Source organism: Lissotriton helveticus, chromosome 11 (assembly GCF_964261635.1).
Source record: "Lissotriton helveticus chromosome 11, aLisHel1.1, whole genome shotgun sequence".
NCBI lineage: Eukaryota > Metazoa > Chordata > Amphibia > Caudata > Salamandridae > Lissotriton > Lissotriton helveticus.
Genome location: NC_136072.1, coordinates 539,228,609 through 539,805,324, shown reverse-complemented (window position 1 = coordinate 539,805,324; position 576,716 = coordinate 539,228,609). Strand labels below are relative to the sequence as shown.

The window sequence follows — 576,716 nt, the reverse complement described above, 5'->3', positions numbered from 1 at the left end:
CCACATGGGACGCCTTTAAGCGTCAATGAGGGGCACCTGCTTGGCCCTCAATGCCAATCTCAATAAGCTGAGATGTAAGGAGCGTGAGGAATTGGAGAAGGAACTCGAGGTTCTTGAGCAAGAGCATAAACGGAACCCTTCCAGGTTGACCCTTTGCCCATTAACGGCGGTTCGGGGGAAACTCAGAGCTCACTATAACAACAGAGCAGAGTTCACTCTGCTTAGACTCCGACGCCTCTCCTATGCCCAGGGGAACAAAGGGGGGAGACACCTGGCTCGCCAACTCCGGGATAAGCGGGAACGGGAATATATAGGAGGTGTTCAGGATGCTGCGGGGATCCTGCACCATCGGGATGAGGCCAAGGCTGACCTCTTTGACACTTCTACGCAGCGCTCTATAGAGGGGAAGCCTCTGACCCTGATAGCCAACGGACTTACCTGAGTGGCCTTTCGCTTCCCCAGGTTTCCCGGGAAAGGAATGAGTTACTCGAGGCCCCGTTTACCAGGGTCCTGGATGTTATTTAAAACCTGAAACCCCATAAGGCGCCTGGGCCGGATGGCTATACTGCTTTATTCTATCAAACCTTCGCATCGGAGGTAAGCAACTTTCTGGTTTCCCTTTTTAATACCATGGCGGAAACTGGGGAGACGCCGGGATCCATGGCCGAGGCGGTAATCTCGGTTATCCCCAAACCGGGGAAAGACCCGTCCAAATGCTCCTCATTCCGGCCGATAGCCCTCCTCAATCTCGACGCCAAGCTGTACTCCTCCGTTATTGCGGGACGGCTTCAGGACCTGATGCCGGCACTTATTCATCCAGATCAATCTGGATTCATTAAGGGCCGCCAAACCCATGACAACACAAGAAGAATCATCCATCTGATTGAGAAGACCCATAGGTTCAGGATCCCGGCAGTTCTAGTGGGCCTTGACGCCGAAAAAGCCTTTGATCGGGTGGATTGGGGCTTCTTATTTTACACTCTGGCCGCCTTCGGCTTTTCCACTAAATTCCTCTCGATGGTTAGAGCGAATTACAGCAACCCCCGCTCAAGGGTGGCAGTCAATGGCCATCTCTCAGCGTTTTTTCCTCACTCGCGTGGCACCAAGCAGGGCTGCCCCCTCTCTCCTCTGCTCTTTGCCCTGAGTATTGAGCCTCTGGCACTTGCTGTACGTGAGCATGAGGAGATACATGGGCTCCCATTCTCAGGAGAGCAGCATAAGATTACCCTTTTTGCCGATGACGTTCTCCTCTCTATTAAAGACCCAGCCCATTCTCTCCCGCATGTTTAGCAGGTTCTCCTGCGCTTCGAGGAGGTGGCGGGTTTCAAAGTAAACTTCGATAAGTCCTTTGTCCTTAATCTTACACTTCCCCCAGCAGACGTAGAAAGATTGCGGTCACTCACGCCCTTGTCGTGGGCCCCCCATTCCATCCTGTACCTGGGAGTTCGGCTGACTCCCTCGATTGGACAACTGTACGCGGCAAATTTCCCCCAATTGTTGACACAAACTCGTGCGGACCTGGAGCGCTGGAAGCCGAAATACATATCGTGGCTGGGTAGAATCCACGCGCTTAAAATGGTTTTTCTCCCCAAATTCTTATATCTCTTCCAGGCGCTCCCTATCCCGCTGGAGACTGACTTCTTCCGGCGTCTCAAGACCCAGATGCTACGGTTCGTCTGGCAGGGGGGTAGAGCGCGGTTCTCCTTTGCTACACTCTGCCGGCCGCGGAAGGAGGGAGGGGTGGGCCTCCCCGACATGCATCTATACTACAAAGCCGCACAACTGCGGGTCATAGTGGAGTGGTCCCAACAATTCTCAGAGAAACACTGGCTGCACATGGACAGAAGTGTAGCGGGAAGATCAATCTGGGATTTGGCGTGGAAACCCAAAAGAGACAGGCCCAAAAACGCATACATTAGTACTCCTACGGGCACTACCCTCAAGGTCTGGGACACGGTAACTGGGGATGACCGCTGGACTTTGTTCCCCTCTCCCTTCACACCACTACACTTTCCCACCGGCGCTACAGGAGGGGCCTTTCGATGCTTGGAGAGAAGGGGTATGCCGCGCTCTCACGCACCTATTCCATGGCCATGCCCCACTAAACTTTGACAACTGTATGCGGGACTACGGAGTGCAGGTGTCCGAGCGCTTCCGACACGTCCTCTGCAGTCAACGCCGGGGCCACGAGACCACCCTCCACCTTCGAAGCTTTTCTATTGCGAACCTCCTCTATGAAAGGAGTCATCTCCTTCCTCTATGGCCTTTTGCTTACCTCCGTAGTGTCACCTCGCCCCCGATATATGAGTACACAGGAAGACCTCCTCGGACGAGTCATCTCAGAGGGGGAATGGTCACGCCTGTGGAGGGACGTCGCCGTGCATAACCACTCGGTGGAACTCAGAGAGGCCCACCTCAAGACTCTCATGGATTGGTATTTATACCCTGCGAAATTACACCGCATTTTCCTGGCCTCCTCTGACAGATGCTGGAGAGGCTGTGGTCTGCTTGGAGATTTCCGCCACATCTGGTGGGTCTGTCCGTTGATCCGCCCATATTGGGAGGAGATTTTGTCCCATATCCGAGAGATACTAGGGTACCCTGTTTATGGTTCCATGGCTTATATTTTGCTAGGTCTTCGGGACCCGGAGCTCGAACACCAAACCCGAGCAGATAAGCAGATACTATGGTTATGTCTTGGAGCTGCGAAACTCACTTTAGCGGCGGCCTGGAAGACGCCGGAGGCCCCGGCGATCTCCCTGTGACATGCGAGGTTGTGGAGGCTGCTGAGCATGGAATGGGTGGCGGACATTTTCCTAGGTCACTTTAAGAACTTTATGTTTCGCTGGGGTCCCTTTGTGCGCTTCCTCTCCAAAGGTCTACCATCCACAGTTTGTCCGGCCACGATTCGGTCCCTTCACTTGTTTCAAGTTTGAATGTTATATCCGGAATGACTGCTAGAATGTGTGATGTCACCACCACTGGGGGGGAGGGGGGGGAGGGGTGAGTTCTCCTTATTCCTTGTTTTTCTTGTGACATTCTTACTGATGATTGAGGCAGACACAGGTCCAACGCACCAAGCAGTGTTCCTTACGGTTGCTATCCTGCCTGACTGAGCGTTCTTCCCCGCTTTGTCTGTTGACCTGTGATTTACTTCAAATAGTGCCTGGATGATTCTGCTATCTCCTGAACTGTCCCAGCGAACTGAATGGACTTTACTCTATTGCTTATAAGGCCCTGGATCGTGCCTCCCGGATTGCCCCCCTGTGTGGGAAGTTGTGCGGAATTGTCGCTCATCTTTATTTCTCTGTGTCCTTTTTTCCCTAAAACACAAATAAAGGTTTTACAAAAAAAATCAGACACACCCGGTGTAATGCAGGCAAAGGCCAAGGGATGCTTCCTGACACACACCTAGAGCTTGTAAGTATATCGGCAGTGTGCACCCACCTACTGTATGCAACTCTTGTGCTGTATGTACGCTCCCAACCAGTGCAGTTTTGGGATAACGCACACTCAGACACCTACCTAATATGAACAGAACCTATTCAGTACACACTGACTGACACGGCTACTGCATGTAATTTTTCTGCACACCTACTGTTAACAAATCTTCTGGCTCCGTTCACACTTGGGCACATGTCCAGTGTGCACGCTTGACTAGTACACGATTAAAGACAGACACCAACTGTGCGCATGTCTCATAGACACTGTTAGAAGGTGGTTCTGACACTGGGGGCCGCCCGGATTTTTCGCTTGTTGAGCACCTAATTGTTGAGCTTTTACTGTGGTGGAGCCTCATAATCTGGGACTCACCCACAGTGAACTCATAATGAAGGAGACTGCATGGAGATTTTACTGGTGTCCCCCTGACTTGACTAGGCCGCTGCACAGCAGCTGGAGTATGGGGCACTGGGCTGGTTACATGCAGACACATGTGTACAGGCATGTGCACACGTGTAGGGCTGCGCAGGGGAGATTCCTACCGTGCGCAGTCCAGGAGAAGGTGCAAATTGAATGGTGTGGCAGGACCTAGGCAGAATTGGGTGGTGACATGGAATAGGCTTTATCCATTGGAAAGGAACATGCCAGGGCAAGTCAGTGTGTTTTACTGTGTTTTCACTTCCTTATTCCCCTATGGGGATGTGGGGTCCATGGCTAGAATGACTTCCACAAGGCCTACAGATTCCAGAAACGCACTAAAGTCCCGTGTAGTGGAGGTGAAAAGAATTATTCTGCAGAGTCCAAAGTCATATTTGTACTGCTTTTGGGTTGTCCAGAAATGTCATATTTCTCTGAGTCCCTGGCTGGGGTCTAGACCTGGCAGGTTAGATTAATGACCTTTCCTCCCAGAGCGAAGATCTTCCCTCCAAGGAAGGGAGATAGGTGGAGCTACAAGCCAATCCATCAACCGCTGTCGCTGGGTGCCAGGCACCAAGCGGAACCGCGGTAAAGGCAGTGAGGGGGGAAGGAGTTGGGTTTCAGAGGCCATGTGGCCAGAGACACTGGACGACGCCATGTTTGAACAAACCCAGAGGCTGGACAAGAAGGAGGGAGCAGGGGCAGGGAAGTGATGTGTCGCTGTTTGATAGGACACACAGAGACTTCCTGCCAGCCCCCTACTCAACTTTTGAAAGGTACTTGCACAGGAAGAGGAGCTCTCTCTGGGGTGTGATCTGCTGAGGCGAAAGGTGCTGGAGCCTGGCGCAATGGCACTTGGAAGGAGCACCCCCCTGACTGTCCCAGGAATCTAAACAGTGCCAAGGGAAGAGTCCAGGACCAGTGAGCAGCCGCTGGGTCCCCAGCGCAAGCAAAAGAGTGGTGCAGGAGAGGAGAAAGGCGAAAGGTTTTCGCAGGGAGCCAGGGAAGACAGCTCCCTGCAGAATAGGACCCTCTTGTAGAGCCCGAGGGCAAAGGAGAGAGCTCCCAGTGGCTGGGGGGCGCCACCAGGAGCCAGCAGTTCCACAAATGGAGAAGATCGGACCCCCAGGGGCTGAGATATGGCCCCTGGAAGGTAGGCGACCTTTGACCTCTCGTGAGAACAGCGACGAAGCGCGTGGGGCTCCGCCGCCAGTCTGTAATGGGCCCCCGGGGTGCATCAGGTCCTGGGGGCTGCCCCCAAAGAAGTAAAGCCGGGGTGCGCCGTCGCGCACCCCGTGAAGCTGCCCCCGTGGGGTGCCAGGAGCCCACCCTGGCCCCCGCTGAACACTAAGCCGGGGAGCGCCGTCACGCTCCCCTTGAAGAGTCCAGGGGAGGGGCCCGGGAGCCCAACTCCGGGCCCCGTGTGAGGAGGCAGGGGCGGGAGGCGCCGTCACAGCCCCACCCGCGAAGAGGACTGGAGGGGGCCCTGGACCCCATCCCCAGGTCCCGAAGTCAAGCTGGGGAGCGCCGTCGCGCTCCCCGCAGAAATGTCCGACTGGGGCCAGGAGCCCTCCCTGACCCCCTCCGAAGGTGGAGGAGGGGGGAGCGCCGTCGCACCCCTCTGAAAATATCCAGGGGCCCTGGACCCCATTCCCGGGCCCCAACGATGAGGAGAAGGCTGGGGGAGTGCTGCCACACTCTCCGGAGATCCCGACAGGACTACGGGAGTCTGCGTCTGCCCGCCGGAGCGGGCAGACCAGAAGTGCACAGCCAGCTCCCACGGCAGCACACGAGGGTGCTGGCCGTGTGGGGAGCCGGCGTGGGCAGCCGGGGGTGGGCTCCCCAGGCTGCCTTCCAACCCCACATGACGAGCGGCACGGGGCCCGGGTGGGGCCGGGCCCCCGAAAATGGGCAGAGTGGCCGGCGGTGGGCTCCTCGAGCTGCATTCCCTTACCTGGGGGTCCGGGTGGGACCGAGCCCCCCAACGAGGCCCAAGAAGCAGCCGGAGGCCCACATCGCGGCTCCCCCCAGAGCAGCGGGAGAGCCGATCATCAAGTATGCAACCAAGCCCACAATGCCTTGCAGGCCCGGACTGGCCTGTAAGGGCAAACATCGTGTTCTTTGCTTGTGGTGGCCCCAGGAGGACGGGGTTACCACCACATAAGTGCAAAGGTGCCAAGGGAGCTGCAGGAGCAACGCAGTCGCCCCCAGCACGAAGATGAAAAGTCCCACTCTCAGTGTCTGAGGGACCTAAAAGAATAACCCACTCAAGGGCTCAGCCAACATATATACATCTCTTGAGCTGGAACCTTTATTCTACAGCTAGGGATGTTGTGGAAAGTGCACCAAGTGATCAAGGTTTGAGTTGGGGATGTCTGAGAAGGGCATCCCCTGGAGATGAAGAGGTTTAATTGCACCACAAATGCTTTTACTAATGGTTATTTCTTTTAAAGGGACTGAAGATCACATGTGTAATGTGAAGTACTGGTGTAAGGTGATATCATAAGCAAAGTGGGGTGGTGTTATCAGACATTCCTGCTATGGTGTCTGGCTTTATATGCATAATCCTGTGATCGTCCGTGATGCCTTTAGGGACTGTAATTGCAATGCATTTTTTATGATATCCAAATGTAAGGAGCACTGTTATTCTAAAGTGTGCATAAACATGTATTCTTGCTGCTGCACTTAGGGGAAGACCCCAGTCTGTTAGCCCTTAAGATGTAGAGGTGCATACCTTATGGTCAGTAGGAGATGCTCAGTCAGGGTCATGTGTCACCAAGGCAGGTGTACCCCTGTTAAATGCTTGATGAGGTAATGGAGGGATGCTACTGGGATGGGGCAAGTGCGCAGGGCCCTCGCTCCAGGTAATGTTCAACTAATTGCATTGGGGGGGCAAGATGATATGCGTACATGGGAGTGGTGGTACTAGACCCCACCCCACAGTGGGAGGGGTGGAGATGTTATGCAATGTCACAAAGTAATTCCATCAGCTTACGTATATTTGTAAATTGGTGTATAGTATTGAGTAGTGTGTGTGTTTAATAAATGTACTCTTACTTTTATAAAGCAAAGTACAGAGTGGACAATCAATTATTGGGTGTTATTTTTGTGCACCTGCAAATGGCGATTAATAGCCCACACCACCTCCCTTGAGTAAGCCTCAGACTGCTCGGCAACGCTACCCACTGAGAGTCAGGCGCTGCCCTAGGGTGTTTGGTTCCCAGTGAAGGACAAATGTGTCATGTCATTTGTGCAGGCCTCACAGATGCTGCCTCGTTTTCCAACATTGGTGTCTAGCGGCGGGAAACATAGTATCCCATTCTGGTGCGAATTTATAGCATTTGATAAGTCCAGTTTTGCCACACATTACCTATGCAGTAATGAGCAAATGGAAGAGCGCAAGGCTCTGAGAAAGGTTCAAAGTTTAGGTTATGTGAACTAAAGGTATGGGAAAGGAAAGCCCTGATATGACCGAGCTATGTTGATTATCATGTGCTAGAGGGATGGTGCTTTCCAGGAAATGTTTACATACAAATGTTCTAAACCATATTGTACACCTTTGAACCCTAACACTACACGCACTACACCTGGCTAAGGAGGGTGTCTCCTCAAGAGATAGGGACAGCAACTGATGCCTACATCACAGAGGGGGGTGTAGGGGTGTATTGACCGTTAATGGGGGACAGGATAAAAAGGGGTCCTGGGAGGTTCCCACGCTTTTTAAGGGCAGGGAGGGTTTCCACAGAAGGGACCCCAGATATCCTTCCCCCGCTGAAAGTTTCTTGCTATTGGCGCAGGCCAAAACCACTTGAAGGGTGGGGCAGGAGTTTTCTTCACCCCGGGTAGTAACACCCCAGGGATTCCCATGGTGGGGGACCCCAACAAACCTTTCTCACGGTGGGAGGAGGGTGTGGTAGAGTTGAGTGTCTGGCAGGCCCCCCAGGTTAACTGGTGGGAAGGTGAGCAACCCAGGGGTGGCCCCTGGTAGTGGGTGGCCCCAAAGGAGGGTAGTTCTTGAGTGATGGTGTGTAGGGGTAGCCCCTAGGTGGGCTAGGTAACTGACCCAGTGGAGATCTGAGTGGGGGTGATGTGCTCCCCAGTTTCCAGTTGAAGGGTTAGAGGTGGACAGTGACCAGTCCGGTAGGTCCTATGGGACTTAAACCCCAGGACCAGGGGCTGGTGGAGGGAACCTGAAGTGGTGGCTGGGGCGATGCCTAGCCGGTAACCAGTCAGGTAGGTCCTGTGGGACTTGGACCCAAGGACCAAGCATGGGGTTGTTTCCCTACCTCGAGGCAGGAGGTGGACTTCTGCATGGTAGTACCACCCTGAACACAGGTGGGGCCTATCTTCAGTGAAGGGACCCTGTGTTTCGTGAAGGGGTGGTGCAGGCCTAGCCGGGATCTTTAGGGTCCCTGGCTGGGAGTGGTAGTACTACCCTGAAGGCAGGTGGGGTCTATCTTGAGTGAAGGGACCCTGCTCTTCAGAAGGGGTGGTGCAGGCCATCGAGGGACCATCTAGGACCCTGGACGGTCTCCCAAGGCGCTCCCCGGAGACCGGGGAGAGCCATGAGAAGTGGGCCTGGGTCTAGCTAACTCGGGGCCCACAGGCTCTCTAAGGGTACGCCGGGGTGGAGAGCGCACCTCTCTGAGGGAAGGGTGCATAGCCCTGTTCTCACAGCGGAGAACATGGAAGGGGTCTAGGTTCCAGGGATAGTTTCTGTGTGGAGCTACTGACGGGGGGGAATGAGCTGTAGGGGGTCCGACGAGGCACCTTCAGTGTTCCTCCCTAGCACTGCCAGTGTGGTAGTGAGGCCGGTCTGAGGTCCTATTTTTGGAGTCAGGCCAGTGGCCAGAGGAGCTTTTCTGTGTGGGAAAAGCATGAGTGGATGTGCTTTCTTTAGGGAAGCCAGTCATCCCAAAAGGGTGGTGGCAGCAAAATTACCTCAGCAGCAGGCTGAGGGTGAGGGTCCAGAGAGGTTCCATCTTTAGGGTGCAAGGACCAAAGCGGAGAGAGGGTACTGGTTGGAACAAACTCTGGAAGGGAGACCAGCTAGTGAGCCGGGGATGGGAAGTAGACCTATCCCAGGAGACTGCATCAGTGCTGAGGCACTGTACCCTTATCCAGAGAAGGGGTAGGCATAGTGTTGCATGCCCCAGAGCAAAGGGGGACCTTGTTAGGCTGAGTCCATGTAGAACATGAGTGACCTAGAGGTACCTAACCTAGAGCCTGTAGGGTTCTTAGGGCAGTCTGGGATCCCTGTCATGGGTGGAGATTTCATGGATGGGAGAAGCAGGAGGTCTGAGTGGATAACTGGTGAGTAAGGGGGGTCGGGTCAGAACCCCTTATAACTAGTTATCACTGACTACGAGAAGTGTACCCATGTAGAATGGCTACTTCTTCCCTGTAGGAATCAGCTGGGCGTGGCGTGTGTTAGAAGATGGTTCTGACACAAGGGGCTGCCCGTATTTTTCGCTTGTTGAGCACCTAATTGTTGAGCTTTTACTGTGGGGGAGCCTCATAATCTGGGACTCACCTACAGTGAACTAATAATGAAGGAGACTGCATGGAGATTTTACTCGTGACCCCCTGGCTTGACTAGGCCGCTGCACAGCAGCTGGAGTATGGGGCACCGGGCTGGTTACATGCAGACACATGTGTACAGGCATGTGCACACGTGTAGGGCTGCACAGGGGAGATTCCTAGCGTGCGCAGTCCAGGAACAGGTACAAATTGAATGGTGTGGCAGGACCTAGGCAGAATTGGGTGGTGACATGGAATAGGCTTTATCCACTGGAAAGGAACATGCCAGGGCAAGTCAGTGTGTTTTACTGTGTTTTTACTTCCTTATTCCCCTATGGGGATGTGGGGTCCATGGCTAGAATGACTTCCACAAGGCCTACAGATTCCAGACACGCACTAAAGTCCCGTGTAGTGGAGGTGTAAAGAATTATTCTGCAGAGTCCAAAGTCATATTTGTACTGCTTTTGGGTCGTCCAGAAATGTCATATTTCTCTGAGTCCCTGGCTGGCGTCTGGACCAGGCAGGTTAGATTAATGACCTTTCTTCCCAGAGCGAAGATCTTCCCTCCTAGGAAGGGAGATAGGTGGAGCTACAAGCCAATCCATCAACCGCTGTCGCTGGGTGCCAGGCACCAAGCGGAACCGCGGTAAAGGCAGTGAGGGGGGAAGGAGTTGGGTTTCAGAGGCCATGTGGCCAGAGACACTGGACGACGCCATGTTTGAACAAACCCAGAGGCTGGACAAGATGGAGGGAGCAGGGGCAGGGAAGTGATGTGTCGCTGTTTGATAGGACACACAGAGACTTCCTGCTAGCCCCCTACTCTAAGAGGAGCTCTCTCTGGGGTGTGATCTGCTGAGGCGAAAGGTGCTGGAGCCTGGCGCAATGGCAGTTGGAAGGAGCACCCCCCTGACTGTCCCAGGAATCTGAACAGAGCCAAGGGAAGAGTCCAGGACCAGTGAGCAGCCGCCGGGTCCCCTGCGCAAGCAGAAGAGTGGTGCAGGAGAGGAGAAAGGCAAAAGGCTTGCGCAGGGAGACAGGGAAGACGGCTCCCTGCAGAATGGGACCCTCTTGTAGACCCCAAGGGCAAAGGGGAGTGCTCCCAGTGGCTGGGGGGCGCCACCAGGAGCCAGAAGAGCCAAAAATGGAGAAGATCGGACCCCCAGGAGCTGAGATATGGCCCCTGGAAGGTAGGCGACCTTTGACCATTTGTGAGAACAGCGGCGAAGCACGTGGGGCTCCACCGCCAGTCTGTAATGGGCCCCTGGGGTGGGTCAGGTCCCGGGGGTTGCCCCCCAAAGAAGTAAAGCCGGGGTATGCCGTCGCACACCCCGTGAAGCTGCCCCCGCGGGGTGCCAGGAGCCCACCCTGGCCCCCGCTGAACACTAAGCCAGTGAGCGCTGTCATGCTCCCCCAGAAGAGTTCCGGGGGAGGGACCCGGGAGCCCAACTCTCGGCCCCGTGTGAGGAAGCAGGGGCGGGAGATGCCATCCCCAGGCCCCGAAGTCAAGCCGGGGAGCGCCGTCACGGTCCCCACAGAAATGTCCGACTGGGGGCCAGGAGCCCACCCTGGCCCCCTCCGAAGGTGGAGGAGGGGGGAGCGCCGTCACACCCCCCGAAGATATCCAGGGGCCCGGGACCACATCCCCGGGCGCCAACGACGAGGAGAAGGCTGGGGGAGTGCCGCCGCACTCCCCGAGGTCCCGACGGGACTACGGGAGTCCGCGTCTGCCCGCCGGAGCGGGCAGACCAAAAGTGCACAGCCGGCTCCCGCAGCAGCACACGAGGTGGCTGGCAGCGCGGGGAGCCGGCGGGGGCAGCCGGGAGTGGGCTCCCCAGGCTGCCCTCCAACCAGAAGGCAAGTGGGGGTCGGGTGGGACCGGGACCCCAACCCGGACATGAGGAGCGGCACTCTGCCCGGGTGGGACTGGGCCCCCGAAAATGGGCAGAGTGGCCGGGGGTGGGCTCCCCGAGCCGCATTCCCTTACCTGGGGTTCCGGGTGGGACCGGGCCCCCAACGAGGCCCAAGAAGCAGTCAGAGGCCCACATTGCGGCTCTCCCCGGAGCAGCGGGAGAGCCGCTCATCAAGTATGCAACCAAGCCCACAATGCCTTGCAGGCCCGGACCGGCCTGCAAGGGCAAACATCGTGTTCTTTGCTTGTGGTGGCCCCAGGAGGACGGGGTTACCACCACATAAGTGCAAAGGTGCCAAGGGAGCTGCAGGAGCAACGCAGTCTCCCCCAGCACGAAGATGAAAAGTCCCACTCTCAGTGTCTGAGGGACCTAAAAGAATAACCCACTCAAGGGCTCAGCCAACATATATACATCTCTTGAGCTGGAACCTTTATTCTACAGCAAGGGGTGTTGTGAAAAGTGCACCAAGTGATCAAGGTTTGAGTTGGGGATGTCTGAGAAGGGCATCCCCTGGAGAGGAAGAGGTGTAATTGCACCACAAATGCTTTTACTAATGGTTATTTCCTTTAAAGGGACTGAAGATCACATGAGTAATGTGAAGTACTGGTGTAAGGTGATATCATAAGGAAAGGGGGGTGGTGTTATCAGACATTTCTGCTAGGGTGTCTGGCTTTATATGCATAATCCTGTGATTGTCCGTGATGCCTTTAGGGGCTGTAATTGCAATGCATTTTTAATGATATCCAAATATGAGGAGTACTGTCATTCGAAAGTGTGCATAAACATGTATTCTTGCTGCTGCACTTAGGTGAAGACCCCAGACTGTTAGCCCTTAAGATGTAGAGGTGCATACCTTATGGTCAGTAGGAGATGCTCAGTAAGGGTCATATGTCACCAAGCCAGGTGTACCCCTGTTTAATGCTTGATGAGGTAATGGGGGGACGCCACTGGGATGGTGCCAGTGCGCAGGGCCATCACTCCAGGTTTTGTTCAACTAATTGCATTGGGGGGGCAAGATGATGTGCATACATGGGAGTGGTGGTACTAGACTCCACCCCCCGGCGGGAGGGGTGAAGATGTTATGCAATGTCACAAAGTAATTCCATCAGCTTATGTATATTGGTAAATTGGTGTATAGTATTGAGTAGTGTGTTTGTTTAATAAATGTACTCTTACTTTTATAAAGCAAAGTATAGACTGGACAATCAATTATTGAGTGTTATTTTTGCGCACCTGCAAATGGCGATTACTAGCCCACACCACCTCCCTTGAGTAACCCTCAGACTGTTCTGCAACGCTACCCTCTGAGAGTCAGGCGCTGCCTTAGGGTGTTTGGGTCCCAGTGAAGGACAAATGTGTCATGGTATTTGTGCAGGCCTCACAGATGCTGCCTCGTTTTCTAACAGACACACAGTGTGCACAGGGCTAGAGAGGTGTTAACTGTTAACTCACAAACACAAATTTAGTTTGTGCCAGTGTCGGTACTGTATACATTCTCACGTTTGCACACCTTTTGCATGCAGGTATCCTGAATGGGTGCAAATCAAGCACCCAGTGTGGCCCGCAATGGCAGGTGCACACGTCGTCTGTTATACACACAATATGCACGGAGGGCACAAACACAATCTGACTTGTGCCAGTGTCATAAGTACATACACCGCCATGTTCTCCCACCCAATGTACGCAGGTATTGTGACTGTGCGCAAATCAAACAGCCACTGTGCACTGGCAGTGGCAGGTACAACCACAGTGCCCACATGTTTCCAGCAAGTGTGAACATTTGGGACAGCGGCAAGGCATTACTAACCACACAGAAATTGTACACACAAAGCACTCTCAGAAAACTGCCTCCCCTAATACATTGTAAATCAGTGTACTTGCATAATGATTTGCATACTGCTCATGTTTATAATTACACTGAACACGCTATTTATTGCAGCCGATAGAGTGGGCAGGAGGCATTGCTTCTGTTTTAGTTCTTCTGTGACAAGTCTGTACAGCTGAGAAAAGGGGTGCCTGAGTTAGGCAAATTTGCGTTTTATTTCAGGGGCGGATGGAGCATGACTAAACCTAAAATGTATTTGGCACCCGTACACAACACTGTGTATATTGAACAACACAAACGATCTACATCAATAGGATATTTTACTGCATTCTGTGTGCACAAACATTGCATGCACACTCACAGATTACCAGACACTAACCCAGACAACGAAAAACCGAAATACACTCAACAGCACCAAAGAACTGGCAAACTTAAGCATGCAGTCAAAATTTTGAACAGTCCCACTGTGTATTGAAAGATTACTTCCCCAGCGGCAAGCCCAGCGGTTTTATCGAGTGAGTAAGCCACCAACACACTGAAATAACTGTGAATACGTAACCAGTGCATCAATAGAGTGTTCTAAAGCAATTATCACACGCCGCTTGCACTTAAAAACACAAGCAGCGGGGGGCGTGGCCAGCAGCATGGCCAGCTAGGACGTGTCTCCTTGTAGCTCCGGACGAGCTGCTCTTAATCCGGCGGAAAACTGATGCTTCACAGCCCAAAATCAACCCCTAAAGACACGTTGAGCTGCTGTACCTCCCTATAACTAGTAATCTACCGGTCATACGGCGAAACTAGCCGAAAACAGCGGAAACGGTGACGGAAGCAAACCCGGCCGTAGTGCATCAAGATGGCGGCGGCGCACTGAATGACTGGATCTTGCCCGGGGACGGAGTGCTGCTCGGACCGACTCATTGGCAGAGGGACAACAGCCAGGCACTCCCCGGCCGCCTTCAGGATCGTCGCGGATGAGGAGAAGTGGCCGGCGCCCATACGCAGGACGCTCCTGGAGCACAAGGTAGCTGGAGGTGAAACCCGATCGAGCCCACTGCATCCCCCCACCCGCAGGGCTGCGGAGACGCCGACGTCGGATCGTGGCGGGATCTATCCTGGGTGCGGGAGGAATAGAGACGGAGCCCGCCGTAAGGGGCAGACTGCGCCCGCGATGGCAAGCACGGCGCACACGGGACCCCGTGACATCACCGGCCGGCTGCCGGAAGGTAAGAAGAACCCCTGTGCCTCGGTGGCGACGCGGGAGCTTAGCCCGCAAACGTGTGCCTAACACTGCAAGACCCCGACAGGAGCTCCGGTGGGCCTGACCAGACTACCTGCGCACTGGACAGACCTGCTCTATATCTCCCCTGCGGCGTGGGGCTGGTTCCCCCCCACCCCCTGGCCAGTGGGACTGGACGCTGGTGGCAGAGTGGAGAGGCCTGCGAGGCCTGGGCCTTGCTGCGTCCGTGAGGTAGAGCGTGGCTCTGGGCTGATTGATAGGGGCCGGAAGTGGGGACATAGCCTATGAGTACCTGGATGAGGCGGCGTCCAGAGCAACACCCGGCCAGCAGACTACATCCACAGCTGGGCGCTACGACACTGGGGTGGAGGAAAAAGGACAGGACGCAGTAGGTGGGAGGCACAATATAACAAGGCACTACGCACGCCCAAAGCGCCTCATCCGAATAGACTCCAAGGAAGTGGGTGCCATACAAATTAACCCTCATAGAAGACGGCAAGGAGACCGTGGACTGCGGACAGGGATCGGGACCCCAGACAAGGCACTGCTCGGATTTGAGGATACGTGCAGCGGGGCGCAGGTCTCGAGTCCGCGGGCCTGCTGCACAGGTGGAGATAGACATAAGTACCGCGCGGAAGGCGCTGCTCGGCGCCATGGGGAAGAAAGATCCACTCCCCAAATCTGCCAAACAGGGCCCCATGGACAACTTCGCCGCACCACGACCGAACACTGAGGTCGCATCCACGACAAACGGCCCGCGTTCAGACACCGACCTCCTGATGGCCGCCGTCCAGGCATCCAGGGCTAACATTCAGGAATCCAGGACAGCATTGGAAGTTAAAATTGGCGAAGTGGGGTCGGAGGTGACGCTACTACGACAAGACTTCCGGAAGCTCTCAGACCGGGTGACTACGGCGGAGACGCGAATAGGGGAAGCGGAAGACTCGATCTCCACGCTGAGTAAGGACATGGCTGAGCTCCAGGCCTTGCATCGTCAGCTACTGTGGAAGGTTGACGATGCAGAAAATAGGGCGAGATGCAACAACCTGCGCTTTGTCGGATTTAGAGAGGGAATTGAGGGGACGGTCATGGTGGCCTTCCTCCACTCCTGGCTGACGACAACCTTCCCGACGGCGAAGTTCTCGAACTGTTTCATCATCGAAAGGGCCCATAGAGCCCTACTGGCTCGACCACCCGAGGGAGCGAGACCCAGACCCGTCATTGCGCGCTTCCTCAATTTCGCGGACCGGGACCTGATATTGCGAGAGTCTAGAAAGCTGGGGGAAATCCGCATGGAGAACACAACTATTATGATTTTCCCTGACTATAGCCAGGAAGTGCAGAAGCAACGCCGTTCCTTCGACGCGGTCAAAGCAAAGCTGAGAGACATGAACGTTATCTATATGCTACTTTTCCCAGCAAAATTGAAGGTGATCTACTAAGACAAAGCGCACTTCTTTAATCATCCGGAGGATGCCTGGCAATGGCTAGAAGAACGTCCCATATTTCGCAGACAGGACAACAATGGAGGGGGCGGATCAGACAGACCGACTCCACACGGACCGCAGTGGGAACGGCCGAAGAACCAGGGACCAAAAGCGCAAAGATTTAGGAGACAAACACAGACCACACCCTACCCGGGACGCACCCAGATGGACAGACGAAAAGGTCACTCTGCATCACCCAGTGGGAGAGGCGCAACGGGATCTGGACTTGGTCATACGGGCAGGGCCTCTCGCTCGGAAGGAGAAGAGAGAGAAGACTCCGAAGCCCGCTCATCGGGAGAGGAAGAGGGAGGAGCACACTCCGTCCATCCACTGGAAAAAGCGATTCGTGAGTTAGAACAAGATGACTCAGGGCAAGTGACGGATCCCCGTCCGGACACGCAGGATTCACACTCCTGAACAAGGGCAGATTGGGCAACTGAGATTGCAGCTCGTCGCTAAGAGGACACGCAAGTTGTTACACCCTCCTTACACCTATTGTTCTCTATTGGCTGCAGATTTTCTTGTACACACTTTTTTTCTTGGCTTTGACTCCTGAGACTGTCTAATGGGGAATGTACTACACGTTTTGCATTGAATTTGTTAAAGTAGGTTAAAAGGGTGGGGGTCTTCTGGGAGGGCGATAGACCTTCTCCTGCTGACAGTTCTGCCTTACAGTGAGATGGGACTGAAAGGGGGGGAGGTGGGGTGGGGGGAAGGCGGGGGGATTTCGCTATGTTGAAGCAGCAGGTTGGGGACACCACATGGGGGGAGAGGGAGTTGGAGGGAGTTGGGGGGAGGGGGGAGCGAGGCACTCCGTTTGAGTGTCGCAACCATAGGTAGGACGGACACACGCGACAGGCAACACATCCCACTACAAAACGTCAGAGGCTATCTAGTACTAATTAGTGCATCACGCAGGCTGTTGGCCTCTGTCCCACACCGGACACCATCACAGGGGATGCGGGGTTTCCCACTTACACATTACCGACGTGATTATGGAGGATCATGAGCGGGGAGCTGGCCACGAAGAGGGCATTAAGGTGATGACCTGGAATGTTAACGGCCTAGGCTGTAAGATTAAACGTGGCTTGGTAAACAATTACATCAAGAGGTCTGGGGCAGATGTTGTACTTCTCCAGGAAACACACCTACAGTGTAATAGATGCGCCTTTCTGGCAAGGGGACAGTACAAAGTTTTGGCGCACGCAGGGTTCTCCTACGGGTCTAGAGGGACTGCGATACTCATTAAAAAGAACCCACCAATGAGAGTGACACAAATCTGGACGGATAGACAGGGCACCTATGTAGGGGTCAGGGGGTCATGGAGAAGAAGGGAATACACAATCATATCAGCATATGCCCCACCCAAACTGCAGGCAGATACCATGAAGGGGATATCAGACATTATTCTTAATACATCGGACATGATTCAAATCCTTGGGGGAGACTTCAATGACGTGATGAGCCTCTCCGCTGACCGGACTGGTGAGCGAGACAGATCCCAAAATACTACCCCCCTAGCTAAATCTATGGAGACACTAGGCCTCCTAGATGTATGGCGCTGGCTACATCCGGACACACGGGCGTTTTCCTTCTTCTCGGGGCACACAAAGTTTACTCTCGCCTGGACTATATCTTCATGGCACGACAGGCGCTGCAAGTGTCAGACTCGGCGGAATACTATGCTCGAGGGGTGTCTGACCACTCCCCCCTAGCGATCCAGATTGGTAGACGAAAGAGGAGGGGTCCCACGACCCTTCGACTCTCAGCCTGGGATATACAAAACCCGGATATTAGGAAGGGACTTAGGGCCGACGTGAAGGTGTTCTGACGGGAAAATGTGGGAACGGTAGACTCGAGAGTAGTCCTGTGGGAGGCGCTCAAAGTAGTGCTGCGTGATAAGGCCCACTGTAGACTGGCTGAGGCTAGAAAGAAGAACCAGACTGAGGTACAGAACCTGGAAGCACAAATATTACGACTAGAGCAGGACCATTTACTCACGAGAGACATAGGGATGCAACGACGCCTTGCAGATACCCAAGCACAATACAGACAGCTAGTGACGGGAGAGGCCAGGACGCAAGCATTGGCTACATTACACCGCATATATGATGTGGGTGATAAATCGGGGAGACTATTGGCCTGGCTCAGTAGGAAGGAGAGAGACGAACGTTGGGTAGAGAAAATAAAGATGGGTGCTGACTCTTGGGCCAGCACCGACGATAGAATAGCTGAAGCATTTGCCGAATGCTACGAAAATCTATACAAGGCCCGAGATCTGGGCTCTAAAACGGAGAGGCACTCCAATACATGGCACCCATCACTCTTCCGGTACTTGAGGAGGCCGACTGTGCGGACCTAGAGTCCGACATCACGGAAGAGGAAGTCCGAGCAGCGCTGGCCAAACTTCACACAGGGAAGGCCGCAGGTCCTAACGGCTTTCCTGCGGAGCTCTTCAAGAGCATGGCCGACCTCCTGACGCAACATTTGCTGGGCATGTTCCAGAATGCAGAAAAGGAGGGACAGTTCCCCCTGGATCTTAGACAAGCTACGATTGTCCCGATCCACAAACCTGGGAAGCCACCAGAGGACTGCACCTCGTACCGCCCCATCTCCCTGCTAAATGTAGAGGCCAAGATATATGCAACCATACTGGCTCTGCAAATGAGAAGAGTCGTCCCAGGCCTGATACATATGGATCAGACAGGATTCATCCCCGATAGGGCCACCAGGTACAATTTACGGAGGACGCATAACTGGCTACATGTGATAAAGGACAGAGCAGAACCACATTGGTTCATGTCCCTAGACGCAGAAAAGGCGTTCAACGCTGTCCACTGGCCCTTCTTAGAGGGAGTGCCCGAACGAATGGGTTTTGGACCCAACTACAGGAAGAAAATCAATCTACTGTATACAGGCCCTGGAGCCCGAGTAAGGGTCAATGGGGTGACGTCGAGGACATTTCCTATACAACGGGGAACACGACAGGGATGCCCCCTGTCACCCCTGCTGTTCGCCTTGACAATTGAGGTGATGGCCTCCGCGGTCAGACAAAACAAGAGGATCACTGGGTTCTGTATAAGCCATACAGACACACGAGAGGAAAAATTGTCCCTCTACGCCGACGACGTTCTCCTCTATATCACGCGACCGGAAAGCACAATACCGGCGCTATTTGACGAACTGGCAAACTACGGTGCGAGGTCCGGATACCAGATTAACTGGCACAAATCAACACTCTATGACCCCCGGGGGCGTAAGGACTGACCTCAATTGCCGCAAAATCTACAGACAACTGATGAAGGCTTCCGATACCTAGGGATATTTATCACTGCTGACAGAGACGCCTCGTATGTACATAATATCGCACGGATCATACTTGACTTCAAAGCTGACGCGAGTAGGTGGCAGTCCCTTCCCTTGACAATACTTGGTAGGGCAGCGATGTTCAAAATGATATCTCTCCCAAAATTCCTTTATGCCTTCCAAAATGAATATTTCCTGATACCACCCAAGACTTTCCGAGACATACATGCGGACCTCCGATCATTCCTCTGGTTGGGGAAACACCCCAGAGTTGCACTGGCTACACTACAGAGACACCAGTATGACGGGGGGATCTCACTTCCTGACCTGGAGGCCTACTATTGGGCAGAACACCTGGCTCCCATCAATGACTGGCTCCACGCACCTGCCACTCACCCCACATACGCCCTAGAAAGATACCAAATGGGTACACACTCAAGCCTACACTACATATATGGCGGGAAGGGGCGGACGGGACTACTGCCGGCCACAAAGATCATGCTGGGGGCGTGGAACAGAGTCACGAATGTCACGGGATGGGTGCACAGGGCCACGAAGCAAACACCAATATGGGAGTGCTCATGGCTCAAAGAGCTCAGCAAACTGAGAGGGTTCCAGGGATGGGACGACATCGGCATCACTACACTAGGGGACATCATCAAAAATGGAGCACTAAAACCCTTTGCTTCGTTGCAAACCGAATTTGGGCTACAGCGTTCTCAATTCTTTAAATACATACAATTGCGACACGCTTACTTGGCGGAAGGGGCACTACAAGAGCCGCTACCCGAATACGCACCACTAGAGGGCCGTCTGTTACAGGAACAGATCCCAGGCAAAGCGGTCTCCTTGACCTACAAAACAATCATGAATAATAGACCAAACACACTGGCGGGCCTCCGAGACAAATGGGAGCAGGAAGTGGGTGAAATGGATGAGGTAGACTGGGGGGGTACTGATGCACCCTAGAGAAGTAGCCATCAAGTCACGATTACGCCTAATCCAGTTTAAGATCTTACATAGAGTATACTATGATAGAGTAAGGCTATGCAAAATGGGGAGGGTATCAGACCCCAGCTGCCTACGCTGCAGACACGAGAACGGGACCTTCCTACACATAATATGGTCATGCCCAAATATACAAGCCTACTGGAGCGCGATTGTCACGGAACTGAGTAACGTACTGGAGATAGACATACCATTGGAACCGAAATTGGTCCTCTTGGGCATGACTAATGATATAGATCTAGCCCGCCCCCTACTAATCTTTCTGGTGTTAGCCCTGGTGGTGGCCAAGAGAGACGTAGCTAGGAAGTGGGGAGCGCCCGACACGCCTCAGCTAAGGGAATGGAGGAAGGGACTAGACATCTACATGGCTGCTGAAAGGGTCACGTATAAAGCAAGAGGCTGTCCGAGGAAATTCCGTAAAGTGTGGGGTAAATGGAGGCGTTATCATGGCCTGGATGGGGGCCTCTGATGGGAAATAAAACAGTTATGTGTTGGCCAGCAGGAGTGGGGAAGCCACGAGCATCAAGATGGTGGGTGGGAACTACAGGGGGAACTGTGATGGATGGACATTTGGTCTGCTATGATGGAAATTGCACTTTGACGGAGGAGGACGGGATGTGGGATTTGGGGTGCGGGATTCCTACCTGATGATGACATGCATGTTCTATGTACTGCCTTGTTGAAAAAAAACAATAAAAATGTTTTCCAAATAAAAAAAAAAACACAAGCAGCATCACATATTACATGAACTTGTAAAGCAGCGCTCTCCACTGGTATGTTGGCGCTGGATGTCTTTTTTAGTGATACTCACCACCATGATACTTAATTTCTCAACTTCAGAAGGATAACATACTGAGTGGAACCACCGCGATCCGAATTTGGTACCATGCGGTCCAACACATATTACTAACAAGCATTTACAATGCAATAGGTCTCGCAGCATTAAAGTTTGAGTTATTGGCATTGTGTATGACAATGCGTTGCATAAAACTTTTAGCAAACTTTGAATTGGTGAGCAGTGAGAGTGTGTGCAAGAGTATGCTGTTCTTGAAAGCAGTGTGGTAGAGAGTGCAGGAATTTGGGTGACCTGAACAATGTGGATGATGCACCTCACGCACGGGGCTGACGCAGTTATTATTCACACAGCTCTGATGATGCACCTTAGGCACGGGCTCACAGCTGTTATTATTCACACAGCTCTGATGATGCACCTAACGCACGGGCTCACAGTTGTTATTCACACAGCTCTGATGATGCACCTCACGCACGGGGCTGACGCAGTTATTATTTACACAGCTCTGATGATGCACCTCAGGCACGGGCTCACTGCTGGGTTTTTAAAAATATATATTTTTATTGCAGCTTCCAAATTTGTACAAACATTCCGATAATCAATTCAGTTACTCATCACCTTATACCACAGGCTCCAAAAAGAAGTTGTACACGGCCAATCAGCTCACACCCCGGAGGTACAGGCTCACTGCTGGTATTATTCACACAGCTCTGAAGATGCACCTTAGGCACGGGCTCACAGCTGTTATTATTCACACAGCTCTGATGATGCACCTCACGCACGGGGCTGACGCAGTTATCATTCACACAGCTCTGATGATGCACCTTAGGCACGGGCTCACAGCTGTTATTATTCACACAGCTCTGATGATGCACCTCACGCACGGGGCTGACGCAGTTATTATTTACACAGCTCTGATGCACCTTAGGCATGGGCTCACAGCTGTTATTATTCACACAGCTCTGATGATGCACCTCCGGCACGGGCTCACAGCTGTTATTAATCACACAGCTCTGATGATGCACCTCACGCACTGGGCTGACGCAGTTATTATTCACACAGCTCTGATGATGCACCTTAGGCACGGGCTGATGCAGTTATTATTCACACAGCTCTGATGATGCACCTCACGCACGGGGTTGACGCAGTTATTATTTACACAGCTCTGATGATGCACCTTAGGCACGGGATCACAGCTGTTATTATTCACACAGTTCTGATGATGCACCTCACACACGGGGCTGAAGCAGTTATTATTTACACAGCTCTGTTGCACCTTAGGCACGGGCTCACAGCTGTTATTATTCACACAGCTCTGATGATGCACCTCCGGCACGGGCTCACAGCTGTTATTATTCACACAGCTCTGATGATGCACCTCACGCACGGGACTGACGCAGTTATTATTCACACAGCTCTGATGATGCACCTTAGGCACGGTCTGATGCAGTTATTATTCACACAGCTCTGATGATGCACCTCAGGCACGGGCTCACAGCTGTTATTATTCACCCAGCTCTGATGATGCACCTCAGGCACGGGGCTCACAGCTGTTATTATTTACACAGCTCTGAAGATGCACCTCAGGCACGGGGCTGACGCAGTTATTATTCACACAGCTCTGATGATGCACCTCAGGCACGGGCTCACAGCTGTTATTATTCACACAGCTCCGATGATGCACCTTAGGCACGGGCTGATGCAGTTATTATTCACACAGCTCTGATGATGCACCTCAGGCACGGGCTGATGCAGTCATTATTCACACAGCTCTGATGATGCACCTCAGGCACGGGGCTGACGCAGTTATTATTTACACAGCTCTGATGATGCACCTTAGGCATGGGCTCACAGCAGTTATTATTCACACAGCTCTGATGATGCACCTCCGGCACGGGCTCACAGCTGTTATTATTCACACTGCTCTGATGATGCACCTCCGGCACGGGCTCACAGCTGTTATTATTCACACAGCTCTGATGATGCACCTCACGCACGGGCTCACAGCTGTTATTATTCACACAGCTCTGATGATGCACCTCACGCACGGGCTCACAGCTGTTACAGTGCTTCCTTCTTTTTACTGGGGGCAACCTGGTTGGATAAATGCAGCAAAGTTTCTCAATGTAAAGACTTTGCTGCCTCAGCTGCATGTTTACTTCGTTTCACTGTCTCAGAAATGTCCCTTTAAGTGGTTAAAAGGCTACCTAAACAAGAGCAAAGAAAATATACCCCCAAAAACAAAACTGAAGCCCCCCGAAGCCCGCTTACCGCTGGTGCTGTGGTGCGCGTGACGAAAACTACCGTGGGGCGGGACTTCTGTTTCCTGCTGGAAGCTAGCGCCCACGGAGTGGCTGGCCAGGACAGGAGAGGAGCAGTCAGGAGAGGAGCAGTGGTGATGCGGGGCTCCCATGCCCGAGGGAGAGCCCCGCGATTGCGGCTGAAGTCCGGAGTTTCGCAGATGAGGTGAGTGGGGCTTAGTTGTAGTGGGGGGTGGGGCGGTGGGGGAGGGGGGGTGTCTGTGTGCGCTCGTGTGTGTGTGCGCGCGCTCTTGTGTGTGTGCGGCGGGGTGGTGGTGTGTGTCTCTGTATGTGTGCGCTCGTGTGTATGCATGCGTGTATGTGCGCTAGTGTGTGTGTGCGTGCGTGTATGTCTCTGCGTGTGTGCCTGTGTGTGTGAATGCGCGCGTCTCTGTGTGGGTGTGTGTGTGACTAGCCTGCCGGAATCGGAGCGCGTGGTTGTGCGCGCCACCCGCTCCGATCCCTCTCTTGACGATGCGCGCAGTCAGGTCTTGTCTCCTGGAAAGCGAAGTTAACGCCACGAGACCTAAAAACGCTAAGCCGTAAATATTAAAGCACATGAATGTGGAGCATTTTACATAAAATAATCGCCTGACACGCTGTACGAAAAAAAAACTTTATGTTGTAAATATTAAAGCACGTAAATGTGGAGCATTTACAACAATCATGCCCTTGCCCGCCTGGCACGCAGTACGAAATAAAATAATCGCCTGACACGCTGTACAAAAAAATACAAAAAACGCTATTACTTAACTGACGTATTAAAGCATTGTAAAAAGCCGTAAATTTTTAGCATTCACTTTGAGACGTAAATATCAAAGCACGTCAATATGGAGCATTTACAACAATCATGCCCATGGCAGCCTGGCACGCAGTACGAAATAAAATAATCGCCTGACACGCTGTACAGAATAAAAACGCTATTACAATGCTGCTGCGCAAACCTTACAAAGCCACAGAGGCAGCTGTCCCGCCATGTACACAAAAGCATACCCTCACACGGTGTTTTGACATTTACTACTGCCAGCAAGGCGCCACTTGATTTTAAGGGATGTATGACGTTACAACGCAGGCTATTACAATGCCTGCCTTTACAACGCGGTTTTTACATCGCATACCATTACAACGCATAGCGCTTTTGGGTGTTGGATAGTGAATAGTTTAATTTACTATTCCAACTCCAGTCCCCGTGGACACTAGGGAAGGTTATTGGATAGTAAATTAACCTATTCCCTATCCTAGAGCGCCCTCCAGCACAATGCGTTGTAATAGTTTGCGTTGTAATGACCGCGTTGTAATGGTAGTGCGTTGTAAAAGTTTCGTTGTAAGTGATGTTTACCTATTTTAAGCAGACGCTGCTTTTACAACCCAGCGATACAAAAGTAAGCAAAACCTAATTGTAGCCTGCTTAATGGAGCGCGTGTTCATGTGCATGTGCGCGAGGGAGTCACAAAGCCAGCTCGACATAAGTAAGAACAAAACTGAAAGTAAAGGAAACTGAAAGTTGGAAAGGGAAAAAAAATGATGACGTTCAAAGTTCACTGTGTCTGTAAGAGCGCATTGCAAGGGAATTGTGGCCTGCTCAATGGAGCGCGCGTTCTCGTGCGCGTGGCCCATTCAAATCGCTTTCTTGGAGAGGAGATGCGCGCGGCCAGGTCCTGTCTCCTGTAAAGCTGAGTCGCTGACAATAGGTCTCTGGCGAGACAGCGCTTCGCGCTGTAAACGCCACGATACCTAAAAAGGATGCATTAATCCAATGAGCAACGAGACTGATCCTTAGCTACTCGTCTCACTGTGTGAGCCCAGAAGCTGCCTGCAGCAAAACAAACACACACATGTGCTAACCGGTGCATGTAAATATATCGTGAGTGTACGCGTTTAATTTGCATATGTAGCCATTTCTCTATAGTTTGAACTACTTGTGATGAGCTGTTAATAGTTGTTTTATAGGGGCATTTACTAATAAACAATGGCGGCACCAGTAAATCTTGTGGTTCCTTAATACCTTTTTCTAAGGTGTATGTTAGAAAGGGTACGTGGCTAATAGTGAGACTATGACACCTCTTTAGGCTAAGGTAAGGACGGCTGCATGCAACGGAATCTCACCTGCCCCTCAGCTAAAATAAAAAATACGCTGCTACCCAAGCTTCACACAGCACCACATGTCACTTGCAAAGATTTTTTTCACTCAGCCCTCTGCCGGACCTCTGACTGAAGGCTAACAGTTCCCGCAAGGTCGACAGGCCCGGTGGAAACAGTGATGCTGATCAACAACACCAGCACTTACGCATACCCAGGTGACTGGTACATTTCTTCCTTTCCAGCTTGTAAGCAAGGATTTACAGCACCCAAACAACACAGCAATCCCCTAATGACGTATGGTGGGCCCCGGGGGAAGCAGAGTCGCAGACTAGTCTTCCCCCGGGGTCTTTCGTGCAGGAAGGCAAGGCTGGGGTCAGGGGGTGGGGTTTGGAGGGTGGGTATAAGAATGCAGGGGAGGAAGGTGACTTCCTCTTTCTGCATTCTGGCACCATCGGGAGGGTCTACTTTTAGAAAGGCCACCCACCCATCCTACAGTTTTACTAAGGGTTCGGGGGTGGGGTTGGCTGAGCGTGCCAATTTAGGACAGGTTGTAGGGTTGGCGGTACTTGGGAGGGGTTGGGAAGTCACTGACGGGCACACCCATCCCTCGGTGGGGAAGAGTGAATGATAGGGGGGCTGGAGGCATGAGAGTAATGCCAGGTGATACAGGAGAGGATGCTAGAAGAGAAGTGAGGAAATGGATGAAGAACGGAAATGGTCATGGAGTGGAATGAGAGGTGAGTTCGGAGTGGGTCAAGGGAGTGAATGGATGAAGAGGTTGATGTTGGGGGGGTTTGTTATTGGTTATTTGTCGTTATTTGATTATTGAATATGTTGTGCAGCCTGGACCCAATAAATGGCCTTTTAAGCTTAAACATCAGTGTGGACTGTTTATTGCGCAATGGGCCGTTTATTTTTCAGAAATAGACGGGACCTTCAGAGAGACAGGATGAATGTGGCATAGCCTGTTCCCTCTGCAGAAGTACATTTTAAAATGATCGAGGAACACTGTGCATGGCCCGCCCCAAATTCGCTCTATATTAAACAGTGAATACAAAATATGCTTTTGTGCCGAACATCCACATTTGAAAAGAGGCGATAACCTGAACTAAGCGTATCAACTGTTTTTGCACAGAACCAAAGCTTTACTGAATCCGACTCCTAATGTGTGCCGTACCTTCACATTTGAAGAGACATTAAGCTACACTAAATGTATTGCCTCTGTTCTTGCACAGAAGCAAACTTTTACTGAATCTGACCCCAGATATCCAGAGCAGGTAATAAAAAAAAGTCGCCCCTAAAGGAACATATCAAAACCTGCATAGTAAGGAAACTGTAGTTGGCCTGTGCATCTGAGCGATAAACAGAAGTGATGTATCAGGAGCACCAACCAATGAGGAGTCAGCAAAGAAGAGGGACACAGAAGTCAGCCTATGATAAGCAGCAATTGGGATTACACGCCGTATAGTGACTATAACAGGTCTTGCAGCAGCACATGCGCGCTGACGCTCAACCGAAAAAACGTATCTCACCCTGATCTGTGAGGCCATCCCCTCGGACACTGCCTGATTGCCCTAAAGACCAGTCCGATGCTGCTGTAAGGGTTGCTGTATTTTATCCCTTGTGACTTTATCATCATGGTTCATCATATCTGCAGTCCTTTGCCATCCCCTGCACTAAACGTGGCCAACAATGTGCCATGTTTACTGGTACTATGTATTGCATCGCTTGTTGAAATATTTTTGAACATAAATGAATCACATAATTTGTTTGTTAATCCAGCTCCTGATATGGTGACCAGATTTGTTCAGATCTATGCAGACAAATGCACCTTTCAAGACCCAGGCTTTTATTTAACAAAGTCCTGCACTCTGGGAGTTGAAGTCCATGTTCAATTTAGTTAAACACATTCCACTAAGGACATGAAAGTAATGATTTGTGAAAGGAAAGCCTAGAAGAGCAGTGCCGTGACTGCATGGAGCGATCTGCCAACGTTTTGTGATCTGCCAACTTGAGACCCTAGCCAATTTCACTACTTTGTTTGCCAAGAACCAGGCAAGTTCATCCACCTAAGCCCATTACAGGTCTGTATAAATAACTATTGGATTTGTATAGCGATTCGATTCAAAGTGCTAGAAGGCTAGAACAGAAAACTTCAATTAACGAAAACAATATCACAGAGTGAATTTTGCCAAGTCTTAGTGAATAAAGATTCACAAAGAGAAAACCGAAAAAAAAGGGAATGGTGCTAAAAAGTAACACTTGAGAAGAATGACATCTGGACAAAGCAGAAGGAGAATGGGGACTCTCAATATGGGTGGCCTGATAGTTCTGCTGGGGCTGGTAAAGGCATGTTGCTGGCTCCTCTGAAATAATGAGATCCACAGAAATACGGTGGATCTGTGGTATTTCACACAGCTTAAAGTGGCTGAAATGTCTGATAAATCATTGGGGAAATATAACACAACTTAACATGTATTTGTAAATCGCATGTTGGCCCATAGGCATCTTGGCGCTGAATAACAGATGTTTCTTGTCACCCAACTCAATGGTACTAATTTTATCGACTTCAGATAGATAAAAAGGCTGAGTGGACCCACTGGGATTTGAACCTGTGACCATGAGGTCAAACACAGGCCCCTGCATTGGACACATTATTCCACTGAACCCCCAGACCCAGCTAACATGATGAGGGTGACCAGATAGCTCTATGTTATTGGGACACCAATTTTTCCATTCTTGGATTTTCCTGGACTTTGCTCTTACATGTTAGTGCATTCTGTGAGTTGAAGTTCTTGTTCATTTTAGTTAAGCCAATTGGGCAAACACTCCTGATCCCTATGATATGTGCAAGCATAGTCCAGCAATGGAAAAGTGGTGCCCCCGTGACAGGGAACCTTCTGGTGATCCCAAGTCCAGGGGATTCTGAACTGAAATTACAGATTCCCCAGTAAATGCACATTCCCTAGGGGATTTTCAAGGTTCAACACGAAAAACTTGGAGTTGATAGGATCCACATATAGAATTATAGATGGGTAACAGTGAATTATGGGGATGTTTTTCTCTGACTGGTTCTGAGTGACATCAAATAGACAACGAGAGGGAAGCTTGAGTTGTCTATGTCACTTAGAACCCCGAGGTGAAAAATAATCCCCGTAATTCACTTTTTACCCATCTATAATTTTATCATATGTATGGCTCCCAAAATCATCTGCCTCTACCTTCAACTACTACGGAGGGGCAGAAGTAAATGGGAGACCTATATATTACATGCACTCTCATCTCTGACGCAAGTGTGAAAAATAAATATCCTACCTGCTGCCCTTAAACAAACCCCACTACCTTCCCTTCCTTCCTTCCCCCTCCTGAAGCTGTGCTTTCTGCTTTCAGTCAAAGCAGACAAGTAGAGCTGCGCTGACAAGTTCTCTGAGAGCCGTATCACCCGGCCTGGAAGGACTTATGATATAGCAACAGCTGATAACCAGTTTTGTTATCAAGTGTTGTGATGTCATAGCAAGGAGTTATGACTTTCAGAAACTGAAATAAATGATATAGGATCTATACATAGCAGTATTATTAACTCTGTGTGCGGAAATAACACCCCACATCCGGAGTGCTCGTGATGAGGCTATAACTGTGAGATTGTCAATTCAAAGATAATGGTCTAGTGAGTCAAGGGGTTAAGCAAGTCAGATAGTTAAGAAGTACTAGGTAAATGTAGAGATTTGAAGACAAACAAAAGAAACTGAAATTGATGAGAAACAGAAACAAGTGAAGAATTCATAAAAAAGATGAAAAAGGTACAAGAGCCAGAGTTAGTTTGCGATTAAACAACTGAAAAACAGGTATGATTGGCAAATGAAACCTGAACATTAAAAGTTAAGTAACTGAAAATAACACAAGTGCAGATGTGTGAAGAGCAAGAGTGGCTGAAGGAAACAGTCTACATTTGGTTGTCATTCTGAGGAAAATCAGGAAAAGAAAAATGTCTTGGTCTGGGAGGGGTAAATAAGGAAACAAAGTAACTAAGCAAGACTTGTTGGTAAACAGAGAGGCAGAAAATCATGTGTTTAAGAAATCAGTGACAGACGAGATTGGAAAGCAGGGGGCAATGTACAACAAAATGTCAAATCGCAGAGCTGCGCCAAATTTGGCAGCCCGCGCTTCAACATTTTCGAAACACAAGGATGCTTCGTATTTACTACAATAAGGTGCACCCCTGTGTTTTCCCTAGCGCTGGCGCTAAAATTAGCTGCCTAGTGCTAATGCAGGCACCCTTGCACCATAGTGCAAGGGTGCCTGCATTGCAGGGAATGATTGTTTATGTGCAGGAAGGGACACCTTCCTGCACATAATACAAAACGGCTATTTGTTACTTCTGTGTGTGCTGCATTCGGCAGCATACATAGAAGTAGCAAATGGTCATTATTTAATGATTGTGTATGTGCAGGAAGGGACACCTTCCTGCTTATACACAATCATTAATGGCTTTTTGCTCTTTCTATGTATGCTGCACAATGCAACACACATAGAAAAAGCAGAAGCAAGGAGAAATAAAAGCTTTTCTCCTCATGCGCCTTTCCAGCGCCTGCTCTTGCATGGTGATAGTTTTGGTGCTGCCACAGATTTACACCTCCTTGTAAAACTGGGGCAGCGTCACAAAGCAACGAGTGTTGCGGTGGAACGCCCACAACAACACCCATTGCATGCCCTTTCACGCAGATTCCTGCGGAAAGGGTAACATATTTACAAAGAGGCGTTAAGCCACAAAAGGTGGCTTTATGCTACTTCATAAATATGGTGCAAGGCATACCACCACAGGAGCGTCAAAAAAAGAGATGCTTCGATGGTTCTAGGGGCTTGGCCATATGTCCCTAGATTTGAGTGTCATCTGCATAAACGGTGCGCGGAACCAAACGGAAGATGGAGTGGAAATTAGGCCCACATAAGCAAAACGTAACACTCCAGAGAAAATAAGAGAATTCATCACCAAGAAGATAACCTTCTTTGTTCGAAATGGCAAAACTGTGGCAAACTTTTCTGATCACTAATAGAAATATTTAGAGAACTGTGTGATGTCTCCCATACTTCTGTAACATGTCTTTTACTTATTCTGTGTGGTAGGGAAAGTTGTGCTGCTGCCCATGTTGTACCTTTTTTGTGTTGTAAAACTCGGTATTAAACTTCCCCCTACAGGACAGCCAAAATGGTTTGCATTTCCGATGCATGTTTCAATGCATGATATGAATGAAAGAGTGAACCCTCCCAAAATATATGAGTTGAATTATGTTTGCTGTTAGGTGTGAAATAAACACTTTTTGAAATGGAATAGATGACTTTGTAAAAATTTAAAACATAGCTGACAAGTGGTTAATGTCAAGCATAACACCGTAGGCCGATTCTGACATTATAACCACTGTTATGCAGCATAATGCAGCACATTCTCATTATTGCCAGCACCGGCGAAGATGTTGGAAAATGTGGTACAGGGCAAACTGGCTAATTTAATTGATGGGTCCCAGAACATAGGAAAAACGTGAATATATATACATGTAATGATTAAGAGTCTGATTCTGGAAATAGTAACAGCATTGTTATTTAATCACAATGTGTACGTATTTTTGGATCATACAAAATTATTTCACACAATTAGCATGTATTAAGTGCCCCATGAAGGAGAAGGAAGGGGGTGTGAGAGTGTAGGAAGAGGAGTAAAGTGGTCAAAAAGGTGACATAACATTGGTCCTCAGACCTTACTATACACAGTAATGAAATGGTTCATAGAATACGGACCAGCGGTTCAAAAATATTCACATAAATAACATGCTTCCAAGAAAAATACAATAAATCATATTTATGGACGGAAGCTGAGATGGAGAAGAGCTGTCGACGTTTCGACCCACAGATAATTGCAGGCAGTGGATGTTGCCTTGCTGGAGGGTCTTCATCAGGACGGGGGTGAGGCGGGTTATCTAAAAGGGATAAGGGACAGGTTGCCAAGGGGTCAATTAATGAGCTAATCATGTGTATACTATAATTACAGCACAAAAGGTTAAAAGGCGAAGGTATGGTATAATTACCATGCAGAGGATGTAATGATCATGGTAATGATGGTCTCATATTGATAGAGGAACATCAATTGATCGGGAGAACTACAGGGGGTAGAAGAAGGGCCGATGGCGGCAGAGTATGAGTAACACAGACAGTTAAGTCAAGTTGCTTATGGCTCAGGCGGGATCAGACAGGAGAGGCAATTACCTTGTCTCGGAGAACAATCCGTCAAGACATGCGGTCCACAATGGTGGCCTGGCCCTGCTAGCATTGGGTCTCATAGCAACCGAAGTCACGTGACCAGGGGGCGGGCTATTCTGCTGTCATGGGCATGGAAAAAATACTCTTCGAAAAAGGGGTCACTCAGTGAGTGCCGAACCGGACAAGGGGAAGGGCAAGTAAGAGTCAAAGTATGAGCAGGGGAATACATGACTGTTCAGTCGAAATTGCTTGATCTAGCGTACCTATCTTGCAGGATGGTATAGGCAAAATCAATAATGCAATTTGGGCGGACCCACAACGCAATTTCAGTATGACGGATTAAAACAACCAATACATCAGGAGAACATGCGGGTCAAACAATACAGTTAGTCGGCCAGGAGAGAAAAGTATGAAACAACCATTCATAAGTATAACTGTACGTTTAGTTAAGTGTGGCTAGCTGTACAAAGGTACTATCATTTTCAGTCAGGCCATGCTGTACTGAGTCCAAACACAACATCGATTTTGACTCGCGAGTGTTCAGAATGTTACCAATATTCCCACCCCTGGGGCCTAGTATTGCCTTTTCAAGAATGATCCATTTAAAACTGTCCGGTGGGTGACTGGCTGCTTTAAAATGGTCCACCAAGGGTGCTCCTTGTACCTCGCAACGTATGCGACTTGAATGTTGTAAAATCCTTGCTTTCGCCTTTTGTTGAGTCTGACCTACGTAGATTAGCTCGCATGGACATATGATGGCATAAATTACGTTGCTTGTGTTGCAATTTGTGTCTGATTTCAGAGGTATTATGTGATGTTTGTATTGCAGCTCCTTGGTTTGGATCGCAGTCGGGCAGTATCCCGCAAGAAGAGGCTCTCGTGGTCATTGCAAAATTTCTGAACCGAAGAATTGCTCTCATGGCAGTACCTACCGAATTGGTTGTTTCAGACTTTTCTCTCCTGGCCGAATAACTGTATTGTTTGACCTGCATGTTCTCCTGATGTATTGGTTGTTTTAATCCGTCCTACTGAAATTGCGTTGTGGGTCCGCCCAAATTGCATTATTGATTTGGCCTATACCATCCTGCAAGCAATTTTGTCTGAACAGTCATTTATTCCCCTGCTCATACTTTGACTCTTCTTGCCCTTCCCCTTGTCCGGTTCTGCACTCACTGAGTGACCCCTTTTTCGAAGAGTATTTTTTCCATGTCCATGACAGCAGAATAGCCCGCCCCCTGGTCACGTGACTTCGGTTGCTATGAGACCCAATGCTAGCAGGGACAGGCCACCATTGTGGACCGCGCGTCTTGGCGGATTGTTCTCCGAGACAAGGTAATTGCCTCTCCTGTCCGATCCCGCCTGAGCCATTAGCAACTTGACTTAACTGTCTGTGTTACTCATACTCTGCCGCCATCAGCCCTTCTTCTACCCCCTGTAGTTCTCCCGATCGGTGTTCCTAGCGGGATTGACAAAGCTGATCCAACCTCACCCCTTTGGCTGCCGGACTGCCGGCCTAACAGTATTGATGCCTCTACCCGAAGTTCAATCGTAAGTCCTTTCAGCTCCACGTGATAACACTATCTTTTCTACTCACAGTGGTTTGAGATTTAAAACCGGTTGCGTATTGTGTTTCTCCTTCCAGGAAACGCAATCAACAATAGGACAGCTGGTCTGGATAACCTATTCAATTGATGTTCCTCTATCAATATGAGACCATCATTACCATGATCATTACATCCTCTGCATGGTAATTACCATACCTTCGCCTTTTAACCTTTTGTGCTGTAATTGTAGTATACACATGATTAGCTCATTAAGTGACCCCTTGGCAACCTGTCCCTTATCCCTTTTAGATAACCCGCCCCACCCCAGTCCTGATCAAGACCCCCCAGCAAGGCAACATCCACTGCCTGCAATTATCTGTGGGTCGAAACGTCGACAGCTCTTCTCCATCTCAGCTTCCGTCCATATATATGATTATTTGTATTTTTCTTGGAAGCATGTTATTTATGTGAATATTTTTGAACCGCTGGTCCGTATTCTATGAACCATTTCATTACTGTGTATAGTAAGGTCTGAGGACCAATGTTATGTCACCTTTTTGACCACTTTACTCCTCTTCCTACACTCTCACACCCCCTTCCTTCTCCTTCATGGGGCACTTAATACATGCTAATTGAGTGAAATAATTTTGTATGATCCAAAAATACGTACACATTGTGATTAAATAACAATGCTGTTACTATTTCCAGAATCCGACTCTTAATCATTACATGTATATATATTCATGTTTTTCCTATGTTCTGGGACCCCTCTTCTCAGTACTACGTTCACCCAGGTCCCAGTGACTACTTTGGGTATAACCCTTGTTCTTGTAACATAATTTAATTGATGGGCATGACATTCTGCATGACACGCAGTCTGGCTTTCGGTCAAGTTTTGGTACTGAGATGACGCTGTTGGAGGTGGCGGAGTCAGTGAGAATGACTGTGGAGATGGCAGCATCAGCGATGCTAGTACTTTTGGACTTGTCCGCAGCATTCGACACAGTGGATCACCAAATCTTATTAGATGACTCAAATCGATGGGATTGCGAGAGATGTTTCTCTCCTGGCTACAGTCCTATCTTAAAGACCGCATGCAAAGGGTCGCTCTTCAACCCTTTCAGTCTGAACCTAAGCTACTATGGTGTGAGGTACCACAGGGTTCGGCTTTGAGCCCACTACTCTTCAATACCTATCTGGCTCCCCTGTTTCACTCATTACCAACTGCGAAGTTAAGGCAATATCATAGGCGGATGACACCCAGTTGGTGTTCTCCTTCAAGTATCATTCGGCAGACTCTTTCATTAGATTTAAGGGATGCTTGAAGGACATCTCCTGTTGGATGAATAAGACTAAACTGAGCCTTAATGCGAAGAAGACAGAGGTCTTGTTCTTTGGCAAGACATCTTCTCCATCAGCTGGACTATGGTGGCCAGCGGAAATGGGCCTGCCACCTATCCCAGCAACAACGGCAAAAACTTGGGTGTAAAATGGGAAACGGATCTTTCATTCTCAGCTCAAGTACGTCATATAGCAGCCTCATGCTTCGGGAAGTTGAGAAGCCTGAGGAAATGTGTGCATTTATTGCCGGAGGACCGTCGTGGAATCATAGTCCATGGCACAGTGACATCGCGGCTGGACTATGCAAACTGTCTATTCCTGGGACTACCTGCCTATCTGACTAAGAGACTTCAGATGGTACAAAATGCGGCTGTGAGATTAATTAGACGAGTACCGTATCAACATCACATCTCTCTGCATATAAGACACCTCCACTGGCTTCCGGTAACAAAAAGGATAGAGTTCAAGCCCCTGACCATGGCCTTCCGGGCACTGCGGGGCAGATGCCCTAGTTACCTTAAGCATTGGTTATGCCTCTACCAACAAAAAACGGTCATTGAGATTCAACTCTAAGCACCTGCTCTGTGAACCTCGCTATGCGATGTCATGCATAAGGGGCAGATCTTTCACTGTGGTAACGGCCAGATTGTGAAATTCCCTGCCTACCAACATGCGCCTGATCCAATCTGAATGTGAATTAAGAAAGACTTTGAAGACTTGGCTTTTTAGCCAAAGCTAGAATCTTGGTAATCTCTCTCTACTGCTAGCCCGCTAAAGCGCCGGAACACCTCTGTTTGAGGTAGCTGTTGCGCTTTATAACTGCAGATATTATTATTATTATTATTCTGCAGTAGTGTTAATTCTTTATTTTATCACTTTAACTAATATTTAAAACGTGTGGGCAGAGTTGCACCTCATTTGTACAAGATGTTTTTATTGTTATTTTACATTTTTTAACAAACATACATCTTTGTATGGCAAAACAACCTAATCATGGCTGTAAGTACTATTACATATGGTTAGTGGAGACAATAAGGCTGCAACATTTACAGTCAGAGTAGCCAGGTTGATGACAATCAGCATAGTACGTTTGAACTTACAGAATGTGATATGCTGACATATATAACTCAGCCATCCTGGGTGCACACAGAAGTCTAAGTGTACAGCAAGAATTACCACCAGTCAAATCGAGGTACCCTCGCACTCACATGCAATTACACATTTGCACGCCAGAAACAACAGTGCATGGAGGGAGCACACTGAATCCATTACTTGCCCTCCGCAGCAACAACGGACTCCCCCACGGGGTCAAGTGTCTCAATACTGGTTAGGTATGTCTGATAAGGTCCCCAAATGTCTCTAGAGCGACTTGAGCAATTCATTAAATGTGCCAGATTGCGTGTTACAGAAGGACATATCAGGGTGGCAATGTTTCAATGTTGGGAGAGGGCCATGGGCCCAGCGCATAGCCAGGTGCTGTTTCACAAGCAGGAGACCAGTTGCCACTAATCATCTAACGCTCCTCTAAAGTTCCTTGTCATAGCCCAACATCACCATTATAGGGCTAAGCTTCAGAGGGATTTTTTCAATTGATGCCCTCTGTTATGTTATGTTATTTTATTTTTATATAGCGCAAATTACCACTGGTTTCTAGCTCACGAAACATTGCACACCAGAACTCATGCACCCAGGACAGACCCAAGCCAGATGTGTGAATCCCACCTCCCCCCTGCCTGCAGCGCTGGCAATCTGCACTGTCACGCAGATCATATCTGTGAAGGCGGGCAGGTGTGCAGTACTTCCTATTGATGTACTTGAAGTGCAGAAGTCTGTGTCTGCCGTTCAGTGAAATAGTCTTAACTACCGAACAGCAATATTGCCATTGCTTATTGCTGATGACTATTCCCAGGCCTAGCTTTGAAATTTTAGGGCCTTTGCATCTCCTGCACAAACGCATAAAGTCTCTCCACCAACCAGCAAGGGGTAGCTATCTGCGGTGGAGAGGACAATGCAGGCAACTCTGGGGGTTCCAGAATGTCATCACCCAACAGGCCCCGGAGCATGCTCTGTAGTAATGGAATTGGGTGAGAACGGTGGGCTTATCGCCTCGCTCCCAAACCACCTACCACATGCACATCACGACATCCTGGAAAAAATCCCCTATGGTACGCTCCCAAGCTCCCCCAATGTGACTGCCACTCCCCTCTCCTGACCCATAGGGAAACATGAGCACAAAGTCAGAGGTTTGTGTGGTGAATACAGAAAGGATGAAGCTTGTTGCCCCAGGAGGATTTGCCAGGAGTGCACTGTGGCATTCAGCAGGTCAAAGACGCCATGCCACCGAATTGGGTGCCTAAATAAGGTCTGGGGTAATGTGTCTGGGTCCCCAGCCTCACTCTTGAGCCATAGGTGCGATAAATCATCTGTCCATGAATCCAATAATGAGCAAACATTCTTTGTGCTGCTCTGTAATATGTTTCTAAATCTGGAGCATTAAGCCCCCACATATCATATGGTAAAGTCAGGGATCCCGACACACCCAGGGCTGCTTTCCAACCAAGGCTAAACTGATCATAAGGGTTCGGTGGTTGTCAAACACTGCTCAAGGCATTAACATCGGGATATTTTGAAACAGAAATAGGAATCTAGGTAACACTACCATCTTCATTACAGCTATACGCCCACTGAGTGACAGTGGCAATTAATCCCAGTGGTCAACTGCCTCAGTGAGCCTCTGTGCTGCCCTACCGTAGTTGTCTAGCATTACCACTGCCGGGTCCATTTGCACCTGTATCCCCAGGTAGTGCATGAAGTCCGTCGACCACTGCAGTGGGTTTTCTTATGGCATTTGCGTCATTGATGAGCGGGAAAATGAATGACTTATCCCAGTTCAATCGCAGACCAGAGTACATTAGTACAAGATTAACAATGTAATAAAGCTCTCAGAAACTGAAAGTTGAGTGGTTAAACTTTGCAAAGGATCTGGTACTGCTCACAATTATGTGTAGTACTTTTTATTTAATAACATTGTATCTGTTTAACCTATAAACACATGGGCCCGATTCACAAAGGCAATCTGAGACAAAAGTCTCACTTTACGACTTTTGGTATTGAAAGAGGTCATTTACAAGCTGTATCTTTACGTCCGCAGTTGGGCCGGAATCTCCGCACCTCGGCCGTACTCTCTGCACCCGGGTCGTACTTTCCAGCTCCAGTCGTACTCTTCGGCTCGGGCCATATGAAGTGTAATCAATGGGCCATAATACAATTTTTTTACAAAAAGGAACAATAGGAACGTGCTATAAATGGGACAGGAGGTAATGAAAATCAGTTTTGGCATTGAAAAGGTTGTGTGGTTGACACTACATCATATCCCAGAAAAGTTTGCTCCTTTGCATCATGGTACATGCAGTCCATGATTTGCGCTCAGTGTTGAGTAGTCCATCACTGGCGCTCCCCTCAGTGTTGACTGTAGTGTGACACTTCAGTCAACACTGAGGGGTGTGCAAATCATGGATTACATGTACCATGATACAAAGGAGCAAACCTTTCTGGGATATGAAGTAGTGTCCAGACACACCCTTTTCCCTGCCAAAACTGATTTTCATGACCTCCTCTACCATTTATCACATGTTCCTAATGTTTCTTTTTGTAAAAAATTGTATTTCAGCCAATTGATTACACTCCGTTCAGCCCGAACCGGAGAGTACGGCTGGAACTGGAGAGTACGGCCCGGGTGCGGAGATTCCGGCCCGACTACGGACGTAAAGATACAACACGTAAATGACCTCTGTGAATACCAAAAGTCATAAAGTTAGACTTTTGTCTCAGATTGCCTTTGTGCATCGGGCTCAATTTCTTTTTTGTTTTTCAAGCAATCGAATTATACAGTTCCATTATGTGGCAAATAATGAAAATCCAAGAATACGCAGAAATGCTGTGTCCGCAGAATCATATAATTACATTGGCCCTAATTATATGTTACGCTGCCAATTGGCAGATTTCTGAAATGCAAAATCAAATTTAGTTCTTAAACTTTTGTTCTTGTAGCAATCAATGGTTAAACAGCCCGCCCAGTGGTTGAGAGAGCAGAGGTAGCCTTTAAAATGCAGATGTGGACATCTAACTTCTAATGGGCTAACATTAACACCCTTTGGCTAAATAAATGGGCGTGCTAATAACGTATTTACCAGAACTAAGCCAAGCAGCAGCAGCTTAAGTGGCTGAACAGACACTGAGAAAAGAAAAATGCTATGACACCCATTTTTACCATTCCTCTGTGTAGAGGCTCTGTGAGGGACATGGGACTGGAGATAGAATTTTGACAGCTGCAACTGAATGTGAAAAACCAAAGGATTTGGGAGTGTCTAAAGGAGGGAGCATCACAGAAAAACAGGGATGTGCACCAATATAATAGGTCTCACTTATGCTAGAGCTATTGGCTGTGCCAGTCTCTTTTGGCCATGTCGTACAGCAGCACAAAATGGCTAATAGAAAGATGCTTGTTAGTATGTGGTGCAGTCCTCATAGGCATATTTCAAAGGAAAACCTTTACAAATCCCAAATTACACAAAGTGTGTCATACACAGTGAGCCAAAGGGGTAGTGGCTTCTTTCCTGAGAAATTGCCTTTGTGGCGAGGTCAGAATTTCCAGGAAAACATCTGCTGAGTCACAATTAATGCACTGCATTCATCTGCACAGTGAGTTTGCATCTTTCTACTTTCCACTGTGAAAGAAAGTCCTGCAAGTGGCTTTTGTTTGTAGCTGGTGTAAATCTCTGATTCATTTAGCACAGGTTGGAGTGGATTTCCCCAGCAGAGTCAAGCTAGCAAACGGGAATCACATGAGGTGTAGTTCAAAATAGATGGCGCCTCTAATTACTACATTGTCGAATGAAATCCTAGAGGGTGTAAGCAAAAATGGTGGCTACGAGGACACGGCAAGAAATGAAAGGGAGAGTGTGGTAGTGGAATAGAATGTTCTGATGTAGAATGTTAGTGGAATAGAAAGACCTGATCTAGATTGTTATTTGTGTGTTCCTTTTAGAACTTCTATGTTAGGCATCCATGTGCATGCTTTGTATGTATTTGAATATCCTTGTTTGTTCCATGTTCTGAAGATCAGATTAACTTCAGTTAGTCTGCTGATCTTCAGAAGGTGGATGCTCCATTAAACTTCTCTTAATCTTCAAGAAGCCTACTTGGACTTATTTATGAAACTACTTCAGAGAGGGAAACGTCGTTTACAACGCGGTCATTACATCATGATGCCATTACATCGCAGGTTTTTAGAACGCAAGTCGTTACAATGACTTGCGCTGGATGGCGCTCTAGGACAAGGAATAGTATAATTTACTATCCAACACCTTCCCTACTGTATGTAGACTGGAGTTGGAATTGTAAATTATACTACTCCTAAGTCCAGCGCCCTCCAACGCAAGTCGTTGTAACGACTTGCGCTGTAAAAACCGCGATGTAATGGCATGCGATGTATTAGCATGCGTTTTATTGTCATACAACCCTTCAGAGAGGGGTGGGGAAGGGGCAGTCACAATGGGCAAGGAGCTGAGAGAGCGCCATTTACAGTGAAATTTGTTGGGGTGCAGCATATGTACAAGTAGTCAGCACCCGTATATATAGAGGACATTTAATCATGTTTAGATGCAAGGTATGACGAAGTACTAATGTAAATTGGTATCAGAGAATGTGCCGAGCCAACGTTACAAGGTGCAATTCATATTTGCTGCAATAGAGAGATGCTTTGAGATGAATTTATATTATTAATAAGAGTGTTTAATTGATTTACTAATGTGCCTTCAGATTGACTAATTGAAATGTAATCATGCTTTATGTACTCAATAATTAGTCAAACATAGAGAAAAATGCATTTGTCGTTAAGGTTGGAGGCCTAGTGAACCCAGAAAATTGCTCATTTAAACGTAAGGCCTAAATTCTAGCTGAGGCCTAGTTCATGGAAATGGCGCAGGCCTGTATGAAAATGTTTGCTTAAACATATAAATGGTAGAAATGCTTATGAAAGAGGCTTTCGAAAATGTTGCAACATTATTAGATTGTGAGCCTATTTGCGTATATTCTTTTGCAGGTGCATCACCAAGTAGATTGTAAAGTAGAAGGGCCCATTGTGTATGAGAGTTAGAAATGCTAGACTCAGACATGGAGGAGTAGACCAGGAATTTGAAGATACAACTGGAAGCGACAGAGAGTCTGAGACCCAAGGACGTTTAACGGACAAGGATGGAAGAAGGCCAATGTGGAAAATTTCATGTAATCGACACCTTGGAGAGGGCGTACCTGAAGGCGTGTCATTTGCATTTTGGGGTTTCGTATTAGGGACAGCACCCCAAGGGTGGAGGCAGAGCAGATGGGCTGAGGAGTCAGAGAGAGTGGTTGGTGTTGGTAAATAGCTTAGCTATGACAGATTCTCTTGTCTTGGAGAGAAGTGAGTGAACTTCTTTGAAGTCACCACTGCTGACACCTTTGATTAGGTTGGGCTATAGTTGAGTAGGGATGTCACTTAGAGTAGTGTAGGGACAGATTAACCTGGATTTATGTCCTTTATTCCGATGAGTACCAGAACCCAGGTTATAGCTATTCTGTTCAGTCTGATGGTCCTAGAATTGATCTTGGTATTGTTCATCAGTCGCCTGAGACTTTTCCGTAGGATTATGTTTGTATTAGTGCCTGTCTACCTTTTGAACCTCTTGCTGAGGTGTTTGTACCTGCAGTTATTTTTGGTCATGTAATAAACCTTTGAAATTTAGCCTTTAGTCAGTGGTTCTTTGGGGAAAGCAAGTGGGTATTTTGTAAATTGAATTGTTTAGTTGTGACTAGGTTTGCCTAATTCACTCTATGGCAGGTAAAAAGGTCTAGTCGACCTGTGACGGGATTCTGGAGAATGACAAGCAGACTCTAGAGGTAAAATCCCGCCTTTCCAGTTGGTAGCAGAGTAGGATGGTTTACCTTCTAGAGTGAGGGTAATCCAGAAGTAGGTTGAGATTTCCCCGAGGCCCATAGAACCAAGGATGAGTGTCCAGAGAATCGCGGAAGGAGGACGGCGTTCCACGGAAACTGACGGAGAGTGACAGTGCGGCAGAAAGCAGCAGGTCGAAGGAGAGTGAGTATGAAAAGGGTCATGCGTTGCTAGATTGCGGTGTTATGTTGTATTGTGTGTTGTATTGTCTTGCGGAGTTGAATGCCTGTAGTGTGAAAGAGGAACAGGTTGTGAGCGCCCGCAACCAGTGAAAATCTTGGGTTCAGAGAGAGTCCAAGTGGTCCGGGTGTATCGAACACCCATAGTAATTGTCGACCATTGTTAAGGGGGTCATGAGGTACCATTGATCGCCCACGGGACCGAGATAGGGGGAACGGATGTGTGAGTGTGTGGGTAACAGACGCTGGTCGGAAGTTGCCGTGAGTTTGTAACCTATCAGTGAGGCGATTGTCCGGTCGTTCGCGGACGGACAATTGCCAGTACAGGTGACAATTACAATTAGACTGTGGCCGTACAGTCAGGGAAGTGGTTGCTTGGTCGGAAGTAATCATTTTCAGTGTATGATTGGGACGCATGCGAGACCGCGAGAAGTACGGAGAGAGGAGGGGAACTGCTGCGAAACGGAGGCGAGTGACGTCAGAAAGAGCCGCGCTGGGATTGGTCGGTTGGCGTGGAGCCGCGCTGAGATAGGGCGGTTAGTGAGAAGCCGCGCTGAGATTGGTGGATTGTCACCAGGAAGTAAACAATCGCTGTGGAACAAGGAAACGTTTTGGTTTTTCATCATGACATGTTTTAAGGTGTTGCGGAAATGTTTCAAAGGCGAAAACAAGATAGAACCTCGGGGTGGGGAGGAGGCTCCACCCGAGGATACTCCAGCTCATTACATGGCAACGAATGTTGGGTTACATACCATATTGTGGCTTGATACCTGGTGTAAGATGACAGATGGAAATGAAGAATTGACCTTCCCTAAATACGGGACGTTCAGGCTAGAAGTGTTGTATCAGCTGAAAGCGATTATGGCTGCGTTGCGACCTTTGCCCAGACCAACACAATTTGAAGCGCTAAATGCATAGATCAGGGCAGCCCATGACAGGGGCAGAGATAGGCGACAAGAAAGAGTGAAACGATCAGTTAAGGCGGTCCAAGATGCGAGATGGGATGCCATGGAGAAGAGATGGAGGGTACAGACTATAGAAGGGGATATATTGTACCCGTTGCTAGATGCACAGAGGCGAAATACAGAAGACGAGGATGAGGACAGCGAGACAGACGATGGCCTGATAGAGAGGATGTTGGCAGAGAGACCACCTCCATACAATCCTGAGTTGGGGGGAACGCCAATGTCAGCTAAGACTGGGGAACCTTCTGACGGGGATGGTGGGGTCAAAATGGTGAGTGATAGGAACACCTCAGAGGATATATTTTATCCAGTGAAGGGAGAAAAGGCACCTCCACCTTCCCCAGTGACGAGAGTAGTGGGGCGATTTACAGTGCAGAAGGTTCGGGTAGAAGAGGGTGTCCACTCACAGAAATTGCCAGATGCGCTTACGGTACCTGTTACCATAGGTCCCATAGTATCAGTGTACAACCCAGAGCAGAAACAAGTCGAGAATCCGTTGCAAAGGGGGAGTGAGAGATGCGCCAGTGAGGATAGGAGTAATGGGACAGAAGAAGGGTGGAGGCAGTTGACAACGCCAGTAGACAGAAGTACTCCTTTGGTGGCATCGGCAGACTCCTCGGAAGGACAGACGGGTTGGAGGGGATCGATGGATCTAAGGGGACCAAGGCCGAGGTCGATGAGAGAATTAAGGCCAGACTTGAGAACGTGGGAAACGGTTGTGGACACTCAGAGTGATAGATCAAGGAATGTCTTTGGGTCTGACAACCAGGAAGATAGGATGGTGTCCCACCGTGCGCCTAGTGAAAGCAGGCAGGAGTGGGAACGAGAAGGGGTGGGGAATAGGGGGGCGTCCCATCACACCTCTAGTGATAGTAGACAGGAGTGGGTTCGAGAAGGCTGGGAGAACAGAAGGGTTCCCCCTAACACACCTGAGGAAAACAGACGAGACATTCAGGACAGTGGCGGGAGAGGCTCTAATGGAACTATCAGCCAAGGTACATTGAGGGCTGTGATAAAGGCAAGAAGAATAGATGTGCTGAGGCTGAAAACAGAAGTGGAGGAAATAGTGGAAGGTACATTGCCACTTGAGAGAATTGAACTATACGAACCAGATGAGCTACTGTTTGTAGCGAAGGATGTTACACGGAGGGCTAGGGCTTCTCATGAGAAACTCTCGGAATTGGCAAATAAATACAGCGTAGATTTGACAAAAACAAAAGCTTTGCAGAGTGGCCACCGGTTACAGTATTCAGATCAAGATCTAGAAGAAAAGAGGGTGATCGGATTAAAAACTCACATCAGGGAGCTGATTGTGGGAATACGAACGTGGTCCCCTCTGGAGAAATGGGAGGAAAGGTGGTCAAAGAGAAAGAGTGTTAGAAGGAGCGTTCTGGAGACATCTCCGGGAGGAGGGTTGATGCATGCAGAGGCATACCCCTTGCGGGAGGTGGCTCATGGAGGCTATGTACACGTACCCTGGAGTAGGGGAGATCTGGCTGCCTTTACGAACACATTCCCAAAGTTGAGAGAGAGTCCAGTGGAATGGTACAAACAGGTGGAGAGGTTTGTTAAAATCTCAAAGGTGCTGTGGATTGATTTAAACACACTGTTTGACATTGTGGTCCCAAGTGACTTGTGGATAGCGTGCAAGGTTAGTGTTGAATGGCCCACCGCGGAGCCAGAACGAGATTCTGCCACGAATGGGCCGTCACCCAGGGTGATGGCAAAGTATGAGCAGGCGATCACGTGGCTGAAGACTAAAGTACCACCACAGGACATAGACTGGGTGAAAATAGATCGGACTAGACAGGAACCAAAAGAGACAGTGCATGAATACTATGAGAGGTTATTGCTGATTTTTAAGCAGTACAGTGGGTTAGATGTGATGGACCCAAAGGATATGGGACAATTTGTATCCAAATCTGTCCTAGGACTAAGGCCTGATATTTGCCTTATGATACAGCAACATCTGATCTGTTGGCAAAATAAACCCCTAGATGAGATTTTGAGGTATGCGAGGTATTGCAGTGACGAGATAGACTCGAAGACAAAGAAGCTTAAGGACAAACTGATGTTAGTACAGATGCAAGCGGGAGGACAGGGTCAGTCAGGTAATGGCACCATGGGAAGGAGAGCAGGGGGGCAGAAGAGGGACGGAGAGGAAGGTCCGAGACCTAGGGTAGATATAGAGGCCCTGAAAAAGACGACCAAGTGCCATCAATGTCACGAGGTGGGGCATTGGAGACGCGAGTGTCCCCATAACCCTGACAATCAGGTACAGGAGGAGGAGGAGGAGGAGGAAGTACAAGCCCCTCCGGTACGGAAGGTGACAGTGACCAAATCCCAGACGACGAAAGGGGGGACGTCAGCCCCTAGGGCTCCAGTTCCCCAGGCACCGAAGATTTCAACAGGAAGCAAGGTCTATAAGCAGATGCCTTTCATAGTGGAAGGGGACGAGTGTTACCAATTTGATCCAGTGACAGGACGGTGTGTGGATGGGGAGGAGGGCTGGACTCTAGGAGCTGTACTGGAAGTAGATCAGAGAGGACCTTTTGTAGAGGCAGATGTAGACGGTCATCCCACCACATTTCTGGTTGACACTGGTGCCTCTCGCTCCACTGTGAGGTCTGCAGTGGTCCCCAACTTACCCCTTTCAGGACAGACCATCCAAGTTGTAGGAGTTGCAAACAGAAGAATGACAAACCCCCTGACTGAGCCTGTCCCTGTTAAGATTGGAAGTTTTAGTGACCGACACCAGTTCGTGGTGTGTGATTCCAGTCCTGTGTGCCTGTTAGGAAGAGATCTTTTGTGCAAACTTAATTGCACCATCTATTGTACCCAAAGGGAGTGGAATTACAGACTAACGATGATGATGCTGATTTTAAGGTTGCAAATACGCATACGTGCATTGAGTTGTACCCTGCTATAACTGTGGAGGAACTCCCTTGGGACTTTAGAGACTCGGTCTCCCCAGAAGTATGGGACTTCACAGGAGAGGAAATTGGACTGATTAAGGGGGTAGAGCCAGTCAGAATTCAGGTGAGACAGAATGTTGAATTTCCTCGAACTCCCCAGTACAAGCTGACCCCAGAAACACTTGAAGGTATAAAACCTGTAATTGAGTCCATGGTTAGACAAGGAATTCTGAAGGAGGTTATGGGAAGTCCCTGTAACTCTCCGATAATGGGATTGCAGAAACCTAGTGGGAAGTTCAGGATTGTGCAGGATTTACGAAAAATTAACAACATAGTTGTTCCATGCTGTCCAGTGGTACCGAATCCATCAGTGATACTGTTTCAGATACCGTTCCAAGCTGAATGGTTTTCTGTGATTGATTTGTGTCAGGCTTTCTTTTCTATCCCACTGCATGAGGAAAGCCAATTTCTTTTTGCGTTCAAAATAGAGAGTCGCGTTTTAACATGGTGTCGTATCCCCCAAGGGTATACAGAGAGCCCATCGATCTTTAATCAATTGCTGAAAAGGAATCTTGAGAGTCTGGTACTACCGCAGAACTCCGTTCTTGTACAGTACATAGACGACCTCCTTGTTGCGTCAGACACAGAAGATGCGTGTAGGATTGATACCATTGCCTTGTTGAACCATCTGGGGAAGAATGGACACAAGGTATCTCCCAGTAAATTACAGTACTGCCTGCAAGAAGTGCAGTATCTGGGTCACAGAATAGAGAAGGGGAAGAGAAAGGTGTCACCTGACAGGATTGAGACTATCATGAGAATGAGTGTGCCCTCGACTCAAAGAGAGGTCAGGATGTTCTTAGGCATGGTTGGCTACTGCCGACAGTGGATTGCTAACTTCTCTCTGAAGGCGAAACCACTGCAGAAACTGACGCACAAGGACGTGAGCGATCCGGTACCATGGGACACAGATTGTATGATGGCCTTTTTGGAGCTGAGAGAGGACCTGTGTCGCGCTCCAGCTCTGGGAATGCCCGATTACACCAAATCATTTGCATTGTTCTGCTGCGAGAGTGAGGGGTGTGCATTGGCAGTCTTAGTGCAAGATCATGGAGGAGTCCGTAGACCAGTTGCATACTTCTCGGCTACCTTAGACCCAGTAGCCGCAGCGTTGCCCGGATGTCTCAAATCCGTTGCTGCAACAGGTGTCAGCATTGAAAGGTGTGAAAGTATTGTGATGGGATATCCACTGACAGTGCATGTACCTCATTCTGTGGAATTGTTGATGACCAGGACCAAGACGCAGTACTTGACAAACAACAGGCTCACACGCTACGAGCAGGTTATACTTGCTGCAGAGAATGTGACTCTCAGGAGGTGCTCTGTCTTGAATCCTGCTATCTTGTTACCATTACCGAATGATATAGAAGATGATTGGGAAGACCATGATTGTCTTGATGTAACTGAACTATGCACCAAACCTAGACCGGATATTGTTGATGTGCCATTGACAGACCCTGATTAAATTTATTTTGTGGATGGCTCATGTGTAAGAGACAATACTGGTCAGTTGAGAGCAGCCTTTGCTGTCTGCACTATTTCTGGAATAATTGAAGCAGCCTGCCAGGAAGGAGTACACTCTGCACAGGTGGCTGAGATAATTGCATTGACACGCGCCTGTTTAGCAGCCAACGGCATTAAGATCACCATATTCACGGACAGCCAGTACGGATTTGGGGTGGATCATGACTTTGGCCAGTTGTGGTCTCAGAGGGGTTACATGACATCATCGGGCTCCCCAATCAGAAATGGTGAATTTATCAGGTTATTGCTGGAGGCCTTGCAAAGACCTGCAGAAATAGCTGTGGTAAAATGCACGGCACACACAAAAGGAATGGATTTTGTGACACAAGGGAACCGTTATGCGGATGAAGTTGCACGCTATTGTGCAGAGCAGGGATACTCCTTTACGGAACAAACAATTGAGGGACCAAGGGAAAGAACCGAACTAAGCATGATGCTTGAGGTGGCAGACACATGGGAAGAGCTGAGAGACATGCAAGGACAGACATCTGATTATGAAAAAAGGGTGTGGGAATCGGCTGGCTGTGTCAAGGGAGATTTGGACATGTGGGTTTCAGCTGATGGAAGAGCTGTGTTACCAAATGAGTTGGTGAGTGCAATGGCACGACAGATACATGGTCCTGTACATTTGGGAAGGGATGCAATGGTGCGTGTATTCAGGCAAACGTGGTACAACCCAAAATTTAGACAGGCTGCAGAAGCAGTATGTCAGAGATGTGTAACGTGTCAACAGCTGAATGTTGGGAAAAGAACACCGGTTACATTGAGTCACATTGGGAGGTCTGGTGGACCTTTCTATAGGATGCAGATAGATTTCATCGAGATGCCGAGGTGCAATCGCCTCAGGTACGTCTTGGTGATTGTGTGTGTGTTTTCTAGATGGGTTGAGGCATATCCCACTCGTAGGTGCGATACACTCACAGTAGCAAAACTGTTGTTGAGGGAGCTAGTGCCACGATTCGGGGTTCCGACCTCTTTGGAATCGGACAGAGGAAAACACTTTAATAGCGAAGTTGTGAAGATGCTTTGCTCTGCCCTGAACATTGACCAGAGGCTGCATTGTAGCTACCGCCCAGAGGCTTCTGGCATAGTGGAGCAAATCAATGGGACCTTGAAAGCTCGAATGGCAAAAGTGTGCTCATCCACGTCCCTGAAGTGGCCCGATGCCTTGCCATTGGTACTAATGAGCATGCGTAGTACCCCAGACAGAAGGACAGGGCTCTCGCCTCACGAAGTGCTGATGGGGAGGGCTATGAGACTGCCATCTATTCCTACAACTGCCTTGATGAATATCACAGATGATGTGATTCTTGACTATTGCAGAGGACTTTCTGATGTCATGCGTTCTGTGTCTCTTCAGGTGCAGGCTGCTGAAATTCCGGCTTCTAGCGACCTTTGGCACGACCTGTGCCCTGGTGACTGGGTCTTGGTGCGGAAGCACGTCAGGAAGAGCTGCCTGGACGTACGTTGGAGAGGACCTTTCCAAGTGATCCTAGTCACTACTACTGCTGTGAAGTGCGGTGGATTGCCAAATTGGGTCCATGCTTCTCACACCCGACGAGTCCCAGCACCCAAGGAGAGGACAGCTCCTCTCGTAGATGAAAATAATAACGAAGAAGAGGATTCATCAGAGGGAGCAAGTCAAGCTGTGGGGGTGCCTGTTGAACTTGGGACTCCCCTGATCAAGCAGGAAACGGCCAAGACGAAAGTGACACGGAATCTGCCTCAGAGGGAGGAAGTGGCGGAGAAGGCGATCTGAGCGCAGAAGAGGTTGACAGTGAAGACGAACAGGGTGTGCGAACGAGAACCAGAAGGGCAAGAAGTGCAGGGGATCATTGGCCCGAGAGACGGAGGTGAATGATTGTGAGATTGGCTTCCGAAACAGATCTTGCCCCTGTGTCCGAAGAATCAGATCCGGAAGAGGGAGAACGAGGAGCTGAGCAAGGAGGTCCGAGAAGGTCAAGGAGGGTGAGAGTACCTTGCCAAACATACGCCACTCCAGAGTGGACCTACCCTTTTACAAATGCCAGGAGTACTGAGGTCCGGGAGGGTGAGGTCAGTAGCAGTGACCAGTACGATCCCAAATGTTAAGCTGGAAGTGATATTGTTGGTTCCTGGACTTGAAATCGAAGGTAAACTGACACTCACCATTCCCAATCCCCCTCTTCTGAGCAAGATACGCGATTTACTGCTGGATAGACTGATTTTTCCTACGTTTGTTCCCGACATGCCAGCATATGATGAAGTGGTGCTCCGCATGGAACTTTTAGATTATGTATTGCAAGCAATTGGATCAAGTATAATCATAGACTATTGAGAACTTTGAACTTTGATTTTTTGCTTTGAAAGACTTTGAAAAGACTTTGTAAATAACTGTTGAACTTAACCTAGAGCCGAGTGGAAGAAGAATCAATTTAGGGACTTTCCACAGAGGACGGAGAAGGGTTAAGGTTGTCTGTTGTTGAAACAAAAGAAGAACTGAAACAGGACTTTCCGCTTTTCAAGGTGGTTCGAGAGACTCAAATAGCACAGAAAGAGACTTTGGGTGCTTTCCGAGAACAAACTACTTTGTACTGAGACCATGGCATCTGGAAACCCGAATCATAGAGCCAAGTGCATAGTAGGCACTCTTTTGGGAGGAGTAATACTCCTTATAGCTATAGTAGTTTTAGTTTCTTATTTTGCACCACACGAGCAGGTAGGGAAGGCTGTGGGGACATCGACACCTACCACTCCTAGCCAGAAAGAAGAAAGAGAAAGAAGAGAGAAAGCCATACTGGCTGCAGAAAGCCGTAGGCTACACACTGATCTGTCTAAAGGAAATTTTGGGCAGAATGCTTATGCAAAACTGTTGTATGAATACATTGAGGCGATGGATGCGAAGGACTGTTATGTGTGCATGCAATTACCGGCTTCAGTAGATGAGGGTATTAGATACCATCACCTTCCATTGACATATGGAATATCTTGTAGTTTGCTGATCAGTATCCTATATGGGCGAAATCACTTTGAATACTTCTTTTCGAATTATGATGCTGTGTTACCAGAAGTCCCGAATTACAAGCATTTGAACAAGTGGGATTATTATAAGTCAGAGGACAGACTTGGATATTTTTTCATTCCCACTCAAGAGCTAGACACCCCGTATGCACACCGACACAATCTGACATGTTCATTGTCAGATGTAGAAAAGAAGTTTATTGAACAAGTAGAAGATAGGTACACGAAACAGAAAAGGTTGCGAGATTCAGGGCAAGGAAAGGTAGATTGGACCGAAGAAGAGAAGCAGCATAAGTCAAGAGGGAGTTATGGCCCAATAGCTCTGGATGAAGTACAGAAAGGGAAGTTGTGTCTTCACAGACCACAGACGTATTATGAGAATGTGTATGTGGGTTAGACTACGTGTGACCACACCTTCACCTTAGAATACTATACAAAGGACTTCTTGAAGAGCGTGGTTCAGGTGATTCCTACTGTGTATTTTGTCTGCGGAAAGAATGCGTATGTGAGATTGCCAGAGAAGTGGTATGGAACGTGTTACCTAGCAATTATCTTTCCCAAAATTTACCATACTGAGGATTTCGAACTCTTAGAGGGAGGGTCTCAAAGGAGGGTAAAGCGAGGGGAAAGTGCTGGAGCAATTGTGGGAGATGTGTTTGGAGCAGCGATACCTATGTTGGGTGTCATTTTGAATGACATAAAGATACGGCGGCTGGCAACTGTTGTGGATGAATTGTCGATGAATACTGCCAAGTCATTGGTGTTGGTTGAGGGTGAGATGTTGTCGATCAGGACAATGGTTTTACAGAACCGTCTTGCTCTTGACGTCATACTAGCAAAAGAGGGCGGGGTCTGTAAACATTTGAAGGTCCAAGAATGTTGCACTTATATACCAGACAACTCTAAGGATCTGGAGAAATATATAAGCAACATTACTGCAATCCATTATGAAATTGAGGACTTGACGCAAGAGAATGCGTGGGAGACGGTTGGCAAAGGATTTGGGAAGGTTGGAAGCTGGTTTGCCAACTTAGGAAAGAGTTTTCTTGGATTTGTACTGAAGCCCCTTATCATAGCAGTGGCATGTGTGATTGGATTGTGGGGTTTGGTAAGATTGTACAAGTGGTACAGGTCCAATAGGTTGGTGAGATCAATGAGAGCTCAAGAGATGCGAATGGAAAGGCTGCAGGATAGTCAATACCGCACCCTTAGAGCGTTGGAATCGTTCAAGCGAGGGAAAATGGCCACAAGCTCAGTTTAGTTGGTTCTTACCCTAAGGAAGATGTATGGGTGGTGATGACACGGGTCATCAAAGGGGGGAACTGAGAGAGCGCCATTTACAGTGAAATTTGTAGGGGTGCAGCATATGTACAAGTAGTCAGCACCTGTATATATAGAGGACATTTAATCATGTTTAGATGCAAGGTATGACGAAGTACTAATGTAAATTGGTATCAGAGAATGTGCCGAGCCAACGTTACAAGGTGCAATTCATATTTGCTGCAATAGAGAGATGATTTGAGATGAATTTATATTATTAATAAGAGTGTTTAATTGATTTACTAATGTGCCTTCAGATTGACTAATTGAAATGTAATCATGCTTTATGTACTCAATAATTAGTCAAACATAGAGAAAAATGCATTTGTCGTTAAGGTTGAAGGCCTAGTGAACCCAGAAAATTGCTCATTTAAACGTAAGGCCTAAATTCTAGCTGAGGCCTAGTTCATGGAAATGGCGCAGGCCTGTATGAAAATGTTTGCTTAAACATATAAATGGTAGAAATGCTTATGAAAGAGGCTTTCGAAAATGTTGCAACATTATTAGATTGTGAGCCTATTTGCGTATATTCTTTTGCAGGTGCATCACCAAGTAGATTGTAAAGTAGAAGGGCCCATTGTGTATGAGAGTTAGAAATGCTAGACTCAGACATGGAGGAGTAGACCAGGAATTTGAAGATACAACTGGAAGCGACAGAGAGTCTGAGACCCAAGGACGTTTAACGGACAAGGATGGAAGAAGGCCAATGTGGAAAATTTCATGTAATCGACACCTTGGAGAGGGCGTACCTGAAGGCGTGTCATTTGCATTTTGGGGTTTCGTATTAGGGACAGCACCCCGAGGGTGGAGGCAGAGCAGATGGGCTGAGGAGTCAGAGAGAGTGGTTGGTCTTGGTAAATAGCTTAGCTATGACAGATTCTCTTGTCTTGGAGAGAAGTGAGTGAACTTCTTTGAAGTCACCACTGCTGACACCTTTGATTAGGTTGGGCTATAGTTGAGTAGGGATGTCACTTAGAGTAGTGTAGGGACAGATTAACCTGGATTTATGTCCTTTATTCCGATGAGTACCAGAACCCAGGTTATAGCTATTCTGTTCAGTCTGATGGTCCTAGAATTGATCTTGGTATTGTTCATCAGTCGCCTGAGACTTTTCCATAGGATTATGTTTGTATTAGTGCCTGTCTACCTTTTGAACCTCTTGCTGAGGTGTTTGTACCTGCAGTTATTTTTGGTCATGTAATAAACCTTTGAAATTCAGCCTTTAGTCAGTGGTTCTTTGGGGAAAGCAAGTGGGTATTTTGTAAATTGAATTGTTTAGTTGTGACTAGGTTGCCTAATTCACTCTATGGCAGGTAAAAAGGTCTAGTCGACCTGTGACGGGATTCTGGAGAATGACAAGCAGACTCTAGAGGTAAAATCCCGCCTTTCCAGAGCGACGGGGGTGGGGGAGAGGGGAAGGGTGAACTGACAACAGAGGAACGAGAAATAACGAAGAGGGAAGCAACAGCAACAATGACGGAATCGACGAGGAAGCAACAAGGAAGGGAAAAGCACCAAAGGACACTGATAAATGGAACAGTACTTAGGGCCTAATTACGAGTTTGGTGGTGTTGGAGCAGGCAGCCTCCCCTGCGCCCTGCTCCAAGACCGTCAAACCCGTAATCAGCCCGCCCGCTGTATTCCGACCGGAATACTGGTAGGCCCTGTATAGACATGAAAACTATGGTGGTGAGGAACCTTGTACTATGCTTGCCGGTGCCGCAAGGCACTGCCAGCATATTGCGACCTCAGACCACTGCAAGACCGCCAAGGGATCAGAGATCCCCCGCAATAGCAGGGGTCTCGTGGTGGTCCGAACGCCAAACTCATTATACAGCAGGTGGACCGCCTGTGCGGCAGTAGCTGCTCTGTCACCACAGGTTTGGCGGTCCATCGGCCTGCCAAGCTCGTAATTAGCCCCTTTGTCTGTGTTCCATGGGACAAGCTTCCAAAGAAGAAACAGGATGAAAGTGAAACCAGGAAATGCTGACCAAAGCAAAGCGAACAAAATGAACATGACGATGAAGCCAACCAATAGTAAGTAATGGGCCCTTTTTAAGTGTTTTTCTTTTAAACATTAGGATCGGGGGTGTGGCCAAGATGGCAGATGGGTAAGATGTCTTAATCCGGTCTCTTCGTCCCCATCGCTGATCCGGCCGCCCAACTGCACTTTGCTGCACCGGTGGGAGCTGCGACAGGTACCTGAGGCCCCGGTGGACCCTATACATGGACTGGAGCCCGAAAACTGACCACGGACACTGATGCAGCCGACGCCCGGCCTGGATCCCAGTAGCTGGAGCATGGTGCGCGGCCTGCGCCTAATCGAGATGCGTGACCGCAGGTGCTCAACCCGGGTAGCTCCACATGCCCCGACAACCTAGGTCGGCCCTCCAGCAAACAAACAAGCCTCGGAGGCCAGAGAGCGGCGATGAAGGGGCCTGAGAGCTGCAAGGTGCTGAGAGCTGCTGAGCCTGGGGTGCGGTTGGGAGCCGGACTGCCCTGGAATTGGCAGCTGCCTTCCCGCACGAAGAGGGGTTCCCATGGCTTTAAGTGGGCTGGGTCTCACCAGGTCTGAGCACCAGCAGTTTTTTAAAGGGGGCCTCGAAACGGGTCTCTATCGGGCTCTTTTTTGTGCACAAAACAGAGCCCGATAGAGGCCCGCGGTCTGTTTTTTTCCTTACTTCAGTGATAGCAGGCAAATCGATGTGCGCTGCTCACACTGCTCACTTCTCACTTGTTAAGTTACGGCATGACGTCATGCTAGGCGAGCCTTGTAAGGGAAGGGAAATTCTTTAAAGAGAGTCATTTTCTCTCTGGATTTCCCTTCTCATTTTGAAACCCAGGAGCAGCAACATCGTCGTCGTGTCACCAGGGCTTTTAGTGGAAGCGTTTTAAATATTATATACAAGCCATAGTTGCTGCTTATTTATCTAATGCAACTAACAACCATTGACAAAGCCAATAGACCTGACTTGGTGTAGGTATGATGTTAAGTTAAGATTTATAGATTAAGTGCTTTTAAGCCACACCCTTAATTACATTGGCCATGCCCCTTTTAGAGACCCTTCAGTTTTTTCATCCCACTTAAAGCCCTAGGGGGGCCCGACCGTGGAGCCTCGCAGTGCTTAAGCTCCCGGTCGCTGGAGCTCCACCAGGTGTGCCCCGAAGGAGGAAGGCGATCAAGCCAGCGAGGGCCAGGAAGAGCCGTCCCCCAACTCGGAATGACAGATGTGGTGACGGCTAAAGTGAATGTATGACAGCTCAGCGGCCTAGACTAGGCCTCAAGCACCTTGCCGGGGGCCCACCTCTCTTTCGGTATCAAAGGGAGGAACCCACGTGTGAGCGCACGCTACTGGAGGCAGAAGATCCCCTCACCATCCCAGACCTGGACCACTGCCCCGCTGCCGGATGGGCTCCTGAGTCCACCCAGGGACCTCAATGCACCACCACCAACGTCTGTCTGCCCCTGAACATGGGTGGAGGGGCTAGGTGAGCTGATTCACCCTGGGGATTCGGCCCTGGATCTGGCTGGCACCCGCCTGAGCATCAACGGGCTTTTAAAGTGGGCTCACTTGTAGCTGACCCCCCATACAGTACGGATTAGCAGGGAGCCAAGGGACTGGGAGATTTCACAGCTACGACATCCCACACAGAATGCCCCAGAGCTAAAGAAGAACAAACCTGGAGGGGGGAGATTGTGGTGGCTCGCACCAAAAAAAGATCACACCATCAAGGAAATGCTCTTGTGGTCCGCTGTGGGTCCAACAGGAGACTGCAGTGCTCCCCCTGAGTCGTTGCGGACCCAAGAGGAAGCTACAGCGGAGGAGCCGGTGACCTGCTCCTTCCTGGAATCCCTGTTTATATCCCTCAGGGACGGCTTGCAGGCAGTCAAGTGGGACTAATCACAGGACATCAGAGAGGTCCGGCGGGACCTGGACTCACTGGGGGACTGAATTGCGACCCTGAATGAGTGGGGTATGGCCCGGAGGAGGAGATGGAATATTTACAACAAGAGGTCATCCGTGTCCGCGAACAGTATCTGGATCTTCAGGCCCACACTGATGACCTGTAAAATAGATCCCATCGAAACAATATTCTGATAAGGGCCGTGGCATCTAAAGCAAAGACATTTTCACCTACGTTGGGGACCTCTTCTGCCATATTTAGGGGGCATCTCCAGAGACAGTTGTTAAAATTAATTGCGCCCACTTGGTAGGTAGGGTGCGTCCTGAGGGGGCACCTCCAGTGGACATTCTAGTCTGTGTTCACGATTTCCTGGTAAAGGACGAAATATTGCGCAAGGCCCAGTAGAAGCACCCTCTCCATTTCCGGGACCAGACACCTATGCTCTTCCAGGACCTGGTGGCAATTAGACTGCAGCAACGACGTGAGTTCAGACCGGTCACACAGCATTTACGGAACATGGGAGGGGCCTACTCATGGGGACACTCCTTCCGCATCATCTTCTGCCTGGAAGGAAAACTTCAAAAATTGTGATCTTGACAGAAACTTGCCAGATTCTCAGCACCGACCTCGACAAGTTGGGGCGGTTGCCGTAGTCCTTGTAGTGTTCTCCGACGTGGGGTAGCGGTGCAGTCTTCCCGCGTCGGAGATGTTACGTTAGCGCCGGCGCGTGACGACACGCGCCAGCTATAAATAAAGGCGGCGTGGCCCGAGGAGGCAGTCGGGGCTACACAGAAACCACACCAAGGTGTCCCAAGTGTTTATTGCGGCTGCAGCGCTAGCAGCACGTGCGAGAGCAGCACCTCCCCCACTACACTGTCGACGAGAGGCAGAAACGACCCCATGCAGTGCAGAGCAATCAACCTAATTGGCTGGTGATTGGTAGCATCAGTGAGCCTTTGATCAAGGCCCTGGACCCACGGAGTGCAACCTGGTCTTTGCTGGCCTGCTGTGTGCCCCCAGGCGAGTCTGCTGTGTCCGAGGCAGGCCCTGCAGCCCTGAATGTGCCTGGATGAAAGGAAGGCTCTCCCTGCACACCCGGTGGAGCCCACTCGTGAGTGTGCCCCAGCATCCTGAGAAGGGAAGAAACTGCGGTGAGGCCTAGGACATGCAGGCCACGGAAGAGGACCCTGACGGCATAATCATCATCGCCCTTGGGCAGGCGGCTGCTAGTGTGCCCAGGAGGTAAGCAGTGCACGTGCCGCGAGGTGTGACTGCGTCTGCGCCAAGATGGAGTTGATCCCCGCCATTGAGCCCTTCGTGGTGGACGGGGCACCCATCCCTTGCCCCGTGATGGAAAGACTGCACCGATCGCCTCCATATCTACTTTGAAGGGCCGGGCATAGCCCAGAAAAGGCGCAGAGCCCTACTCCTCCACCTCGGAGGCAAAAACATCCACTGCATCTACAAAACCCTGTTAGAAGCCACATCCAAAACATATGTCACGCTTCTCAACGCCCTAAACGCGCTCTTCGAGCCGAAGGCGAACAGGGACTATGAAAGATGCATTTTTCGCCAGGCCAAGCAGGAAGCGGAGGAATTGTTAGATGCGTTCCATGGGTGCTTAAAAGAACTGGCCAGCATGTGCGGATTCCGCGACGAACAAGATGAAATCCAAGGTCAGATAATACAAGGGTGCTACTCGTCCAAACTCAGAGTAAACATTCTTCAGGAGGATGGCAAACCTCTAGCGGACATCCTCACCCTGGGCCAGTCAAAGGAACTGTCGCAAGCCAGAGCATCCCATATGGAAGCGGCCCTCCACTGACCCATCAAGACGGAACAAGTCAACGTGGTGGAAAAGGCGAACGTGGTGAGGCCAAAAGTGCGCCAAAACGCAGGGAGAAGACAGCAAGAGGGAATGCGATTACTGCAGAGGCACACCCCATCTCATGCAAGACTGCCCAGCGAGAGGGAAAAAGTGCAGTGTGTGCGGGTGGATGAACCAATTTGCGGCAGTATGCCGGTCAGAGAAATCAAGGAAGGAAGCAGCACAGACCGTAGCTGAAGAGCGAGATAGTGAGGAAATGGATGACGATGCGGTAGACTACCCGGTCCACTATGTGTTCGCAGTTGATCAGCCATAACGGAAGAGACGACGACTCCAAGGTGCAGAATTAAGATCCACCACCAGGAGGTGAGAGCTACTATTGACACTGGGGCCTCGATTGAACCAATGGCTGCCAATGTATATAATCAACTAAGTCCACGCCCACCCCTACGCGAGGCAAGGATCAGAGTATTTGCGTACGGCCAGAAGACACCCATCCCGCTCCTGGGATGCTTCAAGACTGAACTGCAACACCAGGACCTCAAGACCCCCACCACAGTGTACGTGACCATGAAAGGAAGTGGTATGCTGATAAGTGGACAGTCAGCAGAAGAACTGAGGCTAATATCATTCGCCATGGCAGTACAAGAGGAGGAACAAGAGGCCATCATGGAGGAGTTTGAAGACGTCTTCAAAGGTATTGGATGCCTAAAAGGGAAAGAAGTCTCTCTCCAAATCGACCCGTCAGTCCAATCGGTGGCGCTGAGGCACAGGCACATTGCGTTCCACCTGCGAAAGAAGTTTGAAGAAGAGTTGAGGTGCTGGAGAAGCAAGGGATTATAGAAAAGATCAGTGAGCCCAACTTGTGGGTGTCCCCGATCGTAGTGGCACGGAAACCGAAACAGCCGGGGAAAGTCCGCATCTGTGTTGAAATGCGCCTCCCGAACGCCACGGTGAAAAGGGAGCATCACCTAACCCCTACCATCGATGACATATTGGGAGAACTAAACGGCGCAAAGTGGTTCTCGAAGATGGACCTCCAGTCCGGCTATCACCAACTACCACTACACCCGGACTCCCGATACATCACCACCTTCTCTACGCGCGTCGGTCTCAGGAGATACAGACGCCTCAATTTCGGAATCTCTAGTGCCGCAGAGGTGTTTCAAAACACCATTCGTGAAGTCCTCAGCGGGCTTCCAGAGGTCTTAAATGTAAGTGACGACCTACTCATCTACGGGTCATCGGTAGAAGATCACCATCGGAGACATCGTGGGGTTCTCCAGAGGATCAAAGAATCCGGACTGACCCTACACAGAGAGAAGTGCCAATTCTTAAAGAACAAGATCAGCTTCTTTGGCTACACATTCTCAGACCAAGGAGTTTCCCCAGACCCTGACAAAGTGCGAGACGTACAAGAAGCCCCTGCACCATCCAATATCTCGGAAATAAGAAGTTTCTTGGGAATGGTGAACTTTTGCGGACGCTTCGTCCCAGAGTTGTCCAACCTCACAAAGCCCCTCAGGGAACTGACAAAATCCTCCACCACATGGCAGTGGGGCCCCGAACAAGAGCAGGCCTTCAAGGATACCAAATCATCCCAGTCGGCAGATACAATACTGTCATACTTCAACCCGATCCACCAACGTCGCTGTGGACCCCAGCCCATATGAGCTCGGAGCCGTGCTCATACAGTTACAAGGGAATGGAGAGTGGGCCCCGATAGCAAATGCGAGCCGCTCCCTGACGGACACGGAACAGAGATACTCGCAAATAGAACGAGAAGCGATCGCCATTCACTGGGCCTGTTGGCACTTCCACGTCTACATGTACGGTCATTCATTCACAGTGTCCACAGACCACAAACCCCTTATCCCCCTGTTTCAAGGGTCAGCGTCCAAATCTCCACCGAGGATTGAAAAATGGATCCTTCAACTGCAGGGATATGACTATCGAGTGGAATACAAACTGGGCGCGTCTAATCCAGCGGACTACCTCTCGAGGCATCCCAGGGCGGCCACCAAAGCGGAAGAAGAGGATGCCAAAGACACTGAAGAATAGGTCCAGTTTGTATCGGAAAGATTCCGGACACTGCCTATAAGTCTCGGGACCATTGTAGAAGCCCCCCGGAGTGATGAATGCCTGCAACTGGCCGTAAGCACAGTCCAATCGAATGACTGGCGCCCCAATCAGTCCACCATGACCAGACGAACGCCGCAAGCAAAGACCGTCCTGGAGTCAATTGTGCGGGTCAAGGATGAACTTTCGGTCGACAGCAGGGGTTGTCTGCTCCGAGGGCCGCAACTGGTAATACATCAAGCCTGGCTCAACAAGCAGTAGACCTCGCACACCGGGGACATCAAGGCATGGTAAAGACCAAGAGCCGGCTGAGAGCCAAGGGGTGGTTCCCGGGGATGAACACACCGGTTGAACAAACTGTCAGAACATGCTCATGGTGCCAGGTAGCGGGCCAACCGGATCGCCCTCACCCAGTTATCAGAGAAGAAAACCCCCAACGACCATGGGAGTGCGTGAGTGTAGACTTTGGACACCTCCCAGATGGACGCTATGCGCTGGTAATCATCGATGACTACACGAAGTTGAGATTGTGGGACGTCAGACAGCCACGGAGGTCGTTACCAAGTTTGAGAAGACCATTGCTACCCACAGAATATTCGAAGTGGTGAAGACAGACAAAGGCCCACCCTTCCATGGACAAGGGTTTGCGCACTATCTCAAGGCCTGGGGAATTCAGCACCGGAAAGTGACCCCGCGCTGGCCTCAAGCAAATGGGGAAGTAGAGAGGTTCATGCGCACTTTCAACAAAGTAATACGCATTGCGCATGCAGATGGATCACCGCTCGAGTGGGCTATATACAGTTTCCGGAGAGAATACCGTCTGACGCCCCATCTCACAACCGAGGCAGCTCCGGGACCGGCGAGCATGGGCCGAGTAGTGCGAGACACCATCCCACATCACCCAAGCTGGACCCCGTCTCAGATTGATGCTGGAAAGACCCTTGCTAAACGGACCAGCTCCAATGACCAAGCCAGTGCCAACCAACGGGCTCGGATGTCTGTCATTCAAGTGAGAGACCGAGTCTATATCAAAGACAGATACCCCGGGAGCAAGTTCCGGCTTCCATTCGAGCATAGGCCTTGGACAGTCATCCGCAGAACCGGCACCATGGTAACAGCTAGGGGAGGAATGGAGGAAGTCACGCGCAACATCTCTTTCTTCAAGAAGGTGCATGCCAGAACTCCGGACCTGCAGGTGTCAGAGTACCTGGACGCCAGACCACGTCAACCGGCGATGGAGGAGGGCCCAGATTAGGGTCAGGGGATGACCCCCACTGAAGATGAGAACCGATCAGACCAGTGCACACCTTCGCTGCCGGGAACGCCAGCTGGAAGTCCGCCGAGTTCCCCTGTGAGGTCCCAGGAGAGCAAAGCCTCGCAGGGAATGACCCCATCATTGCCATCATCACAGGGAGAGCACTCCAGATATGGCCTGAAAAGAAACCCGGCTCCATCCTCCCGGCTGGCCGACTTCATGGTGTGACTGGAATTCTAGGGACCTGTAACAGATCTACATGATCACTGTTTGTTTGTTGTTTAATAAAGGTTGGAAGGGATGTAGTGTTCTCCGACGGGGGGAAACGGTGCAGTTTACCCGCGTCGGAGATATTACATTAGCGCTGGCGCGTGACGACACGCGCCAGCTATAAATAAAGGAGGCGGGCCCGGGGAGGCAGTCGGGACTACACAGAAACCACACCAAGGTGTCCCGAGTGTTTATTGCGGCCGCAGCGCTAGCAGCACGTGCGCGAGCGGCCCCTCCCCCACTACAGTCCTCCCCTTCCCGCATGAGAAATTGCAGAAACCGTAGAACGGGGCTGCGGTGGGGAGGGGGGGTGACATGCCTGGACCCCGTGGAGATAGCGGAGGAGAAGCAAGCAGCGCTGAGGCCCATCCCGGAGGTTCTAGCCAAGACAGAAGACATGTAGGGTAACTGGCAGCAATTGGCATCTGTGTTGCATGCGGGCCAGGTGGGATGGAGAGGAGGTTGGGACCAGTGGCCTCATTTTGGATCCCATCTCTCTGATTCTTTGGAATTGAGAGACTGTCGCCCATTTCAGGGACTCATGTTTCAAATGTTTTTTATTCCTGTTTATATCTTGTTGGGGTCTTCTGTTTGGGTTTTGCACTCAGGTTCACAGTGGACACATCTTGCACACTGCACGACACTTCAAGAAACACAGATACTAGATGCTGGTTCATGTCTTTGACATGTGCAGTCTCACGCGATACACCGTACACTCATACCCAATGCCAGCTGCAACCCTTAAGGTACTTACTCTGAATGTAAAGAGCCTTAATAGCCCAGTAAAATGCAAAGCAGTTCTGTCATATCTCGAGAACTCACAGGCAGACATATGCCTGCTCCAAGAGACACATCATTCCAGGGATTGCCATCGGCTCCGCTCTAGGGCATTTCGCCACCAGTTTGTTTCCTCCGCATCTTCCAAGATGGCGGGTGTAGCCATTCTAGCGGCACGCTCCTTTAAGGAGAAATTGGGACACAAGGAGGCGGAGCTAAAGGGCAGATTGCTCACCTACTAGTTCACACTTTGGGATAGGTATTTTATAGTAGGATCTTTATACATGCAGAATGAGGGTCAGGAGCACTTTCTGTGCATTGCGTTAGCCGAGGTAATCTCTACCGCAGACAGAGGAGTCTGCTGGGGGGGAGGAACCTTAATCTAGTTTTTAATGCCACTTTAGATAGGTCGGTACTACGACACGGGCACACTGGGGAACTATTGAAGATTGGGCATGGGTGGGTGGGGGAATTGGGGCTCCGAGATCTATGGAGGGATTTCCACCTCAGGCATGTGAATATACCTTTTTCTACCATGCACACAAAACATATGCTAGATTAAATTACTTCCTTAGCTCGAGAGATATACAAGGACTGGTCACGGGAGTGAGATTCTTCGGGCGGCACTCTCCGAACATTCCGCAGTCACGCTGTCACTGTCCTTAGCCCTAACGGACTCCCCACATGGCACCTACATGAGACAATGTTGCACCTTCCCGAAGTGGTATCCCAGGTTCGAAGGGTGATCACAACAAATCTCACTCTAAATGACACACCAAAGGTCTCCAATGCGTCTCTTTGGGAGGCACTTAAAACAGTCATTAGAGGGGAATTAATAGCCATCTTGGCTGCCAAAAACAAACTGTGAAGGAAAAGAGAGATAGTCTTTCTGCCCAAGTCAAAGAACTGGAAGGCGCCAACACACTGGTGCGCCGAGAATATGGTGCTAGCTAACCGCACTGCACTTCCAGCTGGTTTGCCTAGACCTTGACTGAGCGGAGTATGCTGCACTCCGCCTTTGTCATTCCTACTATGTCGTGGGGACAAATGCAGTCATCTTCTGGCCAACAAACTGCGTGCCAAACAACAACATACCCATGATAAAGGCTACATCACGAATGATAGGGACATAGCTGATTCCTTTAAAACCTTCTACACTCAGCTTTACACAGAGCCACAAGTAGACCCTGTGGATAGTGCTGCCTATCTCCAATATGCGAACACATCTCGCCTCACACTAGTCCAAGTGGAGGCACTAGACGACGACATACGCCCGAGGAGGTCATATCGGCCATCTCTCGCTTAAAACTTTCAAAATAACCGGGCCCAGAGGGTATCCCCCCTATCTTTTATAAAACCTTCCAATGCTCTGGCCCCCATTCTCACCAGACTTTTCAACTCCTTTACAGTGCCTGGTGCGATTCCTGCGCAGATGCTGATCACGTCCGTCGCCGTGATACCCTAACCCGGCAAGGACAAGCAGCAGTGCAGTTCCTACCGGCCTATCACCTTGCTGAATGTGGACCTCAAACTGTTCACAGGCATTTGGCTGGTAGGCTGGGCCTACTTATGCCCTCAATTATAGACCTCGACCAGGCTGGGTTTATCCATCACAGGCAAATGGGCGACAATACAAACGCATTCTACACATAATCGAGAAGGCAGCACTGACCCAAAGCAAGCTCATGCTCTATAACGCCGAGAAGGCCTTTGACAGAGTGCACTGTCCTTTTTTAGAGCAAGTCCTAGCCCATTTTGGCTTGGGCAAAAAATTAAGGGCCTCATTTATGAGGCACCTTGCGCCATCAGAACGTACTTTTTGTAACGTTTCGTGGCGCAGAAGCCTGCGTGATATTTATCAGGCAGCACTAAGGCACTTTTTTTGGCCTAATGCTGACTGATAAATATCAGTCCCTTTAACGCAGTTTTGTGCATTAAAGAGGCGTGTAATGGGTGCTGCTGGGGGCGTTCCTAGCAACATCCATGGCCTCTGGACACTGCCCCAGATTTACGAGAAATCGTAAAAATCTGAGGCAGTGCCAAAAGCTTACGCCTCCCCATGGGAGGCGTAAGGGAGGCGCAACGGGGAGAAATATATTTCCCATTGTGCGCCGGCGCAGGGGAAAGGACAGGAATGCGCCGATTCCTGCCCTTTTCTTTTGCCGTAGGGAAGCGCAACAGGAAGCGCTTCCCTATGGCAAAACCTCATAAATGAGGCCCTTAGAACGCGAGTCTTGAACTTCTACCATTCATCCACCGCGATGGTACGGGTCAATGGCTATATTTCTGATTCCTTCTTGATAGGCAGGGGTACGCGGCAGGGATGCCTGCTGTCACCCCTTTTATTTGCCCCATAAATGGAGCTCCTAACTCAGAGAGTAAGAGATAGCCCTCAGATCACAGGAGCCGATTTTGGAGGGGAGCAACATACAATAAACCTATACGCTGACGATGTCTTGATGACTCTGGATAAGCCCACCACAGCCCTCCCAGCATTCTTGGAGGAACAAAAGGCGTTTGGCCGAGTGTCAGGATTCCGGTCAATGTAGAGAAATCTCAAGCGTTAGGCCTCTCGATACCCCCAGATTTGGCAACCCACCTAAAAGGCACAATATCCCATTCAGTTGAAGCCCACTGCACTACTATACTTGGGGATTAAACTGGCGCCCACTCTTCAGCTGACCTCCTCTGTATATCATCAAGCCCTCTATTGACAGGTCAGAAGCGGGCTAGCTAGCTGGATACATCCCAAGAAATCCTAGCTAGGCCAGATAGCGGCAATTATAATGACCATACTCCCCAAAATACTCCACCTATTTCAGACACTGCTGCTTGCCCCAACAAAGGAAATGCTTACTAATCTACAGACAGAACTACACCACTTTATCTGGATGGGGAAGAAACCCCGCATGAGGAAAGAGCTGAGCTATCTCCCACCCGAGAAGGGGGACTTGGCATCTCAGTTGCAGTATCTGGTGGAATGGCACCAACCTGAATCTGAGAAACACTGGCTCTTCCAAGATAGGGCGATTGCAGGTACTTCTCTCTGGAAGGTCCCCTTCCTTAAAAAAGCCATCATTTGATAACTTTATTTCGGTCGTAGACCATAAAAGTGCAGGTAAAATACATACAAAGCACAATGATAAAATCCATAAATATAAACAATTAAAGTAGATGATAAAAAGTTATTAAACAGTAAGTTATCAAAAGAGACTCAGGTAAGAAAAATTGTATATTAAAAGAAATAAGGGAGAAGGGGTGCAGTTAATTCAAATTGCTTCCATTTGGCCATAAACAAAGCCTTTCCTTCTGCGCCACATACCATGTAAGAAACGGGAAATAGCAAAGACAATGAGGGGGGACGCATCATATGTTAAAACCCTACACGCCTGCGCACATTGCCTAAGTCCCAAGTTTCTACATAGGGGGATCAGCCAACATTTTCGTATTTTACTGTACGCCGGGCAAAAGAACATAACATGCACAACATCTTCTCGGGTACAGTTACAAGCTGGGCAGGTTCCCTCATCAATATTGGCCCATTTGGAAGTAAACGCCCTAATGGGCAGGCAGCCGTGTCTCAGTTGGGTGTATAATTTCCTTGCAAGGGGAGGTTGCACTAGATCTAGGAATTCCTCCCTCTGGGAATCAACTTTTACCAACAGAATCGTAGCAGAGAGGCTGCCCAGAGTTGTCGAGCACTGTAGTGCATGGGTGTTTTGATGCCTCACATGGGCCATGAACTCTGACCTAGGTATCCTCGGGCAGCTCAGCTTGGGGGTCTCCCATAGCTGGGGCAAACCTACGTAATAGGAAAGAGCCTTAATGTGAGATAACCAGGGAATGTTTTTGTTCTTTATTTGTCCCCAAACCTCAAGAAATTCCGCTCTATAGGCTGAGAGCTCGGGTACAGACCAGAGCCTTCTCCAGTAGAGCAGGGGTCGTGCGGCTACCAGTTCCTTAATAGACTCCAGACCCAAATCCAGTCGCAAGGGTGTAAGCGGTGTACTCTGAGGTAGACCCACCAAGTTTCTCATGAAGGACTGTTCAACCTTCAGGAGGCTCAGTGTGTTTTTGTGTCCCCAGAGTTCTGCGCCATAAACGGCTGCTGTCCTGGCCTGTAGTCTATATATCTCAAGGATGGGAGCAACAGGTTTAAAAACCGATGTTTTGTGGAGTTTACCAATACCCCCTATAATCTGTGAGAGTCTCAGGGCAGATTTAGATATTTGGTGGCCCCAATCAAAGTCCTCTGTCAACGTGACACCAAGGTAGACAAAGGTTTTTACCCGTTCAAGAGGGATGCTGTTCAGAACAGGGTTAGGGCGGGTGTGCCTCGGGGATTGAAGATCATGAACTTCGTCTTCTCCAAGTTTACCTCCAATCCCCGCGAGGCACAGAAAATTACAAACCCGTCCAAAACCCGCTGGATGCCCGTTGACGTTCGGGATAGCAACAGAGTGTCATCCACGAACATCAGAGCGGGCACCCGACCTGTAGCTAGCCAAGGAGCGTCATTGTCCTTGACGCATTTAAGGCAGCCACCAAGCCATTGATGTAAAGGCTAAATAGTGTTGGAGCCAGGACGCACCCCTGACGGACACCCCTAGATACAGAGAAACGGGCCAAAAGGTCCCCATTCCTTCCACACCTAACCTGGGCGTAATTCCCTGCATGGAATATGATCAAGACATCGAGTAGATACGACGGGAGGCCCAATTCTTCCAACACCTTCCACAATCTTTCCCTGGGCACAAGGTCGAATGCAGCCCGCAGGTCGACAATAACAAGGTAGAGGCTGCCACCGTCTACTCTTGCAGTTTTCCAGAATATGACCTGGATCCTAAAGATTTGGTCCAGGGTCGAGATGCCAGATCTGAAACCAGCCTGGGGAGTGGTCAGTATTTCATGTTCATCCATCCATCCTTGTATCCTGTCCAATATGATCCTACCCATTAGTTTTTGAGTTGTATCTATAAGGCTAATGGGCCTATAATTAGATGGGGTTAGCAGGCAACCCTTCTTATAGATGGGGACGATCTCCGCTCCCAACCATGTGTCCGGTAGGTCAGACCCCCTAAGGACCGCATTGAACAGGATTACAAGGTAGGGTGCCCAGATTTTAGGCTGGGAACGAAACAAGTCACCTGGCAATCTATCAAGGCCTGGGGCTTTGTTTGGGAGAAGTCTTTCAATGGCAGATTCCACTTCCTTAAGGGAAATACCCTCTCCGATTTCGTTGGGTGTCGCCTCCCGATTATCCAGGTGGTCCAGCCGTGATCCCGCGCCCACGACCCCCAGTGAACAAGACTCATATGACGGGAGGGCCATGGCCCCATCTAACATCTGATCCAGGCCTAGTGTCGCATGATCGTCACACTCAAGACTTGTGTAGAGTTCTCTAAAATGTGCCTCCCACACTGAGGGAGCAATGTTCAGGGTAATGGCCTCACCTCCCCCTCTTACACCTGAATTAACTATGGCCCAAAACAACTTGGCATCCTTTGAGAGGAGCGCAGATCTCAGCTCTTCCCACCTCGTTTCCTCCCACTCTCTCTTACCCTAATGATTAACTTTTTGTAAAGCAGTCTAGATGACCTAATTTTTTTGCTGTCTTTGGATTTAACTGCTATGAGGAGATCCATTTTTGCCTTCTTGCAGGTATCGTCAAACCAGGGGTGTGTCTTATCCCCACGGCATTTATTTCCACTCAATGGGTAAAACACGTCCCCAAGTGCCACAGCTAACTGCCTATGTATTTCGACAGCTTGTCGGTTTAGAACCGAATCACCCATATCGATGATCCGAGGAACAGCGATCTGATATAGTTTAGCAAGCCTACTAGGGGATTCCAGGAAATAGGGCCATTTAACCCTTCGCCTGTTATTCGTTAGCATAAGGGGTATGGCCACTGTATTGGGGTTAGGTTCAGGGTTTGTTAGTGCGAAGGACCCGGGCTTGAGGGTCAGAACTAAGGCATTATGATCGCTATCTTGCCTCGGAAAGACCCTAAATTCTTTCAGGTTGGCCCAGTGTTTTGTTTGTATCATAACATAGTCAATGGTGGAAGTTTGGTCTGTCCTATTGAATGTAGCTGCTCCTGGACGGTCAGGATCCAACCTCCCATTGCACGCCCGCAGAGACGTTGCAAGGGAGAAAGGCTTAATTTGAAGGACCAACAGGGTCCATGCCCTGACCGGACGTATCATGGGGTCGGGAATGTGCCAAAAGGAATCTTCTTCATCCTGGTCACACACCTCAGGACTACCCAGAGGCTCGAATTGACAATTAAAATCACCTCCGAGGATTATCGCGATTGAGGGATCTGATGCCTGGATAAAAGTGTCCAGTGCTTTGATTGTACTCGATTCCTGCCCATTCTTAACTGGCCTTGAATAGATGTTGATTATGGCTACTTTAGGCTTATTCTGGGGTGATAGTATCACACATTGAACATCTGGGGAATTTGTTTGTATTTGGGTGGTATGGGTGCCCAAATGGGTGCCTATCCAGATCGATAGACCACCCGATGGACGGCCTCTGCCCTTAGATATTGCCAGGATATCAAAAGTTGCATAGCCGGGACTCGCACTCCCCTCAAGTGCCCAAGTCTCCTGTATCATGCAGATATCATGTGCTGACATAAAAGAGACCCATTCTGGTGTGAGCAGTTTATTTTTTAACCCGGCTATATTCCAAGAGAGGATTTTTAGACATCCTTTCACTGCCTCAGCGGTTTCTTGTAGTTCCCCTAGTCCATTTGCAGGGGGGCTATCGCTAATGGGGGTCTTTGGCCGGGTGTTTTCATCCCCTTTTTCCAGGCTGGGTACGTCCCATGTGTCTTTACTGGCTACTTCCGATGGAGAGACCGGGCCCCCTGTTGATACTCCAGATCCCCCGTTTCTCTACTACCCTCCCGCATCACAGTATAAGGTGTTGTGCCTTCTCCTAGGAAGGTACTAGGATCGCATTCCTTCATTACAGTTCCTTTGATAGACTCCACATTTACAAGTTGTAGTGGTGGGTTACCATTCAATAGGAGTCAATCCACTTCCTCCAACACGCTATACCTATTCCTGTGAGCTAACATTGGGAGTGCAAACTTATATAAGTGTGTGCCCGCCCCAGTTGTTCGCCACTGCTGCATTCTGTTAGTTGGATCCCTATAGCCCTCGGTGTGATGAACACTTTTAAAATAGGGTAATCTCGGGTGTTAAACAGGGTAGAAGTGGGACAAATGTAGTGGGTGGATTTGGCTATTAGTTCTACTTGGTGGCATGTTACAAATGTAATCCACAGCAAAGGTGTCCCTAAAATTAATTACTACAGTATCACCTACCGTTGTTTTAGGACCCCCCCAATCCATGCTATTTTTCTAACAGCAAGAATTTCCCCGGAAACGTTTGGAGGTAAAGGCCTATTTACATTTAACCATTGAATACACTTGTTTTTTAGATCAGCGTGGTCTTCTCTTTTCCCCTCACTTAAAGGCGGAACTCCTGTGAGTACTATAACGTAGGGTAGGGATTCTGGGGGTAAAATTATAATTGGTAATTCAACTGAGATGAATTTAGGTGATACATTTCTGTTCCTTAACTCGCTATTTTTACTCCCAGTTATACCCTCCTTAGGGTTAGATCTAGATTTATCAGTGTTAGGAATAGAGTTTCCAACAGTCTGATGGGTTTGGCCATGTGCGTTATTAGTTAGCGGGGGGAGTCTGGATGCATACAGGCTTAGTGAAAGTTGATGGAACTCTTACGTTTTTATTCTGCGAGGAACAGTTTTTTAGTGACGCTGCCCTATCACTAGATGTATTTTTGGATGTACCACCGAGCTCGGAAAGAGCAAGGTTCCCCAAGGGATTTACAGGCTCAGCAGCCCCTACACCCATATTGTTAAGAGTTGAGGCTAATCTATCTAGCTTAGATACCAAGGGCTTGATATGGGTAGCAATAGTCTGCTCCAAACAGGCCTGTAAATCAGCCACCAAATTAGTTACCCAACAGGGTACTCCTAGAGTCGATTGCGGGGTGTTAAGAGTTGGTGTTACAAGGTTATGGTTACCCAAATTCTTTTTACCCGTTTTTTTGGTAGTCTTTCCTTTTTGTTTCTAGGGCACGGTTTGTTTACAACAGGAATTTCCAAGGGAGTGGGGGAATTCAAAGCAGGAGAGTTAGCCTCAATATCTATGGGGCCTCTATAAGAGCCTGGGCACAGGGCAGCTCCGCGAAAGATGTTAGGTAGGAGCTTGAATCAGGGGCATTAATATCAGTAGTTGAATAGTCCCCTCCTTGGTGGGGGAGACATACCGTGGGAGTAATTGAGAATCTTCTTTCTGTATTTTCAATTGCAGTAGCTACAAAACCGATAGTTTTTTGCAACATCTTATCAATTGCCGTTAAACTGGGTAAAGGTTATGGTGTGGCCGCCTGCAGCCTAGTATTTGGGCGAGATACAGCTGGTTTGTGTTTTTTACCCAATTGGCTCATTTTTATAATTAAATAGTGGTTAAGTAATACCCCCTTCCTAATTAGTTAATACTCCCTCCTGGCTACAGAATGGATAAGTATTTGAACAGTATTTGCCAGGGCGTGTTAGGTCCGGATATGAGTACCTTTAGAAAATTGTCCAATCTTTGTTAATGACTGCGGCAGACGTAAGGGGGTTAGCCCGTCCCGTCTTCTCCCGTTCACTGATGGCCACAGACGGTCCCGCCCTTGTCCCGGGCTTCTCCCGGGACGCTTCCGTGCGACGGGGAACTGGGTCAATTAAGCAGAGTACACGATGACCTGTGGGCGGGTCTGAGCGGCGAACGCGGACCAGGTGTTGCAGGTCACGCAGGCACTCCTGGTAGATTGAGTCCCTGCAGCGTTCAGCGCAGCCCGCTCAGTGCCCTTCTCGGCCTGCAGCACAACGACAAGAACACCACTGGCAGCACCTCCCCAAAGTCCAAGAGTACGAAGCGGCGCCCGCGCAGCGGGTGCGGCAAGGCATAGGCTCACTCCTCCACAGATAACCTCCAACAGCAGGGCTACTCCTCGAGCGGCAATAGAGTCAGTTCCCGTGAAGAAAGGAGAAACACAGGGATTTAAGGTGCACGAAGTCCTGTGGGCGGGTCTGAGCGGCGAACGCGGACCAGGTGTTGCAGGTCACGCAGGGACTTCTGGTAGATTGAGTCCCTGCAGCGTTCAGCGCAGCCCGCTCAGTGCCCTTCTCGGCCCGCTGCACAACGACAAGAACACCACTGGCAGCACCTCCCCAAAGTCCAAGAGTACGAAGCGGCACCCGCGCAGCGGGTGCGGCAAGGCGTAGGCTCACTCCTCCACAGATAGCCTCCAACAGCAGGGCTCCTCCTCGAGCGGCAATAGAGTCAGTTCCCTTACAAAAGCACACAGACCGGTAAACTTATATCCCTCCCCTATCACACAGGTGACATTGGAAGCATGGGAACAAATGAATATCAAATCGTTCTGACCTCCTTCCCCTCCGTTATAACACCATTGCTCGATAATCCAGATTTCACCCCTGGGCTTGACCCAGGAGCATTTACGTTATAGAGACGTACTGAGTGCCATTCAAGTGGGCATCTGTTAGATGAAGAAGGGATCGTTCCTTTACACCAATTAAGTATAGACTTTGCCCTCCCTCAATCTGAAAGACTGCACTACCTACAACTCCGTCATTGGCGGTTACACCCCAGCAACAAACCCAACACCCAGAGGTACTTCATGCCATATGAGAAATGACTGATCACCCACCTTCAGGGAAACGTCTCAACTCCGAGATCTACACAATCTTGATCTAATTCCATAAACATGCATGTAAGGTCAGCCAACACAGGTGGGAGCGAGATCTAGGCCGGCTGTTGAGCGAAAGGGAATGGAGCGACATATATTACACCAGCAGCAACACCTCTCTCAATGAAACCGTTGTTAAAGTCACTTCATATTGGTACCTCACATCAGTCCGACTACAAAGAATGAACCCTGACCGTAATGCTGAGTGTTGGAGTGGCTGTGGAGCGCAAGGGACCATAGTACACATATTTTGGGACTGCCCTCGACTCCAGTTATACTAGACCCACATTATTGATAACATTGATGCTTACCTAGACACACAAATACCCAGATTTCCCTCCTATGTTCTGTTCGGCCAACTAAACCCCCCCACATACCCCTTGAGGTCCAGATATGGCAGACAGATAGCCCTAGCTCTAGGGGCAGCGATACAGAACACTCTAGCACTCTGAGGCACACCGCAAGCACCTATCCACACGGGTTGGTTACACGGGTTATGGCACATTCTTGGCATGGAAAGAATTTCTTTGACACTCACAACCTAAGACGCATCCTTTAGGAAACTATGGCGCCCCTATCTGTCTCTCCTCGCAGAAGATTTCAGGGAATTGACATGCCCTGAGTGTCTTCGTCGTTTACAATTGCCAGAAGTGAACTATAATGCTTAACTTGCCATGGTTAAAACTTTATTTATTTATTTATTTTATTTTTTTTAAAACCTTTATTGTACAGAAGGCGCTCACAGATACGGGCCTACAACCCACCGGGCCGGCCACCACAATAAAGAGACATACGAGGCAATACAGGAGTGACAACAGGATATCTAAATAGCGCATATGAAGGCAAAGGTAACAAGTCTTCGAGCCGCCATCGCGGACAGGATAAGAGTAGGTTAGTTTTATAATGAAATAAAGGGGTTCGCAGGATAAAAACAATCTATAAAGTCCAGAGGGCCGTGGTGGGCCGTGAGCAATCCGAAGTTTCGAATACAGGAAAAGACCAAAAGAACAGTCACATTTTGGCAAAGGCAGAACTTGAGTCCCACAGCAATAATAATCACAATCGCCGCTCAACGCCCTCCCACCACTACCATGGCACATAATAGTAAAACAGCGAAAAGTACGCTTATACAACTAAAAGCCCTCCGTTACAACAACCCAGAAAAGAAAAAGAAAAAAGGGAGGGGAAAAGGGAAAATAGGGGAGGAAAAGGACATCGGAAAAAGGAGGGAGAAAAAGAGAGGGGGCAGCGTCAGTGCACGTCCCCCACGGCCAACATGGCACCTAATACTAATTCGGCACAAGGAACTAGTGGCAACAGGAGAAATGAATGCGTAGTAAGTCGTGACAGCAGACGTACCAAAAGGGCCATGCCCGCACAAACACCCCAGGGGGCGACGTGCCAACATCGCGCCACGAAATAAGGGGATACATAAGAGCCATAGAACCAAAAAAAAAAAAAAAAAAAAAAGGAACAAGGGAAGATACACGAAAACAGACCCCTCCCCCACCCCGCACAGCCCACCCTGCACCCCTGCAGAAGGCTATGGCCTACCCCCCAGCAGCGTGCCTGTCGCCCTAATTAGAACCCGAAATATAGAAGAAATATGGAAAGAAAGAATCACTTAGATAAAAAAGGGGGGGGAAGGGAAAACAAGGAAAAACAGCGGGAGAGGAGCCACACAATTAAAACTCTTTCAGCTCCCACCCTCCCGCCCGAAAATACTCAGAGCCCACGGGAAAATAGTAAATACACGGATAAGCTCTAGGAACGTAAAGAAGTATCAAACATCATCATACAATTATAAACGGATCGCCCAACCATACCACGAAACAACAGTCCACAGAGGGAAGATCAGCTCAACCCTGTCCTCGTTTTTCGCAAACTGTAGTAGTCCAACGAACCAGGAACCAGATCACATGGAGCCGGAGGTGAAGAACAGGGAGTCGAATCAAAAATACACTCAAATCAAAGTGATCGCGATCCGGACGATACAGATAGAACAGGAACCACCTCAGGCAAAGCAGGCACAGTTCCGATGAGAACTCGGTGAAAGCCGGTCCAGCGGCACAGTCACAGAATGTTCGTTTGGCCATGTGAGGCAAAAGAGGAAAAGGAGACCCATCGAGGTCGGTCCAGATGGGACCCGGCTGGCAAACCTCCGGAGCAGAAGGAGGCACAGGATGAAGAAGGGCAGCGGACTTCCGTACATCCACACCAACCGCAGCCTCCAGGTTCATGACCCCAAGGAAGGTTCCAGCAGCACACAACAGAGATGAAGCCGCCCCAACCGGGGGGGGTCCGGCAGGTCCAACCAAGGGACCTCTCTCCAGGATAGCGACAGGTGTGGTCATGGGTGCCCCCCAGGAGCGCAGGGCGGCGAGGATGTCGCCAAGTGTAGGCTCACCTTTGCAGTATTCAGAAAACGTGCCGTGCGGCGGATCTGCATCGCCAGTCCCAGCAAGGCCGAGAGTCATGGGGCCGGCCGCCATCTTAGAAACTCGGCGGGGCCGCTGCCAACACAGAACCCCGCCCGGATACCAGCGGTGCAAAACAGGACATCGGCAGCCGCCAGCGGAGGTGCAACCAAGGCAGAAAGGGGGGGTCACCAGAAGAAGGCGATGCGCCGGCACCCCACACGCCGCCGGCACCGTTCTCCGAGCCCGGGCGGAGGAACTCAAAATGGCCGGGCCGGAGAACAAAGGGGGGACGAGCCAGATGTACGGTGAACCCCGTCCATGGAAGGCAGTGCCCCAACACCAGGCCGCAGGATCGCCGGACCAGGCCCGGGGGGCCGCAAGCGGTCCATTAGCACATCGGCCTCTCCGACCGACTCCACACCACCACCAAGGGCCGGCAACCGCGCCCCGTCCAGCCCGGGCGCCGCCAAGGAGTGCCAGGCCCGGCCGCTCCGGAGGCCCCGAAGCAGACAGGGGCGCAACTCAGGATCTACAACACCCAGGAGCCACCGGAGTAAACGGTAAGTGTCCGTGAGGTATCGTCGTTCCACAGCACATCGTAGAATACTTCCCGGGGCGGGATAAAGTACAGGATAGTTGTTGTAGACAGGAGAGTGAACGGAGCCGAGCTAAAACGCGGCCATCTCGGACGCGAGCTTGGCTCCTCCCCCGTTAAAAGTTTTGTTGATTATCCTCTTGCACCAATGAGAGCACATGTGAACTGAGTTTGGGGGGTGGGGGGAGGGGCGAGTGTTGGGAATATTTTTTTTTCCGTGTACATTAAACAATGCCTCAATATGAGCACTGATGTTCACTCGGGACACGTTATGACGTAATTTCACTGTCAATGGCATCATTTGATATAAAAGAGATTTGAAGCATAAACAAAAGGACCTCGCAAGTTACAGCGCATGCGCGCTGTCTCACGCAAGACCTAACAAGCATTTACAAGCAATAGGTCTCGCATTTGCGAGAGTTTGAGCTATTGCCACTGTAAATAACAAAGCTTTTTATTTATGTATTTTGAAAACCTGCAAGCGGTGCACAAACAAGCACTTTGTACTTATAGTCATTGCTTACGAGAAGCAAGACTGGCAGTAACTGCGCCCGTTTTACTAGCAGCCTTGCTTCTCGTAAGCAAGGACTATAAGTACAAAGTGTGGGTTTACACATCCTTTGCAGGTTTTCAAAACACATTAAAAAAAGGTATAGTCATTTACAATGACAATAGCTCAAACTCTCGCAAATGCGAGACCTATTGCATTGCAAATGCTTTTTTTAGGACGTGTGCCCTGAGCCTATATAAAGCAAAGTAATGCCTACTGTCTTCGCTTTGTGTGGAGGATCGGACGGGGTTGAGTGTCTGTACACTCGAAAATCTGAGTGGTCTGAAGTCCCATATACTGATAGAAGCACACTGAGTAAGATGCTAGCTCAGAAACAATCCTAGACAGAAACAGTTCAGCCATGCCTGATGCAACGAGGAATAAAGCTGCTTTACTGCTGGATATTATCGAAAAAGCAGCAAATTCAGTTTACTGGAAACTCATTAACAGCACTCTTCGCCCCAAGGAAGAGCGTTCCGGTACATAGATTCCGTTCGTTCGGATCCATTGTCTAGAATTCAACACAATGTAAAACAAAGCGCGAATCTGGCAAATAATGTGGCTCAAACTGAGAGCGCGTGTAAAAATAATTCTCTCAACCCTTACAGTTAGATGCCCCCTTAAACATCCCCTTTGCCAGTAAGACAATAAATGGCTTATGTAAACCTACATACATCCACGTCCAAAAAGGACAAAAGGACAAAATCCAGTGAGAAGCCAAGTAGTACCCAAGGACATGCCACGCCCTGTGAACGAGGTCACTAAACACAGTAGCAAACAAACCATTTCTTCCTCCATGGTTGTTGCATGAGTTTCCAGCAAATAGACTACCCGAAAAGATTAGAGATTCCAAAAGTGCGAGCACAGTACAAAATAGATAGGTGGGAAGGCTCACTGTGAACAACTCATAATTACTCATAACTTAGTTGGCGCACATTTTTATTACATCTGGCTAAGGCCCGAGGAAAGAAATGTGTGAGAGGAGGGTGTAGAGCTTGGAGTCATAACTGAACTTCAAACTGACGATAGACTGTTATCGGGGAACATACCCCATACACATCACTAGCTGCAGGGGCTGTGCGCGCGCTCGGAGGGTGGTGGGAGGGCTTATAATGTGAGGGTATTGAAAATGGGCCAAAAGAAGACTGCTGCAGGGGAAGTGAGAGAGCAGCGACACCAAAAACATCACCTACAAAGATAAACACGAAGCGATAAGCAAAAATTGAAAACAAGTACAGAAGCCAGTTCTAGGAGTAATGGCAAGTGGCCCATCGTATGACCAGTGCTTACACAAAGCAGGAGATGGCATTCCTGGGATGCCTTGGCTCCTAGGAGGGGGGGGAAGGGTGAACAGCTTGGCAACTGTTAAACAAGGAAGGAACATACATGCTGAAAGTTAAAGTGCGAAGTTGCGGCATTCGAGCGAGCACTTTGTAAATATAAAGTGTCAAAGTAACCTTCAAAGCTGCTCTAGCCTAGGCGGGGAGGGAGCATTAAACAAAACAAGACATACACAGGGCTGTTGCTGTAACTATCCGAGGAGCTGGTGACTAAACACACGCACACACCAGGCAGACATACACATGAACAAACACTGTGTCCTTCACACACGTCTACCCATGCACAGAGAATAAGGAAATGATGAAAGGCCGGTGCATTTTAAAGATATGTGCGCTGCGTAATGCGGGAGGTGACGCACCGCTTCCGTCTGACTCCCACCCCTTTCTCACGGTGGTGTCTCCTGTTTCCAGCGCCTCGGCCATTCCTATCATATCAAATTCCACAGGTTTTAGAGAGGGTTTGCTGATCACTGATTGTACAATGGTGGTAAAGTCCTTCGCATGTGGGGTAAGGAGGCAGGCTTGAGAGGGGTGCTACATGGGGCTGTGTGTATAATCAAACAAGCACACATGGGCACATACCTGCCACTAAATATGGTCATAAAACTCAAAAAAGTGTGGCTGGCCTGAAACAAACTAAAGCCTGTAAATAGGGAAATGGGTTTGTTCAGCGTGAGCAAGAGGTGATGTCCAAGGCGGGTCCGCGGTCTCTCATTCACTTCAATCTACAAACAATCCTGGGAGTGGTGTGTGCATGAGTGCTTGTGCCCGGTGCTACATGGGAAAAACAGATGGCACGCTAAAAGCAAACCACAAAAACAAAACAAGCTGAAAGAGATCATACGAGCGTGCACATTGCCTGTCCAGACGCAAGCTGAAAGACACGCCGTGCGCGTGCCCATGTGCTGTTCAGGGCCAAGCTGATACAGACACCGTGAGCGAGCGTGCACATCGCCTGTCAGGGTGCGCACATGTTTTGTCCCCTTCGCGCACCAAGCCGACAAAAATAGTCTCGCCAAGGTGAAGCAGCGCATGCACTGCGTTCGCTGGGCGAGACCTAAAAACGGATTCATCTGCTCTACAGCAGGACAGAAAAACATGAAAGTATGGTAAAGGACTTCATAATACCCCCACACAGAGAGAATACATGTAATAAGCATTGTGAAAAGAATGGAAGACAATGCGCAAGGGGGGATTTATTTAATATTGGAAAAGAAAATACAAAGGACTTCCAAAAATAAGCAACAGAAATTGCTGTCTCTGATTACAAGCAAACGTTAGTGTTACATTGCGTCCCCAGTTAGTAGAGGAGAACTGAAACTAAACGAAGAACCAGAACGGGAGTGGAGATCGATTTTTTAAGCTGTACGGGACTCTAAAATACCGAAGCATACGGGGTGTCGTGAAAGGGAGCACCACAGAATACATGGGTGTGCAGCAATATAATGTTCAGTGCATGGGACAATGCTTAAATGTACAATAAAGCACTGTGATAAGGTTATAATACAAAGCGCACAGGGGCATCTGTATCATTTTGGAAAGGAACACACGAAAGACTTCCAAAAATAAGAAACATACTGAGCTTGGGGAAAAACATGAATATATGATAAAGCGCCAGAAAAAGGAAGCAACACAAAGTGCAGGGAATACATGATTTATAAGTACAAAGGAACACAGAAAGGAGAGAACAAACAAGCAAGTACTGTCATTGAGTTCTCAAAGAAAAAGAAAAATATTCCCTAAAATTTGGCAGTGGAAGGATCGAAGGCAGACAATCAGTGAGATGGTATAGATGTTATATTTCAGGGGCGGGACAAACACAAGCTTGACAACTTGGGACACAAAAAGCCATTAAAAAAGAAGCATGCAAATGGGAGTGACAGTAAAGTCAACCAACAGTAAGCAGTGGACCAGCTGCAATCAGCCAGTATGTTCTTGTTAAGCCCACATTACGGGGCATATTTACCAGCCCCTTTCGCCACTCGGGCGTCACTTATCATGATGTTCATGTGGTGAAAACCCCCTTCGCCTTATTTACAATGCAGCAGTAAACCACTTAATGTGGCTTAACGCCGCCTTATAAATACTGCCAACTTTCACACTACACTTAGCTTGAAAGGGACGTGCAATGAGTTTGGCATTGGGTATTCCACCGCAACACCCATTGATTTTGATGTGCCCCCATATTTACAAAGGCGGCGTAAACAGGAGGCAGCGCCAAAATTAAGACCAGGGAAAACGTGGTCTTACCATGGCGAAAAGAGGAGAAATGCTTAATTTCTCCTAGTTTCACCTGTTTCTAGGTGTGCTGCATTGTGCAGCACACATAGAAACAGCAAATCGCCATGAATGACTGTTCACGTGCAGGAAGGTGTCCCTTCCTGCACATTAACAATCATTTAAAAAATGACGATTTGCAACTTCTATGTGCGATGCACAATGCAGCACACATAGAAGTTACAATTCACCATTCTGGATTGTTTATGTGCAGGAAGGGACACCATCCTGCACATAAACAATCATTCCCCCCAACGCAGGCACCCTTGCACTATGGTACAATGGTACCGGCGTTGGCGCTAGGCAGCTAGATTTAGCGCCAGCGCTAAGTAAAACGCAGGGGTGCGCCGCATTCTTGTGAATACCGCGCATCCCTGCATTTTCAGAATGGCGGATGATGGCGTTAGCAATGTTTGCTTACCGCCACGATGCACCATTCCCTAATGAAAATGCCTCTATGTGTTTTGCAAACAGACAGCTTGCACTGACTAGTAAGCTCGAACTAAAAAGGGCATGTAGGAAAAAAAGGAAGCGAAAATAAAAGGTTAACGTAGTGCTGCTCTGAAACCGATGTACCTCCCACTCTCCCAGTCCTTCAAATGCCCTTTCTTCTCCACCCTTGCTTCCCAGAGAGCTTGTACCCAAGGCCCTGCCTCGCCCTCCACTTTCTGCACTAACTGATCTGTCAGAAAGAAGGATAATGAAAAAGTTAAGGCTGTCATCATCTTTCCATAACTGCACTGACTGGTAGCCCAAGCCCAATGAGAAGCAGCTAGAAGAACACGCTGACGGTAATATGATGGCCCATACCTGCTTTCCCATGTACTGATGGAAGACCACCTATGACAGGAGAAGAGAAAGGGAAAAGATGACCTGTAACGACGAAAACGAAGGCCCACGTCCATTATCCAGTTATATTTCAGTTAAAGAACCGATTCGGATTTTGTCTGCAAACCCCAGCTCACAACCCAGGATGCCTCTATGCCAATGGAGGTTCTGCCCCTTTGCCCTGCCCTGTATCTATCGGTGATGCCGCTGTCTACAAGAAACAGGGCAAAGAGGGGTTCTTATTTTCCTACAGAAGTGTCTAGAGTCCTTACCAACAGTCTGTAGTCTCTGTCAACTTGACTAACACCGGCCTTTCCTTTCCCAAGATATACTTGTAACTACTGGAGCCATCTGGATGACCCCCCAATCCTCTCTTACCTTATTGTACCTCAGCGAATTAGCCTGTACCTTGTCATGCAGCACAATGTCCATGTATTGGGTTAGGTGTCTCTACTCCACCTGTTTATTAAACTTTTGTTTTCAAACATATGTTCCTTAGGGCCCTCAGTTCTCTGATATACCCCTGAACGATGCATTGCCAACCGTAGGCACAAATCTATACTCTTGTCCTGCCTTCCCAAGGCGGGTGTTGAATTATTCTAAAGTACATTGGCATTCTGATGCTTTGTGCATGTGTAGTAACATCATGGTTAAAGCTTATATTACTGAATGAATAATGTAGCACTCTACCTATGTGGATAGATAAAAGAAGGAAATATATATATCACACATATTGATATTGTTGCTATATACATTCTAATATTGCCTGTTAGGGTCATGAATTCTCACACTGATCGGAAATTTAAATTGTCGTGATTAGTGTCAGCAACCCATTAAAACTGCTAATATCGAATTCTGTGTGATATATATATTTCCTTCTTTTATCTATTCACATAGGTTGATTCAGTAATATAACGCATTTTCAGCGGGTAGATAGGTTATATACATTACTCTTTCATTTTGCCCTAACATGTGTGAATACTATTGCGATAGCCCATTCAGGGCTCTATTTTTACTGCTATTGATTAAAGAGCAGCTATGATTGGTTTACAGCCGTTCATAAAGGAGGGAGTTACAATGAGTTGGGAGATTAACACTGCTTGGGAGGGACAGGATGAATTGAGTAATCCAAAAACATTTCAGTTTTACTATCTTGCCCTATGAATATGCAGATAAGAACTGCTGGAGAATGTCTAATAGGATCTCATAATGTATAAAATATTAATGATTTAGAATATAACAATTTATCAAGAAACTGTGGAAAGCACTCAACTGAGTTTTATATATACAATTTTATATACACACAAATTTAAATATATATACTGTATGAGATGTACTATATGGCAATGTATTGTGATACTGTTGTAGCCCGCTATTGTGGGGTTGTAATTGAACACTGAGGAATGTGTAATCTTTCAAAGATGGTGGTGCCATTCTGGATTAAATGAGGACGCTGTGTGAGTCAGTTTTTTATTGTTATGCAGAAGCACGTTAAAAATAATCGATGTACTATCTCACACTGACATTGAGAAAGCCCATCAAGGCCGAAACGCGTTTGTTAGTACTGGTGAAATACATTTATTGAGAAGATTGACTTCTGTGTGTGCCACTAACTTTGCGTCGGCAAAGGTGTTGTTGTTCAGGAGTATACAGTTTTGCCAATGAGAGTGAGTGGCGCCCGCCCCGAAGAGAGCGGCGGCATCGGCGAACAATTGGAAACACACACACACATATATATATGTATATCCTCCAAACATTGCCCTGCATTATGGACGCACTCCAAACAGCTGATGATTTCATAATCCATTTATTCAAAGGAAACAGCTATCGTAATCTGATCATTGAAGGTCCTTCTGCCTCAAGTGTCCTCATAAAGGGAGAAGGTAGCCGTCATGCACTTTTCTGTTGGCCCCTGAAGAGGAAAATAAATTTCTGAAACGCGTCGGGCCTCTCAGCTGCTTTTATTATTTCAAACACGCAACTGCCCATACTAATAAAAGCTTTGGGGAAGGCGCACGCAGACTGGAGTGCAACCTGCTATTTGGACAACCCCACGGAGCTGGAATACAAGAGCGGCGGTCCTGCTGCTGGGTTGCACCACCCCGGGAAACGGGGGCCACGAGACCCGCTATCCAAGGAGTCTCGTATGTGGAGCTGCGCAATGGATTAGGAAAGGAGTGTCGTTTGAGGCTCATATTAGAGCCTTTGGAACCGAGCAGTCATCCAAAGTGAATACATCCAGGACACACGGACTACATCTCCCATAAACACAATGCGTGTCCTCATAAAGGGAGAAGGTAGCCGTCATGCACTTTTCTGTTGGCCCCTGAATAGGAAAATAAATTTCTGAAACGCGTCGGGCCTATCAGCTGCTTTTATTATTTCAAACAAGCAACTGCCCATACTAATAAACGCTTTGGGGAAGGCGCACGCAGAGTGGAGTGCAACCTGCTACTTGGACAACCCCACGGAGCTGGAATACAAGAGCGGCGGTCCTGCCGCTGGGTTGCACCACCTCGGGAAACGGGGGCCACGAGACCCGCTATCCAAGGAGTCTCGTATGTGGAGCTGCGCGATGGATTAGGACAGGAGTGTCGTTTGAGGCTCATGTTAGAGCCTTTGGAACCGAGCAGTCATTCAAAGTGCATCCATCCAGGACACACGGACTACATCTCCCATAAACACAATGCGTGTCCTCATAAAGGGAGAAGGTAGCCGTCATGCACTTTTCTGTTGGCCCCTGAGGAGGAAAATAAATTCTGAAACGCGTCGGGCCTATCAGCTGCTTTTATTATTTCAAACACGCAACTGCCCATACTAATAAACGCTTTGGGGAAGGCGCACGCAGACTGGAGTGCAACCTGCTACTTGGTCAACCCCATGGACCTGGAATGTATGATATATATATATATATATATATATATATATATATATATATATATATATATATATATATCCACACGATTGCAGGCACCCAAATTGAAGCCGCCACACGAGGTTTGAAGTAAGCACTTTTTAATGGAGGTTGCTGGCAGCTTTACAAAACAGATGGTGGCGTCATACAAAGTTCCAACGCCAGACGCGTTTCCAGAGCTTCATGCTCTCTTCATCAGTGGCGTGTGTTAGAATGAATAATAGCGCCAGCGCATTGTGCACAGTCAATTTGTATCACCTGCCTCAGAGGGCGTGGTAGACACCACAGCATTCTGGATGCTGTAGTCACACAATCAAAGTCCCAAGTGGGCGCGCTCCTTATTCAAAATTAAACACTTGATAATGTCCCATCAGGTTTGAAGTCACCACAATGTCCGAAAGCTGCCCTGCTGTGATGCCTCCATTAGCGCGAGAGCGGGCGTCTCCCTGCTTAAGCCCCAACTCTCACCTCATCCTTTCACTCGAGTCAGCCCCGGTCAGGGGCCCGCTCAGGACCCGCACACAAGCGGTGGGCTGGCTTCGCGACTGGGACAGCCGCTAAAAATCCACACGATTGCAGGCACCCAAATTGAAGCCGCCACACGAGGTTTGAAGTAAGCACTTTTTAATGGAGGTTGCTGGCAGCTTTACAAAACAGATGGTGGCGTCATACAAAGTTCCAACGCCAGACGCGTTTCCAGAGCTTCATGCTCTCTTCATCAGTGGCGTGTGTTAGAATGAATAATAGCGCCAGCGCATTGTGCACAGTCAATTTGTATCACCTGCCTCAGAGGGCATGGTAGACACCACAGCATTCTGGATGCTGTAGTCACACAATCGCTAATGGAGGAATCACAGCAGGGCAGCTTTCGGACATTGTGGTGACTTCAAACCTGATGGGACATTATCAAGTGTTTAATTTTGAATAAGGAGCGCGCCCACTTGGGACTTTGATTGTGTGACTACAGCATCCAGAATGCTGTGGTGTCTACCACGCCCTCTGAGGCAGGTGATACAAATTGACTGTGCACAATGCGCTGGCGCTATTATTCATTCTAACACACGCCACTGATGAAGAGAGCATGAAGCTCTGGAAACGCGTCTGGCGTTGGAACTTTGTATGACGCCACCATCTGTTTTGTAAAGCTGCCAGCAACCTCCATTAAAAAGTGCTTACTTCAAACCTCGTGTGGCGGCTTCAATTTGGGTGCCTGCAATCGTGTGGATATATATATATATATATATATATATATATATATATATATATCCATCCAAAAGAACAAAGAAGTTCGTCTTGCGCTCTCAGGCAAAAAGGCAAAGGGATCCAAGATATAAAGTATGCAGTTTATTACACAACGCGTTTCAGCTAAGGAGCCTTGTTCACGTGTAACTTCACACAGAGGACACCGACATTAAATAAAGTTTCAGTGTTGCAAAACATTAGTCGACATAGACATAGGACTACCAAACGTAAATAGCAGACATGTTGGAATGGTAAAATGTTGTCGACATAGTTCCCAAAATATTTCCGCAAATTCGAAATACATACGGTGTTAATCATCACACAGTAGCTCAAATACATCAAGTTAACAGTCTCTGTGAAATACATTTTGAGTGCATATACCACAGATCTGGGAATCAAAAATCAAAAATCAGATTATTGTTACTTCTAAGTACGGTATACTTAAAATCAGTATATGATGGAGTTTGTACTGCTCCAAAAATAAATCAGGAGTTCAAAGGTTATTTGTACCTGATGGCAAACATGTGAGAGTGGCACAGTGGGCATCTATTTAAGCGTGATAATACATTAGCGATCAATCGACATAGTGTCATGATGCAAGCTTCTTAATATGTATATTCTAATCCATTCAACAATCTAAGTAAAATACTTTAGAAAATACTTTGGAAAAACAAGCCCCGAACTTCAAATTCTGTAACATCACGCTTCAATCACTTGAATGTTCACAGTACTCTAAGTCGTTGACATGTAGAGTAGCCTCCGACCCACTGACTAAGTACACTGTTGTGCACCAGAACGTTACTCCAAAAGCTAACTAGAGTCTTACTCCGCCAGTGGTTCACATATCTCCAAAAGTGTAAAGTGGTTCTCTGTATTGTTCACATGGGGCGGAGCCAATGACGTCCCTACAGGCCACAAAATCTCCTTGTCAGAGTGGTATGTCATGCACGTTCATGAATCTCAAGTACATATTATGACATGTCTGTACGTGGTTTCCAAAGTCTTATAAATTGAAAATCAAACCTCATATGTCGGTGTCTCAAGCTAGTGATTCAACAACGAGCAGTGATTCCTGGAGTGCAAAGGTTGGGTGCGCCCGTGCAAGTGAATTTCAGTGATAGGCCCCCTCCTTTCCTCCTGCGGAATAAAGAACAATACCAAAAATGCAAGTTAAAAACAATATTACACAGAGTGAAATACAATGTCAGAAGTATATATATTAGTTTTATATAGCACAAACACTGCCCAAGGACATTGGTGCACTTTACATGAGCACCAGATGACATTACATAAGGTCAGATTAATTTTATTCAAAGTACAGGAGATTGAGTGACTAATATTGGTTTGGTCCCTCATTTATTTCGTTATTCATGAACCGCAAGTCCCCTCTCATGCTCTATGATTTGGCTTACATGATTTTTTTTATAAGTTACAACACTGTTGAATAAATTATGTGACATTGGAGAAGGCGTAGCCGAAACGCGTCTGTCCATTTATTCGTGTAACAAAATAAATCTATGAACTTACTTTGTCAGTGTGCGCCTCGATTCGTGACTTTGAAGGAGGGAGGTCACATGCTTGGAATATATATAGAACTTCTCTATGTCCTTCACTCCTCCACCCGTTGTCATGACAACTTGCTCAGCTCCTACGTGTGTCACGAGTGTGAAAGGTAACATGATATAATGGCAGATCATTTCAGTGAATACAGATGTAGTGAACAAGGCGGACTTCTCCGTCGAAACGCGTCTGGTCGTTTGGAATAAATATCATCTTTGATTTATACCCCACGGAGTCGGTGCCTGATTTTTAACGTTGAAACCAGGATTGGCGAAATATCTATCTATCTATCTATCTATCTATCTATCTATCTATCTATCTATCTATCTATCTATCTATCTATCTATCTATATATATATATTTTGTTTTTCAGTAAAACAAAGACTCCCTCCTACTTCCTGGTCGGAAAGAGAGTCACGGACCCAATCTTCGTAGCAGAAACAGTTTATTCAATCATAAGCCGTATGACTTGTTTCGGTCAGGGGAACGCCCTGAGCACATATATGTAAAAAAAAAAAAAATATATATATATATATATATATATATATATATATATATATATATATTGCAGTTGTATATAGCACAAACACTGCTCAAGGGTATTGGTGCACTTTACATGAGCACCAGATGACATTACATAAGGTCAGATTCATTTTATTCAAAGCACAGGAGATTGAGTGATTAGCTCAGAACCAAAACACCAGGACATGAACCTGTTTTCCTGGATGGAAAGTCAGCAGCTCTGGTCATTAGGCCACATCCATATTTCTCAATGTATGTGTGAAAGTGATACACAATTGGAATGATTGTATATGATCACATATGGTAAAAAGGCTATGTGAAGTAAAATACAAGTAGCAACAAATACTGGAAGATACACCCGGAGTCTTGCTTGGAAATACTTGCAATGGTTCATTTTAAAACTAGATTAGGGATATAGCCAGCATCTTTGCGTCAAGGGTGCTGGAACAATTTTCAGAGTGGGGTTGCTGACATCATTGTTCTATCACTGCAGTTATAGGGATTGTGAAAAATCCTAGCTTCACACAAAGTGCAGCAAATGTATTCAGCAGGAGAGTGGTAAGTGTGTAGTATGTAACTGGTGGTACATTATGTGCACATTGTTGCAAATATATTACTACTGAATTTTCACTGACATACCGTTTTACTTTTAAAACTATAGCACACAAATGATACTGTGTGAAAATCGTGTTTCAATTAATATTTATCATGTGTGCATCACCAAGTTAAGTGTTGTCATCACAATTCAGAATTACAAAAAAATAATGTGCTTCATTTTTGCTTTACTAACTGAAATATAAGTACAGTTCATTTACAGGTATTCAAATGTGTTCTGTATTACAGAAAACAACATCCTACATCCTTTTCTTCCACATTCCTTGTACCGCAGCTAGATTGTCACATAGTTCACTTTAAAAACTCATCTCACTTTGTAGTCAGAGAAAGAAAAGTAAACACCAGTCCTCATCTTAAAAGAATAAGCAGCACGTTGTATGAAGACGCTGACTGACATTTGACCTCCGTCTTCATATCTGACAAGTTAAAACAAAATGTAAAGTTATCTTTATTTATTGCTCTTTCACAACCCTCCAGAAATCGTCTGTCATCCTGAAAATACTGAACAAATCTTTCGTTCTTGAATAAATTGTGCATCAACCTTTGGAATAATGATGTGGATGTGGCTAATCCAAATTGAATTCATTTGAATATAAATGTTTTTTTCAGAAGTTACAAATGTGGTCATGTGTTTGGATCTGGGTGCAGTTGTATCAGGTGATTTGATTACTATAAGTCCAGTTTGCTGTGCACATATGATACTTCAAGAGTGGTAATCATTTCATTTTTGTTATATTTGGTAGAGGGTCGCTGTCTACCTGAATGTTCTTATTCACATGTGCTAACTGATTCAGAAAATTCAAGTTGCCATCTTTTCTTTTGGGTATTACTATTGATGAAACCCATTCTGTGGCCCTTACTTGTTGTTCTATTATATTTTCCTCTTCCATTTTCTTTAGCATCGTCTTAGCCACCTGTTTTATAGTTATGGGAATAGGTCTCATCCAGTGTAGTGCTGGTACAAATCCTGGTTTCATTTTTAACATAGCCTCTTAAACTTCCAATCTTTTTGTCAAATAATACTTTTTTATGCCTCGTTATTTCATCTATCTCCCTATGTACATTTAACACTTGTTAATCATATCTGGATTTTCAAGTCAATGTACAATTCAGACAGCTGCTTCCACCCTAATATTGCTGAGCCCTTTTCTGTAACAGAAAGATTTCTCAAATACTCTCTGCCTATAAATTAAATGTTTGCTTTCCAGGGTCCCACTAGATCTATGGCTCCTTCATCGCATCCCACTAACCTCAGTGTGCTGGTGTGCAAGTGTTTACATGGTCACGTCTTAGCCCACATTTCCTTTGCTAGTATTATTGAGTGATCTGGATTCTACTTCCAAAGCCACTTGTTTACCATCAATTTTCACATTACTTGGTTTTGTGATTTGGAACTTATGTTCTGCATTCTCAGCACCAGATCTTCATCTTCTTTCCCCACAGAGTTTACTCTGTTGCTTGACTTTGCTGTGGATACGAATATAATATTCTGGCGAAATGGTCTCTCCTACAGCATTTATCACATCTTTTGACTTGTGCTGGACAAGTTTTGCTGTGGGCTAGATGTGTTGTGCTGCCATCTACTACATGTTCTGGTGTCCAACCATTAATTGTGTCTTTGTTTAAATACTTGCACATTCCTTTCTCTAATGTCTTTGCTTTCAGTTCCTGTTTTTATTACATTTAAGCTTCCTCTTCATGTTCAATGCTCTCACACGTCTTCTTGGTCGTTCTTGTAATTTGATTATATAATTTGGTTCAGACAATGCCAAAATCCTACTAAAAAATAGTTGTTCTTGAATCTTTATGTCCTTACACTAGACTATCAATTGATATTGAACTACTTGGTGAATCGTTGTGCCAAAGTGACATGCCGGCCAACTCATTTAACATATTTCCAAATTTCGTGCTCTCTCTGTGGTCTTGTGTACAATTTGTGGCATATCATCACTAGATTCACTTCCTTTGTATAATGCAGATCAAGCTCTTTTAATGCTTCCTCATATGCATGCTTAATTACAGTGCCAACTGTATCCCTTCCTGCCTCTTGGTAATCAAACCCTTCGCCCTTCTGTGCCCAGATAAGTAAGTCACAATGTTTTTTTTTCTGGTAGAACTGAAATGAGGGCCATACATTGCTTCTGAGTAGTTTAAGGTGCTTTTCCTAATCTGGCGAGTGAGTGAGTGGCTATACATACAGCCATTTTCTTAAACATAGGTGGTTTATGTATTGACACAATGCTTATTGACACTAATTATCACAGTTTGTTATCATTGTTCTCTTCTCTACAGAGAAAATCAAGCACTGATATTACAATAACCTATGGCAAACCGAGTGTGCATACAATAATTATTGTTTGATAACTGCTGTCTTGTCTTATAGGCCCGTAAACTGAATATACTCCCCCTTTAAGAAATATCTGAAGATATGCCTTTAAGAGCTGAGGGGTGAAGCGACCTCCCTGTCTATAGAGCTTGATATGGGGAAAGTCTTGGAGAAGCGGGAAGAAGATCTGAGTGTGTGCAGAGGCCTGTAGACTGTAAATTTGTTAAGGAGGTAGGTCAGATCTCTGTTGTTTACAGATCAAAATGTAAGCCAAAGTGACCTAAAGATGATTTGTTTCTGTATGGAGAGACAACGAAGATTGTTTCCAAGTAGCGGAGATATCTACTGAGGCAGACTTGGAAAGAGGTGAGCTGCTGAATTTTGCACAACTTTGAGACGATTAGATATTTATTAGGTGCACCAAGTAGCAGCACATTCCCATAATCTAAACTTGAAGTCACTAGAGCCTAAATAGCTGCTCTACTGACAGAAAGGGAAAGGTCCTTAGGTAGCATATGAAAAAAACCAAAAGCAAACACCATGATTGACTTGGTGTTGAAGGAAAGTTTGCCATAAAAAAGATTTCCAGATTTGTAACCATGGACTTGAAAGAAGGGCAGTCTCATAGGAAGAAGGACACAAAGATTCAGAACAGATGGATATGTATTTGCCAAATACCAACAGCTCAGATGTTCCTCCGTTGAGCTTCAGACAGTTTGTGTTCATCCATCTTGAAACATCTTCCATGTAATTCCAGAACATAATCTGAGTTTCCAGAGTGTTTGCAGGAATAGACACGAGTATCTAAGTTTTATTTGTACATGATGTAATCTCACATCCATCAGAGCAAACCATGATTCATATTTCTGAAAACAGGTATTAAAGTCCCCTAGTTTGGAGAGACTGATTCTTTAGAGGCATCTTGAACACAAAGTTTATGTAGAAATCAGGAAATATTAGGATGTCTATATATAATCAGAAATGTGGTTGTAAAGGATGGGGTAGTAACACAGGGAACGAGCAGGTCCTGGAGATGTGCAGTATATCATAGATTTTTAGGCAGAGTATTTTTGTAGACAATAGCTGCTACTCCTCTGGTTTTCTTCATGGTGTGAGTATTTTGTAGCCATCAGGAATTTGCATGTATGATTGATTTGGCTTCACTGTCTATAACCAAGTTTCAGTGATGAAAAGCAGGTTAAGACTGACAGAAAATCATAGATGGTTATTTCATTCTTGCTCAAAGGCCTTGCGGTAATTAGGACACAGCAGGGTTAGTGAGTCTTCCTTAATGGTAGGATTTTAGTTGGCTGGGTAGTTTGTTGCAATGGAAGAGGAGTGTTGTAGCACCATTCTTTGAGCCAAGCCCACTGGGGTGAGACATTACACAAATAGGAGGGAGTGGAAGGAGGGGAACTCGAAGTCAGTGGGTGTGAGGTTTGGGTATTAGTGGGAGAAAGAGGATCTGTGAGGTCAGGTGGTTCATAATGATAGGCTGCAGGAGCTAGATGAGGAGTGGAAAGTTAGGACAGATTTAGGAGTAAAATTAAAGATTGAAATGGAATATGAAATAGACTTGATACGAGGTTGGCAGGGTTGATATCTGGAAGAGGGTGTAAAATATAACGCTGAAGACCGGACTTTCAGGCAGGAGTAGAGTGAATGTCCGAACAGACGGTAAGGAAAGAAGTAATGTGTAGGGTGGAGTTGGAAGACAGGATATGAATATAAAGGGAAAATGTTGAAGCACGTTGGTAAAAGTGCAGCATTCGCCCTACATTCTTGGTGAGAATGGCACCATTTTTGTTGCTTATTTTTGTCAGGTTATTAACATGGTTGGTGACAGCTTTCATGTCCAGAGGTGGAGTTTAGAATTCTTGCTACTGAGAGACCACAGTTGACACTTGAATATTATGGATTTGGGTGCATTGATTCCATTAGGTAGAGCAGTAACAATATTGACTATGAAGTTCCATCTTTACTTTGTAGACTACTAGTTATAGCTGAAACAGCAGAATGTCATCTACCAAATTGATGGACAGTTCATTAACAGCAGCTGCGCTGGAGGTTGTAGTTTTAGACATGGGATATAAGGTCCTATGTACTAAGCTCTGTTTGCAAATCAGTATGAGCTAATTGCCCTGTCTTGTTTGCTGGCAGGGTTGCTATGTTTTGCGATGTGACTGAGCATTTTCCTCATGCCTTATCAGTGTCAATGATGCAAGAGGCAGTTTGAGCCTCCCTGTGAAAGTCTGAGAATCCTCGAAACCCAGATACAAAGCTGTAGTGTTTTTGACCCACATCTCAGCACACATGACTATCATGCTTGCGTGCTCAGGCCTTTCCATGGTCTGGAATGAAACCCAGAGTAAGGGTCTGTGGAAAGAGTACACTTAGCATGCCTCTCTTTCTTAGTATAGTGACATATATGGACTCTTCTGTCTGTAGAGGACTGACTTTGGAGGCAGCAAAGTGCAGGGGGGGGCTTTGTTTACCTCAACCTTCCTGTGAGAGCAGCTAACCAGCCTCTCCCTAATTTTGTAATGCTCTGCCAGCCTGCTATGATGGTTTCTTGGCCCATTCATGAGGCACATGGATGTTTGCATGTGTGTGCACTACCTATTTGTATATTTTTCAAGTGCATGTGTTACTTGTATGGGTAGAATGTAGATGGAGAGCAAAACAGTGAATGTGGCTACATTTACCATGGGTTCCAGTTTTTATCTGGCATATTCTGGTGGTAAGTAAGATGGAGATTTGAAGGGATAGCCCAGACAACAAATGCATACGGCTCTCCCCATGACATTCCAGACATCTCTTTCAGTGGTTGACAGAGGAGTGTTGCTGACATTAGGAAAGGAGACAGAAGGCTCATTGAACGTAAGGAGTTCCATTAAAAAAAAAAACTTTTATTTATTGGTTTTTACTATGCATATATTATTGATGCCAATCCAAGCACATGCTATAAGTTACATGCTTGATACATAATTTACAGTCAAGTAAAAATCAAATGATGTGTCATGCAGTGCATCTAAACCTCTCAGGTGGTGTTTGTCAGTGTGCTGCTTTTTTAAATCATCACCAATAGCATGCTCAATTGCCTACTATTTGAGTCTAAATCTTAAATAACATAGACTCCTCCATTTTGTCAACTCTCGCCAAGGAAAAAAACATATGGTATAACTAGTAGCCCAAACAACTGCTCACTGGAGATCACCATGGAAATAATTGCCTAGTCAGCGGGAGGGATGAGCACACAAAAAAAGTATTCAAAGGTACTGTATCATGTTTGAATTGCAGCAACTGTAAAACCCAAGGCACATACATCATTCATCCTTCAAAGGAAGATACAAAGTGAAATTAAGAATTACAATCATGTGATTTTTTTTAAAGTATACTTTAGGGTATTGTATCTAATCACATGTTCTATTTTCATGGTCATAATTGAGGATTATTGATATCATGTGATCAGTTTGTTCGACTGTACATATTTTCTTAACAAACACTTTTGAGACATTGTCAACAATTAAAAATATATTAGTTAAATCTACTGTATTCAATCACCTTAGCAAGATTTCAAATTTCGATCTCTTACTTGGTTATAGAGAACTTAAGGTTAGACATTATCACTCAGACGTGTTGATAGAAAGAATTATTTTTCTGTTACTTGCATATTTTAAACAAGTTTAGGCACAGGAGACCAAGTTTAACTCTATGGGACTGTTTTCTAGTTTTATAAACATTGATTTTGGACAGGTCAACAGAGCGCATTAGGCTTGTGTTGTAGTATCGGATAATCAAATTACAGTTCAATCCATGTTGCATTTCAAAATGGCGTTCCGATTCAAGCTCAGTGTGGATGATTAAAAAACCTACCATTTTTTTTGAGTCCCATTTCGATGACCATGACATTTGAGTCTGCCCATCATGAATAATGAACCAATGATGGCAGCTCAATTTGAATGCAGAGAGACTTGTGAGATAATCTCACTATCTGGTAAGCCCCTATTTTATTTACTCACATTATTTTTTTATCCAGGCCTTGATTCCAGTTGTGTTTGTTGTCAAACAAACTTACAAACTGAGAACGCTTCCTTTGACTATAGAAAACAACCTTGAGATGGATATATTAGGTAATCGGGCAAATGTTCCAATTATTCTTTTCATTTTTATATTTTTCTGTTTTTTTCTAGAAACATTATTACAAACTGTTTGCCAGAGACATCTTTGAAGTATGGTTGACTTGTTCTTATATATGCATAAACAACATCAAGCAATTCCCATATTTTTGAATTATTGATTACGTATGCACACACAATTTATTGAATTTATGTACTGGTTTCTGGGTAAATAATGCAACTGACATAAGGGAGTACCTGATATGTAGAAATTAGTTTGTTAGTTTGTACATAGGATTTATGAAGATAATAGCTTGAAGGCTGATTTATAAATTCTGAAGTATCAAATGATTTTTTTAAATTGATGTTTTGTTAATTAAGTATCAAAACAGCATTTTTCTTTTAAGTTCCAAAGGAGAGCCCCTGATGAAGGACCTTCAAGGGTCCGAAATGCATTGAGTATTTGATTAGCACTAAATCACATGGGGACATTTGGAATGCACCTTTGGATGTATACATATGAAATTTATGAAAATAAAGACATGGAATATGTGAGAAGTTGGCCTGATGTATGATGTCCACAATTTTGGGGGCACCTTGTATCAGTCCAAACAATCCCTTATGGTGGTGGTTGTAAGTCAACCTTATAGACTAGCTATCCTAGGGGTAGGATAGACCTAAGCAGTCTTAGGCTTAACTCAAGAGGGCATGTGAAGCCAGCTGTTTTACCATATGCAGTCCTGTAATATCAAATGAAAGGACACCACACAAGTTATATATTATAAAAATATATGTATTTATTACTAGAATAATCCTCTGTACTCTTTATGAGTGCAGAGGCACAAGCGTTTAAACAAAAGCACAGTTACACATGTAAAAGTTGCACAATTATGGATAGGGCCGGTGGCCACTCAAACCATATACTAAATAAGTGGTATAAGTATCACTTTACGAACAATGGTAAGGCCTAGGGCCTTGGGAATCGCTGGGACTACACTGGACTAACAGCAGTTAGGACGGGAGTAGCCCGCGGGATTCGGGTGCAGCGCTAAAAGCACACGCATACACCAATGAAAAGTCAATGGTGCGTAAAAGTTACAAAGTTACTGTTTTAGAAGTCTTCCGACTGGACTAGAACTTAGCCACTTAAAACTAGGACACTAGAGGTGTAAACCACTACAGGATCACCGGCGTTCAATCGTTACCTCACCCACAGGAAGCGGGTGCATAGGTGCCAAAGTGTGTCAGGTTTCGTCGTAGAGATCTATGGAGCCTGGAGATGAAGATGCTGCAGGCGGCCAGGAGAGAAGAGTCCGGTTGGATCCAAGGGCGGATCGAAGATGTAGAGTACCTGAAAGCAGAGGGGACAGAGTCTGGGTCACTTGGCAGTGACCAGGATGGAACCAGGAAGGAACCAGGCAATGTTGGGCGCAATCAGGTGGTTGTTGTGAAGCTTGTCTCCGCTGCCACGTGGACTCGGGGGCATCGAGGATGACCAGGAGTGGATCACGAGCTGTCCCATAAAGGCTCTCGCTGTCGGCGGTGTCGGCTTCTGGATCGGAGTTAACAGGCCTTGGTAAATGCAACCCACGCAGGATTTGAAGATCGCTTCTTACTCGGACCAGCTAGGTCAGAGCGGTGACTCCTTTTCAGGGGAGCAAGGGCCAGTCTGGAGCAATCAGACCAGCGGTGTAAATTCAAAGGTTCGTCGGTACTGGGGCCAGTAACCAACGGGCAAGTGACCGGAGCAACGCGTCGAGCAGGAAAATGCAAAAGAGCCCCACGCAGCACTCGGTGAGTGTAGAGGGGTGATATTCGGTGCACGAGCTGCTCGGGGCTGGGGCTTCTCAAACCCCAATGCACAGCTTTGAGGGTGCCTCGGGAGCTGCACGGTCAGCACTTTGCATTCTTTTCAAGATGGCCGGCCCCACGCTTCACGTCGCCTCCACGGGTCTCAGATTCGCTGGGACTGTGGATCGGGCTATTAGAAGTCAAGGAAGCTGGGTCTTGTTGCTCTCTGTTGCTCGAGGTCCGGCGGGAACTGCAACAAAGCAAACCATTGGGCGCTGGATGGTGCCTGTTTGCACAGGGTGGTCACTCCTTGACCACAAGGGAGATTCTTCAGTCTTCCACGTTGAGTGGGATGTTGAAGGGTCCAGAGTTCTGTATCAAAGTTTCAGTCAGGATAATCTGATGTGCACTGGCACAGCTCCTACCTTTCATCCAAATCAAGGGGCTGGATTACCTGCTAGGTCCCTCCTATGGGTGGGACCCAGGAAGGGGGTGGTTACACCCCTTTCCCTTTGTCCAGTTTCGCGCCAGAGCTGGGACTGGAGTGCCCCAGAACCGGTTTGACTGGTGCCCCAGGCAGTGTCTAGTTTCATTCAGCCCTCCCTGCCCCAATCCACTATCTCCTGTCTGGGGTGGTGTAACACCTCTCTGTGACAGGAAACCTTTTGTCCAAGCCTCCCCTGCCAAGTTTCGGTCAGCAGCAGGAGGCCAGACTTGTGTCTGTGGCAGCAGCATCCATTTTGTGATGCTGTGGCTCTGGTTAGATTTAACCGCGTTTAAGTAAAGTAACATGTATTTTCCCTCTAGAAGGGAGGAATGCTACCCCCGTCGCCAGAACTGGTGAGGGGGTAGTATTCCAAAGTGTATGAACCCTTACACGACATGTTTTGATAAAGCCAAACCAAAGTTAGCAATAACCGCGAGGATTATAATTAGGGCTCCCGGTTTTCCGTTTTTACAAATTTTTACATATAAATACATACGGAAAAGTATTTTTCCTTTGTCTGTATTTATATGTAAAAACGGCAAAATACGAGTAAATGTTGCCGCATGCTGGGAATTCCTTCCAGTGACGTACTGTGGTTCAGGGTCTTGAAGTGCCCCTGAGCCAATCCTGGTTGTTTCGAAGCGTCACAGTGTCCTCTATGTGGCTTCAGGGCACAGATCTATCCGCCTTAAAAGCCGCTCCTGCCTATCTCTCTGTCCCTCTGCAGCCTCGAGCTCCTGCCCTCCCTCCCCCACCCCACGTATGAAGTAGCAACACCAGCTGTTCGCATCCCCCGTGTTTATTTTCATTTCTCTTGTGATCTGCTTGACTGCCACACCGTAACCCCTGCCTTAGCACCCTGTAGTCCATCAGCCCTCACTTATTATTGTCCTCTCTGCAAACATCCCGTCTTCCTGGCTCCCGCTCTTTCTTCTCTCCCTTCTACCGGCCTTCATCTTTCTCACTCTACCCTCGCATCACCTCCTCGCTCTCGTCTCCCTTCCCTCATCTGTGCAGTTACTTCTTTCTCTGCCGCTCTCCTTTCCCCTTCTCTCACCCTCTCCCTGTGAGCTCTCCTCCTCTCTCTCGGAATAATGCCCTGTCTTTCAGCGATCGCTTACAATTATGGTGCGATTCCCTGCGCTCACTAATGCTAAAGCGTACCACTAGGTGCTAAGTGCAGCCGCTTTGAGGGCCGGAAGGGGGGGGCCCTTGATACATGTTTCTTTGTCCCCCATTTCTCCCCGCCCAGTTAGTTATTTTTGAACAGTGGAGCAAGACACAATTATGCCCTCCTCCTCCCAACCAACACCTTTGCATAATGAGATTAGGGGCCCGAGTCTTCACTGGTCTTGGGGTCAATGGGTGCCCCCTGACGGGTTAAGCCGCTGCAGCAATTGGCAGTGAGTTTGGCGCCAGTCCGTCCGTCCCTCCCCCCCCCCCAACCCAACCCTGTGCAGGACTTGATCACCTCCACCCCTCCGATCGACCACAGCCTGGTCACGGAGGTGGTCGCAACCCTGGTGTTTTCCCGTATGGGGGGGTGGCCTCCTCCTGACCCGGGTACAGACAGTTGGCCATGCCTCTGTGGCAGGAGGCATGCGGGGTTAGCCGTACTAAGGTGGGGGACCTGCCAAACGGTTTAGGGGGTTATGAGGACGCCCACGGGGGCTTCGGGCACATTAGGCGACAGTTTTCGCATGTAATGTAATTGTATTGTAATTGTATTTATATAACGCTTACTCCCCCTAAATAGTCTGTATGTAGTATTTGTTCCGTTTTACCAAGAATCTGTTACTCTAGTCTTGAGCGTTGATTTATCAATCTAATGCATTATGGGAGGTAGTCTGCTTCATACCAATCAACACTTTTTGGTATACAGAAACATGGGTTGCTCAGTGTGCCACAAATACTAAAGCTGCCATCATTCCTGGTAGGAGTGCTGAATTCTGGCTCCGGTCCCTGATGCCTGGGTGCATCTGGTTGTTCGTTTTTTTCATCTTTAGCTAAGTCGGACTAAATGTGCAGGTTTAATTAATACTCCTATATGTGATAGATACCAAAGACCAGAAGCCTGTTTTGACCAGTCCTTCTGCCATCCAACTATTTTAGAACTGTGCAACCTCCTCAGATGTGTCCATAAAATGTAACTTTGGTCCTGAATTTTGAACCTTTGTCCTGAGTTTTTACAGTCACTGCCCAGAATGTCCCTTGTTGCCAGTTGTCGACCCTCCTAGGACCCTCCAAGGTTTACAGCCTAGACCCTGGACACCTGGGGACCTGGGTTCGAGTCTCGGTAACGACGTTAAACAAAACATCCTGCGATTCTGGGAAAATCACTTACTCTTCCCGTGCTTAACAAAAAAAAAAATAATGTGTGTCTTCATGTAACATAACTGGTGCTATGTAAAGCGCTCTGATACCTGATTCAGTTCGGGTCTAGTTCGCGCTATATGAAACTTAAAAAAAAAAAGGCAACGTTTTCAGATGAATGTATTGTGTTGACCAATAAAAATAGGCGCAGGTGTGCCTTGTAAATTTAAATAAATGTGGAAAAATACTAGCTGTAGCGTCGTCTTTTGCTTGTGGCAAAAATAAATGTGGATAAATACAGAAAAAATACCCAAAAAATAAATATGGATAAATACAGACGGAAATGACAAAAAAATAAATACCATAAAACCGGGAGCCCTAATTATAATGCACTTAAGAGTATATGGTATGGCAATACCCTGGAACAGCTATAAGGAAATGGTTCCGAAAGCTGCAGACAGGCTCAGCTCATGCTAGAGCACCATCTCACATAAAACCAAGCACTCTGCCTCCAGGATTGTTAAGACCTGCCATAGGAGTGACTTATAGGTGTATATGTGTCCAGATATAGGTTTAGATATAGGTATACTATATCTAAGCAAGGGGTGATTACACAACCTTGCCCCAGCTGAGTGATCAGCCAGTTGTGCCTGTTTGAATTGCCAGCCAGGGGTGGCAAAAGATATGCTGCAGCCCCTGCTAGGCCCTGGATGCACCTATGCCCTGGGTACCTATAGTACACTGTACAGGGGCTGATAAGGTGTCCAATACCAAATTGGTGATGTACCTATAGTACATGTATGTGAATTTAGAGAGAGAACAGCACGCTGTGGGTCTGATTAGCAGGCCCACAGCCACATTAAGTCGAAAACCAGTGAAGCAAAAAGCAAAAATTGGGGTGACCATAGGAAAGCAGACCCTACTCTCCTACATAACCCCCCCCCCCCAACGCAGGGACATTAAACGTAACCTTGACTAGATAAGTCTTCATGTTCTAAGTGGAAATACCTGGAGAGACCATCTGCATTGCCATGGTCAGTCCCTGGTCTGTGCTCCACTGTAAAATCCATCCCCTGTAGGGAAATGGACCACCTGAGCAGTTTGGGATTTTCACCCTTCATCTGATTAAGCCACAAGAGGGGCTTATGGTCGGTCTGAATCTTGAAGTGAGTGCCAAACAAGTATGGTCTCAACTTCTTCAGGGCCCAAACCACAGCAAAGGCCTCCCTCTCAATGGCTGACCAACGTTTCTCTCTAGGGGTCAGCCTTCTGCTAATAAAAGCAATGGGGTGGTCTTGACCATCTACATTAAGTTGTGAAAGCACAGCTCCCACCCCCAACTCAGAAGCATCTGTTTGCCCTTTGACAGTTGCCTGTCCACTGAACCTTTTTAGGCATCTTCTTGGATGTCAGTTCATTCAATGGTGTCACAATGGACCCATAGTTCTTTACAAATTTTCTGTAGTACCCAGTCAGGCCCAAGAAGGCTCTGACTTGTGTCTGGGTAGTTGGAGGAGCCCAGTCCTGCATGGCCAGTATCTTGCTCTCCAATGGTTGAACCTGTCCCCCACCTACTAGGTGGCCCAAGTACACAACCTTGCTCTGCCCTATCTGGCACTTGGTAGCCTTGATAGTCAGGCCTGCCTTTTGCAGGGCCTCCAGAACTTTCTTCAGGTGGATCAGGTGATCCTCCCAGGTGGAGCTGAAGACAGCAATATCATCTAGATATGCTGCACAAAAGTCATCCAACCCAGCAAGGACTTGATTCACCAACCTTTGGAAAGTGGCAGGTGCATTCTTCAAACCAAAGGGCATTACCACACATTGATAATGCCCACTGGGGGTTGAGAATGCTGTTTTGGCATTAGACTCCTCAGCTAACCTGATTTGCCAATAGCCAGCTGTCAGATCAAATGTGCTCAGAAATTTGGCAGAAGCCAACTTATCTATGAGCTCATCTGCCCTTGGAATAGGATGAGCATCTGTCCTAGTGACAGCATTGAGACCTCTATAGTCCACACAAAATCTCATTTCTCTCTTTCCATCTTTGGTATGAGGTTTTAGCACAAAGACTACTGGGCTGGCACAGGGGCTCTCTGATGGCTCAATAACTCCACGTTCAAGCATTTTCTGCACCTCAGCCTTTATACAATCCCTGACATGGTCAGGTTGCCTGTAGATTTTATTCTTCACAGGCAGACTGTTACCAGTGTCCACCTCATGGGTGCACCAGTTAGTTTGACTGGGTGTAAGAGAAAACATATGTCTGTGAGCCTGTAGAACCTGTCTGCAGTCCCATTGCTGCTGGTCAGAGAGGCTGCCTGCCAAGGCTACTCCATCCACTGAACCATCATCAGGGTTTTGGGATAACAGGTCTGGGAGAGGGTCACTCTCTTCCTCCTGGTCCCCATCTGTTGCCATGAGCAAGCCCATGTCTGCCCTATCCACATATGCTTTCAATCTGTTTACATGGAGCACCCTGTGGGGGCTCCTAGGGGTGCCAAGGTCCACCAAATAGGTGACCTCTCCCTTTTTCTCAAGTATGGTGTGGGGTCCAGACCATTTGTCTTGGAGGGCTGCTGGGGCCACTGGCTCCAACACCCACACCTTCTGCCCTGGCTGGTACTCAGTCATGCCAAGCTTTCTGTAATTCTTGGCTGGCCTCCAGGTTTTTGGTTGCCTTCTCCATGTATTCAGCCATCCTGGAGCGGAGACCAAGTACATAGTCCACAATATCAAGTTTAGGCTTTTTGAGAGGTAACTCCCATCCTTCCTTCACAAGACACAATGGACCCCTTACAGGGTGGCCAAACAAATGTTCAAAAGGGCTGTAGCCAACCCCCTTCTGTGGGACCTCTCTATAAGCAAAGAGCAGGCAGGGTAAAAGGATGTCCCATCTTCGCCTAAGCTTTTCAGGTAACCCTTTTATCATTCCCTTTAGGGTCTTGTTGAACCTTTCAACAAGCCCATTGCATTGCACTGTGGATGGTAGGGTGTGGTGAACTTATAGTTCACTCCACACTCTTTCCACATTACTTTCAAATATCCAGACATCAAGTTGGTACCTCTGTCTGAAAGTACCTCCTTTGGAAAGCCCACTCTGGAGAAAACTCCAAGTAGGTCCCTTGCCACAACAGAAGCTGTTGTGGTCCTCAGGGGAATTGCCTCTGGATACCTGGTGGCATGATCCACTACCACCAGTATAAATCTGTGCCCAGATGCTGTTTGGGGATCCATTGGTCCAACAATGTCCATCCCAACTCTATCAAAGGGTACCCCCACCACAGGTAGTGGTATAAGGGGGCCTTTGTGGTGCCACCTGATTTGCCACTGGCTTGGCAGGTGTCACAGGAGCGACAAAACTCCTCGGTATTCTCTGACATATGAGGCCAGTGAAAGTGAGGGACAAGTCTTTCCCAAGTCTTATTCTGGCCTAAGTGTCCTGCTAGGGGAATTTTATGGGCCAAGGTAAGAAGGAAGCCCCTAAATTGCAGAGGTATAACCAACCTCCTGGTAGCACCAGGCTTGGGGTCTCTAGCCTCTGAATAAAGGAGCCAGTCATCCCAATACACTCTATGGGTACCTTGAGCATTCCCATCAGCCTCAGCAGCAGCCTGCTGTCTGAGGGGTTCAAGGGAAGGACAAGTTAACTGAGCCTGCCCCATATCTGCCCTTGAGGGTCCCCCTGTCCCCAGAAACTCAACCTGATCAGGTTCAAGCTCTTCCAGGACAGTCCCCTCTTGGATCACAGAATCATCCTCCTGAGAGGGCTGATCCTCAACCTGGGGCAAGGTGGAAGGCACTGCCTTAACCCTCTTGCTCTTTCTCTTGGATTGTGGTTGGTCTATAGTTTCAAGATCCACCACAGGTTCAGGTAGACACTTCTTGGCCTGGGACCTGGTTACAGCAAGGACATGTGCTGAAATACCTAGCATCTCTGCATGAGTCCTATACTCCACTTCTGACCATAAAGAATTCTCTAGATCATTGCCCAAAAGACAGTCAACTGGGAGGTCTGCACTCACAACAACTCTTTTGAGGCCAGTTACCCCTCCCCAGGAGAAGTTAACAACAGCTACACTATGTGTAGTAGTGGCATTGCTAGCATTGGTCACTATGTAGTTCTCACCTAGTACAATCTGTTCAGGGTCCACAAAGTTAGGTGTCACCATAGTGACACTGGCACATGTGTCCCTGTAGGCCTGAGCCATTTTCTCATTGATCAAAGATGTCTGCCTGAACTTGCCCAAAGTATTGGGACTTATAGTGTTGGACATAGCCATGTCCACATCACAGATCAGAACTGCCTGAGTTGGAACCCTGACTAGGCCAGACTCCATCTCAGTACCCAGGGTTAACCCCACTATAGCCTTGGGTTGTGCACTACCACTGCTAACTGTACTAGGGATTGCAGGTGCCTTAGGGGCTGCAGTGGTAGGGGCTGGATGTTTCTTAGTGCATTCACTACCCCAGTGTGAAATTGATTTACAGGTATTGCACCAAGGTTTCTTTGGCCCATCATTCTTCTTTTTCTTGTTTCCAGTTTGGGACCCACCCTCCTTAGGAGTATTTTGTGGACCTGAAGAAGACTTCTGGTCTTTTTGTTTCTGATCTCCACCCTTCTGGTCTGCCTTTTTCTGATCACCTCCATGGTTCTGTGGTTGCTGTTTAACCCTTTTTCTGACCCATTTGTCTGCCTTCTTACCCAATTCTTGGGGAGAGGTCAGATCTGAGTCAATAAGGTGTTGATGCAACTGCTGGTTCTGACAATTATTTAGGATCTGTTCTCTCATTATTAGATTGTACAATCCTGTATAGTCTGAGACTTTACTTCCCGGCAACCAACCCTCCAGAGCCTTAGTGGCACAATCAACAAAATCAGTCCAGTCCTGAGTCTGAGCTTTTTGTGTATCTCTGAACAACAACCTGTATTGTTCAGTGGCTAGGCCAAACCCCTCAATAAGAGCACTCTTCAGGACAGTGTAGTTATTAGCATCCCCAGGACTAACTGTGAGGAGCTTATCTCTCCCTTTCTCAGAAAAGGAGTACCATAATATTGCTGCCCACTGTTCTTGGGGAACCTGCTGTACCATGCAGGCCCTCTCCAGAGCAGTCATCCATTTGTGGATGTCACCCCCTTCCTTATAGGGGGCACAATCTTTGTCAGGTTTCTATTATCATAGGACTTGTCTTTCTCTCTAGGAATATTGCTGCCACCAGTGGGTATCTCCCCACTCAATCTTTGTTCCTTGCTAAAGCAAGTTTAGCTTGGGCCAGGGCTATCTCTTCCTTCTCTATCTGGAGTCTGACGGCTCTCATCCTGGCCTTATGCTCTTTTCTCTGGGGGGAAGTCATTCCCCTTTGAGAGTTCCTTGAGGCATTAGAAAGGTCAGAGTCCCTGGAAAGGGATCTATCTCTTCTATTGCCTGGGAGTATTCTGTTATTGGGTCTGGGGAGGTGGTTACCCTCTCCATCCCATGTAGGCTCAAGTTAGCATGGCTAAGCCTTCTAACCTGGACCTGGATGTCTTCTTGATCTGAATCTTGATCATGTTCACTCTCCACATCCCCCACCTCTGGGGTAATAGAATCATTAGGTATGGGGAGTGTTCCCTCTCCTGGATTACCTGAGGGACCTGCACTAGCCTTCTCAAGATCATCCTTTAATAGGATTCCTATCAGGATGGGAATGGTAGGGTTGTGACCCTTTTTCAGCCCCCTTGTAGTGCACAAGGCACTCAAGTCTCTGAAGCTGAGGTTGTCATAGCTGGAAGGTGCCTTGGTAACGTCACCTGCCACAGGCAGAGCAATTGGTTGCTCACCTGTGCCAGACATGACTCTAGTGAGGTGTAAGTGGTGCACTTACCTACACTATGTGTTTTCCTACTGGACCTTGCTAGTGAGTTGTAGTCAGGGTGTGCTAAGCCCTTTAATCTACAACTACTAAGTTCAGTAGAACTTAAGTATGTAAGCTTTGTTTATATGTACCTATGGTACTTAATGTGATCTTTCAAATGATATAAAGATTGCAATGGTAAAACAACAGCAAGCTCAAATCCCAACCGCTGCACACCAATGTGAGAAGTTGGCCTGATGTATGATGTCCACAATTCTGGGGGCACCTTGTATCAGTCCAAACAATCCCTTATGGTGGTGGTTGTAAGTCAACCTTATAGACGAGCTATCCTAGGGGTAGCATAGACCTAAGCAGTCTTAGGCTTAACTCAAGAGGGCATGTGAAGCCAGCTGTTTTACCATATGCAGTCCTGTAATATCAAATAAAAGGACACCACACAAGTTATATATTATAAAAATATATGTATTTATTACTAGAATAATCCAAAAGCACAGTTAAACATACAAAAGTTGCACAATTATGGAAAGGGCCGGTGGCCACTCAAACCATATACTAAATAAGTGGTATAAGTATCACTTTACGAACAATGGTAAGGCCTAGGGCCTTGGGAATCACTGGGACTACACTGGACTAACAGCAGTTAGGACGGGAGTAGCCCGCGGGATTCGGGTGCAGCGCTAAACGCACACGCATGCACCAATGCAAAGTCAATGGTGCGTAAAAGTTACAAAGTTACTGTTTTAGAAGTCTTCCGACTGGACTAGAACTTAGCCACTTAAAACTGAGATGTAAACCACTACAGGAGCACCGGCGTTCAATCGTTACCTCACCCACAGGAAGCGGGTGCATAGGTGCCAAAGCGTGTCGGGTTTCGTCGTGGAGATCTATGGAGCCTGGAGATGAAGATGCTGCAGGCGGCCAGGAGAGAAGAGTCCGGTTGGATCCAAGGGTGGATCGAAGATGTAGAGTACCTGAAAGCAGAGGGGACAGAGTCTGGGTCACTTGGCAGTGACCAGGATGGAACCAGGAAGGAACCAGGCAATGTCGGGAGCAATCAGGTGGTTGTTGTGAAGCTTGTCTCCGCTGCTACGTGGACTCTGGGGCATCGAGGATGACCAGGAGTGGATCACGAGCTGTCCCACGAAGACTCTCGCTGTCGGCGGTGTCGACTTCCGGATCGGAGTTAACAGGTCTTGGCAAATGCAACCCACGCATGATTTGAAGATCGCTTCTTACTTGGACCAGCAAGGTCAGAGCAGTGGCTCCTTTTCAGTGGAGCAAGGGCCAGTCTGGAGCAACCAGACCAGCGGTGTAAATTCAAAGGTTCGTTGGTACTGGGGCCACTAGCCAACAGGCAAGTGATTGGACCAACGCGCCGAGCAGGAAAATACAAAAGGGCCCCACGCAGCACTCGGTGAGTGTAGAGGGGTGATCTTCGGTGCACGAGCTGCTCGGGGCTGGGGCTTCTCAAACCCCAATGCACAGCTTTGAGGGTGCCTCGGGAGCTGCACGGTCAGCACTTCGCAGTCTTTTCAAGATGGCCGGCCCCACGCTTCACGTCGCCTCCACGGGTCTCAGATTCGCTGGGACTGTGGATCAGGCTGTTAGAAGCCAGGGAAGCTGGGTCTTGTCGATGTCTAGTTTCATTCAGCCCTCCCTACCCCAATCCACTATCTCCTGTCTGGGGTGGTGAAACACCTCCCTGTGACAGGAAGCCTTTTGTCCAAGCCTCCCCTGCCAAGTTTCGGTCAGCAGCAGGAGGCCAGACTTGTGTCTGTGGCGGCAGCATCCATTTTGTGATGCTGAGGCTCTGGTTAGATTCAACCGCGTTTAAGTAAAGTAACATGTCTTTTCCCTCTAGAAGGGTGGAATGCTAACCCCGTCGCCAGAACTGGCGAGGGGGTAGTATTCCAAAGTGTATGACACCTTACACGACATGTTTTGATAAAGCCAAACCAAAGTTAGCAATAACCGCGAGGATTATAATGCACTTAAGAGTATATGGTATGGCAATACCCTGGAACAGCTATAAGGAAATGGTTCCCAAAGCTGCAGACAGGCTCAGCTCATGCTAGAGCACCATCTCACATAAAACCAAGCACTCTGCCTCCAGGATTGTTAAGGCCTGCCATAGGAGTGACTTATAGGTATATATATGTCCAGATATAGGTTTAGATATAGGTATACTATATTTAAGCAAGGGGTGATTACACGACCTTGCCCCAGCTGAGTGATCAGCCAGTTGTGTCTGTTTGAATGGCCAGCCAGGGGTGGCAAAAGATATGCTGCAGCCCCTGGTAGGCCCTGGATGCACCTATGCCCTGGGTACCTATAGTACACTGTACAGGGGCTGATAAGGTGTCCAATACCAAATTGGTGATGTACCTATAGTACATGTATGTGAATTTAGAGAGAGAACAGCAGGCTGTGGGTCTGGTTAGCAGGCCCACAGCCACATTAAGTCGAAAACCAGTGAAGCAAAAAGCAAAAATTGGGGTGACCATAGGAAAGCAGACCCTACTCTCCTACAGAATAACATTTGGAAACTTGGATTACTCAATGGATAATGAATGTTTTACTCATTGTGATAAACAATAGTGGACTCCAGTATTAAATGTAAGAAACCCATTGGGAACAAAAGGGTGGTGCTAAAGGGAGACACTATCCTATGTCAGGATTAGTGTTATTGAACATTACCAATTTGCACCTATGTTCAGAAGGAGACACCATACAAACACACCATTATTTCTCATGAAACAGGATGATTGAAATCATATAAAAGAAAGGAGTGCCTGGTACTCACAATAAACGTGTTTCTTTATATAATCCCAGCAGGCATACATTGGCTGCCTGAAGTTGTTGGCGGCCTAAGTTGCGCTCCAGGTCCCCCGCAACCTGCATCCAGAACTGCTCAATGATTGGGCAGCTCCAAACGATATGGAAATAGTCTGCATCAACCGGGGAGCGTCTAGGGCAGACCAGGTCTGTGGTGCATAGCATAACTTTCAATCTTTGTGGGCAGATACGTGTACAGTGCAAGCAATTGCATTGTGTGAATTTAAACCAAGTGTTGCAGGTGTATGTAGCTAAGGAGTTCCCATGCCCCTTCCTGGCCAATTGTTCTCTGTAAAGTGCTAGTTTCCAGAAGTTAACAGGTAGTTAACATGGGGCATTCTCATTTCCTTAGTGGTCCTGTTTCGAATTGCTCATGAGAGGAGACTCCCAGTTCTAATCAGGTGGAAATCATAAAAGTGCAGAACGACCTTGGACCAGTGACGTAACTCAACTTCTGTAATACACAAGAACTGTCTTCAACATGAGCATAAACATGTGGCTAAAACTTCCAGATAGTGTGCCCATATTACTGACCAGAAACCTGGGCTTGCACACCAGTGGCAACCAGGATATTTATTTGAGTACTAAGGTTGGGGTGCTGACTGCCAGCTCACTTTATTGGTTTCAGGATCAGTTATTGGGAAAAGAGTTTATTAGCCTGCCAGGAGGGGCTGCCTGCAACTAATGTTGAAAAAGTGGGCTGGCTGGCTGAGGAGGGGATTTGAGGTGCCCAGGTATGAAGAAGACGCTGCTCAGAAGTCAAAGATTGTAAAAGGGCTCGGCGAAATGGAGCTACACCTCTACTGTGCCATGGAGGGGGCCTGCATCGAGAAGCTGCAAGAAGGTCTTGATGCACGAATGTGGTTGTCCAACAAAGGCTGAATCACATACAACAAACTTGATTGTCAGGTACACTCAGACTTCCAAATACTTCAGGTGACGAAATAAGTCAGCAGAAGAAATGTCACTTTTCTGGAGTGGGTCCCTACTTATTTAGGAGAGGGGTTTTGAAATTGGAACTGTGTGAGACCTTAGTGATTCCAAACTCTACAACCTCAACAATACCTCAGTGTGGTCGTGCCATGTCTCTGACCTCATACCTGAGGTGTCAGTTGCTCACCACGTTCGGAGATCACGTACAGAGATCCTGTCAGCCGAGCTGGAGTTGTGGGTGCACGGTCTGTACACAGTGCATCCTGTGCTGCAAACTGCCAGGCTGCATCCTGCTCCCGCCAACAACCATGTGTGCAGGAACTACAAGCACAGGAAGGCCTTTCAAACTATTTCACAGTGGACAGAATGGTCAGTGGTACTGCATTCACACCAGGAGAGAACAATGCAATTCAATCAATCAACCATTTGTATAGCGCGCTACTCATCCGTGAGGGTCTCAAGGCTCTGGGGTGGGGGGGTATGTCGCAGCTACTGATCGAACAGCGAGGTCTTGAGAAGTCTCCTGAAGGTCAGCAGGTCCTGGGTCTGACGCAAGTGGATGGGGAGGGTGTTCCATGTCTTGGCAGCGAGGTGGGAGAATAATATGCCGCCGGTGTGTGTACGACGGATGCGTGGGAGCGGGCGAGGGAGGCCAGCAGATCGCAGTTGGTGGTTCTGGTGTAGAAGGTGAGCCGTTCGTTGAGGTATGCTGGTCCGGCATCGTGGAGTGCTTTGTCAGTGTGGGTGAAGAGCTTGAAGGTGATCCTCTTGTGTACCGGGAGCCAGTGCCTATTAGGTGGGTGGTGATGTGGCTATGGCGAGGGATATGGAGGCATGCAGAGGCATTTTGTATGCGTTGGAGTCTTTTCTGGAGTTTGGCTGTGGTTCCAGCGTAGAGGGCGTTGCCGTAGTCCAGCCTGCTGCTGACGAGGGCTTGGGTGACTGTTCTTCTGTTTTCGGTGGGGACCCATCTGAAGATCTTGCGGAGCATGCGGAGGGTGTTGAAGCAGAAGGAGGAGACAGCGTTGACTTGTTGTGTCATGGAGAGCATTGAGTCCAGGATGCGTGCGTGGTTGTTGGGGCGGCTCCCAACGTGGCCGGCCACCAGAAGTCGTCCCATGCGGAGGGGGTGGGGCGGAGGATGATGACCTCTGTCTTGTCGCAATTCCGTTTCAAACGGCTGGACTTCATCCAGTCTGCGACGGCCTTCATTCCCTCTTGGACGTTGGATTTGGCGATGGCCGATCATTGGTGAGGGAGAGGATCAGCTGGGTGTCGTCGGCGTACGAGATGATGCTGAGGTGGTGTGCACGGACAATGTTGGCGATAGGTGCCATGTAGAAGTTGAAAAGGGTTGGGCTGATGGATTATCCTTGGGGTACGCCGCAGGTGATTGTGGTGGCTTCAGATTGGAATGGGGGAGTCGGACTCTCTGGGTTCTGCAGGTGAGGAAGGAGGAGATCCAGTTCAGGGTTTTGTCACTGATCCCTGCCTCGTGGAGGCGTGTGCGCAGGGTGTGATGGCAGATGGTGTTGAAGGCGGCCGAGAGGTCCAGGAGGATAAGGGGCGCGGTTTCTCAGTTGTCCAGCAGGGTCCTGATGTCGTCGGTGGCAGCGATGAGGGCGGTTTCGGTGCTGTGATTGCTGCGGAATCCGGATTGAGAGGAGTCCAGGATGTTGTTCTCCTCCAGGAAGTGGGTCAGTTGTCTGTTGTCTTCTCAATGACTTTCGCCGGGAATGGGAGCAGGGAGATGGGTCGAAAGTTCTTGAGGTCCTTTGGGTCCGCCTTGGGCTTCTTAAGTTAGGGCGTTGATCTCGGCGTGTTTCCAGCTCGCCGGAAAGGTGGCAGTCTCGAAGGAGCTGTTGATGATCTTTCGAAGTTGGGGTTCGATAATGGAGCTTGCTTTGATGAAGATGTGGTGGGGGCAGGGGTCAGAAGGTGAGCCGGAGTGGATGGAGTTCATGATTTTGATGGTGTCTTAGTCGTTGACGCTGTTCCAGGAGGGCAGGAAGTTGGTGTGTTTGGTAGGCGGTGGGTCGATGGTGTCGGTGTCTGTTGTCGGTGTCGAAGCTGTCGTGGATGTCTGCGATCTTGCGGTGGAAGAAGGTGGCCAGGGAGTTGCAGAGTTCTTGTGACGGCGGGATGTCGTTAGAGCTGGAGCTGGGGGAGGCGAGTTCTTTCACGATGTTGAAGAGCTCTTTGCTGTTGTGTGCGTTGTTGTCGATGCGTTCCTTGAAGGAGGTTCCTTTGGCGGGTCGAGTGAGTTGGTGGTGCTTGCATCTGGCGTTCACGAGGGCTGCGTGGTTGTCTGGTGTCTGGCCTTGGCGCCACTGCTTTTAGGGTTTTCGGCAGGTCTCCTTGGAGATCTGGAGGTCGGCGTTGAACCAAATGGCTCTTGTGTCGGTGCGCCTTTTGAGGGTTTCTTGATCGGGGGAGGCTGTTGGCGCAGTCGTCGATCCACTGTCTGAAGTTGTGGGCAGCTTCGTTGGTTTCCAGGGGTTTAGACGGAGGGTCTCGGGCGAGGGTGGTGAGGTCTTTGGTGACTTTGTTCCAGCTGCAGTGTGGGAGTTGTTGTGGTTGGTTGTGCGCGGTGTGTTTCTCGAAGGAGAAATGGATGCAGTGGTGGTCGGTCCAGTAGAATTCGGTGGTGTGGCTGAAGGTGACATGGTTGCTGGTGGAGAAGATGGGGTTAAGCGTGTGTCCTGCGGAGTGGGTGGGTGTTGAGATTAGCTGTTTGAGTCTGAGGTTAGCAAACAGGGTTGTGGAGTTGCTGTCGTTGGCGTTCTCGAGGTGGAAGTTCAGATCACCCAGGAGGATGTAGTCTTTGGAGGCGAGGGTGTGCGTGCTGATGAGGTCGGCAATGGAGTAGCTGAACTGTGGTCGGTGTCCCGAGTCTGAGGTTGGCGAGGTTGGCGATCAGGGTTGTGGAGTTGCTGTCGTTGGCGTTCTCAAGGTGGAAGTTCAGATCACCCAGGAGGATGTAGTCTTTGGAGGCGAGGGTGTGCGTGCTGATCAGGTCGGCGATGAAGTCGCTGAACTGTGGTCGGGGTCCCGAGGGTCTGTAGACAAGGGTTGCTCTGAGGGTGGTGTTGTGATCGGCGTGGATCTGGAAGTGTAGGTGTTCGGCTGTGCTGAGGGAGTCTCTGGTGTTGGTTGAAATGTTGATGGTGTTCCTGTAGACTATGGTGATTCCCCCTCCTGGTTTGTTGGTGCGGTCCCTGCCGGTGATCTTGTAGCCATCCGGGATGGCTATGGGGAACTAAGATTGAAAAGATAAAACTCCAAAAGATTCCCTCCAATATAACTCACTGTCATTTTCCTTCTTTGGCCATAGACTAATGCCATTGCCTAAAGAGACAGTCCCCAAATCACTGCAGGTAGTGTTTCCCGTTGGCACGTTGTAATTAGCACCCTGTGTCTTATGTACAGTCTACTTTTTCAGTGTATGTAGTATTGAAGTGCATCTTGTTTCCTTAACCTTAAGCTTCTGACTGGTCATCAGTTTATTGATTGTTATTTGATGTTTATTGAGTGTGGAACCTGTAGCCCCATACCGTTGCTCTGATTAAGCCTAGTACTGCTTGACTTTGCTAGCCAGAGAGTTAAATGCTAAAGGGGTGTACTTGGTGATCAGTTTTGGGTCAATTAATAGGATTAGGCACCAGTGGTTAAATGATTCTAGTTGATACAATGTAAGCCGGACTGGCCAGGAACTCCTGAGAAAGGACCTGATTTACACTTTGGCAAACAGTACTTCATCCTTCGAGGTTGCAGAGGACATTACATATGCTACCCGGATGGACTCCAGTTCGTGAAATTTAGAGTTGACTGCCAGCCGTGCGGCCTTCTCTGTACCGTGAAAGGAGCCGCTGTCACAGCGGTGCTCTTCGCGGTAAACATTTTTTAGTGTATGGCTACATTTGGTTTTGATAGCCGTTCACCAAACTTTTTAATATTATCTTGCTTTTCAGGAATACATTCCAAAAGCAGGAGTTTGTTTCTGAAAAACAAATAAATATTGGTCCCTGTGCCCTAGGAGTTTACTGCCAAGGTGCGGTGGTCATTCTTTTTTTTTCTGTGCCTCTGGGACAGGAAAAAAGGACTACATTGTCTACTCTAAATAGGACGCGCTGTGTAATGCCGTTCCTATGATAGTCCTTACTCTGTCAGGCCGATGGAGGAAGCTTTCTGATGATGGCGCCAATGGGGGCTCCTGCAACGGAAAGCTTATAGTTCCATGTTTGGAACCGGGTACCCTCTCCACTAAAGTCTAAACTAGGCCCTGAGTTTCCACAATCCATCCCTGCCTTGCATTCCTTCCAAGGGAGCGTTATTTTTTTTTAAGTAATCCGGTCTGCTTTTCTTTTTTTTTTTGAAGGTTGACCTGGAAGGAATGACATTGGGATGAGCATGAAGTGGTCCTCTGGACCACTGTCTAGTGTCCCCAAGGCAGCTCAACACAGTTCCAAAAGGAGAAGCCTTCCCACAAGAATAGCTTCCCCTTTCAAAGCAGTTACCTTCCCAAGTATGGTGCCGGTAACTGATCTATGGTTGGAACCTGGAATATAAGTCTCCAAAAATTGTCACACTGCATTGCAATACACAAATGGACCAGGTCCATTCCTTTCATGCCCCCTCCAGTTTGCAATTCAGAATGAGTCGCAAATGTTACTTTTTGAGACAGTAATATTTTTTAAATCACAAAGAAATTTTGGACATTCCAACATAATTTTTTGGCGTGGCATACCAGTGATTTTAAGAATTGCAAAGTTTGAAACCATAAAAAGTGGTTGCATGTTGGGTCCAAATTTCTTAACTCTGAAGCGGTGGAACTACACTATTAGGGGCAGCTATACATTGAGAGCAAAGTTGGATAGTGTGAATTCATGAAGTAAACTTTTTATTCTGGAGCGACAATCTGACTTTGTAGATGGGTCCGTTGATGGAGATGGGTTCTGACAGTGGAGAGGTGTGGTGCAGCGGCCATGGCGGCTGAATTCGTAGCACAGGGTTCATGGTTTGATCCCTGGCTCTGGTGGCAGCTCAGTACCATGTGACTCTGGGCAATAGCTCACTTAATTTCCGCGACAGCGACTTGAGACCCGTAAGGCTGAGTGGTTCGCGCTTTACAAATACGGATTTACATTTTTTTTTAACTGTGAACTGGTGATTAGATCTGGACTTGTTATGGCAAGTTTGGTGGAGATTGAATACTTTAGATGTGGGATGATGCTCTTAGCTCTGGAACAGCAGAATCTTTAGCTATCTGAATCAGCTAGAGGTTGACAGGACAAAGACTTAGTTTTAATCGAGGAATAACTGATTTTAGTCTGGAATGGCATAGGCAACAACTTTCAGAATTTATTATTTTTTGGAACATTGGTCAATTGATGTTGCTGCTATTAGAAGAAATAAATGCCTCAGTATTGACACTGTGGCTCAACCCAGAGGTAGCTAACGCATTGGCCAAGGAGTATTAAATAGACACCGCAGTAGACGTCCTACAAAGAGAAATTAAGCTAAGGCCTTAGGAATGCTATGAGCACACAAGAGACTTGGGTGGTGTAACGGAGCGGGTGCTCCCCCGGTGCATTTACCAGACCCCTCCCCTCTTATCTGTCTTACACAGAACAAACTTCCCTCGATGGAGTACTGCGCCAGGTCATCGGACGACGACGAGATACACTGGCCCTTTAATTCTGGGCTCCAAGACGAGTGGGCGGAGCCAGCAGACGACGACGCGACGTCAAATGCGGAAGCAGGGAGAGACGCGGTGTGCTTGTACACCCGGAGAGTAGGAGACCGGAGAGGAGAAACCCGAGAGAGCAGGAGCAGAGTAGCTGAAGTGGAATTCGGGAGAACATCGGAGAAAGAGGAGCCCAGGCGGGAAGCCGTACCCGATGAGGAGATTAAGCCAGGAGGCCACCGTTCCCATGAGCCGCCCTGCCACCCATCCGGGGGAAGTGTGTGGCTGACCCAGGTACGTGGAAGGATTGCGGGTTGGTTGGGGAGAAAGAGCGGGCCGACCTCGTAACTAGGGCCCCCCCCTTTTGTCCAGGTATCCCTATCCCTGTGCACAGCCCCTTCACGAGAGACCGCTGTGTGTGGCACGGGTTGAATCCTTCACTCCCTTTCCCTCTGCACGTGTATATATGGACACGTCCCCTGATTCCCATTTCTTTTGCTTTTTGGCTCCGGTGGAGAGGCACCACGGAAGAAGACGAGTCCCGTCCTCGGAGGACCCCCGAAGGTTGGCGGAGGAGCGACTCTACCAAGGTAAAGTCGAAAAGAACCAGCCGCAGTAGATCTCCACGTCGGACCGTCCATATTAGGAAAACTTGCACAAACTTTTTATTCGCTTCAATAAAGCCTTCCTTAACCCGAACACGTCTCCTGCCCATTCCTCCTGCCCAGGTTACAGTGGTGGAGAATGCGGCCACTACGTCCATCTGTACCGAAGAGATGGAAACCATAGTTCAGCAATTGGTAAAAGGGCAGGAACGCCTGGAATGGATTGTGGAACAGCAGCTAACCTCCGCACAGGCGGACAGAGAGATATTAAAAACAGCCCTGACTGCTCGGAGTCCAGACCCTCCCGGGCAACCATGGGTAGAGCCCCCGATTGAGGATCCACAGAGGAGAGGATCGTTCCTCATGGGACAGCAGGGGTGGCACTGCAAAAGTACCAACCTGGAGAGGATTCCGATTCCTTCCTCCTCAATTTTGAAAGGGCGGCTCGGGCCTGTGGGTGGCCCATAGTCAAGTGGCCTTTCTTCTTGGCCCCCCTACTGGTGGGCGAAGCACAGGCCGCATATCAGGTGGCCAACCCCACAGGGGATACCCCCTACTCTGAAGTGAAGAAGATCATACTCGATCATTTAGGCTTGGATGCGGAAGCCTATAGACTACGATGCCGGAAAGAACGAGGTACCCCTGGGGAAAGTCCCAGAACGCTTTTCGTACGACTAAAGATGGCTGCCGATAAGTGGCTTAACCCCAATACCAGCTCAAAAGAAGAAATAATGGATCGCATCTACTTAGAACAATATTTAGAAGCCCTCCCTTACGCCACACAACGGTGGCTGCGCCAGCACCATAATCTAACCACCACTCAAGCGATAGACATGGCCGCAACGTTCGCCCGAGCCCAGCCAAAAGGCCCCTGCTGGGAAACAGAAAGAACTAACAAACCGGAACCACGCCGCCCCCGGGTCCCGGATCCTCCAAAGCCCCGTACCTGAGGCCTGAGCCTCCTGGGCCTACTGGACCCCAGTGTTTTGACTGTGGAAACTGGGGACATATTGCCAGATTATGTCCCCGGAGAAAGCAACCTGACGAACCCATGGAGGTGGGATACCTCCCCAAAGCTGTCCTCTATTCCGCAGAGATGGGGAGTACATTTCGCGTGAGTGTACGGGTAAACGGGTCCTCCATACAAGCCCTATTAGATTCAGGATGCTGTCAGTCCGTAATACAGACTCAACACGTAGAAGCCCCCCAGTATTTGCCCCGAGAAGTAGTCAACATTAGATGTGTACATGGGGACATAAAACCATACCCAGTGGCTGAGGTCCCTATACAACCCTTACAGGGGAAACCACATGTTATACGGGTGGGGGTATTGTCGTCCCTCCCGGAAGACCTCATCATTGGTACCGATAATCCGGACTTCCTACACATGTTCAAAAGCAGTATAGACCAAGAGCCAGCCCCCTCAAGTACGATGCGAAACCAGCACGACCCTCTTCCTGCCTTAATCTCCCCGGATCCCTGGGTATTGGACCAGAGTTTTAAGTTTGCTCAGGCTAATGACAATACCCTCCTTAACGCATGGGAACAGGCCCACAGTGCACAAGGAATGGTCCCCGCTGAGTATCCTAGGTTCTTTATATCTAACGACCTCTTATATCGTCAAGGGCAAAGAGATGCCCCCTCTCAGCTCCTGGTACCGGTGTCCTTCAGGAAACAGGTGTTGTTCTTCTCACACAGCCACCTTACAGCCGGACATATAGGGTCAGAAAAGCACTCAGAACATCCTCCGCCAGTTCTATTGGCCCGGTATCTATAAAGACACGTCTGAATACTGTCGAGAATGTGAGGTGTGTCAGCGCAAAAACATGACCAAGCCTCCAGCCGTACCTTTACAGCCCTTGCCCATAATCGGAAAACCATTCGAGAGGGTCGGCATGGACCTGATTGGTCCTCTGCCCAAAACCAGGAAGGGATACCAGCATGTTCTGGTCGTAGTCGACTACGCAACCAGGTTTCCTGAGGCCTTCCCCCTAACCGCCACCACCACTAAACAAGTCGCGGACAAAATGATCGAATTATTCAGTCGCGTAGGATTTCCCAAGGAAATCTTAACGGACCAGGGAACACCATTTGTCTCCCGGCTTATGAAGGAAGTGTGCAACAACCTGAATATCCAGCAAATACGAACCTCTGTTTACCATCCGCAAACAGACGGCCTGGTGGAGCGTTATAACCGGACACTGAAAACAACCCTTTGGAAAATGCTAGAAGTGAACGGTACGGAATGGGATCAATTATTGCCATTGGCTTTATACGTTATACGGGGACAGAGACAAAGCAGTCTTGGAGTCTCCTCCTTCGAGCTCCTGTACGGCAGACAACCTCGCTCCTTGTTGGAGATGACTAGAGATGCATGGGAGAATGAGACCCTTGAAGAAATTACAAAGCCTCTGGAATATGCCCAAAACCTAAAGGTGAAGCTGGGGAAACTGAGGGATCTTGCATACACCCATCTTGAAAGGAGCCAGAATCGTCAAAAGAACGCCTACGACAAGGGAAAGAAGTGGCGACAGTTACAAGTTAACGATTGGGCCCTGGTGTTGTTGCCCTCGTCGACCCAGAAGTTTAAAGCCGAATGGGTGGGGCCCTACAAAGTCTTGTCTACAGTTGGCCGAACGAGCTATAAGTTACAAATGAGTCCCCACAAAACGCAGATTTACCATATAAACCTGCTAAAAAAATGGCTTGGCCCTCTTCGCGCTGGAGTGAATCTGACAACAACCTCTCCCGGGAAAGACACTAGGTCCACCCTAGGCCAGCTGGTGATCAATGATGAACTGACGGAACGACAGCAGCAAGAACTACAGAAAATCCTCCAGGCACACGGTAAATTATTCTCCAACCTACCGGGTAAAACCACACTTGCCGAACATTGCATCGAAACCCCACCAGGAAAAATAGTCCGGACACGACCGTACCGAGTGCCAGAGGCCCGAAGAACAGCTATCCGCCAAGAAGTACAGGACATGTTGGACTTAGGGGTCATCAGGCCATCAAAGAGCAATTGGTCCAGTCCAATAGTAATGATCCCAAAGCCCGATGGATCCCGTCGGTTTTGTATGGATTCCCGCGCACTGAATGAGATCTCCAGCTTTGACGCCTACCCAATCCCTCGAGTAGACGAACTTATCGAGAAGCTCGGTGATGCCAAATGCATTACCACCCTGGACCTCACGAAGGGTTACTGGCAGGTGCCCTTAAGGGAGGAAGATCGTAGGAAGACCGCTTTTTCCACCGAAAAGGGGCACTATGAATTCACCGTCCTCCCTTTTGGACTTCATGGGGCACCTGCCACATTTCAGCGCCTAATGAATGCTGTTTTGAAAGACCTGACTGGTTTTGCTTCGGCTTATCTAGACGACATCGTCATATACAGCCTGGATTGGCATACCCACCTCTCTCACCTGCACGAAGTGTTTGCTGCCCTGGAACGAGCCGGCCTCAAAGTCAACTCAAAAAAATCAAGAGTGGCTTACCAGAAAGTAAAGTACCTAGGGTATGTGTTGGGGCATGGTCTCATCGAGCCCCAAATCGAGAAAATAAGGGCTATAGCGGATACGCCTTTTCCATCCAGTAAAAGGGAAATGAGATCATTCTTGGGGCTTGTTGGTTATTACCGGCGGTTCCTTCCACAGTTTGCACACATATCGGCCCCTCTCACTGATGCTCTCCGAGGACAGGGAAAATCCCACACCTACATACAGCCCACAGAGAACATGCAAAAAGCCTTCCACACCCTAAAACATCTCATCACGTCTACCCCCGTGCTGACGTCCCCTGACTTCAACAAACCCTTCTCTTTACACACCAACGCATCCGACTATGGTATCGGGCCGTCCTATCCCAATCGACAGAGGACGGCATGGACCACCCTATCCTTTACATTAGTCGTAAACTATTCCCACGCAAGCTCCGGTATCCCACCATAGAAAAAGAATGCTTGGCAATCAAATGGGCTATCGACAAACTCTCTTATTACCTTGAGGGACACCCATTTACTCTGTACACGGACCACGCTCCCTTGTTGTGGATGGCCCGCAACAAGTCCAACAATGCCAGAGTTATGCGATGGTTCCTGTCCTTACAGCCCTACGTCTTCTTGGTCCGCCACCGTAGGGGCACTGAGAATGTTGGCGCAGACTTTCTCTCTCGCCATCCTCTCCCCGAACAGGAGCGTCCAGGGGGGGAGGTGTGTAACGGAGCGGGTGCTCCCCCGGTGCATTTACCAGACCCCTCCCCTCTTATCTGTCCTACACAGAACGAACTTCCCTCGATGGAGTACTGCGCCAGGTCATCGGACGACAACGAGATACACTGGCCCTTTAATTCTGGGCTCCAGGACGAGTGGGCGGAGCCAGCAGACGACGCCGCGACGTCAAATGCGGAAGCAGGGAGAGACCCGGTGTGCTTGTACACCCGGAGAGTAGGAGACCAGAGAGGAGAAACGCGAGAGAGCAGGAGCAGAGTAGCTGAAGTGGAATTTGGGAGAACATCGGAGGAAGAGGAGCCCAGGCGGGAAGCCGTACCCGACGAGGAGATTAAGCCAGGAGGCCACCGTTCCCACGAGCCACCCTGCCACCCACCCGGGGAGGTGTGTGGCTGACCCAGGTACGTGGAAGGATTGCGGGTTGGTTGGGGAGAAAGAGCGGGCCGACCTCGTAACTAGGGCCCCCCCCTTTTGTCCAGGTATCCCTATCCCTGTGCACAGCCCCTTCACGAGAGACCGCTGTGTGTGGCACGGGTTGAATCCTTCACTCCCTTTCCCTCTGCACGTGTATATACGGACACGTCCCCTGATTCCCATTTCTTTTGCTTTTTGGCTCCGGTGGAGAGGCACCACGGAAGAAGACGAGTCCCGTCCTAGGAGGACCCCCGAAGGTCGGCGGAGGAGCGACTCTACCAAGGGGAAGTCGAAAAGAACCAGCCGCAGTAGATCTCCACGTCGGACCGTCCATATTAGGAAAACTTGCAGACTTTTTGTTCGCTTCAATAAAGCCTTCCTTAACCCGAACACGTCTCCTGCCCATTCCTCCCGCCCAGGTTACAGGTGGGTTTTTGGTGACAAGTTGAGAGCAGATAAGGCAGAACACCTGGAACATAAGCAAACATCTCTGTAGCACGTCTGTGGAATTCGCCCACAGGCAGTTACGGTAAAGCCCTATACATCAAGTGGAAACCAAAAAAGTTATCCAGTGGGGCCACTTCAGGAATAGCAAAGGCACACTTTGAAAATAAAATACACACAACATTAGTGGGCATGTCAGATTTAACCAAAGAGCAGCTGAAATGTAGCCCTGGTATATAAACAGATAATACAATAGTGGTTGTATGCTGTCAACCCAGGACCAGCCAAGGGCAGACCAGGGTCATACTTGGATGCCTTGAGAAGGCAGGTTAACTTTCATAGAGCAATGGAGGTGTGCATCAAGAGCCAGTGACCTTAAGTGGATTGTAAACTAGAGCATAGCTCTGAGCCACACCATGAATATCAGAGCCTAACTGGCGCAAACAAATGGGAAGAGTGGCAAATGAAAAACACAAACACCTGGGATGGTGGGTAGGCTCAAGGGACATTCGTCCAAGGAAACAATAGGTGCCTGAAACCAATTAAACCTTTGGAAGAAAAAGACACAACAGGAAAAACCAAGAAGAGAAGAACCCCAACAAAAAGCTGTAAATATGCAGTCGGGATGGTTAAAAAACTATATGTTTCTACCAAATATACAGTCACAGAAACTCCTTCTTACGTGGGAAAGAACACAGTACTATGTCCGGACTTGATTACTGCAATGCTCTCTATCTGGGAATAAATAAGGGTCTGGTGCGTCGTCTTCAGCTGGTGCAGAATGCGGCAGCAAGGCTGGTGATGGACTTACACAAGTACCACCCAGTCTCGGCCTCCCTTATCTCGTTGCACTGGCTACCTTTGGATCGCAGAATCGTTTTCAAGACTCTTTGCCTCACCCATAATGGTTAATGTGGTTTAGGCCCTGATGCTATTATAGCAATGTTTCAGCGCTATGCCCCTACCAAATAGCTTAGGCCTGCCAGCAAACATTTGCTGGTAGTCCCTAGGTATAAAAAGGTTAGGTGGGGAGGCAGGGCATTCTCCACCGCTGCTGCTATGCTGTAGGATGCTCTTCCTGATGGACTATCGGGTCTTGTGTCTCATTCTCTATTTCGCAGGGCCTTGAAAACCTGGCTTTTCACTCAAACTTTGATATAAGCATGTTTTTCCGGCTGTGCGTGGTCCTCTGCAGCGCCTTGATGCCCTTGGGCTAAGTGTGCGCTATACAAATTTAATATTCAGTCATTCATTCATACTATACATGCACACATCTTCCATGTGTGTGCACCCCCAATTCCTATAAGGGAAGCGTTTGATAACCGTATGAATTCCTTTCCACGCATTACAAGCTCCACAACAATTCACACTTCGTGAAGCAGACAGCCCCACAGTTCATACCTCAGGAAAAGGCTTCAATTAAACTCATAGTAGATGGGGAGGAGCAGTGCCACAAAATACCTCAAACCATGGTTATGAAGCTGCCACAACCCACACCGCGATCAGCACCACAATACCACTCTCTTCACTGGAGAGCCCCACTGAACCGGATGAGAGGGGGGTGAGTAAGAGGAAATGCAAGGGTCGAGAACAAGAGGTCTCTACAGGGGGGGATAAGAGCCATGAAACGATTGGGAGGCAGAAAGGTACGGAGAACTGAAATGTCAACAATAGCACTCCTTGGTATCAAAATAAAGAATGTAGTGCTCTAATTAAGGTAACACACATGAAACAGTGATTTTCAAAAAAAAGTGTCAAGACTGGAGCATTGCGTTCTAGGTGACGTGAGGTTATCTGGCAAGGTTACATCGAGAGGCAAGACGGGTAAGTGAGAAAAATGGTAAAGGCATATGCGCAGGGTTGGACTGGCCTATAGAGCAATCAGGCAGTGTCTAATGGGCTCTTATGACAGATCAGTAGGTGGACCAGTTGTTTTAGCAGTTTATCACCAAGTGGACCGGTTTTTACTGTTGAGTTCCCTGATATTACCAGAAACATTGCCTGCAGTAAATGTATGGAGTCTCCCATTCTTTGCAAAAATACCCATACAGCGTGTCTTTACAAGTTCAAAACTGACTTGATCTGGGGTACAGAGTAGCCGTCCCTTCAGGGACTCCCATTTAGTTTAAGCATACATGCCAACATTTTAGAAGAAGAAAATGTGGGATTTGAAAAAAATAATCAGGAGAATGTATTTCCCCATTGACGTCCATTGGAGAGGAGGCAATTTCAGATGTGAGTCAGCTAAAATGAAGCCTTTTCTGGCTTTATAAATCGGGTAAATTAGCATGTGTGCTTTAAGACACAATAAATCTGTGGGATAGAGTGTGTCATGGGCCCTTCTCTGCATTCTGGAGGGGGGGGGGTGTATCTTTTTTCGTTACGTTATTCGAAGGGGGGGGGGTGACCGGATACGAGGTGATTCGAATTCAGAGAATATCATTTAGCGGAGATAGGAAGGCGGCTTGAGAAAACAGGGATAGATGGTGGGGACCAGCAGGATTGGGTTAGGCAGGGTCAGATTGGGGAGGCGGACACTCGGGCAATGGGCCGGTATCGGAGTTGCAGCTGTGGGCTGCTTTTCTGGGCAGCATGGTGGCCGATTAAGCCTGGGTCACATGCTGCCAGTGGCCCAGTAGGGGCCCGAGCAGCCTTACCGGAGGCAGATGGCCTCTATTACTTCCCTTTAACCAACGGGGTGGAGATGTCCCAGTTTCTCTGTTGGCCGGCTCATTAATGTATGCAGATTTAGCCGGGACATCTTAAGGATTTTGGGGGCCCTGGGCCAAACATTATTTGGGGGGGCCCGTGCTCAGAACAATTCTGAACTTATTATCCATTTTCAGATCATAAAAGCCCTCAGCAGCTCTAGTCTGATTACCAACAACCCTCTTTGTTGGCTCAAAAAACCTTTAAGGGGACCCCAGTCCTTCAGGGGGACCCCATTCAGTGCAAAGCCTCAGAATATTTACCAGATATTGGACACCTGGGTGTCCCCTTTTCATATTGCGTAGGTGGCCCTATAATTTTTGCCACTGTCTGGGACTGTCCTGGATGCTTAATGATGGGGCCCTAGAAAGATGGGGGACCTGGGCCAGAGCCCGCTTTGCCCATGCCTTAACACGTTCTTTGAGATTTAGCAGGGTGCAGGAGCAGAAGTGTCTTCACTTATATTCAGGTGTGGTTCACCATTGTGAACCAATCCGAGCCCAGAATCATGGCAGTATTTGCATTTTTTTTAAATCTTAGTTTAGTTAAGAAAAGTTAGAGAACCCCCTCCCCCCTTCTTTTCTGAGAAAAAAGGGCGCAATCAGCAAACGTGTGCCTTTTTTTAGGGTGTCTGGGCCTATTTTGCATCCCAATCGAACCCTGTGAGGCATGAGAGACTGGCAGCAAGAAGGCTGGACGGCGGCAGATAGGGCGCGCGAGGAGACCTGACAGGAAACGTTGCGACTGAACCACGGGGCGCGAGGGCAAGGTCCGAGGGCATAGGAGGGACGGACGGGAGAAGCCGAAGGTGAGGCATGGAGGGGAGGAGCCGAGGTGCAGGAGAGGAAGAGCGCGAGTGTCAGAGAGGACCTGTGGGAGGGGAACGAGGAGACAGACGGACGGAAGCGAAGAGGAGAACGGGGCGGGGACAGAGACGGGCGGGAGGAGTGAAGAAGGTAAAGGGCGGGTTGTGGGTGGGGAGAGGGAGGGGCGCGAAGAAGGAGAACAGGACAGAGAGGCACATGGGATCAGCTGAGTGCTCGAAGATCCAGGAAGAGAGGCCAGAAGACGGGGGCAGCCGCAGCCGGCGCGGGAGCACAGCGGCCCTTCTCGGTCATCTAACCAGACACCCCCCACGAGCCTCCCAGACCCCCCCAGCCCTTCTTACAGGAGCATAACAGCTCCAGGCCCGCTCACTGCACCCACCCCAGAACTCAGAACATCCCACCTGTTCACCCGCAGGGCACCACCAGAAGAACCCGCTGGGAGCCGAGCCCCCCTCCAGGAGTACAGTGAACCCTTCCAGGGGTCAGCAAATCCACAGCCCGCACCAGGAGCAGCTGCAGGGTCTCAGCCTCTCCTTCCATCTCCAAGTGGCCTTGGGTCAGCAGCCCCCCTGGGTCAACACCCCCAAGCAGGTTCCTCTCACCCTCAGTCTGGATCTGAGAAGACTGCCTGTGAGAGTCACAGCAGCTGATCGCCCGAAGTAGGATGCTAGTGACCTCCTCATGTCCATGGGTACGCTGAGCCCCGCGGGGGTGCTGCTCATCACTGCCAACGTGGGCTCTCTCTTCGACTATGTGAGTTCTTCAGGGGAACATGATGGGGCAGAGGGTGAGAGAGCTGGAAGCAGGGAGGTGCGGGCAGGGCCATCAGTTACAGGACGGGTGATGTTGATACTGGACCAATGGCTGCAGGGTCAACTTGCTGAGTGGCTCAGTGTATGCAATCAATGGCTGGAGTCTAGATACAGGTCAATGACTGGATGTAGGTATGTATCAGGCACTGGATGCATATAATAGATCAATAGCTGGTTCTTGATCAAGAATCAAAGGTTGGATATCCCTGTATATCCATGTCTGGATGTGTATGGATCGATGGGTGGCTGTAGGTATGGATCGATGGGTGGCTGTAGGTATGGATCGATGGGTGGCTGTGGGTATGGATCGATGGGTGGATGTATGTATGGATCGATGGGTGGATGGATGTAGGTATGGCTCGATGGGTGGATGTAAGTATAGATTGGTGTCTGAATGCGTATGGATCGCTGGGTGGATGTAGGTATGAATCGATGTCTGGATGTGTATTGGTAGATAGATGTAGGTATGGATCGGTGTCTGGATGTGTACGGATCGCTGGGTGGATGTAGGTATGGATCAATAGCAGGATGAGGATTGTGGATCGGTGCCTCAATGTATACAGTGGATTGATAGCTGGATGTAGATAATGGATCAATGTCTGGATGTTGACATTGGATCTGGGCTAGAAGTAGATTGTGTATCAATGGCTAGGTGTAGGTAATTAGTCAGTGACTGTCATTTAAGAAGAACCATTAAACGTGACAACAAGTAAGATACGTGAAGTGTGCCCGTTTTCTGTCTTCTCTTTAAACAAGCCCTCTATGCGGTCTCCATAATCTTTGAAAACCCTATGTTAGTGCTCTTGTTCTCTGTATATCTTCCAGTCTTTTTACATGCCTTGTTCTTATTTGTATCCACAACATAAGCTGTGAGTTTTTTTAAAAAGATGTTTTTATTGAATACCAAGCAAAAATAAGTATGTTGACAGTAAGCAGCATATACCGTAACATTGAGACAAAGACATATGATAACAAACTTCCAGCTATTCTTCGGATATCATCGGTACCCCGACGTTCCCCCAACAGTTCACAGAGCAGTGGCAAAGTCCAGACGTCCGTGAAACCGCCCATCAAGAGTGGTACCCACAATAGGAGCACATAGATCCCCCTGTGATATGGACTCCACTTCCTCCCATATTTTGGTCCATTTGTTCGGACTACCCCGGCTTTAATCGACTGCCCTCTCCGCCTGCATACACCAATCCATGTCTTTCTTCTAATAGTTCAGGAGCAGTACTGAATCAGCCATCCACAACCGTTCTATATTCGGTTTAGCGGCCATCAACCCCAGTGCCAACCAGAGGCGATTCATACAGGTAAGGTCTGTTTCATCCCAGTTGCTTAGGAGGCGCCATTTCACGGATAACCCCATATCATAGCTGTGAGTCTTTTAAGTATCTTTGGATATCGTTCCTTCAAAACATATGCTGTGTTTAACACCTTTGCCCATCTGTTGTCCTAACACGCCTCCTGTTTACTCCATCAAATCTCATGCCTTGACCTTTAATTGTAGGAGTGGTCCTGCTCTACTACCCCATTTACCATAAAATAAAACCTCTTGCACATGAATATTCCCTTCAGGTATGTGAACGTCTCTCTCCCTCTCTAATGTTCAAATTATTGAGTCTTAGTTAAAAGGACTTTTGCTTCAAACCATTCATTTCTCGGTCACCTACCTCTAGGCTGTCTCCAGTCATCTCTATCCCTCTGAATATGACCTTAGGACTGTGCACATTACTTTAGATGACCCCTCAAGAACTGGACAGAATACCCCAGATAATGCACTCGGAACTTGATACATACTCCAAATGTTGGCGGAGGTGATAGACACAGGCCTTATTAGTGGTGCGAAAATTGGTAACAAAACCAGCCATTTTCTGCTGGTCTTATCTTATCCTATTCACCGAATTATGCTCTTGCTCTGTATACAGTCCCCATGCTGTTTAGCTTCTTTGTTGTAATCCGACATGATTAGTCCATGCAATGTCTCCTTTCATTTGACCTTCAACCTCACCTCGTATCCTGTACTGACCATCTATGTTTGTGTCTTACATCCATGGGTTTGCCATTAGCTCCACAAGAGCCTCTCACTCTCAAGATCAATTTTCTTGATTATTATTTTGGACCAATCCCGTGAGATATCAACCAATTTACAGCTCTTTGTATAGCCAGCAAATAAGCATATTCTGCCTATTGCTCACTGGCAGCCTTTCATATGAATGCATTGCTTAGCACCTGTCAAAGATAAGGTCCCTGTACCACTCCACTTGTTCTCTCAAAATGGATTACATTTTCCAGATACCAGTTGCCGATCACTCAATTAGATATTTCTTTCTTTCTTTGATTTATTTAGAGACTTTTATTAAGCACAAACTTGACCCATAGGTATCGGAGCAGTGTATATGAAAACAACACACACATCATTGTTTGATGGCGTTTACATGGAAATAGGTCATTAAGCTTGGATGAGTAGATAGAGTAAATTTTCTTCTGGTACAGATGATTGTCTTTGGTGATTGCAGGTCTGCTCAAAGGATTTGTGTCCTAATTGAACTCATTTAAGATGTATAATTGGTGCCTGTGGGTGTCGGAGCACTGTGCAGGAAGCCAACACAATTTTCATAATTTGATGGCAAATAGCCGATGTTGTTAAGCATGCAGATGGTACAAAGAAAAGAGTGTAAGCTCTTCTTCGTACGGTTGAATTGTCTCTGGTGTGTGAGGTATGCTCAAGAAAGGCATGTCAGCATTGTTCTTAAGATGGTGGTACATCCAATTCTTGCTAAAGTAGATATTTTGCAACCAGCGTTTCTTACACTCTTTTTTTGAATGTGGTTTTTGAGGGATTTGTCCGTATAGCGAGTCTGATGGAATTCCATATTCTGGGAACACTTCCTGAGAATGAGATGCCCAGGGTTTTTCCTTTTGAATCTGGGTAATTTGAGTAGTAAAGAGCCAGCACTGCATAAGCTGTGTTGACCTCCTGATTTGCTGAGTTTTTGGGCTAGGTATTTTGGGGTACTAGTGTGTAAAGTATTGCGAGTGATGCACGCCATTATGAGTATGCATCTCTCTGAAGTGTGGGAGTGATGTGTTTGAAGATCCTTATTCTTGAGACAAGCCTAGCTGCTGCATTCAGCGTGTCTTTCATATGGGCCAGGTGGGTCATTAGGGTGCCTGTGAGAATATTGTTTCCTTAGTCTAGTCTTGTTATGACGTGCCTGTTCAACAGGTTTTAGATCATGTTTGCGGATGTATGGTTTTATCCTTATGAGGAGTTGTAGTTTGTGCATGACGCTTTTGGCTAATGCATTTATTTGTGCTGTCATATTAAAGGACTTGTCATGAATTATTCCTAGCGATTTGGCGTTGTCAATGATGTTGGGGGTATGTTTGAGGGATTTGAGGTGTGTTATACAGTTCTTTATTGGTGGAGGGTTGACTTGTGGATATATTGGGAGAAATTCTGTTTTATCAGGGTTGAACTTGAGATGGTTCTGTGCTAGCCACCATTGTGCATTCTGTAGAGTATAGTTCAGGTGACATATATCCTTTAACAAGGATATTCTGATGTAAAGTTATGTGTTGTCTCCATGTAGGTGGTATGCTGGATTACTTTGCTGGAGTAGCGCGGGTAGGGGTTCCATGTGTAAGCTGTAGAGAGTAGGGGCTAAGATGGATCCTTGTGGCACACCTTGGTTGATAGGGGCTGGGTTGGATCTGGCATCTTTTAGCTTGATTAGTTAAGAGCCATTACTTAGGACTGAGGAGAACCATTTTAGATCTGAACCTCCGATTCCCATGCATCCTTTTTGGGTATTTATCAGAGAATTGTCGTCTGCTGTGTTGAATGCTGATGATAGGTGAAGTCGGATGAGGAGGCAGGCGTTACCATTGTCTATCATTCTGTAGATGTCACCCATAACATTACGGCAGGGCGTTTCTGTGCTGTGACTTCCTTGAAGCCAAATTGTAAAGTATCTAGTAGTTCAATTTCTTCGATGGATTAATTGAGTTGTTTCAACACACGACTTTCAAGAACTTTTGCTTGTAAGGGGAGGTTTGAGATTGAGCGGTAGTTGAGGTTTTCGGGGTAGGTCCCTAGTTTTTTGATGAGAGGGGTGACCTGGCCTACTTTTGGATGCTCTGGGATTATACCCTGTGCCAGCCGTCATTCGCCGGCTGCAAGGTGTGTCCTAATTGACCTCTAGAGATGATAGGTGTTGTGATCTACTAATGACAAAGTGGTGAGAGCGAGTGACTATACTGTGGTGGTTCTACTATCTGTTCCATTCTTTTAGGTAGGGGCCCTGGTGAAGAGTTTGGCCCTGGTTGTGCTAACGGGTGTTCTGAGGTCCTTCTTTGATTTATAATTATATCCTGGGTAATATCGGCGATCATGACTATCTTATGTTATCCTACTCTTGCTGGGTCTTGTCCCTGCGCCCTGGGATTCATTTCACCCAGGCAGGTTCATGAATTTAATTCATATGGCAGTAGTGAAGTGCAACAAAGATGTAACCCTACTAAGTAATGTTTGTTCTCATCCTTGTACATTGTTATTAGTTCATTATGTTATCCTCTGTTACACCCTCTGCAATGTCCCCTTTACTTTGTTCTTACCTTCCTTTACGTGAAGCGCGTCTGATACCCTTTTGGGCCTTGTTCACACGCTATACAAAACTTAAAAAAATAAATTAAGTAGTGTGAAAGTATGCAGATGAGTGAAACACAGTTCGATGACCCTGTTCTGAGCTGCCATAGTGATCACTTTGCTAAATCACTGTATATCTGCTTTGGGAATGCCAGTTCTGTATATAGATTAGTAGTAAGTAAATCTATAATTCCCTTTTAGTTTAAGAGGCCCTCGCAATTGAGAAAACAGTTGTGTTTGTAACTTTCAATGTACTTATAAATGGCTTTATTGATGTGTTGATTAGGGTTTTCTGAGAGCTGTTTAAAATTCTTTCAGCTTCATCATGATATGGGCATGATTCACAAAACAGTGGTAAATCTGAACCCATAAGGTAAGTTAACAATTTGGGCTTAATGACGAAACTGTCCAGGAATACGCCTGTAAAGCTGCGCCATTTGCACATTTCCAGGTGTATTCCTTGGAAAGTCATGTTCTGCTGGAGCAAAACATTTACAAATGCAAGATCACTTTTTATGAATACCTTGCACTCTTAAATCCAGGAATATTTATTCCAAATCCAGCCATTTGCACTTATAAATCTGATTTACAAGCTCAAATGCCTCTGTGAATCAGGTCCATAGTTTGTTTTCTTTTCCTCTTTAAATGTAATTACTCGTTTGGTTTCTTTAGTGTAGGCATTTTTAACGTGGCATTTAGCTAATTGTTTGTTGCAAAAGGAGTGTGCATTATTAATGCGTTTGGAAGACAGCCTGTTCCTATTTTCTTAGGTCCTTGAGTCTTGCTGTCTTCGTGAATACATTATTGTCTTATTTATTGAATAATTATTTGTTCATGAACGAATTCCTGTCTTCTGTATTTAACAGTTCCAATGTATAATCTTTCACATCGTATTTACCCCCAAGTAGGCACAGAACTCAGGTGTTGGTTTTAAAGAGCATCTCAATCACTTTATTTGTATTAACCGGTCCCAGGATGCTTGTTTCTGGTCCAGGGAAGACATGGCTTGGCAGTTCAGCACTGGACTGTTCCCATGAGGCGCAGGGTAAGACTGATATGCATATGGCCATGTCTGAACTGGTGGTGGAGTGAGCTAAAGAATGATGATGGATTAAACCCAGATCAGTTGACGAGGGTGAGTGTTTGATTAGCTCAAACGCTCCGTCCATTATCCCTTTTTGGTATCGCTTTGTTTGCCCTAAGTTGGCAGGGTGTGCCCAGACGTGGGTTCCTTGCTCACTTTGCCACTGAATTCAAGATAGCCTACCTGATGAGGGTTACAAACCCGAAACCGGTCCCAGGATGCTGGTTTCTGATACAGGGAAGACGTGGCTTGGCAGTTCGGCGCTGGACTGTTCCCATGAGGCACAGGGTCAGACTGATTTGCATATGGCCATGTCTGAACTGGGGTGGTGGAGTGAGCTAAAGAATGATGATGGATTAAACCCAGATCAGTTGTCTTGGGGTGAGTGCTTGATTTGCTCAAACGCTCCATCATCCCCTTTGGTATCGCTTTCTTTGGTAACTGGCTTTTTCCTTGGTTACAAGCATAGTCCTCTCTTCTACATAAACCATTCATTTGCTTCTTCGGAAACTGCCATATTCGCTAACCCATTCCTGACAACTTGATGAACCGATTTATATTTTCTTTATTAAATGATTCTTGGCTTACTCATAAACTGATCTTTGACTTGATTATCATAATTTTGTTCTGTTCCTATTAACTTATTCTCCCCGTCTATTTAAATGGATTCACTCTTGTTTATTACTGTTTATTCTCTTCTTTGTGAACCTTATTCTGCCTTCTTCATGATCTGACTCTAGCCTTCATCTTGAATTGATCTGAGCTTCCTTCATTAATATTTATTGGAGAGAAGATCACTCCTATCTTTAAAAAGTGATTACTGTCTTCATAAGCCAATTCCTGCTTTCCTTATTATTTTTCTTTTGACTTCTCCATGATCTTAGTTGTACCTTTTTTTAATTACTAATCATGGGAGAAATAAGGCCCAGGCAAAAAGAGTTATTACTCCCACCGCCCACAGGCAAGAGTCACAGACAGGTTCAAGCTCCAGGCAATGTAACTAATAGCTCTCCTTAGTCCCACCCTGTTAGAAGTTAGATGGGTCAAATTCTAGGACACATCTGTTACTTCACCTAGGTCCTTCTCTTAGGCCAGAACAGCAAGTTATCTTCATTCTCCATGTTTTAATTAAACTGCCTAACAGAGCCTCCACACCCCGTTTCACAACTAGGCTACTGCACAAGTGCTCTGGCCAGAAGTGTACCCTTACAGATCACTATTCTCTCTTTTGAAAAACTAACAACAAATACACCCCTCCTTCATCAACCAGTTCTTTCTTCATTGGCAGATTTTGTCTAATTTGTGCATCAGTCCTATCGGTCCACATGAAAAATGTCCTTCTTTATGAAGATATTCTTCTCGTCCTCATGTTCCAACAATTTCAACTCTGTATGAACCTGCTATTTTCTTTTTTTCATAAGCATACTTGGTTATTTCCTTTCCATGAACATATATTTTCCTGTTTCTTGGATCATATCTTCCCTTCTGATGAACTGATTGTTGCCATTCATTGTCCTAGTTCTTGACGTTTTCCTTTCATTAAATTGTCTTGTCTTCCTTTTGAACCTGTGTTTTCCTTCATTCGGAAAAGAATGTTCCTGTCTTTGTATTCAAATTATTTCACTATCCGAAGGTGAATTCTCCCCTTGTGCTGAATTAGCTCCTTTTATTTTCCATGAATATTTTCTTGCTTGCTCCCCAAGTGATTTTCCTCACCCTGGAAACATTCTTCTCATCATCAAAAGCCTATCTTTTCCTTCCTCGTGAACACAATCTTTCCTTGAAGATTATGCAATGCATGCCTTAGTTATTAACCTATAACTAGCCAGTTCTTGCTGCAATTGTCAGTCCTGCCTTACCCATAACTCTTTTGTTTTCTTCCTACATAAATCAGTGATTTCTCAGAATTGGATCTTTTATAGATTCACCTGCTTGAATCTATGAAAGATACCAAATCGGAAGAACTACATTTACAGATTGTTAACTTTTTTCTCTTGCTTGTTAACCCATTCTTGGCTTCTTGGTGGACCCATTCTCTCCTTCCTCATGAGCATTTTTCTGTCTCCTTTGTGAACACGTTGTCCTTAATGTACCTATTTTCTAATATTCATTTACCAATGAATTCTTGCATTACTTATCTCATTCTTGTATTCTACTTGATTATAATTTCCCTTCCAAACACACCCATTATTTTTTTCTTTATTAACTGTTTCTCACTTTCTCAATGATCAGATTACTTCAACATTTTCAAGCCATCCATGAACCGATTTCACCTTCTCAATATAAATATTTCTGCCTTCTCCATGAACCAATTTTCATCTTTTTTATAAATGCGTTGTTCATTTTCAAGTAGTTGCTGCATGCTATATTGATCCATTCTATTAAATTAACCTCTAATCGACTTCTTTGTAAACTATTCATGTATAGATGTATGTATTTGGTATTTCAGTAGCGCAAACCTAGCCAAGAGCTGTACATGGTCAAAGACAATCATAAAGTCAACAAGTGAGAGGAAGCAGGTTGTCGACGGTTAATGCATTGCGATGTAGTGTTCTTTAACAAGGGACATCTTCAACTTTTTTCGAAATTGGAGCAGTGTTGGGGCGGTCTTTATGGAGACAGGGATGTTGTTCCAGTTTCTGGTTGCATCCCGGCTTCTATTTAATTTTCTTCATGAAATGTTTCTTTCCCTCTTCATAAACTGATTCTTCCTTTGTCCACAAACGGATTGCACCTTCATGATGAATTGTTATGTTATACATGGGCCCCTGTACCTATCCTCTATCCTGAGCAGACTTTCCAAAACATTGTTATCTACCTCAATTACGTCACAGCAGTGAGAATCAAAGCTTGTTTATTATTACTGTGATGTACCAGTATTCATTGCTGGAGCTAAAACCCGTCTCCTTCAGTCCATGACTATCTGTATGTTTAAAATACCAAAATTAGAAAGTTCCTAGTAGTGGAGGGGTGTGGACCCCATGTATTACATTAACCTGTAGATGGGCCAGTGTGAATAAGGGCTTTTTCTTTCACCTCTTAAGTCTGATTGACATTAAAGGCATATGAGCTTTGCTCTTGGTGTGTGCTTCATGTCACTAATAACTCCTCAGTGAAAAACATCCCCATTTGTCACTGTTACCCATTTATATTTCTATAGCTTTGCTTCTTTATGACCAGATTTGTGTCTTCTTCTTGAACCGATTCTTTCTTCACAACTGATTTCCATGTGTACACAAACCCATTATTGTCTTCTTTGTGCACCTATTCTTTACTTTACAAATGATTTCCTCTTGTACACAAATGTGTCTTTGTCTTCATTGACTCACATTTCCCTTCTTATTGAAGGAATTCTTTTTTTTCGCTGACTGATTGGTGTTTACCTTCTTCATTAAGCTATTCTTGCTCTATTCATTAACAAAGTCTCTTCTTAAAGAAGCTCCTCTCTGCCTCTTCAAGGAAGCATGTTTGTCTTCCTAATGGAACATTTCTTGATGACTTCATGATATGATTCTGCCTCTAGGAATCCATTCTAACCATTTTCTTGAAGCTATTCCTCAGTTCTGCACTCCCCCCCCCAAAGTCTTCTCCCCAGACTGATTCCTCATGTTTCTGTTCTTTCAGTTACAGTAGAAAGGTCTTGCTGTCTTCATAGAACTCTTCTCACCTTCTTTATCAACTACTTTTATATACATGTTTGCCTGTTTTATGCATTTAGTGTATATATGCCAATAACCTTTTCTGGCTTTTCCTAAACCTGTTGATCTCTTCTTTCACAAACTCATTCCTCCTTTCTGCAAGAACAAGTGTATTCTTTTAAAACAAGCCCTTCCTTTTTGTCACAAAACTATTTTCTATTTCTTTATTAGACAATACTTCTCTTTTTCATGACATACTTTAATGATATAGCAGTTCCTAATGAATCTTGGGATAGAAATTGAGGGCGGTGAGAACTAATTAGCTCCTGGTTAATACAAGTTTGCCCCTCTCAAGCTTTCTCTTTGTGATTACCATACTCTGGTATTAGTACCTGCAGTTATGGTTTGTTTGCTCAGAGACAGGCAGCTGGAGGCCAAAGTTAGGGCAACCTTCCACAGGGCAGACACACCTTTAAATATTTTTCAGTAACTAACAATTTTTTTATAATGCTGAAACCATCAAATGTTTAATGGCATGTAAAATAACCGAAGCAATGTTCATCAGATATGCACACGTATGAATTTACCATAAGCACTAAGGGGGTTCAAAAAAGTTTATTGGTGCTTATTTAAAATCTTACCATAAATAAACAACAAAGCAAAATCTCTAGAAAAACATTACAATCAAAAGAAGGTAAACACATTTTATAGAAGCTAAAAAAAGGGTTAGCTGCCTTTTTGGTAAAAAATAAATACAAATAAGTACAAGTTGCAATAAAAAGAGAAATCGCTCTACCCATAAACTTCATTGTGCAAGGAGTCATTTTAAGCACAATTTCGTGTACATACAACCCCTCTCTTCTTTTAAAAGTCTAGTTTCCCCCTAAAATGGACTGCATTTTGATCAGATAAGTCCAGCACCCTACAGCGCAAGTCGTGGTAACGACTTGCGTTGTAAAAGATGCGTTGTGATGTACCGCGATCATTTTGATCGCGTTGTAACATCATACATCCATGAAACATCTGGCGGCCTCCAATCGGCGGAACTTTCCGAGCTACTCACAGGACTGAACCTTATACAACAGGTCTCCTCGGCCACTCCTATCCAGGGGCACACCCTTGATCAGATGTAGACAGCCAACATCACTATGTCCCCTGTATCAGTCTCACCGTGCACATGGTCAGATCACCATGTGATCAAGTTCACTATTAACAAAAGCTTTTCTACCAAAACCCCCATTTCCGAAGGGGGCACACGCACAAATTGGAATAAGATTGAGAAACTCTTATTTCTTGACTCACTTTCTAACTCTGTCCCTCCATTTAATCCCTCCATTAACTTGGCTGATGTAGAGTTAACCACTTGGTTACTGGCTGCTAGCGATAAGTTTGCGCCTCCCAGGAAGATCCATGCCGCTCGTCGTCATGATGCTCAGAAATGGTTTTCCATTGAACTGAAAAATCAACAAAAAAACGAGCTTTGCGGCAATTGGAAAGAAAGTGGAGACTTAATTATCTATCTGAAGATAAATGGTCTTACCTGAACACTTTGAAAACATACAAAAAGTCAATTCTGACTGCCACAGCGGCATACTTTTCTTCTAAAATCTTGACCGCTACCAATCTTGCCAAGAAGATTTTCTCCATTGTGAATGAGTTATCTAACCCTGATAGTCTCAATCAAGCCTACTCCCTCCCAAACTTTCTACAATGTATTGAATTTTTCTTTATTGCTACAATTTAAAAAATCAATTCCAGCATTCCGGGCTGCCAAAATCTGGATTTCAGTCTTGTACTAACCGAAATTATAGTACCCCTACGCAATTCCCGGCAATTAGTGAGCAGACCTTTTGTGGACCTTCTCTCTAAAGTTAAATCTAGCTCCCCCACTGATTGCTGTCCTCCTAGTATCTTGAAAAAAATATTCACTGTCCTCCCCAGTCCAGCCCTCAAACTCTTAAAAGAGTCACTGTCCCAGGGCATTGTCCCTGCAACTTTCAAGGTAGTAATCGTTGTTCCCCTTTTGAAGAAGGTGGGCACTGATCCTGTTAGTTTTAACAAACTATTGCCCAATTTCCCTTCTTCCTTATTTAGCTAAGGTCTTGGAAGCCCACGTTAATGAGATGCCTTACTGATTTCCTGGAGGAATCTGAATTTCTTGCTCCCCACCAAGCGGGTTTGCGCCCAGCTCATTCCACTGAGGCGGGGATCCTTACAGTGTTGGATACTCTTCGTAGTGAGGACGATAATGGCTCCTCGCAGGCTCTTGTTTTGCTTGATCTTTCCGCGGCCTATGACATGGTTGACCATAATCTTTTGGTCGAACGTGTGAGTGACGCAGGAATTTCGGGGCCCGCTCTGGGCTGGATCAGCTCCTTATTGGAAAATCGCTCCCAGGCAGTCTCCACTGCCCAGTTTACTGCCCTCAGAATCAGAATTTCTTGCGGAGTCCCACAGGGCTCCTCATTTTCCCCCCTGGTGTTTAACCTTTACCTCCTCCCTCTCATTCGAGCCCTGAAAGAGCGTCAAGTCTGTACATTTAATTACGCTGATGATTTTCAACTTCTCTTTTCCATCAGCAATTCCCCAGATTCAGTCCTTGCCTTTCAGTCTACCAATCTGTTCATTAGTCAATGGAAGAAGAGCAACCATTTAAAACTTAACCCGGATTAGACAGAGTTGGTTTTAACAGGTGGTATCTCTAAAAATCCCTGGGGCCCTCACTTCTGGCCCAGGGAGCTGGGCCAGTCCCCCTCTCCATCTAGCTCGGCCAAGAGCCTCGAGGTAATAATCAGTCAGGACCTCACCATGAAGTCTCAGATTGGGTCTGTGATCTCCACCAGTTTTTTTCAACTCAGGAAAATAAAAAAGATCTGCACATTCCTTACCCATGAAGCTTGGATTCAGGTGATTGTCGCCATGGTTATGTCCCATGTCGATTATGCTATACTTTGATATCCCCCTTTACCTATCCAAACGTCTGCAGAAGGTACAAAACCAGGCTGCACATCTGATTCTTCATCAACCTAGGCACTACCATGTCATTCCTCTCCTAAGGAAACTACATTGGCTCCCGGTTGTTCAACGCTATGCCTTCAAGGTTGGGTGTCTCATCTTTAAATCACTCAATGATAGAAGCCCTAAATTTGTGAACAACTTGATTAACAAGCATGCCCCCACACGCAATCTCCGCTCAGCCCATAAGCAACTTCTTTCCATCCCCCCTTTTAAATTGAAGCACACTGGTTGTGCCAGGTTCGCTATTTGGGCCCCCACGTTTTGGAACTCCCTCCCTCTGAAATTCGCTTCTGCACCAACCATCTTGCATTCAGGAGCCTCCTCAAGACTTGGCTATTCCGACAGGCTTATGAATAATTTTCCAGGACTTGGGTATCAATCAAAGTAGCGCCATGAAACCACCCCGGTGTATGTGCACTTTACAAATTCATTTTAACATAACATAACATAGCATAACATAACATAACATAACCAATTGGTTACATATATATTAGGGATAAAAACAATGAACATATGTAATTTTGATCAAGGCTTTAAGGGGCTGAATCACAAAAAATAACTTCTTGCATGCAAAAAAGAGTAGCTTAGATTGCATAGTTTTCCTCCAAATGTATTTTTTTAAAGACCACTTTGGATCACTCAAAGGAAAATGATGACATTGGTAAGTTTCTCTCTTGTAAGCCCGTTTGCTGTAACCTTACTCTTGTATATTTGCGTATTTGCTCACAATATTCTTCTCTTAAAAAAATATTTTTGTGGTGAAGAAATCCCTTTTACTGACCCATTAAAAAGAGGTGATTTCTAGACAAATATTGCAGTACTTTATTACATTGCTGATTGCCAGTTTAAAATGTAATGTGACCAATACATTTACTTATATAGCTCTGAACTACTCTTCAAATTACCATGATAAAAAACACACACAAATTACTGATCTAAAATGTAGCTTAAAATAGTTAGTTAAAAGATTGAACATGTTTCCTTAACCTTTAACATAATGTCCATCATATTGCAATTTGCACTTTCTTCCAGTACTACCCATGTTTCTCACCTTGTTACCCTCTTGTCTTTTAAATCATCTCTGCCTGTCTCAATAGCTTTTTACCCTTATTTTTCGAGCTTCCTCTCTTGTTTCTCCAGATGTTTTTTTTTTGAACGCGTCATCCTCTTTTTGATCTAATGGTCTGAGGGTTTCCTTGACATTCTAGATTATGCCTTGTGCAGCCCCATCAAAGAAAATTATTAATGTTCCCATGGGCTAAACCCATTAAGGACTACCTGGATGTTTTGATTTGCTCATCCCATCCAGGATATGACATGTTCCAGCGACATACAGGCTGGAGTATGTGTTCGGTTGACCTATCAAAGATCTTTAATATACTAATGTGCAAACCCTATCAGTGACATCCTAGATAATGTCACAGACATCATCCATTAAGGGGCACCGAGAAGTGCATCCTGCTTCATCTGATTGCCCAGCCCGCCACACAAAAGACTTTATATTACAGGTTATGTTGAGTGCAGGCCAAATCATTAGCATGCCAGATTGGTTCATCGACAAGTACCATTAATGCCGTCTTTTATGTCATGCCCTGGGTAGGCTTCACTGTGGACCCCCTGGTTTATCCATTTGACAGACTTGACCAAGGATCATTCACGACCATATAATGGGTAGTCTCCATCAACAAAATACATGATCCTGTCATGGGTAGAACGCTTCGAGGTCCTGCAGCATCTTTCCATAGGTATACAGCAGTGACCACATCCTATATCGTCTTGTCAAGTACAGATGTGTTCTTGACTATCTTCATGAAGAAAATAGGCCGAACACTGTCTTGCCTTCGAGATGCTTCAACTACTGCTAATTAAAATCCTGCTCACTCATCAGTCAGACAGCTTTTATATACCATCATTGCTTCACCTTGTTTTTCCGTATCTCTTTTTGACTCACGAAGACCTCTAGCAAGGCAAAATATATGCCAGTAAATGTAAAGACAGCTACTTAACAGTTACGCACTCAGAGTTTTTGTCCATGTATACATTACCAGTACTTGGTAAACACAGAACGCCATATGTGACAGACAACATCCAAAGTCCACACAAAAACATAACTGAATAACCAGAGTGCGCTTTTCTCTCAAGACCCTGTTTCTTGTGTCTTTCAACAGTGAGCTAACTCCTGCCTTCTACTTCTCCAGGGTTTCCAGCTGCATGTTTCTAATGCAGGGAGTCCCATTTGGTTACCAATTTAAACAGTTTACAACAAGGTCAGCTCCTTCCTTTCAAGTGAGGGGATGCACTGATCTCAATACCAAGCTGTTGCAAAGCTCTTCCTTCAAGTCACTCATTGATAAGACGCAAGAGGATTTGAGCCCTTGGCATACATAGATCTTTCACTGTCTTTTTTAATTCTGGGACATGAAAGGTACATGCTCGAGCGGTCTCCTATTCCGTGCTTATTTACAAGTGCAAGAATGACTGTGACAGGTCCACAGTGGGTGCTCAGTCTCCATCCGCATTTGTTTGAGCATTTAGGTTTGATTCATGTCTTTGGACCTTCTCTCTCAGATCACTACAACTTTTCAGATCTAGAGTTTGACAAAGTTTTCCATAAGGTCCTGCAGTGCTCTAGTTTGATCCTTTTCTATGGTAGATCACTCCCATCTTGCCAACTCATCCAAGGTGGCAAGGCTAGTTTGATCCTTTTCTATGGTAGATCACTCCCATCTTGCCAACTCATCCAAGGTGGCAAGGCTAGTTTGATCCTTTTCTATGGTAGATCACTCCCATCTTGCCAACTCATCCAAGGTGGCAAGGCTGAAAACTGAGATGTTAACATACCACACACTTTCTCACATGAGTTGGTGTCCAGTTATGTGTTCAGCACAGATTTGTTGCTGCCCTCATTTGGCCTTAGTTGTGTGTTTCCCTCGTTCTATTGGAGTCTCCCAACAGTTTTGGTAACTCCCCTTCTCTCCAATTAACTTGTGCTTTGATATTTTAGGTCTCGCCTAGCGTCGCTTGCGAGATCTATTGTCGTTTGTTTTCTGTGGGGCTTCTTTGGAAGTGGGGTTGGTGCACGCCCTGCCTCCCTTAGGCCCTGACCACCCATTGTCTGTTGCTTGGCATGCCTGCGTTGTGTCCGTGCCTCACGTTTGAGCCTCCCTGCTCTGAGAGCCTGTCTTCCTTAGGCCCCGCCCGCCCGTCGTCAGTTGCTCGTCATGCGTGCGTTGTGTTCTTGCCTCACAGTCGAGCCCCCTTCTCTGAGAGGCTTCCGTCATGTCCCACAACCGCAAACCGGTGCTTGCTCTTCATATTTATGGCTTGTGGCACACTTTAAGTTTTTTCCCCTTCAATTAGTAACTTTGGTAGCTGGGCGGGTATGCTCAGCTTGCCAAAACTTGTTTTAATAACTCAGTGCAGCGCCTGCTTTATGGATGTCACGCTATAACTTGTAAATATGCTCCATTCCTTGCCCTTTCCCCCCCACTGCACAGATGTCGCGTTTCATGGTTTATCGCGCTATAACTTGTAAATGTGCTCCGTTCCTTGCCCTCTCCCCTCCCCCCTGCACAGATGTTGCACTTCATGGTTTGTAAAGCGGACGCTGTTAATTAAAAACATCTGCTGAGTCTTCTTCCATGTTGCATTCCCCAGCCTTCCTCATCCATGCCCTGCACGTGGCTTCATTTTTATTTTTTTTACCTGGGCGGTGTCCGCTTCTAGGTGTTTGTGTTTTTATTTTTCATATTCAGGCTGCTCTGCCCCTTCGTTAAACTGGTCCCCTGCCTCTGCAGCACACACGGCACCACTCCTCACGTTGCAGTCCGTGCTCCGGCAGCTGCCTAAGACCCGTCTTCATCACCTTCAGGATCGCAGCCCGGCCATGGACGAGGGGAATGAGGACAAGCAAGGATCTGTGATCCTCCACAGGGCGCAGGTCAGAACATGCGCAGATAATTACGCAAGTGGAAGAGTTGTGTATACATATACTTTATTTTTTTATTTATATTTAGTAATCATTTTTGCTCAAACATACTTAGTTACTTTCAGCCCATTATTAGTGTGACATCCACCCCCCCTTTTTTAGGTCTCGCCCTGGAATTAGCATCCAAAGGATGCTTCCAGGGTTGGAGACGTATAGTCAGCTGTCTCGAGGGAAGGACGGACGAGAAGGTGCACGAGCGCAGTCCAGGCTGGATTGGTGTGCGCGAACGCGCACGTTCCGTCCTGCGCCGCCCTCCCAGCCTACCGCGCATGCATGCATGCACACAGACAGACACAGACACACACACACACACATGCGCGCGCACTCGCACTTACACTTACACAGACACGCAGGCACCCAGACAGGCAACCCCCTCCTCCTCCTCCCCCACAGTCACACACGCACACACACAGACTCCAAGACACACGCACGCTCACACACATACACAGGCCGCCGCCGCGCGCGCGCCCACACATGCCCCCCTCCCGCCCTCGCAGGCCAGCCACAAAGCGAAGCCCCACTCACCGGCAGCAGGACTCTTCCTCCATTCTTCGGCACCGGGGCGCAGGGTAGGCTCCTGCCTGCTCCGGTGCTGCAACCAATCGCGGCTCTTCCGGCTCTTCCGTGGGAGGCGGGGTAGGCTCCCGCCCTCCTACTTCCTGTTTCCTGTTGTCGCGCCGGCCTGCCTGACTTCCTGGTCGCAGGCCGGCAGAGTAACGAGGATGTTTTGCGGTATTTATTTTTAGAATACAATCTGTGACTTCCATCCCTCTATACACACATTAACAGGAAGGAATCACCTGGGGAAAGAGAAGGGGAAGTGATGCCTGGAACGTATTCTTGTATCCTGGTTTCCTTAGAAAGATTACTGAATGTATTGATGCAAAATGGACTGTGTACTATGATTCTCTTACTAATGTAATGGCTGAAGTTTTCGTGTTGGTTGAAAATCAAAATAATAAAAATATTTTTCAAAAAGAATAGGGGCTTGAGGGGGCGGGGCAGAAAAATGAGTATAGATCAGGGGAAACCTGCTGCAGCTGCCTTCCACTACAACTGCTGCGGTTGCAACTATCCATGACCTACAAAGCAGAATAAGCACTGCTGCAGTGTCAGCCAGCTGCAGAGATACAGTACATACCGCTTTGTAGACGGAAACAAATATAGGTTTCATATTTGTCTTACTCAACAAACAAACGATATGCTGAGTTTTGCCTGTATGTGATCTATTGGTCTTGTTTTACATGGTTTAAAGGCGGACATATTACTTTAGTAAATTCTGTATTGCCTTGAAAACACTTTGGTAGGACTATGAATTGTAATAGAAAATGATTTACTAAAAACTTGCTCTTCCAAGCGCCCTTTCGAAAGTTGATATGCACGTATTTTGATTGGTTGACCAGGTCATGTGTCCACTTGGCATGAAAGTGGACGTGTCATCGCCAACTCAGATCTCGAGGACTTTGGAAAATGTTTGCCATAATTATGTGATACAGCATGATTGATGACTGTATTGGAGTTAGGGGATCAATATTGCAATTTCGGAGAAAGCTTATTTTATACTTTGTGCTGTTTGTGCCAGTCACTCCCCCAAGGTACTGTAGAGGTAGCAAATAGTGAATTGCCTCAAATAAATATGGCGAGGCATCCATGAAAAAAACCCCACAATATCCATATTCTACAACAAACAAGGATATCATTGCAAGTGGGAAAGTATGACATTGACATCGCAAATGGTGACTACAACAGTGTTTGGTGCAGGTTAGTCCTAAGCGCTGGCGGCCCACACGGGGCAGCACCTGCAGTGTGTGCTGCACTTGTTCAATGTATGGCGAATCACAGTAGTGGTTTCAGCGTGCACCCTAAATCACACAAATCCCGGAGGATCGACTCTAGAATAGGTGGTGACAGGCCATTATTTTTTCTTTCTCTGTGCTTTGACATATTTACCTGCTGCTGCCCGCATAGTCATGGTAAAGTCTTTTGCTGTTTTATCAAAAAGTGAAAATGTTTGCTCATTAGCAGAGAGATGCAGGCATTTGAATTTGAAAGGCTATCTCTGCCCTGTCACCCACTAGGCTGTTTATTATATGTCAATATGCAACATATTTTATATGTCCCTTTTTATAAAAACAAAACGTAACTACTGCAAAAAAAAATAGCCAATGCCATTTACAATACTAAAAGCTCAAACTTTGCCTAATGCGAGACCTATTGCATTGCAAATGCTTGTTTCTTCGTATTTCTGGCTCACAGCACAGCTTTATTTCATATGGCGTGCGGCTTGGAACTTATTTTTGTTTGTGATTCAGTTCCTCTGTGATATGCTTGTTAGACTATGACTAATCATCCTAATTAGAAACAAGCATTTGCAATGCACTAGGTCTCACATTTGCGAGAATTTGAGCTATTAGCATTGTAAATGACAATGCCTTTTATTTATGTATTTTTTTTGTAACCTAAATAAAAGGCATTGGCATAGATTCATCAACCGAAATTGCGATCGCAATTTCCGTTTCCGCAATTCACGAAGTTAAAAACCACCAAATAACGAATTCGCAAACACAAATTCGCAGAATCAATGTGGAACCCCCTTAGCGATTCTGTAACAGCGAATCTCCACCTATTCTGTGAATTCATTTGCGAATTTGCAAATAATTCGCAAATACAATTCATCAAAAATCGCGAATTGCGAAAAACACGATAATCGCTAAATGCGAGTCGCAAATTAACGAGAAGTCAAACCAGGTGGTAACCATGAGGTTCATTAGGAAACAATAAAAAAATAAATTTGAAACAAGGAACAGGTGCATGATGAAACAAACACACTTAAGGAGACACAGTAGGAGCATGAGGAAATTCACAATGCCAGGTCTCTACATCGTGGCAAGGCGGCTGAGGCTCCAGGCTGCAGCACGAAACCAACGTAGGATCCAGGAGCGCATATTCCGGCTGTTGATAACACTCCTGGGCCAGACTGAAGAGTAGATCTACTCCAAATACAGGCTGAATGGGGCAATGATAACGAAGCTCATCAGAGACCTTGACTCCTTGATGCAGCACCCAACAAGGAGGACCAATGCCGTGCCCACCCATGTCCAGGTCCTGTGCTGCCTGCACCTCCTGGCCTCCGGAAGCTTCCAGGGGATAGTTGCAGTTGCAGGGGGGATCTCCCAGAGCACACTGTCACGCTGCCTACAGAGTTTCCTGGACGCCATGCTGAGCCGGATACACCACTACATAACCTTCCCAACCACCCAACAGGACTTAAATCAAACAAAGCTTGACTTCTATAACACCACGCAATTCCCCCATGTAATTGGCTGCATTGACTGTACCCACATCCACATCTGCCCACCCGCTGAGACAGAATACATGTACCGGAACCGCAAGTCCTACCACTCACTCAACATCCGGATGGTATGCAATGCAAAGACAATCATCACCGACATAGTGGCCCAATACCCGGGGAGCACGCATGATTCGTTCATCTTCAGGCACAGCGGCATACACACCCGCTTGGCCAAGGGTCACTTTGGTGAAGGACACCTCCTAGGTAAGTACACACGCCCACACACAGTACGTCAAGACCATGTTGCTGCGCATGACAGGCACTGACCCTCTGCTCCTATCCTTCAGGTGACAGCACCTACGGCCTCCGTGAGTACCTCCTCAACCCATACCTCAACCCTGCCTCACCACAGGAACGGCGTTACAATGCTGCGCACATTCACACTAGAAATGTAATTGAACGGACATTTGGGATGTTCAAGAGCCGATTCCACATCCTACATAAGACAGGTGGGGCCCTCAAATACCAGCCTGAGGTCTGCTGCCGCATCGTGGCCGTGTGTGCCATACTCCACAATATTGCTATCAAGCGGAGGATACCTGTGAAGATCTCTGGCAGTGAGTCGGAGGGGGACAACCGCCCACCTGCACATGTGCATCATGTAGGCGGGGAGAATCCTGCTGAAGGACACAGGCGCCGCAACAACATCACACGGAATTATTTCTAGTGCACCAATACCCCTCACATAACACTGCACTCATGCATGCCAAATTTAATAATCCCATGAGTAGGATTTGCGTTTGAAATAAATTCTTATAATTATGTGAACAAGATCTTTCATTTACTTTTTTTGTTAAAAAAACATGAAAACTGTATTGCGTCATACAGCCCCATGATTGCGAAGCAGGCGTGCTTGGTACATCAGCATGGCACTGCTGCTAATGTTCAGTCAATCACTGGCGCCTCCGGCCGGACGCACCCTGTCGCCTCTCCACATCCACCTCGACAGTATCGGGCCGTGATGCTTCACTGGGCCTGGTACTGCAGTGTCGTTCTTGTACCACCGGCAGGGACAGGCTGCTCAGACTGGATGTGCCCTCACTGGCATCATAACCCCCCCCCCCTTGCATGGCCATGGCCACACACCTGCTGGTTTTGGGCAGCGGTTGTGACCTGTTCCAACGCCCTAGCAACATCCTGGCAGCATTGCACCATTTGTATTTGCATTGCCAGGGACCGGCGTGACAGTTGGGATGTTGCATTCCCGATCAGGTGGTTTGACCTGGTATATGCTGATAGCCGGGTCAGCAGCTGGCGGTGGCGGTGGCGGCTGATGTCCTGCTGCGACACCATGATATGGCTGTTCTCCCTCACTGCAGCCGTTAACTCCTGCATGCTTTCGGTGAGCTGGTTCACATTGCACGAAGCCTTGTACAGCTGCAGCTGCAGCTGCATGGCTGCCATGTGCCGTGCCTGCTTTTGGTGGACAGCTAGCATCCTGCGTTCGATATCAAGCCCTGGATCTTGGGCATGTTGCCCCCTGTCAGCTCGTGTTGCCACGTTGCGCTGCTGCCTCAACCGGCCGCTTGACTGCGACCGCACAGTGGCTGTGCGCCGTGTCTGCCTCCTGGGTGGTGGTGTGGCCTGTTTCACTGCCATGGGTGACGCATGGGGTGGTTGCTTTCCTCCTGTGGCTGCAGGGGTGGCCCTGTCCACATGTGGAGGTGGTGGTATTGGTGCAGGTGTGTGTGACTGTCCAGGTCGTGGGGCAGGATGGCTCTCTCCCTCCGTCTCCTCTGGGGTCTCCTTAATTTAGAGAGTCTTGCTGTCTGTGCTCTGTGGTTCTGCAGCACCTGTGATGTAAATGGGTGCATGATTAATGATATGAATCTTGCACATGGGATGTTGCAACATGCATGCAGGCTTGCATTCCCTGACTGGCTTTAGGGATATGTTTCACTTGACAGGTCTGGTTGTGTGTGGCTATCAGGGAACTATTGTCACACTACAGGTCCCACAATGCAATATGGCGTTTCTGATGTGCATGGCCTGCATTACTGGGGTTATCAAATGGCTAGCTCTGGGGGCATGGTCATTGTTAGGGGACGGGGTCGCAGTTGCATGGCTCTTACCTTGGGATTGTTGTGTGGGTCGGGAGGTGTCCAGCTGAGTAACCCCACGCAGGCTGCTGGGTTGATGGTATCCTCAACAAGGTCCTCGAGTGGAGTGTTGTCCGCAACTGTGGGCTCTCCTCCTCCCGTGGCATGTTGCTCCCCCAGCCTCTCTGCTATGCGCTCTTTGGCACGGCCTCTGAGGTCATACCACTTCTTCTTCAGCTCATCAATTGAGCGCTGTGTCACTCCTACATAGTTTACCTTCGCCCTGATGCGCGGCCAAATGCGCCTTTTGTCTGCTTCAGGCACCTTTCTGGATTGCTTCCCAAAAAGCCTATCATGGTCCGTGCTGACTCCCTGGATCAGGAACTCCAGCTCCTGTTCGGAAAATTTTATTTTTATTTTCCTGCCAGTTGCACTGGTTCCTGCTGCATCCTGGGACATTCTGGAGTTGGATGTATGTCTTGTTGTGGGGCTGCAGGGTGTGTCTGATAGAGCTCAGTGCTGTGCCTCTTCCTCTCTCCAGCTCTGTGTTCAGAATGAGTGAGGGAACTGCCTACTTCCTGGTTGTGATGTCATCATTGTGCTCGAAATGCAACTTCCCGTTTTTGCGATCTCGCAATTTGCGAGATTGCAATTTGCGATTTCGGTAATTGCAAAACCACAATTTCAACATGGGAAACAGGAGATTCTGCGATTTTTGAGCGATTTAGCAAAATTCGCATTCGGCGATTGTGGCCGACTGCGAATCGCATTTCTGGAACACTTTTTTTGATGCATCCCATTCTGCGAATTCTAATTTGAGATTCAGTATTTTTTGCAAATTAGATTTCGCAGAATCAGGGCTTGATGCATCTGGGGGATAGTCATTAACAATGCCAATCGCTTAAACACTTGTTTCATCAGTACTTGTGATTTAGAGGTGACCTATCCCTTTCACTGGCAAACCCATGAATACTGTGGCATCCTCAGCAATGTATCTGCAACTCTGTATTCAGATGCTAAATTCCAGTTAATGGTGCTTTTCATGTTTCGCTAGATAATACTGTCTTTTTCATAAGCCGAGCCCAGATTTATTGTGATTTGAATGTGGCATGTGCAGATTTCTTGCAGTGTAGGTCGTGTATGGATTCACATGCTAGACACAATCCTTCCAAAAAAGCTCTTAAAATGTTTTGAAAACAAAACATAATTTGTGGGTATTAGCAGCAGTGTGATAAGGAACGGGTGTGGTTGACAGAAGGCCAATGATCACCTTACCTTCAATGTCACATTGTAATTGCAATTGGTCTATAGATCGGTGCATGGACAATTTCTTTAACATTCCTTTGAAAAATCTTGCATTATTTTGGAGATTTGCACTTGCTCATGAGCAAAGTTTTTAGAATCATCACTAATGGTACAATTCATATACTTCTTATTTGATAGCTTGAGTAACTTCTGTGCAGACTTTTCAGCACTCTTCATGAATTGAATTGCATGGAAGTTCTTTTTTTTTTCCACAACAGGTTTCTATTGTCAACAGCCCCAGGAGGCCTGGCAGTGCCAGGTTGCCCTGCAATATAATACACATATTTGCGAGTAAGATGTTGACATTTTGGTGCAGACAATTGAGAAACAATAACAATAAAACACATTACTCCAACATAAAACTGTAGTGTCATGCATTTTAATACACAATACAGTACATGCCCAGATGAGCCTCCCTGATCGAATACCTATGCATTTACAACCATGTTCATCACACATCATTTTCATCTCATTCAATACTAATCTATGGAGACAGCTGGAATATGTTATAGGTATATTCCACGATATTCTGCCCACCTCTTCCAGATCTTAGGGTGCTTCTGGGGGCATTTTCTTGCCTTAAATATCAGTAATTTCTAGCCCGATGCAAAAATCAAGATCCTTCTTCCACACCCCCACTACTGCCGGAGAGGCATGTTTCCATGCTTTTGCAATGTCTTGCTTAGCTAATGTGAGGACCAAGAGCAATAGGTGACGTTTGTCAGGTCTTTCCTTCCACAATCCTCTGGACTGTGCTGATGCTCAAGGGGGTCCACCTCTCGACTGTCGTAAGTCCGAAATATAAATACACACAGACTAGTGAGATAGTCGAGCGGGGGAAGGAAAGGATAGGAACAGCTTGGAGGGAGACCTAAGGATGACACAACAACACCAGGTAAGTCTTTTGAAGGAGTACCCAAATAACACGGGCTATAGAGATGACAATGATTGAATAATATCTGAGCCCGCTAGACACTACCTGTAAAAGAAGAAGGTGAGTAGATGATGCCAGAAGAGAGAGAGGGGGTTTGCAAGTGTCCAACACGTAACTATAAGAATAGAAAACATATATTGAATACACAGATTCTATCCTTATATAGCTTGGGCATTTTGTGAACAGTAAAAAACCGGTCCACCCCCACACCTACCAAGGGTTACCTGTGAAGTAGCTTGAAATGAAAGGCAGAGTTCTTCTGCAACCCTCTTTTTGCCCTCTCTCCTAGAAAAGAAAAGAATAACCAAAACGTGAAAAGCAATAACAGGGTGGGACGAGCCAACTGCAGTCGTGAACTCGCCCACCAGTATAATGAGCTCAGGTTTGTTTCAATCACAATACCCTAGGCAAATCCTGAAATCTTCTGTTCTCAGGAATTAAGGTGATCCTCTGCTCGACTTCATAATACACCTTAGGGAGTGGGGGGTTCAGTTCTCAACGAGCATCTAATTTTAGGCACAAGAAAATCAAGGGTCAACAAATAGTGGCTAGAAAAGATTCTCTGTCTCTGCCCCTCCAACAGGATGAAATACCTTGAATGGGTTCCACGAAGAGAGTTCAATCAGTATTTACGATAGGCCGTATGGTACGGTCTACTCCTTTCCGATACTCTTCCCGCATGAGACAGCCAACATGACCGATCTCTCCAACAGGGAGAATACGAGGTGAAAACCAAGCCCCAGTACGAAAGACACAAGTGCTCCTCTGCAAGAGAGCGCCCAATAGCACTCTGGGTCAACAGAGGAGGGAGGAAATATGCCAGCGGGGAATATCCCTACCAGCCGAAACTACGCGGAAGATAGACAGTCGGAAAATTAGTGCGGATGCACTCTTACTGCCTCTGATCGACGGAAATATACGGCAAACGTTGAAAGGCAATTCGCCAGGATTATCGGCGGCGTTCATGAGCTTCTGCTGCCGTATATTGAATTTCCGGCGTTGCGTCCGGGTCACGTGGAGCGTGACTCGCGCAATCAATGCCGGGAATTGTAGTTCGTTACTCGTAGTTGCTTCCCGATACCGCACAGAGAGCAGTCAGTGCGTAACCGGAATTCAGACCCTGCCAACGTTTATATATGGTGCCCCCGATGTCATCAGTGATATGGAGCAGGGCTAGACTGATGAGTGTGGGATATCCCAGCCCAAAACCTCTTACAGGCACGTGATGACACCCCACCAGAACCTAGAAAGTGTTGTGTATAAGGGTACCTACCCTCTGTAGCGTGGCAGTGCAGGCAGAACGGGGATTCAATCAACCAGCTCGCCAGAGCTTGTATCGGGGATAGTATACCCTGTGATGGTATTTAAGTTGGATACAGCGTAGTCGCGCCGCAATGGCAGCACCACCACGTGGGGACTCTAGTGCCTCAGCCCAGTGTTCTTCCTCCAGGGGGCACAGATCTTCTGCCAGGCCTCACATGTTTTACCAAGTGTAGTGGGGCTGTTAGTTACCAATGTATGATATAGCTTGGTGATTTTATGCTCCCCAAGCTCGCCCATAAATACTTTTGCTTCAATGGGATTAAAGTTCAGCACAATTGCCTGATGTGAAAGATTTGAGGAAAAGGCATGGCGGAACTGAAGGTTTTTGTAGAATTACAATCTAGGCATTGTATACTCATGTTGAAGTTTTTGGAAGGACTTTAGGGTCTGACCATGGAGAACATCCCCCACCATAGATATGCCTATGGCCTCCCAGCCGGGAAACCCGGATAGCCCTGCCAGGGAGGGCAGAAAGTCATTGTGCCAAAGGTGGGTTTCTTTTGTTAGTCTGCCCCACCACCCCATTTGTTGCAGTGATCATTTCCAAATCTTAAATATTGTGGCAGTTGCTGGCGGCAGCGTATTCAGGGTCGTGCCTGCATATTGTATTGTGTGTAGTGACATATTGCCCATCAGCAAGCGTTCGACTGCATATGCGGATCACCTCTGTCTCTATGCCACCAGTCGTTCAGGATAAGAAGATGCGAGGCCGCATAGTATGCCTGGACGTCTGGCGTTGCTATGCCTCCACAGTACGTAGACTGAAAGCAAATTTTCAGTGCCACCTGGGCGAAACTACCTCCCCAGAGAAGGTGTCGGAGAATGCATATGGATGATTTTGAAGCTGGTACAGTATACGGGGCAGAGATGCCATCTTAAAGATGGCACATCTGCCAAACAAGGAGAGTGGTAGATGTGACCAGGAACGGGTCTGCTCCTTGATCTGCGTCCACAGCGGGCCATATTTCTTTCCCAAGACATGAACTGGGAGGACGACAAGAAGACCCCGAGATATTTAAATCCATCACGCACCGTCGCAACCTCGCTTGCTCAGTCGCCTAGGCCACAAGTATGATTTCCGAGGATTCATGTAGAGCCCAGGTGCCTAACCAAAGATCTCCATTATCCTAAGTAGTCTGGGTCCAGACCGATCTGGTTGAGTTAGAAAAAATAAGACATCGTCTGCATAGAGTGCTAAGTGGGACTCCGGATGGAGGTCCAGGAGAGCTGCTTTAGGAAAATTTTAAAAACCTATCTCTTCCCCCGGGATAAGGGGGGCGGTAGAGGAGGGTAGTAGAATTCTGGGCAACGTTACTGCAGCGCGGGGACACACTGGTCATAGTGTAACCATTGCGCTTTATAAATTTGCCTATTATTATTATTATTATTATTATTATTATTATTATTTTTTTTTTTTTTATGCGGTCGGAGAGTTCCATGGACCATGCAAGACCTCGAACTTGTGCAGCAGTCCGCACTCAGGCTGTGAGAGGCTGCATAGCCAGTGCAAAAATATATGGAGAGAGGAGACGGCCCTGATGAGTACCCCGCCCTATGGGGAAAGTTTGTGATGTAGAGTCAGCGACGCGGACTGAAGCTGTAATATCGGTATAGAGAAGTTGAATGTATTTAAGGAGGCGGGGACCAAAATGTAATTGACTTAGGAATGCAAATAAATAGGTCCAGCTAAGGGAGTCGAAAGCCCCGTCGATATCGGCCAGCAAGAGTGCAGCTGGCTCGCAAAGGCGGTCAACTGTCGCAATGGCGTTGTGCACACGGCAAATGTTGTGTTCCATCACCACCCCCTTTTGTACCGCTTTTGGCCGCCATAAGTGTGGCAGGGTATGCTCAGACGTGAGTCCCTTGCTCACTTTGCCACTGGATTCAAGCAAGCCGGGTTGAAGACGGCTGGAATGCCAGAAACCGGTCCTCGGAAGCTTGTTTCCGGTCCAGGGAAGACATGGCTTGGCAGTTCGGGCTGGACTGTTCCCATGAGGCACAGGGTCAGACTGATTTGCATATAGCCATGTCTGAACTGGGGTGGCAGAGTGGGCTAAAGAACGGTGATGGATCAAACCCAGATCTTTTGACTGGGTGTGAGTGTTTGATTGATTCAGATGCTCCGTCCATCACCACCCCCTTTTGTACCGCTGTTAGCACGTCCCAGCATGAAACCCGCTTGGTCTGGGTGGACTAACTCAGTAATATGTGGTACTATACAATTGTCTATAACTTTGGCAAGGAGCTTGGCTTCCACATTAAGGAATGATATTGGGCGACACGAGGCATGCTGTTTAGGGGGTCGACCAGGCTTTAAAAACACAACTATTTCTGCATGGCGCCAGTCCCCTGGAAGGCTCCTTTTGTCCAAGGCAGCATTGAGTGCTGCTAGATACGGGACTGTAAAGAGGGATTGATATTTTTTTATAAAATTCGCACAGAAAGACATTTGGGCCTGGTGCTTTACCTGGGTGCATCTCGGATAGTGCCCTCTGTAGTTCACCAGCTGTTATTGGGACATCTAACTCCTCTCTCACTGAATCTGCCAGGGCATGTGGAGGCTGGTCATATATAAATTTATGAATCAGGTGTGGCAAGATAATCTCTCCAGGCGCATACAGACCCTCATAGTAATCAGCTAAACTTACAGCGATTTGTAAGGGATCAGTGCGCACCTCCCCGGCAGGATCAGGCATACTTGGAATAATTGTGGTGCAAAGCGTCCTCTGGCAGAGGCGATGTAGCAGTGCACTGGATTTATCCCCCCATTGAAATATCTTGCTACGGGTAGCAAGCCACGCTGCCCTAGCCTCATCCATCATTTCACTGGCATATAGCTGCTGTGTATGTAACAATTGTTGACGCGCAATGTTTCCTTCCCCCTCCTGCTTCTGATCTCCAGGTCTATGAGTTGGGCTTCCATCTGTGTCAGTTTCTCACTGCGCTGTTCGCACTGTGCCGTACAGTATGCTATATCCACCCCTTGGAGCGTTGCTTCATCAATCAATCAGGGGGTTTGTATAGCGCGCTACTCACCTGTGAGGGTCTCAAGGCGCTGGGGGGGTGGGGTCCCGGATCAGTCGAAGAGCCAGGTCTTGAGGTCCTTCCTGAACGAGTGCAGGGTCCGGGAGTGTCTGATGTTCACAGGGAGCTCGTTCCAGGTTTTGGCCTCCATGTAGGTGAAAGCTCTCCCGCCTGTTCTGTTTCTGCAGATGCAGGGGACCTCTGCCAGGGCGATGTCGGCGGTTCCTCTTGGGTACGTGGAAGGATACTCTCTTGTTGAGGTATTTGGGTCCGATGTTATGGAGGGATTTGTTGGCGTGGGTGAGGAGTTTGAAGGTGACCCTCTTCTCGATGGGGAGCCAGTGGAGGCCTCGTAGGTGTTGGGTCATGTGCTCATGGCGCGGTGTCCCAAGAACGAGTCTGGCTGCGGCGTTCTGGATGGTCTGGAGCCTGTGCAGAAGAGTCATGTTGATTCCGGCGTAGAGGGCGTTGCCGCAGTCCATTCTGCTGGTGATGAGTGCGTGGGTGACGGTCTTTCTGCAGTCTGGGGGGGATCCACTTGAAGGTCTTATGGAGGATGCAAAGCCAGTTGAAGCTAGCGGAGGCTATGGCGTTGATCTGGTGGTTCATGGAGAGGGAGGAGTCAAGGATGATGCAGAGGTTCTGAGCGTGGTCCGTAGGGGTGAGTGGGCTCCCGAGGGCGGAGGGCCACCAGGTATTGTTCCAGGCGAAAGTGCTGGGTCCGAGGATGAGGACCTCGGTCTTCTCTGAGTTTAGCTTCAGGCATTTGCCCTTTATCCAGCTTGCCACGTCCTTCATACCTTCCTGGAAACATAGTCTGGGGTCCTCAGGATTCTTTGTGAGCGAGAGGATGAGCTGGGTGTCGTCTGCATAGGATATGATGCTGAGTCCATGTTGTCTGACCATGGTGGCGAGAGGGGCCATGTAGATGTTGAAGAGCGTGGGGCTGAGTGATGGTCCCTGGGGTACTCCGCAGTTGATTTCCGTGGGCTTGGAGAGGAAGGGAGGGAGTTGAATCCTCTGGGTTCCGCCGGAGAGGAAGGATTGGATCCAGTCAAGGGCAGCTCCTCGTATTCCCGTGTCGTGAAGTCTGGCTGCGAGCGTGCGATGTGAAACGTGTTGTATGCTGCGTAGAGGTCCAGAAGGATGAGGGCCGCAATATGTCCATGGTCGTGTAGCATGCAGATGTTGTCAGTGGCGGCGAGGAGGGCAGTCTCTGTGCTGTGGTTGCTACAGAATCCAGACTGGGAGGCGTCCAGGATGGAGTTCTCTTCTATGTAAATGTAAATGTAAATGTACAGGAATTTATATAGCGCAAATCACCAAGCGGTTTCTAAGCGCTTGCTTAGGGAACCCGTCCTGGTATTCCCCTGTGAGATAACCCCGGCAGGGTATCCGCAAGGTGAAAGCCAGGCATCCTGCCGCGAGGGGCCGTTGTGGAGATTAAGCAAGCTATTGCCCAGAGTTGCAGAGTGTGAACCCGTGAATCGAGTAGGCACCGGAGCGAGAATTGTCGAGTCCATGGACATTTTAGGACTCAAGACCCCGCCGAGCCGGGAATTGAACCCTGGTCCCGGGCTGACCTCTGCTTCCAGGTCTGCCTCCTCTAACCAGTGAGCGACACTTCTCCACTATGAAGGCGGACAGCTGGGTGTTTACCAGTATCTCGGTGACTTTGGCTGCAAAGGGGAAGAGAGAGATGGGCCGGGAGTTTTTCAGGTCCGTTGGGTTGGCCGATGGGTTTTTCCTGCGTCTGGGCAGATCCTGAGTAGGTTTTCTTCATAATCGCTGTGATGAATTCTACGGTAGCGGGCTCCCAGGACATGATGGTCTACTTATCACCGGCGGTGGGTAGGGAGGGGTGCTGGTCGTTGGTTTGCTGAAGTTGTCGTAGAGGGCCTAGATCTTCAGGTGGAAGTAGGAGCTGAGTTTGTTGCGGAGTTCCTGGAATGGTGCGACCTCCGTGGATTCGCTGGTGGGTTTAGCGAACTGCTGTATGAAGCTGAACAGTTCCTTGGTGTTGGTCACGTTGGTTTGGACTTTGTCTCTGATGAAGGTTCTCTTGGTGTCTCTTATGCGCTGGTGGTATTCCTTAAGGGCGCTCTTGTGGTCGTTCCGTGCTTCCGTGGTTTTCAGGTTCTGCCAAGTTTTCTTCAGGCGTCTGCAGGAGCGTCTGGCATCTTGAAGTTCTGTGGTGAACCAGGCGGCTTTCGGCGGGCGTTGTTTGGCGGGGGTAATGGGGTGCAAGCTTGTCGGCGCAGCTGAGATCCAGCAGTGAAATTCCATGGCTGTGGAGTTGGTCGCAGCGAGGGGGGACATTGACGGAGGGAGGTGTTGAGGTGGTCCTCTGTGACCTTGCTCCTGTTCCGTTGAGGCAGGCGGTGGTGTTGAAGGTGAATGGGCGCAGTGGTGGTCTGTCCAGAGGGGCTGGGTGGTGTGGCTGAAGCGGATGTTTGTTCATCCTGCGAAGATGGGGTCGAGGGTGTGACTCGCTCTGTGGGTGGGTGTATTGACGAGCTGATTCAATCCTAGGTTGGCGAGGTTTGCGAGGATAGTAGTGGAGTCGGGGTCGTTGCTGTTGCCGAGGTGTAAGTTTAGGTCCCTGAGTAGAATGTAGTCCATAGAGGTGATGGCGTGGGGGGTGGCGAGCTTGGCGATGGTGGTTGCGTGGTGGGTGTGAAGTCCTGGAGGTCTATAGATGAGGGTGCCGTGTAGGGTGGTCCTGGGGCTTGTCTGGATCTGGAAGTGGAGGTGTTGTGTTGGAGTGGGGGTCACTAGTGCTGGATGTGGAGAGTCAGAGGGGGGGTCTTGTGTGCGATAGCGAGTCCTCCTCCTGGGCGGAGCGGGTGGTCTTTTCTCTGGATCTTGTAGCCGTCTGGGATGGCGGTGGCGATGTCTGGACCAGAGGTGGCGTTGGTACAGGTTTCCGTGAAGAAGGCCTCCCATAGGGTCTGGGGGGGATTCCACTGTCCCTGTATTCTGTGAAACATAATCAGAGATGGCGGTGTGTACATGGGTTCTATATTCATCCTGGGGATGCCATGGAGATAATCGCCAGGGGTGGGCGCTAAGCTTAGATGCAGATCAAACTGTACAGGAGAATGATCGGAAAGGCCTCTAGGTAATATCTTTGTCGCATCAAGTCTATGCACATGGGAAGCGGATATAAAAACATAATCTATGCTGGAGAAGGACCCAAGTGCACTAGAGAAATATGTGTAACCCATGTCAGTTGGGTGCAGTCGTCGCCAGGTATCTACCCAGTCCATTCCCTGCGCCAGGAGCTGCAGTTTCGACTTGCGTGGTTCTACTGGTCTGGCGGTGCTGCACCATTTGTCGGTATGGGGACCTATAATATTGTTCCAGTCACCCCCAATTATTGTCAGGCACAGAGGAAATTCAGCCCATAGTTTCATCAGGCATTCTGTTAGATTCCAGGTTAATGGCGGGGAGCATAGACCCTGCCAAGGGTGAACGGCTCACCATATAGTAAGGGAGCATAGACCCTGCCAAGGGTGAACGGCTCACCATATAGTAAGCCGTGATGATGATGATAAATATACCTTGGGGATCAGGCCACATTTTCTCATGAAGGAAGGGGATTCTGCGATGAATCAATATGGCCACCCCGAGAACCCCTGGTAAATCCAGAGTGGAAAGTCTGTACATATCCAAATCGTGCCAGACATGGTGTCTTCTTACCCAATAAATGCGTTTCCAGCAAAAACAGAATATCAACCTCATAGCGTTTAGCTTGGCGTAGCACCGTCCCCCTTTTGACCTTATCCAACAGGCCTCGGACATTCCAACTGATCACAAGAAGACGCTTGTCAAATATTCTAGACATATTTAGCGATGTGGTAAGTGGTGGTGTATATGGATGGAAGCTAATGCATGCGTGGCCCACGTAACCGAGACAGTGCACTTGTATTGTGTGAGCAGGACGCCAACTACAAAAAACATCAATGTTCCCAAAACCCAACCCTCCTCCCCCACCTCAATACCTCATAAACATTGAAACATCAGTCGCGGCATAATAGGCGTCCCGACCCCAACGGGGGTCAGGGACTACCCTCCGCCAATGGATTCCCAAGAAGCGTCTGTTGTACATACAAGTGTCTTCAGAGTCAAGGTAAAACGCTAATAAGAATAGCCCAGAGGCAGTGCCGTCGGCAGCATGCAATCCGGTGTAGAGCTGGGGTTGCCGACGATCAAATGGTGTCGTCTGTAGAGTGAATGCGGGACTTTCTGTAGGTCTTGGAGCGTCTCTTGAAGCGCAATCTGCGACGCTGCTTGTCATTAGCCTGGGAGTTCTTATGGCCCGGACCCCTGACGACGAGTCCGAGCCTATTCTGGGTGGTGTGTCAGGCTTGAGCTTGACGACTTCATCTGTCTATTGAAACAGAAAGATTACAAGCAATGACAACAATGAAGAAAATGTTCATGTTTTCCCATTCAACCTTGCTGCTGGTAGAGGCAAGTCTTGCCAGTGCTTTCTGCTACGGATCCTGATGCTCTGATCGCCAGCTAGGCTGGTAGCAAAGGCATGACCGACTACTGAGTAACAGGCAGCACCAGATTTGTATTGAAGAGCATCCAAATGTTAGAACCTTAAACTATGTTCTGTGCCTCTGCTTGGATCCGTAATCATCTGCTGAAAGTGATAAACACTTTAAGAGACTGTCGTAACCTTAGGATCCAGCTCTAAAGAAGGTGCCAGCAATAAAAGCTGCCATTTTGCACTCCAACAATTACTAGTTATTTTATTTTTTCACTGACATTGACCTAAAACCATTCACAGTCATATTAACATCATCAGCTTTAAGGAAAGATGTACACTGGTCCCAGAGCCAACGTACATTGACAAAGCACTAGTGGGCATCGAGCAATGGATGGAAATTTACTGGTTTTCATGGCATGCTTTGTCACATATGTTTAAGCATAAAAGTATGTTAATATGGCCTAGAGATTGATGACAGGTGAAATGGCTGAAAACAATCTGGCATTGGACTTAAGAACTTGACATTTCCAACACTGGGATACCACTCAGTAGGCATACACCAAACCAAAGGACCACAAGTTCATTTGACATTGTAACTTAGGGAGTGATTCGGGTTCAGGATGGAGGGTCAATGTGTTGATCCAAGAGTGGCTGGTGCAGTGTAAGTTTCTTTGATAATAAAGAAACACACAACAAACAATTGTAAGAAAAGATAGTGTGAAAGAATTAGGTCTGATGCCATAGAACCTTCCTCAAGTCAACTTGAAAACAGTGCACAAGCATCATCGACAGATTCAACTGCTGCGGGTTTACTGTTGGTTGAAAATTTGTGCAGCTCTTACAGAATGTGTTGTTGATACCAGCAATTATGCATGTGATCGGTAGGCAAAGACCCAAGAAGTAGACCATGCCTCCAGCACTGCCACCCGTGTCCTAGGAAGTACACTCACTTGTAGATAAAGCTCTTCAAAATGTTGAAAGAACGAACACCTTGAAGCATGAGTGCATTACAAAATGGAAGAATAATTCTCAGCCGCGGCAGTTGTCATGAATTAAACTTGAAGGTGCTTACATCAGTAGTGCTCATCTTTATTATAATGGTCAATACAGTGATAGGTAATCTATTAGCAGTAATAGGGGTTTCTCTCGTAACATGGCAAAGCATTTCCTTTAATGGCTAGCCTTTGAAAAATCTAACTGAGCTGCCACGCATACTTCCGTACCAAGGAACACTTGGTTTGAAGACTGGGTGTTGTAGAACAAACATACTTGCCACAAATAGACTGGGCTATTGTATTGAATTTGAGGCTTGATGGAGGGTGTACTATTTGGGCCTGATTCACAAATGTAAACTTACACTTTTGTGTAAGTTTATGATTTTTTTCAGTTCACTAAGGAATTTTATGACTAGTATCTTTATGACTGCATAGTCTCCGAAATTGTGACGGAGACTCCACACATAAAAATAGAGGCAGTCGTAAAGCTACTACTTGTAAAATTGGTTTGGAATTTTATGACTAGTATCTTTATGACTGCATAGTCTCCGAAATTGTGACGGAGACTCCACACATAAAAATAGAGGCAGTCGTAAAGCTACTACTTGTAAAATTGGTTTGTAAATTGTAAAACAATCATAAACTTACACAAAAGTGGAAGTTTACCTTTATGAATCATGCCCACAGTGTTATCTTAAGAATGGACATCTGCACTGCGTGTTGGGTCTTTGTTATCTGAACATGTTTGTCGTCAAACAAAAGTGCACAATGTGTACTGTGAAGGAGGTCATTCCTTTCCTGTGAGAAGTAGTATTCATGACCGCAACAGATCTCACAGATACTTACATTGAGGTGCCTGTTCAGCACCTTGGGAAGAACTATCTTAGGTTTGTTATAGAAAGAGAACATTAGCCCTTCAATGTGTAAAATTTGAGAATCAAGTCAGCACCCACAGTATTCACCAAATCCCTAGTTGTTATCACTGTACATCTACAAAACAAAGTAATTCATGCCTACCTGGCCGGGGGGACTGGTTGTTCGACAAAAGATGATTACCAGGGGTCTATTGGACTTGGACAGTTGAACTGTAAGGATTTTATTCTCCCACACAGTCTTGGTTTCACAGTGAATGTGGGAAATCCATTTGGATCTGATCTCAAAATAATAAGTTTGAAGGATTACTTGAATAGAGTTGGTACAGTCTTTCAGCAATGCTGTTCTGAAAGGTCAAAATCTCAACTCTTCTCGGACTAAAGATTTTCAGAGCTGTTCAAGGTGTTCTAATGTGCATTTCTCATTTTCTTCAAAAAGTTGTGTATGTGGCCGTTTAAAAGATTTCTAGAGAAGCAGTGGACAGAAAAAGGAGTCTGGGGGAATCAGATAGTATGACCATGAGCAGCGAATTCTCTTCATATGTAAATTCATAGATCTGTCCAAAGGCAAACTGTTAAAAAACGACAACCTTATATGATGACTGTGACTGATGCATCTCTCAAAGTACGGAAACAAACTCTGGGGAGTGCAGGATCTGTGCACACACTAAGAAATCATACCGTGCATATTGATTGACATGCAGTGTGATCCCTGTATCACTACATTTACTGGAACATAATAGTTCTGCCCTAGGTCCATTACACTACAATAAACTATGACACAATCAGGGAGGGTAGGGCACATTCAACACATATGGCCCTGCCGATGTGGAGATGGGCACCAAACAACCATGTGCAACCGCAAACTGTGAAAGTTCAAGCATATCATAAAAGAAAATTGTTGGTGTCTTAAGCTCCTGCTAGAGAAATATCCTGAGCGGGAATCCAAATAGAGCTACGAGCAATTTTTTTGTGAAGATAAAATAATACAACTTAAAAAGTCTCAGGATAAATGATTTACATTAATAGCCGCACCAAAGAACCTTAAACTTTACCCATGATAAAGAGCAGACCCTGCATGTTATGTTCAAAAACAGTGTCCTGTGCGCAAACCCACTGCTTACTCCATTATCAAGACCTAATAATGTTCTCATTACATTTCCCACTGATCTACTTTCTTAACGGCCACATGGGACCCGTCAGCATTCCAGACTGTGCATTCTTTACTGATACCAGTGGACTTGCTACTCTGTGCTTTTCGTTGGAAGGCCGTGTCCAGCTCAGATGCAGTCCTCCCAATAAAAGCAATCAGACCACACAGTATTTTATGTCAATAGCATGTTTTTTTCGCCGAGCTGGCAAAGCTAAAAAGAAAAGAGATTCCTGGAAAAGCAAGGGAGGAAATCTGGCACTCCCAGTGGAAAACTTCTATGTCGCATCCTTGGCAGAGGCTATTAAAAGTCCTCTTCAGTCGAAAGAAGGGGAACCAATCCAGAAATGCTAGGAAAGCTGGTCACTGGCCAAGAAACCATTTCCCCCTTTCTGGGTCTCTAACCAAATACAACTCTGCTCCTTCTTACTAACCTTTGCAAACCTTGTTGTAGCAACCAGCACAGCCACTTAACTAACAATTTAAAGCATCCTTGCTCGCCAGCCTCCAGCCACTGCCAGAAGCATTTGTAAAAATCTGACAATCTAAAATACTGCCCACCTCATAACAGTGGCCAGAACTACCACTTGTCAATGCCTACCTCCAAACAAACATTTTCAATTCCACTCTCTTGCAACATAGCCAGGGAAAGCCCCTGACACAAGACCTACAGTCTGAAAGAATCATCAGACAAGAATATGGCTATATGTTTTGAAATTATCTACTAATCCACCATAATCAGATTAGAGAAACAGTTAATTCAAAAGCTATTCTTATGCTACATTTACGTGTGTTAATTGGTATAGTTAAATTAAGGACTCAACTGGCGTAAGGAAATCTCAAGTACGGTACTGAAATGGACTAAATCATTCTCTTCCGAGCACTCACAATCCATCTAAATTAGGCCAAATATATGACTACAAAAATGAACAATGGGATCTCTTCAGACTTTTCCCTCTCCTGTTATTTCTGATACATAAATCTTGCTACTCGCTGAAATCATTCAGGCCCACAGAGATAACTAACCCATCCATGTGTGCAGACAATAAACAGCTGTAGATCCGCTTCTAATAACCTTCCATACATATCAGTATTCCTCTTTTTCTATGTTTATTTATTAGGTTTTTGCAGATAACACAAGTTAACGTCGTTACATAGCTACAAAAGCTCAGTGTATCAGATGTATGCCTTAGCAATACTGGTGCATATTCTTCAATATCCAGTTCTTTTCGTAGATGTCTAAAGCATTCCAACTGTAACAATCAAAGTGGCCCTTTCTCCCATGCAGTCTGCGATTCTAGGCCTCCCATTCACCACGTTTAACACATAGAGGCAGTATACATCAAATACCCATCCTTGTTTCACTTTCATCTGCATCCTCTATCTCCTCGCTGCGAGGTTGTGCCTCCAGCAGTGGGGGAGCAGTCAGGACAAGCCCTCCAACTGTCCCAGTGTGTGAGGAACACCCAGGCCCTGTGGGCACCAACCATCCCTGCCCACTGGTCTAGGTCCCTCTCTTCAAGTTTGTCTCGGTGCACTTTGCACAACCGGCACTCCTCAGCTAATGTCCACTCTTGCAAATTTGCCTTCCATCTGTTTATGGGGAGGAGGTCTGCACTGTTCAGTGTATAGCCATGCATCTCTTAGCTAATACAAAGCCAAGCGCCGCAAATCTGGTGCAGATGTTTTTACCTTTTGGGGTGGGGGTGAAGCTTGAGTAGGCTTGTCTTGGGTGTCTGTGTCACCTTTGTCGTTACTCTAGCAAGACTGTCCACAACCATTTTCCAGTAGTGTTGTAAAGTTGGGCAGACCCAAGTCATTTGGTAAAATGTGTTGGCCTAGTGTCACACCCTGGGCAGGTCTCATGTTTTGCAGGGAACATCCTATGGATCATTTGTGGTGAAGATAGTAGAATTGCATGAGTTTGTATCGAGTAATACTGGCCACCTGCTGTTTCTGCGTGCATGCCCTTGCCGATTCTAGACCCAAAGGCTGTTCAGGTAGAGCCGCCTCCCACTGTTGTTGTGCAATCAGCAGTTCCTGACATATCAGTATTCCTTAGACAAATTTGAGTTGTGATGAAAGCAAATAGACTTGATTTCAATAGGACAATGACTGAAATATTTCTCATTGATGGCAAACCAGGTCTGAGTCTCCTACCAACATTTTCACTTAACAGTTAGTACATCCATGAATTTAGGCACTGTCGTTGATAGCAACCTCTCTGTACTTTGCACGATTAAACAGCAGTGGCTAGGCAGTATGTCTGCACAAACATATGTGTGCCTAATATAAGTCCGTACGGTGCTTCAAGGAGATGAAATGGCTACCACACTCCAGCATAGGGAAGCAACGCTCTCCAGAATAATGAATAATACTTATGAGCTCCGTAATAAGAAATCAGAATTCAAAATGTTCCATAATTGTCCTTTTAATTTTCTTTATTTTCGTCTTCTTATACACCCAGCAATTTTTTCATTTCTGTAGCCAACACGTGTTTCGTCATTAAGTACATCAACCAATGACTTCCTCAGGAGTACAACAACAAATTACAAATTGTACAATCGAACCAAGAACAGCTCTCAAATGTTCCCCATTACTGCACCAATCGTGTCAGGTTATTGGGATTAATGTGTTCTGGAAGTTAAAACCATCCAATTCGGGCAAGAGGATGCACGCGACAAGAAAGGAAAATAAAGTAATACATAAATTCGTGTTTAAGCAGCAAAGTGACCATAACCTACAAGGAAAAGAAAAAACATATCCTACTTAAATCCCAATAGAAACCATGGGTGTCCATGCTAACGCTAAAATTCCGACGTTCATATGGACCATGCATGAATAGAGATACCATAATCACCAATATTACACAGTAATCTTACCTAACACAGATTCTAATACTGTATAGAAGAGAAACAATCCACAGTAATGGTGGTCACCAGCAATTATATCCTAAAATGGTACAAATTCTTAATCAAATATATTATATGCCACAGGTATAAACTAAATTAAAGATACCATCATGTCCATAGGTCTCACCTAATGTATGAATTCACCAGACATATTTTCAATGGCAATGTCCCTCATGTAAGGTTCATATATCTAAAAGGGAAAATTAAAATGAGGTAAATAACCCTTTAAACAAAGTGAACACGTTACTAATCGGGACAGTACGATAAATAGAACAATGCTCTCAGTCAAAATCAGTCCGAATCATACACATCTTCTGTTATTCCTAGATGTACATGTTTCCTATATACCATGGTGCGGATAAAATCTATTGGCCTTATCATACCTTCAATATTCACATGTGTCCCATATTAACTAGAACCACCATTTGGGTTAGACAAAGTCTCATTTGAACCATTTCACAAGCTTTACGTTTGCCATACCACAAGTTCACATCCTTCAGTACTCTGAAGTGTTCCCTAATAGTATGCAGCAAGGTCCAAGTGAAATTATAACTGTACGTTTCCCCCAATACAAGTTCCTGAGATTTATCTGAGAATTGTACAACATATAGTTCTACAACAAAATGAACCTACAGCTGACTCTATGCTGAGCACTTCGATCATAAAGTCCCTTGTTAAGTGAAGTCCTGTGCCAGCCCACCACGGGACCTGCTGTAGCTCAGTCCAACTGGAGATCCAGAGACAAAGATCAATGCAAGAGTGGAGGCAGCACCAGGGATGAAGTCACAGACCGGTCACTTTATTTCAAACATGTTCTTTATTTATCTTCATAAAAACACTCGACAACAGCCAACGCGTTTAGTTCCTGTGAAAGGAACTTCCTCAGGGCAAAATAGTGTATGAATAGATTCGTAGAGTGGACTCTGGCCTTGGATGTAATAGTCCCAATTCTTTTTATTTCTTATTCCTTCTTATTTTCCAAGAACCAATAACATGATATATCTTTCCTCAAAACTATACACAGGCGTAGTTAGACAAAAAGACAATATATCTGCCTCGCTCACACCGTCGTAACGTCTTGAGATGCAGCAAGTCCACGGAAAGTTTGCAAAGTAAAGCTAAAATCCAGCAGTCCTGTAGTAGGTAGTACAACTTATACCAGGTGCTTAGGGTCAATTGCGATACTTTAGATGCGGTATCGTTTCTCATAAACAGATGATTGAGCTACAGCAAAACACACCATGTAAGGGTCTGTACTCTGGGTCCTTATGTCAATAGCCACCGAAGATCATGATAAATCTTAAAAACATGGAATCGAAACGACGCGCAGAGTCACGGCGTCATCCTTATACTTACAATAAAAACACCCATCGGTCCTGTAACAATATCACGTCAACATCATTCAAACTTACCTAACGCAGGAGAGTACTCCAGCTTGTGTCGTTATTGACGTTTCCAGTATGCGCCATCTTAAAGTGCCTATTGATACCCACAATCAACGACAGACTGCGACCTTACTGATCTTATGAAAGAAATTAGCACCATCTTAGAGTATCCAACATCCACGGGATCACTAAGTCACGGGTTGCATAAACCAACCATATATCATAACTAGGATCTTGACCAAACGTGTTTATACAACTTCATTTAAAACATATAACCGCTTATCGTCACTGTGTCTGTATCATGAAATTATTATCAATGACAACATTCCCAAATCACGCAAGCTCTGTCTATTCCAACTAATCTTCAACAACAAACGTCAATCATTGAAGCAGCAAACTTAAAGTAAGTCTCTACTTTGCACCTCAAGTGAGCTATGTCATTAAGCAAAGGAGATGTTTCCTCTGGCAGGCAAATTGCATCACTTTCCTCCAGACACAAAGGTCTTACTGGGAAAAATGCTGCACCGAAAGTGAATCCCTGTAATTCATTTTACCCAGGAATGTACAAAAGTCCTATTAGCAAACAGCAGTAAGTATACAGACTGGCAGCCAAGAGTTTACTTAATGCTAGAAAAAGAGACCACAACACCATTTTACTTAAGGAACTCCATTGGTTATGAACCTCTAAGTTAGAAGCCATCAAAGTCCTCTGTTTAATGCGTCAAGCTTTTTGGAGTGAAAGCCTTTTGTATCTGCAGACTGGCATCAACTAATAAATAATCGTTTTCCCCTTTCCCACTGATTTGCAAAGTGATTAAGAAATTGAGCGTTTCCTTAGCAAAGTAGTGCCAAAATCCTGCCTGATTCGCTTGTACCTGAATGTGAATGTACCAATTTATAGAAGTGCTTCTGTTGTCCCTCTTGTAGTCAGGAAAGGCAGAAACATTTGACTCGGAGGCATCTAAATTTGGAAACATCTTGGAAAGTGGCCTTTTGAGTTTGCTATATGACTGTATGGACGGCTTCCAAGAGACTAGGAGGCCTTAATATGTCATACTTCATTTGCAAGTGTTCTTGTTTCAGGCCGGGCTTACAACTAATGTAGTTGTTATAGCAGCTTATTGGATCTACACTTTTCTTTCAGATTTTTTTTATAATATGTACGCGTGTTCATTAAATTATTTAAAAAGAATGTTCCCTAAAGTCTGGCAACCTGCCCTTGTTTTACGGGGTTACTTTAAGGATCCACCTGTAAAAACCAGGCACAATGGAACCGTGAGATTATTTTTAAAGAGTAGTTTTTTAATGTTCCTAAACATTTTTGCTCCAATAGTCTAGAAGTGATACGATCTTTGCTTTGACAAATCATTTGCCATGTTATGTATGGCAGTGGTTGTTCTCAAACAACGTCTGCCTTTACTACATGTGGTCGTTTTTTAGGTCTCGCCTAGACGAAAGCAAAAAGCGAAGCTTTTTGCTGTCTAGCGAGACTACTTATGTCGCCACTTTGCAGGGATTCCGGGGAATGTGGACAGCACAGCAAACTGTCACGAGCGTCTCCTGCTGGAGATTGCACCTCGTGAGCGCGCACGTCGTCACTCACGCATGCGCACAAACAAAGGCATCCACACACTGCATATACACACGCACCCCCCCTTAAACATACACACGCGCACACAGACAGACGCACGCACAAACACACTCAAACAGACACACACACACGCACGCGTACACCCCACCCCCACTCACCCCTCCTCTCACTCAACTTACCTGTTCTGGCGGTGCGCGGCGGCGGCTCCTTCTCCCGGGTGGCGGTAGCGCTTTGCGGGGCTCTCTCAGCACATGAGAGCCCCGCCTTACCCATGCGCCCGGCCGCTCTTCACCCGGTCCCCCATCTCGGGACCGGGACTCAATGCGGAGCCTTCGTGGCTCCTCGGGCAGCTCTCTCTCGCTCTCGGCGCGATGGGGCGGGACTTCTGGTTGGGGCCGCGCTGGCATTGGCCGGCTTCCCAACTGCTTCCGGGTCGTCGCGGGCAGCGCGGCGGCCCGGCACAGCCATGATGCGTATGTTTTTTCAGTCGGTGTCGACGCAAGGGTTGCCCGGGGCTGCACAGAGCGGTCCATTGGCCACAGATTGGGGCCATTTGGCGCCTCCGAGAGGCAGTCTGCTCTTGGGTTCGAGAGATGCCTTGGTGCAACGTGCGTCCACTGCAAAGCTCTGTGGCAAGAGTTCCATATATGCGACAACAACACAGTGGGATAATGCACCGCGGGCTGAGATCTCTGCAAATTTCAGCGCATTTTTTCTGATCTCATCAAAGTGGCCAAGGTGGTTAGTGGACCGTTTGCTTTACTTGTTTATTTTGTAACTTGTGTTTCATGTGTTCTGATTCAAGTAATGCTGGTCTGTGCGCACAGCGTACGTTGCCTACAAGTCAAGTGTTCTAGCATGACGATAGCTGTAGGGTTAATGCACCGGTTGCGGAGCTATGTGAATAAAATGTAGCCACAGGTTCCAGTTAGAGTAAAGAAGATTTGTGAGTGAATACGCCATGGCGGTAAATAACCTGCAAATGGCAGATTCCACCCCAGTAACATTACTGTTTCGAAATAATAAGAGCTACAGGGCTCGATGCACTGGATGAGCTAAGATACAGGCCGCAGGTTCAAATACCAGTAAGATAGCGGATGGGGTAAATGCACCTGTAGCAGAGATACTTAAGCAAACCCACACAGCTTCATACCAGTAAAATACCTGAATTGATAAATGCACGTGCTGCAGTTGTCTTCAAGCTAACCCGTAGGTCACAAATTACAATTCCAGTAAGATAGCGGAGGGGATACATGCACCTATAGCAGAGATATTTAAGCTAACCCACAGGTTACAAGTTCCAATGCCAGTAAGATGCCTGAGGGGTAAATGCAGCTGTTGCATTATTCTGTGTGTAACCCACGTCGGGATAACACACGCAGTGAGAATGCTCGGTGAGTTAATGTTTCCACTGCAGAGCTCCGAGTAGTCTTGAGCTATTGACGTTGAAAATAACAATGCCTTTTATTTTCGTTTTAAAAGATAAATAAAAGACATTGTCATTTACAATGCCAATAGCTTAAACTTGTGTAACTGCGAGACCTATTGCATTGCAAATGCTTGTCTTTTTTCTGCATCAGTCTTATTTCCACATCCACAATTAACTGAAGTGTTTAATTAATATCTGATGCAATAGAGCCTTACCTTACTATAGCAACAGATCTACTGAAATTTAAACTACAAGGTACCTGTGTGGTGTAAAGTCTCTTGTCGTAGCAGGGTAGAAATCCGTTACTGAAGCTGAATGAAATTTCCCTCATAAATGGCACAGGAGGCACCAACCTTAACAATAGATGGTGCACGATTGAACCCGGACCTGGTGATAGGGCTATCTGCCGCATGAAAATTTGATGTTGTTAGCAAGAAGACACTATTAGGAAGATACTGATGTTTTACTACTAGTTTGTGGAACCGGGTCTTAGCTTCAAGACCACTGAAGGAAGAGTTATCTGCAGGATTAGGCAAAATACTTACTCTATGAGAGGACAGTTCCTTGGATCAAAAACCGCAAGAGAGATGAGAAATCAGCATACTTGCAGGACCTAACAAGCAGATGCGCACACTGATAGAAAAAGAGATGTCCACTTCACCAGTCCCAAACCAAGAAAGTCCATGAGAGATATTAGATGGGTCCTGAGGAATAAGAAGGGTATGTACTTGCTATGGAGGCTCGCTTGATCAGACCATATTTCCTTTTGTATTCTGGAGGCAGAAATATGAAGTAATCAGGACCCAGGGGATAGTAATCTGTGTTGTAGGAATGAACATCATTGTGGACGCTTCGAGGAGTAATAGTACCCAGGAGCTTGTAAGGTCTATTTGACCCTTCAGGGTGGCCTGCCTCTGTTTTTTGGATCTTATTTCCTCACCTTTTTAAGCTAAGAGGGCATTACACCAGTTCATTCTGGAAAGGCCTCCACAGAAGCAGAAGGCTCAAACATCACAGACCCATATGTATAGTGATATTTGGAAAGGCCAGCAAAGAATGTGAGCTGATATTTACACTGATAGTGGAGATGGAATGAAAAGCAAGAGCTTGGGAACAGGTGGGAGGTATTGCTATCTCCAAGCTAACAAGTCTTTGCCAGCAAGTTCCAAGGTCAACTCAACAAGAGAGTGGCAATAACTGCAGCACCGAGAGGAACAGTCCATTTTTTGGAGGAAGAAAAATCGGTTAATGTCATTCTCTGTCAAATGTTGCAATGCTTTGCTGCATATTTTGTTACTTATGAAGATGCTCAAGTGGGCAAAGTAGAGATTCACAGCCTGTGCAAATAAAGGATCCTTCTATCTTTACTGTCCTCTATATAGGGTTTTACCAGTTAACTCCGTGCAAAGCACAAAAAGCACAGAATCTGTGTTGTAAAATAATTTACTACACCGATTGCCGCTTGGTATCTGTTTTGGGGTAATTCTTGTCCCCACTGCGGTCCTTTCAGAGTGCTTTGGTACAGATCTGTACATTCAATTTATTAACTAGTCTGCCTTGGGAAGATACCTGAGGCCATGGTTACTGCGGATGCCCATGTAGCACCCATCTAGTTCTGTAATGTATCCTTTTATTTTGCCTTTTAATCATTTACACTGGGAAAAGTGGGTCACAACTCAGTTTTATTTTTTAGGTCCTCTGATCCTTTGGCAAGGGCAGTCCATGCTCGATCTGACGCTACATATAGAAAAACTTGCATTAACGATTACTAAAACCTTAATTTAGCTAATTATTATCAAACGGTAGTCTGCTGCTCTTTCAAAATACCAAAGAGATCGTTAAGGTCAATCACTCAAACCTATGTGTACAACCAAGTTATACGATTCCTTTGCATGTAAAACCAAAACACAGTTTTGTTGATGTGATTTGCATTCGTCGGACAAACTGAGAATACAGGTAACTGCTGGTAGAAAGTGGTGGAATGCTGATTATATTCTGTAATTAAAGCTCTACTGGACACATATTTTTCCTCAGTTATACTTATCATATCCGTTAATGTTAATCCTTCATGTTTTACAGTGTCTCAGGGACCGGCATAATTCCACTGGATAGTGTCACCATTTTGTCCATTCTTGCCCAATTGGTCAAATCATAAATATATGTAGCTCCTCGGTTTTGTTCTGTTTAATCACCCAAATTATGCCTATTTATAAAAATACAGTGGACATAGTCAGAGAAAAATTTTTATTTCTTGAAAATATCGCCACACGTACAAATTGACTTTTGACTCCGACTCCATTCAGATTTCTCTCTCTGTGACTAGCATTGTATCCTTTTGTATAGGCTCCCGCAGTCTTGGATTGCTTTCACGTCTTTACTCTGATGGTTTTTCCAGTGGATAGTCATTGTACCTTTGCATAACTTTCACCGGCCGTGCCTTTAAGCTGTATTGGTTCCAGATACTAGCCTGACAGTTCTTCAGCAGGCAGGCAGGATGTGGCAGCAGGGCAAAAAGAGTGAGTCCCCCAGATAGAATCCGTTGTGTGGAGAGGATCACCTGCACCAGTGAGTCCCCCAGATAGAATCCGTGGTGAGGAGAGGATCACTTGCGCCAGTGAGTCCCCCAGATAGAATCTGTGGTGAGGAGAGGGTCACTTGCGCCAGTGAGTCCCCCAGATAGAATATGTGGTGTGCAGAGGATCACTTGCGCCAGTGAGTACCCCAGATAGAATCCGTGGTGTGGAGAGGGTCACTTGCGCCATGAGTCCCCCAGATAGTATCTGTGGTGTGGAGAGGATCACTTGCGCCAGTGAGTCCCCCAGATAGAATCCGTGGTGAGGAGAGGATCACTTGCGCCAGTGAGTCCCCCAGATAGAATCTGTGGTGAGGAGAGGGTCACTTGCGCCAGTGAGTCCCCCAGATAGAATACGTGGTGTGCAGAAGATCACTTGCGCCAGTGAGTACCCCAGATAGAATCCGTGGTGTGGAGAGGGTCACTTGCGCCAGTGAGTCCCCCAGATAGAATCCGTGGTGAGGAGAGGGTCACTTGCGCCAGTGAGTCCCCCAGATAGAATCCGTGGTGTGGAGAGGGTCACTTGCGCCATGAGTCCCCCAGATAGTATCTGTGGTGTGGAGAGGATCACTTGCGCCAGTGAGTCCCCCAGATAGAATCCGTGGTGTGGGGAGGATCACTTGCACCAGTGAGTCGTCCCCCAGATAGAATCCGTGGTGTGAAGAGGATCACTTGCATTAGTGAGTCCCCCAGATAGAATCCATGGTGTGGAGAAGATCACTTGCACCAGTGAGTCCCCCAGATAGAATCCGTGGTGTGGAGAGGATCACTTGCACCAGTGAGTCCCCAGATAGAATCTGTGGTGTGGAGAGGATCACTTGCACCAGTGAGTTGTCCCCCAGATAGAATCCGTGGTGTGGAGAGGATCACTTGCACCAGTGAGTCGTCCCCCAGATGGAATCCGTGGGCTGGAGAGGATCACTTGCACCAGTGAGTCCCCCAGATCGAATCCGTGGTGTGGAGAGGATCACTTGCGCCAGTGAGTCCCCCAGATAGAATCCGTAGTGTGGAGAGGATCACTTACGCAAGGGAGTCCGGTGTGGAGAGGGTCACTTGCGCCAGTGAGTCCCCAGAAAGAATCTTTGGTGTGGAGAGGATCACTTGTGCCAGTGAGTCTCCCAGATAGAATCCGTGGATGTCTAGATATAACAGAAGGGCGTTCTGAGACAAAATCAAAAGCAGCCATCTCTGCTAGCAGAAAGAGGAAGACGGACAGTCTCCTTTCTTTCTTTCTTTCTTTCTTTCTCAGGAGAAGGGTTTCTGTAGATGTGACCACATTAGAATGTTTGCGTAGGGGATTGTCAAACATCTACCATTGGTTACTTTCATTAAAGCTGTCACTAACCAAGAAGTCATCCATAGTCTGCCAGATAATGTTACCCAATCAGATCACCTAAATATTCTTGACTTGAGAGGAATATCCAACCCAAATGCAAAACAATAAGTGACGCAGAAACCAGACTATATTTCTTTACTACACTGTTTACATTTATTGAATTATAGGGAATACCTCACAAGACACCACAGTGAGGGTGACAGAGCTGGTGGTGTCTTGATGTGGTTGATAACATCTGAAACATCGCAGCCCCCCAAAGCAGCGCATTTAACCACAAAAGATTCGCTCAGATGTTCTCAGGCAGAGAGAAACGCACCTCTAACCAAATATTACAGGTAACAACTATACAGCGGACACCACGAGCTCACTGGTTGATGGTAGGTAGAGTATCCAATTGATGCGGCTCTGCAGAACGATGAGAGCTCAAGTCTAGGCACTAGATGCCCTGTTGATGTCGGCTGAGATTAGAAATGAATTGAGGGACTGGCAAGGGAATTCAATCCTAAACTCTTGTTAATGTTTCAAAATCATCACAAGGTTACAGGTAATTTGTGTCTCGTTACAGGTTTTGGTAAATGCACAGTCCAGTAAGAATTCTAATGGTAGTATTCTTAATCTATAAAACTCTGGACGAATGAACATAACTTGGTTTATTGATTTTAAATGTCTAATGTGGCATTCATATAAGGTTTCTAGCTGTGGGGTGTAATTCTGAGGCACTTCTGTAATTTGAGCTGTGACATATCTAAATATCATATACTTTGTTCTAAGTATTGGAGACCTTTGTGACTTTGGGAACATTGATTCATTCCAGTAGTTCTGCTTGGGGCAAAAGAAGACTAGGCACCTTTCTTCATTACCTAATTGTCTTATATTATACTTTGTTCTTACTCCATTCCTTTTAAATACAAATAAAACAATATGTTGAGACAGAAGACCAGGTGCCCTGAAGAAGCGTTCTAACATGAAACCTGTTGAGACTGTTTCTGCAGTTCACAGCTGGTGGATTCATTCACAAAAGCAATACACGGTACTGCAATAAATGTTTGTTCAATTTGGCTGGAATTACATTTCCATAGCAGTATCACTGATGTTTCTATATACCAATAAAAAGTAACCACCTTTTGCCCAGTTCTTAGTGCCTGATCAGCACAAGTAAATGGCAGTAATACTGTTCTCTGTTGCTTCTTGGAAGAAATACCAACCTCATATAACTGTTCCCCAACACTATTCATTTATAGGTCACCACCCTTGCCTCCGAAATCGAGCATGCCACTTCAACCCCGATTCGGGGCATCTGTAGCTTGCCTACCTTGCCCCTATCGCCTAACTATATGTAGTCACTGGAAGAATCTTTTTCCAGATATCTGGAGAGTGTGTATCATTTTCTCATCAAATTTCATCTCCACATATTCTGTCTCCACTCACTGCTTCTCCTTCCACTTCCATCCCTTTTTCAGATTCCTACTTATTTCTAAGATTTATAATAGTTTGTCAGAGGATTCTGTTTTTTATTTGATCTATGTATTTCTAATGTATTTTCATACTTTTGTATTCACAGGATAAACTCCCTCGCTATGTAGTCCACTTTACCTCTTTATCCCCTCCTCTTTGTTTTATCATTTTAGATTTTGTGCTCTTCTGTTCTGCCTTCTTTCATTCTGAATATTCAAGGACAATTCTTACCAGTCCACATTCTGTGTCCATGTCTGCAAGTCAGCAGAGACTCGTAGAAGTCCGCTTGTTCTCCGAAGGCACCCTTTCTGGTTTTTTTTTCTTGAACTAAAATAACAACAAACCCCCTGTGGCCCGAACGATATCCTCGCAGGTCCTATTTCTTGCTCCTCTACTTTTCTTTGTTCAATGTTTTTCTTTTTTCAGCCCTCTTGAATGGTCTAGGTGTCATATAGCTCTATACAAAATATTAAATAATAACTGCAGAAATTGAAAAGTTCCTCGATTTACACTAACACATACCTGCTGGCACATTCTCTGCTTTATCCTTTGCGACAGTTTGCGACATGGCAGTACCTCAGCATCTGAATAAAGGCTTACGGAAGCTGCCGTCAGTACAAGACGCATATCCGCTTGCCTTTGCCCGAGTGCTGGGCATGAAAACATTTCGTGGTATATCCCACTTTTTTCCATTCATCATTATACTTTCCACTTTTTTCCATTCATCATTATACTTTCCACTTTGTTCTTAGTTCAGATTTCATCACAGCCATGTAATCCCAATTGACCTATGTACCCAGGGCATTATTTGACCGTTGCCATGCCAGTTCCAGTTAATCTGTGACATATGCGTAGGTTATAATTGTTTGTCATTTCTGAGTAACCATATAGACGCAGATATTTTGCCAAGATCTGATTCACTGAACAACAGTAGTTGTCTTACTCAGGCTGCTGCGCGGTAATGTATTTATAAGATTGCAATTGTTTATCCCGGCAAGTACGTGCTCTGATCTTTTTTTTTAAAGCCATTTTATTAACATTTTAATACATAGGGTACAATCACAGACAAGGACAGTAACAAGCAGTACCTACCCGTAATACTGTAAGAATAACTGCAATCCCTGCAGTAATATGGTTTACATAGAGTGTTGTAAAATATGGTAGAAAGTTCAGTTCACGCTTAGGCAAATTATGTTTTAGTGCTAGCCTGTATATCCTTTCTGCGTAGTTGAGTCCCAGGGTACTTTAGGAGCAAATGTGAGGAAAGTGGGAAAAGTAAGAACAAGTAAACAAAGAAGCAAATTTAATATACGACAAACCAACTAACCGCGGAGGTGTCGTATCAGTCTAATATACCAGAGCTTTGTGGTATGGGGGTATGATACGCTGGTGTTCTCATAATCACCTTGAAGACATTCTTCCACTGGACACAGACTGGCTGTGCTCATGTTATGCTTTGGTCTTTCATGGTCTCTCTTCATATATAGGACATTGGAAGGTGGCTTAATTAAATCAAAATCATGGTAAAGAATACTTTACCAAGCCCGTACATTCGCTTTCAAGACCACATTTTGAAATTCAACCGGGCTGGGTGCCACATTGAGCCTACATTCATACAATTTGTAGTAGAAGGTAAAATAGTTTGGGTGCCCTTCTTGTAAATTTCTTGGGGTTCCTACACTTCTCCTCTGTAATATGTCAGTTCTGCCTTGTGGTCTTTGCTTGTGGACACGGGAAAATAGCTCTGATATGTGCACATTATGTTTATATAGTTGTATGGATCTGCATCTTGACAGGTGGATGTGCAGTAGATTTTGGGTTTCACCAATCTCCCATGCTTCAGATAGATTGGTGGTTGGTTGCACTTGGTGTTGCTAACGCCCTTTTCCAGTGCAAATGTTTTAATTTTATTCTGGACTCCACCTCTGAGGAGGGACACATTTATGAGATTCTTAATTTCAGGTAAAGACGTGGAGAGAATTTTCTTAATACATGTTTCTGGCTATGAACCTGCGGGCTGATTGGAAGAGTTGAACTTTTTTGCTAACTTCACTACTTCATTCTCGTCTTGGGTATTAAGGTCAGTTACACTGACATCATTATCGGTTGACATGTGGCAAATCTGAGGAAGGTTCTGGTTTGTTTAGTATGCCCTTACAGGTTTATGCCTTTTTGGTTTTCAGAAAAGAAAAGAGGTTTTGACATTGTTGTGGTTTAGTGCAGTGGAAGATTTTTAGGACTTCTAGGTTTGTGAGGTTTAAAAAAAAAAGCAAAATATTGCCTATATCTGTTTGGTTGTTTGATCTGACCGAAGAAGGGAAACATTTATGCCCTTTGGCTGATTTATATTATTCTCTATTATGTATTCTGCTGCAAGTCTTTTCTACTTTTATACAGGACCAAAACAGCTACTGTTCTATGTTCTGGCTTGTCCTTTTTAACCCGTTTGCAGCGGCGGCAATTCCGCCACGATGCGGGCATTCCATTGCGCTGGCGGGGCCTCGTCGGCCAACGGACGTGCTCAGCACTACCGAGGTAGTGCTCGCGGCGGCCGTTGGCCGACGGCCGCATGCAAGGGGTTAAGTAGGCAAACTCTAAAATGTACAATTTATTTATGTTATGTTATGTTAGGGTTGTTTATAGCGCATGGCTGCCCCAGCAACAGGGCGTCCCAGCGCTAACGGACGGGTAGTGCTCGCGACGGCCGTTGGCCGACGGCCGCACGCAAGGGGTTAAGTAGGCAAACTCTAAAATGTACAATTTGTTTATGTTATGTTAGGGTCATTTATAGCGCATGGCTGCCCCAGCAACAGGGCGTCCCAGCGCTAACGGACGGGTGACCAGAAGAGATAAGGCTAGATAGAGGAAACAAGCCAAGTTTTAATTAGTTTCCTGAATGCCCAATGATCTTGAGTACTGCGAGCCGCCAGTGGAATAGAATTCCATAACGCAGGGGCCTGAGTTTTAAAGGAGCGACCCCCTGCTCTACACCAATGCAAATGTATTCATTTTGCTATGTAGTTTCAGTTTTGGTTTTCATATAGATGAAGTAGCATTTATTATCTTTGCTTTGTAAAGTTTCTCTGGGTTAGCTACATCTCGTTTTTTTACCTGTACTTTGTTATAGATCTTTGGAAATTAAGGATCTTATTTAATTCTTGGTGGTAAGGATGCTCCATCGCAAGGTAGAATCACCGAATTTAGATGTCGGCTGACAGTTGGTTTAATGACGGTATAGACTACTCCATCTCCACCTTGAGTAAACCCACCCATCCTACAGCCCAGTGGAGTAAGTACTTCTACCCACCACAGCATACAACATAGGCAATATGAGAGCCAACTTTACTCACTGGCTCCTTTCCCTTTGAATTACTGAACAAAGCCTGTGTACATAGTTGACACACACCTAAAAATAGTTCCTCTCTCTTTAGTGATATACCTGTTTTCAAGTGTGATTTTTTTACTTTCAGGTGTTTCTATATACTAACTTTAAATCGCAGCCATTCAGTTGCCCAGTTAGATGGTGATTTATTTTGGTCCTCTTTTTAGGGTCAATCCTGCGACCGCATACGCTAGGGCATGCGTTTGCTTGCGAGACGCTGTTGTTAAGAAAAGGCTTGAAGCCTGCCCTGTTGCTTACAATTTGTTGGCTTGCGTGGCACTCTTCTTTACAGCCTTGTAACTGGCCACTGCAGGCCTTACATTTCCCTTCCTTTGTGTGGAGCAGGGACCAAGCACTGATTGATTCAACTTAATCAGTGCCCGTCCGCTGCTCCTGACATGATTGAGGTACTGTTTTGTTCTTTTTAACTTCCAGTGCCCTGCGTGTGACTGGCAAAAACATGCCCAGCAGGACAAACAAAATTGAAAAGTTTTATTTTATTTTCTGTGGTTAACTTTCTTTTATTTTACCATTTCTTCTTTTCTCACTTGCACTCGTGTTTTGTTTTGTTTTTACTCGTGGGCGCTGTTCTCAAAAGATTACGATTATTTTGTTCTATATATATCAAAACGACATTGATTCTTTCGTATGTGTAATTTTAAAAATTATGCAGTGCCCACTTTAATCCAATCTGCCCGACTCCAATATACCTCACCTCACTCTAATCCACTCAATCCAAACCAGCCTCCTCAATCCAATCCCTCCCAAACCAATCAAGTCTACCCCAATTCACACCAATACACCACACTCCAATCCTACCAACTCACCCCAACCCAGCCTGCCCCACTCCAGTCCAAAACAATCTGCCCCACTACAATCCATAATAATTTGCCCCACTCAAATCCAGCAGCCCAAAAAAATCTGCCCCACTTCAATCCAAAACAATCTGCCCCACTCTAGTCTAAAACAATCTGCCCCAATCCAAAACAATCTGGCCCACTCCAATCCAAAACAATCTGCACCACTCCAATCTGACTCAATCCAAAATAATTTGCCCCACTCCAATCCAGAACAATCTGCCCCACTCTAGTCTAAAACAATCTGCCCCAATCCAAAACAATCTGGCCCACTCCAATCCAAAACAATCTGCACCACTCCAATCTGACTCGCTCCTTTCCGAAACCATCTGCCCTACTCCAATCTGCCTCACCCAATCCAAAACAATTTGCCCCACTACAATCCAGAATATTCTGCCGCAGTGCAATCTACTCCACTCCAGAACAACCTACCACACTCCAATCCGCCCTACTCCAATCCAAAACAATTTCCCCCACCCTAATCAAAACAACCTGCCCCATTTAAATCCAAAACAATCTGCCCCACTCAATCCAAAATAATCTGCCCCACTCAATCCAAAACAATCTGCCCCACTCCAATTCACAACAATCCGCCCCATTCCAATCCAAAACAATTTGCCCCACTACAATCCAAAACATTCTACCCCAGTGCAATCTACTCCACTCCAGAACAACCTACAACACTCCAATCCGCCCTACTTCAATCCAAAACAAACTGCCCCTTCCAGTCCATATAATCTAGCCCACTCCAATTTGAAACAATCTGCCCCACTCCAATCCACTCACTCCAGTCTGCCCCACTCCAATCTAATCCACCTCGTTCATCCCAATTCACCCCCTCTAATCCAATTCACCACACACCAGTCCAATCCAATCTACCCCATTCCAGTCCAATGTACCACTCCCCAATCCAATCTGCCCCACTCCAGTCCAAAACAAAAAGCAATCTGCTTCACTCCAATCCAAACCAATCTTCCCCGCTTAATCCAAAACAATTTGCCCCACCCTAATCAAAACAATCTGCCCCACTTAAATCCAAAACAATCTGTCCCACTCAATCCAAAACAATCTGCCCCACTCCAATTCACAACAATCCTCCCCATTCCAATCCAAAACAATCTGCTCCACTACAATCCAAAACATTCTACCCCAGTGCAATCTACTCCACTCCAGAACAACCTACAACACTCCAATCCGCCCTACTTCAATCCAAAACAATTTCCCCCACCCTAATCAAAACAACCTGCCCCATTTAAATCCAAAACAATCTGCCCCACTCAATCCAAAATAATCTGCCCCACTCAATCCAAAACAATCTGCCCCACTCCAATTCACAACAATCCTCCCCATTCCAATCCAAAACAATCTGCTCCACTGCAATCTGCCCCAGTCTAATCCAAAACAATCTCCTCCACTCTAATCTAATCCTAAACAGTCTTCTACACTCCAATCCACCCTACTCAAATCCCCAACAATCTGCCTGCTCCAATCCAAACATTTTGCCCCACTCAAATCTAAAACAATCTACCCCAATCCAATTCACATCACTCCATCCCTTTCCACCCCCTCCAATCCAATCCACACCATACCATTTCAGTCCATCCCAATCCAATCTGCCTCTCTCCAATCAAATCCACCTCGCCCCACTCTATCCCACTCCAATACAAAGCAATCAGCCTCACACCAATCCAGAAAAATCTTCCCTACTCCAATCCAGAACAATCTTCTCCACTCCAATACAAAACAATCTGCCCCATTCCAATCTAAAACAATCTGCCCACTCCAATCCAGAACAATCTGCACCAGTACAATCTGCACAACTCCAATCCAAAACAATCTGCTCCACTCCAATCTGCCCCGCTCCAATCCAAAACAATCTGCCCCACTCCAATCTGCCCACCCCAATCCAAAACAATCTGCCCTACCCAAATCCAAAACAATCTGCCCAATCCAAAACAATCTGCCCCACTCCAATCCAACACAACCTGCCTCACTCCAATCCATTGTGCCCAACTCCAATCCAATGCACCCAACTCCAATCCAATGTATCTCACTCCAATCCAATGCACCCCACTCCAATCCAGTCTGCCCTTCTCCAATACAGTCTGCCCTCTCCAATCTGCTCTCTCCAATCCAATCCGCCCCACTCCACTCAGATCCAGCCACATTATTTCCAATCTAGCCCAATTTATTATACCCCATTCCAATCCACCTCACCCAAATCCAATCCACTCCACCCTAGTCCACCCCTCTCGAATCTGACCCACCCCATTCTAGTCAGACGCACCCTGCTACAAATCAACCTACCCCACTCCATTCCACCCAATTCCAGTCCTATCCAATCCAACCCACCCCTCTGCAACCCACTCCAGTCCACCCACTCAAGCCCAACCCAATCCAATCCATTGGAACCTAATCCATCCACCCATTCCAGCTGATCCCACTCCAATCTAATCCATTTTAATTCACCACAGTCCTGTCCATTCCATTCCACCTTAATCCACCCCACTTCAAACCACCTTAATCCACCCACTCCAATCCACCCACTTCAATCCACCTCACTGCAATCCAATCCACCCTACTCCAGTCCAACCAACACCAGTCCAACCCACTCTAGTCCAATCCAACCCATTTCATTCCAGTCCACTCAAATTCAATCCATTGCCACTCCAGTCCACCCCTCTCCAATTCACCCTACCCCAATCCAACCCACCACAATCCAATCTAACCAAAAGCAATCCACCCCACTCAATAAAATCTACCCTGCTCAATCTACTCCACCTCACTCCAGTCCACCCAACTCCAATCCACCCACCTAATCCACCCCACTCAGTCCAATTCACCCCACTCAGACTAGTTCACTGCACTCAATCCAACTCACCTCACTCCAATTCACCCCAATGCAAAAAAAAATCCAGTCCACGTCACCCCACCTCATTGCAATCCATTCCACCTCAATGCAATCCACCCCACTCTAATCCACCCCACCCCAGTCCAAACCACCTTACCACACTCCAATCCTCTTCACTCCACTCCAATCCACCCAATCCAATCCACCTCACTCTAATCCAATCTACACCACCCGCCCCACCCCAATCCAACCCACCCCACTTAAATCCACCCAACTCCAACCTATTTCAGTCCAAATCCTCTGCACCTTATTTTGATCCGCCTCACTCCAATCTACTGTATCCCGTCCCTTCACTCCAATCCACCCCAGCCCTCTCCAATCCAATCCACTCAACGCCAGTCTACTACATTCTATCCACCCCACCCGACTCTACCCCAATCCACCCCACCTCAGTTCAGTCCACCTCACTCTTAACGCAATCCAATCCATCCAGCCCACCCCACTCCAGTCAACCCACTCCAATCCAACCCATGCACACCACTCCAACCTATCCCACTCCAATCCAATTTACCTCACTCCATCCCAATTCATCCCCTCTAAAACAATCCACCCCACCCCACGCCAATCCAATCCACCCTACTCTAAATCACCTTAATCCACCTCATCCCAAACCACCTTAATCCACTCCACCCCAATCAAATCCACACCAATCCAATTCACCCCACTCCAATCCAACCCACTCTTGTCTATTCCACCCCACTCCAATCCACCCCCTCAAATCATGTCCACTCCAATTCATCCAACTGAAACCCATCCACCTCAGCTAATCCACCTCACTCCATCAAATCAACCCCACTCAATCCAATTCACCCCACTCCAATCCACCCCAACTCAATGCAATTCATCCCAATCTACCTCACCCCAATCCAGTCCAACCCACTCCACTACATTTCAAACCAAAACACCCCACTCCAGTCCACCCCACCCCATCCATTCCACCACACCCCAATTCAGTCATCCACACTCCAATCCACACCACCTCATCCCATCCCAACATACCACACACCACCCCAATCCACACCACTCCAGTCCACACCACTGCAACCCACTCCTATCCAGTCCACCCCATTTCAACCCACTCAAATTCAATCAGTCCCACTTCAATCTACCCCCTCAATCCACACCAATCCACGCCACTCTACTCCAAACCACCCCACTCTACCCCAATTCAATCCACCTCACCCCAGTTTAATCCACTCCTCCTCAGTTTATCCCACCCCACTCCAAGCCATCCACTGTAGTCCAATCCACCCCACTCCAGTCCAATCTAATCCACTCCATTCCACTGCAATTCACCCCACTCCAATCCAGTCCACCCCGCCCTAGTCCTATCGCTTCAATCCAATGCACCTATCTCGAGCCAATCTAATCTAGCCACTCCAATCCACCTCACCCCATTTCAGTCCACCCCCCTCTACCGCACTCCAATTCACCCCACTCTACTCTAATCGAATCCAATCCACCCCACTACCTCAGTCCACTCCAACCCACTCCACCCTACTCCACCCTGTTCCACCCCACCCTGCTCCACTCTATGCCTCTGCACTCTGCAACACTTTGCCACTGAAGCATTTAACTCTACTCCCCTCTACTCAACACTACAACACTCTACTCTGCGACACTGTACTCCAACATATCAACTCTATGACACGCTTACTCTCCCACTCTGCAACACTCTACTCCTCCACTTATGGCACTCAACACCACTAACTTTTAGCCATGCTGAACAGCAACGACACTTGTGTAATACATTACAAAAACATCTTGCCAAAGCCAATAGCTGTTGTATAGGCGAAACGTATTGGCTTTGCCAATGCTTGGTATTACAGTTATAAAGTGATACGGTGATATTGTGAGATTGTAGCTGCTAGAGATGGAATGCGTAGCTAGTGATTTAACGTTGTCCTATAATAATAATAATAAAAATGCATCGCTCAACTGAAAGGATTTTGTATTAAAAAAGCACTAGTAAAGTGGCCATATAAGTGAAGGGTTTATAAATTACAATTCTTTAATGCAAGCATATATAGTGGTCACATCGATGTGGCCCCACATTTTTTTCTTTTTCTTTTTGTGCCACAATCTTGCAATAAAAGAAAACATTTTATCATCACACCAGCCTGCCAAGGCCAGACAGACCTGTTTTGTCAATCCTTGTTTATTTATTTCTTTCTGCCAGACGTGCGGCCCAGGTTCTGCACCTATTGGCTTCACTTGCAACAGCAGTGACATGAGCTATTTAAAGTGTCTGGTGATAGATGTGAAGCCAGCAGCAATGACAGCGGCTCTTTCCGCATCCCTTCCAATCCGTAAATAAGCACCAGACACAGTCCCAATACAAATAAAGACCGAATGCGAGGTTCCATCACAGTGTAATTAAAAGACCAAGACAGCAATGTGATAGAACCAATCTGCGAAGGATTTTGCTTGTACATGAAATTAGAACCTATATCAGGAAGGTGGTTTGTTTTCCTAGTGGTTGAAGCATATTCATAACAAGCATATTGTTAAAAAATATAATAATTGTAAAGTGAACAAAATACATTTTGCATTCTGAAAATCTATGGAATAAAGAATGTTCTATGAATACTTCTACATAAGGCACCTGATATTTATCTGTACATACTGACTTATATGCGTTGGTCTTGTCCTTTCTGCAGTTATTTCTGTCATTGAGATTTGCATAGGTTGCTGCCCTGGTCTTGAAGATTACCTTACAGATGGAGTCTGATGTGTGGTTGTGAGAGTTGGATTTTCAGTAGTGTGAATCTGGTTATTATGTTGCTTTTGTGAACATGTTTAATCTTATCCGTGTTATAGTAGTTAGCGGTGTTTGGTGTGTGGAGCTGGAGGTCTTTACCAATTCGGTATATGCCATTTAGTATGTGCATTGGCCCGCTTGCATGTGTCTAAGAGATGGAGAGTATGGTGTCTTGTTATGGTCCACATTGTCCCTTTAACCATACAGATTGTGGGGTGTTGGTGCGTGTTGGTTTGGTGTTTATGTATTGTTCTAGTCTAGAGTGATGCGTTGTTTTATGAAGAGTGGAAAGCTGTTGCCTGCTTGGTGAGGTCCAACTGTAGGATGCCTATGAACTGTTGGATGTGTATCGCCGTTCTACCTACCGTGCTCTGTTTGTCGTAACTGTTATTATAGTTAGTACTCTGTGACCTCTGAGATACCGCACTATATGTACTTATGAAATATTTGATCTTTGTTGGGCATTTGGTCAGTGATCATCATCTGCAGTTTCAAACACACAAAAGGTGATGGGAGGATGCTTGCAATAAGTCTAACCACTGGCAATCGCTCGGGGTAGCATTTCAACCCAGCGTTCTTTTGCCCACCATGTCACCTCAGATTAGACCCGGCTATATGCAAATCACTCTTGACCCTGCTTCAATAGGAACAGTCCAGCTACCCCGAGCTATTGCCAGTGGTTAGACTTATTGCAAGCAACCTCTCATCACCTTTTGTGTGTTTGTGTTCTGCTGTTACCTTGTGGAAGGTTGTGTGCATATCCAACTACTTGTTGCATATGCACAGCTCTGCCTTCTTGTGTGCAGCTCTAAGTGTATTGTGTGTGTGTGTTTTGTTTATTATCAAGCATGCTGTTGTGAGCTTGTTGATATCCAACTATTTTGTTTTTAACGCAAACTTTATTGCATTTCCAATAAGCATATTCTGAGGTGCTCCTACATCATAATGGCATGTCACATTTTTGTGGTACAAGTACGATCTATACAATTGCAATGGATACTAGCCATTTGGTGTGTGACCTAGGGTATATATACAAGGGAAAAAATAACATTAATAGAAGGAGTAAAACAATCCCCCAACCTCCCTTCCCTCCAGCTAAGTAACGTTGGATGGTCATAGAATATGTAAGTTTAAATAGGTGGGGGTATGTGTGGTAATGAAAAAACAGTATGTTTATATCCAGGAATCTGAAGTGCCTGGAACGCCGATAGTCAGTGATAGAAAGGGAGGCTCTCTGCATCTTTTGGGTTATCCGGAAATTAAAGAAATTTTTGTGGGGTAACAATTTTGTAATAAGGTCAGATCACAAACCACTTAAAGAGATCTTTGAAAAGAAAGGTTTAGATGCCATCTGAAGTAGGATTTAGAAATAGGTGGTATCCCTACAGGAGTTTGATATCAGGGTAGATTACATTCCTGGAGTAGAAATCCTAGTGGTAGATTGCTTATGAAGATTGGTCGAGGTAAAAGAAAAAGAGACTGAAGAGGAGAAACAGTGAGGAGGATTAGTAGGACTTGAATGATTGTTAGGTAAGTGAGGTCACTGTTGGAATTCTAACTGAAAACGTTTGGAAGGATCAGCTAGTAAAGAATGTGGAGTTTAATCAACTGACTAAATTGATTGGAGTGAATTGAAAAACTTGACGACAGAATGCCTAAAATTTTGGGAGGTCAGGAATGAATTGTCTGTACATTACGGGTTGCTTTGGAGGGCCACAAAATTCATTTCTCCGGCACCTGAAAGGAGTAAATTAGTTGACTTGCCACACCACAGAGAGGATCAGAATGAGTTGTTGGTGACTTGGTTAAGACAAACAGGTGGAGAGGGCTATCGGGGATTGTCAAATAGCTATTAAATCTGTAAAACAAGGGCACAACCCATGATGGTAAAGACACAACCAGATAGGCCTTGGGAACAAGTGGCATTATATATCCTATGACCTGTAACTAATAAGACAGGGCAGTGCTAAGTCTTGGTGCTAACTGAGTTGGTTTCAAGATAGCTGGAGATATGGATTACCAGGGAGTAGAAACAAAGAATGTGGCCAGGTTCCTGAAGGATGTGTTTGTGTGGGAGGGCATTCCGGTATCCGTGCCAACGGATAATGTGGTATAACTAGGCTTTTCCGAAATGGAAATGTTCTTGTCACAAAGAGGGATCCAGCATAGGAAATGTGCCCTTTATCACCCAGGATCCAATGGAATTGTAGAGATATTTAATAGAGTGCTGAAAGAGACAATACAAATAGCCAAAAAGGGATGCAAGAGTCTGGAGGTAGAAAATTCAGTCTAGGGTTGAAATATGCTGACTCTCTCCACGTTCAGCAACTGGGAGGGTCCCATGTGAACTGTTTAGCGTAAGACAACCTAACTCGCTGATGTGTCTGACATGAAATGGTCACCTGAAGTAAAGGAAGCTAAATGTGTAGAGAGAAACAGCAGGAGAAGATGCTTTGCAGAAAAGAGCCGTATGATACCAGGCAAGCGGTGAGACAGACAGTAGTAGCTGTGGGAGATTGGGTCAGAATAGGGGTACCACAGGGATTATTCAGATAATCAACGTTTGAGGCACCACAGAGGGTTATTACATTATTTAAAAATGTGGTGAAGTTGGAGACAATTGGATATGGAATGTGAGTAGGAAAATGAGTTGGTGAAACACAGGTAGGATAGGTGTGAGGGGCAGACAAGGAAGACCCATGAGAAAACAGGCACACAACATACAAGGAAACCCTGTGAGAATAAGGATACACAAAAAGATGAAGGTCAGTGCTTTCGCCAAAGTAGTCCTGTGGTAAAATAACCTCAGTATCTGAGGGATGATATGGAATAAGGTGATGTGATGTTATGTAGGCAGAGATCTACTGTTGACACCAGGCTGAGTGACATGCTGGCCAGCTTCCTGTAAGTATAGTAACTTTAGTATTTTTTTATGATTAGTGTTAGTAGTTCTTTTTGTAAATGTAAAATCTGTTATACGTTTCATTACAAAAGGAAGTTAGTTGTGTGGTATCTTACAATGTCTGTGGGATCTGGGGAAAGGAATGTAGAGTGTGGAAGGTTGAAGGGCCTTGGAAGGTTGGGTGGGGCTCTGGGTTCCACATATGTCAGTGGCAGGCACCAAATGCAAGTGGGTGGATAAGGCTTTTGTACGGTATAACTTATAATAAATCATCCACAACTAATGGAAGAAGTGTCTTTTCTTCAGCGTGCTACCCAGTTTGGTTGCCTGGAGCCCTTGCGGGGTGTGGTTGTGTCCGTTCATCTGCCCTCACTACCCACAGGGCATTGCGTCTTGTTCCAGGCCCCTGTCCTGTGTTCAGTGGCTCTCCAATGCCCTGAGACAGCGTGAATGGGGTTTCAGCGTCTTGTTCCTGCAGCAGGCCTTATCAAAGACAAGTAATACGCAGAGAAAACCGGTGTGTTTGCCAGTTGTCTGGATGTCAGGAGGAAGTTAAGCTTCCCTAATTACTAGTTTCTTAGTGTACTGTATTTTTGGCTTTAACATTGTGGCTTATAGGATGACTTCTCCCTTGTTGCATGCAAGCCTTTATTAGTTTCCGTTGCTCTTTTGTGTTATGAGCAATGGCTTTTAAACAGGGGTCTCCTGGAAACTGCGAAGTTGTTCGTCGGTTTGCTGCAGCTCTGCACTTTTGTGCTTGCTGTCTCAAGTGGCTACTGGTGTTCTGACCATTTTTGACTTGTCATGTTCCTGGTTTACTATTGTGTCCTTATAATGCAGGGGGTCCTAGAGAGAACCATGAAGCTCGGTCCCTGCTAAATTTCCAGGATATCCACATAAGATAGATTTACACAGTCAGTAGCTATCATAAAATCCGACGTGGCAACAGCCCTCTTGGACTCCTACTGGACACCCCTGTTCCAGAGGAAGATTTGCTGGGTTAATTTGTTTTTTTACTTCTTTGTCTTAGTTCATTTGGAACATTTCCGATATCTGTCACTTACCTCATAGCTGTGTTGTTAACATGCATGCATTTTGGGAGATTTGCAGGGTCTTTACTCTACACTCTCTAAACAAGTCAAAACGTACTCCTTTAAATACTGTCTGCCTCAACAGTTTTCATATAATCTGTTGTGACTCATGTGAAAAACAAGAGGCTTCTTTGTCACGGTTTTAGGTCTCGCAGCCCTGCGTTGCAGCGCTTTGCGCTGCTCGCTCTGCGAGGCTTATTGTAATCGAGGAGATTTCAGAAGTGGAGTTAAAGCCCTGCCCATCTCTCTTATTGGCTGGTGTCATCGTTTATGGTAAACGCTGGCCTCCGATTGAAATTGAGGCTTCTTTGTTACCGCCTTGTCTCCTTTTTGGACGACCCATCCGACTGAATCTTTTACTTGCGGCGTTGCACGGTCTCCTTTAACTAGTCGGTAAGCACTTTTTTCTTTATTTGCGCAATGGCGACAGCTTCTGATTAATTGATACAAGCCCAGGCAGAGGGTGGAGGGGTGCATAGTGGTTGTAAGAGAAGCGTGCGCTGCTTGCACCTGCGGTCTGTGTCTGATGTCACGTCTATGCCAGGGCGGTGTGCATGGCACTGTCCCATCCATCACGTACAGCTGATAACCTTATAGTATAATACATTGTGTGAATGACAACAGCATGTATTATTGTGATTGTGTTTCTGTGACGTATCTTCCAGTTACCTGCCTGATGGAGGGTCTGGACTGTGCCCAAAACTGCAAGCATCTACCTAGCATCAAATCTCTTCTCTGTCTTCCGGCCCGGCTTACGATTCTTGTGACATTGGGCATCTGCTTTAATGCCGCTCTTCAGGGACCCCAGTAGTCCCATAAACATCGGGGAAAACACAACTAGCGCCTCCTGAACGGTTCTCCTGCCTTGCTACCACCCACACTCCATAATTACTGTCTCGAAACGCAATCATTTACTCAGTGGATTGTTGTAAGTGTCCAAGCAAGACCTTGTCATGCCTCAGTCCCCAGTAATTACCTCTGCTCATAAGTGAATACTAATTATATAATGTGTTGTAATCTGCAGTAATAGCGCTTCTTGTGTCTTCAAGGCACTCGTTCTGCGTGTGACGGCTTCGATTGGTGATCTGCTTGTGGGCTTTTTTGTTAGTTTTCTTTTTTGTATGTCTGTTTGTTGTGTAACCTGCGCCCACTTGTTTCTGATAAGTGCAATTTGTGTGTGTGTTTGGCGCGTGTCTTCTTCCCTCACATAAATATTACTCTAGCCTCTGCTTTTGTCGGTTTACAGTGAAAGTGAGACTGAGGTCACCGGGTGGTGCTTGTTTTTCCGCCTTTCTTTCCACCTCGCCTCTTGTTGTGACTTTTTATTGATAATAAACATGGCTTATGTAAAGACATGCCATGATGTGTTGTTCTCAACACATTGGGGAAATGTCGTTGTTTATTGCCTTTCGTTTTAATGCCTTTCTGTGATTAATTGTTGCCTCAAACTTGTTTGGCTTCTGCTTCTCCTCCAGCGCATTTGAAAAACCTACATTTGCAGGTGACAGACTGGTGGTAGTTTTCATTAGGACCCGTACCCCCCAGGTTGTTCCCGGCCCCACTTCCTGTCAACCCAACAGATCAATGACATACTATCAAGCATTGTGTCATAGGCTTGCGAGAGCTCTGTGCAGTGTACAATACAATATTCAGGGTGCACGTGAGAAATGGAGCAGATGAGTGAGGCCCATAGACAAGCGGCCTGATGTAAAACACACAGCTCAGCTCGAGCCGTCCTCGCCATCAGCAGTCTGTCTCTTATAGGCTGGCGGGCCCTCGTAGTCTGACAACTTATCTCCCCGTCCGTGAAGTGGCAACAAACTTACACACGTCTGCAACGGACAACACTGTAAAGTAAACATCAATAGCTAGCCAAGGGGACTTAGCCTTCCGCAGCTGCCTTCCACAACTCTTCCTTCAAAATAACATGAGATAAGTACAAGAGACAGCAATGCGCTCTCTCTCTCTCTCTCTCTCTCTCTCTCTCTCTCTATATATATATATATATATATATATATATATATATATATATATATATATATATATATATATATATAAAATCTATATATCTATATATATATCAAAGCTCGAAGGTGTCCACCTTTGAGTAGCACGCGAACAGCAGCTTGGTTTATGTATAGGTGAGGATGGGGATCCACTCGTAGACGCCGCTCCGTACGGGATCTGCCCGACGCGTTTCGAAGCTCCATATGCTTCTCTTCAGGGGCTTTAACGGAAGCGGTGTGCGCAACCGCCGACCCACTTCCCCATTTTATATATAACACACCCACCGATGGGAGGCTCAAATGAGACTGTGCATTCTATATATATATATGGAGTTTTATAAGGCGCAAACTAGACCAGAAGGTATCCGAGCGCTTTACATGTGCACCAGTTGCGTTACAGAGGGACGCATTAATTTTTTGTTAGGCACGGGGAGATTAGGTGCAATAGGTCTCGCATTTGCAAGAGTTTCAGCTATTGGCATTGTAAATGATAATGCCCTTTATTTAGGTGTTTGTAAACCTGATCCTTATGTTTCCAGATGGCTTGTAAAATGCCTCTTGTCCACCCCACTCCCCAGTTGTTTTCTCTCTTAATGCATCTCAATCTTTCTTTTTCCTTCTCAGAAAAGGCGTTTAATTCCTCTCTATGTTTCTTCTTAGTCACAGGGGGGTTGTTTTTAAAGTTGAGGTTTTGCGTCAGAGCAGAAGTGACACCTCCCACTGATTCCATCAAAGCCAAAAGGATTATGGGGTTTCTCCTAGTGACATCATTGCGGTTTGACTATGGACAATCCTAGTGTCAGCTTGTTCTTTTCTAAAGCTTTTTTGGGCTAACCTGAACAAAACCACTAGATGGCAGTAGAGTAGTATACATTGTAGTCGTGTATATGTCCCCACTACAAGCTGCAACCAATGAGGCAGGAAAGTAACTTCTTCATGTTCCTATTCTAATACAGACAGCTCAGATAACTAGACCTCATTACCCGATGTCTCCTTTTGTTTTCATGCAGTGTGTAAGCTGGAATACTGGAATACTTTTTGAACAGTTCTATGGTTCTAGTAAATTACTCCTTACCCCAATAGGCATCTGAGACAATCAAATCCCCCTATCCCTAACTAAACCCAAACGTTTCTGACTACTGTGAGTTCACAAACATCTTGCTCAAATTTCCCCTTCTTTTTTATCCATGTTCTTTCAACTGCCCACGACCACTACTTTCAAAAACAACTTACTCGCCCTTTTAAACCCGTTGCTATCACTCTATTCCTACTCTAAAACCTACTAAACACCCAAGAAATCAAGAGCACAAACCTATCAAAACTAACGCACAAGGGAAAATAATACTTATTACTAATCTGCTAACTATTAAAGTCTAATCTTGGGTTCCAGAGTACCGTGCTATTCGCTCAAAGCACCTCTGCGCCTCCTCAGGGTTAGTAAGCCCTATATGAATACAAATTACAATTACAATATGGCACAGACTCCAAGCATTCCTTATACATTGAACATACTTTCTTCTCGTTGCTCTGTTAGGACAAGTAAGGATCTCTAACCATCCATATATGGTGAGCACAAATTTGAGGCACTCTCAAACCATGAGCACAGATTCCTTTCTGTCTTCATAGCTTGAAGCCATACTTCGAACCACCCTCCAGAAGCAGACTGAGCCTCTTTTTAGTGACATATTTCTGGACTGCCTTCACTACGTCTCCATCTGAGCGGCCCAGAAAATGTACCCAACACTGTAAATAAACTTTACGTAACTGGACTCGAGTAGCGACGAGAGTTCTATAACTGTACTGGATACAGGACTTTACTGGCGCTAGACTACTCTTTAATTCATCGGTGATGTATACAAGGGGAAGATAACCTCTGTGTGTTGCCCATTATGGTGGGTATACCTTTTTGTATGCATCCAAAAATTCCTTTTGATCACACTACTGCCATATTGCATTGCTTGGTTATCTGGAGGTGATCTGAGGAGAGCCACAAACACCCTTGTTTTATTTGTGGAATTTTAACATGTCCCCCCCCCCCCCCCCCCCCTCTCCCTCTCCCCTCTCGCCGCTTCTCGAAATGTCTGCTCTTGAGGTGCTCCACTTTGCCATTCACTAAACTGAAGCGTGGCTGCATGGCCTGGCCCACACTTCCAACATGTCTTTTTTCCATACTTACTCCTTTCTATCTCTCCCAGAATGCGGTTCTTTGGTTGATATTTTTTGTTTGGTAGTTTGCAGAGGAGGGTGGTGGTGCAGGCATGGGGAAGTGGGTGGGGGAGTGGTCCCCCTTATGTTGTTGTTGGATGGGTTCCTGTGGAAATGTCAGGCACACCTAACGCTGTGAGATTCCTCATGTGGAACATCCGTTGTATGGGAACAATAGCCACACGTCATAATATATACGCCCACCTACCGCGAAGGGACGTGCATATAGCATTCCTCCAAGAGACACACCTTAATAAGGAAGAGGTCGGGAGGTTGCAGAAGAGGTGGCGAGGTCAGATTTTCGCAACCACCTTCTCGGCTTTTACCTGGGGGTCTTGATCTGGGTGGATTCTGGGGGTCTCCTTAGCTCTAGACCGTGCATGGCTTGATACGGAGAGGCAGTATGCCCTGCTTTCAGGGTGATTGGCAGGGCGGGAGGTGACCATAGGCAATGTTTATATTCCCAACCAGGACCAAGTCAGCTTTCTAAAGTCTTTCTCCGCTTCCCTGGCCCAATGTTTAACAGGTTCTCTTATATTGGGGGGCAACTTTAATTGTGTGGCGGATGAAATAGTGCACGACCCTGATACCATTAATGACTTTCTTAAAGTATTATGAGTGGTTGTACGGGGCCCCGATTGAGGCCCCGTTCTCGGATATACGACACTTACTGGCTCCTCTGCCGCTCCGTACATTGGAGGTAGATGCACAAGATGACCTAGGAGGCCCGATCACTGTGCAGGAAGTCAGGGCAGCCATAGCGGCACTGGCACCCGGTAAGACGCCTGGGCCTATTGACCTTCCAGCCGAGTTTTACCAGCGGTTCACCGATATACTGACACCACATCTTGTTGCGTTGTATGCAGAGGCATATGAGGGAGGGGGATTTTGCCTGTCTCCACCCAGTCAGCACTAGTGATCCCGCTCCCCAAGTCATCTGACGCGGGAGTGAGGAATTATCGACCACTCTCCATGCTTAACCTAAACTTTAAGATCCTGAGCAAGGTGTTGGCAGGTAGGCTGCTTCCGCACATGAAGTTGCTGATTCACCCAAACAAAAACAGGTTTATCCCCTCTCATAGTACCTCTTATAACCTCTGCAGGCTCTACTCCGTACTCTATCATGCAGATGCACAAGCTCTCCAGCAGGCAGAGGTTTTATCTGTTGATTTGGAGAAGACGTTTGACACGGTGAGCTGGGAGTACCTCTTTGAGGTGATAAATCGCATGGGCTTGGGGGGTGACTGGGTGTGGTGGGTACGGCTTCTCTATGCCTCGCCCACTGCGAGCGTCAAGACGGGACGAACCATATCCAGACTTTGAGATTTCCCAGGGGTCCTGGCAGGGGTTCCCACTTTCCCCACTCCAGTTTGCCCTGGCTGTGGAACCGTTGGTGGAGCTGTTTCGACTGGGTGGGAGTGGGCTGGGACTGACCTTAGGCGGGCGACGCCACCACGTCTCTTTATATGCAGATGCCTTGTTGCTGTACCTTACAGAGGCAGTTGAGGGGGCCGCTGAGGTTCTACGAATCCTCGGCGAGTTTGCTCTCCTTTTGGGCCTTAAGGTCAATAAAACCAAGACCTATTTGTTCCCCCTAGCTGGGCCTATACCCGGACTAGAGGCGCAGTTGGCCGACACCATCTGGGCACAGCGTACCTTTAAATACCTGGGCATACGTATTTTTCATGACCTAGATGATATGAAGGATGGGAATCCTGGGAAGACTTTGCGTTCCCTTCGCTCTTGTGTTCAGTTCTGGAGCACGTATCAACTGCCATTATGGCCCGGATTACACTGTCCAAAATGGTTATGCTACCCCGGCTGCTCTACTTTCTTGTGAATCCCCCGGGTTTGATGCCGAGAAGTTTGGTTTGGACCTCTGCACACACTCCTGCAGCACCTGGTTTGGGGTGACGGACGCCCGAGGGTGTCCTTGCAAATCCTACAGCGCCCTATGTCGGATCGCGGACTTGCTGTGCCGAATTTGAAATGTTATATGTTGTCCGCCCAACTACAATAGTTTGCACGGTGGGTGGAAGGAGTGAACGAGGACGGAATGTGCATGGCAGACCCGGTATCGAGTCGTGGGTTGGTAACGGCGAAGCTCCTACTACCGGCTACATCCATCCCTTACTGCTCTCTTCTACAGCGCACGACCTTCCAGGCGTGGAGACGATGCTGCAGTGGAAGGCAACAACCTGCAAAGTACTCCCCCCATGAATCCTATGGTGGGGCTGCCAGACGGGAACCCCTAATCTATATTCACGGGTGCCCAGCTGGTTGGATACTGGACTGGAGAATGTTCGGGGACTGCTACGTAGACAAGGCACAGATCCCTTTCATGGACCTGGTAGAGGATAGTGCCCCCAAGCCCGGGTCAGTTCCTGCACTACGAAGCGTTGATGCACACGTTTACGCGCTTATGGGGCCCAGGGAGGGAGGAACCTGATACGCAACCTGTCCTCCATGCTATATTTACTCTTGGTACTGTGGGACACCTCGTGAAATTGGTTCATGCCACCCTAGTGGAGGCCTCCACTGGCCCACTAGACAAACTGCGGGGCGTTGGGACAAGATGGGGGGGGGGGGGCTGAGTCCTTACTGAGTCAGAGTGGCGTAAAGTTTTGCGATATTCAGGAGAAGTTAACAGGTACACCTGACTGAAATATATCCAATTTAACTACACGCATATGACTTATATGACACTGCACGGGCTTAACGTGACATATGGAGGGGAGGTGCAACAATGCCCTAGGTGCGCCCAACCCAGATGCTGACTTTGGCCTCATGACTTGGGATTGTCAATGGGTGCGCCCCCACTGGGAGGCGGTGTTGGTCAAGATCAAATATGTGCTTGGTAGGGAGTTGGCCTTAACAAGTCTGACGTGCCTTCTAGGTCTAGTCCCCAGGCCACCTAAGTGCAAAGTTGGGAATCGTTTGATAGATCTTGCGCTGGGCCTTGCTAAGCGCAGGATTGCGATGGAGTGGAAATCCACGAGTGGACCACAGCTTGCAGCCTGGAACACGGATGTCATTGCATAGGCAGGGGCAGAGGGTGGAGTATTGGCATGGGAGGAGGCCGGGGGAGTGAGAATGCTCCCGATTGCTTAACAATGGAAGGAAGCAATAGCTGAATGGGAGAAACCGGCGGGATCTGGCGGTGAAGGGGGAGAGTCAGATCATAAATCACAAATAGATGACGAACTTCAAGTCATCCAGCCAGGGCCATCTGGGACACCAGGAGTTTGACTTATGGGGAGGGAGCGCATGGTTTTGAGATGCCCCCCTGGAATGTCTGGCTAGACGTAGGTGGGATGTTAGTTGTGGGGGGGCCCCTATACCAGACCCGCTCGTGGGTTGGTAATGCTTTCAACCCCATTAGATGTCAGTGATCCGACATATTCACACCACTCCTCTGCACCAGTTAAAAGTTCTTCCTTTTCTTTTTTCCTTTTTTCTTCCTATTCCCTTTTTCTTGGGTTCGTACAATGTTAATGGCATAATGTGATTCAAATTATAAATGCGCATGCATAAAATGGACCGATATTGGACGACTCTCCATATAATTACCACGATATACCTGTATCGGTGGAGCTAGCACCCACATGTAGACAGTAACGGATGATGTAACTTTTTTCTTTTTTTTTTCCTTCTCCTGAGTGTAACTAAAATGTTGATTTATATAAAATGCCAATAAAAATATATTTTAAAAAAAATCTCTCCCAGAATGCAGCTAGGATTCTGTGTTGATGCTCCTGAACAAAACACGTGCAGAGTTTTTCTCCACACAGTGTCGAGGTGCTACGAAAGGCGCCAAAATCTGGCTTGGACAGGACTCACGAACGACGTTCTGATCTTACTGCTGGCGGGGGCTCGTGCCGGGGTCAGTTCATCCCCAAAACTCCCCACCTCAGAGTCGTGCTGGCTGCAGGTGGATGCGCGGGGATTAAGGTGCAGCACCTGTATGGAAAGTAATGGCGGCTCGGCCTCCCCCGCTTTGCATGTCTGGACCCACGCGCCTGGGTCAGGATTCACCTCATGCAAATGTGTCAGCAAAGCAGCTGCAACAGGGAAAACAGCACCTGTGAGAGGATGGGGCACGGCTCGTCTGGGGAGTCAAATCTGTGCAGTGATTTCCCGCGACTCCCAAACAGTGCACACATATGCAACAGCTTCCAAGATGCACTAGCAAAATGCGCGCCTTAATTATGAGTCACCTTGTTCCTTATATATACACACAGCGACCCACTCTAGTGTGTGTACAGTATGTCCCTCCCAGGTGTGCGTAATGTAGTTGTCCACCCTTGGGTGCGCCTGTTGTAGTCCGCTTTGTCTGTGCCTCACGAAGATTTCCTTTTTTAGGCTGTGCATAGAGGCAGCTTTCATTGTTCACAGGCATCATGTAATAAAAGAAAATCTTAAACAATACATACATGTGTATGCCTTGTTTTTCTCTGTTCTTCTATTGGTCTGTAGCCTTACCATTCATGTTTTGAGTCTTCACACAACAGCATAAAGCATGGCACAGGCGACAGGTCCGCACTGTGAATCTGAAGACTGGTTTAAACTCCGGGGAGGAAATGCTGCAACTCAAAGCCGATAGCATCCTCTTTTGCGCAAATAAGAATCATGTTTTTGTGATGTGCTTTAAAACTAAAAAAAAAAATTGTACCTCTTCCGAGTAGCCCTGGCTGCTAGAGAGCACCTGAACAGCACTGTTCTGTCAGAATTATATGCAAGGGTAAATTTGTTTGATATACTTCTTTTATTGCAAGCGTACGGCCACCGTGTTTAGCTTGTGGTATATTTTCTTTTTTTTCATCTTTTTATTTTTATGGACTATCATGGCAGTAAAAAAATATATATATATTTAAAAAATAAACATAGCACCAGCTTCCCAAGGTCAGATGTCTTTTGTTTGTCAAGACTTGCATTTTTATGTAATCAATGGAGTTCTATTGGATCTGGCAAAAGTGCAGTCTAGACTGGAATATTTTCTACTTATAACTTCATTGTGACTTGTACTTGCGATGTACTTGGTGTTTTCCATAACATATTTGGTTAGGCCCAAAGGTTACTCTCTTGGCCTTGTGATTTTCACACCTGGGGCAGGGCCGGCCTAAGGCATGTGCAAGCTGTGCACCTGCACAGGGCCGCCAAACCCCAGGGGCCGCCACGCCAATATATATCCTTAGATACATATTTGCGTGGCGGCCCCTGGCTGGGATTTGGCGGCCTCGGGCCCCCTACCTACACTCCCTGCTCAGGGCCTCTGTGAGCCTAGAGCCGGCCCTGCCTGGGGTGACCATATGTAAATACTGCCTGCACTTTTGAGAACTTACATCTTTGAGGTAAATTATGTTTTTTGCATATGACTAAGCATTCCAGTGACTGGCTGTGCGCACAAGGATTTCTGTCGCCGCTCTAATTTAGATTTCTTTGTTACTCGATTGTTACCAGTGAGGAGTAAATGTAAATGTAAATGTATTTCGATTTATATAGCGCACGATTCACCCAGGGGTCTCAAGGCGCTTGCTTAGGGTACACACCTAGCAGTGATGTCTTACTTTTTTAGGGAGTTCCGTACAAGGAACTGTCAAAGGATTGGCCAGATTTCTTAAAAGGTGGCGAGCTGAGAAGTCGCCAGAAGGGAGCTCCCTTCCATAGATGTAAAAAGCATTGACAAAACCAATATGTCTCCTCTTTGGAAACTGTTGTCTTTGGCAATTGCTCTAGGTGGTGCTTTACAGCGTAGGAATACAGTGCAGCATTGTAAAAAAAAACGCCGCTACGACTGTTGGTTCAGTCCACTGATCAAGCACATGCATCAGAATGCATGCTCGTGCCAACAAAATTATGTTGCCCCGATTTGCCTTAATTTTTTATTGACCAATCGAAAATGGCAGACGGCACTTGGAACTATAAATGTTATGTTATGTTAAAACAATTTCTAAAAACCACGTTCACTGATTGGTATCATGGAGGTGAAATACAGGTAATAAAATACAAAGATTATTTTTAGAACTAAAGCATCAATTAAAAAAAAAAAGTCACTCGTGTTTGGGGCGATGGGGGATAATGGAGGAGCAGGTGGTAGTGGTAGTGGAAAAGCAGCACACGAAGGGCACGTGGCAAAACACAAGAGGGTGAGAATACCACAGAAACACGTGGGTAAGAAAGAGAAACACAAGTTGCGGGTTAGGGGTTAGGAAGCACACAGGCAAAAGCAGCGAGGGGTAGATAAACAGATGAACAAGCAACACGGAGGTGGATATGAGAGACCAGCACATGAGGGAGACAGCAGGAAAACACATGCACTCTCGTGGAGTATGTAAACAAAAACAAACCAGCATTGGCATAGCCAATAGGTCCCGCCTTTGAGACCTTATAAGTATTTAGTTATGCAGCAGGTCCCAAATTGAATTAGTAGGGGCGAGGTGAGGGTACTACAAAATTATTTTTAAAAAACTACAAAAACTGAACAAGGTTCACATAAATGTATGAAAATATCTGGGGGGAAAAAGAAACTATATTTGTTATTTGTGTTTAATCGCACAGTAATCAAGCCAAGCTTTAAGGAGCAAACACTTAAAAATATATAGCATAAGTAAGTGTATAATGATACAAAAATAATATTATAAGAAAGAAAACAGTGCTTAAGACATTTAACATATTTTTTTTGTTTATTGCCTAAGCTGAATACAAGGCTAGCAAAGTTACCATGACATACTACAAGTAAATATTTATACAAAACAACAATGGATGCAGTAAATACTTAGACCACATTTTATTTAGACAATGCAGGTGAAACACCCATTCTTGGCCTCTGTGGAAAAAATGCTCAAATTATATAAAACCTATTGACGGTACCATTGTCAAGTGTAACAGAAAGAAAGCATTGTAACTAACTTGCTTACGAATAAGAAGCCAAAGAGCATTTAAGTATCACAACCTTAGAAAGGATGCCACTGGGAATGTTACAGTAGATGCGTATAAGGAAGCATTGAAACGTTTAGACCAGCACTTCACAAACTAAATACATTTGGTAGTCCCCAAACGAGAAAATTAAAATATCGAACAGTACATAAATGTTTTAAAACTACTGGCAGTGGCAAGTGACTTAGGAGCCAAGATGGAACAAATAGTGAGTGACCAGTTAATAGTGCTGTGCAAAAGCAGTAAGTTACAAGAGCAATTATTTCTAAGTAGGAATCCTGTGCTCATGGAGTCCATCAGCACTGTAAAAATGCACAAACAATATATGAAATTAAATAATTTGATTTTTTTTAAAGTGGTATCGCAAGTAAAAATAGTTTACGGTGCACCTGGAAATATGTAAAAAGAAAATTCCAAAGAAAGGAAAACTTTGCGCAACAAACAAAAGTTTTCTGATAGACAAAAAAAGTGCTTTTATTGATGTGGTAGTGACAGACATCTACAGTTTAGTAACAACTGCTCAACAACAGACAAAAGATGTGATAAATGCAATGGAATGGCTCCCTTTGCATATATGTGTAGATCAAATAATGAATAGTACAAAAAGTAAACTACACGGAAGAAAATGAAGAAGAGGTTATATCAAATGATAATCATCACATAGTTTTAGGCAATGGTGAGAGTCAATAAAGGACATCAAGATGGTACAGAAATCAATAAACCAAGCTGTGAGGTAAAAATTGATAAGAAACATGTGACATTACAAGTGGATTCAGCCTCACTATATACAATTTTACCAAAAGATAGATGAGAAATGTTGTGTCCTGACATGGAATTAAAATAAAGTGACACCAAATTGGAGGGATACAATGATGGAAGTTTATTAGAAAGGCAAACTCGACTTTAAGGACAGATGTGTGTCAAAAGTATATGTTGCAAAACGAGGACTGGCTATATTAGGGTGGAAACACAATTATGAACTGGACAAAACTCTAAAGCTGGGAAATGGTGAAAAAACACATTTGTTTGTTAATAAAGAGACACAAAAGCCTATTTGCAAAAATAAGCTGGAAATTAAAAGGCTATGAACACAAAATAAGAATAAAAACAAGGTGTGAACCTAAATGCCATCGTATGACACCGATATCAATACAGCAAGACGTAAAAATGTGCTTAAAGAATTGAAAAAAGAAGATGGTATTGCACAGTTAGAAAAAAACGAATGGCTTTCTTCAGTGGTCATATTAAAAAGAAGAGATGGGAAAATGTTTTTTTCACTGATTTAAGCATAGTGAACAAAAATATAATTTTAGACCGCTACCCACTACGAAACCAACATAAACTAAATGTTAACCACATTAGACAAAGCAAACATACATAGTAAACTAAACTTAAAATCAGCGTATTGTCAAATACAACTTCATCCTGATAATAAACTCCTCATTACATTTAGAACAACCGAAGGTACATTCCAGTTTAAAAGACTTCTATTTGGTCCGGAAGTGTGGACATTGATTTTTCAAAGACATATGCATAGGCTGTTTGGAGAAGAAAAAAGTGTTCAGTATTTTCAGGATAATACACTAGTCTATGGAAAAAAAAACCCAAAAAGGAACACAATGAAGTTTGGGATTAATGGAACACTACTCAAAGCTTATATTTCATTACGGTACTAAGTCAGTCTCAGAAAGGGACAAGTATTGGAATAGGATCAAAAAAAGAGGGACACTTTTAATGATGTGAAGAATCAGGTATTACAAGGAAACCCACAATTTTAAAACCATTCCATTGAAATAAAACAACCTTAATGAAAGTGGATGCCACCAACTATGGATTAGGAGCAGTCCTATCTCAAAAAGGCAATACATATGAAGAGGAGGTAAAAGCTTTCGCTTCCAGAATATTGTCACCAGCAGAAATAAATTATGCTGTCACATTGTTCTACATTCTGTCCATCAACTGTGTTTTTTGTGATAGAAAAAGAGACATTAGAATGAGTGTGGGGAACAGCACGTTTCAACACCTACCTGTTGAGAAAAATGTTCCAACCTCATACTGACCACAAGACCCTAGTTAAAGTGCTGGAAACAGGTGGGACAGATAAAGTATTCACAAGATGGACAAGATCCACAGCTAATATGCAAGAATTTAATTTTCACACTCACTACTTACCAGGGTGAAAACAAAATTAGCAGATTGCTTCTCACGATTACTAGATTCAATAGAAAAAGAGGAGAAGGAAAATGACCAGAACTGTGTGATGGTGGGCATGTGTCTAGAAGAGATTCAGGGCCAGATGTAGGTAGCCAAATACCGGTCGGTAACGGCCGATTTCGGCCGTTACCGACCGGTATTTGGCTTTTGAGATGTAGGTGGGTCGGAATTTACAGAATATGTATATTTACCGATTTGGTAAATTTACCACTTCGGTATTTTACCGAATCGGTAAACATACCGATTCTGTAAATCCATATGTAGATGACACTCCTGAGAGTGCCACAGGCCCTTAGTCGGTATTTTACCACCCAATCCTATTGGGTGGTAAAATACCGAATTCAGGTGTGCATGCACATCTGTGCATGCACACCTGTGCCATGTGACACACAGATATGCCCTTAGGGCATGTATGTGTGCCACATGGCACACAAGCCTGTAGTTGGGGTGCTAGAGGGTGTCAAAGTGACACCCCCTGCACCCTTGCAGGATTCGGTATTTACCGATTCTGTAAATACCGAATCTGTATTTCCCATTGATTCCTATGGGCTTCAAGGCCCATAGGAATCAATGTGAAATACAGATTCGGTATTTACAGAATCGGTAAATACCGACTCTTACAGAATCGGTAATTTTTTACCTACATCTGCCTCCTTCAAATTTACCGACTCTTAAATACCCATTCGGTATGGGTCGGTATTTAAGAGTCGGTAAATCGAAATTACCTACATCTGGCCCTCAAAGCGGAAATGGGGCACCAACCAGAAGTGAATGGGAAACAGAAGTGGAGGAAGACCTGTTGATGAAAGAATTTAATGAAAGAATAATACAGGGATGGGCCACCGAAAGAAATGCAGAAATAGCTTCCCAACCATATTGGAACAGACAGGATGAATTATTTGTTCAAGAAGGTTTCATTTTGAGAGGAAGTAAATTGATTCCCCCAAGGGTTATGGAGAGTAAATCAATAGATTTGCCACATCAAAGCCACCTGGGGAAACCCCTAAAAAAAAAAAAGGGTTAAAAGGAAGTTGTTGGTGGCCCGGAATGGGCAATGGATAAAGAAGTAGAAAAATGGATTGATAAGTGTTCGGCATACATTGAAAGTGAGAAGCACCTATACACATGTAAAGCACAATGCACAGCATTTGAGGTCACAAAAGAAGTGTGGAAAAAATACGTTTGGATGTAACAGTCCCAATGGACGCCCTGCCCTCATTTCAAAGATACATAACAGATGTGGTGGATTACAAGAGCAAGTGCGTAGAAATAAAGTTTAAGAAGGAAATCTCAATGATGTGCTATTGAATCATGGAGGAAGAGTTCTATAGGGAAGGGTTACCTGAGACATGAATACTGTTTACATCATATGAAATAAAAAATTATCTAGAAAAATAAAACATGTTAATTCAACCCCATACTACACACAAAGCAATGTATTAGTTGAAAGAAAGAATTGACCAATGAAGGTAGCTATACAGCTGGCTATATCAGGTAATATTAACTTAAAAAATGGTCTTGGAAACATTACAAGGTGAAGGGACAGTATCTAAAGAGAACTCTAATGTGACACTGCTTGAATTAATATAGAGGGTGTAGGCCATATTTAAATTTGACACCTGGTTTGACGCCCTGGTGGATAAGCAAAGAGGAAAGAGACAGAAATTGAAAGCAAATAATACGAACAAGAAAAGATAACAACTACAATGAGCGAACAGAACGAAGCTTGCACATTTCAATAAGAGCAATATGACCAGTGTGAAATTTCATGGCATACAGGAACAAGGTTTTAATAAGTACTGATCCCCATTGGAAGTCATGAGACAATATGGAGCATGGCTGATGTTCGAGGGCGCAAACAAATAGAATGTATCCAATGTGGTTTTGTTTAAAAGATGAAAATTGCGCAAACAATTGTGATTGCATAAAACCAAACAATACCACACTCAGAAAAAGATTACATTGCTCATGGTGTCATTTACAGGCAAAGATACTATGAAGACAACCGACTAGTCATCATGTCAGAAGAACAAGATGAGGTGCAAGAGAGAAGACCACAAAGACTAAAACGTATATGTGGACCACCCACCAGATGAAAGGATTTTTAGTGGCAATGACTTTTCTGTATTTTTTTTAATGAATTTTTCTTATCTTTATTGCTTGATAAGAATTTACTTCTGGACAATTTCAGCAATATCACTTTCTAGACAGCAGTTTTGATTCAAATGCCCATTCACAAAAATTCTGCCTGATAAGGCCTCCAATTTATCCTTCAAGGCTTTCACTGCAGAGCAAACCAAAGAAATGTGCTCCCCCAGATCCGCATGAAGGGTATTAATGAATCATAAAAGAGCGTGCTCACACCCAGAAAACTAGCTACCTAACAAACTGTTCTTGCCACTTTTAGAAATCGACCAGTTCATGGTAAAAAAAAAGTCCTCTCTGCTCATCTTTTTTCCAGCCATGGTACTCAAGCTTAATACCCAAAAAGGAAACATAATCACTACACTTCCTCAGGTCCAAAGCTAAGGCCTCCGTGTACCTTTCAGTCTATCACTGCACACACGTGGATCCAGGATTGCCACAATGGGTCCGCAGGCGAGGCCCGACTCTCAGATGGACATTTATAGTAGTAGTTGACCTCACCTCTGCATCGTCCTGGTAGAATGCAGATGCAGTTACATTGTGGAACACATTGCTGCTGTCTTTTAACTTCAACACCTTCCTGGCTGAACTTAATCGCAGAGTTTCTTCCCAGACTCCCACTTTCCACAACCATCCCCATCCTCTTCACACATGGGGTTGCTGCCAGAGATCACATTAGCTCAGCCAGTCAGTGCTCTAATTCAGGTGCTTCATTTGTGAGATAATAAGTGACGGGCCCAAAGTATCGTTCAGAAGCCCTTGCCTGCCGCTATCGACGGCCTGGGTTGAGTTCCAAATACCAAGGCTGCGTAGTGTGTAGTCTACCACCACCAGACACCACTCTAGTTTTCTGTCTCACTCATGCAGTTTCCTTTTCATCCATGCTGTATCTCTTTGTCATTGTTTTTCCTGTTTTTCCCTTCCTCCCTTGTATGTTGATCTCTCTCGTGCTCTGGATGAAAGTTCAATAGGAAAAATAAGTGCCTGTCTCCAAAAATGAGTGCCTGTGGGCCCCACCTGCAACCGCCGGCTCAAATTAGGCACTGTCTAATGCACATCCCCAGTTGTAGATTCCTTCAGTAATCTGATGTACTGTAAACTAATTCAAGCAGTCCCCTTTTACAGTATATTGTAAAGCAAGATGAATAATCACATGCGTCTGGATACCGTCACTGGTGATTAGCAGCGCTATTCAGATTGCATGATTGATGCTATCAATGGATCATTTTTAAAGTGTAATTCATTCTGTGTCTGGACTGGAGGCGAGGATTATGCTTTACCTTCTTCCTTTATTTACTCCAAAAGCCGTATAAAGCATACAAACTACCTTTCCCATGAAAACTACGGAAAAACTACAAGTGAAAAACAACCAATCACGGCCCAGCATTGTCCAAATGAGTCCTTTGTCGGCCTCTATACTCTACATTCCTTCTTCTTTGCTGCTTCAGCAGCTGCAGTTAATTGCTCCCCCTTTACACATGTAAATGTAAATGTAAATTGATACTTGTATAGCGCACTACTCACCCGCAAGGGTCTCAAGGCGCTTGTACGAATACCGCTGTGGAACCCATCCTGGCTTTCCCTGTGAGGTGTCCACTCCAGGGCACCCCCAAGGTGGAGGCCAGGCATCCTTAGCGTTGTGGGGGCCGTTGTGGAGATTAAGCAAGCTATTGCTCAGAGTTGCAGAGTGGGGCTCCAATATTGGAATAGGCACCGAGGCGAGAATTATCAGGTCCGTGGAATTTTGAGCCCAAGACCCGCCGAGGCGGGGAATTGAACATTGGTCCCGGGCTAGACCTCTGCATCAGGGTCTGCTGCTCTAACCATTGAGCCACACTTCTGCAGGTAAGTGTTCTCAAGCGCTTTGCGCTCCAAGATCTCCTTAGCCTGAGACCACAAAACCACTTGCTATCCTGCCCGTCGGCCCCAGAGTCTTACGCACAATGTGGGCCTGTATTGATTATATCCAGCCATAAAGGCTCTGATTTTGGAAATGCCCTGAAGAGAGGCCGGTAAAAAATAACGTATTCTGAGGGTAACTAGTGTCCTCTTCTGGCCTTAGAAACGGGTCCAGCTGGACCCCATCAACAACTATATGAGAATGTGACTGCTGTCCTCCACAGGCCTCAAAACTGGCCCCACTGAGCGCACTTATACATACTGGCAACCCCAGTTAAAGATTACTCTCACCATGCAAAGCTCTATGGAGTCCCCAGATGAAGATGAATACATGTCCTGTCTCCCCTTGACTACCGTGTTTTATGAGGTGATTCATGCCTCAATTTTCAAGGAGGTTTCACATGTGTCACCCCTGTGGAATGTTAACGGATGCCCTTAGAGAAGAATGCTAGGCAACTCCTGTTTGACAGGAAATCCCTTCTGGGGAGTTCCTCTGACTAATCTTAGAGGGCTTCCCCCCACCACCCGCTAAGATCTTTGGTAAAAAGAAGCACATGGAGGACGTCGACCTTGACTCATTCAGGAAGCGAAAAAAAGCTTTCCCGGCTACACCCTCAGGGCTTCAGACGTCCCTGACTCTTCCCGACCCCCCTGCTGGAGGGGCAGCAACCCCAGATACTCTCCAACAAGACACCCAAGATGATATTTTATTGGGAAACTCGGATGAAGAATGAGGGCACAACAGACCATGGCATCCCTCATCTGAAATCCTGACTACTGACTCTGGAGACTCGGAGCTCTTAACTGAGGATTCCATCTAGGTTTCGATATGCTGAGCCCAAGACCTCCTATATCCTCATTCCATCTGAGGCGCTTCCCGGTGAGAGAGTGGCCACTTATGTGGCGAACAGATTCCTCACGCCACCGGAGAAAGACATTACGAATCATTTAAGAGCAAAATGCCTTAGTCTGTCTCTGGGTGGCAGAGTGGCTCAGACCTAGGAGGTAGTTGCTTAGATGACCACTTGTTTGGCAAAGTATGTCCTCGACCCCCAGAAAGGCAGTCACTTCTGCTATTCAGCCCCTACTAGAGGTCAAGAAGCAAAGAGGGTCCAATGCCAGAACTTTTCAAGGTTCTGGAGATTCTTCCTCTCCAGAGGACAACACCCCGCTGGATCACATGGTAAAAGTTCACCCTTTTTCCCCAATTAAAAGTGGGGTGCAGGTTGGCTGGCTTTGTTGGCAACTGGCAGGCACTGACAACAGACGCCTGGGTACTTCAAATGGTTTGAGACTTCCACATCTAGTTCTACTGCATCCCAAACAGCTTCGCCAGCCAGATCAGCTGGTGTTCTAAGAACATGATTCTACTCTTATAGAAAAAGAAATATCTGCCTTGTTGGGAAAAGGAGTGGTACGTTCCACCGTGGTACACCCCAGGAGGGGTTTTCAGCAACATGTTTCTGGTGGAAAAACAGGACGTGGGTCATCGGCCGGTGATCAACCTGCAGGAATCAACGAGTGTCTGGTGTTTTGCCACTTCAACATGGAGGAAATCCATTTTCTGAGGGATCTGCTATGGCTGGGCAATTAGATAGCAAGGTTGGATCTGAAGGACGCTATCTATCAGTCCCCATCTTCCCTTCACATTGAAGATTCCTGCAGTTCCTATGGAACTCTCACAATCAGATTCACTCAACCGTTCAGTTTCCATGCTCAAGGGATCATTGTCTACTTAGATGACATTCATCTGATCCATCAGAATAGCTCATCCCTAGTAGAGCACCTGCAACAAACAATATCCTTGTTTCAGAACCTAAGGTTCATGTTAAACAAGAAGAAATCAGCCTTAGTCCCTTCTCAGAGGGTATCATTCCTGGTCTTCACCATAGATTCGGTGTCAGAAACCCTCGGTTTCCCAACCAGGAAGATGCCGAAGATCAACGGCTTGGGAAAAGTCTGTGAAGGCCTCCACGTTGTAGTATCACATTTCTCAGCTGATGGGCCTTCTGTCAACCTCCATACAAGCCATCATCACCTCCACACTTCAAGGTTGTTCACCGCCTGCAGGCCTACCATCTCAGATGGGGTTATACCTACTTCCAGAAGGTGCCGCAATTGACCGAAGCCAAAGAGGAAATAGAGTGGTGGGTTGCATATATGGAGGGTAGGAATGGGAGAGCAATCTTCGACTTCAATGCAGATCTCCGCATTTATTCGGACACCAGCAAGACAAGATGGTAAAACCGCTGCGGTGAGTCGTCTACTGGTGGCAAATGGTCAATTCAAACACAGCAAATACATATAAATTGCCTGGAACTTCTCGCATCCTCCTTTACAGTGCAGACCTGGACCAGAGACTGGATTCAGGGCCAGCTCCTTCTGAAAATGGACAGTGTGGTGGTAGTGCTTTACATCAATCACCTCGGCGGCACAAAATCCGAAGTCCTATCCTACATAGCCTATAACTTTTCCTAGACAGTCAAGTCTCTTTGATGGCAGAGTACCGGGTGCTTCCAACAAAGCAGGGTATCGGCTATTAAAAAAAAACTACGAGCTGTTGGAATTTCAAGGTTGAGATCTTCAAATGGATCTCGGCACCATGGGGCCTCTTTATGGTCGATCTGTTTGCCTTGAGAATACAACATCCACTGCTGCTTCCGTTGGAGGCCGGACCCTAATGCAATGGTGCTGGATGCATTCCTCAAAGAGTGGAACACGGAACTGGAATATACGTTCCCACCATATGCAATGATAATGAGAATGGTGGCGGCAGCAGTCAAATATAGTTGTGGTGACCCCAAATTGGAGCTCTAAAGTGTGGTATCTGAAAGAAACAGGTTAGTATTAGATTCCTTACCTTAGAATATTCCCAGGCGTCAGACTGGAAACTTTTGCGTAGCAGTACCCGTGCGCGTCGGTAGGTGTCGTCTGCGGCTCCGCGTCCGGCGTCGTTGGCGCCGGGATGACGTCGCCGGAGTACTTGGACGCCGACCTCGCGCGCTGACATCAGTTCTTCTTTTTTCCGCGCCAGCAAGCGACGATCCGGAAAAAGTTGTACCCTAGTCAATTTTTGACTAACTTTTTCGATCCTTTCTGATCATCCTTTCGAAGTCTCTTGACTCCGACGGTGCCGGTAGGGATGCCCGGGTTCAAACCCTGCGTCGATTACAACCGACTGATGTCGGTTACCGACCCCCATCGCCGGTGTCTTCACTGTCTGGGCCCAGACCACGACGACAAGTCCTGCTCCGACTGCCGGACCCTGACATCCAATGCTAGACGGGAGCGGTCCCGCAAGCGACTCGAGCTCCGGCACTCAACCCCGCGCCGCTCGAGGTCCCGGTCCGAAAGGAGGTCGAGGGACCGATCGCGGGGCCGGAGTCACCACAGTTCCGGGAGTCGTCATCAGTCTTCGGGCTCGAAGTCCTCCGGTAAGAGGCACAAGAAGTCGAAGAGGCAACATCGCTCTTCTGACTCCCCCCCGACGCTCGCGCGACGCGGCCGGGGCCGGGGCCGGGGGGTTCGAGCGACACCGCCCCCGCGGCTCCGCCGGAGCCGTAGGCGTCACAGCCTGCTCCATACCCGCCGGTCCCTGGGCAGCACGCGATGCTGGAGGAGATCAAGGCCTTCCTCATGGCCATGAGGTCGCTCACTCCTCCGTCGGGTTCCGCCGCGCCTTCCCCCAGCGGGCCGGGTGCTTCGGCCCCGGCGCCGTCGGGTGCTTCGGCCCGACGCCTTCGGCGACTTAGGTCCCGACGCCGCAGGGCCCCGCCGTATCTGGATCCGGGTCGCCGCCGGTCGACCTCACGACCTCGCCGGCGCCGGCCCCCAGGGTGTCGTCGTCCCCGGTCCCCTCGTCCCCGGAGCGACGCCGATGGGAGAATTTTACTTCTATGACCTGGCCCGTCCGTTGAGCCTGAGTACCAGGCGACGGGTGACGAGGGGGATTGGGAGGAGTCCGAGGACCCTCTGACACGTGAGTGTCAGTCTTTTCAGGACTGGACAGGTGAGCTTGGGGAGGCCAGTGGTCTGGACACTTCGCCCGACACTGGTTTTGTCTCCCCTCCTACCGTGGCTACGGAGGAGGGGGCTGCCTATAGTGTGGTGCTGACGTGGGCTGCCAAGGCCTTGGGCCTTGAGCTCCCCGTCGCAGCCATGAGGACTAACCTCCTCACCGAGGTCCTTAAACCGCAGACAAGCTCAGCCGAGCCTCTGCTGCCTTTTAATGAGGCCTTGTCAGACGTTCTTCTGGGCACTTGGTCCAAGCCCGCTACAGGTCTGCCTGTAGATAGGAACGCGGCCAGGCGCCACCGTCCGGCTCCGGGCGACCCTTGCTTCCTGTCCACCCACCCCACCCCCGAGAGCCTGGTCATCCAGGCCTCTAACTCCCAGACCGCATTCCCGTCGGCTCCCCCCGATCGGGAATCCAAGAGGTATGAGCAATACGGGAAGAAGGTATTCTCCTCCCTGAGTTTGGGATTGCGATCAGTCAACACCGCATGCCTCTTGGGCCGTTACACCCACTCTCTGTGGGACGCGGACGTGCTGCCACAATGTCCGGAGGAGGTCCGGACTAAACTCACCCAAGCCCTTGCGGAGGGTCGAGATGCAGCACGGTATAACATCTGGTGTGGGCTGGATACCACGGACTCACTGGGCAGAGCGATGGCAACGACGGTGGCGATTCGTCGCCACGCCTGGTTCAGGTCCGCCAACTTTTCGGCTGATGTCCAAAACACCCTATGGACATGCCGTTTGATGGCCGTCGCCTCTTTGGCGACAAGGCAGACCATGCGTTTAATCGCTTTAAGGACTCCAGGGCTACGGCCAAGTCCTTGGGCCTCTCGGCCCTGCGCCAGCAAACGGCTACCTTTCGCCCCTTTCATGGCCAAGGAAGGGGCGCCCCCACACATCCTGCCAGCCACGGGCTGCAGACTGCCATCCAGCACAGTGGCGGATGTGGAAACTGCCGTGGCGGCGGTCGGGGACAATGGCGAGGCCAGTCCACACCTGCCGCTGCAGCATCCGCCTCAAAACCCTCCTAGTTTGTGCTTTCAGGCCCATGTGACGCCAGTGGGGGGCAGGGTCCGCCATCACCACCACCACTGGCGCACTGTCACATCGGACAGGTGGGTGTTGCAAATCGTCCGAAGGGGCTACTCCCTCCCCTTCGAGGCGTCCCCTCCAGCCATGCCATCACTTGAAACTTCTACAAGAGGAAGTTACCGCCCTCTTGGCCATGGGGGCCATCGAGCGCGTTCCTGGGCCAGAAGTAGGGTGTGGTTGTTACTCCCACTACTTTCTGGTACCCAAGAAGGGCAAAGGGGGTCTACGCCCTATCTTGGACCTACGGAACGTCAACGGCTTCCTCCGGAAGGAGAAGTTCAAGATGCTGACACTGGCTCAGGTCTTAGCTGCCCTGGACCATGGAGACTGGATGGTAGCGTTGGACTTGCAGGACGCTTATTTTCACATCCCCGTCCTGCCGGCCCACCGGCGTTACCTGCGGTTCACGGTAGACCACGAGCACTTTCAGTTTACCGTGCTCCCCTTCGGCCTTACCAGCGCCCCACGGGTGTTCACGAAAGTGATGGCAGTGTTCGCAGCTCATCTGCGCAGGTAAGGGGTTTCAGTCTTCCCCTACCTCGATGACTGGTTGTTGAAGGCGGGCTCGGCCCAGACAGTCTTCAGCCACCTCCAGACTACGGCCGACCTCCTGCAACTGCTGGGGTTCTCATTCAATGTGCCGAAGTCACACCTGTGTCCCTCTCAGAAGCTCCTCTTCATCGCAGTGGTTCTAGACTCTGCACAGTTTCGGGTTTATCCTCCCGAACAGCGGGTTCGGGATATTCAGGCTCTGATTCCGATCTTTCAGCCGTCGGTGCATGATGGATCACGAATGGCGTCTGAACTCGGACGTGGCGCAAGGCCTCTGTCAGCAGTGGGGAGAGCCTTGGTTAGATCTATTCGCCACAGAAGAGAACGCGCAATGTCATCAGTTCTGCACGTTGGAATTTCCAAGGCGCACTTGCTCCGAGACGCTTTTCGTCGCAAGTGGAGCTGCAGTCTGTTGACCGCCTTTCCGCCTATACCACTTCTGCCCAAAGTGCTGAAGAAGATCAGATGCGACCGGGCCCAAGTTATCCTTGTGGCTCCGGACTGGGCCCGAAGATATTATTATCCAGAGCTACTCAGCATGTCTGTCGATCCCCCAATTTGTCTGCCTCTTCAGGAGGACCTTCTGTCGCAGCAGCAGGGGACGGTCCTCCACCCAAACCTGTCCAGTCTCAACCTTCATGCTTGGAGATTGAGCGGCGACAGTTGTGGCCATTTGACTTGCCTCCTGAAGTTTGTAATGTGATTCTGGCAGCCAGGCGTCCCTCCACAAAGTCGGTATATGCCTGCAGGTGGAACAGATTTGTGGCATGGTGCACAGCAAAGGCTGTGGATCCACTCTCTGCCCCCCTTTCTGAGGTTCTCCTCTTCCTTCTTTCTCTTGCCCAGCAGGTCTCTGCTCTGGCCACTATCAAGGGCTACCTTTCTGCCCTTTCCGCCTTCTTGAGGCTACCTGATCAGCCTTCTTTGTTCAAGTCCCTGATTGTTAACAGATTCTTGAAGGGCATCACTGATATCTTCCCCCCTGTTCCTTTCGTGATGCCCCAGTGGGACTTGAACCTGGTTCTGACTTACCTGATGTGCGCTCCTTTTGAGCCGCTTCATAACTGTCCTCTCCTTCTTCTTACACTTAAGACTGTTTTCCTGGTTGCCATCACCTCTGCCAGGAGAGTGAGTGAGCTCCAGGCTCTTTCCTCTAAACACCCTTTCCTTTCTGTCAATACGGACAAGGTTGTGTTGCGGACAAGACCCTCTTTCCTGCCCAAGGTAGTCACAGCCTTCCACATCGGGCAGTCCATCACTTTGCCCACCTTCTTTCCGCCTCCGCATCCCTCTAAAGAGGAAGAGCGGCTCCACCGTCTGGACCCAAAACGTGCGCTGTCATACTATCTGGATCGCACACGCCAGTTCCGGTTGGATGACCAACTCCTTGTTGGTTACGTGGGCGCTAAGAAGGGGCGGGCGGTGCACAAACGGACCATCTCTCGGTGGGTTGTGTTGTGCATCAAGGCATGCTACTCTTTGGCTAAGAAGGAGCCTCCTGTAGGGCTGGGGGTCCATTCCACTCGGGCAACGGCGGCTACTACTGCCCTGGGCCGGGGAGTCCCATTGCAGGACATCTGTCAGGCAGCTACGTAGGCCTCGCTGCACACATTCGCAAGACACTACTGCCTGGACAGCCAAGTCCGGAGGGATGGCTTCTTTGGCCGTTCCGTCCTCCAGGACTTTCCGGTGTGATTGTTGGTTCGCAGACCCATCACCGGGGTTGGTATTGCTGGGGTATCTATTCTAAGGTAAGGAATCTAATACTAACCTGTTTTTTTCAGATGCACAAGTTACTTACCTTCGGTAACGATATATCTGTAAGAAACAGTAGTTAGTATTAGATTCCTTACCGCCCCACCCATCCTCCCCGTTCTGCGAACCGATATCTAGGGTTAAGGTCATCACTTTTCAGGGCCCTAGTTTCATGGCACCAGTGTTGGTTTTTATCATGGCTCTGCGTTTCTGGCGCGGAAAAGCTGTGTATAAGAACTGACGTCAGCGCGCGAGGGCGGCGTCCAAGTACTCCGGCGACGTCATCCCGGCACCAACGACGCCGACGACGGACGCGGAGCCGCAGATGCCGCCTACCGATGCGCAAGGATACTGCTACGCAAATGTTTCCGGATCCAGTCTGACGCCTGGGGATATTCTAAGGTAAGGAATCTAATACTAACTACTGTTTCTTACAGATATATCTTTACCAAAGGTAAGTAACTTGTGCTTCCGTTTCCTCTGAAACTTTCCTGGGATTTTCCAATCCGACTCCCCCTTCTCACAGATGTGCTCCTGGAGCTGTCGGGGAACATTCATACCTTGGTAAAACAAGAGACTCTGTATCTTATGGCATGGCAGTTTAAAGGTTTGGCTGGCAAATCCCAGACCTTTCGAACCTCGCTCAATCCCTCCTATCCAAGATTTGTGCTGAGGGAACAGTTAGACTATACAAATCAGCTTGGTCACGATGTTTGGGTTGGTGCATGCACTGGGGCATGGATCTCCTGGGGGCAGATATAGTCCATCTTCTTAATTTTGTAGCACACATGGTTCAGAAAGGGATGGCTCAAAGATCTGTGAACTCATTTCTACAGGCCACCTTCTAGTTGAGGACCTTCCAGTCACTGAACAACTGATGATTCTGAAACTGTTAAAAGGCTTCTACCTGTCCCTTCCTCCTGAACCAAGATATTCTACCATTTCAGACGTAGATAGAGTATCAACTACTTTTATCTTGGCAAAGTAACAATTACCTTTGCTGGAAGGTGATATCCGCCAAGCTGGTGATGCTGCTGTGCTTGGTGTCCTGTAGAACGGTTTTGGATGTCAGAGCCCTGGATTTTATCAGGTAGTGTTATCACCCCAGCCTCTTACCTATCCTTTGAGGATTGTTTGAAGTAGTGTGTGGTGCATTGTATCAAAGCCTATGGAAGTTTGAAGGAGGAATTTCACTCTTCAGAATAGAGATTATTTGCTAACGGGAAACCTCATAAGGCAGTCTGATCCCCAACCATCGCCAGGTGGGTTTGAAGGCTCATGCAGGAGGCAGGCAATGACACTAAGATATTCGGTGGCCATTCAGTCAGGGGTGATGTTGGGTGCTAGACTAGAGGATACCATGAATGTGGCAGACTGGTCTTCGGACTCAAGCTTATAAGATTCAGTTTCAAACCAGTGCTGGATGTGGCTACCTTGGTAGTCAAGAAGCTTTAAACTAGCATAATCCTACCCTCTGGTCCAGACATAGAATCAGAGACATTTTAAGACATGGGGATATTGGGATATGGCCCAGTGCCCCAGCTTTTGAAAAGTCCCCTGATAGAGCCAGCTCTGTTCTGCAGAGTCGTGCCGTGATGACCTTGAATAATTAGTAAACATATTGTTTTAAATACCTTTTTCCTTTAATTTATTTTTAATGTGGATGATGTGTGAGAGCCTGTTACAGACATGTTGCAGAGAAATTGTGTGTTTGTTTCATGCAACATCCATAAAAAAGGTATTGTAGATTAAAACAAGATCTCACGTTTGAGAAATGAGAGGGTGTCACAGAGATTATTTGCAGCAATATTAGTGACCTGCTGCTGTGTTACAACAATAAAAACAAATGCCACTATCTAACACATTTAGAATTTGGACGAGTGTGCCTGGGCACTGTCAGGGTACTGGCCAAAGAGGGCATGAAAGAGCTGAAATCGGATCATAAATTCAAAGCTGCTCCAAACAGGGGCCCCCAAAATACGTTTGGTCCAGGGCCCTCAAAATCCTTACGATTTCCCTGCATACAGTATACATTTCCAAGCCAAGTTGGCGGAGAGTTTCAATTCTGTTAAGGACTCGGAGGCGAGAATTACTCCCTTCCAGGAATCAAGGGTAGATCCCCCACCTGAAGGGAGAAATGAGGGAAGATAAATGGAATAAGCTTTCAGAGTATGCAAGACTTTCTGACAAACAATGACATGCAATTTGATGCAGTATTTTGTTGGACATTTAAGTTCTTCTTAGAATTGATCCTTATTTATGTGTATTAAATTCTATGATGGTATAATGTTGTTCGGTGCTTACAGGAATACACTTTTACTTGTAGTAAAACTTCTCTTTCGTTATAGTGAATGACACCTCCAAACAAGTGATAGAAGTGGATATAAGAGGATCGTAGAGGCTTCTAAAGGACTTTTATGGACAATGATGGGCTATGATTGGTCGTTGTTCACTTGTAGTATTTCCCTAGTTCTCATGGGAAAGATAGTTTGTTTGCTTTATATGGCTGCTGTAGAAAATAAAGGAATAAAGTAAAGCACAATCTTCGCCCGAGTCTTTACTAGAATTAAAACATTCAGTTATGATACCTCGGAAATGTTATTTTTATGTAGTCTGGTGTGTGTATTTGTTGCCCCTTACTGTACCTGCTGTGTGAGTGTGTGTATAACTTGCATGGATGCGGCACAGTCTGTATCTGTTACTCTGTGTGGGGGGAGCTTGCTACTCTGCTATACTCAACCAGTGGACTAGTGAATGTGTCCTGCTGCTGTCTCGGTGTGAGTGATGGTTGCACTGCCATTATGCTTTAAAGGGTTTCCATAAAGGTGCTGCTACAGATGCTCTGTTGTATTGATGACTTGGGCAAATAGTGCTCACAAAACCTTTGGCTTTACAAATGTATGTTTTTTGTCTGTCTCAGGCAATGTACGCTCAATAATGTTTTTGTTTTTGTTTTCCCAGTCTGCAGATCTCCAGCAAAAATGGCTGCAGGAATTCTACAAGGTATGTAGTATACCGGTTCCAACACCCTTAACCGTCTTCTCCCAGGACCTGTCAGTAATCCTTTCATCCCAGGACCTCTCCATTTTCGTCTGAACCCTCAGCTCTTTAATAATTGTCTACCCACAGGATCGCACCATGATTCTTCGGAACAGATGCCCTCCATAATTTTCTGTTGCCGAAGATCCCTCACCCCCCACACCAATTATCGTTTGCATCCAGGATTCCATCGAATCTTCTGCCCCCAAGATTCCTTATAATACTTTGATACCAGGACACTACATAATCCTTAGTTAGCAAGCCACCCCAGAATCCTCTGACACCATGGCCTTTCTATAATACCCAGCTCTGAATCCCCACTTATTTGCTTCCAGGGCCCTCTTAACTGCTAATTAGACATTTTCTTCCAGGATACTTGGATAATTATCTGCTACAGTGTCCTTCCACAATGATCTGTGCTAGTCCCCTCCCTTAACCTCAGCTCTCAGTGCATCACAATATCAACTCCCACCTAAAATCCCCATTACCTCCTGTTCCTGGGATACTCTGTAAACCCTGCAACCCCGACAGTCAGTCTGGTATCCACTCCTTCTAGTTTACTTCCATGATCCGCTGCTCTTAGCGTCTCATACAAATTACTGCCCGCATGGTCTTTTTGTAATCTGCTGTTCCCGCTTTCATCAACCAGTGTCCTTAAATAGTTTCTTGCTCCTATGTTCTGCTGAATAATCCATTGCTGTCATGACCCTTGTAAAATCCGCTGCCCCTAGCATGACACTATAATCCCACCATCCTAGGCTCATGCATAATTCTCTGTATTGTCCCACATAATCCCTAGTCCCAAAGCCAATTGAAAACTCCCTCTTTCTTCTTCTTTGCTGTTTTCCATTCTCAACCTTGCGGGCACCCTTCCAGGATTGTAAACTACTTCTATATCTGTCCGTTTGGACCTGGGTCCACGTATGCACGTATATGTCACAGGTGACTTGCTCCTTTCCTGGTTTGTCTTCATATCCTCACCAATAACTTTTTTCCAATGACTTGTGTGGATCAGAGCTTGCTTTTCACATACTAAGGGAAGTCTCAATGCTGAGCCGTGCTCTTATACCTCTTGATCACTTTTTGATCTTTTGTCGCTCTTTACCTGTCCTTTTCCTATCTTCAACTTGGGGTAGTTTAAGTGACACATCTACAGCTTTATGCTATGTGAGATAGGCATGTACAGTTTGTAGCAACTGATCCACATAACCTGTGCACATGTTGTTTAGGAAACAGTGATCTAGGTCCCACCTGAACTCCAAAACCACCGAACTTGCATGCAAAATAAGGATGTGCCGATGACAGATTTCAACATTAGAGAGAAGTGTCATGAGGTGCATCTGCTGGGTCCAAGAATGCCCATCCCCACACAAGAAGATCACCCGCACTGGATCTGCGCAACTGGTCAGAGCAACCCCATGAAAGTTTAAACTGCCTGGTCAGATGGCTGTTTTTACCTCAATGCCAGACAACTTTTTGCAACCAGATCCTGCTGTCGTGGTCAAGGGAAGGTGTATGAAGAATAAATTAGCTGAATGCTCTTCAGGGTGCAAATATTCTCTCACAGCAGACTTCGTTGCTCCAACAAAATGTCTTTGTCTGGGCATTGAGACTTCCCAGCATTGCAGCATGGAAATGTTGAGACAGCTATTCCTTCTGTGCGCAGTGCTGCAAGCCCGTTGCACCAAGAGGTTGAGCAAGTCTTCCTTTTTGTACATGGGTGTGTAGGCCTATTCTCCATTCACCTTTGTGACTCCAGAGACCTGCTCCAGGAAGTCATGCCTACCCTTTCTAGACAGTCTTTACAGCAATACTTGTCTGACCATGAAGAATCATTTCTGACCAGTAAGACTTATGTTCTGACCACTCTCCATGAGCCCATATCCCTAGATCCCTCACCCAGTAGGTCACAGTTATGAAGGAGAGCTACACCCAATCAGTGAGCTCAGAACCTTGTTGCAAGATGAAGCCCAAAACACCTGCAAGTCTGAGTGTATTAACCTACCATCAGTCCACCTCTTCTGCTACAAGGTAGCCACTCCCATCACCTAACTGCAGTAGGTCACCCTAATACTGGAGTCGCACCGCACCAAGAAGTACAAGGCCCCACCACCCTCTTTCTGACTCCCATTCTTGGAGGATCATCAGTTGGTGTCAGTCTCCTCAAAATAGGGGCTAGAATCTCTGCCATGTCTTGTAGCACCTGTTGTCTGCTTCCTCAGGTCTCAATGTCCCTTGGCTTCTCCAGTGGCTGTTCTCCCTTCAAGTGTAGTCTACTCCTAGGCAGACTAGTACGACTCCTCTGACCTATCGGACCAGAACCAGATGGACCAGGAGGCGAGGCTCAACCGGCTCACTTCAGACCCAAGTGCAGGTTTTGCCTATGTGTTGTCCTCAGCCCTGAGCTTGTGCTAGTTGCCAAACTGAAGTACAATGTTCCTATCTTTGCCCATCAGCTAACAACACCAGTGTATCTCCCAACCCCTCTAGCTTCTACCATCCCTGGTATAGGTCCTGCAGGCACCAGGACGTCCATCTTCTAGGCCACCTCCTTCCAAGTGGGCATGTTTTGGGGAGTAAAACATGGCTAGAGACTGGTACCGATTACCAGGAGGACACACACTCAGGTTTGCTCTACATCAGCATCATTGCCAAAGACTTGGAATTTCTGACCACTGAAGCCATCACACCCCTACCAGAGAGTGAGTGCACTGATGTGCTGGTGACCGGAGCATCGCCATCTCCTCCACCAAAGCTGGCCGGCCCATTGAGGCTTAAGTTCTAAAACAAATGGGGAGATTTCAAGAAAGGCTATCTCTTAGCCTGATATCTTAAAGCACTAGGCCAGGGACAATTGGGCAGTCTGTATCTCTGAAACCCCTCCTGCTCAGTCTGCTGTGATGGCAATTAAGTAAAGTGTTTGGAGACATATGGCAAAAAAATGTACCGGTCCGGTAGTCTACCCCAGGGAAAGGCTAACACCTGTGCCAGCATGGCAAGCCATGGACTTCACCTGTAGCACGAGGTTATCTAGTACACTACTTTGTTCCTAGACCGCAATCAAAAGGAGTAAAAACTTTGTTCCTAGACTGCAATCAAAGTGAGTATACATTTGTGCTCATCCTAGGCAAGGAAACTGTGTAACAAATGCTCCTGACATTATCTAATCTTATCAGTACTGCAGCTGGGAGCATCCCCTCCCATCTGTGCATGTGCCTGCAGTCAGTCATGGCTCAAGGACGCAGATTTTCCACTGGAGGCCCATGAAAAGATGATCAATCTCCACATTAATGGGATGCACCCGTCAGTCGCTTGACAGCTCAGGTCTTTTAGCAGCTGTCAATAGCAGTAAAAGCCAAATGTCTGATTGGGATCCAAGTGGTACTGCCGAAGCTTACCCCTCTCTCCCTGCTGGCAAATATCTACCTTTCAATCTTTCTAGGCAAAGGGCCTTTTACTCCAAGACCCGACGGGAGCATTCTTTTCCCCCCAAGAAACCAGTGGGCAATGAAGGGGTACTTTAGAGGGAAAACAGGTGTGTTCTCTCTGCCAAATTCCCAATTACCTTCCCAAGGCCAACTGCCTTCCGCTGCAGAATCTGAGGAGGCCCACTCCTTTGCAGTGAAGGTAAGCCTTTCTCTCCACGAACACTACTAGGCCCAAATAACAAGAATCCTTTCATTGGTGAACAAGAGCAATGTTGTACAGCTCCCACGACCGCCCCCATCCTGGCCACCTTAGCCCGAATCAGCATTCCAGGAACATTTTCAGGTAGTAACTGGGTCTGTCTTGAAAAAAAGGTCTAGGAGTATTAAGCCCACTGTTTCCTTCTAAGCAGGAAAGAAGAGGGTTTTATCCCATTTTAGAACAGTGGTATCTATAGCAATTCATCCCGAACAGCAAATCTTTCTGCTCATAATGGCTCAGTTGCTGGTAGCTTTCCAAAACTGTCTCTGTCAAACCCTGCATTCTCATCATAACATACTCCTCATGGTGTCTTCTTCAAACTTGGCACTTGCTTCCTAATGTACTCATCATTTATCTCTCAGATCCTGCACTCATACCTAATCACACTGGGACCCTGAACCTTCCACCCATCCTTCATCTATCAGACCCTACATTCTCACCTGAATATACGTATCATTGCATCCCTCAGACCCTGATGCACTCCACATTTTGTCTTCTTCAGACCTTGGACTTGCTCAGACCAGGGTTCATCGCTCTGCATTGGCAGGAGGTCGGCGGCAAGAACTACAAGCAAAACATGCAGAGTGTGGAGACATTCATCAGGTAAAGCCACATTCCAAACAACCTTGTCCTCGCTCACTCCCTCTGTCTTTGAAGAGTGCTCCTGAGTCCCCGCACACATGCTTTTTCTCACTCTCATTTTTGTCCCTGCTCTTTCTGTCCCTCTGTCTTTGAAGAGTGCTCTTTTTGTTCCCCCTCTCCCTTTCGCACTTATGCCCTCACTCTTTCTGGAAAGAGATAAAGGAGCTGGAAAAGGATGGGGCATTGTTTAGACTTGTGTGGCTGAAATCTTATTATCTCACCCGGCGTTGAAAGTGAACAAAATTCACTGGTGAAGTTTGTCTCTTTATAACTTAAGTTGGTTGGGAATCCTCTATTTACCAAAATTCATAGCCTAAGGTGGATGAGCTTAATTAGTATCCCTAGTCAAGATGACAATTCACCCTGGCAACTCCATTGAGGCCGATATTTCTGGCAAGACCTCTCTTGGAAATCTTACGAGGGTAGAAGGAACGAAACCATTGAAGAGTCATGTGGAAGTCTAACAGGAACTTGAATCCCCGTGAAAATTGCCAGTGTCCAGCCTGACTGCCTGCTAGTCATTTACTCCTAAAATCAGGAAAGTACATGGAGAGGTGAACCAGGAGCAGGTAGAAGCTACAGACCCCTACAGAAGCTCCCCTTGCCCCTGAAGGTGGCAGATCAGATAGCCAATGAGACACAGGCACTGAGGGCATTCTGGACAGGGGCTCTGTAATAATACATTTTTAAGAGCTAGTTTAAAAAATGTCTTTACACATTTTCAGAAGTAATGTCCGGTTCTCTGCTTACCTCCAATTGTTTGTACAATTATATACACCTGTGATGTTTTGACCTGGTAATACTGTTTATCTTTCAGTAATCCTCAGACATGTCACTGAAAGCTTTTGCCTGTCATGGATGAAATGCAGTAATAACAGGCAGGAAAATGATTCAACTAATTATGCCCCTGATTTGTTAGTGTGGTTGAAATGGTGGCTGATATTAACATTACTAGCCCTGCCATTTCCAAATAATTAACTGGTTGAGTTCACAATATTCCTTCTTCGTGCCATCTTTTTGGTGCTGGACTTGAATTATGACTTAGAGTCTGTTCTGAGCTTCCATAGAGGCCTAGTACGTGTGGCCTCCTGTGCTCCCTTTTCAACCCTCTCTGACCCGTGGAATTGGTGTGCAGCTTCCCGTGAGCGAAGTTGCTGGGGGAGGCGGATCAGTTAATACACCTTGGTAAGTGGATGGTGGGCATGTGCTTGTAACTGAGTATATGATCTTGCATATTTATGAGTCTTTTTATTTGCATGTATGTACATATATGTCTGAGTGTGTGCATTTGCCAGAGCACATGTTCATTTGGTAAGGAGTGAGCCTATGTTTGTCAGTATGTTCATGTGTGTGTGTTCAAATGGATATAGGATACAAAATGTTGCGGAGCTTCAGCACAGACAAAGATGGCCGCTCCATAAATGTGCTCCTGGACCGGGACCCACATTATGTTCTTATTCTGCTCAACCTGCCCTCCTGCAGCGGCAGTCTTTGGGGAATTGGTGCAGCTTATGCTATGGGCACCATCTGATGCTCCACACCGAAGCGGTGCTGCCAAGCGGACATGCCTCATTTCCCAGCGCTGACCGGTAAACTCCCAAGATGGTACCAGCATGAGATTACCAGAAGCCACACCAACCCTGTTGGCCCATGCAGCAGAGAAGCCTTTGCCTTATTGGATAGCTGTGTAGGTGACGCTGGCTCCTGCTTTGGAGATCATTGACGCTGTTTTTAGCTTTTCAGTGGGCCTTCTGACGAGCAGCACCATGCATTGCCCATGCTGTCTACGGAGGCTTTCTTGCCACCTAATATTTCTCCCCCCAAAGAGTGGAAAACAGCTGGGAGCTGCTCCTGCTAGACCTGCAGGTGTGTTCTCTAAAACCCTGATGTGACGGCTCAGAGCTGGCACGAGGTGAAGAGGGTCACCCCAGGGTTTATCCTGGTTCGAGCGATTGGTGCAAGATAACCACAATGAACAACACCTGATATGTGAACACCCCCACCTCTGTTAGACAGCTTTCAGCAACCGGGACACAATGGTGAACTCTCAAATCGCATTATCGATTTGGCAGTCACCTCCCACTAACCCCCTCCCCCCCAACCTGGATCCACATGCCGGCTGCAAAAGCAGCATCCAGAGTTAGGAGCAGTGACTATCAGCAAAAACGATAAATCAACCTACCCAAAGCATTTCCACTAGCCTCATAGGGTCCTCGGAGCCACACACTTGTCTATGCCTAAAAAACAACAAAAGAAAAGTTACAGGATTCGTCAAAGCTGCATGGGTCGCTTCGAGAGAGGAGACATCGGAGATGACACAGGGTGGTCCAGTTGACAAGGACGTCACTATGGCATTGACAAAGGTGACACTTCTTGCAAGCCTTCAAGCTTTCAAGTCCGAGCTTCTGGAAGAGCTTAAAATCAACATTGCAATTAAATTGAATGCCTTTAAATCCGACTTAGATGTGACGATCGCCACTCTATTGACAGACATGGATTAAGCAGATTCCAAGGTCGTGGAAGCAGAAGGCAAATAGACTCTCTGAAGGAAAAAACTTTGATCATAATGGACAAATGTGTATCAATACATACCCAAATAATGTTATCACTAGAAAGATTGAAAACCTTGAAATCAGTTCTCGAAGAGACAATACACAAATACGTGGACTTACTGAACGTGCAGAGGGCGCACACCTAGAAGCTTTCATTGAAGCCCTTTTCGCCGTACTCTTGGGAGATACCCCGACCTAAATTGTACTCAACAGAGTACATTGAGTGGGCTCCCGCAGGACTCAAGAAATGAACAAGCTGCATGATATATTTGCAAAGTTCGTTAGCTACCGATGCAAAGAAAAAATCCTGAAAGCAGCAGGCTTGCAAGACCAAATTCAGCATGAAGGTCACACCTGTTCAGTGTTTCAAGACATCGCTCCAGCAACTCTTCTTCTGCAGCAACAGTTCCCCATCACGGAGCACTCACAGAAAAATAAAATTCCATGTTGCTGACTCTACCCCTTTGTCATTGCCTTCAAGTGCAACAAAAAACGCACCAGGTCTCTGAATTGTCGAAGCCTGCCCACATCCTAGGAATTACTATAGTTAACCCGGAAACAAGTTCATGCGATCCGCTGACTTCGCAATTGGTGTTCTTCCACGAATGTCTGAACCCTGGCTCACTTTGTAACCTCATTGATTCTGAGGTTCAAGAAAAGACAGAACCCCGATGAGGCCAGACTCCAAGGATGATAATATTTAGGATTGACTTGTGAATACCGAGCCAGGCCATGACCACAATGCTGACACTTTAGCCACTATGGATATTATAATTACTGGAGTTCTATAAAAAGACAGGCCTGAACGTAGGCCTATTAATTGTTCTGATATCCCAGATATAACCCACAGATATGCCCTACTCCAGATCATCGGTGTACCCCACCCCCCCATGGAAAGTGGGATGGAAACCAGTCAGAAAGACATGGGCCCTCTGTGCACATTGCAACAACTTTGTTACTGTTTTTTTTATGTTCACTACGTTTTTCAGTTTTTTGCTTTGGGGCTTCATGAGGTGGAATTGAGATATCGGGGACACCACAGTACTTAATCGATTAAAACAAAATGTTCAACACCTACCTATTGCACGTCATCACCTCGTTGGCTACTCTTGAGATTGGGTCGGCACACCCTACCCATTTATCATGGTCAAGATTCAGTCCCTAAATGTCAAACGGATTAATGCCCCTAATAAGGACACTAAGATTTGGCAATTTATGAAACAGCGTGATCATGACCTAATTGCTTTACAGGAAATGCACCTGAAACACAGCAAGGGAAAAAAATTAAACATAAACTATATCCATATAATTTCTATTCTTCAGGAAACAGCAGACACATTGGAGTGACCCTTTTCTTTCAAAGGAGTTTTCCTTTCTTTGCTCTCACAGTAAAAAAGATAAGGAAGGTAGATACCTCGTTGCGAGAGGCACTGTAGAGGGAACCCACCTCACTATACCAGTGATTTATGCCCCTGCACGTGCCAAGATGATTTTCTTTGCACAACACTTTGACAGCTTAGCAGGCTTTGCTGCAGAGTTGTTGTGTTATGAGATTTTAAATTTGTCTAGAAACTCATGGAAATTTTCACGAAACTCTAGAGTAAATTACGAAACCTGGGCTTACACAATATCTGGCGAAAACACCACATGGAGGAACGGACTGTGCATTCTTCGCACATGTGCATAGGACGTACTCCAGAATTGATTACATATTTCTGAGCTCCTCAGTACTCTCATGGGCCATACTCTCAACCATAAATACTATCAATATCTCTGATCATGCCCACATTGGGGTAAAGCCAGACTGGGAAGATTGCCCCAGACGGTGGCCCAGAAGGATTTTTCATACTTCCCTGCTGTGGGATCCAGTCCTTAAGGAGGAGCTCAAAACGCACATCACAGCATATACTTTCAGAACAATTACACCAATGAGATATCTGAGTCTTCTTTTTTCTCCAGTCTCATCTATGGGATGCATTTAAAGCAATCCTCGCACTCTCTATCAGCAAACTTGCATATCTTAGGAAACTTAGACACAACACAGGGAAGAGCTGGAATCTGAGTTCAAATTTTGTGAAACTGAGTACAGGACATAACCCACACCAGAGGCATAGGGCCCTCAGTTCATTGCGAGAAGAACTCCCAGATAAAGACACCAATGAAACAGAATTCACCCTTCTCGGGTTGAAACATGCCCATTATGCCCAAGGGAATACGATAGGCTGTTACCTGGCTCGAGTATATGAGTCACAAGAGAGACAATATGTCAAGGAAATTAACTTAGTAGATGGCATGAAGCTCACTAAAGAGGGAGACAAACTCTTGCCTTACCACTCCTGCTGTGCACAGCTGTATATGGCAGATTACCCTACAGATGACATACAAACTCTATACCTACACTTCTTCTGTCTTCTCAAAATTATCCCGGAGCAATATGCTGAAGGGGAAAGGCCCATTGAGGAGGAAAATGTCAAATCGACCATAAAAGCCTATAAAGCCCCAGGACCCAAGAGGTATACATGGAACTTTTATAAATCCTTTGGCCCCTAGTTAACCCTCTTTTTAACAGTCAGTAGTCCTTTTCAGAGGCCAAAGGGGTACCCCATCAATGAATAAGTCCACCATTACTGTGATACATAAACAAGGGAAAGACCTGGAGAAATGTGCATCATACCAGCCTATTGCCCATAGACTTAAAGATTTTCCTACAAATCTTAGCAACTCATCTTGAAAATATTTTGCCAAGTCTTATTCACCCTGACCAATCAGATTTCATCAAAAACTGTCAAACACACGATAACTTCGGAAGAGTAGTTCACCTGGTGGAAAAGGTCAAGAAAAAGTTGGTACCAGTGATTCTGGTTACATTAGATGCAAAAAAGGCTTTCGACCTGGTGGACTGTGGGTTTCTATCAAAAACGCTAGAGAGAGCCAGATTTAGCCCCAACTTTACAATTTGGCTTTGGCTGGATATCAGGCTCCTTTCACAACTATTCAGCTGAATGGCAGCCTATACTCTCCACTTTGGTTGGGACAAGGTACTCGACAAGGGTGTCTCCTATCCCCCTTTTATTTGCTATAAGTATCAGCCCATCTCAGAGTGAGCGATGAGGTATAAGGGTTGTGGTTCGGGATGGAAGACCAACTTCATGTTGTTTACGAATGATGTCGTACTGACCATGACTAAGCCAGAAATGTCTCTCCCTAAACTGCAGATACAGATATCTACCAGAAAGTTTCCACCTTTAAGATGAATGTTAACAAATTAGAAATATTAAATTTGACGCTTTCATTGGAGGAGGCACATGCCCTTTAGCAGTAAATTCAGTGGGGCGGTGAAGCATATTACCTATTTAGGGGCTAAACTCTTGCCGTGTACATTGGATCTTTACAACATTAATTTCCTCCCTTTAAAGTCTGATATTCGACGTGACCTCCATAAATGAGGAGACCGCCCAGCATCCTGGATGACTACAGTTCACATGCTTAAAATGAACATCCTACAGAGACCGTTCCAAGCTCTGCCCATACTCCTTCCAGAAACCCTCTTCCACACCCTCAAGATTTTATTCTTGAAATACATCTGGAAAGGAAGAAAGCCATAAGTGGCGTATAGAGTTCTGTGCAGGCCGAGGGAGGGGTGAGGCGTAGCTCTTCCAGATATGTATACATGCTATCATTATGATGCTTCCCAATTACATATATTAGCATACTGGAGCTCACAGGAGACCAAAAAAGCCTGGGTTGTAATGGATAGGGCTATGGGGTGTGGGACCGCCTTTGCAGGCCGAGGGAGGGGTGAGGCCTGGACCTTCCAGATATGTATACATACTATCATATTATGATGCTTCCCAATTACATATTTTAGCAGACTGGAGCTCACAGAAGTCCAAGAAAGCCTAGGTTGAAATGGATAGGGCTATGCGGTGTGGGACCTGGTGTTAAAGTCAAGGTGTGATAGGCCCCTTCCTTTGTACTTTACCACAAGTATTACCATTGCAGCAGTTAATTACTTATGCTTGAGAAAGAAGACTGTTCAATAAATACCTTTTATTGAAAACGCCCGTCTCTCTATTTCTCTGCACCTCTGGTGAAACGAAGCATGCACAATTGACTGAGTGAAATAACTATCTATTGTTTCCTCGATTCTAGAGATATATTTCTTATTCTTGGGAAACAAAGTTGTCATGTTTTAAGCGGTTGTCAGAAACTAATCCCTTCTTGTTCATTCGAGAAAGTTTCTAGTGACCCCTGAACTAGCTGGCACACACACAATTAAGTCTAGTATATTCGGTAGAGACCTAGTCTACAGGATACACTATTCCAATGCGCAGAGCCTATTGGGAATATAGGAACTACACTAAATAGCACCCAACGTTTGGTAAGGCGATAATTTAACGCTAGATACTAGAGTAACTCAGTCCTGCTTTTCACACAGACCCCTTTTTCGCGTACAATACTCCAATAGACGTCTGGAGTGGGTTAAAGGATAAAATATCTGCTTTAAACTGAGTAGGATGAAAAATCCTATGTATTAGTTTTTAGTTTGTTCAACGTTGAAGGATACAGTGTTCCAAAATATTGTGCACCTAATCTTAGTTTCCTTGAAAACTTGCTCTGCAAACTTTCATTAAACAAATGCCGGATAACGGCGACAATAACGCAACCGGTGGAGCTGCAGTAAATGCAACCCAGCCGGGTGTAGACGTTGCAGGGTTTAATGAGGAAGACGATGATGCTATAATCATCCCGGAAAACTTAAGGAAAACTATAGCTATCAAACTTATAGAAAACGGTCTATCACCCAGAGGTGGTAGAGTTATATTTGTCATAGAGGCGCATGAATATCTGCAGACAGAGGTATTCTATTCATGGATTATCTTTCCACAAGCAAATCCGACAACACATATGTTCCACTACTACAAAGAAGAGGAACCTCCAGCGGAACACGTTCCTTTCGAGGACGTTGAAATTCCACTAACTTACCAGGAGCATCAGCTCTGGTTTAATGGCGCCCTACAACATCAAAATCACATTACCAGGCTCGGTCCACTAGGTAGACCAGGAGCAACATGACCGGTACTAGCCAGCTATACACCACATCCTGACATTGAAACAATGACAGGTCCTGACCTGTTAGCTCAACTAAAACAGCTGAATAAAATACACAGGCAATTGGTTCAATATGTCATGAGGACTTTAACAATCCAACCAGCTGTAAGAATTCCACAGCACTTCCCTCATCAAGGGAACACAAACAAAATTTCACCACAGACTATACAGGCAGTCATTGGTAAATTGCCCGCAAAACGAGAACAAATTCCGTTCTGGTTAGCACAAAAAATTACTCAAATAGAGGCGGTATTCCCTGATAGTACACCTCATGAGAAACACAGCATTCTGACAATCTATTTACCAATGGGGATTGCACCACACGTAGAGGACTGCGACACTTACGGTACAGTCTTCGCCTCAATCTACACTAAAACACATGGTGTCCCGTCTATGGCGGTAATACCAGACGTTCTAGGACAGATTCAAAATGAATATGGTCCAGAACCGACCTTAAATCTGGGTATGAAATTACTGAAAGATTTCAAACAGGCCTCGGCTATACTATTAGCCAACATTAAAGGTGAAGCAGCATCCGTGGCGATCCGCCAAAAACTGAAAGAAACAGATATTACTGAGCAACCATATGAGCTTGCCAGAATTATTAAAAAATCCTATGAAGAACTAGGTAGAGATAGTTTGGGTGGGAAACCAGTAAAACCTTAACTAACTGAAAATCCTGAAAAAGTTTTTATTAAAAATAATCTCACTACTCCTAAAAAGAAGTGGGAAAACACCAAACAGACACTTCCTAGAGAGAAGCGTTCTGAGTCCAGAGGAAGGTCTCCTCAACAGGAGCCCTCTGTAAAGAGATATAACCTTAGAAATAGGGATAATCTGAGAAAACCTGACAGAAATCAAGATAATGATGCACGTTGCTCTCGTACCTTTCAGACTTCCTCGCAGAAATCCGAAAGAAGAGGACGTTCAGAACAAAAAGAAGAACGAGTGAAGTCTAAAGACGAACAGCACGTTCCAAAAAATAAGAAAACCCAATTTACGAAAAAGAAGGTAGCAAGTCTAAAGATCAGACATGCCGAGGATTTTGAGGACACAACTCAAGAACGGGGAGTGGGCCCAAACAATGCTAGACAGTGCAGCAGAGGTAACCATAGCTCGCAAGATCCTGAAGGATCATCTGGAGACAGTGGACTTGAATGAAAGTATCCAAGTTGAAACTGCAGATACCAGGGTTAGTGTACCACATAAGTTATGTGAAGTAACACTCCGGATGGAGGGGGACAAACCAAGAAAATTTAGAGCACTCTTTTGGGAGAAGCTCTCTAAGGGTTATGGCATCCTACTAGCTGAACAAGACTGGCCACTTGAATTTGTCAGGGAGTGCCCACATGGCAAAGATATAACTATGCCAGCCTTCTCAAATCACATTCCAATTCATAATAAATACACATTTGCTAGGAAATGGGCTGTAGCCCAGGCCCCAGCACTATACAAAAATCATGTAGGATATGATGAGGATTCCCCTCACCATAAAATCCAGTTGAAAACTCAACCAACAATGCAAAGGCAATATCCTGTAAAACAGGAAGCTAAAAAAACAGGTCAGGGAGATTTTAAATTAACTTGAATACCAAGGGGTGATTGAAACATGCACCTCATCAATGAACACTCCTTTGTTTCCTGTCTCCAAACCAGACAATTCATATTGTCTAGTTTTGGATTACAGACATCTAAACTCTTGTTGCGAAACGTTTGCAGTACAAAACGCACATAGTGCAGCACTGATGAATAACATTGTGCGCAAAAAATATAAAACTACATTATATATCTCAAATGGTTTCTTTTGTCAAAACATTGCACCAGAAAGCAGGTTTTTGACCGCTTTCTCCATAATGGGGGTACAGAGACAATTTTGCCGTCCCCCCCAGGGATTCAAGAATAGTCCAGGGTTATTTTCAGCCAGAGTAACGGAGTTACTACAAAAGTACGATGATGAGGCATTATCCTATGTCGATGACATCTATCTTACAGATGATGATTTGGACGTACACTTGAAAAGAGTAAACACCATCATATTGGGGTTTGCTTCTGAGGGGTATGAATTCAATTTTAAAAAATCACGAATTGCCCACCTTAACGTCCTATTTTTGGGATATGAGTTATCAAGTGAAGGCAAAAGCCTGGCAGCAAACTTCTTAGAGAAATGTGCGCTGCTCCAACCTCCTAAACGCTGAAAACTTAGTCAATTCTAGGTTTCCTGAATTTTGGAAGGACTTATGTTCTAAACTACGCAGAAAGGGTTAAACCTCTCTACGAACTAATCAAACCTGATTTCAAACCTACAAATTGGACACAAAAACACACTGAAATTTTGCGTTCAGTGCAAACAGACATGTTAGCAAAAACACAGTTACAAACACGCGACAACGTGCGTAACCTAGTGTTATATTCTGGTCATCTCTTTCCCTGCTGCTCAGCCTGTGTGTGTGATGTCATTAGAATGTTCGTGTATGCATGGTTTGAATGTGTGGTCAGTTTGTATGAGTGGGGCTGAGCAGCTGGATGCTGCTCCCGGTGGGGCCTTCCTTACTACCAACTATGTCTAATAAACCAACTTAAGAATACCTACTATTATTGGATTTACTTATTTTACAATGTACTTTTTATCATTGTAACACCTAGTGATCCGAATCATCCCAGGGAGATGCGGATTCACATACCTAACCTTTAACGAAGGTGAGACGATACCAATAGCATACAAGTCACATTTGTATACACAGGCTGAAATGAAATTCACTTCAACAGAAAAAATACTGACAGCGGTTCAGACTGCTGTAGCAAAAGAAAGAGCCCTCGCACAGGGTAAATGCATAAAAATCGTTACACCTGTACCTGCCTTAGAGGCAGTGACAAAAGCAAGCATTCCAAATGCAAAAGCTCTACATCCAAAATGGATACTATGGGTTAACTCTCTTGCTGCAACAGACGTCGAATACGTTTTTGACCCGTATTTAAAAACACAAGAATTCCTACAATACGAATTAGAATGGCCTCTGCCAACTGAAATTCGGCCACTTGAACATTACGGCTGTATAATATATACAGACGGATCAGCACAGCCCGCAATTGGGGGTAAACAAGCTTACAGTGCTGCGTGCGCGATTGTTAAAGGTCGCTGGCGCGAAGGTAAATTTAGACCTATGGTCACAAAAACTCAATCTCTCGGAGACTGTACAGCTCAGCGAGCTGAACTACAGGCTTTCAAGATGGCACTTGAAAATACCGATCACGAATTCCCCACACTCATAGTGTGCGATTCGTATTACTGCGTCCAGTCTTACAACAAATACTTGCAGAACTGGGTTCAGAACGGCTTCAAAGATGCTAAAGGTGGCACAATTAAGCATAAACTGCTAAGGGAACAAGTAGTTCTCTTGCAAAAAGAACTACAAAAGACTCACGTGATTCATACACTGAGTCATCAGCGTGATGGCGTTCACGTTGTAGGGAATTCCTTGGCTGATGAGGCCGCGAAGGCAGCTGTGCAAACGGCTTCCGTAGCTGCAATCACTCGTTCAAAAGCAAAAATAGACGGCGAAACAATGCTAGCAGTGAATGCCGCAATGAAAGGCAACTATGCAGCATTACCACTAAACTATCCACTCGGTAATACTTACATAATAGATGCAAACGCTGTTCCTTTTGCTCAAATATTTGGAGTGGGGGATAGTGTAATTCCAAACAGGAACAAGAGAGGTGGTTTGGTACACTAAGCACATATGGGAGAGGGTCTGACACATCAAAGGATCTTGCAATCTCTTATAGAATCAGAAGAGATGTACTGGTGGCCAGGAATGAGCGTCGACGTTTACAAATTCGGAATTTACTGTGATACCTGTTACAGAGAGCATAGCTTCGAAGACCACCAGGTACCTAACTACAGTGTAACGGTGTAGACACCATTGTTAGACAGCATTAGACTATCTACACGCAGACGTTGCCATAGACGTACGCGGTCCCACAAATATTAAGACAAGATTCATTTGGATGTGGCCTCAGCGCTTGGCTGACGCCAGTACTGTTATAAAAGATTTGCGAGTCTTTATCGGCACATACGCAATCAGTACGCTACATTCTGACCAGGGTCCTGCATTTAGCTCTCGAGCTTACAAGGAGGCCATGGCCAGCTTGGGCGTTGCATTGCAGTTTTCGAGTCCCTTACCATCCTGAGGGTAATGCGGTAGTGGAAAGAAAAAAACGTGACATAAAGCAATCTATACCAGCTAGGGTATTAGGTTCAGGTGACGGGTGGGTCAAACCTTTAAATCGTGTCCAACGTAGTCTTAATAATCTGCCAAGAAATTCTTTGGGGGGAATCACTCCATATGAATTATTATTTGGTACTAGAAGGCTTATCCAGGACCTTAATTGTTAAACTTCAGTGGTGGAACAGAAACCGTTTGATATCCAAGACCGTTTGGCTTTTTTTCAGGACTTAAAAGAAACAAGAAGAAGTCTGAGTAACACATCACAAAGCCCAACGACCACTGAAGAAAAAACACCTGTCCCAGCAAGACCTGTCTGGATTCCAAAGATTGGGGATCTAGTCAGGGAAAAGATTGCGGTAAAGAAGGAATTTGGGCCTTCTTATAGAAAAGCAGTACCTGTCTTAGCAATTCTTAGAACAAGATCAGTGTTACTACCGCCGCTTGCTGGAAAAACGGAGAACAGAACAGTATCAATTGACCTGTTAAAACCACAATCATGTGGCCAATAATAACTAGCAGGCCCAGTGGACTCCCAAGAAGTAGCAGACAACCAAATCTGGCTACTATCCAAGAGGTTCAAACTGAAAGACTTATCACCTTTGATAAACCTCCAGTGAGAAAAGAAGGACTATGCAACATAGCCATGGAACTCGTCCCTCTTGATACTGCAAATATCAGTTCGTCAAGAAACTCCTGTCTACAATGATGTAGCATCTGACTATACAAACATGTCAAAGTAGGAAGCAACTCCAGTGATCTAAAAAAATCCGAATGCAATACCAACTATTGACAGAACTGCCTCTGGCTATTTTATCAACTTCAATAACTTTTCTGAGGATCTCAGTGAACCAGAAATAATGCCAGCAAAAACACTTTTTAAAGAAAAAAATAACAAAAACTCCTTCATCAACTTGAGAACACATATCTGGTTTCGCCATGGGTTGAATTTTGGATAGGATTAGGTGTACTGTTTCTGCTACTATGGCTCATTCTTGTTTTGAGTTTGGGACAAATGATAGATGGAAAATACAGTGCAATGGACACAGCAAGTAAGAACATCAACTTGCTCCTTCAACCTTACAAGTCATCTCATCGGGAGCGAAGAGACCTGTCATCAGTGAACATCACAGCCGTTCCTATACCTGGTGGTATAGCATGGGACACACCTGACTATGACATTTATGGCCCGGTGGAGCTGTTAAAGATTCCACACCAGTTTAAGGTTTCTTTAAGTGATTTTGTTTCATCAAGCACCTTTTCAGATGATTGGGACTTTGAAACTGTTAATAATATGATGTCACACTTAGAAATGTCAGCAACATTTCAAAAACATGAACACCTAGAAGGTTCAACAAGTTATGAAGAACTGTATTGGTATAATCATTTTGGTCACCATTATTTGCACAAATCTGTAAATCCTAGAAATGTTTTTACTTACAATCAATGGTAACATTGTCCAACACCGCCAAAAGGCAGCTCTAAAACATTTTATGATAAATTTTCATACTTTACAGGTTTTTTTTTTTTTTTTTTAAAAAACCTTTATTGCACAGTATCAAGAAACAAATACGGGCCTACAACCACCTGGCCGGCCGAGACACATTTACGAGCATTATAGCAAGCTATATCGCAACCCAGTAGCACAGAGTACAGAAGAACAATCAAACTAGATTACACCGGATATGCAAATACTACCGGGAAAACAGGAGAATGCAAGGTTCATTTTTAAAGGTTTTCATAAGTAAATTATAGGAAAGCATACGAAACAGGAAGGATCAGAGTACATATAAGCCACCAACGACATGAGCGGGCAACGTACCTCAGAAGAATTGCGAGCAAGCAATGAGAGATAATCAAAATGGCGGCATAAGAACAGAACAAAAGGATAAACCGGCACAAAATACATAGCACGCCAAGCGCTACCCACCTAATCCCAACCGAGCCCACTGACCCAGAAAAGGCAAAAAAGAAGAGAAGGAAGAACGCAAAAAGAAAGAAGGCCCATAGAAACAAAAACAGACAAAAGAAAGCCCCCCCCCCACCCTACACACATGCAGAGGCTATGGCCTACCCCCCCCCCCCCTAACAGTGTGTCTGTCGCCCCAAAAAGATTACCCGAAATATAGAAGAGACAATAAAGCGAGAAGAAAAAAGGGAGGAAACATATTGAACCGGAGGAGGGCCAAACGAATATACTCAGAATAAACAACTTGTGTAATCATGGCCGCCATCCCCGGACCCCCAACCCGACATTAAAAGCAATGTGTAACTACCCCGTGTGTACAGTACAGTCCCCACAATACAAGCGTGAGCAAGCAAAAGGAGAAAACTTCATCAACCCTGCCCTTTACGGTCCGATGCGTCGACAAGGTCCAGCTGGATAATGGCCATCATGAACAGAGCGAGCGGACGGGAGGAGTACAACAGAAGAAGAGACTGTCCACCAAAGTCTGCACAACTCAAAAGCAAGTGTGTCACGTTAACACAGAAGGAAAAAACACAGCGCAACAATCCTCCGAGAGAGGCCAGACAAAGCAGTATTGGCAGTCCCAGGAGAAGATAATGAGTCATGCGAACAGACCACAAAGGAGCCGCCGAACAGGATGTCCAGAGACGATTCCGTAGCCAGCGCAGAAGTCCACGAACCTCAGGGCTCGCCCCAGCCACAACAGGCAATTCCGCGGTGAAGTCAGGCTCTTGTACCATCAATGCCTCCGTGGACATCTGGGTGGGCAACTCACGGCACGTAATCATAGGGTGTGGCGCAGTGTCCCGCACCCGACAGCAAACACGGCCAGTCGAGGGCATAGCGGACAAAAGGGCGTCCAGTCGGTCCCCCAGTTTATGGGCATTGACACATAGGACAGCACACAATTCGCCCAGCGCCCCTAGAACGTCGCCAGTCCGCAGCGGTTCACCAGGAAAAGGGGATGCGGCAGCTCCCTGCACGCCAGGCACACAAACATGGAGGCAACCTCGAGACCGGCCGCCGACTTCCCCTGCGGACAGCCGAGCCTCTCGTGGCCACTCCGCACAGTAGAGCCGGGCCGGGGGCACAGGGGCAGCAGGTACCATACCAACACCCACACGAGTCCCGCGAAGAAACGGGGCACGCTCGTATACTCGGAAGCAATCCGGGGCCGTCACTTGCAAGTGCCAAGTGGCCGATACAAAATGGCACCCACCACAGCACTGGGCAGCAAGAAAGCTGGGAAGATCTCCTACAAGCCGTGGGAGAGGATACTTTGTAGCACTCACGGCCGTCTGAATCTCGGAGCATGGAGCGCTGCGGAGCAAGCAGGAGAAGTGCAGCGGACAGCACAGTGTAGCAGCTACAATCCACCGTTCGGCTCCGCTCCAGCCACAATGGCCGCTGGCGTTGTATCAGGGTCGACCGTCCCCGAGGAAGAGGGACCCGGTCGCCGCCATGAAACGCAAAGGAGGAGGTAAGGGCGCCGTTTCGCTTCCCCCGCTGAGAACACACCGGGAAGCACAGCGTTGAAATCAGGGTCACCTCCCGGATCCGAAAAGTCGGTGCAGAAGTAGGATAGCGTGCAGGATAGGTAGCAACACGGGAGGAAAGCGAGAGGGTCGGCGGAGCCGAGGGTTCAGGCGGCCATCATGGTTGCGGGCTAGGCTCCTCCCTACTTTACAGGTTTTAATGTCGCAAACCCAGAAACGTTTTATTTAAAAAATGTGAATAAGACAGGAATGAAAAACATGTTGACCAATACTAAACAAATTTATTCTGCAAACTTTTATGCTCAGCTGTCTACATTAGGTTTTAACTTTTGGAAAGACAACATTGAGACAAAAACTGTCTGCGGCACAAAAGAATGGCAGGTGCGGGGTTTAGAAGCCTTGTTTAGAGCCTGCATTATACCAGAACAAATCATATTTATTAAACAAACCGTCTGTACCTAAGGCCACACCTGACAGTAATGGCACTGCAGATGAGGAGGTAGACGTAAAATAGATTTTAAAACACATCAGAACCAATCCTGATTGGAAACAATGGTTAATCTGGCCCATAGACACGAACAACTGTCAAGATAGATTCATGAACAAAACAGAAGGGTTCAAAATGAATAGGCCAGATCCAAGATACTCCCAGAGACATTTCTGTGAATAATAATAATAGCCTTCATAAACGATTGTGGTTTAAAGAACTGTGATTTTTAGCATTTTATAAGCAAAGGTAGATATAGTTTTATCTGAAGAGACAAAGGTTTTATACATAAGAAAAACAGTAGGTTAAAGAAACCCAACCATTACCACTGTTGCTATTTTCTTGCTCCCCTGATAATAAACTAACAAGTGGTACAATACTCAACTTACCGTCCAATAGTGTCTCTAAATAAACATTGGTGGACAGTGATTTCTTATCCCCGTGCACGACAGTAATCTACATTTTAATGTTCACACCCAAATTGTCTAAACGTAAAAAAGCAAACTATGATTCTATCCAATGATTCCTTTCCTCATTCTCACATTGCTGTTAATCACTGTCAAATGTTTTTTTTTTTTTTTAAATTTTTTTAAAGTTTCAAAAACCTTTATTCATTCGTAGAGTCTCATACAGGGTGTGCTGCCTACAACCCTGGGGCCGGCAGCTAATATCAAACAAACATCTCCACTTACACCAGGGATGACCTACACAGCCTGCTGGCCGACATCCCGGAGGCTCGGCGGCGTTCAGTAAGTTTGCGACGTGCAAAAGCTCCAGGCGTCTGTAAAGTGATAGTGCTGTAACATCATCTCTCGTCGCCTGCCATCACACTATTGCCTGCTTACAAGTCGTTGACCCGCTAAACCCAGCCTATCGTGGGCCAGGCACACCCTAATTGGAAACAAACTCTCTAATGCCTACCCCAACAGGCCCCCCACCCACCCACAACTCGCCAGCAGTTCTCCTGCCCAATCTACATCTCAGCATAACCATGCCTAATTGCCCTCCCACATGTATAGGAGGGGGAGGGGTGCGCCCCACTCAAACTCTGGCCCTCCACTCCTGTCTTGCTACACTCCTCACAACGGACCCCTATAAAAATTCACCTACGGCTCTTAGTGTGACCCTCGTACTCCTGCCCCCCTCTCCCTGCTAATTCCCATCTCCTCCGCCCCGGCTCTCTCTACTCTACTCTGTCCCCTGTCCCCGGCTCAGTCCCCATCTCGTGTTCTTCAAGTGTAGTCAGCTCCACTATGTCCCCACCCTGCTCTGTCTCCTCCTCAACCTCGCTCGCACTAATATGTGTCTGGTACAGGCTCCAGATGTTTTTGGGACGACTCTTAGGCGGTAGCAATTCACTATATACTTCAGACTGCGTGCAGCAGTACAGCATATCCCTAGCCCATCTTTTCTTTGTGGGTAGTGGGCCGCTCATCCAGCAAGCGGCCACTACACGCCTGGCTATTAGTAAGGCCATATCCACCAATCGTCTCATTGCTACCGGCAAGGGTTTCGAATATCCCAGCAGAGCTAATACCGGGTCAGCTGCAATCTCTACTCCCGATATCAGACCAATCTCCCAGAACACTTCCCCCCAGAACTTGCCGATGCCAGGGTAGCTCCAAGCCATGTGGAGAAAATCAGCTATTTGCGCGTGGCAGCGTTCGCATTCTGGGGATTGTCTCAGCCCGTACCTGTGCAGCCGTTCCGGGGTATAGTAGACACAGTGCAAATATTTGAAATGCACCAATCTGTGCCTCCCGTTCAAAGACAACCTTTTAGTACTGAGGCAACAATACCTCCACATCTCGTCTTCTATCTGTGTATGGAGGTCGCGCTGCCATTCCGTCCTAGCTTTGGGATGCTGGAGCTGTTTGTGTCGGGCTCCCAATTTGTTTAAGTTAGTTACTAGTTTACGAGAAGTCGTCGTTTTGATCACATATGTGAGTTCCGGTATCTCAGGAGGTTCCGCCAGGTCCGGACCCAAAAGGTCCCGCAGTGCACCTCGGACTCTATGATACTGGAAGCGCGTTAAAAGCGAAGCGTCTGTCTGCGGAGGGGGCAGCTGTTCCCATGTCTTCACCACCCCGTCCACGAACAGGTCCTCTAGTTTTGAGATTCCCAGTGTGCGTATAGTTCTCGTGACCCCTTTCTCTTTCAGTAGGGGGAAGCCATACTGCCCACTCAACTTGCATCTGCGGGGAATACAGCAGGTCACAGCCCTGCGCCCGTGCCAGCTCATGCCACGCATGATTCGTGCTCTTGATGGAGTCCAGCCTGCCTACACCACGGTCCGCTGGCAGGCACACCGTGGCTGGCAGCGGTAAAGGGTCCGCAAAGAGACGCTCAAGAATGACATGTGGGATACGCGGGTTGCCATGCATCCATGAGTGCAGATGTGCTGCCTGTACTACCCTGTAATATCTCTCCATGTCAGGGGCCCCCAGACCCCCCATCTCGTATGGTAACGTCAGGATCTTCCATTGAATTCTGGGTTGTTTACCCCCCCATGCGAGCCGAATGAGCACCTGTGTCAGCTGTTTGAAAAAGACCCTGGAGAGGACCACCCGGATGTTAGTGAACAGGAACAGGAATCTAGGTAAAACTACCATTTTCATGATGGCAATTCTGCCTATCAGCGACAGTGGCAGTTTGCACCATCTTTCCACGTCGTCCACCAGCCTGGAAAAAGCAGTCCCGTAATTCTCCCGAACCAGTATCTCTGGATCTGTATGCAGCTGTATCCCCAAGTAACCGGGTCCGTGGACCATTGCAGCGGATATTCCATCTCAAAAGGCTTGGTAGCTGGGGTTAACGGGAATGCCACTGATTTAGCCCAATTTACTTTCAGCCCCGAAAGGGCCCCAAATCGTACTACCTCTCTAATCACCGATTTAAGATTTGTTTCCGGGTCGCGAATGTACAGCAGTGTGTCATCAGCGTACGTGGAAATACCTATCTTGTACGTTGGAAAATTAATACCCTCTGCGGCATGATATTCCCTGATCGCACACGCCAAGGGTTCAGCCACTAGCGCGTACAGTAAGGGGGAGAGGGGACACCCCTGTCTTGTTCCCCTGCTGATTTCAAAGGGGTCAGTGACAATGTTTCCTATCCGCAATCTGGCCGTGGGTCTATAGTACAGTGCTCCCAGCATTTGCAGGAAGGGTTCACCCAGTCCCAACTTCCGCAATACTCTCAGCATGAAGGGCCATTCCACGGAGTCGAATGCCTTCTCCATATCAAGAAATATGGCCAACGCCTTATTTTCCTGGCGTACATGCTGCATTGTCCCCAATACCGTTCTAATATTATATGTTAAGTTTCGATCCGGAACAAATCCGGCCTGTTCAGGCGCCACAAGGTCAGGGACGAGCAGCGCCAGCCGCGTGGCTAACACCTTAGCGTACAGTTCGGCGTCTATGTTTATCAGGGAAAGCGGCCTATAGGAACCGCAAGAGTCGGGGGGTTTCCCGGGCTTCAAAATAGTGATCAGCAGAGCCTCACTCATGGAGGGAGACATGCTACCTTCCGCGCATATATCATCAAAAAGGGTAATCAAGTGCGGCATTAGTTTGTCTATAAATGCCTTGTAGAAACCCACAGTGAGGCCGTCTGCCCCCGGGGCGCTGCCAGCTCGCATCCCCCCCAAGGCCTCCCGTATCTCATCTTCTTGTATTGGCGTCATCAGAAATTCCCTCTGAGCGTCTGTTAAGAAGGGCATCCTGCTGTAGCTAAGATAATCCTCGATCTCCTCCTCCATATGGGAGGATTTTGACTTATAGAGATCGGCATAATACCTTCTGAACTCGGCAATAATCTCCGTCTCATCTGTGAGTACTTCTCCAGTGGGCGATGTCAACTCGTCTGTCACCAGAGGTTCCCTTTCCTGTCGCATTATTCTGGCTAGTACTGAGCTAGGCCTATCTCCCTCCCCGTATGTCCGTGCCGTAGCATATTTGCCCATATGCCGCACTTCCCTATCCGCTTCCTCATTATAGTCTGCAATTAACAGTTTGAGCTGTTCTGCTGACTCAGTATCCTCGTCTCAAGGTCCTTCAGTTGGGTTTCAAGATGTTTCAACCGTTGCCTAATGGCTTTAAGAACACTGGAGTGTTTGGCCATAGCCATCCCTCTTATGTAGGCCTTGAACGTGTCCCATATAGTCTGGAAACAATCAACGGATCCCAGATTAGCCTAGAAGAAGGAGTCTATGTCTTCTGCTAGTTCACCCCTGAACACTTCATCTAACAGGGAGTAAGGCGGAAAGCGCCACATAAATGGAGGGATTCTTTTCGTCGGAGCCACCAGGGTCAACAGCAGAGGGGAGTGGTCTGAAAGTGTACGAGGCAGCACCGCACAGCCCCGGACACCGGGAAGAACCGAATGTGAGGCCAGGAAGTAATCAATTCTAGTGTGTATGTTGTGGAAAGCTGAGTAGTGGGTGAAGCCCCCTTGAGTGTGGTGAGTAGTTTGCCAGACATCAGCAAGGTCTAATTTCACCAGTTCAGCTTGCATGTGGAGGGCTGCAGCTGCCGGCCTACGCATCCGCCCCCCAGATCTGTCCAGGCCCAGGTTGAACACGAAATTGAAATCTCCCCCCCAAAGCATTTTAGAGGACTCATAGGGGTGGCAGCGGGTGGCCAGGTCTGCGTAAAACTCAGGGTGGTCGTAATTGGGTCCATAAACATTGACGACAATGAGGTCGTGACCTTTACCCACACATCTTGCAATCAGGTAGCGCCCTTCCGAGTCCGCTTTAATCAATGTCAGCCTTAAATGGGATCGGGGGTTGACCCATGTGACTACCCCCTGGAGTGTGTGGTGAATCCCGCCGCTAGGCTGTTGCCCCTTATACCTTTAGTCGTGAGCATCTGGCTCTGTGGAGGGAGGTGTGTCTCTTGTATGAGTGCGAGATCAATGTTATGCCTATGTAGGTAGCTTAACACCTTCCTAAGTTTACGGTGATCATTCAGCCCTCTCATATTCCATGTCAATGCCTTTATCGTGTCAGGACCGCAGTCAACGGCGGCCCCGCCTATGTCAGCCATTCCAGGGGTGTAATCAAAGAGGTAGCGAATAGCTTAGTCCCCCCGCCCTCAAAAAGTCTCAGCAAAGCTACGTTAGTATCAATGTGTTTCCTGCAAGTAGACTCGGACGGTTCTCTGCATGGCTTAACGTACAGTACCCCCTGAGCAAAACAACAACAATGTCCATCAACCCCCACTGCCCCCCACCCACTGCAGACCACCCCCAACCTGGCCTGACAGGACCCATTCCCCCCTCCAACTGCAAACTTGCAAAAATGTCCTGAGTTACCCCCAGGAATAGCCCACCTAGGGGCGGTTAGAGCTATAAGCGCTAGGGCAGAGGTCGCCATAAGAATCACACAATAGTTCAACATCAGTGTACCGTTCAACTATGGCCCCATGCGCCATCACCCTAGTGAAAGTCTCTCAACGGGCGGCCAAACCCAGGTACAGCATATGACCATTCGGGGGGCCCCCAGTCAGTCCCCTCTTCACTTCCTCCACATTTCTCCGCGCTCAATGTTCTGTGGCGGCGGGTGCAAAGAGAAGAAAAAGAAAGAAAAAAAAATGATATTTTTTTAATGCTAATCTATTGCACCAGTCTATACCGTGCAGGGCACATATAAGTCATTGGTATCATACAACAATGAAGTGATCTCACCCAGCCACCAATCGACAGGAGTCCGCAGGGTACAACCGTCTCTCCATCCCTGCGTTTCATCCCACAAAGGAGGCATGCCAACTCAGCGTTCTGCAAGTATAACCTTTTTCAAAAGCCAGTCGTCTCCGGAAACTGGCTGTACATCAGTCCACCTGAGTTTTTATTCTTGTTCGTCCAGACGGCTGTTTTCTGCTTGGTCGCTGCGTGGGCTGTTCCTTTGTTCCTTGGTCCACTCCTTCAGCGATTTCTGAAGTTCTTTAGGATCCGTAAAGAAGTGTGAGTGCCCCCGTCTGTTGATCCGCAATTTCACCGGGTACAGCATTGCATAGTCCAGGCCCAGGTCCCGCAATTGTTTCTTGTACGGAGCAAAATGTCGTCTCTCCTCCTGCACCTTCGCCGTGAAGTCCGGGTACAAGGAGACCTCCATGCCTTCATACTGCAGCTTCCCTTTGTCCATGGCCACCCTCAACGCTGTGTCGCGGTCTCTGTAATTCAGCAGTTTTGCTATGATCGGCCTCGGCGGTGCCCCCGTGCGCGGCCGCGGACCCAGCGTGCGATGTGCCCTCTCAACGATGAACATTGGGGAAAAGACATCATCCCCCAACAGGGTAACCAGTAACTTCTCTACAAACAGTTCCATCTTCCCAGTCTGCGTTGTCTCCGAAATCCCCGTGATGCGTATGTTCGAGCGCCTCGAGCGCGCTTCCAAATCTTCCGATTTATCCTGGATGACCTGTAGGAGTCTGGAGAACTGTTTGCGGTCTTTATCCCACTCTGGCTGCGCCTCCTCCACCTCCGTGATACGCCTCTCCGACATGTCGAGCCTCTCCGCGTGTTTGTCGATCCGCTCCGACATGCGATCCATGCGGTAGGTGAACGCGTCGATCTTCGTGCCAATGGACGCCATGCTGTCTTGTAGCCCCTTCTCCATGGATACGAGCATGTCTTTGATATCAGTGTACAGCGTGTTTTCCGGGCCAGCGCTCCCCGAGGGGGGGGGATCCGACGTCAGATCTTCAGGAGCCTTCGCTCTGCGCTGGTCGAACGTCAGTTTAGGTTGGGTTCTGTCGGTCTTGCCCATATCTCGCTGTTGGGAGAGGCCGCAGCCGCGCTACCCTGTGCTGGCTCCGGAGGTATGGGCGTTAAGTCCAAAGGCAATAGCGTCGCAGTAGTGCTCTCTCCGCACTTCACAGGTTCTGAGCCACGACCCCCTGAACGTTACCGCAGTGTCCCCTGGCAGAACCACTCCTCTCCGTCGCAGTCGGCACCACCACTTCGCTGTCAAGTAGTCTATTCCCCCCTGTTCTCCGCTTGCACAGCCGCGGCTCAACTGCCCCTCTCGGATAGCGCAGTCACGCGCTCTCGGCTGCGGTGGTACGCAAGTGTCCCCAGATCCGCAGGTCGTGTTCACCGGTGGCGGGTTATCACTCGGGTCCAGGAGCCGTCATCTCCGTCGTGTGACCACTTGCAAATTAGTTGCGCCTTCCTCCTGGCACCCCGCCGCTTTTGAAGCTTCCTGCTGGATATGTTCGACAGGGGGGTGCTGCAAAACTCCCCTGGGCTCCGCCACTCTGCGACCCGGGGGGGTGGGGGGGGGGACAACCGTTCAGAAGTCGGGATTCCAGTGAGTGATCCCAGGTGGATCCCAATCGTCTCGTTGCAGGAGCGCTCCCGCGCTCCGACTTCGCCGAGCCCCCTCAAATAGACCGCGTAAATACAAGAATGATCCCTGTGACGCCGGGAAACCCACAGCGCGATCAATGGGGCCCCCGCTGCGCACCCCAGTCCCCAAGCGGGAAGCCACAAGTTCCAGAGGCAGCGCCCAAATGACAATGGCAGTGTCCACTATAAACTCCGATGGCTGCCGCCAGATCTCCAATATCCGGGCGCAAGTAGGCTGCCGGCTCCTAGCGACAATGTCTTTGCGTGGTCCAGTACCTGTCTGGCGCCGTCCGGAGTGGTGATCTCAGCTACTTATCTCAGGGCTCCGTAACGGAGGAGGGCTGCAGGCCTCCGAGGTCGCGCTCCTCCACTGGCCGCACGTCGGGGCACGCATGCCGGCCGGGCGCACAGGTGAGTCCGCTGCTTTGGGGCCCTGTGTAACGGACGTTCGCGGGTCATGCAGCTCTGTCGTTTTTCGGCCAATTTTCGCCGGAGGACCAGCCGAGTGTGCCAGCAAAGCTCGTGTGTCGATTACACACTTTGGTGTTTCAAGAAGTCCGTTGAAACAGGATAATTTAGTGGATATTGTGGGTGATGGCGCGGAGCTCAGCGCTCACACGTCTAGCATCGACGCCGGCAAGCTCCGCCCCCCTTCACTGTCAAATGGTTTGTGTGGTATACTCTTTTTCTTATGTGTAAAATATTTTTCTCTTTAGGTAAAATTATATCTACCTTTGCTTATTCAAACCTAAGAATCACAGTTCTTTCTACTACAATCATTTATGAAAGCTATTATTATTCACAGAAAGGATGCTAAGTATAATATTTTAGGTGAGTGCAAACAGATATTTAACGGGGTTTTGAGTGTCAATACATAGGATTTCAAAAATATTGTTTTTATGAATCATGATCACTTTTGCCCTCTTAAGGAAGGAATGGAAGGGAAGGGTCTACTATGTAACAAAGGGTATCAGCGATGAACAGTGCCATTTTCATTCAGGGATGGCTCAGTTGTAGGTTTTTTATATGCTAGTTAATAGTAACATTTTCAAGAAATGGCTCCATGCTCAAATGAGAAATGAGAGAAGGTGACGGAGAGCAACCCTGTGTCGTTGAGCTACCCGGTGTTGTTTCTCTCGACAACAATATGGGATTTGAAATGGTCTGCCAAAGTTAGCTAACATGACATATTTTTAAACGTGGACCTGTCTCAGTCTTAATTAAGAGTTTTCTAAGGTATTCCCAGTCAACTCTATCAAACGCCTTTTCTGCATCAAGCGAGAGAAGGAGTATTTTATCATGATCTCATGTAGATTTACAGTTGGCATTAACTACCAGTCTGGTATTGTCTCCGTGGTGGCAGTCTCTAATTAACCCACTCTGGAAGGGTGAAAGGAGGGTGGGCCATAAATTGTGAATACAGGTTGTGAGAATTTTAGTGAATATCTTCACATCGCTGTTTAGCAATGCAAGTATGTGAGTTTGTGACGTTTTAGTATGAGTAGATGGCGTGACTTCACCATCGCTATGAAAGAGTTAAAAACTTTTGTCAATGGCGGTACTTAAACTTCTCTGAAGACCTTACAAAAAGAGTTAGGAAAACCATTCGATCCTGGCGCTTTGCCATTGGGAAGAGCCTTGATGGTCTGTTGAATTTCCTCTTCCGTTATCTGTGCATCAAGGTCTTCGCTATTTTCTGGGGAATTTCCTTAAATTGTATGTCTTGTAAATTGAATTTCTTGATCTGAGGGGTCAACAGGTTCTTGGCCATTTAGGCAAATGTATAAAGTATGTCCCGATCAGTTGATTTAAAATTTCCCTGGAGGACTTTTCTAGCAAAATAACCCTTGTTGCGAAATTGTAAAAAATTATGTGCAGGAGTCTGTCTGCCTAGTTGTTTTTTTCATATAACTGTTTAGTATCAAGAGGTTTATTGGCAGCCTCCTCTGTTAGCTTTGCTTCCAATTTACTTCTATCTTTGTTTTCCGGGATCTAGAGGTTTTATATTTGTATTCTAATCTAGACATTTCATTGGTCTAACACCTTTTCTTTCCTTCATCTTGTGAAGATGGTAGTGTGTAAAATTACCCCTCTCCCCCTATAACAACTACATTACGAAACATTTTCTGACATTTTTTCTTTTATATAAATCTCTAAGGTTTCTTTCATGTTTGCTAGCAAACGTGAGCCACGTACAGCTATTTCAGTCAAATTTTAAGGGCAAAGGGTAAAAGTCTGTAGTGGTGAAAAATCCAAGGATATCAGCACTGGAACATGATTGGACAACACCTAAGTTCCAGTGCTCGAGTCCCTCACCTTCGGGTCCCATTTGATGGAAATCAAAACGAAATCACAATCACCATATATCTATTGGGTTGAGGTCCTGTATGCCTAAGGTTAGGGTTGGGGAGATTGAATCTGAGCCCATGAGGAGGTTGATCAGTCAAGAGCAAGATCCACCGTTATGTTGAAGTCGGCACCAAGTATGATGTGGTCAGATGCAGTATGGGCCACCGCCTTGAATAGGTGTGCTAAGAACGTTTTTATAATCATTGGGTCCATAAGCGGAGACTATCGTGTATGATTTGTTGTATTGCTTAATCCATAGCCCTGTAAACCTACCTCCTTTAACTTTTAGTTGTTTCTTCTGAAACTGAGATTCTGGTGCTTACTAAAATTGTAATCCCTAGTCTTGTTTTGTGCTGAAGGTTGAAATTGGTGGAGATAGAAGTGGGATTACATCCCGGGTTCATTCTTCAAAGGGGGCATCTGTAGAAGTACTACATCAGCTCTCTTAGTGTGTAACCACTTTAGTAATTACTTTCTTTTAACAGGAGAATTTAGACCTTGAACGTTGATTGACAAAAAGTAAGTACATGGTCTGTATTCATCTACAGGATTCTTCTAGGGATACAAGCTGTCATATTAATTTTTTTTATGCTGTCTGTTAATCAGTGATGGCCCACAAAAATAACCCTGTTCCAAGAAAATAATAACTTAAAACTCAGGATTTTGGAAAATAAAAATGTCAAACATTGCTATCCAAAGGACCATAAGCATTGTATAGAAACTGCATTAGAAGGAAAAGGTAAGGGCTCACCAGCACAAACTCGATAAGACGCATCAATTACCTGTTTGCTCTTTCCAAAATCCATTTTCCATAAAGGATTATGCACAGGCATTCTGCCATGACTTATCACTTGCCCTTTCTTTTTAATTTGCTCCAAACACATTGTACATACTTACCTGTGGCAATTTCTCTTAGCAATAATTCTCTCTAAAACAATTTATTCTGGAACTTGCAAACATCATTAGGTGTTACCTTATTCACAAGCTTAAATTGCTTCCTTTTGCTAAATTCCACTAAAACTGTCCAATACCTAGGCTTGTCTCTTCTCAGTTTAGTAGTATCACAATGCAAAACATGCAGAGAAGCAGCAGAGAGCATGCTTAAAGAAGCAGCTTTCAGGTGATTACTTTTGCACAGATGTAAAGTAATCTGAAGCAGCCCTGTACGTTCATAACTCCCCAAGGTGACATCTTATGGCCAAGGATGTCCACCCCTACATATTATAATGATATTTAGTAGGGAATTTGTGAGTAACCTCTAATTATTCACAGGGCTTGCTTTCTTAAACATTATAGCAAAATCGTGTGGCTTTAGTTCATGTGAGTACCGAGGATATGAAAGGCCTTGAAAGTATGAGTGAGCGACCATGAGAAGGAGCATATGGAAGAGAAGAACAGAGTGATATAAATCCAGTGAAAACATGGAAAGACTGCTCAGAATAATCCATCTCAAGACCATTGCATGCACTTTCATTAAAGACAAATATTCCTTTTTTTAAAGGAGATATGAATGTTCTACATGAGCTACGCTAAAGGAACATTCATGGTAATTATTGCATAGTTTTCAATCTGTCTGTAGAGATGGGCTTTAAAAACCTGATTTCCAAAAGTCGGGAACACACTGAAAAACACCACCAGAATTCTCAATACTTAAAAAACTTTGACATGAGGAAATCCAATCCATACAATTCCTGGGCCAGACCATACCTGGGCCAGATAGGATGCACTTGATTGGTCTGCGTCATGGTGCACTTTTAACTGGCCGTGCTGGGCGCAGACCGGACCTGTGAGCTTTATCACAGTGAATACACAGTTTCCAGTGCAGGCGTGCAATCGTGGTTGTACTGGGAAAAGCGCATTACCGAAAGGTGAAACTGCTTTGAAGCTGCAGGTCTGTCCAGTCTTTCACTTTTCAGGTAGCAACACAGTGTGTGTTTTAAAGGGAGGCTGCCCCAGACAGGCAGCTGCAGTAAGTGGGTACACCCACCTGCAGTTGGATATTTGGAGGATCCATAGAACCCCCTTTCTTATTTCCATGGGATGCTCTTGAGGGCTCACTAAGTGTGCACTGCCTCTGTGTGGGCACTAGCAGTGCCCCTCCTGAAGGCCTCTTTGCCTCTGCACCAGCATCTGTACCACAGTCGGGTGCAAATGGAAAGGATTTCCATATTTGTAAGGAGCTATGCCCCGCTGCACGGATGTATGACATTACAACGCATGCTTTTACATCGCATGCCTTTACAACGCAAGTATTACAACGCAGTCCATTACAACGCATAGTGCTATGGGGTGCTGGATAGTGAATAGTTTAATTTACTATTCCAACTCCAGTCCCCATGGACACTAGGGAAGGTTATTGGATAGTAAATTAACCTATTCCCTATCCTAGAGCGCCCCCCAGAGCAATGCGTTGTAATAGTTTGCGTTGTAATGGTTGCGTTGTAAAGGCTCTGCGATGTAAAAGTTGCGTTGTAAAGGTTGTTTACCCTGCTGCACACGAGGGAGTGCCTCCTTGAGCTTGCAGTACCTGTGCACTACGGAAGTGACCCGAAAGCCTCTGCCGTCCCTTCTGTAATGCCAAAGTACCCCGGGGATGGGTGGGGCTTCTTTAAAAGCAGAAACACGCCTTTTGCATCCCGATGACACTTTTAATAATGGGACCTCTGGTATCTCCACTAGCTACAAAGATGCTACCTCTGGTTTTTGCCTCTTATTGCTTAGAGCACAAGCTGTGCACTCTCCCAATAGCCACTCAATACCTCTGTCAATTCCAAGTTACCCATCTCAATCTTTTCTGCTTGAGGTTCGGCCCCAGATAATCTTAAAGGACTAATTCCAAAAATGTATTTTCATAGTCACAATAGAGGTGTAACACAGGGTCCAGTCCTGATGTCAGCTTCCCCATTGACAGCTCTTGCTGAATGCACTGCTGGGCCTTCAATGACATTGGCTCCTGTGGACAACATCACACAATCAAGATTTTCACCAGTTCCAATTTCACACCCTCCGTGCATTTGTTCTCCAATATTCATCTGCAGTAGGTTATTTCACTGCCTCCTCCTCCACATATTCTACCAATTCGCCAACCTCATAAGTGTATTCTAAACCCCTCTCCTGGTCTCCCATCACATAGACCTTTATTGACAATGGCTGGCTATTCATGCTGAGTATAAGATGTTGCCATGTCTGTCTTTTGATCCTGTGTCTCTCATCCAGTACGAGCATTTAGAGATCTAGGGGTGATCTTAGATGAGGAACTCCTCTTTATCTCACATGCCAGCAAGGTGGCAGCTTCCTCTTTCAACTATTTGAAGATCTTAAGGAAAATCCTCCTTATGTTTCTAAATCGGCTCATTATTCAACATCGAAGCAATAATAGGTTCTCCTCATGACTATGCCAATGCACTGTACCTGGAATCACCACCATTTGTAGTGCATTGACTTCAGCTAGAGCAAAACTGTGCTGCCCACCTTTTGCTGGGCCTTCTTAAGCAAGCTCATATTTCCAGATATCTTTGGGCTGTGTATGATTTATGAAAAACAAACGAGTTACCTTTAAAAGTCTATGTATTGGTTTCAAAGTACTTCATGGTCAGGCCCAGAATGTATAAAAACTTTACTCTCCTGGTATTCCCCAGGAAGAGCATTGCCGCCCTCATCAGCATACCTATTAGACATCTCAAAGATAAACAAAAAACAGGCAAGAAAGTAGATATTTTGCTTTTCAGGCAGCTGTCAACTCCCTGCCTTTGGATTTAAGAAGGGGAACAAACCTGTTTAGGCTTAGGAAACATCTCAGAGCTTGATTATTAATTCTAATTCTGTTACGTATTTGTTTGTACTTCCCAGCACCAGGATGCCTTAAGGTAATAGTGCGCTTAATAAAAAAAAAATGCAATAGAGTAAAATCCTCTGCATCCCATGCACCAGCCTTCCCGCGTGAGTATCATCGAATCCATGATGCTTTGGCTGCCAGCTCCTTCTTTTAATCAATTTCCATCCGTAAACAAAACATCTTAGTAGTTATCCTGAAATGTATCTGGCTGCACTGATGAAAAGTAGATGTGTAGAAAACCTTTAACTTGTAGATTTTTTGTTGGAATCATTGTATATAGCTTGATTGTTACCTACTTTAATTGTCCATACTCGCACCCAACTGGAGATACCTCACCGACAGTATTTATTTCCAATACATTGTGACAAAACTCAGTGGGTGTCACAAAGTTGATGTTTGATTGAAAATGCATGCTCCATTCAGGACCCTTATTTCAAATAATCTGTGTTGACAATGCTTTATATGTTCTCATCACTACTTACCTCTGAGATCTAAGTGTGTAAAACTAATGTAACTCCAGGCATGCATGTGATGTAATAACCTATAGTCTCTGTAAAGTGAGTGCTCTAGGGTTCAAGTCTAAGATGCCTGCTAACCCTATGGTCTCAGATTGTGAGATGTGTGTAATTTATCATTTTCTCATGGCGCCTTTGCTAAGTAGATTCTCTTTTATATTATATGATTGAGAATCTACTTAGAGGGGAACAGAATAGAAAAATGAAGGAAGTCAAAGTTAGAACTGAAGAAATATGATATGTGCATCTTTAAAAGATGATAGGCCCTGTCAAAACTACCAACCTGGAAATTATAACTGCCTGTAAAACTAATTTTGTGGGTAAATTGTACAGGAAAAAAATGCATTGTTTTGAACCAGTGTTTTTAAATGGGTTTTTTGGAGAGGGTTGAAAGGAAGTAACCTCCCCTCCTCAATTTTCCTGTGGAGGGTTGAGGATTTGTTTGGCATGTCAAATAGTGGAATCTTTCATGAGTCCTCTTTCAAAGCTACCTGAAAACCCCTCATCAAATTTTGTTGAATTGTAAATGACACCATTGAGCTGCATTTTCAAAAAGAAACATTTTCTAGGTTGAATGTGGCAATAGAAGTGAAAGGCATCAGTCTTGTGCTCTCTGTGCATTTCTGGATGGTGTTTAGACCCCCTCCCTTTTCAAAGTTCACCGCCTGTCACTGCTCTTTCCTATCTCCTGCAGACGTTTGGAGTCTGTCATCTGATGACCAGGACGGGTGGACAGGTTACAATCAGATTTTCAGGTTTGTGAGCCTTAAGGCAACCCAGGTCTGATTTCAGACGCGTCAGGATACCCTGCCTGCCTATGCTGCTCCCTATTTAGGTTTTCTTCTTTCGTTCAAGCCATAGATGAACATTAGTGAAAAGTTTTCTCAGACCCAAACAAACTGTAGGGGCCACCAACACAGGTGTTCTTTCTGTCCCTAACAAATATTTCTACAGACCTGAACACAGCATAGGACCTCAGGGGTCTGGTACCCCAAACAGATCAGTTGAACGTGGATTGTCCGTGTCAGACATGAAGAAGTTTCAGCCCTAGAGCCAACAGTAGGCTTTTTGGCGGTTCTCAGCTCGTCTTGACATTGGATAAATTGTAATGCAGTGCAATCCAACCCACCAAGCATCGTTATGATTTGAGGGTAGAGCTGTGTTCTCCCTTCACCAGGACTCCAAGTAGTGCTTTATCCTTCCAGCACCATGGTTGGTAAAGTGGAGCACCACTGATCCCATGCTTGATGGTCAACCAATGTGTTGCTGCCCTTGTGGTTTGATAGTACTGGTGAGTGTGTCAACGAAAAGGTGATGAATTGAAATGCTTTATTGTGCTACCAAATTGTGGGCTTTCTGGAAGTTGTTTGTAAGGCATTCCTCTTGAATCTTGCACACACCCTTCCAGTGGGCTGGCAGGGTGCTTGTAGGTTTGGCGGGCAAGTCCTGTACAGGAAGGAAAGTGGTGTTGGGTTGTCTTGGGCTGGTATTCTCGTGCGCTCCAATGTCCTTTTACAGAAGGCTGGATCTTACTATAACTTTTCTGTGAGGTTCTTGCTTTGCATTACAGGACGATGGTACAGAGCGCAAGCTTCTCAGAGTATGACCGCTCCCGGAGCTATATCGACAGCAACTTTGATGATACCAGCGGCTTCACAGTGAGTACAGCAGCAAAAGTATGGTTTCTGGCTACCACCACACACCTTCCTCCCTACACCCTTGCATCTGACCCATTTCCCCTGAACTATCTGGAATCCGACACACACTGACCTTATTCCTCTGCTGCCTGACATGCCTTCTCCCCATCATTCACTCACTCCATCCTCTGGTATATCACAATTACATGCGCATTCCTGCCCTTCTCTGCCCTTCCTTTTCCTAAGGATCTACTTGGCTCAGTGCCTTCAGAGGGAGCCCTTCTCCATGACCACTCTGCCTGTGCCTGATGCCTAAACCGAGCAGTCCTCGCATGTAACCTTTCTGGGGACCGGGCACACAGGCATGTGATATTTGGTGAAACCCTCCTCATGTGCTTCAAGCATCTCTACCCTGGGGTGGCACGCCGGGTGAAGCCTGGGTTGCCACAAACCATGCTAAACTGGATGCAAATGGTCTGTCTCTGGCCATGGTGCACCCATCTTGTAAGCTGTGCTCAGTGTCCTGTAATCAACACAAATTCTGTTGCTATGCCCATCTCAAGACAAAGAAACACAAGAATGTCAGTGTCTCGTGGCAGGTGCCGGCAACCCCAACTTTCTTTTATGGTGTTCTTGCCATCAGTTTTCTTCTGTTACTGGCTTAGGACATTTTTGTGTTTGCGTGATGACAAACTGTCAATGACATCTTTAGTGTCTTAAGGTACATTTTGCATTTCGTTTTGATGCAGTAAAGCTTCATATTTATCTGAGCTGAATTTTGGTTTCTTTCAGTTTTCATTTTGAAAATTTAAAACTGCGCTGCTTTGTTTACATTTGAAGTGTGGTAGGTGTTATGTCTTCCTAGCACTTCTTCTGACCGTCATGCCTTTTGCAGATATGTGCAATCGAGAGTGCTGTCACAGTACCGTTGTAGCAAATGGGGCCTCAGGTAGAAAGTGTTTTAAGGATTGCAAACCCTCCGATTCGGTAAATCTGTGCGTTTGTGACCGCTAGAACACTTTTTAAAATGTGAAGAAGAGATGAGGTGCATGGACCAGCCTACAATGTCACCGACCAAGAACTGTAACTCGCTGCTCTGAAATCATGCATGATGAACTTTTCCTTCTGCAAATTTGTTCCCTAACATATACCTGAGTCTTTGACTGAAGACCACACGCTAGCCTCCCTCCACACACCTCACTCAATGAACTCACAGTATCTTAAGGAGGAGCTCTACTGTCTCCAGTCTGAATTTAAATCCCTCACTGAAACACTCTTGCGCTTGACCAACAACGTCTCTTCCTTCAAATGCAGAACTTCATCACTCCTCCACACTAGAACACCCTCCCTATTGAAAGCCATAATCCCATTCACATTCCCCTGATGCTAACTCCATCCATGCAACAATAAGGTCTTCGTCCCAATAGAGCCACTCAACATTTCTCTGATGAATCCATCAACAATCTGATACTCTACTGCAACACAGATACGCCTCACCATTTACCTGCCACCAGGATCCCCACTATTGTTGGGAGTAGACAACACTTCCATCGATCCATTTTCAGCTCCATGAACTACAAGAACGTAATTTTAAATGAAATTCAAACAACAGTTGTCTCAATAACAGAGAACTTTCTCAGGTGCTTACTCAATAAATGCAGTTGTCGAAACTGCAGACGTGATTGGATCACACAATCTAGACCTGATAATCCCTACAGAAACTTGGCTCACAACTTAATTCCAACCTGATCTTGACTGTCTCATCGCACCAGTTTTCAAATTGCATACGCAGATCAAGAAGGAAAATTTGGTGGGGAAGTTGCAGTCATCCACAAAAGTTCAATTCATTATAAGGGACTAAAAACAGTCAAGCCATCTTCCTTCTAATGCCTATCCATAGAAGTAAAATCTTTGGAACTGACGCACCGTCTGACATCCCCCTAGAGATAATACTGTATTTGTGAGTCAAGTTGTTGAATTCACCTCGGATAGCACCAGCTCCGCTGCAACACACATTGTTCTAGGAGACTTCTGTCTACCCTGGGAAAGCAACCTAGACCCTGCTGTCACACAACTTGAAACTTTCTTACTCAACAACAACCTGGGCTAATCTTGCTTAAGCCCTAGTCATACAGAAGGAACCATCCTCAACTTAATAATCTCAAAAAGAACAGTCAACAGCAACCCTCCCATTCATGTTGAGAGGTCAAACCTCTTCCTTTAAACGTTTATGCACTAAAACAGCATCATCGAGCCAACTTAATTGATCAAAGGCCTGGATCCGAAACTTCAACAATAATGACCTACACACCCTTGATAAGAAGATCTCTATGAAATGAATTATGATCACGGTTCACATCAACTCAAATTCCTTGCTGTTCATTTTAAACTCAATGATGTTAGAGGGGGGTGGCGTTTGCTCGTAGGAGCAAGTGCCCTCACCCACCCGAAGGTGGCATGCTTCATCATTGCCAGTGGGCCCCACGACAGGGCACTTTACCAGAGTTCTTTTTATATTCACCAAAGGAGGACTGGAAAAGAGAGTGCGTCCCAGGCGGTAAGTGAGAAGATTGAAAGAAATGGGGCAAAATGAACTATAGACCTGGTGACGATATCAATTTAATGGAAATCCAGGTTTATGTTGAATTAAAAACAGTATGAGAAACTCATGGACACAATGATCCTAGTCTCCCCAGGGAAGTACAGATATAGAGGTATATTAGATGGAATAGGATCAAGTGGATTCACATTGATCTGTATTATTGGTTTACATATTTCATGCCTAAATACTTCATGAAATGATCAAGTGGCATTTCTTCAGGACCTTCACAGGTACATACCTAATCTTCTTTAAAAAAAGACACACAAAAAATTGTGACATAGGTCATGAGCGAGAGATAAAACATAGAACAAAAATATTAAAGTCACAAAACATCACATCAATTAAATATGGCTTTACATTATGCACCTGTACGAAAATAAAATGAGCCCAGTGGAAAACTCACTGCAAACATGGTCTCATTCATCAGTATGCAAGTGGAGTGAATAACACAAGTGACGTGCATTTAAATATGGGGAAAAGGGCGTGACACACTCATTGAAGGCTCTAAAATATATGCAAGTATAAGTATTTAACAAATGCTGCATGGGAACAAACAGGGAAATGAATGTATCCACTTAAAAAAATATAGAGCCTGAAGAGCAAACTCCTTATGTCACTTACTTGTGCCAAGTGCATCATTGGTTCAATGACCCACAGCTGTCCTCGAATCCAGAGATGGAGTTGAGGATTCTGGATATGCTATTTATAAGCCCCAGGGAAGGTGAAAACGCATCCCTCAGAGGGCCATAGCCCGGAGGTGAACAGGTAGTGTGCGTCCTCATGGCCTCAAATGAGAACGACATGACCGTGCTACGCCAGGAAGCAGGGAGATTAGGTGCATATAGCTGGCGTCCTCGAGTTTCCAAAGGATAATGGAGATCGAGAATGGACTAGCCAATGGAAGTGGTGCCTAGCAATGCACCGGCACGTCTAATGCAACGCGATCAAGCTCCCAGCTGGGTTGGGAAGAAGCATAGAGCCATCTCAGACGAAATAACAGGGTTTTGCGAGTGTTTTTAATTCAACATAAACCTGGATTTCTATTAAATTGCTTCACCTCGTCAATAGTTGATTTTAACCCCCTTCTTCCAATCTTCTTAATTACCGACTAGGACATACTCTCTTTCCCAGTCCTCCTTTGGTGATTATAAAAAGATCTACGGTAAGTTGCCCCTCGCGGGGGGACGTTGGGCATTGCATCGCAACCCCAACAAGGAGCAAGCCCAATGATAAAGCATGACGCCTTCGGGTGGGTGAGGGCACTTGGTCCTATGAGCAAATACTCCCAGTGACTATTACCAGACCCCAATCAAGAGTTTGATTAGTCAATGTGGAACAGTATACCCTAATTTGTACTATACAATTTCAGAGGAGTCTGTACAGAATTCTCTTTGTCCTCCCAACTTTATAGGATTAGAGGGGGTGCACAAACTGGCCCATTTGAAACAAAAAAAGGTAAAGACAAATAAAGACAAAAACTAATCTCCACAGACTGCTCTGAAAAAAGGAAAGACATCAGACTAACAGCGTGTGCATGGGGCAAAAATATCAGCCACTATCCAAGTCCCGAATCATGGCTAAAATCATGGAAAGCTGCATGAAGAAACAACTGAAAATCGTCATTGAAGAAAACAACCTGTTTGATCCCAACCAATCTGGTTCAGAAATGGGTGTAGCACAGAATCTGCAATGCTGCACATAATTGATGTCATGCTCACCATTTTAAACAATGGAGAACACGGCCTGCTTATTCTCCTGCGCTCGTCTACAGTGTCCAGTACCGTCAGTTGAAGGAATAGATGGGTCTAGAGGGCTCAGTTCTATCTCTGTTTGAGATTTACCTCTCACGCCGTTCTCAATGCAATATGCTGGCAATTGATATCTCAGCCCCCACATTCCTTGAACAAGGAGTCTCTTAAGGCGCCAAACTTTTCTCCTACCCTATTCAACTTATACGTGGATCGTCTAACCACTCTCTTCAGCAAGCCAAACATCTTTTGGAAGTTATATGCTGATGACATCCAATTATACATGAAGGCTGTGCTTAATTTGTGCCGGTGGTTTCTGGTGCTCATCACCAGCACTTAGTTGTCAATAGCGGCACCTTTGACAGTCTTCCACATGGTGGTGCAGTTTGTCTAAATTAGAGATGAACACAACAACATTTGTTTATTAATTCAATATAATTTATTAAATAACTAATACCTGCTACCCAAGCCATTCTTATGAATGTAGGAGCCTGAAAGAGTCTGAATTGTCACACTTGTAGGCTGTGATGGTTTGTAGTTGTGTTGGTTCTGTCATTGACGGCTCTGGCAGGGGCAGTACGAGCTGCAGTGGACTCCTGACAAAAGCCATGGCACATTTTCTTTTTTTACAAACTAAGCCGTGCTTGAAGGGCTCCTCCATTGATGACATAGCAGTACCGGGAAGAATAATAAAGGCGTTATAATCGTGGATGACAAAACACCTTAAAATAATTCCACACAAGACTATATCGCCTCCCCTCGTCCAAGTTCTATCCCTATACAAACTCGGTTAGACACATCAAACATTCTTGATTGTAAACGATTGTTGAGACTGGGAAATCTCTGAGCTTCACCGTGGACAAAAACCTACACCTTCATCACATCAAAACCCTAGGAGTACACAACACCAAAGCACTCCTAGCAAAGATCAACCCCTTCATTCCAGCCGAAGATTTCAAGACCAGAGTCCAGTCCCTAGTCCTCACAAAAGTGGCTATGTTAATGACCATCTGACCGACAGTCCCAACATACACCTCACTGCTAAGAACAGCACTCAACTAGGCAGCCTGTCTGGTATCTGGCTTCAGAAAATATGCGCACTCCTCATCCAGGCTGATCATTCTTAATCGGCTCCTCCAGTGCCAGATTAAGCCCTGTGGAGGCTCCCTGTGCAGTCGACATTTCGGGGGCCTCCTTGCAAATTATCTCCTAAAACCCAATGCATCGGATTTATTGCGCAAACTGACAGTTGCCAGAAGATGAGCTTTTAACAAACAAGCCGTTATGTGAATCTGATGTCTCTGGTTTATGTACTTTAAGTTGTATTTTGATCTGTTGTCACAGGGCCCCCTAAAAGGAGTGGGAACCATGGGTAGGTGCCTACTTTGCCTAGTAGGTAATCTGGAACTGGGCTCCTCATTGAAGCCAAAAGTCAGTTTAGAATCAAGTTTTTCATCCTCAAGGCTCTAGACTGAGAGATTCCAAAAGATCCACCTTGTGCACAGATCATATCGGGCAGATCCCGAGAACTTACAAGTTTAGACTTTCTCCATCTTGAAACTCCACTCTTCGAAGAATCCATAGGCTGATTCGGTCCTTTGTCGGGCAACCCACCAAAGACCTGACACTCTATCCCCCCAGCTATAAAACCCACCTCTCTAACATCATCTTCAGGAAATACTTTCAAACCATTCTCTTTCTTGTCTACTTCAGTCATGATTAACTGCCATTCAGGTACTTCTAGCTAGTCTGCGCCTGGATACACCCACGGGTGACCAGCAGCGCTCTAGAAATCTATTGATTGATTGATAATCGCTCACCGAAGCGGAGGAAGCACGTGAGGATTCACAGAGGATAGACTGAATCACTCTGATCAGACATTACTTTTTGCTTTCTCTATGATCCACCCGAATATCATTCTTTTTCCTTGGTTTCTTTTGTCCCACTTTCAGATTCCATCAGGGCTCGACAAATCCACTCGACCGCTCGCATTTGCGAGGTAAATCTTATGAGGTCGAGCTATTTTTAGATCCTACTCGCCCTTTCTGGCGAGTAGGAAAACATACTAACTTTTGTCCTCCGTCTTTGAAAATGGATCAAATGTGACAAGATAACACGATTTAAAGGCCTTTTTATTGCTCACAAAGCAAATGAGCAATAAAGAGGCCTTTAGATCTTGTTATCTTGTCACATTTGCTCCGCTTTCAGAGACGGTGGTCAAGTAGGTTACTGTTAGGTCGAGGCGTTTTTTAAAAGTACTAGACCTGCAGGACTAGTACCATTTTTCAGATTTGTTGAGCCCTGTCCATAATTGTCATCCTTACACTGCATAATCTCATCCCTCCTCCCCACTAAGGACAGCTCATTCGACATACCATCTTTGTAGCTTATCTCATGTAAATGATGTAAAGCTCTGTGATACCAAGATGGGTCTGGTGCGCGCTACATAAAACCGCAGCTTAACAATAGTGTGAAAACAGTAGGATCGACTAAATAACATGACAAAAGTTTTAAATAATTTTGTTAATTTATGTCTCAGGTAGACTTTTATGAAGTCCCTAAAGCCTATTCAATATATCACTTGAATTGATCCCATAAAAGTTATCTTTATGAAACCTATATTCATGTTAGTAACACAAGGAACCACCAGGTGGCGGTATTGCTCAAGAAGGACAACCCCTGCAGTCTGCTCACCAGAAAAAATTGAAGTGTATTTATTTAATTTATGTGTGCTTTTAAAATATGCATAGTGTTTTTCAATTGCATTTATAAAGTGCTTAGTACCCCCCTGAGGAGGCGTTGAAGCGCTTTTTGGCTAAAAGCACGCTACGTTGGAACCAAATGTTCGAATTTAGTCCAATGATTATTTATAATTTGAATTAATCAAAGATTGTGGTTTCGGATTAGTTAATATTCTAATGATCTTGTGCCCGAAGTTTATTGATTTTAGTCTAGCAGCCTAGACTAGAGTCTGGTCAAGTGTGAAGAGTACGAGCCTTTGTGGGTGGGATTAGTTGGATTCGGGTTGAGTTAAAGTTAGGACTGGAAAGTTAATTTATGAGTTCAGTGAAATTACATTGTCACATCGTGGGGTTAATAGTCAAAGCGGAAATATTTATGCTGATGCAGACAATTTGGAAAATGTGTGGGCGGATTAGTGAAGATTAGTGTTCGAGGCATGTGGGCTGCTAAATTCATATCTTAGCATTAGATCGCCGCCTAGTGTTGGGTCCGGATGATCGCACATTGTTGTCCTGGAAGAGTCTTCGAAGTATCCTGAGATAGGTGGCTCCTCCCCTGGACTACAGTGCGCATGGGCATCGGCTCCATCCCCAGATTGTTTTTTTCCGCCATTGGGTTCGGATGTGGTCTCGACGTCTTTCTGTCGAAACCGAGAAAAACTAACTTTTAGCGGCCAAAAGGCCTCGCTTTTTTTGCGTCGGTATTGTCTGCGCACGGTCTCGAGTCTTCCGTCTCTTGGAGCCGGAATAAGCGGAGTTTTCTTTCGCTCTTCGGACTTTGAGGCCTTCTCATCGCGACACGACTGCAAAACTTTTCTGAACATGGAGCGGAGCCCGTTTAAGTACTGCCCGCTCTGTGGGTCCAAGTACCCACACATCGATCTACACCCCGTCTGTAACAAATGCCTTTCGCCTGACCACGACGACGGCAAGTGCAAAGCCTGTGCACAGTTCCGGTCTAAGAAGACTCTCAAGCTTCGGCGCGCGGTGCGCATGGAAGCTAGACAAGCGGCCCCGGATCCGGAAAACATCTTCGGCGACCAGGAAGAAGAGGACCAGGGTCATCATCTTCAAATCTCCCCACCCGAGACGGAGGTCGAGGCGGATCCGGTAGACGACGACGGAGTCGTGGGTCAAGGCCTTGAATACGTCGACGAGGTAGGAGACGACGAAGAGATTTATGGGGCCGCGGCGGATAGCTCAGGGGACGAGCTCTGCCCCGAAGGTTACGAGGATACCGACCGGGTCACGGGATCGCCTGTAGGCCTTACCCAAGACCCAGTGCCGCAAGCCACAGCCCCGCCTTCTGGCCCGGCCACGGACTTACTTGCTGAGCAGACTGTATCGAAACCGAAACCGAAACCATCGGGATCGACTACATCTAAGATGGCCGACCCGAAAACGAAACCGAAACTTCAGGACTCGAGTGTCCCTAAGATGGCTGCCGTGCCGGCGAAAACGACTGTACCCGCTACTCCATCGACTCCGTCGACCTCCGGTCCGCAGAAGTCGAAGAAGTCCGTCGATTCCGCTGCTGCAAAATCGAAATCGACGCCAGAGGAGGGGTCCTCTAAGAAAGATGGTCGGCACGGGTCGACAGCGGCGCCGCCGTCCAAGCACGCCAAAGCCGGCTCCACGGAGGCTACGCAGGCGCACGGATCGAAGACTGGCACGTCTGCGCACCGGTCCCAGGAATCGGGGTCGGTGACAGCGGGATCCGCGTCGAAAGCGCACAAGGCCCACAAAGACGTCGGATCCGAGGGAAAGGTCAAGACATCCTCGTCGGCGCCAAAACCCACTGTGAGTGAGACGTCCCCCATCGCCGAATCACTACAGAGAATCAGGGAGAAGGCCTCTGCTCCGTCGGCTCCGATATCATCGCCGCAGGCGCAAAAGGACAATCCAGCAAAGCCTTCTGGCAAACTTCTCTTTATTTTGCCGCCGAAGGAGGCGCCGAAAGCCTTTTCCACCAAATCGGCACCAAAGAAGACGGTTTCTTCAACGGCTGGCCCACTTCCACGTCGGGTACTCGAATCAGAGGATGATTCAGAGCATTTCATCGACGCTGACACAGGCAAATTGACCCTCTATAAGAGAAAAATCACTTCAGAGTCAGTGGACTCATATGTCATCCCACTGAAAAAGAAAAGGGTGCCCCTTGACGCTTCAGGCCTCATGGAACCAATCCAGCCTCCTCCGAGACGGAGCCCTACTCCCTCACCAGAACACTCTGCGGGTGAGGGGTATGATGAGGACGAGCAATACAATTTCCCTATCAATGAACCAGATGCACAACCGGATTCATATGATGACACTGGTGACCAGGGCACCCAAAGTGTGGGGCATGACCCGCAGCTTTTTAATGCACGTGCATCCCCAACTGAGGATTCAGCAGGTTTTCATGCACTAATTGAGAGGGCGGCGGCCAATCATGATGTGGACATGCATGCTGACCCGATAGAGGAAGACTTCCTTTTCGACACATTTTCAGTCTCTGAAAGGACAGTAAAGACGCTGCCTATGCTTAAAGGAGTCCTCAAGCATGCTGGGGACATATTTAAGGAGCCTACCAGAGCACGAGTGGTCAATCCACGTATTGAAAAGAAGTACAGACCTGCACCTGCAGACCCCGCATACATTCGGGGACAGTTGCCACTGGACTCTCTTGTGGTCGCCAATGCCAGGAAACGTGCCAACTCCCAGACGACGGGTGAAGCTCCTCCCCCGGATAAGGAGTCCAAAGTGCTAGAGGCAGGGGGCAAAAGAGTAGCTGCACAGGCCGCAAATTTTTGGCGCATTGCCAATACACAAGCACTCTTAGCACGTTACGATAGGGCGCATTACGACACCCTAGAACAGATTATACAACACCTGCCTCCAAAGTTCCAAGAAGGCACCAAACTGCTTATTGAGGAAGGGAAGCTAATCTCAAACGCAGCCATCAAGTGTGCACTTGACGCCGCAGACACAGCTGCTAGAGCTATCAACACTAGCGTTATGCTGAGACGACAGGCGTGGCTCCGCATCTCGGGGTTTAAACCAGATATTCAGACAACCATTCTTAATCAGCCAGTCAATCCTGAGAGTCTGTTTGGTCCAGATGTTGACACCACCCTAGAAAAAATAAAAAAAGACACAGAAACTGCTAAGTCCATGGGGGCCCTACAGTCACAACAGTTTCGTGGCAGCAATTTTCGTCGCTCAGGTGCACGTGGAGTCACCAGAGGACAAATGGGTCAACAATCTCAGTTCTCAAGAGGTGGAGCACAATCCTCGTTCACAAAACAGAACAAGGGAGGTTACAGAAATAACAGCAACAGAGGTCGCGGCAGAGGAAACAACAGCTCCCGCTCCTCTACCCCAAGCAAACAGTGACTCTCTGTCGCTGCCCCCCGACCACTTAACACCTGTCGGGGGGGAGACTGCAGCAATTCCTGCCCGTCTGGAGAAACATCACCACAGACAGGTGGGTGCGACAACTAGTCCAGTATGGTTATTGCCTAGAGTTGAAATCCACTCCACCCAACATCCCGCCAAGGCAAAGGCCTATGTCCGCAGAGCACTTGCACTTATTGCAGCAGGAAGTAGTGGTGATGCTGCAAAAAGGCGCAATCGAGCTCGTGCCGGTGGGAGAGGAAGGCACAGGGGTGTATTCCCTGTACTTCCTTATTCCAAAGAAGGACGGATCTCTCAGACCCATTCTAGATCTACGTCCCCTCAACCTGTACGTACTATCAGAACACTTCCATATGCTTACGCTGCAACAAATTCTTCCCTTGTTAAACCAAGGGGACTTCTTAGCAACCTTAGATCTCAAGGATGCTTATTTCCACATTCCACTACACCCGTCCCACAGGAAATACCTCAGATTCACTATCCAAGGCAAGCATTATCAGTTCAAAGTCCTACCCTTCGGAGTGACCACAGCCCCAAGAGTGTTTACCAAGTGTCTGGCGACAGTAGCAGCGCACCTCAGGAGGCAGAACATTCATGTCTACCCCTACCTAGACGACTGGCTCGTTCAGGCCAAGTCGGAACAACAGTGCGCCGCGGACATGTCAACTACCATTCACCTCCTTCACGATCTGGGCTTCTCGTTGAACTACCCAAAGTCGCATCTTCAGCCGGCGCATGTCCGGCAGTTTCTAGGTGCGACGATCAATACCCTGACGGCCATGGCTCAGCCAAACCAAGTCAGGATAGACAGCATGCAGTCTCTAATCCAAAAGTTCAGACCACAACACTCACTTCCAGCGAGAGTGTTCATGCAGTTGATTGGCATGATAGCCTCCTGCATCTTCATAGTCCCTCACGCACGGTTGCATATGCGTCCGCTCCAGGAATGCTTATCAAATCAGTGGACACAGGCTCAGGGACAATTGACAGACCTAGTGTTGGTTACCAGTCGGGCATACGACTCTCTGCATTGGTGGACTCCACACAACCTTTGCAAGGGCCGACTGTTCCAGGAGCCAGTGCCACAAATTGTCCTGACAACGGACGCATCTCTCCAGGGATGGGGAGCTCATCTGCTCACTTACACAGTGCAGGGACTATGGACGACGCAGCAACAGAAGATGCACATCAACTATCTGGAACTGATGGCAATCTTCATGGCGCTCAAGTCCTTCATTGTACTTCTGTGCAACAAGGTAGTGTTAGTCCGGACGGACAACATGACCGCGATGTACTACATTCAAAAACAGGGGGGCACCCACTCGCCACAGCTGTCTCATCTGGCTCAGGGCATGTGGAAGTGGGCCATTCAGAGGAACATTTTCCTCATGGCAGAACACCTCCCGGGCAAGGACAATCCGATGGCGGATCTGCTCAGCAGATACAGCCATCAAATGCACGTGTGGGAGTTACACCCATCTGTACTCCACCCGTACTTCCAGCAGTGGGGTCATCCGGAGATAGACCTGTTTGCCACAAAAGAAAACGCAAAATGCCAACACTTTGCCGCCAGGTTCCCTCACCCACAGTCGCAGGGCAATGCGATATGGATGAACTGGTCAGGCAAATTTGCGTACGCTTTTCCACCAGCCCCTCTGATACCGCTGGTCGCGAGAAAGCTAAGGCAGCACGCGATGACTCTCATCCTAGTTGCTCCAACGTGGGCGCGCCAAGCATGGTACACCTCTCAGCGCCTCACGCCCAGTCTTTTGACGCAGAACCATGGAGAAATTCAGCATCCAGATCCGCAACAGCTCAACCTGGCAATCTGGCTCCTGAAGTCCTAGAGTTTGGATACCTTAACCTACCTCCGGAATGCATGGACATCATCAAGGAGGCAAGGAAGCCAACTACCAGAGCATGCTATGCTGCGAAATGGAAGCGTTTTGTCATTTACTGTACAGCCAATAACATCAACCCGCTAGATGCATCTATCCCTAACATCATTTGCTATCTGTTGCATCTTTACAAGTGCAATCTAGCGTACACTTCCATTCGGATACATCTATCCGCCATAGCGGCTTATCTTCAGAACAGGCAGCATCTCTCTGTCTTCAGAGTGCCTGCCATAAAAGCTTTCCTTGAAGGTCTGAAACGAGTCATTCCCCCAAGAACACCACCAGCTCCGGTGTGGAACCTCAATGTGGTCCTCACCAGACTAATGGGACCACCTTTTGAGCCACTGCACTCGTGTGAACTCCAGTTCCTAACGTGGAAAGTAGCTTTCCTAATCGCTATCACGTCGCTAAGGCGTGTTAGTGAGCTGCAAGCGCTCACAATCCAAGAGCCATTCATTCAGATTCATCCAAATAGGGTAGTGCTACGTACTAACCCCAAATTCCTTCCGAAGGTGGTGTCACAGTTTCATCTCAACCAAACTATTGACTTACCGGCATTCTTCCAAAACCCACATACGGTGGCGGAAAGAATGCTCCATACGTTAGACGTACGGAGGGCGTTGATGTACTACATAGACAGGACACAACCCTTTAGAAAGACAAAACAACTTTTTGTTGCCTTCGCACCACAGCACAAAGGCAACCCTATTTCCAAAGCAGGAATAGCCAGGTGGATTGTTAAGTGCATCCAAATATGTTATCAAAAGGCCAAGCGCACTTTAACGATACCCCCAAGGGCGCACTCCACACGCAAACTGGGGGCATCCATGGCTTTCCTAGGGAACATTCCTTTAGAGGATATTTGCAGAGCAGCCACGTGGGTTACACCACATACCTTTACAAAACACTACTGTGTTGACGTACATTCCAAGCAGCAAGCAGCTGTAGGACAGGCTGTTCTCAAGACACTCTTTCAGGTTTCTGCAGCTGGCACGGGCAACCGCCGCTGATGGAGGGACTGCTATGTATTCTATGCTAAGATATGAATTTAGCAGCCCACATGCCTCGAACTGAATATGCTACTTACCAGTATGCATCTGTTCTTGGCATGTAGGGCTGCTAACATTCATATCGCCCACCCTCCTCCCCGGTGCCTGTCGCAGCTGCAGATATACTATTGTATTCACTTATTAGCATGGACATCCTTTACACTTTTCACTCCATCTTCTGCCACAATGGCGAAAAACAATCTGGGGATGGAGCCGATGCCCATGCGCACTGTAGTCCAGGGGAGGAGCCACCTATCTCAGGATACTTCGAAGACTCTTCCAGGACAACAATGTGCGATCATCCGGACCCAACACTAGGCGGCGATCTAATGCTAAGATATGAATGTTAGCAGCCCTACATGCCAAGAACAGATGCATACTGGTAAGTAGCATATTCAATATTGTTTGTGTGCAGTAGGTGAATACAGGGGCCAAAACGATCTCTTTTATCAAAGTGTGATTTATAGGATTGGAGCAGATAGATAAGAACAGGGCAAGTCAGATGAGGGAAAAGGATGCTCAGATTCGGGATCATGCAGGGGTGGGTAATCGTTACATGTTGTAAAGAGGTATCTGCTGTGTTTATTGAAATCGGGTCGAGTCACCTTCGTCTCCTTTGAGGATTGATGCGGAGTAGTCACAGAATGGCTTGGACTAGCAATGATCCTTGCTAAGAGGCATACAGCAATACAGTGGAAGGCGAGAGCAGTGACACCAATCAGTAGCTGGCTGAATTCCTGGACTGGAAACCAAAAGTAGCACTTAAAAAAAAGGGGAAATTCCTTGCACATTTTCATCATAGTCTTTCTTTTTCACTATATTCTTTCACCCATTTCTCCTTTTTTCTGCTCTCCCTTCCTTTCCCTGGATCCCTCTCCTCAATCTTGCTCTTTCCAGAACATCTCTGTGACTTCCACTCTCGCCTCTCCTTTCCTTTTTCTGCACCCTTCTCACTAGTGATCATGCCCTTTCTTTGTTCTTACTTCCATTTTATTCTTCCACCTTTTCTTCTGTTTTTTCTTGCTCTCCATAATTTCCTTACTGCGTAACCCTGCATTCAGCTTCCCTTCTCTCTCATACTTGTTTTCAATTATTCTCTCCATTCTTCGCTGTTTCTTCTCCATCTCTTCATTCATCTCCTTCACTGTTCTCCCTCCTAATCTCCCTTCCCCTCCTCTTTTTTCCCCTTCTATTCCAAAACTTCAATTCTCCCCTTACATCTTTCTCTTCCTCCCTCTACTCCAGAGGCCTTAAAACCTTTTTGCTCCGAGCCCCCTAAGTAAAATGTTTGAATGCTGGGCCCATCTTCAAAACTTTATGGCAAGTTGTGAGGGAGTGTGTGAAGCAAGGCTGGTCGGAGGGGGTGGGAATTATGAGGTCATTTTCTTGGCTACTTTTTCTTTAGCTCATAATCCACACTAAACATGAAACTTCAAAAAGAATAAATCACCAAACAGAAGTTGACTAAAACTCAAATACTCACTTTCACACTTTCAGACCCCCAAATGCAACGGCTGTACTAATAATACCTATGGCCATGAATAGCAGGCTGTCTCCTCTGCCTCTTTCACCACTTATCCACCATGCCTGACCACCATTCCAATCTTGAAACAGACTCTCTGTCCCTTTCAGAACAAAAGGAACTTCCACAGATCGCTTGCCTTTTTGCAGTACGGATGCCATCAGGCCTAATGATAGCAATGAAAGTGAGCCACCATTCCTTTTTCGAAAAGAGATAATTGTGAGGCAGTGGCCCACTCACCGTTCTGGCCTCAAGTGCCACTGTGCCTGCTTTACTAATGAGAAATTGTTCTTTTATGTATTTATAAACATGTTAGCACTGGGCACAGTCTGCCTACCTGTTATTAAAATGTATTTTTGAAAACACTTGTTTTGCTTAAACACTAAATCATTTTGTGGCAGCTTGTCTTATACTCTGAGCAACAAGATTCATGATTATGTGATTCTGTAGCAGCAGCGTTTTCGGCATATGCCACATAATCCGTCATCTGATGCATAATCTGCAGATTTTAACAACAAAATGTTTGTAGCTCATATGGAATAGAAGTTACTAAAAACATGGCAACGTGTCCTTGCGTAGTGGAAAGCCGGTCACAAAGGTTGACCAGTCATCTTTCAATTGCATATTGCTGTATTTGGGTGTTTAACTGGTGCTAATCAGGTCAAATCTTTGCTCAGGCAGTGCTATAACGCGTAGAAATTGTAAAAAAATAAATAAATTATACTATCACAAAATGTGCCGCATTTGCTGCATAATTTGCCTTTTTTTGCTGTCTAATTTAGTAAACCCCTTCCGCATAATTTGGTCCTCCACTGCCACATAATTCAAGTAGCTCTGCTCATACTGTGTTTAATACAATTTTAAATAATAACGTATATATTCACAGAACTTGCTGTTACCTGTTGTGACTTCTTAGCACTATATACACTCAATGTACTCTTACCAACAGCAACAACTAGGATTCAATTCTGCGACTATATTGTCTCACAGACGGACATTTGGAGTGACCGTATTAACCAACGGAGATTTCATTACGTATAAGAGTGCCTCTCCCACCATTACTTTAAATTGCATTTATTTTTCACCTAAACATATGTGCAATATTTTTTATGAAGTTGTCTACAGGTGATAAAAACAACAAAATATTTAGAATTTTGTGTCCATTTTAGACGCATCTTTGACCCTGCCACCACAGAGTTCAGGATTAAAATTGCCATGTTTGTTTTATGCACTTGAAACGCTGTATGTTAATGAAGATAGTCTGCAAAGGCGACAAATTGATACGTCTGCCTTCCTGGCCATCTTCATTTACAAGTACTTGCAGGCATTTGCGCTCACCTAGGAACACGGCTACGCACCCCCAGGGGAGCACGCCCCATCGTTTGAAGACCACTGTTCTACTCTTTAAGGCACAGGCAGATAACAGTTGTGCCATTGCCTCAGAGTCCAGCACTTTCTAGGAGGGGTGAAGCCGAGACCATGTAGCCGTGTGAGAGTAATGAGCATCCTGGAAAAGAGCAAACCTGAGGGTCTTGAGACATAGATTGGAGATAGCAGCCGTCACCTTTTCTGGGTGTGACCATGGCGACCTATGCTCCATCTTCCCTGCAACAATGATTCTTTATGGAAAATATGGCACCGACAGAAGATTATCCTGCCTGAGCAAGATTTGAGTCCCAATCTAATCTTTGGTTTGGCATTTTAAGCCCTCTTTCGCCATCAGGATTTTGCATTCTAAGTCATGCATGTTTACATTTCGTATTCTAACTGTTGGGCTAGACAGAAGTACTTGGAAAGTGCTGTTGATGTAAAGCTAAGATTGTAGGTCTAACGTTGACATGGCACTTGGCAGCTATGCTAAATCTGCCTTTGAAATACGATTTTGTCTGGCTGTGTTCGGGTCATGTGCAGAAAGTCTGAGGGACCAGTCTACTGCCGTTTAACTCCGTGTGATGAGACAATGAATATGAGGACAGCACCAGCTCAATTACAGGACGAAGCAGACGAGTTCAAGGGAGGGCTGCGTCTGAAAATATAAATAACATTTTAACAAAAAGTAGAATTTCTGTGAGAAATCCAGAAAATGCCCCTTCACACCTTGAGGTAACCCAGCACGTTAAGAAGTGCAGGTAATGATTTCAAATTTTGGCAAAGCCAACTCACCCATTCATTGTCTTGATGAGTCAAGTGCCAATATATTTTGCAATGATAACATATGTTATTACAGTGCTTAGAAGCAGCACTTTTGCAGTATGGAAGGGTGTATCAAAAAACAAGCTGTTATTAATTCCCCATGCTTTTCACACTGCACGGTTGTTCTAGTACTTTTTATTGAGTTACTCCTTTGCACCCCTATTCCTGAAGCACTTTCTGGGAGTCTCATTCATTCTACGACTGCTTAACTCTTACTCATGCATTTTCTTCCCAATTGTGGTCTCATTTGTAAAACCTTTCTAACTGGTATAGATTGTAAAAGGATAAAGTACTCCCTGCCATACACTATAAGGACATTGCAAGTCACTGCGGAGTTCCATAACCATATATAGGGTCCCTTCATAATGTTATGGAACTCAGAGTTGACTTGCAGTATCCATATTATGTGTGCCAGGGGGTACTTATCCCATATAATACACAGTAGCAGCTTCACCTTATCCACAAACTACTTAAAATCTAGGTGCGTTTCTGTTTCATATGAAAGAGCGAGCATGTTTGCAAACACAAAAAATAAAAATAAAATCTCTAATACAAAAATAAACACATCAAAAACCTGTTAGATATTTGTTGCAAAGAGATATTAGAAACAGTTCAATACAAGTCAGTTTAAAAAAAGAAAAGGAAAGCTGCAGAAACTTGGAACTTGTAGAAACATGCAGAAAGATTATAGCTTTTCTCTATCTAAGGAGTGCAAAAAATAAACATATTCTCTTTGTCCTTGTAAGCTATTAAACTAGAGCATAAGAAAGAAAAGCAACATTCCGTTTGTTGCTTTAAACAGCTGCTTTAACTATGCTGCGAGACCTGGCCTGCCTTTCACCTCGACTGCTGGCTCTGGCAGCACACATTGAGACATCAGAACTCAACTGTAATAACCTTATAATAGTTGAGTTCTGACGTCTTTTCTCTATAATCAGTGACTTTGTGCATCATAAGTTGCCGATTATACAGAAATTAGTGACAGCTATATATGCAGGGATAACAGAATCCCGTGTGTGTGAGTATGTATGTATGTATATATATATATATATATATATATATATATATATATATTCTTCTACTCTCCAAAGAAGAAAGGATTCGCACTCACGGGTACTTTTTCCAAGTATTTGTTTTTATTTTCAGATGGAACTTGCACAACCGTCGTGACCAAGGTGTCAGCAGACAACGAAACGCGTTGGTTGTACAAGTTCCATCTGAAAATAAAAACAGATACTTGGAAAAAGTACCCGTGAGTGCAAATCCTTTCTTCTTTGGAGAGTAGAAGAATATTGTACGGCTGGGCTCCGCCGTGGAAAACGCACCGCTGCAAGAGGCGCCGAGCCCCGACGAAAATCGAGTCATCAAGGAAACAATATATATATATATATATATATATATATATATATATATATATATATATATATATATATATATATATATATAATTATAGATCAGTAACAGTGAATTACAGGGAGGTTTTTCACAGAGAGGTTCTGATTGACATCAAATAGACAACGAGAGAAGCTGTTGCCCTGTCAACTGTTGCTACATCATAGCTATGATAAGCAGTAAATTACCAGATTTAGAATCTGGTGTAAACGATAGAGGCTGCCTATGGTAGCCATGCATAACCTATATAATTATAGAGGGGTAGCGATGAATTATGGCGATATTTTCACTTCAGGGTTCTGAGTGTCTTCAAATAGACAACAAGAGCAAAGCTCGAGTTGACTATGATGTCACTCAGTACCCTGAAATGAAACATATCTCCGTAATTCACCTTTTACCAATTTATAATGTTATGTTATGTATGGCTCCCAAAATCACCTGCCCCTGCTTTTAACTACTACGCAATGGCAGAGAAATAATGGGAGAGCCGTACATAACAGGGCCTATGTTATGTATCCTGTCCCAGAGGTTAAAAAATACCTTTCCTGCCACCCTTGACCAACCCCAGCACCTCCCCTGCCTTCCTTCCCCCTCTTGCAGCTGCACTGTCTGCTTTCAGTCAAAGCAGAGCTGCACTGGCAGGCTCTCGAAGAGCCCTATCAGCCTGGTCTGGAAGGCCTTTATGACGTAGCAACAGTGGGTAACGCATTTTGTTATCAACTGTTGCCACGTCATAGCAGACAGTTATCAGATTTAGAAACTGAAATAAACTATAAAAACTCTATGAGAGCCATACATAATAGAGAAATGTCAATGGGCAACAGTAAATACTGGATGTTTTTCACTGAGGGGCTCTGAGTGACATCAAATAGAGCAAGAGCAAAGCTTGAGTTGTCTATAATGTCACTTGAAACTCCGGGGTGAAAAACATCCCTGTTGATCACTCTTTTCCATCTTTAATTTTATGGTATGTATTGCCCACCCAAGTCATCTCTCCTGTCACCCCCCACCCCTACCTCTCTCTGCTTTCAACGCTGCAACAGAGGAATAACAGGAGAGACATACATAACTTGGCCTGTCCACTATGTTCCAAATGTTTAAAAAAGCTTGTCTCCTCTCACAATCCCTTACAACTATATGTGCCCTCTCACCCCCAACCTTCCCAAAGCTGTGCTAAAACTAGTGTTGCACTGACAGGCTTTCAAACAACCTTGATGGAACATCCAGGAATTCCAGTGGGAAACAACTTTTTTTTCCCACTGTTATGTTATTGCAGTGAATAACCAGATTTAGAATCTGGTATTCATGTTGGATGCTTCCTGCTCTGATATACAACTGCCTACTGAGTGCAGACGGGGTTTTAAAATGGAATGGAAGGGCAAAATAGGGGAAAGCTCCTATATGAACAGCTGCCTTGAGAGACCCACCGGGTGCCATTTCATATGGGATGATGCCCCAAGAAAAAGGACCCCAGAATGACTGCAGAATGACTGCAGAATGACTGCATGCCCTCATGCCTCTGATCTAGGCCTGGCAAAATGTCAATTTCACAGGCGTGATTCGCATAATTTCTGGAATGTCGCATAACACTTAAGTAAAATTTCCAACATGACACCTTTTTATGTAATTATGCCACTGTTTGCAGGAAAATTATAGAGCAGGAGTGCGGAAACGTGAACAAGACACAAAAGTTTGTTGTTTGCGGCGCTTGTGTTTGTTGATATTTTTTGCACAAAATTGTTCCTTGCATCAAAAATTGACGAGAAGTTGCATTTCACTTTAAAACATAGCGCTAAATAATGGATTTGAATTTTGCGAATTACATGTAATTTTGTGTTTTTCCCCAAAAATTTCACTTAGTTATGCAGAAGTATATTACTAACATTTTGCACACCCCTACTCTGAATCATGCATAATCACAAATTGATTAATTCTCCTTAGTATCAGTCAGCCTGGGCTGGAAATGAATATGTGTATATCTAGAGAGAGTGAGACAGAATGGTTGGTCTAGAAGAGATGGGGGGAAAAGACTTGGGGAAGGATAGTATGCACTGGAGCAGATGGTGAGAGTAAAGAAGTTAGAGTAATGGAGAGGAGTGAATGGGAGAGCCAAGCGACAAGAGAGGAGAGTGATCAAGGGACAGAGAGAACAAAAGATTCAAGAGCTAAATAATTTAAGAGGAAGCATATGAAGGTGAGAGAGCTCTAAACCCATGAGAGTGTGTCAGACAAGGAGCGTCTATAGGGAAAAAAAAGAGTGATTAAAAGATCTTAGTGAAAAAAGGAAGCAATAGAGTATGTTGAAGAGAAAGAAGAGATGAAGTAACAAAGAGTATTGAGAGACGGCGAAAAGGAAGAAATGAGGGAAAGGAACAAATCTTTGGGATCAAGGTGAAGAAAAGTAGACCGAGAAGAGAAATTATATAGAAAGTGGGGGTGGAGTGTGTGACCAGATTGAAGAAGAGGCTGAGGGCTACAGATGTGATACTGGGAGGCTGAAAAAGGATAGGAATTTGAGAAGTGTATGAGGACATGATGTGTCTCGCAGTGAGCAGAGAAGCAGGATTGGCAGCCACAGCCCAATGCAGGGCAGACAAGAGCTCCTGGGTTCAAAGGTAGCACAGACCATAGCGTTTGAGCGGATGCTGTGTCCACTGATAAACTATGTCATCATCACAACTGATTTTATGGCAAGACCGGAGGCTAACATTATTGCAATCTCTTTTATTACCACCAGACTATCAAAGGTTCCAACATTCTTCTCGCAATAAAACAATGCAAACAACAGAGGAATGCACGGCGGTTGTCCCTCATTCCTGCGGTTCACAGACTGAGGCTTCTGATGCAGGGCCCGGCAAGCTCAGAACAGGTCCTGCCAGCATCATTTCACCCTGCTGTAATGCATGGTATCGGGCAGCTAATACTTCCGGTTGCCAGTGATGCAGCAACTGAAGGCTCTCGTTTTTCCTGTCTTTTGTACTGACACGGCTGAGAACTTGAACCTATGTCCCTGCCCCCCTCTCTGAACGCTGTGAACGAGGTGGGTGGTAGATGGGCACTGACATGGGACATAACGCAGGGCCCCATGGTTTGGGCCGGACTGGGAACCCAAAGCAGCCCTGCCATATTTCTCGGACCAGCCCCTGGGGAAGCACTGCCTGGCCGCAGGGCTGGAAACGCCTGCCTACTGCTTCTGTTACTAAGAACCGATATTGTAGCACTGTTGCAAAACGGGCCCCAAGTGACAAAACCGGCCCCCACCCTTCCAGCCTCCCGGAAATATGCCAGAGCTGCAAAACTAGCCCCCAATAACAAAGCTAGCCCCCACCACTGCAAAACCAGCCCCCACACTTCCAGTCTTGTCAGTGCGGTCTGGCACACTAAAATCCGCCAACTGCTGCTGCCTGACTAGTCTTCCCTGGGGGTCTGGGATCGGCGGGAAAAAAGCAACAAAGTTGCACATTTTTTGATTTTTTGATTTCTTTTTTTATATAACATTTTATTGTTTTATTTTATCAAAATGGACAGCATGTTTTACGTAGAAAAGACATGGTACAGCCATGTGTCCGTTTCCGTCCCCTGCAGCACTGCCCCGCCCCACCTAATCTCCTCCCCCAATGCCATGTGGTGGGGATTGAGGTTTGGGATACAGTGAGACCCTAGAGAAATTGTGAGGCACGGAGCAAAAGAGAGCAATTGGCCAGAGCAGGGCAGATGTAAGCTTTAACAAGCATTGGAAATGCAATAGGTCTCGCATTAGGAAAGTTTGAGCGATTGGTATTGTAAATTACACTTTTTTTTATTTATGTGTTGGTTTTGAAAATAGCAAATTTAATAGCTTTGTCAGTTACAATGTCAATAGTTTTAACTTTCGCAAATGTGACACCTATAGCATTTGTAATGCAATGTGTGTTGTATTTACGTGACTTACATGTATTGATATTACAAATAACAATGGCTTTTAATTTTGTAAATAATTAATACTTAAATAAAAAAAATTGTAATTTATAATGGCAATAGCTTAAACGTTTGTAAATAAATTTTGTGAAGATTATGTTCAGTGTATTTTATTGTGACGAAAATCCAAGAACATTGCATTTGCACCTACACACACACACACACAGAGCCACACACACACACATATAGATGTGGTGGTGGTGGATCTGGGGGATATGGTGGTGGTGGATGTGGTGGTGGTGGTGATGGTGGATGTGGTGGTGGTGGTGGTGGTGGTGGATGTGGGGGTGGATGTGGTGGTGGTGGATGTGGTGGAGGTGGTGGTGGATGTGGTGGTGGTGGTGGATGTGATGGTGGTGGGTGTGGTGGATGAGGTGGTGGATGAGGTGGTGGATGTGGTGGTAGTGGTGGTGGATGTGGTGGTAGTGGATGCGGTGGTGGTGGTGCATGCGGTAGTGGTAGAAGTGGTGGTGGATGTGTTGGATGTGGTGGATGTGGTGGTGGATGTGGTGGTAATGGGTGTGGTGGATGTGGTGGTGGATGTGATGGTAATGGGTGTGGTGGATGTGGTGGTGGATGTGGTGGTGGATGTGGTGGTGGATGTGGTGCATGTGGCGGATGTGGTGGTGGTGGATGTGGTGGTGGATGTGGTGGTGGATGTGGCGGTGGATGTGGTGGTGGATGTGGTGGTGGATGTGGCGGTGGATGTCATGGTGGATGTGGAGGTGATGGTGGATGTGGTGGTGGATGCGGTGGATGTGGTGGTGGATGTGGTGGTGCATGCGGTGGATGTGGTGAGGGTGGATGCGGTGGTGGTGGTGGATGGGGTGGTGGATGTAGTGGTGGTGGGTGTGGTGGATGTGGTGGTGGTGGGTGTGGTGGTGGTGGCGGTGGATGTGGCGGTGGTTGTGGCGGTGGATGTGGCGGTGGATGTGACGGTGGATGTGACGGTGGATGTGATGGTGGATGTGGTGGTGGATGTGGTGGTGGATGTGGTGGTGGATGTGGAGGTGGAGGTGGATGTGGTGGTGGTGGATGTGGTGGTGGTGGATGTGGTGGATCATTGAGGTCTATTTTGCATCAATGTATAAAAGTTTCTAAATAACTACACAATAATGTGAAAAGGTGGCGCATAATTTGTTTCATTCACAATGTACCATATAATTTGCTTTTCAAAGCCACATAATAGCGCTGTCGGATAATTCGGCCCGGAGTAGCAGCATTTTGTCAGTATCCTCCCCACCCTGCGGGTCATCAATGACATCGTTCAGTACCGGGATCTGGACGAAAACAACTGACAGTGATTGAGGGGAGACGGGGGGCGGCATGTGGCCAATTTGTTCAAAAGAGAAGAAAGGGTAAGCTAGAGCAGTGCAGGGTGCGCAGAGTATACGTGCTGGAGAGAGACTCAGTGCTCAAGGTGCTGGTCGGGGTGAGGGGGGCTGGAGATGTGGTGACAGAGGGGAAAGGGTGGGTGAAGGAGCGCGAGCTAGTGCTGGAGAGAGTGGCAGGAGGGGGAATAGAGGTGTTGGAGATGTGGAAGAGAGAAAAAACAGCAAGCTACTCCTGGATGACGGGCGTGGGAGGGGGGCGGTGCTGGAGGATGGGGGGAGGTAATCGAAGAACAGGGCGAGAAAAAAAAAATCAAAGTAAGTGCAAAAAAATTGAGAGGAGAAAATACCATTACCGGAGAAAGGAAAGGCTACAGTCTGAACCCGTGCTCAAGGGGGGTGGGGAGGGGGTCAGTGGTGAAGGGGAAAGGGAGATTGAAGTCGGTGCCGGGGAGGGTGAGAGATAGGCGGGAGCAAGATCGACGGCGGAGTCGGGTTCCACGTTACAGCTGGTTGTGGGCAGAGAATGGAGAGTGCGTCCGGGGAGGGGGATCGGTAGCGAGGGCTGAGGAGCAAGAGGGGTGAGAACCAGCGGTGAGGGGCAGAGTGATCCAGTGCTGGCAGATGAAACAAGACGGAGGGCATTGCTGTGGGGAGGGGGGGGAGTAGAAATGAGACACGGCGGGAGGGGGCGGAGCGGGGAGAGCGGCATGAGGGTGTGAAGCAGCAGGGGCCTTTGAAGTGAAGCTAAGCTTCACTTCAAAGGTGTGGGAGGAGTGCTGCTGGTGATTGACTGGCGATTTGATGATGTGCACGCGCATTTTAGGTCAATGCGCTTGCGCATTGACCTAAAAGCGCACGGGCACAGCATCAAATCGCCAGTCAATCGCCAGTCTAGGTAAAGCTTATTTAAGCCCCTATATATCTCGCTCCCGCTCAATGCGCATGCGCATTGAGATAGGTCGCTCGACCTAAAAAGCAAGCCGAACAATAGCTTGTTGATTTTTCTCCAGTCTTTGAACGCCTAGAGCGGCCCATGACGGTCACTCTCGACATTCCTAATGGATTTTTCATATTATTAATTCATACGTCAACCTAGTGCAAGGTCCTAATTGGTGCATCTAGGGTTCTCATGTTTAATATAGAAACTGAGAATGGCTTGCAGTAAGGGTGCTTTCTGGATCCTTTATTTTTTCTTTCTCACTGGAAGCAGCCATCAGGCACTGTGTTTACATACTTGAGATATGGCTGAAATGTATAGTTGTAGCAATTGCTTTATGTCTTAGTAATGATTGATGGTCTTTGGGCAAAATTATATGTACATGGATGAGGTTGTGCTAATCTATGCAATACTGTTGTTCTGCTGGTATGTACACTCTGAGTATGAATGTGATTATTCGGTTTACTACAATGAAATATTCAATAAATACATTTAAAAATGTTTTTTTAAACTGCAGTAAATTTAAATCGTATCTGCCACTAGCAGAGTCCACATTCTTTGGGACACCATAGTTGTATAAGATGAGAAACTGTATCTTCATAATAACATAACAGGTGTATTTGTAAAGCGCACGTTCACCCAAAAGTATCTTGGCGCTGAATAACAGATGTTTATTGTTACCCAACTCAATGGCACTGGACCTTAGAAGGATGAAACCCTAAGTGGACCCGCCGGGATTAGAACCTGTGACCATGAGGTCGAACACTGACCGCTACAGTGGACACATTAGTCCACTAAGCAGCCATACCCGGTGTAACAGGTGGTTCACCAATTAGTTGCTTTCTAGGGTTGTGAGAGGGTCTCGCCACTAAAACACCAAATTTGTCCCCTATGTACATTGGCTATCCAGGACCTGGATTGTGTGCTTTCTCTTGCCTCGCTCTGACCTTGATCAAAAGGGAACAATTAGGAGCCCTGTTTCATGAGTTAATGTTAAATCTGCGGAGGATGTGTGTAGTCTAATGTTACCTTCTGCCCTAGGCATTTGCTCCTGTATTATTGCATTTTAATAGTTGTCTACCAATGTTTTAACTTTTGTCAAATGCTATCAAGATGTCACATGAACTTGCTATGTTTTGTTACTTATTAGTATTTTATTTAAAATGTCTTAATGTAGGTTGATAGGTGGGCGTTGTCCTCTTGTTGACAAAACATAAATATAATATTAATATACTTAAACTTGGAAACACGTAACTTGCTGCTTGTATAGCATCACACACACACACACACTCATTCACACACACACACACACACACACACACACACACACACACACACACTCTCTCTCTCTCTCTCTCTCTCTCTCTCTCTCTCTCTCTCGCCCCCCTGATGTTTCTGTGCACTGTAAATAATAGACATTAGTATTGCTTAATATAATGGCACTCACTTTCCTGCCCTAAAAGGATGAAAAGCTGAATCTACCTTTTCAGGATATGAAATTGTGATAGTCACATAATTGTGAATATCCAAATGGAGGATAAAATCAGTGAGTCATCTTGAATGCTTTTGCTTGTGTATCTGAGGGTAATGAGCTCACTGCTGACCCCTGGTAAAATGTTGACCCTGGCATAATGAATGACGGCACTTTATAGCATGTGGGCATTTCTGGCATGACAGTGCTCCATGGGAAATGACTGGCCCTGTTATAATGGCAGTAAGGCTTGATGTACAGTGTACATCCATGACATTCTGGTGTCCACCCCTGGTGTACTGCTACTCCTCGCATAATGGTAGTCATTTTGAAAGATTGTAAGAATCTGTGTCAAGATGGTGACCAGACCTGGCCTTATTTTACGACCGAAATGAAAAACAAAAGGAGAGACCTCTTTGCAACCAAGGGGATATGGTCAACAAAGAACAATGAGAATTCCCCTAGGCCACCCCCTCAATTGGAGTGACTGTGCAAACACTATCCACACAAAAAGATAACTTTACACAAATATAATATTTATTAAAAATAAGCACATCAGAATTATTACACATACAAATAAAACCATAAAGCACAAATCAAAAACAATGAATCTAATTTACAAATACTTAAATCGTAATTTGTTTTAAAACACAGCCTCTATTAAACACCATTAAATAATGCAAGTGTATATATATATATATATATATTATTTTATGATGCATTATGTATTAATCCTCTAGAGCAATGATCTGATCTGCCCCGCCCCCTAAGCACCGCTGAAAGTGCCTGCCTGTTCCCTGCTTCGTGGGAGACATTTGCTGACCTGTGAGCGCGAGCTCTGTTCCTGTAAGGTCCTCTCTGCTGGGGCTGTTTTTTTCAATCATCTGACCTCGCGGTACCCGCTCCGCGGGTCCCGCTTCGCCCGTGTGCTGGGGCGCACCTCTGTTGCTTGCTGTGACAGGGAATATCTGGATTTGCGGAGAGCAGGGCTGCGAGCGCCAGGTGAGGATCAGAGACTCCATTGCCCAGGAGTCCCTGTGCTGACATCATTACCTGCACCTGGACGCTCTCCCTGCTTGCCCCGCCCCCTAAAGCACCCTCCTCCCTCATTAGAAGCAGCTCATTCCCGCGGCGCGGGAGCGCGCGGGAGGGCGCCGGGAGAAGCCCGGGAGAAGGGCGGGACCGTCTGTGGCCGTCAGGGGCCGAAGGAGGCCGGGCTGGGCCCACTCTCTTCCGCCTCAACCCCCCGATCCCAGCTGGACTGTGCTACAGGACTCAGCCATGCCTACAACGGCCCAAGGAGAAACTCCATCAAGGGCAGGGGGTAGTATCAATGGGACCCTGGACAATTTTTTTAAACCAGCGAAGGGGGAAGGAGGAAAAGAAAGCTCCCTAGAGAAGCGTAGGGGTGAACGCCGTCGCTCTATTGAGTTTATGAAAAATCGACCTATCAGCGAGATAATCCCCTACACTATCTCTCAAGAGGAAAGTCCCCGTCATGGCACTCCGGACATACCAAACCAAGAGGGCGTCCCCATACTCTTACGGGATATTGTTCCTAATCCCGACACACTAATTGAACAGTCCATGGAGGCTACCCCACCACCAATTGATAGTAATGTGACGGTTGACTTGATTACCCAAACATCTCCGGCAGCTAAAACTAAGAAAACCAAGCCTAAGCAGTCCGTTGTGGTGGAGGTACACGGCCCTCCACCCAACAAGCGTAGAAGAAAGACAAGGGGTGGGCAGGGGAACATTAAAATTCCCCACTCAGACTTTGGGAAAAATCATAAGCCGGTGCACTCCCCTGATAGGCCCAGAGTGAATGTACAAGTAGCCGCTCCCCCCAAGGGCAACAACACACCTACTGCCGTTGTTAACAGTGACCTAGGGATTACCCCATCTAATACATCACCTCTTGCTGTATCCCTCGGGAGCATAGAATTCTTACTAAGATCACTTCTGACGCCTATTAGTGAGAGTCTAAAAAAAGTAGAGACCAGGCTCACTACCTTAGAAGCCACCCTAGTCAGTCTGAATGCTGCGACTAGCAAACAGACTAAAGCTGCTGGGCTAAATCCCTTTGCAGGGTTTCTTCCCCGTTCACAAACATCCCACCCCAATGTGGGCCCCACACAGGGTACTCCCGTAGCTGCCCCCTTGCAACCACTCATGACTATTCAAGTACCACCCCCATTGAGCAGCCCTAATACTGTCCCTCTTGAGTTAGCAGCAGCAGCCCCTCATGGTCCAGCCCTTGGCACAAACCACAGAACCCAACCAAACGTTAGCACTTCCCCCCCTCCGGTAGGAAGGCCCGCTCCTAGAACCCGGAGACCGGATTTGCCCCCGGAAGCTAATAGCTTTATGGTGGTACTGGCGGGTGCCCCTTCCCTTGAAAGTGGTGAAAATGAAAATTTTCTAACACTTAAGAGGAAAGTCATCAAGTGGCTTAATTGGAACAGGCCCTTACCTCCTCATTTTAATAATGAGATCACCATGGTTAGAAGGGTACCTTGGCTGGGGAGGACGAGGAAAACAATTATGGGGGATTGTATTATGGTGTCCTTTCGCGACCCAGTTTTACATATTTGCGCAGGGACGAATAGATCACTGGACTCCACTATACAGTCCCTGCCAGTCTCCTTCTTCTTCCCCCCCACCCGTATGCACCATGAGCCAGTACAAGGCAACTGGACAAGGGTAGAGCGGAGACCCAGATATAAGGAACATGCTGTACGTCCAGTTTATCCACTGCCGGATACACCTTTTTTCCATTATAATCGGTTTAATTGTTTGGGGGGGTTGGAAGGGGTTGATTGACTGCCTACAAACACAGCTCCGGAACCTATGACTCCGGAAAATGGCCCCAGCGTTTCTCTTGAGCCAGTTGGATCCATTGCAGACATCGCACCTGATGTAACAAACTTTGATCTAATTGAGCCGGCTCTATCCGATATTCCCCTCCCCGTAACTTCTAATACTGAGCACCTGAGACTTATCTGCTGGAATGTCGCTGGACTTGTCAACAAGCTGTCCACCCCTGACTGGATTACATATATTGAGACAGGGGACGTTTGCATGTTTCAGGAGACCTGGGCAAGGGAGGAACATACCCATCAGGGATACCAGTCATTTTTTATTCCGGCCAGGTGGGAGGGCAAAGGTCGTCCTTCTGGTGGATTAACAACATGGGTGGCATCCCACCTAGGCTGTGAGGCCTCACGCTTATCGGCACCATCTGACGATATCCTTGTGGTTCTACTGTCCTGGCCAAATCAAGTAAAACTTGCCTTAATTAACATCTATTCTAGGCCAGTGGGAGTAGCCAGGGAGTCACCCACTATTGATGAGCTCGCAGCTTACTTAGCTGAAATACCGGGAGACTTATCCTATATAGTGGGGGGGACCTAAATTCCCAATTTGAGCCACTGCCTGGCCTCCTAGAAGGCTTCCCGATGGAAGAAGAGGCCAGGTGGTCAGTACCTCTGGTAGAAGCTCCTCCCCCGAAGGCATGGACTCCCGTAGCGTTACAGATCACAGCCTTAACCCTAAAGTTTGGACTTAGAGCCTGTAATGGGCGAACCAAGTCAGATGTACCTAGTAGAACAACTTTTAACAGAGCGGGAAGAAAATCCCGCTTGGACTATGTTTTGGTACAGATAACCAACTGGCCTACCATTAGGGATTTTAGGGTTACCGAACGGCTGGAAAGCGATCACAGCGCATTAGAACTGGATCTCATTCACCCTGGCTTTCAACCACCTACAAAAACGAGTGAGGGAAATTTACCTGAATTGCTACTGGCCAACAACAAAAAAAGGATCAGGTGGGAAAAAATAGTCGCAAGCCAGGAGAAACTCCCGAAGCTTTACGCTGGGCTAATCCCCATTCTAGAGAGTGTAGGAGACTTGGACATTGAGAGGGGCAACACAGAAATACTTGGTAAATTATACCAGGCCCATGAAGATCTTATAAAGGGTGTGACTCCCATCCTGTTTTGTAACACACATAATTCAAGGAGGGGGCAACCACATAAAACCATGTGGTATAACACAGCCTGTAAAAAAGCAAGACGAGAACTTCTTAGAAATATTAAGGAGGGCTCAGGTGGGGAGAAGGTAAGAGAAAGCAGACGGGCATACAAAAAATTACTCGCCCATGCTAAAACTGAATGGGAGGAGAGCCAATGGGAGGAGCTCAACAACTCCCTTGTAATGGGAGATCACAGAATGTTCTGGAGAATAGTGAATGGGGGGTCGGGGAATCTCCTTTCAGCTATTGAGCCTAACATCGCAGCTGGGGTTTGGCAGGCTCATTTTCCAACCCTTTATAGCTCGATGGGGGGAGACAGCATGGATGATACTGGCAGCGCCCAGGTTGCATATGAGGGGGAACCAATAACAGTGGGAGAGGTTAGGGCAGCAATAGCAGGCTTGACCTCGGGTAAGGCGCCAGGACTGGATGGCCTGCCTGGGGACCTATTCAAGCAGGAACCCGATGTTTGGGCCCCATACCTTGCCGTTTTGTTTAATGGAGTCTTAAGCGGCATGGAAGTCCCAAGTACTTGGCTGGGGGCGGTGGTGGTTCCCATATTCAAGAAGGGCTCGCCCCTGCTCCCAGCCAGTTACAGACCAATTAGTCTGATTGATGTACCTCAGAAGCTTCTTGGGAGGGTACTGCTTAATCGGCTCCAGGACTGGGCAGAAGAAACGGGAGTCCTTAGTCCCTATCAGGCTGGATTCAGGAAGGGAGTATCAACGGTGGACCAGGTCTTCCGACTGAACATCATTTACTGGAGGGCAGTGGTTTACGACGGTGGCAGCTTATACACAATATTTGTGGATTTGAGAGCCGCCTTTGACCTGGTGCCCAGAGGTAAACTCTGGAGTGTCTTGTCCGAGATGGGCGTACCTGCGGACATCTTAATAATCTTACAGAGGTTACACCACAACAACTATGCCCGGGTGCGGTGTGGGAAGTCGGGGGAGCTGACGGATAGATTCCCCGTTGACAGGGGGGTTAGGCAGGGCTGTGTGCTTGCACCGACCCTGTTCTGCCTCTTTGTCAACGGGGTAATCGCCCACCTGAACGGTACTGAACACACTGACGCTCCAAAATTGAACGGCAGCAGGGTGCCTGCAATCATGTTTGCAGATGACACCCTGCTGCTGTCCAAAACCCCAATGGGGATCCAGCGGATTCTTGATTCCTTTGTGGCCTTTTGTATGGATAGGGGCCTAGAAATTAATGCCGGAAAAACAAAATTTATGGTCCTGAATCCAAGTAAAAAATTGCGCCCGAATCCACTACTGGGAGAGGCACGGTTGGAGAGAGTCTCCACCTTCGAATATCTAGGTGTAACCCTGAATGAGACCATGTCGTGGGGGGCACACCGGACCAAGGCCAACCTTAAATTAGTACAGACCACTGGGGGCATCGCGCCGATGCTGAAAAACTCGACTCATCGGCCGCTGGGACCGCTCATCCAGATCTACAAGGCACAGGCCAGGGGTGCCACAATGTACGGGGCGGAACTGTGGGGACATACACCAACTCGCAGCCTGTCTGTAACTGAGAACAATTTTATCAGACAGATAACTGCACTCCCGCCAAGCACCCCTCTCCTTCCCCTGAGGTTAGATCTGGGATTGAGACCAATAGCCGATGAAATAGGACTCAGACCCATAGTCTTCTGGCGAAGACTGTGGAGCAGTGAAGCACTCTCTGCCTATAGGGCTGAATTAAGGGAGCTGTTATCCCACCCGAAAGCGTTACAGATCCCCTGGCTAAAACATATTCAGAATCTATGTACGGTACTGGGGTTTCCTGATCTTTGGTCTGATCCTGCTGATGCCTCACTAAATATCTCACGTAGAAATTTGATTAATGCCTATCACGCTCAGAAACTATCCACTGCCATGGAAAACCAGCGAGAGGGATCACTGACATCTGTATTTATGCTAGGCAAGGATATATACAGGATGGAAAGGGTGTTGGACGCTATGTCCCCCGTGCTGGCCAGGAAGCTGTTTCTGCAATGGAGATACGGCATCTTGCCCCTGCGGGCCTTTACCAGCTCCTGGACAAACCCGCCCTCCTCCAAGCAGTGTCCAACATGCTCTTATGTTGAGGAAAGCGTTCTGCATGTAGTTCTGTTCTGCCCCACTTACTCGAAAGCGAGGAAATACTGGCTTCTCCCACTTATTAGAAATCTTGGTGGTAGAGAGTATTCCCAATGTATAGAATTTTAAAAACCGATCTTTCGAGTCCAACTGTGTTTGCACTGGCTAAATTTCTCACTAATGTCTGGCACATTCGTACTAGTTTTCTGAAGTCACAGTCCTTGAGTTAGCTCCAAGCCTTCCTAAATGTAACCCTGTTAGTTTTAACCTACAGATACGCACGATTTTACAATGTATAAATATGTATTATGCTATTGATAATGTTTTTATGGTGTATATGTTTTATGTTGTAGTATATCTTTGATGGCCGCATGGCCGAAATAAAGATTAAGTATGATCTGTCAGAAGTATTTTGTACATAGCATTCGTCTCTAACTTCTAATATGCATGCCATAGTCTGTTGTCGAGCTTTAGTAGTCTTTTAGCCTTGTTTTTAAGGTTATTCGTGCACTTTATTCACTGCATTCACTTTAAATAACGTCATCGAAAATGGACGCATCATGTGACCAAACGCGTCATGGAGGGCACTAGTCCTAGCAATTTTATGCCGAAATAAATTCTTCACAGCTTTGCCACGATTACTTGTGTGGAGGTCATTGATTGTGCCGAGGAGCTATCACGAGGTCCGTGCCTGTGTGTTGCCGTTCCAGGGATTGGGGCGGACAGGACCTTTTCGTTATATATATCTGTACTCTCTGGATTCCAGAGGGGCTAGAGGTATGCCTCTTACAATCAGCAATTCGTTTTGGTGGATAATTTTGTACAAACCACCTTCTTCAGGACAAATTCATAACATATTACATGTATTTGGGGTCTTTTCCAAATACAATTCAGGCATTTGTAAACGCATAAAATCACCTCTTAAAGTAATTTCCTTAAATCATTTTAAAATCAGTTTTCTTCCTCATGGAGTCTTTACACTGGACACATCATCAAGCTTCAAGCAATATTGTAAAGTACTGCTATTTATCCGTGAGGGTATCCAGGCGCTATGACCCTTGCTTCATAGCAGGGCTCAGTTGAACATTCAGGTCTGGAGTCCTTTCCTGAATTCCAGCAGAGAGGGGCAGGTCCAGAAATGAAGAGGGAGGTAGTTTCAGGTCTTTGCGGCTACGTAGAAGAAGGATCGACCTCTGCTGTTGCTTCAGCGGACTCGAGGGGTGTGAGAGAGGGAGAGAAAGGGAGAGAGAGACAGAACGCAGGTGTCTGAATGGTTGGTGGAAGTTTAGGCGGTGGTTGATGCGTGCTGGTCCTTGGTTGTGAAGGCTTTTGTAGGTGTGGATCAGCATCTTGAATTGACACCTCTTCTGAACGGGGAGCCTGTGAAGCTCCTTGAGGTGGGGTGAGAGGTCTAAGATCAGTCTGGCCGCTGAATTCTGTGTGGCCTGCAGACTCTTCAGGAGGTGCGAGGTGATTCCTGCATAGAGTGCATTGCCATAGTCCAGTCGGCTGGTGACTAGGGCTTGAGTGACGGTTCGTCAGATGTTGACAGGTAGTCATTTGAAGATCTTACAGAGCATGCAAAGAGTCAGGAAGCAGGTGGAGGAGACTGCCTTGATCTGGCTCTTCATAATTAACTTGCTGTCCAGGATGATGCCGAGGTTGCGAGCATGGTCATTCAGAGTGGGAGAGGGTCCTAGTTTGGAAGGGCACCAGGATTCGTTCCACATGGAGGTGTTGTTCCCGAAGATCAATACTTTCGTTTTGTCTGTGTTGAGTTTAAGGCAGTTGTCTTTCATCCAGTCGTCGATGCTCGTCATCCACCTGCGGAAGTTGGTCATTGGGGGGGAGGGGTCTTCTGATAGCGAGAGGATGATGTGGGTGTCGTCAGTGTAGGATATGATGTTTAGTCCATGGGTTCTGATGATGTTGGTCAAGGGAGTGATGTAGGTTTTGAAAAGTGTGGGGCTGAGGGACGAGCCTTGAGGGATGCCGCAGATGTTTTTATGTTCAGAGGCAAACAGAGGAAGGTGGATTCCCTGGGTTCTTCCAGTGAGGAAGCAGGCAATCTATTTGAGCTCATCTCCATGAATTCAATGTGGTGAAGTCTCTTGATAAGGGTGAGGTGGGCTACGGTGTTGAACGCTGCTGAGAGGTCGAGGAGGATCAGGGCTGCCGTTTCTCCCTGGTCCAGAAGGGTTCTGATGTCATCATTGGCAGAGATCAGGGCAGTTTAGATCTGTGGTTGGTGGGGAATCCTGACTGGGAGGTGTCCAGAAGATTGCTGTTCCATGAGTTAGCAGTTGACGGCCTTTTTGAAGACTTTGGTGGAAAACGGATGGGACGGTAATCTTGAGTTCGATGGAATGGATGTATGGTTTCTTGAAGGAGGGTTTGACCTCTGCCTGTTTCCATTCTTCGGGGAAAGTGGCTTTGTTGATGGATGCTTTGAAAATGGTGGTTAGCTCTTTGTTTGCTTTCAAGGTTGAAGATGTGGTGGGGACAGGGGTCCGTGGGTGATCCTGAGTGGATGGCGTTCAGGATGGCCGTGGTGTTTTGTGTTGTAAGCTGATCCCAGGTGGTTAGCTGGTTGTTTGGGTTAGCATCTGTGGGAGTGAGGAGGTTGAGGATATCGGGGTTGGGGTTTGAAGTTTTTGTAGAGGGTGGAGATCTTGTCATGGAAGAACTCCACCGGGGTGTCTCAGAGTGCCTGGGAAGGGGTGATGTTTTCGGTGAAGGGTTGGAGAACTCTGACGATGTTGAATAGTTATTTTCTGTGGTTGGAACTGTCTTTGATGCGGTTGGCAAGGGCGCACCTTTGCATCTCTTTGAGAAGTTGGTGGTATTGGTTGAGGGATGTAGGTCCTCGTGCCAGCTCCTCCTCCCTGCTACAGTCACCCTTACCCCACGCAAGATGATTGTTTTGTTTTTGCTCGATTCCACTCTAACTTTGCCGCACATTACTGTTAACCATTAAATCTACAGTTTTCACCTTTCAATCAATCATATCATTTGTAAAGCGCACTACTCACCCATGAGGGTCTCAAGGCGCTCGGGTGGAGAATGCTGCTACTGCGCGAAAAGCCAGGTCTTGAGGAGTTTTCTGAAGGTCAGCAGGTCTTGGGTCTGACGTAGGTGGATGGGGAGGGTGTTCCAGGTCTTGGCGGCGAGGTGGGAGAACGATGTGCCGCTCTTCGGAAGTGGGGGACAGTGGCGAGGGCGAGGTTGGCGGAGCGGAGCTGGCGGGTGGGGGTGTAGAAGCTGAGTCGTCTGTTGAGGTACATTAGTCCGGTGTCGTGGAGTGCCTTGTGTGCGTGGTTGAGGAGCTTGAAGGTTATCCTCTTGTTGACCGGGAGCCAGTGCAGGTCTCTCAGGTGGGGTGTGATGTGGCTGCAGCGAGGGATGTCGAGGATCAGGCATGCAGAGGCGTTCTGGATGCGTTGGAGCCGTCTCAGGAGTTTGGCTGAGGCTGCTGCGTAGAGGGCGTTTCCGGAGTCCAACCTGCTGCTGACGAGGGCCTGGGTGACAGTTCCTCTCGTTTTTAGTGGGGATCCACTTGTAGATCCTGCGGAACATGTGGAGGGTGTTGAAGCAGGAGGAGGAGACGGCATTGACCTGTTTAGTCATGGAGAGGGTGGAGTCGAGGATGACCCCTAGGTTGCGTGCATGGTCGGTGGGTGTTGGAGAGGTTCCCAGTGCGGTCGGCCACCAGGAGTCGTCTCAGGCGGAAGGGGTGGATCCGAGGATGAGGACCTCCGTCTTGTCCGAGTTCAGCTTCAGTCGGCTGTTCTTCATCCATTCAGTGACGGCCTTCATTCCTACTTGAAGGTTAGTTTTTGGCGGTGTGGGGGTCCTTGGTGAGGGAGAGGATCAGCTGGGTGTCATCGGCGTAAGAGATGATGTTGAGGTCGTGCCGACGTGCGACGTGGGCGAGCGGTGCCATGTACATGTTAAACAGAGTCGGGCTGAGGGATGAGCCCTGGGGTACGCCGCAGATGATCTCGGTGGCTTTGGAGCAGAAGGGGGGAAGGCGGACGCTCTGTGTTCTGGAGAGGAAGGAGGTGGTCCCGCCCAGGGCTTTCTCTTGGATCCCGGCGTTGTGGAGGCGTGTTCGTAGTGTGTGGTGGCAGACCGCGTCGAAGGCGGCTGACAGGTCCAGAAGGATGAGGGCTGCCGTTTCTCCGTTGTCCAGCAGGGACTTGATGTCATCGGTGGCGGCGATGAGGGCAGTCTCGGTGCTGTGGTTGCTGCGGAACCCGGACTGGGAAGGGTCCAGGATGTTGTTCTCCTCAAGGTAGCGGGTCAGTTGTTCGTTGACGGTCTTCTCGATGACCTTTGCCGGGAACGGGAGCAGGGAGATGGGCCGGAAGTTCTTGAGGTCCTTGGGGTCCGCCTTGGGTTTCTTGAGTAAGGCATTGATCTCGGCATACTTCCAGCTCTCTGGGAAGGTTGCTGTCTCGAAGGAGGTGTTGATGATTTTCTGGATATTGGGGTGCGATGGATGTGCTGGCTTTGTTGAAGATGTGGTGTGGGCATGGGTCTGACGGAGATCCAGAGTGGATGGTGTTCATGATCTTGCTGGTATCGTCGTCTTTGATGTTGGTCCAGGAGAGCAGGCGGTTGGTGCGGATGGTGGCCGTGGGGGCGGAGGTCTCAGTGGTTGTCGGGCAGTCGTGGCGTTGAAGCTGTTGTGGATGACTGCGATCTTGCGGTGGAAGAAGGTGACCTACGAGTCGCACATGTCTTGCGAGGGTGGGACGTCGTTGGTGTTGGAGCTGGGGTTGGAGAGTTCCTTCACGATGTTGAAGAGCTCTTTGCTGTTGTGCGCCTTGTTGTCTAGGCGGTTTTTGAAGGAGGCCCTTTTGGCGGATCTGATGAGGTGATGGTGTCTGCAGGTGGCGTTCTTGTGGGCTGCGTGGCTGTCCGGTGTTCATTCACGGAGCCAGATCTTCTCCAGCTTTCTGCAGGTTTCCTTGGAGGCCCGGAGGTCTTCAGTGAACTAGCTGGCTTTCTTGTTGTTGTGACTGTTGCAGGGTTTCTTGATCGGGGCGAGGGTGTTGGCGCAGTCATTGATCCACTGTCTGAGGTTGTGGGCGGTGGTGTCAGGGTCGGTGGGGTCAGCGGGTGGGCTCTGGGCGAGGGTGGTGGTTAGCTGTCTTCAGTGACTTTGCTCCAGCAGCGGTGAGGCATCTGTTGGGTGCGGTGGTGCGTGGTGAGTTTCTTGAAGGTGAAGTGGATGCAGCGATGGTTGGTTCAGTGGAGTTCGGTGGTGTGGCTGAAGGAGACGTGGGAGCTTGCGGAGAAGATGGGGTCAAGCGTGTGACTGGCAGAGTGGGTGGGTGTTGTGACGAGTTGTCTGAGTCCGAGGTTGGCTAGGTTGTCGATCAGGGTGGTGGAGTTGGTGTTGTTGTTGTTTTAGAGGTGGAAGTTCAGGTCCCCGAGGAGGATGTAGTCCGTGGAGGCGAGGGCGTGTGTGCTGACGAAGTCGGCGATGGAGTCGCTGAACTGTGGTCGGGGTCCGGGGGGTCTGTAGATGAGGGTTCCTCTGAGGGTGGTGTTGGGGTCGGTGTGGATCTGGAAGTGCAGGTGTTCGGCGGTGCTGAGTGTGTCGTCGGTGTTGGTCGAGACTCTGAGAGTGTTCCTGTGGACGATGGCGATTCCTCCTCCTGCTCCGTCTGTGCGGTCCCTGCGGGTGATCTTGTAGCCTTCCGGGGTGGCTATGGCTATGTCGGGTGCCGAGGTGGGGTTCAGCCAGGTCTCCGTCAGGAAGGAGACGTCTGAGGAGGTTGAGTCGAGTAGGTCCCAGAGTTCAACGGCGTGTTTGCGGGCGGAGCGGGTGTTGAGAAGGATGCATCTGAGGCGGTTGGGTTCTTTCCTGGTCGGCAGCATGGTGGGGCGGATGCTAGTGAAGCTGCAGTTTCGGCAGATGAAAGCTCCGTAAGTGCGCTTCGGGGTGGCCAGGAAGCAAGTGTGTGATCGTCCAGTGTTGAGTGCGTGGAGTGTTTTGGCATCGTAGCGGTGTCAGGCGTTGTGGCGTTCGCGGGGTCCAGGGGTCCTGGCGCTGGGCGCGGTCCAGGTCGGACGGGCGCAGACGGGCATGCCTGAGCTGCGTGCTGCGCGGCCTCCAAATGAGGGGATGTGGGAGGGAGGAGCAGCTGGGAGGCAGGAGCAAGCGGCGAATGGGATTGCAGGGGGCGGGGCCGCAGGGACACAACAGCGGGAAAAACCGGCGGGGGCCGCGGGAGAACTGGGCACAGGAAGGAAAAACAAGTTTAGGCAAGAAAAAAAGTACAGGCACAGAGGAATAAAAACAAGTCTGGGCAAGAAAGCAAGTACAGGCATAGGAGAATAAAAACAAGCCTAGGCAGGAAAGCAAGTACAGGCACAGAACAAGTACAGGCACAGGGGAATAAAAACACGTCTGGGCAAGAAAGCAAGTATAGGCACAGGGGAATAAATACCAGTCTGGGCAAGAAAGCAAGTACGGACACAGGGGAATAAAAACAAGTTTGGGCTAGAAAGCAAGTTAGGCACAGGGGGAAAAAACAAGTCAGGGCAAGAAAGCAAGTGCAGGCACGGGGGGAAAAACAAGTCTGGGCAAATAAAGCAAGTTAGGCAGAGGGGAAAAATACAAGATTAGGCAAAAACAATGAAGGCAGAGCCGTGCAGCAGCGTGGGGAGCGACCTGCCTGCAAGCAGGGTCAGAGGTCGCTCCTTTCCATAGTCCATATTCTCTGCACCCTCACAACCTTATTTTTGTATTTTGTTGTTGCTGTGCTCAACTGTATTTGTTACCATTGTATTGTATTTACCATTATATTTGTTTGTATTTGATTAAGCCTCTCACAATCCACTATAGCATGTTAGCATTGTTGCAGTTGTTTTGTGTTTTCTTAGTGCATTTCTGCAAATTGTTCCTCCTGTTGCTATTGCATTGCTCTCCCTGCTCTTTTTCCCCCCTGTTTTCTACCACCACTCTTTCCCTCTCGCCAGCCACTCCCGCTGCATCCCAGTGCCCCTCCCTCCTCCCAGGACCTTCTTAATGAAGGCTGCAGTGCTGCTGTGAGAAGTTGGCCTGATATATGAAGCTCACTAGTTCTAGTGATCACCTTGTATCAGTCCAAACAACCCTTATGGTGATTGGTTGTAAGTCAACCTTATAGACCAGCTATCCTAATGGTAGCATGGACAAAGCAGTCTTAGGCTAAACTCTTTTGGCATGTGAAGCCAGCTGTTTTACCACATATAACCCCTTGAATACCAGATGAAAGGACACCACACAGGTTGTTATGAAAATAAACAGTATATTTATTAATAACAAACACCTCTGAACTCTTTATGATATCAGAGGGCTAAGCACATGACAATCTCTTAGGAAAAATACGATAAGTTACACAAAATTACAAAGGTGCCCTAGGGGCACGGCAAACCATATACTAAGTAAATGGTATAAATAGAACGATTTAGGAAATGAAGAGGCTCAGAGGCTGTAGGTTCGCTGGGACTACCCTATCCTAACCTTAGGTAAGTAAAGGGAGGCCCACGGGACGGGTGTGCAGAGTGTGAACTCACACGCGGGATGCGGAACAAAGTCAATGGGCAGAACAAATTACGAAAAGGTAAGTAAAAGACAGTTCCTACTAGTTACGACTAAAACGACAGGATACCTGGACACTAGGAGAGTCAATCTACCCTTGAGCACCGAAATGCTCTTGTTACCTCACCCACGGGCTGCGGGTGCATAGGTGTCAAAGTGTGTCGGGTTTCCGCGTCGAAGTCTATGGAGCCTTGGAGAAAGATGCTACAGGCGACCAGGAGGAAGATGTCCGGTGCGATCCACGGGTGGATCGAGGAAGATGAAGACCTGAAAGCAGAGGGGACAGTGTTCAAAGTCACTAGCCAGTGACCGGTGTGGAACCAGGAGGGAACCAGATGCTGTCGTCGCGATCAGGTGAAGAGTGGACGCTTGTCTCTGCAGCCACGTGGACCAGGAGGTGTCTTCGATGACCAGGATGGAGGCACGAGCTGTCCCACGCAGGCTCTCGCTGTCGGCGGTGTCGGACCCGGATTTGGAGTCAACAGGCCTTGGCAAAGGCAACCCACGCGGTGAGTGGAAACAGCGTCTGGAGTGGACCAGGAGGGTCCGGAGTGCTCCTCTTTTGGAAGGGAGCAAGGGCCAGTCTGGAGCAACCAGACCAGCAGTGAAGATTTCAAGGATCGTCGTCTAGGAGGTCACTAGCCAGCCGGCAAGTGACCAGACAACGCGTCGAGCAGCAACCAAGCAAAAGGGCCCCACGCAGATCTCGTGGATGCTGGAGGGCTGGTCTTCGGTGCAGGAGCTGCTCGGGGTTGGGGCTTCTCAATCCCCAAAGCACTTTCTCGAGGATACCTCATAAGTCGTGCTGGAAGCGAAGTGCAGTCCAAGATGGCCGGTCCCACGTGTCTCCTCGCACCCACGGGTCTCAGCTGTGCTGCAGATGTGGGTAGAGGTCGGAGAGGTCTGGGAGTCCGGGTCTCGTCGGGCTCTGAAGTCTGGATCCGGCAGGAAGGACGACAAAGTGGACCACTAGGACGCTTGATGGTGCCTGCAGTTGCAGGGTGGACACTCCTTGCCCACAAGGGAGATTCTTCAGTCTTCTGTGGAGCAGAACGTCGAAGTCCAGAGTTTCTTCTTGTAAAGTTTTTCAGGATAATCTAATTTGGAATGGGACCAGCTCCTACCTTTATTCTCCTAAAGGGGGCTGCACTAGTGACTAGGTCCCTCCCATGGGTGGGACCAGGAAGGGGGGTGGTTACACCCTCTTTCCTTTGTCCGGTTTCGCGCCAGAGCTGGGGCTGGAGTGCCCCAGCAACTGGTTTGAACCGGTGTATGCACAGGGCACCTTGTGTGCCCCAGGCATGTCTCATTCCTTTCAGGCCTGTCCTACCTAATACACAAAATCCTGTCTGGGGTGGTGCTAGCACCTCCCAAGGCAGGAAACCCTTTGTCCAGGCCTCCCTCGCTGGAAGGACTCCCAGCAGCAGGAGGTCAGACTTGTGTCTGTGGTGGCAGCATCCATTTTGTGATGCTGAGGCTCTGCTTAACTTTAACCGGGGTTCTCAGTTACATACATGTCGTGTCCCTCTAAAAGGGTGGAATGCTACCGCCGTCGCCAGAACTGGCGAGGGGGTAGTATTCCAATTCGTATGACACCTTACTCGACATGTTTTAAAAATGCTATACCAAAGTTAGCAATAACCGCGAGGATTATAATGCACTTAAGAGTATATGGTATAGCGTTATCATGGAACAGCTATAAGGACTTGGTTCCACAAGCTGCAGACAGGCTCAGCTCATGCTAGAGCACCATCTCACATAATTCCAAGCACTCTGCCTTCAGGATTGATAAGGCCTGCCATAGGAGTGACTGATAGGAGTATATGTGTCCATTTTGGGGTTAGATATAGGTATGCTATATCTACAGCAAAGGGTGATTACACCACCTTGCCCCAGCTGTCTTACCAGCCAGTTGTGTCTGTTTAGATGGCCAGCCAGGGGTGGCATAATACATGCTTCAGACCCTGGTAGGCCTTGGGTTCACCTATGCCCTGGGTACCTAAGGTACACTGTACAGGGACTGATAAGGTGTCCCAATACCAATTGGTAAATGCACCTAAAGTACATGGATGTCAATTTAGAGAGAGAACAGCTAGGCTGTGGGTCTGATTAGCAGGCCCACAGCCAGGGAAAGTCGTAAACCAGTGAAGCAAAAAAAAACAAAAATCTGGGGTGACCATAGGATTGCAGACCCTACTCTCCTACATAACCCCCCCCAAACTTAGGGACATTAAACTAACCTTGACCAGGTGAGTCTTCCTGTTTTAAGTGGAAATACCTGGAGAGACCATCTGCATTGCCATGGTCAGTCCCTGGTCGGTGCTCCACTGTAAAGTCCATCCCCTGTAGGGAAATGGACCACCTAAGAAGTTTGGGGTTTTCACCCTTCATTTGTTTTAGCCATAAGAGGGGCTTATGGTCGGTCTGAATCTTGAAGTGAGTTCCAAACAAGTATGGCCTCAACCTCTTCAGGGCCCAAACCACAGCAAAGGCCTCCCTCTTTATAGCTGACCAACGTTTCTCTCTAGGGGTCAGCCTTCTACTTATAAAAGCAATGGGCTGGTCATGACCATCAATATTCAGTTGAGATAGAACAGCTCCCACACCCAACTCAGATGCATCTGTTTGGACAATGAAGGTTTTGGAGTAGTCAGGACTCTTGAGAATAGGTGCAGTACACATGGCCTGCTTCAGGTCATCGAATGCCTTCTGACAGCTAACTGTCCACTGAACTTTCTTTGGCATTTTCTTGCTTGTCTAGTCATTGAGTGGTGTCACAATGGACCCATAATTTTTGACAAACTTCCTATAGTAACCAGACAGGCCCAAGAAAGCTCTGACCTGTGTCTGGGTGGTTGGAGGAGCCCAGTCCTTTATGGCCTGTATCTTGCTCTCCAAGGGTTGAACCTGGCCTCCACCTACAAGGTGGCCCAGGTACACAACCTGACTCTGCCCTATCTGGCACTTGGTGGCCTTGATAGTGAGGCCTGCCTTTTGCAGGGCCTCCAAAACTTTCCTCAGGTGGATCAGGTGATCCTCCCAGGTGGAGCTAAAGACAGCAATATCATCTAGATATGCTGCACAAAAGTCATCCAACCCAGTGAGAACTTGATTCACCAACCTTTAAAAAGTGGCAGGTGCATTCTTCAAACCAAAGGGCATCACCACAAACTGGTAATGACCTCCTGGGGTAGAAAATGCTGTTTTGGCCTTGGCATCCTCAGCTAACCTGATCTGCCAATAACCAGCTGTTAGGTCAAATGTACTCAAGAAGGTGGCAGAAGCCAACTTGTCTATGAGTTCATCTGCCCTAGGTATTGGATGGGCATCTGTCTTAGTGACAGCATTGAGACCCCTGTAGTCTACACAAAACCTCATCTCTCTCCTACCATCCTGGGTGTGAGGTTTTGGCACTAGAACTACAGGACTAGCCCAAGGGCTCTCTGAGGGTTCAATGACTCCCAATTCCAACATCTTTTGTACTTCTTTCTTTATGCAGTCCCTGACGTGGTCAGGTTGCCTGTAGAGTTTACTCTTGACAGGCAGACTGTCACCAGTGTCCACCTCATGGGTGCACCAGTTTGTCTGACTGGGTGTCAGTGAGAACATTTGTCTAAAGGATTGAAGAACCTGTTTGCAATCCTTTTGTTGATGCTCAGAGAGGCTGTCAGAAAAGACTACACCATCTACTGACCCATCATCAGGGTTCTGAGTTAGCAGGTCTGGGAGAGGGTCACTCTCTTCCTCCTGTCCCTCCTCTGTGGCCATGAGCAAGCCCATGTCCTCCCTGTCGACAAATGCCTTGAGCCTGTTTACATGAAGCACCCTGTGGGGGCTCCTGGGAGTTCCAAGGTCCACCAGGTAGGTGACCTCTCCCTATTGCTCAATGATGGTATGGGGTCCAGACCATTTGTCTTGGAGAGCTGCTGGGGCCACTGGCTCCAACACCCACACCTTCTGTCCTGGGTGATACACAGTCAGGACAGCCTTTTGGTCATGCCAAGCTTTTTGAAGTTCTTGGCTGGCCTCAAGGTTTTTGGATGCCTTCTCCATGTACTCTGCCATCCTGGAGCGGAGACCAAGTACATAGTCCACTATGTCAAGTTTAGGCTTTTTGAGAGGTAACTCCCATCCTTCCTTTACAAGACATAGGGGTCCTCTTACAGGATGCCCAGACAGAAGCTCAAAAGGGCTGTAGCCAACCCCCTTCTGTGGGACCTCTCTGTAAGCAAACAGGAGGCAGGGTAAAAGGATGTCCCATCTTCGCCTAAGCTTTTCAGGTAACCCTTTTATCATCCCTTTTAGGGTCTTGTTGAATCTCTCCACAAGCCCATTGCACTGTGGGTGATAGGGTGTGGTAAATTTATAATTTACACCGCACTCCTTCCACATTGCAGTCAAGTATCCTGACATGAAGTTTGCACCTCTGTCAGAGACAACCTCCTTAGGAAACCCCACTCTGGAGAAAACTCCAAGTAGGGCCCTGGCCACAACAGGAGCTGTAGTGGTCCTAAGGGGAATAGCTTCTGGATACCTGGTGGCATGATCCACTACCACCAGTATAAACCTGTGCCCAGAGGCGGTTGGGGGGGTCCATTGGTCCAACAATGTCTATCCCCACTCTTTCAAAGGGCACCCCCACCACAGGGATTGGTATAAGGGGGGCCTTTGTGGTGCCACCTGATTTGCCACTGGCTTGGCAGGTGACACATGAGCGACAAAACTCTTTGGTGTCTTCAGACATGTGAGGCCAGTGAAAGTGTGGGGCAAGCCTGTCCCAAGTCTTGTTCTGGCCTAAGTGATCTGCAAGGGGAATTTCGTGGGCTAAGGTGAGAAGGAAACCTCTGAGAGACAAGGGGATGACCAGCCTCCTGGTAGCACCAGGCTTGGGGTCTCTTGCCTCAGAGTATAGGAGTCCTTCATCCCAATATACTTTGTGGGTACCTGTAGCATTCCCTGCAGCCCCAGCAGCAGCTTGCTGTCTGAGGGTTTCAAGGGAGGAACAGTCTAACTGTGCCTGTCTCAAGTCTGCCCTGGAAGGTCCCCCTGTCCCAAGAATCTCAACCTGTTCAGGTTCAAGCTCTTCTAGGACAGTTCCTTCTGGGGTCTTTGGGTCAGCCTCCTGAGAGGGCTGATCCTCAACCTGAGGCAGGGGGGAAGGCTCTGCCTTAACCCTACTGTTCTTCCTCTTGGGTAGTGTCTGGTCCATTCTTCCAGGATCCAGCACTTGTTCAGCTGGGCATTTCTTGGCCTGTGACCTGGTCACAGCAAGAACATGTGAGGAGAGACCTAGCATTTCTACATGAGTCCTGTACTCCACATCTGACCACAAGGAGGATTCCAAATCATTGCCCAAAAGACAATCCCCTGGGAGGTCTGAACTAACTACAACCCTTTTGAGGCCAGTTACCCCTCCCCAGGAGAAGTTAACAACTGCCATACTGTGATTGGTAGTGACGTTGCTAGCATTGGTCACTAGGTAGTCTGAACCTAGCATGATCTGATCAGGGTCCACAAATGTTGGTGTCACCATAGTGACAATGGCACATGTGTCACTGTAGGCCTGAGCCATTTTCCCATTAATTAAAGGCGTTTGCCTGTACTTGCCCAGGGTACTGGGACTTACAGTAGGGGTCATATCCATGTCCCCAGTACAAACAAGAACAGCCTGAGTAGGTATCCTGACTAAGTCAGAACCCACCTCAGTTCCCAGGGTTAACCCAACTATAGCCTTGGGGGGTACACTACCACTACTAACTGTTCTAGGGGTTGCAGGTGTCTTAGGGACAGTAGTGGTAGGAGCTTGGCCTTTCTTGGTGCACTCACTAAACCAGTGAGTTTTACTTTTACAGTATTGGCACCATGGTTTCTTTGGAACATCAGTCTTCTTCTTTTGGGAATTCTGGGACCCACCCTCCTTGGATTGTTGGGGCCCTGTTAAAGACTTCTGGTCATTTTGTTGATTCTGATTACCCTTTTGGTCTGCTTTCTTTTGGCCACCACCCTGGTTCTGGTTCTGCTGCTTGACCCTGGTTCTGACCCATCTGTCTGCCTTCTTTCCCAATTCTTGGGGAGAGGTCAGATCTGAGTCAATCAGGTGCTGATGCAACAACTGGTTCTGACAATTATTTAAGATTTGCTCTCTCATAATAAGATTGTACAATCCTGTGTAATCAGTAACTTTACTACCCAGTAACCAGCCTTCCAAAGCCTTAGTGGCACAATCAACAAAGTCAGTCCAATCTTGAGCCTGAGTTTTCTGGGTGTCTCTGAACATCAACCTGTACTGTTCAGTTGTTAAGCCAAACCCATCAATCAGTGCAGTTTTCAGGACTTGGTAATCATTAGCATCCTCATCTCTAACAGTGAGGAGCTTATCTCTACCTTTACCTTCAAAGGAGAGCCACAATATAGCTGCCCACTGACTCTGGGGTACCTGCTGTACTTTGCAGGCCCTCTCCAGAGCAGTTATCCATTTGTGGATATCATCTCCTGTTTTATAGGAGGGCACTATTTTACTCCGGTGTCTATTATCAAAACTCCTGTCTTTATCCCTTGGGATAGTGCTGCCACCAGTGGGTGCTAACCCACTCAACTGTTGCTCTCTAGCAAAGGCAAGTTTCTCCTTGGCAAGGGCAAGTTCTTCCCTTTGAATCCTCAGATTAACTTCCTTCATCTTTGCCTCATGCTCTCTCCTCTGAGGGGAAGTCATCCTCCTCTGAGCAGATGCATGAGAGGCATGGGAGTGCACAGATCTGTTGGAGTCCCTAGAATGAGATCTATCTCTTCTGACCCCAAGGTTAGGCCTGCTTGTGGATGGTACTGGGGCTCCCCCAGTTCCTTCCCTATGTAGGACTAAGTTGGCCCTTGTAAGTCTGCTGACTAAAGGTTGGCCATTGTCTGCCTCATCCTCAGATAAGTCTCCCTATTCCCTACCATTTACATTCTCTGTTTCAGGGAGGTTAGAGTCTGGATCACTTTCTAAGGCGGGCATGTCCTCATCTGTAGGATCAGAGGGGCCTGGGTTAGAAGCCCTTCTAGCATCATATGTCTCTAAGAGACCTAACAGAAAGGTAGTGGTAGGGTTAGAACCCAGTTTCAGCCCCCTGGAGGTACACAATTGTCTCATCTCCTGGAAGCTGAGGGTTGCATATCTGGAAAGGAACTGTGGAGGGTCACTAACCACAAGGGGAGTCACTGAGGCCTCTCCTGTGGTAGACATGCTTTCTAGTGAGGTGTAAGTGGTGCACTTACCTACACTATGGGTTTTCCTACTGATCCCTTGCTAAGAGTTGTAGTCAGGGTGTGCTAGGCCCTTTCTACTACAACAGCTGGTTCAGTAGAACTCAGAGTATTTCTAAGCTTGTTATATGTACCTATGGTACCTTATGTGATCTTTCAAATTATATCTCAAGATTATATTTGGTAAAAACAACAGCAAGCTCAAATCCCAACCGCTGCACACCAATGTGAGAAGTTGGCCTGATATATGATGCTTACTAGTTCTAGTGATCACCTTGTATCAGTCCAAACAACCCTTATGGTGATTGGTTGTAAGTCAACCTTATAGACCAGCTATCCTAATGGTAGCATGGACAAAGCAGTCTTAGGCTAAACTCTTTTGGCATGTGAAGCCAGCTGTTTTACCACATATAACCCCTTGAATACCAGATGAAAGGACACCACACAGGTTGTTATGAAAATAAACAGTATATTTATTAATAACAAACGCCTCTGAACTCTTTATGAGATCAGAGGGCTAAGCACATGACAATCTCTTAGGAAAAATACGATAAGTTGCACAAAATTACAATGGTGCCCTAGGGGCATGGCAAACCATATACTAAGTAAATGGTATAAATAGAACGATTTACGAAATGAAGAGGCCCAGAGGCTGTAGGTTCACTGGGACTACCCTATCCTAACCTTAGGTAAGTAAAGGGAGGCCCACGGGACGCGTGTGCAGAGTGTGAACTCACACGCGGGATGCGGAACAAAGTCAATGGGCAGAACAAATTACGAAAAGGTAAGTAAAAGACAGTTCCTACTAGTTACGACTAAAACGACAGGATACCTGGACACTAGGAGAGTCAATCTACCCTTGAGCACCGAAATGCTCTTGTTACCTCACCCACGGGCTGCGGGTGCATAGGTGTCAAAGTGTGTCGGGTTTCCGCGTCGATGTCTATGGAGCCTTGGAGAAAGATGCTACAGGCGACCAGGAGGAAGATGTCCGGTGCGATCCACGGGTGGATCGAGGAACATGAAGACCTGAAAGCAGAGGGGACAGTGTTCAAAGTCACTTGCCAGTGACCGGTGTGGAACTAGAAGGGAACCAGATGCTGTTGTCGCGATCAGGTGAAGAGTGGACGCTTGTCTCTGCAGCCACGTGGACCAGGAGGTGTCTTCGACGACCAGGATGGAGGCACGAGCTGTCCCAAGCAGGCTCTCGCTGTCGGCGGTGTCGGACCCGGATTTGGAGTCAACAGGCCTTGGCAAAGGCAACCCACGCGGTGAGTGGAAACGGCGTCTGGAGTGGACCAGGAGGGTCCGGGGTGCTCCTCTTTTGGAAGGGAGCAAGGGCCAGTCTGGAGCAACCAGACCAGCAGTGAAGATTTCAAGGATCGTCGTCTAGGAGGTCACTAGCCAGCCGGCAAGTGACCAGACAACGCGTCGAGCAGCAACCAAGCAAAAGGGCCCCACGCAGATCTCGTGGATGCTGGAGGGCTGGTCTTCGGTGCAGGAGCTGCTCGGGGTTGGGGCTTCTCAATCCCCAAAGCACTTTCTCGAGGATACCTCAGAAGCCGTGCTGGAAGCGAAGTGCAGTCTCTTCAAGATGGCCGGTCCCACGTGTCTCGTCGCACCCACGGGTCTCCGCTGTGCTGCAGATGTGGGTAGAGGTCGGAGAGGTCTGGGAGTCCGGGTCTCGTCGGGCTCTGAAGTCTGGATCCGGCAGGAAGGACGACAAAGTGGACCACTAGGACGCTTGATGGTGCCTGCAGTTGCAAGGTGGACACTCCTTGCCCACAAGGGAGATTCTTCAGTCTTCTGTGGAGCAGAACGTCGAAGTCCAGAGTTTCTTCTTGTAAAGTTGTTCAGGATAATCTAATTTGGAATGGGACCAGCTCCTACCTTTATTCTCCTAAAGGGGGCTGCACTAGTGACTAGGTCCCTCCCATGGGTGGGACCAGGAAGTGGGGTGGTTACACCCCCTACCCTTTGTCCGGTTTCGCGCCAGAGCTGGGGCTGGAGTGCCCCAGCAACTGGTTTGAATCGGTGTATGCACAGGGCACCTTGTGTGCCCCAGGCATGTCTCATTCCTTTCAGGCCTGTCCTACCTAATGCACAAAATCCTGTCTGGGGTGGTGCTAGCACCTCCCAAGGCAGGAATCCCTTTGTCCAGGCCTCCTTCGTTGGAAGGACTCCCAGCAGTAGGAGGTCAAACTTGTGTCTGTGGTGGCAGCATCCATTTTGTGATGCTGAGGCTCTGCTTAACTTTAACCGGGGTTCTCAGTTACATACATTTCGTGTCCCTCTAAAAGGGTGGAATGCTACCCCCGTCGCCAGAACTGGCGAGGGGGTAGTATTCCAATTCGTATGACACCTTACTCGACATGTTTTGATAATGCTATACCAAAGTTAGCAATAACCGCGAGGATTATAATGCACTTAAGAGTATATGGTATAGCGTTATCATGGAACAGGTATAAGGACTTGGTTCCGCAAGCTGTAGACAGGCTCAGCTCATGCTAGAGCACCATCTCACATAATTCCAAGCACTCTGCCTTCAGGGTTGATTAGGCCTGCCATAGGAGTGACTGATAGGAGTATATGTGTCCATTTTGGGGTTAGATATAGGTATGCGATATCTACAGCAAAAGGTGATTACACCACCTTGCCCCAGCTGTTTTACCAGCCAGTTGTTTCTGTTTAGATGGCCAGCCAGGGGTGGCATAATACATGCTTCAGCCCCTGGTGGCCTTGGGTTCACCTATGCCCTGGGTACCTAAGGTATACTGTCCAGGGACTGATAAGGGGTCCCAATACCAATTGGTAAATGCACCTAAAGTACATGGATGTCAATTTAGAGAGAGAACAGCTAGGCTGTGGGTCTGATTAGCAGGCCCTCAGCCAGGGAAAGTCGTAAACCAGTGAAGCAAAAAAAGCAAAAATCTGGGGTGACCATAGGATTGCAGACCCTACTCTCCTACAGCGGCCGCGCCAAAGGCAAGCCTATCTGCGTCCGTCTGCACCTGGATCGTGCCCAGCAGCTCTTTTGACACCCAAGACACACCACCACCGAGCTCCGAGCCCTGGACCTCATACTCTGCAACAACAACTGTTGCACTTTGACATGAGCTATAGTAGGACCTTTCACCTGCCGGCACTGTCTCTTATCCTGCATCACCGGAGTACCCGCACGCACAACGACCACCACCACGCTGACCACGACAGCCTCAGAACAACTCCACTGCCTCCTGCTCAGTTCACAATCTCTCTTCAAACATGCCACTGAGATCTGGGACACCATAACCTCCCTCACCCCGACAACATCTTCCTCACCGAGACCTGGCTCAACCCCGCATCCTCACTGACATCGCCTCAGCAACACTCGGCGGTTACAAGATAGCACACCGAGACCACATCAACAAACACGGAAGTGGAATTCCCATCATCTACAAGGAAACTATCCATTGCTCCACCACCCGCAGACGACACCACCCCGATCATGATTTGATTTGATTTTTAATTTATAAAGCGCGTCGTATGCCCAAAGGCGTCTTGGGGCTGCTTGCAAGAAGAAAGGAGAGATATAAACAAGGATCAGAGCGGGAGACCATTGACCGAGTCAAGTACAGTCATGTCACCTAGCTCACCTGCACAGACCACGCTATTGTCCACTTCACCATCACAGGGCCCTCCGGCACTGCCACCAAGCTGCCCAGTACCTCTCACCGAAGCTGGAACAAAGTATCAGAGAACCAGTGGACAGACGCCTTCAACACCTCCCACTCAGACACCTCAACCAACCTAGAACAGGCTGTCAAGAATCACTAAACGCAACTGCAAGAGACTTGAAAGGAAATGGCTTATTTCTGCCTGGGGGCCACCAGCTTTCTGGGGCTTATGTTATATTAAAGTGGGGGGTTGCCAGTAGCCCCCACCCCCCAGCCTGAGGGACCACCACCTCCCTAGGGCTACATACAAAAACAAATATTTGGAATTTACCTCTTTGTAGTCTCATTGTCTTCTCTATAGAAGGATTCATGTAATCACAGATTTCAGGATAAAGACGCACCAGGAACAATCACATTGCCAAAACACACAGAAGGTCACTGGTGACATTTCTTCATGCTCCATTACGCAGCGGTAGTGTAGAATGCGTTCTGGACATATACCCAAGGAAGGGAAGTAGCAGTTAGTAATTAACCAGTAGAAAAAAACTCCACTTGGGTAGATATTTTTTGCAAAATTGTGAACTCTTGTTGGCTAAAAGGGCAGGTGTGATTCAGTTGTGGCTAAATCATTGACACACCCACGCAGACACTTAGACACACACTCGCAACTCCACTAACAGACACACTCAGACGCTGATGCACCCACTCACAGACCTATACATCCACTCACACACCCATTCAGATGCTGATGTACCCACTCACAGACCCACTGAGACACAAACACCCACTCACAGTCCCACTTACACTCATGCACCCATTCACAGACCCATACAGCCACTTACACAGCCACTCACAGACCCAGAGACTCACACACCCTCTCAGACCTACACAGAGATTAACACACCCACTGACAGACCCACTCGGACACTCATGCTCTCACTCACAGACTGACTCACAAATTCATGGAGGCACTCGCAAATCCACTCAGACACTCACGCACCCACTCGTACACCCACTCATACACCAACTCAAACACCCACTGAAACACCCACTCATAAACCCACTCAGACACTCACGCACCCATTCACACACCCAGTGATTCACTTCTGCAGCCACTCCCAGACCCACACAGACACTCACACACTCACTGATACACTCACGCACTCACTCACACATTCACTCTCAAAGGTTACAGGTTACAGTTAGTAAATAAAATTGTAAAAACTTTAGAAATTCACTGAAAAAAAACCAAAGGTTACAGGGACGTTATAAATAGGAAACAGAATTTTTTAATAACCTTAAAATGTCACTGGAAAAACAACGGTTACAGGAACGTTATAGTTAGACTGAGATTTCACTTGTACAAAACCATTGAATTTCAGCAGTTATAGTTACCAGAGCTAGCTATAACTTACGCCCCGCAATGCACTGCTTATGACCTCACATATTACATCACTCATGACATGGTCCGTGACATCACTGATGACATCAATCACAGAACTGCTCACACCGCCATACAACCTCTCATACATCCACTCAATTCCACACAACCACTCACATACCCATCCACAAACGTGACTCACACACACACCCACTCACCATACAGCCACTGAAGCAGCCACTCCCTCACCCATACAACAACTCACACTAGCACTCACTCACCCATAGTCACTCATTCACTAAAAGAGCCACTCACACAAACACTCACCCACACAGCTACTCACACAGCCACTAATTTACCTGTACAGCCACTCACACTTCCCTTCACTAATCCAGTTAACCACCTACATACCCATTCACACATCCATACAAGTAGTCACACACCCATCACTCACCTATACAGACTTTGACGCACCGCCTACAACAGAAACATTTGTGCTGCTATAAACACCTTTTAAGTCTCATCCTACGTGACATAAAACGGAAAGTCTACACAAGTATTTTATACTGCGGATCCTCTTAAATACTAGAGGGTTTCGAGGAACATTCTTATCCATGAACCCAAAAATATTTTTGAGCCTTGAAAAAGTTGTATCAAACAACGAAACACGTGTCGGCTGTCTGCTTCCACGGCACGTACTTCGTGTGAACTGAACCAAGACTCTTAAGGATTTTCTACCTTGTGTTAAACTTCTATGAATATCTGTTTTGTATTATATATATTGTGCCAATTTGGGCCTATTAAAATCAAACTGACTACAATGTCAGTCATAATACTTTAAAGTGGTTGTGCTCTGTAATTTGTATATAATTGTATTATAAATGTAGAAGCTTTTCTTCAGAATAAGGCAACACTGGTAAATGGCACAGTGTTTTGCATCGAGCACACCAAGATAATTTCTAGATCCTTAAAATACTGTGGGAAGATTTTCACGGAGGTGCTGACTAGGCCTCTCTTTGCCACTGCCATTTGTCCTATTAATTGTTAATGTCCGAATACTACCTGGGAGGGAGACTCAATATTACCTGAGAGAGGGAGACTGAACACACACCTGGCCTGGGTGTCTGCTAGAGCATGTCGGTGATTCATAAGAACCCAGTCTGGCCTTTCCGGCCATGCTCCATATACTCCTAGAGGTTAGTGTAGTGACCCACTGTAGAACCGGACCGCCCTGTTTGTGACAGGAAAGGGCCTGCTACATTTATTTGTGTACTAGTTCCGTCTCGTATTTTGTTATTGCATTTTTGCCTATGTTCTCTCTTGGGCGAGCCGCTCTTGCCCATGTTTCACATTTTGGTGACCATATATGGCTACTGTATACAGAATACTTGGTAAGTGTGAGCAAGTTTGGGGGGAGAGACAAGGGACAAACCAGGGCCGGTAGGAGAAGACGGGGGCTCTGGATTTGGATGGTATGTGGTGAAAAGGCCCAACGTGTTGTTTCCTGGGCTCCCCTTTTCTGAGCGCTTGCCTGCCTCCCTCCGTCGGGATGGTGAAGGGGCGCCGCTCCCCGCCCCCCACCACACGCACTCCTCAAGTGGATGCCAGGCAGGTAGCGCCCGCACAGGACCATCCATCTCTCCCCCGGATCGCGGCGCCCTCCAGTCGATTCGTCCCTCTCCGATGGGGAAAGTTAATAAATTTAGGTCTAGATTAAAAGTATTGATCATGGCATTAGGAGACGATAAATAAGGCGAGCAGCCGGTGGCGCAGCCGGGGAGGCCGGCCGGTGGCGGGCGGCGCCGGGCCCGGGGACTGGGCCCGGGCCCGTCCAGCAGCCGCCATGGATTTCCGATCACTCCCGCGCACCCCTCGGTAGCGGCCGCCGCTATTAATGGCCTTTTGATTAATAATCACTTGTAAGTCAATACATTTTTATTAAACTGTGCCGGCTTCTGATTTATGGACCTCGGCGCGGTTTGTCCGACCCAAGACGAATCCACTTTTGAAGGGTGGCGGCATCATACATCTTACAGGCCCAGGGTGGGGAGGGGGGTCGGGGAAGGGGGCTTTTGAGGCGCACGTCCCAGAGAAGCTATCGGCAGCGCTAGAGACCAAGTCATGAGAAGGGTTCGAGGTGGGCCTCTGGCCTCCAGACCTATTGTATTGTATTGTAATTGCATTTATATAGCGCTTACTACCTGACGAGGCGTCGAAGCGCTTTTTCGGTGGGTAGCACGCTACTCCGGGACACACAGAGGATTAGTGTTGAAGTAGTATAGTGAAACATGCAAGTACATTTTAAGTGGTGGATAGGTTAGTCAGTTATTTGGATTTGGAATGATAGCAGAAGGACAGAGGAGGACAAAGGTTTGTATTTATTTATCGCTCGCTTGTTGACGCACGCTATTCAGGGAGCCTATAAAGGATTAGTGGTGAATTAATATGGTGAAATATGAGGTAATTTCAGTGGTGGATATTAGTCTGTTACTTGGAGTGAGAAGGATAGCGGATGGATAAAAGGGGAAGAAAGATTTGGATTCATATAGCACTTGTTACCCCTGATGGGTGTTGAAGCGCTTTTTTGGCGAGTAGCACGCCACTCCGGAACCCATAAAGTATTTGCAAAGATTGATGTGTTCCACAGAGAGTGTGTCACCCACATCAGCATACTTATGCCAACATAATATCCCTACGGGCGGATATGACTTTAGACGTGAGTCCCGTGCTCTCCACACCACTGGAGTCAAGCTATCCTTGCTGATGACAGCTGATAGCTAGAAACCGGTCCTAGGATGCTTGCTTTCGGTCCAGCTTCCCCAGCAATATGAACTTCCTCTAGCAGATCAATGTGAGATTCCACAAGCATTGCAAGCTTCCTCAGCAGTGTGTGAGTTTCTCCCAGCATCGTGAACTTCCCCCAGCATTGCGAGCTTCCTCCTGCAATGCAAGGTTCCTTGGGCAGTATAACCTTCCTCCAGTAGCCTGAGATTCCCCTTATGAGTGTAAGATTCCTCTACAAATGGAACATTATCTGTGTGATATTCTCCCAGGGTTGCAAGCTTTGTCCATCATTGTGAGATTCCTTCGGCAGCATGAGTTTCCTCTGTGATTGCATTTGGATTCCAATAATGTGAGCTTCTCCAGCATTGTCTGTTTCTCGCAGCACTGACATGTTCCCTGTGTGATGTAAGCTTTTTCCAACAGTTTGAACTTCCTCCAATGCTGTGAACTTCCACTAAGAGTGTGAGCTTTCTCTAACAATGTGACCTAACTAGAGTCGACTTAGCTTCTTACAGGAATTTGAACTTCCCCAGTAATGTGAGCTTCCTCCAACAGTAGGTTCTTTGCTACAGGAACATGAGTCGAATCTCTCAGCAGTGTGTTTTCTCCGTCAGTGCGACAGGACTCCAAAGATGCGAGTTTCCCCTTGCAATATAAGCTTCAGCATCAGTCTGAGGGTATTGGGGTAGTGTGAGCTTCTCCCAGGAGTGTGAGCTTCCTCCAGAAGTGTGAGCTTCCTCCAGAAACGGGAGCTTCCTTTAACAGTGTACTTTTCCTCCAGAAATGTCAGCCTCTCCCAACAGTTTGATCACCCCTAGCAGTTTGTACTTCTCCACGCAGTGTGGGGAGTCCAGGAGTAAAAGCTTCCCTCAGTTGTGTGAGCCTCCCTGACCTTGTGTTTACAGGAAGGAAACAATATGTTAAATACAACTGGACTTTAGGTGGAAAACCGCTGTAAGTTGTGAAGGAATACACATACCTAGGGTTGAATTTTTAAACAATCTTTGCGAATCTTGCCTCACCTGCAGAACTTGGGCAGTAAAGTTGACATCCATGTGGGGGCACTCCTACGATTGTACTCCGCCACTGGCCAAAGGCACTTTTCGTCTCTTCTTCAAGTGTATAGTTCCAAGATCCCACCAGTACTATCATATGCACTTGAATATATTCCAATAAGCCAATGGAAACAACTGGATCTAAAAGAAAGGAAAGTCCTCCGGAAACTGACTAAGATGTCACAAGCCGTGCCGGTACAAATCCTTCGTCTTGAACTTTCATTAGTCCGTTTTTATGCCAGACACATTACTAATATCTTAAGATGGGCATATAACCTTATCCATGTGGACCAAGGAACCCTACGATCCCTACTCAAAATAGAGACATTTGAACAAGGATCGTCGAAATATGTATTCTGTAGAAATTTAACTATCGTTTTTAAAATATCAAATGTTACTATTGACCTGTTGCAATCTTGGACTCCCCCTCACCTGAAGCTTCTTTAAAAACATTTAACACAAAGGTTAAGCTTCGATCTTGACATCCAACACTGCTCCAAATTGCCATTGTATAAACAATGTGCTGAAACAATTGACTATAAGAAAATGCAGCAGTATATTAGTTTTAATTTATAGCATGGAGTCAGGCGAAGCATTATATTACTCCGTCTCGAGATACTTTCCCTAAAATCATTCACCTTTAAGTGGTTCTCAAAGGAAAAAGCTAATAGTTCTTGTGATCTGTGTAATGACGGGGTGCAAGACTTGGAACATGTGTTATTAGTTTGTCCAAATCTGACTGTTGTAGAAGCTAGGGAGAGGTTTATACAACCAATTTGAACAACATGTAAAATTAATTCGGTTCAGATCCTGATTTCTCTTTTTAAGGCACCGCCTAATGAATTTGTGTGTTATAATATGTTAAAACATTTTAAATCTATTTTAACTTTGTACTAGAATGACATTTTACTATTTTAAATGTAATTTTATTCTTTAAATATTTGTTGTTGTTCTCAGTCGAGAACTAAATCAAATAAACTTAAAACTTGAAACTTTATCTTAAGCACAATTGTGAACTTCTCACAGGAGTATGGGCTTTCCCCGATACTGTGCCCTTCATCCAAGCTTGTGAGCCTCTCCCAGCAGTTTGAACTTCCTCTAACAGTGTGAGCAGTCACCAGCAATTTGAACTCCCAGGCAGTTTGAATATTGACCAGGTGTGTGAGCATCCTCAAGTGTGCAAGGGCCGCAAAAGTGAGTACTTCCATCTGATATGGTTTGTCAGTCCCTTAGATCCCAAGTTCTGCCATACAGTAAAATGTAAATCCGTCTTTGTAAAGCACAAGCTACACACCCTTACGGGTCTCAAGGCGCAGGGGGCCGTCGTGGAAATTAAGTGAGCTATTGCCCAGAGTCACATGGTGCTGAGCTGAGCTGCCACCGGAGCCGGGAATCGAACCGTGAACCCTGTGCTCCGAAGTCAGCGGCACTGGCCCCTGCACCACACCTCTTCACTTGGGTGTACTTGTTATAGGATCCTGGCAGTGTGCTTCCTCCATGCACGGGCAAGGACCCTGGGGTGGCGTGGCGTGGAATGGGAGCAGTGGTCAAATATTATATCCACCAGCTAAAACATTACCTTTGATACCCAACGTGCACACTCCTCTGTAGTTAAAAGTTTTAGGGAGCTCTTGCTTCTGTCACTCACTTTACTAAAGCTAGCCCTCATATCGAGAGAACGGCCTCCAAAATGCCCAGAATACTGCACATTTATGGCTTGCGCAGAACTCGTAACATTACCCATCGCCCCAGAAATCTTCGCTGGATGTTTGTGAAAGACAAGGTGACTTTCAAAACAGGCTATCTCACTTTCGAATACCTTGATCATTCAGTACCCATCTACCTATAGAATAAAATTAAAAAATACACGTCTTCAAGGCCTTTGGTCTGTTAAGGCCGAACCTCCTCACAATCCCCAAACGCAACTACAAATCCGAAGAAGACAGATGATTTTCAGTGGCCTATCCTCGCCTACCATTGAAAAACCTACCTATTGTAAATGTCTCTGACACCTTGCAATCTACCCACTTCTCTTCGTCTATCTAGTGCATACAAGCAATTCAGCTTTGCTGGGTGTGCTGTACGAAGCTGTATAAAAGTATTAATAAAAAATTGATTTGAACTTGGAGGCCACGTGGTGATTGGGCTAGTAAGGCAGAGCCATTGGGATACATCAGGGTGTCTGACGCCTTTTTTTAACTACAGGATGAAAGGATTGGAAGCACTGATATAACGTGAGGGGTTGCTGACCTAAAGATTAAATAAGAGGGATGACTGCATGATGCTGTCTTTGCTCTTTCTCCACACTCAACATTGTAGAGTTGAGGCATTGGCTAATCTCCCTGCCAGCCATGAGCCCGCGGTAGTAAGAATAATGGATTGAGTAAAGCATTAGAGATACACAGAGGTAGAATTATCTCCCACAGTAACACTTGAGTAATTGTATCAAAGGCATTAGTGAAGTCGATAAAGCTATTCTTCACAAATATTACTGTACTTGTCTTCCAGGAAACATAGAACGTAAACTTGGTCTTGGATTTGCCTTACTTTCTTGAAACATGCATGTTGCAGAGAGAGAATAAAATTGACATCAACTCTGTACCATATTTTGACAATTCTCAGTCTTGCTAAGACTTTACTTACTGTAGTTTAGCAGTGGAATTAAACAATATGATTTAGGAAGTGGTGTGGCACTTTTTTATGTATAAATTTGAACCACAATGGAACTCAACCAGCTTGGTAGTAGATACTCTTGGCCATAGAAACTGTAAATTAATTCAATAACCTTCAGCCATACCTCCGAACTCCCATGGACGGACCATCGTTGCGTCCACTTCTACTTCAGAACCAACATCACCCGCAAACGTCCACACCAGCTCCACTGCAGGAACTGGAACAAGATCTCCGACGACCAGCCCACTGCCTCCCTCAGCAGCTCCACCCCACCACTAGAGACGACGACCCGACCTCCTCCCCTTGAACCCTGCACAATTGGATAACTGACTGCGCTAACACCATCACCCCGCTCAAGAAAACCACCAGCCCACACGCCAAGAGAGCCAACTGGTTCTCCACTGAACTCCGAGAATTGAGTCGAACCTGCAGATGCCTCGAAAAGATATGGAGGAACTCCAAAACCACAGCAGACCTTGATAACTTCAAAGCAGTCTCCACCACCCACCTCAGCATGGAACTCTTCGGCATCATCAAAGAGTTTACCCAACCCAACAATGAGACAAACAACACCCCCCCCCCTCCCAGGACCACTGCAACAGACTCAACGCCTTCTTCCATCACAAAATCAAGACCATCTATGACAACTTCGAAGACGACAACCCACACTACTCCCACTACTCCCTACACCACGCAGCCTATACTTGACATCTGGACCGCCTTCACAATCGAAGACACCCTAACTAAGAAGTCAACCCACTACGGGGGCCCCACGGACCCCTGCCCCCACCACATTTACCACAGAGCCGCAGACATCATTGCCCCGAGCTTCGATGAATCATCAACCGCTCCTTTGAGACCGCCTCCTTCCCTGTCACCTGGAAACACGCCAAGATCAACCATCTCATGAAAAAACCCTCGGTGGACCCCACGGACCTCAAAAACTTCAGACCCATCTCCTTACTCCCATACCCGGCGAAAGTCATCGAAAAAGCCGTCAACAGCCAGCTCGCCTCCTTCATAGAAAAAAACAACATCCTCAACTCCTCCCAATCCAGTTTCAGGAAAAATCATAGCACCAAAACCGCCCTCCTTGCCGTGACAGATGACATCCGTTCCCTCCTCGACAAAGGAGAGACTGTGGCCCTCATCCGCCTGGACCTCTCCGCAGCCTTCGACACAGTCTCTCACCGCACCCTAGTCGGCAGACTACACAGCACAGGAATCCGGAACAAGGCCCTCGACTAGATCCGCTCATTCCTATCCGAAAGAACGCAACAGGTCAGACTTCCACCCTTCCTATCGGATCCCTCACCGACCACCTGCGGAGCTCCCCAGGGATCCTCCATCAGCCCCACCCTGTTTAACGTCTACATGGCCCCGCTCGCACCCATCGTCGGATCCCACAGACACAACATTGTATCCTACGCAGACGACACCCAACTCATCCACTCCCTGTCCAATGAACCCAACATCTCCAAACACAACTTTAAAGAAGGAACGGAAGCCATCGCCAGGTGGATGAAGAACAGCTGCCTACAACTCAACACAGACAAAACCGAAGTACTCATCATGGGCCCTCACCCAGATGCCTGGAACGACACCTGGTGGCCCCCCGCCCTCGGGAACACACCCTCGCCCACTGACCACGCATGCAACTTTGGAATCATCCTGGACTCCGAACTCAAAATGGACTGCCAAATTAACGCTGTCTCCTTCTCCTGTTTCCACACCCTCCGTCTCCTACGCAAGACCTTCAACTGGATTCCCCGTGAGTACAGTAAACCGTTACCCATGCCCTCATCAGCAGCAGACTGGAATACTGCAACGCACTGTATGCCGGGATCAACAAGAACCTCACCTGCCAACTCCAGAACATCCAGAACGCCTCCGCCAGACTAGTTCTCAACCTACCTCGCCACTGCCACATCACTCAACACCTGCGGACACTACATTGGCTCCCCATTGAGAAGAGAATCGCTTTCAAGCTTCTCACTCACGCCCACAAGGCCCTTCCCAACACTGGACCTGCCTATCTGAACCACCGCCTCTCGTTCCACACACCCCAGAGATCCCTCGGCTCAGCCCAGCTCTCCCTTGCTACGGTGCCACGCACCAAGAAGACCTGAACAGGAGGTTGTTCCGTCTTCTTCCTAGAGGCCAAGGCATGGAACACTCGCCCTCTCTACCTCCGACAGACACCAACACTCTCCAAGTTCATGAAGGACCTCAAGACCTGGTTCAACCGCGCATTGGAGAGCTTATTTAAGCTGCTCTCCAAAGTAAATCCACAGACCTCATCTTACCGCGCACATTGCTGGACAGCTTTTAATCCCTGATTATATATTCCTGGGCATTTATATTTTAATCGCGCTGCTCGCGCTGTTCATAATCGCGCTGCTGTTTTTTCCTGCCTAATACCAGGCGCTTGTCATTGCAGCTACTAGGGGCATTTGTAGGCTTACCTGCACTATAATCGTGTCCTCACTCGCTTTTTGCGGGATCTTGATAGTAGGATCGTGGTGCTCCGTCCGCCATCTTGGGTGAGTGTGGAAGCTTTGGGCCACTCTTAGGCGCCATATTGCTCGGGTGTAGAGGCTCTAACAGCCGGAAGCCCGCGCGGCGTTATATTATAAATAGTTATGGAAAAACAGGCGCGCAGCGGTTGCGCGCAGTGGACGCGCCGCAGACGCGCCGGAGGTGCGCCAGAGGTAAGCCCGTTTGCGCCCGTTCGCGCAACGGGCGCGCTTATGGCCGCTGCCTCTGGCCCCTCGCGTCTATCACGTATAGTCAACTCTCGGTCTGAATTATTGGACTATAGACCGAGGCAGGCGCCCGTCAGTCGGCAGGCTAGTACTCCTAAACCTAGCTTCATCTCATGTGGATTGCTTAATGTTCGCTCCCTCTGTAAGCACTACACTGAGATTGCTTTCCTCATCGAGTCCACGGGGCTTGATGTTTTATTCCTAACGGAAACCTGGACCCGGGATGACTGTGAGGTCGAACTGGGCTTGGCTTGCCCTCCAGGCTTTAAAATCAACCACACCCCTCGAGTGATGAACCGGGGTGGTGGGATTGGCTTTATTTTTAGAGACACGTTAGCTCTCTCCCAGCTTAAGATCAGAGGGGTATCGGGCTTTGAGCTGATGGGGTTTGCTTTTAAAGGTCAGGGAAAGACACTCTGCTCGGGGGTCTTGTGCTATCGTCCGCCGGGCAATGCACCCTCCCTCCCCGACTTCATCGACCTGATTTATGACCTCTCGAACACCCACTCTAAGTTGGTGGTCTTAGGAGACTTTAACCTGTGGCCGGGCGGTCCACTGGACAGTGCCTTCTCTACTTTGTGCCAAGCCTGCAATGATATCCAGCTGGAACAGCTTGTTTGCTCTGCTACACATCGGAAGGGTCATGCCTTGGATCTGGTATTTGCAGATGCTCAACTAGTGACGGTAAATGACATCTGCTGTCAGTATTGGACGGACCACTCACTGGTTGCTTTCTCCCTCTACTTGGAGGATTATACTTCGGCGGAGGCTGGGTCCAGACAGGCTAAGTTGGGCAGGCCCTGGTCCCGACTGTTAAAATCCTCGCCCTTGCCAAGCCTACTACCGGTCAATTTTAGTTTGAGTGACTCGACTGAGGAGAGTTATACTGCCTTATGTCGATCCATTTCGAACTCTCTGGATAAGGTGGCCCCACTCCGCAGGTCTAGGGGTAGACTGAACCGGGCTTGCCCCTGGTACACGGATGATCTGCGGCAGTTAAAGCTGAGCTGTAAACGTGCCGAAAGGGCGTGGAGGAAGCAGTATTCTGACTCCTTGAAGGCCATTTTTAAACAGTCATTGCAGGAATACAAGGCACAGATCAAGGTGGCTAAGGCGTCCTATTTGGAAGCCACCTTGAATCAGGCTTCCAACAAGTCGCAAGCACTGTTCAAAATAGTCAGGGACCTGACCCATCCTTCATGCGCGGCCAATAAGGTTCCCGCGTCACAGGCTCTGTGCGACTCCTTGGCGAGTGCCTTCGAAGAAAAGATTGCTAAAATCTTGGAAGGTTTGCAGAGTCCTGTACCCATCCCCTTCGATCTGGGAGCTCCGGACGACTCGCCCAGTCGACCCCAGCCGAGTAGCACTGCTCTCGGTTTGGGAGCTCCGGACGAGTCACCTAGTCGACCCCAGCCGAATGGCCCTGCTCTTAGCTTGGGAGCTCCGGCGGTCTCATCCAGTCGACCCTAGCTGTGTGGTCTTGATCTCAGTCTGGGAGCTCCGGATGTCTCAGCCAGTCGACCCCGGTGGAGCAGGCCTGTCTCTGGCTTGGGAGCTCCGGACACTTCGCCCAGTCGACCCCAGCTGAGTGGATATGCCCTCAGTTTGGGAGCTCCGGACGTCGTGCCCAGTCGACCCCAGCTGAGTTGTTTCCCTACCCCCACCTTTGAGGAGTTCTGTAGTGTGGCACAAATGGTATCATCTGGTTCTCCTTTAGATCCATTGCCACCAAAATTCTGGAAAGTATTTCAGGATGAACTCTTCCAGCCTTTGTATTCCATCTGCCTCCAGTCGTTTGACACCGCAACGGTCCCGGAGTGCTGGAAACTGGCAACTGTGTCTCCTCTCCTTAAGAAATCCACCATGGACCCCGCCTGCTTGTCTAATTATAGACCGATTTCCTTGCTCCCCTTCCCCATTAAGATCATGGAGAAGTTAGTGACCCGCTCTCTGTCCGGCTTCCTGGAAGAAAACACCTGGTTCGATGAGGTACAGTTTGGTTTTCGCCCAGCACACGGGACGGAATCGGCGTTAGTGACCGTGCTTGACACCTTACGTTCGCGGGTCGACAGTGGGCGGGCAGCCTTTTTGGTGCTGCTCGACATGTCGGCCGCGTTCGACACGGTCTGCCACCGTATCCTCATCAGGAGACTGGAGGAGTGCGGGGTCACTGCAGGTGCAAGGGACTGGCTGGTCTCTTATCTGAACAACCGGCAGCAGGTGGTGGCGCTGCCTCCTTTCAGCTCGGAGGTGCGGAGAGTAGGGCAAGGGGTTCCTCAGGGCTCGGCCATCAGCCCTATACTCTTCAACCTTTACCTCCGCCCTTTGGTCCAACTAATTAAATCATTTGGCATCTCCGCATTTAATTATGCGGATGACACTCAGCTGGTCTTCTCGCTGGAGGGGAAGAATGCGACTCCGCTGGAGGCTTTTCACCGATGCATGTCTGCCACAGCGGATTGGCTTCGGGCCAACTCCTTGCAGTTTAATAGCACAAAGACCGAGGTGTTATATTGTTCCACGGACCGGATCCCTCGTGAACTCCCGGGGAACTTCTGGCCCCCGACCTTCCCCGAGATTGTGTCAGCGGCTGAGTCGGCACGCAACTTGGGGGTGATTTTCGGCCCCAATTTGCAGCTGGATATGTACGTGAATAAGACTACATCCACGTGCATGATGCTGCTCCGTATGCTGCGTAAAGTCCTGCCCCTTCTCCCCGAGCAGGCTAGGCCCGAAGTAGTGCGTAGTACCATCTTGAGTCGTCTTGACTATTGTAATGCGCTACTTCTAGAGGCTCCAAAAACACTGCTGGGGAAGTTGCAACGGGTGCAGAACTTGGCCGCCAAGCTGGCTCTTTCCCGCCCTACGTATAGCTCTTCTACAGCAGCCTTACGAGACCTACACTGGCTGCCGGTGCACCTTCGTGTCTGTTACAAGGCTGCATGCCTAGTGTTCAGGGCGGTGCATGGACAAGGCCCGGTTCCATTGCAGAACATGTTTGTTTGGTACTCTCCTTCGCGGTCCTTACGCTCTTCTTCGGCTCACCTGCTTGTGGTACCTAGATTCCAGAGAGTGAGGATGGGTGGCCGCTCGTTTAGTGTGGCAGCGGCTAAGCTCTGGAATTCTCTACCGCCGGCCCTAAGAAGTCAGAGGGACTTTCTTTCCTTTAGAAAAGCCCTGAAAACCCATCTTTTCCCTAGGGCTGTCTGAGCAGCGTATGTGGTGGTTACGTGGATCGCAAGCGCCAGGATGCCCTTGGGGTGACAGGACCGCGCTATATAAGTACTCAAAATAAATAAATAAATAAATAAATAAACTTCCAGGAGCTGCGCCACATACCCCCTCCCCAGCACCTTGAGACCCTCCGGGCGAGTAGTTGTGCTTTACCAACCCCTGGTTGATTGATTGCATAAACAAGTAGACCTATAGTTTGGTGCAAACTTCAGCAATGTATCAGTGATCCAATGTGAGCTGAAAGGTATTAACTATTCCATGAATAAACCTGGGAATTGCCGTACATTGAACATGTAGGCATAGTTGAACTCTGACCTGGCCTACCCAAATCTTCAATCGTGCGGGCTAGGTCTCTCACTGCGCCAGAGGATCAGCGATAACTTGTCATCTTTGATATACCATGAAGATCTGTGAGTGGGTAAGTTATTGGATGAGTCAGGAATGCAATGTCAGACAGAAGAAGGAGTAACAGCATAATGCCCTACTGTAAAGGGTAACACATGAATCATTCAGTAAAGTCAGTACACCATTGCTGCAACTCCGCTATTTCACAGGGCTCTTCTTTGTAGACTGAAGTACCCCCTTGTTTGGTTTTCTACATTACATGGCTGTCATAAGTGTATCGGGTACTATTGTCAGTGTGTTGGGATGGTGGCCCTTCGCCCACCTCAATAAAATCCAACAAGTTGACTGTTGACAAGGAGAGTAAAAATCCACATCCCATAATAATGATTAAAGAGATGTTTCTGGTGTTGCTGTGGGGCTTTTGAGATCTTGGCATGGAGAAGGGAAGATAGCAGCATTACCAGGCATGATTTACAGATTAAACAATAACTGTCTCAGATTAATGAAGGTGTAGGAACTGGGGTCACCGGTTCCCCGGGGGTAGCCTGGCACGACCAGGTAGGCACCTGAAAGCTCAGGTGTTAAGTGACTACACAGCACACACATCCACTGAGACAATAAATGCACGTAAAGACTGAGACCACACCAGTAAGGTTAATTAAAAAATCAAATAGCTTTTATCTAGGTCAAATGCAGGGCTGGCAAAGCATTCACCATAATCACGTATTTACTGCAACATTAACTCATTAAACCTTTCATTAGGGCAGCAAGGAAAACATTTCATTATATGAGCAATTCAGGAGTTATCTGTAGGCTTTCATTTAGCATCTCATTTGGCAGGAATGAAACCCCTTATGCAGGAATAAAAACCTTCCCTTAAGCAGGTGAAGAACATTCTATGAAGCCAACGTAAAACATTTCCTTAGGCCAGAATTAACCATCTAATCAGCTAAGAGTAAAACATTTCATTTAGCAAGAATAAACATTTCAGCAGGCATGGGTAACCATTTCATTGAGGGTAAAACATTGTATGAATCAGGAATAATCAGATCCCTACAAATCAGGCCACATCTCATTAGGCAAGAATGAAACTTTTCATCTGGCAAGGATATATATCTCATCAGGGGAGAATAAACCTTTCATTAGGCCAAATTAAACATTCCATCGGTCATATAAACTGTGGCCCCGGGGGCCTCGGGAACCGCCCAATGTCAGGAGTACTTGTAGGTCCTGCCTAGGGGCAGGGAAGAACATCCATTCCCCCCAACGTGGGGTTAAATCTCAATTAGGCTCAGGCCCAGTTCCGGGTCTCTCATGGGCCAATTGGGGCCAACGGGGCCCAGCTGCAGTTTTCCCCACGGGGAGGTCGGCCACGGGGCTCCGCTCTTCCTCCTGGCCTCCCGCTCTCCTCCCCGGGGGATTACCTTTGTTCCTTGCGGAGGTTTCCGGTGTGCTGGCAGAGGGAGGGGGCTCACTCCGACTCCCGAGCTCCCCTCACCGGTATTTCCGGCCTTGGCAGGGAGTAGGCCGATCAGGGGAGGCCCGCGCGGCTCTGGCGCTCTTCCTGGGCCTCCCTACATCCCCGACGTGGTTCTGGTCTTCCGGGGGGTTTCCTCCGTGTGCCTCGCGGGCCCGGGATCAATCAGGTCGCGGCCCCGCGGGGGTGAGGAGCCGGCTGCCAATGGCAGCGCTGCGGGCTAGGGGCACGATCTCCTTGACCAATGAGTGCACGGCGGGGGCGGAGTCTCCGACGACGCCCCCGTCACGTGAGGCGGATAGAGGCTTCAGGCCTAACGCGGCCTAGCGTCGTGATGCGGCGGCCCTCTCTTGGCTCAAGGGGCCGCCGAGGGGGGCGATAAAAGCGGCACTGGCGCCACCGAGAGAGCACTGGGCTGCGACGGCGGTGTCAAGACCCAGAGGGCCCCCGGGCTGCAGCGGTGATTGTGGCCCTCAGCAATGAGGCCACAATTCCTCGGGCGCCGTAATCAGAGCGGGGGCAATCTCAGCAATAGCGCTTCAGGAGTAGCAACTGTCTCTAGAGTCCCGGCGCTTCACAAGGGAGCAGCAGAAGAGCGCCTTGGAGGGAAGTTTCACAGTTCAGGCAGTATAGGCAAGGCAGTTCAATCAGGGCAGAGCAGGGGCACAGGCAGGCCAGCGCAGGGGCCCAGGTGGAGACAGAGGGGCGCAGACTTGGCACAGCCCAGTACCTGGTTGATACCTAGTAGTCCTGTGGCAGTTAGGTTTCTTCTTGGCACTTGGTGGTTCTGGCGCCCTTCTGTGGAAGCATGTTCCTTGTTTCTTGAAGGGGGGGAGGGTGAGTTGAAGGCTGCTGACAGGTTTCCCCAGCAGGTCACTGCAGGTGGTCCCTGGGTACCCCTCCCGCCGGGCCAGATCAGTGGGCTAGTTCAGTGTTCCTTACACAACTTGGTGGGCAGCGCCTAAGCCCTGTCATCCCCAGTGGTATAGGTTTTTGACTAGGCCCTACCGCCTAGGGGCCAGATGTAGGTGGCCATTTACCGGCCGGTAACGGGCGATTTCGGCCGTTACTGACCGGTAAATGGGTTTTTGGGATGTAGGGGGCCAATTATACCGATTCGGTAAATTTACCGAATCTGTAAAATACCGATTCTGTAACTTCTAGATGTAGGTGGGACTCTTCTGAGTCCCAAAGGCCTTTCAGATTCAGTATTTTACCACCCAATCCAATTGGGTGGTAAAATACCGAATCCAGGTGTGCTTGCACATGTGTGCATGCACACCTATGCCATGTGACAGACAGACATGCCCTTAGGGCATGTCTGTGTGCCACATGGCACACATGCCTGTATTTGGGGTGCTAGAGGGTGTCAAAGTGACACCCCCTGAACCCTTGCTGGAATCGGTATTTACCGAATCTGTAAATACTGATTTGGTAATGCCCATTGATTCCTATGGGCTTCAATGCCCATAGGAATCAATGGGCATTACCGAATCGGTATTTACAGAATCGGTAAATACCGAACCTTAACGATTCGGTATTTACCGAATCTGTAATACCTACATCCCCCCCCCCTCTATTTTACCACTTCTTAAATACCGAATCGGTAAAATTCGGTATTTAAGAAGTGGTTAAAATAAAATTACCTACATCTAGGCCTAAGTCTCCTGCGTAGGGTCCCCCAGGTCAGTGAAGCCCCAACTGACTGAAAACTTTCCCTCCTTTTCTTTATATAGGCCCAGGTCAGGTGACCACCCTCTAAGACGGCAAAAACCCTATTCTAGAATGTTCCAGGAGCTTCCCTACTCCAACTATGGGGAGGCCAGGCAGGCTGGTATGGCTACAATGTTTAGGGGTTCCAGCCAGCCCCTGGCAACTAGAGTGCGCCTAAAAAGACCACGCTGCAGTAGCAGGGGTCAGTGGCAGCCATGATGGAAGTAGAGAGCACCTGCACCTTAGCATTGATTTTAATATTACACAGGGCATCTCAACTTCACAGGGCCTATACAACTTTGTTACAATGGGGGGACATCCTGAATTAGGGGAGCGAAAAGCGAAACATTTCAGGGAAAAGGGCCAAGTCCAACAGAAGAACACAGGGATTACTGCTTCCCTGTTTGCATGTTGGTAGTAGCTCTCTCGATGTATGGGATTTTTAGGAGTATGTGGAACACGTAAGGGGTTTGTTGGTGGATTATTCTGAGAATTGCTGAAGTGGGTGGGGTTGTTAGGAGGCTTACCAGAGGTGGATGGTAGGGGTTGTTGAAGGTGGTCTGCTGAGTTTGCAGAGTGCAAAAAGAACAGATGATGGACGGAATGCTGAACAAATCAAACAATCACCCCCCGTCACAGATCTGGGTTAAATCCATCGTTTTCTATTGCTTGCCATGCCACTGGATGCAAGCTAGCCTTGCTGTTGAGGGATAATACCTCAAAACCAGTCCCATTATTCTTGTTTACGGTCCAGGGAGGACCTGTCCTGGCAGTTCGTGCTGGACTGTTTTCATGGGGAGCAAAGTCAAGACTGATTTGCATATGGCTGGGTCCAAACTGGGGTGGCGTGGTGAGCAAAAAAACATTTTAAACCCAGAGCTGTGACTGGGGGGTGAATGTTTGATTTGTTCAGCATTCTGTCCATCATCTGTTCTTTTTGCTCGAGTCTGCGGAGTTTGCGTGCTGTAAGAGATTGTGGCGAGGCTACTTGGATGCTTATGAGATTTTCCATGGGGATTGTTTGAGGTATTTTGCTTTAGATGGGGATACACACATTGTGGCTGAGAAAGAAGGCTTTCTGGAAATTTTCAGAGGAGTTTTCAGGGTTTGTTGAAGGATTGTTAAAGGAGGGGAGTGTTTAGTTGGTGCACTTTCTGCATTTATCGTAATTGGTCTGGAATTGTCAGGGGATATCTTGACCGTGGGCATGCGAAAAATTGTGTGAAGTTATCCAGGGTTGTGATACGTTGCTGCAAGGCGATTGTTTAGGGTCTGTTGAAAAATTTTCAGCAGATTATCAGAGGTTTCTTATAAGATTTATAAGGAGTGCTGTAAAGGTGTGGCGGATGCTAGAAGATGGCTGAAGGCCATGTCATGGTTACATGTTGCTGTGGTTTGTCAGGTGATTTGTCGTGAGGATTGCCTGTTGTGACTTTGGCTAATTCTTTGTGGATTGCTGCTAGTGTTGTTGTGTAGCTGCAAGTACCATTGGTGTATGAAAAGAAAGAAAGTTGTCTTTATTGCTAAGTTGTTGTTGGGATGGGAGAGTAAGCATTAATGCTTTTGGTGTTGGGAATGGAATGTACTCCATCACTTGTGCAGTTAGGAGCAGTTTTTTGGGGCTTGCACAAAAGCCTTATGCAGAGATTGGGATTAAATCAATTAACTCATTTGCTTGTCACATCTTAGCTTACATTGGGTTGGCAACCTCATATTCTGCTGCTAACTTGAGGCATTGTGAAGCTTTTGTTGTATATTGGGGGACTCTCCTGTCCAAGCCTAGCCAGCCATCAATAATATTCACAGATGTCTTGGGGGGGTGAGTTGGCCGATGCTTTTTCACTGTGATGATTTTTTGTTGTGGACAATTGAGGTGTTGCTGTAGGGTTGTAACTGTTGAAATTGGTGTGGAACAGGGGTATACCCACCAGGGTCGTGATTAAGCCAGCATTTATTTTTGTAGATCGGAGTGGAGGTCTGAGAGTACATTTAGCTCCAGTGTGGTGATGTAGCGGTGTGTGGAATGATCAAGTTTTTGTGGAAGATCTGAATCCTCCAATCAGGGTCAACTGATCCATGCATTACTTGCATCTTGCTGAATGGGAGTGTGCGTGGATAGGTCCTTGTCCTGTTGATGTATTGTTGTGAAGTTGTTGATATGGTGTCAGTTGGGAAGCCCTACCACATGCTCGCCTGGGCTCACTGAATCTGCTATTGACCATATCTAATATTGTTGAGGGCATTTTGGAGATGTCGGGTTGATGGCGGGCAACATCATGCCCATATGTTGGTACAGCAATTGCTTATGCCAAGATGCTGGGAGGTGGTGTGTGTGGTTGTGTGTAGTTGATTTGAGGTTGTGAGCCACATTACTTGATAAAGTAATTAAGTCTATTGTCGGATGCAGGGAAGGGTGGGAATCAATTTATGTAGTGTTTTGGTATTTGCATGTTGTGGTATTACGGGTGGTGGTGTAGAATAATTTTGTTGGTCTGGGGTAGCGTTGCAGGATAGCCTTAGTCCCTTTGTTCAGCTAAGACACTTCTATTGACTCAGCCACTGCCCCCATCTGAGGATGTGGTGGTGGTGGTGTACAACTAGTTGAGTGTCATGGAGCTACTGTTCTGTGTCTGGGATGCAGTTTTGTGGGTCAATAACTCTTTCTCCCTTTATGGAGGTGTTGCTCATTCCGCAGGTTGCCGTGCAGGGCATATGTGAGTGGTTTCATGTCCTGTTGCAGCCGTGCGATGCTGTCAAGGAGTTGTTAAGTTGTATTATTATCGAGGAAGAGGTTGGAGTTCTCTTGTGGTCATCATCAGGACCAGTGGTCCAGTCCTTGCTTTCATCTCTGTTGGGATGACTCAGGCCTTTTCTTGTTGATGTGTTGGGGGGTGTTATAGGTTTTTTGGGGGTGTCGGTGTGTGGGGAAGGTTAGTCTCCATGTCCGCAGGAGCACTTGCATTGATTCAGTCGTTGCTTGTGGGTGCGGGCGAGCGCTCCTTGCCTAGCGGCTGCGTTGTTATGGGGTTGTTTGGGTGTTGTTGCGGGGTTGTTGGGGAGGGAGCGCCCCGATGCCCAGCTGGGCCCGGTGATTGATTCAGCCATTGCTCATATCTCCGGTTTCTGTTTGTGCTTCTGCACCGGGAGCCCCTTCCGACACCTGCCTTATTTTTCTTCCTGCTCTGACATGACGGGCGACAGGTGTTAAACTACTTAATCACTTAAAAATTGTTTTAATTTTCTGTTTTTTATTGATCTCGCCCGCGCCAATTAATCAGCTCACTGGAGCAGGCACTTAAGTGCATTAGGGCCTGTCAGGCCGCGCCGGGAGGCTAGAAAATGGAGAAAAGATGCTGCGGAGGGAGACGTGCTTTTCTTCACACTTTTGGGTGGGAGCTGAGGGTCCGGGAGCGGGGGCACGGGGGGCGGATTATTGCTTCCCTGTGCAAAGCTCATTCCTAGGTACAGAAGATGCTAGGGAAGCCGTGGGGAGCACAAGTGAATATGTCTCATCCACCCCTTCATCTTCCCTTCCCTTCCCTTCACTCTCTTTCTTTCTCTGCACTTCCTTTTTTTACGCTCAGATCTTCTGTATCTTTCTCTCCTCTTTGTTCTCCTCTTCCCCCTTGCCTCCACTCATATGTCTCAGTATTTGCATTTCCCCCTCTCCCTTTCTGCCATCTTCTCCTCCTTCTCACGTGTCACCCTGTTAGGCATCTCTCTCTCGTCTCTTCATTCTGTTCTGCCTATCCTCTCCCCTGTTCTCTTTCCGTCGTCTTCTGCCCAGTCCAACTTCTCTCTTTATATGCTCCTTCTTTCTTTTTCCACTGTACCATCTGCTCTTTGTGTTCTGTGTTGTCTTCCCTCTCTGCGATTCCCCCTCGTTCTTTTTTAATTCTCACTTCTGCTCCTGCCTCTCCTCTACCTCTCATCTTTTTTTGTATTTCCTCTTCCCTTTTTATACTCTTTTTCTCTCTCCTCTGCTTTACCCTCCCCATGCTCCTTCTCCGCAACCCACCCGCCTTGCGATATCCCCAATATTTACTTCCTTTTGGTCTACCTCTAACATCACTGCCCAATCTTTACTGCTTTTCTGGGTTACTCTGCTTCAGGTGCAGGGCATTGACCTCTCTTATAACTTTACTAATGTACACATGTTTCCCACTCTTGATTTAATTTTCAAGTTGCTATTGTGCATCTTTTTCATGGGGTTCATGGGTATTCCGTGGTTGCGGACTGTATCCCATATGGATATTTCTGATTACCATCAGTGTCCCAGGGTCGCAATACATCTGCATTACTGCTGGATAGACATGACTTGACTTGCTCAGGGGGGCAAGGACGAGCAGTCCAGGCTTACTCCATGAGATGGAAGGGGTTAGAAACTTAGCTGCAGTGTTGCGCCCTAAGTAAAACTCATCGTCCAGCCACTGCTTGACTTAAGAAAAAAAGGATTTTATTAAAATGGAAAGATACAAAAAATAAATAAACAGGATTTGCTAGCAGCTTCTTGGCCGAGATATGATCCCCAACATTAAAATCATGTGGCATATGTTTTCTGTTAACGCTGGCCCTACGGCAGTGTTGTCCACTGAGGCGTGGTTTGGGTCAACTTGGAGAACTTCTGAATGAAGCTTTTGGGGCTGTAGTTCCTGCAGGGGTGTATCTTCAGGGTGTGTGGGGTGGAGCATCCTACAAATATATTATTACTCGAGACACATAGATGGGTGTTCAGTGGCTCCCTCACATCAGAAGAAGAGAGTGACAGTGGTGTACATGTGACTGGCTGACAGAGCTGAGGACATAGTTCTACTGTCAGATTGCCCTCAAATGGGTCCTTGTCGCACTGTCTGTCACACTGATCCAACATGCAAGAACGGCGAACCTTCCTGTTGTATTCCAGCTCAAGTCCTATTTGCGGTCGGCCTCAGGAATCAGACATACTCAAAAAGGGTCCCTAGCCTGCCTCACTGGCTTTCCTCTTCTCTCAGTACCAATCTCTTCACTTGTGTGATTCAGACAGCTGCAGGGAATGCCGGTTTGAGCATTGTGATGACATGGGGTCTGAAAAAGCTCTGGCTGCCTCTTTTATATCCCCTGACCACTACCATCTGCAACCCAATCCAGAGCTTCAGGTAAGTTCCCTTCTAAATGCTGCAAAAGCAGCCTTGGTGTGAAACCATTTAGTTTCTAATCTTGCATGGCACCAACATACCTGCTAGGCAGCGTGACAGTAGAGCCAGTTTTAGAGCCAACATCACTTTGCCTAATGTGGATTTTTGATCCCACACATAGAATGTTTAAACTAATACTACAAGACCTAGAATGCAATACATTCTTGCCTAACAGTCTAGGACTGCCTGACATTACCACGCATGACATTTTGCCACTTGGAAGCTATGTGCTAGTCAGACAGGACAGGTGTCAGTGGGTAGGAGAATCAGAGGAACCAGAGGAAAAGAGTCAGGTGATTGGGGACAATCACAAGTCAACGCAGTCAGGAGCCGGGGTAGGGAAGAAATGGAAGGTGAGTGGAGTGAGTCAATGGAGCCAGCAAAGAAGTCAGGAGGCGGAACATAATTTTGACCTGGAAAACAAGCTCCCTGGAGCCAAAAAAGTGGAATTAGAAGAGTGGGTTTGGGAGACAGTGTGATCAGGAGAGAGCGGTTAGTGGAGTGGAGTGAGGAGAAAGGATCCATAGAAGTGTATTCAGGAGACGTGCAGTAATCAGTGGAACTTGGAATCAGAGTCAGGAGTTGAAAAAAGAGATTTACGCACAAAGGACCGAGAAATCAATTGAGGCTATTGAGTCGGAAGAGAGGAGTCCGGATCAATGGAGTCAGGAGAGCGGAGTCAGGAATCAGTGGAGTCAGGAATCAGTGGAGTCAGGAATCAGTGGAGTCAGGAATCAGTGGAGTCAGGAATCAGTGGAGTCAGGAATCAGTGGAGTCAGGAATCCGTGGAGTCAGGAATCCGTGGAGTCAGGAATCCGTGGAGTCAGGAGTCAGGAGAGAGGAGTCAGGAGTCAGGAGAGATGAGTCAGGAGAGATGAGTCAGGAGAGATGAGTCAGGAGAGATGAGTCGGGATCAATGGAGTCAGGATCAGTGGAGTCAGGAGAGAGGAGTCAGAATCAGTGGAGTCAGAATCAGTGGAGTCAGGATCAGTGGAGTCAGGATCAGTGGAGTCAGGATCAGTGGAGTCGGGATCAGTGGAGTCGGGATCAGTGGAGTCGGGATCAGTGGAGTCGGGATCAGTGGAGTCAGGAGTCAGGATCAGTGGAGTCAGGATCAGTGGAGTCAGGATCAGTGGAGTCGGGATCAGTGGAGTCGGGATCAGTGGAGTCGGGATCAGTGGAGTCGGGATCAGTGGAGTCGGGATCAGTGGAGTCGGGATCAGTGGAGTCGGGATCAGTGGAGTCGGGATCAGTGGAGTCGGGATCAGTGGAGTCGGAATCAGTGGAGTCAGGATCAGTGGAGTCAGGATCAGTGGAGAGGAGTCAGGATCAGTGGAGTCAGGATCAGTGGAGAGGAGTCCGGATCAGTGGAGTCAGGATCAGTGGAGTCAGGAGTCGGGATCAGTGGAGTCGGGATCAGTGGAGTCGGGATCAGTGGAGTCGGGATCAGTGGAGTCGGGATCAGTGGAGTCGGGATCAGTGGAGTCGGGATCAGTGGAGTTAGGATCAGTGGAGTCGGGATCAGTGGAGTCAGGATCAGTGGAGTCAGGATCAGTGGAGAGGAGTCAGGATCAGTGGAGTCAGGATCAGTGGAGTCAGGATCAGTGGAGTCAGGATCAGTGGAGTCAGGATCAGTGGAGTCAGGATCAGTGGAGTCAGGACCAGTGGAGTCCGGAGGAGCGAGGAGTCAGGAATCAGTGGAGTCGGGATCAGTGGAGTCAGGATCAGTGGAGTCAGGATCAGTGGAGATGAGTCAGGATCAGTGGAGTCAGGATCAGTGGAGAGGAGTCCGGATCAGTGGAGTCGGGATCAGTGGAGTCGGGATCAGTGGAGTCGGGATCAGTGGAGTCGGGATCAGTGGAGTCGGGATCAGTGGAGTCGGGATCAGTGGAGTCGGGATCAGTGGAGTCGGGATCAGTGGAGTCAGGAGTCGGGATCAGTGGAGTCGGGATCAGTGGAGTCGGGATCAGTGGAGTCGGGATCAGTGGAGTCGGGATCAGTGGAGTCAGGATCAGTGGAGTCAGGATCAGTGGAGTCAGGACCAGTGGAGTCCGGAGGAGCGAGGAGTCAGGAATCAGTGGAGTCGGGATCAGTGGAGTCAGGATCAGTGGAGTCAGGATCAGTGGAGTCAGGATCAGTGGAGATGAGTCAGGATCAGTGGAGTCAGGATCAGTGGAGAGGAGTCCGGATCAGTGGAGTCAGGATCAGTGGAGAGGAGTCCGGATCAGTGGAGTCCGGATCAGTGGAGTCCGGATCAGTGGAGTCGGGATCAGTGGAGTCGGGATCAGTGGAGTCGGGATCAGTGGAGTCGGGATCAGTGGAGTCGGGATCAGTGGAGTCAGGAGTCGGGATCAGTGGAGTCGGGATCAGTGGAGTCGGGATCAGTGGAGTCAGGATCAGTGGAGTCAGGATCAGTGGAGTCAGGATCAGTGGAGTCAGGACCAGTGGAGTCCGGAGGAGCGAGGAGTCAGGAATCAGTGGAGTCGGGATCAGTGGAGTCAGGATCAGTGGAGTCAGGATCAGTGGAGTCAGGATCAGTGGAGTCAGGATCAGTGGAGTCAGGATCAGTGGAGTCAGGATCAGTGGAGTCAGGATCAGTGGAGATGAGTCAGGATCAGTGGAGTCAGGATCAGTGGAGAGGAGTCCGGATCAGTGGAGTCAGGATCAGTGGAGTCAGGACCAGTGGAGTCCGGAGGAGCGAGGAGTCAGGAATCAGTGGAGTCGGGATCAGTGGAGTCAGGATCAGTGGAGTCAGGATCAGTGGAGTCAGGATCAGTGGAGTCAGGATCAGTGGAGTCAGGATCAGTGGAGATGAGTCAGGATCAGTGGAGTCAGGATCAGTGGAGAGGAGTCCGGATCAGTGGAGTCCGGATCAGTGGAGTCAGGATCAGTGGAGTCAGGATCAGTGGAGTCGGGATCAGTGGAGTCGGGATCAGTGGAGTCGGGATCAGTGGAGTCGGGATCAGTGGAGTCGGGATCAGTGGAGTCGGGATCAGTGGAGTCGGGATCAGTGGAGTCAGGATCAGTGGAGTCAGGACCAGTGGAGTCCGGAGGAGCGAGGAGTCAGGAATCAGTGGAGTCAATTGAGTCAGGAGAGAGGAGTCAGGAATCAGTGGAGTCAATTGAGTCAGGAGAGAGGAGTCAGGAATCAGTGGAGTCAACTGAGTCAGGAGAGAGGAGTCAGGAATCAGTGGAGTCAGAGAAGTGGAACCAGGAATCAAGAGTATTCAGGAATCAAGCGAGTCAACAGTCAGATATCAGTGGATTTGGTGGAGTCAATAGAGGCACATTCTAAGCAGACCCCTTCTTATTTGTATCATCATCTTGTTGCACTTTTTAAAGGGACCTATCTTGCCACTCAGTTTTCTGGAGTATTTCAGAAGTTTTCATCTCCAAGCGAACTATCGAGACGCGCCCTTGAGGTCTTGAGATTGAAGAGTTTTGGTGCAGTTGTGCCCATAATGGATACAGATGCTCTAACTTGTTGTTGCCTTTTGTATCACCGTAAACTCTTAATATTCTTTGCTACTGGAAGCTAAACTCACCATGCTCTCTAGTGCACAATCAAGGTGACCTTTGCCCTCTCAGCCACAGCCTCCAGTGGGCACTAGAACATTGCGATTCTATGGAGCGCACCATAAATGCATTACCAAGCTATCTTTCTTGAAACCTGTAACTTGTAAGTGAAATTCAGAACACTGCATCATACACTGCACTTCCTGAGCTGTCTCTTTGGGATTGGAGCTCATTAACTTAAGATGTCAGTTTCTGTGGCATGTTCTCTCTTCCTAGAAGAATTTGCTAAAAACTTTATTCCAGCTCATTTTTACACCACACAAGAGAGATCTCAAAGTTAGGAAAACTTCGATGGGCAGCTGCCAAGGTATTGGCGCCTCTAAGATTCCACCTACCATCAAGAAATCCCTTATTCTATGCACCCAAGTCCATTCACCGGCTTCACCTGTGGTACTATCTCTTTTAGTTCCTGACACCAACTCCTCTTTCCTGGCTCTTGTGCTAGGAGGTGATTCTTCTGGAATTCTTGTCCCGAATCCTGGAATCCTCCATTCTGCGTTCTGGAGTGCTTTATCCTGCAAGGAGGATTTTTATGCCTACTGCTTTTTCCTCCGGACTCTGTAGCAGCTTCTCATGGGCACCTGTTTATCACATGTTTCACTTGTGAATCCCTTCATTCCCTCACTCCCCCTCTCTTCTCCCCCCTCTCTCTCCTAACTTTTATTATTCATTTTCCACTTAATTTTATCTCTCTGTTTCTTTTCCCCCTTTGCCCTGTTGAATGCATTATCATACTGTAACTCTTTTTCGCTTAATTGTTAATTTTATCTCATTATGTTCACCATCCTTGTAAAGCGCTCTGATACTCTTGGGTCCAGTAGTGCCATATAAAACCTTTGAAATAAATAAATAGTAGCCCATACCTTTTACAGTCCAAGTTCTGGCTGCGAAAGTTCATCTGTTACAACGGTATATGGCTACAATACAGGAAATGGGGGATGGATGACCAACGCTGCAAAAGGGGAATGCGTTGTAAACCTTCCCTTCGCCAGGTACACATATATCTGAGGGGATGGGGATATCAGGAAAGGTATATGTGCACGATTGGATGTCTGACATTGACATCACAATTTCAAACGCAAGAGGGACTGCATTTTGTGCAGCACACAAACACGGGGTACATATGGACCCCATCATCTTATCTACAGGTGTCATTTGCAAGGAAGGCAAGATACCAAAGTTGTGTGATGGATCAGCCATTACTAGCTATAGCTGGTAGGAGGTTTTTCCTCAGTGGTCCAGGTAAAAAGACATGTACCCCCCGGACCATAGTCTTGCTGCCATCCCTGTCTGGCACCACATAGCCTGAGTTGAGATCCCAGTAATCACTTTCACTTAGAAAGGGAGTACACTTTATAAGCCCCCCCTTAAATAAGACGATAGCTCTGATGTCAACAAAACCAGAACATCATGAAACGTCTCAAGTGGGTTTGCAGCTTGTTGAGCTCCCTGGAGGAATAACACTGGGAAAGCCAGGAAAGCACAGGGAGGGCAGCCGTGCACAACTTTCTTCCCAGCAGTACCTTTGCATTCTATGCATCGTCTGCCCATGAGCTATGGATAGTTCAGCTCTGTTTAGTACACCCCAGCATTGTCCACTCTAAGTAGTAGTTTGCTCCTAGCTTCCTAAGGAAGCTTTGCTCTCAACTATATATACACCTAATTTCCATTTGTGACATTATTATAATTATAATAATTATTATTATTTTTTCTAGATCATATGGCTACCTCCCAGGGGTTCCCAGCGCTTAGCATACAGAGGGAACAACTTTGAAAAAGAGCTAAAATAACCACGTTTTCAGTTCCTTATGGAAGAGGGATAAGAAAGCACACCACCTTAGAGACTCAGGGAGGGTGTTTCATAGCTTAAGGCCCAAAAAAAGAAAAGGAGTGACCACCCATCCGGGTGCGTCGGAATCTAGGGACTGTGAAGAGAGAACGCTTGCTCGAGAGCGGGGTGCCGGACGGGTGGAAGGGAGCCATCAATTTTTGAGGTGTTGAGGTGCTGATTGTGAACTCATTTTGTGCATAAAACAGAGTGCGGAGAAGAAACAGGAGCCTAGCGGCAGATTTCTGAGCCACCTGGAGGCATCTTACCATGGCCATATCTGCCCCAGGTACAAGATGCTGCCATAGTCTAACCTAGAAAGTATCATGTGTGGATAACTGTCCTTTGAGCAGCGAAAGGAAGTAACCACGGGATCATTTATAGCCATCAAGCCAGAATCCAAGTTTTTTCATCTTCTTGGTCGCCCAGAAAGTGCATCCCCCTTCCACTGGGTGTGCTCCATCCCTTTTGCCCCATTTTACAGTTTTGTAATTTTTCACATGGCATCCCTTTTCCCCCAGTGTATGCACTGCCTCCTGTAGCTACTCTGAGCTGTTGTGTCATATTCCTAATATGGCAAAAACAACAGGTGATGGACAGAATGCAGAACATTGTCATACATTCACCCCAGTACAGAGATCTGGGCCTAAATCCATCGTTTTTTTTGCACTCCATACCACCCCAGGTCAGGCATGGCCATATGCAAATCAGCCTTGACCCTGTGCCTCATGGGAACAGTCCAGCCCGAACTGCCAAGCCATGTCTTTCCTGGACCGGAATCATGCATCTAAGAACTGGTTTCTGGCTATCAGCCGTCATCAGCCTGGAGTGGGATGGGTATGCTCAGACGTGAGTCCCGTGCTCTCCACACCACTGGAGTCAAGCTATCCAGGCTGATGACGGCTGATAGCCAGAAACCGGTCCTTGGATGCTTGATTCCGGTCCAGGAAAGACATGGCTTGGCAGTTCGGGCTGGACTGTTCCCATGAGGCACAGGGTCAAGGCTGATTTGCATATGGCCATGTCTGACCTGGGGTGGCGTGGAGTGCACAAAAACGAAGGATTTAGGCCCAGATCTCTGTACTGGGGTGAATGTATGACATTGTTCTGCATTCTGTCCATCAATTGTTGTTTTTGCATTTGTCACCCCGAGTGGGATGGGTATGCTCAGACGTGAGTCCCATGCTCTCCACACCACTGGAGTCAAGCTATCCAGGCTCATGATGGCTGATAGCCAGAAACCGGTCCTTGGATGCTTGATTCCGGTCCAGGAAAGACATGGCTTGGCAGTTCGGGCTGGACTGTTCCCATGAGGCACAGGGTCAAGGCTGATTTGCATATGGCCATGTCTGACCTGGGGTGGTGTGGAGTGCAAAAAAACGATGGATTTAGGCCCAGATCTCTGTACTGGGGTGAATGTATGACATTGTTCTGCATTCTGTCCATCAATTGTTGTTTTTTCATATTCCTAATATGACATCACTTCAAATCCCCTAGATGTACACCGTTCCATTTAGCTCCTTTGTGCAGTTATCACATGTGTCTTATGTGACATCACTACCCCCCATGTGGATGGAATTGCCTCACATAGCTGCACTGAACAGTTATGTAATTTCTCTAACATCTTGTCACTTCTCATCCAGTGTGAGTGCACCTCCCCCGTTAGCTCCACTTTACAGTTTTGTCAGATCCCTTGTGATGCAGTTCTTTACTGTGCATCACAATGTGTCACTGTGGCCAAGCACAGCTTTTTTCACATATGCCTATTTCGAAGGATGTTTTTCATCCTGAGCTTTCTGTAGAAGAACCAGGAAATGATACCCTTGGTACTTTTGAGAGTAAATTCTATTATCGGGTCTACCCGAGTCTGTCCGCTCACTGTCTAGAATAACCCCAAAGGTTGCAAAACAACAAGATTAAACACTGTAAGCATATCTTTCCAGATTTACACTGTTTACACCAGATTGCACTCTAGGAAGAGATTCTCTACAATGCTGCAGCCATAATACACAGTGTGGAGAGAATTGAGTACCTTTCTTCCTGTGAAGTACATTATCTGGTGGCAACCAGTTGAAATACTATGTTCAGTGTTTAGTTGTAGTGTCAAGTGTGGAAATGCCATGCTAGCAAGAGGAGCCCTCTCAGTGAAGGCGACAAAGGTTAGGAAGGACCTTCTGCTTGTGTTGAGATCAACCGACGATCGATTACCTTCTAGCTAAGAAAGCTAAAGGCCTTCCTTTCGCAGGCTAACATAGAACTTAGCAATATCAACTTTATTTGCTGTGCCCATATACGTTTGATGATCCCCCAAATTTTAGCTATAATTCTGAAGATCCCCAACATTTAACCTTTATTGTGGACACTTCTGAGTATTTATTACATTTTCCCTTATTTTTGAAACATTTGATGAACTCAGGATTTAACCTGCATTCCTGTAGACCTCTCATGTCTAATCCTAAACACACACCCCTGAACACCTCTGATGCGCCCCAACCCTTTCTGATGACTATCAAGCTTTAATAGATTTTTTCTGTAAACGTTTGAGGAACCTTACTTTTGATCATTATTCCTGAAGACTTCTAAAGTCCCTGCAACTGGTACACCATTTGCCTAAAGCATTACCTTTATCATACTCCTTTACCCTTTTTCCTAGAGTCGTTGACAATCTCTTGTTTTAGAACTTTTTTTCCAAAGGCTTTCAATTACCTACTATCTGTAATGTTACTGGCACTTCATTGATGACATATAATCTTTAACTCAGTCACTGGACTGGCAGCTTCTCTTGTGTGAGGCTCTTGCCAGCCTTGGAGTCAGAACGTAAGCCTTGCCTAGTGCGAATGGGTCCTCGCTGGTCTTGGAGGAGGGACCTTTGTTGACATTGGGGAATGTGGTCTTGGAATATGATGTTTTCCCTACCCTGAGACTCTGTATTTTGGGGACAGGAGTCTTAGTCATCATTGTGAGCAGAGCCATCGTTATCCTTTGAAGAAGGTGTCTTTATCTAGTGTGGGAGCTTGCCATCCTTGGCGACCAGGCCGACTGCAGGTTCTGGAGAGGAGTGCTTCTCACTAGTCTTGAAAGCAGGGCAACTTATTGACCTTGGGGCTGGTAAAGGTGCCGACATGTCCCCTAGAGGAAGGGGCCTATGCGACATTATGTGGAAGAGACTGAGTAGTCCTCCCATGCTTAAGGGATAGACTTCTGCTTGTTCTTATGGGCAGGGGTCTTCATTCCACATAAGTACAGAGCTCCATGTTGGGATTTGAAAGGATGCTCTTTAGCTCTGGGGGCAGTTTTTTTTCTTTCATCAGCTTTGAAGGTAGATGTCCTGATTGGCTTTATTGAGAGGAGCCCTCATTGCTCTTCTACAAGCGGGTTATGTCCCTTTATTTCTCATCTCCCTTGGGGTGGTAGTAGTTCTTGCCATCCTTGGTGACAGGGGTCAGCTTTGTTCTTGAGGAAGGAAGGGTTCTCAGGTGTCTTTGTTGGCTGGGATCTTTGTTAACTTTGTGGACAGGGCTGTGCCTTTGGTTTTGTTGTCTCTGGGGAGGAATGAGATTAGTGTTTTTGCCTCTGTCCTTTTTTGTTCTGGATTGTGTTTTCAGATCAAACCGGAGTAGCCTATTTATTAATACTTTTCCTGATTCTCTCCCTGTTTTACCCACAGGCTCTGGGAAGCTTGTACTTCCTGCACCGCTCTCTGGGGGACACCTTTGAGTTCAATTTCAGAGGTAAGCATTCTGCCAAAAAAAGATTATAGCTCACACTTTAGCATGTCACTTACACCCCCCTCAAAGGATATACTATTGTATGGGATCTGGAGGATTCCTCTATATTGTGTTTGTAACAGTGTATGGCTACAATTTGTAGGATCTGGAAACATTCCAGGATCTGCGTTTTAAGAAATGTTACAGTCATTCTTCCACAATGGATTCTATAACATCCCAGCCCCAAAAGAACCTGTAGCATACAATGTGTTGACACTATATGATGTCAGCCATTGCCGCAAACCACATCCCAAGTATTGTTAATTGGCCCATGACAGCATTGGTAGTAGATCATTGTCCTATGCCCAAATGCAGACATTGACATATTCTATAGGGACAATGTTAAGTTGCGGGCGGCTTCAAGGGCACTCAAATGTGCTCCTCTGAAACTGGGCTTACCACCATGCAGTCAGTGAAGAATCATAAGGCATCTGTGACTGTCAGACAGATCTGGCACACAACCTTGGAAAGCGTAAGGATTCGAGGTAGCTCTGCAGATTTGGCTAATGCTGCAGGGTTTTGGCCCAACCAAAGGTCCAGTAAAATCCACTAAGCTGAGATAATACCAAGTTTAAGGCGGAGAGGGGGGGGGTCTATTTAGTCAATGTTGTCAGAGTGCCTGTCAGACTACCGGAGTCCACCTCAGTTGAAAGTAGTCAGTGGGGCTTCGTGGATAGAGAAATGGGACAGTAACTCCAAAGTGCACAGCCATGAATGCCTTTTTTGTGTGTGTCACCAGCCACTGGAACCATGTGCATAGAGTTTGGGGTTCCTGGCTACCTGTACAGCCATGTTTCTCGAAATGGGTGGCTTCAATTGACATTTTTAAATGCGCAAAGGGTCATGGAGTCCAAGGAGTGTGATTGAATAGGGTTAGGGTGTCTGATGGCCATTTCTACAGAACCACTGATCAGTCAAAAACGTATTTTGAGAGTAGGCCGCTGCAAGCCTGTGCACCCCTTTGAGAAGAGCTTAAGGCTTTCTGGCTAAAGACTCTGGGAAATGTCTCGAGTTCAGTCTCTGACATGTCCACTGGTGTGGATCTTTAATTCATCATCAGCCATAAACCTTCGGGGACATTATGTGGTCCTGGCCCCAGCTAAATACAAATCTTGACCATAACTGACCGGTATACCACATTTGAATTAAAATCTGGATGAAAAAGTGGAAAGGTTCCCCGAGGACTTTTCTTGCTCATGGTGGCCCTTTTAACGTGGCGGTGTGTGTGTTCCCTTGGTCAGTTTAGTGTGCCTATGTATAGTTAACCAGTCCTTATAGATATTTATCTGCATTGTCTCTTTAGACCACCTTAATTGTGCTGAGTATGTTTCTTCAGAGACCCTTTTATGTGACTGCTTATTATCTCCTCTTTCATGGCCTCTTAATATATTAATGTATGGTACCCTGGCCTATTTAATATGTGTGTGTGTTGTACCCCTCTCCTTTTCATTGTTGTTCATGCTCCCCTCACCCACTCCCTATTTAACATTATTAACCATGTTCCAAGTGCCCACTGCCCATTTAAAATAACAGAGTGTTCTCGTCCACCATAAAACCATAAGTATAGCCCCTTCCCCAAATCCACCTAACAATTCTCTGTATGTCACCTTGGCAACTATAACGTTTATTTCTGTATGCCCCCATCACCTGGATTGGTCTTTGGCCCTTTAAAGTGAATTTATAAATTCCCCTCCTCATTGGACCCTAAACAATTGTTGTTTGTGTCTCTGTTTACTTTTATGACCAAGTGTGCCTCACTGCCTCGCTTGTCTTCATTATAGCTGTGTATTTCCTTCTGTATCCCACTACTCTTTTCATATTGCTCTGTATGATTTCCACCTCCTTCGCAGTGCTGTGTACGTTACCTTTACTCAATAACATGTTGATGTGGTTGTGTATTTCTCGACTCCCAGGTCCCATCAGTAGCTTGATTCAACTGGGTCTGTTAATATGTGTTGTCCATCCCCTGTCTGTCTCTTACCTTATCCTCGCTAGGATTCTTTAACATGCTCCCCACATCCACTCTCTGACCCTGTTTTGAATTGTCCTCTCTCTTATGAGGTAGTGGAGAGGACGATTGGCTGGTCTCCATTATGACTGCTCTTCTGATTTACAGAAAAGAAGTTCCTGCTAGTGACTGACCAGAAAACCCACATGGGCAACTTGGACACCTGCCCCACGGTAGAGAAAGAGAAGTTTAAGCAGAACTTTTGGCCAGAGGTGAGTGTTGGAGCTCTCTCCATGTCTTACATTTTAGGGGGTTGCACATACACTAAAAGTTTGCTGTGTCCTCAGAAGTTTGTTTACTGTGACACTGCGCCTCCGCCCTATTCCCAAATCAGTGCTTAATTTATTAGGAGGTTGCAGGTGGGGGGGTGCACCATCGCTCATTTTTGAGGACTGTGATTTATATTTTGGCTTTGGGCTTTGTCCCAGAGCAAGAGAGAGGAAGGCAGAAAAGCGAGAAGGAAGGAGGAAGTGAAATATTGGAAAACAGCGACAAAGAGAGAAAGAGAATAAAAAGAAATTGCAAGTGAGAAACCAATACAGGAAGTGTAGTGTGGTGGAAGAAAGGCATGAGGTGAAATCAGGACTGGTCATAGACACCCCTCATATTCAGCCTTGTGGAGTGCAGCCGAAGCATCAGCACTAGAATCATTATAAAATATGGTCTCTGGTGGGGTTCGGTGTGAACGTTTGCCAAAAGATGGTGTATTTGGAGAACGTTTTCATGGATGCTGCCTTTGGGGATGTCAGTCATAGGATGATCAAAAACACAAAAGGTGATGGGAGGAAGCTTGCACTAAGTCCTTCCAAAGGCAATCGCTCGTGGTAGCATTCCAACCGATTGTTCTTTTGCCCACCATGCCGCCTCAGATTAGACCCAACTATATGTAAATCAGTGTTGACCCTGCTCCAGTCGGAACAGTCCAGCCCACACTGCCAAGGCAGGTCCTCTCTGAAAAGAAACACAAGCAACCCAGGAATGCGTTCATCCTGATTGGGGCTTTTCGGTCGGGTGTAGTACTGCCTCAGGACCAAGACTGATTTACTTATAGTTGAGCCCAATCTTGGGTGGCATGGTGGGCAAAAGAATGATGGGCTGGGCTGCAAGCATCTCTCCATTACCTGTGCGTTTGACGTTATAGGATGAGGTCTTCGCAGAGGCTTGTCTTTAGATGAGGTCTGTGGAAAAGCTTGCCGTCGGTTGGTATTTCTGGGTCTGTATAAGGAAGGGAATGACAGATTGTTTTCTATGAGCACCATCTTAGTTACATTATGGCTCAGCAGTCCAGAGGCCATATTGCAAAAGGGGCCCAGAAGGAGCAACTGGCGTTGTTGCCAGTTCCTTTTGCCTCAGGGGTATTTTGGCATTATAGAAGGGGCTGCAGATGCCTGTCTGGGTGTCCTTCCGTATTACGCATCATGCCAGGAGAGCAGGTGGGTCCCTGCACCCCCCCCCCCCCCCCCCCCAATGCATAAACGGGTCTGCTGCCACTGTGAAAAATGGACCATTGGCTTTAACCCTTTAAGTGCTGCCGTCGGCCAACGGTCGTCACGGGCACTACCTCCCCAGTGCTGCGTGCGACCGTTGGACGTCCATTCAGCACTGGATAATGGACAGCGCAGCACTGGGGAGGTATATTTACGAAGCTCCTAAGGTGTTAAACAGCAAGCCTCCCTTTTGCTAATGCGTCATTATACGTGCCTGCTCTGAGAACAGAGCAAAACAAAAGGGGATGATGGACGGAGTGTTGAACATTGCAAGCACTCACCCCCAGTCAACTGATCTGGGTTTAATCCATCATCATTCTTTTTAGCTCACTCCGCCCCCCAGTTCAGACATGGCCATATGCAAATCAGTCTGACCCTGTGCCTCATGGGAACAGTCCAGCCTGAACTGCCTAGCCATGTCTTTCTGGTCCGGAAACAAGCATCCTGGGACCGGTTTCAGGGTATGTCATCCATCTTCAGCCAGACTAGCTTGAATCCAGTGGCAAAGTGAGCAAGGGACCCACGTCAGGGCATACCCTGCCAACTTAGGGGAAACAAAGCAAAATCAAAGTCGATGATGGACGGAGTGTTGAACATTGCATGCAGTCACCCCCAGTCAACTGATCTGGGTTTAATCCATCATCATTCTTTAGCTCACTCAGCCACCCTAGTTCAGACATGGCCATATGCAAATCAGTCTGCCCCATGTGCCTCATGGGAACAGTCCAGCCCGAACTGCCAAGCCATGCCTTCCCTGGACCGGAAACAAAGCATTCACTGTTATAGGGCGCGCTGCCCCAGTTGGCACCTGACATACGCAGTTAAACGTGCACTGTGGCACAGACCGAGGTAATGTGCCCTCTGTGTAATACAGGCCCAGGTCTACTCACTGCTAAAGATACAACAAGACACTTAACATACCTGGGTTACTCTTGGTAGTGTGTCAAGGTCAAGAAAAAGTCTCCTGCAAGACCATCATGCATTTGTGTAATATAGAAGAAAACTCAAAGTGGCATAGTTTCTAACCAGTTCAGCCATAGTCGGTTGTAAAGAGTTTGTATCATAGCAAACTATTCAAAGGGCTGCAGGTTTAGGCCACTAATGGTAAAAAGACCCAGTACAGTTATAGTGACAATAGCAGTGGATGTACTAATTGTTGAGGTGGTTTCCAATGATGTACATAAGAGCAGCTCTAGCTGGAGCAGGCTTCTTTCACCCCCAGTCCTAGTCAGAGGATGCTGCCACTTACTACAGTAGAGCAGTGCAAGCCTATGGCAGTGGTCCACAAATCTCTGAAAGCGCCTCAGTCCTAATAGGAAGTTTCAGGGGAGCAAGACCTGAGATCAGGCATTGTAGGGTAATCTCTCGCCTTCTCTCTCTATCTCCATTACACTCTGTGCATGTTAGTCGGTGTTAAGCTGATTTTACACAGTGCAACATCTACACATTTGCAATTCCCCGGCACGGTAGAGGGTCCCTTGTACTGTCTCTGCGACTGCTTTTTTCCCTAATTTTTTCATTCTGTGATACATGAGAGTCTGCAATGCCCGTATAAAAGCTTGTCTCCAATTTCCTTATTACGAGCAACTTGTGATGCCTAACGAAAGGTTGTCGCTGCTCAACTGTAAAAACGTATTACAGTTGAGGTATGACGTCATGCCTGCTGCCATAGTCAGCACCCAGGGTGAAATTCAAGCCACAGATCATCATTACAGCTGCAGTTTAAACTGACTTTTCATGTTTATGATTTGCATTTCTAAAGAATAGTGACAGTGCAAAGGATAGATTCATGGTGATATGTTTGTGTTTTTGCATGCTGTGAGTCATTGCAGGAAAGATAGAATCTCTCTGCATGTTTCTAAGAATTCCGAGATGGAGCATTGTTTTATCTGACGTAAATATACTATTTGGTGTCATTTTGTGTCAAATTACTATTGATTTTTGTGGATAAAAAAACTAACTTCTAATTAGTGTGTGTACATTTGCAATGCCGATTTTACTTTTATTCTTCATGTCTGCAATTAATAATATCTATTATATGACAGAGCAAGATGCCAAGGATGTATGCTCACAATTTGTGGGGAGGGTGATAGTGTGATTATGTTTTATAAATAATAAAATATCCTTTGCCGTATGATAAAAAGATATTTCTAGGTTTTTGGCAGGTGTTTCCGGGATCTTTTTGCATAATGGGTCTCTAGGAGTTTGCAATAGTCTCTGAGGTTTTGCTGTGTAATTTTCTCTAGGAGTTTGCCCGGAGGCTCAGGTATGTTGTATAATAGTTTTCAGTGGGTTTGTAAGTGTCTCATGCTTCTTTTTGTGTAATGGTTCCCTAGGAGATTGTGAGGTATTTCAGCGGTTTTGTTGTATGGTGTTCTATAGAAGTTTGCCAGGTGTTTCAGGGATCTTTTTGCAGAATGGTTCTCTAGGAGGTTGCCTGATGTCTCGGGTTTTGTTGTATAATGGTTTCTCTATAAGTTTGCTTGGAGTCTTCGGGGTCATGTTGTACAATGTTCTCTGGAAGTTTGCCAGGTGTTTCAGGGATCTTTTTTGCAGAATGGTTCTCTAGGAGGTAGGCGTGATGTCTCGGGGTGTTGTTGTATAATGGTTCTCAAAGAGTTTACCAGGAGACTCAGGTATGTTATACAAGAGTTCTCTGTGAGTTTGTAGGTGTCTCAGAGGTCTTTTTGTATAATGGTTCTCTAGGCGTTTGTGTGGTGTCTCAGGGAGTATAGTGTTCACTAGGAGAGTACGTGGTGACTCTGGGGTCTTGCTGTATAATGGTTCTCTAGGACTTTGTCAGGAGTCTCAGGTGTGTTGTATAGTAGTTTTCTGCGAGTCTGTGGGTGTCTCGGGGTTCTTTTTCTATAATGGTTCTCTAGGAGTTTGCTTGGTTTCTCAAGGGGGTTGTTATATAGTGTTCACTTGGAGATTGCTTCGTGACTCTGGGGCCTTGTATTACAGTTCTCTTGGAGTTTGTCAGGAGTCTCAGGTGTGTTGTATAGTAGTTCTCCAGTATTAGGGGTGTCTTTCATAGATTCACATGCCTGAATCATTCCCCGTCGTCGGAGTGGGAGTCCCACGGTACATAAAAAAGCAATAATATGCCATAAATATGTAGTAAATACCAATAAAACAAACCAGGAAGTAAAGTAGCCAAAGGTACAGTATGAAAAACTTCCACATCTATGACTATCCTAGTCATTTTGTATAGTCCAAACTCCAGCCAATCAGGTGCCAGCACCCACCAGAATGTTCTCCCCAGAGGCTCAGGCTCTCAGATTTTCTACCGCACGTCGTGTGAAGGGAGTCTCCCTGAGCTCTGCTCAGCTTTTTCAACTTATCTTCCTTTTGGATAATTTCTTCAAGAATGTCTTCAAAGAAGTCTCTGTTTAGAGCCTGTGAATCTTGTGGTAAGCTCCGGCTTTTTAAAGAGGACCCCCACAAAAAATGTATTTATTGTCTCTATCCAGATCACCAAGTCAAGGACTGTAAGATCTGCAGAACCTTTCCTCAAAAGACTCTCAGAGACAGAGAGGGTTGGTTGCTTTTGTGGCTGCAAAGGCTTAAGGATTCTGATAATCCTGTGTCTGAGGTTGGCAGTATTGCCTCTGGTTCCACTTCAGCATCTAGAAAGAGGCCTGCGTCTGAGGTATTGCCATCACCTGGGGCTAAGGTTGTTAATAAACATCAACCTTCTAAGGGTTCTGACAAGCCTTCAACTTCTAAGGCTGCCCCCACAGGCAAGGGCTTGGAGGTTTCTTCTGTACCTCAAAAACGGTCCACCAAGAGTTTGCCTTCGACAACTGACAAGATTTCACCTCAGGAAACTTCATTATCTTCGACGACGCCTTCTTCTGTCTTCTCGTCGACGAAGACCTCCGTCGACGCATCATCCACGTCGATGATGACCTTCTCATCTCCTAAACCAACTATGGTTATGACGACGACAGCTTCTTCACCTACCATGGTCTATGTAACCGTAAGACCTCTCTCGTCGACGACGGCCGTCGTCGACACCTCGTCGTCGGCTCTTCTGAAAGCTCTACCGTCGACGAAGAAGATGCCATCGACGGTTTCGTCGGCGAGCTCCATTCCGTCGACGAAGTTACCACCGTCGACGAAGAAGTCGACGAAGGTTGTACCGTCGACGACGAACATTCCGTCGACGAAGCCCAATCCGTCTACGAAGCCCAATCCATCGACGAAGCCCAATCTGTCGACGAAGCCCAATCCGTCGACGAAGTCCATCCCGTCGACGAAGTCCGTCCCGTCGACGAAGTCCGTCCCGTCTGTAGGAGAGTAGGGTCTGCAATCCTATGATCACCCAGATTTTTTGCTTTTTGCTTCACTGGTTTACGACTTTCCCTGGCTGTGGGCCTGCTAATCAGACCCACAGCCTAGCTGTTCTCTCTACTCCAAATTGTACCCAGGTACTGAATTGGCACTGGGCCCTCTCAAGTCCCTGTACCCAGGGCTGAGGTGCACCCAGAAGTCTCCCAAGGGCTGCAGCATGTATTATGCCACCCCTGGGCTGACTAACTAAATCAGACACAACTGGCTGCTTGACAGCTGGGGCAAAGTGGTGTAATCACCCTTTGCTTTAGATATAGTATTCCTATATCTAAACCTACATGGGCACAGAGATCTCCTATCAGTCACTCCTATGGCAGGCCTTAACAATCCTGAAGGCAGAGTGCTTGGAATCGTGTGAGATAGTGCTCTGGCATGAGCTGAGCCTGTCTGCGGCTTTCGGGATCCATCCCTTAGCCGTTTCCATGATATCGCATACCATATACTCTTAAGTGCATTATAATCCTCGCGGTTATGTGCCAACTCTGGTATCGCTTTATCAAAACATGTCGAGTAAGGTGTCATACGAATTGGAATACTAACCCCTCGCCAATTCTGGCGACGGGGTTAGCATTCCACCCTTCTAGAGGGACACGACATGTATGTAACCTGTAACCCCGGTTAAAGTCAGACAGAGCCTTAGCTCCACAAAATGGATGCTGCCACCGAGACACAAGTCTGCCCTCCTGCTGCTGGGAGTCCTCCCAGCCCAGGAGGCAAGGACAAAGGGTTTCCTGCCAGGGGCGGTGCCAGCACCGTCCCAGACAGGATTTTGTGTATCCTAGGTAGGCAGGGCTTTAGAGGAAGGTGACTGCAAGTGGCACCCCGGTGCTCACTGTGCATAGGCCGGCTAGAACCAGTTCCAGGGGCACTCCAGCCCCTGATCTGGGGAAAGCCCGCCAAAGGAGAGGGGTGTAACCACCCCCCTCCTAGTCCCACCTATAGGGCAGGACTTAGTCGCGTGCCAGCCCCTTTTTGCAGGATAAAGGTAGGAACTGGCCCCCTTCCAAATCAGATCATCTTTGAATCCTGAAACTACTTTCTGCAAGAAGTAACTCAAGACTCTTCTCAAGATTTCTCCCTTGTGACTAAGGAGTAGTCACCCTGCAGCAGCAGGCACCAACCAAGTATCGCGGTTTGTTGCCAGTCCCTCCTTCGGATCAAGACTGCTCCAGCACGACGAGAACCGGCTTCCCTGGCACCTCTGACTCAACCTACATCATCAGCCCAGCTGTGATCCGTGGGTGCGACGAGACCTCGAGGGACCGGCCATCTTCAGAACTGCACGACGCTTGTCCAGCACGACTCCCGAGTGACCCTCGACTGAGTGCTTTGGGGTAAGAGAAGCCCCGACCCTGAGCAGCTCCAGCACCGAAGTTCAGCCCCCCTGCATCCACGAGATCTGCGTGGGGCCCTTCTGCTCTTTGCTGCTCACCGCGTTGTCCAGGTCACTTGCCCGTTGGCTAGTGACCCCTTCACGACGCTCCACGACGACAACTACTGCTGGTCTGGTTGCTCCAGACTAGCCCTTGCTCCCCTCCAACAGAGGAGCACCCTGGACCCTCCTGGTCCACTCAAGACGCCATTTTAGGTCCACCGCGTGGGCCTTGCATTTGCCAAGACTTGTTGCCCCAATCCTGGGACCAGCAACGTCGACAGCAGAGACCTTCGTGGGACAGCTCGCACCTCCATCCTGGTCGCCGACAACGCCTCCTGGTCCGAGAGACTGCAGAGCCCAGCAGCGCCCACTCACCTGGTCGAGGTGACTTCGTCCGGTGCCACCCTGGTGCCCATCTAATCACTGGCTAGTGATTCAGAACTTGGTCCCCTCTGCTTTCAGGTCTTCTTCTTTCCTGATCCAGGCTTGGATCTCCACGAACTCTCTTCACTGGCCGCCTGCCAGCAACTCTTTCTTCAGGCTCCTGGTTCTTCAACGTGGGTTTCCGACGCAACTTCAACCCTATGCAGCCGCAGCCCCTGGGCTAGGTAAACCAAGTACTCCGGTGCTTCAGCATAGTCCAACACCCTAAGTGTTCGGATCCACCCCCGTTTTCGACCCACCTAGTCGGGTTCGCCCGAGAACAGTAACTTTGCAACTGCTAGCCTCCATAGACTTTTCCCGCCTTACGCGTGAGAGTTCCCACTCTGCACACGACGTCCACAGGCCTCCTGCATCTAATCCCAGTGTTTAGAATTGTAGGCCTAGCGATTCCTGAGTCGAGAAAAGTATTACTTACCTGCTAGCAAGTTCGCATTCCACTTACTGTGTATATGGTTTTTCGTGCCCCTAGGGCATTTGTGTAAATTGTGCGACTTAAAGTATTTTCGTAAGAGTTTTGTTGTGTGCTTAGCTCCCTGACTCATAAAGAGTTCAGGGTAGACTTGTTATGAATAAAAATACGTTTATTTTCATAACAACTTGTGTGGTGTCCTTTCACTTGGTGTTCAAGGGGTAATGTGATGGTAAAACAGCTGGCTTAACACGCCCTCTAGAGTCTTAGCCTTAGACTGCTCGTATCCATGCTACTAGGATAGCTGGTCTATAAGGTTGACTTACAACCAATCATCAATAAGGGTTGTTTGGACTGATACAAAGTGCTCACTAGAATAGTGAACATTATATATCAGGCCAACTTCTCACATTGGTGAGCAGCGGTGGGATTTGAGCTTGCTGTTGTTTTACCACACATATCCTAAGAATATCATTTGAAAGATCACATAAGTACTAAGGTACATATAACTTAGCTTAGAATACTCTGAGTTCTACTGAACCAGCTGTTGTAGCTCCTAGGTCCTAGCACACCCTAAACTACAACTCTAGCAAGGGATCAGTAGGTAAACATATAGTGTAGGTAAGTGCACCACTTACACCTCACTAGAAAAGCATGTCTACCCATGGAGAGTCTACTGAGACTCCCCTTGTGGCAGTTGACCCTCCACAGGTCACTTCAAGATATGCAGCTCTCAGTTTCCAGGAGATGAGACAAGTGTGTACCTCCAGGAAACTGAAACAGGGGTCTAACCCCACCATTCCCTTTCTGATAGGTCTCTTAGAGACATATGATGCGAGAAAGATTTCTCAGCTAGATGGGAATATGCCAGCCTTAGAGGGTACCACTGGGGATCCAGACCTCCACAACACTGTAAATGCAGTTGAGGAGGAGGATCCTGAGGAACTCTCTGGGGATGAGGCAGACAAAGGTCTTGAGGTAGTCAGAAGGCTAACCAGGGCCAACATAGACTTGCTTGGGCTAGGATCTGGGGGACCCCCAGTACTGACCCTAAGTAGGCCTAACCTTGGAGTTAGGAGAGATAGATCTCTTTCTAGGGACTCCAATAGATCTCTGCACTCTAATGCCTCTTCTCAGAGGAGAAGGAACTCTCCCCAGAGGAGATTGACTTCCCCTCAGAGAATAGAGCATGAAGCCAGAATGAGACAGGCTGCTCTGAGGATTGAAATGGAAGAACTTGCCCTGGCCAAAGAAAAGCTTGCATTTGCTAGAGAGCAGCAGATGAGTGGGTTAGTTCCCACTGGTGGCAGCAATCTCCCAAGAGATAGAGAGAAGGGTTTAGATACTAAACACCTGACAAAGATAGTGCCCCCCTTTAAACAAGGGGATGACATCCAGAAATGGATGGCTGCTTTGGAGAGGGCCTGCACTGTGCAGGGCATTCCCCAGAGTCAGTGGGCAGCTATACTGTGGTTCTCCTTTGATGGCAAAGGTAGAGATAAGCTCCTCACTACAAGAGTGGAGGATGCTAACAATTACCAGGTCCTGAAGAATACACTGGTTGATGGGTTTGGTTTAACCACTGAGCAGTACAGGTTGCTGTTCAGAGACACCCAGAAAACTCAGTCTCAGGACTGGTCTGACTTTGTGGATAGTGCCACTAAGGCTTTGGAGGGCTGGTTGCTGGGTAGCAAGGTTACTGATTACACAGGATTGTATAATCTGATGATGAGAGAACAAATTTTAAATAACTGTCAGAACCAGTTGTTGCACCAGCACCTTGTTGATTCAGATCTGACCTCTCCCCAAGAATTGGGAAAGAAGGCAGACAAATGGGTCAGAACAAGGATCAAGCAGAACCAGAACCAGAACCAGGGTGGTCAGAAGAAAGCAGACCAGAAGGGTAATACTAAGAGTGAACAAAACGACCAGAAGTCTTCAACAGGTCCCCAACAAACCAAAGAGGGTGGGGGTCAGGCTTCACAGCAGAAAAAGAAGACTCAAGAAGGCCAGTCAAAAAGGTGGTGCCAGTACTGTAAAAGTAAGTCTCACTGGTTTAGTGAGTGCACCAAAAGAGGAGGGCAAACCTCTACCACTACAGCCCCTAAGGCAACTGCACCCCCTAGTACAGTCAGTAGTGGTAGTGCACCTCCCAAGGGATTAGTTGGGTTAACCTTGGGAACTGAGGAGTCTGACAACTTAGTTGGCACACTCACTCAGGCTGTCCTTGTCTGTACAGGGGATATGGATATGTCCCCTGATGTAAGTCCCAATACTTTGGGCAAATACAGGCAGACACCTTTAATAAATGGCAAAATGGCTCAGGCCTATAGGGACACTTGTGCCAGTGTCACCATGGTGACACCTAACTTTGTGGACCCTGGACAGATCATGCCAGGTACAGATTTCCTGGTGACCAATGCCAGCAACGTCACTACCAGTCATAGTATGGCGATTGTTGCTTTCTCCTGGGGAGGGGTAAGTGGCCAAAAGAAAGTTGTGGTTAGTTCAGACCTCCCAGTGTATTGTTTGTTGGGCAATGATTTGGAGTCATCACTATGGTCAGAAGTGGAGCAGAGGACTCACATGGAAATGTTAGGCTTGCCAGCACATGTGCTTGCTGTGACTAGGTCACAGGCCAGAAGATGCCCCACTGAACAGGTGCTGGATCCTGGAAGAATGGACCAGACACCTTCCAAGAAGAAGAGCAGTAGGGTTAAGGCTTTGCCTTCCCCCTTGCCCCAGGTTGAGGATCAAGTCTCTGAGGAGGCTGATCTGAGAGAGCTGAGGGAAACTGAGCCTAAAGAGCTTGAACTTGATCAAGTTGAGTTTCTGGGCTCAGGGGGACCCTCCAGAGAAGACCTGGGGAAGGCACAGTTAGACTGCCCTTCCCTTGAACCCCTCAGACAGCAGGCTGCTGCTGAGGCTGCAGGGAATGCCACAGGTGCCCATAGGGTATACTGGGAAGATGGACTCCTGTACTCTGAGTCAAGAGACCCCAAGCCTGGTGCAACCAGGAGGCTGGTCATCCCCTTGTCTCTGAGAGGTTTCCTTCTCACCTTGGCCCATGAGATTCCCCTTGCAGGTCACTTAGGCCAGACAAAGACTTGGGACAGGCTTGTCTCACACTTTCACTGGCCTCACATGAGTGAGAATACCAAGGAGTTGTGTCGCTCCTGTGTCACTTGCCAAGCCAGTGGTAAGTCAGGTGGCACAACAAAGGCCCCCCTCATAACACTACCTGTGGTGGGGGTTCCCTTTGAAAGAGTGGGGATTGACATTGTTGGTCCAATGGAACCCCAGACAGCATCAGGGCACAAGTTTATACTGGTGGTGGTGGACCATGCCACCAGGTATCCTGAAGCTATTCCACTTAGGACCACTACAGCACCTGTAGTGGCAAGGGCCCTAGTTGGAGTGTTCTCCAGAGTGGGCTTCCCTAAGGAGGTTGTTTCTGACAGAGGTGCAAACTTCATGTCAGGATATCTGACTGCAATGTGGAAGGAATGTGGTGTTAAATACAAGTTCACCACACCCTATCATCCACAGTGCAATGGGCTTGTTGAGAGATTCAACAGGACCCTCAAAGGGATGATTCATGGACTACCTGAAAAGCTCAGGCGTAGATGGGATGTCCTGATACCCTGCCTCTTGTTTGCTTACAGAGAGGTCCCACAGAAGGGGGTTGGCTACAGCCCTTTTGAACTTCTGTATGGGCATCCTGTAAGAGGACCCCTGTGTTTGGTGAAGGAAGGATGGGAGAGACCTCTCAAAAAGCCTGCAACCAACATAGTGGACTATGTACTTGGTCTCCGCTCCAGGATGGCTGAATACATGGAGAAGGCAACTAAAAACCTAGAGGCCAGCCAAGAACTCCAAAAAGCTTGGCACGACCAGAAGGCTGTCCTGCCTGTGTACCAGCCTGGACAGAAGGTGTGGGTACTGGAGCCAGTGGCCCCAGCAGCCCTCAAAGAGAAATGGTCTGGGCCCCACACCATCATTGAGCAAAAGGGAGAGGTCACCTACCTGGTGGACCTTGGAACCCCCAGGAGCCCCCTCAGGGTGCTCCATGTGAGCAGGCTCAAGGCATATGTCGACAGGAAGGACATGAGCTTGCTCATGGCCACAGATGAGGGACAGGAGGAAGAGAGTGACCCTCTCCCAGACCTGCTCACTCAGAATCCTGATGATGGATCAGTAGATGGTGTTGTCTTTTGTGGCAGCCTCTCTGAACATCAGCAACAGGATTGCAGACAAGTTCTGCAATCCTTCAGACATATGTTCTCTCTGACACCCAGTCAAACTGATTGGTGTACCCATGAAGTGGACACTGGAGACAGTCTGCCTGTCAAGAGTAAAATCTACAGACAGCCTGATCATGTCAGAGACTGCATCAAGACAGAAGTGCAGAAAATGTTGGAGCTGGGAGTCATTGAGCCCTCAGATAGCCCTTGGGCTAGCCCAGTAGTTCTAGTGCCAAAGCCTCACACCCAGGGTGGTAAGAGAGAGATGAGGTTTTGCGTAGACTACAGAGGCCTCAATGCAGTCACTAAGACTGATGCCCACCCAATACCAAGGGCAGATGAACTTATAGATAGATTGGCTTCTGCCAACTACTTAAGCACATTTGACCTGACAGCTGGGTATTGGCAAATCAGGTTAGCTGAGGAAGCCAGGCCCAAGACAGCATTTTCTACCCCTGGTGGGCATTATCAGTTTGTGGTAATGCCCTTTGGTTTGAAAAATGCACCTGCCACCTTCCAAAGGCTGGTGAATCAAGTTCTCACTGGGATGGATGACTTCTGTGCAGCATATCTGGCTGATATTGCTGTCTTTAGCTCCACCTGGGAGGATCACCTGGTCCACCTGAGGAAAGTGTTAGAGGCCCTGCAAAAGGCAGGCCTTAATATCAAGGCCACTAAGTGCCAGATAGGGCAGACACAGGTTGTATACCTGGCCCACCTTGTAGGTGGAGGCCAGGTTCAGCCATTGGAGAGTAAGATACAGGCCATCAAGGACTGGGCTCCTCCAATCACCCAGACTCAGGTTCGAGCTTTCTTGGGCCTGACTGGGTACTATAGGAAATTTGTCAGAAATTATGGGTCCATAGTGACCCCCCTTAATGACCTGACAAGTAAAAAGATGCCAAAGAAAGTTCAGTGGACAGCAAGCTGTCAGAAAGCATTAGATGACCTAAAGCAGGCCATGTGCACAGCACCTATCCTAAAGAGTCCAGACTTCTCCAAACCATTCATTGTCCAAACAGATGCTTCTGAGTTGGGTGTGGGAGCTGTTCTATCTCAGCTGAATTTTGATGGCAACGACCAGCCAATTGCTTTCATTAGCAGAAGGCTGACCCTCAGAGAGAAAAATTGGTCAGCTATTGAGAGGGAGGCCTTTGCTGTGGTTTGGGCCCTGAAGAAGCTGAGGTCCTACTTGTTTGACACTCACTTCACAGTTCAGACCGACCACAAGCCCCTCTTATGGCTAAGTCAGATGAAGGGTGAACACCCCAAACTACTTAGGTGGTCCATTTCCCTACAGGGGATGGATTTTACAGTGGAGCACAGACCTGGTACTGATCATGGCAATGCTGATGGGCTCTCCAGGTATTTCCACTTAGAGCAAGAAGACTCACCTGGTCAAGGTTAGTTTATTGTCCCAAAGTTTGGGGGGGGGTCATGTAGGAGAGTAGGGTCTGCAATCCTATGATCACCCAGATTTTTTGCTTTTTGCTTCACTGGTTTACGACTTTCCCTGGCTGTGGGCCTGCTAATCAGACCCACAGCCTAGCTGTTCTCTCTACTCCAAATTGTACCCAGGTACTGAATTGGCACTGGGCCCTCTCAAGACCCTGTACCCAGGGCTGAGGTGCACCCAGAAGTCTCCCAGGGGCTGCAGCATGTATTATGCCAACCCTGGGCTGACTAACTAAATCAGACACAACTGGCTGCTTGACAGCTGGGGCAAAGTGGTGTAATCACCCTTTGCTTTAGATATAGTATTCCTATATCTAAACCTACATGGGCACACGGATCTCCTATCAGTCACTCCTATGGCAGGCCTTAACAATCCTGAAGGCAGAGTGCTTGGAATCGTGTGAGATAGTGCTCTGGCATGAGCTGAGCCTGTCTGCGGCTTTCGGGATCCATCCCTTAGCCGTTTCCATGATATCGCATACCATATACTCTTAAGTGCATTATAATCCTCGCGGTTATGTGCCAACTCTGGTATCGCTTTATCAAAACATGTCGAGTAAGGTGTCATACGAATTGGAATACTAACCCCTCGCCAATTCTGGCGACGGGGTTAGCATTCCACCCTTCTAGAGGGACACGACATGTATGTAACCTGTAACCCCGGTTAAAGTCAGACAGAGCCTTAGCTCCACAAAATGGATGCTGCCACCGAGACACAAGTCTGCCCTCCTGCTGCTGGGAGTCCTCCCAGCCCAGGAGGCAAGGACAAAGGGTTTCCTGCCAGGGGCGGTGCCAGCACCGTCCCAGACAGGATTTTGTGTATCCTAGGTAGGCAGGGCTTTAGAGGAAGGTGACTGCAAGTGGCACCCCGGGGCTCACTGTGCATAGGCCGGCTAGAACCAGTTCCAGGGGCACTCCAGCCCCTGATCTGGGGAAAGCCCGCCAAAGGAGAGGGGTGTAACCACCCCCCTCCTAGTCCCACCCATAGGGCAGGACTTAGTCGCGTGCCAGCCCCTTTTTGCAGGATAAAGGTAGGAACTGGCCCCCTTCCAAATCAGATCATCTTTGAATCCTGAAACTACTTTCTGCAAGAAGGAACTCAAGACTCTTCTCAAGATTTCTCCCTTGTGACTAAGGAGTAGTCACCCTGCAGCAGCAGGCACCAACCAAGTATCGCGGTTTGTTGCCAGTCCCTCCTTCGGATCAAGACTGCTCCAGCACGACGAGAACCGGCTTCCCTGGCACCTCTGACCTCAACCTACATCATCAGCCCAGCTGTGATCCGTGGGTGCGACGAGACCTCGAGGGACCGGCCATCTTCAGAACTGCACGACGCTTGTCCAGCACGACTCCCGAGTGACCCTCGACTGAGTGCTTTGGGGTAAGAGAAGCCCCGACCCTGAGCAGCTCCAGCACCGAAGTTCAGCCCCCCTGCATCCACGAGATCTGCGTGGGGCCCTTCTGCTCTTTGCTGCTCACCGCGTTGTCCAGGTCACTTGCCCGTTGGCTAGTGACCCCTTCACGACGCTCCACGACGACAACTACTGCTGGTCTGGTTGCTCCAGACTAGCCCTTGCTCCCCTCCAACAGAGGAGCACCCTGGACCCTCCTGGTCCACTCAAGACGCCATTTTAGTTCCACCGCGTGGGCCTTGCATTTGCCAAGACTTGTTGCCCCAATCCTGGGACCAGCAACGTCGACAGCAGAGACCTTCGTGGGACAGCTCGCACCTCCATCCTGGTCGCCGACAACGCCTCCTGGTCCGAGAGACTGCAGAGCCCAGCAGCGCCCACTCACCTGGTCGAGGTGACTTCGTCCGGTGCCACCCTGGTGCCCATCTAATCACTGGCTAGTGATTCAGAACTTGGTCCCCTCTGCTTTCAGGTCTTCTTCTTTCCTGATCCAGGCTTGGATCTCCACGAACTCTCTTCACTGGCCGCCTGCCAGCAACTCTTTCTTCAGGCTCCTGGTTCTTCAACGTGGGTTTCCGACGCAACTTCAACCCTATGCAGCCGCAGCCCCTGGGCTAGGTAAACCAAGTACTCCGGTGCTTCAGCATAGTCCAACACCCTAAGTGTTCGGATCCACCCCCGTTTTCGACCCACCTAGTCGGGTTCACCAGAGAACAGTAACTTTGCAACTGCTAGCCTCCATAGACTTTTCCCGCCTTACGCGTGAGAGTTCCCACTCTGCACACGACGTCCACAGGCCTCCTGCATCTAATCCCAGTGTTTAGAATTGTAGGCCTAGCGATTCCTGAGTCTAGAAAAGTATTACTTACCTGCTAGCAAGTTCGCATTCCACTTACTGTGTATATGGTTTTTCGTGCCCCTAGGGCATTTGTGTAAATTGTGCGACTTAAAGTATTTTCGTAAGAGTTTTGTTGTGTGCTTAGCTCCCTGACTCATAAAGAGTTCAGGGTAGACTTGTTATAAATAAAAATACGTTTATTTTCATAACAACTTGTGTGGTGTCCTTTCACTTGGTGTTCAAGGGGTAATGTGATGGTAAAACAGCTGGCTTAACACGCCCTCTAGAGTCTTAGCCTTAGACTGCTCGTATCCATGCTACTAGGATAGCTGGTCTATAAGGTTGACTTACAACCAATCATCAATAAGGGTTGTTTGGACTGATACATAGTGCTCACTAGAATAGTGAACATTATATATCAGGCCAACTTCTCACTACGTCGACGAAGTCTGTTCCGTCGACGAAGTCTGTTCCGTCGACGAAGTCTGTTCCGTCGACGAAGTCTGTTCCGTTGACGAAGTCCGTCCCGTCGACGAAGTCCGTCCCGTCGACGAAGTCCGTCCCGTCGACGATACTGTCGACGGAGCCTTTGACGTCTGCTACTGAAGCAGCGGAAAACACACCGTCGACGCCGCAATTGTCATCTTGCACTGCGTTGCAGTATGGTCACCGTCGACGGTGTTCTTTACACCAAAGCCATCATCGCAGGTGCCTGACCGACTTTTAGATTCGGACAGTGAGGATGACGTGGTTCATACATTCGGAGCAGCCACTTGTCCTTCTGAGCTGAATATCAAGTTGCAAGAAGAGGAACAGGAGGATGAACAACCACCTGTACAGATGGCGCCCCAGATGGACAGTGTACCTGTCGCGCAAGTACCAGTTGCTTTACTGACCAACCTACAATACATGTTGGACGAATATTATAGAAGGTTTCCACCTTCTGAAGCTACAGGCTCAGTGCCTGCTACTCCGGCCTCTGAAGTACCGGTGCCAGTTTTACAACCAACGAATCCTGCTTCACCTACTCCGCAGTCTCAGGTGGAGGAAGTAGATCCTCAGTCTTCGGAGGAGGAGGAGCAAAGAGAAGAAGGAGAGGTACAGGATGAGTCGAAGTGGGATGAATATCAGGTTCAAACACCTTCCCCTTTGCATCAAGCAGTCTCAATCTCACCACCAGTGGACGTGGTTAGCTTCCACCTTTTAATGGAACGTGCAACTAAACGTTTTCACATCGATATGGAGCATAAGGAACAAGACTGTTTCCTATATGACTTTAAGGATCAGCCCAGGAAACAGATTAAGTCTATACCCATCATTGACTTTATTTGGCAGGAGGGTATAAAAGTCATGGCAACCCCGGCATCCATTCCTCCAGTCCTGCCACGTTTGGAAAAGAAGTACAGAGCACCGGACAAATCTCCTGCGTGCCTTATCGGACAGCCGAAGCTTGACTCTGTGATTGTCCAGGCAGCTCAAAAGAGGGCTCGGAACCCTTCTTTTCCGCTTACAGCCAAGCCAGACAGAGATGGCAAACGCCTAGATTCGATAGGGAAACGTGTCTCCACTATGGCGGCTACGACAGTTCGAGCGGCAAATTCGTTGGCCAACTTAGGAAGGTATGACCGACAGATGTGGTCAGACATTGCACCATTCATTGACCTCCTCCCTGAACCTTCTAAGGCTGAAGCGCTAAAGATACTGCAAGAAGGCCAAAGAATCTCAGAAGAGATTATTGATTCAGCAGTGGATGTAGCCTCAACGGGCTTTTGACAGCTAGCGGGGGCTGCGGTTCTTCGTAGACAGGGTTGGCTACGTTCTACTTCCTTTAGACAAGAAGTCCAAAGTAAGGTGCTGGACATGCCATATGATGGCGAATATCTGTTTGGCCCTCAGGTGGAGGACGCCTTACAGACAATAAAGAAGGATACAAAAACAGCAAAATCCTTAGACACCCTCCAATTCCGCAAGCTGCCCTTTCGAGGAGCGAGAGGACGAGGATCGTCCTCCAACAGAGGTGGATATAACCAACAATCCTCTTACAGACAAAACAATCAACGATACCATGCTCAACGCTATCAATCTTACGGCCAGAGAAAGCCTACTTATGCCCAGAACAGGGGAAAAGCGAATTACCGCGGAAAAGATAAGCGCCAATGAGACTTTTCACCTGCCACCACCACTGCCCTGCTCTCAAGAAAGAATTGGAAAGCGAATATCAAAATTTTACTCAAATTGGCAGTCAATAACATCAGACAAATGGGTCCTGGATATTGTGGCCAGTGGTCATGCCCTAGAATTCGAGAAATTTCCTCCAAATGTTTCCCTTGAAAGGACCACCTCCAGCTCACCTGAAGGAGCTATTTGCCCAAATCAGATTGATGATGCAAAAATGAGCGATCAAGCGCGTACCTCAGAAGATGAGGGGAATGGGGTTTTACTCCAGATTTTTTCTAATAAGGAAGAAAAACGGAGAGTGGCGCCCGATTCTAGATCTTCGCGCTCTAAACAAGTACTTAAGGAAATTAACTTTCAGGATGTTATCGCTCCAGGAAATATTACATCTTTTGGCAGCGGGAGATTACATGGTCACCTTAGATCTCCAAGATGCATATTTCCATATTCCCATTCTACCTCGCCACTGAAAATTCCTGCGCTTCAGGGTGGCTGGCAGGGATTACCAATTCAAAGTTCTTCCTTTCGGACTACGGTCAGCACCAAGAGTTTTCACCTAGGTTCTGGCTCCAGTAGCGGCGCACCTCCGGCTGGAGGGAATCCAAATTTTCCCAAACTTAGACGATTGCCTTATAAAGGCCAATTCTCGTGAAGTCGTGCAATCTCATCTACAACAGTGTCTACACCTGTTCCAATCTCTGGGCCTTTCCATCAATCTCGAAAAATCCCAATTGAGACCTTCTCAAAGACAAGCTTTCTTGGGAGCAACATTGGACACCCAGAAACTACAAGCTTTTGTCTCGGAGGAGAGACAAATGAAGATCAAAAACATGGCGCAGAATCTGTTATAAAAAAAGTCAGTTTCTGTTCGGCTATACAAGTCTTTTCTGGGGATGGTATCTTCTTGCATCCCATTACTGCCAAACTGTCGCCTCAGAATGAGACCTCTCCAGGAAGAGCTAAACCTGCAGTGGTTACAGGTCTCCGGAACGTTCGAAAATCTTATCAGGATCACACCGCTCATGCAAAACTCTCTACGCTGGTGGACACAAAAACGACATCTCCAGCAGGGGTGTGCATTTTTTCAAGAGGCACCAAGCCTCACCATCACTACGGATGCGTCTCTCGAGGGCTGGGGAGCGCATCTTCAGGGTCTCACAATCAGCGGCAAGTGGACTGCTCCACAAAAGCGATGGCACATCAACCGTCTGGAGCTGAGAGCCATATTTCTAGCACTCAAGACGTTTCATGCACTCATTCAGGATGCCAATGTGTTGATAAGAACAGACAACACAACAAGCATGCATTACGTCAACAAGCAGGGAGGAACACGATCTCTTCTCCTATCCCAGGAAGCCCAAGACTTATGGGCATGGGCCTTAAAGCACAATGTAAATCTTCAAGCAGTGCATGTTCCAGGAACAGAGAATGTCTTGGCAGACGCACTCAGCAGGACGACAGTCTCCACTCACGAGTGGGAACTACATCAGCAGACAGTGGAACGCATCTTTCGCCTGAGGGGTCGTCCAGACCTAGATCTATTTGCGACAAAGACCAACAGCAAATGCCAATTCTTTGCAAGCTGGCATCCCCACAAAGACTCTCAGGGGAATGCGTTTTCGATAGATTGGTCTCTGACATATGCGTACGCTTTTCCACCGATTCCACTAGTTCCCAGGGTTCTGCGGAAAATGAAAAAGGAACCTTGCAGATTGATCCTGATTGCCCCCAGATGGCCGCGCCAGTATTGGTTTACAGAACTTCTTCTTCTGTCAGAGTGCGAACCGATTCAGTTGAATCCAATCCCGAACTTACTCAGCATGCAGGACGGTCAGGTCTATCATCCAGATCCGACATCACTGAGATTAGCGGCTTGGCGCCTGAGTACCGTGAGTTCGCCCACCTAAACATCCCGGAGGAATGCAAGGAGGTTCTGGCCAGGGAAAGGGCACCCGCTACCATAAAGACATACAGTCTAAAATGAAAGCGTTTCTGCATCTGGTGTCGCGCAAACGGGGTTCACCCTTTTTCAGCAACGCCGGAAGAGATTCTACCTTTCTTCCTACAATTAGCAAAATCAGGCCTGTCTCACGCAACCCTGAAAGTTTTCCTGGCGGCGATCTCAAGATATCGGCAGGATGGTACTAATTCCTTATACTCTGCGAGGATTATACAACAATTCTTTAAAGGCCTCTTTAGGATGTTCCCTCCAGTACGACGACCACCTCCGGTGTGGCATCTTAACGTTGTCCTGGCACAACTCATGCGGCATCCTTTCGAACCATCCACAAGGCCGATCTCAAATATTTCTTGTGGAAGGTAGCACTGCTGCTGGCTTTAACATCATCCAGAAGAGTCAGTGATCTTCAGGCCTTTACAGTTCACCATCCTTTCCTGCAGTTTACAAGTGACTCTGTGATACTCCGCACTAATCCGAAGTACATTCCTAAAGTACCTTCGGATTTTCACCTCAACTAACCAATAATTCTGAAGTCATTTTTTCCTAACCCGCAAACACCGGCGGAAAGGGCGTTGCATACGCTGGATGTTAAGAGATGTCTTAAATTCTATCTGCAGAGGACATCCGCCTTACGCTCTTCTGACCAACTGTTTATCACCTACGGTGCTATTCATAAAGGGCAGGCAGTTTCAAAACAGACTATTGCGAGATGGATATCTTCTGCCATTGCCTTTTTGCCATATGCAAGCAGAACGACTGTTGCAAGCAGCTCCTAGAGCTCATTCCACAAGAGCAATGTCATCGTCTACGGCTTTATTTGCTGGAGTTCCTCTTCAGCAGATCTGCAGAGCGGCTACTTGGGCCAGTCGCTATTCATTTACCAAGCATTACTGTCTGGAGGCAACCAGCGAAGCTGATACTTCTGTGGGTCGTGCAGTTCTACGAAATCTTTTCAAATAAGGTGAGCCTCTGTTTCCCATTTCCATTACTGCTGTCAGACGCTTCATATGTTATGTTTTTACACATGTTTACATGATTGCATTTTCCTATGCTTATATGATATGTGTATTTTCAGTTTACACTGTTTTATGACTTATATGCTGACAAGCTTTACAACCATTGGCGTCTGCCTAGCATGGATATGTACTGCTAGCTACTCTGATACAGGCATGTGAATCTATGAAAGACACCCCTAATACTGGAGAAGAACAATAGTTACTTACATGTAATCTGTGGTTCTCCAGTATTGGTGTCTTTCATAGATTCACATGCAACCCGCCCACCTCCCCTCAGAGGCTTTTAGGTTATTTTGGTTTACCTTCACTCCTTGCGAGAAAATCTGAGAGCCTGAGCCTCTGGGGAGAATATTCTGGTGGGTGCTGGCACCTGATTGGCTGTAGTTTGGACTATACAAAATGACTAGGAGAGTCATAGATGTGGAAGTTTTTCATACTGTAGCTTTGGCTACTATACTTCCTGGTTTGTTTTATTGGTATTTACTACATATTTATGGCATATTATTGCTTTTTTATGTACCGTGGGACTCCCACTCCGACGACGGGGAATGATTCAGGCATGTGAATCTATGAAAGACACCAATACTGGAGAACCACAGATTACAGGTAAGTAACTATTGTTCTTCTCTGCAAATCTATGGGTGTCTCAGGGTTCTTTTTCTATAATGGTTCTCTAGGAGTTTGCTTGGTTTCTCATGAGGTTTGTTAGATAGTGTTCACTGGGAGATTGCTTGGTGACTCTGGTGCCTTGTTGTATTACAGTTCTCTGGAGTTTGCTTGGTTTCTCAGGAGGTTTGTTATATAGTGTTCACTTGGAGATTGCTTGGTGACTCTAGTGCCTTGTTGTATTGTTCTCTGGAGTTTGCTTGGTTTCTCGGGAGGTTTGTTAGATAGTGTTCACTAGGAGATTGATTGGTGACTCTAGTGCCTTGTTGTATTACGGTTCTCTAGAGTTTGCTTGGTTTCTCGGGAGGTTTGTTATATAGTGTTCACTAGGAGATTGCTTGGTGACTCTGGGGCCTTGTTGTATTACGGTTCTCTGGAGTTTGCTTGGATTCTCGGGATGCTTGTTAGATAGTGTTCACTAGGAGATTGCTTGGTGTCTCTGGTGCCTTGTATTACAGTTCTCTTGGAGTTTGTCAGGAGTCTCAGGTGTGTAGTATAGTAGTAATCTGTGAGTCTGTGGGTGTCTCAGGGTTCTTTTTGTATAATGGTTCTCTAGGAGTTTGCTTGGTTTCTCTGGAGGTTTGTTAGATAGTGTTCACTAGGAGATTACTTGGTGACTCTGGTGCCTTGTTGTATTACGGTTCTCTGGAGTTTGCATGGATTCTCATGAGGTTTGTTAGATAGTGTTCACTAGGAGATTGCTTGGTGTCTCTGGTGCCTTGTATTACAGTTCTCTTGGAGTTTGTCAGGAGTCTCAGGTGTGTAGTATAGTAGTTCTCTGTGAGTCTGTGGGTGTCTCAGGGTTCTTTTTGTATAATGGTTCTCTAGGAGTTTGCTTGGTTTCTCTGGAGGTTTGTTAGATAGTGTTCACTGGGAGATTGCTTGGTGACTCTGGGGTCTTGTTGTATTACGGTTCTCTGGAGTTTGCTTGGTTTCTCGGGAGGTTTGTTAGATAGTGTTCACTGGGAGATTGCTTGGTGTCTCTGGTGCCTTGTTGTATTACGGTTCTCTGGAGTTTGCTTGGTTTCTCGGGAGGTTTGTTAGATAGTGTTCACTGGGAGATTGCTTGGTGTCTCTGGTGCCTTGTTGTATTACGGTTCTTTGGAGTTTGCTTGGTTTCTCTGGAGGTTTGTTAGAAAGTGTTCACTAGGAGATTGCTTCGTGACTCTGGGGCCTTGTTGTATTACGGTTCTTTGGAGTTTGCTTGGTTTCTCAGGAGGTTTGTTAGATAGTGTTCACTAGGAGATTGCTTGGTGACTCTGGGGCCTTGTTGTATTACGGTTCTCTGGAGTTTGCTTGGTTTCTCGGGAGGTTTGTTAGATAGTGTTCACTAGGAGATTGCTTGGTGACTCTGGGGCCTTGTTGTATTACGGTTCTTTGGAGTTTGCTTGGTTTCTCAGGAGGTTTGTTAGATAGTGTTCACTAGGAGATTGCTTGGTGACTCTGGGGCCTTGTTGTATTACGGTTCTTTGGAGTTTGCTTGGTTTCTCGGGAGGTTTGTTAGATAGTGTTCACTAGGAGATTGCTTGGTGACTCTGGGGCCTTGTTGTATTACGGTTCTTTGGAGTTTGCTTGGTTTCTCGGGAGGTTTGTTAGAAAGTGTTCACTAGGAGATTGCTTGGTGTCTCTGGTGCCTTGTTGTATTACGGTTCTCTGGAGTTTGCTTGGTTTCTCAGGAGGTTTGTTAGATAGTGTTCACTGGGAGATTGCTTGGTGACTCTGGGGCCTTGTTGTATTACGGTTCTCTGGAGTTTGCTTGGTTTCTCGGGAGGTTTGTTAGATAGTGTTCACTAGGAGATTGCTTGGTGACTCTGGGGCCTTGTTGTATTACGGTTCTTTGGAGTTTGCTTGGTTTCTCAGGAGGTTTGTTAGAAAGTGTTCACTAGGAGATTGCTTGGTGTCTCTGGTGCCTTGTTGTATTACGGTTCTCTGGAGTTTGCTTGGTTTCTCAGGAGGTTTGTTAGATAGTGTTCACTGGGAGATTGCTTGGTGACTCTGGGGCCTTGTTGTATTACGGTTCTCTGGAGTTTGCTTGGTTTCTCGGGAGGTTTGTTAGATAGTGTTCACTAGGAGATTGCTTGGTGTCTCTGGTGCCTTGTATTACAGTTCTCTTGGAGTTTGTCAGGAGTCTCAGGTGTGTAGTATAGTAGTTATCTGTGAGTCTGTGGGTGTCTCAGGGTTCTTTTTGTATAATGGTTCTCTAGGAGTTTGCTTGGTTTCTCTGGAGGTTTGTTAGATAGTGTTCACTAGGAGATTACTTGGTGACTCTGGTGCCTTGTTGTATTACGGTTCTCTGGAGTTTGCATGGATTCTCATGAGGTTTGTTAGATAGTGTTCACTAGGAGATTGCTTGGTGTCTCTGGTGCCTTGTATTACAGTTCTCTTGGAGTTTGTCAGGAGTCTCAGGTGTGTAGTATAGTAGTTCTCTGTGAGTCTGTGGGTGTCTCAGGGTTCTTTTTGTATAATGGTTCTCTAGGAGTTTGCTTGGTTTCTCGGGAGGTTTGTTAGATAGTGTTCACTAGGAGATTGCTTGGTGACTCTGGTGCCTTGTTGTAGTACGGTTCTCTGGAGTTTGCTTGGTTTCTCTGGAGGTTTGTTAGATAGTGTTCGCTAGGAGATTGCTTGGTGACTCTGGTGCCTTGTTGTAGTACGGTTCTCTGGAGTTTGCTTGGTTTCTCAGGAGGTTTGTTAGATAGTGTTCACTGGGAGATTGCTTGGTGACTCTGGGGCCTTGTTGTATTACGGTTCTCTGGAGTTTGCTTGGTTTCTCAGGAGGTTTGTTAGATAGTGTTCACTAGGAGATTGCTTGGTGACTCTGGGGCCTTGTTGTATTACGGTTCTCTGGAGTTTGCCTTGTGTCTCTAGTTATGTCTTGTGGGATGGTTCTCTAAGGGCTTGCTTTGGGATGGACTTCTCTGAGTTTGCTGGGTTTCCTTTAGTGAACTGGTGGGTGAAGCTGTATTATCTGGTTATCTCTTGTCTGATGAATGTCCCTTTCCTTCCTATAGTTTTCTTGGACACGGAAAGGATACATGAGGAGTCGCTGGAGGATTCAGGGCTGGTAGGTTTTCTAAATTACCATGATCCTACCAGTAGGGAACCGGAAGGAATCCCTTCGAGACTCTGATTATCTGAGTGGAAATGTGGACTCATGATTTAGATCCTAACCTTGTGAAAGACATCTTGGCACAGCTGCCGCACAGCGCCTCATTTCACCTCTATGTGAGCCTCCTTTAGGTCTTGGGTGCACTACGCATATCCGTGCTGCATGGGCTTACACATACACAGGCTCCAAAATCCTAGAGATTGTACCCAGCAACTTGTATATTCAATCCACAACCTGCGGTGTGTCGTGGATGGAATGCAGTGTGCACGTTCGGGGTTTGTGGCGTGTGCCAATGATGAGGTACACACTTGAGGTTGGTGGTGTGTGCCCTAAGTGTCTGGTGTGCACCACGATATAGGGCGCGCCTTGAATAAGCAGTGTATGCCTGAGTGGGTGGCATACAGGGAAAGCTGTAATCTTCTATTGACACAACATTAATTGTCCATCTTTTATAGCTGAATAGGCACTTTCCTCTGCAGGAGATTAATGCTATTTGTTTGTGAGCTGACATGTTCCTGACTTGGGCCTAATGGGTGACTTTTGGACTATTATATTTCTCGGAAGCAGCTGGAGATCAAGCCAGCCGGTGCTGTCCGGCAGGAGCCCGTGCCAACCATCAGAGACCTGTGCCATCAAGCAGGACCTTGTTCCCTCCAACAGGTGCCTGCACCGCCTAACTGGAGACTGTTAGTCTGCTAGACCCTGTGCTACTCCTAAAAACTCTGTGCCACTCTGCAAGCTCATGTGCCACTCCCTAAGAAACTATTAATCTGCCAGAACCTTGTGCCAACCATTAAACGCATCTCCCTCCCCGGCATGCTGTTCCACCAGGGAGGACCATTTGCCAGTGACCAAGACCCTGTTCAGTGGGCCAGGACGGTATGCCAACCACCGGAGATCTGTGCCACACTGTTGGCACGTTTCCAACACGCAAGGCTTTGTGCCACTGCCTGGACCTTGTCATGAACCAGTGCCACCCGAAGACACCTGCATACCGCCCCTGGCCATGTTCCTAAGACCAGGACTCTGTGACAAAGGGCTACTTCTACTGACCAGGAGCCTGGTTCCACGCAGCAGGAAGTTGTGTCACTCAAACGAATCCTGCCCTACCCAAAAAAAGCCTTTGCCACCCAAAAGGAGCCTGTCCCTTCACTAGTACCATTTACCTCCTGTCAGGACTCTACTGCTGCTTTCCAGGGCTCTGTGACCTGCCAGGAAACTATTCCACTTGTTACGGGATTGGTGCATCTCAACAAAAAATTGAGTCTCCTGCAGAAGCCTGTGACATCCGTCACCGGCGGCCTGTCCCGCCCCCAGGGACATGCTGCTAGCCACCGACACCCTAGGGCCCCACCAGAGCCAGCTCTTCCTGCACTGCCCCCTGCTGCTAAGTCAAAAGATGCTCGTGGACTGTTCGGCACAGCTTGCTGCTGGGGTGCTCATGCACCATCCAGCCCTCCCACAGTTTCCGTCCACTACTGTTCCATCTCCATCCCTACAGCGCCCCACATACAGCACTCCTACATTTTCAACACCACTACTGCGCCAACACCGTCCAGCGATCCTATGGCTCCCCCCAACACTACTCCATCACCATCCCTACAGCTCCCCAAATCAGGAACACTTCCCCGGCCATTACTACTCCAGCACCAGCACTCCTACAGTTTCCCTCCACTACTGCCCCGTTATCAGTTCCTACAGCGCCCCGCGCCCTGCACTCCTTATATTTGCTCCACTCTCTACAGCATGGTCTGTGAGTAGACCCCACAGTCCCTGGGGCACCTTCTGCAGGGTCTGTCACTCATGAACCATTGAGCAGGGGTGTGACTGCATGCAGCGTCGGATTGGTAGCGTGGGCACTCGGGCAATGCTCGAGGGGCCGGTGTCCTAGTTTCAGCTGTGGGCTGCTTTTTTGGGCAGCCTGAGGGCCGATTTAGGTGGTTTCTGCATGGTTTCGGATACCGCCAGCGGTCCAGAGGAGTCACTCCCTTTCTCTCGCTGGGTGGCCCATTAATGTATGCATATTGAGCGGGGGCAGGGAGCCTGAGCAGATGGGGCCTCACTTGTTTTCTGGTGTGTTTCACCAGTGTAAACGAATCCGTGTACTTTTTATTACCCCCCTCTTTTTTTTATTTGATCAAATCTCAACGAAGCAGTGTTTTGAGAAAAGGCAATATGCAAATGTGGGCCACTGTTTTTTTAGCGTGCCGGGCCGATTTTTAATCCCAATCCAACACTGACTGCATGCACTGGCGGCCCTCGTGGGGCCGCGCCTGCAGCCTGTGTTGAACCTGTGTGAGGAAGGATGCATTACACTCACAGCGGTGTTGTGAGCACATCACCTAAATGGCGCAAAACCCCAAGGAGGGGCTGGAGAAAAAGTGGTGAAAAGTCATTTTTTTTTTTCTCTTGACGCTCCAACTTGCTGATGGTGGCAGTGTTCTGGTAAATCGATCCTTTTAGCTAGCTAGTATCTGAGGATAACAGGAGATACCTGCATTCGCACCCGAAAGGCTATCTCTGCCCTCTCGCCTACTGGGCTTTTTAACCTGTGATTGCCTACAAGAAATCATAGGAAGAAAGCCAGGAATTACATTTTATTCCGCTTTTCACAACTATGTGCTTTGCCACCACAACATACGATAATAATAAAAAAAAATCTAGCCAAAAGGATGTTGCATTGTGGGGCTTGTAGTTTTGCCACTACCGGTTTCATTGTGGGACCAAAATCCCAGCATGCAAAGTGCTGTTGGCCAAAATGCCAAAATTGTCTGGAGGTGTTATACAGTGACATGGAGCCGCGTGTCAGCTTTAATCTCTGACGTAACAGGCACGGTTAAGGCATGAGTGACGTGTAGGTTGCAGACAGATGTCTGGAAAAGGTGCTTAACTCACTGAGCGGAATGTATAGGTGGATGATGGAGCTAATACATGATTTTTGGCACAATTCTCATTCAGGTGATATTCCACGTAAGCGCCTTGAAAATCCCGCTGCTGTCACTCAGATATGTTTTTATTGATTCTGTTCTTTTTTACGTATTGTGAAAATAAAGTAATCTAGTAGGCGATTGCTTTTGGGACAGACTTGCCAAAGCTTAAGTAACTATGCTTGAAGTTTTCCTGCAAAGAGGAATGCCCTACACTATTTCCATTATACACGAGATCCGAGTTCTCGAAAGAAACACCAGAGGTATCCTTCTGTTATAAAAAGAAATACTAGAATTCCTTTAAGCTCCCACTTCCACCAACCCAGAGCAGGCAGCAGCGGTGTAAGCCTTTCTCAGGTGGGCTGAACAGCCTGCAACCGTACCGGCTCTCCACCAGGGCTGGCTTTAGGGCAGTGCGACTGGTGCGGCCACTCTGACGCTGACCTGGAGAGGGGGGGGGGGGGCGGGCGCTGACTACAGGTGGGGGCGCTGTGTGTAGGAATAATTTACAATTTAAAAGCAGCTGATGCAGAGTTCCTTCTGCGTTCAGATTTCAGGCAGCAATAACAATGTCAAGATAACTCTTGTGACTAATGTTCCTGCTAGAGAGATCAGAGTTTTGAAAGTGGCAGTTTTGACTCGCCCTAAAGTAGCACAGATGGTTAATATACCTGCTGAAAAGAACAGATCTTTATTTAAAGTGGCTAGTAGAGCGGATTCGTAAAACCAGCCTTTACCAGCACTTTAAAACACAAATGAAATGCATTTATTTATTTATAAATGTGAGAGAGGGGCTATGGAGAGATGAGGGGGCCCTTTTGCTGGGTGGTAGTGAGGGAATCTGAGGCGGAGGTCATGGGGGGGGACTACAAAAGATTGTCTCCCCGGGCACCACCAGCACTAAAGCTGGCCCTGCTCTCCGCACTTGTACAGTAGAGTCAGCACAGCTAACTTCCCTCTCACACAACACAAGTAATAAGACCAGCAGGGCAAGCTTTCCTCATTTGAACAGAAGAGACCGCAGCAGTGCAAGCTTCCCTTGCACAGATAACACAACCACAGAACAAGCAGCAGCAGTGCAAGCTTCTCTTGCACAGATAACACAAGCACAGAACAAGCAGCAGCAGTGCAAGCTTGCCTTGCACAGATAACACAACCACAGAACAAGCAGCAGCAGTGCAAGCTTCTCTTGCACAGATAACACAACCACAGAACAAGCAGCAGCAGTGCAAGCTTCCCTTGCACAGATAACACAACCACAGAACAAGCAGAAGCAGTGCAAGCTTCTCTTGCACAGATAACACAACCACAGAACAAGCAGCAGCAGTGCAAGCTTCTCTTGCACAGATAACACAAGCACAGAACAAGCAGCAGCAGTGCAAGCTTCCCTTGCACAGATAACACAAGCACAGAACAAGCAGCAGTAGTGCAAGCTTCCCTCGCACAGATAACACAAGCACAGAACAAGCAGCAGCAGTGCAAGCTTCCCTCGCACAGATAACACAAGCACAGAACACGCAGCAGCAGTGCAGGCTTCCCTTGCACAGATAACACAAGCACAGAACACGCAGCAGCAGTGCAGGCTTCCCTTGCACAGATAACACAAGCACAGAACAAGCAGCAGCAGTGCAGGCTTTGCTCCCAAAATAAAACAGTTGCAAGACAAGCAGCTGCAGTGTGTGTGTTCCTCATTTGTACTGAACAGGGCAGGCAGCAGCACTGCAAGCTTCCCTTGCACACAGAACACAAGCACGGAACAAGCAGCAGCAATGCATGCTTTGCTCACACACAAGACATGGGGCAAGCAGCACTGGCTTCGCTCACAACATGATACAAGATAAGCAGCAGCCATGTGAGCTTTCCTCATACATATGGAACAGGCATCAATAGTGCAAACCGCCCTCCCTCAAAAAAAAGAACAAGTAAGTAAAAAGCAGCAGCAATGCAGGCTTTACTCACACACATCACACAAGTACAAGACAAGAAGCAGCAGTGCAAGCTTTCCTTATATGTACGGAACAGACAAGTAGTAGTGCAAGCTACCCTTACACACATAGCACAACCAAAACAAGCAGCAGCAGTGCAAACAACACACACACACACACGCACACTCACACACGTACACACACACACACTTACACACACACCACCCCCCAAAACAAGAAGCAGCAGTGCAGGCTTCCCTCACACACATAGGACAACCAAAACAAGCAGCAGCAGTGCAAGCTTCCCTCACACACATAGGACAACCAAAACAAGCAGCATCAGTGCAGGCTTCCCTCACACACATTGTGCAACTAGTACAAGCAGCAGCAGTGCAGGCTTCCCTCACACACATAGTGTAGGGGCAGCATCCATCATGTGGAGCTGAGGCTATGTCTGACTTTAACCGGGGTTACAGGTTACATACATGTCGTGTCCCTCTAGAAGGGTGGAATGCTAACCCCGTCGCCAGAATTGGTGAGGGGTTAGTATTCCAATTCGTATGACACCTTACTCGACATGTTTTGATAAAGCGATACCAGAGTTGGCATATAACCGCGAGGATTATAATGCACTTAAGAGTATATGGTATGCGTTATCATGGAACAGCTATTAGGACCTGGTTCCGCAAGCTGCAAACGGGCTCAGCTCATGCCAGAGCACCATTTCACATTATTCCAAGCACTCTGCCTTCAGGATTGTTAAGGCCTGCCATAGGAGTGACTGATAGGAATACATGTGTCCATTTTAGGGTTAGATATAGGTATACTATATCTAAAGCAAAGGGTGATTACACCACCTTGCCCCAGCTGTTGTGCAGCCAGTTGTGTCAGATTTGGATGGCCAGCCAGGGGTGGCATAATACATGCTGCAGCCCCTGGTAGGCCCTGGGTACACCTATGCCCTGGGTACCTAAAGTACACTGTACAGGGACTGATAAGGTGACTCAGTATCCAATTAGATATGTACCTAGGGTATATGGAATCCATTTTACAGAGAGAGCAGTAGGCCTGGGGTCCTGAATAGCAGGGCCCCAGGTCAACTAAGTCAGAAAACCAGCAAAACACCAGGCAAAAAGTTGGGGGCTACCATAGTCAGGGATCTACCTTCCTACATAACCCCCCCCAAACGAAAGGAGATAAGGCTATCCTTGACAGGTAAGCCTATATTGCCTAAGTGGCCATATAAGGAAGTACCAGCACTGGCATGGTTACCCCCTATCTCATGGTCCACTAAGCAATCCCTCACCCTAAGGGTGTCTGAGCGTCTCCACCATAGGGAATCTCTACCTGTGGTGTGTTTTGGCAAAGTAAAAGGCTGGTGCTGAGATGGAGTACTGAAGTGAGGCTCCACTAATGTTGGGCTCAGCTTCCTCCAATCATTATCCACCATAGAGGCCCTTCTTTCCAAGACTGAGTTGTGTTGAGCTCTCAGGGTCAACCTCTGGCTACCTACAGCTGGAGGTTGGGTCCCTCGGTTTGGCTTACTGGAGGGACAGGTCAGGTTTGGGGCCCTTAGGTCCCAGGTTTGGCTGTGCCCAACAGTGTCCATCTGTGGGAGGTCCCTAACTAAATTTAAGGGGGATCCCTCAGGAGTTGGTTTTATTTTCACTTGGCTAGGACTACTAGCTTCAGTGCCCTTAATCTGCTGATAGGGGGTTTCTTTTGGACAGGGGGCCCTTTGGGGTCCAACACTGGCCTCCCTGACCTCTACAGCCCTGGGCTGGCTGAGGCAGGGTAGAGAGGGGCAGGTTACCTGCTCCAGACTGGGTCCCACCTTGGAAGGGTCCACTGACATCAGGGGCTCTGCCAGGCTAGGCCTGACTACCTCTGGGGCAGTTCCTTCACAAGGGATCAGATCAGTTCCCTGAGGAGGCTGATCCTTTCCTAGAGTCTGGTGGGAGGGAGATTTCTCTTCCTCCTCAATGCTCTCTGTCTGAGTGGAGTGATCCATAGTTTCAGGCTTCACAACACTATTATCTGTCTGAGTTTGAGCTGTGGCCATCACAACTCTACCAACCTTCTCAGGAAGGGACTCAGTTTGGGTATGGGCTGTGACCATCACAGCCCTGCTAACCTTTTCTGGGAAGGAAGCTGTCTGAGATTGGGCTGTGACTGGCACAGCCCTCCTGACCTGTTCAGGGAGGACATCTAGGACTGGGGCTGTGGCTATCACTGCCCCACTAACCTTACCATGGAGGTTCACCATTTTAAAATGGGTTTCTTGCTCTACCTCAGCCCAGGCTGAGAGCTCTAAATCATTCCCCAGTAGGCAATCTACAGGCAAGTTTGATGACACTGCCACCCTCTTGTGGCCAGTGACACCTCCCCAGCTGAGATTTACCACTGCCATGGGATGATTTCTCTGTACTCCATCAATATTGGTCACCTGATATGTGGCACCAGGTAAAAGTTGCCTTGAGGGGACTAGACTCTCAGTCACCATGGTGATGCTAGCCCCTGTATCTCTATAGGCCTCAACTTTTATACCATTGATGAGGGGCTCCTGTCTGTACTTGCTCAAAGTGTTGGGACAAGTGGTGAAGTTGGCAAACCCCATGCCATTTTCACAGACAAGAGTATCCAAGTCAGGGGATCTGGTTAGGCCAGAGTCCCCAGGAACTCCCAAAGTAAATGCACCCAAATTCTTGGGGGCACTCCCACCACCTGGGGGATTACTACAGTAGTAACAGGGGGTTTGGGAATGTTACTTGGGGGTATGTTCTCCTTATTGTTGTTCTTTGGGCAACTGCTGTCAGTTTTTAAATGACCCACCTGTTTACAGGGATAACAATAAGGTTTCTTCTGGGTAGAGGAAGTGTCTTGGGACCCACCCCCATTCTTGGAGTTTTGGGGCCCTAGGGAAGTTTTCTCTGTAGATGTATCCCCACCCTTCTCTTGAGGCTTGGTTGATTCCTTTTTCTGGTCACCACCTTGGTTCTTAGGCCTAATCCTGGTTCTGACCCATTTGTCTGTCCTCTTACCCAATTCTTGTGGAGAGGTCAGATCAGAGTCTACCAGGTGCTGGTGTAATAACTGGTTCAGACAATTATTTAAGACTTGCTCCCTCATAATAAGATTATACAATCCTGTGAAGTCAGTAACCTTGCTACCCAGTAGCCAGCCTTACAAAGCCTTAGTGGCACAATCAACAAAGTCAGCCCAGTCCTGAGACTGAGTTTTCTGGGTATCCCTGAACAGCAACCTGTACTGCTCAGTGGTTAAGCCAAACCCATCAACCAGTGTATTTTTCAGGACTTGGTAATTGTTAGCATCCTCAACTCTAGTAGTGAGGAGCTTATCTCTACCTTTGCCTTCAAAGGAGAGCCACAGTATAGCTGCCCACTGACTTTGGGGGATGCACTGGACAGTGCAGGCCCTCTCCAAAGCAGCCATCCACTTGTGGATGTCATCCCCTTGCTTAAAGGGGGGCACTATCTTACTCAGGTGTTTAGTATCTAAACTCCTTTCTTTATCTCTTGGGAGATTGCTGCCACCAGTGGGAACTGTCCCACTCATCTGCTGTTCTCTAGCAAAGGCAAGCTTTTCTTTGGCCAGGGCAAGTTCTTCCCTTTCAATCCTCAGATTAGCCTGCTTCATCCTTGCTTCATGCTCTCTTCTCTGAGGGGAAGTCAATCTCCTCTGGGGAGAAATCCTTCTCCTCTGAGAAGAGGCATTAGAGTGCAGAGATATACTGGAGTCCCTAGAATGAGATCTACCTCTTCTAACTCCAAGGTTAGGCCTCATTAGGGTCAGTACTGGGGGTCCCCCAGATCCTTGCCCAAGTAGGTCTAAGTTGGCCCTAGTGAGTCTGCTGACTAACTCAGGACCCTTTTCTGCCTCACCCCCAGAGAGTCTCTCTTGATCCTCCTCCTCAACTGCATTCTCAGTGTCAAAGAGGTCTGGATCACCACTGGTACCCTCTAAGGCTGGCATATTCCCATCTATATGAGAGGCTTTCCTAGCATCATATGTCTCTAAGAGACCTATCAGAAAGGGAATGGTGGGGTTAGACCCCTGTTTCAGTTTCCTGGATGTACACACTTGTCTCATCTCCTGGAAACTGAGAGCTGCATATCTTGATTTGACCTGTGGAGGGTCAACAGCCACAAGGGGAGTCTCAGTAGACTCTCCATGGGTAGACATGCTTTTCTAGTGAGGTGTAAGTGGTGCACTTACCTACACTATTTGTTTACCTACTGATCCCTTGCTAGAGTTGTAGTTTAGGGTGTGGAGAGGTGTGGCGCCGCGGCCAGGGCGACTGACGCTGGAATCTGGAGACCACGGTTCGATCCCCGGCTCCCGGCGGCAGGTTAGCCCAGCACCATGTGACTCTGGGCAATAGCTCGCTTAATCTTCCCGACGGCCCCCCAGCGCCTAGAGACCCTTACGGGTGATTGTGCGCTTTACAAATGTGGACTTTACTTTACTAGGAGCTACAACAGCTGGTTCAGTAGAACTCAGAGTATTCTAAGTTAAGTTATATGTACCTTAGTACTTATGTGATCTTTCAAATGATATTCTTAGGATACGTGTGGTAAAACAACAGCAAGCTCAAATCCCTACCGCTGCTCACCAATGTGAGAAGTTGGCCTGATATGCAGTGCTCACTATTCTAGTGAACACTATGTATCAGTCCAAACAACCCTTATTGATGTTTGGTTGTAAGTCAACCTGATAGACCAGCTATCCTAGTAGCATGGACACGTGCAGTCTTTAGGCTAAACTCTAGAGGGCGTGTTAAGCCAGCTGTTTTACCATCACATATACCCCTTGAACACCAAGTGAAAGAACACCACACAAGTTGTTATGAAAAATAAAGTATATTTATTTATAACAAGACTACCCTGGCTCTTTATGAGACAGGGAGCTAAGCACACAACAAAACTCTTAAAGAAATACTTAAAGTCGCACAATTTACACAAATGCCCGAGGGGCACGAAAAACCATATACTATACAAGTGGAATGCGAAATACTAGCAGGTAAGTAACTAGCCTCCATAGACTTTTTCTCGCCTTACGCGTGAGAGTTCCCACTCTGCACACGACGTCCCTAGGCCTCCTGCTTGCAATCTAAAGGTTCAGTAGTCCAGTCCTAGCGATTCTAAAGCCTATGAGAATAGTTACTTGCCTGCTAGTATTGTGCAACCACTACAAGCAGCAGCAGGGCAGGCTTCCCTCACACACATTGTGCAACCAGTACAAGCAGCAGCAGTGCAGGCTTCCCTCACACACATAGGACAACAATTACAAGCAGCAGCAGTGCAGGCTTCACTCACACACATAACACAACCAGAACAAGCAGCAGCAGTGCAGGCTTCACTCACACACATAGTACAACTAGTACAAGAAGCAGCAGTGCAAGCGGTGTTCATAGATGACACACGTACAAGAAAAACTGCATCAGTTAAAGCTCTCCTCATACGTACAGAGCAGGCATCAGCATTGCAAGCTTCCCATGCACCCATAAACAATTGAAGTACAAGCAGCAGTGCAGGCTTTTCTCGCACACATGAATCAAGACAGACAGCAGCTGTGTGAACTTTCCTCATGTGTATGGAATAGGAAGTAGCTATGCAAGCTTCCCTCCCCAATATAAGTACAAGACGAGCAGCAGCAGTGCAAACCTCCCTTGCACACACAGCAGAAGCACAGAACATGCAGTGCAGGCTTCGCTCACCCAAAAGACACAAGTACAAGACAAGCAGCACAAAGACACAAGTACAAGACAAGCAGCACTGGTTTCACTCACACACAACACAAGTACAAAACATGCAGCAGCAGTGCAAGCTTCCCTTGCATACATAGCACAAGCACAGAACAAGCAGTGCAGGCTTCGCTCATCCAAAAGACACAAGTACAAGACAAGCAGCACAAAGACACAAGTACAAGACGAGCAGCACTGGTTTCACTCACACACAACACAAGTACAAAACATGCAGCAGCAGTGCAAGCTTCCCTTGCATACATAGCACAAGCACAGAACAAGCAGTGCAGGCTTCGCTCACCCAAAAGACACCAGTAGAAGACAAGCAGCACTGGCTTCACTCACACACAATACAAGTAGAAGACGAGCAGCAGCAGTGCAAGCTTCCCTTGCGCACATAGCACAAGCACAGAACAAGCAGTGCAGGCTTCGCTCACCCAAAAGACACAAGTACAAGACAAGCAGCACAAAGACACAAGTACAAGACAAGCAGCACTGGCTTCACTCACACACAACACAAGTACAAGACTTGCAGCAGCAGTGCAAGCTTCCCTTGCATACATAGCACAAGCACAGAACAAGCAGTGCAGGCTTCGCTCACCCAAAAGACACCAGTAGAAGACAAGCAGCACTGGCTTCACTCACTCACAATACAAGTAGAAGACGAGCAGCAGCAGTGCAAGCTTCCCTTGCGCACATAGCACAAGCACAGAACAAGCAGTGCAGTCTTTGCTCACCCAAAAGACACAAGTAGAAGACAAGCAGCACTGGCTTCACTCACACACAATACAAGTAGAAGACGAGCAGCAGCAGTGCAAGCTTCCCTTGCGCACATAGCACAAGCACAGAACAAGCAGTGCAGGCTTCGCCACCCAAAAGACACAACTAGAAGACAAGCAGCACTGGCTTCACTCACACACAATACGAGTAGACGACGAGCAGCAGCAGTGCAAGCTTCCCTTGCGCACATAGCACAAGCACAGAACAAGCAGTGCAGGCTTCGCTCACCCAAAAGACACAAGTAGAAGACAAGCAGCACTGGCTTCACTCACACACAATACAAGTAGAAGACTAGCAGCAGCAGTGCAAGCTTCCCTTGCGCACATAGCACAAGCACAGAACAAAAGTGCAGGCTTCGCCACCCAAAAGACATACGTAGAAGACAAGCAGCACTGGCTTCACTCACACACAATACAAGTAGACGACGAGCAGCAGCAGTGCAAGCTTCCCTTGCGCACATAGCACAAGCACAGAACAAGCAGTGCAGGCTTTGCTCACCCAAAAGACACAAGTACAAGACAAGCAGCACTGGCTTCACTCACACACAACACAAGTACAAGACATGCAGCAGCAGTGCAAGCTTCCCTTGCACACATAGCACAAGCACAGAACAAGCAGTGCAGGCTTCGCTCACCCAAAAGACACCAGTAGAAGACAAGCAGCACTGGCTTCACTCACACACAATACAAGTAGAAGACGAGCAGCAGCAGTGCAAGCTTCCCTTGCGCACATAGCACAAGCACAGAACAAAAGTGCAGGCTTCGCCACCCAAAAGACATAAGTAGAAGACAAGCAGCACTGGCTTCACTCACACACAATACAAGTAGACGACGAGCAGCAGCAGTGCAAGCTTCCCTTGCGCACATAGCACAAGCACAGAACAAGCAGTGCAGGCTTTGCTCACCCAAAAGACACAAGTACAAGACAAGCAGCACTGGCTTCACTCACACACAACACAAGTACAAGACATGCAGCAGCAGTGCAAGCTTCCCTTGCACACATAGCACAAGCACAGAACAAGCAGTGCAGGCTTCGCTCACCCAAAAGACACCAGTAGAAGACAAGCAGCACTGGCTTCACTCACACACAATACAAGTAGAAGACGAGCAGCAGCAGTGCAAGCTTCCCTTGCGCACATAGCACAAGCACAGAACAAGCAGTGCAGGCTTCGCTCACCCAAAAGACACAAGTAGAAGACAAGCAGCACTGGCTTCACTCACACACAGTACAAGTAGAAGACGAGCAGCAGCAGTGCAAGCTTTCCTTGCGCACATAGCACAAGCACAGAACAAGCAGTGCAGGCTTCGCTCACCGAAAAGACACAAGTAGAAGACAAGCAGCACTGGCTTCACTCACACACAACACAAGTACAAGACATGCAGCAGCAGTGCAAGCTTCCCTTGCACACATAGTACAAGCACAGAACAAGCAGTGCAGGCTTCGCTCACCCAAAAGACACCAGTAGAAGACAAGCAGCACTGGCTTCACTCACACACAATACAAGTAGAAGACGAGCAGCAGCAGTGCAAGCTTCCCTTGCGCACATAGCACAAGCACAGAACAAGCAGTGCAGGCTTCGCTCACCCAAAAGACACAAGTAGAAGACAAGCAGCACTGGCTTCACTCACACACAGTACAAGTAGAAGACGAGCAGCAGCAGTGCAAGCTTTCCTTGCGCACATAGCACAAGCACAGAACAAGCAGTGCAGGCTTCGCTCACCGAAAAGACACAAGTAGAAGACAAGCAGCAATGGCTTCACTCACACACAACACAAGTACAAGACCAGCAGCAGCACTGTGAGCTTTCTTCATATGCACACAACAGGAGGCTACAGTGCAAGCATCCTTTGCACACATAGCACAAGCACAGAACAAGCAGTGCAGGCTTTGCTCACCCAAAAGACACAAGTAGAAGACAAGCAGCAATGGCTTCACTCACACACAACACAAGTACAAGACTAGCAGCAGCACTGTGAGCTTTCTTCATATGCACACAACAGGAGGCTACAGTGCAAGCATCCTTTGCACACATAGCAGACACACTGGACCAGCAGCAGCAGTGAAAGCTTCACTCGCACGCACAGCACATAAGTACAAGACAAGGAGCAGCAGTGCAGCTTTTCCTCATATGTATTGAAAAGGAAGCAGCAGTGCAAGCTTCCTTCACAGACATAGAACAACCAGAACACGCAGCAGAAGTGCAGGCTTCCCTCCCTCACATATCACAACTAGAACAAGCAGCATCAGTGCAGGCTTCCCTCCCAAACATAGCACAACCAGAACATGCAGCAGCAGTGCAGGCTTCCCTCCCAAACATAGCACAACCAGAACAAGCAGCAGCAGTGCAGGCTTCTCTCCCAAACACAGCACAACCAGAACAAGCAGCAGCAGTGCAGGCTTCCCTCACATACATAGCACAACCAGAACAAGCAGCAGCAGTGCAGGCTTCCCTCACACACATAGCACAACCAGAACAAGCAATAGCAGTGCAGGCTTCACTCACACACAGAGCACAACCAGAACAAGCAATAGCAGTGCAGGCGTCACTCACATACACAGTACAACCAGAGCAAGCAGTAGCAGTGCAAGCTACTCTCACATACATATTACAACCGGAGAAAGCAGTAGCAGTGCAAGCTTCTCTCATATACATAGTACAACCAGAGCAAGCAGTAGCTGTGCAAGCTTCTCTCACATACATAGTACAACCAGAGGAAGCAGTAGAAGTGCAAGCTTCTCTCACATACATATTACAACCGGAGGAAGCAGTAGCAGTGCAAGCTTCTCTCATATACATAGTACAACCAGAGCAAGCAGTAGCAGTGCAAGCTTCTCACATACATAGTACAACCAGAGGAAGCAGTAGCAGTGCAAGCTTCTCTCACATACATAGTACAACCAGAGGAAGCAGTAGCAATGCAAGCTTCTCTCACATACATAGTACAACCAGAGGAAGCAGTAGCAGTGCAGGCTTCTCTCACATACATAGCACAACCAGAACAAGCAATAGCAGTGCAGGCTTCACTCACATACACAGTACAACCAGAGCAAGCAGTAGCAGTGCAAGCTTCTCTCACATACATATTACAACCGGAGGAAGCAGTAGCAGTGCAAGCTTCTCTCATATACATAGTACAACCAGAGCAAGCAGTAGCAGTGCAAGCTTCTCTCACATTCGTAGTACAACCAGAGGAAGCAGTAGCAGTGCAAGCTTCTCTCACATACATAGTACAACCAGAGGAAGCAGTAGCAGTGCAGGCTTCTCTCACATACATAGTACAACCAGAGCAAGCAGTAACAGTGCTGGCTTCCCTCCCAAACATAGCACAACCAGAACATGCAGCAGACGTGCAGGCTTCCCTCCCAAACATAGCACCACCAGAACAAGCAGCAGCAGTGCAGGCTTCCCTCACATAGCACAATCAGTACAAGCAGCAGCAGTGCAGGCTTCCCTCCCAAACATAGCACTACCAGAACAAGCAGCAGCATTGCAGGCTTGCTTCACATACATAGCTCAACCAGAAAAAGCAGGAGCAGTTCATGCGTCCCTCACATACATAGTACAACCAGAGCAAGCAGTAGCAGTGCAGGCTTCCCTCCCAAACATAGCACAACCAGAACAAGCAGCAGCAGTGCAGGCTTCCCTCCCAAACATAGCCCAACCAGAATGTGCAGCAGCAGTGCAGGCTTCCCTCACACACATAGCACAACCAGAACAAGCAGCAGCAGTGCAGGCTTCCCTCCCAAACATAGCACAACCAGAACAAGCAGCAGCAGTGCAGGCTTCCTTCCCAAACATAGCACAACCAGAACGTGCAGCAGCAGTGCAGGCTTCACTCACACACAGAGCACAACCAGAACAAGCAGCAGCAGTGCAGGCTTCCCTCACACACAGAGCACAACCAGAACAAGCAGCAGAAGTGCAGGCTTCCCTCACACACATAGCACAACCAGAACAAGCAGCAGCAGTGCAGGCTTCTCTCACATACATAGCACAACCAGAACAAGCAATAGCAGTACAGGCTTCACTCACACATAGCACAACCAGAACAAGCAATAGCAATGCAGGCTTCACTCACATACATAGTACAACCAGAGGAAGCAGTAGCAGTGCAAGCTTCTCTCACATACATAGTACAACCAGAGGAAGCAGTAGCAGTGCAAACTTCTCTCACATACATAGTACAACCAGAGCAAGCAATAGCAGTGCAAGCTTCTCTCACATACATAGTACATACAGAACATGCAGGAGCAGTGCACGCTTCTCTCACATACATAGTACAACCAGAGGAAGCAGTAGCAGTGCAAGCTTCTCTCACATACATAGTACAAGCTTCTCTCACATACATAGTACAACCAGAGGATGCAGTAGCAGTGCAAGCTTCTCTCACATACATAGTACACCCAGAGGAAGCAGGAGCAGTGCAAGCTTCTCTCACATACATAACACATCAAGAACAAACAGTAGCAGTGCAGGTTTTGCTCATGGATGACACGAGTAAAAGAGAAACCGCATTAGTGCAAGCTCTCCTCATACGTACAGAACAGGCAGCAGCATTGCAAGCTTCCCTCACACCCAAAGCACAAGTACGGTACAATCAGAAGCAGTGCAGGCTTTTCTCACACACTTGACGCAAGACAAGCAGCAGCAGTGCAAGCTTTCCTCATATTTATGGAATAGGAAGCAGAGGTACAAGGTTCCCTCTCACCCATAGCACAAGTACAGGACAAGCAGCAGCAGCAGTGCAAGCTTTCCTCATAGTTATGGAATAGGAAGCAGCAGTGCAAGCTTCCCTCTCATACATAGCATAAGCACAGTGCAAGCAGCAACAGCTCAGGCTTTGCTCAAACACATGACACAAGTACAAGTCAAGCAGCACTGGCTTCACTCGCACATATGACGGAAGACAAGCAGCAGGAGCAGGGCAAGCTTTCCTCGTATGTACAGAACAGGCCGCCACAGTTTAAACATCCCACACACTCAGCATAACTACAGAACAAACAGGAGCAGTGCATGCTTTGCTCAAGAGCACACAGTTTAGGCACAGAACAAGCCTCCACATTGCTAAGTACTCAATGCACTACAAGCACTTCCTCTCATGCCTGGGCTAGAATATGAGCCTCCAAAGCTTACAACACAGGGATACCCTGGACCCAAATGTTAATAGTAGCATCCGCAGTGCTTTCTGCGGGTTGAAGCACACAGAGATACTCAATTTTCTCTGCAGCCACAGTCTGCACAAGAGACATTTAGGATACATTTGTATACGCAGAATCTCTACTCATACCGTCATCCTGCAGACACAGATCAGCTAGTTTGTATTAACCCCTTCCACGCTCATGACGAGCTCAGCTCGTCATGAGGTACGCCTGTCGTACGCTCATGACGAGCTGAGCTCGTCATGTAACGCGGTATTTGCGAATCTTTAGCGCACAGCGGGAAAACGCTTAGTGCAGATGGGGTTAAAGAACATGGAGGGGAAATAGGTTCTTACAATAAACCATTTCACACAGTCTTTTCCCAGAGCTAAATGCTCAATTAATGGCTGAGTCATAACACTGGCCATTTTGGCACAGAATCTGCTCAAATGCCTGGTGGATCTGAGCCACCGTGCTCTGGCCCACAAAATGGTGCCACCAGCAGTGTGCCAGAGCCTGCAGGTCGAAGTCAGAAAAGTGGTTAAAGTAGTTCTGCCCTTTGATGTGTGCTTACTCCTCTTCATGTACCTGTACCCTCCTGCTTGCCTCAGGTTACCTACCTGCCCCTTGGTGTATCTCATCCCTCCTATTCCCAGTACCTGCCCTCTGCATCGACCCCTTCCCACCTCATTGTGCATCCTCTTGATATGCTTTCTTCCTTAGGCCTTGCCATAGATATGCTTTCCTCATCTGTTTCTGCTTCACTCCTCTCCTAGTTGTCTTCCCTCTATTCTTTAACCCCTTGGTACACCTCACTGTGAACCCTACTGCCATCTCTTGGTGCCCACGCCCCCTTGTGGTATCCTTTTCTTGCATCCACGGTTCCTCTTGCACCCCATCCCCGTTGCAGGTGATGATCTCTCTCCTGGACTTCACCCTACTCTCTTTCATTTCAGGGATTTTGATTTAGTGAACATACATCTTTTCCACGACGCCTCAAACCTGGTGGCCTGTGATGCCAGCCCCTCTGTATACACCGGAAACCGCAAGAGAGCCCTCGAGCATGTCATTCAGAGGTAAGAGCACCCTGATTATGTCACCCAGTGTTGAGAGAGCCCTCTAGCACGCCATTCAGAGATAAGGCCACTCTATTTAGTCGCAACAAAAAGGGAGAGGGGGGACAGGTAGCTAAATGTAGGTCCAGTGACTCATGCTTCTGAAATCTAGAATTATACCATGCCGGAGTCGCTGTTCCTGTAGTGAAGGTAAGAGAGAGGTAACTGCAGTCGTTCTTAAATTATAGTGTCTGGGGACAGTGTGTCCTAGTCTTGGTGCCCTCACACACCCCGAAGGATGTCATGCTTCATCATTGGGCAGTGCTCCTCATTGGTCCGTGCTGCAATGCCCTACGGGTCCCCTGAAGGGTCACTTTGTCAGAGATCTTTTTAAGATAAAGCTGTAAAGGTGTGTGAGGGTATAAAGAATAACCCCTCTGTCATCAGTAGAAAAACAGAAGGTTGTGCTGTCTGAGGGGGATGTTGGCCCTCGATAGCTAGACAGAAAGCATACCCCTAATGGGCATGTTTCCAAGTTTTTAAAAATATACTATTGGGCAAGAGAAAATGTGGCTGCTTTGGCACAGCATAGCCCTGTTAGCTGCCTCTACATTCATAAACCAGACAGGCTTGCATCAAAATCTATAAATATATTTTGCAGCACGTGCGTGGAATCCTGAAAAAGCACAGCACCTCGGTAGTAAAGTCTCTTCTGCGTCCTCTGCACTTCTGATGGTCCTATACAGGGAAACAGTCTGTGGTGAGGGACCCAGCCTTCCAGGGTCATTGTTTCCAGCACCAACAAACTAAGAAATCTGCATCAGAGCCACCGTAGCCCCTGTGGGATACCGTGCCCAGCACTTCTTCCCTGGAAACAGATGCCTCCCTTGGCCACTTCTGCTGCGTAGATCCTCTGTGTGTCAAGCAGGCACCCATGACACCTTCTCCCTTTTGGTACAAATTTGGCCTCCGATGCATCGTAAATATCCTTTTAGACCTCCCTTGGGATATGTCTAAGTTGACCACCAGGGTTGCAGCAGGAGAACCTGAGATGCAATCATTTGACCTGCCGAAGTATCAGCAGTCAAAGTCCCCTGCAGCCACTAAACCCAACCATGAATCTGCAGAGGATGGAACGACCTCGCACCAGCAGAAACAGCAAACCGTGGCTGTTCAGAGCAAAGCTAGAGACTTTGCTATGGGACCCCAATCGTGAGCTCACCGGAAGCCAGGGAACTCCTCTGGGAACCAGAACATCTTGACTGCAGTAATCAGGAACGAATATCAGGACGGTTCAATGCTACTCAAGGCTTGTAGGCTTCATGGCACCAGTGAAACCGGTCTAAGGAAGAAGGGAGATAAAACGAATATCAATAAATGATTTCATTTAAAGATCATGGTCCTATTTCACCAATCTCATGGTTACAGATTAATTTTTTTTTTTTAAACAGATATACTGTGAAAAGCAGAACCACAGGGGTGGCTGGGTTTGAGACCTATTGCTTACAACATAGATATTGTGGTCTTTGAGCTCGCCCCTTTCAGCCATTGGCTTTCATAAACCAGATTATTTTTGCCAGTGACTTGAGACTTTGTCTATCAAGTCTTGGCTCAGCCTAGTAGAATATTCATCCCTCAGCTATTGGCTGTTTGGGTGTATCCTTTTGTCTCCACTTAAGTGCTTGCCTTTAAGTGTATGAGGGACTCATTTATAACAAAAGCCTTTCCTGTCTCTGTCGAGTCTGTCATGTGTATCTCCCTCTAATGTGCTAATGCTGCATGCTTTACTTTATTAAACCCAGTCCTCTTGGCTTTCCCAGTGCTTGTTATGTCAGCCCACTCAATGTGTGGAACTCCTGCTACAGGGGCGGCGGAGAGCTCTCCATGATGTTGAATGGCCTATTGGATCTAATAGGCCATAGTGTATTTACTCCCTCCCTGCTGCCTACAGGACCTGGAAGAAAGACATGACTGCATGTCAAGGTCCAGATTAGAGCATGCTGAGGGCTAGTTAGACACCTTTGAGAGTCTAATTAATGTTCAGAGAGCTTCTTCAGAGTTCCTCGAAGGTCGACTGGAGAATCTCAAAGACCTGATCAGAGCCTCGCGAGGGCTGTATTAGAATATTCCATGGGCATGTTTAGAACATCTCGAGGTCTTGACTAACATCTTGAGTGTCAGAACATCTTGAGGGCCAGTTTGGAATTCCTCAGGGACCTGGCCAATGCACCTGCAGGACTAGATTAGAGTGTCTTGGGGGCCCAGTCAGAGCATTTTGAGGACCTGATTAGAGCGTCTTGAGAGCCTGAATAAAATGTCTTGATAGCTTAATTAGAGCATCTCTGGAGCCTGGTAAGTGTTTCGAGGACCGGCTAAGAACGTCTCTAGGGGTGAATTAGAGCATTCATATGCTATAGTATTACGACTGGAGGGACGGACTAAAGCGTCTCAAAGGTCAGTTCAGAGTGTCTCAAGTAAAGGTGAAAGCATCTCGAGAACCTGTTCAGAGCTTCTCTATGACCTTATTTTTTGTGTTTTAAGGGCCAGTTGAAGTCATCGCGAGGTCAGGCTGTAGCATCTGTTGATTAGAGCAACTGGCGAACAGGGTCAAAGCATCCGCAGGGTTAGATCAGAGAATTTCGAGAGCACTGCATCGCAAGGTTGGGAGCAGACCATCGCAATGACCCGCCAAGAGATTCTCGCGGAGGATCAGATCGTCTGGATGACTGGTCAAAGTATTTCATGATGTGGAACAGAGTGTCTTGAGGTTTGGATCAGAGCATCTCGATGGCTGGAGCAGGGTGTCCCGGTAACTGGTCAGAGCTTCTAGATGAACAGGTCAGAGCAGAGCTTCTCAAGGAGTGGATCAAAGAATCTCACGGAGTGGTTAGGGAGCATCTTGCGGTGTGGGTCAAAGCGTCTCAAGGATGGGGTCAGAGCATCTCGAGGGCTGGATAAAGCATCTTGAGGACTGGAGAAAAGCGTCTCAATGACCGCCCAGAACATCTCAAGGGGCAGGGTCAGAGCTTCTCGAAGGCTGGAGCAGAGCGTCTTGAGGACCGGAGAAGACCATCTTGATGACTGGTGAGAGCGTCTCAAGAGCAATATCGGAGCTTCTCAAGGGCTGGAACACAACATCTCAAGAGCCAGAGCAGAGCGTTTCGATGACCGGTCAGAGTATCTCAAGGGGCAGGGTCAGAGCTTCTCAAAGGCTGGAGCAGAGCGTCTTGAGGACCGGAGAAGACCATCTTGATGACTGGTGAGAGCGTCTCAAGAGCAATATCAGAGCTTCTCAAGGGCTGGAACACAACATCTCAAGAGCCAGAGCAGAGCGTTTCGATGACCGGTCAGAGTATCTCAAGGGGCAGAGTCAGAGCTTCTCGAAGGCTGGAGCAGAGCGTTTTGAGGACCGGAGAAGACCATCTTGATGACCGGTGAGAGCGTCTCAAGGGCAATATCAGAGCTTCTCAAGGGCTGGGACACAACATCTCAAGAGCCAGAGCAGAGCGTTTCGATGACCGGTCAGAGTATCTCAAAATCCGGATTGGAGCATCGCAAGGGCAGGCCAGGACTGGCTGTAAGAGGCACTGGATGTTTTCCCAGTGGGCTGGCTAGGCAGCGGCCTGTTTTATTGTTGGTGGGGACTGGTATAGTTGCTGGGAGCTAGGCCATCCATGTTTTTTGCCTGCAGCACTTCAGAACTTTACAAACAAACAATGCAAAACAAGTGGTTTTAAAGCATGCCGGTCGGACACTCGCTCCAAAACTATTTGTTTTGCATTTGGTAGGTTCTGTCTCCCGCAGGGTTGTCAAGAGTAGCACTGATCATCAGAGCTTTAGAGGGAAGGTGGTGAAGGGTCACTTGTTGGTTGTAACAGAGAGCCCAGGACAGTGCTTAATTTGAGCCATCACCAGCAGACTGTTATCCAGAGCAAGAGAGGGAAAAACGACCAAAGAAGGAAGACGGAGGCAGAGGAATATGGCACAGCTGCAACAGAGGGAGAAAGTAGGAACCTGCAAGAATGAGTTGAAGAAACAGTAGTGGATCAAAGAGGCATAAGGTGGATTTAAGACTACCCGCCTTGGTATTCAGAGAGCTGTCATTTAATTGTACCAGAGTGGGCTTCTGAGCAGAGCTTTGGGTACTGGCGCTCTTTCTTTTACAAATTAAACACTGGTCCAGGACATATTTATAAAATACTCTCTTGAAAATTCAATACTGTGTATTTTTAGAGACTGTCACCTTTTCAGGTTAGCATAGCAAATTATACTTTGCATTAAGTGACAATTGTTAGAAGTCATTCTAATCATGACCTTAGAAACATTCATGCCCTTCCACCACTACTCTGACTAAGATTCTGTTCATTTTGTCATTTGCCCCGTATGTGTGGCCAGGGATGCTACTATAGATGAAGTAACAGTACAGTCTTTTTGTGCAACACACACCTTGAACTGATGTATTTTAAAGTGCTCTCATATGATGAAGGTAAAGGAGGCTTTGTGAAAAAAGTAATTGTATAGGATCACACAATGTGGTGAAGTGGAAGCCTGGATTGATGCAAGTTTTCTAGTTTCACATTGTTCAATATCTTTTTCTCTCACCCTTTTAAGATCAAAGCTTACATTTTTGTGTTTAATTCTTCGAGGCGCCTAATCAGCGCACTGTGTTAAATTCACCTGGGCTAGGCATGTTTTACGAGGATTGGTGCTGGTAGTGTTCGGGATGGGTGATGTTTTATTACAGAAGCTAAAATGAAAACCAGAGTACCCACCCTTGGTCATTGTAGTGAGACCATTTGCTCCACATAGCTAAAAATCTTTATTCATTGTCATCCATTTTTTTAATGAATCCATCCTCCCACTCCTCACCCTTCCAATAATTCATTAATTAATTAAGCTGTGCCTGCAATCTCCATCCATATATTCAATGATTGGACAAGGCTCTATAATAAAAAATGTGTTGTAATACACACTATGGGGCTCATTAGGATGGAGGATTTTCCGCATCCCCCGGGCCGGCGAAAGCCACCGTCGGCCCGGCGGATGCGGAAAATCCTCTGCGGACCCACCAAAGACCCACCGCTAAATTAGGATGGCTGGTGGGTCCTGGTTTCAGTCCGCCGCTTTTCCGCCGCCGTTGGCTTACAACCGCGGCGGAAAAGCTCTAACATGGCTGGCGGTGTCTATCAGACACCGCCAGCCATATTAGGATGGTGTAAAATGTATGCTTTTCCGCTGCGGCTTTTCCGCCGTGGAAAAGCATACGGACCTTCACTTTGGGGGCCCGTTGCGGGCCCCCTGGGTGAGGGGGGGTGGGGGGTGCACATGGGGTGTATCTATGGTACCCCCCTGCATATGCGTGAACAAAGCAGCAGGCACCTGACGCTTTGTGCACGCAAATGCGGTGCATGCATTTTTAACATTGCGGCGGGTGCAGTTTGAAGCTGCACCCGCCGCAATGTTAAAGATAGAGGATGTGACCGCCACCCTGGCGGTCACATCCTAATTGCACTGGAGGGACCGCCGCGGCCCCTGCGGACGGTCCCTCCTCCTCTAGGGTGGCGGACGGACGCAAGTCCGTCCGCCATCCTAATGAGCCCCTAAGTCTGGAATTTAACCCCTCCCATGCTGGTGACGGAACCGCTACGTCACCAGCCATGGACGTGCTGTGCTGATGACGGAGCGGTTCCGTCACTGCCCGCCTGCGCAGATTCCGCGCCTGCGCTGGATGTTCTCTTGAGCGGGCGGGGCCGAGACGGAACCGCTCCGTCATCAGCACAGCGCACCCAAGGCTCGTGACGGAGCGGTTCCGTCACGAGCATGGGAGTGCCGCGCGGCCCCCCCACCCCCCTAGCGATGCGGCGGAATTGCCGCCGCAGCGAAGGGGTTAAAAAAAATGTTTGGGGGGGGAGAACTCACCCTCCCACCCCCAAACTGCCCTTGCTGTGGTCAGGCTCTCATGCTGCAGCGCTCACTGTGTGCAGTATGAGGGCTGATCTGACCAGATGTGCCAGGGCTACTTTTGGTGGCCAGTCTGAGGGCCAGAGCAGAGCTCCCCAGGGTGGACAGGCCTCAAAGCCCACTGGATGTTTCCATGGTGAGTGGAGCACTTGGAAACCCAGGGCTGCTGCTGGGGTCTCTGTCACTTCCCCCCCAGACTAATAGCAGCAGGCAGAAAGGGAGAGAAAGAGAAGAGGGGTGGAGAAATCAGAGAGAGAGGGACAAGAGTGAGAGGGAGAAGGAAATAGAGAGAATGGGTGGATGGGAAGAGATGCAACCAGGACTCATGTAAAGCGCTCTGATACCTTTGGGCGCTATATAAAACTGCGTCAGAAAAGAGGAGCTGGTTTGAGCACTTGTGCTAGGGCTGCTTTTGGTCCCCTTGTCCGACCCTGCGGATCAGAGCTTCAGAGGGCCACAACAGAGCGCCTCGATGACCGGTGAGAGCGTCTCGAGGCCCGTATCTGAGCCTCTCGAAGGCCGGAACTGAGCTACTCGAGCACCAGAGCAGAGCTTTTGCAGCATAGACGTCTTCTAGATTCACATACTGTGCATATCCTGCCATCTAGTCCAAACTCCAAAATATTGTTACAGGCAAGTGACTATTTCCTTCTCCATGACCAGTCAGCGCCTCGAAGACCGGAGTAGCGCATCTTGAGAACAGTATGGCAGCGCCCGAGGCTCCCATGCGAGCACTTCGGGGAGCTGATCATGTCTTCTTGAGACCCGGCGAGAGCCCCTCCCTCCCAGGCCTCGGCCGCTGCGCAGCGCCGCTCCTCAGCCTGATCAAACCGCACTGGCCGCGGCGGGTAATTGATCGCTTTATTGGGTGATCCCTCTGGTCTCATTACACGCCGCGATTGATTCACACCGAAGCCCTGTGGCAGAAGGATGTGCTTGAAGATTGTACTATTTATTATCGCAGCTTTTATAGCTCTCTTATCGCTGCTAATATTTTGCTGATTAGGTTAATTTCAGTGGGCGAGCGTGGCCAGGGTTCAGCAGGTGCAGCCAGCAGCCGGTTCCCTCCAGGGTGACACAGAGGGCCAGGCCTAGAGAGGAGGGGCGACAGACATCCCTGTCGAAGGAAGTGATGTCACAAGGAGAGTCCACCAGTGACGGAATTTCCACTGGTGGGTTCTTTTCCCATTGTGGCATTCCAGCCGAAAATCTGAGAAATGTCCTTTATCACCTAGCCCTAAGGTCAGTGGATTTTCCTTCAATATAGGGGCAGTGCAGGAGAAGAAATCCCACTGGTGGATTCTTTTCCAAATTTAGAATTCCCCCCTCTCATCTGAGAATTCTCTTTACCTCCAAAACGAGGTCCAGTAGAACCTTCTGCCCTCGAAGGACAGTTTAGAGCAGGAACTTGTACCAGAGGATTCTCCAGCACATTTTGCACTTGCCCCACAAATCTGGATTTTCCAGTGCTTTCCAGCTCTAAATCAGACATGAGTTCTCCTGTGGACCTGGATGCGGCTTTATTTTTACTGGGCACTTGGCTGGAAGCAGGGACATCTTAAGGATTTTGGGGGCCCTGGACAAGACATAGTTTGGGGACCCCTGTTCCGAACAGCTTGGGATTTATGATCCAATTTCACCTTTTCCATGCCCTCTTTGGCCAGGTCACTGACAGTGCAAATGTGTTTCCATTTAATACTTCGAGATAGTGATGTGTGTTTTCAATATTGTAATCTAGCAGCAGATCCACTGCCATTTCTCATATTTGAGGTCTTGTTTAGATCTAAAAAGAACTATTTTTTATGGCTGTTGAAAAACATAAACACAACATTTCTCTGCAAAATGCCTGTAATAGACTCCCACATATTACCTGTATTAAAAATAAAGGAAATGGTATTTAAAACAATCTCTATTTAAAAAATCGTTCAAGGTCATCAGGTTAGTTCGAGGCATCAGGTCAGCAGCCTTAGCATCACATAAATATGAAATGAAACATATATTTAAGTGTCTAGTATTAGTTTGCCAAGACATGCCATCCCGGATATGAGTACATTCTATACTGTTGTTGTGTGTTGAGGTTATGGATGCTGTTCCTAACTTGGTCTTGCAATCGAAGTCTGCAGTTGTCATGATGTTACCTTTGTATTTTGTGACTGCTGCAGCTAAGTGATCTGGTTAGTAGATTAGGCTGGTTAGTTTATCCTCGGTGGGTTAGACAGGCCTAGATTGGGTTAGGTCAGAATGGGGTGTATTGCATCAGTTGCTTCAGAATTTATACAGTGCTTCCCATGCCCCTTTGGAAACTTAAAGCTCTTTCTTGGATAGGCCGGGTGCGTTATTTATATAGCACTTCTTACCCCTGGCAAGGTTGTCAAGCGCTCCTATTTGCAATTGGGTTCCTGAGTGCTCTCTGAGTGCATGGTTGAAAAGGGGTTGTTTGTGCTTGAGACATACGAGATATGTTTCTGTGGTGCGTAAGGATTAATGGTTTGGTATATGTGCTGTGTCGCCGTGCATAAGCAAGGGTGTTGGACAGAGCCTCAGAACAGATGCTGCCACACACGCAGGCATTTAACATCTTTTGGGATAGGCAACATCCTGCACACAAACTCCTGTTGATGTGCTTCAGGGTGGTTGATTGTGGTATCAGAGCACCCAAACCACTGAAGGCACTGTGAAACCACCAAGGAGCATTATACCCAGGTCTACGAGGAGTGATCAGCGAGCAGCAGTAGAGCAATCCATTGGTGGCACTTTCAAACCACCTCTGTGCCCTATATGGCTTCTCCCAGGATCTACAGAGGAGACACTGTGAAACCACCAAGGAGCATTATACCCAGGTCTACGAGGACTGACCTGCGAGAAGCAGTAGAGCAATGTATTAATTAAACTTTCAAACCACCCGGTGCATTATATGGCTTCTCCCAGGATCTACAGAGGAGTGACCCATTGGAGACACTGTGAAACCACCAAGGAGCATTATACAAATGTCTACGAGGAGTAATCAGCGAGTAGCAGTAGAGCAATCTTTTGATGACACTTTTAAATCACCCCGGTGCATTACTTGGATTCTACCAGGATCTAAAGAGGAGTACTGGTTAACCATCAAGTAGTATTATAGGAAAATTACCCAAAAGTGACCAAGTACTATCTTGTTGGTGAACACTAACCAGTATTATTCTGCCTGTACTACCACCACGATATTATATGGCTTCTCACCAGAAGACCAGAAGCTACAGAGGAGTGACCCATTGAAGAAATGTTAAACCACCAAAGTAGTAATTTATGATGTTCGCCCAAAATGGAGTGGGGAGGGATTCAGAGATGGATAGGAAAGAGGAAATAACTCTAGGCCAGTGATCCTTCACCTTTTGACTTCTGTGGCCCCCACTTAAGCACTACTGGAATTCGTGGACCCCACTGAATAATTACTGGAATCTGTGGACCCCCACTGAATAATTACTAGAATCTGGGAAACCCATTTCCATTTTGCTTCCTCATTGATATACACTTTATTGTTCTGTTACTATTATTTCATTCACACTAACAAACGATCAGTGATGGACCCTCACAAGGTCTCCTTCTGGTGTCTGGGATCTTCGCATGGCTCGAAGTCTTGTGTGACTATGCTTGGATGAATCCAAAGGCCACCTAGGACTGCAAGGTCAATCTCCACTTAGCTAAGCAACTTGGGGCCATATGTATCAAGAAGTCATTTTGCGATCCTCAAATAGCGATTTTTTGCGAATCGCTATTTGAGAATCACAAAATGCTATGTATTTAGGATGTGCAATAAATTTTGCGAATCCTACATATTCCTTAATTGCGAATCGCAAATTGCGATTAGCAATTAAGGAATTACCTCCCCATTCATTCCTATGGGCCTCAGGAATAAATGGGAAGACATTCTCAATTTGCGATTCGCAATTAGCGAATCGCAAATTGAGAATGCAATTTCAAGGGTGCAGGGGTGTCCAAAGGACATCCTGTTGCACCCCTGAAATAATCATGGTTGCACATGTGGCGCACATACATGCCCTAAGGGCATGTATATGCTTCACATTGCACTTTGAAAAATGCAAAAAAGTGCACTTTTCAAGGAAATCGCAAATTACCACCAACTTGAAGTTGGTGGTAATTTGCGATTCCTTAAAGCCAATTAGCATTTTTTTATGCTTCTTACATTGCATTTAAGGAATCGCAAAATCGGCGATTCCTTAATGCAATCACAAAATAAGGAATCGCTAATTTTGCGATTCCTTATTTTGCACGCATATTTGTTTGATACTTACCATTTAGCAAAAATGCGTTCGCAAAGGCCGAAATTCGGGCGTTTGCGAACGCATTAGTGCTTGATACATATGGCCCTTAGTAAGGCTCAGAAGGCCCAGTCAAAGTCGAGAACGTGGCTATGTTCTTGCTTTCAAGGCTGCTCCTGAGAGAAGTCTTCTTCTCACTCCAACTCCTTGGGTAAGTCGAAGAAAAAGAAACGCAAGAAATCCAAACATGGATCCTTTCCTTCCCACCACTCATCAGAAGTCATGCCTCGGAGCTGATTCTGATTCTATTCCCGATGCAGCCTGATAGACAGGGAGAAGCATTTGGCTATTGCAGGGAAGCACCTGCTAGTCTTGCCTTTATGTCTGCCAACTCGGGTAGCCTCCTGGGACATTATTCCTATCCAGGAGATGAGGAATCTGCAGTTCGATGTATCCATCAGAAGAACAAGTTTCTTATCTTTGATAACCCTCTTTCTGGTGGTTACTCAGTCTTACTGGAGATTCCTCACCGACCTATTCTCCCTGTTCTCCGGAATGGACTCCTCTAATCCATACTAAAAAGATTTTAATTTAGAGATATGCACTCTTGCATAATCTGATTCCTAGTAGCTCTGCGTCTGAAGATGTGGACAGAAATCTGAAGGAAACCTGCTTCGACGTGCAGAGGTGGTGGTTGTATTGTGGCCCCCGACATCACTTCTGGATCCGACTCAGAGCCGCACAACACCACCTACCAGCACATGAGTGAAGTGCTGTGAAAAATCTTCAGATTTAGTCTGGTGCCTGGGGATATTCACAATGTGAGGAATCTGCAGTTGGAGTATCCACCAGAAATAGCGTTACTGAAGGTAAGTAACTTGTTCTTTAAGTACAGAGCACGGTGTGCCTCAGGTTGGATACAATCTAGATAAGTGACGTTTTAATTTATGGTATTCATTGAATTACGTCAGACCAAACGTAGGATGTCCCCTCACCCCCAAAAAGGATCTAACATACGCCCGGCCAGTCGATTCCTGCTTAACCCAGTACAAGATCTGAGAGAAGGCGGTATCGTCAGAGATAGGCTTAATGCCGAGCTCTAAATACGAAGTGTCCTCTGGGTGCCCAGTCCCAACCGGAGCAGCTACCCTAGAAATGAGTTTTCAGCAACAGCCATATGTCTCTGTACTTGAAAGACCATACTGACCAAGTGACTGCCAGTCATCTGCTTACATAGTAGCACAGGAAACCGGTTTTAAAATAGTATTAGGTCTCAAAGCCTGCGATTGAAACGTATGTCCAGACAGTCAAGAGTTATTTACGCATTTGAGATTGTTTGTCTGTGGCTGGCTTCTAAGAGGGGGAGCTGTTTTCATAAGATTAAGCTTTGTTTTTACTGTTTACATATAGTATGATCCTTTGTGGAAGAGTGTTCAACAGATCTGTCAACTAGTTTGTGCATCGAGAGCTCAGGCACAGATAACAGCACGCCGTCATTAGAAACACTAACACCAAAAATGAGAATGTCTCTGATCAGTAAGGCTGAGCCCAATACAACCTCGTCACAAAAGAAGGTGCCAGTACTGATAATTATTCAAAATTGACTCGTATACCTTATACACATTTGAAAGCTCATTAATAGCTTTTATTCATAATTTTTTGGAATTATTTTGTAACAAAATTCTTCATACAAAATTAAATTTCAGGAAAAACACACAAGTGACACAAAAATGATTTGGGGGACAAGGGGATTAATAAATAGTCATACAATCACTCTCACATCCAATCATCATTTCACATACTTCACACACTCAACCAGCAAATTCCACACATACACCACAAAAATAGGAATGAACCTATAGGGTAGCACACGGTCTGCCAACCAAAATGTCAAAACAATGCTTTCTGTTGAATAGATCACAGTTCATAAATATCTTTCAATGCACAATTTTGAACACGTCGTTCTCTTTTATCTATATATTCAATGTAGCAAAGACCAGCTCTTAACAACACAAAGTATTTTGGCAGCACCAATAGTCAGTTTGTTACAAGATAATTCCGAAAGATTATGAATAAAAGCTATTAATGAGCTTTCAAATGTGTATAAGGTATACATTTTTGATACGAGTCAATGTTGAATAATTATCAGTACTGGCACCTTCTTTTGTTACGAGGTCATTAGAAACAAGCATTAGCAAAGCCAATAGGCCTCGCCTGTGGCAATGATTTGTAGTCATGCAATACAGCAATGCAACTACTCTGCAGCTTGGCAAAAACAATTTTTTGAAAAAGCTCTTCCACCTGGCCAGTTCTAATGCGCTTTTTTCATTTTTTTTTAAAATAGGGAGTGGGTTGTGGGATGAAGGAACAGGGAGGCAGGAACGTAGATGGAAGAGAGGACGCACAAGAGACAATGGGGATGCACACACACAACACTGTGACAATAGAGGGCAGTAAAAACAAATGGTATCCCAACTGGTATTATTCTAAGACAATTAATAAGGATATGAATACAACATTATCCACAAGGAAGCAAGGAGACTCTGTATCGTTTAAGGCATGTGCACAAGGCCTCATTTATATAGGCAATTAAGGAAAAGTCTTTTCGCAGTTATTACAGCACTGCAAAAAACAAATGGTAAAATTAGAATAACTGCAAAATGACTATTCCTTAATTGCCCACAGGGAAGCACACAGACAATGGAGGGTGTGCGGGAAGGCAAGGGGAAACACACGACAACAGGGGTAGGGCACGGAAGGCTTCGGAAGCAAACGGACAACGGAGGGTGGCGGGCGGTGTTGAATGAACAGACAGACATTGGGGGGAAGGAAGCAAGAACAGTAAAGGAAGGTGGGGAAACAAAGCAAGAAAGGCAACTGAGGAAGGGCAACAACATATCCCGCAACAGACAGATCTTGCATCTTGTAAAAAGGGTGTGTATATTTTGTTGAAATCTGCCACTGCACTCTGCATCTTATGCTCTGCGGATATTCCTCTGGCAAGGAAAGCCTGGGATTGCCCATTCTCAAAAATGACTCTTGAAATGCACAGTTACGAGATTGCACTTAATAACTAGGGAGCAGCAAGTCAGATAAGTGTTTTTGCATGGTTCTTGCATGTGTCCAAACATTTTTGTCTCGTTTTTCCTTCTCTCATTTTACATGCTTTCCACAGGTGTAATGTTATTAGGTAAAAATATTCGCCATGGGGTGTTCCACATCAGCCATAATCCTGTTTGGCTTCTTACTCTGATACTGGCTAAAAAAGGAATTGAGAGTTATCCCTGATGGGGCCTGCAGTCCTCTATTTAGGTTTCACCTGCCGACAGCACATGTGCTGTTGTTGCAAAGGGGTATTGTTTAAAATAAAGGGCTTAGAGCTTGCCCAATGCTTACCAATTATTGGCTTCTTTGTCATTCATCTTTGTTGCCTCGTAATTGGCCAGCACATACCCGGTGTCATTTCCTTTTCTTTCTCTGGAGCAAGAACCAAGCACAGATTCCTCTTTATTAGTGTCCATCTGCTGCTCGTGCTGTGATTGAGGTACTATTTCTTCTTCCCCTTGCCAATGCTTGTTGACATACATCCATCAGCCACTTCAATCTGTTGCTTTGGACTTTTCAAATGTAGGTTTCAGGCAGATACTACAGTCCCGGGGAAGCCTCACTTGAAATCATCAGTGCATCTGCAGCCACTGATTATTTTTATTTTTTTCTGTTGTGGGTTGTCATTAATTTGAATGGTTTTGGAATAAAACATATCAGTGCTTCATCAAGTACATCTATTGTGTCTAAGCGCTGTAAAGCAATCAAAAGATGAGGGGAGATCGAGGTTGAGGTTAGATTCACCCTCCTAACTCAATGAATTTTCACAAAATCTGGAATACCAGAATAAAAACCTAACCGTGGGGAACAACAGGGGTTTCACTGAACATGTATGAAAATCCTCTTTCCAGAAAGAAACATTATTTTCTAGAGTCCCCTCACCCACCAGGGTTTCCCCTAGGTGGCATGCTTCTTCATTGGGGTCCTCTCAGTCCACTGCGGATAAAGGCGTGCTGCGAATTGCGGATCTACGTAGGAGCACTAAGTTGTGGAAAATGTGTAGTGCAGTGAAAAAGGAGCGGGAAAACAAAAAGTTAAAAATAACTAATTAGTGGGCCAATATTTTATTCCTGACGCTAGTTGGTATGACTAAAATCAGGGGTTAACAATAGGGAAAGTCTAACTATAATGAGTATAGAGTCCCTAGAATTGGGTCGATATGTTTCAAGCTGTCCCCTCAAAGCTCTTCTTCAGGACCACACGAGGACCAGCCTTGTGCGTGCCACTCCTAAGCAAACCTATAATAAGGAATTAATGAGGTGCACACCTACTATGTTTACACCTAACACATAATACATACTGTTAATCACTGACACGTAGTATTTTAGTTTAGGCAGAATTTTGCCACATGATCTGCAGGGGTAGAGGGGCTTGTAGTTACACCTTCCTCAAAGCGCACCTCTGGCAAATCACATAATGGCACCCCCTGAGACCGCATCTCAAGCGCTGTAAAGAACAGGTGTTCACTTCATCAAATTTAATGGTACTCAATATGCTGAGCTTGGAAGGATGAGTCGGTGTTGGAGGGATTAAAACTAGTAATAGTGAGCTGAAGATAACAGTACGTGTCAGCAGCAGCGTGTAACTCATTAAGGGCCAGATGTAGGAGCCAAATACCGGTCGGTAACGGCCGATTTCGGCCGTTACTGACCGGTATTTAGGAATTGGCATGTAGGGGCCATTATTTTACCGATTCGGTAAATTTACCGATTCTGTAAAATACCGAATCGGTAATTTTACCGATTCGGTAAATCCAAATGTAGGTGACACTCCTGAGAGTGTCACAGGCCCTTAAGAGTCAGTATTTTACCACACAATCCTATTGTGTGGTAAAATACCGAATCCAGGTGTGCATGCACATCTGTACATGCACACTGTGCAATGTGACACACAGACATGCCCTAAGGGCATGTATGTGTGCCACATGTCACACATGCCTTTACTTCGGGTGCTAGAGGGTGTCAAAGTGACACCCCCTGCACCCTTGCAACATTCGGTATTTACCGATTCGGTAAATACCGATTCAGTATTTCCCATTGATTCCTATGGGCTTCACAGCCCATAGGAATCAATAGGAAATACCGATTCGGTATTTACCGAATCGGTAAATACCGAATGTTACCGATTCGGTATTTCTATTTTAAAATATACCTACATCTCCCACCTTCATATTTACCGATTCATAAATACCGAATCGGTAAAATTCGGTATTTATGAGTCGGTAAATATTCCTCACCTACATCTGGCCCTTAGCCATCTCTACTGATTAATTGATCATAACTTCCTGAAATGCAGAGGTGTAATAGTTGCATTCTGCTAGAGTTGTAAGGACTTCCTAATGCTAGCACTTCCTGCTTCCTCATCTATTCCACCAGCTTTGGAGGTGAGCTTATGGGCCAGTGAAAGGATATTGACATCTGCAAGGGGTTTCCTAGTGGTCAGCCTTCTTTTACTGTCATACAGGCATTCCCAGGGGTATTGGTGCACTACCTGTAGACTTTCTTCTGTCATTGGCCAACTGTGTCATCAGCAGACAGTTGATACTGAAGGCATTATTGTACAATTACCTGGGCACGGGCATTCACCAGGGGTGTGCAGCATTAAAATATGAGAGCTTCAACCATGCCACTTTTTCAGGACTTCCACTGACTCTGTAAGTGGAGCCCATTTTGATTCTCTACATGAGACTATGTTGGTTTTTCTTTGCGTTGGCAACAACTTTGACCATTCTTGAGATTGGTGAAGACATAGAAGAAATTAGGTGAAAAGGGTCCATTGCATGTAGTACACTGTAGAAATGGCCCTCCTTTATGAAATGCTCCTACTTCGTGGGCTAAATCCAGAAAGCCTAATGTTTTGCCTCCTCCCAGCCAGGTTACAGAGATTCTGAACTTCTGCTCATGGTGTTTTGTACCACTTTGTTCGCCATAAGTTGGCAGGGTATGCTCAGACGTGAGTCCCTTCCTCACTTTGCCACTGGATTCAAGCAAGCCGGGCTGAAGACTCTGAAATGCCAGAAACGGTCTCGGAAGCTTGTTTCCGGTCCAGGGAAGGCATGGCTTGGCAGTTCGGGCTGGACTGTTCCCATGAGGCACAGGGTCAGACTGATTTGCATATGGCCATGTCTGAACTGGGGTGGCAGAGTGGGCTAAAGAACGGTGATGGATGAAACCCAGATCTGTTGACTGGGTGGGAGTGTTTGATTGGTTCAGATGCTCCGTCCATTACCACCCCCTTTTGTACCACATGGTGTTTGAGCAGCACTGAATGGTTGATGATGTAAAAAGGCGGTTGACAAGTCCAGTTAAACAAGGACCATGGTCTACCGTACTTCAGCATGAGATGCCACTGCACTCAAATGTTGTGTGGGGGATTCTCGAAGATCTGAGGCTACATTGAAAGTTGCAAACCGTTTATTAACCTTTAAACAAGTATGATGGCCTCAGCTCATATCCTCTTCTACACCTCATCGCATGAGAGCAAGTTTGGATGTAGCTGGTAAGGTCACCAGAAGACCCCATGTCATCAGGGACACCATGTTCCAGTTTTTGATACTGCTGTTTTCAGGTTTGTTGGTCTACTTGGTGTTTATGGAAACCAGGAATACAACTCCCAGAGTACACTATGTTTTTAACGGCAGGTCCAGGACTGGACAGTTGTCTTCATGATGACATGGAGTCATCTCGTGACCCTTGTCAGTGGCTTCCAGTTTGAAATCCTTCACTAAGGGAGAGGCACACGCAATGCTTAATTCTTTCCGGTGGTTGCAGGTGGTGAGCTTTGGTACTCATTTTTGGGACCAGGACTGATTTCTCAAAATCAGTCTTTGATGCAGTGCAAGAGAGAGAAAGGCAGAAAAGAGTGGAATAAGGTGGAACAGACAGACAAGAAAACAGTGAGAAAGCATGGGTGAAAAGGAACCTTCATGAGTTAAAGGAAGAGACTGAGAAGTATAGGGCGGCCTCCAGTGAAAAAGTTTGAGTTTCTTCGCTTGTTATTTTTGTTTTTACAGATAAAACACGGTGGACAGTACCGCTTGGGTCCCAGTCTCTGGGACACGCAGTTCAGTAATGGGATTTTAGAAACGGAAACCTACATTGTTCTAACATTTTTAAGTCTTATTTTTGAGATATGTTTCAGACATTGTTGCGAAGATGTATATGAGGCCTTACCCCATTTAGTTATTGCGATCAAATCTTCGTCATTCTCTGAGGATTGCTTTTCAAAATCTTTCTGTAGGTAAACTGTTTAGTAATCATTGACCCTTTTGTAGAGGTGGGCGAGGCATTGAAGGCTTGAGCCAGGTTCGAGTCAGTAAGCATAAGGGCTTCTTGGACCCTCAGCACAAAAACAGTTGAGCTTTCTTCGTTTGGCTTCTGCTTTCCACCCACGCTCAAACCCCGGGAGCCAAGAATTAAAGGCAAATCATTAACCTTTGGTGTAAAACAGGAGCAAGAGAAAGAGATAGCTTATCTGGTAGCTGAATTGCACCATGTGAAACCAGGAAACCTGGTGCCGATCTTGGCTTCCCAACTTGAACAAATTGTGTGATCCTAGGCAAATATTTAATCTCACCATGCTTCTTTTTCGTGTTATTTCATGTGAAAGCATCTTGAAATAAGTCAGCTCAGAAAGTGCCCAAATCAAAAACCTATATTTTTGATTTCATTGACTACAATGTGGAAGAATCTAAGGGCCGCATGTTTGTATCTTTTTAAGGTCACAAATGGCCCGTTTTGCAGAATCATGCCCTCTGCGACTGGACAAGAGATTTTCCTATGTACCAAATTCTATTTCCGATTCAGTAACCTACTACCAAATCGCAAATAGGGTTTGCGATTCGTTGTTAGGAAGGGGCATGTTTAGGGTTTCCCTTCCTAATATCGAATCACAGCGATATGTTTAAAATGTTTTGTGACCGAAATGCAGTCACAAAACAATCACATTTTACCACCACTTCCCCTTTGTGAATGGTACTACAAAAAAATTTTCAGAGCAGGCAGTGGTCCCACTGAGCACTGCCTGCTCTTCAAAAAAAAAGAAAGAAAACTTTTCTTATTTTTTTTGTAAACGCAACCCATTTTTCTTTAAGGAAAACTGGCTGCATTAAAAAAACAATTGCTTTATTTAAAAGCAATCATGGACATGTTGTTCTGCTGACCCCAGCAGACCACCATCCTGCGATTTTAGTGATTAATAATGGGTCGCAAATAGAGACCTATGCCATTAATATTCATGAGGTATCACAACTCCCTAGGAATCGCTAAATGAAACTCATGGAGTTTAATACATACGGAATAGCGATTACCTAATTGCTGTTCGCAGAAAATCACAATTAGGTAATCGCTATTCCTAATAGTGATACATGTGGCCCTAGGCCACATACAGGATGCACATGACCGCTCACTTGCCTCTTCGTTCACCAATGGCACTGTCGCTTGGCAGGGGTGAACATCATTGTTTCTAAGGTGCTATTAAAAAATGATCCCTTTTAATAAATTCCTCTCAATGCAATGATATAATATGATGTGTTAAAGTAAAATGCTTCCGCGTGTTTAAAAAATATATATAATGTTTTGAATTTTGAAGAGACTATCATATTTTTAGATTGTTGCACGATTTACTTGCCAAACATTTTCAAGGCTCGACTCGTGCACGGGCTCTCGGAGCCAAGCCAAACTCTTGGATCGCTCATTTCTACCACTTTTACCTCCGAAGAAGCCTTTACCTGGAAACGATTTCTCTATTTCTGTTAGTAAACACATTTTCCAAGATACACAGGGCTCCTGACAATTTTCAACATGATTTACAGCTTTAAGTGAAGGCAAAGGCCTTCTGTGGTCCGAGGGGCCCAGCACCTGTACTTTGTAGGACTTTGTGCTGGCCTAGGGTAGGGTGATCAATGGTCTGTTTCACTGACCGTCCGTAATTTGGACCTCACGTCCGTTGTCCCTGAGGATCCCTTTTATGGACGCCTTTTGTCCGTAATTTTGGGCCTTGCAGGGAGCAGAGCTGTTCCACTGCGAGAGGCCTCAGCACCCTGATGGGCCCGTCTCGCACTCTTCCTCGGATCACAAGCGCAGCCCCACCCCTCCCATTGTCATTCTGTATGCGGGCTGATTGTCACATACAGAATGACAATGGGTCAGTCTGGGCTGTTACAGCATGTAGTGGCCTCCTCCTGCTGCGGTGTAGGGCTGGGCATTCTGGTCGGTTAGATGAAAGAAATGTACAAAACTAATGTACAAAAATGCCCACGCTACTATGTGGCAGTTCATGAAAAGAAGCTGGCGAAAGAAGTTAAAAAGAAAAGGTTGTAGTTCTTACACAGTCTCATCATTTCAGAGCTGAAGCATTTTTAATATTAGATACAAGGAAGCCATAGTTAATGCTTTTTTATTCATTTTATACAACTAACATCCATTGACAAAGCCAATAGGCATGGCTTGTTGTAGGTCTAATGTTACTGGATGCAATGATAGAAACGGCAAAATACCAGTCGAGCGGCACATTATGCTAAGCACATATTTTTAGTTTAGGTGTTTTAAGCCACGCCCCATAGTTACATCAGACACGACCCTTGGAGAAACCCCCAGTTTTTTCATCCCACTTAAAGCCCTGGAAATAACATCATGTCACAGTCAATTCATGTCCTGGCACTGTGCGTCATGCATGACTTTCAAGTTTTCAAATTGCCCATGTGCAGGGGCATAGTGTACCCACCCACCCAGCCCTTGCTTTAGGAACTACAGCAGGGGTGAAGTTCTTTATAGGCCTCTTCTGTCTGCAACTCAGCAGAAAAAGGCTCAGCTCATAATTCATGTGAAAAGGTGGGTGAGTGAATTAGTGAAGGAATGCGTAAATGGCTGGATGGATTAGTGAAAGGATGAATGGATGAATGGATGACTGAAAGGGTGAATGGATGGATAATGAAAGGATGGATGTGTGAGCGGAAGGATGGATGAGAGTAAATAGATGGATGGATGGGTAAAAGGATGGATGGATCAGTAAAAGGATGGATGGATAAGTGAAAGGGTGGATGATGGGTGAGTGAATGGGTGGATGGATGAGAGAAATGATGGATGGATTAATGAATTGATACATGAAAAGGTGAATGGATGGATGAGTGAAAGGGTGAATGCAAGTATGGACGTGTGAGTGAAAGGGAGGGTAGATGGACAAAAGGATGGATAGATGAGTGAAAGGGTGGATGGATGAGTGAAATGATGGAGGAGTGAGAAGGGTCAATGGATGGATTCATGAGTGGATGAGTGGGTGAAGGGTGGATGGAAGGATGGGTGGGAGGCTATGTGAAAGGGGAATGGAGAGAGAAAGGGAGGATGAATGGGTGGATGAAAGCAGGGATGATGATTGGCAGAATGGATGGGCTAATGGGAGCCTGGATGAGTGAAAAGAAGAATGTAAAGATTGATTAGTGAAAGTATGCATAAATGAGTGAAAGGGAGGGTGGAGAGTTGGAAGAAAGGATGGATGAGTGAAAAGTTGAATGGGTGGACGGATGAGATACTGGGTGGATGGATGAGTAAGTGAAAGGATGGCTGAAATGGTAAATGGTTAGATGGATGAGTGAATGGATGGATGGGTGGAAGAGTGGTTTGATGAGTGAATGGGTGTCTTGGGTGAAAGGGTAAATGGATGGATGAGTGAATGGATGGATGGGTGGAAGAGTGGATGGATGAGTGAATGGGTGGAAGAGTGTATGGATGAGTGAAAGGATGGATTGGGTAAAAGTGTTTATGGATGGATGAGTGAAAGGGTGGGTGGAGGGATGGATGAGTGAAATTATGGATAGAAGGATAGATGTTGGATAGATTTGCAAATGGTTAAATTGGTTTGGATATGGATGGGCACACAGATGGAAGGACAGAATGAATGGTGAAAGACTAAATGGTGGATGAAAGAAATATTAGATGACAGAATGTAAATTTGAAATAGTGGGTATCAGGGGTTTGATGGGAGGATGAATGGCTAGATCCTTTGACAAGAGAGCTCTTCTGGGGAGGGTTGTGATGACTTGGTTTGCATTCTTGGTGCCATAGGAGCTTTAGTTCAAAGTAGGAGGTATTTAAATAGTCTGGCTACTCCCTTGCCTATGTGTTACTATTCTGTATTTGCTGTGTGCATATGTGTGGGATCTACACATCATGCAAATGACATTTTGAGTGACACCCAACTGCTACTTGAATGTTACACTAGTAATTGTAAATGCATGCACGTTTTGTTTTAGCTGTAAGGTTTCAGGGAGAGCCTCATAGTGCCATGAGCTGTTGTTGAGATGTATATTGTGTTTGTAGCAATGGGCTAGGCGTAAAAAATAAACTATGTAATAGTGTATCGACAGTGCCTTCTTTAAGAAAGCTGCAGGGAAAAGCACCTTTGTGACTTCCGTCAGCTAGTGCAACTCTCTGCGACGCCCCCATAAGCAAACAGATTCCATATTTTATGTTCCACTTGCTAAAACACCCATAATGCGCTCCCTACAGTGGGTTCATCACAGCAATCTTCCCTTTAGTTCACCTATGCGTGCCCCTTTACATCTCACAATGGCACTCAGTTATGAGATGCTTGTAACAAAGTCTATCTCAGCAGAGCTTCCTGACCACTTCTTTCACCAAACATGCCTGCTCAGGACCATGAGTTGTAAATAAAATATCAGGCTGGACAACCCGGTGCAGTAACCATATAAATTGATTATTGTCATATGAAATACCACAAAAAGACCTGCACAGTTACTCAAAGCTGCGCGCATACTGAAAAACCATGAAGTGCACGATTGTCTCAACCTAATATAAACATATTTTGATTTGTACTTAAGTGGTTGTCTATTTACTTATTTATATACTTTTGCGCGACCTCCTCTGATGTGTCTGTAAAACTTACCTTTTGTCCCTAAGTTTTGTCCTGAATTTTGACCTTCTGTCCTGAATTTTTGTCCTGAATTTTGACCCTTTGTGCTGAATTTTTACACTTACCGTCCTGAATTTGCACCAATGCCAGTTCGTCACCCTATGCTGGCTGTCCACTAGACTCTCTTTGTCTTCTTTTCTAGGCCTGTAGTCGGTCCCTAAATTGTTCTCTACGAATTAGCCCTTAAGGGAGCCTCATTGAGCCTTTGGCAACACCTCACAGCGCTCTGCCCATTCAGGATAAACATGCGTAGCACGGATTACCACATTTATCCTGTCCCACGAGGCACCGCCAACAGAAAGCGGGTGCTCCCTTCTCTGCACATACCCTCAGAAACACCAGTATACATGTCACTGACCAGGGGCGGCTCTAGGCTCATGGCGGCCCTGGGCAGGGAGCGTAGGTAGGGGGCCCCGGAAGAGGGGGTCTGGGCGGGACGGTGCGCCTAGGCCAGTGAAGAAGGGGGATCAGGGTGTTTGGAAGTGGAACAGAGCTGGAGGCCGCCAAATCCCTGCCAGGGGCCGCCCCGCAAATATGTATCCATCCTCAGAGGATTAATATATTAAGGATATATATTGATGTGATGGTCCCTGGGGTTGGGTGGCCCCGTGCAGGTGCACAGCTTGCACGTGCCTAAGGCCGCACCTGCACTGACACTAACTCCAATACTCGCCTATTATGGGCGAGGAAGCCTAAATCCCGGATAATAACGGAAATCCGCCCTGCCCTAACGTGATTCTTAGGGCCGCTATTCCCGCCGTTTAGCGCCGCCTTCTAAACGAGCGGGATGCATTGCACGCTCTTCTGAAATCTTCCTGAATAATGCGTTTTAACATTTCTGGCAGATTTTTTCATCAGTGGCTCTTGCTCTCTGCCCGTGGGAATCCGCGGGTTGGTATCAATATCGGATGCTGCTTCAGCGAGCAGGGTCGGTCCCGAGTGATGGAGAGATGCAGGGATCCAAAGATGAACAGTCCAACTGAGCACGAGCTCCCCAGGGTGGCTGACCCTCCCTCGAGTCCAGATGCTTCCAAGATTAATAGGGATTCTCTCATTTCAAGCAGAAATGTATTCAGTCGATTTAACTGCATGTTTTCTCTCTCTGCTGTTGCTAATGTTGGGAGTGTAGGTTTTGATACTGTAGAGTGTGAGTTTCAATAATCTGTAGTGTGTGGAGTCTGATATTGCTTGGTGTAATTACTACTAATGTTGAGGTGTGGTTCTGATCATGTGTGTGATTTCTACTAATGCTGAGATGTGGGTTCTGATGATGTGGGGGGTGTAGAGTATCACGATGCTGAGTGTGATTTCTACTTATGCAGGTGTGTGGGTTTTGATATTCTGTGGTGCGAGTTTTGATAGTGGAGGGATGTTTGGTAGGGCTATCATGGGCCACAGCCTGGAAATCAGCTTTGTCTGGCCCACAATGACAAGAATGATGATGGAACATAGAACTACAAGGAAGGTGACCTGGATTGTTCACTTCCTGCTTGGTAATTCCCTCCACTGTCCCTAACAGATGCACACAAGCAACTTTTACAACCCCTAACAAATCCCTCTTACTTGATGAAGCCATCACTAGTATTTCAGGCATGCTCAAATACAACTCTCCTCATACACTCACGTCACTTCCACTGATAGCCATCCCTAGGCATCAACAGATAGGCAGGACTGCTAGTCTGTTGGAACCCCAGTTAAAATGTAGCTGGCCCTGCTCAGAAACAAAACAGTTCCAGCGATCGGTGCAACTTGGTATCAGATTTTTCTATCCGCATTTTTCAGGAAACATGGGCTACTGATTCCGTATTTTTTCAAGGGTACAAAGCATTCTGCATTACTGCAATAAAAGGGTGCCAGAGGCAGACCCTCAAGGGGCCTGACAAATTTGTTAAGCACCCCTTTGACCTGTTCGACAACTGAAATATCTGCTAATCTCGGGGATAGGCAAAAACTGCTAGTATCTTTTAAAACCCAAACACAGCTAATGCAGAACAGGGCAGGCAGGGTGACTTGCAGCATTTAGCACCTGCTTCAAATCTCTACCGTAATGCTGGGGTGTGGTTTCTGATAGCGTTGGGGTGTGATATCTGATAATATCGGGACGTGGGCTCTGATAATGCTGGGATTTGGTTTCTGATGCATTTGGGATGTGGGTTCTGAAAATGATTAGTGTGGGTTCTGATAATGTTGGGGTGTGGTGTCTGATAATGTTGGGATGGTGTCTGATGCTGTAGGAATGTGGGTTCTAATAGTGTTTGGTGTGGTTTCTGATAATGTTGGAATGTGAGTCTGATAATGTTGGGGTGTGGTTTCTGATAATGTTGGGGTGGTGTCTGATAATGTTGGGGTGGTGTCTGATGCTGTAGGAATGTGGGTTCTAATAGTGTTTGGTGTGGGTTCTGATAATGTTGGGGTGTGGTTTCTGATAATGTTGGGATGGTGTCTGATGCTGTAGGAATGTGGGTTCTAATAGTGTTTGGTGTGGTTTCTGATAATGTTGGAATGTGAGTCTGATAATGTTGGGGTGTGGTTTCTGATAATGTTGGGGTGGTGTCTGATAATGTTGGGGTGGTGTCTGATGCTGTAGGAATGTGGGTTCTAATAGTGTTTGGTGTGGGTTCTGATAATGTTGGGGTGTGGTTTCTGATAATGTTGGGGTGTGGTGTCTGATGCTGTAGGAATGTGGGTTCTAATAGTGTTTGGTGTGGGTTCTGATAATGTTGGGGTGTGGTTTCTGATAATGTTGGGATGGTGTCTGATGCTGTAGGAATGTGGGTTCTAATAGTGTTTGGTGTGGTTTCTGATAATGTTGGGGTGTGGTTTCTGATAATGTTGGGATGGTGTCTGATAATGTTGGGGTGGTGTCTGATGCTGTAGGAATGTGGGTTCTAATAGTGTTTGGTGTGGGTTCTGATAATGTTGGGGTGTGGTTTCTGATAATGTTGGGATGGTGTCTGATGCTGTAGGAATGTGGGTTCTAATAGTGTTTGGTGTGGTTTCTGATAATGTTGGAATGTGAGTCTGATAATGTTGGGGTGTGGTTTCTGATAATGTTGGGGTGGTGTCTGATAATGTTGGGGTGGTGTCTGATGCTGTAGGAATGTGGGTTCTAATAGTGTTTGGTGTGGGTTCTGATAATGTTGGGGTGTGGTTTCTGATAATGTTGGGGTGTGGTGTCTGATGCTGTAGGAATGTGGGTTCTAATAGTGTTTGGTGTGGGTTCTGATAATGTTGGGGTGTGGTTTCTGATAATGTTGTGGTGTGGTTTCTGATAATGTTGTGGTGTGGTTTCTGATGCAGTAGGAATGTGGGTTCTAATAGTGTTGGGGTGTGGGTTCTAATAGTGTTGGGGTGTGGTTTCTGTTAATGTTGGGGTGTGGTTTCTGATAATGTTGGGGTGTGGTTTCTGATAATGTTGGGGTGTGGTGTCTGATAATGTTGGGGTGGTGTCTGATGCTGTAGGAATGTGGCTTCTAATAGTGTTTGGTGTGGGTTCTGATAATGTTGGGGAGTGGTTTCTGATAATGTTGGGGTGGTGTCTGATGCTGTAGGAATGTGGCTTCTAATAGTGTTTGGTGTGGGTTCTGATAATGTTGGGGTGTGGTTTCTGATAATGTTGGGGTGTGGTGTCTGATGCTGTAGGAATGTGGGTTCTAATAGTGTTTGGTGTGGGTTCTGATAATGTTGGGGTGTGGTTTCTGATAATGTTGTGGTGTGGTTTCTGATAATGTTGTGGTGTGGTTTCTGATGCAGTAGGAATGTGGGTTCTAATAGTGTTGGGGTGTGGGTTCTAATAGTGTTGGGGTGTGGTTTCTGTTAATGTTGGGGTGTGGTTTCTGATAATGTTGGGGTGTGGTTTCTGATAATGTTGGGGTGGTGTCTGATGCTGTAGGAATGTGGCTTCTAATAGTGTTTGGTGTGGGTTCTGATAATGTTGGGGTGTGGTTTCTGATAATGTTGTGGTGTGGTTTCTGATAATGTGGTGTGGTTTCTGATGCAGTAGGAATGTGGGTTCTAATAGTGTTGGGGTGTGGGTTCTAATAGTGTTGGAGTGTGGGTTCTAATAGTGTTGGGGTGTGGTGTCTGATAATGTTGGGGTGGTGTCTGATAATGTTGGGGTGGTGTCTGATGCTGTAGGAATGTGGGTTCTAATAGTGTTTGGTGTGGGTTCTGATAATGTTGGGGTGTGGTTTCTGATAATGTTGGGGTGTGGTTTCTGATGCTGTAGGAATGTGGGTTCTAATAGTGTTGGGGTGTGGGTTCTAATAGTGTTGGGGTGTGGTTTCTGATAATGTTGGGATGTGGTGTCTGATAATGTTGGGGTGTGGTGTCTGATGCTGAAGGAATGTGGGTTCTAATAGTGTTGGGGTGTGGTTTCTGATAATGTTGGGGTGTGGTGTCTGATAATGTTGGGGTGTGGTGTCTGTTGCTGTAGGAATGTGATTTCTAATAGTGTTTGGTGTGGGTTCTGATAATGTTGTGGTGTGGTTTCTTATAATGTTAGGGTGTGGTTTCTGATAATGTTGGGGTGTGGTGTCTGATAATGTTGGGGTGTGGTGTCTGATAATGTTGGGGTGTGGTGTCTGATGCTGTAGGAATTTGGGTTCTAATAGTGTTGGGGTTTGGTTTCTGATAATGTTGGGGTGTGGTTTCTGATAATGTTGGGGTGTGGTGTCTGATGCTGTAGGAATGTGGGTTCTAATAGTGTTGGGGTGGGGTTTCTGATAAGGTTGGGGTGTGGTTTCTGATAATGTTGGGGTGTGGTTTCTGATAATGTTGGGGTGTGGTGTCTGGTAATGTTGCGGTGTGGTGTCTGATGCTGTAGGAATGTGGGTTCTGATAATGTTGGGGTGTGGTTTCTGATAATGTTGGGGTGTGGTGTCTGGTAATGTTGGGGTGTGGTGTCTGGTAATGTTGGGGTGTGGTGTCTGATAAAGTTGGAGTGTGGTGTCTGATAAAGTTGGGGTGTGGTGTCTGATAAAGTTGGGGTGTGGTGTCTGATGCTGTAGGAATGTGGGTTCTAATAGTGTTTGGTGTGGGTTCTGATAATGTTGGAATGTGAGTCTGATAATGTTGGGGTGTGGTTTCTGATAATGTTGGGGTGGTGTCTGATAATGTTGGGGTGTGGTTTCTGATAGTGTTGGGGTGCGATGTCTGATGCTGTAGGAATGTGGGTTCTAATAGTGTTTGGTGTGGGTTCTGATAATGTTGGAATGTGAGTCTGATAATGTTGGGGTGTGGTTTCTGATAATGTTGGGGTGGTGTCTGATAATGGGGTGGTGTCTGATGCTGTAGGAATGTGGGTTCTAATAGTGTTTGGTGTGGGTTCTGATAATGTTGGGGTGTGGTTTCTGATAATATAGGGGTGTGGTGTCTGATGCTGTAGGAATGTGGGTTCTAATAGTGTTTGGTGTGGTTTCTGATAATGTTATAATGTGAGTCTGATAATGTTGGGGTGTGGTTTCTGATAATGTTGGGGTGGTGTCTGATAATGTTGGGGTGGTGTCTGATGCTGTAGGAATGTGGCTTCTAATAGTGTTTGGTGTGGGTTCTGATAATGTTGGGGTGTGGTTTCTGATAATGTTGGGGTGGTGTCTGATAATGTTGGGGTGGTGTCTGATGCTGTAGGAATGTGGCTTCTAATAGTGTTTGGTGTGGGTTCTGATAATGTTGGGGTGTGGTTTCTGATAATGTTGGGGTGTGGTGTCTGATGCTGTAGGAATGTGGGTTCTAATAGTGTTTGGTGTGGGTTCTGATAATGTTGGGGTGTGGTTTCTGATAATGTTGTGGTGTGGTTTCTGATAATGTTGTGGTGTGGTTTCTGATGCTGTAGGAATGTGGGTTCTAATATTGTTGGGGTGTGGGTTCTAATAGTGTTGGGGTGTGGTTTCTGATAATGTTGGGGAGTGGTTTCTGATAATTTTGGGGTGTGGTGTCTGATGCTGTAGGAATGTGGGTTCTAATAGTGTTTGGTGTGGGTTCTGATAATGTTGGGGTGTGGTTTCTGATAATGTTGTGGTGTGGTTTCTGATAATGTTGTGGTGTGGTTTCTGATGCTGTAGGAATGTGGGTTCTAATATTGTTGGGGTGTGGGTTCTAATAGTGTTGGGGTGTGGTTTCTGATAATGTTGGGGAGTGGTTTCTGATAATTTTGGGGTGTGGTTTCTGATGCTGTAGGAATGTGGGTTCTAATATTGTTGGGGTGTGGGTTCTAATAGTGTTGGGGTGTGGTTTCTGATAATGTTGGGGAGTGGTTTCTGATAATTTTGGGGTGTGGTGTCTGATGCTGTAGGAATGTGGGTTCTAATAGTGTTGGGGTGTGGGTTCTAATAGTGTTGGGGTGTGGTTTCTATTAATGTTGGGGGTGGTTTCTGATGATGTTGGGGCGTGGTGTCTGATGCTGTAGGAATGTGGGTTCTAATAGTGTTTGGTGTGGGTTCTGATAATGTTGGGGTATGGTTTCTGATAATGTTGGGGTGTGGTGTCTGATGCTGTAGGAATGTGGGTTCTAATAGTGTTTGGTGTGGGTTCTGATAATGTTGGGGAGTGGTTTCTGATAATGGTGTGGTGTGGTTTCTGATGCTGTAGGAATGTGGGTTCTAATAGTGTTGGGGTGTGGTTTCTGATAATGTTGGGGAGTGGTTTCTGATAATGTTGGGGTGTGGTGTCTGATGCTGTAGGAATGTGGGTTCTAATAGTGTTGGGGTGTGGGTTCTAATAGTGTTGGGGTGTGGTTTCTGATAATGTTGGGGGTGGTTTCTGATGATGTTGGGGTGTGGTGTCTGATGCTGTAGGAATGTGGGTTCTAATAGTGTTTGGTGTGGGTTCTGATAATGTTGGGGTGTGGTTTCTGATAATGTTGGGGTGTGGTTTCTGATAATGTTGGGGTGTGGTGTCTGATGCTGTAGGAATGTGGGTTCTAATAGTGTTTGGTGTGGGTTCTGATAATGTTGGAATGTGAGTCTGATAATGTTGGGGTGTGGTTTCTGATAATGTTGGGGTGGTGTCTGATAATGTTGGGGTGGTGTCTGATGCTGTAGGAACGTGGGTTCTAATAGTGTTTGGTGTGGGTTCTGATAATGTTGGGGTGTGGTTTCTGATAATATAGGGGTGTGGTGTCTGATGCTGTAGGAATGTGGGTTCTAATAGTGTTCGGTGTGGGTTCTGATAATGTTGGAATGTGAGTCTGATAATGTTGGGGTGTGGTTTCTGATAATGTTGGGGTGGTGTCTGATAATGTTGGGGTGGTGTCTGATGCTGTAGGAATGTGGGTTCTAATAGTGTTTGGTGTGGGTTCTGATAATGTTGGGGTGTGGTTTCTGATAATGTTGGGGTGTGGTGTCTGATGCTGTAGGAATGTGGGTTCTAATAGTGTTTGGTGTGGGTTCTGATAATGTTGGGGTGTGGTTTCTGATAATGTTGTGGTGTGGTTTCTGATAATGTTGTGGTGTGGTTTCTGATGCAGTAGGAATGTGGGTTCTAATAGTGTTTGGTGTGGGTTCTGATAATGTTGGGGTATGGTTTCTGATAATGTTGGGGTGTGGTGTCTGATGCTGTAGGAATGTGGGTTCTAATAGTGTTTGGTGTGGGTTCTGATAATGTTGGGGAGTGGTTTCTGATAATGGTGTGGTGTGGTTTCTGATGCTGTAGGAATGTGGGTTCTAATAGTGTTGGGGTGTGGTTTCTGATAATGTTGGGGAGTGGTTTCTGATAATGTTGGGGTGTGGTGTCTGATGCTGTAGGAATGTGGGTTCTAATAGTGTTGGGGTGTGGGTTCTAATAGTGTTGGGGTGTGGTTTCTGATAATGTTGGGGGTGGTTTCTGATGATGTTGGGGTGTGGTGTCTGATGCTGTAGGAATGTGGGTTCTAATAGTGTTTGGTGTGGGTTCTGATAATGTTGGGGTGTGGTTTCTGATAATGTTGGGGTGTGGTTTCTGATAATGTTGGGGTGTGGTGTCTGATGCTGTAGGAATGTGGGTTCTAATAGTGTTTGGTGTGGGTTCTGATAATGTTGGAATGTGAGTCTGATAATGTTGGGGTGTGGTTTCTGATAATGTTGGGGTGGTGTCTGATAATGTTGGGGTGGTGTCTGATGCTGTAGGAACGTGGGTTCTAATAGTGTTTGGTGTGGGTTCTGATAATGTTGGGGTGTGGTTTCTGATAATATAGGGGTGTGGTGTCTGATGCTGTAGGAATGTGGGTTCTAATAGTGTTCGGTGTGGGTTCTGATAATGTTGGAATGTGAGTCTGATAATGTTGGGGTGTGGTTTCTGATAATGTTGGGGTGGTGTCTGATAATGTTGGGGTGGTGTCTGATGCTGTAGGAATGTGGGTTCTAATAGTGTTTGGTGTGGGTTCTGATAATGTTGGGGTGTGGTTTCTGATAATGTTGGGGTGTGGTGTCTGATGCTGTAGGAATGTGGGTTCTAATAGTGTTTGGTGTGGGTTCTGATAATGTTGGGGTGTGGTTTCTGATAATGTTGGGGTGTGGTTTCTGATAATGTTGTGGTGTGGTTTCTGATAATGTTGTGGTGTGGTTTCTGATGCTGTAGGAATGTGGGTTCTAATATTGTTGGGGTGTGGGTTCTAATAGTGTTGGGGTGTGGTTTCTGATAATGTTGGGGAGTGGTTTCTGATAATTTTGGGGTGTGGTGTCTGATGCTGTAGGAATGTGGGTTCTAATAGTGTTTGGTGTGGGTTCTGATAATGTTGGGGTGTGGTTTCTGATAATGTTGTGGTGTGGTTTCTGATAATGTTGTGGTGTGGTTTCTGATGCTGTAGGAATGTGGGTTCTAATATTGTTGGGGTGTGGGTTCTAATAGTGTTGGGGTGTGGTTTCTGATAATGTTGGGGAGTGGTTTCTGATAATTTTGGGGTGTGGTTTCTGATGCTGTAGGAATGTGGGTTCTAATATTGTTGGGGTGTGGGTTCTAATAGTGTTGGGGTGTGGTTTCTGATAATGTTGGGGAGTGGTTTCTGATAATTTTGGGGTGTGGTGTCTGATGCTGTAGGAATGTGGGTTCTAATAGTGTTGGGGTGTGGGTTCTAATAGTGTTGGGGTGTGGTTTCTGTTAATGTTGGGGGTGGTTTCTGATGATGTTGGGGCGTGGTGTCTGATGCTGTAGGAATGTGGGTTCTAATAGTGTTTGGTGTGGGTTCTGATAATGTTGGGGTATGGTTTCTGATAATGTTGGGGTGTGGTGTCTGATGCTGTAGGAATGTGGGTTCTAATAGTGTTTGGTGTGGGTTCTGATAATGTTGGGGAGTGGTTTCTGATAATGGTGTGGTGTGGTTTCTGATGCTGTAGGAATGTGGGTTCTAATAGTGTTGGGGTGTGGTTTCTGATAATGTTGGGGAGTGGTTTCTGATAATGTTGGGGTGTGGTGTCTGATGCTGTAGGAATGTGGGTTCTAATAGTGTTGGGGTGTGGGTTCTAATAGTGTTGGGGTGTGGTTTCTGATAATGTTGGGGGTGGTTTCTGATGATGTTGGGGTGTGGTGTCTGATGCTGTAGGAATGTGGGTTCTAATAGTGTTTGGTGTGGGTTCTGATAATGTTGGGGTGTGGTTTCTGATAATGTTGGGGTGTGGTTTCTGATAATGTTGGGGTGTGGTGTCTGATGCTGTGGGAATGTGGGTTCTAATAGTGTTTGGTGTGGGTTCTGATAATGTTGGAATGTGAGTCTGATAATGTTGGGGTGTGGTTTCTGATAATGTTGGGGTGGTGTCTGATAATGTTGGGGTGGTGTCTGATGCTGTAGGAACGTGGGTTCTAATAGTGTTTGGTGTGGGTTCTGATAATGTTGGGGTGTGGTTTCTGATAATATAGGGGTGTGGTGTCTGATGCTGTAGGAATGTGGGTTCTAATAGTGTTCGGTGTGGGTTCTGATAATGTTGGAATGTGAGTCTGATAATGTTGGGGTGTGGTTTCTGATAATGTTGGGGTGGTGTCTGATAATGTTGGGGTGGTGTCTGATGCTGTAGGAATGTGGGTTCTAATAGTGTTTGGTGTGGGTTCTGATAATGTTGGGGTGTGGTTTCTGATAATGTTGGGGTGTGGTGTCTGATGCTGTAGGAATGTGGGTTCTAATAGTGTTTGGTGTGGGTTCTGATAATGTTGGGGTGTGGTTTCTGATAATGTTGTGGTGTGGTTTCTGATGCTGTTGGAATGTGGGTTCTAATAGTGTCGGGGTGTGGTGTTGGGGTGTGGTTTCTGATAATGTTGGGGTGTGGTTTCTGATAATGTTGGGGAGTGGTTTCTGATAATGTTGGGGTGTGGTGTCTGATGCTGTTCGAATGTGGGTTCTAATAGTGTTGGGGTGTGGGTTCTAATAGTGTTGGGGTGTGGTTTCTGATAATGTTGGGGGGTGGTTTCTGATAATGTTGGGGTGTGGTGTCTGATGCTGTAGGAATGTGGGTTCTAATAGTGTTTGTTGTGGGTTCTGATAATGTTGGGGTGTGGTTTCTGATAATGTTGGGGTGTGGTGTCTGATAATGTTGGGGTGTGGTGTCTGATGCTGTAGGAATGTGGGTTCTGATAGTGTTTGGTGTGGGTTCTGATAATGTTGGGGTGTGGTTTCTGATAATGTTGGGGGTGGTTTCTGATAATGTTGGGGTGTGGTGTCTGATAATGGGGTGTGGTGTCTGATGCTGTAGAATTGTGGGTTCTAATAGTGTTTGGTGTGGGTTCTGATAATGTTGGGGTGTGGTTTCTGATAATGCTGGGGTGTGGTGTCTGATAATGTTGGGGTGTGGTGTCTGATGCTGTAGTAATGTGGGTTCTAATAGTGTTGGGGTGTGGTTTCTGATAATGTTGGGGTGTGGTTTCTGATAATGTTGGGGTGTGGTGTCTGATAATGTTGGGGTGTGGTGTCTGATAATATTGGGATGGTCTGGTAATGTTGGGGTGGTGTCTGATGCTGTAGGGATGTGGGTTCTAATAGTGTTTGGTGTGGGTTCTGATAATGTTGGGGTGTGGTTTCTGATAATGTTGGGGTGGTCTGGTAATGTTGGGGTGGTGTCTGATGCTGTAGGAATGTGGGTTCTAATAGTGTTTGGTGTGGGTTCTTATAATGTTGGGGTGTGGTTTCTGATAATGTTGGGGTGTGGTGTCTGATGCTGTAGGAATGTGGGTTCTAATAGTGTTTGGTGTGGGTTCTAATAATGTTGGGGTGTGGTTTCTGGTAATGTTGGGGTGTGGTGTCTGATACTGTAGGAATGTGGGTGCTAATAGTGTTTGGTGTGGGTTCTGATAATGTTGGGGTGTGGTTTCTGATAATGTTGGGGTGGTGTCTGATAATGTTGGGATGGTGTCTGATGCTGTAGGAATGGGGATTCTAATAGTGTTTGGTGTGGGTTCTGATAATGTTGGGGTGTGGTATCTGATAATGTTGGGGTGCGATGTCTGATAATGTTGGGGTGTGGTGTCTGATAATGTTGGGGTGTGGTGTCTGATGCTGTAGGAATGTGGGTTCTAATAGTGTTTGGTGTGGGTTCTGATAATGTTGGGGTGTAGTGTCTGATAATGTTGGGGTGTGGTGTCTGATAATGTTGGGGTGTGGTGTCTGATAATGTTGGGGTGTGGTGTCTGATGCTGTAGGAATGTGGGTTCTAATAGTGTTTGGTGTGGGTTCTGATAATGTTGGGGTGTGGTTTCTGATAATGTTGGGGTGTGGTTTCTGATAATGTTGGGGTGTGGTGTCTGATGCTGTAGAATTGTGGGTTCTAATAGTGTTTGGTGTGGGTTCTGATAATGTTGGGGTGTGGTTTCTGATAATGTTGGGGTGGTCTGGTAATGTTGGGGTGGTGTCTGATGCTGTAGGAATGTGGGTTCTAATAGTGTTTGGTGTGGGTTCTTATAATGTTGGGGTGTGGTTTCTGATAATGTTGGGGTGTGGTGTCTGATGCTGTAGGAATGTGGGTTCTAATAGTGTTTGGTGTGGGTTCTAATAACGTTGGGGTGTGGTTTCTGATAATGTTGGGGTGTGGTGTCTGATACTGTAGGAATGTGGGTTCTAATAGTGTTTGGTGTGGTTTCTGATAATGTTGGGGTGTGGTTTCTGATAATGTTGGGGTGGTATCTGATAATGTTGGGATGGTGTCTGATGCTGTAGGAATGGGGATTCTAATAGTGTTTGGTGTGGGTTCTGATAATGTTGGGGTGTGGTTTCTGATAATGTTGGGGTGTGATGTCTGATGCTGTAGGAATGTGGGTTCTAATAGTGTTTGGTGTGGGTTCTGATAATGTTGGAATGTAAGTCTCATAATATTGGGGTGTGGTTTCTGATAATGTTGGGGTGGTGTCTGATGCTGTAGGAATGTGGGTTCTAATAGTGTTTGGTGTGGGTTCTAATAATGTTGGAATGTGAGTCTGATAATGTTGGGGTGTGGTTTCTGATAATGTTGGGGTGGTGTCTGATAATGGGGTGGTGTCTGATGCTGTAGGAATGTGGGTTCTAATAGTGTTTGGTGTGGGTTCTGATAATGTTGGGGTGTGGTTTCTGATAATGTTGGGGTGTGGTGTCTGATGCTGTAGGAATGTGGGTTCTAATAGTGTTTGGTGTGGGTTCTGATAATGTTGGGGTGTGGTTTCTGATAATGTTGGGGTGGTGTCTGATAATGTTGGGGTGGTGTCTGATGCTGTAGGAGTGTGGGTTCTAATAGTGTTTGGTATGGGTTCTGATAATGTTGGGGTGTGGTTTCTGATAGTGTTGGGGTGCGATGTCTGATGCTGTAGGAATGTGGGTTCTAATAGTGTTTGGTGTGGGTTCTGATAATGTTGGAATGTGAGTCTGATAATGTTGGGGTGTGGTTTCTGATAATGTTGGGGTGGTGTCTGATAATGTTGGGGTGGTGTCTGATGCTGTAGAAATGTGGGTTCTAATAGTGTTTGGTGTGGGTTCTGATAATGTTGGGGTGTGGTTTCTGATAATGTTGGGGTGTGGTGTCTGATGCTGTAGGAATGTGGGTTCTAATTGTGTTTGGTGTGGGTTCTGATAATGTTGGGGTGTGGTTTCTGATAATGTTGGGGTGTGGTTTCTGATGCTGTAGGAATGTGGGTTCTAATAGTGTTGGGGTGTGGGTTCTAATAGTGTTGGGGTGTGGTTTCTGATAATGTTGGGGAGTGGTTTCTGATAATGTTGGGGTGTGGTGTCTGATGCTGTAGGAATGTGGGTTCTAATAGTGTTTGGTGTGGGCTCGGAGTGTGGTTTCTGATAATGTTGGGATGTGGTGTCTGATAATGTTGGGGTGTGGTGTCTGATGCTGTAGGAATGTGGGTTCTGATAGTGTTTGGTGTGGGTTCTGATAATGTTGGGGTGTGGTTTCTGATAATGTTGGGGGTGGTTTCTGATAATGTTGGGGTGTGGTGTCTGATAATGGGGTGTGGTGTCTGATGCTGTAGAATTGTGGGTTCTAATAGTGTTTGGTGTGGGTTCTGATAATGTTGGGGTGTGGTTTCTGATAATGTTGGGGTGTGGTTTCTGATAATGCTGGGGTGTGGTGTCTGATAATGTTGGGGTGTGGTGTCTGATGCTGTAGTAATGTGGGTTCTAATAGTGTTGGGGTGTGGTTTCTGATAATGTTGGGGTGTGGTTTCTGATAATGTTGGGGTGTGGTGTCTGATAATGTTGGGGTGTGGTGTCTGATAATATTGGGATGGTCTGGTAATGTTGGGGTGGTGTCTGATGCTGTAGGAATGTGGGTTCTAATAGTGTTTGGTGTGGGTTCTGATAATGTTGGGGTGTGGTTTCTGATAATGTTGGGGTGGTCTGGTAATGTTGGGGTGGTGTCTGATGCTGTAGGAATGTGGGTTCTAATAGTGTTTGGTGTGGGTTCTTATAATGTTGGGGTGTGGTTTCTGATAATGTTGGGGTGTGGTGTCTGATGCTGTAGGAATGTGGGTTCTAATAGTGTTTGGTGTGGGTTCTAATAATGTTGGGGTGTGGTTTCTGGTAATGTTGGGGTGTGGTGTCTGATACTGTAGGAATGTGGGTGCTAATAGTGTTTGGTGTGGGTTCTGATAATGTTGGGGTGTGGTTTCTGATAATGTTGGGGTGGTGTCTGATAATGTTGGGATGGTGTCTGATGCTGTAGGAATGGGGATTCTAATAGTGTTTGGTGTGGGTTCTGATAATGTTGGGGTGTGGTTTCTGATAATGTTGGGGTGCGATGTCTGATAATGTTGGGGTGTGGTGTCTGATAATGTTGGGGTGTGGTGTCTGATGCTGTAGGAATGTGGGTTCTAATAGTGTTTGGTGTGGGTTCTGATAATGTTGGGGTGTAGTGTCTGATAATGTTGGGGTGTGGTGTCTGATAATGTTGGGGTGTGGTGTCTGATAATGTTGGGGTGTGGTGTCTGATGCTGTAGGAATGTGGGTTCTAATAGTGTTTGGTGTGGGTTCTGATAATGTTGGGGTGTGGTTTCTGATAATGTTGGGGTGTGGTGTCTGATGCTGTAGAATTGTGGGTTCTAATAGTGTTTGGTGTGGGTTCTGATAATGTTGGGGTGTGGTTTCTGATAATGTTGGGGTGGTCTGGTAATGTTGGGGTGGTGTCTGATGCTGTAGGAATGTGGGTTCTAATAGTGTTTGGTGTGGGTTCTTATAATGTTGGGGTGTGGTTTCTGATAATGTTGGGGTGTGGTGTCTGATGCTGTAGGAATGTGGGTTCTAATAGTGTTTGGTGTGGGTTCTAATACTGTTGGGGTGTGGTTTCTGATAATGTTGGGGTGTGGTGTCTGATACTGTAGGAATGTGGGTTCTAATAGTGTTTGGTGTGGTTTCTGATAATGTTGGGGTGTGGTTTCTGATAATGTTGGGGTGGTATCTGATAATGTTGGGATGGTGTCTGATGCTGTAGGAATGGGGATTCTAATAGTGTTTGGTGTGGGTTCTGATAATGTTGGGGTGTGGTTTCTGATAATGTTGGGGTGCGATGTCTGATGCTGTAGGAATGTGGGTTCTAATAGTGTTTGGTGTGGGTTCTGATAATGTTGGAATGTAAGTCTCATAATATTGGGGTGTGGTTTCTGATAATGTTGGGGTGGTGTCTGATGCTGTAGGAATGTGGGTTCTAATAGTGTTTGGTGTGGGTTCTAATGTTGGAATGTGAGTCTGATAATGTTGGGGTGTGGTTTCTGATAATGTTGGGGTGGTGTCTGATAATGTTGGGGTGGTGTCTGATGCTGTAGGAGTGTGGGTTCTAATAGTGTTTGGTATGGGTTCTGATAATGTTGGGGTGTGGTTTCTGATAGTGTTGGGGTGCGATGTCTGATGCTGTAGGAATGTGGGTTCTAATAGTGTTTGGTGTGGGTTCTGATAATGTTGGAATGTGAGTCTGATAATGTTGGGGTGTGGTTTCTGATAATGTTGGGGTGGTGTCTGATGCTGTAGAAATGTGGGTTCTAATAGTGTTTGGTGTGGGTTCTGATAATGTTGGGGTGTGGTTTCTGATAATGTTGGGGTGTGGTGTCTGATGCTGTAGGAATGTGGGTTCTAATTGTGTTTGGTGTGGGTTCTGATAATGTTGGGGTGTGGTTTCTGATAATGTTGGGGTGTGGTTTCTGATGCTGTAGGAATGTGGGTTCTAATAGTGTTGGGGTGTGGGTTCTAATAGTGTTGGGGTGTGGTTTCTGATAATGTTGGGGAGTGGTTTCTGATAATGTTGGGGTGTGGTGTCTGATGCTGTAGGAATGTGGGTTCTAATAGTGTTTGGTGTGGGCTCTGATAATGTTGGAGTGTGGTTTCTGATAATGTTGGGATGTGGTGTCTGATAATGTTGGGGTGTGGTGTCTGATGCTGTAGGAATGTGGGTTCTAATAATGTTTGGTGTGGGTTCTGATAATGTTGGGGTGTGGTTTCTGATAATGTTGGGATGTGGTGTCTGATGCTGTAGGAATGTGGGTTCTAATAGTGTTTGGTGTGGGTTCTGATAATTTTGGGGTGTGGTTTCTGATAATGTTGTGGTGTGGTTTCTGATGCTGTAGGAATGTGGGTTCTAATAGTGTTGGGGTGTGGGTTCTAATAGTGTTGGGGTGTGGTTTCTGATAATGTTGGGGAGTGGTTTCTGATAATGTTGGGGTGTGGTGTCTGATGCTGTAGGAATGTGGGTTCTAATAGTGTTGGGGTGTGGTTTCTGATAATGTTGGGGGGAGGTTTCTGATGATGTTGGGGTGTGGTGTCTGATGCTGTAGGAATGTGGGTTCTAACAGTGCTTGGTGTGGGTTCTGATAATGTTGGGGTGTGGTTTCTGATAATGTTGGGGTGTGGTGTCTGAAGCTGTAGGAATGTGGGTTCTAATAGTGTTTGTTGTTGGTTCTGATAATGTTGGAATGTGAGTCTGATAATGTTGGGGTGTGGTTTCTGATCATGTTAGGGTGGTGTCTGATCATGTTGGGGTGGTGTCTGATAATGTTGGGGTGGTGTCTGATGCTGTAGGAATGTGGGTTCTAATAGTGTTTTGTGTGGGTTCTGATAATGTTGGGGTGTTGTTTCTGATAATGTTGGGGTGTGGTTTCTGATGCTGTAGGAATGTGGGTTCTAATAGTGTTGGGGTGTATGTTCTAATAGTGTTGGGGTGTGGTTTCTGATAATGTTGGGGTGGTGTCTGATAATGTTGGGGTGGTGTCTGATGCTGTAGGAATGTGGGTTCTAATAGTGTTTGGTGTGGGTTCTGATAATGTTGGGGTGTGGCTTCTGATAATATAGGGGTGTGGTGTCTGATGATGCTGTAGGAATGTGGGTTCTAATAGTGTTTAGTGTGGGTTCTGATAATGTTGGAATGTGAGTCTGATAATGTTGGGGTGTGGTTTCTGATAATGTTGGGGTGGTGTCTGATAATGTTGGGGTGGTGTCTGATGCTGTAGGAATGTGGGTTCTAATAGTGTTTGGTGTGGGTTCTGATAATGTTGGGGTGTGGTTTCTGATAATGTTGGGGTGTGGTGTCTGATGCTGTAGGAATGTGGGTTCTAATAGTGTTTGGTGTGGGTTCTGATAATGTTGGGGTGTGGTTTCTGATAATGTTGTGGTGTGGTTTCTGATGCTGTAGGAATGTGGGTTCTAATAGTGTTGGGGTGTGGGTTCTAATAGTGTTGGGGTGTAGTTTCTGATAATGTTGGGGAGTGGTTTCTGATAATGTTGGGGTGTGGTGTCTGATGCTGTAGGAATGTGGGTACTAATAGTGTTGGGGTATGGGTTCTAATAGTGTTGGGGTGTGGTTTCTGATAATGTTGGGGGGTGGTTTCTGATAATGTTGGGGGTGTGGTGTCTGATGCTGTAGGAATGTGGGTTCTAATAGTGTTTGGTGTGGGTTCTGATAATGTTGGGGTGTGGTTTCTGATAATGTTGGGGTGTGGTGTCTGATAATGTTGGGGTGTGGTTTCTGATGCTGTAGGAATGTGGGTTCTAATAGTGTTGGGGTGTGGTTTCTGATAATGTTGGGGAGTGGTTTCTGATAATGTTGGGGTGTGGTGTCTGATGCTGTAGGAATGTGGGTTCTAATAGTGTTGGGGTGTGGGTTCTAATAGTGTTTGGTGTGGGTTCTGATAATGTTGGGGTGTGGTTTCTGATAATGTTGGGGGGTGGTTTCTGATAATGTTGGGGGTGTGGTGTCTGATGCTGTAGGAATGTGGGTTCTAATAGTGTTTGGTGTGGGTTCTAATAGTGTTGGGGTGTGGGTTCTAATAGTGTTGGGGTGTGGTTTCTGATAATGTTGGGGTGGTGTCTGATAATGTTGGGGTGGTGTCTGATGCTGTAGGAATGTGGGTTCTAATAGTGTTTGGTGTGGGTTCTGATAATGTTGGGGTGTGGCTTCTGATAATATAGGGGTGTGGTGTCTGATGATGCTGTAGGAATGTGGGTTCTAATAGTGTTTGGTGTGGGTTCTGATAATGTTGGAATGTGAGTCTGATAATGTTGGGGTGTGGTTTCTGATAATGTTGGGGTGGTGTCTGATAATGTTGGGGTGGTGTCTGATGCTGTAGGAATGTGGGTTCTAATAGTGTTTGGTGTGAGTTCTGATAATGTTGGGGTGTGGTTTCTGATAATGTTGGGGTGTGGTGTCTGATGCTGTAGGAATGTGGGTTCTAATAGTGTTTGGTGTGGGTTCTGATAATGTTGGGGTGTGGTTTCTGATAATGTTGTGGTGTGGTTTCTGATGCTGTAGGAATGTGGGTTCTAATAGTGTTGGGGTGTGGGTTCTAATAGTGTTGGGGTGTGGTTTCTGATAATGTTGGGGAGTGGTTTCTGATAATGTTGGGGTGTGGTGTCTGATGCTGTAGGAATGTGGGTACTAATAGTGTTGGGGTATGGGTTCTAATAGTGTTGGGGTGTGGTTTCTGATAATGTTGGGGGGTGGTTTCTGATAATGTTGGGGGTGTGGTGTCTGATGCTGTAGGAATGTGGGTTCTAATAGTGTTTGGTGTGGGTTCTGATAATGTTGGGGTGTGGTTTCTGATAATGTTGGGGTGTGGTGTCTGATAATGTTGGGGTGTGGTTTCTGATGCTGTAGGAATGTGGGTTCTAATAGTGTTGGGGTGTGGTTTCTGATAATGTTGGGGAGTGGTTTCTGATAATGTTGGGGTGTGGTGTCTGATGCTGTAGGAATGTGGGTTCTAATAGTGTTGGGGTGTGGGTTCTAATAGTGTTTGGTGTGGGTTCTGATAATGTTGGGGTGTGGTTTCTGATAATGTTGGGGGTGGTTTCTGATAATGTTGGGGTGTGGTGTCTGATAATGGGGTGTGGTGTCTGATGCTGTAGAATTGTGGGTTCTAATAGTGTTTGGTGTGGGTGCTGATAATGTTGGGGTGTGGTTTCTGATAATGCTGGGGTGTGGTGTCTGATAATGTTGGGGTGTGGTGTCTGATGCTGTAGTAATGTGGGTTCTAATAGTGTTGGGGTGTGGTTTCTGATAATGTTGGGGTGTGGTTTCTGATAATGTTGGGGTGTGGTGTCTGATAATGTTGGGGTGTGGTGTCTGATAATGTTGGGGTGGGGTGTCTGATGCTGTAGGAATGTGGGTTCTAATAGTGTTTGGTGTGGGTTCTGATAATGTTGGGGTGTGGTTTCTGATAATGTTGGGGTGTGGTTTCTGATAATGTTGGGGTGTGGTTTCTGATAATGTTGGGGTGTGGTGTCTGATAAAGTTGGGGTGTGGTGTCTGATGCTGTAGGAATGTGGGTTCTAATAGTGTTTGGTGTGGGTTCTGATAATGTTTCAATGGGAGTCTGATAATGTTGGGTGTGGTGTCTGATAATGTTGGATGTGGGTTCTTATATTGTTGGGATGTTGTTTCTGATACTGTTGAGTCCTACTGAACTTGGGCGCGAGAGCTCTGCTAGTGGTGACAGTGAGGTTTGTTGAAGCTGGGGGAGAGCTTTGACAATGGTGGCGTGTGTGCACTTCTAACGGCTCGGGTCTGAGTCCTGATTATTTTGGGAGAATGAGTTGTTTTGAAGTTGGTGGGTTTTCTGCTAATGTTGAAATGTCATATGTGTTCATGTTGTGGCGTAAGTTGAGCTATATTTGGGTTTAATTCCTGATTTGTCTGTTACAGAGTCACTGATGACCGCCTCCCTCGGGTTCCTTTCTTCCTCTTTGGAGATTTTAACTTCCGGTTGGACACTGGGAGCCTCATCCAGGTATGTGAAGACCTCAGAGGTGGAGAAGGTGAATGAAGAGAGAGAAAAATGTGGGGAAGAATGGTAAGAGAGGAGGAGAAGATAAATACTTTAGAGGGAGACATGAAACAATATATTATAGAGGAGATCGGAATAGTGGTAGGGAGACCGAGGAGGAGAGGGAAGGCTGGGAGTAGAGGAGAGAGAGTAAAGCAAGACTAGTGACCAGAAGCAAGGAGCAAAAGAGGGGAGGATTGGATTGAGAATACTGGAGCAAGGAGAGGCTTGAGTAGGGAACCAGGGAACGGTTTCTTTTCTAACTCGCCGCTCTTCATTCAGACACTCAGCAGCTGTGGAAGGTTACAGATGGTGAAGAGCGACAGTGGCAGTGTGCTCGAGAAGATTATTCGTGAGGAAACGGAGGAGAACCAGAAGGTAACCAAACATTGAAAGCTCTTTTTACCTAATAAGAATATTGTATGGCCAGTGCACAGCCATGTTTAAGCTGCGGGGCACTATCTGTAATAAACAAAATATTTATCTATCTTAGCAAAGCATTATTTGGCGAATTTAAGAACTTACTGGTGGAAAGCAGCTCATTTAAATCAGTCCAAGCCTTGTCTGTCCAATGACAACCCTTTCAGTAATTTATAGGGGTATGTGCTGGTGAAAGTAAGGTGTGTTTGCCCAACGAGAGTCTTCTCTGACTGACTGAGGCCTTGACTGTACCATCGAAGCCATGTTTAACTGACTGCCCCAAGCCTCATGAGCTGGAGGTTTGTACTTTTGACCAGGGCGGCCGTCCTTGGGGGAGATTAGGCCTCACTCGAGCAGGTTTGCAAGATTATTTTATTTCTGCAATGGTGTTCGGGCAGGCCCCAAGTCAGGACATCAGTTGGATGGTACTTTGTCCCTATCAGAGTCTCTCTGGATCTGAGTCTCCATTCCAATCACATGTGTTTCTTCAGCTCATCGGGTAGTGGATGCGTCTGTGGCTTCAGCATGTTTCCTTTGCACCTAGATCCATGCTGCACTCGAAGGTGAACCTGGGCATAGTCAGCCCCGATCCGCACACCAGGCTTTCAGAATTGTTTTCAATCCTAGCATCTGAGAATCCAGGAAACTTTTAAGGTTATTGGATGATTAGGAATAATGGAGCAGCTGTTTTCTCTAACTAAGCCTGATCCCTCGGCTTACGGTGATCTGCCTGATGACCCACCACACAGCTGTGACAAGCGAGCTTGGACCTCAGGAGACCCCGTCTGGGTGAATGCTCAGGTCCAGGTAGCACGTCGAAGGGATGCCCCCATGCTCCAGTATTAAATCGTTGTAGTAAGTATTGAATATGTAACCCGGAACCTGATCCCTCGGCTTACGGTGATCTGCCTGATGACCCACCACATAGCTGTGACAAGCGAGCTTGGACCTCAGGAGACCCCGTCTGGGTGAATGCTCAGGTCCAGGTAGCACGTCGAAGGGATGCCCCCATGCTGAAGTATTAAATTGTTGTAGTAAGTATTGAGTATGGAACCCGGAACCTGATCCCTCGGCTTACGGTGATCTGCCTGATGAACCACCACATAGCTGTGACAAGCGAGCTTGGACCTCAGGAGACCCCGTCTGGGTGAATGCTCAGGTCCAGGTAGCACGTCGAAGGGATGCCCCCATGCTGAAGTATTAAATTGTTGTAGTAAGTATTGAGTATGGAACCCGGAACCTGATCCCTCGGCTTACGGTGATCTGCCTGATGACCCACCACATAGCCATGACAAGCGAGCTTGGACCTCAGGAGACCAGGTCTGGGTGAATGCTCAGGTCCAGGTAGCACGTCGAAGGGATGCCCCCATGCTCCAGTATTAAATCGTTGTAGTAAGTATTGAATATGGAACCCGGAACCTGATCCCTCGGCTTACGGTGATCTGCCTGATGACCCACCACATAGCTGTGACAAGCGAGCTTGGACCTCAGGAGACCCCGTCTGGGTGAATGCTCAGGTCCAGGTAGCACGTCGAAGGGATGCCCCCATGCTCCAGTATTAAATCGTTGTAGTAAGTATTGAATATGGAACCCGGAACCTGATCCCTCGGCTTACGGTGATCTGCCTGATGACCCACCACATAGCCGTGACAAGCGAGCTTGGACCTCAGGAGACCAGGTCTGGGTGAATGCTCAGGTCCAGGTAGCACGTCGAAGGGATGCCCCCATGCTCCAGTATTAAATCGTTGTAGTAAGTATTGAATATGGAACCCGGAACCTGATCCCTCGGCTTACGGTGATCTGCCTGATGACCCACCACATAGCTGTGACAAGCGAGCTTGGACCTCAGGAGACCCCGTCTGGGTGAATGCTCAGGTCCAGGTAGCACGTCAAAGTGATGCCCCCATGCTCCAGTATTAAATCGTTGTAGTAAGTATTGAGTATGGAACCCGGAACCTGATCCCTCGGCTTACGGTGATCTGCCTGATGACCCACCACATAGCCGTGACAAGCGAGCTTGGACCTCAGGAGACCACGCATGGGTGAATGCTCAGGTCCAGGTAGCACGTCGAAGGGATGCCCCTATGCTGAAGTATTACATTGCTGTAGTAAGTATTGAGTATGGAACCCGGAACCTGATCCCTCGGCTTACAGTGATCTGCCTGATGACTCACCACATAGCCGTGACAAGCGAGCTTGGACCTCAGGAGACCAGGTCTGGGTGAATGCTCAGGTCCAGGTAGCACGTCGAAGGGATGCCCCCATGCTCCAGTATTAAATTGTTGTAGTAAGTATTGTGTGGTGGAACCCGGAACCTGAGTAGATGACGTAGCAGGAGCTCTGGAGGGGATCACATTGTAGGGAAGTTTATTGTCAGTTGCTCCTGCTGGCTGCAGTGAACGTGGGATACTGCTATAAAGTATTCTTTATTTAAAAAAAAAAAAAAAAAACTGCTTGGAGTATGTCCTGGCGGACGCCTTACTCTGTGTGTGCCACATAATCGACACTTCTTGTAAGCCTAGCTGTCACAGTTTTTTTCCTCATTCACTGATATAGTCAGTCGAAACTTCACAAACACTGTAACCATTCATAGGTATTGTGATGACAAAATGGAGGGTGGGGACCTTGTACAGTAATGTGCAGTGCAGCAGTTTCACGCGTTGACGTGTGTCAAGTGGATCGGATTACTGGGCCCTTTATGGCCTTTTATTGCCTTGTGCTGATTTGTTTTATGGACGTATTGACAAGGGAAACCACTCATAAAACAAGGAGGCTTGTCTGCAGCCTCCCAGGCATCTTGGGCCAATTAGCCTCGTCACTGCTAATATGGCGTCGCTGCTAGTGAGACAAATGTGTCGGGGCTTAACAGCGCGGGAGGCGGGGCCCCCAATAGAGCAGCAGGTGCAGTGGCACGGGAGAGTGAAGCGGCCACTGCTCCCCGGCCAAATCTCTGGGTGGTGGCCATTTTCCCTGCTTTCATTAGGGCCCATTACACCGTTGCTACCCACTGCTCCAGCAATCCTCTTTTTTTTTCATTTTTGAATGGCGGGGCGGTTGAGGGCAGATTAATGCGGTCTCGTGCAGCAGTACCTTTTTTAAATTTCACTTAAACAGATCCACACCTTTTATTAAAAAAAAAAAGAAAACCAACTGTTCTTGAACGGTTAAGGGGAGTTACCAGTTCTGGAATGTGTTCCTTTAATAGAAATAAAAAAAAACATAAAGGGTACACCAGGTACAGTGTGATTGCGTATTAGTAAACATATCACTTTTTAAGCACTTAAAAACACAACCTTAGTGGACATTTTGCGGCAGCTTATCTAATAATGTGCGTAGGATATACTCTACTGTGTGTGTGTGATACATGTTTTACACTAATAACTTGAATATTCACAGTGCTTTTTGTCAGAGGCTGGGACCTCATAGAACTATAAATACATATTTTCCAATGCACCACTCACCCAGAATTCAAATCAATAACCCTCCAGTTAGAGACACAGACAGACATCTGAAGTGATGACATTAACCAACTGAGCTTTCCTACTAGAACAACGCATTTCCCAGAGATTAGTTTAACTTTGATTTATGTTTCATTTAAAGTCTGTGCATTTTATTTTAACATGCAGTTACATGTAGATGAAAGGCCAACAAAATAGTAAAAGAATATTTTGTGCCTATTGGCCACGTTTCTAACCCTGCCACCATGCTCTTTGAACCCGCCCCCTTTTTTCTTAGGATCAGAGTTCCCATACTTTTTCACCAATACATGCAAGGCCCAGTTGCAACTTCCTGCAATGAACTCCCTATCTAACTTTTTTTAAATTTTCATATTAGCCTCTCCTTCCACTCTCAGTGTATCCTTTTTACACATGAGGCCCCTCCCATGGCCCTTTTTGTTTTTCCCGAAAAGAGTACCATTGTGGGATGGCTAAATGAGGGTGGACCACAATCAGTGCTTTTCTTCCATAGCCCACAACTGCATGGCGCCCGCTTCCTTTGTTGTGTTTTGGGAGTATGTGCTTTAATTTGTCTTTTTCTTAATGCAGGATGCCACCATACCGCCACATTTCTTCCTTTTTTCCCCTCCTGCACCTGCTTCGGTGTGTTATCTCATGGTACGAAGCAGGCAGATAGAAGACCAGTGGTGAGGAGTCAGTGGCAGAGTCTGAATATCGCAGTTTGCATTGCGTACTATGGAAATAGTTTTTTTCTTGCTCACTGATACAAACTCCTCCTGCAGTCTAACCAATGGCCTCATCACCTTTCTAATTCAAGCAAATAGTTGTCTGTGTTATGATCAACATAATGTTTGCAAGAGTCTGGCACTTTCATCTATGGAAGTGGAGGAGAATAGTTAGCTGTGCCTTCCACATACAAATAGCTGGTCTGGCTCTGGTCTCAGAGCTGAGACGTACACAGGAACAAGCCTCCCGACACCACTCCCAACGTCACCAGCATCACCCGACGATCTAGAATTCAATGTTCTAGCCCACTCAGAGATGGCACCACCACATCACCATTCATCAACGGAAGGATGGGGCTGTACTCTGCAGAGCTCCTACTTACCTTCAGTGAAGCCCTCACTGACATTTTCCTGGGAGACTGGACCCGTTGCCACTGCCCTGTGGACCCAGTTTTCCTCCCCCAGCACCCTACCCCCGAATGCTTGGTGGTGCAGGCCTTGGCAGCTATAGTCAACCCTAGTGCGTTCCCTACGTCTCCACCGGACAGAGAATCCAAGGAGACGGACTTTTTCGGAAAGAAAATTTTCTCTTCTACCAGCCTAGCATTGTAGTCGGTGAACACTGCATGCCTCCTGGTCCGAGACTCCTTCTGGGCCTCATTTACGCAAATGCTGCCCACAGTCCCGGGAGGGGACCTGGTCATACTGAACCAGACCATACTTGATTGGCATGATGCAGCAAAATTCACCATCTGGTGTGGATTGGACACAACCGACTCACTGGACAGGGCCATCAAGTCCATGGTGACACTCTGCTGCCACACCTGGTTGAGATCAACTGGCTTCTCATGGGGCGTCCCCTCGACACTGATTGACAAAAGTGATGGCGGGGGTTGAAGCACATCTTTGGAGGTCAGGGGTTCCAGCAGTGGCTACCGGCACGGCTCATGGGTGGCGGGGCAGCACGTGGGGGGGATCAAGGGGGGATGCGGGCTGCAATGTTAAAAAAAAAAAATTACTTACCTTGCCGCCAGGTCCTGCATCTCTGCTCCTGTTCTCCTACAACCGACTCCAGGAACTGGAAACAGGCAGCAGGCTCCCTTCCCTAAGCCAATCACAATACTGCACTGCAGTGTTGTGATGGGTCTGAGCGCCATGAGATGGTGCTCAGCCAGGCGCTGGAGGGGTGGGCATGCTCTACCTGCAAGGAGAACAGGGAAGTGTGCATGACTGTTTTGGGTGGCTCGGGAGGGCCAACCAAACAGTCATTGCACACTTAGGAGTGGGTAAACCACTCCTGCCCTGCTCCCAAGCCCCACCACGCCCCGCCCCTCTCCTCCCCTCACGCAAAGCTGCTGCAGCAGGAGGACAAAATAAAATGATAATAACATTACGTTATTATCATTTTATATTTTCCTTTCTTAACTGCTAAAGAGTAGTGGGGCGACGCCCCTCCGCCTGGGTTTCAGGCTATCCCTACCTCAGTGACTGGCTGATAAAGGCAGGCTACCCACAGGCAGTTGTCAAACACCTCCAGATTACTGCAAACCTCCTCCATTCGTTTGGGCTCACTATCAATGTGCTGAAGTCACGCTTGACTCATTCTCAAATGCTCCCCATCATCTGAGTCATTCTGGACACCTTCAGGTCCGCGCATTACCTCCGGAACAGAGTCCTGGACATTCAGAGTTTGATCCTGATGTTTCAGTGACCGTCCCGGATCTCAGTGACACTGCCTCTGAAGCTGCTATGCCTGAAGGCCTCCTTCATCCTGCTAGTGAATACCCCAGGTGGCACAAGCATGCTCTGCAGTGTAACCTGAAGACCCAGTGGGCACAGCACCAGGGGAATCTCCTGACTTGGTCTAGATTTCAGAGGAGACTGCAAAAGACCTGAAGTGGTGGTTTCTGGGCCACGATTAGGTCAGCAGCAGATTTGACAGTGGTGACTGATGCATCACTTCTAGAAAGAGGTGACTCTCTGGAGGAGGTGGAGATCAGAGGACTCTGGTCTCCCGGGATGGCACAGCTCCACAGCAACCTTCTAGAAATAAGTGCCATCCACTTGGTGTTGAAAGTTTCCTACCAGCCATTAGGGGAGGTTTGCCCAGGTGTTCACAGACAACACCACTGCCATGTGGCACTGCAACAAGCAGGGCAGAGTGGTATTGTGGACCCTATGCCAGGAGGCCCTTTTTTGTCTCTGAACATGACCGAAAGCCAGGACATTTTTCTGGTGGTTCAACACCTGATAGGATTTTTTGGATACCATAGTGGACAAACTCGGTTGTTGACACCTTGCGTATCACAAATGGCATGTGCACCTGGTGGTAGCGCAAGGACTCTTCAGAAAATAGAGAACACCATGTGTCGATCTATTCGCCACCATCGGGAACGCACAATATCAGCACTTATGTATTTTGGAGTTTCCAAAGTGGCTGTAGCTCGGAGACCTATTCTTTTTAGAATGAAATTTAGGACTCCTGTTCATCTTTCTGCCGTTCTCTACTGCCTCGAGTTCTCAAGAATATCAGAACTGACGAGCCCCAAGTCATTCTGGTGTCTCCGAACTGGGCAGGGTGGGTGTGGTATCCAGAACTCGTACACATAAGCATCTGTCCTCCAATCAGGCTGCCCTTTCGGGAGGATCTCCTGTCGCAGGGCAGGGTCTTGCACCTTAAACTGTGTACTCCCTACCTTCATGCTTGGAGATTGAGCCGCAACAGTTGAATGTTTTCAGTTTTCCTTCCGAGATCTGCAATGTTATTCTGGCAGCCTGGCGTCCCTCAACAAGGACCTTATATGTCTGCTGTTGGGACAGATTTGTAGCTTGGTGGTCCTCTTGTCAAGTTTAACCTCTTTTTGCTTCTGTTTAGGAGGTGCTGTTGTTTGTGTTGTCTTTAGCCAAGCAGGACCTTTCCCTGGTCACTTTTAAAGGTTACCTTTCTGCCTTTTAGTTTTTTTGCGGTTGCCTGTTCAACCCTCTCTGTTAAAGTTGCCAGTTGTGATACACATTTTAAGGGCTTACATGAACTGTTCTCACTTACTCCTTTTGTTATGTCCCAGCAGAACTTTAATTTGTTCTTAGCATATCGTATGTGTCCCTGCGCTGCACAGGTGTGCACGGCCGCGCCCCCACCGAGACACACCCACCCGCCTGCAACGCCCCTATTTAATCTTAGGCCTGTCGCTTAGCGGGACGCGAGCGGGACGCCGAGCGAAGCCCGGGCAAAGGGCGGGCCGTCCGAGGCCGTCAGGGGCTGACAGAGGCTGGGCTGGGCCAGGTCCCCAACATCTCCTATACCGGCCTTGAAAGGTACTGTGACATTGTTAGAGGGCAAAATACCAACTATGTCCACACGCTCTGGGAAACTGCTCAGAGCTGTAGGAGAAGGGGTTGGGGGGAACCCAATGATAGGCACTATGGATAGGTTCATAACTAGAGTAGCGGCTGTCATAGAGAAGGAGATAGCGATGACGGAACGTCGCCTCTCCGGGGATCTCTTACCACCTAGACGATCCTCTCTTGGTCCTTTGGCTAAAGTCTTGTCACCCCCTACAGCTAGGTCTCCATCTCCACCTATTGTAGAAGTGCCTGAGCATCCCCGAATATCTGAAATAGGCGGAAGTATTGAGAGGCTAGAGAACTTATTAGTACAGTTAACACCTGGCGTTGCTAGTGATGATAATGGGGGAGGGTGTGTTTTACCTCTACTTCCCCCTGATACTACCCAAAACTCTCCGTTGCCAGAACCTGTCCCTCTCGTGGGCACCTCATTGCCTAGCGTGCTTGAGGGTGCTTCTAAACGTGCCAAGAGGAAAAGAGTTGTGAGTACACGAAAAGGCAGTCACCCTATATTGTATAAGCGTTTTAGGAAACAAGGGGCAAGGGCCACGGGCGAAAAAGTCCTAGTTTGCCTGCACCAATTCACTAACACGCTCAATCGCTCCCTGATACCACTCATAGACCAAGTTAAGAGGGTGGAGGCTAGAGTAAATAGTCTCGAGCAGTCGACTCTAGACAATTTTTACTCACTCAAAACTCTGATCAAACAACAGACTAGAAGTAGTCAGGACCCCACATGTGGTAAGTTGGGAAATGGAGCAGTTGTTGCAGGTGCCCCGCTTCAGGATCCAGTCAAGCCAAAGACGGTGTCTTTAACAACATCAAGTGTAGCACCAACTTTAACTAATATCGCCCCATCTACGTCCAACCCAGGTCCTGCCCCGCAATTTAATCCACAGCAAGGGAACTCTACTAACGCCCCTAAAGCTCACAAGATAGCAACGAAACCAAAGGCTGCACTGGGCGTGCAAAATCCCAATACCAAACTTAAGCAATTACCCTCAAATAGTGCTAAGACCAAGGGAGATGGGGCAGTTTTGTTAGCTAATTCTGCCGAAACCCACTCGGCAGTACATGCTCCAGCTGCACCCGCGCCGAAGAACTATCCCCGCACCCCATGCACTGACCTTCCCCCGGATTGCCACTCCTATGTAGTTGTATTGGTTAAAGTTCCATCCCTAAAAGACAATGAACCAAAGACCCACCAGGCCTTAAAAAATAAATGCCTCCACTGGCTAAAAACAAATAGACCACTCCCTGCGGGCATCGATGGACTAATCCTCGGCGTCCGCAGGGTGAGCTGGGTTGGCAAAAGCAAGAAACAGCTGGAAGGGGACTGCGTTATTATTAACTTCCAGGATAATAGAGTGGCCAGATTGATATGTAGTCAAGATCATACGGTGGGGGGCACTGAAATTAGTGTAGTGGATCTGACCTACTTTTACCCGCGGCTTTCAAATCCTACAATTTTAAGGCCTGGGTTGGGGGAAACAAGCAGGGGTGCCATTGGTGGAATGTATAGTATCTCTGAGCCCCTTCTATATCCACAGACTAGGTGGCTCGGTCAAAACGGTGGCCCTAGGAGCCACTGACTTGAGGTAACGGGAGATCTAGATAGGGGGGAAATGGGTGAGTCCCTACATGATATAGTACTGTCATCTATCTCCTCCTCCCCTAATGAAACCCAAACTGTACCGCTGGTAACTTTGGACCCTTTGGGGGGCTCAGTTTCTAGCGATCATTGGGGTGCATTGCAAGGTAGAGATAGGGCGACTTCATGCCAAGAAATAGTTTCCCGTTGCGCTCCTGCTGTGACGGACCAAGTCTTTAAGGTCTTCAGCTGGAACGTTGCAGGAATAACTAGAAAACTGGCACTGCCGGACTGGAATGCATTAGTGCAAGAACATTCCATATGCATTTTCCAGGAGACGTGGAGTAGGGAGCCAGTACACAGGGTGGGGTACTCTGCTTAGCCATTCCTGCTGTCTGTCCTGAATCAGGCAGAGGTCGACCCTCGGGGGGACTTCTCATCTGGGTAGCCTCATCCCTAAACTGTAGGGTAGTGGAAATTAAGACCAATAGCCCAGACCTACTCAATATCATATTGAAGGATGTCAGGGGCCGTGTTGTCTTGAACATATTTAATGTTTATGCCCGTGGCACCAAGGGAGGGAGGCAGTCTCCCACAATTGCTTTGCTGGAGGACTTATTAGGGGCAACGCCACACAAAGCCTGCAGCTTGGTTGCAGGCGATGTAAATTGTACATTCGAGTCTTTGGGCTCGGATGTTACTCAGGACCAGGATGAGGAGGATGGCAGGAGCGGGATACCTGTCTTGGAGCTGCCCCCGATCAAAAAATGGTCGGAGGTGGCACTGCAGCTAAACGCCCTTAGTACAGAGTATGGCCTGAGGGCCCTAAATGGAAGGACAGGCTCGGACAGGGGGGGCGCCCATACATATAATAGGCCCAACCACACATCAAGAATCGATTACATCTTGCTTGATGTGTGCTTGTGGAGCTCAGTGAGGGATATGGTAATATTACCTACAGTTGAAAGTGATCATAATCTGTTGTCCCTCACTTTAGCTCCGTGGTGGTCTGTCAGTAGTGGAGGTCCCGCATCTAACGCCATAGTTGATTTGGGAGAGGCGGAGGTATCCCTTTGCGGTAGACGCTTGAAGTGGTCAAAACTCCTCCTGTCTGCCGGAAAACTTGAGGCTGTGTCCCAATTATTGGCCTTAGCTCACCTGAATCTAGTCGTAGTTGAAGGGGGCTCGGGGGAGGCATGTGAAGTATTTTGTGGACTAACTGGGGCCTTGACAAATTTGTTTACTGTGTGCAAGAGGCATGGTGGGGCAAAAGAAAGGGCCAACAAAAGAGATGGCTGGTACAACCACAACTGTAGGGAGGCGAAAAAAAACCTAGTTGAGGCAGTCAAAGCAAAATCTCAAGTTAGGATAAAGGAGGCTAGGAAGGTCTACTCCAAATTGATCCAGTTAGCTAAGAAGGAATGGGAGGAGAAATTCTGGGCAGAGTTGTTGGTTGCTAGTAAGGATAAAGATACTAGGGGGTTCTGGAAATTGATAGGCTCCCGTAATAGACCCGACGACACTCTGAGAACCTGTACCATCCCACCCCAGAATTGGTTCCGTCATTTCGGGGCCTTATACTCAGTGATAGAAGGGCCACTAAACGAGCCAGCTCTACTTTCCTTTTCAATGGAGGATAGTTCTTTTGGCTTGTTTACATCCCGGGAGGTGGAGAATGCCATCAAAACCGTGGTTCCACTGAAAGCTGCAGGCCCGGATGGGCTCCCAGGGGATTTACTGCGGGCCTACCCATCGGATTGGGGTCAAATAATTTCGGCCCTCTTGAATGCTATCTTGGAGGGCGGCCCGATCCCAGAGTCATGGAGAGGGGCAGTGGTAGTCCCCATATACAAAAAGGGAAGTAGAGACATTCCAGGGAACTATAGGCCAATAAGCCTGATTGACTCTACACAAAAAGTAGCTGGAAAAGTCATTCTGGGGAGAATTCTTCAATGGGTGGATGAGAACCAAGTCCTATCGGACTTTCAAGCAGGCTTCCGCCCAGGAACTGGTACAATTGAGCAGGTTTTTAGGCTAACATTATTGCACTGGAAGGTGGTGGAGCTGGGCAAGGGCAGTTTTTATTTGGCGTTCATTGATTTGAAGACTGCCTTTGACCTAGTTCCCAGGGAAGAACTTTGGAGGGTTCTCCATCGCCTGGGCCTGCCCCCGTACATTTTGTTCCTTCTAATGAAAGTCCACACGAGCAATTTTGCTCAGGTTCGCTGGGGCAGAAATGGCGAAACAACAGATAGGATTCCCGTTTGTAGGGGTATCAGGCAGGGTTGCGTGTTAGCTCCCACACTTTTTTCTCTCTATGTAAATGGTGTGGTGGAGCATCTGCTAAAGGAACCTGCGGACGCACCCTGTCTGGGGGGTGTGCGGATCCCAACACTGTTGTTCGCGGATGACACTCTGCTCATTTCAAAGACCCCACAGGGGCTCCAGAAGTTGTTGACCCGCTTTCAGGACTTTTGCGAATCTAGAGGGCTGGTGATAAACGTAGAAAAAACGAAATATCTTATACTACGCCCGCCAAGGAAATTAGGTCGTCCTCCTATTCTGAACTCAGTCCCCTTGGAGAAGGTGACCGAATTTGACTATTTGGGTTTACGCCTGAATGATAAAATGAGTTGGCCTTCACACATTGACAAGATGGTCCTCTGCCACAAAAGGGTAGGAGGTGCTTTACTCAAGGAATATCATGCATCTCCCAGATCCTCAGTGGCGCCTGCAATTGAGATTTATAAGGCAAGGGGGGTCACATCTGCCCTGTATGGTGCAGAGTTATGGGGTCACTGCAATTTGGAACCCTTAGCCAAGACTGAAAACAAGTTCCTGAAGGACCTCCTAGCTCTCCCCCTGAGCACCCCAACAGTTCCAGTGCTCTTGGACTTGGGCTGCAAGAGTATTAAAGACCAGGCCCGCCTTCGTCCATTGCTCCTGTGGTCCCGCATATGGAGGGTCCCTGAATTAAAATCCTATGCCGACGGCCTATTGGAAATACTGAACATGGGGGGTTGGAACAAGATTAAGTGGCTGCGGGACACAAAAATGCTTTTGGGGGAACTGGGCTTAGGAGATTGCTGGACCTCAAGATCTGCCCCTCCTAAGGCAGTCCTCAAAAAATTATATTGGGATTGGGTCTCGTGTCAACTAATTGGGAATCCACATCATTGCAATTCGACGGCAGCGTTTCTCAAAATAAAGGATGTGGTATTATACGAACCCTACATGGACCTAATTACTATGCCAGTGGATAGGGCCCTTTACTTCAAGTTTAGAGTTGGTACCCTTCCACTAAAAGCAACTATATCGAAGTGGAAGTCCTATGCCCATTTATCCCCCTTTTGTGCTTGTTGTCCAACCAGGCCTGAGACGGTGGCTCATGTACTCTTGGAGTGCCCAGACTACATCCATCCCAGGAGATATTGGTTGAAACCCCTTTTCAAACGCTTGGGAACACGTATACATTTGGTGGCTCTTCGAATTTTATTGACTGATACCTCTCCACCTATAGTCTGTGGTGTCTCTAAATTTTTAAAACGTTCCTGGTTGATTCGTTGCAATAGACTGACTATATCGGTTTAATTCTTTTTTAGCTAATTTATCCTGGGGGGCTCCCTAATTTTTTTTATATATTTTAAGAAATGTATGACATACGTGTATTTTCTCTTAAAAAATGCTGTTTTTAATGTATGTTATGCTTGTAAGATATCTTTTGCATATCGAATAAAGCTTTCAACCAACAATCAACCAACATATCGTATGTGTTTCCCATTTGAACCCATGCTTAGCTTCTCTCAAGAATCCAGGCGCTTAAGAAAGTCTTTTGAGTGCCATTTTCATTGGACAGGAGAGTGTGCGAGCTTCAAGCTCTTTCTTTTAACGCCCGTACACCAGCTAATACCCAGACAAACTGGTTATTCGGACGTGTGCTCCTTTCTGCTGAAGGAGTTGACCCCTTTCCATGTTGGCCAAATCATCTCCCTGCCAACATTTGTCGCGCCACCTTATCATTCCAAGGAAAAGGAGAGACTTCATCATTTTGACCCAAAAAGAGCCCTCTCCTTTTACATCAGTCGCACCAAAGACGACTAGGTGGATGACAAGAAGTTCATTGGTTCGTTGGAGTGAAAAAAAGCAAGATGGTGCAGAAACAGACCATCTCTCGAGGGACTGTACTCTACATAAATGTGCTACACACTAGCTGTGCAGCAGCCTCATGTAGGCTAGTGGGCTCATCCCTCTAGAGCCAAGGCGCTACTACTGCGTCCGCATGTGGGGTGCCTGTCCTGGACATCTGTCAGGCTGCTACATAGGCGTCACTCCACACATTCATAGAACACTACTGCCTGGATAGTCTGAGACAAGCATTTTGCTCATTCGGTTCCCCAGGACTTTTTGGCTTAAGCCATTTCGTAGACCCACCTCTGTGGAGGTATTACTTTGGTACCTATTCTAAGGTGAGGAATCTGTGGTTAGTATTCTCTGTCAAAAGAACAAGCTACTTATCTTTGGTAACGATCTTTGTAGTAGAGACTCTATCTCACCGCAGGCTCCTCACAGACTCTCCCATCCTCCACATTCTGGGAACTGGGCTGTTCAATAGAAAGATTTTATTAGATTGAACACAGGTCAAAAATCATTCTGATTTTGGTATGAAAATAGTCACAAAATAAACCAATGTCATTGCACGGGGAGGCACCGCGCATGTCACTTCTGATGCGTCACTTCTGATGCGGATGATGTTGACCCAGAGCAGCCAACACCACCTACCAGCATACAGAGTTACTGCTCACAATTTTCCAGATCCAGTTTGACGCCTGGGCAATAATATAAGGTGAGGTATCTGTAGTTAGATAGAGTCTTTAACAGAAAAAAGTTTTTACCAAAGGTAAGTAACTTTCTTTCTCTGTTCTTTTTTTCCCAATTTGTGAGGTTTGACAGGAATTATGGGTAAGAAAAGTTAGAGGGATCAATGTAAGCCAGACAAACCTGAACTCATGTGGGTGTCTAGTTTTTAGGAATGTCTGAGTTTAAGTTTCCCTGGATCACGGCTGAGCCCAGGCGCAGAATCCACAGCTACCCAGATTACAAAAAAGGATCAATATTGAGTGGAAATATTTAGTCTGTCCATGTTGCGTTTTTTGGACCTTTCGTGTTTCGGGCGCTGGGCCCACACACACACACATTGGATATCATTTTAATCCGAAGAAGGTTGGGATCCCACTGAATATATAGATTGAAAACGTTTTGCTCAGAAAACATGTCCGGACTCTTTTCAAGCAGACCTACAAATTCACTGTTTTGTTAAGACACAAGTCCATCTCTGATCTTAGCTCATGGAAGTTTTTCAGTAATACTGATTGATGAACAGTGAAGCCTTTGTTCCAATGCACAATAGACTTCAGTTTTGGCTCAACGCAGTTTGTGGAAACCATGGCAATTATGCTTTGACTTGACTCCTTGATCTCCTCCTCACAGGGCTTATCGTAGACAAGGCCAAAAATGTAAACAAAGCTACGCTTCCGGAGTTTTTATTTAGTTTCTTCAGAATTTTTTTATCTCGAACAGGTCCCTGGGAGTACCTCACCTTTTGTCTCAGTTGGTTTCTCCTTACCGTTAGTGCTTTCCTAACTAGTACCTAAGGTAGACAAGCCCTTGTCTTTCCACTCTCTTTAGGGTCTGAACGGTATCCTGGCCAATCCTGCTCCTACTAAAAGAAGCCACACTGTTCCACTGAACAGAGTGCTAAAACGAACATTACATTTTGGCAACGGTCTACAAAATTTAACATTACCAGCCTTTTCACTTATGAGTGATGCGCTTAGCAGTAGCACCAGGCTGTGCATTACAGCCTGGTGGGGAAGATGCAAAGTGCGCATGATTGTTTGGCCTGCCCGAGACGGCCGACTGTCATGCACACTTGAAGTGTGCAAACGAATCCTCCCCCTGTGACCCCATCCCCGCCCACCCTAACCCATCCCCATAGCAAAGAAAAGTAAAATGATAATAACGTGATTATTATCTTTTTATTTTTTCTGCTCTGCAAGCAGTGGGGCGATGCTCTTCCGCCTTAGCGGAGGAGCTGCCCCTGAAAGGCTCTTCAAAAACCTTCAAGCGGCGCTGCAAAAAGTGCAAAGAGATGCAGGGTTGGGAATATGTAGAAGTCGGAGGAGGCATAGCATATTAGAAACAGAACTGACCCATTGCAGGGATTATTAATCCCTTGACACCATGACCCTACCCTGCTCTTAGCTGCACGACCCCCAAAAACTGGTCCCTTCTCCATTACTTAGTCAGGTAGACGAGGGCTACACCCCTCTACTACTGACACTCCTGCCTCCTGCAGTAGTCTGAGCTTTACAGGTTTAGGACTTCCATGGGCCCCCTTAGTGTTGGGGACATGTCCCCCACCTCTGCACTACTGACTCCTGGACAATCTTAATCCCCCCAGGTTTTTGCAGTTTGGGATGGCAAATGTTGTGGCAACAAAATGCAAAATGTGTGGTCCAAACCCCCAGAATTTGCAGTAATTTTGCAACAGGCATAAGATCTGCTTGTCATAACAATAACATTCCAAATCACCTGGAAGTAAACTGTAATTGTGACTGAGACGTCTCCAGATAGTAGTTTGTTGTAGTGACCTTCCCCTCCCAGTAGCTCTGCTGTTATCAAGAACTTCTGACGATGGAACTGGGGAACCGGTACAAGTCTTGGCATCACCTCAACATCCTGTGATTCTCAGCAGATCACTTAAACTCTCCAAGCCTGAACAAAAACTCATATGATTCTGACATGGTATTTTTATTGAATTTTATGCTATGGACTTGAAATGTATTGATGTGTTATTGTGCTTTTATGATTGCTGATGCTAATCGAAATAAAGTAAATACTGACTGACTGACCTTGTGCAATGTAACTGGTGCTTATGTAAAGGGCTCTATACCCTTGGTCCAGTTTGCTGTATGTAAAGGAGCGAAATACACACTTCTTCATTATGTGACCATGTCATCCCATTGACTCAGTGACCTATCAGAAAGCCTGTATAAAGATAAACAATAAGACCTGTCTGGCCACTTTAACATGCTTTTACATCGAACCACCGTAAGGAGGGTTAACTGTTGGCTTTTGACAACACTGCTTGATGGAGATAACGGACAGTGGAGAGGGAGGGGTCTAGCAGTTGCGTAACAAAATTTGAGGGGGCCACCTGCAAAGTACATTAAGGCCCTCCCTCCCCAACCCACCACCTACCACTTTTGCTGAAGGGGCCACCTGGAGCTTGCCAGCCCCCCATCCATGAACCACTGGGGCTTATTTTATGCCACTGGGGCCTGGACAGGTATATATGGGGAGCCAGGCAGACGACAGAGGAATTTAACACCTCTGTTCTGCCGCCAGCTGTCCTGTTGCTCGCCTTCCTTTTATTGGCCTTGTGACAGTGCAGAGCCAATAAGAGAAGGAGAAGCCTCATTTTCTTTGAAAAGAAATGACAATTTTTTTAGTTTTCTCTGTCAGTCTTTTAAAAACGTGGGTACTTTTACAAAAGTGCCAGTCTCGTGAATTTTATTTGCATATATTGAAAAATCGCAATATCCTGAGGGGGTCTGTCTGGAGTGTAGCGTGAGCACAGAAGGCCAAGGGCCTGATAATGAGCTGAACAACACCTGAGTGGGTATTACTCCACGCACTGAATGCGATTATTCTGGGTGAGGTACTTAGTGGGACTAGTCATAAACAACTATTATGAGTTTCTGCCCTAGGAGTGAGACATAGCATGCAGATGTGATATTTATTCAACCAAAATATGCATGTTTTGCCTCTTTTCTGTTTATTCTCCCCACATATATTTCACCCATATTTTTTAATAGTGGACTATAGCAAAGGAAAAGTGCAAGACTGTGATAATTATCACACAACTCTTAATTCTGATCCCTGCGCAAGCTCCTGTTTGCGCTGCGATCGGAATTTGTCGTAAGTCGTATTCCGGCTCATAAGTCGTATTCGGGCTCAAGTGGGCTTATTAAGTGCCCTAGTTTGCGGACTGCTATTTCCTGCAGCCCGTAAAATCCTCGGAATTTATACACTCAAGCAAAGGCCTGGATTGTCACTGTTTTATTTATAATATCTGTAAGCTGCCAGATCCGTATATATCTGGACACAGCCTGTATCAGTTTACAGCAGTGCCCTTGATCCAGTGTATATATAGATGTCTTTTTGTCAGTAGACGTCCTGGGAATGTCTGTGATGTTCCATAACTTGGCACTCGTTGGATCTTGTTGCAGTGAAAACAAAGTCATGTTACCAGCAACTCTCACAGTGTCCAGCAAGAATGCCTGCTTGTGGGGGACATATTCGACAAGCGCTGGGAAGTCTGCAGGATGTATGCCTCACCTAGCACTTTAATCAGAAATCTCCTAATAAACTCTACTACTAATGCAGGCTTTGATAACTCTAATAGTTACGCTTGATTAAATGAGTTGGATTACTTATTGGTTCCTCATTTAAAAATATTGCTTACTGCATACAGGATGAAATTTCGGACGTGCTTGTTAAACTTAGGGGAAAAAACTGCTTTGTATGTATATACTTCGAGTCAATTAATTTGTGCGTTAATAGAGGAAATTTAGATTCATTTGTTGATGTAAAACCCTTGGAGATCCTGGATTTCTCTCTTCCCACCAAGCCCACAAGTTATTGATGATGCTGTGTAGGTACCAGATATCAATCGAGCGGTGTCTCAAGATAATAGCAAATTCTATCAGTTTGAACTGATTTGGCGAGACAGTGAATGAACTCATCAAACGTTTAGTGGAGTGTACTAGCCTAGTCTATGGAAAGATGTCCCCTGGACTGCACAGGTGCAAGGTTTGGAAGCCATCAAGTGTGGTGAAACAACAATCAGAAAATATATCCTCAAACTTTGAAACTTTAACTTGCCCATGATGTTATGGATGTTTTTTCCATATAATACAGTAGGGCTTGAAATGTTCAACAGTAATTACTTAGGGAGGATAGCACATTAAACTGAAACAAATTAGCAAGACTTGTCCAAAGCAAGTCCCGCCACTACCCAAGTGCGTGATGTTCTTTCCGGTCTCTCTCTGTACCCTAAACACTTGACTTAAGGGTAACGCCTAGGCTTTTCCTTGGAGAATGTGAGGTTGATTGGCATCAAAATAGAACAAATTGGAACGTTGGCATGCCCCGCAGCGCTCTAGTGCCATGCTCGGTCAGGAACCACCTGCACCAATCACATGGACGAGTCAACGCTTGCCATTTCACTCCGCCAAGAGACGTGGCAAGAGCCTGGGTCGGCCTACCTACAAGGCAATCTGGCAGTGTCCAAAGGGCTGCTTTGACAGGTCAGTGTTTAGCCGTTTTCTGGGCTCTTTGTGAGCCTATATATACTCTGGTGCCCCATTGATGTTTGCTGTTGATTTCCCTAATATTAACATACCTATTCCCTGCAGAAAGCACATATGCATGCAGTCTCCCAAAACCTGCAAAACACTTATATACAGCTTGTCTTTACAAGTTCAAAACTGTTCTGGTTTGGAAAAGCGGCCAATTTTTTGTCTATTTGCTTCGCTAATGAGATCAACTTTAATTAGTTTTTTTGTCCCAGTCCGACACTGGTCAGGGCAGGTTTTTTTCCAAATACACTGCATATCATGCTGAAGAACTTTTTTGTTCAGTGGATGGGAATACCTAAGAATAAAGAAACCTGGGTAGGACCTCCAAATTCATTAATCCTATTCCGCCAGCAAGACTGAGCATTGATTTTATTCACATTTCAATTTCCAATACCAGGCAGGCAAAATATCTTGAATGAAGTGCAATTACTAGACACTTATGCATAGTCGCCTATCAATAGTCTCTTCGATGGGAGGTTTCAGGTTTAGTTGCCCGTGCCAAATATGTAATATATTATTGTATAATGTAATCAGCGTATAGATTTACAGCAGTCCTGTGATGCATAGATGTGAACGCCATCCCCAGAAAGCTATTCGTATTTGTTAGAGCTGTAGGGCCAATTCAAAAAGAAGATGAGACCGGGAGGACCCTGCCTCATGACTTTAGTAGAATTAATCAGGCGTGACGTCAGGCAGCGACTGCATACATTAACACGGGAGGTAGTGTAGGGCGATCAAAGGCACCGTGGTCCGGGTGAGCAGTACCTTGGATGGAAAGGAAGTATTAGAAATCCTTTAAATACAAGTAGCCCAGCTGAGGTATTTGCCAGGTGTGGCAAGTAAGGTATTTTATAGTTGTATAAAAGACTTCCTGTTCAAATTATTCTCCCTGTAAAATGGGGGACTACATGTGAATTTCGATGCTTTCCACACCTGCCTCTGCATGGAAAAGTTCTGCAGGTTTGACCTGTCGAAATTTACTGAAATTGTGAGATTTCTGTGATTCCCACACCACTTATAATTTAGATTTATGGTCAACCAGTTGTTTGCACCGGGATCAAAATTTAGTGCTAACATTTTAACCAGGGGTTGTGTTTTAACCCAAACCTAGTCAATATAAGACTTCAAAACGAAATAATTTGGGTGGAAAACCTCCTCCACTTGAACTTGTGCTGGTTTAGCTGGCAACTGTGGGATAATCGGATGGAGCATAGCTTGCATGGGTTATAAAGGCTACATCTACCAGAAATAGAGCTGGCGTGCTCTTAGGTATCACCAGAATAGCACTACTTTTCTGGTGATACTGCTAGCAATCAGCTTATCACCTACATTTATTATGGAGAGAGGTTTTGTGGATGCACAAAGGTCATTGGGCTCACCCTGCTTAAGTGGCACCGAGACAAAGGCTTTTTGAGTGACCAGGGAGGGACTTTGTGTTCAAGGAATGTGCATGTCTTTTTAAAACTGCTGGGAATCGATTGATGAATGCCTTATAAAATGCTGTGGTGTAACTGTTGGATCAGATGCCTTACCTCAAGCAGTCCTGCAGTGACACTTTTTATTTCTCTATTCCTGCCTTTACACTCTAGGGTGAGCTGATATACTAGTCAATTCATGGAGAGCACAGATTTATCACATTTTAAGGGATACAGTGAGTCATAAATTTTAGTGAATACTTAATATATCTATTGATTCTCAATATCCTTGCACCTTCACCAGCCTTTACACCATCAGTGGCAGAAAATGTGCACTGTGGGTCCTCAGTACGGAGGACAGAATCCTACTTGGGCTATCACTTTTCCGGGCCCATATGGTGAATCACTCTTGCAGCAGCATTGACATGTCTAGCCTTTGGAAAGATGTATTTGTAGCCATGTGTTGGCTGCAGATACACATGCTAAGCATTCTCCTGGCATCTAGTGTTTGGCCTGGACTCTGCAAGTTGTTTTTTCTCTAGGAAATGTTATGATCGGCATCATCTCTCCCCCCTTGAAGTATTGCGCATCTTCAACGGCTCTTTGTTGGAACGTTTTTTTCCACCATTGGGCTCGTACGGACTGCGTCAGAGCTCTGCAGCATTCAGCGCCCACGTGTCCTACGGTAAAGAAAAAGACTTGACCTGGAGACACATTAGACGACACGGATGGGTCCAGGCGCTGGGGACTGATTACCCGGTAACCAATGCACACATGCCTGTCAAGAATGACCATCTCCAGGTGATGGAGACAAATAAGAACCTCTTCCGATTGTGCCCTATGTTTGGGGTGAAATGCGGACACTCTGACACAAACATAGTGTGTAATTCGTACCTATATCCAGAGCACAAAGAAGGCGAGTGTGCGGCTTGTTCATTGTTCAAAAGCAAAAAGACACTTTGGACCCATAGGGATTGACGCCTGGCAGACACTATGGAACTGGTGGCTGAGGCAGAATGTTCCAGCAAGTGCTCCGGTAGGAGGTGGGGTGGTCAACACCAGCCCCCACTACGTCGCTTCCGATTCATCCTCTGGGGACGAACATGCTCCGCTGCATGTCGATGGGCCCACATTGCAGATGCTGATCCCCATATCTGGGCCGAGAACCAAGATGATGCCATGTACCAAGAGTACTGTTGACTCAAGTGCAACGAAGATTTTGCACTCACCACCACGACCCCTGCCACACCACAGTGCGCCACAGCCCTCAGACTGCAGGCGCACCTTGGAGCCGAAAACTTTCTGGATCCCGATCGGGCAGCAAGGCCACATCACAGGGACGGCTCTGGCACTACGCTGCCACCGAAGCACAAGTCGACACAGACTGATCCATTGACGCCGAAGCATAAGTTGGCCCTGGCAGATCCACCAGCACTGAAGGATGACAAGCAAGCTGTGACCCCAAGAAAATCATCGGATCTGAAGAAACGCTCAAGGTCAAGCGTCTTGGAATGGAAATAGTATGCGCACTGTTCTGGCCAGAAGAAAAGCCACACCTCAGGGGTGCCAAAGCCACACAAAGTTTCTGAGGACACAGCATTGGTTCCAAAGAAACAAACAAAAGATTCATACACAAAGACCAAGTGAAGAACAAGGCATTGTCTTTGAAGGATTGCAACAATGTATGGAGGAATAATGTAAAGAAATGCCAAGAGAAAGGCACAGGAACAGTCCTTGCCTTTGCCTCCACCAAAAAATGTGACACAAGAGCACGCGGCCACGAGACCAATGACTTTCAGACCCCCAGAGTCACCACAAACTCCCTTGCCCTCCCTACAAGAAGAGGGAGAGATACAGGACACAGATTTCCCAGGAACCTGTGACATCCACCATACCACTGACCCATGGGATGATTATGATGTGGTCCTGCCAGACTGAATCATGGAGCCTTCAGTATCTACTAAGGCGCCACCACGAGATGACATATTTTTATACCACAGTGTCATCCAAAGAGCGGCAGAGTACCACAAGCTCCATATGTGAACTACAGAGGAGCCAACTGACTTCCTTGCGAAAACACTTTTGCACACAATTCAATATCTGCTAATGATTTGGCCATCCTCAACGTATCCAAAGAGATTATCAAGGACCCAGTCAAAGCCAGATTCTAACTGCTCACATAGAGATGAAATATAGGCCATCGCCAACTGACCCTATTTACGTACGGGGGCATCCCCCAGGAGACTTGTGTGTTGTCACCACTGCCAGAATAGAGCTGCAGCACAATACTGGAGAAGCGCCTCCTCCAGACAAAGAAAGTTAACAGATTGACGCAGCAGGCAAAAGTGTAGCAGCAAGGCACGCAAGCCATGGAATATCGCCAATTCAGTTGGCCTCCTCTCCCGATACAATAGGGCTGCCAGGTACGAAATACAAGACCTGATGCAACATCTCCCAGATGAATACAGAAAACGAGGGGAAGACGAGTTATATAGGGGGAGGCAGATATCAAATTCAACCATAAAATGTGCATTAAATGGAGCTGACACTGCTGCAAGCAACATCAATACATCAATCATGCTCCGTAGACATGCGTAGCTTTGCACATCTGTGTTAAACCCCTAGGTGCAGCAGCATATTGTCACCATCCCATTCGATGGGGAAAACCTGTTTGGGCCCGCTGTGGACACACAGCTAGAGAAAATAAAGAAGGACACCTACACAGCCAAGTTTTTGGGTGCCTTACAGACAGCACCTCAGAAACAATAGCCTTTTCGGCATTACCGGGGGCGAGGGGCAGCTGAAGCGTCTGCCCCAGAAACAACCACATATCAGCGCCAGCAACAACAGTACCACCAGCAAGGACGTGGGTACTATCGAGGAGGCTACAAAAATAGAGGCCCACATAGAGGTACCCCAACAAGGGCACCTCCACACCAGCAAGTAAATGACTTTTCCACCCCAACAAGGGCACCTCCACACCAGCAAGTAAATGACTTGTCCACACATCCCCCAAGCACAAAACACTTGTCAGGGGAAGGCTCCAACAATTCCACCAGTTGTGGCCAGACATCACATCAGGCTAATGGGACTACAAATAATCAAGAAGGGATATTACCTAGTACTAACTCAAGAGCCACCAAATATCCCTCCAAAACATCAGGTGTTAAATCCACAGCATCTACATCTGCTAAAGGAAGAAGTAAAGGCGTTACTACTAAAAGGGGCCATATAACTAGTCCCACAGCATCAAACCAAAGGAACCTACTCCCTTTATTTCCTCATACCAAAGCAAGATGGCTTACTACGCCCATTCTAGACCTGTGCCCACTCAATCACTACATAATATCCGAACATCTCCATATGGTCACATTGCAAGATTTGACACCACTTCTACAAAAAGGCTACTTCATGACTGCATTAGACCTGAAGGGCGCTTACTTCCACATTCCAATCCACCTGATGCACCGCAGAAACCTACGGTTTGTAGTAAGTGGACGTCATTATCAATTCAAGTTCCCACCATCTGGGGTGACGATAGCCCCAAGGATGTTCACAAAATGTTTAGCTGTAGTAGCAGTGAAATTACGAAGAGAAAACATACATGTCTTTCCCTATCTAGACGATTGGCTTATAAAGAGTCCAACCAAAGCCAGATGTGATGTCATGTTATATCAAACTTATAAAGTGTAGCTTTCACTCCGTGGAGCATCATGGCGCTATGCGGGGTCCACAAAGACACACACACTCCTAACTAAGGGAATCATATAAGTGATCTACATAGAGCATCAGAAGCAGAGCCTTTCTGAACCCGGTTTCTGTTTGAGTAAGACGAAGATGGTTCGGGAGCAAATTCCATGCTTTGGTCCACAGCCATGCAAATGATTTCCCACCCTTTGTTGTGCACCTAAAATTCGGGGGCTTCAGTTGATTTGCAGTGGAAGATCTAAGAGTGCGATTTGGCACATAGTGGGAAAACCTGGCTCGGAAATAGTGGGGGCCTGAAGAGTTAAAGGTGATTACTAGGATTTTAAAGAGGACTCTTTTGTGGATGGGCAACCAATGGGCGCATTAAGGGCAGCTGAGGCAGAAGAGCATCTGGGCGATTTTAAGACGAGCCATGCAGCTGCATGTTGGACCATCTGCAGTTTGTTTAATACTGACTTATTGGTCCCTGCATAGAGGCTGTTACAGTAGTCCAGTCTAGAAGTGATTAGGGCCACTGCAACTGCCTTTATAGCCATGCAAGGGATGAGATAAAAAAAAATGTAGAGGAACTTTATCAGTTGAATGCAAGTTCCTGCCACTGTTAGAGCTTGTTGGCAGAAGGAGAGTACTGAGTAGAATTTCACCCCAAAGTTCTTTACTACCTTCACAGTATTGGGGGGGGGGGTGTTTGTCTAAGGGCCACCATAGGCTTGGGGATAAAGTATTGGATTTCCTTAAAGGCATCATTTCTGTTTTTTCTGAGTTACATTTGAGGTGATTAACTTTCATCCAATGGAATACTGCTGTGAGACACAGTTGCAGATTTTCTTCGGAAAGTGTGGATTGTTCCTCTAGTACCAGAATTAGCTGAGTATTGTCTGCATAAGAGATCATCTCAATGTTAAAAGATGATATCAAGCTAATGAGAGTGGCCATGTATGCATTAAAGAGCACTGGGCTGAGAATGAAGCCCTGTGGGACCCCAAAAGGCAAGGGTTTTTGGACTGATTGATACTGGCTGATGTGACAACTTGTCTACGATTGTGTAGAAAAGATTTTAGCCAAGCGAAATCAAGATGCGCAATGCTGTAAGATTTGAGACGGTTGAATAGGATGTCATGAGAAACCGTGTCTAACGCGGCTGATAGATCTAATAGGATCAGCACTGCATGTTTCCCCTGGTCTAAGGCAGATTTAAGGGCTTCTGCAGTATACATTAATGCTGATTCTGTTGAGTGCTGAGGCCTAAAGCCGGATTGATTCAGATGTAAAATGTTTGCCTCTCCTAGATAGGACGTAAGTTGAAAGTTGACAATTTGTTCCGTGATTTTACTAAGGCAGGGAAGCAGAGAGACAGGCTGAAGATTGGTGAGGGTAGTCGGGTCAGCTAGATGTTTTTTCTGGAGCAGTTTGACTAGAGCAATTTTCCACTTGTTAGGTACTACTGCTTGTGAGAGGGAGGCATTTATTATAATGTTAATAACTGGGTTTATGACGTCTATAATGGCATGCATAAACTGAGGGGGGCAACGGTCAAAAGGAGATCTTGATTTACAAGCAAGAATGGCCTGGCGGGATTGTTCAAGGTTAATGACTTGAAAAGCTTGAAAGGTCAGTCCATCCACTCTGGAGATTGAGGGAGCCCCTGAGAGTGAGATGGGAGGCACTGTGAAATATTTTTGTAGGGATTGGGCTTTCTGTTCGCAAAAATCAGCAATGTGGTCGCAAAGAGAGTGGGATGGTGGAATATGTTGCTGGAGAATTATTGGATTAGTAAATGAGTTAACTATTTTAAAAATAGTTTTTTGGTCCGAGTTGGCTAGTTTGAATAAGTTAGTGAAGTAACATTCATTTTCTGCTTTGATTTGTTGGTGGTAGTTTTTGAGGGCCCCTTTAAACACAGTTAATTCTTCCTGTTTGTAACTTTTTTGCCTTCTGTGTTCTAATTTCCTGCAGTGGCTATGAAGTTCTCTCAGTTTTTGGGTGTACCAGGGAGAGGAGGGTTTTTTGTGCGAATGGTTGCTCAGTGGGGTAGAGGGAGCAAAATTATCCCTGAGAGTGGACATCCATTGATTAAAGTGTTGGTTATCAGTTGAAGGATCACCCAACAGCCTGGGTTTGCAAGCAGATGCTCCTAAGCTCAGATCAGGGGAGGCTACCATGTATTTCCATTTGCGCATAGATTTTTAGGTGTTGGAAATGGGGATTATAGGGAAATTTGTGCGCGGGCGCCTAATTTCAAGGGGTATAAACTTGTGGTCAGACCAAGTTAGACTGTTTGGGGTATCAACTGTAAAGGTAGTGAGATTCGAGCATATGCCAACGAGGGTGTGACCTACATTGTGGGTGGGGGTGAATAGTTGCAAGTCTAGGCCTAAGGTTCTCTGATTTCTAAGTAGTTCGTTACTCGCTGATCATTTGGCACATTTAAATGGAGATTAAAGTCGAGAATCTAAGAATTAGTGTGCTCAGGATTTCTCCTAAAGTAAAGTAAAGTCCACATTTGTAAAGCGCACAATCACCCGTAAGGGTCTCTAGGCGCTGGGGGCCGTCGGGAAGATTAAGCGAGCTATTGCCCAGAGTCACATGGTGCTGGGCTAACCTGCCGCCAGAGCCTGGGATCGAACCGTGGTCCCCAGATTCCAGCATCAGTCGCCCTGGCCGCGGCGCCACACCTCTCCCCTCTCCACCTCTCCTATGCTGTTCAAGAAATCCAGGTGCGAGCCTCAATGGCGGTATAGCAGAGCTCCAGCGAAAGAAAAGGAATGATCTAAATTAAGGCAGAAACCAATACCTTTGAGGCCTTCAAATTCAAAGGTAGAGCATTTCAATGTGCTGCAATAGATTATCGCAATCCCCCCCTCCCCGTTGTTCTGATCTGTCCTGTCTGTGAATTTGGTAGCCCGGGGGGCAAGCGCAGACAATATCAGGATTACACCAAACTTTGAGTTAGTCAAGATTATGGTCTAGGATCAAATCGAAAACGTTTTGTGCATGTATACACAGTGATCTGGCGTTAATAAGCCCTCCTAGTAAGTGGTTAGAAGTCATTCTATTACTGATAGGGGATTTCTGCACGGGTTTAAGAGCGATTGTACAGTCTTTACAACAAATTTCTTAATATCTAATTGATTTTTGCATTTATTACACGTGTTATTTAGTGCAAGAAGAAATTCTCTTGAATAAGACGAACCTGATGTGATTTGAGCAGCATGTCTGGCGCTGGAAGAGGTCCGGACATGGCCGGGCGCAGATGAGCTTGCCTTTGGCGTGCCTTCGGCGCGTCCGCACTGGCAGGCACATTAAATAATGTGTGCACCGCCAGGGACTAGAGCGCTAAGTGTGTAGGATGGTCTCACTTCCAGGAGGGCTCCGTGCACCTTAACCCAGACACAGATTGGGTGGGGACAGGCAACCAGAACAAGATCCCAGCAGAACAGAGCACGCCTAGTGTAAAGAAAGCAAGAGACTCCGAACCGCAGGTGAGGATGGGGGAGAACAGGCTACTATCAGGACCGAGGTCTGGAGCAAAGTAAAAGAATTAAAAGTTCAGCTGGGCAGCATAGTACTTAATATGACCTGATTGCAATTCTAAGTAGTAACATGAAAGCATTAATGTCTAACAGGCACTCAAAACACGATCAACCTACTATATCAATTAGGCTTCACTATCAATGCGACAAAATCGCAACTCCAACCACTCCAAATACAACCATACCTAGGAGCCATACTCAATTCAGTATGTGGAACAGCTTACCCCACTCCGCAATGGATTCTCAATCTCCAGAGCCAACTGTATGTATTTCAGCCACATCGTCACCTACCAGTCAAAACAGTGATGCGCCTACTAGGGATGATGGCATCATGCATAGCAATTGTGCCACATGCACCACTACACATGAGACCTCTCCAAGAGTGTTTAGCATCGCAATGGTCACAAGCGGGGGGAACATGGACGATCTAGTGTTGGTTTCACCCAAGGTCCTTCAGGCACTACAATGGTGGAACACCTTGAACATATGAAGGGAGGAGCCTTCAAGGACTTGATCCCACAAGTAACAATCACAACTGATGTGTCACTCATGGGGTGGGGTGCTCATATGAAGGACATTGTGGTTCAGAGACACTGGAGCTCACAACAATAAACAATGCAAATCAACATGCTGAAGCTTTTAGCCATCTATATGGCCCACAAAGCATTCCTAACAAACAGGGAAAAATTTACTTCTACGATCAGACAATACGACTGCAATGTATTGCATTCTGAAACAGAGGGGCCCCATTCCATACAACTGTCACAGCTAGTGCTTACCACATGGAACTGGGAAAAAAAACACAATACATACTAAGCCAGGAAACCCCCATTGCGTACCTGCTCAGCAGGATACAGCAGCAAGTTCACAAGTGGGAAATACACACTCCGTTACTGCACCATTACTTCCACCGGTGGAGAACCCCCACATTAGACCTATTCGCCACCAACAAAAACTCAAAGTGCCAAAGCTTTGCATCCAGATACCCACACCCACTATCCAAAGGGAACATTCTATGGATGAACTTTCAAAGAACTCCCAATCCCGTTCACTTGGAAACGTGAATGTTTTATGAATGTATGTGATGAAGCCCAGGTGCCACCACACAAACGTCTTTTATTGCAGAACCTTTCAACATGGCCCAGGACACATGCGTGCCTCAGGTCGATCTTCCTTAAAATACACATGATGGGGCTTGACTTGGCTTCTCATGTACTAGAGTGATGGATTACTTTAGACAGTTACCTATGGTGGCAATAGTTGACTGCAACCCCTGACCAGATATCCCAAAATTATCAAACAGATATTGTACTACAGGCTGATTAGTGATGTTGACTCTGAGAGAATGAATCCTCTCCCAATGAATCACTGTCTTGACCATGAAGAGTGTAATCTGTGTCTCCTGTTTGCTGGCATTGACAAAGGTTTGATGGTGTGTTTTTTCTCCCGTGCTAGGTGCTTCTTCATATCAAGACAAAACTGTTCGAGTATCTGAACCAGGCTGTGTTTAGAGAAGACAACGGCAGAGCTGTGAGTACTGTAATTTCAGTAGCCAGGGTACACTCAGCGCTAATGGAGAGTGGGAATGGGGCCTGGTCAGAGTCTTAAGAGTCGAAGGCCGGAGGAGTATTACAGCCACGATTACCTCTGCTGGTACACTCAGGCATGTTGGGCCCAAGAGACTCTCTAAGCTGCAGGATCTAAAGGCTGGCCTGTAAATCTGGACACTGCCATTGGGCTTCAAGGGCTGGGCCTGTGTGCTATGAAGTCATGGAGTTGTGTTCTTCGCTTGAGCTATGGTGGGGGCTCTGACAATCGACTTTGAAGTCAGACGTCTGTGGCTGTGTACTTCGGATCCAGGAGTTAGGCCTGTGCAAGCTGAAGTTTGGGTGAAAAAACTTGGAATTGGGAGGTTGTGGGGTGGATCCTAATCTCTGAGGTTGTGGCAAAACACGTTGAACGTGGGAAGTCTGTGACTGTGCATAGTGGATGTGGGTCTGAGACTGTGCACCTTGAAGTGGATGCATAGTCTGAAGTCACTTTGGAATGATGAGCCTGGTTGTGCAGTATGCAGCCTGGAACCTGAGGCTCTGTTGTGTGATGTTGGGGGACTTGGCTGCACGCCTTGTATTTATGGGGGGTGGCTGTGACCTCTAGAGTTAGGGGCAACAGCAGTACACTCTGGAGTCAGGGAGCAGGTACTGTGCTATCTGGTGTCAGGGACAGTCGCTATTCACTCTGAAGTTGGTTACCAATGACTGTGCACTCTGGAGTGGCGGAGCAGTGTCTGTACAGTGAGGAGTTAAGGAGCAGTGACTGTATACTCTGTCATCAAGGGCACTTACTGTGCACTCTGGAGTTGGGGAGCAGTGGTAGTGCACTCTGGAGTGGTGGAGCAGTGGCTCTACAGTATAGAGTAAGAGAGCAGTGACTGTGCACTCTGGCATCAAGGACGCTTGTTGTGCACTCTGGAGTGGTGGAGCAGTGGCTCTACAGTATAGAGTTAGAGAGCAGTGACTGCGCACTCTGGCATCAAGGTCGCTTGTTGTGCACTCTGGAGTTGGAGAGCAGTGGCTGTCCAGTCTGGCGAAAGTGTACTTGTTTTGCATTGTGGAGTTGAGGATCAGTGGCTGTGAACTCTGGAGTTGAGGAGCAGTGACGGCCCAGTCTGGTGTGCTTGCTTTGCGCTCTGGCGTGGAAGATCAGTGGCTGTGCACTCTGGACTTGGGGAGCAAGTGCTGATACTGTGGAGTTGGAACTTGCACTTGAACACCCTAGAGTCAGAGGGCTGGAACCATGCTTTTTGGGGTCAGATATCTACTGGAAAAACAACAAGGTGGTGGATGGAATTAATTAATCGCAGCCACTGACCATTGCTCTAGCTGCATCCCAGTCTATCATTTTTTGCCCAGCATGCCACCTCAGTTTAGACCTAGCCATATGCCAATCTTTTTGAGTCTGCGCCTCATGGAAACAGTCCAGTCCGAGCTGCCAGACCAGGCCCTGTCTGAACCAGAACACAATCAACCCAGGACCAGTTTCAGCCAGGTGTAGCTTGGTTACAGAGGCACAATGAGACAGTTACTGACCCTCTGGAATGTCAAGGTAGAGCTTGAGATGGGGCCTGACCCCCTCCTCACGCCCCACTGGTTTCAAGGGAGATAGATGTGCTTGGGTGGAAACGGTGCGATAAGATAACAGGTGCTGCAGAATTCTGGCCTTTGTTGACCCCGCCCTTCTATGCTTCCTTCCAGTTGCAGGCCTATGACAAGGAGCTGTTGCCATTCCAGAATGTTCTGTTTGAGGAGCCAATTCGTTTCCCCCCAAGGTACGTGCCATTCTTTAATACAACACTTGCTTGTTATTTATTTTTAGCATGTCGGTATTGTTGGGTAACACCTGATAGAATCGCCTCTTGGCGCTTGGAGTTTAGAACTCTTGAATGGTGATGAATTGAGAGTGCAACCTTTTACATTTTTCTGTGGCAGCACTAGATGTCTCGTCATGTCTGTCTGCATCCTACAATCTCCTCGCATCTTTGTCGCAAGCCTGCATAGGAGGACGGAAAGTAATATAGGTGGACTTGGACATGGAAGCTATCCGAAACTCCTCCCTCACAGCCTCAGCTCAATATACTCTGCAGATCTGTTGGTTACTTGGGAAGACTGAAGAGGCTCCATGTAGGAGTAAGCCTCAGTGTGCAGCCTCTCAAGGTGATGTACTGGCCTATCACTGTGAACAGATCCTGACTCCTGGTAACCTTATGGTGAGCGCTGCACCATCACGCACCCTGTATGTGTCTTCAGTTTGGTTCCTTGGATCAGGGTTACTTCAGGTGCCGCGGGGCTACTGCAATGGAATGTTGGGAACATAAAACATTTCCATACCTGTAACAGGCAAGATCATGTCTGAAGTTAGTGGGAGCAGTGTCTTTCCTCTGAAGCAATAAGAGTGTCTCAGTACCCATGGATTGAGAGAGAATATCATGTGTTATTGATGCTACTCTCAGCTCCCAACCAGAAGAGATCATAACCCCCCAGCTCCCAACCAGAAGAGATCATACCCCCTCAGCTCCCAACCAGAAGAGATCATACCCCCTCAGCCCCCAACCAGAAGAGATCATACCCCCCTCAGCTCCCAACCAGAAGAGATCATAACCCCCCAGCTCCCAACCAGAAGAGATCATAACCCCCCAGCTCCCAACCAGAAGAGATCATACCCCCTCAGCTCCCAACCAGAAGAGATCATACCCCCTCAGCCCCCAACCAGAAGAGATCATACCCCCCCTCAGCTCCCAACCAGAAGAGATCATAACCCCCCAGCTCCCAACCAGAAGAAATCATACCCCCCTCAGCTCCCAACCAGAAGAGATCATACCCCCCTAGCTCCCAACCAGAGGAGATCATAACCACCCAGCTCCCAACCAGAAGAGATCATACCCCCCTCAGGTCCCAACCAGAAGAGATCATACCCCCTCAGCTCCCAACCAGAAGAGATCATAACCCCCCAGCTCCCAACCAGAAGAGATCATACCCCCCTCAGCTCCCAACCAGAAGAGATCATACCCCCCTAGCTCCCAACCAGAGGAGATCATAACCCCCCAGCTCCCACCCAGAAGAGATCATACCCCCCTCAGCTCCCAACCAGAAGAGATCATATCCCCTCAGCTCCCAACCAGAAGAGATCATACCCCCCTAGCTCCCAACCAGAGGTGATCATACCCCCTCAGCTCCCAACCAGAAGAGATCATACCCCCTCAACTCCCAACCAGAAGAGATCATACCCCCCTCAGCTCCCAACCAGAAGAGATCATACCCCCTCAGCTCCCAACCAGAAGAGATCATACCCCCTCAGCTCCCAACCAGTAGAGATCATATCCCCTCAGCTCCCAACCAGAAGAGATCATACCCCCTCAGCTCCCAACCAGAAGAGATCATAACTCCCCAGCTCCCAACCAGCAGAGATCATACCCCCTCAGGATACCCCCTCAGCTCCCAACCAGAAGAGATCATAACCCCCCAGCTCCCACCCAGAAGAGATCATACCCCCCTCAGCTCCCAACCAGCAGAGATCATACCCCCTCAGGATACCCCCTCAGCTCCCAACCAGAAGAGATCATACCCCCTCAGCTCCCAACCAGAAGAGATCATACCCCCCTCAGCTCCCAACCAGAAGAGATCATACCCCCTCGGCTCCCAACCAGAAGAGATCATACCCCCCTCAGCTCCCAACCAGAAGAGATCATACCCCCTCAGCTCCCAACCAGAAGAGATCATACCCCCTCAGCTCCCAACCAGAAGAGATCATACCCCCTAGCTCCCAACCAGAAGAGATCATACCCCCTCAGCTCCCAACCAGACGAGATCATACCCCATAGCTCCCGACCAGAAGAGATCATACCCCCTCAGCTCCCAACCAGAAGTGATCATACCCCCTCAGCTCCCAAACAGAAGAGATCATACCCCCTCAGCTCCCAACCAGAAGAGATCATACCCCCCCTAGCTCCCAACCAGAGGAGATCATACCCCCTCAGCTCCCAACCAGAAGAGATCATACCCCCCTCAGCTCCCAACCAGAAGAGATCATACCCCCCTCAGCTCCCAACCAGAAGAGATCATACCCCCCTCAGCTCCCAACCAGAAGAGATCATACCCCCCTAGCTCCCAACCAGAAGAGATCATACCCCCTCAGCTCCCAACCAGAAGTGATCATACCCCCTCAGCTCCCAACCAGAAGAGATCATACCCCCTCAGCTCCCAACCAGAAGAGATCATACCCCCTCAGCTCCCAACCAGAAGAGATCATACCCCCCTCAGCTCCCAACCAGAAGAGATCATACCCCCTCAGCTCCCAACCAGAGGAGATCATACCCCCTCAGCTCCCAACCAGAAGAGATCATACCCCCCTCAGCTCCCAACCAGAAGAGATCATACCCCCCTAGCTCCCAACCAGAAGAGATCATACTCCCCTAGCTCCCAACCAGAAGAGATCATACCCAGCAACAATGAGTATGTGAGATCCTAATGCGGAGCTAATATGATCCCAGGTGTAATAGAAAGTTTTCTCACTTTAATTTCAAGATGGAAACTGGAGCAACACGGAGAAAGGAACTATCACTGCTGGTCGTGTTATCTCTGGAAGTGTCACCATGATCATATCCATGTGTGTCACAAACGCAGCATATTCAGTCTTTCGGAGTCTTACCTTCCTTGCCTGCTTGTTGATCATTCAGACCAGTCCTTTGAAAACACCTTCCCCCTGTCTGTGACACTCTTTAATTGATTTAGAAGAAGGGGACCCCTATATTTATAAATAGACTTGCTATACATAGGGAACGAACACAGTAAGGAAGAATGTATAGCTCAGTCAGTCACATAATTGACAAAAAACAGTAACAGGTCAAGGTCAAAATTAAATATGTCATCCCATAAAGAGCACGAATCAACTGAAGATAGATGACCAAATATTCAACAAAGCTTAGTATTCAAAAGGGATTAAATTCTTTTATTTATTAATTATACTTGTTTTGACTATTTTCTTTTAGTTATACCATTCAGATATTCAATAATATATACATTTAAGCAACAATTCATGAGGAGCAGTACAACAAAAACTTAGACAAATTGATGGAGGCTAGGCGGTAGAAGAGACTACACGTGTTTCGGCATTATCGCCTTCATCAGGTCACCGTCATATTGCACTGGTCGGATGAAAAAATGTATCTGGGCCAGGGTTCAATGCTCTGGAGTGAAGGATTCTAGACTCCAAATTGAATAAGTAGTTGACTCAAACTCATGCGGCAATTCTGTGCAATAATTGAGGGCAAGATGCCTATTCAGGGAGAAGTCGCGTTTCCTCGGAAGCTGCTGCCTATTTGTCGTCGTAAGTGCTAGTCGACTACTTGATCCCCTGGTTGACACGAAGATCCTTGCGCCTCGGGTGGTACCCTCCTAATAGACGACACCATCCTGAAATCAGCGATTGCGGATTATCCTCAAACGTATCAGATATATAGTAGAGTATTCCTTTTTTTTAAGCATGGTGGCTTTTTTCGTCTGACTCATATATCTGAACGTCAATTCGGAACGTCCTTGTTTCAGTCTACTTTTTTCTGCTAATCAAGCGTCTTTCTCTCGAACTTCGTTTTTTAAGTATTGTGGTTTTCGGATATCCTCAGACTCATACATTGAAACGTAACTGTGGATCGTCCACGCGACTTCTTCCTAAAGGAGCCATATAAATATTAAAGAGCGTTGGGCTCAGTGAAGACCCTGGAGAACAACACAAGGCAAACCTAAATAAAGATGTTGAATTAAATTCCCCAAAAGTCACGGTCTGCTCTCTATTTGTCAGAAATGAAAACGGGAAGGCCAAGAGACGCACCACCCACCCCAATACCTGCTAAGGCCTTCAGCAGGACTTTGTGGCGAGCTGAATCGAAGGCTGCAGATAGGCGAACATTGTGTCCCCTAACAGGCTACCGCTAGACCACCCCTTCGGCTACAATAGCTGATCAGCTGAATGGCTGGAAGCGTAAAGTAGTGGCTTGAACCATATACAGGGAAAATGGAGAGGTTTAAACTGTGTTCTTAAACAGCAGTAAACTCATGATCATAGCAGCGTGATAGAGTATACGGAGTAAATAATGCAAACAACAAGAAGGAGATTTTGCAGATGCTGAAGCGGATTTCATCTGATGTTCACCCTTTCTAATGTTCTCAGTTAAAGTCTGTCTCAGAATAATAATTATGAAACCAAAGTGGAATCTAATTCGAGTCCCCCTGGTTATGGCATGGCACAAGACGGGGTGAGGAAAGCCTCTTAGTGAAAGGGTATTGCCTGAATTCCTGTGCCTGGAGGGTGGTGATCGGACATTGAAGTAAGCAGGATACAGAACTATTTTAAGCAATCTGATTAATTGTGTTAACAAGGAGGTGTATATAAGCACTGCACTTTGGTCGATGGTAGAAGTGAGGGGTGGGACTGCAATTTCTGTGGATCAAGGTGAGGAAGTTTCTGAGCCTGGCCCACCCTTTGTCTGTCCCTAATTGCTGCTTCAGAAAGGTTAATGCCAGCCAGGTACGAGATCTCACGCTTCATAGTGCATATATGTTTGGTACTCCTGCCTTTGATCTCACATTGGGTGCATATGTTTGGTACTCCTGCCTTTGATCTCACATTGGGTGCATATGTTTGGTACTCCTGCCTATGATCTCACATTGCGTGCATATTTTTGATACTCCTGCCTATGATCTCACATTGCGTGCATATTTTTGGTACTCCTGCCTATGATCTCACATTGCGTGCATATTTTTGGTACTCCTGCCTATGATCTCACATTACGTGCATATTTTTGGTACTCCAGGCTGTGAATTCACATTGTGTCCATATTTTTGGTACTCCTGCCTGTGATCCGCCCCATTGTTACCTGTTGTGAGAAGCATCACTCTGAACAAAGGCAGGGGCCCAAGAACGACAAAGAACCAAACCTTTTCCACAAGCACTAAAATAGCACTGTCGCTGCAGGCTGTGTATGTTGCAGAGAGACATGTATCAATTAACATTTACTTGTTAATCTCCCAACAATTCTAAGCGAGCATTTCATCAGGCTGGGACTGATAATATCAGAAAGAGAGGGGGGCACTGGAAACAAGAATCCTATACATTTAGACAGAGTTGCCTCCTACAGGCATGTTTTCATATTCAAATAATTTCTAAGACACGTTAGTAGATTCCACACAAGTGCATATATATATATACTACCGTTTGTGAGCACCAAGAAACCCTTGGAGAAGTCACTGATTTCCGGGAAAGAATGTACTTAAACATTACAGTTCAGGGAGCTTTAGGAAAGGTCTATGACAAGCATTCAGGAGATTTTGCACTGCAGGAAAAATGTCAGGGCTTTTAGGTTGACAAATTCTCTAGCGACTATTGACATGGACAGCTGCCACAAGGAGAGTAATTATGAGCAATTCCAAAATTATGGAAATTAGCAAAGCTGCACCAGCTAGCTTTTGTGTTTTGAAAATGAAAGCCATTTTGCATGCACTCTAGTTGTCTTCACTTTTCTTTCAGAAACAAACAGTGCAAACATGATCTTTTTTCAAAACTGATACAAATGTGCATACAAAATTCACTTCCAGGTTTCTTTTTAACTATGTTTTTAACTTCTCATACAACATGAACACTGCTGGGCAAGAGTGAGCTGCAAGTTTCTTTGTTGTGCCACTTCCGGTTACCTCATCAGCTCGGTGCCAGACTATGCATTCTAGAAATATTTTCACCGCCTTTTTCTAACATTATCGACTGACTCATTCATTTTGAACTCCTTCCTTTCAAAGAACTGTGGTCTCCAGTGCACATACAAGATAACGATGTGCGCTCACATTAATTCGTATCACCCACATCACTTCCAGTTTCCACCTCATTTCACCTGCTTTTGACCACTCTAGCAATGCAATTCTCACGTCTGAGCAGTGCTTAATTTGAGCCGGTGGTTTTCAGTGATCAGCACCGGCACTTAAGCATCAACACCGGCGCTTTTCATGAGCACCAGTTAAGGACACATTCATGTATGAGGAGATTAAGAGATTTTCCCTGAAACATAAGTTTTAAAGTCGATGCCGAGACTCAGACTTGGTTTCCCAACTCCAAAGTCGGCAGCTCTGGCCATTACGTCACATCCTTGTCCTACTTTCATGGTTTGTAGTTGATTCTGTTTTAGGCTGCTCTAACGGGAGAAATGGGCTGGTGCAAGCTGCCTCCTGACGAGAGCCTGGGCACTTATGTTTTTACAAATTAATCACTGAATATGAGCCACAGTAGCAAGCAAAGTATGCAGCATCCCAGCAGGTGGCGCAGACGTCAGCAATCTTACCTTGCTTGAGACATCCCCTCGTATGAAGGCATGGCGTGCATATCTTGAGAATGCCTAAGTCTGAGGGTTATCTGATGTGCATGTGTCACTTCCGTGACCAAACCTATCTACAGCTCAACATATATGAAATGTCACTATCATACTGTGGAAGTTTAGAGTCTCCCCCGAGGGCCTGATGTACAGTGCCCACGGCAGGGACTGGCAAGGACTTTTAGCACCAGCATCTGCTCCTTCAATTTTGCAACACCCAGTACTTAATTTGAGCCGGTGGTTTCTGGTGCTCAGCACTGGCACTTAATTGCCAACACCGGCACTTATGCAGTCTGCCTTAAGGTGGCGCTGTTTGTCCCAGTCAGAGATGACACAACAACAATTGTTTATTAATTAAAGTCACATTAAAAATAACTACTGCTGCTCATGCCATTGTTATGACTATGAGGGCCTGGAATGGTCTGAACAGTCACACATGTAGGAATGCAATGGTTATCTGTTGATACTGTTAATGGCAATCCCAGCAGGTGAAAGCTGCAGTGGTCTCCTGATGAGAGCCCGCACACTTTTTTTTCTTTTACAAACTAAGCACTGGCAACACCCAGAACTCTGTAAATATCATAGCACACCAAAGCCCACAATAAGTATCCTACAGCAAAGACAATGCAGAGATCTGTCTTCCCAAGCTTCTCCTGTATTGCATTCAAAATTGCACCACCGTTAAACCCCAGTTTTTACATTCCGATCCACCATACTGTACTATATACGTCTTCTCAAGCTGTTCTGCAACAGTCTGTTTGCTTTGTTGTTATTCCCATTTGTTTGTTTCTTATTCAGTGGCTTTCCTTCCTCCTCTACTCTTTGTCTCTCCCCTGGAGCATTTCTTCTTTATCATGCTTTTGACTGGAGGTCTTGTATCCTTTGTAAAAGAAAACAGACCCTGGTGAAAGCTCATAGAAGTCTATCACACATTTAATGCAAAAATAGCCCGCAAGCATCAAAAAGAATCTACATGCAAATCACCATATCAGCGGACCAGCGCTTGCCACCCTGGTCAGTTGGACATGTCATGCTAACACATACATTTTAGTACTACATACATATACACTTTTACTCAATGCCTTTGAATGGTGAAAAGAATGTGTGGCACAGCCAAAGCTACAGATAAACACTAGTGAACCGGTGCTGGACTCTTCTCAGGAGAAGATTGGGAGAAGTCTTTGAAGGCCATACAGTAAGCTAGAGCAAAAAAGACTGACTTCAAAGAATCAATCTGCAGTTATTGCTCCATTGTGCCACCTTCCAAAAGAGGCTATGCTTATTAAAACACTTAGACTAAATGTGTAAGGTACAGGATAACAAAATGCCAGTGCATTTAAAATGTGTGTAAATGCATGATACTGCTAAGGCTTTAGAGTTCTTTAAACCAGTATGGTGGGATGGGATTCTGCGCTGCATGATGTACAATCGTGTCCCATGCCCTGCGTGCCCAAACCAGCGATCCTGTTTTTTGGGGGGTGTTTGGTCATGCCCCACACTAATACCATGTGTGTACATTGATCTAAGCCTGGTCTTTTGACAGTGTTAGGTTCTGGACCATGAGTCTGATTTAGAGTTTGGGGGATGGCTTACTCTGTCAGAAACATTATGAATTTCTCGTCCGCTTTATTACAAGTGCCATATAATATTTTTGAGCTTGTAATAAGGCAGAAGGGACATCTGTCACATTTATGACGGAGTGACACCTCTGCCAAACTCTTAAGTCAGGCCTCTAGTCTTGAAACGGTAGAGGTGCACCCTCAGAGTGACATGGAACTACTGTTGCTTGCATGTATTTTATACCTGGTGCACTGTGGTGGCAGCGTACCATAGTTGGTGAATTATAGTGACAGGCTTTTACCTGTGAGACATAAATGCAATCTTCATATGAAGTTCAGCTACTCCTGATGAACCCGGAATCCTGAACCTGACATCCTATGCGTTGTACTTGCGCATGTGTGCTAGATGTGATATTGTGCTGGGCACGAGTGATACAGGCCTGCAGATTCCATTTTGGCAGCCCAAAGGCTGGACTAGAGTACTAGATGGAGGAGAGAATGTTTCTATAGACAGCACTGGTATCTCCCAGGTAGGAGGATGTGTGCCAGATGCTATGATGAGGAAATAGGAGACAGGCTTTCCTTTGAAATGCCAGGGCCCTCCGTGATACATTGGGCTGTACATGACACTGACTGCAGCTGCCTTTATGTAGATGGCAGGGGGTACAGGGGGGGCCTGCAGTATCTGTTGTTAGAAAGCCATCCCTTTGAAGGGGTACAGACTCTCTCCTTTCCTGATCTGTCACGAGGGGTCATAAATAGCTGGGCTGCAGCCTGCTATCACCTCTTTGTACTTCTGTGGTGGGTACTCTACTGGGAGACTGTCATTCTGGGCAGAGCATCCTTTCAGATAGAGACCAGGCCTGGAAGGTGAAAGGGGTCGGACCCAAACCGGTTCCAATGAAGCAGATCTAGAGTACACACCCTCTGTCTGTGAAACGGGTATACAGATGGAAACTCAAGACCCATTGTTGTTCGTTGTTCTCTCCTCTCCTACCAAGGAGGGGATACTCTGCAGATTAATCGGGGACCACTATGTGGCTAAGGATTGGCTGCTATTGCCTGGTTTCCAAACTGAATGAGGAATTACTAGGCGGTCTTGGATGCCAAACTATCCTACCTGTGAGCGTGGAAAGGAAGTACGAACCCTGCAGGAGGAATGGATCATGGAACGGACTGCTGTAATTAACCCTGACGTATGGTCTGTCCAAAAGAGACTGCCTCAGGCATCTAGAGGGAAGTCCCTGTGTGGTAGGCAAGACTGAAGCCGATATAAGCGCCTACTGGTGTTCTGTGTGCCCCAAAAAAGGACTGAGTGAGTGCAGTACTGCCAATGTGTCATTGGATTGGAGCCAGCCTGGAAGATTAAATGACCCAAGAGGTGCCCTGGGGGTGCCACATGCAGAATCAACGGTGTTTCTTTGAGGCTCTCTGTACCAAAGATAGCGCCTGACATCCGCTATGCTGAAGAATCGTCATCTGTGGTGGCGCGCGGCCATCGCGTTCAGGAAGGAGTGCCATGTACGAACCGGAGTGAGGGAGTGAGCGACATCTGGAATCAGTGTACCCACCAGAGTGAGTCGCGATCTGCCGCCGAGGAGACGACCCCTGTCAGAAGGCTCTGCTCCTCCTGCGACCCTTGGAGTGGCGCGCTGTGCGACCAGCTGCCTCATGGCTCTTGAGAAGACTGCAGTGTCTGGCCAGGAGGCTCCTTGTGCCAGTGAGATCCCACTGCCATGGGAGGGCCTAACGCGATCCCTCGCGGCTACTGTATACTTGGTGAGAGACTGGACAGGCCTGAGCCTGAGAGACTGAATGCTAACACTAGAGCAAAAGGGTGGAGAATATGAGCTGCACCCACCGATCTACCTCAAATACTGAAGGTAAGGGGGAGCCCAGAGACGGGGACCCATGAGGGGAAGGTGGAGGACTGGTGGGACTGAAGCTCCTAGAGCACAGACTCGCTCCTGTGAACCAGGTATTCGAGTATTATTGATTGTGTAGTCTAATTCTTTGATTTCTGTGTAAGAAAGCACTTGTCTTTTCTACGAAGAGAAGCACTAGGCTAGGCATAGATCTTGTTGTGCTGCTGGGGGTTGTTATTGAATCCTGAGCCTGAGTAACCCCCACACTAACCCCCAAAAGAAGCCTGTGAGTTGCTTGCCCTTGCTACTGCTGATAGTTTTCTGCAGGTAGGATTGTACTTGCCCAGTATGCAGAGCCCCCAAGACACCAGTGGTAAAAGGCCTCAACCCCCATGGTTGTGGCCCAGTTAACCCCTGCCTGCCCCTTATGCTCCTGAATGGGGCCTAACACTGTATAAAACACATTTGCACTTGTTGATGCAAACGAAAGGTCTATGAAATTTATACATCCTCACTTCCAATGCTTACATTCAGGGAACAATTTTTTTCTTTTGCTTTTATGCCTCCATGAGAGTTTGTATGTTTTCTTGCTCTCTCTCCCTTTCTACCCCTACCCTACGTTCTCCATGTTAGTGTCTCATCCCAGCACACCTGGCCTCCAGATATTCTGTTGTTTCCCCACCTCCATCCAGCTTTTTGTTTAAAATAACTATCCACCATTCATCACCACCGTTTGTCAGCATCATTTTCTTGATCTACCCCCACCGACACGTTCCATTGTTGTACTCCTGCCTCTCCCGATTTTTTTTGTTTTGATTTTAATTCTTAAAACGTATGAGGCAGGCCAACCACTGTAATGTGCTATTGGCCACTACTTCTTGAAAATAAATTATCTTGCACATTTTATTTACCACCCCATGATGGGCATCCACTATCCTGGAACAGTAAATCAAAAATAAAATAAAAAGATGGTTGCGCCCTGACGTACTTGCTTTAATATGTGGTGATGCATGCATGCGTGCATATATATCCCTACACTTGGACCACCATAGCATCATGACGCATTAGTTTTCGCTCATGATGGCAAGTACGTGCATAGACATCATTGTGCTTTTATTCTGTAAACATTTATATACATTTGAACTAATTGGTAGGACAAATTAATGGTCCTACCAATTAGTTCAAATGTATATACATATTTAGAACAAATTCCCTTGAAGGCACCCTTTACCTTTTCATATATATTTACCCAAGCCCTCAAGGGTAGTTTGGGTTGCTCACTGTTGTAAACCTTTTTCTGTAAAAAGCATTGGCAAAGGTGATATTTTTTTCATTGGCAAAACCTTATGGCGTGGCCTATTGGGTTTGCAAATGCTTGTTTTTTCCCTAGTATTTTTTAGCATAAATACATAACTGGTAAGCTCATATGCGAGCCTCCTTCACTCAGCTGGAATGTTTTGAGAACGATAATTACACTTTAGAATTCAAAACTTTCACATATTCCTGTGTTACAATGAGTTCCTTTCAGGTAAGTGATTTGAGCATGCCTCACATCATCTGAGATAGTTACTCTTCCAGGTTAGTTTCCACAGATCCAATTATCCGTTTCTCCATCTTGCTGCATCTTCAGTTCCCCTTGCTTTCTCTCTTTAATAGTTACCCTCTCTGTGTTACTATTGCTATCCCCTTGTTGTCGATGCTTTCCAATCACTATATATTTCCCCTTGGTACTCAAATTCCACTATGTATCTCCTCAGTTACCCATACAGTGAAGATGACACTAAGCCTACTGAGTACGAGAACACACGCTGCCCATCCTGGTGCGACCGGGTCCTGATGTCGTCTAGTGCCCACAGTCGCCTAGAGCAGGTGAGGATGCTTCTGTGCCTCTGTACTTCCCTGAAACTAATCCTATATGTTGATGGCATTCTATCCCTCACTTTCTGCCCCACTCTCATTCTCTCCATGACTTTCTCACTCCATCTCTTCCTCACTCCATCTCTTCCACCACACTTTGGCCTGCATTACAAGCTGCACATAAAATTCCAATCCCAGTGCAAACAAGACTTTGCCCTGGGATTTGGATTCCGAGTTATGTGATAAATACCATAAACCACTGTTTTCCACTGTTGGATTTTGGCAGGTCAAGCCTACCGAAATGTATCAGGGGAAAGACCCAAAAAAAAGGCAATGCATGAAGATGTTGGAGTGATATATGCCAATTTTGCATGTTATTCCTCATTTCCAAGTTGAACATTTGGAATAGAAAGTATTTATCACACCAGGTAAATACCTTTTCCCAGTGTAATGGTTTTTCCAGGTGTAGTATATACCTCACCCTGTTCCACCCAATTTGGAATCAGGTCCTTGGACTCTCCATTCCTTAAGTTTAGTGTCTTCTTAGCTTTTCTTCCCTTCACTCTCTCCACACCTCTCTGTCCCTCGACCCCTTAGACTCTCTTCCTTGTTATTTCTCCTCACCTCACCTCACTCTCTCTCCATCCCTTCTCTTCATCCTTCATTGTCCCCATCACTTGACGGCAATCTAGGACCACTTTCTTCACCACTCTGAACTTTGCATTCCTCATTTTCTCCATGCCTCACTCTGCCCATTCCTCACTCTGTGCACCACTCTTAGCCTGTCCATCTGACATTCACTATATTTCTGTCAGGCACTCAGCCCTTGCTCTCTCACCCTTCAGCCTCTCCCCTGTTCACTTTCTTTTGTCATTCTCTTCCTCCTCCCCTCCCTTCCTTTCATCCACTTACTTGTCTTGTTATCTTGCCCCCTTTACATACACACACAATGCATTTTAAGTTATTTACAGAAAAGGCCTAACAGTCACAAACATTGCCCACCTTTGCAAACGATTTATAGAAAGAGGCGTAGACTCTCAATACCGCACCTATCTAGGTGTAGGGTACATTATAACAGAGTGGTGCTTTGATCAGGGGAAGACAGCCTCTTGGACCCCCATAAGTGGATATAATCCAAACACTTGTGCACCAAATAGATCAGCACTCATTGTTTGTTATTATATCAGAATGTTATCTTTTACCAACCAACGCAAGATTGATCAACTACAATTTTCAATTTTCTAGTAATTTAAAATCATATATCATACATAAATTCAAGATTCTTCAGGCTTGTTGTGTTTTGATGAATAATTTTTATCGAAAATGTACAAAATATGCCCCTCTTTGTTTGGTGCAGGAGACCAGGAATGGTAGTCAGCCGGTGTACGACAACTTTGGAGCAAGTGTCTGCATGGGAGATCACAAGGTAAGAGGTGTCAGAGCCTTGGAGCACCATGAGGAATTTTAAACTTTAGGCTATGTCTATGTGAAAGACACACACACCCGTATGTGAAAGGAGAGGGGCATCCTAATATTGGAGCTGACTGAGCCTTTAGTTTTTTTATGCTTGGTCTTTTTTTTGGTGCGTACTTAACAGAACTTGAGGCTGGTCCTTTACTGGTAACTGAATGTGGGGGACTTTTGCCTTGCATCTGGTATGATGAAGTCTTTAGTTTGGAGCTAGATGTGGGGGAGTTGTTGGAGCTGGTCCGAGTGTCGTAGAGAACTCTTGACTTGGAGCTTAGGGTCGGTGCTCTGTACCTCAGAGCTGAGTTTGCGGAGTCCATAGCCAGTCTCTAAGTTTCAAGGAGTCTTTAGCTTGGCTTGGGTTTGTGGACCAGAGTACGACAGAGATGTGATTGGAGTGCATGGAATGGTTTGATTGATTGATAGATTGATAAAAAAATTATAATGCGCAAAACAATAACCCGCAGGTATCAAGGCGCCTAACAATAACATCTAAAAATGGAAACATGCATCCTTACACATAGGCTTGCAGGAAGAGGCGAGTTTTAAGGGCACTTCGGAATTTCTGTAGGGAGGGTAGGGACCTGAGATCCAGAGAGAGATCATTCCACCATTTAGGGGCCAGGGTGGAGAAGGCCCTGCCACCCCACTTGGCTCTTCGTATGCGGGGAACTGTCAGGAGCAGTTTCCTGGAGGAGCGCAAGTCCCTTCCAGGAGTGTAGTGGGAGATGATGGAACCAACTCCCGTGTCGCTGTTCTTTGCAATGGCTCTATAGGTCATGCATAGGACTTTAAACCGTACTCGGTGCTCTACCGGTAGCCAATGCAGCGCTTTCCTGGCCAACGTGGCCGAGGAGCGTCTGGGAACATCCAGAACAAATCTGGCTGCGGCATTCTGGACTACCTGCAAGTGCTGCAGCAGGCTCCTGTTTAGCCCCGCGTACAGCGCATTACAGTAGTCCAGTCGTGAGCCGATAAGTGCGACAGCTATTTGCTTTCTGGATTGCTGAGAGTGATATTTCCTGATTCTTCGCAGGGTGTGGATTAAGCCCCAACAGGTGGAGATGGTTCTACTAACCTGTCTGCCCATATCCAGGGCAGGGTCTATCATCACCCCAAGATTCTTAGCAGATGTTGTGGGGGAAGGGCACTCTCCTAGCGAGTCAGGCCACCAGCTGGCTGACCAGATGTTCTCTTTCCCTCCAAACACCATCACCTCAGTCTTCTCCCCATTCAGTTTGAGTGAATTCTGGATCATCCACTGACTAACCGCCTCCATGCAAGATCTAAAGTTGGAGGCAGTTGGTACATCTGAATGGGAAAGAGAGACGAGGATTTGGGTGTCATCTGCATAAGAAACTACCTCCATCCCGAAAGTTCTAATTAGTCTGGCTAGTGGGGTCACGTAGATGTTAAATAGGGTCTTCTGCATTGCAAATAGTAGGGGTGCATCATTCCGGTGGGGCCAAGCAGTGAAGAGATGTGACAAGGACAGGTTTGGATGATAAATCCTTCCAGTGGAAAAATTACTGGCGTGCAAAAAATCCTTAGATTGGAGTACAGTAGGGATAGGGGAAGTCTTTAGGGTGGAGCACAGGGAGGATATGTAAGTCCTTGTGATAAAGTACAAGTGGGCATGAATGTTTGGTCCTAATTTCTCTTTTCTCTTTTCACAGCCTGTCTTCCTCTTTTTCCAGCTGTCGGTATTTACATAACATTTTGGAGTCGAAGTGACAAGAAAGGTAATTAACTTCTGTGGGGGGTGTTGGATGGAATCTAGCTACCCAGGGTGTGGCTTTTGTCTTCCCTTTTGAAAGACACTTGCACTGGTCTTATCTCGATCAGAAATGGAAAGCATAACATTCTATCAAGCCTCTTGTGGGGGAAGGAGAAACTCTTAGAATATGGCTTGAGCTCGGAGTTATTACTAGAGGAAAACAAATCCTGGACAGACACTTGGAGTACCGTTAAGGGGAAAACAGGATAACGGGTCTGTAGTGTTCTGAGCAGTCAGGGTGCTGAAAGGAATGATCATTCTTTCATGTACAGGAGTTTCGGGCTAAACGTGGGACTTATTCCTGTGCCCATCAAGAACTCGTGAGTTGTTAGGCCTTCTGCAGCACTGGGACTCTTACAGGTTCTCAAGCTTGAATGAGTAATTCCAACACAACTTTGAAATCATATGCAACCACCCCTTCCACCTCCCGCCTCCCCCTGCCTGCCCCCATTCATGAAGCTGTTTTAAATTCCTTTTCTGGCCTCGAAGAGGGTATTAAAATCCTCAGCCTATATTCTATTTTTTTATGCAAATGTGTAATTTCTTTACTTCTCCAACATTGGATTTTTGTATATATTCACATGCTTGCATAATACCCTGTCATCAGGCGGGGAATCCATGGTACATTAAAATAGCTGTATACAGTGTTAAAATGGCCTTAGGTTTGAAACAGAAACATGTATTTAGTAGCACATCCACCTCATATGAAAGAACCCAAACTTCAACCAATAAAGTGTAAGCTTAAGCTCTCCTACTCCCTCTAGAAGTCTACATAACTCAAATGTCTACCGCATGTGGTATGTGAAGGAGTCCCCTGGAAGAGCTCTGCTCTAACCTCTCCGTGAACCTGAAACTGTTATTATTTTGATCTGCCCCGGATTTGAACCTGCCCTGTCTTCAGCACAAAGGTACTGTGAGTTGTTTTTAGGGTAGATTTGGTCTTTTCTGTACCAGGGAGATCTTTTTATCAAACAGCCAACTGCCAACAACAGTCATCGTAGCAAACCAAATTTCCTGTAAAGTGTGCATTATTGGTTTGTTGGAAAACCAATAAACAGAATTTTTAAAAAAGTGTCATCATAGCTGACGGAGAGAAGAAATCTATTTTCAAACGTTCATCTTGTGGACACAAGAAGATATACACTGATGACCCTCATTCTCAGTGTATTTAGTGCCATTGTATCATTCAGTGTATTTGTATCATAAGATATGGGATATGCAAGACTTTCACTACTAAGACTATTAAGGAAGGAGAAATTAGAATAGCATTGTTTCTTATAGCTCAAAAGAATTTCCACCATCTAAGGGGAAATGCCTTCTCTTCAAGGGAAGATTCCGTGAAAAGCGCCCCTCCAAGCACTTTCACTTCAAAAAGAAGACCGGTCAATGGAGGCAATCCTGGATCTCAGGCAACTAAACAGATTTCTGAAGAAACAATATTTTCTGATGTTTGTTCTACAAGTAGTCCTCTGATGATGCAGAAAGGAGAATTTACTACCTTCCTGGATTTTCGGGATGCATACTTCCACCTACCCATTCACTGAAAACACAGAAAGTACCTTTGATTCTTGTAGCAGGACACTACCAGTTCAGGGCACTACCTTTCGGGCTCAAGTCAGCACCTCAAATATTTACCAAATGTCTCACACGAGCAGCCTTTCTCAGTCAAAAGGTCAACAGGTGTTCCCATAGCTGGACAACTGGCTTGTGAAATTACCATCAAGTGAAGTAGCACAGGCTTCTACAACAGCCTGTATCCGTCTTTTCCGAAGATTGGGGCTCATTGTTAGAGAGGAATCATCTTTACAACCCCAGACAAAAATACAATTTCTGGGTGAAGTAGCCAGTCAGGAACCACACCAGGGCTCGTCATTTTTCAGGGGGCATTTCTAAGATACCATCAAAGTGCATTTTACATTAAATCTCACACTGGCATCTGTGTGGGTTTAATGTGCTGAGAAGTTTAGTACCAAACTTCCCAGTTTTCAGTGGAGCCTTCGGGGAGCTGTGGAGTTTGTACTGACAGACTCCCAGCCCCTATATTCAGAATGGCATCACTGCACTTACAAAGCTTGTGAATGGCACAGACACTGTAGGGGCATGTTGCTCATGCAACAATGCCCTCACTGGTGTTATGGTTAGGGTGTTATGGCACCCTGCCTTCAGGGCTGTATGGCCTGATAGAGGGTTGACATACCCATGCCACAGGCAGTGTTGGTGGGCATGGCACCCAGGGATGGGTGCCATGTCGACTCTACAGTTTAGTCTGCACCAAAACACGCAGCCTGCAATGGCAGTGCATGGGTGTTCAGGTGAGGGGTCTCTGAGGGTGGCATAATACATGCTGCAGCCCTCAGAGACCTTCTCAGGCCACTAGGCCCTTGTTACCAGGGGTATCTTTTACAAGGGACTTGCATGTGGCCCAGAGGTGTGGCAATTGTGGAAACAAAGGTACCGTTTTGGGAAAGAACACAGGCCCTGGGAACCTGATTGGCACACTTAGTCAAGTTGGTATCATGTATCTGGCTAAAAGTCAGGGAGTAACCGTGACAAAAGGGGCACTTTCTTACACCTACTAATCCAGAGCAAGGTTACCCCCTTTGTTGTAATCGTGTACACCTAGTGAAAGAGGGGTCCATTGGAGAAAACACACCGACCTCATGGAGCCCTGGCTGGGCTTGATGAGTCAAATGAGCCCTCATTGTGACCTCAAGGGCAACCCAGCCATGTAGGAATGCATGGCGGGTGACCAGATGTTCAAGGCTTGGAGGGACCAGTAGTCTGTCTTGAAGGAAAGCAATCTGGTTGCCTAATGTCTTATAAAAAAGTATTCTGATCGCCCTTGGAGTGGACAGGACACAAGTCTTAGTTCTCTGAACCCAAGCTAGGTATCAGCCAAGGGGCTATGGAGGGGCCTCTGAACCAGGACAAGCAGGGGAGACCCCTGGTGGCTGCAGGATCCCATCCTGGGTCTGCGACATGGCAGGCCATAGAACGAAATCCAGGGCCAGGGGCTTCCACTCAAGGGCCAGCCTTAACTTTCAACTGGGGCCCATCAGAGCTCTTTATCTCTGGCCTGCTGGTCCCCATCCTGGGTCCGGTGAGAGCTTCTTATCCCGGGCAGACAGCTGAGGCACACTGAGGTCTGCGGACCCCTGGCACTTTCAGACCCAGCTGGCCTAAACATTTTGGGGGGGCTTCCCTTGTCCAAGTCAGAGTTCTGACCCAGGGCCCGGTCAGAGCTCCTGAGCCTGGGCGAGCAGAGGAGAGCTTCCTACGGGATCGCATTCCAGGCACTTTGCAACATGGCAGGCCGGAGAAAGGAGCCATGGCAGAGGTTTCCACCCCTGGGCCAGCCAGAGCTGTGACCCAGGGCCCGGTGAGTGTTTCTGAACCAGGACAAGCAGGGGAGATCTCCTATAATCTGTGGAACCCCATCCCAGGCACGTTGCACTATTTCGGGCCAGAGAAAGGAGCCCTGGTCAGAGCTTCAACCACTGGGCCAGCTGGAGTCTGACCTTGAGCCCAGGGAGAGCACTTAAACCTGGACAAGCAGGAGAGATCAATCGGTGCTTGCAAGACCCCGTCCCATTCACTTTGCGACACGGTGGGTCGGAGAAGGGAACCCAGGGTTGAAGGCTTCCACCCCAAGACCAGCTGGAGCACTGACCTGAGCCTGGTCTGAGCTTCTTATCGCAGGCAAGCAGGGGAAGCCTCCTCGGGCCTCAAGTCCCCATCCTGGGATCCAGTTGACTGACACTGTGGGCCTGCTGGAGCTCTGACTATCTCCGTCTCGGGCCCTTTGCGACATAGCACACAGAAACCAGGTCCCTGAGGTCCTAACCATTGGCCCACCAGAGCATTACCCAGGCTTATAATTAAGGCTTCCAATTTTTCGTTTTCACTGATTGTTACAGAGAAATACAGACAGAAATCAATGTGTTTCCTGACTATATATTTTTAAAAGTGGAAAAATATTAAAAATTGTGCGTCTAATGAGTGGCTTCCCATGCTGTATGCTGTGAATTTGAAGACAACAGATGAGCAGATAGATAGCATGGGGAGTTAAAAAACAAATGAAGATATCTTTAAATACAGCCATATGTTAAAATATATTTGAAGTAAATTGCTGATATTTACCTGTAGTTGTAGTGTTTTGCTATATTTGGCAGCTGAATTTGCTAAAACGTGACAGGCATCAAAGTATGAGTGCCTGTTTATGAGTTAAATAAACGTGGAAATGTATGTTTTTTTACTCCATTTATTTTCAAAGCACAAAAAAATTGATAATTACTAATAAGATGGACAAAAAATAAATATGGATTAATACAGATGGAAATGTAAAAAAAAAAATACCATAAAACCGGGAGCACTACTTATATTCCATGCACACCGAATGACAGGAGGGAACATTAAAAAAAATGTGTCCTGCCTCCTGGAGGTCTGACTGAGCTTAAAACTTCAAATGAACCCTCATTGGGCCTTCCGGGGCAGCTCAGAATTCTGCACACTGAGTCATGTGAAGGAAATTATGCATTTTGTTCATTTCTTTTAAGTGCAAAATATCACCAGTACCATTGGCATGACACATTTTGCTCCATACATGTAGACTTGGTAAATTACCCTACATTAAATTATGCCCGGGCCCAAGGCCGGCTTTATGGCAGTGCAACTGGTGCAGCCGCACTGTGCGCTGTCCTTGGGGGTAGGAGGTGAGGCGGGAAGGAAGGGCACTGTGCTTAGCAATAACTTACGATTTCAAAACACCATCTGCAGAGTTCCTTGTGCATACAGCTTTCAGGCAGCAATAACATTGTCAAGATAACTCTTCTGATTAATATTCCTGTTAGATGTTCGAGAGAGAGAGATCGGAGTTTTGTCTAGTTGCATGAAGTAGCTCATGATCTGTATTTTGTATGGTGAGCTAAGTAGATTACTGCTTTTGTCACAGAGATCCTTGTGTTACAGCAGAACATACGATGCATCCCTAATATACAACAGTGACTGTTACAAACTGTCCTCAGAGAGCTGCATGCAAACTGCATAAAATAGGTAGGACGTTATGTTTTTTCTCCAGTTTTTCATTATCTAGTCCTAGTGTTGCTAAAAAGGGTTAGTTTGGGTAGATACCATTTTTTATTAGTAAAGCCAGCCTTTACAAGTGCTTGAAAACTAACGAAATGTATGTGAAAGAGGAGCTATGGAGGGGCACTTTTGCCCAGTGGTAGCCAAGGAACCTGAGGAGGAGGTCATGAGGGAGGCGGCGGCAAAACTGACTGTTGCACCAGGCGCCAACCGCATTAAAGCCTGCCCAGGCCTACCAGGAACCTGAAGGGAGATGTAACGCTTCATGGCCTCATCAGGGGTATGAATCACTATATAAATTCAACATTACATGACATCCAAAATTTTAAAACGGCTTTATGTTGCGAGATGGGTAGGACTATGTCTTCTATGCCTGCTAAGCAGCCATTTGCAGCTTGCAGTTCTTTGTCAGCACTTAAGGCCATCTCCCAAACAATATGTCAAATGGGTGGCTTCTTGTTGTTATCAGAAGTCAGCAAGTCCCTCCTGGAAATGCCTGTAGGTCAGTTTACCATAGATAAAGAAGCAAAAACCTCGCTCTTAGACAAGGTCCCGCTGTCAAGGATAAGTAAAGCGGATCACACTGTGTGGACAGAATATGATTCTGTGGTTGAACAGGCCATTCTCAATAATCTCGTCACATAGTCATGCTTTTCTGATAATCATTCTTGCATCCTTTGAATTCTCTAAAATAAAGCTTGTGAATCTATTTAAGATCTCAATGTTCAAAAATAAGTTACAGGCCACAAACTTGAATGGACGTGCCATGTCTCTTTAAGGTCCAAGGGTACATTAGCTACACACATTGACACTTAGCCACGTACCATTAGCAAGGTATATTTCTCACTTCCCTCTGTTTGTATCTGTGAATACACGCTGCCCTCCAGACTGGTTGACCACCTGATTGAAGACAGTAATGGAGGTGCTTATATTAGGCACCAATTCCTCCTCTATTTTTACTGACACAGAAAAGCACCTGGGCTCCAACAGATTAACTCAACCTTGAGGATTCAGCAGTGTGGTTGCCGGTGTTAGGTGTTATGGACAGTGGTGCATCTGTTATGTGATCCTCATCCTGGCTATCTTATGATCAGCTCTGTTAGGTCCTCCTACTGGTGAGGGGAGCAGATACTGTCTGTTCCAAGCAATTCATGGACTTGATACAAATAAAAGTCATAGTGGTGGACTTTTCCAAGAAGAGGAGGATCGCCTTACAGTCAGGGCTTGTGTGTACCAAACATGTGACACTGAAGAGATCACTGCCTTGGTTACGACAATACCCATTCCCTTACCACCTCCAGGCCTAATAAGCACTTTACCAGAAGAGGCCTTGGATCCCATGTATGGCACTCTGAGGAAACTACAGAGGCTTTGGGTATTGCCGAGCCCCTGGACCTGAGTAATGTTTTGATCTTGATTTGATAAACCCTCTACCCCGCAAATGTGTCACTGGGTTTGGAGGGGCAATATGAGGCAGCCAGAGGGGACAATACTTAATCTAATTTAAGTGTTGGGCATGAACACAGACCCCAGGAGCCAGACAGAGGGGCAGAGTCTGCTGGAATATGTCTTGTCCAAAGCAGGTGATGCCTCTGGCAGAGCCACACCCTCCAGCTCCCTCTTTTCAAATTTACCTCTTTGTCTTTATAGGTTGTCTCTGAAAATCCGCCATCTTGGAGCAAGAAGCAAGAACATCTACGGAGAATACTGGGCCAGCAACTGGGAACATTCCACAGCACCCAGAATCCAAGAACTCCATTGCTTCATGTGTGACCTCTCACCCTGATGATGCATCATCTGCGACCAGTTGTTCAGCTGACATCTAGAACCAAACCTTGGTCATCACTACAAAGACTCTGACTTTAACAGTGGAAATTACTGGTCATGGGAGGGGTTCTAGGCAACATAGGAAAGGGCAGTCTAGATGTGCCACCCCACACTACTCAAAGGAGCATGTGAAACTGACTGACGATAATCACCTTTAAAGGGAGTCTCCATTCTGAGCGTGCATAACGAAATGAGATTAGCATTATTTCTTCTCTCGCCTCACAGTGTGTAGAGAGGCTTTTGTCCAGAGAAACTAGCGAATTGTTCGTACCATTCATGAATAGACATTGCCTCGTCTGTCAGTTCGGAAGTTGACAGGTGACATGTACTGACCCATCTGAAATAGGCATACTCCTACTACATGCATCTGTATTTTTCGAAAGAGAAGTATCTACTACCTTTCTGAATACCCCATCCCACTCTACCTCCTCCCTAGGCATGACGAGAGAAACAGAAAGCGTACCTTTGAACCCACAGGAAGAAGGTGTGAAACTAAGAAGTCGCTCTTTGTCCCCCTGGCAACTGGTCTAAAAGCAAAGTTCCCGGGGAGCAAGTCTGAATGCCCCAAGAAAAGGTCTTAGAACCCAAGGAAGCTGATCTGGCAATTCCAGCCGGGGAAGAATGTCTTGGGATTCCAAAGCATGAGGACCCATTAGCAAGTGTGAGTACCCAGGGAAGCTGGTTTAAAAAACCAAAGAGAGCAGGCATTAGAAACCAGTGGAATCAGGAGAACCCTAAGGCATGTCTGAGAATCCAATCAAGCATAGATTAGAACCCCAGGAAAATGAGTCTGAGGATCTCAGTGAAGCAGGTCCTTGAACCCCACGAAAACAAGTTTTAGAGGCCAGAGATGCAGGTCTGAAATTGCCTTGACGCTACCCTGAGGACATCTAGGTAACATGTCTGAGAAGAACAAGAGAGTAGACCTTATAAGCCTACGGAATAGGACTGAGGCGTGTAAGGAAATGGGTTGATGATCCTCGTATTGCAGTTTTTTAGAAATCCCTAGGAAGAGGGTCTGACAACAAGGGGTGCATTTCTAAGACACCATAGAGCAGCTGTATGGGGGCTCCAGAAAGCAGGACAGGCAGCCCACTGCAAACAAATTTGGCAATCCCAGGTCCCGGAAAAATGTCTGAGAATCTGAGGGACGGAGAATGTAGCATGTGTGGCTGTAGATATACATTCTCTGCATACTCCTGCCATCTAGTACTGGGAGCTGATTCTTTCAACTTGTTTTTGTTCGAAGTCCTTTTTGGTCACAAGGTGTGTTGTGACCGCTCCTTTATCCCATACGCACCAGGAGAGAGACTTGTTTTTTTTTTTTTTTACTTTTACTTCTGATGTTTCAATAACAGCTCATGGACCATCGATGATTTCCCCGGGAACTTTAGTGCCAGTCATCAAAAACTCTGATTCAGCAACAGAAGAACACCTCACTGCATTGGCGGTGATGCAGGATTCCTCTTCAAGTTGACTTGACACTACCTCGTTAAAAGGAACTGATCATATTGAGAATGATTGTTGAGGAAGGGTGTTTTGGAGAAAGCACCCTTCCAGTTCTGTCCTAGATGCAGTACAAAATACCTATGGTCTAGCTAGCATCCTTTTCTAACCTCTGCCTGTCTCCAAAGCATGAGTCCACCTCAGCGTTGAAGATGTTGAAGTGTGAGAAAACCTTCCGCTTCTGCCATGAACGCCTATGTGCAAACCACAGGACCCACCTGAAACTCCAGTCCTCTTCACACCAGAGATCGAAGTGGAGAAAATCCCTTTACCCCAGGGCACTGGGCCCAGGACAAAACCACCTCCTCACACCCCCTATCTCTCAACATGCACTCAAAGATCAGTCCTCCGAGGATCGGCCCCAAAAAATGCCCACTCACAAAGTTTAAGCACCACTTCCAGATGAGTTGTGTGTCAAGCCCTGAGATGAGGCAGAAGAGACCTATCAACCCTGAAAGACAACTCCAGGAAAGCCTTGGGCGAGGTGTATTCTACTGATGTACCAACCCACACTGCTTCAAACCCGACTCTCGGAGAAACCACCCTTGAAGTCTAAATCCGTTCCGAACCCATGTTTGAGATTGGCCTCGAAACCCGATACAAACAAGCCCCTTTTTACCCTCAGGCTTGATTTTCCCAATTTGAAGCAAAGGAAGATCTTTGCCAATCTACATCAGTGACTCCCATGCACATCAGCCAGGAAAAAGTAGAAAGCTCATCTTTGAGGAGCAGATTCACCCCAAACTTGAGTCCTAGCCCATCCCTAAAAAAGTCATAGGCAAGGCCACCAGTCCCCCACCGCCCCCTTTCCCCAAACCTCAACCACAGCCGCCACTTACACACCACCACCACCTCAATGGGCCCCACACTCCGCAATGGGAGGACTATCACATTGATATTTAGGAGAATGCCAATCTAGAATATTACCTTGTTATGCCGCAAACCCCCAAACAACTCCACTGTGTACCGCACAGTTGTCAAGAGGGCAGTGCAGTCCTATAAGTTAAAACCCTATTTGGCTGAAAAGGAGGATGACTTCTTGGGTCGAAACACTTTACAAGACAGAGATCTTTGCAGTACCTCCATATGATACAAATCATGACTAGATGCACCTTGCAGAACTTTAAGGACCAAGTCAAGGTGAGGGCCATTATCCCATGTGCTGGAATAAAAGTCCAAGCCTACACCAGATTAACCAGTTTACATCAGGGGCAATATCTCATCTGTCTTCTTAGAAGTCACACTGCAAGGAGAAGGGCCTAAGCTCGAGCAACTGGGGATGCTCCCCAGGACAAGGAGAGCAAAATTGATGTGGCTGAGAAACAGGGTGGCTATGGGGGCAGCAACACAATGGAGGATTGACACTTCAGTTGGACTACTCTCCAGGTTTGCTACCAGTGGGAGGAGTTGATAAAGCACATCCCTGAGCCCTACCGAAGGAGGAGACCGGAAGCAGTCAAAAGGCAAGTTGATTTACTTTTGAGGTATCACACCTGGCTCAGGGTTTCTAGTTTTATGCCAGAGGTTGAGCATCACCTGACCAGTATCCCTTTTGCTGGGGAGCATATATTCAACCCACAGGTTAGCAGTTTACTGGAAAAGACTAAAAAGGAACCAGAGACTGCAAAAGCCATGGGCGCCCTGTAGACCCAAATGCTCAGGTCTACCTTTCTTAAGCAGCAGACAAGAGGAGGTCCCAAGTCAGCTACTCTTCCTCAAATGCTGGGGGTACCAACACCAGCGTTTCTTTCAGGACACTCCGTGACGCAAATCCTTCACTAGAGAGGAAGACAAAGATAGCATTGGCTCTGGCGCCTCTAACTCCAAAGAATGGCTCGCCCATCATTCCCCTCTTTCACCTCCCACCTGTCTGGAGAAGAATAAGTATATTCCTTCAGCTAATCCTCCTCAAAAGCTGGGGTACCAACAACAGCAGTTCTTTCAGGACACTCTGTGACCCAAATCCTTCACTAGACGTCTATTCTATGGCAACAAACGAGACAAAGAGGTGGCTCTGGCAACTGCACCTCTCTCTCCAAAAAGTGGCATGCCCATCATTCTCGTAGATCACACCACACCTGTCGGGGGAAGACTCAGGTTATTCCTTCAGCAAAAGGAAGAAATAACCTCTCACAAACGGGTTCTCATTAGTACAGCATGGGTACTGCTGCGTTCCATGCCACCAAACATACCACCCTGTCGCCATGCAATTAGTCAAGACCAACTTGGACTGTTGCAGGAGTAATTTCAAGCGCTTCTCGCCAAAGTTGCCATCGAACCAGTGTTCCTTTGCAGGGCAAATAGGTGTGCTCCTGAACTTCATGGCCAGAAATGTTGGAACTTTGCAACCTATCCTAGAGCTCAGGCTCCTCAACTGGGACATGCAGTCAGAGCTGCTCATCAAAGGGGATCACATAGCGATCCTCGATCAAAAGGATGCATACTTCCACATCCCCATACATCCAGTGCATTATACCTACGTGTGCTTTTTGGAAGAGAACAACTCTACCAATTCAGGGTTCTGCCCTTCGGTGTTATAACTACCCCAAGGGTATTTACCAAATTTCTAGCGGTGGTAGCAGCGCACTAGTTCAGAAACACCATTAATGTCTTTCCTTATATGGACGATTGGCTAACAAAGAACGGCATCTTTTACTGGGGCCTCTCATACACTCAGGCATCATTGTCCCTTTTACACATGCTAGGGTTTCCAGTCACTGCCAAGAAACCACATCTCATGCCACAGCAGATCCAACACTGTCTAGAGTGTGTGTTAAACTCCGTCACTGGGAATGTCTACCCATACTAGGAGAGAGTGATGGTGTCTGCCTCTTTTTAGAGAACACGTCCTCTTACTGTGAGAACTATAATGAAACTGTTGGATGATGGATTTATCCATAGCAGTAGTGCTGCACACAAGCTAGTGCATGCGTCTTTTGTAGAAGTGTCTGGCAAGAAAAAGGACACAAGGGGAGGGCCACAGGGAAGACCTATTGTTAATAGGTGCCAGAACAGAGCGCTGTCTCCTGTGGTGCAAAGCAAACATTTTATGCTGGGCAGGTCTTTTCTTGACCTTCAACTGCAAATCACCATCACCAAGCATGTCTCACTCATGAGGTGGGGAACCCATCTCAGCCATGTGACTGTTCAGGTTGCCTGGAAAGAAGAACAGTAGGGTTATCACATAAATCACCCGGAGCTCAAAATAATTCATTTGGCACTGCAAGCATTCTACAGTCTAATTCGAAGCAAGACGGACAGCATGACAACAACCATGCAGTACATGTAGAAGGAAGGGGGACTCCCTTGTCCCTGCTGTCGTAAATAGCCCAACAGATTTGGTATTGGACAATTCAGAATCACAGAGCATCTGCAGGGGATGGGCAGCAATTTTGCAGACTTGTTATGCAGGACGCGTTAATATGCCCACAAAAAGGAAATTAATCCCCAAGCTCTTCAACTGCACTTTCACAGGTGCAGCTCTATAGCAGTCTTTCTGTTTGCTACCACGGAGAATGCAAAATGCCTAAATGTTGCCTCCAGGTACCGACAGCCGCAGTTCATGGTCAAAGCACTATGGATGAATTGGTCAGGAATATTTGCCTATGCTCTTCCTCCACTACCTCTGATCGCATATGTTGCGAGTACAATGAGAACATTTTAGACCTTCATTATGGTTGCACCAAGGCGGATGAGGCAACCTTGGCACTCAATGTTGCTGGAAATGTTGGTGCATTCTCACGAAAACCTACAGCTGAGACTCAGCATCAAGGAAAGTTCAAACATCCAGACCTCAGGCAGCTGAATCTAGGAATTTGGTACCTTAGATCTTCGAGTTTTCTTAGTTTAAGTTCCCAGAGGAGTGTATGCAGATCCTGTGCAAGAAACGTAATCCCACGACATGTGCATGTTATGCTCCAAAGGTGAAACAAATGTTCTTTACTGTTTTGGGTAACACCGAGTTCGCTACACATCATCTGCTGTTTATTGCATTTGAAAAAAGGAAAATTTGCATGCACTTCTATTCATTTACATTTAGCTGTAGTGACAGCGTACAGGCAGAATAGAGATAAAGTATCTCTTTTTAAAATTCCTGTGGTGAGGCCTTCTTTGAGGACTTTAAAAACGATTTCATCCAAGAGCGTCTCCAGCGTCAGCCTGTAATCTCAGTATAGCTTTATCAAGACTGATAGGCCCTCTGTTTTACTTTCTTACCACATGCAGTTTTTCTCTTGGACAATCGCCTTCCTAGTGGTTATCACATGCCCGAGGAGAGTCAGTGAGCTGCAGCAAATATTGGTGGAAGAACCTTTTATTTAGATTCAAAGGTATATAGTTTTAAAAACCAACCCCACATTTCTACCCAAGGGATTGCCCCTTTCCATGTACCCAAACAGCAGAGTTGCCCATCTTTTTTCTGCACCCAGAGACTGTGGCAGAGAAGGCCTTACACATCTTTGATGTCAAGACAGCGTTAATGTACTGCATTGATAGTGCAAACTGTTTGTTGCTTTTGCAAAATAACACTTAAGAAAACTTATTTTTAAGAGGGGTATTGGTATATGAATTTATTAGATGTATCTTCACTAAGAAACCTTATTTTTAATGGTGTATTGCTAACTGGTTTATTAGATGTGTCATTGATACCCGGTTTTGCTAATGCCAAGTGTAAATTGCATATAGTACTCGTTGATTCCACCTGCAAATAGCACGCTACTATGGCTTGCCCAGGGAATATTCCCATTGCAAACATCTGTAGAGCTGCCACGTGGTCAACACTACACTCATTCACAAAGCACTATTGTGTGGCTATATAGGCCCATCAGAAGTCCTTGACAGGCCAAACAGTTTTAAGAACTTTGTTCCAGACATCTGCATCATCTGTTTGTTAGCCACCGGTTGGGAGGTACTGCTTTACAGGCTATGCAGGGCATGTGTATCTACCGACATAGAAACTACGAACAAACATTGTTACTTATCTTATAACCATCTGTTCGTAGGGTATAGTGCTGTAGATTCACATGTGCCCTCCTTCCTTCCCAGAAGCTAGCAGTGATCAACGATATTCACTATGAGTATTCTTTGACAATGGACAGCACATTTATTTTGTTCCTTCACTACACTCTTTTAACATTCAAGGACATCTTAAGGATTTTGGGGGCCCCGGGCCAAACAAAATTTGGGGTCCCCTGCTCAGAACCACTCTGAATTTTATTCATTTTCAGCTCATTCACGCCCTCAGCATCTATTGTCTGATCATTGACAACCCTGTTTGTTGGCCCCCAAACCTTTAAGTTGGGTCCCCAGTCCTTTAGGGGGGCCCCTTTTCATATTGTGCAGGTGGCCACATCATCTTTGCATTATATCACTGTCTGGGACTTTCCTGAATGCTTAATGACGGGGCCCCTAGAAAAGTGAGGGCACTGGGCCAGAGCCCCCTTTGACATGCCTTAAAATGTCTATGCTAACAGTATTCACCTGCTGTGGAAAAACAGTCAGAGGTGGAGTCTTTGTCCTGGTGCATTGTGGGCTAAGGGAGGGGTCATAACTGATCATCAAAAATTCTTCGAACAAAAACGAGCTGCAAATAATTGTGCTCAACATTAAATGGCAGCATGTGACTCAACAGCACTACAAGCTATGAACGAATGGTTACAGTGTAAGTGAGTGAGATCCACTATCCGCTACGAACAGATGCTTCCAGGATAAGTAACATTGTTCTTTCCTTTCAATTGGGTACAAATTAAGCCGTTTTTTGTTAGGCCCAAACCGACTTAATGGACTCAGAAGGCCCCATCTGCCAGTTACACAAGTGAGGGCCAGAGAGCCTATGCATTTTAGGCAGCCAAACTCTGGAATGCCTCCCAGAATTATCTTCTCTCTTTTTCAAACTTTGCATGTCCAACATATTGCAAAGCATCATTTCATAAGGTTGTACCGCCCTCCTTCACCATGAGGTAGGATCCTGATCCCACGCCCTCGACAGGCCAGCTGCTACTGACTGTGTTGTCCTCCTCGAGATACTGCTTTGCCTCATCTTCCCACCAGGTGGTCAAAAACATCAACTTTCTGCGTGTTTTCGTATAATGTTATATTTTTGTATGTTTGCTCATACATTTCAAACTCCAAGTGACATTGAGAGTAGTGTGAAAGTGAAACAGAAATCAGAGGGACAGCGATAGAGAAATTGGTGAGACCGCGGAAAAGAAATTAGGGAGACAGAAAACGAAATGTGAGGGTGAGCAGGAAATGCAAACCTGAGGGCACTGAAAAAATCACAGGGTGGCATGGAACGAAGTCATGATAACTGTATAAATTTCCAAGAGTAAGAAAGAGAAATTTAGAGATCAAAATTAAGTAGCAATCACAGTAGCTGTGAAATTGACACCAAGAGCGCAGTGAACGTGAAACTAAATCAATTTGAAATCAGTGATGTCAATGAAAGGGTAACCCATAGGACAGTGAAAGAAAATTAGGTGTCACAGTGAAAGATGCATGAGAATGGAAGAGAAGGCAGCGAATGCAGTGAAAGTGAAATTAGAGGGGTGATATTAAAGCGAAACCAGGGTGTGCAGTGGAACAGAAATTATAGACCGCATGTGTGAAAGAAATTGTGTTGACAGTTAAAGAGATATGAGGGTGAGAATGAGATAGAAATTTTGACAAACCACTGATTGACATGAAAATAAATGTGTAACAATAAAAAGCGATCGGAAGACGAGGAAGTGGGGGGCATTAAAGGAGCAATCAGGGTGACCATGAAATTGACACCAAAAGTCCTGGGAACCATTAACTGCTTAAAAGTGAAATCATTGGTGTCAATGAAAGGGAAACTCGTAAGGGCAGTGAAAAGAAAATAATGGCAGTGCAAAATACATGAAAATGAGGGGCATGATGCAGGCCACTGCAGCGGGGGCAACCTATAGACACCTCCCACACCCCCTTCAGCTTAAGACCTATGAATATCTGTGATACATGGGAGTATCAGGGCCCCTTTATCACATTTTTTAGGGGGAGGCCATAATTTTGTATTGTGCCTCTGATGAGAGTGAACGAGAATGGAGGGGTGCTTTGAAAGAGCTATTAGGGTGTGTAGTGAAAGAGACAGGAGGTTGCAATGAATGGGATCTTAGGTACATACCACCCATCCGCCCACCATGTATACAGCAGGTGACGTCCCCCATGGGTGGAGCCCGCCTTGTAACCCTGTGTGACAGTTGTAGGTGCCTTGAGATGGCTCTGCTTGCACGAGGCTGCACAACAGGGGTCACTACCTCAGGCATTACTCTGAAAAGGTGCATTGGTTCTGTTTGCAGGACATTAAATCACAAAGCGTTCTTTTAGCTACACTTGTGCTGCTCTTCAGGAAGTGCCTCGATGCTCAGGTGCAGCGCTCTCTCTCTCAGAAAGTAACCCTTTCTCATGGTCTCTCAGTCTCTGATCGATTTTACATGTGGGTTTCTTGTATCTGTATGGACCGGGGGTGATCTGTCAGAATGGTGGGTCCTTTCCATTATTTATTTATTTCTCTTTCAATTTTGCTGTTTATTGTATTTTTATTCTGTATCTTGGTGTTTTAAGGGGGAAGAAAATCACACAATAAACTTTTAGTCATAATTCAAAGTCAGTGTTGAGTCAAATGTGCGTTTCTCAGTTTTACTACAGTTTGAGAGGTGAGTGAAATGGAAAATCCACTGGCTTCTGGGGCAAGTGCTAAATCAAAGAGAAGGGTGGCTTTTGGAATTCCTCCACCATTTGAGAAATCAGTAATATGGCCCCAGTTCAAGAAAAATCTGCATTCGCTTCAGATCAGTGGACTTGACCCCTTTTGTTTTCCAAAAGCTTTCTAAAGTGTAAGCCGGCATTCCAAGTTTTCCTTGTTTTCTCTGCAGTGGTCGCATCAGGAGTCTGTACGAGACAAAGGACTGTTTGTATATTGTCTAACCATAAAAAATGAGTCAGTATGTACAAAATGTAAATCATTCCTCGCCTCACCTGTGTAAAACAATGCACAGGGTTTACCTGAATAAATCTACAGACGTCCTCCTGGTCAATTTCTACTGTACAACTCCTTGCTTGCCGCCCCGGGTAGAAAATGGGGGGCATGCCTGCTGAGCGCTCAACACATTTAACCATCCAGTATTTACATGTCATGGGGAGGGGAAGGAAGGCATCTCGTCAAATGGTTCGCTGCTTCACTGCACCAACACAGAGGTGGCACTAACACCCTTGAGGCAACACTGGGAGACAGACGTCTCCCCTTCACCGACAAGGAATGGGCGGAGGTATTGGGTAGTCCCACATATATTCCCCATAATGCTCGCTTCCTCCTCAGCCAGCATTGCATAATACAAAGGGCATACATTTACATTTACCCCTGTCAAAATAAACAGATTAATTCGCCGCACAGAAGCCATCTTCCCCAGGTGTTGTGCCACTGATGCCGATCTCCTTCAATGATTGTGGGCCTGGCCAACCCTGTATGTACACTGGCGCTCAGTTGATGCCGTTTCAACAATAGGAATCCACTCTTTCCGAGGGGGATGTTTCCTACAATGGTGGGGAACACCCTAGTTGTTATGATACCCCTCACACACCAACAGGCCCCTTGGTGTCATGCTTCATCATTGGGGTCCTCACACCCCTCTACGGGGTGCGGCGTGCTGCAACCTACGACTGCGTGGGAGCACTTCTAGTGACTATGCGTGGTGTGGGTGAGGATTTTCTATGTGAGTGCGTGGTGGGGTTTAAGGTGAGTGATGTTAAAAAGTACCTGGCTCGTGGGGTAACAAAGAAACTTTATTGGGCCCCGGGCTGGTACTGTTAAAAATTGGTGTAGGAAGGAGGTATGTTATGCAAAACAATGTGCATCACCTCCTATTTGTGTGTGTCAACATGTTTCGGTGTATAAACACCTTCTTCAGGACTGGGGTACACAAATCTCCACCTTACTCACGTTTCCCTACTTTTTAGGAATATTACAATAAAAAAGTGAGATATATAGTGCAGGTAAAACAATGTACCTAACGAATCGCCGCTTAATAGCTGACCTGTAAAAGAAGAGGATAAAAAGTTTTTTGTGGTGGTCCGCTTCTTCAAAAACCATAGGTATCGTGACCAGTGGGTACAGTCAACAAAGTGCGGCTTAAATTCCTAGACAAATTTGTCATACTATATGTGCAGATTGTGCCTATAGTGGAAATTGGTAAGAAAAAGACACAGACTAAACTCACAAACATTTAACATAAAACACACACTCTAGATTTAGGCGGGTTCAGATGTTGTCCCCTTATGTGGTCATAGGGCGTTGCTACCGCTGTTAAACTTAATGTGACACAAAACCACTTGAGAGCCCTATGTACATGCAACATACTGTTTTTGTGGGGTTCTGTTACCCCATGAGCTAAAATCCAAACGTAGGGATCCCTCGCGCTATTCCGCTACCTAGGAGAGAAGTGTGATTAGAGTTTGTCATTACTTACATTCTCGTAGGAGCTCAGTTGATGCCGCCTTGACTGCCTGCACCGGCTGCTGCTTATAACACACCTGGGAGGAGTGTCTATTACACCTCTACCTCAGAGGCAAACAGCGGAAAGTCACCTCTCGATTTCTAAATCTAGGCATGTTAGTGGCCAAATACTTGATCACGAAAAGATGGAAGTCGCCCAACCCCCCTACCTCCATAGCCTGGAGACAATCGCTACTAGTGTGGGCCAGGGCGGAAAGCGTGGCATTGCACACTGAGGACACCCTAGGCCTCCGCAAAATCCACATCGCTGTCAATTGGGATGCTATCCTTTTTCAGGGCAAACTGTCACAAATCCGCGTTCTCCCACTACCACGTCTCCAGCAGAACTGTGTGCCGCGAGACCTTGATCCATCATTGCGCAGTTGAAGTGGGCATGCTGTGGATGGGACAAGGTACTCTCCCCAATCCACTACATACTATTCCTGCGCACTGTACTTGTGATTCTCCAGTATTGGGTTGTCTTTCATAGATTCACATGCCGGAATCATTCCACGGTACATGAAAAAGCAATAATATGCAATAATATCCTTAGAAAAACTTGGTGACAACCAACCAGGAAGTAAAGTAGCCCCAGCTACCAGAGAAAAAACTTCCACACTCATGACTATCCTAGTCATTTTGTATAGACAAAACTGCAGCCAATCAGGTGACAGCACCCACCAGAATGTTCTCCCCAGAGGCTCAGGCTCTCAGATTTTCTACTGCACGTCATGTGAAGGGAGTCTCCCTGAGCTCTGCTCAGTTCTTCTCAAGTTTCTCAGGATTTCTTTTCTTTAGGATGTCGTCCTCTAAGAAATCTTTATTCAGGCCTTGTGAGTCTTGTGGTAAGCTCCAGCTTTTCTCAGAAGATCCACACAAGAAATGCATTTACTGCCTGTACCCGGACCATCAGGTGAAGGACTACAAGATTTGTAGGACCTTCCCTCAAAAGACCATCAGGAACAGAGAGGGCCGCTTACTTCTGTGGCTACAGAAGCTCAAGGATCAAGATGATCCACTGTCTGAGGTAGGCAGTATTGCCTCTGGATCTACTACAGCTTCTAGGAAGAGAGCTGCCGAGGAGGTATTAACTTGTCCTGGGGCCAAGGTTGTGAGGAGACAGCAACCTTTTAAGGGGTCAGAGAGGCCTACCACTTCTAAGGCTGCTCCCACTGGTAAGAGCAAACCTTTGCCATCCAGGCCCCCAAGAAAATCGACCAAGAATTTACCTCAGAAATCAACTTCTGAGAAGACTCTGCCTCAGAAGAAGACCCTATCGTCGACGACACCGTCGACGGTCCCTTCATCTACGAAGTTTTCCATTGACGCAACATCTACATCTACGGTAACCTTTTCTTCACCTAAACCTGAAATGATAATGTCTACGGCGTCTTCTCCGTCGACGATGGTCTATGTCTCAGTAAGACCTATCTCGTCGACGAAGGAGTCTACACCTGCCATCGTCTTTGCCCCGTCGACATCAAAATCTAAGAAAACTCCGTCGACGACGGCATCATCGTCTACGCCTCCGTCGACGATCACTTCATCATCGTCCTTGTCGACGACCTCCTCGACGTCGACGAAGCCTGCATTCTCAACGGTCAAATCGTCGACGAAAACTTCATCGTCAACAAAGATTGCATCGTCGACGAAGACTTCATCGTCGATGAAGACTGCATCTTCGACGAAGACTGCATCGTCGACGAAGAATGCACCGTGGTCGAAGACTACTATATCTTTGACGACCCCCTCGTCGACGTTGTCATCGTTGGGGCTTATGCCTCCGTCGACGGGCCACAACTATCTACATGTACGACAATGCAAGTTTGGTCACCGTCTACAGTATTTACATCTACGCCGTCTACAGCGAAGCCTTCCCTGTTACAAAGGCGCGGTTCTGGACTAGAACCTTTATCTCCATTGCACCTGTCACCTCGTACAGTACCTTTACAGGTCCCTGAGAAATTGCTAGACTCAGAGGACAGTGATGAAGACTCTGATTTGAATGGTAGGTTTGAAGCAGCTATTAGTCTTTCAGAACTACTCATCAAATACCAGGAAGAGGATCAAGATGATCCACCTTCGTCTGAACAGGTGATGTCACCCATCCCTAGTGTTCCAACAGCCCAGATGCCTGTGACATTGTTGACTAATCTTCAGCACATGCTCGATGATTATTACCGGCGTTTCCAGCCATCTGAGTCAGCGGATTCTGTACCACCTACACCTGTGGTTCAAGCTTCCACATCTGAATTCAAGTCGCCAACACCTCGTTCGCCAGAAGCTTCTCATCAACCTGAGGAACATCAATCATCAGAAGATGAGGAGCGAGAGGAAGGGGAAGTGGATGACAGATCCTTGTTGTCGGAGTGGGATGACTATCAAATCCAGACACCTTCTCCTTCGCCTCCGGTTCATGCTGATTCAGCTCCAGTGGACATTGGGGGTTTTCACCTTCTTATGGAAAGAGCGACTCAACATTTCCATATCTCTATGGAAACTACGAAGGAGGAATGTTTCCTCTATGACTTCTAGGACCAGCCGAGGAGACAAGTAAAGACAATTCCAATTATTGATTTCATTTGGAAAGAGGGCCTTAAGGTGATGTCTACTCCTGCATCTATCCCGCCAGTATTACCATGTATAGATAAAAAATATATGGCTCTGGAAAAGAGCCCAGCTTGCCTTATAGGTCACCCCAAGACAGATTCGGTGATCGTACAAGCTGCACAAAAGAGGTCCAGGAATCCAGATAGAGACGGCAGGCGTCTAGATTCTATTGGGAAAAAAGTATCTACAATGGCAGCGACAACGGTCCGGGCGGCCAACTCCTTGGCCATTCTGGGTCGTTACGACCGGCAGATTTGGTCGGACATCTCGCCATACATTAATATGCTTCCTGAACCTGCTAAATCTGAAGCTCTCAAAATACTGCAGGAAGGAGAGAGAACCTCAGCCGAGATTATAGACTGTGCAGTGGATGTGGCTTCTACGGGATTCAGGCAGCTAGCAGGGGCTGCTGTCCTACGACGACAGGGCTGGCTTAAGATGTCCTCTAATAGGGGAAGTTATGGTCAACAGTCTTCCTACAGGTCTTATCAAGAGAATCAGCGCTACCAGTCCCAGCGTTACCAATCTTATGGCCAGCGCAACACCACTTATTCCCAGAATAAGAAAAAGTCTGCCTACAGCGGAAAGGATTCCAATAAGAGGCAATGAGTGTTACCACCTGCCACCATAACTTCCGGCAGTCCCATGTAAAGATTGGAGGAAGAATCTCAAAGTTTTCCTCAAGTTTTTCCTCAATAACATCGGACAAGTGGGTCCTAGACATTTTGGCCAGGGGCCATGCTCTCGAGTTCGTAACATTTCCTCCAAATGTCCCTCCAAAAGGCCCACCCCCAGCTCATCTCAAAGAGTTGTTTTCCCAAATCAATCTGATGTTACAAAAAGGAGCGATCGAAAAAGTCCCTCAAGGACAGAGAGGAACAGGATTCTATTCACGGTTCTTTCTCATAAAGAAAAAATCTGGAGAATGGCGTCCAATCCTAGACCTTCGTTCCCTCAACAAGTATTTGAAAAAGCTATCTTTTCGGATGCTTTCGCTTCAAGAAATACTGCATCTTCTTTCGGCAGGAGAGTACATGGCCACCCTGGACCTTCAAGATGCGTACTTCCACGTTCCCATTTTACCCCGTCACAGGAAGTTCCTGCGTTTCAGAGTGGCTGGCAGAGATTTTCAGTTCAAAGTCCTCCCCTTTGGGCTACGATCGGCACAAAGAGTGTTCACAAAGGTCTTAGCTCCGGTAGCAGCGTACCTCCGGCTGGAGGGAATTAAAATATTTCCCTACTTGGACGATTGCCTTATCAAGGAGAGTTCCTTCTCAAACACAAACATCCATGAACAACAATGTCTGTCTCTCTTCCAGTCTTTGGGACTCTCTATCAATCTCAACAAGTCACGCCTTGTTCCGTCCCAAAAACAGACATTCTTGGGCGCAACCTTGGGCACACAACTGGTCCGTGCTTTCATATCGGACGAAAGGCAAGAAAGAATACAAAACATGGCTCAAATGTTGCTGTCAAGGCGGTCAGTTTCAGTCTGACAGTTCAAGTCTTTTTTGGGAATGGTTTCTTCTTGCATCCTGTTGATTCCAAATTGCCACCTCAGAATGAGGCCTCTGCAGGAAGAACGCAACATTCAATGGTTGCAAGTCTTGGGTTCATTCAAAGATCTCATTCACATCACTCCTCGGATGCGAGAAGCTTTTCTCTGGTGGATCCAAGACAGAAATCTGCAGAAGGGATGTGCGTTCCTTCAAGATGCACCAAGTTACACGATTACCACAGATGCATCTCTCGAAGGTTGGGGAGCACATCTTCAGGGGGCTGAAGGTCAGCGGGAGATGGAGTCCTCAACAAAAGGCCTGGCACATCAACATGCTAGAGCTAAGAGCCATCTTCTTAGCTCTCAAATCCTTTCGGGCAATCATTCAAGGGGCCACAGTATTGGTACGCACCGACAACACCACAAGTATGCACTACTTGAACAAACCGGGAGGAACGAGGTCGGCTCTTCTATCTCAGGAAGCCCAAGAAATGTGGACATAGGCGATACAACACAGGATCAATCTCTTGGCTGTTCATGTACCCGGGAATTGCAAATGTGTTGGCGGACACCCTCAGGAGATCAACGGTGTCCACCCACGAATGGGAGCTACATCAAGCAACAACGGATCGGATCTTCCAACAGTGGGGTCATCCCGATCTAGACCTCTTTGCGACCAAGAAGAACAGCAAATGCCTGTTCTTTGCAAGCTGGCATCCCCACAGAGACTCTCAGGGGAATGCTTTTTCGATCAACTGGTCTCAAATATACGCTTATGCTTTTCCTTTGATACCGTTGGTTCCCAGGGTTCTCCGGAAGATGAAGAGAGAACCGCGTCGCCTGATTCTCATCGCCCCCAGGTGGCCTCGCCAATACTGGTTCACCGAACTTCTTCTCCTCTCGGAGTGCGAACCAATACAGCTTCGACCAATACCGAATCTCATCTCAATCCAGAATGGGCAGATTTGCCATCCGGATCCGGCCTCTCTGAAATTAGCAGCTTGGCACCTGAACACCTTGAATTCGCGCATCTGAATATCTCTGCGGATTGTAAGGAGGTGCTAGCTAACGCACAAGCTCCTGCAACGATAAAAACATACAGGCTTAAATGGAAAAGGTTCTGCGTTTGGTGTCAATCTGCTGGGATTCACCCTTTCCAGGCAACACCGGATCAGATATTGCCTTTCTTCTTGCACCTGGCAAGATCAGGTTTATCTCATGCAACTTTAAAAGTCTTTCTAGCGGCCATTTCAAGGTACAGTCAAGATGGGACCACCTCTTTTTATTCTTCAAGAATAATACAACAGTTCTTTAACGGGCTATTCAGAATGTTTCCTCCTGTATGTCGTCATCTCCTTCATGGCATCTTAATGTAGTGTTAGTGCAGCTCATGCGCCACCCATTTGAGCCAATTCATAAGGTGGATTTGAAATTCCTTACATGGAAGGTATCTCTTCTGCTGGCATTGACTTCATCCAGAAGAGTCAGTGATGTTTAAGCCTTCACAGTCAAGTCCCCGTTCTTGCAATTCACATCAAATTATGTGATACTACGTACAAACCCAAGGTTTATGCCTAAGGAGGTCTGCCTCCTCTAACCAGTGTGGCTCACTGGTTAGAGGAGGCAGACCCTGAAGCAGAGGTCAGACCCGGGACCAGGGTTCAATTCCCGAAGCGGCAGGGTCTTGAGCCCAAATGTCCACGGACTCGATAATTCTCGCTTCGGTGCCTACTCGAATCACGGGTTCACACTCTGCAACTCTGGGCAATAGCTTGCTTAATCTCCAATACAGCACCCCGCGGCGGGATGCCTGGCTTTCACCTTGGGGATGCCCAATCGGGGTTATCTCACAGGGATAAGCCAGGACGGGTTCCCAAAGCAAGCGCCTTGAGACCTCGCGGTGATAAGGCGCTATATAAGAACATTTGACATTTGACATTTGACAAGGTGCCTTCGGATTTGCAACTGAACTAACCAGTTATCTTAAAGACTTTTTATCCTGATCCGCAATCCCCTGCAGAGCGGGCATTACATACCCTTGACATCAGAAGTTGTTTCAATTTCTATTTGCAAAGGACCTCGGTCATCCGCAAATCTGATCAAATGTTTGTTGCCTATGGAAAAATGCGACAAGGGCAAGCAGTGTCTAAACAAACCATAGCTAGATGGATTTCAGCAGCTATTGATTTTTGCCATACACAAGCGTGAAGACCTTTACAGACCACGCCAAGAGCTCATTCTACAAGAGCTGTTTCTTCCTCAACTGCTCTCTTTGCTGGAGTTCCCCTTCAGCAGATCTGCAGAGCAGCTACCTGGTCCAGCAGACATACTTTCACCAAACATTATTGCTTGGATGCGACCAGCAATGCCGATTCTTCAGTGAGTCAAGCGGTACTACGCAATCTTTTCAGATAAGGTGAGCCTCTGTTTCCCTCCTCCTCTGTACTGCTTTCAAGACGCTTATTCCATGCCTATTATTGAGTACATTCTCATGTGATTGCAAGTTGATTCATGCATATATGAATGTTGGCAATTTATTATGTAAATGTATATACTTGCTATGTACAGTGTAATTGACGACCTCCTGAGGCGGAAGCCGGTAGCTACGAGCTTTTCTCTTTTAAAAATTGTATTGTATTGTCACTTTACCTGCTTTTAATTGCCGGAATCTCCACCTGAGCACTGACCCTCTACCCTGATTACCTCTCCCCGCACAGCCGAGTGAGGCGCTGTAGCGGGTCGCAGAGGGATCCCCAGGCCACGCCCACAGCCTCAGGACACGCCCCTCCCCCTCCCTATTTTTCCATGTGCCTTCCCCGGAAATGCAGCGGACGGGCGCAGCGGGCGCGCCGACGGTGCGCCAAAGGCAAGCCCGTCTGCGCCCGTCCGCGACCGAGCGGGACCCGGGGCCATATCCCCTACAATCTCACTTTTCGCATACGAGAGTTTATAGCCCGGACACCCTTCATAGTGTGAGGACTATAGAGGCGCAGGGTTGCTTACACGCATCTATGGCCACTGAATTGCCATTGTCCTGCCCGATTTGCAGCCACATATTTAATAACAGTCAACCGCAGGTCACAAATCAGGAATTTAATATGTTATTGCTAAACTGCAGGTCACTTCCCAAGCACAGGACTGAAATCGCCCTCATGCTAGAAGAACGCATGCCGGATGCAGTTTTCCTGACAGAAACCTGGCTGACCTCAGACTCCGAGCCGGATATAGCAACAGCCTTACCCCCAGGCTTTCAAATGACCCGTCTTGATCGAGCCGAAGGGAGAGGAGGAGGCCTTGCAATTATACTTAAAGAACAGTATCGCTGCCGTACAACCCCCGAATCTATCCCGGACTGCGAGAGCCTCGCATTTAGTATTGAGTTCTCCCCTAATAACTGCTTCTCTGGTATCCTAGTCTACCGCCCCCCGGGTCTGCCCAAACAGTTTCATAAATCCCTCCCAACCATTTTAGCCGAGCAAATTACCACCGTCTCCAATTTCTCGTTGTTAGGAGACCTCAACCTACACTTTGACACCACCCTTGATCACGTAGCCATGGAACTGATAGATGACCTAGCGGCTCTTCAGTTAGATCAACTTGTCAAAGCTCCCACACACATTAAAGGTCACCTCCTGGACCCAGTTTTTAGCAATTGCACTGAGCTGATGGTTGGTCAACCAATCGGTCTTCCTTGGACAGACCATTCCCTCATCCCCTTTATATGGACCACCACCAAATCATTACCTCCTTCTCCTTTGGTGAGGATCTCCAGAAATTGGGCCAGATTGCCTGTTGACCTCTGGATCCACAATCTGGGGCACACCCGCCCTCTCCATAACGAGGACCCGAGTATAGCTAACCAAGAATACGAAGAGTGGATTGCTAACTCTCTCGAGGCTATTCTCCCCCTCCGCAAAGCTACATCAAAACGATCGCACAAAATCGCCCCTTGGTTCTCAAAGTCCCTCAGAGACAAGAAACGTCTCTGTAGGAAATTGGAAAGAAGGTGGCGCATGGACTACGCACCAGAGGTGAAAATCCTATACAGAGAGGCAATCAATTCTTACAAGGGAGATGTAAAGGCTGCTCAGTCAGCCTACTTCTCAGGTAAGATCATGGAAGCTAAGTCCAAACCTAGGCAAATTTTTCATATAGTAAAAAGTCTCACCAAAATTTCCACTTCGGCTCTGCTTCCTGCTAAAACCTTAGCTCACTGCAATGGCCTAGCAGATTTTTTTCACCAGAAGGTCAATCAAATTTATTCCTCCTTCCCGGCTGTAGTAATAGACCCTAGAGCTCAGAGACAGGGCAATTCTGGGGGGATCCCCCTTCATCCTCTGGCTACATTGGATCACTTTCCTCTGCTAGATCTTGAATCCCTGGACCTTCTAGCTCATCAAGTAAAATCGGGATCGCCATGCGATCCAGCCCCGCCGGAGATAGTGATGCTAGCAAGTCAAGCCGTGCTACCTACCATAATGAACCTCCTGAATGCTTCCATCACTGCCTGTACCGTCCCGCCTGCCTGGAAGAAGGCCAGGGTTCGGGCTCTGCTTAAAAAACCGAGTCTCGATCCTGAGGATCCCGGCAGCTATCGACCGATCTCCCTGCTGCCTTGGGTGAGCAAAATTCTCGAGAAATATGTTAACACCCATATTGTGGATTTTCTCGAGAATAACCAACTACTAGATGCCATGCAGACGGGCTTCCGTCCAAAGCACGGAACAGAAACCGCACTGTTAGCAGTCACTGAGGAAACCCTAAAGATTCTAGATCAAGGGGGATCAGTGGCAGTGGTCCTCCTTGATCTGAGTGCTGCTTTCGATACGGCCAGCCATGCCACCTTGCTGAGCCGTCTATCGGACGTTGGAATGGCGGACAGGGCACTGCAGTGGTTGGAATTGTTTTTGAACACCAGGTCTTTTCAGATCTTTGACGGAGACACCGTCTCAACCAGCAGGCCACTGAGTTGTGGAGTCCCGCAGGGCTCTTCTTTAAGCCCTGCGCTTTTCAACATCTATATGAAACCACTAGCTGAGGTTGTTCATCCGTTTGGTATTAAAATCATTTCTTACGCAGATGACACTCAGCTAGTGGTTTCCTTGGCGCAGGAGGACGGTCATGCATCTTCATTGAGACTAATGGAATGCTTGGAGGAAGTTAAGAGATGGATGACGACATCCTCCCTTAAACTCAATGGGGATAAAACGGAGCTGATGCTTCTGGGACCTACACCCCCGGTACACTTCAATTCCCTTTGGCCCCCCTACTTAGGCAACCCTCCAGTCCCCAAAGACAACATAAAGAGCTTGGGGGTTTGGCTGGACAAAGCTCTCTCTTTTAATACTCAGGCCACAAAACTATCTGCAACCTGTTTTGGTCTCCTTAGGATGTTGAGGAAAGTTCTACCCCTCCTGCCTATGGAGGCCAAACAGGGCCTGATCCAATCTCGGTTGGATTTTAATAACGCCCTGTACTTAGGCGCCCCAGAATACACTCTGCGAAAGCTGCAGATAGTGCAGAACTGTGCAGCCCGCACACTGCTTCAACTGCCTCGCAGACAGTCAGCCAAACCGGGACTGAATAAGTTGCACTGGCTACCTGTACGGCAAAGAATCGCATTTAAGTCAATGTGCATTTCCCACCAGGCTTTCTGGCAAACAGGCCCAGCAATTGGTCACAAGCTATTAACTCAGTATCATCCCAACAGAAATCTCAGATCAAGTCAGGCTTTTATGGCCTCAGTACCTAGAATAAAAAGGGCAAGAACTGGAGGAAGAATGTTTTCCTTCAACGCTGCCAAAATGTGGAACTCCCTTCCCCTCCATATCAGGTCCACTCCCAACCTTCTTTTGTTTCGGAAACAGCTGAAAACTTTTTTGTTTAATTCTTATCATTAATTTTCTTGGCCGAACCCTCTTCTGCTCATTAATTACTCCTTTACTCTAGCGCTTGGACGCCCCTGGGCAGCAATCGCGCTTTATAAATACCTATTTCATTTCATTTCATTTCATGCTACAAATGGCGTCTTCCAAGCATTCTTTTGGTACTGCTTTCTAATCTGATTAAGGCATGTGAATCTATGAAAGACACCCCAATACTGGAGAAGATCAATAGTTACTTACCTGTAATCTGTGGTTCTCCAGTATTGGTGTCTTTCATAGATTCACATGCAACACGCCTACCTCCCCTCAGAGGCTTTAGGCTTGGGAAGTTTGAGCTTCACTCTGGTGCGAGAAAATCTGAGAGCCTGAGCCTCTGGGGAGAACATTCTGGTGGGTGCTGTTGCCTGATTGGCGGCAGTTCGGACTATACAAAATGACTAGGATAGTCATGTGTGGAAGTTTTTTCTCTGGTAGCTGGGGCTACTTTACTTCCTGGTTGGTTGTCACCAAGTTTTTCTAAGGATATTATTGCATATTATTGCTTTTTTATGTACCGTGGGACTCCCACTCCGACAACGGGGCATGATTCAGGCATGTGAATCTTTGAAAGACACCAATACTGGAGAACCACAGATTACAGGTAAGTAACTATTGTTCTTAACTCAAACACAGGCCAGTCATCACCCTAACTGGACTAAGTTTACCTAATTATTTCTTTTTGTCCAACCTTTACTCCACCTTCTCCCATTACCTGCAGGTACAGATTGAACAGGTACATCACACTCGAAATGCAAGGATGCTATCTGTCCTACCAGTGGATTTACCACTTTATGCCACTCTGATCTACATCATTCTATGCCACTCCACTTTAAACCACCCTATACCACTCTACACTACTCCACTCTATGTCTCTATACTCCACGCTGCGCCATTCCACGCTTCGCCACTCTATGCTACGCCACTCCACTCTGACACTTAACTCCACTCTGTGCTAGGGCCCTCTATGACATTTTCCTCCACTCTATGCCCATCTGCTCTACACCCTGCTGCTCTACTTCCCTCTACTCTGTCACTCTACTCCACTCTGCGCCACTCTGCTCCACTATATGCCACTCCAAACTACAACATTTTACTCCACTCTATGCCCCTTCACTCTACAATACTCTACGCCGCTCAACGCCATTCCATGCCACTCTACGTCACTCCACTCTATGCCACTCTACCCCACAAAATGCCACTCTACTCCACTCTATGCCACTTCACTCCTAGCCACTCACCTATATGCCACTCCTTTCTATGCCACTCCACTCTATTCTAGGACACTCACGCCACTTCACGACTCTCCACTCTACGCTACTGCACAACTCTATGCACTCTACATCAGTCCACTCATCTCTACTCTTCTCTACTCTTCTCCACTGTGCTCCACTCACTCCACTCGACCTCACTCCTCTCGACCTCACTCCTCTCTAATCCACGACACTCCACTGTACTTTACGACACTCCACTCTATTACACTCTACACACTTCACAAATCTCCACTCCACTGTCTGCCACTCTGCTCTGCTTTACTCCACGCCACTCTCCTTTAGACTAAAAACTTTTTGCCATGCTGAACAGCAGCTGCACTGGTGTACAACATGGCTACAACACTATGACAAAGCCAGTAGCTCTTGTGTTGGCCAGACCGATTGACTTTGCCAAGTCTTGATTTTCTTTTCTGCTTGCATTTCACTTTCAGGTTGTCAATAACATCCCCCACACACACTTTTAGGTCCTGCAGCTCGTTGAATATTGTGATTTGCGATGATCTATATCTGCAACTAACTGTATTTCATTACAGTTGTATATTGTACAGTTCTGTTTATGCGTGATATAGGATGGTCTTAGCTGCTAACCCATCAGAGGTCATTTATTGCCTACCAAGCTTATAAATTATTCCATGTTGAAAGTTATAGCTATATAAAAATGAGAGATTTATTAAAACAAAATACATGCAGACACAGGCACCCTTGCTTATACAGGCACAACCTCCCCAGCACAGAGACAAGCCACCCATACGCAAACACACCCACAGGACACAACACTGCAGAGGCAGCATATAAGAATTTCATTTAAGTTTATTTTTCGTATGTAAATCACACTGTAATTTTCAGAACCTGACATGCCTAGTCACTGCAGGCAGCAAAGATTCAGTAAGGTAGAAATCTATGTATTTCTGATTATGTACATATGTACGTGCGAATAATTGCGTATCTGCGTTCTTGCAGGTGTGTGTGTATGTGTATACCACAATGTATGTGGATACTTTTGTAAGTGTGCATGTATGATTGTGTATGTGCGCTTTATTGTGAGCCATTATATGAATGATAGTGCCCTACTTTGTGTGATTGTATGTATATGATTGTGTGCATGTAAGTGTGGGTGTGGTTAAATAAGCACATATTTATAAATACATGACCTTTATAATGCACATGTATGTGTGTATATATATATGTATGTATGTATGTATGTCTGGGGCATTTGTATAACTCAAACCTAGCCGAAAGTCACCTGAGTGCTCTACAGGGTCATAAGCAAAAATACAGTCAACGTGTTGTTGAAGGGATAGCTGGTTTCTAAGAGCTAAAGTGCATGGTTGCGCATATGATCGAAACTTGTGTTTGCACGATTGTCCATCTTGCATTTTATGTAACATTTAGGGGTGCTCACCTCTGTTTGGTAAGTGCACCTGTAAGTGAAAAGATGTATGCACATTTACGTTTTTGCGCCTTTCATGTTTGCGTGTGTATGTGCACCTGTGTGGTGTTTAAATGTTTGCTTGTGTGTATGTCGCAGGTGTCCGAATATTGTATTTGTCCATTCATAAAAGAGTGAATGTGTCCTTGGTAATATCTTTGTTTCCATGCATCTATGGGTTTGTGTGTTTGTGGTTCTACCTCTGAGGTGTGTCTGTATAGGTGTATATTGGTATGTAAATCTCGGTCTAGGAGTTGAGTGCAAGCATATCTATGTGTCTCTTTTGCAGTCTGTTTAGGTGTATGAACAAATGTCTGTGTAGTAGTTGTGCTTGAGCCTCTGGTGTGGCTGTGCAGTTACATCTAGACTAGTGTCTGTATGATAATTCTCATTGCAAATGTGGTAGGTGTACGCGTAGTGGGGGTTGTGTGTGGGGGGCCCTCACCACACTGCATATGGAGAAACTGCTTCCTTTCTGTGCTTATTTGTCCTTGAACCTCTGGTGTGTCTGGGTCACTAGATGTAGATATGTGTCTGTGTGTGATATTTCTCATTGCATGTGTGGTAGATATGTGCGTGTTGAGGAGTGAGGGGGGCCCTCTCTTCTCTACGGATGGAGAAGGTGTCTCCACCCTTGGATTTTTCTCCACCATCTTGGTTTCCCCATTCGGCACCCTTAAGTGTCTCTTGTAAGCCAGTCTGAGTGAGGCCCTTCTTTACTTCCACATGTGTACCCAGGGCAGAGTACTGTCCGTTTACTCTCGGGCCCCTTTTGACACCCGGGGGAGGGGGGAGTCCTCTTCCGGTTACAGCTTAAGCATTAGTTGGACCTTGTTGTATGGGATTTCTTCTGAACAAGCTGGCTTGTAGGGTGTGTGTGGCCTGTTCTGTCTTTACTAGGTTATATGGTTTCATAAAAGATATTTCTGTTCTCCCATCGTTGCTGGAGTTTGTAGTGGTCGAGACCAGCTCAGGTGAGGGTTAGCATGGACTTAAGATGTGGGCGGTTGCTAGGATGTCCATGTTAGGTTGTGAAGGGGGAGCTGACGAGAGGCTCCAACCCCTTTGAGTTTGAACTCAAGATGGTGCCTGGCTCTCGTGGAAGGTCAGTGCTGGTGAGAGAGTTGTTAGCCTTTTCTTATAAGTTAGAATTGCATCTGGTATATGTAGTTGATGCTTTGGGATGCATCCATATATCCAATACCTTTATATATGCGGCTGGGGTCTTGCACTCTTGGGTTTCAGGTTGAGTTTGCAGGCACAGTCTGGAGCTTACAGTGTGGTCCCTAGTCTGAGCTCAGAAGTTGTAGTTCAGATCACGTACAGCACCAAAGTTTGAGCTCAGCAGATGTATTCCAAGTCTTGGACTCTGGGGTTTCAGACTGAGCTTAGCATGTGCATTCCAGATGTGGCATGGGGGGGGGGTCAAACTGAGCTCAGCAGCCTATCAAAGGTTAATCTCAACAGAAGTCCATTTCTTGCGCCTTTGGGTTTCAGACTGAGCTTAGCACGTGCAGTCCAGATGTGGCACGGTGGGGGCCCCAAGCTGAGCTCAGCAGGAGCAGCCTATCCAAGGTCGATGTCATCATACGCAGTCCATGTCTTGTGCTCTTCGGTTTTAGACTGAGTTTAGCACATGCAGTCCAAATGTGACATTGTGGGGGCCTCACGCTGAGCTCAGTAGGTGCTGTCTCTTCGTTAGCGCAGATTACAGACTCCACTTTGTGCCACACGTTTAGCTCAATAAATGTACTCCAGGTCATGAAGTCTGGGTTGCAGTCCGAGCTTAGCAGACCAAATGTGATATCGTGAGCCCCCAGGCCGAGCTCAGCAGATGCAGGGCAGGTCTTGCACTCAGTGTTTTGAGGCTGAGCTCAGCAGATGTGGGGCAGGTCTTTCATTCTGCGGTTTGAGGCTGAGCTCAGCGGATGCAGAGCAGATCTGGCATTCTGTGTTTTGAAGCCTTTCTCAGTAGATGTGGGGCATGTCTTGCACTCTGTTTGGATGCTGAACTCAGCAGATGCAGGCAGGTCTTGAACTCTGTGTTTTGAGGCTGAAGCCCAGCAGATGCAGTTCAGGTCTTGCACTCTGTGTTTTGAGGCTGAGCTCAGCAGATGTGGTGCAAGTCTTTCATTCTGTGTTTTGAGGCTGAGCTCAGCAGATTCAGGGCAGGTCTTGCACTCTGTGTTTTGAGGCTGAGCTCAGCAGATGTGGTGCAAGTCTTTCATTCTGTGTTTTGAGGCTGAGCTCAGCAGATTCAGGGCAGGTCTTGCACTCTGTGTTTTGAGGCTGAGCTCAGCAGATGTGGTGCAGGTCTTTCATTCTGTGTTTTGAGGCCGAGCTCAGCAGATGCGGGGCAGGTCTTGCACTCTGTGTTTTGAGGCAGAGATCAGCACATGATGGCAGGTCTGCACTCTGAGTTTTGAGGCCGAGCTCAGCGGATGCGGGGCAGGTCTTGCACTCTGCAGTTTGAGGCTGAGCTTAGCAGATGCGGTGCAGGTCTTCCACTCTGTGGTTTGAGGCTGAGCTCAGCAGATGCGGGGAAGATCTTCCACTCTGTGGTTTGAGGCCGAGCTCAGCAGATGGAGGCTCATTCTTACATCTCAGAACTCCAGATTGCTGCAGTAGATGCAGTTCACACATCACTTTATCAAACGTTGAGCTTAGCAGATGCAGTCCAAGTCCAAGCTCTGCCGTCTGCGACTTCTGGACAACAGTAGCTGATGTAGTCCAAGTCTGACATTGTAAGGCCCCACGCTAAGCTAAGCAGGTGCGCTCTAGGTCCTGCACTTGGGTTTCAGGGGCTCCACTTAGCAGCTGCAGTCCTGTGTGTTACTGTGCACTAAAGTTGGAGCCCAGTAGGAGCAGTCTGACACTTATACTGTGAAACCCTAGGCAGAAAGCACTGTGCGTAGTCCAGGTCTCGCACCGCTGGTGTCAGGCTGAACTCAGCACTCAGTTCTGGAACTGTCAGTCCCAGGCTGAAATTAGCAGATACATTTTAAGTCTCACGTTACAAGGTCCCCGACTTAGCTGTGCTGACGTATCCTTACGATGGGCTACTGGCTCCGCTTAGCTGGTGCTGTCTCACATCATACGGCCTTGTGCTGAGTTCAGCACATGCGGTTGCACTATGCTGGCCCACTCTGAGCTAAGTAGATTCAGTCAACATCTCGAACTGAGTGGCCCCAGCCCAAACTTAGCAGGTGAACTTCTTCCCTGGCAGATCTGTGGCTCCATGGTGAGCCCTGCAGCTCAGTCCGTGTCTATGTCAGTGGTTGTAGATTCATTAGGTTTTAAGGTCCCACACTGAACGAGTCGGATGCAGTCTGTCCATGTAAACAGGCGGTGGGACCTAGACTAAGCTTAGGTGCCATCCATGACTGTCGATATCAGAGGACCCTTGGGTGAACCCAATAGGTGCATCCATTCTTGTGGCCGCCATCTAGGGACCCCCAGCTGCCCTCTGCAAGGATAGTCAGGTGCTGCAGGCCACTGTGCTATTCTCTCCGGGGATAGTCAGGCTCTGCAGTGACTGAAGTTGAGATCAGCAGGTGAAGTACATACCCTTGGCAAAGGTTGATGGATCGTAAGCTGTCAGTTGGTATGCTTATTGGAGCCGCTGGTTGAACTCCGCAATAGCAGTCAGTACCCATGTCAGACACTGTAGGAGCCAAGGCTAACCTCAGCAGGGGCAGTCAGCCACATTTACTTACCGCAAGGACACAGGCTGAGCTCAGCAGATTCAGTCCCTTCCAACGTTAGATGTTGTGCGGCCCCAGGCTGAGCACAGAGAAGGCTGCCCGGTGCTTCCTTAACAGCAGGCGGATTTTCTCATCATCTGAATCAGGGTCCAAGGGCCGGTTGTATTCGTCGTCCTCATTCTCTGACGCTGTGCGATCCCCAGAACCCCCGCAGTTATGCTGAGTGGATGATGATGGCTCCAGTGCACTTTTCTTCCGCCATTTTGTCCTTCGATTCTGGAACCAAACCTGCAATGGAAATAGATTGCTTAGAGTCTGATAGATGTTGCTGGCTGACACAGTACTTAGCATGGCTCTCCTGTGACTTTTGGTCCCAGGAAGCTCTACAGCACTACCCTACGTCTGACCTACTGTCCTAGAGGGCGAGATAACATAGTACTGGCTCACCCTTTTACCCGAAGACTTGCTTGAATTGATCTTTCCACCTAGCAGGCCCATTTGGTATTTTTAGCTAGAGCTCATATGTTCAACATATTCCTGGAGATCAGAGTTCATGTGTACAAAACTCGTGCCCACATTTACAATGTGGTCATAAGCCAAAAGAACGATATAAATGTGCAGTAGTCAGGTGATCATACATTTTTACTGATGCATTGTCTGTTACTTTATCACTGGCATTAACTTTCATGACACCCAGCAATATATGACTGCAGTTATTACTGCCGGTAAAAGACTTCAGAAAAACAACTCATAAAAATTCGTAATTTGCCAATAGCAAATATTTTATCGTTGGTTATTCCCCTTCTTTTTCCCCAAATCCTCAAAGTACAGAGGTAATGCTTTTCGGAAACATTATTACTATATATACATATCAGGGATTTCGAAATTAAGGGGTTAAAAGACAACATGAGGGCTGATTTAGAGTTTGGGGACACTACTTTTGCGACACTACTTTTTCAATGACAGGGTAGGGGCACCGGAAGATCTGCCCTATTTAAATTAGATGTAAAGTGTTTTTCTCCTGGCCGTCACTGATACGAAAGACTTGGCAGTGTTCAAGTTCAAGTTCAAATAACTTTATTCGATTGTTAATGTTACAATCATAAAAGTACAGGTTGATAAATGTACAGTTAATAAAAAATACAGTTGATCCATTGCATTTATGACACCAGAGGTAATATAGACAATATAAGACACGAATAGCAGGCAGAATATTCACTTAAAAAATATAAATAATTATAACAAGAATAAAAGATATAACATTATACCCAACAGCAACATGATTATCCCTCCATAATTTTCCTGAGTTTGATTGCTAATTTCAGAAAACTGCATACATGTAAAGTGCAGTCGCAATTCAGGAGTTGAAGGTAATAAAGTGCTGGTTTAATCTGTGCAAATTTCAACTCCTTTAAACGTGGTTTTAAGAAGAGCTTCCGGGGTAATGTGTAATAAGGACAAATAAATAAGAAGTGCGCCAAATCTTGCGGAGACTTTCCGTCGCAGCCGCAAGTTGGCAACACTTGACCTCGATGGGCTCCACTCGGTACTGCCAGTAGAAAATGAAACAGGTCAAAGCGGAACCTTATCAGTAGGAAACGTTCATAGCTGGTCATAGGCCATGTTAGGTATGGTTCCATTTGTAGACAGGTTTTAAGTAGTGCGTGTTTCCTAACACTGTCTTTCTGTAACTCAGCCTCTTCACGGTCTAAGTACCTGGTTGACATGAAGGTATTTTTCACAAAGACAACATCCAATTTGGTAATGGAGTCTGGTGTTACAAACAATTCAGGCCGTCCTAATTCAGTGAAACAATAGCTGATGTACTTCAACCACGGATCTTAAACCTACCCTCCCATGTTAGGGCTTCTTTTAATATATCATGAGTAAGGGGTATGTCTTTGCTAAGCCAACAGTTCAGCCAGCACAACAGAGGGTTTGCTGCTATTCTGTCGCTTAGGTAGGGCACCCCTAACTCCTCATGTACCGGGAAATTTCCTATTCCCCCTGGCAGCCTCAATATCTTTTTCAGAAAGTTGTTTTCTGTAACCTCCAGGTCTCGCATCCGGCTATACCCCCAAAGTTCGCTACCGTAGCAGGCAACGGCAATACTCTTTGCCTGGTACAGTTTGAGCAAGGCAGACACAGGGCTATTGCCAATTTTTCTTGCAAAATTGAGTATAGCTGCGTTGACGCGCGTTACCTCACCCTTCTTCTTCAAGATGGCTGGGCCCCATGATAATTGGTAATCAAAAAGGACCCCAAGGTATGAGAAGGTTCTGGTAGATGGAATTTTTTCCCCGTTAATGTTGAAGTGATTTAATTTGCGTGACCCCAGGCCTGTTTTCATAACATAGGACTTAGAGTTATTAATACTTAAGCCTCGAGACTCCATGAAGTCGAAAAAAGAATTTAAAAGTGTCTGGAGGCCGATTGCTGTCCTTGAAATAAGGACAGCATCGTCCGCATAAAGCAGAACTGGAACACCTTTCCGTCCTATGTAGGGGTAATCCGCACCAGTTTTTAACAGGTATTCTTCTAGCTCATTTATATACAGATTAAAAAGAAATGGAGCTAGGATACACCCCTGTCGAACACCCCGATTTATTCTGATATCACCCGTCACTTTCAAGTCTTGGGTGTATCGAACATTAGCCCTTGTATCGGAGTGCAGGTCAGCCAGTAAATTAATTAAATTCTGATCTACACCCATTTTTAGCAGGGTGTCCCATAGCTTTCTTCTGTCCACGCAGTCGAATGCGGACGAAAGGTCCATAAAAGCCATGTGGACTGTTCCCTGCCGAGCCATGGTATATTTACCTATAATTAAGTACAGGTTCAGGCATTGGGTGATAGTCGAGTGGCCGGGTCTAAAACCATATTGTATTGGGGATATAACGTTGTTCTCATTTGCCCAAGTAGTTAATCTGTTCAGGATTACACCCCCTACCACTTTTGCTACAGAATTAATTAAGGATATTGGCCTGTAACATGACGGGCTATTGCGGTCACCTTTTTTGAACACAGGCACTATAGTCGAAGCACCCCACGACTTTGGGCATCCAAAGACCGCGGCTGCATTTACTACAGCAGTAAGAACAGGGGCCCAAAGTGAGATACATGATTTAAAAAGGTCCGGAGGCAAGCCATCCGGGCCTGGAGCCTTATTACTAGTTAACCCTTGAAGGCCTTTCTCTACTTCATTAATTGAAAAGCACACAAAGTTCTCCATAGGAGACATAAAGCCGTATTCTGCCTGCTGCTCATTACTATTAAAAATTGCGCTAAAATGAGTAACCCAGTCCTCCTCAGGAATGTTAGTGCCAAGTGCAGCGTCACTGGGATCGTCAAACAGGGGTTTGTTGATGATTTCCCAGAATTTACTGCTATTACCCAGGACTGACGGGTCAAGCAGCGACTCCCAGGTACGCACCTTAATTTCTTTTTTTCTGTTTGAGATTGAAGTCTTATAGGCCAATCGCAAAATTTTAATTTGACCTGGATCTCTGGGTTTGATTTTTAATGCTTTTCTCAGGTCTCTACTTGCCTTGGAACAGGACTGGTCAAACCATTTAGGGGTACTTCTGGTATGACCTTTCATAGGGACTGTTAACATAGATCCAACTGTTGTCGCCACATCCTCAAAGACAGCTAATATTTGCTCTGGAGGTGTGACTGATGACACACAAACAGCAAGTTCCTCACCACATGACCTATTGATTTCGGAATACAGGTTTTCACAATTTACCACTGACCATTTCAATCGGCGTCTACCGTTTATACATTTCAAGGTTCCCCAATCTTCACAATTCATTTGCCGTTCAAATACTCCACCACCCAATCTGATGGTTATAGGATTGTGATCACTAAAGATATTGGATATAATGGAGAATTTGGAGGCCTTGTTGGCGAGGTCTGCAGATAGAAATATGTGATCTATAAAAGACCCATGACCTGAACCTTTAAATGTAGTGATATCAAAAACCTTGGACTCCGGCACCATAGACATAGCTACAGTTAAATTGTTCTCAATCAACAAGTCATTGAGACTGATTCCTCGTTTTGAGTGATCAAAATGGAAGCCATCTACACTGTTACAGCCCAAAGATCCCATGGGGGTAACTCCTGGATTACCACACGGGTGAACATTGAAATCACCTGCAATCAGTAAGTTTTGTGACAGAGTTCTTTCTCCCTCTCTCAACATCTCATTCAAAGGCAGTATGTTACATTCCCCTTGACTATTTATGGCGTTATAGAAATTAATTAAAGTCAGGGCATGTTTACCTCTCTTTAGTTCCAGCACTTGAATATTCCGATTTTCATGATGGCGATTGCTTACTTGGCAGGTAAGAGCCAGGTTGATAAAGATAGCCAGGCCCCCCTTTGCTCTTCCACTAGGTGAGGGAGCTGCTGGCTTCAGAAAACTTTGATAGCCCTCAATGAAAGCGTTATTGTCTTCCATCCATGTCTCTTGGAGGCATACAACTGCGTATTTCTTAACAAAAACCAACCAGACAGGATCACACAATTTATCAGCCAAGCCCGCTATATTCCATGAGACTAGACTCTCATTACAAACATCAGCCCATTTTGTGTCACTGATGAATTTTGTGATTATAGGTTCTGGTGGTGATCGGATAAATTGAGCTACCTGAGTGTCTCCCTGAGTTTCCACTATCAAGGGGTTGGATTCTGTGTGGGTTGGAGAGGGACTAAAAGCCCTGGGCAGATCATATGTTGTACTAGTATGCTCGTGTGGTGTGGGGCTATTCAATAGGGAATCTAGGTCTGGCTCTACCTTTCGAATGTTAACTATTTCGACAGCTAAGGAAGGAACAATTGCTGCAGGTATGGTCCCAGTATCCCTCTGTACCAAGTTTCTTTGTATATGACCTGTATGTGATAGTGTGGTCGGAGCAACATTTAGTCAGTCAATCCCCTCCAGGCCACTCTGATCATAGAAAGCATCAAACCTGTTTGAAATGGGTACGTTATAGTGGATATTAGAATATGTTAAGTAAGAAGAATCACGATGTTGATGCATCACGTGTGGGGCCTCCCGTCTCTCCTGATAAAAAACTGGGTGGTTAACTTGTCTAGTCTCCCACGACAAATCCCTCCCATACTGTCTTTGATCTCCTGCGGGATACTGCCCACGAGTCCTTGGATTTGCCCCATCATGATATTGGTTAAAGTTATCGTGATTATTCTTCTGCTCTTGTTTGGGGTATGGGTACACATGACCAAAGCTATGGTCATTTGAGGGGTAAAAATAACTTAAATCCATGGTGCGGATCAGACTGCTAATCAGGCCATCCTTCCAACTGCTGATTATGCTTTGCCACACGATTATCCTTGAAGTTTACAACAATACAATCACCCTCCGTGGATTTAAATCTATGACCCACCCAGTCAACCCTCCTAACATTTGTTATTTTACCACTTATATGAGGGGGGATTGGTCTGTGAGCAGTTAGCCAATGGCTCACTTTATTTTTCAGATCCCCATAACTCTCTACCTTACCATCTGCTAGTTGTGGTACACCAATCATTACCATGGTGTATGAGTGGGATTCGGGGGGAAGGTTAATATGAGTGAGTTTTTTTTGTAGTTTCAATTTTGGTGTTTGCGCTAATCGTGCATTTGTAACTATATTTTGTGTTGGTAGTGGCCTTGGAGGCTCAGCGTGGTTGTCAGGAGGATCAGGGGGTGAACCTTCCGCAGCCCATTCACTCTCCTCATTTCCAGTTATGGAACTATCTGGGACACTTGGCAAGGTTGGAGCTAATGCCGTTTGAATATTTGCACTTACATGCGGAATTACGATGTTATGATCTATCACACCCAGAGGAGGAGTGGGTAACAGATCAGGACTATCACTATGGGTGTTTTTCTTGTCTCGTGTCTTTTTATCAATAGATTGCTTATGGATACGTGTATCCTGCAGGGGACTAGCCTTCTGTATGCCGGCATTTAGAATTTTTAACATTTTCATAGAGTCGTCTTTTTGGGACTTCTCAAGCTTCGCTAAGGTTTGCTGTATGCTAAAGATTTTTTCACTTATAGGCTGCAGAAGGGACCTGAATAGGTGTTCCAGATCTGTAAGATATAAGTTATCTGGAGTACTTGCCTTTTCAGTTTGATTTGTCTGATCGGTAAGAATATCAATATGCTCTATATGTGATTCATTAGGTGCTGGTAAAATACCCTGGCTACATGACATTTCAGTCAGGTTAGATGTTTTATTAGTTGGCTTGGCCAGTCTAAATTTTGCCCAAACATCCTTTGCAGAGGGTTTATGATTCCCTAGGGGTCGGTGTGTTTTCCTCACTATTGATTTAGTTTTTTTCTTGTAGCGTCGCTTCATCTTTTTTGGGGAAGAAGGTTTATCTACTACTATTATATTTGTTAGGGGTGAACTTCCAGTGAGTTCAACCTCAGACCTTGGGGAGTTTGATAACGTAACTCCCAAAATAGGTGAGTGCAGATTTTCCCCAGTATTAAAGATTAGCACAGGACTACCTTCTAAACTATTTGATAGTGTAGGGGGGACTGATATAGCATTTTCCCTATTACTTTGACCGCTCGGCAGCCCAGTGAAGGATTGTAATAAAAGTGACTCCTCTAGGTTAGTGGACGAATCTGCAGTATTTTCATTAGCAGTAGTATGCGAAGAGAGGTTGGGAAAACACAAATTAGGTGTCAAGGAGAGACGCCTCTCCGTATTTTGAATAGCGTCTGCTACCATACCAATTGTCTTTTGTAACATTAAGTCAATGGCTGTGATAGTCGGTAGAGGAGTAGATGGAACAGACTTGTTTCTAGTCGACGATCTTGTAGCCACAGGGGTCTTTCTGGCTTTAGACATCATGTGGAATGTATCCGCAGTGGAACAATAGGTCACACAACACTTAATCTGGACTTAACTTTACAACTGTATCAGCACTTACGAGTAATACTTGAACAGAGTTTAGCACGATTACCTTGTGCTGTGATCCAATATAGTGGCAGTTTAAAGGGGGGTGGCCGTCCCGTCTCCTTCTGTCCCCTGAGGGCCACAGAGGGCCCGCCCTTTGCCCGGGCTTCGCCCCGGGCGCTCCCGCGCGCGACTCGCGGGGCGAGAGGCACTCCTCCCTCTTAAGGGGCGCTCCGATGATCTCACGTTGGTCGCGCCACACCCGCCAGGGCAGCTGGGAAGTGTAGTCCCTGCGGCGGGGGTGGCTTGCTGTGACTTCGGTGGCCGTTCCCCTCACGGCGGCGTCCGCACTGCTGTGGCAGCACTCACTGGCAGGTTTAAAGAGCCGTTCCCCTCACGGCGGCGTCCGCACTGCTGTGGCAGCACTCACTGGCAGGTTTAAAGAGCCGTTCCCCTCACGGCAGCGATTTTAGCAGGGCAGGTAGGTTCCAAGCGTTCTCAGCGCTCGCTCGGCGCTCCTCCCTCTTAAGGGGCGCTCCGATGATCTCACGTTGGTCGCGCCACACCCGCCGGGGCAGCTGGGAAGTGTAGTCCCTGCGGCGGGGGTGGCTTGCTGCGACTTCGGTGGCCGTTCCCCTCACGGCGGCGTCCGCACTGCTGTGGCAGCACTCACTGGCAGGTTTAAAGAGCCGTTCCCCTCACGGCGGCGTCCGCACTGCTGTGGCAGCACTCACTGGCAGGTTTAAAGAGCCGTTCCCCTCACGGCAGCGATTTTAGCAGGGCAGGTAGGTTCCAAGCGTTCTCAGCGCTCGCTCGGCGCTCCTCCCTCTTAAGGGGCGCTCCGATGATCTCACGTTGGTCGCGCCACACCCGCCGGGGCAGCTGGGAAGTGTAGTCCCTGCGGCGGGGGTGGCTTGCTGGGACTTCGGTGGCCGTTCCCCTCACAGCGGCGTCCGCACTGCTGTGGCAGCACTCACTGGCAGGTTTAAAGAGCCGTTCCCCTCACGGCAGCGATTTTAGCAGGGCAGGTAGGTTCCAAGCGTTCTCAGCGCTCGCCCGGCGCTCCTCCCTCTTAAGGGGCGCTCCGATGATCTCACGTTGGTCGCGCCACACCCGCCGGGGCAGCTGGGAAGTGTAGTCCCTGCGGCGGGGGTGGCTTGCTGCGACTTCGGTGGCCGTTCCCCTCACGGCGGCGTCCGCACTGCTGTGGCAGCACTCACTGGCAGGTTTAAAGAGCCGTTCCCCTCACGGCGGCGTCCGCACTGCTGTGGCAGCACTCACTGGCAGGTTTAAAGAGCCGTACCCCTCACGGCAGCGATTTTAGCAGGGCAGGTAGGTTCCAAGCGTTGTGGCATGATCACTATGCTAATTAGTAACTTTAAAACCCGAAAAAGCCCACCTGCTTTAGGTCACAATATATTGGAAAGTAAACATTTACGTTCGTGTTTTCAATACCAAATTTCAACTTTCTTCGGATACGAAATGAACAGGTTTTCACTGCATACGTTCCATTAGTATTGCTAAATGTCCCGTCTTCCAAAGAGCAGTGATAGACAGGTGAAAAAAACAATAGCGACCCTCACCCTGTAAAAAAAACTCCCAGAGTGTGGGGGCCATTAGTTTTTTTTGTTTTTTTTGGGAGGTTTTGGAAAAACAAAAAACTTTATAGGAACTGCCATGATGGTGGTTTCTGTCAATGTAGAGAGTTGTCTGTGGGTCCGGTGGACAACTTTAAATTTGGTGGACGGAGGTCTCTTGGAATGACACAGGTTTTGTCCTCCGCCATTCCGAAAGAGTAAACTCCATCTACAAAACTACAGATCAGGACTGCTATTCAGTATCATATCTTGACTAGTGCATGCCATTGGCCTAACTGACTTAGGGGTCTATTAGTATGTCGTGGGGGATCGCCACCGCCTGCATGGCGGTGGCGATCCGCCCAACATTTTCCACCGCCCGCATCCCATTTTCCTCCGCCATATTACGATGGCGGGGGGACTCCGGCGGACGGTCTTCTAGAGGTCCAACAGGAGACCAGGCAGAAAAGGGGTATTATATGGTGTCGGTGTCTGCAAGACACCGCCATCCATATTATAATGCAGGCAGGGATGTGCCTTTCCATAGCAGCGTTGCCGCCATGGAAAGGCATGCGGTGCCTGAATGTTGGGGCCCGTTGCAGGCCCCCACGGTGTTTGGGGGGTGGTGGGGGGTGCACATGCGGTGCCTGCCACGTTGTGCATGCAAATGCACAAATGCCTTTTTTACATTGCGGCAGGTGCTGTTGAAAGCACTGCCCGACGCAATGTAAAAAATGCTGGACGTGGCCGCCTATGTGGCGGGGACATCCTAATCAGCATCACGGGACCGCCGCACATATGGCGGGCGGTCACTTTGGCCGTTGCGTGCCCGCCATCGTCATAGACCCCTTAGTTTCTTTGCAGGCCTTTCCTAGTATTTTTCTAGTGTACCTGGTATTGAATTTCAATTAATGAACGTTATGGACTAGTCATGTCTTTGCTTCTAACAACCTAATGCCATTCTCACTGTCACTCATGATAACCTACTTGAAATGAATTTCATCATCATTTATTAAAGACAAATACAACCTAATAAAGTTACGTCAAATTAGCCATATTGTGACCTGCAGTTTTTACCTTTTTTGTAATTTAAATCCATAGTTCATCACAGTCTTTACAATATATTTATAACATCCAAATCATCATAGAAAATAATCATATCGGAACAATACTGAATAAAAATGCATTGTTTTAAATATTTATGTAGTTCAGCAGTATCACATTCAAAGTACCCGATGACAAGAACAAAGGGCCTTATTTAGCCCTTGCCTGGCAGACGGTTTTTCTGCCAGGTCAGCAGTAGCAGGATGTGCTTTGCCCCTCCCCAGGAGATCTTCCACTAGCCGTGCAGGTCCCGTGCCGCGGCCTGCCCAGGTTAGAGCGGTGGGGCTGGGTGGAGGGGGATTTCGACAGACGATGAAGAGTAAAAATTAAATAAATAAGTAATTAGCGGGATGTCCTCCCGGCACCTACTTTATGCAAATGATATAGTGATACTTGACCTGACACCGCTAGGTCTACAAAGATGTTTGAATAATGTGAACGTTTTTTCGGATAGTCATTATCTGAAAATTAATACATCAAAAAGTAAAATGTTGTTGTTTAAGCGTAGAATTAAACAGTATCCCAAATTTTAGGTGGGGAGTAGGGAAGAATGTACTGGAACTAGTTAAGGATTATACATATCTGGGAAAGATTTTTAGCTTGCTTGACGATAAAGTACACATTGCCAGCGTAACGCAGAGAACAATGAATGACGCCAATGTGCTTCAAAGTTTTTATAATGTACATGGGCGAAAACATTTTAATCATCTTTTATCATTGTACCAGATAAAAATCCCCCGCCTTTTTTATATGCAGCCGAATCAATTTATATTAAGAACTGGGCGTTCATTGATTTAGTGGAAGGGAGGATACTCAGAAAGTTATGCTCTGTAAGTACATTGGCACCAATTTATGCAATTAGATTCGAATTTGGGTTGCCCAGAGTTTTATGTTGTAGACATGAGGGGACTTTTAATGTAGGGCCTCGGCCTGGTACTCTCAGAAAAGAATCTTTGCATCACTTGTTAGTTACTGAGATCATGAAGGAAAATAGTTACTCTTTTAAACTTGGAAAAAGTATATTATCTGCATTTCAGTTTTTCTAAAATTGGAGAACGAGGGGTATATAAAGATGTCTAAAGTGGTTTCTTGAGAAATGTTGCCCTGCTTTTGGTATGCAAATTGATAAAAAGTTCTGTATTAGGAAAAATATGCCATTAGATATTAGCCCTACTTGTAAAGAAAAAACGGCACAACCTTATGTAAAATGGAACTTCGATTATGGGGTGCGAAGAATTATTTTATTAATGAGATTTAATGTGCTCTCTTTAAGGATTTTAACTGGTACATGGCATAGTTAAAAAAGAGAAGAGCATATTTGTAAGTTATATAATGGGGACATACAAGATTTAAGTCATCCACTTTTTGTCTGTTTGGCTTTATCTAAGGTACAGAAACATTATGGGGCCGATTCCGATTCGGGAAAAACTGCTCCGAATAGCCGTTCGGAGCGTTTTTCCCATACGAATCGTACCCTGCAACGTCCCACGTACGTACGTCGAAGTACCATTCGTACCAGGAGCCGGACTCCGTACGAATCGTACAGAGACCGTACGACTCGAATCCCCGTACGAGTCTCCGTCAGAACCCGCTGTACGTGACATCTGTACGGCTCGCGGCTGGTTTATATGACCCAGCAAGTACGATACGTGTCGGGTACGCACCGTACGACCCTTTTTTTATGGGAGCTGAAAACAGCCGTAAAAGCAGAGTTTGTGCCAAAACAGGTACGGAACGCCCCCCCCACCCCCCCGGGTACGGTGCGTACCCCCCCATGATCGCAGAAGTACGCACCGTACACCCAGCAGACATGGGGTACGGTGCGTACCCCCCATGATCGTAGGGGTATGCACCGTAACCCACGTACGCTGGGTGTACGGTGCGTACCCCTGCGATCATGGGGGGTACGCACCGTACCCCATGTACGCTGGGTGTACGGGGCGTACCCCTGCCATCGTGGGGGGTACGCACCGTGCGGTGTGTATGTGATTGTGTGCTTTTCCATACGAATCGCCCTTACCTGACGTGGACCGTACGGATCGCGTCCTGATGCCCCGGTCCGGATCGGAAACTCGTCTGGTCGTACAGGGTGTGTGTACGAGTCGTACGGAGAGGGCTCTGGATACGATTCGTACGGATGTTTTTTTTACCGGATCTGAATCGACCCCCTATATGTACTCTCTTTTTTATGATTCTGAAACAAAGTTTTCGGATCCTGTGCGCCCCTCCTTATTTCTCCCCAAAATGAAAGATTCAGATATATTTTAATCTCTTGAGGAGATTTGTGTTAAGTATTATGGTGGTAATTTTTGAGAAAATCGTTTTATAAATATGAAGTGTACTATGTATTGAGAAATACTTTTATTCTTTGGAAAATTTGATTTTAATAATAGGATATGTGTTAAGAAAATTGAGGTGGTTATTTAGGTAACTAATCAAAAGATCGAATAAAAAATATCGAGTGGGCAAAAAATCGAGTGGACAGGATATTGACCTGCAAAAATATAATGGTTAAGAATATTGACATGCAGGTAAGAAATATTGTTTTTCATAATATCGAAGTCCGTAATATCAAATTTGTTTTTAGTGTTTTGTATGTTAGTATATGTGTTAAAAGTATGTATTATTTTTGTAATGTATGTTTGAATTTTTTTAAAGAAATGCATTTTATGTTAATTAATTTGTGTAATTTAATTCGGTAGCGTGTTGTGGGTTTAAAGGGGAATAGGATGGGAAATAATTTAATTATGATATATTGTTTAAAAATTATTTAGAATTCATTAATTATATGTTAATTAAGTGTTGCATAATTTCATTCTGTAGCGGTTTGTGGGTTTATAGGGGAATTGGGTGGGAAATTATTTAATTGAAATAAATTAATTATTTTATTAACTAATAATTTAGTATTTATTTTATATTAATTAAATTAATTAATTAATTATTAATTAATTATAAAGCTATTAATAACAATTAATCATTAATTGGTAATTGTGTTAATTGTGTGAGTTGTTTATTAATTAATAATTAATTAGATATTAATTATTAATGTGTAAATATGTTAATTGTGTGATTTTTTTCAGGAGCGGGTTGAGGGTTGATAGAGGAGTAGGGTGGGAAGTAATTTTATTTTAATGTACTTTTTATTCTTTTTTATGTAATATTTAAAGTTGTTTTGTAGTGTTAATTGTGTGAATTAATTTAGACCTGATGGTTATTATTTTAATTTTTTAATTGTTATTAGTTAATTATGTGAATTTATTAATATTTTACAATATTGGTGGTGACGTTTTTAGGGGAAAATGGTGGAATGTATATTAATTTTGAAAAAATGATTAATTGTTAATTAATGGTAATTATATTGCAGGAGTGGAAATACTAAATTATTCCCCTACACTATCCAACACTTTTCTTACTGTTACACTTAGTGGATTTGGAATATTACATTATTCCCATCCGCTATCCAACACTTTCCCTACTGTTGCACTCACTGAAGTGGGAATAGTAATTTTTCCCCACCCACTATCCAAAACTTTCCCTTCTGTTGCACTCTGGAGTGGGCATAGTAATTTTTAACCTCCTGTTACCCAACACTTTCCCTACTGTTGCACTTGCTGTAGTGGGAATAGTCATTTTTACCCACCACTATCCAACACTTTCCCTACTGTTGCACTTGCTGGAGTGGGAATAGTAATTTTTACCCTCCGCTATCCAACACTTTCCCTACTGTTACACTCGTTGGAGTGGGAATAGTAAATGATTCCCATCCGCTATCCATCACTTTCCCTACTGTGCACTTGGTGGAGTCGGAATAGTAATATTTACCCACCCGCTATTCAACACTTTCCCTACTGTTGCACTAGCTGCTGTGGGAATAGTAATTTTTACCCACCCGCTATCCAACACTTTCCCTACCGTTGCCCTGCCTGGAGTGGGAATAGTAATTTTTACCCACCAACAATCCAATACTTTCCCTACTTTTCTACTCGCTGGAGGGGGAATATTAATTTTATCTGCTATGCTATGTAATGTTTTTAATATTGTTATATTTAATGTACTGTAAAATATTATTTTAAAACAAAATATTTATTTGAATGTTATAAATTATTATATATAAATTATTTCTATTTTTATATTATAGGTTAATTTATATATATATATATATATATATATATTGTCTGCTCAAGGTTTCCCAACCGGATGAAGAGCACACGAAATGCAGTTTAAGCTTGCGCCTTTTTATTTGGTTTGAATTCGCCACGCCTGCCGAATCCATTCACAAGCGACCTTCATTGATACGCCTGACGCGTTTCGAAGTTAAAACCTTCTTCTTCAGAGGCGATGTCGGTCTGTGTAGTGCAAGTCCTGACACAACCCAGGATGTCAAATAGTCCAATAATTGCCACGCCCCCTGTATGGAGGTAAGATCTGCGTGAGGCATCTTGGGTGTTGTAGTGGCAGGTGAGTTACCTTCCCTCTATGGGTGCACAGTTATTCAAAAGTGTCGGCAAAAGTTCAAAGCCCTCACATGGGCCTCGGCAGACGGGCTTGTTCATATCCTTTTCTGCCATTTCCACACGATGGAGCTGCGTTGATGTTGTGCTCCGTGGCCTCCTTTTCTCAAGGGGTGGTGCTCTTCGGCAGCAGGGATGCCGCCATTAAATAGTCTGCTCAAGGTTTCCCAACCGGATGAAGAGCACACGAAATGCAGTTTAAGCTTGCGCCTTTTTATTTGGTTTGAATTCGCCACGCCTGCCGAATCCATTCACAAGCGACCTTCATTGATACGCCTGACGCGTTTCGAAGTTAAAACCTTCTTCTTCAGAGGCGATGTCGGTCTGTGTAGTGCAAGTCCTGACACAACCCAGGATGTCAAATAGTCCAATAATTGCCACGCCCCCTGTATGGAGGTAAGATCTGCGTGAGGCATCTTGGGTGTTGTAGTGGCAGGTGAGTTACCTTCCCTCTATGGGTGCACAGTTATTCAAAAGTGTCGGCAAAAGTTCAAAGCCCTCACATGGGCCTCGGCAGACGGGCTTGTTCATATCCTTTTCTGCAATTTCCACACGATGGAGCCGCGTTGATGTTGTGCTCCGTGGCCTCCTTTTCTCTAGGGGTGGTGCTCTTCGGCAGCAGGGATGCCGCCATTAAATAGTCTGCTCAAGGTTTCCCAACCGGATGAAGAGCACACGAAATGCAGTTTAAGCTTGCGCCTTTTTATTTGGTTTGAATTCGCCACGCCTGCCGAATCCATTCACAAGCGACCTTCATTGATACGCCTGACGCGTTTCGAAGTTAAAACCTTTTTCTTCAGAGGCGATGTCGGTCTGTGTAGTGCAAGTCCTGACACAACCCAGGATGTCAAATAGTCCAATAATTGCCACGCCCCCTGTATGGAGGTAAGATCTGCGTGAGGCATCTTGGGTGTTGTAGTGGCAGGTGAGTTACCTTCCCTCTATGGGTGCACAGTTATTCAAAAGTGTCGGCAAAAGTTCAAAGCCCTCACATGGGCCTCGGCAGACGGGCTTGTTCATATCCTTTTCTGCAATTTCCACACGATGGAGCCGCGTTGATGTTGTGCTCCGTGAGCGCCGAAACGCGTCTGTTGCGAACTCTAAAATAGATATCTTAGAGCTACCCCGGAGTGCGTGGTTTCTTTGGTTTAAGCTTTGTGGAAACCGTGAGCTGAATATATATATATATATATATATACTACTATTATAAAGAGAGAACTGTGTCCTTTGAGCCAGGTAAACTCGAAAAGTACACCACCAATCGCAACACCGAATACAGCGTTGGAAAGGGCGGGTCCAGTAGATGGACATAGGCTATAAAAAATAAAAAAAATAAACGGTATTTAAAAAATAAACAATAAAAAAAAGTAGTCCCTAAGAAGTAGCACCGGCCGTGTGTGCTAACAACGTGCGTGCTGACATCATCGGAGGACAGGAATGCGGGGAGGAGCGGACAACAGCGCGGGGAGGAGTGGAAAACTTAGCCAGACTGGAGGGAATGAGGTACGTGAAACGCGGGGAGGAGCGGTGAAGTACGCGGGGAGGAGCGGTACGTGAGGCGGAATGGAGCGGGATAGCAGACTGCCGCGGGGCGTGTAGACTGGCTTGGTGTAGTGGGGGGCGGTGAAGTGAGGCGGACTGGAGCGGGATAGCAAAATAAATGATAGGTTTTAAAACGGCTTTCACATTTGGTGCAGACATTTAAGTGAGAGTAGTGGGGGGCGGTGAAGTGAGGCGGACTGGAGCGGGGCCTGGGTTTGTGCGACTGGGAGAAAGCGCTGAGGTAAGGTGCACGCAAGCCTGAAATGCTGCCCCCAACCCCCTTCTGCCCCGGGCAACGCTGGGGCGGGCTGCTAGTATATATATACATATATATATATATATATATATATATATCTATATATATATCTATATATATATATATTTATTGGATTTGTATTGCGCACAAATACCCGAAGGTGTTTCGGCGCATAGGATTATCAAGATGACATACACCAAGCTGAAGGAGATCATTGGTCAAAGAGCCAGGTTTTTAATTGTTTCCGGAAAATTAAAAGTGTGGGACTAGTCTTGATGGAGAAAGGGAGAGAGTTCCAAAGCCTAGCAGTGGCCACTAGGAAGCGTCTGTCTCCCCAGGCGACAGTTCTGGTGCGAGGGACTGGTAGGAGACAAGTCGATGCTGAACGAAGAGGCCTGTTGGGGGAATAGATCGCGAAAGCCTTTCTGAGAAATCGTGGTCCGGAATTGTGAATAGCCTTGTAGGCAATGCAAAGGGCCTTAAATTTTATGCGGCTTCTGACTTGCAACCAATGAAGTTGACGTATGGCAGCAGAGACAGAGTGATGCGTAGGAATGGAGAGTAATACTCTAGCTGCCTCATTTTGGATAGATTGCAATTTGTTTAAAACCTGTTCCTGAGCATTCAGCAAGAGGGCATTGCAATAATCCAATTTGTAAAATATTAAGGTAGTTATGAGAGTTTTTCCTGCCGCAGCAGGTAGGTATGGGAGTAGCTTTTTAATTTTCCTAAGGATGAAGAAGGAGGAAGAGATCACTGTGTTGACATGATGGTGGAATGTTAGTTTAGTGTCAAACATGACCCCAAGGTTTCTGACCTTGGCAACCTGTTCTGGCGGGGGGCCCATTTCCCTTGGCCACCAGTTGTTCGGCCATCCCGGGGAGAGGTTGCCAAAAATCATAACATCGGTCTTGTCTGAGTTTAATTTTAAGCAGTTCCTCGACATCCAGGAGCCTATGGCTAGCATGCCCTCCTGGAATCTCGATGCAACCGACATCCCATCCTTATGCACAGCCAACACCAGTTGGGTGTCGTCTGCGTAGGTGGTTAAACTCAGCCCATACGTATATATATATATATATATTCCACTAAACATTGTTCCCACAATTGAAGATTGTTCCCACAATTGAAGATGCCACACGCGGTGTCGATTTCAAACCATTTATTGCTGGGCAGACAGCAACACAACAGGTACGGCTTCTCAGTGTAGTCTCTGCCTATCGCCATACGCGTTTCTGGATACTCCCTTGATCACTGGCAAGGCTTGTGGTGAATAGCACAGCTTTCATCTTTTCCGCACCTGCGATAGTCCTTATAATCCGGCCTCCAGTAGGCGTGTGCAAAATTGCACTCTGGGTCACGTAGTTCCGAAGTTAAAAACCATAGTGGTGCCGTTACTGGTATTCCTCTGTTAGTTTTTTCCGTTGGGGCGCTAATAACACCGTGACTGTGTGCTGCTTTTCTCGCGCCATATCCAGCTGGTGACATCGCTCCTCATGAGCGCTGTAGTTTTGACAGCACAAGGATCCGCTATGAAGCGGCGGGGTATCTTCGTGACCTGGGCAGGCCACAATATAATCCACTAAACATTGTTCCCACAATTAAAGATGCCACACGCGGTGTCGATTTCAAACCATTTATTGCTGTTAGGCATTTGTTTCAACAGGTTGGGTTTTCAGTATGTTGACAGTTCATCTTTTTCACTGAGGGCTGTCTGAATTTCACTTTAATTTGACAACTGATTTACTTGTGTTTTTTCAATTCACAAACACTGGCCTTTTCTTTTTGTCAGCTTCTTATGTAATGTAGGCGATACACATGTTGTTCAATTTCTCAACACTACACCATGTCATACTTAGTTTAATTGATAGTACAGATCTTTTTATGCTCTTGAGTATATATGTCCTGCTTAGTCACATTGCGGATGAATACCTCCGCTCTATCTGTGTCCATTAATGCCACTTTTCTGATGCTTTGCCGTACCAACAGCCTTACGTACAGCCTACGTATTGTATTCTCTTCTGCATCCTGTACTGCATAGATTTGCCTTGTATCGCATGTGTGTCTGATTGTAAGCCTTCTTTCTATTTCAAAACCAATAAAAACTACTTGAAAAAAAAACTGCCTTAGAGGAGCATGTATGCACCTGATGTCTGAATTGCACTCCTCAAGAAGGTTAATTGCTGGCAAGTTGGCTCAGTGAGTTTAGTGCCGGCAGCGAATGACTTACTGGTCACCCGTTTAAATCCCAGCAGGGCTACTCAGTCTTTCATTCTTCAGAGGTCGAAACATTGAATGAATGCTATTAAACTAAGTATCACTGAGGGGCTTATTTATGCGTCACTTTGGCGCCTCTGGTGCGTGTACTTTTTGTGACCCACCAGCAGGGTAAAAAATGCGCCATGTTGCGTCATATTTACAAAGTGACGCATCTAGTTAGATGCGTCACTTTGTAAACCCCTGCGCCACATTATACCTGCGCCAGGTATAATGTATGCAGGGTGGACCTTCTGATGCAAGAAAGCCTCGTAAAAGTGACGCAGTGAAATCTATGATGTCACTTCTAGGACGCATATGCGTCAATATCTTACGCCTGCCTCACAGCAGGCGTAAGACTGATGCAGGCACATTTGAAATGGGACTTGTCCATGGGAAATGACCCCTTGATGGAGTTGCATCACTTTTGTCACACACTCCAGCAATGTGTCATTTTTGCGCCTACAGATACATCAGAAATACTGATGTATCTGTAACTCCTTGCGGCATGATGCGTCATACTGTAAATATGACGCACCCAGCATGTCGCAAGGAGGGCGCAATGAAAAGTGACGCATCGCTGTTTTCACATAGCGATGTGTCACTTTTCATAAATGAGGCCCTCAATATTGACAGTTCTAATAAATGGCAAAACAGTGGTGGTGTGTCTTTATAAAAAACAAATTACAATTCTTAGGAGTGAAAGTTGTAACAGTGCGGTTTAAAGGTGAGGCATCGCTGCCAGATATAAATAAAGCTGCTTGTGAGCAAAGAGGCCTTTCAGGATCACCAACACATTTTGAGTCCAATTCATAAAAATATTTGTAAATGTTCAGAAGTGCTCTTACACAAAAGGGCTGCCTTACAACTTTTGGCTATTGACACACTTCTCCAGGAGTGAGCTAGTCGTTGGTTTTTACTCCTGGAAACAATAGTCCTTAATGCATAGGCCCTGGAATTTAAGGGGCGAGGAGTGATCCATAGGTTAGGAATGAACTGAGTGTAGTATTCTGATGTTATGGTTTCTCTCCTATGTTATCTTGTTCCCTAGCTGCTCAGCCTGTGTGAGTGTTCTGAGTGGAAAGTTGGTGTGTGGGCTATGTGTAGAATGGCTGGGTGACTGGATGAGGAGTGACAGTTGGAGGATGGGGCTGAGCAGCTAGCAGGCTGCTCCTGGTGGGGCTGTTGATTATAATAACCTACATGTTGCCCTACAGGACTTATATACCTGTTAATGATGACCTACCTGTTGTTAAGGACTTATTGATACTACCTGTGAATAAACCAACTTGGATTGTAAGTTACAGCGTGTCATCATCACTACACTGAGCTAGCAAACAAAGTCATACAAATACTCTCTTATTACCTTCAATTGTTCGCCCACATCTAGCTCCATTCCCCTTTACTGTGAAAGGAGTGTGTGCCAGCCGTTGGCAGGATTAAGTCTCGCATCATTGCCAGGGTGAGAGGGAAATTTGTTAATACCCACTGTGACATGTGTTTGGGTGTTTACAAACTTTCAAGATGTGCTAAACTCTGAAATACCACTCGTCTTCCTTTGCCTAAGATTTACTCCCTATGAATGTTACGCAAGCATAGGCAATAATATTCAGCAGGAGTAAGAGAACATACATACATGGTCATTTTAAACTGTTAGTAGAATAAACCAGCAGAAGGCAGAAATTGGGCAACAGACAACATGATATTTCATATATATAGGTCAGATATAGAAAACCTTCCAGTGCCATTCTGTAAACCCGAGAAGCTCGTGACCAGCACGTGCATTCCTCTGGTCACTTCTCTTACAGTTTTTCTTTGAACCTTTTATGTCCTCAAGCAGCTGTCTCCTCTCCCTCTGCAGCACTTCCATCCTGCCCTCCCTTTAGCTTTTTTACCTACCTCTTTCTGCAGCCATCTCTTCTTCTAGCTCATCATTTCTGTAGCCCTCCAACATCTCTTTTCCCCCACATCAGTTCCTCCTTACTTTCATTCACGTTCTGCCTTCTTCTCTCTTCACTTAGCTTTAGTTTTACATATCGTGAACCTGGGCCCCAGGCATTAGAGCGCTTTACATGCACACCGGATTAGACTACACAAGGTCAGATTCATGTTTTTTATGCAGGGTGATTTGCCCAGAATCCCAGGACTTTGGGTCGATGCCAGGACTCAAGCTTGATTCCAAGAAAATATTTGTTTCCATCACTCTTCAGTATTCAGAAAAAATACTTAATTTGTGCAGTCCTAACTTATTATTTTGAAATATCTGTTCAGTTCATTTATAGGTATGTAAATGTTGTCTGTGTGTCAGAGGAAAACAACATCATTCAGACTTTCCTTTCACACCAGTAGGATTGTCACATAGTTCACTTTATACAATTCTCACACTTTGTAATAAGACAACGAAAAGTAAACACCAGTTCCCATGTTCAAAGAATAAGCAACAATTTGTCAGAAGGCTTTGCTGTCATTTGACCTATGTCTTTGAGCTCACAACAAATGTGACAAGAAAAAGCAAAGGGGCATATTTATAAACCCCTATCGCCACCACAACGTCACTAAATCTTGTGGTGGCGATAGGGGCTTCGCCTTATTTACAAGGAAGCGTTAAGACGCTTAACGCATTGCACATAAAGCCATGTGGAAAACTGGCCCTGCAATCCTTCATCCATTACTAACACTGTATATGCCGCCGAGAGCTCTACGCTCTAGCTTCCTACATCTTGCCCTTCCCAAGAAAATGAGAAAGGCAAGATGGGGAGGACGTTCCTTCTCATTCACTGCGGCTAAATTGTGGAACTCTCTACCTCAAGCTTTGCGAGAGAACCGCAATCTGTTGACTTTTCGCAAGCTTCTAAAAACACACCTGTTTGGATTGCCCTTTTCAGTGGTGAATTCTGTTGTGCTCTGCTTTCTCTTCCTTAAGCGCCTCGAGGCCTCCGGGTAACTAGGCGCTATAGAAATACTTTTTCATTCATTGATTCACCCTTTCACACTGTACTTAGTGTGAAAGGGGTGGGCAATGGGTGTTGCAGTGGGCGTTCCACACCAACACCCATTGATTTTGAGGTTGCCCCCTATTTACAAGGATGGCTTAAATAGGAGGCAGCGCCAAAATTAAAACCAGGAAAAACCTGGTCTTACTGTAACAATGTTTCCAGTGTGCACACGTCTTTTCTGTTGTTCAACTCGAGTTCATAAAGATAAACACACTCAAATGTGCGTCCACGCCTGGTGCCTAGTCCGAAGGCAACCAATGCTGAATAGTGTACAAGTCTGTGGGAGGAACACCTTCTCACTGGCGGGAGGGAGCATAAAACAAATTTTGATCCCACTCTTGTTCGAATTTCAACAGAATTTATTGTCGATTATTCATTCATAAATGATGAAATGCAGTCCACTCAATTAATGATTTTCCATAATCCAATTAACAACCCAATGCATTTCGGGTCAATAACACGACCCTTCGTCAGCGGTCATCACTCAAGATTCTAAAAAACAAAAGAAACAAGAGTCTAAACACTATACAGTCTTTTAAGCTATCAAGCCTCATCCAGCAGAAAGTGAATCTCAAACAATCTTGTGTGTAAGTAAATTAATCTAAAACCGCTATGAACCATGTGTGAAACAACACTAGTAATCACAGTGTCTCGGGAAGTGACCATGCGGAAATTAAAAGATAGCGTCATGCGTAAAAGAATCGCTCGGTGGCTGTGCAAAGAAGAGAGAGACCGTGCGAAATGAACAGTCTGTGCAAGTGAAAAACGTGACAACCAAAGCTCAGGACTGAAGTTGAAAACAGAGTTTCAGCTGGCATACGATTCATTGTATGCTAATGAGCCCGGCTTAGAAATCATACAAAGCGATCACCAAAATGAAATCCAACCCCTGTGAAAAAAATATCAACAACCGCGTCCATGCACGCAAGCAGTAAAACTGCCTCCCAAGCCATTCTTATAGCTTTGGGGGCATGGAATAGTATTAATTGTCACACTTGCAGTAAGAGTGTGGCGGTTAGTTGTTGTGTTGGAACTGCCATTGACAGCCCTGGCCGGGGCAACGGATGGTTCAAGCTGTAGTGTCCTCCTGACAAGGGCCCTGGCACAATTTATTTTACAATTTAAGCATTGTTTAATCCCACTTTTTAAAATGAAGGCTGAACTTTTTTTCCTTCATTCGTTGCTCTGATAATGCTTGGTATGGTCTTTGACGGGCAGCCTTCTACCTCCTTTTTTATATGCTGATCCTGGGCACTGTCCTAGAGGCTAACAGCGTAGGAATAGGATGTACACTCTGCAGAGTGGTTTACCATTCTTCCCTTCTCTTGACTTTCTGGCTGACCTTATGATTTCTCTCTCATTAGCCCTTGCATCCATGAGTCCATTGGCGGTGCTCCATGTGTTACTGTATAGCGTTCCCAGCCGAGCACAAGGCCCTACTCATCTGGAGATGTATCCAGAGTGTCCTCCTTCCCTAGCAGACCAGCCACATTCTTAGGTCGGTAGCGAATGAGATTCTAGTGAGTGGAACACCCTTTTTAGGTCTCGCACGCTGTCACTTTGAGACATGCTGTATCTACAATATGGGCTTCGAGCACCGCCCAGATTTACCATTCGTTCCTCTTACTGTCCTTTGCAAATGCCTGCTATTGTTTCGTGAATATGCTTAGTAGTCCTTCCTTTTGGACTTTTGCAACCTCCCATGAGAACTGTCCCTGTTACATGTGCTTTTACTTCTTCTGTTATTTATGATACTCTGTGAGCATTCTTTTTTGGTGTTTGCCTGCCTCTGCTCGTGTTTTTGGATTGTAGGGATATGTTTTGTTTACTTCCTGCATCGGCTTGTTTAAATTCTGAACGGCTCTTCACACATGTGATCGTGACTGACTGCAGCGTTGTGGCCTCTCACTGTTTACTTAAGCCCCAAGTTCCAATTTTAATATATGCGAGCACAAACCTGAAGCCGACTCGAGCTGATATATAAAGTCTACTTCTTATAATATTTCAAATTAACCCCTTCCATGCGGCCGCGATTCCCCCGGTGTGCTGGACACGAACGAACAGGGCGGGCCGTGACGAACCCCAGCCGTCATCAGCACACGAGCACCGTAGTGCATGACGGCTGGGGTTCGTCATCAGCATGGAAGGGGTTAAGGGTACTTTCCAACTGTGAGTTCGTCTATGGCTACTGTTTCTTATGTAGTCCTCTATTTCTAGTGAATTATTCACACTTTAAAAAAAAGTCTTTGCCACAACGTTGCCTTTCATTCTATTGAAAACACAGAGCAACATGGGTATTTAAATATTGTTGATGATGTCAGGACAGGGCACTCTCTTTATTGTAAGCGAAACTCATACTCTTTCAAGACCTAGCGATAGGACTAGGACGGAGGTGCAGTTCAGTGCAATTAGAAAAGACCGCCATGTTGGAAAGGCGATTTGTTCCCTGTGAAGCAAGTACACAAACTTAGTGTGAGAAATGTAATTATAAGTAAGAGGATTCTCAATCTCTGTTTTGAAATAGTCGGATTTGTGGTTCTGTGTGTTTAATTTACTACAAATAAAAACGGGCAGGTCATTGTTAGACTGCTATATTTTTCTTTCGACAGGGCAACTCCGAGAAGCTCGACTAAACAGAGCCAATCACTTTTATTGTTTAAATGCACGTTGATTTATTTATCTCGGTTCCTCTCTCCCTCGTCTGGAGCGCTGCTGCTCTCCACCCTGTGCCACCACAGACTGCCCCTTGTGTGCGCAGAGTTCGGGGCTCATGGGAGTTGTTCTGCTGTTTTTTTTAGGCACGGGGAAATGAAGTCTTGTGTCCACAGTCACAGGCTGGTAAGCCAACGCCGGGACTCGAACTTGGTTCCCCAGTTACAAAGTCAGCAGCATGAACTTTGACTACTGGTGGTATTGGAAGGCGCTAAATACTACTGGGAACACAGCAAGCTCGGATTGACCTCTGCTACTTCTGTTGGTTTTCAGGTGCTTTGGGGATATGGTTTTAAGGCAGATATTCCTGAAGTTTATTAAAGCCAACCGCTAGGGAAGAATGCGAAGGCAGACTAGAGTAGTTGCCTGTAAGGAATGTGGAGGGTCCCCCACCGGACTCAATCAGGAGCTCTCCAGCCAGAGCATTGTACTGAAGGGGCCACCTGGAGCTTGGGGGCCCCCTGCACAGCGGTGGCTGCAGGGGCCTGTGTTACACCACTATGCTAGTCCACACTCTGTGGCCACCTTTTACATCCCCGCAGTTCACCCTGGCTGAGGATCCCTCATGTGCATGGTGCCATTCCACACTCCCTTTGGCCACCTTTGACATCTCCCTTTCTGCTCTCGAAGGACTACCTCAAAAATTGCAGAGACTTCACTTAGGGTATCGAGTCCCTCTCCCAGGTAATTCAGTGTTTCCTGATCAGTGGGTGGCTGCCCTTATACTCCTCTGTGAACATTTGCTATAGAAAATCCAGCAGAGATGTTCTCTTGTTTGGCTGGCTGAATTTCGAGTGGCCCTGGCTTCCCGTCTCTGTTGGCAATTTAAAACAAAATCTGGCCCGATGACCCAGGAACTTGTATTCATTTGGGCTTCTGGGGAAAACCTTCCTGCACCAGCACTGACGAACATCTGACCAGGAACTAAACCTGTTTTCTAAGGAAGAGATGGGGCATGAGAAGAGTTTGACCCTTGGCCAACAAGACAATGACCAAGGCCCAGCTGAGTGGAATCTGTATTTAGGTCTAGATTGTCACGAGGAAGTGAGATTCACAGAAGCCATGGGGCCCTAGAAAGTCCAGCCGGCTAAAACCAGACTTAAGACTCCTGCTCTCCACGACGGTGAAAGACATCTAGAAACATCATGAGAGTGCATCACACTCATCCACCAGCTACAATTCACAGACTTTAAAGTTGTCTACATCAACCCTTTTCTTGCAAGATAGAGGCGCAAGGGGTTTTCTTTCATACTACGTCTTATGGTGGTGTTCATTGCCTGAATCTTGTCACCCTAACGCAAGACTATTTACATTACATTCGTAGCTCATGGTTCCAGAGATATTGTGGTTTAAAGAATGCAAATGCACATTACTCCTAAATTCCAGTTGGCAGGTAGCTATTGGGATCCATTGTGTAGAGTGTTGCATTGTTGTCATAGTGTCAGCTACTGGGACGTAAACACACTGTGTTGTCCTTTCCACTACAGCCATGTTTCTGTTTCTGCTCAACTGTATTCTGGTCTTATTTTTATTACTTTGTCTTTTAATGTAATGCATTCCTCTTTAAAATTTTCTATTTCTACTTCCATTTTTCTAGATATTCTCCAAACAGTTCATTTTTATCCCCCTTTCATCCAGTCTATCTGATGGATTTCTCCCTCTTTTTCTGTTTCTCCATATGAGTAATCCTGATACTTGTTCAGCTCGCCGGGTCCTTGGTCTGACCCCCCTTCAGTTTATCTCATTCTCGGACTGTCTTTTCCAAGCCCTGCCCACTTCTTCAGTCTGTTACTTACCCTATCTTTTCCAACGGCTGTCCCCCTCCTCAGGCTTTTCCCTCCTCTACACATCATCATTTCTGCTTGTTCCTTCCTCAAAATATCACCACTTTGGCCTGAATCTTCCTTGGGGTGACTGTTGCTTAGTCTCTCCCCTTAGCTAGGTTCTAACCTTGAGCTGTTCTCTTCTATGCTTGCCTTCTCTTCACTTGGTCTTCTTCTCCTCCTCACACTGTCCCTTCCTTGGCCTGTTCCCTCGTTGGATGTCCCAAGATGGCCTGTTTCTTATATAGGCATTGCCCTCCTCAGACTGACCATTTTTCCACCAGTAGATTACTCAGAATGGCCTTATGTCTTCCTCAGCCTTTCCCTTCTATTATCTCTACCTTACCTGGCTTGTCCCTTCATTCCTCCCCAAGGCTGTCCACCATCTCCCACTCCCACCTTGAGTTAGTGCAATCCACCCCTGCCCCTTCCTTTGCTTTCCTGCTTCTCTAGTCTAGAGCAACTTCCCATCTTGGACTGTTCCATCTCATGCTATCCACTGTTCAGCCTGTGTCCTATGTAGCCCATACCTGCATCTGACTCACTGCTATGCCTGTCCCCTCCACTACTTCTTTCTTCCTTGACCTGTCCTTCTTCTCAGCTTGTCTACTTAACCTGGGAAAATACAGCCACTTACCTTGACCTGGGACTCGCTCATGCCCAAGGAGTAGGCGAGGCGTGCCCTTTCGGGCCCAGCCAGGTACTTGGTCTGTTCGAAAGTCTTTTCCAGCGCAAATATCTGGTGTCCTGTGAAGGTCGGGCGTGTATGCTTCTTCTTCAGGGGGTTATCACTGGGCACTGTGGAGAACAATAAACTGGTATGAGCAGAAGGACTGAAGATCACAATAAAACCTCGGAACAGTGATCAAGGTGAAGCGAAGGTGCAGAGGAACAGAGACCAGGGTGGTCCCAGGTGCAGAAGAACGGAGACCAGGGGGATCCCAGGTGCAGAGGAACTGAGACCAGGGTGGTCCCAGGTGCAGAAGAACGGAGACCAGGGGGATCCCAGGTGCAGAGGAACAGAGACCAGGGTGACACCAAGTGCAGTGGAACAGATACTGAAGTGATCACAGGTGCACAAGTACAGGGGCCCGGGTGGCTCAAGATGTAGAGGTGCAAGAGCAATGGATGCAGAGACCCAGGGGCCCGTCTACTGGACAGCGCAGGTCAGACTGACCACAGGAGGCTGAAGGACAGAGACCAGTACAAGAAAGCCCTATTAGTAGCCCAGCATAATTGGGATGATATAAACTGTAGTGATATAGTTGAGGCAGCAAAATCAGATGATAATGGAACCTTTTGGAAAACCGTAGCCCGTGGGAGTAAGGACTCCAAATTACAGATTAAATGTTATTTTATCCCCGAATGACTGGGTGGAACATTTTGCTAAATTATATTCAACCTGTGCGGCTGACGATTATTTACCCTAGGTGCTTTGTAACCATGAAAGCAATCCCCGAGTACAGAGTACTTCACCAGGCCCATATTTTTCGCTTATCGAGACTAAACTAGCCAAAGAGGCCGCTAAATTGAGCAAGGCCCCTGGTCCCGAAAAAATCCCAGGTGAGCTACTGAACTATTGGGCATATTAGCAAGGGCAATATCGGCGCTTTAGCAGGACTTTTTTCCGCTAAAGCGGCAATATTTTTATCGCCCTATTAGCAAGCTGTCGCTAACAGCAGTTAGCGACAGCTTGTAGACAATAGCTACAGGTTTGGGGCCCGCTTTGCATGTCAGCGATATTTATCGCTAATGACATGTAAAGTGGGCGTACCCAACCTGTTAGCGACTGAAAGCAGTCGCTAACACAACTATCGCCTATTAGCAAGGCAGGCGAAGCGATTAAAAAAATCGCGCTAAGCGCGATTATCGCTAGAACCTAACGCCTGCTCAGCCAATGACTTAACCTGTATATCCAATGGGAGGTGGATATTCAGGTTAAGTCCCCATTGGCGTTAATGCCTGAATATCGCTGGATTTCCAGCGAAATTCACGCATTGAGCCGCTATCGCCGGATATTTTATCGCATTAGAGAAAAAATGCCCTAGCACATTTATTGATAATTATCGCTATTTGTTGCTAATATGCCCCTATGTTCTAACAATTTGGGTCCCACATTTCAACCTATTATGTAATGCTATAGCCTCCGGAACCCCGATCCCTGACACCTGGAAAGGGGCAGAGATAGTCCCCATTTACAAGAAAGGGAACCAACACAAATCAGGGAATTACAGATCCATTAGCATCCTGGATACCCGGTAGATGGTTTATGCAAGGCAGCTTTTAAAAAAGGTCTCAAAATGGATAGAGGCAACAGGGATCCTGTCACCCTACCAGGCAGGATTTAGACCCAGAGTAAGTACTATAGGCCAGGTTTTGAAGGTTATCCTTATTATTTGGAAGTACACAAAACGGAGAGATGGCCACTTGTACATAGCGTTTGTCGACTTCAGGGCAGCCTTTGGCCTGGTCCCCAGGGGATCATTGTTGGCCTTGCTTGAGGGGCTGGGAGTCCCTGACGATCTTCTTACACAAATAATTTGAGTGCACCATGGTAATTATGCTCAAGTTTGCGGGGGGCCCCCAGGGACCACTCACCAACCAACTCCCCGTACATAGAGGTGTGCGGCAGGTGTTGTCCCCCGCGCTTTGACACCTCTAATGTACACATGATTCACCAAAGTTAGATGGAGTGTTTGTGCAGGGACACGCTTATTTGCAGATGACATGCTGTTAATACCGCAAACGGCCATTGGTTTGCAACACTTATTGAATACATTTAATGCTTCTTGTGGGGACAAATGCCTGGAGATTAACACTAATAAGACTACATATATGGTGATAAGGCTTCATAAGTCTTTTAGAGGGCCCCTATGTCTACAACAAGAAAAATTAGAACGTGTATCAAGCTTTGAGTATCTTGGTATCATGTAAGACAGCAAAGGTTCTTGGGCTACACATGTTCAAAAGAGAAGGGAGGTACTCCAGCACCAAGCTATGGCTATTTCCAGAAAGACCGCTTTTGTTATTTGGTAGAAATCCCTTCTGTAATTCTTGAGATTATAAAAGAAAATAAATTTGCATAGGGACGTGGATCCTCCTCGGATTTGCGAATCCATGCGCCAACAGCAATGCCGTGATTTGGCTGGTTGCAACCTGAGAGGAAAGTTGCTTCCTCCATTTTGTTCATCGGGACTCGGTTCCCAGCAGAGAAGATAAAGTTAGAAAGTGATAGAAGGGGTCAGGGTAGAGGTACCCTGACCCCATGGAACTAAGGGAGGAGTCTGTGAGGGACACCTCATGGGCAAGAAATTCTCCAAACACCTTTCTGTTTTTTAGCACACGAGGATCTGCAGATCCTTCTGGATTCAGGTGGATCCTCCGATCTAGACCCCAATTAAAAAAAATACACTTACTCACGGACCCATACACAAACTCACACACTCACTCATAGACTCAGACACCCACTTATACACCCACACAACCACTCACACACCAATGCAGCCACTCACAGACCATCAAAACCATTCACAGACCCACAGAGTTTTCACACACTCACTTACACACCCACACAACCACTCACACGCCCATACAGCCTCTCACACACCCATAGAGCCACTCACACACCCTCAAAACCACTCACAAACCCACTTATACACCCACACAACTACTCACACACCCATGCACCACTCACAGACCGTCAAAACCACACACAGACCCACAGAGTTTTCACACAACCACTTACACACCCATACAGCCACTCACACACCCTCAAAACAACTCACAGCCCACACAGCACTCCTACACCCACTCACAGACCCACACAGCCAGGCACACACACACTCGCACATCCACCACACACTCACACACCCATGTACATCCACACAACCACTCACACACCCACTCACACACACACACACCCTCACACACTAAGGTTGCAGAGACATTATAGTTAGGAACAAGCATTATAAAACCATAGAAATTCACTGAAAAAAACAAAGGTTACAGAGATGTTATAGTTAGTATATAACATTTTAAAAACCTTCGAACTTGAAAAGAAAAAAAAAGGGTAAAAGGACGTTATAATTAGGTTCAGATTTTACACACTCAAAACCATGAAAATTTAGCAGTTATAGTTATCTCAAGTAACTATATCCAGTGCCATAAGGTAACTATAGCTCATGCCCTTGCCGTGCACTGCTAATTACCCCACATATTACATCACTCATGACATCTTCTATGACACCATTGATATCACTGCAACATTTGCAGCGAAATTATTGATGAGAAAACTGCATGGCGGGGGAACAAACTATAGTTACCTTAGGGCACGAGATATAGTTACTTAAACTGTAACTATAACTGCTGCATTTCTGTGATCATGTGTGTGTAAAATCTGAACCTGACTATAACGTCCCAGTAACCTTTGTTTTTTCAGTGAATATACATATATATATTTTTTTTTTTCCAAGGTACGTAGATGCAGAGTGAAGAGTAGTAAATCCTTACCTCCCTCTGTACACTTACCTCTTTGAAATTTTGCCCCTCAATATTTTTATGATACTCTGTCCCATCGAAATTCTCCCTTCGATATTTCGTAGTACAATGCTAACAACTCTTAAGAGCTAATCCTTGCTCCCCCTAATATGCCTGCACTATACACATGTGCAGTCCATCCCACCCTGGCACAAAAAAACTGTGTCTAATTTGTAGATCACAGCTTAATTGTGATATCACTAATCACCTGTACCTAGAAAACAACATAATTACTTTACTGTAATCATTTTTAGGTCTCGTCTGGCGTTAGCAGCGCACATGCGCTGCTCTCGCCATGCGAGGGCTTCTTGGAATCAATACGATTCCAGAAGCTCGCGTTCTGCACTGCCCATGTTTTCCATTGGTGCGCGTCATTTTGCGTCACCAATTATGCAAAACCGGGTGTTCTGATTGTCCAGGAGGCTTTTTAGTCCCTCCTGGTTACCACCCTGTCTGCTTTTGGCCCCGCCCACCGGGATTGCATCTTTTACCGGCGGCGGAAGACAGTGTCTCTTAATTAGCCGCGAAGCACTTTTTTTTGGTATAGCTTTTCGCCGTCCCTCGCTGCTCGTCAGGCTTTGTTTCAAACGCCCGCAAGTCGGGCTCCTACATGAACACAATGTCGGCGACCGTGCTTGTTTATTTAATTGTTTTGCTGTGAGGGCCGCTAACATTAGCGTCCGCACTTGGTTTATACGTCTGTTTTCGATTCGGGAGGACAGTCACGTCACGGTGAGTTTAAAGGCGAAATGCCGCTATAGGGCGCAGAGGGATGGGACATTCTGTGGCAAAAGAGAACGGCATGCGGGTATTGTAACTGCTGGGCCAATCGCATGTCTTCAATGTGGGGGTGCCTGTTCTTCTTCCTTGGGCTTGAAACCCTACACTTGTGTTATGGGATTAATCGCCCCCTCAAACATGCCCAGCAGTACACTACGAGCATCTGGGATGGCTGGGGATGCAGAGTCTGTGATCAGCAGACGCTGCTCCCAGCTGCATGGGATCTCAAAACTTTTAATAAAAGCCAGATGCTTTGTGTCCACTCGAGGGCCTCATCCACGGCTTCCCATTGGCCCCTCTCGCTGTCTACTAGCCAACCCTATCACTGGGAAAAGTGTAGACCCTCCTTTCCTCGTAGGCAGCAGGAGGCTGCAGGTGAGACGTAGAGTCCTGTGCTGGAATTCCTGCAGCCAGCGAGGTTATAAAAGCCCTGCGTCGTGCTCCGTCCTCCCTCTCCAGAGTCCAGACCCACAGAGTCCTGCGCCTAGTGTTGCTCCTGCACTGCCTACTGTGCCCGGCGGCTGCCATCTCTCGGCAGGAGCTGTTCCCCTTCGGGGAGCACAAGGAAGATCGACTGCTCCCGGAGGGTGACAACGAGACCTCGGAGGTGGTCAAGCTGAAGAAGCCTGTGCCGTTCTACGAAGGGGAGTTCCACAGCCTTTACGTGAGTCTGTGCGTCCTCTCTGCGCACCGGTGCTTCAAATCGCTATGTTCTTTGTCCATGGGGTTTCAAAGCACTGTGCCTTATGCACCCTGGGCATCAAAGTACTGCTCTCTATGACTGGGGCTTCAAAGCACTGTGCCCACTGTTCTCTGGACTTCAACGTACTGTGCCTTCTGCTGCCGGATTTAAAGCGCCTTGTTCTCTGTGCTAGGGGCTTAAGTGCACTGTATCCTCTGGGCCAAAGACTTGGATGCACTGCGTTTTCTATGCCTGGGCTGTAACCATTGTAATGAATGGACACTCTGTCAGATATGGCAGATCATTGCCAGGAGTGGGCGTAGCACAGCCGCTGCCAGTGTAAACAAATGCCTGCTCATATCTATTAAGTACATCAATGAAATACTTAACTGTAAGTCTTATACAAAATACAGGGCTCACGTTCTGTGCATTAAGATGTGTTTGGTCGGGTAAATGTGCTTTGCCATCAAATCGCATTGCTAGTGCTTTTCCTGTTCTTGTTAAACGTGTGCGTGTTCTTCTTCCTTGGGCTTGAAACCCTACACTTGTGGTATAGGGGATTATTCGCCCCCTCAAACACGCCCAGCAGGACACTACAATCATCTGGGATTTCTGGGGACAAAGAGTCTTTAATAGGCAGACGCTGCTCTCAGCTGCCTAGGATCTCAAAACTTTTAATAAAAGCCAGATGCTTTGTGTCCACTTGAGGGGCTCCCACCCGGCTTCCCATTGGCCCCTCTCGCTGTCTCCCCGCCAACCCTTTCACTGGGAAAAGTATGCACCCTCCTTTCCCCGCAGGCAGTGAAATACTTAACTGAAAGTATTATAAACAAGCAATAAAAATGCGATAGGTCTCGCCTTTCATTAAGTTAAAGCCATTTGTTTTGCTATACAATACCATTAGCAAAGCAAATAGCTTTAACTTAATCAAAGGCGAGACCTATTGCATTTTCAATGCTTGTTAAAGAGGAGCTGTGCCTTGCCCAAGGAGACAGAGTGAAAAGAAATCTCCTGTGCAGTACATCTGCTGCGTCTTACTCTAACACAAGAAAGGTAGCTTTTTGCCTCCCTTTTTCCTTCTCTGAAAGTACAGTCATTAACTGATAAGGAGATATTTATAGTAATGTGTTTACCTATTGCACTGCCGAAGTTCACTAAAAGAGAACGCAAACCTATCTACATCGAATGAATGAATATTAGTCTTCTAGAGCGCAAACTTTCCCCAAGGGCGTCCAGGTGCTACGGATTGAGCCAGAGGTCAGAGGAAGCACAGAAAGGGGCCCATCACTTAACCCCTTCGCTGCGGGGGTTAATCCCCCGCTGTGCTGGGGGGAGGGGGGCGCGCACAGCGCCCGCATGCTCATGACGAGTGGCACGGTGCTCCTGTGCTCATGACGAGCTCAGCTCGTCACAGGTGCATTACCTGCCGTGGAACGCTCAGCACAGCAGGGGAATTATCCCCACATGCGAGCGTTCCACGGCTCATGACGAGCTGAGCTCGTCATGAGCACCGGAGCGCCGTGGCTCATGACGAACTCAGCTCGTCATGAGCCTCGAAGAGGTTAAAGTGTAGAGCCATGTTTTTAATGCTTTGTGAAACGAAAGGTGAGTCTTGACCAGAGATCGATAGAGGGAGAGAATTCCAGAGCATTGCTACCACACATTCTCAACCACAGCCATGACTTTGTGATAACTTGCTAACTGCGAATAAGAGTGTTTATTTAGAACCTTAATAAGTCCAATTCTTTTTGTAATTCTACTTCGGGAAGCTCCAGTGAGCGACTCATGTGCTACTGGTAGCTCTTCAGCTGCCAGTAAGTAGCTTGCCGAGGTGGTGGGGGGGTCACCCCATTTCAGCACACCAACTGGTGCTGAGTCGCACCCAGTGGTTGATTTGTAAAAACAAAATAAGTACCAGGGCTCTTGTCAGGAGGCAGCTTGCACTGGCCATTTCTCCTGTTAGTGCTGCCTAAAACAGACTACTAGCCATGAAAGTGAGAAGAGGATGTGGCGTAATGGCCAGAACTGCCGACTTTGGCAAGCTCGAGTCTCAGCGTTGGCTCAACATCCTATGATTCTGGGCAGATCACTTAATCTCCCCATGCCTACCATAAATTATTGTGTCCTTAACTGGTGCTCCGGCAACCACCTGCTCAAATTAAGCACTGGTAGAACCACCGCCAGCACATTACAGGAGATGGTGCCCCTCCGCTCCAAGTGCTCTGAGTAGTAGTGGGCCACAGATAACATGTGTGCACAGGGCCGGACTGTATGTAGTGGGCATGTAGTGTTTCCCTGGTGGCCCGCCAGGGTGGGGCCAGTTTTGGGCCCCTGGGGGGCTTTTTCGTAATCTGGATCAGCAATATCAGCTACCTGTAATTAAATCGGCCCTAGAAAACAGCTCGGCTGCATGGGACTAAACTGGAAAGGCCATATTTTCAAAAGTCTCACCATAGGGTGACAAGGGGAGAGTAGGAAAGCGTCATATCTACAGACATATGCATGCCGCTCTCCTCTCTCCCTAGCACCAGGACACAATCAGGTTTCTGAGTGCCATGCGCACACCTTTGCACCATAGTGCCAGGGTGTCTGCGTGAATCTAGCATAGGTTTTGTACTGGAAGGATGCCCCAAGTACAAAATACTATGCCTAGAGAATCTTTAAAACGTTTCCCACATCAGATGGGTGTTGTACAGTGCAGCACACATGCGTAGTGGGAAAATGTAGGAGAAATAAAAGCATTACTAATTTCTAACTGCAGCTTCAAAGTGGCATTTTTTAATGCAAAACCCTGTCTACTATTGTTAGTAAATAGGGTTTTCAACAAAAACCATGACTGGTAGCATGGGAACAGCTATGTACCATCCATGAAACGCCCCCTTGATGCAGTAGTGCAAGGCAGTGCTAGGCAAGAGAACTTTCCAGTGAAAAACAACTTTTGTGCTGGAAAATAAATAAAACTTTTGCACAGGTTTGCGTCAATTTTGTGACTCAAACTCAGCAGAAAATGTTTGTTAATTTTGGCCATAGTGTGTGAACTAGGCGTGGAGAGATACATTTAAAGCAGGAGCAGTTATCGGGAAGTTCCTCACTTGTGGGAAGGACAGGTGGATGTGGGAAGTGCACACATATATATTTGTGTGCATGCATGTGTGTGTCCATGTGTCTGTGTGTGTACGTGTGTGTGCCGGGTGTTGTATTCCTCACTTCAGATAGAGTCCATTCCTGGCAACAATTCCTGGTACCTGTGACCGCCAGTGGAATCTAGCAGGGTAATCTGTGGCACACTGGTGGCCATTTCTTTCCTAATATTGGCCACTCTTGACATAATAGTGCTGCTGGAATAACAGAGAGCCTTCTTGACATATTTTGGACGTTCATGGCATAATTGTGGAAAATCCTGGCATAATGCCAGGATTCTCCACAATTCTGGAGAGAGGATTCTGGGAGAGAAGTTGGCCAAACGGCTAGGGCGGTCGACCTCAAACCTGGGGAACCAGGTTCGAGTCTCAGCAGGGACGCACAACATCCTCTGATTCTGGGCAAATCACTTAGTCTCCTCATGCCTAACAAAAATGAATGTGTTCTCATGTAATGCAAATGGTGCTCGTGTAAAGTGCTCTGATACTCGATACCTTCAGGTCAAGTTTGCGCTATATAAAACTCCGTAAAAAAAGTAATAATAATAATAAAACCTGTGTCTTAATGCTGACTACCCTTCGCATATTGTGTGCATTATTAGCATTATTGTCTCTAGACCAGGCAAAATGGCGGCTCTGGCATAATTGTGGCCATTCCTGGATATTGTAAACCTCTTTGGCTTAATCAGAGCCACCCCTGGAATAATGGTGGTCAGCTTGGCATATTGGTGGCATCATTGACATACTGTATTCATCTTTGCCCTGATTGTGGTCAGGGTGGCCACTCTGGCAATAAAATGGTTGTTCTCAATATATGCCAACAGTATACCAACAAAATGACATGATGTGGCCATCTTTGGTATATTGTCTTCATAAATCTGGGAATGTACCAAAATCTATGGGAGGATGCATGGGAACGCAAGTGCTCCACCCATGGAACGCCTCCAAGTTGAAATATAACGTAACACAGTGTAGGCGGCTGCCTTGCATTACATTTTTTTTACAAAGCCATGCAAGGCTATGCAATTGAGGCCTTCTATGGCTTTGTATATTTTACTGAAGCCGTTATGTCGCCTTGAGTGATGCAAGAACAACGCAAAGGCTTCTTAAATATTGGCTTTAAAGTTTTTAGATTTTCATAACAACCAATGGCCCTTACGGGCCCAAGATCTCTTACCCTCTCCTTGCACAGAACTGCCAGCGTTTAGACCCTCACAGGCCCTATTGGTTCCATGCTTCATCATTAGGTCTCATCCTGGTCACGAAAAACCATGATGGGCTCAACCATGTTCCAGGGAGCACTTTGTGTAATTCTCCTTCTGGATCATAAGATAGAAATACCTTGAAATACCCAAGTATCCCTTTTATTCATGGTGTTTCTGATGTGATTAAAATAATAATAGGGGGTGTCTAAGGAGATAATGATCTTACACCCTGGCCTATCTAAAAGCGTCAACATGTTTCAGCCCTATTTCAAGGAGGCCATTGGGTCCAGGGCTTTCGTTAGGATTTGGAAACTATGCCCCAGAATAAAGTCTTTCTCTGTCAATCAAACCTAACTCAAGTTGGTCAGGACAAAACACAACATACAATGTGTTATCTGGCATGCAAGAAGGACAGTAGTGCCCCTATTTTGATCAGGTTCGCCTTTTGGATTTTCTCTTTTGTATACAGCCACTAGGCTACATGGGAGGCGTGTGGGACATGCCCCTGCAATCACACATTCGCCTCGGGTAACATGACTCCTATTTTCCGGCCTGCATCGTCAAAATGGACTCAATGTAATTGCATGCACCATATGACCAATATGGGATCTGTACATCTGAAAAGTAGGAGATTCATAGATTTTCTTACTGTTGTCTTACCCTATAATAACCCAACACTCAACAGAACTTGTAGAACATAGAATCAGACATGCATGTAACATTGCAAACATATGTATAATCGTGTAACCATGTACTCCCTTCTCAAGCATTCTACTTACCCATGTACCCGATCAAGCATCCATTGTCCCATTCATCTGTCTGCTTGTGGATGCATGTATCTATTTAGGAATGCGTTCAGTAAATGAATATGTAGCTGCACGCAGATTGTCTATGGTTCTCTTTCTCCATTTGAGTCTGTGGGGGTCTGCATGCACGCTGGCTATGGTTCTCTTTCTACGTGTATGTATGTGTGTGTCTGCATGCACGCTGGCTATGTTTCTCTTTCTACGTGTATGTAAGAGTGTGTCTGCATGCAAGTTGCTGGGGTTTTCTTTCTCCATGTAAGTATGTGTGTGTCTGCATGCACGTTGGCTGTGGTTTTGTTTCTCCGTGCAAGTAGGGGTGTGTCTGCATGCACGTTGGTTGTTGTTTGCTTTCTCTGTGTAAGTAAGAGTGTGTATGCATGCACATTGCTGTGGTTCTCTTCCTCCTTGTAAGTAAGAGTGTGTCTGCATGCAAGTTGCTGTGGTTCTCTTTCTCCATGTAAGTATGTGCACGTCTGCATGCACGTTGGTTGTTGTTCTCCTTCTCCGTGTAAGTATATGTGTGTGCATGCACATTGTCTGTGGTTCTCTTTCTCCATGTAAGTATGTGTGTGTCTGCATGCACATTGGCTGTGGTTCTCTTTCTTCATGTAAGTATGTGTGTGTCTGCATGCATGTTGCTGTGGTTCTCTTTCTCCATGTAAATATGTGTGTGTATGCTTGCACATTGTGGTTCTCTTTCTCCATCTACGTATATGTGTGTCTGCATGCACATTGTCTGTGGTTCTCTTTCTCCATGTAAGTATGTGTGTGTCTGCATGCACGTTGGCTGTGGTTCTCTTTCTTCATGTAAGTATGTGTGTGTTTGCATGCACGTTGGCTGTGGTTCTCTTTCTTCATGTAAGTATGTGTGTGTTTGCATGCACGTTGGCTGTGGTTCTCTTTCTTCATGTAAGTATGTGTGTGTTTGCATGCACGTTGGCTGTGGTTCTCTTTCTTCATCTAAATATGTGTGTGTCTGCATGCACGTTGGCTGTGGTTCTCTTTCTCCATGTAAGTATGTGTGTGTCTGCATGCACGTTGGCTGTGGTTCTCTTTCTCTATGTAAGTATGTGTGTGTCTGCATGCACGTTGGCTGTGGTTCTCTTTCTTCATGTAAGTATGTGTGTGTTTGCATGCACGTTGATGTGGTTCTCTTTCTTCATGTATGTATGTGTGTGTTTGCATGCACGTTGATGTGGTTCTCTTTCTTCATGTATGTATGTGTGTGTTTGCATGCACGTTGGCTATGGTTCTCTTTCTTCATGTAAGTATGCGTGTGTCTGCATGCATGTTGCTGTGGTTCTCTTTCTCCATGTAAATATGTGTGTGTATGCTTGCACTTTGTGGTTCTCTTTCTCCGTCTAAGTATATGTGTGTCTGCATGCGCATTGTCTGTGGTTCTCTTTCTCCATGTAAGTATGTGTGTGTCTGCATGCACGTTGGCTGTGGTTCTCTTTCTTCATGTAAGTGTGTGTGTGTTTGCATGCACGTTGGCTGTGGTTCTCTTTCTCCATGTAAGTATGTGTGTGTCTGCATGCACATTGGCTGTGGTTCTCTTTCTTCATGTAAGTATGTGTGTGTCTGCATGCATGTTGCTGTGGTTCTCTTTCTCCATGTAAATATGTGTGTGTATGCTTGCACATTGTGGTTCTCTTTCTCCGTCTAAGTATATGTGTGTCTGCATGCGCATTGTCTGTGGTTCTCTTTCTCCATGTAAGTATGTGTGTGTCTGCATGCACGTTGGCTGTAGTTCTCTTTCTTCATGTAAGTATGTGTGTGTTTGCATGCACGTTGGCTGTGGTTCTCTTTCTCCATGTAAGTATGTGTGTGTCTGCATGCACGTTGGCTGTGGTTCTCTTTCTTCATGTAAGTATGTGTGTGTTTGCATGCACGTTGATGTGGTTTTCTTTCTTCATGTAAGTATGTGTGTGTCCGCATGCACGTTGGCTGTGGTTCTCTTTCTTAATGTAAGTATGTGTGTGTCTGCATGCACGTTGGCTGTGGTTCTCTTTCTTCATCTAAATATGTGTGTGTCTGCATGCACGTTGGCTGTGGTTCTCTTTCTCCATGTAAGTATGTGTGTGTCTGCATGCACGTTGGCTGTGGTTCTCTTTTTCCATGTAAGTATGTGTGTGTCTGCATGCACGTTGGCTGTGGTTCTCTTTCTTCATGTAAGTATGTGTGTGTTTGCATGCACGTTGATGTGGTTCTCTTTCTTCATGTAAGTATGTGTGTGTTTGCATGCACGTTGATGTGGTTCTCTTTCTTCATGTAAGTATGTGTGTGTTTGCATGCACGTTGATGTGGTTCTCTTTCTTCATGTAAGTATGTGTGTGTCTGCATGCATGTTGCTGTGGTTCTCTTTCTCCATGTAAATATGTGTGTGTATGCTTGCACATTGTGGTTCTCTTTCTCCGTCTCAGTATATGTGTGTCTGCATGCGCATTGTCTGTGGTTCTCTTTCTCCATGTAAGTATGTGTGTGTCTGCATGCACGTTGGCTGTGGTTCTCTTTCTTCATGTAAGTATGTGTGTGTCTGCATGCACGTTGGCTGTGGTTCTCTTTCTTCATGTAAGTATGTGTGTGTTTGCATGCACGTTGGCTGTGGTTCTCTTTCTCCATGTAAGTATGTGTGTGTCTGCATGCACGTTGGCTGTGGTTCTCTTTCTTCATGTAAGTATGTGTGTGTCTGCATGCATGTTGCTGTGGTTCTCTTTCTCCATGTAAATATGTGTGTGTATGCTTGCACATTGTGGTTCTCTTTCTCCGTCTAAGTATATGTGTGTCTGCATGCACGTTGGCTGTGGTTCTCTTTCTTCATGTAAGTATGTGTGTGTTTGCATGCACGTTGGCTGTGGTTCTCTTTCTCCATGTAAGTATGTGTGTGTCTGCATGCACGTTGGCTGTGGTTCTCTTTCTTCATGTAAGTATGTGTGTGTTTGCATGCACGTTGGCTGTGGTTCTCTTTCTCCATGTAAGTATGTGTGTGTCTGCATGCACGTTGGCTGTGGTTCTCTTTCTTCATGTAAGTATGTGTGTGTCTGCATGCACGTTGGCTGTGGTTCTCTTTCTTCATGTAAGTATGTGTGTGTTTGCATGCACGTTGGCTGTGGTTCTCTTTCTCCATGTAAGTATGTGTGTGTCTGCATGCACGTTGGCTGTGGTTCTCTTTCTTCATGTAAGTATGTGTGTGTCTGCATGCACGTTGGCTGTGGTTCTCTTTCTTCATGTAAGTATGCGTGTGTTTGCATGCACGTTGGCTGTGGTTCTCTTTCTCCATGTAAGTATGTGTGTGTCTGCATGCACGTTGGCTGTGGTTCTCTTTCTTCATGTAAGTATGTGTGTGTTTGCATGCACGTTGGCTGTGGTTCTCTTTCTTCATGCAAGTATGTGTGTGTTTGCATGCACGTTGATGTGGTTCTCTTTCTCCATGTAAGTATGTTTGTGTCTGCATGCACGTTGGCTGTGGTTCTCTTTCTTCATGTAAGTATGTGTGTGTTTGCATGCACGTTGATGTGGTTCTCTTTCTTCATGTAAGTATGTGTGTGTCTGCATGCATGTTGCTGTGGTTCTCTTTCTCCATGTAAATATGTGTGTGTATGCTTGCACATTGTGGTTCTCTTTCTCCGTCTAAGTATATGTGTGTCTGCATGCGCATTGTCTGTGGTTCTCTTTCTCCATGTAAGTATGTGTGTGTCTGCATGCACGTTGGCTGTGGTTCTCTTTCTTCATGTAAGTATGTGTGTGTCTGCATGCACGTTGGCTGTGGTTCTCTTTCTTCATGTAAGTATGTGTGTGTTTGCATGCACGTTGGCTGTGGTTCTCTTTCTCCATGTAAGTATGTGTGTGTCTGCATGCACGTTGGCTGTGGTTCTCTTTCTTCATGTAAGTATGTGTGTGTCTGCATGCATGTTGCTGTGGTTCTCTTTCTCCATGTAAATATGTGTGTGTATGCTTGCACATTGTGGTTCTCTTTCTCCGTCTAAGTATATGTGTGTCTGCATGCGCATTGTCTGTGGTTCTCTTTCTCCATGTAAGTATGTGTGTGTCTGCATGCACGTTGGCTGTGGTTCTCTTTCTTCATGTAAGTATGTGTGTGTCTGCATGCACGTTGGCTGTGGTTCTCTTTCTTCATGTAAGTATGCGTGTGTTTGCATGCACGTTGGCTGTGGTTCTCTTTCTCCATGTAAGTATGTGTGTGTCTGCATGCACGTTGGCTGTGGTTCTCTTTCTTCATGTAAGTATGTGTGTGTTTGCATGCACGTTGGCTGTGGTTCTCTTTCTTCATGCAAGTATGTGTGTGTTTGCATGCACGTTGATGTGGTTCTCTTTCTCCATGTAAGTATGTTTGTGTCTGCATGCACGTTGGCTGTGGTTCTCTTTCTTCATGTAAGTATGTTTGTGTCTGCATGCACGTTGGCTGTGGTTCTCTTTCTTCATGTAAGTATGTGTGTGTCTGCATGCACGTTGGCTGTGGTTTTCTTTCTCCATGTAAGTATATGCACGTCTACATGCACGTTGGTTGTTGTTCTCTTTCTCCGTGTAAGTATATGTGTGTCTGCATGCATGTTGGCTTTGATTTTCTTTCTCCGTGTAAGTATGTGCACGTCTACATGCACTTTGGTTGTTGTTCTCTTTCTCCGTGTAAGTATGTGTGTGTCTGCATGCACGTTGGCTGTGATTCTCTTTCTCCGTATAAGTAAGAGTGTGTCTGCATGCACGTTGGCTGTAGTTCTATTCCTCCTTGTAAGTATGTGCACGTCTGCATGCACGTTGGCTGTAGTTCTCTTTCTCCATGTAAGTATGTGCACGTCTGCATGCACGTTGGCTGTGGTTCTATTTCTCCATGTATGTTGCTTATAACTAAATGAGTGTCTTTCTGTTTGACTGGTCTTGAAATACTGGAGCACCTATGCTTGTGTTTTCCATATTTATTTATATTCATGTCATTTTGCACTCCACTATGGAATGCTGAAGCCTCCATTGTATCATACTATTCACCTTGCTGCAGCATGGACTATTACACTTTTCTGCACTGGCTTACTTCTCTCCCACAGGACAACCCAAATCTCAGTAGCCTCTTTCACATAGCCCTCCATACACATGCAACAAAGTTCACAGATTTGGTGAATCGCATGTTATCACCAATCAACCAAGAAACCGTGCAACCGCCTAATCAGTACACACTTAACAGACTTACAGCGCACAACCAACACAGAACTGATAGGTCCTAATCCGGGTCACTAGAATTGTGTGATTATAAAGCTGTGGAGTTCTCAGGATAATCACAGATTTGCCTCATTTGCCACATAATCCATCATCTGTTGTATAATCTGCAGATTTCAGCAAAATACATTTTGTTTGCAGCTCTGATGGATCAAAAGTAACTATTTCCGTGGCAACACATGTTGCTCCTCAATGGAAGGCCCTTTGCAAAGGCTGACTAGAAACCTTTCTTTGGCTTATTTCTTTCTTTGTGGTAATAATGAGGTGAAACTTTTGACAGGTATATCACAGAAAGGAGGTATTTCCTCTCTCGGGCAGATGCACTAATGGGTGCTATCAAACCGGAGTATGTGTCGCTGGGAGATCTGAATTTCAGATCGTAATGCCCTCACACACCCGTTAGGGTTTCATGCTTCATTATAGGGCGCTCCTCGTCAGACCGGCGCTGCAATGTCTGACAGGCCTGGTGGCTACTTTGGCAGACTTCTTTAGATCTGAGGACACGGGTGAAACTTTTGACCACATAGTGTTAACGTGTAAAAATTCCAAAGTAAGGGGGTAATACTAACACGAAATGTGCCTTGGTATGCCTCATATTTCCCTGTTTTTGTCTGAAAATTTAGCCAACTCTGCCACATAATTTGGTCCTTCCCTGCCAGATAATTCCTGTGGCCCTGGCCACAATCAGCTGTCATCAACACTCAACAGCACTTTCCATCCAACTTCACCATTTCCATACAACTTTCCATTTGCACTTATTATTTGCTTTTCACAAATAGAACACTTGAGACAGAACTTTGACACCCTCGGGCAGGCCACACGACATCAAAGTGTCCTAGTTGAAAAAACTATCAACTCAACAGCAAACACACCCCTCACCACACATACACTGAAGAAACATTCAGTTAAAGGCATTGCCAACATACCACCCCTCACACATACATTTCACAATAATGATAATGATATATCTGGCTATTGACGTCTATCTAGAAAATAATCGATCCAGACAGATCAACAGAAAGCCGTGGACTAGTGACCTCCTGGTTCTATGAAAAATAATGAATTCTTCCGGCAAAGCTATCCACCAACAAAACACTCTTCAGACATCGTTGTCTGGATCAAACACATCTTACTTTTGCATTAACCAACACGAAGCATTAATTTCACTTGGCTTTTATCAAAAATGTGGATAAGCACATGCAACCAATCATAAGTAGCATTTAGTTGAAACGGCTGAACGGTATGATGAGGACGACCAGTTCATTTTATTATGTATTTATTTGAGAGTTTTATATAGCGCGGACTAGACCCAGGGTATCAGAGCACTTTACAAGACATAGCATTAAAAGAAGAATTCACAGTTGACATAGTATCAAAAAAGGGAAAAAGGACAGTGCAACATAATATACCTATCCCCAAGAGTCTCAAATAATCCAGTATTATCCCTCCAAGCATAGACGCTAAATTGGGTCAGATGACACTGAAAGTGCTACGGAGCCGTACCACTTATTGAAGGGGCTATACGAATGTGAATAACATAATATAGTAGCGTGCATGTAGGTTGCCAGTAGCGGCCGGTGTGTTGAAAGAGTGACGGGTGGGGGTGAGGTGAGGTGGGAAACAGGGACCGGGGTAGAAAAATAATTATTAAAAAACCTACCTGCTCGCTGCATTGTGCTCCTTGCTTCTACAGACACATGCTCTCAGAGTGCGTTGCGGCCAATCCTGATGCTGCTTTGATGCTGCTGGAAGCCACGTCCGGTTTGGCCTGAGCACCGATGATTTGTGCTCCCACACAGATTGGGAACCTGTGCCTGCTCTCTCCAACCCAGCAATGCAGCTGGGGTTGGAGAGAGCTTCATTGCGCATGTGAGTTTTGGCCGGCCTGAGACGCCGGCCATACTTAGATGCCTAGTGGAGGCAGTGCCCAACACTCCCCCTCTAGCCTGTCACCACCCTGGCCCCGCCCACAAGCCTAAGCTCCAAGAGAAAAATAAAACAATGATAAACAAGAGTTTATTATCGTTTTATTTTTCATTTTTTCTGCTGCTGGCAGGTGGGCCGACGCTCCTCCGCCATAGGGGAGGAGCCGCTGCTGTAGGTTGCCCTGTATATCTATAAAAGCACAGCATGTGATGTGCCCAGTTTGGGAGGAGACATTCTTACTTGTCACTGTTCCTCCTCAGCCGCAGAGAATCCTTTTAAGCTCAACTGAGGAGAAGGGATGTAGGGGCTAAATCGTTGTTTTCACAATAAGGAAATCAGAATTCTATTCCTGGCTTTGTCACTTAACAGACATGCTGGTGCTCTTTAGCAATTCACCGTATCTATCTATGTCTTCGATTGTGAATAAGTGGTGTATAATAATCAAGTGTGCTGACTTGTACTGTCGCATTGGCTTACTTCGGTCACTTCCGGAAGTGGGTGTCATCTTTCTAGAGAGAGCGCTGAGCACTTCCTCAGGAACCGTCTGCCAACTTGCCTCTGTCTCGGATAAGTAAATGACCCACACAACGCGCATAGAAGACTAGGGCCCATATCTATCAAGGTTTTGCGTCACCGTTATGCCACGCAAGAAGGCGCAAGGGCAACACAAAACCTAAGTGAGATTTATCAAGCTTCGCAAGGCCACCTAGTGAGGCCTTGTATGGCTTGATAAATTTAGAGTAGCGCAAGGAAATGCAAATCACTGTCTTGAGTTACTCTGCCCCAGGGAGGCATTCCATGCGTGGAGCATGGGTGTTCCGATGCATCCACCCATGGATTTTAGTGCATTCCCAAATTTACCATTTGTGGTAGACCTGGGAATGTGTCAAAATGCTATGCATCCACAGATGAGGCGTAACGAGGAGAAATATCTTTATTTCTCCTCGTTTTTCCTATTTCTATGTGTACTGCATACTGAAGCGCGCATAGCAAGAGGAATTTGCCTGTCAGGATTGAATACCAAAACTGGAGTGCCTATGCTATGTGTTCGCACATCCCAACTCAATACATATCGAGGGTAGCAGATGTTTCAAGCACTGTAAGAAAGAGTCCTTCAAGTGGTGCTCCCATGGTAACAGCACCCAGCCACCTACCGTGCAAAATTCTGTGCTGTAGAAAAGTCCAGGCAATTTAAGATGGAGGTACCGAAGCACACACTAAGGGGCCGATTAGGATGGCGGTTTTTCCGCATCCTCCGGGCCGGCGGAAGTGTCCGCCGGCCTGGAGGATGCGGAAAAACCGCGGCGGAGACTCCAAAGACCCACCGCCAAATTAGGATGGCTGGTGGGTCTGGAATTCCGTCCGCCGCTTTTCCGCCGCTGTCGGCTTCCGCCCGCGGCGGAAAAGCTATAACATGGCAGGCGGTGTCTATGAGACACCGTCCGTCATATTATGATGTTGGTGTAAATATACTTTTCCACGGCGGCTTTTCCGCCATGGAAAAGCATACGGACATTCACTTTGGGGGCCCGTTGCGGGCCCCCTGGGTGAATGGGGGGTGGGGGGTGCACATGGGGGGTACCTATGGTACCCCCCTGCATTTGCGTACACAAAGCAGCAGGCACCGTGCGGTGCCTGCCGCTTTGTGCATGTAAATGCAACACATGCATTTTTAACATTGCGGCGGGTGCAGCTTGAAGCTGCACCCGCCGCAATGTTAAAAATAGAGGATGTGACCGCCACCCTGGCGGTCACATCCTAATTGCCATGGAGGGACCGCCGCTGCCCATGCGGACGGTCCCTCCTACTCAGGGGTGGCGGACGGACGCAAGTCCGTCCGCCATCCTAATCGGCCCCTAAATCGTTTTCTGTAAATTCATTGATAAGTAAATAGACGTAGTCACAGGACGGAGTTGCCCTAATTCATTTGTTTATTAATTAAAAATTTCTGGGCAGGACAAAAAAAACTTTCTCCATAGTAGCAGCCCATAAGTGTTTCGTCCGCAGGACTTTTTCAAGGCTAAAAGTACCAAAAGTTCCAAATATGCACGAGATTGCAAACAGCACATCTGCCAAACTTCATAAGTCCTTCAAATCCTGGGCCAGAGCAAACCGAAGTACGAATGAACTTTGTACCAACGAACAGTCAATGAAGCAACCCCAGCCGTTGCAAGTACGTCACATAGGTGTTGCTTTATTACATCTCAGTTACATTAACCATATGTCCAGATGGACCATGATAAGGCCGGTATCTGTAAACTGTTCATTGGTACTAAGTTAATTCATACTTAGTTTACTCTAGCCTGGGATTTGAAGGACTTGCGAAGTTTAGCAAATGTGCTGTTTGCAATCTCGTGCATATTTGGAGTTTTGGTACTTTTAACCTTGAAAAAGTCCTGCGTACGAAACATGTGTCGGCTGCTTCTATGGAGAAAGTTTTTTATGTGATGCTCAGAAGTTTGTAATAAATAAACAGATGAATTAGAGCATCCGGATCCTGTGAGTACATCTATTCACCTATAAAGGTTTTTAAAGAAAACAATTTAGAGTGTGCTTCAGTATCTCCCTCTCAAATTGCCTCACAGGATTGTTTTTGTGCCGGAAGGTGTCCCTTTCTACACAAAAGCAATCTTGCATTCAACGCAGGAACCCTTGCAGCATGACGCTAGGGTACCTGCTTTAGGTAGCCAAAAGTGTGCCAGTACTAGGAAAGCACAGGAATGTGCCATATAATGTTAAATACGGCGCATTCCTGCCCTCTCACGCACCTTAGCATGGTGGCTTGCTGCGTTGCGCTGCATGAAAGATTGATAAATCTGCCCCACGCGTGTAATCAAGCACATCGACTTGCATGCTTGCCTATATCACACAAATCCTCACACTCTAAACTCTTGTGAAGGCACCGTCTCGTGAACTACCATAACATAACACCGCTCTATTCTTCCTTCCAGACTCCCCTCTAATATAACCATCTCCTCCTAACTCAAGACAGTCTTTTTCTCACCATCGAACTGTCCGCCTCTCGTTGTCACTCTTCCCTCTTTAACAAATTCACTTCTACCTTTAATACCCTCCAGTACTCCTCTCACACTCCTCCTCTCCCTGTGACACGTCCCTCTGCCTATAATGCCCTATGTGAACCCCTTCCCTCTCCATCTCTCTTTCTGGTGTGCGCTCTCTCCCTGTGAACATTCTACCCTCCTCTTCATCCACTCTAGGCTCTTACTATAACACTCTTCTCCCTCGCTCTTTATAACCCCCCCCCCTTGTAACACCCCCTTCTCTTTCTGTGGCCCTCTCCCTCTGTGAACACTCTGTTGTCTCTCATTAAAAGACACCCTCCATTTTCTGTATCATCCTTCCCTTTCCACATAAACCTCCTGTAACGCTGTCTACTTGTTTCTATTAGAATCCCCCCATAACGACCCTGTCTCTCTAAAACTCCCATCTCCCTCCAACACTCCACACCCTTGTGGCACTCTCAACTCCCTCAAAGTCTCTCTTCTCCTCCCCTCTCTTGTGAGACTTTCCTCTCTGCTAACGAGCGCCCTCCACCACAGCGCTCTCCTCTCCCTCTAAACCTCTCTTCTGCCTCCAAGACTCTCCACCGTTCTCGTTTCCCACCAACACTGCCCCCCCTTATAACACTCTCCCCTCCGGGAAACATCCTTTACAACGAAACTTTTACAACGCAGTGCTTTTACAACGCAGGTTTTACAACGAAAACCATTACAACGCATTGCACTGGGGGGCGCTCTAGGATAGGGAATAGTTTTAATTTACTATCCAACACCTTCCCTACTATCATCGGGGACTGGAGTTGGAATAGTAAATTAAACTATTCACTATCCAGCACCCCAAAGCGCTATGCGTTGTAACAGCATGCGTTGTAAAAACTGCGTTGTAACAGCATGTGTGGTAAAAGCATGCGTTGTAATGTAATACATCCCTCCCCTCCGCCTCACGCCCTTCACTGTCTCTCTAACACTCTCCCCTCTTCTTCTAATACTCGACTCTCTCCTCTAACACCGAATCTCTCTACATCTCTGTCCCCTGTCTCTAACACTCTCCTCCCCTGTAACGCTCTTCGCCTCTCCCTGTAACACTCTCCCTCCCCTGGGAACACTCCCTTTTCTAAAACTATCTTCCCTCTCCCGATAACACCCCCCCATGCTCGAGGAACTCTGTGCTTTTCTTAACACTTATTTACCCCAACACTCTCCACCTTAAACTCTTCCCTCTATGATGTCCGCATCTCCCTAGAACACCCTAGACTCCTGCTGACACTCTCCTTCCCCTATAACACTCTCCTCTCCCTCTAACACACTCCATTTCTCTCTAACACTCTCCTCTATCTAAGAGCCTGCTCTCCTCTAACACTCTCCTCTCTGACTCACTTTTCCTGTAACACATTCTCTCTCTATCACTCTACCCTCTCCCTTTTACACTCTAATTTCCTTCTACCACTCTCCCTTCCTCTTATGACACTGCCAGCTCTCTTTGACACTCTACCTGCTGCTTATAACATGTCCCAATTTCTGAAACTCTCTGCCCTCTGCCTGTAACACACTACCCTTCCGTCCCTCCCTCTCTACCACTCTCCACTCTTCCTGCAACGCACTTCTCTCTTTAACCATACTGTTCCACCGCTCTCTAACACTCTCCCTCTCTGTCACACTCTCCCCTTTCTAACTTGCTCTCCCCTCTGTGACTTACTCGCCCCTCTTTGACCTACTCTTCCCTCTCTGACTTACTCTTTCCTCTCTGTCACACGCTCCCCACTCTCTCTGTCGCACTCTCCCCTCTCTGACTTACTCTCCCCTCTCTAACATACTCTTTCCTGTCTGCCACACTCTCCCCTCTCTGACCTATTCTTCCCTCTCTGACTTACTCTTTCCTCTCTCTGTCACACTCGCCCTCTCTGACTTACTCTCCCCTCTCTGACTTACTCTCCCCTCTCTGACTTACTCTTTACTCTCTCTGACTTACTCTTTCCTCTCTCCGACTTACTCTCCCCTCTCTGACTTACTCTTTACTCTTTCTGACTTACTCTTTCCTCTCTCTGTCACACTCTCCCCTCTCTGACTTACTATTCCCGGACTGACTTACTCTTTCCTCTCTCTGTCACACTCTCCCCTCTCTGACTTACTCTCCCCTCTCTGACTTACTCTTTCCTCTCTCTGTCACACTCTCCCCTCTATGACTTACTCCTTCCTCTCTCTGTCACACTCTCCCCTCTCTGACTTACTCGTTCCTCTCTGTCACACTCTCCCCTCTCTGACTTACTCTGCCCTCTCTGACTTACGCCCCCCTCTCGCTGCCACACTCTCTCCTCTCTGACTTACTCTCCCTTCTCTTACTTAATCTTTCCTCTCTCTGTCACGCTCTCCCCTCTCTGACTTACTCTTTTCTCTCTCTGTCACACTCTCCCCTCTCTGACTTACTCTCCTCTCTCTGTCACACTCTCCCCTCTCTGCCTTACTCTTTCCTCTCTCTGTCACACTCTCCCCTCTCTGACCTACTCTTTCCTCTCTCTGTCACACTCTCCCCTCTCTGACTCACTCTTCCCTCTCTCTGTCGCACTCTTTCTTCTCTCTGTCACCCTCTCCCCTCTCTGACTCACTCTTCCCTCTCTCTGTCGCACTCTCCCCTCTCTGACTCACTCTTCCCTCTCTCTGTCGCACTCTTCCTTCTCTCTGTCACGCACTCCCCTCTCTGACTTACTCTCCCCTCTCTCTGTCACACTCTCCCCTCTCTGACTCAATCTTCCCTCTCTCTGTTGCACTCTTTCTTCTCTCTGTCACACTCTCTCCTCTCTGACTCACTCTTCCCTCTCTCTGTCGCACTCTTTCTTCTCTCTGTCACACTCTCCCCTCTCTGACTTACTCTTCCCTCTCTCTGTCACACTCTACCCTCTCTCTGTCGCACTCTCCCTTCTCTGACATACTCTCTCCTCTCTGACTTATTCTCCCTCTCTGACTTACTCTTTCCTCTGTCTGTCACACTCTCCCCTCTCTGACTTACTCTCCCCTCTCTCTTTCACACTCTCCCCTCTCTGACTTACTTTCCCCTCTCTGACTTACTCTTTCCTCTCTCTGTCACACTCTCCCCTCTATGACTTACTCCTTCCTCTCTCTGTCACACTCTCCCCTCTCTGACTTACTCTTTCCTCTCTCTGTCACACTCTCCCCTCTCTGACTCACTCTTCCCTCTCTGTCACAATTTTCCCCTCTCTGACTCACTCTTCCCTCTCTCTGTCGCACTCTTCCTTCTCTCTGTCACTCACTCCCCTCGCTGACTTACTCTCCCCTCTCTGACTTACTCTTTCCTCTCTCTGTCACACTCTCCCCTCTCTGACTTACTCTCCCCTCTCTCTTTCTCACTCTCCCCTCTCTCTTTCTCACTCTCCCCTCTCTGACTTACTTTCCCCTCTCTGACTTACTCTTTCCTCTCTCTGTCACACTCTCCCCTCTCTGACTTACTCTTTCCTCTCTCTGTCACACTCTCCCCTCTCTGACTCACTCTTCCCTCTCTGTCACATTCTCCCCTCTCTGACTCACTCTTCCCTCTCTCTGTCGCACTCTTCCTTCTCTCTGTCACTCACTCCCCTCGCTGACTTACTCTCCACTCTCTGACTTACTCTTTCCTCTCTCTGTCACACTCTCCCCTCTCTGACTCACTCTTCCCTCTCTGTCACACTCTCCCCTCTCTGACTCACTCTTCCCTCTCTCTGTCGCACTCTTCCTTCTCTCTGTCACTCACTCCCCTCGCTGACTTACTCTCCACTCTCTGACTTACTCTTTCCTCTCTCTGTCACACTCTCCCCTCTCTGACTTACTCTTCCCTCTCTCTGTCGCACTCTTCCTTCTCTCTGTCACACACTCCCCTCTCTGACTTACTCTCCCCTCTCTCTGTCACACTCTCCCCTCTCTGACTCACTCTTTCCTCTCTCTGTCGCACTCTTTCTTCTCTCTGTCACACTCTCCCCTCTCTGACTCACTCTTCCCTCTCTCTGTCGCACTCTTCCTTTTCTCTGACACTCCTCGTTTTCGCGAACATGCTTTTAACTCCCAGGTAACACTCCTATTTCTCCCACTCTCCCCTCTCCCTATAACATGCTCCCTTCTCCACCACCCTCCTTCCTCTCTGCCCCTTCATCACACCCCTTCCTCTCCCTGTAATACTGGCCCTCCATCACACTACTTCCTCCAATCAAACTCCTTCCTCTCCTTGTAACATTGTCTCTCCGTCACACTACTACTTCTCCCTATAACACTCTCCCTTCTCAATCCCACTCCTTTCTCTCCTTGTAACTTTGGCCCTTCATCACACTCCTTCCTACCCCTGTAACGCTCTCCTTTCTCCATCACACTCCTTCCTCTCCTTGTAAGTCCACTATTCCATCACACTCCTTCCATACTCCCCCTGCTCCATCACACTCCTTCCTCTCCCTGTGAAACCGCCCTCCATCACACTTCCTCCTCCTCCTGTAAGGCTCCCCTCACCCCTTCAAGCTCTCCCTTCTGCCTGTCGCACTCTTCCCTCTCTCATGCACACACGTCCTTTTTTAACACACTCCCCCTCTCCCTGTAACTCCCTCCTCTTCATTTGCCCTCTCTTTCCGGGCAACAGTCTTTCCTCTCTCTATGACAATCTTCCCTCTTGTTGTAATATCCTTCCTCCGTCTCTTTCTTGCTCTTGTCTCTCCCTGGCACACATATCTTCGCCCTGTAATACTCTTCACGTCTGTTTGACGCTCTTGCCTTTTTTGTTAACTTTTCACTGACTCTATCCACTATTCTCTTTCCATGTTCCTCTTTGTTTTTTTTTTGGGGGGGGGGGGGTAAATATAGCGTGAACTCGACCTGAAGATATCAGAGCGCTTTACATGTGCACCAGTTGCCTTACAGATGAGCACATTCCATTTGTTAGCCAGAGGGAGATTAAGTGATTTGCCCAAAATCACAGGATGTTGAGGGTCCCTGCCGAGACTGGAACCTGGTACAGTCTTACCTACCTCCCAGGAACAACACCTCACCTGCTACTAACCATCGCTTTAGTTGCACTCACTTCTTCTCTAACTTTCCCTTTGACCCACATCCCCTGCCCACACCCTCCGGCTCACTCACCGTTCGAGCACTGCCGACCAGGACTTCCTCCTCGCCAGTCCTGCCTGGTTTCTGCCCAGCAGGTCCGTCCACGGGCCGGGAATTCGCTGCAGCCCTTCGACAAGTTTGTCGCCTGTGTCCCATAGTACACACCTTGGGTGCCCAGGCCTCCAAAACTTCCCACACTTGGGTACCCGGCCAACAGGCTGCCATTGGGTCCAGGCAGGGGCCTGCCAAGGATGTCGCTGATGCCATGTGGTGTGCCCGCTGCCAGGTGGGCACTCAGGGTCTGCGGGCTAAGCTTGCAGCAGGGGTTGTGTGCGGTGTACTGGTACATGGGTGCCTTCATCTCCGAGAACTGTGCCAGAGATGTATTGTTGAGGACAAAGGTGCCCGGCATGCCGGGTTCCATGGTTCCCGCTACCAGGTGATACGACAGGGAAGGTTGACTTTAAATCAATGAGTAAGTCCACAGGTGAATCGAGAACATCCTGTGTGAGGGGTGTCACAAGGAATCTGCCAAGGAGTCAGAAGAGGCTGTGAAGAATACGATGATCTATGATGTGATCTATTTGATCCCACATGCACAGTAGCACTTCTGATATTAGAACAATGTTCTTGGTTAAAGATACTGAATTGGAAGCCAGCAGCCCTGTCACAAGCAGGTTTCTCGATGAAGGGCCACTTTTCTCGGCTGAAGAATCTCAATAGAAGTCTGTTGTCACCTTTTAAGGTCCATGTTCACACAGGATAGTAGATCCTGGAGGACGGACAGTGTTCCCTATCAAGAATTCCCAGAGGACGACCAGTGTTGCCTGTAGAAGGTCAATTTCCTGTTTAATGGCCTCAGTTCCTAATGGATGCTTCCTGATGGAAGTTCAGTGTTCTTGGTTGAAGATATACAATAGAAGGCCTGGTCTCTGTTTATATATCTATGTTCCTGAGGGATGGCCACTGTTTCCAGCTGAAGTTTCCTGATGGAAGAACAGGGAATCGTGTTCAAAATTTCCAATGGAAGATCAATGTTCTCGATAGGAGGTAAGTGTTTGTTTTGGATGGCGTCAGGTCTGTTTGAAATTTCCGAATAGAAGGGCATGAGGATTTCTAAAGGAAGATCAACGTTCTCGATAGGAGGTAAGTGTTCCAGTTGGATGGCCTCAGTTTGTGATTTAAGTTTCTCAATAGAATTTTTCCTAGTTGAGGATTCAAATGCTAGAGCAGGGTTCCTAATAGGTCAGTGTCCCATTGGTATGATCACTGTTCCCAACTGAAGTTTCCCAATGAAAGGGCAGTGTTCCCAATAGAAGGTCATTCTCCCTGTTGGATCGCCACTGTTCCCAGCTGAAGTTCCTGTTGGAAGGATAGTGTTCCCTGTTGATGGTTGCCAACGCAGAGCAATGTTTTCGATAGAAGGTTGGTGTTGCTGCTGGTTGGTTGCTGTTGAACGGCGGTCTTTCTGATTTAAGTTTCCTGATCGAATGTCAGTGTCCTCAGTTGAAGATACCCAATAGATTGCCAGTGGCCCGGGTAAAAGTTTGGTGTGACTGTTGGATGGCTTCTGTTACTGAATAAAGTTTCTCAGTGGAATGACAGTGTACTCTTTGAAGATGACCGTTAGAAGGCCAGTGTGCCTCTTGGATGGCTTCTGTTGACAATGGATGTTTTCCAGTGCAAGGACAATGTTTGTAATTAAAGATTCTTGAGAGCAGTGTTCCCTTCTGAAGGTCAGTGTTCCGGAGTGTAGAACCATTCCCAATTGAACGTCAGTCTACAGATTAGACGGCTAATGTTTCTTCTTGTTGAAGTTCCAGTGTTCCTAATTGAAGTTTCAACTTTGAAAGGAAGGGAAGTGTTCCCTTTAGAAGGCGGATGATCCCGTTTGTAGCCTAGTGCTCCCAAATAAAATTTCCTGATGTAGAGCAAGTGTTCTCACCATAAGTGAAATGTTCCCCTTGCCTCTGTGTATCCTACGAAAAGATACTTTTGAGGTGATGGCCCACTGCCCTGTGACGACTCACAGCCGCGATATCTTCCATTCGGTTTTATGGCCTGAGGCTTGCCGGTCTCTCAGTGTGCTTGTGTGACGTCTATGAGTTCTGTGCTCTCCCGGCGCACCCTTCTGCTCTCCCAGTTTGCTGCCATGAAGTTGTGCTCTCTCTTCTATTTTCCTGGTGCTGTATTCCAACAGTGCTCGGCAGCCTTGCTTCTTCTGTATGGAGTTAGTTGCCACTCGTCTGGCCCCTGCAGGTTCGCGATATGTAGCATGCTCTGCAGAATATTTGACATCCACCTGGCCCTGTTCTCTATTTTAGGGCTTGCTGTGTCGGCGGTCCTTCTGTTTGGTGCCCCCTATGGTCGATCCCGTGCAGTACCAGGAGTTTGGGCTCCTAGTAGGTACTTATGTCTCTGGACCTTGACTGGTGATGGATGTTGAAGAAGGGGGGCAACTCACTTTTGTGTGATTACTCTCGCCCAGTGCAGAACCATCAGTGTCCAAACCCAAGCTGGTGCTCCCTCTGAAGCTCCTGTTTCTCTGTCCGCTCTTGATGCTGTATGAGGCTGATGGGTAGCTCCTGAGCTGGGATCTGTCGCGCCTGGTCTTAGCACTCAGCTTTAATACGTAGTCCGTCTGCCCCAGCTATGCCCCACTCATGTCATACAGCTCTCTCCAGTCCCTGCCTGGAGCTACCTGGTGGTACAACTCTCCATGGACGCCTGCCTGGCAGATCTCCTTCAGGCCCTGCTGCCTGGTGGAGCCGCGCTTTCAGATCCGCGCCTGGTGATGCCTACTGGGACCGTGCTCACTGGATCGCTCCTGGCCTCCTGCTGTCCCACTGCGACCTCTGTGTCCAGACCCTGCTTGATGAAGTTTGACCCGGTGGGCTGCAGGCTCCTCTGATAAAGCTCAGGTGCATTAGTCCAGCGTGCTGCCATTGGCCGGGGCGCGCCTCCTTGTCTGTGTGCGCAGGGCGCGCCATATATTGGCTGATATCAGATTAATGGTGGATTGATAGGTTAGCAGAACATTCATACTTGTCCGGTGTGTGGTGTGGAGACGAGGGAGGGGGCGTGGGGGAGGATAGGTCTCCGGTGCAATATGTTCCCCTCATCCGCCATCGTCATAGTTAGGTTTGCGAGAGTTAAACCAGGAGCAGTGGAAAACGGGGGCTATTATGGCACACACACACATAGATATATATATGTATATATACATATAAATATATATATATATATACACATACATGTGTGTGTACATATATGTGTGTGTGTGTATATGTGTATATATGTGTGTGTATGTGTGTGTGTATATATATATATATATATATATATATATATATATATATATATATATATATATATATATATATGTATACATATATATAAATACATATATATATATCCATATATATCCACACATACACACACCCCCCTACCAATGGAATTTTCATCCATGACTGAAGCGTCGCTGTCGCAAATAAGAGAATACTCTGTGCAGTGTAAGTAGGTCGGGTGCACGCGTCGTGTGACATCTGAGGAAGCCTACCTACACGAAAGGTTTTTGCTTTTTAGTGACCTTTGGTAACGTGCAGCTATCAAGAATTAATTTAGGCGGGCGGAGAGCCCGCGATCAGGAAGTGGGGGGTGTGGAGCAGAAAGTTCCGGGTCGGGGGAGAGGGGGTGGGGAGCTGGATTTAGAGACCTGCACGTCTCGCGTTTGACTCCCTTTGTCCGTCCGTTTTTGATTAATCGATGAGTCGATAGATTATTTTTTTCAGTTCAGATCGTTTACTGCCCTTCATGCGGGCGTACTCACTCAGACTGTCGTTCAAGTGTTAGAACGCGCACGTTTTTTATCCCCACTCAGGTCTGACGCAGTTTTACAAATGTTAAATCGGCCTGGTCTTGGAAAGCCCTGGTATGGCGGTTGGGGAGGGGGTCCTTTGTTCAAAGCAAAATCCAGAGTTTAAACCAACCCACAAACGGACACACCCCTTAGCAGCACCTTTTTTAGTCTGGCCTATATCGCCAGACTATTTTTTACTAAAAAACGCGACCATAGTGTACGCAGCTTTCATTCAAAGACCTTCTTCATTTGGTCAATTACTGAATGTGGAACTACTAATTACATTAACGGCACGCCGAGAGGCTTGAAAATAGTGATCCCAAAACATCACCAGTGAAGTGGCCATATCAGTAAATGTATTTTAATTTGAAAGTTTTTTATTATGAGCATACGGCTGCCATGTTTAATTGGATGTAGGTGGATTTTATTTTGTGGCAAATGATTGTATTAAAAAACACAAAAAGCACCCATTGGCTTTGCCGGTGCTTGTTGCAACAGTAGGCGCATACACAACACCTTTGTGCTTTTTTTTCTACATGTCACTTGTTATGAAGCTTGTGGCAACGTTTTGAGGTGTTTTGTTAACCAGCTGAAGGCTTATTTTATTCACCTTAGAAGAATGAATGCTTGAGCTGGTCACAACACAACTCACATCTGTGATTTTCAGGTTGCCTTCAGGTCACCAACCACAGAGCTCTCTTCCTAGAGATTGCTGTTATTTAAATGTAATTATTGGCTTGATAAATCAAGGGTTAAACAATTGCTGTACAAATATGTGTGTACAATCCAACTCGGGTGCTTGATGCACTTGCTGGAAACTGGTGTGCAATTAGCTGGTCAAGTATATGAATCATTGTAAAATTTCTTAGAGGGTGAATGTGCCTGCTGCAGAGCACGGACGATAGCCTGCAGCTCACTTATTCGAATCCTAATAAGGGAGCACATTGCATTATGTGCCAGCTGCAAACATCTACATGCAACTAGAAATGCTTAAGGATTAATCACTGGAGGCCTAAAAAGTTTTATTGTTTTTAGGGGGATTACATGAACAGCATTTATGTGGGCAGTAATCATGTTTTTCTTCTTTTATCATCAGACATTTTTTCTCTGAGAATCCTGTTTTTGGGAAAGCTTGAAAAACTCGATTTGTTCAAAATGGGCTTCTCTTTGGGTCAACGTGTGGGGCATGTGTATCTTCATTTCCAATGACGGCTTGCTGAGTATGGGGCAAAGGAGTATTGGTTGTAGTAACCAGCTGGTCACTGTTCTAGTGTTTCTCAGAGGATGTATTTACCAGCCACTCCCCGACGGCTGGCTTCCAACATCACCCCACACACATCCATCACAGGTGTCACCAGTCAAGTGACCCTGCTAATAAAAGGGGCCTGGCGTACATGCCCAGGGCCAGTTCCTGAATTTATGCCACTGTGTCTGCATGTGTCTGTGTCTGTGTCTGTGTCTGACAGCAGAGTGAGAGTGATAGCATGAGAGAGTGACAGCATGAGAGACAGCAGAGTGAGAGTGACAGCATGAGTGACAGCAGAGTGAGAGTGACAGTAGAGTGAGAGTGACAGCAGAGTGAGAGTGACAGCAGAGTGAGAGTGACACACAGCAGAGTGAGAGAGACAGCAGAGTGAGAGAGGCAGCAGAGTGAGAGAGGCAGCAGAGTGAGAGACAGCAGAGTGAGAGTGACGTTTTTACCAGGCACACACACCACCTGCAGTCAGTGCACGCTTCCACCAGGCACACACACCACCAGCCATCAGTGCACAATTTCTACAGGCACACACACCACCAGCCATCAGTGCACAATTTCTACAGGCACACACACTACCAGCCATCAGTGCAAACATCAATTGTTAACGCATCCACAATTAACTATTGTAGCAATCGCAGTATGGTGCACTTTACTTTTAAACCTATTCATCTAAAGCGCATCATGCCACCATTGCTACAATTCCAAGCCACCCCACATAATTCCACTACACACCACATGCATACACTCCATAACACATGGCTAAAATGCATTGCCATTTACAATGTCATTAGCTCTAACTCAAATAAATCCGAGACCTATTGCATTTCCAATGCTTGTTTTTTAAATTCGTCCTGCATTCTGCAGCACACATAGAAAGAGCAAAATGCCATTAATAATTGTTTATATGCAGAAAGGTGTCCCTCCCTGAACATAAACAATCATTAAATAATGATGATTTACTACTTCTATGTGTGCTGCATAATGCAGGACACAGAGAAGTGGCAAATCACAATTATTGATTGTTTATGTTCAGGTTGGGACACCTTCCTGCACATAAACAGTCATTCCCTGCAACGCAGGCAACCTTGCACTATGGTGCAAGGATGCCAGCGTTGGCGCCAGGCAGCTAATTTTAGTGCAAGCGCTAGGTAAAACACAGGAGTGGACCTTATTTTTGCAAATACGCCGCATCCATGCATTTTGGAAATGTCAGAGCATGGCGCTGCCAAATTTGGCACAGCTCTGTGCTCCTACATTTCCTTGTAAATATGCCCCATGGAATCTATGTGAATGATTGTGCTATTTACAGACTTGAAAGGCCGAGAGTGAGGGGCTCTAGGTATTGTAGGGATGGAAGGATCAGTTAGGTGTTGCTGCATACAATATGTGTAATGGTTCACGTGATGCATGAGTGTCTGTGATATCTGAAGGTGTGTTGGCTGCTTTCAAAGATGATTGAAGTGTGGGTACCACTGATGTATATCGTCCTCTGAACAGGTCAGATGAAATGTGCAAGTGGGCTGAGTGCAAGGGGTTTTAACAGAAGGAGGTAGACTGGAGAACATTGTTACGTCTGTGACTGAATGAGCTACAGGGAAGTGTGGCATTAGGAAGACTGGGGCATATTACCAAGGGCCATTATCGCAGCTTTAGCGGGACTTTTTCCTGCTAATGCGGCGATAATTTTATCACCCTATTACCAAGCTGTCGCTAACACCAGTTAGCGACAGCTTGTAAGCGATAGCGGGCATTTAGGGGCCGACTTTGCATGTCAGCGATAATTATCGCTAATGACATGCAAAGTGGGCGTGCCATGATGTTAGCGACTGAAAACAGTCGCTAACATCGCTATCTCCTATTACCTACAAAGGCGTAGTTTTGGAAATATTCGCGCTAAGCGCGAATATCTCCAAAAGCTAACACCTGCCCAGAGCAGTTCTTAGCCATGATATCCAATGGGAGGTGGATAACATGGCTAAGAGCATTGTCACAATAATGTGTGAATATCGCTGTATTTCCAGAGATATTCACGCATTTCGAATGATTTTTATAGTTTCTGAGATAAACCTTGATGATAGCAAGGTATCACAGCGATACAAATCGTCGTAGTGCGGCGATAAAATTATTCCTGCTAGCCCTGCTTAGCGATAAATATCGCTATTGCTAGGTAATATGCCCCACTGTTTTTGGTTTTTGCCTAGAAGTTGTTGCAGATGCACTTTTGGAAGACTTTAAAGATTAAGTGGTCATGGGCTGAAAAGCCACAGATAAGTCAAGCCAGACTTGCTTTTTTCATGTGTGTTTTAAGATTAGAGAACACGCCAGCTTTTGGATGGTTTTAGGCGAACCAGGCTGTGTCAGTTAACTTGTCGAATTTATAAAACTCCTTTGATTACCAGTGAACCACTCGTTCAAGTAGTTAGTCATTGAATGACATGTCAGTAGTTGGTCTGTAGTCCTATAAGTGTGAGCAGTCTACTCTTTCTTTTTGAGTTTTGCTTTTATGTAAGCCATCTTGAAAGTTTATCAGTCTGTCCTCTGTTCACTGTGTAGTGAAACAAGAATGATTTTGCTATGGTGCAAATGAGCTCCTTGTAGGACGGCAGACAAGTGTTCACAGGAAAGTTAAGACTTTGATTGTGAATACTTTTAATGGAATTGTAAAGATCTAATGAGGAGGACTTATGTCGCAGATTGCTGACCTGGGGATCCAGGGCACTGCCAGCGCTTGGCTAGCTTCCTTCCTTGGAGACCGCACCCAAAGAGTCCAACTGACAGACCTGGTATTTCATCGCGGGACCTTGACATGTGGAGTACCGCAAGGGTCAGCCCTGTCCCCTTTGCTCTTTAATGTTTACTTGCAGCCTTTAATTGCCGCGCTAAATCAGCTAGACTGCAGGGTATATAACTATGCCGACGACACTCAAATTCTGTTTCAATTTAGATCAGTCGCCCACATCGCAGGTGAATATGTAAGACATTCTGAAATTCACGGTGAACTGGATGTCGGCAAATTCTCTAAAACTAAACCCGGATAAAACGGAGGTGCTGGCGGTCACTACAGTAGCAAACTCCTGGAATGAGCTGTTCTGGCCTAATGAACTAGGACAGCCTCCAAAACCAGCTTCCGTAGTAAAAAGCCTAGGGATAAAAATTGATGTTATGCTTTCAATGTCCCAACAAGTCACAGCAGTGGTAGGAACCTGTGTAGGACTGCTGCGACAACTCCGGAAACTGTAATTGCTGTTATCCTTCTCTACTATCCGGACGGCGGTTTCAGCTCTAATCCTGGCCCGCCTAGATTATGGTAACTCCCTCTACGCTGGGCTACCAAAAAAATCCCTGGCCAGGCTTCAAGGCGTTATGAACGATGCAGCCAGGCTGATCTTCAAAATACCCAGGAGGACACATGTCACCTCACTGTTGCAGGACCTACACTGGCTACCAATATCCCAGCAAGTGGAGTTCAAATGTCTCTGTATCATTCACAAAGCCATTTATGGATCGGCCCCGAACTTTATCAAGGATAAATTGATCCTTTACGCTCCCTGCAGGAGGCTGCGATCTTCAGAAGCTTGTCTCCTGTTATGTCCACGGTTCAAGCGTTCAACGTTAGGGGGGGAAAGCCTTTTCAAATATGATGCCTCCACTATGGAACAGACTCCCGAAAAGCCTGCGCAAAGAGACCAACCTGCTCACCTTTATGAAGAGATTAAAAACTGTTCTCTTCCTGGAAGCTTGGAGCTCTATGTAAAGCACTCCTCACCCTCTGCCTCTCTTTATTGGGCCCTCTCGGACAGCGCTTAGCGACCTCTTTGGTGATAATGCGCTATACAAATGCCCCATAACATAAAATAAAGCGTTTAGTGTTAGTGATTCTGTGTGTGTGTAAACGTGTAAACATCCAGTACGCTGCATTAATGCTTGTTAGGTTCCATCAGGTGGTAGTGCTACTTTGGAAGCAGTGTGCATGTCGTTTTTTCTAAAGTGAGGTGGTCCAATATATAATCAATCACTACTTATGATGTTTCTGTTCCTTTGTTCGACGCCTGCAGCCGGTGCCTGTGCTGGTCAGACCCACATCCACTGGTTTTGCCTGTTCCTTTTTTTGTGTTTCCCTATCTCTCTGTATCAGGATCTTTCTTTCTCTCTCTTCTTCTGTCTTGACCTTGTATCTTTTCCTTGGTCTCACTCAAGGCCTCTGTCTCGGGGTCTGGCTTATTTCTCTGCTTCTGTTTTGCTCCAACCTGCATCCTCTGGGACTCGTTTGTCTGACTTTGAGTCTTGTGTCTCAGAGAAAGCAGCAACTTTAAGGTTGGATCCAGTGGCGGCTGGCAGGGGAAAAGGGGTGGCGGGGCGGAGGGGCTGAATACAAAAATAATAAACAAAAAACACTTACCTTTTAAACAGCCGCCATCTTTTCTTCGCTTTGCTGCTCTTCTTGGCAGGTCTGAACAAGGAAGCACCCAAGCTCCACATAGCCAATCACAACGGTGCAGCGTTGTGATTGATCTGATCGCCATTAATCAGCGCTCAGTCGGGGACAGGGAACCTGTGCATGTTCCTCACTAGGCTGTGCATTACAGCCTGGTGGGGAAAATGCAAAGTGGGCATGACTGTTTGACTGCCTTGGGACGGCCAACCAAGCAGTCATGCACACTTGGAGTGGGCAAACTTCTCCTCCCCCTGTGACCCAGGCCCCGCCTCACCCTAACCCAGCCCCATAGCAAAAAAAAAAAAAAAATGATAATTAAAAAAAAAAAAAATTCTGCTCTAAGAGCAGTGGGGTGACGCTCCTCTGCCTTAGCGGAGGAGCCGCTCCTGGTTGAAACGGAACCTGAGGAAGAGTACAATCTGATGGAAATGTTTTGGCAGTGCATTGTCCATGCCACAGCTTCTATTTCCCCAAGATGTTTTCCTAGCTTTCTTTCAACGTATTACAGTATAAGCGTATCCAAGAACCATGTTGACATAGTTTAATTCCTTATTTCCTCCCCCATCCCTCCCAGCTGTCATGGAAAAGCTGAATACCTGTAGGCAATTATCTTTCTTCACACGTTGCGATATTAGTTAGTTGTTAGAGTCCCCTCTGCTGTACGGTCATGGTCGTATTTTTTACCCTTTTTTTTGTATGTTGTCTGGGGTCCCAATATAATCTGAATGCCCAGAGTGTTCTGGGGGAAACGGCAATTGATACTATAGGTAGTCTCTCTGGGGTTTCCATGTTACACTAAATTTACGCCTGTTATTCTGTAGTAAATATCTAATTGCTAGTGTCAATCATTGCCTTCTTAATTATTCCATTAAAACTGATGGTGAGGTCATTTTAGCAGACCATGTAAATATTGCCACTTCAATATACATATGAGTATTTATATATATATATATATATATATATATATATATATATATATATATATATATATATATAGGGATTTACTCAAGCAAGCAAAACATTTTCAAGCATCAGACGTGTATATATAAGTATTTTTAAATATTTTACATTTTGCTATTAAACAAATATCCCTTTCATCCTTCCCACCCCTCTTCTATTTTTTAGCCATACCACCTAACTAACTAGCACACATGACCACCACACACAAAATCAACTTACTACTTCCTTTTTGCAAATCTACTCCTATCATTCTATTCCTACTCCAAACTCTACTAAACACACATGAAATCAAGATCACAAACATAACACAACTAATCCACAAGAAAAAACTATTGTACTCTCTGACTAAGTACAAATCTTGGGTTCCAGAGTAGCGTGCTACTCGCCAATAAATCGTTTTAATGCCTCGTATGGGGTTGTAAGCGCTTTATAAATACATTTACATTTTACAGCTTGAGAATGGCGAAGGAGCCTTGTCAATAGAATGATCTTCCGCAAAACTTCTGTGCCTCAAAAACAAGTGAGGCAGTACTGCAGTATAGGTGGGTGACCGTAGGTGTCTGGGTGATGACTGGATAGGAAAATTAAAGCAGAAGAGTGAAGGAGGGAGCAGTAAATACAAAAATTGTTATCCAGTTTAACCCAAACATGTTCAAGGTGGCCTCACAGCCACCAGATGCTGTTGATCCATCCTGTAAAAACAAATGGTATCCCAACTGGTATTATTCTAAGACAATTAATAAGGATATGAATACAACATTATCCACAAGGAAGCAAGGAGACTCTTTATCGTTTAAGGCATGTGCACAAGGCATCATTTATATAGGCAATTAAGGAAAAGTAATTTTGCAGTTATTACAGCACTGCAAAAAACAAATGGTAAAATTAGAAACAACCCAAATTGCACGTGGTGCTCAAGGTGTGTGAGTGAAAACCAAAGTAGCGACGCATGTGGCAATGTGAGCAGCGTGGGCGGCGCAATATGGCTGGTGCACAAATATACAGTGAAGCATTTAGTACAAAGTGGTTCCAAGTAATTTGAAGAGTTATATAGGTTCAATGTGATGTTCATAAACCACTTCGTATATGGCGCCTATGATCTCGCTGGATGGTCGACGACGTTTGGATCCTTACGACTCAGGATCTTCATCAGGACTGGGTTGATGGCAGTGCTGTACTGGGGGCAAAAGTAGGGCATGAGCTGGGGAGGTGGGGTAGGGAAGGCAGTCATATCATGGAGATCGAATAGCTACTGAGTAAAGAGGTCGCCAGGATGCAATGGTACCGAGGTCTAGGCGGGAAGGCCAGAGTATCGTTGGGGCCAGGGTCAGGTGGGGGACCTAGGTGTCACTGGATATTAATGGTCGAGGATCCGGGAGATAGGGGCAGAGGCAGCTGGGAAAATGAGCGGAGGAGGAAGGAAGAATCCGGGCTGTAAAGTGGACGGGCGCTGGGGAGGGGTGTTCAAGGCCAGAGAGGTGGAGTGCTTGAATCGCGTGACAGAACTCACTGTGGTGGCAAAGGGGCCCTGTGGAGTGTCAGAGAGGACCAAAGGGGCGCGATGTGCCAAGGAGCAGGGCTGCGGGAGGGAGGAGGAGAAGACCGTGTGCAGTAGCAGCGCCAAGAGCCTAGGAGCAGGGCTGCGGGGTGGTCCAGGAGGGTCCATCAGGAGGTACTGGTGGAGGGTTACATGTGGAGGAGACTCGTAGCAAGGTGTCGCGGTAGAGAGCGACAAGCCGGGCGAAGCTGTGCAATTGGAATATCTAGGGAGAAAGGCGGCCAGTAAGAGCCATCCTGGCAGCATTCACTTTTCCTGTGAGAATGGCCCACAGTGGGGTTGTGGGAGAGGAAGACTTTCGAGCACTTGACAGTTATAACAAGGAAGTGCCCACTACTCACATTTATAACAATGTACTAAAGTCCAAAGGAGTATACATGTTTCTCTAATAAGCAGGGATGCACTTAAGCACTTTTGAGTTCTGGCTAAGTGAAAAAGGCCAACAGAAGAAAACATGAAACTTTCACAAAGAAGAGAAAAACAACTTTCTATAATAATAAAGGGATTGATTCAAAAAGGTTTTTATACACAGATAATTACTTGTGTACATTTACTCCGACACCTAGGTGTAACTCTCCACTATTTCGGTATTCCCCATTTATGAGTAGAAATGTGCCCCTCAAATTAGAGAATGGAGTCCTCTACGACAGAATTTACAAGTGTAAAAGCTTTTCATCTGTGATTGGAGAGCTCCGTCATTGGGACGAAAACCTCTCTAGAAGAATGTATGTATGAAATTATTTATGTTTATTATGCTTTAAGAAAAATGATATTTTACCGTATAGTATAAATGTAATTTAATTACAAATATTTACTATTAACTTAAAAATAATAAAATACAATTTCAGAGTACATCTCATCAAATTAAATGTGTATTAAAAAACATTTAAATATATTAATTTAATTTGTTTCAAACAATAAATAAAAAATATACTAACCCGCACTAACATTATTTTATTTCATATTTAATGTATGAATAAAAATTCTATTTTTTATTAATTATTAATTAAAAAAAGTTTAGCATTTTTTAAAATGAAGTTTAAAAGATTTAATGTACTTATTTGAAGTATATCATGTTTTTAAATGAATGCATCAATCCATAATTATGATTGACACACAGACAGACACACACACACACATATTATGTAGTTTTGACACCTGTAAGTCTGTGGTAAATTTAGAAGCATATTTTGTGAACAGTAATTGTTTTACTCGTTTTCGTTTTGTATTAGTATGGAACTCCCAAACCTCTTGTTCAATTTCCCTAAACCCCTCCCATTTAGTAGTAATTATTGCACATTTAGCCACCACTTCTCCGTTACCTCTCACATTTGCTACTAAAATGTACACATACGTGTTTGGAGATTTCCGCACAGAAAAGATAGGCGATGCAGAGATCTCTGACTGTAGGTTTAATGCATTTTGTAGCACATGCGCACATGCCTACCTCAAGTTCTAAAGATGCGCCCACTCACCTTGGGGATCTAAACCATTAGTATGGCACTCTGTCTTCGACCTTGTGCTTCTCTATGGTCATGGAACTTCTCTCATGCTTCTTTATGGTCATGGAACTCCTTGGTGACTTGCAATATCCTTATGCAGTACAACTGGTGGCACATTATACTATATTGCTTGTTCTTTAAAAAGTGATTTTATTTAGAGTGTTTTAGGAAGAAGAGTTTCATATGCAATTACTAATCTAGTATTAATATCTCTGTCCTTCGAAGGATGAATGGTTCAGTTGACCATGCCAGGATTCCCACTTGTGAGTTGTAAGTCACTTACAGATCTCCACTTGTGAGTTGTAAGTCATGTACAGATCTCAGCCATGACTGCTTAATCCACTGTGCTGTATTAACATGCATGCTTTTTTAGTGCTGAGATATAACACATAATGGGCATTAAGAACAAAGAGCATGTGACTTAGAAACATATTCCTATCTAGATGACATAGACCGAATGCTCCATAGGTGAAGATATAGAACCTTAGACTGTCTAGAAGTAATATACTCTCCTTTAAAGTAAGGGGTATGAGTGTGGTGTGATGCTATACCTATGACATGATGTGCCTTGACATAAATGAGCAATGCATATTATCGTTAGTTCCCCTATATATTTTTTATGACATGTGTCCTGGTGCCACCTGACAAGGAGCCAACGTTTGAGCATGACCTAACAACACAGAGGCCTTGCTCATGTAAGTAACTCCCATAGGAATCCTACAAATGTCAGCCACCCCCAAAGGCAGCTTAACTAGACACTAGGGGGGAGATTTACTAAGATTTTGCACCGTGTTTGCGTCACAAAAGTGATGCAGATCGGTGCAAATTCTTTTTTTTCTCGTTTTATTTTCCAGCGCTAAACTTGAACAGTGCAGGAAATAATTGAAAGGGGACGAGAGAGACGTATCTCTGAAGATATGGCACTCTCCTGTTCCCTCCTTGTCGTGCAACGCAGCGCAGCCTCGCTGGGAGCTGCGCTGCATGAATATTTTTTAAATTTCTCGCATTGTCAGGGCATTTGCATTCAACAGGCCCTCAGACCAAAGCCCACTCTATTATGAATGTATCTTTTTGGCCATGCAGTTCATCTACGTATTCATTCTGGCAGTTCTCAGCTTTTGCTGAGCGATGCACACTCTGCTCACTTCAGTTGTCTGTGCATGCTTACAGCAAGGACGCTGGAATTATGTGACAAAGGAGGACCAAATTATGAATCAGGAACTATGCTGCAAGAAATGGCAAATTATGCAGTGTATCGTGCAACATTTTGAGTAGTAATGCTTCATTATTTTGACATTTCTTTAGCTTCCCTTCTGTTTTAATTGTATATAAGCCAGTTGTTCAAGAAGGTGTGCAACTGCACCAATGATGCCCCTTGCTTAGGCAGAACAAAGATAGCCGCACTATTATCTGCCGATGACACTCTCTTGGTCTCCAAAACTGACAGGGGTCTAAAGTTTTTATTAGACAAGTTTGCTGGTTTTTGTAAAGACGAAGGTCTGCTCATTAATACAGACAAAACCAAACTCGTGATGTTCAGTCCATATAAAGGTATGAGGAATCATTTCACTCTAGTTAACGCAAGCTTGAAGCAACTGGAAGTATTTTCTTAGTCTGGAATCAGTTTGTCTTCTCACATTTTCTGGAAGCCAAACATTGCAGGAATGAGGAAAATCCTGTCACAGAGGGCTTATGCAACAGCTTGCTTTGCAGCAGAAGATTAGGGTATCTTGTCTCTCCTGCCCCGGAACTATGCACAGTCCAGTGCTCGAGGGTTTCTCTTTACGGAGACGGTTTACAATCTGTGAACTGGGGTTTTAACAAAAAACTGCTGAAACTTCCCTCTGGCATTGCTTCTGTAGTTGGACTTGGGGATCACCGATATTAACTCCCGTGCTAAACTCAAACCATTGCTTTATTGGATAAGAGTCTGGGGGACACCATGACATAGCCATCTAATGGATGCTTTTGGTGATGTCTTGAGTCATCTAAAGAGAAGAGCATTGACATGGTGTAAATAGGTTAAAAAAAGCCTGAGCTGGGCCGCTCCAGATAATGATGAAATTATGTTCTCAATCCAACGATGAGTGACGTGCTCCAGGAGACGATAAACAGTTGCGCTCCTGCTGATTACAATTATTATTATTAATTGAACTTGTAAAGCATCAATGCTACCATTAAAGGTGTCCACATAGAGCAAAAAGAGTAAACCCCTGAATGAAAAGACCTGAAGAGTGGACATGTATTTAGGGCTTTCCTGAAGGTCGGCAGTTCCTTGATAGAGCAAACAGAGGAGACGAGGAGAGGGAGGTGGTTCCAGAGCCAAGCAGCTTGGACCGAAAAAGCACAACCACCTGCTTGTACCTTTTTCTACTTAGGAACTGTAACAAGATTAACATTGGCCAATCGCTAAGTGTTCTTGGAGAGGTAACGTTCAAATCTGTGCTGTAAAAAAGAGGTCCAATCTGATGGATGGCTCTGTGTACCATACCAAGAGATGTGAACAACACTCTCTTTCGTAAGAGTCAATGTAGTGTGGTGGTGAAACTCAGCAAGGCCTACCATTGCAAGGGATTCGCCCTTCTCTGCACAGAGTCCTTAGACCAATAGGAAGAAGTTGGCACAGAAACTGGAATAGAAAGTACAGAGTTTATTAAACCTCATGAGGTGGAACTACATTCACACAACACCCTTTGGTAGTGTATGACGTAGCACACTGAATGGAAGGAGCTTGGTCCTTTTATACACACACAGGGGCTCAAATTAAGGCAGTACAAGTACAGAATGCTGGTTTTAGGTACATATAAGGTCATACAGAAAGTGTACTGGCAACAAGTGGGAGGGGCTAACAGTTAGCTAATTCTGGTGGACACATCCGGACAGTTACAGACTACAGCAGCTGTGAGCTCAACTGAGCATGTGCAAAGGTGGAAGATGCTAAATTTATCTAGTCTCTAGGCAGATTTCAAGAACAGTTATAGAAAGTAGGACAGAGCACATGGCGAGCACATGGCAAACAAAATGGCTGACAGAAATACAAAATGGATTCCGCAAAATAGACAAGATAGTCTCTAAATACAAGATGTCTTCTGCTAATGCTTAACCTTATTGCTGCCAAATTACAACAGACGACCCTTTCAGCATTAGCTGAAGACATCCGTTTATCTGGGGTAATCTAGATATGCATTCTGTACATTGATGGTCATCCTCTCAGCTACTTCTTTATTTAACATTTGTTGTGGTTTTATATCTGCAATATTTCTTTTGGCAGGTGTACAAGCAGTGATGCACATGGAGCAAAGCATAGGATCACATTGTATACAAGTATAGCATGTAAATAGTATCACCAGTAGTATACATAGAATAGTCAGTAGCTTCCAGCCCCAAGTAGTAAAGAGTGTCCATATCTAGTTAAAAAATGTCCATGCAGTTTTGAGATTGCATCATATACCGAAGTTGAGTGATCCGGAATGAAAACACAACAGCTGTTACCGATGATGCAACATGCACCACCTCGATCAGCCAAAATCACATCTAACACCATGCGATTTTGGGTTGCCACAATCCTCGCACTTTGCCGTTCCTCTGTAATGTTCCCAAGTGCCATAGCTGTTTGATTGGTGACAGCTTCCACAACACAAGTCAATCACCTTATCTTTCTGCTATTCAAAGCAGAACCCACAAAGAAGAATAAACCCAAATTGAAATCGACATATTGTTGCAAAGTGGTATCAGTTTGGTCAACTTCATCTGCACTTATTGTTCGTTTGTATCTATTCTTGGAAATTACATTATACAACTTTAAATTCAGGTGATTTGATGGAGGGGCCAAGAACACAGGTGGTAACAAAAATGATATGTAACATACCCCGGACCACCCAACAGGTAATTGATAGTACAAAAAACAATGACCTGATGCACACCAATGGTTGATAGTATAGTTAAGATGTCACAATGGACATAAGTATGTACAAGTATCAACAAATGCGTTTCTTTGGTGAAGAGGCCGGCAGGACGAGTAATCCTACTTGCGGGTACCCGGAAGTAGGATTACTCGTCCTGCCGGCCTCTTCACCAAAGAAACGGAGCACTCTCCGGATTGTGACACTTTGTTCTTCCGTCACACACACGGATCTGATTTTCCTTCACCACCAATCACCCCTCAGTGGATGTTTGTCACCATTGGTGACACCGACGAGCCACAGGCGTCTTGAGCACTGACTGCATATTGTTAAGCACTTTTGACGTACCAACCTTTTTATGAATTTGGAGCCACATCTTGCCTCAAGAATTTACCTGGTCTCGGGCAGAGGCCGGGTCGGAATTATCACCGGCTAAGCGACCTGTGGTTCTATACCTTCGCGCTACAGCCCTGATGAGTCGTGCAAGCACTGTTACCGCTTGACGACGAAACACGTGTCGGCTGGCCATCCTGTCAATAAAAGAGGAATCCTATCACCATCGTTTTCCTTTTCTGCATTTGTTGATACTTGTACATACTTGTACATACTTATGTCCATTGTGACATCTTAACTATACTATCAACCATTGGTGTGCATCAGGTCATTGTTTTTTGTCCTTGTATTGGTGTGCTTTGCACACAATTGGAGGGGTTTAGGGCATTTATCCCCTCACCTTCTTGCACCCTGACCTATCAGTATCTCACACTACCGTGTGCTGTGCGCCTAGTATTTCCCTACCTCTAAAAAACCCCAGTTCTCTATAGGCTAGGTAATTGATAGTATCCTTTATTACCCCACACAAAATACGAATTATGTGAAGACGTAAAACTACTGCTATTAGCACCTATTATAGTCAATGTCAAAATACATTCACTCCGTCCTACTGGAATTCTCCCGACACTACTTATACACAATTCTGCTTTAGCTCTGGTCACAGAAATTACAAAAGGTCCATTGTCTTTGATGTTCCTCATATTTGTGAAGACATATGGTGTTGAAATATTGTCCGGTTGGTAATCTTCCCATTCCCATTTAGTCCCTTTAGCTTGAGGATAACCATCTTTATCTTGAAAGCATACTTTATTCAGATGAAAGATAATTCCTCCTACTGAAGGTTTTCCGGAAGCAAACAAAAGAGCATACCAAGCTTGACAAGAACCATTATGGGAAAACGTTAGAGGAATAAAAGGTGTTCCTCCTTTCTTTTGGTGTGCAGGTATCATTCCACACACCCAACAGTTGGTAGCATTCGTGGCATTGTGTGTATGATGCAACATCTGGATGAATATGTTATTTAGGTAAAATTGTCGATGCTTCTTCTCATGGTAGGGAAGGGTAAAATACTGATGTTCCACTGAAGCTAGAGTAGTGGCAACAAAAAGCTGTCGAGCAGGAGCCACTTTCTCAACAAACCAGGTGATTATTGCCATAACCACCAGAGCAACAACAAACCCTACAGCACAAATGATTCTTTTGTTATTCATTTCAGCAACAGTGATGATTGATCTTTCTAAAAACTCGTTGAAAACAATCGTTGGAGCTCTTATCCTTGGGCAGCCGCTGATTTCTTCACCACGGGCCAAGACGGGTGTCACTACACTACGCAGGGTAAGACTTCCGCAGATTCGTTAGGCGAGATAGCTTGACCTTTCTCCGTCTCCAGAATCTCTCGATGGTCGGTCAGCACAGCAGGTTCCACCAAGGCAGGCGACACACGTTTGCAGTGTGTGCTATGGTCCCAGTTCTTCTTGTTCGTCACTCGAACTGCTGTCCTTGTAGCCAGGAGCACTTGCTCTAGTCCTCGCCACCTCGGTTCTAAGCTGTTCCATCTGTTGAAGACTTTGACCATCACTTAGTCATCATGACGGAGTTCGTAGGCCTCACCTGTAGATCTCTCAGGAAGTGCTTCTCGTACCTGTTGATGAATAGAGATCAAACTGTCGGTTAACTGTGCCAAATAATCATTCAACAGAACACAAGGAACATCATGTACGGGGCGTGGCTTAGGAACTCCCCAAATGTTCATCGGTTTCCCAAACACCACTTCATACGGGGTAAGACCAGATCGTGAGTGTGGCACCATTCTTATTGACAACAATGCCAAGGGTAATGCATCTGGCCACTTTAAAGACGTGGAAGCTAGTATTTTCACCAACTTCAATTTTAAAGTAGCATTGTATCTTTCCACTAATCCTGCTGATTGCGGATGGAAGACTTTATGTAACTTCTGTTTGATCCCTAAGCCTTTCAGGACATGCTCAACAACTTGCCCAATAAAATGAGGTCCGTTGTCACTCCACAAAAATTTACAAACACCATATCTAGGGAAAAACTCCTTCAGAAGCACCTTAGCTGTGGTAAGAGCAGTATTATTCTTCTTAGGGTATGCCTCTATCCATTTACTGAAGGCACATACCACCACTAGGACATATTTCAAATTATTGCAGCGTTCAAGTTGGATGTTCTGACATCTTTGCGCGTTCATCCATCGGGATGTAAATGTCTTTTCCCCGGAGGTCGTCTTCTGGGGAAAGGCTGTCCCACATGTGGCTGGCGCCCTTTGGCGACGCCTGCTCTTGTTCGTCCTCCTCTTACCCACAATCACCATTGTGCTCTTTTGAACACAAGGTCTCTGGCGTGCCATGCAACGGATATTTGGAGCCTGCTTGCTAACTCTGGTATGTCATGTCTTTTCTTAACGGAGACATGGCTGGGGGCAGGCTCCGAACCAGATGTTGTCTGTGCTTTGCCGCCTAATTATACCATCTGGAGGAAAGACAGAGTAGGGGGTAGAGGAGGTGGAGTGGCCTTGATAGTGGACAAGTCCTTGGGTTGTTCCACCTTCCCTGTGGAGAACATTGCAGGCTGTGAAGCTTTAGGCTTCACTCTCAACCTCTCGTCCTCCCAGACGTGTACCGGGATTCTTGTATACAGACCTCCTGGCCCGATAGGTTCATTTTTAGAGGACCTGCAGGCAGCTCTTTCCGTACCCTGTTTGCGCTCTGCGCATTGTGTGCTGTTGGGTGATCTAAACATACATTTGGATTCACCATCGGATGCTAATGCATCAAAATTACTGGAAATAACTGCAACCCTGGGACTCGAAGCTTTTATTGATAGCCCTACTCATGTCAAAGGACATATGTTAGATGTTCTTTTTTCTACGGCACCGATAACAGTTTCTCCCCCGCTCCCAGTCCTTTGGTCCGATCATTTTTTATTAAAATTTGTTATGTCTTATGAGACGAGGTCCAGCCAAAGAATACAGAAGGAGGGATCTTGCCAATCTAGAGCCTTCCACTTAGTGACAGCGGATATGTTATCCGATGCTCTCAGTCAATATCCTTGTAAGTTGACGGGGTCTTTAGAAACGGATCTAACCCTGGTTCAGGAATGGCTGCGACTGAGATTTATGGAGTTGGCTCCTGTGAAGTTCACGAGAACTGCTCCCCGTCACGACTCTGCGCCTTGGTTTACGGCTACATTACACTCCATGCGTCAAGACTGTAAAAAGGCGGAACGTCTTTGGCGCCGTAAATATGATCCATTGGAGAAATCTAAATATCGTGTGGCCATTAAAGGCTACCATAAAAAGATTGCGGAAGCCAAAAAGGAATACCTTGAGCGGAGGATTGATCGTGCGGATAATACAAGCAGGGAACTCTTTAGAATTGTTAAGGAGTTTGCAGAGCCTGCTGTAGGAGCTCCCCCTCACTCTCATACCGAAGGGTGGATACGACAGCTTGCTGACTTTTTTGTCACTAAGATTCTAGCCATTCAGGATTCCTTTCCCCCTGTGGATGTATCTGGGGTAGCTGATGCTTTCGCCCAGAATGGACCGGTACCAGCCTCAGAAGCCGAAAGTCAACCCACACTATCGGTCTTTCCGCAAATGACTTGCACAACCTCCCTGGAGCTAATGACACGGCTTCAATCGGGCTCACCGTTGGACGCGTTTCCAGCGAGATGTTTGGGCAGGGTGGCTCCGGCACTTAACAACTTGCTGAACCCCCTGCTCAACTTATCTTTGAGTTCCGGAGCGGTGCCGCGGGAGTGGAAACATGCACTCATTCTGCCGCTTATCAAAAAGCCTCAGTTAGATCCGCTGCAATGGGCTAACTATAGACCGATCTCCCTCCTCCCTGCTCTGGCGAAGGTAGTTGAGAAGCATGTTCAACTCACTCTTACCACCTTTATTGAGAAGAATAACATTCTGCATGATTCTCAATCTGGTTTCCGTGCGAATTACAGCACGGAGACGGCCCTCGTGGAGGTGACCGACGCCATCAGGGAGACGCTCGATCGGGGGGGGGAAGGCTATGTTAGTCCTGCTGGACTTGTCGGCGGCCTTTGACACCGTCCCTCATGCGGGTCTCCTTTTAAGACTCAGGGAGATCGGCCTGCGGGGGACGGTGTTGGACTGGTTCAAGTCTTTCCTATCGGACCGCCGGCAGGTGATCTGGGCTCCCCCGTTCTCCGCTGAAATGCAAGCGCTAGAGGTTGGGGTTCCTCAAGGGTCCATTCTGAGCCCCACCATATTTAATATCTATATGGCCCCTCTGGCGCTTGTAGCGGAGACTTATGGGGCCCGGGTCATCTCATATGCTGATGACACCCAGCTTTTGTTCACTTGCAGCAAAGGTGAGGCTTTTGACGGCGACAGGATAAGGGGCTGTTTGAGTGCAGTATTTGCGTGGTTTCTGAGGCACAGCCTGAAGTGCAACTCAGATAAATCTGAGCTGCTTTTCTTCGGCTGTGCTCCTGATCCGGACTGGAAGTCCTGGTGGCCCCAGGACATGTTTCCCCCTGAGCAATCATCTTCCCAAGTAAAAAATCTGGGAGTGCTGCTTGATGATGCTCTCTCGTTTAGCCCCCATGTTATGGGGATATCCGGGAAATGTTTTGGCATCCTCAAGATGTTGAGGAAGTTTCTTCCTCTGCTGTCCCTACAATATCGGAAGACAGTAGTGCAGGCGTTGGTGGGATCTAGATTGGATTACGCCAATGCACTCTTTGCAGGTCTGCCCAAGTATCTTCTGGCCAGACTGCAAGTGGTGCAAAATTCGGCGGCCAGAGCTATTTTCGGCTTGCCAAGGAGAGCCAGCGCACATCTGCTTTTGAATAGGCTGCACTGGCTGCCGATTTCGAAAAGAATTAGATTTAAAATTCTTACGCTGGCCTTCAAAGCCCTTCATTCCATCGGTCCTAATTATATTAGGAAGCGGATTGCTTTCTATGTGCCACGGAGGGTGCTACGATCTGCCGATCTGGCTAAATTGGAGGTGCCTCCGGCTAAGCGTGTTCGGATGGGAGAACGAGCCTTTCAATTTGTGGCAGCCCGATGTTGGAATGAGCTCCCTCTCCCTCTACGCAAAGCTACGAACCTCCTGGCGTTTAGGAAAGAGTTGAAGACTCTCCTCTTTTCTGTGTAACTCTTTTGACAACTGTGCTGCTCCTCTATGTGTTTGTAGATCTTAGGCCTCTTTGCAAAAGCGCCGGGACGCCCCCTTGGGCAGCCGTGCGCTCAAAAAATATGGCCTTAACATAACATAACATAACATAACATGTAATCCATCTGCAAAACTTCAAAAGGTGCGGTTGGTGTAGCAAACCCTCCTGTAGGAGTCCGTGTCCCTTTTCCAGGATTAGACTGCCAACAGATCAAACAAGACTGTACTACTCTTTTAGCTGTGCTGGCAATTTCAGGATGCTCCCAAACTTGCGTAAGCAATTTAGTTATTGCTAGAGCTCCAACATGTGCCAGCCCACGTGCCATTTGAACCATAGGTTGTAAATAGGCTGCAGGCAATTTCCATTTATTCATTTCTTTGTTACACCAACAGCCCTCATCGTCTAACATTCCTTCTTTAGACCATTGTTCAAGCTCTTCCACAGAGGCAGATCTCTGTATATCCAATACTTCCTCTCTAGCGTTATGCCAACGCTCAGCTTGAGACCTCGCTATGTACATGGAAGTAGTGCTTCGCTGCATCGCAGTCTCACGAGCTACGCGATCTGCAAAGGCATTGCCTTGTCCTATTTTGTCAATGATTTTCTTGTGTGCGCTACACTTCAACCTTCTTTGGGTATGTAAGTGCAGTCAAGAGATTATGCACGAATTCTCCGTGCATTATCTGCATCTCGTGGGATGTACGAAAGCCTCTTTCCTTCCAGAGTAGGCCAAAATCATGAACCACTCCAAAAGCATAGCGGCTATCCGTGTAAATGTTCACACACAAGTCAGCGCTAAGTTCACACGCTCGTGTCAAAGCTATTAGTTCAGCTGCTTGAGCCGACTTCTGAGGTAGGCGAGCTGTTTCCACTACTGTCTCAAGCGTGGTAATTGCATAAGCAGCTGAAGTCGTGCAATTTGGTAACTTCAGACAGGAACCATCAACCCACAGTTCCCCATCTACATCTGAAAGGGGCGTATCTTGCAAATCGATGCAACCCTTTGTCTGTTCCTCAGTAAGGAATATACAATCGTGAGGCTCTTTTGACTGAGACTGAGTCGCAGGATATCGCAACAAAGTGACTGGGTTCAGTGTCGCGCACCTCTTCAAGGTAATATGAGGTGCTATCAGTGTCAATTCGTATCCTGTCAGACGAGCACTAGTTAAGTGTTGTGTCTTAGTCTGATTCAAAAGGGCATCTACTGCATGGGGTACTAGCACCAACAGTTTGTGTGACAAAACTATCCCTTCACTCTGACGTATGGACACAGCTGTCGCTGAAACTGAACGGAAGCACCCAGGCAATGCATGAGCAACAGGATCAAGGACTGCAGAAAAATATGCGCAGGGACGCTGCTTGTCCCCGTGTGTCTGTACTAAAACTGACAGTGCACAACCATCTTTCTCATATACATAGAGTGTAAAAACATTTGTGTAATCTGGTGTGCCTAACACTGGTGCAGAGCAAAGAGCTTGTCTTAACTGACGAAAAGCATTTTGACATTCATCTGTCCTTGGAAGGGGAATCAGAGTGTTTTTAGTCAAAAGCGCCAGCAGGGGTTTAACAATGTGTGAAAAGCCCAATATCCATTGCCTACAAAACGAAGTCAAACCAATGAATGCATGGACATCTTTCTGTGTAGAGGGTACTGGGGTGTCTAAAATTGCTTGAATGCGATCTGGTGTCAATGCACGGCCCTCCTTAGACAGAAGGTGACCTAAGTAAGTTACCTTCGGTCTACAATAGTGCAATTTCTTTCGTGACACTTTATGATGTGTGTAGCAAGAAAAGAAAGTAAAGACAAAGTACACTCTTCACATAGCTCAGGCGTATCGGCTGCCAACAAGATGTCATCGACATATTGTATGAGAGCCACCCCTTAAGGCAAAGTAAAGGTATCAAGCTGTCTCTTCAATGCTTGACTATAAATACTAGGATTCTCAGTATAGCCTTGAGGAACTCTACAAAATCTATACTATCGATTATTCAAAGTGAAACCGAACAAATATCGGCTATCAGGATGAATAGGGATCGAAAAGAAAGCTTTCTTCAAGTCTATTGCAGATAATGTAGTTGCTGTCGGATGAACCAAAGTACGTAGTGTTGTTATATCAGAAACCACAGCATATTGCGGTATTACAATCTTGTTCACTTCTCTCAAGTCAATGATAAATCTGTAAATCCTAGTGTCAGTATCTTTTTTCAAAATGGGAAGAATCCGACTATTGCAAATACTGTAAGAAACTTCTTCCATGACCCCTACTTTAATCAAATCATGTACAATGCGTGTGAGTGCTTCTTCTCCTTCTCGAGAAATTTTATGCTGAGGCAGTCTTGGCAATGAAGCACCCTCCTTGACACTAATATGCACTGGCGGAATAACCATTTGCCCTACATCAGTGTCTGAAATAGCCCACAAAGTACTAGGGAGTGAAGCTAATGCAATGTCCTCTTTAACAATACAGGATCTCTCAATCACAGGGTAGTTGTCATTCAAAATAACCCGTAGTCCTTCCAGAGAACATCGTATCGTATCCCTGAAATATTTGAGCATATCAAGACCCACAATATTGTCTGGTGAGTTTGGAGGAAGCAAAAATGGACATGGAGCAGTAAACTTATCAACATGGAATGCGAGTGGTTGTGACAATGGGCTAAGGGAAGGTGTTCCATAGAAACCTGTCGATATAATCGTTAAGCCAGACAGGGGAGCCCTTGGAACCAATTGTTTAGACAAGGCGCTATGAGTAGCTCCTGTATCTACCAGAAACTGATCAGTAGAACCCAAAACATGTGCTGTAATATAGGGACCCCTCTGATCTACTGGAACGTCAACTGATTCCTTACCCCATCCTAGGCAATCCTATGCATAAGCAGAATCTTGTAAATCAGACGGCACATAGTCAGACATTTGATATTGGTTCCTTCTATCAAAAGTGTTAAACCCATCCTGCCCACGTGCATTAGCATTAAACCTAGCGCGATCATTCGTACTTCCTCTAGGCCCTGAATATCCCGAGTGATTTCTCATTTGTCCCCGACCACGTGGACACTGCTGAGCACGCAGTACTGGACAATCAGAAAGCCAATGTCCAAATTTCTTGCAGTATGCACACTGATCAACAGACAAATTCGAACGAGTATAGGAAGGAAAGGACGAACCATAAGACCCATGTCCGCCTCTATCATTACCTCTAGAAGGCGGGCCATAAGCTTGAGCCAACATAACCTTCGTTTTCAACTCTTTAGACTTTTTATCCTCATTATTTTTAGCTTCTAATTCTTGTCGCTCATAATACTGAGCCATAGTTAGGAGAGAAACCGGAGAAGAGGTAGTCCATGAACTCTCGCTGGCCTTTAGGC

General features: G+C 46.7%; 2 protein-coding genes across 2 annotated transcripts; one reads left to right on the top strand and one right to left on the bottom strand.

The window, feature by feature from the left end:
- Positions 1–121,915: 121,915 nt before the first annotated feature.
- LOC144791528 (inositol polyphosphate-5-phosphatase A-like) lies at positions 121,916–479,953 on the top strand. The gene is made up of 17 exons (XM_078666240.1): positions 121,916–122,520; positions 212,823–212,864; positions 217,090–217,190; positions 248,694–248,781; positions 331,296–331,359; positions 333,512–333,615; positions 358,249–358,301; positions 375,838–375,957; positions 417,740–417,824; positions 418,143–418,238; positions 446,933–447,007; positions 448,732–448,805; positions 460,569–460,680; positions 462,026–462,094; positions 463,812–463,877; positions 470,648–476,291; positions 476,446–479,953. The coding sequence occupies exons 1-15, from the start codon at positions 122,449–122,451 to the stop codon at positions 463,848–463,850; spliced, it is 1,194 nt and encodes a 397-aa protein (XP_078522366.1). The 5' UTR covers positions 121,916–122,448; the 3' UTR covers positions 463,851–463,877; positions 470,648–476,291; positions 476,446–479,953.
- A 17,404-nt stretch (positions 479,954–497,357) lies between these two features.
- Positions 497,358–553,185, bottom strand: NKX6-3 (NK6 homeobox 3). Its single transcript, XM_078665374.1, has 3 exons — positions 550,402–553,185; positions 524,609–524,769; positions 497,358–498,562 (listed from the first exon to the last, which is right to left on the bottom strand). Exons 1-3 carry the CDS (start codon positions 550,790–550,792, stop codon positions 498,332–498,334), a joined length of 783 nt encoding a protein of 260 aa, XP_078521500.1. The 5' UTR covers positions 550,793–553,185; the 3' UTR covers positions 497,358–498,331.
- Between the last annotated feature and the right edge of the window lie 23,531 nt (positions 553,186–576,716).

Coding starts and splice junctions, on each gene's coding strand:
- LOC144791528 (XM_078666240.1), top strand. CDS start 122,449: ATGTCCATGGGTACGCTGAGCCCCGCGGGGGTGCTGCTCATCACTGCC. Junction 333,616..358,248: donor AGCAGAACTTTTGGCCAGAG/GTGAGTGTTGGA, acceptor TCCTTCCTATAG/TTTTCTTGGACACGGAAAGG. Junction 358,302..375,837: donor CGCTGGAGGATTCAGGGCTG/GTAGGTTTTCTA, acceptor CTTTCATTTCAG/GGATTTTGATTTAGTGAACA.
- NKX6-3 (XM_078665374.1), bottom strand. CDS start 550,792: ATGGAACCCGGCATGCCGGGCACCTTTGTCCTCAACAATACATCTCTG. Junction 524,770..550,401: donor TGGTCGGCAGTGCTCGAACG/GTGAGTGAGCCG, acceptor TGTTCTCCACAG/TGCCCAGTGATAACCCCCTG. Junction 498,563..524,608: donor TGAGCGAGTCCCAGGTCAAG/GTAAGTGGCTGT, acceptor TTTCCATTGCAG/GTTTGGTTCCAGAATCGAAG.